We start from the raw sequence: 576716 nt of genomic DNA, 5'->3' as shown, positions 1-576716 counted from the left end.
GAATATGGTATAATTCATGTAAAATTGTGAAACTTGCAAAATAATATATGTATTCTTTATGAAATATACATATGCAAAAAATTATGAAAAATATCTAGGAAGATAAGTATCAAATCCAAAGTAGTGTTTCCCTCCAGACAGGATATTTCAGAATAGGAAAAGGCACAAATGTAATTTCAACCTTAAAAATAATTATTTTTTCCCTAAATATAGTCTTTAAAAAAAAAAGCAAATAGTGTACACTATTCAGATGTCACCAGACTAGATAAAGATTCATGGATATTCATTACATAATTCTCTATACTCTTCCATTTGTTTGAAGCGTGTGTGTGTGTGTGTGTGTGTGTGTGTGTGTGTGTGTGTGTGCGCGCACGCGCGCATGTTTATATTAGAAAGAAGAGTGAAAACTGAGTTTAACACTTCGGCTCTGTCAGGTCTTTATCAGGATTAATATAAGCTAAATAAATTATCATTTTCTAATTTCTGAGAGACTGCATTTGTTTTAACAACCTCATAATCAAACAAAGTATCATTAACAGTGAGAATAAAATATAAAATCTACTCTTTCAAGTTCCATCATTTCTCTAGATAAAGATTTTGATCATCTAATAATACATGACATCTGTTTCTGGTTCTACTTTTCTAACATCGAAACTACTGCTCACATTATTAATGCTGTTACTAACTTTACAGCAATTATCACCTACAGGAAAATACAAAAGTGACTTCTCCAGCAAATAAACTAAACAATGCCATCCATTTGTTGTCAAAAGAAAAATACCTTGTTGGTGAGTTCATATGGCTAATTGTTATCCTGATAGTAATAAAATAATTTTGTTGTAGGAAACTATCGTAACTGGATTAGCTGAAAACCAAATGTGCTGACAAATCAAGGAAGGTTTTGACCATAAAACATTAAACCACTCCACCTTTTCATTTACAAGGTATAGTTTATACTCATTTTGCTATTGCTCTATCTAGAAGTGAATCCTGATGTTCATATCTGTAAGCAGTAACTAAGATAGATGTGATATTTACGCCTTTCCTTAACTCTATTATCATGCTCTCTCTTTTTTGTTAGATAAAAGAGTAGGATTATACACACCTGTATTATAAATTAGCTATTTTGTGATCTGTGTTTTGAAGTAGGTTGTGAATTCAAGGATGATTAGATCTGTAAAAAATCACCAGGCTGGACCAGTTGAACTCATAAAACAAACTATGAGAATATATGGATGTTTTGTTTCCTTGTATGATAAAAATACAACTTTGCCAGGAAATATTTTCCAATTAAATACTTTACTAGTATTCATTACTCAGATAATACAAAAAAATATATATAACTAAAAACTGACAACACAGGTAAAGATGACTTTCAACTGCCATCTATAATTATCAATTGACTATGTACACTTCTAGGTCATTTTATACATACATGTGTGAATATGTGTTGCTTTTCTCCTTCTCCCTCTCTCCCTTTCTCTCTGCCTGCCTCTTACCCTTCCCTCCTTTCCCCTCTTTTCCTCCCCGCACTTATATGTGATACCATGTTGTGGAGTTTATATTTTTCACTACATAAAATGGCTTGAAGATATTAAATGTTAATAGTATTCTATGTTTTAGCCATTTCTTTATTGACTCTCTTGGTCATTCTTATGTTATGACAGAAAATATTTTAATACCTTTGATGTACATGGCTCCCTGGGCATATAGAAAGTGTTTCTCCAGAGTAAATATGAAAAATACTACTGGGTCTTGAGGTATGTGAGTAATATATATAAATAGATAAGGCCAAATTACCCTCTAAAGTAGCTGTAATAAATTATATCCTTAACAATAGTATATAGGATTGCCTATTTCCTTATGCTCTCAGAAATACTTCTTATTTATCTGTCTGTTTAACTTATGAAGTAAACTGAAAGATTAAAAAGATAAAATATGAAATAAATTTTCAATGAGACTGAGGGCTTTTAAAACGTGTTATTGGTATTTTGTGTTTCTTATATAAATAACCTGATCATCTCTTTTGTTCATATTATTCTACCTTGGGGTGTTGGTGGTGGTAGTTTTTGATATTTTTATTGCTTGAGAGTAAATTTGTATATACTTCAGATAGTAATCTTTGCCAGCTTTTAAGGCATTGTCATACCATACTTCTAATAATACCATAATATTGTCAGCATGAACAATGTAAATAATTTCTCCAAGCCTGTCATTTGTAGTTTACCTTCCTCTGAAATTAAAAAAAAAAAGATTATGTAATTACATTTATTGGTATTTTACTTAAGAGGAAAACTTGTCACTTGTTTAAGAACTTCCTTACCACAAGGTCTAAAATATTTCTGCTTTATTTTCTTGAAAAACATTTATGACATCACTTACACATCACCTTATTTATGTTTATATTTTAGCTTTAATTCACCTAGTGTTCATTTTTGCATGTCTGCATGACTTAGAGTGGGGTGTCAGGAGACAATTCTCCATAGGCCTTTTATAGCCGCGTGCCACACAAGCAAGGCAATAACTTCCCTTTGTTCCAGACTATTACCAAGGATGCTGGTACAATGAACAGTCTTGGCATATGAAAACAATGCTTCCTTCTGGAGCAAAAGACAAGCATGTTTGTTTGTTTTTTTATTAAAGTATAGTTGATTTATAATGTTGTGCAACTGACCATTATACAAGTCCCCTAAGGAAAGAATTCCTCTCTGTAATGCAACCCACTTTATGGCAAGTAGCCTCTGGCCTTCTTTGTAAAAATCTGCAGGATATGAGCACTGGGGAACTGACCCAAAATTTATAACTCTCTGGCCTCTGTGAATGTGTGAGTAATAAAATGCACTTCATCTCTAACCCCAAGTATCACTTCTACCAGCATCCATGAAAATATAGCAGTCTAATATATTAGCTTATTAGTAAAGGGAAACTACAGATCCTTCTCAATTTTTGAGGGTTTGGAACCTAATTTTATGTTTTTCCAAATCCATACCAACTACCCTAAAATTATTACCTTCTAGCCTCTTCCTCATGAGTTGAAATGTCATCTTGATCATATATTAAATTTCTTGAAATATTTTACTGGTTTTAGTAGTATATCAATTGATCCTCTTTAATCGTCTAAGTGAATTTGAGGGCAATTTTTACAATGGTGATGGGGGTAGAGAAACACAAGCTTGTTTAACTTCCATATTTTCTTCCTGGGAAAGCTAGAGGAAGCAAGTAAATATGACAATAAAGACCAAGATAAATGAGGATACTTGAATAAAGAAACTTTAAGAATCTTGACGTGTTCTAGGTTCCTTTTCTTAGTGTACTAAATCCAGTGGCAGGCTGGTAAATTTTTAACTCTTTGAAGTAAACTATGTGGGAGGACACTCTGATGAGCAGTATTTTCCATTTATACAGTAGAAATACTCTCACTGGCCAATTTAGAACCATCAACATGACATCACTTAAAACAGAGTTATGAATAGATGAACAATAGCATAACATAATGAAGTGTTCCCACATGGCAGACGCAATGTATTTAATTTAAATAGCCTAAGGAAGATATAGTAAAATAATTAGGAAGCAATGAAATTTGTACTTAACATGGCTTATTATATGTTTCTATATTTATTTTAAATATTAGCCATGTTTAACAACTGCTTACAAATCCCTGAATATTTAACAATCGGCTCTCATCATCCAAAATAAGCTGACTCCAGAATACCATTCATTGTCCAAGGACACTGAAGATACTGACTGTAAAATCTCTCAGCCACCTTCTGTGATCTTCTAGAGAGTGTGGAGAACAGAAGTCATGTCAGAAAAATAAATGAGAAGAGTTTTAATTAATAATTCTACATTCAGATAAAATGCATACCTATATCATGTAATTTACACTGACTCTGAATTTATTTCCAAGACAGAAGAAAAATGAAAAATAAAATAGGTAAGTTTCATTCTCAGTATACTATCCAAAAGTCTTACTACATCTTTTTCCTTATTTGTTTCTAACAGGACACTGGTGAAAGGCTTTGGAAAACTGGAATAACTGTATCTTTCAGTTACATCCCATTCTGCCTTGATTACACAGATAACGGCATAATTCATTTTTATTTTAGGAAGATTAACATCCTTGTTTCTACCTTGCTTCATTATTTGTTTTAACTCTGTTTTTGAAGATATGAATGAGCTGAGATGAAAAGTAATTGGTAAGCCTCTGAGACCAAGCATTAAAACTTTCAATCTAGGATGGAATATCTTAAGGAAGTTCTGAGTAAAGACAGCATACAGTAATGGAAAAAAGAATAATAACTTTAATTCTAGTGTGTGCTACCACAAATGCAGGAGTTCATATGACACGCATACTTAATCTTGTTTTTAAAAGAGAGAGCCAAAAGCCATTTTAAATCATCAAATATTGATGGCCAGCCATGAACTCTGAAGCCAAGCAGAAAACATGGCAAAACCTGACCTAATTTTCTTCAAAGAAGAGACAGGCTTTCTAGAGGTTTCTTTTTAATCCTTTAATCACTGTCTTCCTGCACATCCCACTTCTTGGGAGTCAAGGAAGTTGAAACTTATTTTAACTGGGCAATGGAGTCAGGAGGGAAATTTTATAAGGAGGTTAATTAAAATTATAAACTTACAGGAGAGAGCTGAGAATGACTGATTTTACACATCATAGCCAAACACAACAAGGAAAGCTAAAGATTTTTTTTTTCTTTAATTTAGGAGCAGGGAGTGAAGAAAGTTGAGACAAAGAGACCTCATGAAGGCAAAAACAAGCATATGGAAAAAGTTACTTAAAACATATATGCTAAACTAAACCAGAACATTCAAAAAGCAACTTATTTTTACATCCAAAAGCATGAGAAAGAAGAATATAAATGAAGCAAAAAATGAAGATGAGAAAAACAATATTAAGTCAAACGGCTTTTTGGATGCTTGTCCTAACCCTTACATTTATGTAAAAGACTTTCTTTGACTTAATGAAAAGAAATATCTTCAATGTTTTTAAAGCATCCTAGCCATCATGACATCCAGTGCACTGGCTGAAATCGTTTGAAGTGTAATTACAAACAACATAGTGTCTTAAAGATTTGCATGGCTTACTAGATGAATTAAAAATAAATAGAGCTTTGATCTCTAAATCTTCTTAAGAGTTGGTAAGTATTTTCGCTAGGAAATGCTGGGTGTTTTTCAAATACTCTAAGTATTTAAGTGAGCTATGCCTTTGATAACAGCATTCTGCCACAAAAAACTAAATATAAAATGATTTTTAAAAATAAGTTAATATAATACACGAAAAGTTTTCATTTTGATCTGAATACAATGTAGTAGTATTTTTCACATAGATTGTCTATGGTTTTCATGAAAAGAATTTTGCACTCATCTTGCCAATAAATACTACTCTGTGTCTAACATTACTATTCTCCTTTACAGAAAGAAAAGCCATTATAAATACTAAGAGGGAAATTGAATAAAATGAGTCAACAAATATAATCAAGTAGTCAAGATATAAGAACTTGGAGAAATCACTTTTCTCTCTTCAAGGAAAAAAAAAAACTGAAAGTTAACAATTGCAGAAACTTACCAATTGACATAAAATATTAACTTGAAATTTATATGGTTTTGAGATTTCAACACAAGTAATTAGGTCCTAATCATGAAGGAATAGCATTAGGTGTTTAAGTAATGATTATTTCTTCTTTGGTTGAAATATATTGATAAATGTAATTATCATATCACATATAATCCCCTATATTGAAACCAGTAAACCCAAAGCAAGAAATTTCTATTTCTCAATTTAATATTTCATTTATTGATTATTATGTGCTAAACTAATATTTCTCCCTGTTTCTTTCATACTCAACATCAGAAAATCCATCTGCTGTATCTGAAAAAAAATGGGTTTTTATTGTGTTGTATTATTTCACCGTTAGTGAGGATAACATGAAGATGGTTGGTTTTTCTCTCATAATACTCTAGGCATAAAAATTCCAATCCAATTTGGATTATCCCCACATCCTAATTGATTTTTTAGATTTGTATCAATAAAACACACTCTTTATAATGTATTTTTATAGTTTTATGGCCTTTGAAAAATACATGGTGTCAAGTATCCACTATCACAGTCATGATACAGAACAGTTTCATTATTCCAAAATTCCTTCGTGCAGCCCTTTTGTAATCAATTTAGGGGTGCTTCTGAACCTCTATACCACATCAATCCTATAGCTGGTCCTAATTCTAGATATTTCACCTGTGTAAGGAAATAAACTCCTTTTTAAAGTTCGAGTTTGGATCAGGTTTTTTATGCTATGGATCTAAAAACCCCTGATTTGAAATCCAAGGGATAACAATAAAATTAAGATTATCTACACCACAAAAAAGGAGATCTTAGAAAATGAAATCTTTGAGTACTAGAAAAACAAGCATTTGTTAGCTACAGGAGCAGGACTAGGATCCAAATTTGAATGGGATACTCAAGAAAAAGTAGAAAATCATATATCCAAGATTGTTTGGAAAAAGTTAAACATTATTTGGGATGAGGACTAAAATATGTGCCTTCTAAGGTTAATGACTTATGATTTTAAAATTCTATGAAGGTTTGGTGAAAGAAGTTATGAATGAGAAATTTAAAAGTCAGGGATTAAGAAGTTGTCATACAAAGAGCAAGTACCAAGGTGACTGCATCCTATGGCAAAATATGGACAATATCAAATAAGTTGAGAGAAAGAACCAGTGAGAGAGGAATACGAGCAGAGCATGGTTGGAATAGCTCAGATTTTTGTAGTTGCAAGACCTGGACCTCAATTTCATTTTTCCAACAACCTGTTAATATGTGTTTATATGATCATGACCTTGATCAAATCATTTAAATTCAGACCTGAAAATGGTTAATAATAACAATAAAATCCCTATTTACTTTCATTTTTTTTCTTTTTAGAGCCTCACCTGTGGCATATGGAAGTTCCCAGCTAGGGGTCAAATCGGAGCTGCAGCTCCCAGCCTATACCTCAGCCACAGCAATGACGGATCTGAGCAGCATCTGTAACCTACACAATAGCTTGCGGCAACACTGGATCCTTAACCCACTGAGCCAGGTCCAGGATTAAACCCATATTCTCACAGACAGAAATATGTACCAAAAGCTTAGAATAAACTGTCAAGATAGAAGACAAATTGGGGGGGGGGGGTTGTGTGTAGAAGGCAGAATTTTTTTAACTAAAGACTGCCCTTATCCATACCGGTCTTTCAATGCTACCCAAGTTTGGGTGGAATTATATCACAGCGTTGCATTCCTCCTTCCACCATTCTCCCAAAAATCCTCATTGGTCCCAGGAATAATAAATGGTATCAACCATCTTGGGAATTTTATTCACACCCATCATTCCTGAGACTCTGGGTAGGCTTGCATGCAATAGCAGTGAACTTGAGGAGTTCCCATCGTGGCGCAGTGGTTAACGAATCCGACTAGGAACCATGAGGTTGCGGGTTCGATCCTTGCCCTTGCTCAGTGGGTTAACGATCCAGTGTTGCCATGAGCTGTGGTATAGGTCGAAGATGCGGCTCGGATCCCACGTTGCTGTGGCTCTGGTGTAGGCTTGCAGCTTCAGCTCAGATTAGACCCCTAGCCTAGGAACCTCCATATGCCGTGGGAGCGGCCCAAGAAATGGCAAAAAGACAAAAAAAAAAAAAAAAAAAAATAGCAGTCAACTTGAATTGGATATGAGCATCCCGAGCCCTGAGAAAACTGCACATGGAGAACTGACTAGGCCCAGAGTTGTGCTTCAACGGCAACTGTCTTGCTCTTCTTGGAAGCAAGGAAAACAGACATTTGGAAGAAGAATTTCCAGCTAGGGACCTTAATTGTCCAAAAAGACATTAATAAAAGCCTATTATCAAACTAGAGATTAAGCTGAGTATTCTTTAGTAGAGATCATTTCCTATTCAGTGGCAAAATGAATAAGGTGTTTTGTTTGGATTGGAGTTGCATGAAACATGAATATCAGGAAAATTCATTAAAACTCTACGTCTGAGAGTGTAGCACTGTAGCTAAGCAACAACAACAAAAGTTTTATTGGTCCAGGAAAAGGTAAATTGAGATAGGACATGTGATTGAAAATGCATGCATATCCTAAACAGTTGTACACAGTTCTGCTAGCAAAAACACACAAAAAAGTCCAGATTAGCCAGGAAAATACCGAGAAGAATGAGGATGTTATAAAAGGCTAACTGTCCAAAGGGCTTAAAAAAAGAAATTTTATGATTCACATATCTCTCTTATTGTGACATTAGAGAAAAAGATATACAGTTTTCAATGATGAAAATAAAGAAGAAATCTACCACTCAGCAGCACAGAAAGGCCAAATGGAGGGATACTAAAAAACTAAGCAAATTAAAAAGATAGGTCAAACACTTAAATACATTCACCTCACACCTTTCTACTCTATGTTCCAGCACCCTTTGCACAAACCACATGGGCCCACACATGCAGCTAGAGGTAGGGTGGTCATTAACTTCCCTTTATGTGAATTAAACAATGTGATGGTGACATGGCTCAGAGCACACTGAAAAACAAGGTTTTTTTTGTTTTCTGTTTTTTTTTGGGGGGGGTTGTTTTTTGTTTTTTGGCTTTTTGCCATTTCTAGGGCCGCTTCCACAGCATATGGTGGTTCCCAGGCTACGGGTCCAATCAGAGCTGTAACCACCAGCCTACACCAGAGCCACAGCAACACGGGATCTGAGCCGCGTCTGTGACCTACACCACAGCTCACGGCAACGCAGGATACATAACCCACTGATCAAGGGCAGGGATCGAACCCGCAACCTCATGGTTCCTAGTTGAATTCATTAACCACTGAGCCACAATAAGAACTCTCAAAAACAAGTTTTAGCTATGAACATTATGTTGTACACTCATGTGCAATCAGAATGCCTTCAAATGATTTTAATGATTTGTCCAGATTTTATGAAAAAATATAATATCAGTTACTATTTATTGAGAGCCATCTGGGTAGCCCAAGTCAGAGTTGAGACCAAAGAACCGCCATATCTAATCCCCATAGATCTACAGAAGGAATGGGAAGACAAGACCCTTATTTCCTCGTTTCCCCAGCACCAAACAAAAGCCATCAAAGTAGTTTCACAACGTGGGTAGAACTCAAAATGCCTCAATGTTAACCATCTTCACATACTTTGGTTATTGCTCTGGAGTATGTGGAAAATGTGCTTATGATCTAATTCTCTCTGGCTGATTTGCTGGCCATTGTTGCCAATGTGGAACATTGGCAAGGGAAAACTCCTGGCTGCTGCTGGCATCATCTGTGAGTCCTGAAGGACTTGGGAGCAAAGCTACATGTTTCTTTGAGAAGGGTGGAAGATCATGGTCAGTGCACCCCTGTTTTACTCAATTGTCCTAAAGTGTGTCTTTTAGGTTTTAGGTCAACTCCTTCTCTCACTGGGATCTAAATGTAGACCCCAGCCCAGAACTGCCTATTCCTTGCCATTCTTCCTGTTTAGCACATAGGCTCTCTGTTCAACTAAATCCATTGTGCCTGCCAAATTATTTTGGTACAGTTAGTTTGTCATCATCATCACAGTCACTGTTACTATTGTTTTGCTGAGAGCGTCTTCAAAAGTAACATCCTACCACTATGTCAGTTTGCCAGATATGGCCAAAGCATGAAATCTTTACTAAGAAGCTCCTCAACCTGGTACGGTACAAATAACATTCTTTGAGGACTTGTCCTATCTGTTCACCATATACACCCCAATATGCCTGAGCCCCAGCAATGGGTTGAAGGTTTGGATACAAGCTGAGATTCCTATTCTGCATATTTATATTATGGAGTAAATAACTGGACTCAGTGTCTACAACGGTTAATATTTTCACATCCATTCCATACTAAAACACCCTCTTGGCTACCAACTGCTTGCATTAGCATTGAATAAAGTGCATTTCTTGGAACTCACATCAGTGAGAATTCCATGAGGAAAAGTCAGATAAATCTGAGAAGGGCTATTTTCTATACTCCCTACTGGAATGTTCAAATTAGCATATAAAAACTTTTGCTCATCTAGAGATTTATTAATTTTTTTTCTAAAGCCTATTAGCTTTTACTCTCCTTAATGAATATTTTCTCTCACAACCTCTTGACCAAATTATTCTCACATGTGTATGTGCTGATTTTGAATATATATATTCTGCTATCATTGTACATGCCAAAATGAATGTGGTTTAATTTTTAGAACTTGGAAAATAATTTCAGACTTTAAGAGGTTATAAAAATAGTACAAAAAACTCCCATTTACCAATCACTACACTTCTCTAAAAGGTAACATATTACACAACCATAGAAAAGTATCATAAACAGAAGAATGAGTGACATTACACTATTAAATGATCTATAGAAACTATTTCTCCCACTAACATACATTTATGATCCAGGATCCAACTAAGGATCTCGCATTGCATTTAGAGGTCATGCCTCCTTAGTTTTCTATAATCTGCTGGAGTATTTCTTTCTTTGCTTAGGTTTCAAGGCCTTGACATTTTTGAAGAAAATGACCAGTTGTTTTACAGACAAGTCCTCATTGTGTGTTTATTTCCCCATGATTAACTTCAGGTTTTGTATTTTGATGAGAATTCCACATCAGTAATGATATGCTCCCCTCAGTGCATCAAATGAGGAAACAGGTGCTGGCAATGTGTCTGTTACTGGTTGACTGAGATGGTGTCTACAAAGTTACCCAAAAAAATTATAGAAATTGTTTTTCCTTTGAAGTAATAAGAATCTTTTAGGTGTCTATTTTGAGACTATACAATAATCTTGTGTCCTACTTTCTCCGATCAATTCTAGTATTTATCGATACAAAAGTTATTACAGTGGTGCTTGCCATATAGTGACTTCAATTTCCATACCTTCTCAATTTACTACTTCTTCTCCATTTATTTATTAAATTTTATTCTGATACAGTCCCTCTATTTATTTATTCAATTATCTATAACTCACTGATCTCAGAGATTTTTATTTGATTTTATGAATTACATTATTACAATTAATTATTTATTGGCTTTAATTATCACATATTTGGTCACTAGACACGCCTTCAAGTTGGTTCCTGGGTCCTTTGAACATGCAGGCCTACCTTGAACTTTTCCTTGACTCAGGGATTAATCCTTTCTCTGAGATAGTCTCACTCACTCCTTTAATTAAAGAATGGTAATTAGAAACCAAGACATGGAAACCAGCTGAGCTCATTGCTACTAGGCCGGTATTGCTTTTCAGTGAGAAAAGCTAGGAAACAATATGTAAATAAGTAAATACATATTTCTGCATATATCTAATTCCAATCCAATAGCAGAGAGTTCAATGCAATATTACTGCTTTCCATATTCATAACTCTTTTCTCTGATAATGCGAAACCTCTAGTTTTCATTATCTATGATGTATTGGCACACAAAATAGCTTTGGAATTGCTAATCCACAACTTTACTATCATACCGTATTTGTGTCCATTTATTTTTGTCTTTGGTTTTGAGTATCAAGTCATAATGCTCTTTTCCAAAGTTAATTAGATTAATTTTTCTTCCCTAACCCCTTAGTACAGTTATTTTTAACATTCTGTAACAGTTATATTTATTACTATTTTTATTCTAGTTTGAATTCTCCCCAGATCTTAGTTAATTTTAATTATTTAATTATATTTTACATACATGAAACATTATTAAAATACTAAAAATCAAACTAAGCAAGAAATATGTTGAGTGTCATCCCTTCATTATTCCTTCTATACCATTTTTAGTTCCCTCTTTCCATTCTTTCCACCTGTTTTCATCCACTTTCTATAGCTAACTAATCTCACCAAATTCTGGTTTACTCTTCCTGAATTTTTTTTTTCTTTTTTACAGCCACATCTGCAGCATATGGAATTTTCTGGCCTAGGGGGTCTAATCAGAGCTGCAGCTGTAGGTATATGTCACAGCCACAGTCACAGTAATGCCAAATCCAAGCCACACATCCTCACAGACACTATGTCAGGTCCTTAATGGGCACAGCCACAATGGGAACTCCTACCCTTCCTGTATTTAATTTTGTTCAAATGAGTAGATATCTGTTACTTTTTACTCAAAAAACAGGACTTTGATTTAATAATGAGATGTTTTTCAATTTTCTAGCTCTTTAATTTTAGTTTTTATCGAAATCATTTTGATTTTGTGCTTTCTTTTTATTTACATTGTTATTATTCTAGTTTTTAATTGAATAATTAATTCATTATTATGATTTTAATTTTGTAATTAATTAGTGATGGGAACTTTTTTTTTTTTTTTTTTTTTTGCTTTTTAGGTCCATACCCACAGCATATGGAGATTCCCAGGCTAGGGGTGCATTCAGAGCTACAGCTGCTGGCCTAGCCACAGCCACAGTAATGCAGGATCCAAGCCACATGTGCAAACTACACCACAGCTCATGGCAGTGACAGATCCTTAACCCATTAGAGAGGCCAGGGATCAAACCTGCAACCTCATGGTTCCTAGTCAGATTTGTTTCCGCTGTGCGACGATGAGAATTCCAGTGACAGGAACCTTTAAATGCACAGATAATTCCGATACTATTGTTAAAACATCCTCTTTCAGAGCAGATATTTTAGTGGTTTTTTGTATTGTTTTGTTTCTTACTTGTGGAGAGTATTATATACACTCAAATTACTGGATTATTTTTTGTCTTGTAGGGTCCTAAATTTTCCCCTTTGCTTGTTTTTGTCATCAATATCCAGTTTCCAAATGGTAACTCTTTCATCTTTTTTTTTTTTTTTTTTTTTTTGGTCTTTCTTTTTCATCAAACCTGTGCATGCCAAGGGCTACTACCTCATATTAGAGATATTTTTAGGTCCCTTGGCTATAGTTTATTTTTTGATTCATCAGGAAACTTAAAATATTTTTATACTGAGGATAGACTAATTCTTTCTGGTGATGGTTTCAGGTAAACTTTAGGCCTGTCTCTAGCTCCCCTTTTCTCTTGCTCGAAACTACTCTAAGTCAGTGTTTGCTTGGCATCTGCAACGGCCACTCCAGCATGAAGTCACCCACTAGGATTTCGTTTTCATTTATTTACAGTTATATTGAAGTTTGGGAATTCTCTGACTTCAAGTTATACCTTAAAAATACAGTTTCTGTGTAATTTTACCTTACTGTAATGCTATTCTTAATTAGTTTTGGAAGAAATATTGAGAGATGCATAACTTGGCTGTCTCCATTTTCTTCAGATATTTATGTGTCTACTGCAATCATTTTGGTAGCTATCTGTCACAATATCTAGTGTTCGTACTCATTAGTTCCTTGAAGGCAGAAACATGTTAAATCATTTTTAAATTAGCAGATTCTAGACTCCCCGAAATGTTAGTTGAATCAAAGTAAAGATGCCTAATGATCTGTGTCTTTCCTTGAGTGTCTATGCCAGTGTTTGCCAGTTTGTGATGACTTGTGTGGATATAGGAATCTTTGGGAAAGTATAACACGTATTTCCCAATTAGAAGTTATTTATATTTTGAAAGTATACTTAATTGATGACAAATTAAAATGAAATACACTCCAATGTTTAATGCTCTGTTTTTAGCTTAATATATGTAAGAGATTATATTATTATTATTATTATTATTACTACTACTACTATGGCTAATTTCTTTGGCATATGGCCTACCATAAACATACACTGTCTACCCAATAATTTTTTTTCCTTCTGTGTATGTTGAATCCTAAATTTTGTTCTTGTCTTCATCTTTCCTATGTTTGATTTGTGGAAATAATGACTGCTTTAGGCTAAACAAGATCATCTCATTCCCCATGATGGCATACTGAAACTTGAAAAACATTCTGCTGGAAAGATCACTGAAGGGATGCAAGGATTTTTCAGTATTCACAAATCAGTGTGATATACCACATTAACAAACTGAAGAATAAAAATCATATGCTATCTCAATAGATGTTGAAAAAGCTTTTGACAAAAATTCAAAACCCATTTATGACAAAAAAAAAAAAAAACTTCTCCTGAAAGTGAGCATAGAGGGAACCTGCCTCAACATAATAAAGCCCATATATGAAAAACCTCTAGCTAACATCATTCTCAATGGTGAAAATCTGAAGGCATTTCTTCTAAGAACAGGAATAAGAGAAGAATGTCCACTCCCACACTGTTATTCACCACAGTTTTGAGGTCCTAGCCATGGAAATCAGTGAATAAAAAGAAATAAAAAAGGACGTTCTCATTGTGGCTCGACAGTGATGGATGCAGGTTCAATCCAGCACCTTGTTCAGTGGGTTAAAGATCTGGTGTTGCCATGAGCTACGGTGTAGGTATCAGATGTGGCTTGGCTTCCTTGTTGCTGTGGCTGTGGCACAGGCTGGCAGCTACAGTTCCAATTCGACCCTAAGCCTAGGAATTTCCATATGCCATGGGTGCAGCCCTAAAAAGATCAAAAAAAAAAAAAAAAGAATCTAAATTGGAAAAGAAAAATTGTCACTATTTTCAGAAGCCATGATACTATATACAGAAAATCCTAAAGATGCTATCAGAAAACTAATAGAGCACATCATGAATTTGTTAAAGCTTCAGGATACAAAATTAATACACATAAATATCTTACATTGCTATACACTAAAAATGAAAGACCAGAAAGAGAAATTAATGAAACAATCCTATTTACCATCTCATCAAAAAATATAATAAAATATCTAGGAATAAACCTACCCAAGGAGGCAAAAGACTGGTAGTCTGAAAGCCATAAGACACTAATGAAGGAAATTAAAGACAAAAAAAAAAAAAAAAAAAAAAAAAAAAGAGGATGGAAAGCTATATCATGCTCTTGGATTGGAAGAATCAAATATGGTCAAAATGAAAATACTACCAAGGCAATCTACAGATTCAATGCAATCCCTATCAAATTACCAATGGCATTTTTCACAGAACTAGAACAAAAAATGTTTAAATTTGCATGGAAACACAAAAGATCTCAAATAGCCAAATCAATATTGAAAAATAAAAACAGAACTGAAGGAATCAGGTTCCCTGACTGCAGACTATACCACAATGCTACAGTAATCAGAACAGTATGGTGCTGGCACAGAAACAGAAACATACTCAAGTGGGACAGAATGGAAAGCCCAGAAATAAACCCACACACGTATGGTAAATTAATCTGTGGGGCAAGAATATACAATGGAGAAAAGACATTCTCTTCAATAAGTGGTGTTGGGAACACTGGACAAGTACATATAAAAGAATGAATTAGAACATTCTTGACATGTATGGTCAATTAATCTTCAACAATGGAGGCAAAAATATAAAATGGGAAAAAGTCTGTTCAGCAAGTGTTGCTGGGAAAACTGGACAGCTGCATGTAAATCATTGAAACTAGAACACACTCTCACACCATGCACAAAAAAATAAATAAAATCTCGAAATGGTTTAAAGACTTAAGACAAGATACCATAAACTCCTAGAAGAGAACACAGGTAAAACATTCTCTTACACCAACCACACAAATGTTTTCATAGGTCAGTTTCCCAAAGCAAAAGAAATAGGCAGAAATATGAACAAAAATAAACAAAAGGGACCTAATCAAACTGACAAGCTTTTGCACAGCAAAGGAAACCATTAATAAAGAAAGAAAGAAAGACAACCTGAGGAATGGGAGAAAATAGTTTCAAATGATGCAACTGATAAGGGCATAATTGCCAAAATACATAAACAACTCGTACAACTCAACAGCACAGATGCACACACACAGAAAAACCAACCTAAATGAAATATGCACAGAAGACATGAGTAGACATTTATGCGAAGAAGACAGACAGATAGCCAACGGGCACATGAAAAAATGCTCAACATCACTAATTATTAAAGACATGCAAACCAAAATTACAATGAGGTATCACTTCATAGCATTGTATATTTATACCACACCTTCCTAATCTAATCATCTGTCAACTATACTTTAAAAATAAAAAAATAAATAAATAAAATGTAAAATACAGTGGAATACTACTCAGACATAAAAAAGAACAAAATAATGCCATTTACAGAAACATGGATGGAACTAGGCTCTCATACTAAGTGATGTAAGTCAGAAAGAGAAAGACAAATGCTATATGATTTCACTTATATCTCAAATCTAATATATGGCGCAAATGAACCTATCTACATAAAAGAAATAAATTCATGGACATGGAGAACAGTCTTGTGGTTGCCAAGGGGAAGGAGGAAGGAGTAGGATGGACTGGGAGTTTGGGGATAGTAGATGCAAACTATAGCTTTTGGAGTGGATAGCAATGAGATCCTACTGTATAGCACAGGGAATTTTATCTAATCACTTGTGATGGAACATGGTGGAGGATAATGTAAGAAAAAGAATGTATAAGTATAAGGTGAGATACTATAAAACTCTTAGAGGAAAACAGGCAGAACACTTTGACATAAATCACAGCAATGTCTTTTTGAATCCATCTCATTCAGTAATAAAATTAAAAACAAAAACAAAAAAAAATGGACCTAATTAAACTTAAAAGTTTCCACATAGCAAAAGAAACCATTTTTTTTTTCCTTTTAAATGTGTTGTGTTGGTTTTTTTTTTTTCCCCACTGTACAGCAAGGGGATCAAGTTATGCTTACATGTATACATTACAATTACATTTTTTCCCCACCCTTTGTTCTGTTGCAACATGAGTATCTAGACAAAGTTCTCAATGCTACTCAGCAGGATCTCCTTGTAAATCTATTCTAAGTTGTGTCTGAAGAAACCATTTTTTAAAAAATGAAATGATAACCCACAGAATGGTAGAAATTATTTGCAGATGAAGCAATTGACAAGAGATTAATCTCCAAAAGATGCCATTAGTTCATTCAACACTATATAAAACAAATAACCCAATCAAAAAATGGGCAGAATATCTAAATAGACATTTCTTCAAAGAAGACAGAAAGATGGACAAAAAGTACATTAAAAAATGCTCAACATCACTAAGCATTAGAAAAAGGCAAATAAAAACTAAAATGAGGTACCCCCTCACACTGGTCAGAATGGCCATCATCAAAAATTTTACAAACAAGAAATATTGGAGAGGGTGTGAAGAAAAGGGAACCCTCCTACACTGTTGGTGGGAACGTAAATTAATATAACCACTACAGAGAACAGTATTGAGAGTTTTTAAAAAACTAAACATAAAACTATCACATGATCCATCAATCCTGTTCCTAGGCATAAATCTGGAGAAAACCATAATTCAAAAAATGCATGCACCCCAATGTTCACTGCAGCACTATTTACCATAGCTAAGATATGGAAGCAAGCAACCTAAGTGTTCATCAACAGATAAATGGATAAAGATATGATACACACACACACATATATACATAATGGAGTATTACTCAGCCATTATGTATATATTACTCCATATATACATAATGGAGTATTACTCAGCCATGAAATAATGCCATTTGCAGCAACATGGATGGACCTAGCAATTATCATACTAAATAAGACAAAGACAAATATCATATGATATTGTTTATATGTAGAATCTAAATTAAAATTATACAAATGAATTTATTTACAAAACAGAAGAGAGTGACAGATATTGAAAACAAACTTATGGTTACCAAAGGGGAAATGTGGTGGAGAGGGATAAATTAGGAGTTTGTAATTAACATATACACACTATTATATATAAAATAGATAATCCACAACTACCTACTATATAACACAGCAAACTCTGCACAAAATTCTGTAATAACTTATATGTGAAAAGAATCTAAGAAAGAGTGGATATATGTCTATGTATAACCGAATCACTTTGCTGTATATGTGGAAAAATATATATTTTAAAATAAGATTCCTGTGAGATTTTGTTTTAACTGTATAATTTAATTGTAAAATTTGCTACAAGTGAAAAAATAATGCTTTTTATACTCTGCATGTAAGAAAATAAAGATGTAATATTTGGATTTGCTATGATCATATTGTAACCATGAGGGAATTATATTCTCACATTTGAGTGAAAAGAACCTGAGTTGTTGAAGAGACCACAGAAATACCAACTTTGAGTCTTCCTTGAGATAAGTTTCCAGACATACATTACGTCAAGTAATAAATTCTTTATTATTTAAAATAAATTAAGCTAGTGTGTGGTATTATTTAAAGCTCACATTGCTAATAAATTTAATTCACATTACAGTTATATTTTATTTTTCCAAGCTTCTTCTTTTACCAGTATAACAGTAGAAGGGAAGACCACCTGTTGAGGCTTCTTTGGGTAGATGTTACAAAAAATAACATACACAAAGGCCTATATAAATACTGATTTTATAAAGGAATATCATAACAAACAGTAATTGTTCTGAAAATGCAGGAGTTTGCCAATAACTAATTTTAACAGTTCTTAAAATGTATTTTATTCTTAAAGAAAAATATTTTCCCTCAAAGTTTTACTACATTCTTATTATTTTGGCAACCTCCTTCTTTCCCACAAGGGATAAATATTTGTAGCATATTAATTGATAATTTTTGTAAATGCTCAATTGTTAGTTATATTACCATTAGCATTTCTGTCATATCTTAATGTATATATCTTTAGTATATTCTCCATTTCAAGCTTCACTTAAAATAGCTGGATTGATTTCATGAAATTCAGTCAAAAGAAATACTCTATAAATTTTTAAAGCCCAGGGTCTTCAAAAAGTCATTAGAAAGTAAACAGAATATAAAATAAACCCATTTCTTCTTCTAAAGTTCATCAAATGGAAGATAAAATTTAATATCTGAATGGTCCATTAACCTTGAGTTACTCATTTTATTGCAAATATTGCAAATATTTGCAATTAAAGTCCACTGACAATGGTACTCCTTCACTTATTTAAAAGACTAAAAGATGTACTATATGGCACCTGAAATTAACCCAATATTGTAAACCATCTATACATCATTTTTTATGGAAAACTCTAATTCTTTTATTTTTGTTTTTTTGAAAGTTTGATTAAGAAGGAGTAGGGTAGGAAGGAAAGTGAAACGTAAGTGAAAATAGCCTTTCATCTGTGATCAATGCTCAAGAGAACCTAAGGATAAGAGGATTAAAAACTGACCATTAAAGAGAGTCAGCAAATGATGGACATCGGTGACTTTGATAAGAACAATTTCCATGGTGTGGATGCGTGAGCAGAAAGCCCATAAACTCCATGAGACAGTGTAATTATTAACTGTGAATACAAACTGTCATATTTTCAAATTTGCTTTAAAAGGGAGCAGGGAAATGGGACAATGGCTGGAAGGAAATGGGGGAAGAGGATTAAAGAACACTTTGTTTTGTTTTGATTTTTAAATGAAAGTCAATATAGTTTTGTTTTGATTTTTAAATGAAAGTCAATATAGTTTTGTTTGTCTGTTTGCTTTAGGCTGACTACAGTAGACTAATGATGAGTCAGAAATGAAGCAGAAGGAGAGAGCAGAACTGCTGGAATGTGGCCTTTGAGTAAATAAGAAGGAAGAGATTTTGTGCAAAAATATAAATACTGGCTTCGATGTGGATAATAAGGTAGGGTACATGATCACAGTCAATGGGACACTAAGGTGGTAAGAAATTCTACAAGCTCACCTTATTTCCTCAAATCAGGAGGTTTGGTCAAAGGGGAAAAAGTTATGAAAAAGGTATTCAGAAAAGAGAAGGTATAGAGAGAGCATGATTGCTAGGGAGCAGTAAGGAAACATTTGAGTTTAGTATTCATGACAGTTGAATACATGATACTTGAAACTGAAAAAGTATGAAAAGGTACAGATGTGGCAAATAAGGCTAAGAATGTTTCAATGTGACCCACAGCAGACATATGGCTACAATGTTTTATCTTGTTCACAGGAATTAGAATACCATTTAAAAATACATTTTCTTAAACTCCTTACATACAGTGATGACTCACAGAAGAACTGATATATTCTCTGAGGAGATGTCATTCCATGTGCAAGCTCTTATCACCAACTTAGCTATTAATGCACGTCTCTTCCCTTTCCCTTAGCTACTCAACCTCCATAATATATTGGATTTTGCAGATTAACGTCTTATTCAGAATCTTTATTGTAATCTCATCATTATCCAGTTACCACAATTCCAGGCCACAAACTCATGTATGAAAGAAAAAAAAAAAAAAAACTTCAATAAATTTCCATAATCAACCCAATTCCTGAGATCACATTCTGCAAGATCATCAAAAATTAAACATCTCTCAGTTAGGAAACCCTCTCCTAATTCTCCCCAGGTTTACATCTAAATTCTTGAGAGATGACTTAATGTCAAGGTATCATTTATCATGCAGCCATGCAGGCCTGAGGTGTACCACCATGCCCTCCATTTCTTGGTCATGAGTCCTTTGAGGTTGATGTTTAGTCACCTTTATTTTCTAACCACAAAATTCTTTAGGGATGGAACACTGAATCACCTCTTGCCCTACTAAAATGAGATGATCAAAGGCCTGGAGTGCAGGGTTTTGGAAAAGATGAGGGACTGGGAGACAGGAGAAGGGGAGATGGCAGGTGGAACTAAATGCTCTACATCTTGCTTTTGCTCTCATTCCCATTCTCCTCCCTACAAAATATTTCCAAAATCAATACTGGAAAGAAACGCTCTGCCTCAACATATGTTTTCCCTTGTTATGACTAAATCTATTCTGTTCTCCTCATAGGAGCTAAAATTTTGATAAGGAGAAAAGAACCAGTTTTCTCTGTTTTCTTTGTGACTAATTCCAACATATCCCATTTCTCAGGCCCAGAATTGTCAAGCTCCTAACTAAACAACATCACGGTTGACAAATTTTAAAGAGCAGGGTGTCCAGTTGTTATAGAAAACAGGGGAAAGAGAGAACATTCAAAGTATCAATATGATTTTCCTGCATTATTGATTTCACAATGACAGCACCGCATTTGCTGAGCAAGGAGGTGAGAGTCAGAGTGCTGCATACACATAGAAATAATAACACTGAGGATGACTTCCCTGTGAAAACACTATGCAAGGAAGCAGCACGAATGCAGGGCATATTACATTTTTGACATTTACCACTCTGAAATTATCTCAATTGCATTGCTGGAACACCAATAAAAAGAAGTACACTCAAAAAGTCAGTATGAATATGAGCTTTTTATGTGCATACTTCTTTTTATTTATATATATACATATATATACACACACGTATATATACAAACATACACATATATATACTTTACATATTTATATAAATGATGTATTTATTTATATGTATATTTTTAATCTGGCCACCTAACCGGGGTATGCTTCACAATAAAATCAAGTCAGGGAGTTCTTGTTGTGGCTCAGTGGAAATGAATATGACTAACATCCATGAGGATGCAGGTTCAATCCCTGGCCTAGAGCTCATGATGCAGGTTACGAGTCCTGGCCTCGCTTAGGGTTTCCATGAGCTGTGGTGTAGGTGGCAGATGGCACTTGGATCCCCCGTTGCTGTGGCTGTGGTGCAGGCCAGTGGCCACAGCTCTGATTCAATCCCTAGCCTAAGAACTTCCATATGCCGCAGGTGTGGCCCTAAAAAGACAAAAAAAAAAAAAAAAAAAAAAAAAAAAATCAAGTCAGAAAAAACCATAGGGCTTTCAGAATTTCAATCCCTGGTTTTAGTTCTAGCACAATTGCGGGAGTAATAAGTTTTGTGATTTCTTAGAGTATTGTGGTTAACCTCACAGCATGGAATGAATTATCTACAATCCCATCCTTCATTAAAACACCCTTTCTATGAAGCGTGTCAGTGAAGTCAGAACCTAGCTGGCCACAGATCAACCAGAGCGCTGACCATCGACTTATTTTTTTTCACTGTGTTCTTTAATTATTGCAAAATAAAGTCATTTATTTCCAAGAGTTTTAAACTATGTCATGCCCTAAGTTAAGAACACCTATAATGTTTAATTTGAACAGGGTTAATTTTTTGATATACATGTATCAAAGTTAAATGCCATGCAACATGAATAAATACAAATATTTTGAACCTCGAATGAGACTGAATAATGAAATTTAATCACTCCTCACTCAAAGTGCACCAATACATTCCTTTGACGCATATTTCATGATATTTAGAAAAGTCTTTAACTTCTAATCCTGCCCACAAAATCTATAATACCAAAGAAAAGATTAAGTGGAAGCAAAGAGGTGTGTATACTACTATGACATAATCAACCATAAAGATCCTCAAATCAAAAACATAGTATTGTCTCAACTGAACACTTGGGGAGTTTTGCCAAAGGCCATTGTTTAAACTGTAGCTAAAGACTAAAGTTAGGAGTCACTACCTTCCCAACAGCTGTTTGAGATAAACATATATATAAATAGAGATATATAATATTCAGTAAGTTAAAAAAAAAAAAAGTTTTCACCAGAACTGAAATAAAAGTCCAAAATTGAACTGAATCCTCTTATAAGTAAGAATTCCATGAGGATTCAAGAATTATGGTGCCATTTGCAATCTTTATAATTGATCATAGCCCAATGTAAGGATAAAGAAAAAACACTTATAAAAGGTGTTTTTACAGTCTTTGAATATTTGAAATATTCAAACCTCACTTCAAGAAGAAATTGTATAGACTAGTTTCCCTTCCTCAAAAATATGACAAAGTTTTCTGAGTACTTTAAAGGCTATTAATAAATAACTTTTATCCAATTTATATAAATTATATTAAAAGGAAACATATTTTCAAGCTTAAATGATCTATTACTTTGAACAACTGTGTTGATACATGGGCCAGAAACAATTCTTAGGATGCCAAACCACATATCAAAATCAGGTGTTTTATTTTTAACTTAATATCTGCTACTCATCTTTTTTACTCCCTATATTATTCTGGAATTTATTAATGTTTCATAATATTTATGATGCTATTTCTAGTCATTAAATGCAAATTCTTCTTAACTTTCAATAGTTGCTACAACTGTATTTGGAGGTATAGCTTGATGAGGAAAAATACTGGCTTTTTTGTAATGAGGGATAAGAATACTACTTAATGAGATTTACTACCACACTGTAAGAAGGACTTCTAACACAAGCAAGCATAATCAAATTGTGTCACAAACTATTTTTATACAGATTTTCAACTTTCTGGAATTGATTCTTACCCTCCTAACCAAAAGAGTCCTGGGATTTTTTACTTTTTTATTTTTGGCACAGATAGGAGTCTTGGCTGAATAGTACCATAACTTCACTCCCTTCTCCATTTCCACAAGAATTCTTGTCACTGATATATGAAAGAATCCTTGGATGCATTCCTGCCTTCATATTCTCTTCAGAGTGGGGATTAGGAGTCATCTGCATTGATAACAGATTTATGCACTATATACAATTTTCTTTACTGGGCTTTCTTTTTCTTTATAAGCGATGGAAAACTTACACAGTATTTTGGTTAATTGTCCTTATGTTTAAGTACATTCTTGTGCATAACTTCAGTTGGTGTTCAAATAATGTCTCCCTTATGCTGTTGGAAATGAAATATATAAATGACTTTTATTGTTAATGCAAATAAGTTAAAACTAGATTTAAGAAGAATTAAAAAGGGAGTTCCTGTCATGGCACAGTGGTTAAAAAATCCGACTAGGAACCATGAGGTTCAATCCCTGACCTCTCTCAGTAGGTCACGAATCCAGTGTTGTCATGAGCTGTGGTGTAGGTCGTAGATGGGGCTGTGGCGTAGGCTGGCAGCTATAGCTCCAATAAGACCCCTTGCCTGGGAACCTCCATGTGCCAGGGGTGCAGCCCTAGAAAAGATGAAAAAAAAAAAAAAGAATGAAAAGGTAATTTTCAAGCATGATGGCTAAAATGGTGGGTTTAAATTACTTAGTTTCACCAAGGGCTTAGTAAAAAGCAGTGAAGATGCAAATGAAAAAAGTTGTGGATTAAAAATTCTAAATCAAGACTGATTTACTGACTGTGCCAAGTAAATTCTAAGTTCTATTTTTAAAGATTAATTAGAGGATTGGTTCTATATGACTTTGGTGGGGGAGTGGGGTCTTTGGACCCAAATCAGTTCTATCCCCACATGTATACATAGCAGCTCCTGCTATACTACATGCCCTTCCCCTCTTCCTTCTTGTATTGGAGTGTTTTCACCCAATCATTTGTTTAAACTGTGAACCTTGCAAACTTAAGAGGAAAAGGACCCTCAAGAGCTTGCATGCCATTGCATTTAATCAAAGAAAGCTGTGCCATCTATTTCCTAATAGCTATCCCTGATCTGTCTTCCTTTGAACAGCCACAGTATCACTTCTCTACTCTTCTGACATTCTTTCTCAGACCTAACTGCCTCACATTTATTCAAGTGCATGTATTAACCAGCCAATTGAATCACAAGCTCCTTGAAGTCAGGGATATTTATCTTATTCGTCTTTCTATCATGCACATCATTTTTTCCCACATATTATAAGGTACGGGATCAATATAGGTTGAATATTGCTTTAAAATCAAACAGATTTCATTCCTTCTTATAAGCAAAAATGTCGAATGTATTTCAGTAATCAAAAAGTCTAATGGAAGGAACCAAGAAATTCATCACAACTTAGCATGAATGCAATTAATAATCCTATACAATCTGAAGAGGAACTTTTAAAAAATCATTTTCAGCAACAGTTCCAACTTTCATCAGAAGCCAACAATGCAGGACAAAATATTTGAAAACTCTACATTTCCTCAGTTATCCATAAATAAGAATACCTATGCAATTTGAACACAGTACAATTTTAGGATTGGCTGCAAAATCATTATTTATCTTCACACAAACAGCTTAAATGTGTTTCTCACTAAATACACTGCTGCAATTTAGTTTCAGCTCTCCCAGGAAAAATATAAGAGTATATTCATTGTATTCAGTGCAAATGAAACCCAGAAAAAAGTCACTGCAAAGAACATTTCCACACATGCCTTCCATCCCAGGTTCATAGAAGATACATTAGGGCATTCAGCACCAAAAGCAAAGAGGCACATTAACAATTTAATTTAAAATCCTTTGGTAATTTGCAATGGGATACTTATAAGAGTGGATTTAATCTAAACTTTGTTTCAGGTCCATAATGTAAAAATGCAGTTTTCATCTTATATTTCAGGCAAGAATACTGAATACCAATGAGTTTGGGAATTGGGATTGAACAAAAGTAGAAAATACCTTTTGTGTAACCATTTCTCAAATTCCTCAGTATATTACTAAGTTCCCCTTAGCTGATTCCTTAGAACATATGCCTAAATTCCAAAAAGTCCTTTTTTGTTTGTTTGTTTTCCTCTATGTTTATGGAGTTGCCAATCAGATAAAAGTTTCAGAGGGCTGCACATTTAAGATTAATGGAAGCATACTGATGGAACTAGGTCTCCAGGTCTTTAAGAATACGTCTGTCTTCAGTAGTTCTAAACCAAAGATGACCTACCCTTGCTCAAGTGTCTTGGCTATCTTTTTCATTTCATTCCTGACAGCCTTTAAGGACTTGTACTTTTAAGAATTATCCTGATATACTAAGTTGTGGCTGTATTTCATCCTACACCAAGTGTCATTACTTTACCTGGGCCTTATTAACACCAGATCCCTAAACTTTTCTTGGTGAGAGCACATAATAAGTGATCCCTCATATAAAATTAAAATAAGGCCTTGAAGGCAAAGGTTACTTGCTGCTTTCTTCTACTTTGGTAACTTTTATTTTTGGATAAACAAAAATTATTTGTCATGAATATTTAAGATTTCAATTGTGACAAAATACTCAGAGATTTGGATTCAATAGGTTGTAGGGGTGGACCATAAATTCATTATTTTAAGAAACTCCCTAAATGATTCTGATTCATGTAAAATATGAACTGGTCAATCCTTTGAACCACACATGGGAAGCACAGTATATGTTTAGAAAACAAAAGCTCATGTCTTCATCATTTTGCCACTTAAAAAAACACTGATATTAATTTTCCCAATAGGGCATTTCTATCTTAGTTCCTTAAGCTCTGTAATAATGTACTATACTGGCCTAAAAACTGTTGAAAAAATTTCAAGAATATTTGAAAATACTCTGTCATTGTTTTCAAATATTTCTTACTAGAAAACATTTTAAATTTAAGATATTAGGAGTTCCCATTGTGGCTCAGTGGTTAACGAATCCGACTAGGAACCACGAGGTTGCGGGTTCCATCCCTGCCCTTGCTCAGTGGGTTAAGGATCCAGCATTGCCGTGAGCTGTGGTGTAGATTGCAAATGTGGCTCAGATCCCGCATTGCTGTGGCTCTGGCGTAGGCTGGTGGCTACAGCTCCGATTCGACCCCTAGCCTGGGAACCTCCATATGCCATGGGAGTGGCCCAAGAAATGGCAAAAAAAAAAAAAAATTAAGACATTAAAATTGTATCTCTAACACTCAGCAAGTTGGACAAAATCATTCCAATTACTATAAGTATCAAAATGATACATGAATGATAAGATTGCTTCAATTTCTTTGAGGGAAAAATTACTTTTTCATGAACTATATGGTTCTACTAGCTATAGTGATACCTAAACTGTTGTCACAGCTGAACTTTCTTGTATGGCTTAAACACAAACGTTTTTATAAAAATCATACTTAGTTCTTTGTCTTCCTAGTCTCTAAATGGATTTTATTTAACATGATGTTGTTATCTTTTAGTTTCTTATAAAAGCTTTACAGCATTCATTTTAGTCCCTTGAAATGAGTATAGCTATAAAACTGGTAGAGAAAGACTAAGCCTTTCTGTCAGATTAGGTGAGTCAAAAGCAGCTCTGAAACTACTTATCCTCCTGCAAATGGGGAGAGTATGGAACCACAGTAACTGACCCACATGAGAGTGAAATGAGAGTCTGGACATGGAGATGCATTTAAAAGAAGGAACTAAACGACAGTGAAATATCCTATCGCCAAATACATAATTGCAGAGCAATCTGCATAAAAGGACATAGTAACTGTTCAACAGTTAGACAAGTGGCTCAAAATGTTTTGGTTTTGGGATTCCATTACATTACCAAAAATTACTGAAGACACTAGAGTTTTATAAATGGATAAATATATCATATTGGAAATTAAAACTGATAGATTTTTTAAAATATTCATTCATTCATTCATTCATTTATTCATTTATTTAAAATGTTCCTCCCCAGGAGGTAAAATTTAATCCCCATCCCTGGCCAAATATAGGCTGAACTTGAGAACTCACAGTGACTCATATCTGAAGAAGAGAATAAAAAAATGGAAAAACAGTAACTTTAGAATTAAAGTTGACAGGCACTACCTTAATCAACGATCAAGATTGGCATAACCATAACAACTAGTTATGTTAATTTCCTGATATGATGTAGTGAGAAGGGTACGTTTATCTCAGTGTTATCCCTCCCCAACCCCCATAACCCCAGTAATAAACATGAGAAAATTCAAAGTAAAGATGAGTCAATAAGATACCTAAACAATCTCTCCAAAATTGTCAAGGTCACATACACAATAAAGACTAAGAAAGGGTCTCTAGAAACACCTGAAATGAAATGTGGAATCCTGGATTGGATGCTGGAGCATAGAAAAACACGAGTAAGAAATCTGGTAAAATCTGAATAAAGTCTGAAACTATAGTTTGCAGTAATGCACCAGTATTAATCTCTTAGCTTAACAGGCCACAGTATTAAAACATTAATATTACAGGAAAATGAGTAAAGTAAAGAAAGTCTCTGTACTGTCTTTACAATTCTTCTATAATTAATTTTTTTTCCAAAGTAAAAAAAAAAAATAATGATTCAACAAACTAAAAAACGGGAAACCCATGATGAAAACAAAGGCCATAAAAATCATTTTAACACACCCTAATAATGATTAATAATGAAAATTCTCAGTAAACTAAGAATAGGAAGGAAATTCCTCAACTTCATAAAAATAATCTGCAAAAAATCTACAGCTGATATCATACTTAATGGTCAGAAACTTGAAGATCTCCCAGTAAGATCAGGAATAAGGCAAGGATATCCCCTCCCACTACTCCTTTTCAACACTGTACTGGAAGTTCTAACTAATGGAAAAAGGCCAGAAAAAAAAAATCAAGTATATACATATTGGGATAGAAGACATAAAACCATCCTTGTTCACAGATGATATTATCTTCTACAGAGAAAATCCAAAAGAATCATCAATAACAAACTTGGGAACTAATGAGCAATTACCTCAGGGTTGCAGGATACAATTATTTTGGTCACACCCATGGCATGCAGTAGTCTTTAGGCCAGGGATTGAACCCACACCACAGCAGCGACCTAAGCCACAGGAGTAGCAATGCTGGATCCTTAAGCTGCTATGCCACCAGGAACTTCCATAGGACACAAAATTAATATACAAAATGCAATAGCTTCCCTATATACTAGTAATGAACAAGTGGAATTCAAAATTAGAAACTCAATACCAATTACACTGGCAAACACAAAATATGAAATACTTTGGTATAAATCTAACAAAATATGTATAAGAGCTAAATAAGGGAAAAAAAAACTCTCATGAGCAAAATCAAAGAACTACATAAATGAGAAATACTGTAGCCCATGGATAAAAAAAGTCAATACTGTCAAGATATCTATTCTTATAAAATTGATTTATAAATTAATGCAATCCCAATTAAAAGTCAAACTACTCATTTTATAAATATCAACAAACTTATTTTCAGGTTTATACATTAAGGGAAAAGATCCAGAATAACCAACACCACACTGAGGAACAAGAATAAAATTGAAGGACTGGTATTAGCCAATTTGAAGACATAGTAATCAGCAAGTGTAATATTGGTGAAAGAACAAGAGGTCAGTGAAAGAGAACAGGGAGCCTAAAATAGACCTACATAAATATAGCCAATTGACCTTTGATGAAAAGCAAAGGCAAAAAAATGGACTAAAAATAGTCTTTTCATTAATGGCGCTGGAACAACTGGACATGCATATGAAAAAAAAAATCTAGACCCAGACCTTATACTCTTCACGAAAGCAAACTCAAAATGAATCACAGAACTAAATGAAAAACACAAAACTATAAACTCCGAGAGATTAACACAGAAGAAAATCTAGATGACCTTAGTATAGTGATGCCTTTATAATACAATACCATATACATCATCCATGAAAGAAATAACTGATAACCTGCACTTCATTAAAATTAAACATTTCTGTCTGTGAAAGACAATGTCAAGAGAATTAGAAGACAAGCTATGACTGTGAGAAAAATCTTTGCCAATCATACCTCAGGAGGAGTTAATATCCAGAATCTACAAAGACCTCCTAACAACCCAACAATACCCCCCCCCAAAAAAAAACCACACAATTAAAAAATGACCAAGGACTTCATTAGACATTTCTCCAAGATGGTATGCAAATGACCAGCAAGCATATAAAAAGACTCTCAAGTCACAATCTTCAGAGAAATTAAAATCAAAAGCACTATAAGACATCATATCACATGCATTAGGATGGCCACTACAACAAGCAAACAAACAAAACAGAATAGAAAAGGTGTGGGAGAGGAGTTGAAGAGAGTGGACTTTGCGTACTTTTTGTGGGATTATGAAACAATGCAACTGCTATAAAAACACTATTGAGGTTCCTCTAAACACTAAGAAAACTATTATATCATCCTATTAACCTACTTGTAGTACATCCCAAAGAATTTAAAGCAATTCAAAAAAAAATTCTACAACCCCAAAGAATTAAAAGCAAGGTCTATATGGAAGAGATATTTGCACACTTATGTCTATAGTAGCACTATTCACAAGCACCATGAGGTGGAAAAAACCCAATGTCAATTGATGGCTCAAAGGAGAAATAAAATGTGGTACAATATATACACAAAATAGAATATTAATCCAGCCTCAAAAAGGAAAGAAATCCTGTCACATGCTACCACATGATTAAATCTTGAGAAAATTATGCTAAGTTAAATAAGACAGTAATAAAAGAAAAATACCATAAAATTCCACTTTTATGAAGTATCTGAAATATTTAAATTTGGAGGAACAGAAAGTAGAATGAAGGAAGAAAAGAAAAACTTGTTTCATGTACATAGGTTTGTAGTTTTGCAAAATGAAAAAGTTGCAGAGATCTGTTTCACAAAAATATAAATATACTTAAAATTACTTAACTTTACAATTTAAAATAGTTAAGATGGTTTTATGTCATATGATTTTATAACATAAACAAATAATTGGACTCTAAAATAAGATCAATGAATTTTTTAGTCTGAAAAATCCACTTGTCTAACATAAAAAGTTTTTTAAACTGAAACACTGGAGTACCCACTGTGGCTTGGGGGTTGAGAACCTGACTAGGATCCATGAGGATGAGATTTCAATTCCTGGTCTTGCTCAGTGGGTTAAGGATCTGGTGTTTCCACAAGCTGCTACAGCCTAGGTCACAGCTACAGGTTGGATCTAGCATTGCTGAAGGCCCATGACCACAGCTCTGACTCTACCCTTAGCCTGGGAACATCCATATACCATAGGTGTGCCCCTAAAAAGAAAAAAAAAAAGAGAAAAGTAAGAAAGAAACACAGTTAACATACACTAATATGTTAGTTTCAGGTGTACTTACTCTTGGGTTTCTTAAGAAGGGGCATTTACAATCTTTTAGCCTCAGCCTGAGTTGCAATCCATATAAACAAAAGAATAACTCTTGACATGATATCACAATGATTTCATAGGTATGTGGGCAAAGTAACAACCACCTTAATAATTCTGCCACTATGAATTTCAAAGAATGTCTCTGATATTCTTTATTCAGGAGTAGAAATTCCAAAATACAAACGCCTTCTTCTGAAAAACTAAATACATTTTATCTAATCAACATTTATCAGTCAAAGTAAACTCTATGTAATTTATCTTTTAATTAACATCCTATATTATTTTAAACCTAAAATATGATTAAGGATTTTAAATAAAGTTCTTTGGCCTTCTTTCAAAATAAAATTCACTTACAAAAGCTAAATAGTTTCTCCACAATGGTTTTAACTTACTGTAATAACTAAAATCTGTATAATCTTTGTATATATCTAGTTTTTACTAAAGATAAAAGTAAATCCAGTGCTTTATTTTGTATAACCATGCTTTTTGGCCATGTTTTTAAGAAATAAGTTAATCCCTAAAATTTTCAGTTCATATTTATTCTTTGCAGTTAATATTATATACTTAAATATTTTGACTTATAAAATTACTAATGTCCTAATTATAAAAAAAATGGTTTAATTATGAAATCAAGCTGGAAATAAGAGACACCGTTGTCTAGAAGAGAGACTTTCTATTCCATTGTCAAATACAGAGAAAGGGGACCTGTTAGGAAAATTAATAATACACTAGCTCTGTATAGAATAGCTCAGAATGATACTTGGTATCAGTGTCCAAAGGCCCAAGTCCAGATGATACCATTCAAGTTGTATTCTGTATAAAGGGAATCATGGTACAGAAGCTGTCATTCTAGTACATTCTATGACTTAGAGTACGTACAATTTTAATTGTGTTCCCTGGTGTTGTGCAACTTGGCAGCAGTGCTCAGAATTTTTGAAAAAATTAATTCTATTAAAACTAAGACAGGAATTTGAGTTTGAAGGGAGTAAATGTGAATCCAATAATAAAATTACTGAACAATTATAAGGTTAAAGGGAAGTGAATTATTCATTTCTGTACCATTTTTCCATTAAGCAAAGAAATGACTATACCACACCCTCTTCCCTTAATAGCAAATTGGTGGGGTAAGGTGTAGAACATGATCAAACTTAACAATCTTCAATTTGAGCGGAAGTGAACAATTTGGGGAAGTAAGGAGTGTAACACTAGCTTATAAAAAGAAAACTGAGGTAAGAAGCTAAATCTATGTAAAACTCCTAAGTGGAATCAATTACTTTTTCTTGGCTATATTCTAACAGCTGACATTCAACTCGGCATCACTGAGCAGCAGCATGGACTTTGCCTATGCTAGATACGCAGAATATGCCTTTTGTACGAGTTTGTTTGTTTATTTATTTAGTTAGTTATTTTACTAAAAGTAATAATTCTCCTCTTAAGAGAATAATGTAGTTGCTTTGGCTTTTACACTTTAAAAAGGAAAAGCCAACCATGCTTGGACACAGAAAAGGAAAGAAATAAAACTGTAAGGTTTAGGAGCTCTCATGTGGTGCAGCAGGTTGAGGATCTGGCACTGTCATTATAGTGTTGAAGCGGGTGCAGACAAAAAATAAAAATTAAAAAAAAGGTTTAGAATCTATGCTATTGTCTGGATGGTAAGAGTTAGAGAAAAAAGAAGTGTGAATTTGGAGGGTTACAAATATGGACTCTCAAATGAATACAGTATTAAGGAAAGAATAGGAACTCATCAAAACAGAACTGGATAAAATTTCATTACAGGCAAAGGAAGCAATAAATAAGGAACCAAGGTAGGGGGAAAAATGGCTTTTTCAGGAAAATGTATGTATTTTATTGTGAGTAAAGACTAGATACTGTGTAGTAGAAATGTAAAGGATTACAACAGAACTATAAGAACATATTTCAAAGTATTTCCATCGAAAAAGTCTGTATTTTATTTTCCAGCACTGAAATTTACAAACACTATTCTAAAGATAGACTTTTTAATCTACTAATGCCCAATGGGCAGAATTTCCTAAACTTATTATACTTAACTCATCTAAAATTAGGCAGGGTCTTAAATTTGATAGGTACATTTTCCATGGCAGTGTTGCTCTTTAACCTTCCCCCCGCATAATAAAGTTGTTGTTGTTGTTATTGTTTCAATAAATCATGCATCACAAAATCAAAGGAGTTGTATAAAACAGAAAGAATACAATATTTGGCTATGCAATTCTTCTCTGCTTAACATCTATCATTAACTTAGTGCACTAATGTTCCTTGATAAAGTTTAGAACAAAATACTGTAGGAATTAGTTGGTTCCAAGCTTTGCTTAGTGGGTTTTACTTTTATCTTCTAAGGCTAACTTAAGCATTGCTATTTTTTTTTAAATTGATGAATAAAGCCCATAATAATTTTTCTAGAGTGTAATACCCTCTTTGGGAAGACTCAGTTAAATACCATCAGCTGATGAAATATTATCTCACAAGTGCTACCATGCTACAGAAATACAAGCAGAAAACCCAGTTCCTGGTTTACATGTTCTACATTTATTGGAAGGAATTAATTAATTTCTCCCAGGTTTCTACTATATAAGGTTTTTCAAATTAGTGTCTGTATGTATATTGCCTGAGGGCAGGGGAATTAATGAAGAGATTAAGAATTGAGTTGTCACTTGAATTGTATTACTTTCAAATTGAAATGAATCATATTTAAGATAAAATTTATTATAAAATTTCTTAAATCAATTACAAATATTGTGTCCTAAGATATGCAGAAAGGGAATAACCATGAAAACTGGAAGACTCTATAGATTTTTATATCATGAATTTTAAACGAATCTGTAACTCTTCCTGTGCTGACATGAACAATATGAAGCCCAAGCAATGTGAAGAGGAAGGTATTGTGATAAGGTAGCACTCTTAGACAATGTACTGTATTATGAAAACAATCAATCTGGGATTAATTTTGAATGTCAGTTTATCTTGGGAAATAAGAGTTATTGAATATAAAAACAGGGGTGTAGACCCAGAAAAGTAAGTTTAATTCATTACAGTGTTTATCATTAAGACAAAAAAGTGTGGGTTTTTTTTTCTTATATTCTTTCAGCTTGAATCTAAAGTTTTTCTCTGTGTTGAGCTATATTTTACTGCATCAGAAAGTCACACTTGGAGTTCCCATCATGGCTCAGTGGTTAACGAATACGACTAGGAACCATGAGGCTGTGGGTTCAATCCCTGGCCTTGCTCAGTGGGTTAAGGATCTGGCGTTGCCTTGAGCTGTGGTGTAGGTTGCAGACGCGGCTCGGATCCCACGTTGCTGTGGCTCTGGAGAAGGCCAGTGGCTACAGCTCCGATTAGACCCCGTGCCTGGGAATCTCCATATACCGCGGGAGCAGCCCAAGAAATGGCAAAAAGACCAAAAAAAATAAAATAAAATTAAAAAATAAAAAGAGAGAGAGTCACACTTAATTCCACAATTTGAACATTTTGACTTTAGTATCCAGAGAAACCATAAGGAGGGATAATCACAAAGTTGGTAGAATGACACATTTTGCTATCAATCATCTTAAAGTCATGTCTGATTTGTCTGTCTAAAACCAATGTCAAACAATCTGTGAAGATATACTCAATAAGTTCCTGGTGCATTTCACAAAAGAATATTGAAATGTACAGCCATATGGTTGTGGAAGTCTTGGGAGTCAGTTTAGGACTGACTCCTACAAGCATTTTTCCTTCTGTTTGTACCTTTCAAAGCATAGATGTGACTGAACATGGCAGATGTTTAACAAAGTCAATAGAGTCAAAACATGGTCTCTCAAGGTGAGGCTGCAACTATGATATTTGTCCTATTTTTCACTAATGTGGCTATTAAAACATCATTTGGGCTAGTATGTATCCTGTTGTGAGTGCCTTTCTTGATGTATAAATAAATATTGTGGTCCCTAAGAATTGTTTTATATATTGAGTTATATTCATTTCCATAGGGCCACTACGTCTGATACTTTAGTAATTATAGTATAAAGTAGTTGAGAGTCAGCTCCTGACCACAACCAACAGAAAATCCAGCTAATAAACATGTACCCACTAAGCAAATGAAATATCAAAGTAGTATATGAATTTCTGTAAATTAGAAGAATAAGTACAGAGCATATAATGGAATAGTCATGTGAGTTTTGTGAATATGAAGCAGGCAGAATTTGATAATGTGAACCACAAAGAGAAAATAATGAAAATTTCTATTTGCAACTGTAAAGAGGCAAAATGCAAGACTGAGAAGAGGAAAATGATGATATCATTAAAAATAAAGGAATAGGAATAATATGGTAGTTTGAAAGTTAATCAATGACAGTAGACCGAATTAATTCCTCTTTGAATGTGATAATTTTTTTCATTTTTTAAAGTTTTATTGAAGAATAGTTGATTTACAATGTTGTGATAATTTCTGCTGTACAACCAAGTGATTCAGTTATACATGTACCCACATTCATTCTCTTTCAGATTCTCTTCTTACATAGAGAATATGACAAATTTAAAATAAAGCTAGTTGTTCTGCTCTAAAAATGTGATATTATCTTCTATACAAAAGTGGTAATGGAATAAGGATAAAATTTGGAAATTTTTTTCATATTCCAGTGCTATAAAATTCCCTAAGAGCGTGCATAGGAGTTCCCGTCGTGGCGCAGTGGTTAATGAATCCGATTAGGAACCATGAGGTTGCGGGTTCGGTCCCTACCCTTGTTCAGTGGGTTAATGATCCGGCGTTGCCCTGAGCTGTGGTGTAGGTCGCATATGCGGCTCGGATCCCGCGTTGCTGTGGCTCTGGCGTAGGCTGGCGGCTACAGCTCCGATTAGACCCCTAGCCTGGGAACCTCCATATGCCGCAGGAGCGGCCCAAGAAATGGCAAAAAGACAAAAAAAGAAAAAAAAAAAGAGAGTGCATAAGTTCAAAGGGAGAAGACAGGAGAGGTCAAGAGGTCATAGGATGGGTAGTGGATTATCTTTCAATAAATTGGAAATATATGGCAAGGGTCTTTAAATCAGTGTTTGGGAGTAAAATAGGAAATAGAAAAAAGTATATATACCAGTTAATTATTTAAACTTTTTTTCTGGAATTATCTTAGAATCAATTTTCATCAGCAACATTCACACAAAACTCAGTTTCATTATTTCTATGTGATACTTTGAAAAAAATATATATGCTATCCAGCTCATATATGTTTCCCACTGATGAAACATGTATCCAAAGGACTTTAAGTCATTTCAAAAAATATAAACAACCCACAAAAGAGTAATAATTGCCTTTACTATAGTTATCCTGAAAAATATACAGTAAAATATATAAAGCAAATTAAAGGAGCAAAGGCAGTGTGATTAACTAAGCTACTAAGCTTATAGCACACCAAAAAGCATATATGTTGGAAGTGAAAATATGTTTGAATAAAGAAGTTCCAGCATGATAGTTTAAAAAACCATTCACTTTATATTTCTACCTTTAATTTTTAAAGCAACAAAAAAGAAGATAACGTCTACTGTCTGACTCGAATCCTTTTTGAAGAAGATAGGATAATGGCTAAGATTCAAACTGTATCCATTTTGGCAATTTTGTGAGTTAATTCCTAAGATAAAGAGTGTCTTTAGCGCTTTTACTTTATGTTCCTTTTTCTCCTGATTTTCCTTCGCTTTACTTGGTCAAGATCTGGTTTTCCTTGCAAGTAGCCTGAGAGAATTAAATTTTGTCATGGTTCACGAAACCAGAAAGCTAACTCCAAAATCTTCTTACCCTAAACAGATTGCACACAGGTTAGGAACTTTAAACATAATAATCAGCAATGTGTTTTCAATTCTAGAGGGGCTGCAATGAGGTCTGTAGTCAATGACACAGTCTTGTCTAGTCTGTCGCTGTGGGTAATGGTGCAGAAAAAAAACAATATATGATGCATGACAGATGAAGAGCGAAGATTAAGAATCAAAACAGACGGAACACTTTATTCTCTGAGCAACTGAGCTACAATAATCAATTTACCTATGACCAAGTGAGTGTTAGGAGGGGAAAATTCCAGGGACCAGCTGCACTCTCATCCTGGGACTCATAGGATCCTGCTGACAAATGCAGCACAAAAACAGGAGAATGCCTATCACTTCCAGCCAGGAGGATCTAGACTTCTTCATAAGCAGGCGCCTGGTCCTCTTAAATAAAAGCGGCTTTCTTTAGACATTAGAGAAAACATTTACTTCATCCAGTGTCAGATTGCAATAGTGCTCAATATTTCCAGACATTAAGGGGGTTGAGTTTAAACACACTCTCTCAAAGTGGAACCTTAGCTGAAACACAGGGCCTGTTTGGTACTTCTTCCTGATAAAGCTCAACATACTATCCTCCACTCTCACACTCCCATGCTGGGGGAAATTTTAACAAAACAGACTTGTCAATTTGCTCATTCTTATCAAGTTTCCAAACCATTTTTAGAAACCTCCTAGGCTGAAGGGTGTCAAAAAGCTATGCAAATATTGCTCTAGTTTAAGAACTTAAACTCTAAAACTATGACAAAGTTATTAGAGTCCTTAGAGTGTATAAACACCTCTGGATTAGCTGTCTTACACACACCAAGAACTCTAAAGAACCAACATTGATTTTTAAGGAAATGGGGAGGAATAACAAGGCTGTGGGGAAATTTATACTCTTTCAGCAAATTCTCCCATTTGTTTACCACTTTGACAATATTAGAAAAGATCTTTGGATTGGGAAAGTGATTTTTATGTTCAATGGTCTTCACAATGGTTTATAAATGGCATTTGAGGATTACCACCATAACTGCACCAGAAAAATGAGAATATATTTAACAGACAAAAGATTAAAGTAAGAATATTTCAGTAATAAATAAAATACTAATCATTGAAATACAGACTATTAAAACACAGGGGTTAAAATGAAGTAAGACCAGCTGATGATCATGAAATATCTCCTTCTGCACTTATTTAGAACATATGTATAGAAAGCTGTTCTCTCAGATCTTGGAGAAACAGACAAGTAAGATACTAATTACATGATCTCTGCTTCTTTTCCATTCTCTCATCTTATAACCACCTCTAGAACTTACAGTCTTACATGGAAGAGACTTTGATACATAAGCAGGCACATTTAATAAAGTATGGTAAGTTTTATAATAAAAATATTGATAGGCAACTTTTTAACCTTAGGAATTAGGAGTCTTCCAGGAGATTACATTTGACCTAAATCATAAAGCCTAGAAGAACTCCAGGGGATTAAAGATCAGTTGAGCTAGTTGGACTATTTAGGCTAGGAAAAACTTAACTCACAAAATTAATATCCATAAAGATCAGTTTCACCAAATAGAAATTAATCATTTAAAGTTTTGGTAGAGGGAGTTCCCATTTTGGCTCGGCTATAACAAACCTGACTAGTATCTGTGAGGATGTGGGTTCCATACCTGCCCTCACTCAGTGGGTTAGGGATAGAGTTGCCATGAGCTGTGGTATAGGTCGCAGATGTGGCTTGGATCCTGCGTTGCTGTGGCTGTTGCACAGGCTTGCAGCTCTGATTTGACCCCGCCTGGGAATATCCATAAGCTGTACATGTGGCCCTATAAAAAGGCAAAAAGTAAAAAAATAAATAAATTTAAATAAAAAAAATAAAATTTGGGTATAATGCTAAATCAGTATCCTGAAAATGCATAACGCAAGAGACTTTGAAGCAATATTCAATTTTCAATGGTCAGCCAGTGAGTGCTGGGGAGAGGAAAAGAAGAGTATGACTTCCCTTTCTCCTTCCTCTAACCTCAAGTTATCATCTCATTTAAAATATATGTTATAAACAATTAAATATCAATTAATTGAATGCTACTCTCAAACTGGTAAGCTCTGACATTTATCTACCCTCTTCATGATCCTTTTAATCTCAAATCTGAAAGTTCAACTTTGAAACTCTTAATAGCTTATAAACTGTTCAATCACATCGGTTTCATTAATCAAGAGTTATTGGTAGACTCATAGCATAAAAAGGTTGCTTTATTGTTTTTTTAAATCACATCTATAAAATGAAGGACTAATTGTTGCATGTATTAATATTATTTTTTAAGATAGACCTGGTAGAAAAATATAGTAACAAATTTAAATGGGTAGATAAAAATAAAATTATCTTATATTTGAATCACTGAGCAGTGGAGAAAAATATTTTACAGAAGAATCTCTCTGAATTCTGAAAAATACACATAGAAAGTAGTGCAATTCTGCACTGAATCTGTCCCTCTGTATGTATCATCCAACCCCTCTTTAGCATTGCTCTTTTATTACTCCTTTCTCCATATACTTTAGCAATTTATACTACATCTATGACTACTTATTCTAAAGGCTATTAAATTATAAAATATGTTTCTCAGTAGTCTTTTGAAAATTAACAAATAGCAAGATGAATTTTAGGGTAAATATAGCTTCACACTTTCTAGTGTGACAAATTGGTAAGAAATTTCAGAGGAAAGTTATTTTTTTCACAATAAAAGATTAGAGACAATCTCTCACATGCAAATAGACTAAGAAAAAAAAACACAAGAGTATTCATGCCTGATATACATATATATACTACATCTATGACTACTTATTCTATATATTAGACTTGATGGCCTTAATCTTCAGGGATTTGTACTTTTGGTAAAGAAAACATGACATATTTTACAGTTTTGAGGAGTAAATTTTACATTACAGATTCATTTTAAAATGTCATAGAACTTACTCATTCCAGTGAAGTCATTCCTTGAAGATTCATTAATCTTTCTAGTCACATGTGTCCATTTTACGAGGCTTTTTTAAATTCAAGTACCATTTCTCAGTTACTACATAGAACTTTATTTTAAAAAGTCAAGACCTTCTAAAGGGTGTGAAATCTGTCCCTATATAAAACATGGGGAACATTCACAAATAATATATAAACATATGAATCATAACTATGTTACAACATGAACACATTAATTTAAAAAATCTTAAGATCACTTGAAGAACATATTATAAGTTGAACTAAAATAGTAATATTTTATATATATATATATATGCATTCTTTCTTTATTATTTTCAACTTATTTTCCAAATCAAGCTTTAAAAGCCTCATGGGTTAGAAAGACTGTCCACAGGGGCTGCTATGTTCTGCCTGTACAGAGCGCTAGAAACACAGGAGACCTAAGAGGTTCTTCCTAAGTGTTGCTTATTTGGAGTATAGTTTATATGCCACTGTTAGTTACCTTAAATACAATACTGTATAAAATATTTAAAATAAACATATCTGCATTTAAGATTTATTTTCCATGTATTTTGACATATTATGAATTATATCATTCAGAAATAGCTAAAGTAAATAGGTCAGATTTGAGTCATTTAGTTGTCTTGAGGATCATAACAAATATATTCAGTTTGATTTGACTATTAGTTATTCAGATTGTTGTTTTGGCTTTGAGTAAATACAGCCTACAAGGTTCATTCTGAATGAAAACTATTCCTGGAAATTAAAATTTTCACTTTGAAACCAGAAAGGGTATTTTCTGATGCCCCATATTTCAGAGAAGTTGTGCAGCTCTATTTTCACTACAGCTGCAAATCAGGTTAAAAGAATGCTGTAAAAGCTGTTTACAGATATGCTTGTACATAGTTATTTTACAATAATAAACTTATTTTACAACACCAATTAGTTCGTAGAGACTAAAATAATATTTGCAATTGATGGTACATATTAACTTTTCTTAGGTGAAAAGAAACAATGAAAACAATGAAAAGGGACTGGACCCTTGCTTTTTAAGCAGTACACCCTTGCAAGGATTATAAAATTAAACTTCACGTTTCCTCAAAGTCCACCTCCAAGCAGAAAAATGTATAAAGACAAATTCCAAGACCTTTGGATTTGAACTTTTGTGCTGATTTCAAAGAAAACTGAGATCTTTCTGTTTAAAACTGCAATGACTTTTCTGAAGAAGACTAAGCCCAACATAGTACTAGTAGATTGGCATGTTTACAGATTAGTGTTTTGGGCTGAGAATAAATTAAAACATATGGATAGAGGCAGATACTCCTAACACCCCAATTTGTTCCACTCTTTTTTCTTAGAAGTCAAGAGACCTAGCAACAAGTTCAACATCTAACAGCCTGTGACTGCTTCAGTCTTTTAATTGATCTATGCCCCAGCCCCCTCAACTTTGTAAGCAAGGGGTTCTGAAGAATACTATCTGTACATCAGATGACAGAAGAATACTATCGTACATCAAAAGGTTTTCACCTGTGAATGACTGCTGAGAGGGGGCAGGATGGTTTCATGTATGAGAAGGATGGCCCTGAGAGGTTACAGAGCCTGCCACAGCAACTCCCACAGGCAGCTTAGGAGCCAAGGAGGAGACAGAGCATGTGAGTGTGTCATGGAGGCACAAGGCAGGCAGACCAGTGGGGCAGAGAGAGCAGTGAGAACATCTGGAGGAAAAGGCCTGTGGGAGTTCAGAAAAACACAAACTGAACTGTGTTCACCTTGCTTCTGCCAAGGGTCTGGTGAGTCTCAACTATCATCTATAATCAGGACCATCGAGGGGAGGAACTACAGAATAAAGATAAGGAAGTGGAGCACAAAGATCGAAGGGAAGTCTGAAGGAAGGGAGCAAATTAAGGAGAAAAACGAAAGAAAGCACATCTGTAGGTTTACTTAGGTATCTGCAAGACTATGGGACGGAACAAAAGAAAGACAAGTGAAAGTAAGAAAGTCTATGGGACTTGTGGAAGGGAAGAGAGACCATGAGGAGCATTTTAGAAAGATGTACTTCAAAGGGAATGAGAGCAGCTGTTTAGTAAGGGCTATGTGATGGAAGCTATTAGTATCATGTGAATTCAAAGAAAATGCAAGATTAATAGCAGCTGACATATACATGAAATCTTAATATTTTGCCAAGTACTGATAATTTGTTATAATTCAAAGATGAGATAGAGAGATATTAGATGAGAACTTCAAACTGAAAAAGTAATTAGTTTAATTACAAAATTGGGGTAATATCTAAGTCATTGTGAAAGTATGATGAGTTTATTAATCAGATCTCAGATAGAGTTGATTTTTGTTAGGAATAAAAAACAGAGAAATTACAACTTGATTAAAGGAATTACTATGGAAACAATCTAAATGTAAGTACAGGTCAGACTGAAATTTTGATTGGAAAGGAGAAAGACAAATTACCGCAAGGGTCAGACATATTGAATTCACTGAAAAATACTGTCTAGCTTGGCGCTAGAAATACAATAAATGTTTGCTGACTCACTTTATCAACAAATAAAATTTAATATTTTATTGTACATAATTTGATACGGTCTGCATTCTAATTTCTGAAGTCACACGCAGGCATGATTTGTTCTCTACAGAAATTCAGAGGTCTAAAATAGATATGTAGTGAATGTGGGAGGCACTAGAAGGCAGAGATTGAGTTGCACATCCTGAAAAGTGGAGAAAAAAGTGTGGAATTCATAGGGCAGTTGGCATACAGAGGCTAGGATTAAAGAATGCCCTGAATGTAAGAAAATGGGTACAGGTGTCTGGATATTATACCAAGAAGTAGGAAGTCCCTAGGCTACATAGTCAAGAATTTAAAAAAGGGGGCACGATATGAGCTAGGCAAGGCCCCAGTCTCATAAAGGCATACGGCTAGGAAAAGATTTGAGCATAAGAAATGTTTGATTAGCCATGATAAGGCAGAGTTGCAATGAGGGCTGTGCAAATGTCAGGGGCCGACAAGTGGGAGAGCTTTATTCTCAAGCCTAAGAGAGCTGAGTTAAAACCATTTTGACTCCTCCTTTTAAAGCCAGAATTTCCCCCTTATGACATTAGTAGAACTGAGCTTGCAGGCTATAATCAACTGGTACCGGCTACAAAAGAGTGGGTCTAAAATTTTAGGAACTAGACAGATCCTGGCAAGCTGGATATTAATACTTTGAATCTTTATAAATGACTCTCCGGGAGTATGGGTATATAGCTCATCTTTCAGAGTAAAAAAATAAAGTATTATCAGTGCAAAATGCTTTATGATTTTAGTTGGTTTTAGAGGTAGAGAGCAGACAAGGATGCTTAGTGAAAGGCTTAGTGAAATTGACTTGCTACCAGAGTAAGACTACAAACCAAAGAAATATATTAATGTTTTAAAAATTAAATTGCTAATGTCATCAGGGCTGACACCTAGGTAGTTTTGTACACAGAACCTTGCAAAAGAATCAGCACTATGAAGAGTACCCATTAGTAATAAACAAATCAACTAAAGGAAAGGCTCTGCTAGAAATTTTAGTGGACATGATTTCACAGCCTCAGAAGCAGTTAACTGTTAACAGATCAAATATGAAAAAGGCTGGGTAGGAAAATTAGAGAACCCTGATTGGTGCCAGAAACGCCTTGCATAAAAGCAGCTCAGCAATGGAGTTTACCTCCACGTGGCAGATGGTCAGGAATAGTACACTAAATCCAGCTAAGTTACAAAGGTATACTATTGCAGGCGACTCCAAATGATAGTGACTTTTCTACTTTGAGGGGTCTCAGGGTCGGTGCCATGCTAACTTTAAGGTACAACATTAAACGTGGGGGGAAAATATTCTACACATTGGTGACTTCCCCATTTGGTGACTCAACACAGAGTGGCCTCTTCTCTTAGACAACAGAAGTTCAAATCTAATATAACCACAAGCTCTAGCAGAAGCTGAAGATAATAGTGGAACAAAGCGGGAGGGGCTGGGCAACAGGACAAAGGAGGACAGAAGCAGATGAGATGATATTGATAGGTTCAAAATCTTAAGTTAAATGTTGGGCTTGTGGTTTTCAAGCTTTTGGGCTTCATAACTTATATGTTGCATGTATTTTTACATGTTTCAAAGAATAAATAATAAACATATTTGAAAACAAATTAAGAGTTGAAATGTGAGCATGTGGACTTGAGTTAATAATAGACAAAAGCAAAGAAAATAAATATAAACATGATCCAATCTTCCTAAGACAGCCTCAGTTTTCACCTACTGCCTCTGTGTAATTATTAATAAGGTAACAATGTCCCCCTTTTATTTTCAAAAGTATTCAATTCTGAATGCTTGTCTCCCAAGATTCCTGAACCCTGAAACCACAACCGTGATGGATTTCACTGTCATGATTAAGTGATGTTATATGGCATGGTTGGCTCTATAAAAGAGAGACTAAAGGGGTGAACCCAACTTCATCAAGTGAGCCATTAAAAGAAGCAGGGCTCTTCTTGAAGAATGAGATTTGAAGTATGACAGGGGTATGATACAAGGGACAGTATTCATTCCTTGCATGACAGAGGAAGCAATGTGACAAAGAATGCAGTCAGAGTCTAAAAGTTGAGAGCTGCCCCTTACTGAGAGTCATTAAGGAAATTGGGACCTCAGTCCTATAACCATAAGAACTGAATTCTGCCACAACCATGTCATCTTGGAGGGGAACCCTGAGCTCCAAATGAGATTATACCTTTACTTAAGATTTGTAAGGCCTACAGTACATTATGCCCAAATTTCTGACCTACAAAACTGTGAGCTGATAAAGAAACTACATTTGTGGTAATTTGTTATAGAACAATTGAACATTAATATGGTTACCCTAGAAATATTTGAATATTCAAATTTTACTTTCAAGCTATATAGTATGAGAAAAAGTAGCAGAAAAAGAAATCTTATGTTGAAAAAAGCATAGATATCAAAATTAAAATCAATCAAGTATGCTAAGGCTATAGTAATGATTCTGGCAAAATCATTACAGGGATATACAAGAAACAAGGGTTTTTCTGAGAACTACAAATTCTTAGACTAAGCTAGACCAATCTGATGTTTCAGATTTGTGATCTGTGGTTTGTATGTCTTTCAATAAACATTTCCATGTTACCAAACAGTGGTAACCTGAAAAAAAAAAAAAATGAACTTACAACATAGCAGAATATGTAAGGTATGTTAGTGAAAGCTCATGTTATAAAACATTATATTTATATTCACATTTATATTTTTAACTAGAATGATATAACTAAGATGTAAAAAGAGCATATTTGTTATAAAACAAACCTAAAAATATACTCCTATTAAAAGCTTCTGTAAGGTTGTTTTTAGAGTTATATGAATAAGATAGTCATTTTAAATAAGGAGATATAAAATACACTGAGATAAATACTGTAGGAAAGGTATAATCCAAGTATTAGAGGAATAAAAATGAACAAAATTAACAACTGAATTTAGAACTCCAGGAATGGTATAAAGAACAGTTGAAATCTAAGCTGCATTTTAAGGATTATGTTCCAAATGCTAATTGCTGTAAAAACTCTATCACTGAAAATGTGATGTTCCTTTAATATTCCAAGCATTTCACAAATCCTTGCTTTGAACATTCCTATATCTTCTATTAACATTTCCTGTCTTTTCAGTTCTAATTTTTTGCTAATCTCAAATCCCAAATGCTCTTCTAGAAGTCTGCAGCTTCCCCTCAAGAGTTAATGGCTATGTTTCTTCTTGAAATTGAGCAGCACTTTGTGACTGCCTCAACAGAGTATGGCAGAGGTGATACAACATGAAATTCAAGGCTAGATCAGAAAAGTGTTGTGTACCTCTACCCTGTTTACTTGGGATATTAGTTCTTAGAACCCAGCTATCATACTGCAAGGAAGCCCAAGCAGCCTGTGAAGAGATTCATTTGTAGATGATCCAAGGACCTCTCAATCAACATTTGGCACCAACTAGCCAGACAATGAGTCAGTAACTTTTTAAGTAGGTCCTCTAGTCAATATTTGAGCTGCTCCAATAGAGCAACCACTATTTGTTTCTACCAAGCACTGCCCAAAATATAAATTCATGAGTGAAATAAATTATTGTTGTTTTAAGCCACTAAGTTTTGGGGTTGTTTTATAGTAATAAACAATTGGAACAGCATTCTTAAGGATGCTCAAAATTTAGCTCAAAATTTACCTGCTCTTCATAATTTTCTTAGAATTGTACAGTAAATTTTGTTTTATTCCTTTTTCTCTTTGTCCTCTTCCACTTGATTTATATCTCTTCTACAGTTCTTATCACATAATGTTTTATTTCTACTTTTGAATAACTGTCTTCATCATATAACCATGAAATCCTGCAATAGTTTAAAATAGGAACTATTTTCTTATGTCTATCTAATGTCTGAGCTGGTGAGTAAAGTAAATATTTAGTAAGTGCTTGTTGATTAATTAAAATATAAACTGCATTAATAAGGAAATGAGAGAAAAGACAGCAAAGATTACTTGGCTGTAGTGCCGAAATAGTCATGATTTTTGTTTGCCCAAAGTCTTTCCTTGTGGGTCCTTCCTTCTGTTTGTAGATTCCATTGCTTCAGACACACAGAACAAGGCTAGTCTAGTTATAAACCAATGTTCCCACCTGTGTCACAGGTCAGGGGATGGAAACTTAATCCAAGTTTAATAAGTTTATTGAACTCTTCTCCTGACTATTGGAACTGAGTGGAAACGCCAATGCTGAGGATTATTAGAGATTAGTTATCTAAAGTCAGTTCCCTAGTTCATGAATCAGCAAAATTGCCCTATAAAGGCCGAGAAATAAAGGTTTTCAACTTCACAGGCAGAAAGCTGCCTGCAAACAATTCTGTCACTACCATTCTGTCATTTAGTTTTAAAACAACCATAGACAATACAGAAATAAATGGATGGGAGTGTATTTCAGTAAAAATCTACAATCACTGAAATTTGAATTTCAGATAATTTTTATTTACCACAAAATAGTATTATTTGATTTTTCCAACCATTCAAAACTTAAAAAAACAAACAAACAAACAAACAAAAAATGTTCTTAGCTTGCAGGCTGAACAAAACAGGCAGTGGTGTATGCAGACTATAGTTTTCAGACTGCAGATCCAGAAAGCAGCTCCACAGGTCCTGTTGCCGAGTCTCCCAAGCTACCTAACCTGGCTCCAAGAGCTTTGATTTCCAGCAATCCCTTTATATGAACACCTTGGTAGCCTTTCAACTAATCCTTCTATTTGCTACTTTTTGCTTATTGCTATTTTGTTTTGAGTTGGCCAGAGTTTTTTGTACATGTGTTCCCCAAAATGCCAATGCACACTAAATTTAACAAGTGCAAGATCCTATTTTATGACTTAGTGGCAAGAACTATAATGTGCAATAAGAAAACAAACTTTCATAGTATAAAAGAAAACCATGTCTCAAGAAATAGTATGTAAATTAGCTTGAAGAGCACAATTCACTATTTTGCTCTTACAATTAACTGTAAGAGTATTAAAAGCAGCAACAGTGTTTAATAACATTTACCCTCAAGGTCTCAAAAATATTGAATGAGTGTATTTTGGGAATAGAAGCTTTAGTAAAAAATAATATAAAAATCTTCTAAGTGAGAATTTTAAATCAGACTATCAGAACAAACATTGAGGTATGAATAAATTGACTAGGCTTCTATGCTATTTCATGCAATTTACAGTTTGAAAAATAATTCTAGAAAACAAATTTAAATAGAATTTGAACTTAATACTGCCTTTACTACCACCCTAAGTAACTACGAGAGATGTTTTTATTCAACTTTGTTTTTGTGCATTAATGAAAACACATATATAATTCAGACAGGCATTTGACTATTCTATCCATGGTTCCAGAACTTATATACAGACTAGGAATAAGTTAACCAGCTGCACATAAAACACTAGCCACTAGCCAAAGGGCATGAGAAACAATCCTGGAAATATGTTGTTTTTCAAAACAAGTGTGCATATCTATCCATAATGTCAATTTTGTGGGTAGGAGAGTGTTTAACAATAAGACCCAAAATTATGAAATAAATACTTTGGCATATATTTATATATAGCAATAATGAACTAGCTGTAATTATTAAATTTAATTTCAATACCTTAATTTTGTGAAAACCCTCAACTGGTAACTGCACATTACCTAAATGATGAATCAGGGAACTATTTAAAACTTACAAATGTCTGTGTTGTTTGTTATTCGCTGTGAGTCACATGTGGGTGATGTGGTATTTGATTTAAACCTTTTTTTATCCATTTCACCAATTTCAAGTTGAAGCCAAGAAACAAAGTCTGTTAGAAACATGAGGGATAGTTGAGTCTACCCATTTTTTTTTAGGTGAATTCTCTGCCCTTTCCAGAGTTTAGGTTTTTTTTTCTCCAATGGTGATACATTTATGCTCATGACTCATTCATTCTTATACTTTTACATAAATAGATTTTGTCTCCCAGAGCCTATGAACTATGTGCCCTGCTTAAATTTTCCCAAAGGCCTCTGATTCAGTTTACCCTTTTCTTTACAGCTAATAGGGTGGCTGAGTCTGAGGCATTGTTCTAAGGCTTTAAGTTTAATTATAAAATATATTTATGTCTGGTACACAGACACACACACACAGAGTTGTCATTAAGAAAAAATAAGATTGTTAGGTCTCCTTTAAGCTTCCCTGGAAGATCATTTAAATGGCTGTCAATTCTACTTTTTCAGCTTGGTCATCAAATTAGGAAAATATTTGAGTGAGAAAATTAAATCCTTATTTATCCTCATACTTTCAATACTGTCCATGAGCAGCATTAAATGATTTTACATTTTTCTTGAAAATAGGCACATGGATATTTTCATGTGAAATTTTCTGTAGTTGCCAAAAAATGTAAAATTCAATCATGTATATTTATTTAGACAAGCTTTGATTGTATTCACATCAAATCATATTAAAAGGATTAAAATAAAAACAGGGATAGCTGTGCTTAGCAATGCCCATATAATGAACAACTCACACATAAAAATCTCAAACATACAAATAACAATTTCCAAAATCCTTCTTACTTCTTCTGTCACTTTAAAGTCATTGTGCTTCCACTCTGGCTATATCTAGGAACACTTAAAGGAAAATAATGTCACTTTGTTGGCCTCTCCTGAAAATTCTCTGACCAATCACTTTTTTCCCCATTCTTTCTTCATCAAAGCAATAAACAGTGTATACAGAAATGTGGGTGATTTCCTATTCTATCATCATCCCCAACTTAGTGTAGGCTACTTTAGATATATATACGTATAGCATGGACAAATTCATATATATTAGTTAATTTTAGTGATGTATTAGTAAAATCACTGGCACATTCAGTCAAGCATTTGACTAGTCTATCCAGTGGTTCTAATATATTTAGACCTGAGAGAAGTTATCTGGTTGTATATTCTATTTATGATTATGTCACATATGTACTTATATAAAGCCCAAATAATGTGATAGATGATTAGGTGGGCTCCAGAGCCAGAATGCTAAGGTTTAAACCCAAGTTACACCAATTCCTAAATGCATGAAATTGGTAAAGTTACTCAACTCTTTTGTGGCTCAGTGTCCTCCCCACAATGAAACTAGATAATAGCACCTACCCTATTGTATAAGGATGAGATGACTTCACATGTGAGAAACACCTAGAACAGGATCTGATACATATTGGCATTCAATAAATGATTGGCTATTATTTTCCTCTTTAACTCCTTTAATTTCTTCCCCTAGATTTTCCAATTCTCATAATTGCATTTAAAAAAAAAAAAAAAAAAAAAAAAACTCTGCGTGTGTGTCAACAGAAATATATGGTCCACACCCACACTTCCCTGGAAACAATTTAAGAAAACCTCAAAGACACTGGGCCATCATCATTTAAAAACTCCCCAATATGCCATTTTAGAAACTTTACCCTACTATTTACCTGCCTCTTTATCTTTCTGTATCTCTTGAATTCTAAATAGCAACATTTCTTATTTAATTCTTATTTTTGTTTATTTCTATTAAACAGTCTGTTTTTCTACTTTTTTAAAGTATTTTATTTATTATATTAAGTATTTTATTAATATTATATTAAGTATTTTATTTAATATATTTATTTAAAGTATCTTATAGGTTTAAGTTAGAGTTGCCTGGATAAATTTAGATCCTTGATGAAAAAACACTTTCACCTTTCCATATGAAGAGCAACCCAGCTAAGAATCTTAACACCAGTGACATTCAACCTGATCCCCACACCTTAGGAATTTTTATCAGCTTTTCTTTTCCTGCTGACTCTTGGTTCAGCTAGGTACAACATGCCCCACAATGAACACATCATTAATAATTGCACTTTCCCTGCAGACCTGCCCCTACTTCAGTTTTCACTCCAGACTCTGAGATAGAATAGCCTGACTGAAGATCGTCTTTGAATCCTTCTTTCCCCTCATTTTCATATCTAAAAAGTCACTAACCTCACTAACCTCTATTGAATCTTCCCCCAAATATCACATCCTTCCAGGTAGTTCCATCGCCACTGCCAAGATCCTAGACCAGGACCAGTCTAGGGCTAGACTACATGAGCCTCCTGAAGTTTTCCTAACTGACCTCCATTGTCCAGTCTCTATTCCCTCAAACTCAATCTTCACGTAGAAGAGTGAGCTTTATAATGTGCTTCTTGTTACTCTACCTATTGCAAATTTCCAAAGGCTTTCTGTTACTCTTGGAATAAAGAGAATCATTAACAAAACTGACTGCATTATCAGGGCCCTTTGCCTTTGTACTCTCATATACTCATGGTCCTGTCAACTATTTTTTTCCAACTTCTCCCAATATATGGAAGATTCTCTATCTTCTGTCTCTACTGACGGCAGTGGAGTTTACCCTCTGCCAACTCTATTTAACCTACCTGTCTCTGAGCCATCTTTCCTCTCATAATTTAAATGACTTGTGCTTTAAGCAGATTCCCCAGCTCATGTTGGGTAACTTTGAAGCACAGTGTATTTTCTATTTCAGTTACTTGTTAATCTTTCAGACAATATTTTATTTAAAGGAAACAATGGCCCCATGACCTCACCGTCAACCTCACCTCCACTTTCTATAAGCTTTGTGAGATTAAGACCTGTTTTAGAAGTAAACACATAGTTTACTTCCATGCCTTATATATAGTATCTGGCATAAGGATAAAGAACAGGAAATATCTGTTGCACTGAGCATACTTATCAGCCTCTCAAGTCTCCACTGAATGACAGTATACAACTGCAAAAAGTCAGCCAGGAAAATGTGAAGGAGATTCATCGAGCAAGTACAAAATCTCAATATATTTCTGGAAGGAAGCAAAAAATAAATAAAAGTGTGTCCTCTGATGATAGAGAGGAAGAAATTGTGTCCCACAAGATGCTATGAGGTACAGAACCTAGATGCAATACCCACACACTGGAACCCCAGAGAAGACCCCACCTCAGTCAGCAGGTGTGATAAAAGAGTGTGAAGGGTGGGAGTAGCCGAACACACAAGAAATTAGTGGTTCAGTCCCATTTCATTCTCAGAGCAGCAAGTAAAGCTGTATTTATTCGCAGGCAAACAAGGAAATATGTTTTAATATAAATTATTTTTTAAACATGAGGGAAGCTCTGGCTTTTAGATTTGACATTGTCACGCCACTTTATATATGGGGCCCACAATCTGAAAGTTGCATTCTATCCTCACCCTAAATAGAATCTGACAGCAGATTTAATTCTACCAGGAACATGAGATTCCTCATTAAATTTCATCCTACTTGAGTGCACTATCAGAAAACAGGGAGCAGAGGAAATCCAGAAAATCATTCTGGTTCTTCAACTTTCAATATCAATGGACAATTGTGATCTACAAACATAGGGACAGTTTAGAAAAGGAAGCCAAATATAAACAGATAACTGGTTTCAGGAAAATGAGAATAATGCAGGGAACAAAAGAAAATATTTTTACATTTCTTAATGGATTTCTTAGAGATATACAAGAAAAAAAAATTGCATTTGTAGAGCAAGACTGGGAGGTTATTAAAAAGGAAAATAGTAGAAACGAAAAATCTCTTAGAAATAAAAATATATAATTGGTGAAATAAACAATAGAAAGCCTGTGATGGAAAATGCAGAAAAATGTCTCAAAATAAATTGCAAAAGACAAGAAGATGAGAATCATTACAGAACAAATATGATATAGAGGCTCAATCTAAAAGGTTCAATACCTAACAATAAATACATAAAAAACTAGAAAGAAATTATAAAACTTCATATAAAAACATGAAGTGTAGAGACCACTCACTATGCCATGTGTGCTGTATTAATAAACTATCTAAACCTAGATACAGCCTTGTGAAATTTTAGAATGTTAAGGAAAAAGAAAAGATCCTAAAAGTTTCCAGAGAAAGAAAATATGCCACATACAAAGAAAAAAAAATAAAAATAGAGTAACCAGGTCAAAATTTGCATAAGTCCACATCAAATGTGGAGAGAGGAAAGAAGAGCTTTGGGTTCCCACCGATGTAGACTGGATGAAAAACTTGAAAACATGAAGACTTATACATGCCCGTAAAGGTCAAATTGCTTTAAATGAGTCATTTTGTGGGAAATATTACATAATTTTAGTTATAAATATCCTGTCAGGCTCTTTCTCAGTTCCCAGAGTTCCTTCCACTCACCCATCTTCTTCCTAATATCTGAGGACAACTGGAATCACTGTGGGTCCCACACCAATAACCCTTTCATAATATAGAGCAGACCTGGGTGTACTAGCCTAACAAAACATGAGAAAATCAGCCATCTATCTACTAGCCTGGGGATGAAGTCAATACAGAGAAAATAGAACCAAGAATACCATGTTCAGTAAAAGAGACTAGAAACCAACCTGAAGCCCACCCTACCTATAGACTTTAAGAAGTGTGTGTCAATAAATTAATTATTTTAAGGCAGTTTGAAGCTTTGAAGATAATTTTCTAATCATGGACTGAAAAAGTATAATTTGAAACCCCAAAGTGAGCAAAGATCATTATTTTCTAGACCGAATTACCCACCCATTGAATTGGATACCACTGACTACTAAGCCATGGTACAAAAAGGAAGAGAGTTTATCCAGAGTAGAAACACTGTAGTTTAATAACTCAAAAATATTATCATGTTGCTTAGCATCAGTTTTCTTATTAGAAATACTATCAGATGCTAAACAATAATCAATAAACAATTTAATTTTTAAAGTTTCAAATGATTAGAGCCCAACAATTGGATAACTAATTGGAAGACCAAATAAAGAAATGTTCATATGCTAAACATCAAAAAGTTTATCACCCTTCCATATCTTCATAAATGGTATTTGAAAATACATGTATCACACTGACATAGGAAAGAAAAGAAAAAAGAATCCAAGAAAATGAAATTTTAAAATAGAAAAGTAATATGGGGAATCTCATTAAGACAAAAATTAAGGTGTAGTAGCTCAAATCTGTAGGTACCAGAGGTTGGGGTTAGGAAGAGGGGGAATTGGATTAAGGCAATCAAAAGGTACAAAATTCCAGATATATGATAAATAAGTACTAGAGATATAAGGTAAAACATGATAAATACAATTAACATTGCTGTATTTTAAAGTTGTTGAAAGTAAATCCTGAGTTCTCATCATAGTGAAAAAACATTTTTTCTATTTCTTTAATTTTATATGTATATGAGAAGATAGATGTTCACTAAACTTATTATGATAATCATTTCATTATGTATGTAAGTGAAATCAATATGCTATATACCTAAAATGTATAGAGTACTCTATATAGTAACAATTATAACTCGATAAAACTGGAAGAAAATAAATATAATTTTAAAATAAAAAATATATAGCTAACAAAGGTAGGATACAGAGAGGACAGAAAATATACAGGAAAATTTTTCCTCATCCAACACAAGAGAGAATGGAATCCACTTTAGAGCCAATAGACTGAGATGTAGAACATTACTTAAAGGTGCAAAGCTATAGAACATTATTTTTTAAGTAATTAAAAAATCATAATCATTAACTATCAAATTAGTATATGATGAGTTATAAAGACAAGGAGTAATAGTCTGCCAAATTCTAATGTTTCACAGAGTACAGGCAATAAATATCACTAAATCTAGAAACAAACATAACAGCATAATAATTAGAATTAGGAAAAACATTCACAAGAAACAAAAAATTAAGACTTTGTCAGATATGCACTTGGAAGGAGCTAAGCCACTAGGGCCTGGCCCTGCCTCTGGCCACAGCAGGGACTGTCATTGCCAGAACCACCAAGGAAGGAGCAAAATCAGCCCAACAGTGCAGCTCTAGCCCGTCCAGACCTAACCCCTTCTCTAACCAAGGCACACATATCTGGAGAAAAGTGAAACCAGCTCAGAAGTGCAGCACTAAGACCTTGGGCTCCACAAATGCTCCCAGTCAAGACAAAGACGGACAGAAAGAAGCCCAGAAGGAAGCCCAAATCCCTCAGGGCTCCTGCTCCAGCCCCTCAGGCCATGGCCTCCTCCCTGACAGGGTAGTGAAGACCACTGAGCCAGGAAGAAGCCCTGGCTTACTGTATCTGGCTATAGCACCTGCGATTGCAGCTCTACCTCACACCAAGGTGGGTGCTGCCAACGCACCCCAGGGGAGGACCCAGCCCTTGCTCATTTCAGATCTAGACCTCCCATTAGAACCACTGAGCACACAAAATGCATAGGAATGCTCCCACACAAATATACATCTTCAAGAGAGGATAGATAACTGTTTCACCTAATTTCATAGAGATAAAGTTAAACAAAATGAGAAAACAGAGAAATATATTTCAAATGAAAGAGCAAGATAAAACCCCATAAAATACTCTCAAAAAATAGTGATAAATAATTAACCTCATAAAGAATTAAAAGCAATAGTAATAAGAATGCTAACAGAAATTGGGAAGGAAATAGATGAAGAGAGAAAATCAAGAGCTAGAAAATATAAAAAAAAAAAGTCAGAGGTAAAGAATACAATGAAATGAAAACTACACTAAAAGGAATTAACAACTGATAGGTAATACAGAAGAATACATAAGTGTCTCAAAGACAGAATAATGTAAATTACCCAATCAGAAGAGCAAATCTACATATTTTAAATGAGGATAGTTTAAGGGACATCTGGGACAACATCAGGATCAAGTGTGCTAACATTCACACTACAGAGGTTCTACAAGGAGAAGAGAGAGAATGAGGGGTAGATGAATTTACGGTTGATAATTTCCTGAACATGAAGAAGGAAACAGATATCCAGGAATAGGAAGCTCAGAGGGTCCCAAACAAGATGAACCCAATGAGACCCACATTAAGACATAACATAATTAAAATGGCAACAGTCAATGATAAAGAGAATTTAAAGGCAGAAAGAGGGGGAAAAAAGAGCCACATACAAGGGAACCCTTATAAGTCTACTAGTTGATTTTTCAACAGAAATTTTGTAGGCCAGAAGGGAGTGGCAAGATATATTTAAAATGTTGAAAGGAAAAAAAAATCCTATAACACTAAGATACTTTTCTCAGGATGGTTATCATTCAGAATTGAAGAACAGGTAAAGAGTTTCCCCAGACAAGCAAAAACTAAGAGTCCATCACTATTAAACTGACCTTACTAGAAATGTTAAAAGGTCTCATTTAAGTGAAAAATAAGGCCATAACAAGAAATGATGATGATACAGGAAGGAAATAAATCCCACTACTCAAGGCAAATGCATGGTAAAGACAGTGGATCAATCACTTAAATAAGCTAGGATGTGAGTTAAAAGATATCAATTGTAAAATCAAATATAATAACAATCAAGGGATAGACATGATAATATAAAATGACATCAAAAACATAAAACACTGGGGAAATAGTTTAAAAAATGGTCTTTTACAATGTGTTTAAAATGATATATAGTTATAATTCAACATACACAAATTTCATAGTAACCACAAATTAAAAGTGTATAACAGAAACACAAATATTAGCAAGGAAGTAACAAAAACACAGTACAAAATAAAATCATAAAATCATAAAATCACAAGGGAAGAGACTAAAAAGAAGAAAAGAACAGAGAAAAATTATAAAAACAACCAGTAAACAAGTAACAAATGTCAATAAATACATACTTATCAATAAACACTTTAAATGCCAATGGAATAAATGTTCCCATCTCTATCTTGCCTATAAAAGGCTCACTTCAGAGCTAAAGACACATGCATTCTGAAAATGAAGGGGTGGAAAAAGATATTCCATGCAAACTTAATCAAAAAGAAGCTGGGATAGTAATACTCATAGTAGACAAAGTGACTTTGAAACAAAGTCAGTAATAAAGGACAAAAAGAAAGGAATTATATAATGATGAAGAGGTCGATATAAAAGGATATAACATTCTTAAATATGTAAGCAGCTAATACAGGAGTACCTAAAATAGAAAGCAAATATTAACAAATATAAAGGGAGAAACTTAAATTGACAGTAATCCAAAAATGTTATGGGACTTTAATATACCACATACATCTAGACAGAAAATCAGTAAGGAAACAGTGACCTTAAGTGACACATTAGACTAGTGAAATTAGTAGATATCTACAGGATATTCCATCCAAAAATGCTAGAATACACACTCATTTCAATTGCACGTGGAAAATTCTCCAGCACAGATCACATGCTAAACCACAAAACCAATCTCAACAAATTTAACAAGAGTGAAAGTATGTCAAGCATCTTTTCTAAACACAACAGTATAAAATTAGAAATCAATTACAGGATGAAAAATGAAAAAAACACAAGCAAGTGCAGACTAAAAAACATGCTACTAAGAAGCAAATGGATAAATGAAGAAATCAAAGAAGAAATCAGAAAATATCTTGAAACAAATGAAAATAAAAACACAACATTCCAAAATCTATGGGACAAGCAAAAGCATTTTCTAAGAGTCCTATAAGGAAAGTTTATAGCAATAAAAATCTACCTTCAGAAAGAGGAAATATATCAACCAACCTAATCTGCCATCTAAAATAATTATAAAAAAAGAATAAACAAAGCCTAAAGTCAGTAGGAGGAAGGAATACAGATAAAAATGGAAATAAATAAAAGAGAGACCAAAAACACTAGGAAAAAGTCAATGAAACTAAGAGCTATTTTTTGAAAAAAATAATACAATTTGTAAGGTTTTAGAGAAGCTCATCAAGAAAAATAAAAAAAGATGGAAGACCTAAAGAAACAAAATAAATGAGAAAGAAGTTACAAGAGATATTACAGAAATACTACCAATTGTGAAGACAATACTATAAACAGTTATACTCAAATTAGAAAACACAAGAAATGGATAAATTCCTAGAAACATACAAGAATGAACTTCTAAGAATGAATCAGGAAGAAGTAGATAATCTGAACATATTTACTATTAACATTAAAACAAAATCAGTTAGTTAAATCATTTAAATTTTAAAAACTCCCACAAAACAAAAGTCCATGCCTATAGAGTTTCACAGGGCAATTCCACTTAGCATTTAAGGAATAGTTAATACTATTCTTCAAAAACTTGTTCAAGTGGGAACACTTTTAAACTCATTTTAGGAGGCCGGTCTTCTCATGATGTCAAAACAAGATTAATAAAATTTTAAAAATATAGAAGAAAAAGTTGCAGTAAGATTTTATATCATAAGGTAAGACTATTAACAATCTAAAATGTAGTATTATATAACCTCAGATGCTGACGAATTATGCCCCCTCTCTCTTCAGCTTGGACTTCCTGCCTTTATCTGGTTTGCCATATCCACAAATATTCCTACTCTTTCAATTTAGCTTCTCTTTTCCCAACCCTATACAGAGGTCTGCTTCTTTCCAACAAAATAACTCCATATATGTGTGTTTTTTGACTAAGACAGTTTCTTCTGAAAAAGAGATTCCCCCACTCTTCCTTTTTTTCTGTTTTGCTTTATTTGTAGATAATATATATATAGTCATATTTGAGAGACAGGTGTATTGTTATATTTTATCAAGTGACAAAAAAAAACCTTACAGTCTTAAAAAGTGATCCCCAGGAAACTGGTCAAAGATTATCCTTAAGATCTTTTTCATCTTTAAACGGCTGTTATTTATAAAATGAAAGCTTCACTGAGGTTAAGAAGCAAATCACTTTATATATTTGCCATTAAGAAGAAAGTAATTATCTTGCAGATTTTGAATTTCTTTTTATAAACATATTCACCAAATTACATATGATGAGGGAATGAACAGAAACAAAAGAATCTGAGAAACAGATTTCCAGTGCCATCTGGGAAGTTAAGGAGATGCTTAAGACATCTCACGTAGTAGGAGAAAGGCACAGATTACATACTAATATACAGGAATTTATAAAATAAAAGTCTTAAGTTTACATCAAGTACCTTTTCTATTATGTCCTCTCTAGGCCCTAAAAGTTTGGGCATAGCCTCCTTCTAAATAATCCACTCCTTTCCAAGTATTATCATACTCCTTTACAAAGATTAAAAAAAGTCTCTGGACTCAAACTTCAAAGTTGTTTTTACTGCAATCCAATATAATATTCACTTGTGTCACTAGTTAATATGCATGTAAATGTTAATGGGTGAAAATAAACTTTTTTAAAAAGACCTTGATGATAAGCCAATTAAGTATAAATTATTACAACAAATAGAGAACCTAGAAATTATATAGCTTTAAAAGACAGTTGTATGAATAATGTGCATTATTAAAGTCAATATATACTTTTTTCCAGGGTTCTTTCAGTAGTGCATTTGCTAAAAGTATACCACAAACTTACTAAGATTATGTCTATGTTCCAAAACTTGACAATATTTTGGGTATGGTTTATCTATATAGTGAGCATGGGAAGGTATCAATAAGATTCAGCAGCACTAAGGCAAATGGTTTTACATCAGAGGGAGTAAGAGTGGAGAAATCGGTCACTAGAGAGTTCAAGGGTTCGTCTGATACTGATAGGTAACTTCCAGGATAAGTCACAATATGTGTCTTCATTCCTTGTTTCTATTGCAATACTTTGAGGTTGCACAGCATTTGCACCAAAATTGTTTCACTGAATAAATGCAAATTAATGGGTTTCCTAACTTATGTTTTCTTTTACTCCTTGTGTGGCAGTAATGGGCTCTGAGACTTTCACCCAAATATGAACTTAGCTAATACATATCAATCTAATTTTTGTGAATGAAATTATAATGAAATACACTAGGAAGCCAGGCTACTGAAATTAATTTTATTACAAAATGAAATGTTACTGTAATACCAGTATTGACTCCTAATGCACTGTACCCCATACCTTCATGCTTTTCACTGATCTTACTCATATTGTCATACCTCACACAAAGTGTACTATCACTTACTTAGCATTTGTCTTTTTTATGGTTCACCCTTTTTAAGATATCCTTTTACTGCTCATGAAATCAAGACTTTGATGTGCTTATATTTTTCTAAAGGATTTACAATAAATAAGTAGCAATTAAAATTAAAAAGAAAAAATAAATAAAATTAAAAAGAAGACAGTTCATATGCCTGCTCCTAATATTTTCATATTCTACCACTTGTATGTTCACTTCACCTTGGAAAATGCTATTTTAACTATATTTTTGTATGCTGCACTTTTTAAAAAATATTGTCTTTTAAACAGTTATGTTTTAAAGAGAAGTCACGAATTAATATAAAACATAGTTAAAGAGCATGGGTCAACAATATATTTTGTCTTTAGGTATAATTACAGAGATATATCTGTCTGAGATTTATGGGCTATCTAAGAAAATGAGAAAAATAAACTAACAATACTATCTTATTTTTTCTTCATCAGGCTTATGTTGAATATTGCTGAATAACTTTCAGACTGATATAGTATGTGTCACTTGCATTTCAGATTTAAAATGGGTTTATTCACATATTTTTCAATGAAGATGCTGTTTCAAAGTTCAGCTTAATCTTAAAGAAAAATGACATTTTTTAAGTTCCATTAGTTTATTAGACTAATACTTTCTAACACGATAAATCAAAAGATAAAAGACCACAATATAAACATCTATGACACAAAGAATTTTTGAGACTCTCTTTATTGGATATACTATTTTGCTAACAAAGCTGAGTAAATTCCATGAGTGCACTGTATTTCAAAAAAAAAAAAAAAACCCTATACATACCAGGAAGAAAAACTATGTGCAGAGATTACAAATGACCCTAATATTTGCAGTAGCCAGATTATTTAATAGTTTAAGCAAGGGATATTTATGAATGTTTCAAAAGCTACCCAAAAGAAAAATGCTAAAATCATCAAATAAATTATAGGGAAGCGCTATTAGAAAATGTACTTAAAAGAGTAGTACCAATTGTGGTTAAAGTATACAAATATACAGCAATGAAATTAATGTATTATATATTATAAAATAACAAAAGTTTCATTATTTCATGATTGGATGAACTTTATCACAATAAAATCTTTCAAAGAAAGCATTCAAAAATAAAACAAAAAATTATTTAATCTGATTTCAAGATTATTTAAATTAAAATGTATGTTAAATTTCATTGTGCCTACTATACTAAGTAGAATACGCCTACTATTTTTCAGGAATAGAGAGAAATAGTGAAGATAAAATACCTGCAATTAAAAAAAGAGAAATTAGAAGTCCCCACTATGATGCAACAGGATTAGCAGTATCTCTATAGCACCAGGACACAGGTTCGATCCTCAGCCAGGCACAGTGGGTTAAAGGATTCAGTGTTGCCACAGCTGTGGTGCAGGTCACATATGTGGTTTGGATCTCATCCCAGGCCTAGGTACTACATATGCTGTGGAGTGGCAAAGAAAAGATGGAAAAAAGAAAAAAAAAAGAGGAATGAAAGATGTCAAAAAGTAATTGTAGAAATAATAAAATATTATCCTGAAAAATTAGCCCAATCTCAAATACTATATGCAGTCTAAAAAATAAAAAATCTTCTTATCTGGAAATACAACTAATAGTATTAAATAACATTCCTGTTTTCAGTTATTATACATTGTTAATTTGTGCAGAATTGGATCTTAATTTTTTTTGGCATAAGGAAGTTTTCAGGCTAGGGGTCAAATTTGAACTACAGCTGTCAGCCTACACCACAGTCACAGCCACAGCAACACAGAATCCAAGCCACGTCTGCAACCTACACCACAGTTCACAGCAATGCCAGATCCTTAACACACTGAGTGAGGCCAGAGATTGAACCCATATCAGCATGGATACCAGTTCAGGTTCATTTCTGCTGAACCACAGTAGGAACCCTGGATCTTAATTTTTTTTTTTCTTTTTTAATGAGGAAAGGATATGGCTAGCTCAGATTTCCAGTTTGGCATGTAAAGAGCTTAGAAGTTGTCACTTCATGCTAACAACAAGTAAAAGGCTGAACAAATTAAAAACAAAACTCTTTTTAGATCAGTCAGAGAAGTGAGGCCACAAGGCAAAATGCTGCCTCCAAAATTGGAGAGAAAGGCAGGAAGACACAGAAAATCAGAACTTACAAAGAAACCTACTAGCAGAAATCTCCATGGGAACCAGTTCAGGGTAGGAAAACTTAACTTGTAATCAACCAATTGCTGGAGGTTCACTGTAGACAATCCTGTGAGTTGGGTTAAAAACTCCAAGGAGACTTAGCAATAGGGGAACTCACACACTTTTTGAGTTTTACCTCTCACAGCTCTACCAGGTTTTCACAGTGAATATCAGAGAAAAGTCCCCTTATTCTTCTATCAGGGAGAGGGGAAAGTTAACCATTTTGAAATATAACAGAAAATGCTGTTCTTAACAAAGCCTGGACTCAAGAGAAAAATTTTAAATAAAAACTAACCTAAAAGGGTTTTATCAGAACACAACCTTCCCAGGTAAAGGGAAATAACCATCTCCAGCCTACCTGGGCATCCTGTCCCACTCAACAAGGTAATAAACAACTGAGAAACAGTGGTGAAAATCAAAGTCCAAGTATACCAGCTCACCAAAAGACTGACACTTAATCATAATACTATGGGTGTGGAGTTCCCGTCATGGCTCAGTGGTTAACAAATCCAACTAGGAACCATGAGGTTGTGGGTTTTATCCCTGGACTTGCTCAGTGGGTTAAGGATCTGGCATTGCCATGACCTGTGGTGTAGGTCGCAGACGTGGCTCAGATCCTGCGTTGCTGTGGCTGTGGTATAGGCCAGAGGCTACAGCTCCGATTACACCCCTAGCCTGGGAACCTCCATATGCTGCAGATGTGGCCCTGGAAAAGACAAAAAAAGACAAACACACACACACAAAAAAAAATACTATGGGTGGTTCATCTCCCCCTCAACCTTACTACCACATTACTAAACACCTCTTTACCATAGTTCCTTTTAACTTAGAACATCATATCCTCTGTCAACAAAAAATTACAAAGCATCTAAAAGACAAAAATATAGTTAAAAAATACTGAGCACACATCAGAATCAAAGAAACAGCAGGATAATAGAAAAAAAACACAAAGAAAAAAAATTTTTCCTAAGCATGTCATATTCAAACTATAGACAATCAAATATAGGAAAAAGTCCTGAAAGAAGCCACAGGGAAAAAATTCCTAACTAAAGAAGAGCAAAGACTAGATTACATTTGATTTCTTTGAAACTATTCATGCCAAGGAGAGTAAGCTGAAGTATTTAAAGTGTTAAGAGAAAAAAAAATATATCAATCTGTACTTTCTTACCCTCTAAAACTGTCCTTCAAAAATGGAGGACACTTTCTCAAGCAAAAGTTGAGGGCACTTGTCAGTAGACCTCTCTTACAGGAAATGTTAAAAGTTCCTCAGCAAAAAGGAAGATTATATAGTCAGAAATGCAGATCTACATAAATAAAGAAAAAGAATAGGAGAAGTAAAATAAAAACATTTTCCTTATTCATAATTGATCTAACAAGTAACACTTTGTTCAAAATAACAACAGAAAAAATCACATATGCTTATGTATAAATATGTGTATGACTGCTTATGTATATGCAAAGTAAATGACAACAATGATATAAGAAACAGGAGGGAAAAACTAGGAATTGTTGTTACTGTAAGTTACTTGCACTACCCATGAAGCAGTATAGCGTTATTTGAAAGTGGACTTGGATTAGCTGTAAATATATATTGCAAACTCATGAGCAAACACTGAAAAAAAAAAGTAAAAAGGAAAAAATATGTAACTGGTATACCAGAAAAGGAGAGAAAATATAATTATATTAAATGCTCAATTAAAACCATGAAAGTCAGGAAAAGTGTGAAAGAAAAAAATAAGAACAAAGAACAGGAACAACAGGTAGAAAACAGCAACAAATAGGACAAATATTAACCCAACTATATCAATAACTACTTTAGGAGTTCCCATTGTGGCTCAGCAATAATGAACCTACTAGTGTCCATGAGGACATTGGTTTGATCCCTGGCCTCACTCAGTGGGTTAAGGATCCAGGGTTGCCATGTGGTGTAGGTCACAGATGTGGCTAGGATCCAGCATTGCTGTGGTTATGGCACAGGCCAGGAGCTGCTGGGTGAAACTTCCATATGCCATGGGTGCAGGGCTAAAAAGACAAACAAAACAAAACGACAATAACAAACAAACTACTATAAAAATAAATGGCTTAAATACACCAATTTTTAAAAAATCAGATTTTTCAGAGAGGATTCTCCACCCCAAAAAAAGAAAACACCTAGCTAAAAGAAATTCACTTTAGGTGAAGTTAGACAGTGAAAGATAAACATTGCATGATATCACTCATATGTGGAATCTAAAAATGGGATACAAACAAACTTACTTGTAGAAGAGAAGCAGACTCACGGACTTTGAAAAGCTTATGGTTGCCAAGGGGACAAGTGTGTTGGGGGAGGGATGTACTGAGGGTTTGAGATTGGCACATGCCACATATGCACACATGTGGACTGACTGGCCAAGGGGGACCTGCTGTATATAGCACAGAGAATTCTGCCCAATATTCTATGATAATCTATGTGGGAAAAGAATCTGAAAGAGAATGGATGTGTGTATATGCATAACTAAATCACTTTGTTGTACAGCAGGAATTATCACAACCTTTTAAATTAACTATACTTCAATAAAACCTAAAATTTTTAAAATTAAAAGAAATTCATTTTAACATTGTGTATGATCCTTTTAAAGTATTGTTGGATTCAATTTGCTAGTATTTTGCTGAAGATTTTTGTGTCTATGTTCCTCAGTGATATTGGCCTGTTATTTTCTTTTTTAGCAGTATTTTTGGTTTTGGTATCAGGGTGTTGGTGGCCTCATAGAATGATCTGGGAAGTGTTCCTTTCTCTGCAATTCTGCAATTTTTTGCCTCATAGAATGAGCTGGGAAGTGTTCCTTTCTCTGCAATTCTGCAATTTTTTGCAATAGTTTCATGAACATAGGTGTTAATTCTTCTTGAAATTAATAGAATTCACCTATAAAGTCATTTGGCCCTAAACTTTTGTTTGCAGGATTTTTTTAAATTACATTTTCAAGGTTAGTACTCATGAGTGGTCTGTTCATATTTTCTATTTCGTCCTTGGCCAGTCTTGGAAGATTGTACCTTTGTAGGAATTTGTTCATTTCTTCTAGGTTGTCCATTTATTGGCATATAGTTGCTTGTAGTAGTCTTTGATGATTCTTTGTATTTCTGTGGTATTACTGTGGTAACTTCTTTTTCACTTTTAATTTTATTGATTTGAGCCCTCTTCCTTTTTTCTTGAAGAGTCTGGCTAAAGGTTTATCAATTTTGCTATCTTTTCAGAGAACCAGATTTTAGTTTCATTGATCTTTTTTTACTGTTTTCTTCATCTCTATTTCATGATTTTTAATCTGATCTTTATGATTTCTTTCCTTTTACTAACTATGGGTTAGTATTATTTGTGTTACTGTCAATTTATCTTTTTATGGCTACTGGCATCTGCCTTAGATATAGAGGTGCTCCTGCACTGGGGGTATGTGTGCATGTATATATATTTACAATTGTTATATTTTCTGGAAGTAACCTAAATATCAGTCAACAGAGGAATGGATAAAGGGAATGAATAGATAAAAAAGAAATGGTACATATATACATGGGATATTGTCATAAAAAGAACAAAATAATGGCATATGCAGCAATGGAACTAGAGATTATACTACTAAATGAAGTAAATCAGAGAAATAAAAATACCATACAATATCACTTATATGTGCAATCCAATGAAAATGATACAAAAGAATTTATTTACAAAACAGAAACAAACATATTTCAAAATCAAATTTATGAGTACCAAAGGGGAAATGTGGTGGGGAAGGATAGATTACCAGGTTGGGATTAACATACACACACTATTATATATAGTATAGAAAACTGAAAAGGAACTACTTTATTTATTTATTTATTTATTTATTCATTCATTCATTCATTTACTTTTTAGGGCCACACCTCTGGCATATGGAAGTTTCCAGGCTAGGGGTCCAATTGGAGCTGAAGCTTCCAGCCTACACCACAGGCATAGCAATACCAGGTCCAAGCCATAGCTCATACTTGCACCATAGCTACACTATACACCATACTACATACACCATAGCTCAGAGCAACACCAGATCCTTAACCCACTGAGAGAGGCCGGGGATCAAACTCACATCCTCATGGATACTGGTTGGGTTCATTTCTGCTGAGACATGATAGGAACTCCCACAAGAAATGACTTTATAGCACAGGGAAATCTACTCAATATTATGTAACAACCTATATGAGAAAATAATCTGAAAAAGAATGAATATATGTATATGTATAACTGATTCACTTTGCTGTACACCTGAAACTAACACAGCATTTTAAGTCAACTATACTAAAAAAAAGTTATGGTATCATAAAACTTTTAAGGAAAAAGTAAATTAAGACAGTAATAATTTCTTATTAAAAAAGCAATTTAAAGATTATTGTAAATTAAACATAAAGGGATATAAAAAGATATACCATGTTAACATTATTTAAAAGAAAGTACAAGCAGCTATTTTAATTTCAGACAGAGCAGTCTTCATGGGATAAGAAGGAAATTACATAGTGACAAAGGATCAATATTATAAGGATACCCTAATCCTAAAAACATATATGCCACTACACACCTATTAAAATGGTCAAAATCCAAAACAATGACAACACAAAATGCTGGTGAGCAGGTGAAATAACAGGAACCCTCATTCACCACTAGTAGGAATGCAAAATGGTGTAGCCACTTGAAAAATGGTTTGAAAGTTTCTTACAAACCTAAACATACTTTTGTCATATAACTCAGCAATCCATGCCCTTGATATTTGCCCAAATAAACTGGAAGCTATGTTTACAGCAGCTGTGCTCATAACTGACAAAATTTGGAAGCAACCAAGATGTCCTTAATAAGCAAATGGATAAATAAACTGTAGGACATCCAGATAATGAAATATTACTCAGTGCTAGAAAGAAATGAGCTATCAAACCGTGAAAAGAAATGGAAAAAACTTAAATGCACACACTGAAAGAAGCCAATCTGAGAAGACTACAGACTGTATAATTCCAACCAAATGATATTTTGGAAAAGGCAAAACTATGGAAACAGTAAAAAAAAAAAAAATAACAAAAAAAATCAGTAGTTGCAAGAGTTAGGGGTGAGGGAAGGATGAAGAGGCAGATCACAGAGGATTTTGACGACAGTGAAACTGTTCTGTATGATATTACAATGGTGGATTATAGGTCATTATACATTTGTCAAAAACGTACAGAATAACTAGAACCAAAAGTAAACCATCATATAAATTATGGATTTGGGGTGATACCGATGTATTGGTATAAGTTCATTGATCATAATAAATGTACCACCACTGGAGAGTGGAATGTCAGAAGTTGGGGAGGTTGTTTGGGTGTGAAAGTGGGGATATGTGAGATTTTTTCTGTATTTTATGCTCAATTTTGCTATGAGCCTAAAACTTCTCTAAAAATAAAGTTTATTAAAAGCTTTAAAAGAGTATTTCCAAGGCCATCCAAATTAAGCAGGCCTTGCCAATATGTGTATCATTCTCTAATAAAATAAGGCAGTGAGGAAAATGAACTGTTTGTTAAGGACAAATTAAACAACAGTTGGTAAAGCACAGCATTTTCCAAGGTACTCTTCAAAAGAAACTTTCCTTTAGGAAATAATTTTGAGAAATTCTGTCTTTTATATTCTCCCTTGGAAAGCAACAATGCATATTTGCTGAATAGTCCTAAAATAAAGTTATTTAACTTCAATGCAGTTCTTATTTATTCAGCAAATCCTTACGTAGCATTTCCTTTGCAGTAGGGACTCTTCCATGAATTTTTTTTCAAATACTAATTCTTTTTTTTTTTTTTTTCATTTTAGGGCTCCACCTGCAGCATATGGAAGTTCTCGGGCTAGGACTCAAATAGGAGCTGCAGCTGCACCTGCAGACCTAGATCACACCCTCAGAAACAACAGATCCAAGCCACATCTGTGACCTATGCCACAACTTGCAGCAATGTCAGACCCTTACCCACTGACTGAAGCTGCGTATCAAACATGCATCCCCATGGACACTATGTCAGGTTTGTAACCCACTGAGCCACAATAGGAACTCCTCAGATATTAATTCTTAATTTAACTTCTCATGAAAATTAACGCAGAATTCTCATAATAATTTTTGAGGGAGTCATTTTTATTATTCCCATTTTACAAATGAGAAAAAGTGTCACAAAATTATTAAGTTACCCAAGCCAGTAGCTAGTAAACTATGGAGCTCAGATTCAAATAAACAGGTATAAGCATGGAGCTACTTTTTAAATATAAAACTATGAAAATAAAATGGAATTAGTACTCTGATACACTTTGGGAATTAATGTTTCCTTTGGATTTTCTCATTTGGAAGTACAATCACCCCAGAGATATCCGTCACAGAAATATAAATATTAACTGAATTTTTCAAGATTTCAAAGCTAATACGTGATGAAGTTGAAATTTTGATCTTAGCTTACTGAATTCAGAAGTCTGTTCTCTTTGCAATATGCTCTGCTAGGTAATACAAGACTTTATGCTATGCAATGAGGATGGCAAGGGGGAGGTGAGGGGATGATGGGCTCTAAGATTGGAAAGGGATTTGAAGGCCAATTATAAAAATTGCAAGGGGTCTAACTTCCGGGGTAATCGTGTTTGGACACAATTGAGTAGAAGAAAAGGTAATTTAATTAGAAGACTTTTTTGCTGATCAGGAGACAATTGAAGCAGTTCCCTGTAAATGTGAATCTGCATGATATGAACAATGTCTGGAATAAAGGATGAATGAAGACTGCAAGAACAACTAAGTTATTAAATGAGCACTGTGGCCTAAAACAAAAAGTTATCTGATCAAAATAACCAATATTTTATGTCCTTTACTTATTCAAAAGAAGGTTTACATACATAACTGAGTCAAAAACAAACACATTTACATAAAAATTGAGTCATTTTCTATTTACCAATTTTACACATAACTACTATCCTATTTCTTCTATAGACACAGTGAAGTTCTTTCTTGGCTTCTCTTCAGGAAGAGACTACTAATTGCTCCTTTGGACCAGAGAGAATCCTGCTACCCTACTGCACACAATAGGGGAAGCATGTGCTATAAATCTACAAGGACTCCTTTGCCAACTGCTCTATGTCCTTTATCTGCATTTTACAATGAGTTCTTTTTCTTAAAAGCATTTGGGCTCTTTTCAATTTATTTTAAAGCCAACAAATACCAAAGAACAGGTCTTAACATAATTATATAGTGCTGTTTTCACATGATTAGGTCAACCTGACAAATGCTGAGCATTGAAACAGAACCCCAAACCATGCAGTTCACAAGGACATAAGCACAGCCTCCATAGCCTTTTCAAGGTTGTGACAAGTACATGATGCTAGAATCTCTCAAAAAAAGAGGCAAATCTGAGGAATGGAAAATCAATTGTGACCATGAAATATACATGCATATAGTTTTTAATGTGATTTTTTAATATTGGATAACCAACCCAAAACAGCTACATATGTTCCCATCTTTGGGTATGAGTTCAGTCTTAGAGAAAATGATCTCAGGGGCCAACACACTCACCAGCATACTTGCCGAACCCTAGGACTGTCTACTGCAGCTATTGTACAAACAAGGTCAAGGCACACTACAAGAATCCCTATCCAGGCTTGGGGTAGAATGTGCATTTTGAGCCCATTTCTGCCAGCACTGTCAGCTTATTAAACTGCAGACTGCATGTAGTTTCTATTCTCATTTCCATTCTCTTGCTTTCAATGTTTTTGGAATCAGTTGAAGTTGAAACATCTTGGAAGAAAAGTTTGGTTTTTTGAAGCCCCTGGTTTCAATTATTTTTAAATCTGACGCACAAACACTGCTTTTAAAGATATGTGACTAAAGTGCCAAATAAGGATCTTTTGATTTTTTGAAATACATGTGGTTGAAATTTGAGACCTGGCTGCTGCCAAGCTGCAGTCCAGGGAATAGAATACTGGCACAGGAAAACGAGCTGTTTTGCAGAGGATAATGTTAGTAGGAACTGTCCTACAGAAGGAAAATGTAAATTTTCATGATTTAGCTTATGCTTGTGGGACAATTCCATAATCCTTTGTTAAACATGTAAAAGTTGAAATGCTGACTCTCCTGTTGTTTATTCAGGTTCTCAGCTATAAGTTTCACATATATATAAGTCAGACTTATATGTTGAATTTTTATAATGATGATTTTTTAAAATACATTCAAAGATTACCATGACACACGTATACTAAACAGGTCATGTTTTTAAGTGTAACCTGAAAGTAACAGGTATTGATTTATCAAAGAGAAAATTTATAGTATTTTAGGATGTACAGATTCCTCTGGTACAAGTGAATTGTGGGTAAAATCATTTAGGCTAAAATGTTATTCGGGGGTAAGTATCAAAGTATAATTTACCTATTTGTGACAGGTACTCTAAGTGGGTGCCTTCAATAAATATATTTGAGTATTCATTGTATAAGTCACTATAGTTCATCATCTACTCTCTTAGCCAATGCTACACATAAAAAGGAAGATTAACAGTACTATAATTTTTGACTAGCTAATGACAGATGCCACATATGGCAAAATATGTCAAGAACTCATATCAATTGGACAGACATAAAAGTTGAAATTAGATTGTGCTGCCAAAGAGGACCATGAAGAAAGAGCAAAATCATACAGGAAAACTAACATGCAATAAAATCAAATAGGGGTAAATTTTAAGAATCAAAACAGGAATAGAAAAATTACTATCTAAATATTTCCATAATATATTACCAAATCCTTAGAATAGGTTACCTAAGAGAAGTAGGATCATAGGAGTAAAGCAATATTATTATTATTATTTGTCCATAGGAGCAAAGCAATATTATTATTATTCTGTATTGTTTGAATTACTTTTGCAATAAGAAAACATATATTACTTCAAAAATAAATGGTCATTAAAATGGGCTTTTTAAAATTCAACATAAATTTCCAGAATCATCATACTCTTCCAAAAATATTTACTATGCACTTTGTACTACTTACAAGGACATAAAAACATGTGGAGATAATAGGTCTCTTTGGTAACTTATGCTAACTTTCAGTTATATAACATCTAACCTCCAGATTAAATGCAACAATTTAAATCAGCTAAGCATATGCTTGGCATTATAGAGATGAATGATCAGATAAATTAACGCAGTGTTTGCTATTTACTCAGATGGGTAAATAGTGCAAGGAACAACCACAATGACACCATCTACAAGAATGAAAGAAGGACAGAATGGACAGATACATATGATATGACTTAAATTCATATGTATTCATATAGATTATGGGAAATAATTTGAGGAAATAGTTGAAGTGAAAAAAGTGTTTTATGAATGCTGTAGTTTCATGGGAGAGTCTAGAGTAGAAAGCATTGTTTTTTTCCTAATTTATCTTAAAAGTCTTCCCCAAAAAAAATTAAGATTTCAGAACTTCTTATTTGGAAACAACATAATATTTTGGTAAGCTTAAGAGGATAATAGATTCCTAGAGGCTTGAAAAGAAACGTGGAAACAGATACTGATTAGTGGCAAAAAGAAATTATGATATGAGGACTGAAAACACCATGATTGTGATGGTAGGAAAGCCCACTCTCCTCCAGAAGCCATTTGGCATTTTTATGAATACTTGCAGCTGTATGAATAATGTTGAAAGTGATTAAGCACCGCTTCTTTTGACCTATTTTTACTCTCTTCTAAAACAGACAAAATGGACCAGGAAGAATATGGACTTAAGTTTAAAGTGAAAGAAGGCCACTGTAAATGCCTTAATTTACTTTCTAAAGTTTAAGGATCTGATGCAATAGTGTAATTTGTGGCATCAATCTTCTTTAATCTTCACTCTCTAAATAAGAGGGGCCATTATTATTTCACTATAAGAAGCAGAGCATCTTTTTTGTTTTTCAAGTTGACTAGTTTTTTCATCTAAGTAATGTATTCATGTTGTGTTGTTCACCACCAGACTGGGACATATCTTATGAAGATCCACATGCAGGTCAATTCATGGTTCAGGTTTAAAGGATTTAATTATCATAGACTATATTTAAGGTAATAGTTATTGTTTCTACTTGCTACACAGATATATGCAAATTCTGAGGGTAAGCAGGTTGGCTGTCCTTCATGTAGAATATGAAATTATCTTCTATAGCTCCATATACCACCTAGAAAAGTAGTTTTTCTCTCGTATGGGCTGAAATATGGGGATTTATAAAAAATTCTGGAATTTATAGACAAAAATGAATTTTTTACTTATTAAAGATAGAGGATAAAGCACACAAAAATTACTCCTATTGTCAAAATATAGAAATTATAGATATCGCTTTGTTCTTGTTTAAAATATGGAGAAAAACTCATAAACTAAACAGGTATATATCCATGAAGCAGAAAAGGGTAATTCAGAAGAAGCAAAAGGAGGAGGAATAAAGCAACTGAAAATCTAGTCATGTACCTATATAAACCTGTGAGCTAGATATGGGCCCTCTTCCCTTGAAAAGGGGAAGAAATAAACTACCAGATTATAGCCTAGTACAGATGAAATTCTATTCTACACCTTAACATATTATATATATAGATTTTTTAATCTTTAAGAAAATAGGTGAAAATCAAGTTCTTTTTATCATAAATCTCATTTATTTAATTATGAGCAAAATTATGCAGTTTAATGTGGAAGCAGTCCATTTTCATTTCCTTGGAGTGTGTTGGTTATCCATTATTAAAAATCACATTACAAATCAAATACATATACATTTCATGGTCAAAGGTAATTTCCCATTCTTCAGTTTTATCCTTTTTTAGAAGGATTCATGCATTATGTTCTTGTCACAACCTTGAAAGTCTATCAAGGCTGTGCAATGTCCTTGTGAGCAGCATTGTTTAGAGTTCTGTTTCAGTTTTAAGTATGTGTCAAGTTGAATTAATCATGTAAAAATAGCACTATATAATTGTTTTAAGACATTATTTTGTGTTCGTTGGCTTTAAAATAATAAGTTAAAAAGAGCTCAGGTACTTAGAAAAGGAGGTCTTATTGTTAAATGCAGTTAAAGGACACATAATAGTTGACAAAGGATTCTTTGTAGATTTACAGCTCACACTTCTTCAGTTGAGTATAATAGATTAGCAGTAGTTCTCTCTTCCTGCAGAGAAGCCAAGAAGGAACTTCACTGAACTATTCATATATTTTTACAAAATTTTCCAATACATTATTGGCCTTTTTCTTACTGACTTTTTATTTGAATAATAAGAATATATATTATAAAGGATACATATCCTTTACAATAATTAAATAAAGTTAAAGGAAGATGAAAAAGAGGAAGCAGCAGGAAGAAAAGAGGAAGAAGGAGCAGGAGGAGAAGAAGATAAGGAAATAGGTACATCTCATAGGACTGGTTTCTTTCCATTGACTGGAAACTGAGCAAGACCCTGTGGGTCTTCCAGTAGACAGACCTCCCTGTGCCCCTGATTCTTGTTTGTAGAAAAGCTTTAGGCTCCTAGGCCTTTCTTGAGTTTCAGAGTGAATTTGATCAGAGAAGTTGAGAAAATGCACAAAGAAAACAGACAAACAAGACAAACAATAATAGCTTAGCCACAAAATAAATTCAAGGATCTTTAATTCTTTTTCAAGGTCTGTAGATAACATCTTGAGCCATACCCTTGGGTTTTTTTACAAATACAAAAACCCCCATCAGGTGGAAAAAGTTAACTGCATGCTGACACCAGCACACAGACCCCAGATGAGTTGGAACAAGAAGACTGGTGACTGATGACTAAGATTCTCAAAATATCACCCTGTTATTTCACCACCAATCAATTAGAGAACTGAGTACAAACTGACCACACACCCTGTGACACTTTCCCTTACACTCACTTTAAAAGCTTTTCTCCAAAAGTCAGGGATTTTGGGTCTTGAGCATGAGCTGTCCATTCTCCTTACTTAGTCCCACACTGGTCACCTTCACTACAATGCAGTGCCAGTAAATTGGCTTTACTGTATGTAAGCAAGCAGACCTAAGTTTGGTTTGGTAACAGACTCTCCTAAATATTGGATCCCTGCTTCTCACTAGTCTCTTTAAACTAATTCATTTGATAAATTGCCTTTAGAATGGGCGTCAAAATTGATCTGTATCATCTAAAAAGAGGTAAATCCTTTATACTTCCAAATTACAAATCAACTAGTTGATTAACAGGCATTTATTTGAATAATGTTAGATCAAAAGGGGAGAAATTATATCAAAGACATAGCTTGCAGATAATACTGAAAAATACAGTTTTCTAATCATTAAGCTATTTTAATTAAAATGTAAGATTTAAACCTATATCAAGGTCAAACTACCTGAGGAAATATAATTCCTCAAAAGTTTTGATGTAAATCTGTAGTTTGGATTATCTCCCCAAAGAAGTAACAGGTTCAGACACCTGAGACCTATGTTCTCAACCACACTCAAGTTAACTACATTTACTACTAAGAAAGTCAACACCTGAGACATACAGCAACTGGGAAATGAAATGCCATAGTCTGTGTTTTCTTTTAATATAGCCTACTAAGAGCAACACTTACAGAAGCAACAGAACTTAGCTCCACTGTGTATGTATATGCACAGAAATAGCATTTGAGCCTTTTCCCCCTTTCCTGCTCACTCACTCCAAAAATTGGATCACGTCAGATTTGGCCAAAAGGCTGTAGTTTGAAAATCTCTGCTCTATATTCTTAGCATGCTTCTGTTATTGTTGAATTTTAATAAACTACATATTTGTTCCAAATTAGCATGTGTTTATTATTTACCTTTAATAAAGATACTATCCAATGGGCAAGTTAATTTGGAAAACTCTGAATTACCCAGTCAACCCCGACACGCACAAACTTAGCTACCCTAGCTTCGAACATGAATTTTAAGTGTAAATTCAATACAGTCTGAAATAACACAGCCCAGTTTGAACAGTTCACAACTCTATCATAGCCCAAGTTTTTCCTGCATTTATAAATTCAAAATAAACGTTGATAACACAGTGATTGTAAAGATGAAGAAACAGTATTTTGGATTACTTTAATATTGTAATTCTATGCATGAATCATTCTCTGAATCTGGCAGAATTTATTTTCCTGAAGGTAACATACATGTTTCCTTCCTATTTTTCAAAAAAGTACTTTAATGAAATTAAGAAGTATTAAGCCATTACCTTTTTGTTTTCCCATTTTCTTACTGGCATAATTATATATAAAATATTTAATACAAGAAAATTTCTGTATGACTTTTTCTGTTATTATTAGTATATGTTTCCTTTAATAATTATTGCTAAAATTCTGTTATATAAGGAGTATTATAAAATTATCTACTTTTGGGGTAATTTACAATAGATACAGCATTGTTCCATGGATTTATTAAGCAAGTATATGCACTTTAATCATATATTTACTTAGTAAAATTTTTAAATGTTTGAGGAAATAAATAGGAAGCAACTAAAGCTGAATCTGAGAAATCAACAAATTGTTAATAGAAAAAGTTCAGAGAATACAAAGATCGAAAATTCACAGGATTAATCAGATAAAACAGTCAGAAATGGCATAGGATTAATAAGACAAAAATGATAAGCAAGGTGCAATCATGGTAAATGGGCATAATTTAGGAAATGTGTGTTGTTAACTGTAAGGACATGGCATGGTAAGCTTGAATACTGGCCTCATCACTAATCACATCTGATAGAAAGTGCCTTTCCTCAAAAGAAGCTGGCTTTCATATAAATCTACCCTTTACAAGCATCATCAGAAAGTCAGAGAGGCTACTTTTGTCAAAATTTTATACCTTTATTATCTATTCTGCAATAATAGTATAGATGAATGAATAGACCATTCATCTCTTAGTCTCTCAAGAGATGAATGACTGGACTGAGTAATATATCAAAGAAGAAAAGGATTACTAATTTGTTTGAAGTGAAATGTAATAAATTCCTTTAATATTCTTTGACATTTAAAATCCTTTAACATTCTTTAGCATTTAAACCTATTACATGGCTTTAGAGATGTTAACGACATATAGTTTAAATCATTTGACAAAACTTTACTTAGAATTTAATTAACTAGGCATAAGCAGGAAATATCAACACAAAGTTTTAAAAGATCATTTTTCAACCAAAATTGAAAAGACAGTGAAAAACAGAATAATAGAGGGAAGAGAAAAGAGAAGAGAATATTAGATTACCTTACCGGATCTCAAACTGCAAAACATGTGGTATGCAGAATTTAAATTCCAATGTTTTGTTATCAGGGCAAAATGCTTCACTGTTTTCCTCTGCAAGTGTAGTGTCCTTTATAGTAGGCATCCATATAATTTTTGATCTTTCTGTTTGCTCTTTAAAAGATTTATGAAACTTTTCCTCCATTTCAAAACTAGCTGATTCGGATGTGCCATTCACTGGTTGAACACAAATCCGAAGAATTATCATACTAAGAAGTTTGAGTGTTACCAGACTGGGCTAAAATGTTCTTTTATCAATGAGAAAAAATAAATGGACAATCTATATATTTCCCAAAAATATTTTAAAATTATAAGTTTTGAAGGATTTTGAAAAATCTGTACAATTACAAACTCTTGGTGCAGTGAAAGAACACTAAATTAATCAGGAAATCAGCTGAAATTCCAGTAAGCCACCTAACTTGATTGAGCCACACTTTCTTAAAATGAGCAAATGATATCTATGCTCACAGACTGTTATGAGAAAATACAGACAAGGAGAGGTTGGACAAGAAAAAATTGATTTTTAAAGGTAAAATTTCAATATCAATTTAGATACATTAGTGCATCTTTAAATGTAATTTAGGAAAATACAAGTATTTTCCATCTGTAGCTGCTAAAATAGTGCTTAAATGTTCATCAATAGCCAATTTTATTTGCCCTAAATCACAAATTAAATAAAAATTTCTAGAATAATTTAGATGAGTCTCTTTAGAAATATATGTCCTATACAAACCATATTCTAAATATGAAGTTCTTAATAATATAATCCTAAATGATTATAAATCTTAACCATCATGTGACTCATTAGTTGGTAATTAAAAAAAGTTTTGGAAGGGTTTTTAAATCAAAGACACAAAAGGCTCAAAATCTTGCCACTATGATTAAATCTCTTGTGAAAAATATACAATTAGTGGAGAATTCAGCAATGGTAGAGTACTTCTATCTTTGCATTTTTTTTAACATTGAACATAATATGTTTTGTACTTGGTTTTATTTTTAATAATTAATACATGTGTATGTCACCTTATAAAATTTGTAATGAAAAGCAAAAGCTTTTTCCTCCTACTCCTATCTCAATACAAGGCCTACTCCCACTAGGCCGAGATTATAATTTTTAAGTATTTCCTGTCTAAAGTGTTTTTGTTGCTTACTTAAACAATTCTAAATACTATGTTCCTCTCTAATTCTGGAGCTACATACTAGGTACCTACTAATTAGTACCTTGTTGGATTCCCTATGTTATTGTTTCTCTGTTTTCATCTTTTTTTGATTTTCGACTTTATGTTCTAAAAGTTATTCTTCAATTTGCATTCTAGATTAAAGAAAGTTTTTTTTTTTAAATTGTTCTTTTCTCTCATTGACTTCCATTCTTTATGGACACAATACTTCTTGTACTTCTGAAATTATTAACAAAAAAATTTGTTTTATGCCAAAGCCACAGCAACACGGGATTCAGGCTGCGTCTGCGACCTATACCACAGCTCAGGGCAATGCCGGATCCTCAACCCACTGAGCGAGGTCAGGGATCGAACCCACATCCTCATGGTTCCTAGTCAGATTAGTTTCCACTGCACCATGAGAGCAATTACTTTTAATCTTTTCTAAGGGTATATGCATATGTGAATTATAACAAATCTGCCACTGATATGGTGTTCTGGCACCAGTTCCAGTCAGTTAAGGTAGGTGGATGGATTTAAAGTATGTATTTGAAGCATTTTAGAACATTTGTCTGTATACTTATACTATTGTACATTATTTTCATTGGGTAGATCAAAACAGAAGTATAGCAATCAAAGAAGTCAACAAGAATATATTCAGGGATTTTTAATACATACTATTAATAATTTTGTATGTGTGAATTTTGAAACACATCACATCACATGATTAGGGACTTTTTAAAATTTTGAAACATGACATTGTTTTAGGCTGTATTTTGTTTGAATGTGTTATTTTGACCTTCATTTTCAGCTTAGAAATCTAGAATATCACTTCACATGAATGAAAAAATAAGCAAATCAACATGTTCTAGTGCAAGGAACACAAAGTCAGGAAAAAAGAAATTGATTCTGGACTAGGTTTCCCATAAATTAAGTTATGTGATTATGCACACACTTTCTCATCTCTCTGAGCCTCAATTCTGCCCAACAGTAATATTTGAGGGGAGTGAATTAAATAGGAGTAATACCTTAAATTACATGCCTATAAGGTCACAAAAGGACAAATACTGTATGATTCTATTTATATGAACTATATAGACCAGTCAAATCTGTAGAGACAGAGAGTAGAATGGTCATTGCCAAGGGCTGGTAGAAGGGGCAATGAGAAGTTATTTTTTAGTAGGTTTGGATTTTCAGTTTGGGAAGATAAAAAAGTTCTAGAGATTAATGGTGGTGATGGATGCACAATAGTGTGAACATGCTTAATGCCAATGAACCGTATACTTAAAATGCTTAAAATGGTGTTAGTGAGTGTTCTGATCTATTTACATGAAGCTGTCCAGTTTTCCTAGCACCACTTACTAAAAAGACGTTCTTTTCTCCATTGTATATTCTTACCTCCATTGTCATGGATTAGCTGACCATAGGTGGGTGGGTTTATTTCTGGGCTTTATATCCTGTTCCATTGATCTATATTTTTATTGTTGTCCCAATACCAAATTGTTTGGTTGACTGTAGCTTTGTAGTATAGTCTGAAGTCAGGGAGCTATTTTTCATTCTCAGGATTGCCTTGGTTATTCAAGTCCTTTTGTGTTTCCATACAAATTTTAAAATATTTTGTTCTAGTTCTTTGTAAAATACTACTGGCAATTTGCTGGGGTTGCACTGAATCTGTAGATTACCTTGGATAGTATAGTCATTTTGACAATATCAATTCTTCCAATCCAAGAGCATGGTATGTGTATCTTTCCATCTATTTGTGTCACCTCTGATTTCTTTCATCAGTGTCTCATAGTTTTTAGAGTACAGATCTTTTGTCTCTCTAGGTAGGTTTATTTCCTAAGGGTTTTGTTTTTTGGTTTTTGGTTTTTGGTTTTTTTGTTGTTGTTGTTTTTGTTTTGATGAAATGGCAAATGGAATTGTCTCCCTAGTTTATTTTTCTGATCTTTCATTGTTAGTATATAAAAATGCAGTAGATTTCTGCGTATTAATTTTGTATCCTGTAACTTTACCAGATTCATTTATGAGCTCTAACAGTTTTATGGTAGTGTCTTTAGGATATTCCATGTATAGCATCATGTCATTTGCACAAAAACTCAAAATGGATTAAAGACCTGATATAAGACTGGATACTATAAAACTCTTATAGGAAAACATAGGTCAAACTCTCTCTGACATAAACTGAGGCAATATCTTCTCCGATCCACCTCCTAAAATAATGAAAATAAAAACAAAAATAAACAAATGGGACCTAACTAAACTTAAAAATTTGTGCACAGCAAAGGAAACCATTAGCAAAATGAAAAGACAACTCACAGAATGAAAGACAATATTTGTAAATGAAGTAACATGAAAAGACAATTCACAGAATGAGAGACAATATTTGTAAATGAAGTAACTGACAGGGATTAATCCTCAAAATATAAAAACACCTCCTGCAGCTCAATCTAAAAAAATAAATACATATATAGGAAGACAATCAAAATAGACATTTCTCCAGAGAATATACACAGACGTCAAAAAATATATGAAAAGCTGTTCAACATGACTAATTATTAGAGAAATGCAAATCAAAATTACTGTGAGGTACCACCTTACACCAGCCAGAAAGGCCATCATCAAAAATTCTACAAACAACAAATCCCGGCAAGGGTGCACAGAAAAGGGAAACTTCTTAAATGTTGGTGGCAATGTACATTGGTACAACCACTATGGAAAACGATATAGAGGTTCCTCAAAAAACTAAAAATAAAACTACCATATGATCCAGCAATCCCACTCTTGGACATCTATCCAGAGAAAACCACAATTCAAAAGATACATGCACTCCAATGTTCATTGTAGCACTGTTTACAATAGCCAAAGCATAGAAGAAATCTAAATGTCCATCAACAGAGGAATGGATAAAGATGTTGTACATACATATAATGGAATATTATTCAACCGTCAAAAGAATGAAATAATGCCATTTGTAGCAACATGGATGGTCCTAGAGATTATCAATATTAAGTGTATTTAGACAGTGAAAGACAAACATCATATAATATCAATTATATATGGAATCTTAAAAAAAATAAAAGGATACAAATGAACTTATTTGCAGAAGAGAAACAGACACACAGACTTTGAAAACAAACTTATGGTCACCAAAGGGGACAGGGTTGGATGGGGGAGGTATGGACTCGAGGTTTGGGATTGGCAAATGCACACTTTGGTATATGGAATGACTGACCAATGGGGACCTGCTATATAGTTCAGAAAACAATATCCAATATTCTGTGATAATCTATATGGAAAAAAAATCTGAGAAAGAATGGATATGTATACAATTTCTTAGTGATACAACAGAAATTATCACAACATTGTAAATCAACTAGTCTTCAATACAACTTTAAAAAATAAAACAATGTGTAAAATGGTATACATTATATTATTATACAATTATATTATTGTATAATATAATTATATATATATAATAATATATATATTGTATAATATAATTATAATATTTTTTATAATTGTATAATTATATACAATTATATAAATATAATTGTATAATTATAATACAATATATATATAATAATATATATATATTGTATAATATAATATATAATATTGTATAATATAATTATATATATATATAATAATACAATTATATTATTATAATTTTTACTCCAATTTTTTTTTTAAAAAAAAGCAGTAAAATGTTTTAAATGCCTCAGGAAGTCACTGAGATAACATAATGAAAAAGCAGTTTGAGTATGATACGATAAGAACTGGTAGGTGTCATATTAGAGAAACAATGTCCTGTTAATTCAACATATGTTTCCTAAGAGACATGTTGATTTGTGTGATAAATATTTATTGAGCATCTATAGCCAGAAGCCCTTCTAGGTTTCAGGCTATGCTCAGGCTGCATCAATCCACAAAGCAGTTCTTCATAGAACTTCACAGAACTTCAGTTCTTCATGGAACAATCACTTCTTCATAGTCTTCATGGAATTTATATTCTAGCAAATGTGTGTTATGTGCAATCTCTTTAACTCTCTTCATCTATGGCCATGTGGGAAGGTCTGCTCCATGCTGCCAGATCTTCTGATTTTTCAAGAGAAGCCAATCTGGTATTTTAGGTAAAAACTTCCAATTTTTGAATGTTGGAAGTTAATCCTATTATTAAAAAACATAGTGTGGGCCAAACATCCACAAGGTCGAAACCAGCATCATTTGCAATTTTTCTAAAGGGAATACTATCTAACCTAGAGTAATTTCATTTGATCTCATATGGAATGATTAGTTCAGAGTGTCTGTATAATCCTTTAAATAATTTTTTAGGAGAGCTCTTTCATTGTTTAATTTATTAATAATACTTTTTGTTATTCTATATTAAAGTAAAATTGTACCCAAAGGCATGGAGAATAATGCTGGACTATCACAAAACAATCTCTTCCCAGTATATAATGTGTCACATCTATATTTCTGGAACAACATAGCAAACGACTTTCTGACAGCACAATGACCAAGACCACTCCAGAAATGCATTATATAACTCTAAACTCTGTTTGCTCAGAAGAGAAACAGAACAAAATTTATGAGCTTCACTTTAGCTCATATCAATATATTTCAAGCACCAGAACATTTTTTCATTTTGCAGGTAGTGCTTTAAAGTTTATATTATAGATTTTAAAATATCATTCATAAGAATTCTAAGCCCCTAAGACTCATTAATTAACCTTGTACTATCAAACATTTTGAAACCAATCACTAACCTCTTGGGTAAGCTGAAGCAAATGTTAACAAGCACTTTAATAAATTAAGATTGTTTCAAAAGTTAAGATAAGTGTATGTTCAAACTATATTATGTATGTTGCTGGTGATTTGGGTTATAAGAAATTCTTTATCATTCATTTTAAAAAATTACCTTTCTGTGGGGAATCCATTAATTTCTCCTGTCATCCGTTCCTCCTCCCCTCTAAGCCACCCACTAATCTAAGCATTCTTGAACAAGATCTTTACAAGAAGGATTTCTTCATGCATGTGTAGTACATTGGGCAACTAAATGAAATACAGCTGGGAAATATGAAGTGGACACTGAAATAACTCATTAGGCAGCTGCATAGAATACACAGAAGAAAGCGGCAGGAAAAGCTACCATGAAGATGCCTAGGGTCATACAAACCATTTCCTGTGGATGACTAGAGGCAACATAAAATAGAGCAGTGCTAAAGAACATGGAATTTTAAGACTGCAATGCTAGATAATAATTGAAGTAAAACATACTAAGACCATATATTTGCAAATAAAGTTGATACCAGAAACCACTGAATCCAAGACTATGTCCATTTAATTTTTTCTGGATCTAGCTTGGAACTCCTATATTATTTAATAAAATACAGTGACTTAATACACCTAAATTTGCTTCACTGGTAGCTATGTATTAATTGTTTAATAAAATTGATAATTTTTATATATACTGCAAAAAGTAAGCAAGAAAACTTGTGAAATACGTATAATGAATACACTACAAAGCAACAGCAAATATGGAAAAACAGGAAACCTAGTGTATTTTTGTACTTTTCTTAGATTAACATTGGGCCCATTGTTTTAAACTTTGAGATACTTCACCTGAATAAGTCCCTCAAGGTTGAACAAAAACATATATTGAGCATATTATTGGGAATGTAACAAATATACTTAAAAATAAGTTTATGCAATATTCTCTAGTAAATTGTAGAGTATTTAATATAGACAAGATTCAAGTGAGAAAAAAAAATCAAATAAGTGGATATTGCTTTTAAATTCTTAAGTTTGATTATTCTCCACATCTCATTTATCTTAGCTCCAGAGAACACTGTTACCATAGTAGCAACTAAGTATGCTAATGGTTATGTATTCTATACTTCTTTGAAAGATGCCTTATTTTGACTAGTATCCTTATAATGTCTAGTATCCTGGCCTCTGGCCTCTATCTTTATTCCCTTCTGGCTATAAAATTAACAACAGTTTCAAAGAATATCTGGTAAAACAAAGGCCTAGATATATTTAAAATAGTCAAATGGGAGTTCCTGTCGTGGCTCAGTGGTTAACGAATCCGACTAGGAACCATGAGGTTGCTGATTTTCAACCCTGGCCTCAGTCAATGGGTTAAAGATCCGGCATTGCCATGAGCTGTGGTGTAGGTCGAAGATGTGGCTCGGATCCTACGTTGCTGTGGCTCTGGAGTAGGCTGGTGGCTACAGCTCCAATTAGTTCCCTAGCCTGGGAACCTCCATATGCCATGGGTGTGGCCCTAGAAAAGACAAATAAATAAAAAAATAAAATAAAATAAATAAATAAAGTCAAATGTTTAGCACTGACAGTTTGAAAACATTATTATATAATAAGTATATATTATACAATATATATATAATATATATATAAAAAGTCAAATTTTCCATTTTCTATTATTACTATTAAAATTATTATTTTAAAAATGCCATTGTTTTTTATACTTTTTTTTTCCTGTGCGGTATTGTATTTTTTAAATTTTTTTCCATTACAGCTGGACTTGTTTTTTATACTTTTAAAATCTTTTTTCTGTTATTATGCAGTAAACAAATAGAAAAAAAATTTTTCTTAATACTTTCATTTTAGGAAAACTACATACTTTTGCCTAGGAGATAATGAGTTTCTAAAATAAAGATACATTTAAGTTAAAAATTTGACATGGGCTTATTTAAACAGTCAAGAGATGTTTAAATAGGATTTCAATATGTGCAATGGACTTTATTTCCTTAACTAATCAAAAACTAGAAGCTATAAGTTATGTTTTCATGGCATCAAATCAACAAGCTAGTGAGAAAATTAAAGAATTTGGTTTAGTTTTCTGATTCTTTTGTCCACAGAGAATCAAATTTATCATCTTTTTTTCCCTCCATAGTATTTTTCAATATTATCATAGAGTTAGAACCAACTTAGTTGCTTTGGCTACTGTAGGGAACTGAACACATTCCACATTTAAGACATTTTTCAAAATATTCATAACATTTTGAGGTCATTAATTTTTAAAAATTACAATTTCCAAAGAGGAGGAGACAAGTTAGGAGAAAACATGTAGAAAACATTTCCTATCTCCAAGCCCCTAGAGATACAGTAATACATAAAATGGCTCCTTTGAGCAATGATCCTTGTACATACGCGAGCTAGTAATGGGCTAGGGAGGGGCCACTGCAATGACTCCGTCAGATGCAGTGTTCTCTTTATATTCTTCCTAAGGGCAATTCGACTTATATCTCCTCTATGCCTATATCTAGAATCTTGAAACTTCCCCTTCCAGGTTTTACAAAACCATCTCTCGTGTGCATAGGTAACTTTGAGGAATAAGAGGGTAATTATACTGGAAAGCCTACCTATCTGCATTCAGTAGTGAGAACTAGGAGAAAAGGTAGGAAGCAATTGTGCTACAATTTCAAAATAAAAAATAGAAACTTTGTTTGTGTGTTTTTTCAAAGACATCTAGAGAAGCCCATTGCCAAAAGGCAGCCCATCATAGTGCATATCATAAACATTAGTTCCTCTGGCTACTCTGCAGAAAAAGGAGTTCTATAATTGAGTATCTCTGGAAAATAGTGCCTACAACATCCTCCACCCTACCTACTGATTATCTATTATATATTATGCATATATTGGACAAAATCCTGCTATAAAAATAGCAACATTTAAAATTCTTATCCAGTTAATATTTCAGAATTCATCTGACTGTGGGGACTGCTATGTGCTCAATGTGTCCCCACCCCCAAAATCCACATGTTGAAGTCCTAACACGCCCCTCCATGTGACGGGATCAGGAGATGGGGCCTTTGTGAGTATTAGGTTTAGATGAGGTCAGGAAGGTTGAGATCTCATGATAGGATTAGTGCCATTATGAGAAGAGGAAGAGAAACCATGGCTTCCTCTCACTGCCATGTGAGCACGTAGCAAGAAAGCAGCCGTGTGCAAGCCAGGAAGAAGGCCCTCACTGGAAGGAACCTAACCATACTGGCACATTGATCTGAGAGTCTCCGATCTCCAGAACTGTGAAAAATAAGTATCTATTGTTCAAGCTACCAGTAGTACTATTGTAGTGTCTTGAACAGACTGTTACAGAACCTTTTTTAAAAATATTATGTTTATTACATGCTTACAGAGGGCACACTTCGGCAACAGTGATATAGGTGCGAAAGGTTTTACATAGGAGAGGGGAATAAACATGTTCACTTTGGAAATTCATCACTTCACCTATGTTTATAGAGAACAGATAACAGAGAGGAAATACTAGAAGCAGTGGAGGTATAACAGACTAATAGAATAGATGAGGGACAGGAGGAATTAAAGATGAAAGATGGCTACAGGCTTTCTGGGTTGAGCAGCTCAGTAGGTGACAGATGTCACTGGCTGAGATGGGAAGGACATCAGAAAGGAAGGGTTGTGGGGTATGATCAAGACCACAGCCCCCCAGTAGTAATAAAACTACACTCTATGTGTACGTATTCCACAGCCCCCCAGTAGTAATAAAACTACACTCTATGTGTACGTATTCCAGAGTACCAAACCCATCTCATCATTTTACTTACCCTGGGATATTTTTCAAAATATACAGTCCTGAGAAATATGCACATAGATTTTGTTTCAGTAGGTCTGATATAGGGTCAGAGAATTTATAGCCCTACACAACTTATCAAGCACTTCTGATGACCAAACTGGCTTGAGAATCACAACTAGATCTTTGGCCTAACCAAATCTCTTGCATTTAGCAAGTGCCTCATTACTATTAACTGAAAGAAGGACACTGTAATCCCAGGCCAGAAGGGATTGGATTTCAGGAACCAGGAAATAGTGAAACTGTAGAGAGAACAGGAAAGCAACTATAAGCAGTTAGGATATCTGAGGCCTAGAACCTGCTCAAACACTTACTGGGCTGATCTTCATTTGCTTCATTTATAAAATAACCCATAACGATGCTCTGACTCCAAAATTCTGTGTTTTTAAGATATCACATGGTTGGTGTTGGCAACAGGTAATTAGGAGAGGGCAATGACCTCTTATTTTTCAATGCAATCAGGACATAAAAGGCTAATTAGTCTTTAGTACTATAGGGAGAATATAGGTGAGGGGTCATAACTGCTAAGACACATTCTACACTTCGCTGATGTGTAGAGATCAAGAGACTGCCCGTGCGAGAGTACTGTAGTTATTTTGCTATCATAATATTCCAAATGATCCACTATCATTGCAAAAGTAATTTTTATGCCAAGAGTTTGTACCTTTTATGAGAGAAATAACTTTCTTGAAGATTTTGCAGGATCCATATTGAAAACTATTCACACCACTTGGAAACCTCCTGTGTAAATTCAAGAGCTTCAGCTATTTTTATTTTATAATTTCTTTGAAGAGAATTCAAAGGGGATTGGGGAAGAAGAGAGGATTTCAGCCCTCAGAGTACTCTTTCTACAAGTAAGGACAAGGCAGGGCAGCTGAATCTGAATCAGTATCTGGTTCACACTGTCCCCAGTGCCCTGCCTCAAGCAGTGTTAATTATCTTTCAAGTTTTATTTCTTCATTCATTATTTTGTGAACCTACTCTATCAGCAATACAAGGTTAGATGTCTCCTACATTTCCTTCTTCATCCATACCAACACTCTACCCTCTAAAAATCTATAAACTTTCCAAGTAGAACAATAAAATCTGGGAGGACAAGGTTCTAGCATATTATTCACCACTCCATATTTAATTATGCATTCAAAGTACTTATTTTTTTCTTCTTAATTTGCTTTGGATAAGCCATGCTTAGGGTTTTTTTTTGTTTCCCTTATGCAGAATGGAAATATTTATAACAACGTATCCAGTCAGTACAAACCAATTTAGTTGTCTCATGGAATCCATTTCAATGGAATTTTTACCTGCTCTTGATTATTTTATGACCCCTCCCCCACTTCCCAAAACTTTTTTTTCACCAACAGTCTGATGAATCCAACATGAGGTGCCTGCTACACAGCTGTGCATTGATTTATGCATAACTATATATCTCCTTTGGCTCCTTCTGGTGAAATTATTTTGTCTAACCTCCAATATCGGAGCAGACCCTATCCCAGATCCTCTCTCTGCTCTTTCTACCAGTACATTCCTAGTACTCACAGAGCTAGAATTTGTCATATTTCCAAATTGGCTTACCCATTGCTAATTATTTAAAAATACTCTGTACTTTGAAACATGACATTTTATTGAATTATGAGCCTTACAAAACAGATGCTAAGAAAACATCTGATATTAAAATACATATTTTTCAATACTGGATTATGATCTTCTGGGAAACAAATTTATAAGGATCATCTGGCTGCAAAATGTGATTTTAGGATTGGTACATTGAAAACATTTAGCATATTTTTGGTATATGCACTGTAAAAATTAACATCAGGAGAGTTTTCAAGACATGCTAAATGTCACAAAATCAATCAGGGCTATATGGTATCTAAAAAGTTACACTAAGAAGGCCCAAATTGTTCCTGATAATAAAAGCATCACTGTGCGAACAACCATTTTAAAATAGCATTCACTGTTAGAAACCACTATTAATCACTGGCACACTCAATGCAGCTCTTCAACTCCTAGATTCTTACCAATTTTTGAAACTTCACCAGTTTGAGTTATATCTTCCACGTAGTGTTGCAATTTACAGGTGTTAATCCTTTGACTCCTTTGTTAAATACATTTGAACATCCTAAAAGGGATTATCCAATGAACTTTGATATCACTAAGTTAACTTTAGCATCACTATAACTAAGGAAAGCAAAATTCATTTGGGTATTTTAAAACTATAAAATAAATGAAAAGAGTGTTTTTCAAGTCCCAGCGGTGAGGATGAGGTGCCGTCTGGCAGAGAAGAATACAACAAAAACCAGTCAGTAATAAGAAGCAGCAAGTGGTAATCCTAGTAAAAATGTTCTTAGATCCTAGAGCCATGATAAACTTTACAAAACCAAGCCAAAGGCCACTATTCATATCTATTTCGTAATTGCTTTCTTTGAATCAAATCAGTGTTACTATTGGTCAAAAGCCAGCTCAGGGAAACAATCACTGAAAATCCAAAGTGGGTACCATTTATAATTTTGTGAAAGAAAGGAAACCGATTAAGTATATGAAAAGTCACACGCATTTCTATCAGCTTTAAAAAAAAAAAATCAATTGTCCAAAGGAAAAAGAAAAGGAGGAAGGGAGGAAGAAAGGAAATCAGGGAGGGAAGGAAGGAAGGAGGGAGGAAGGAACTTAGCTATCAAATCTTTCCATGACACATACACATATAAACACATTTGAGATTTATCCACAAATGCCAGCTTTTCACACATGATTTTCTGTAGTGCCAAACATCTCTAAGCCTGAGCTTTCTTTGCTATAAAAAAGCCCAAATAGCCAAAAATAATACCTTCAGCTTACTTATAAATTGAACATATCTGATCAATATCTTTATCATATTAGTATGTCAACAAGTCTCTAGAATGGGAGCAAATGATGAAAAGAAAAAAATGTGTTTTTCCCCCTTACTGAGAGAAAAAGATGTATCCACTTCCATGGTGTATGTATAATCTTCATTTAGAAACAAGTAACAAAATTACATAAATAAACCATTTGAATACTTCATAAGTTATTGGACTTTTGGCCTATTTTTAATACTAAAAACTATAGTTTTATGTTTTAATATGTTGACATTTAATACTCATTAGGTCCATAAACCAAACATGAAGAAAATGTGTTTGTTGACAAGTTATGCTGTTTTTGAAAACTGAGTTAATTAAACAGCATCTGACACATATGTGGGAAAATAAGAAATTTTGCCTATATATAATATGAACTTTGTAATGAAACAGTTAATACTACATGACCTAAAATAATTGTTCCTATGTCACACACAATTACACATTATTATTAACATTCCAAAGCAGAGTTGGCCAAACATATACACAACATTCATGACCATTAGCAGATATTAACTGTCACTGTTTCATGTGACACTCCAATAACTTTGAGAGTATAATTACTGAACTCAAAATTATATTAACTATCCCCAACAAATGGAAAGTAAAAACAGTTATCTTCAATTTGTTGCACCTAAGAAAACTATCACTACTCAAATGATTGTCTAGCCAAGTAATGACTACTCCCAAATACTGCTCATATTTGGATATTTAATAGGACCTAGATATTGGACACCAATATACTGATATTTTATTGAAAGTCATATACAGAAATAGTAACTAGATTGACTGGATTTTAAAATTATTTTTCTGGAGTTCCCATCGTGGCGCAGAGGAAACGAATCTGACTAGGAACCATGAGGTTGAAAGGTTGATCCCTGCCCACGTTCAGTGGATTAAGGATCTGGCATTGTCATGAGCTGTGGTATAGGTTGTTGACATGGCTTAGATCCTGCATTGCTATGGCTGTGGCGTAGGCCAGGAGCTATAGCTCCAATTGGACCCTAGCCTGGGAACCTCCATATGCTGTGGGTGTGGCCCTGGGAAGCAAAAAAAAAAAAAAAAAAAAAAATATTTTTCTTATAAGAAAATAAATAGATTATATAAACATCAAGTAAAAATTTTAGATTTTAAGGAAAAATGTAATATGCTAAGGTTAGAAGAGACATTAACACCAGTAAAACCCAAGCTGTTACATCAGCATTTACTGTGACAGCAGAAGGCAATCCCACATGATCAGGAACATGGTTAATGAAAATACTTAATTATCAGCCCCATACTTCCAATATGTAAGCTATTAAAAGTCCCCCTCTCCACAAGTCTCAATATTTCTGCTACTCTTATCTAGAACAATTTCCATTAGTTAGCAGAATCTCAATAAATATCTGCTGAGTAAAAAAAAAAAAAAAGAATGAACATAATGTGCAAAATTCTGACATTCATACTGCTCTTCAAGAGTTATTTGAGAGCGGCTAATATTTTAATTGCAAAGACCTGGATTTTAGGCAAGAATTAGAAACCATTCTCGATGACATCAATATTGCACCTCAACACTGCCTCTCCTACCATCATACTTTTAGTAAAGAATCATGCTTTCAGGCATAGTATATACTGCAACTTCTACCCTGAGGTAGAGAGACAATGTTACAGAAACGTTTCCTGATCTGAATCCTAGTTCCTAGTCCTACAATGGGAACTCCGGTCATTTTGCTTTTATGGTTTAAAAAAAAGAATAAGGAAAAGAATCAAAAAGAAGAAAAGAAAAAGTCACTTAAGTCCAGCCAGTCCTATATGCTATCTCATATCTCATTTAATATGTATCATTTATTGACCAGCTACCCCAAACCAACAACTATTATGGTACACAAATATGGTTCTATTATCTTACACAACAGAAAAGAAGCTGGCCTCAAAGTGAGGTCAGAGTATTCCTTGTAAACAGTAGAAGATTTCAAACTCAGCTCTATTTAATTTCAGAGCTAGGGTTTATCCTGCTTGTACGTGACGTACTTTACTTATTTCCTAATTAAACATATAAATACAAAAATGGAAAATAGTTCAGCTTCCAAAACATAGTACATATGTCTATATAGTTATATGAAGTGTAAAAAAACAAACAATTTTGAGTTATATTAATGGTCAAATATTATAACTATACACGCACATACATAAACACGGTGATGGTCATTATTTTGTGTCATCCTGGAAATACTACAGTCCCTAGTTACTCAATAAACACTAATCTAGGTACTGTTACAAAGGTATTTGGTAGATGTGATTAAAGTCCATAATCAGATGACTTTAAGCAATGAAATTATCCTAGATCATCTGGGCAGTCTTGATTGAATCAGTAGAAAGGCCTTTAAAGCAGAGCTGAGGATTCCATGAAAAGGAAGTTAATGCACTTATGGCCTGCAGCTTCAAAGGAACCAGAGAGTTCCAGCTTGCCCTTTCCTGATGGCCTACACTAAAGACTTCAGAATTGCCTAGCCATGCTTGACATCACATAAGTCAATTCTCTTAATATATTTCTCCTACTGGTTCTGTTTCCCTGGTGGAACACCAACTGATATAGATGGATAGAATCTTTCTAAAAATCTTATTCTTAATTCTTAATCTTGCCTTTGTGGTAATTTCCTTGAAATAATGAGAGCTATGGAAGGGACTAGCTAACTGCTCACCAAACCTGTTTCTTCTTTCTCCTAGGCACACATATTTCCCAGCATCCTTTGCAGTTATATGTATCCATGTGGCTGAGTTCTGGCTAATGGAACATGAGAAGTGATAACCTCTATTTCCAGACTTTGCCCATACTACCTAACATTTGCAATCCCACCAGGCTTCTTCCCCTTCCATGGTAATCTTAGAAGTCAGATGTTGAAGATCACTGAATCAACAGAGAGGGAAACTGGGTTACTGAATCAATATTTTTACAAAAGCTGCCTACTACTTAAGATTACCTGTATGGGACTTTAACAAAAATTAAACTTTCATTATATCAAATTACAAGAATTGCTATATCAGTGTTTTACATAAATTGTGATATTAGTACAAGCACTTGCCATTTTTTCCATAACATAAATATTCCATTTTATTACCAACAAAAGTTTTTTTCATTTGTTTGTTTTGTTTTTTAATTTTATGGCTATACCCATGGCATATGGAAGTGCCCAGGCCAGGGATTGAATTCCAGCTACAGCTGCAACCTACACTGAAGCTGTGGCGATGCCAGATCTTCAACCCATTGCACCAGGCTGGGGATCAAATCCACACCTCAGCAGCAACACAAAACACTGCACTCAGATTCTTAACCCACTGAGCCTGAGTGGGAACTCCAAAAAAAAACTTTGATTTATCCAACAGTGTTGTACACCTCTCTTAGCTGAATAGCATAGAGGTAAATTCAATGACTTTCACCCTATTTCATTATTTACCAAAAATGCCAATAATTCCCAAAAAGCAAAGTACTCTGAAATTTAGTAGCAACCAGGAATTTTCAAATTATCTAGATCATTGAAAATTATTTTATTGTATGCAATTATTTCTAAAACACTTTTAATTAAAAAACACCAGAAAAAGCTAAGAAAAATATGCAACACACCTCAGATAAATAATTTACAATGTTAAGTGTGTCTGTTTGCTGTCCTTATGCATTTGAACTTAGTAAACTAAGATCTATTATGTCTCAAAAGGGATTAGAGATTTGCTATTGGGAAAAAAGTAATACTTCATGTGAAATTTTAATTAAAAAAATGTACTTCAAAAAGAATTTAAAGCTGCTCATATCTCTGACCTAACCTATATATGTATTCTCACAATAGCAATGCTATTTCTGCTGTGGCCCTGCCACCTTGTGTTCTCTTCCAAAGCACACACATAATTTTACTTCTTTTTTTTTCAGTACAGTGAGATATGTTATGAGAGCTCATGTGTCAGGATTTTAGATATTCTGCTTTAATAAAAAAGAAAACTCAAAATCACCTCTTGCCTTTGGCTGCATCTCTGTATGCACAAAGAAGTGGAAATTTAATGCAAGTGTCAAGACCCACATAATCTTGTTATTGAGGGGAAAAAAATTAGAGATGAAATGATCCAGAGTTGCTGTGCATATTGGGCACATTTTTCAGATAATTCTTCAACTCTCTACTTTTACTGGCTCCTATTGTTTTATTGCGTCGTCTTTATAAAGTGCCTAGAAACTCAGGAGATAAGTTAACTCAGCACCCTTAAGATCTCTGACTCCAGACAATGTACTTTGGTGGAAAGCCAGGTTTAAAGTCCTTTAGGCGAGGCTTTAGGGATAAAATGATAAAAGAGGAGACAGAAAAAAAGAGGGTTATAATCACTCTTACAAAAAAGAAAGAGATGAGGAGGAATATTGACTCTGAGGAAAAAAGGTGGATTCAATCAAATGTGTTCATTATCATGGTGAGGGAAAATGAGCTCAATTAAAGAATAACTAGTCCTATAGATGACAAGTGCTGATTTGAAGAAAACATCCTTAACATATATCATTTCTCAATAACGGTATATTAAAAATTTGATAAAAAAGAAGAGAATTCAATCAGGCAGAGTTTTATAACTACCTGTAGAGACAAATTCCAAAAATACAATGTAGCTATAAAAAAAGATCAATTGATTTTTAAATGTATGATTGATGTTGGAAGACTCTGTGTTCACTGCTCTAAAACATATTCATAAACATCTCTGCAACAGAACTATAAACTTTGATAGCAAATACAAATACTTTAACTGTCACATATAATTTAATTTCAGTAAAATAAACATATTATTAACACGGAAGAACTATATCTCTCTACAATAAAATCTGCAACCTAGCTAAATGCCAAACTCAGATTAAAAACATATTTTTGTACCTTGTTGGTAAACCAGAGTAAATATGTTTCTCATAATCCATCAGTATTTAATTAACATATGATAACTGTCCTATTAAACATAAATTAAACCCTTATTGGAAAGACAGTTTAAAATGCAACTAACTGAGGCTTCTTTTTATGTTGATTATAACTATTCACAAAGACCAAAAATAAATCTCAATTGCAAACCAGCTGAAGCGATTATATATAGTTTTATTTAGGAGAAGGGAAATTTGGAAACCAAAAGAAAGTGAAACTTGGAGGGAGAGAGATTGACATGCATCAATTATTTCTTTTTTCCTTTTAAAATTTTTCTTCTTTAATTTTGTATTTTGCTATGAATTCAACTGTATTCATTCAGATAGCTAAGTAGAATTTGGGATCTAAAATTGTTTATATGATCTCCTCCTTCCTAGCAACCCAACTGCTTTTGACTGCCTCCCAGAAAATGTGCCATTTTTCCTTCTGTTTATTTCTCTGGTATATCAGCATTCATCTGTTTGAGCTTGCTTTAATGGAAGTCTTTCAGTATGCCATGCAATGTTTTGCTGGGGGAAGGAAGGTTTCTGACTGACAATCATGTGTAGTAGACCAAGGCCGAGGGTTTGCAGGGAGAACCAAACATTAGGACCAGCTCTTGTCTGGGAGCTCTGAGAATGTTTATAGTATATTCTGTGTTAGGAAATGTCTGCAGGAAGGAAAGTCCCCAATAAAGTCTGTTTGGAATTAGCTGTAACCTCCCTGTTTGAGGATATTGCACAATTTGAGGATGACATCAGGTGGGAATAAAAGACAGAAATAAGATTGAGAATGTGTTTTACTTTCTTTTTAGGCAGCCAAGAATAACTTGTTTTGCATGATCATGGAACCACTTCAGTAAAATGTTTAAATCTCAGGATTTTATGCATAATAAACCCACAGGAGCATTTAAGCTCTGAACAACCTCCTTTTCTTAATCTGACCACATAAATCACTACTCTACAAAGCATAGATTATGTGTACCTAAAAATAAGTTCAAACAAGTATTAACAGGTATATTACATATTTCTTATTCTTTTGAATGGGCTTGATAAAAATAACCTGGGTACTAGAAACCCTCATTATAACAGAACCTTATCATTCATAACATCTGGTACCATAGAAAAGATAAGCAGGGAGTTCCTGTCATGGCTCAGCGGTTAACGAACCCGACTAGCAACCATGAGGATGGGGGTTTGATCCCTAACTTCACCTAGTGGGTAAGGGTACACATTGCAGTTAGCTGTGGTGTAGGTTACAGATGCGGCTCAGATCCCCTAGTGCTCTGGCTATGGCGTAGGCTGGCGGCTATAGCTCTGGACCCTTAGCCTGGGAACTTCCATATGCCGCAGGTATGGCCCTAAAAAGACAAAAAAAAAAAAAGAAAAGATAAGCAGAACTGAATGGTTTGCACAGCATGTATTCTTTGATATAGTTGTTGGAAATGGCTTTGAAACAAAGTGGCAAAAAAATCAATAGGACTTAGTTTCAAAATGAATTAATTCATTGTTTACAAGGCCTCCACTCAACAGAGAATGCAACTAGTTATTTGATCCATGCAATGTGACACAGGTGGTTAAGATGGTCCTTTAACAAAAATGTTTGTAGTTCTACATTTTCATTACTCAAAGGACCTCACTAGATCTATTGAAGAAATGTATCAGGCCAATATATACTGTGAGAATTAGACAGAATCCAATAAATATTTCAGTTGAAGCCAATTCTTACCTTTCAAACAACTGAACTAGAGTAAGCTGAAGTATGATTTGAAATATGTGTCAGCAGAGAGCCCACTATAAACACAACACAATGATATTAGAGTACCTACAATTTCATAGGACTCATACCTCTTTCATGAGAATGCATAGTTTAGAAGAAAGTTACACCTTATTCATCCCAACACTGAGTTTCAGAGAAATGGAATAAATGAGAACTGAGAGCAAGTACAAGAAATGTTGTGAAGTTCTCAAACACAGTGAGTTAGCTAGGAGAAACCACACAAAAACTGCTTGGCCATCTAAAAGACTGCAAGAGAACTTTGATTGCCTTGTAGGAAGAAATATTAAAAGCACAAAGGAAACTATGGGAAGGACAAAGGTGGACCAAAGAAAACTTCCCTTCTAATTTGGGATAGCCCCATCCTATTCCAGACCAAACTAGTTTTAGGTTATTCCTTACTTCTTCCATTACTCCTTAAGGTTTTTTTTTTTTTTTTTTTTTTTTTCTCTAAAATTGCCTCACTCTTGCCCTGTCTCTTTTATAAAGATGCAGGAGGGAACAGATATCAAAGTATTTTCAGCTATTTAGAATGAAGACTCTCAATAAAGAGCATTGTTTTTGGTGTTGCTATTACAATTCTACTGATTCTTTTAAGATTATCTTAAATGTATGCATCTAATCATAGATTACAAAAAAAAAATATGTCACGGGTTGGATAAGTTCTTCATGTTCAAGTCAATCTTTCTAACTTTCAAAAATCAACATAAATCTTTCAGAAGGTCACATCTTTAAGCCAGCCATACATATCCTGGCTGGAAAAACACAGACTAAGCCTGGTTTCTGTTTCCTTTTTTTAATACTTGAATGCCACTTTATTTGTAAAAATACAACTAGTTAGATAGATACTCCAGTTAGCCTAATTACTACTGCCTTTCTCCCTGTAGTTCTGAGACTAAGCATAATTTCTGCAACTCACTCCATGTTTTGCCCCTGAAGGTGTGACCCATAAATAATTTTTCTCTCTGATGACAGCGTAACACAAAAGCTTTCAGCCCTACTATTTTTGGGAATCATCATATTTCCCCGAGCAAATATATATGCTTGTATCCCAATTGTTCCTGTTACCAAAGACTAGAAAAACACAAAAATGCAAGAAAGACTTCAATCCAAATGACTACACTTATGCCAAATTGAACTCCAGAACAGCTCAGCCCTTCATTCATACAACCCCAGTTGCTCACTTTGTCAGTTCTTAGAGAGAATTTCCACATTGTAAGGAGCCACTCCCCACTTACCTCACACCCACCTAAACTAGCACAAAATTCACAGGGCAATTCTTGTTTGTAAAAAAACTCAATTCAGACCTTAGATTACTCCATTGTCTAAAATGTCCTCCCCCAAAACACAAAACAAAAAACTTGCAGAAAGAAATGGAAAAAGGAGGAGTTCACATCTTGGCTCAGTGGAAATGAATCTGACCAACATCCATGAGAATGCAGGTTTGATCCCTGGCCTCGCTCAGGGGGTTAAGGATCTGGCATTGCCGTGAGCTGTGGTTTAGGTCACAGACACAGCTCAGCTCTGACATTGCTGTGGCTGTGGTGTAAGCCAGAAGCTACAGCTCCGATTTGACCCCTAGCTGGGGAACCTCCATATGTGGGTGTGGCCCTAAAAAAAAGAAATAGAAAAAAAGAGTCAGACTACATCCATTCACTTCATTCCAATTTGTTCCCAAGAATGCATGGTGGCCTAGAGGAAAGCATATATCATTACTCAAGTACATTCACAACTTCCCCTTTATTCTTTCTGCAGTTCACAGGCTTGGTTTCTTAAACATGCCATTAGAAAATCTTTACAACTCAAAGAAGCTATCTTTAAAAGCTGTATGCCCCATCCATAAATTTTTATTGACTCCTAAAGAGCAGCCACAGTAACTCCCAACAAGGACAAAGACCAGCCCCATTTCTTGACTGCGCTGGTGGTTCTCTTAATTCCTTGTTATCAAGGTGAGATGCCGGTTGTTGTTTCTGGATAAAGAGTCTGTATCATGCCTGTGGACAAAATCTTGATTCTTTACCCATTAAATATGCCCAAACACATATAAAAAAAGAGATTGTAAGCTAAAGATACATTAAAGTGTTCTTTGTTTTCATTTTTAAGGAAGATGAGAAATGGTTAGAATCTGAAGATTGCATGAAAAGAAGGAAGACATGAGCGTAGAATGCAAAAGAAGACACTTTGGAGACATTTTGGAGAGGAATGTTAAAGAGACCTCACACCACTGTGGTAAAATAATAAAACAAAGAAAAGACATTTTCTCCCACTCTCATCCATCCAAACATTGTATCTAGTTAAAGACTGTCGGTCATTATAAGCAAAATACAGCAAGGTATGAAACACAGTTTATTAGGTCGCTGAATGAGGCAGATGCAATTCTATTCTCAATACAAAATGTATTTCCAAAGCATCACCTCACTCCCTGTCTAAGATCCCATAGCCCTTTTTTGGTAGCCAAAAAGACCAGTCATGGAAGAGAGACATTTTATCTTGAAAGAAGGAATTCTAGGCACTACAAAAGCAAACTCAATAATACATATTTAGTTTAATTGCTCCTCTAGCTTAAATATGATGTTTCTTTTTCAAGATTATGCCCAAGAGTGTCATATTATTTGATTTTAAAAGAACTATCTTCTATTATTTCAATAAGATATAAGAGGAAATAATTCATTGTTAATGGATAGACATTTGGTTTGTCCATTCACAGATCTAGTGAAACATTTTTTAGATTCTTCATAATTCTATGTCAGTGGTACTCAGAGAATCTATTACCCAAGGAGAGAATCCCATGAGACCAAGAGCTTTCTAGCCATACAACAGCTACATTATACTTACCCAAAAAGATAAAGGTGGGAAGCCATTTTAATTATTATGTCACTAGCACCTACCCAAATGCCTGGAATTGGTCAGCTGCTCAATAAATATGAAAGGAAGAAAGGAAAGAAATGAGGGGGGAGAGTGGAAGAAAGGAAAGGAGGGTAAGAAATGAAATAATTAGACCCAGTAAATAATTCAGCACCTCATTTACATTAAGCTGTTTGGAGTCAAATGTGCTATACAGAATGAAAGCAATTCATAAAGTACTTTGCCCTTTTATTTACAAGTAAATTATTCATATTTACTCAAATAAAATTATGCTGTACTTCCTTCTTTAAATCTTGGTCATTAGTCATTGAATAGACATTATCTGCACTGAAAATAAAACCTGTGTAATTAACTAAAATTTTGTCTGTGGGAGATTTGTAGCTTGGATAGAGATTCTTGTCTACCACTTTCTCATTTAAGCTTTCTTACGTACTACTAAAAGTCAGAATATTCTCCTTAAGAATAGTATCTATTTGTTATGATATTTTAAAATTTTATTCCGTAATTGTGAATTCTATATGTGTCTAAAACAAGGAAGTACTATGCATGCAGTAGCAGAACCTAGAAATTACAAGCAAATCAAGGATTTGCATAGTAAGTTCACAATTTCTTGTATTTCTACTCTGATTTCTATTTTTGTGAGCTGTACTGAAAATAGATTCTGGTACCTAAATTTCAAGTTCTTTCCTTTTTCACTACATCTTAAATTTGCTTACCTGAATAATGAGAATTAAGTATGAAAGAACAGTTTACATGATAAAACACTGATCTCCTAACCATCAAACTGCATTGGAATCCCAGAGATAAATTCAAATTATATTTTCAGGATAGCTTTAGATTTCCTCCTACTCATTGCTCTTACTACCACCATATCCAAATTCTATCAGATTCTTTGATTTCCCCCTCTCTTTTCCACAATACACAATTCCCCTTTTGTGAGACTGACCAGCAACAGCAAATCAGCAAGTCACTTTCCCATAGTCACTTGGAGCTCCTTGCTTTTCACTGACAGACTAATTAACATGAGCCACTATGTTCCATGCATCGTATTTAATGATACTACTTTGGCCTATCCAATCTTCTTTCATGTTAACACTTAACACTTTTCCATAATTGCAGTTTATTCTTTTAGAGAGAGCTTCCTCCAGAACAGTTTGAGACATTGAGAAAAACCCACTCTCCTACTCCTAAAGGCACTAGTGAAATGTGAGGATCAGTATTTCTCATCCTTCGAAAGTATCAATCAATGCATAAGACCAAATGCATACAGAATATGTTTATTCAAATCCTATATTCATCAACTGAGGCCCTTATCATCTAAATAACCAGGACCTGAACTGTCCTGGTGTTTTGGGGGTGCAATCCACCGAATTCATGCCAAATTTCTCCCTTGTTCATAACTTCAGTACAGCAAAAGCAGCCACCACATTTGTTCTGCTTTATCATAGTTGATAGTCCAACCAAGAAAATAATTAAATATATCTGTTTCCTGTTTCACAAAGCTGACATTTTGCTTTCAGTATTCTTCACTGTATTAATGCCTCCCAGTTAGGCAGTGAGAGAAAAGGGAAAAACATACACACTGCACTCTGGCACTTCAACAACAGTGACTGCAGTCTATTGCAGCAAAGCATCTTGCCTCCTGATATAATCCCTCTTGTCAGTTGCTCATCATAAACCATATAAGTATGTTGCATATATTTTATAATTTGCAATTCTCAGTTCTGCAATGGGAAAGAGCATGAGGCTACTAATGTATAAAGCAAGAGCAAAGCTTGAGACATAGAAAAGCAATCTGCACAACTATAAACTTTTATTTGAAATCAGAATGCTCACTCTAATTGCCAAGATATAATACTGACTTGACATAGATATAGATTAGAGAGAAAGAGAGAGAAATGGGGAGTAGAGAAAGAAAAAAAATTTGAGAGAAAGATAGGGAGGTAAAGGAGAGAGAGAACAGAAAAGGTTCTTCATTTCTAAGTTGACTTAATAACTAAGTTTATCATAAAATGAGAACATGAGTAGCAGAGCTGTAAACCTCACACTTAGGATTCCCTACTGTATCTGAGAAAACCCAATCTTGCCTGAGCAAATGTAACTCAGTACTACAGAGCTGTGTATTAAAAAAATGGCAATTTCTTTCTCTACATGAAATCATTTATCCATCAGAATAGCAATCAGACTTTAAAGACTTGAGATAATTGCTCTTTAATATGGTATCTACTTTGAGTCTACTACTCCTCTTTCTGTTACAAAAATTAAAAGTGAAAAATCCCTTGCACAAACTCATATTGGAGGCATATGCTTACTGCCATTTAATCTCCATTCTCATTTTATGCATCTCTCACTATTCACCTTAAATCTAACATTCATCATAAGCTTTAAGCCATTGTTCTTTCGCTTCCCATTAAAACTTTGTTCTTCCCTTTTGCACTAAAACTATTTTATTGCCAGTCTTTCCCATATTAATTTTTCTCTGCCTTTCTACTAAGAATAATGAAAAACACTATTAGTTCATGGCACTCTGCATTAGGAGACAATAGCTGAAATCTAGATGTTGTCATCTTTCTTAATATATTTACTTAGGTGTTATGTGAAGATTTACACCAGAGAGTTACTTCCTAACTCTATAGTGTAAGTCATTTGAAAAAGTAGATTCTTTATGAAATGAATTCAAATGTAACTAACCTCACATATTTTAGCCATGAGTAGCCAAACTTCGAATGCCAGGAAAAATTTCCTCTATTAATGAGAAAGGACATCTTTCTTAGAAAAACTCACCACTCAGCACGTGAGACAATGGAAATAAAGAAATGTTTTCCTGACTGCATTTCATGTGCCTTAGTGGAAATGAAGTATTTTGGATATTAACACCAACAATATTACACAGTCTCTGTCAATTAGAAGGGAACAATTTAATGAGGAAAAGAAATACATAATCAATATAAATGGAAACTACTGTTAAAAGAGACTTAGAATGAGAGATGGCAACCTGGAGATGGAGAAAAAATAAACCTTGCATTGTGATTATACTGAGGTTAAAGAAATAAGAAGAAAATATACCAAATCTCCCTTTATCTTAAACCAAGAAAAAGCTGTCAGGCAGAACTGGAGCCCTAGCAAAAGCAGAAAACAGAAATCTTTCTAAATTTTCTCTTAGTTTTAAGTTTGGTTAAGTACTAGAGTATTAGATTATTCATTAATTCCACGAATCACCCAGCAGGTGCATTCTAGGAAGAGGGAGTATACACAGCACTTGCCCTCAAGTTTTTCTCAGCCTGTTAGAGAAGATGTAACCTAAGGGGACAATCATAACATAGATGCTCAGTCAGATGCAAGCAGAGACTGTGTGGGAGAATGTAAGAAAGGCCCTTAAACCTCCAAGAAGTTTAGCAAAGTCTTCTCTGAAGAGGAAAGGAAAACAAGCTAAGGGACAACATGACCAAACCAAAGACCTTACAAAAGATCTGAGGTATAAGAATGGTTAGGAACTGATGTCCAAAGTGCCATCCCTTTTGCCTGCCTCTCTCTTCTCTTCACTTCCTCCCCTTCTCCCTTCTCTCTCTTCTCTTCTCTTCACTTCCTCCCCTTCTCCCTTCTCTCTCTTTCTCCTGTCATCCTCCATTCCCCCCTCCCACCAGCCGTTTTATTCTCTTTCTGATTAAGAGGCACCAAAGCAAGTGGCAGGGATCTCAGTTTTGGCCTTAATTCTGGCTTTTGATAGTATGCCAGTGTGTCTTGGCAGGTATGATGGATTGGTGGGGACACCTTCTGGTAGAGTATTTACATGATAGTTTGGGAATGAGTAAAGGAAAACTTGGGAAAACACAAAGTTTTGTGCATCACCAAGTCTTGTGGATCCCAATTTGAGCCCAAGCAAGGGAAAAACTATAAGTTAAACTCAAGGAGCATTTTCCTAAAAAGATCTGATACTCAGAAGCTCACAAGAATACCACTCTGGTACCCAGCTAACAAACAGAAGGCACTTCACTTTGTCAAGAACAAGGATATTAATCAATATAGATCCTGCAACTTTTTCAAAAAAGAACATTTTTAAAGAGTTACATGATACATGAACATGATAATGTGAGAAAAAAGAATGTATACATGTATGTGTAACTGGGTCACCATGCTGTATAGTAGAAAATTGACAGAACACTGTAAACCAGGTATAATGGAAAAAAATCATTTTATATATACATGTTAAGTTACATATTCCCAAAGCATTTTGCAAAACAAAGGCCTTTTCCACCTGATGGGCCCTCTCTCTCCTGTGACATTTCTACAGCAAGGTTTCTTAACCTCTGCACTATTGGATCAGATAATTATTTCATTTGGTACTTTGCTTTCATGTTGCCCTGTGTCACTGAATAGTTTTTTCCATATGTCTACCTTTCTAATATGCTATCAGCGATGATCACATAGTAGGCACTCAATAAATATACATTGATTAAAATGAATAAACATTCACATTAATGCATGTTTTTCCTTTTCCAAAATTCTTTAAAGTTGAGACAACCACATGCTTTCCCATGTGGACCTCCCTCTATGAGCAAACAGAACAAGCCAACAAACCAAAGGCAGAATTTGGCTCCAAGAAAGAAAATGTGTAGAACGAGGTTATTTATTAGGAACAATCCAATCTGAGAAACATCTTTAAAGATAATTTATCTTCCCTTCAGTTGCATCCATTTTCCTCCAGGGAAGCTTTAAAACTGTGTATAAATGTTTGTAAACTCTTGCTTTCTCCATGGTTACAAACTATGAGATCCTATTTATTTATACTGTGAGGTCAAAACTGAGGCTATTACTGACCAGAGACGCGCTAAGATAATGGTGCTCTACTGATGTTATTTTCAGCAAATATTTGTCAAAAATATAAATTCAAGCCCCCTTAAATGCATCAGACCTTATATGTCCTTCCTACAACTCTAAAATTTAAAAAATGTCTTAAAGGAGAAAATAAACCACAGGCAAAATAACCATGACATTATGAAGCTTGGCAGAATAGGAAGTGAATCATGGGCAAAAAGGAATACAAACATCAGGGAATGAGATACTCTGAATGGCATGCAGTGTCTGAGGAGAAAAGTCAAGCTTTGAAACTTTGTACTCTACAAATCAAGGCCTGACAAATGGCAAAACAAAGAAGGCTGGTATCATGTCCCTTGACTAAGCCTATTGCCCAAATGTTTTCCATTTGAAGGTCTTGAGGCATTTATGAGAAGTTGAATGAACTTTCGTGGTCGGCTCAGAAATGTCGGTGTCTTGAGGCCAGAATGCTTTCAACCTCATCATTTCCTAACTTGAAGACAGGAAACTGGAAAAGCTTCATGAAGTGTAGGGGAGACAGATTTCATGTTTAAATGTAACAGTATGTTTCTCAAAATATTTAAACGAGCTAGGGAATAAATCTCTTAACTAGAAAGTTAATAAACCAAATGCAAGTGTTTTATCCATCTCAGAATCTACTGCAGTATTTTCCTTAAATACTTTATGGCCTTAAAAGGAGAAAAAAACAAAAATAAAAGATTCTTCTCTTTTTTTCCTTTCACTCATACATAACTGAAGTTTCCAGAGAGAGAAAGAAAGGGGGCCTCACATTTACTGAGCATTTACTACACTTATTGAATTCTTCAAAAGTACCATTTCATTTAATCATAATAATCTTGTGAGGTAAGTAATGATAATCACATTATACAGATGAAGAAACTGAGGCCCAACCTATATTAGCTAGCAAGTACCAGATTTGAACCCTAAAAGTCTATGCTATATCCCTATTCTAGCCTTTAAGTTAGTAAAAAATTGCCCCCAAATTAGTTTTTCTCAGAGCTCAAAGTAGAAAAAATATATATATACCACTGTTTTAGAATTCAAAGATGCTGTAATTTCTTTTTAAGTGAATCCTACAAACATATTAAAATCATATTCTACTCAATTATACTCAGGTTAAGGTAACAAATAAGTAAATTTTGTATTAGAATTATCATTTAACAGTGAAATAGAAAATAAAACACTTAACTGGTCTCAGATGTAACCAAATGTAGTAACTTCTGGCAAAAGTATGCATAGAATTTACTACAGTTTCATAGGATTTATTTTTAGCTTAATAACCATAGTTTAAGGAATGTTTCTGAAGTATGAATCAAGATATATTTTTCCCTTTTTGCCTAATTATTTTTGACTTTGAGGCTATCATGATGATACCAGAAAAGAAAAAAAGATTGTATGAACACTTCTGTGTTGAAATTTAAAGTGGTTGTACACGATTTTCCTATTAGATACCCCATGACTATTCATAATGATGGGTTGATGGGTCTACGTAGTTGACATAAAGTGTACCTGACATGTGGGAAGAAAAAAAACATGGCAAGTTGTCCTAATCCAGTAGGAAAAGGAGTCAGCCAACATCATTACTCCAAAAACACTGGCCCAAACCCAGAATCTCCTTTCATATTCCAAGGTCTAAAAAGCTCAAAGATGCTCTTTCCCATTCACTGATTGCCACTGCAGGAGGCTCCGTTATTGGTCGGTGCTCTGCAGTGTTGAAACTCTCATTTACTCTGGAAACAAAAAAGAGAAGAGGTGAAACATTTGCTACCGAAAGATTTTACTTAAAGTAAAATCATATGTTTCCCCCCATTTCTCATTTTAATGTGTGGTGCATTAAAATTTAGTCCCATAAGTCTTCATTATTCAGGCATTTAATCATATGGAAAAAGGGGTAACTTAATTAAAACAAGCAACACAGGTTAGATATCCCTTGGGATACAAACCTAGGAAAATGATCTAATCCATCGGGTTTCCATTGTGAAAATGTATTAATATTAGACCACAAGACCACAGCAGAAAAAAATGCTACTCATTTGCAAAGGAGTAATCTGATGCAGAAACAACTTGAGTTTAAGAAGCCAAAGCATACACCATTTTTTCTGGAATGAGTAGAGAATTTGTAAGAGACTGCTGCTCTGCTCTCAGAGAGGCTAGGAATACGGTAAAGGTGATGTATTTTCAAAGATAAGGACTCTACTAATATAGAATAAAACTGCTGATGGTTCATCTTATAATAGTCTATTGAATGGACATTCAAGATGGAATCATCTTTTCAGAGCATGATATTTCATCTTTTAAAACATGTTACTATTCTTGTTTACCAAAAACAATATTTTCCAGGGCTATGTGAAAACAAAATTAATCTCATTTACACCTGAGTATCTAATTACCAAGTCTACTACGCTGATATGGAGGTTCCCCTTGTCTAATTCCAAAGTCAAGTTTATGTCCATAGACTAGCCAAATGCCATAATCTCTATAGTTCTGGAAATCTAAAAAAAGAAGAACAACCTTAGACTCACAAAGTTCCATAATTAAAAAAAAAAAAATGGTGCCTCCTCTTTCAATCTTCCCACAATAAATGAAATCTTTACATCATTCACTCCTTGCTGCTAAGCCCTGAAAGTGTATGGCACAGTTTAAGACTATTGCCTAGTTGGGTTAACATTAATGTATTTATTTAACTATCACCCAGCCTGTAGTATTTTACCAATTATACAGCCTGTGAAAGCTTGCAATAGTGATGCTGGTTTTTACTGAGTAAAGAGGACAAGAGAATTTGCCGGCACATAAGGCACTGATTTGGATAAGAATACCATATAAGCCTAAGATGCATTTCCTGGACCACAGCCTATCCATCACGGAGAGTTCTGGAATAGAAATTTAATAGGTCACTCAAGATTTCTCATGATTTCTGAGCTCACTTGATATTGTACTAGTTCTACCCTAACTAATCTCAGCTAAACCAATATAAATGGGAGAGAGTATTCACAGTATGAAAATAGCTTCTCAAAACTTCATTTACTTTTGCACCTTTCCTCACCAATCCAACCCCACCCTATCAAAGTAATGCTTCCAGTATTAACAGTATTAAGAAAGATTCTACCTTGTCTCCAGATAGACTGAATTTCAGTATCTTCCAAACTTGGCCCACTACAAAAAAAAAAAAAAAATCATGATAAATTTTAGAAGGTGGCCAAAAAAATAGGTGGAAACTAGGAGAAATGGAAACCCAGAATCCAAAGGGGAAAAAAAATGTTTCAAGAGGATCAAAGTTCAAAAAGGATAAAGACCAAAATATAGTGATGGCCATGATGTATCTGAGGAATAGCAAATAGTTCAGGAAGGTAACAGCTAAGGATACAAAAGAGGGAGCAGTAGGAACCTTATCTCTAAGTGGCAAGAAAAGGGATGATAATTAATGTAAAATTACAATAGAATTTTGAGCCAGAATAAGTGGGATGAGAATCCATTGTGAATGGCAATCCATCTACATTTGAAAGCACTTTCTGACTTCTCTGTGGAGAAGACTGTAAAGGGTAAGAATGAATATAATAAAACATTTTAGGAGGTTATTAACATGAGTCTAGTTGGAAGATGGTTCTGGTTTGTACTATGGTGGCAGAGGAGAAGGTAGTGAGAAGTTATCAAATTAAGGGAAGTATTTTCAAAGTAAAGCCAGTATGATTGGATATAGGGAACAAGGGGAAGAGAGAAACTAAGAATGACTTGGTAATTTTTGGTCTTAACAACTGGAAAATAATAGTGCGCTTGCTTGCTTTATTTATCTATTTATTAATTCATTAATTCGTTTATTCATTCATTTTTGACTGCACCCACAGCATACAGAAGTTCCCAGGCCAGGGATTGAAACTGTTTCACAGCAATGACCTGAGCTGCTGGGGTGACAATGCTGGATCCTTAACCCACTGCACCACAAGAGAATTCCTAGTGTATTTTAATTATGAGGGATAATTTGAGAAATATCAGATTTAAGGAGAACATAGTTTGTTTTTTTATTGGAAAGTTATATCTGAGACGTCTATTAGACACTAAGGTAAGGGTGTCAAGTAGGAAACTATATGTAAAAGTCTGAAAATTAGGAGAGAGGTTAGAGCTAACAATATAAATGTGAGTGTATATCAGGCTATACATGATATTTAAAAAAAGGGAAGTAGCAAGATTACCTAGAGAGTTCTAGTAGGCACTAAAGAATGTGAGGACTAAGCAAGCAATACTAGGGTACACTAACAGAGAGAGCACAGGAAGAAGGAAAAAAGCCTGCAAAGCAGAATGGAAGGACCTAGCCAATAAGGAAGGAAGAAATACAGGAGACTCTATGTCCCTTAATGAAGGGAAAGAATTGTTTCAAGAGCTGCATCAAATGTAGCTGAGAGGTTAATTAACTTGATGTTTAAGAAATTACCATTGAGAGCAACCTCACTGTGGCAGAGTGGGTTAATGATCTTGCTTATCTCTGAGGAGGCACTGGTTTGATCTGTGGCCCAGCACAGTGGGTTAAGGATCCAGTGTTACTGTAGCTGTGGCTTAAGTCACAGCTTCTACTCAGATTCAATCCCTAGCCCAGGAACTTTTATATACTGTGGGTGCAGCCAGAAAAGAAGAAAAAAATATCATTGAATTTTATGGTAAGAATTCATAGCTAAACTTAAGAAGAACGTATTCGATGATATAACAAGAATAAAATGTTGATATGAACGAATTAAAGCAATAACAGAAAGCATGAATAGTTTATATAATGAGTGCTATGGCGCTTTTGAAGCATGGTGACCTGAGAAATCTGGAACTATGCTCCATCAGAGTTGGACAAAGAAGAAATTTGCATATAGAATGAAGTGGTAACTATTACTCACTGAAGGTTACCAGAGTTAGATGTAATAACGGACAGACACAGAATTTATCAACCTGTATCATTCTTATCAATGTTGTCCTCATTCTCTTCTTGTTCCATGGGTAGCTCTTGTTCCTTCCTGCAGTCTCTGCTGAACAAGAGACCCAATAGCAGGTCCAAAGGCAACAGTCTTTCATGAACTTCTCCTTGAGCTGTGTTTCATGGCCCCACTCTGGCAGCTAGACATACCTGGCTTTCCGGTCCATGTCCAGTCCGTGTCTGGCAGTCTAGTCCATGTCTCTGACATGTTTACCCACACCAGTGCTTCAGGAGAGTGATTAGTGACTTTTCTATTATCCTCCAACTCCCCTCTTTGTAGTCTTGTTTACCAGCTTCTTCCCCTATAATCTCTATAATTAACACATATAATACTTACTCTATCCCTGAGTACAAACATAAAATTGGTACAAGTATAAAACTTTTCAAGGAATTTTGTTCTAAGAGGAAGGAAAAAAATATAAAACATCTGGATGTAGAGGTAGAGACAAGTACAAGTTTCTTTAATTTTTAAGAGAAGAATTATTATGGCATATTGGTACACTAATGGATTGATTCAGTAAAAAGAAGAAACTGATGATACCAGACATAGAGGAAGTAATGCAGAAGTAAAATCCTTGAGTAAGCAGCAAGGGGGCTACAAAAAAAGGAATGGTCTCAAATAGATTCTGAAGTAGGCTGAGAACATGCACACAAATACAGGGAAACTAAGTTAAAGAATAATAAATTGAGGTTTGTGTTCTTATTGCTTTTTTAGCTGAGGGTGAAGAATAAGAAATGGATGTTGAAGATTTGTTGAGAAGAAACTGTAAAATAAATGTTGAAGCATAGGAGAAAAACTAAAAACATATAGTAGAACAACCAGACAGAGCAGAGGGAAAGCTTGAAATCTGTGAAAAATAAGATCAGCACACTGAGTTTTCTGTTTGCTGGTTGGTTGATTTTTCAAAATATGTCCATCTGTCGGTAATAGGTATAGAGCAGAACACTTGGGTTTAACTATGATTGGAGTTTGGTAAATTTAGACTCTGGAGAAATGTAAATGCATGCAAGATAATGTATAGGCTCTAAGTGTGGGAGATGGAAAAATAGAGCAGATGAGAAAGAGAACAACGGGGACAATAACACTAAATTTCTCAGTTAGGCATAAGAATTCATCCAGTTAGGATACTAGAGAAAGTGAGCTGGAAAGTTAGTAAGGTTGATAAAAAACATTATGCTTGACATTCCTGTTTTGGAAGTGGCAGAGTCTTTGGTAGTAAGAATGTCTATTGTATGATCATAAAAGAAGTGAATGAAAAGAAAGATTATTGACAGAGGTGTCTGTCAAGTCAAGGAACTGAGATGCACTGATATAGGATAAACCATCCATCAGGAAGTTAATCCTGCCAAATAGTATCTTAACAGAGAGCATAACAAGTGTTGGGATTAGAATGAAGGAAGCAAGGTACCCAGGGTATAAAATTTAAGGAGGCAAGCACTGCAGATAGAGATCCTTCCCTGGCACTATATCAGTCATGTTAACCTAGACATTAAGAAGCATGAAGAGCAAGAGAAAATGGGTACAATCCATTGAAAAAAAATAACAGAATCAAGTAACTTTTCATAATTAAAATTTATTTTCCAGAATGGCCATAATTTTATAAAATCATTAATGGGTCTGCTCATAAAAATCAATGGCACTAACATGAAGAACAGTCAATACATCAAATAGTTACTCAAATATAACAAAACTACATTGTCCACAAGTGGATATAAAACACAATTTCATTCCCTTTATCTCTCATTGCTTAAGTAAGATTGAGTGGTTTATAGCTAAATGTTAAGAACTAAAGCCATTTTTCTCTTTTATGATATACAGTAGACTTCTGAATTTGCTGTTTCCTATTCCCTGACAATAGATTTAGGCATTGACTTTAGATAACTATACAACTAAAACTGACTTCATGAATTCTTTCTGATCCATGGCCATTCTCTTTCTTGAACCTAATGAATCTCTAAGGACTTGCCTAACTTTACATGCCCGCAAACACACATTCACCATCTCACTTCAATTCATCACTGTATTTATGACATATATATTAGGCAAAAAAGGTGAAATGTACATAATCCACTGACACTGAAAAGAAATGTTAAGTATCAATTATGAGAAAAAAATTACTAAAACAGGATTTCCTCTAAAAGTGTGTTCATATTCTGAGAATTCCAGTTAGTCTAACAGTGACAATTGTTTTAAATTTCCAAATGAGAGAAAGTATTTTTATTGGTAAATACATCCACCACATTCAGGCTTTTCTTCCTACATAAATCCATGCTGATGATTTCTTGTATCCCATAAGGTACAGTGCTAACCTGCACTGCTTTGAGAAAATAATGACGTCTTACAGCCCAACCTTCCATTTCAGAGCAATCATCATAAAAACTTAATACCTCCAATGTAACTCAAAACTATATAAACTTCAGTATATATAATGAGTGGTGATAATGGCTTTAGTAGTTAACCAAAAAGGACATTGTCCTTTACTTTTAAAAAAGACATAAAGATAGAACCTACTGTGGTGAGCCAAAACATATAATCATGAATGATATTTATAATTCCAGGGATGTAATTAGGTTCCTCTAGAGAATGAACAAAGGCGTAACATAATTACTTTAAAGGTCAAAGAAATTAAAAATACTCAAAAATCCTGTTTATATTAGATCTTTATGAGATGAGTTTAAATGTACAATCTCATTGAAATAAGGGGAAATATTAATCCAGATCCTCCTAGAAAGCAGATCCAAGTTAGGATTAAACATGTAAGGATTTTATTAAGGAAAATGTCTGTATGAGGAAATAGGAGGGAGCCAAGGGAGGCTGGGACATATACCAGGACATAATACAAGCCTGACTCCAAGGCAAGGAGAGACAAAAGGAAGGGTTGGTGGAAGCATCCAAAACTGCCCTGTAGCTCAAGGAAGCTTCAAGAAGACTATCAGGGAGTTCAACCCACAGTCATCAGAGAAGTCCTATGTCTGCCAGGAACAGACCTGATTTAGTGTCCCTCTTGTGCTGTTCTAGACCAGCAGTAGCCCATGGACACCACGGCCTCTGTGAAAATGCCTTCACAGATTTCAGAGCAGGGCAGCTGGGACCTGCCCTCAGAGTTCTGAGAGACAAACTCTGATGACTGCCAGAGCGGGAATATAACCAATATTCTACTCAGTGTTTGACCTGTGTCTACATTTAAACCTCTCAAGCGTTTTCTGTCATTTTTAATTGGACTAATATTGTTAATGAGAATGATCACTGAAATAGCAAGAGAGTATGTGTATTAGGATGCACATACAATAAAGATTTAAAACAGGAATTCAGACTGGCAACTCAGTCTTGTTCCTGCCCAAATACATAACTTTGGTGCTGATTTTAAATGAATTACTCTATTTTTTTTCTTTTGTATTCAGTTAAAAAGTGTTTTTCAATCTTATTTCTTAGTGTGTTTTCAGTACAGAGTTATTGAATCTAACTTTTCATTGAATCTAACTTTTTCAAATGCCTCATTTAAATTTCTACCTAAAATTGAAAAAAAAAAAAAAAACTGTTTCCTATGTTTCTTGGGGGAGGGGTCCTATATTTTACTTTTTGATCTTTATGATTTCCCTTCTGCTGTCTTTGAGTTTTGTTTATTCTTCTTTTTCTAATTCCTTTAGATAATAGGTAGGATGTTTGAGATTTTTTTCTTTACATTTTAGGGTAGGACATTTCTTGAGGTAAGCCTGTATCACTATAAATTTCCCTATTAAAATTGCTTTTTTTGCTTCCCAGAGATTATAGAAAGTTGTGTTTTTATTTTAATTTGTCTCAAGGTGCTTTCTGATTAACTCTTTGGTTTCTACATTGACTCTTTTTTTTTTTTTTTTTTTTTTTTTTTAGTAGCATGTTGTTTCGTCTCCATGTATGTGTTTGTACTTATCCAATTTTTATCCTTGTAACTGATTTCTAGTTTTAAGCCACGGGGGTCGAAAAATGCCTTATATAGTTACTCTCCTCTTAAATTTCTTAAGACTTGTTTTAGGGCCAAACACATAATGTATCTTGGAGAATATTTCACATACATAATGTGAATTCTGCTGTATTTAGACACAAAATCCTGTAGATTACATATTAAGCCCCACTGCTCTAATGTGTCATTTAAGGCCACTGATTCCATATTGATTTTCTGCTTGGATAGCCTGTCATTGATGTAAGTGGTGTGTTAAAATCTGCTATTCAATTACTGTCAGCTTCTCCATTTATAGGCTAATATTTTCTTGATATATTTAGGTGCTCCTATATATTTGTTAATGAATGTTATATCCTCTTCTTGATCTCTTCATTATTATATAAAGCACACTTTTTTTGTCTTCTGTTATATTTGTTTTAATGTTTAATTTGTCTAATCTGAGTACTGGTATCCCAGCTTTCTTGTCATTTCCATTTGCATAAAATATCATTTTATATCCACTCAGTTTCAGCCTGTGTGTCTTTAGCTCTGAGGTGAGTCTCTCATAAGCAGCATATAAATAAGTCTTATTTTCCTGCTTTTTTTTTTAATCCAATAAGGTTCACTGTGCCTTTTGATTGGAGCATTTAGTCTACTGACATTTAAAATGATTATTGTGGAGTTCCCATTGTGGCTCAGCAGCTTAGGAACCCAACTAGTATCCATGAAAATGAAGGTTTGATCCCTGGCCTCACTCAGTAGGTTAAGAATCTGGCATTGCTGTGAGCTGTGGTGTAGGTCACAGATGTGGCTTGGATCTGGCATTGCTGTGGCTGCGGCATAGGCCAGCAGCTGCAGCTCCAAAATGACCCCTAGCCTGGGCTTCCATATGCCACAGGTGCAGCCCAAAAAAGCAAAAGTGAAATGAAATGAAATGATTATTGCTAAGTATGCACTAATTTCCATTTTGCTATTTGTTTTCTGTTTTTGTTTTTTTTTTAATAGCTCTTCTCTGTTTATTCCTCTTATTTTATTTTTTTTTGTTCTTCTTCCCTTGTGTATGGTTATTTTCATAAGTGATATGCTTATATTCCCTTCTCTCTCGTTAGTGTGTATCTCTGTAGGCTTTTGATTTGTGGTTACCATAGTGTTCATATATGTTGACCCAAAACTATATCCACATATTTTTAAGCTGATCATCATTTAAGTCTAAACATTTTTATTCCCCTCTCCAATATTTTGAATTTTTGATGTAATACTTTACATTTTCATGTTTACCCTTAACTATTTATTATAATTCTAAATGATTTTACAAGATTTGTCCTTTAATCTTCTTACTAGTTTACTCAAATGGTTGAAATAAACCCTTTATTATACATTTGCCTTTACTAGTAGGACTTTTCCTTTTCTATAAATTTTTATGTCTTTTGTACTCTTCACCCTAGTGGAGAACTGCATCAGAGCTAGAGGGATTGGGCAGGTGCTTGGTGAGGTGCTTGGCTAGAACATGTACACTGAGAAAGTCATGAAAAACCGGCTAGGGCCCTAGGCAGTTTAAATCTTCTTCCTCCACCTTATTCTCACTATGTGTACACTCTTCATGAGTTCAGTTTCTTACAGCTGGTAGATCTCACTGCTCTTTAATCCAGCTAAGGGGACTCACCTTCCTAGTGATAGACCTCAGGTCTGGGGTTTCCAATATGCGGTTTGAATTTCTCACTCCTCAAGGAGTATAACCTCTTCTATGTCCTCTGCTGGTGACATGGGTCCCAACATGATTACTCTCTTCCCTTCCTACCTGAGTCCCTGTGGATTTTACTTACAGATTTGATTGTAGAAGACTCTTTTTTTCCAGTCTCCAATTTGTTTTCTGTGAAAATTATTCCACATGTAGATTTATTTATTTTTAAAAGGATTTTTATTTTTATGAGTTTATAAGGGTACATGAGATCAATATCTTCCTACTCTGCCATTTTGATTTCCTCCTCATAAATTTAAGTTTTTAAATAATTTATTTTGGAGAGCTATCTACCAAGTACAGAATGAGATAGTGCAACATCTATTGTACTACTGTACAATTAAATATTGACTATTTAATTGCTTTATTAGGAAAACTATGTATTGCCATGGTAATCATGTTGATAACTGTTCAGGTGTGGGGAAAGTTATAAAACCTGTTATAAAAATTCAACTGAAATATTATTGATACTTCTCTATATTTGATATTCTAAAATAATGGATAGATAGAGATGGTCCAAGAAATCAAGACAGGGATAGCTTGAACTTACCTGATTCCATGGTAGCACCAAATATACAACTACACGTATATCAACTCTTTCTGAAAAAGACCTGAAAACTAGCTGAACATCTCCTTAACATCAAATGAGAAAAGGGCCACATTAGGGTGGGTAGGAGAGTCTGAGATGAAGTCTTGCCATAAACCCAACCTCTGACATACCGACCCACAATCAAGATGAGACTCACAAATCCAGAGCTTCTCCCTGAGAAACAAAGGTTCACTATCCACATCGGTCATCCTAAATCTTAAGATCTCACATTATAGGTAAGCCCCCAAAACACCTTGCTTTGAAAGCCAATGGGGCTCACACTGACAAGAACCAAAGGGCTGCAGCAAGCTGAGCATCAACTGTTACAGGGCTTGCACACTGATCCACTCACCACAGGGTTTGGTGCAGGAGAAGTAGTTTGAAAAGTTTTCAGACTGTATGTGAGAGATTCATCTGCTAACCTTAGAGCATCCACTGGCAGTCATGAGCCTGTTACAATACTCTCCAGGGAGTGAGGAACTGGCAGATGCCATTTTCATAATGTCCCTCTACCTTACAAAAGCTGGAGGGCATCAGGCACCACTTTTTTCCCCTCAGAATCTTTAACCCCCAGTCAGTAGTGCCACTGTGGTATACTCCTTAGTCTTGCTAAAGCTAGCATAGAGTATTTTTAGAAATTTCATTCTCTTTTTTTTTTCTTTATTCTTTGGGGTGTACCATCCCAACACTCCTGCCACACTCCACAGAACCAGTACTTCTTACAGGGGAGCTTTTATACATGTCTACTGCCTTAGTTTTCACTAGTGGGACCAATGGGAACCCCCGAGTACCTGGCTCTGGAGTCCAATGGGGTCCTAAGTTCCTGAGTCTCATGAACTATAACATTTGGAAAGTTCTTGGTAGACTACCATGCCCACGGAACTGCACAAATAAAGAAGACTGAAGTACACTCCCAGTCATTCTGTGAAATGGGCATTTTCATGTGTTCAAGACATTTAGCATTGAAATTCACTTAGAGCAGCAAAAAAAAAATTTTAAGTCAATATAGCTTAGCAGACTTATGGAACATCATGCAGACTAATATTTATGTTATAAGGCTAAAAACTTCCCTATCCTAGGGAAAGAAACAGGCATCCAGATCCAGGAAGCCCAGAGAATAATTAATTAGATGAACCAAAGAGACCCACACCAAGACACATTATAACTAAAATGTCAGAAATTAAATAATAAATCTTAAAGCAACAAAATAAAAACAACTTGTTACATAAAAGGGAACCCCCTTAGGAATACAATCATATTTTTTAGCACAAACTTTGTAGGTCAGAAGAGAGTGGCATGACATATTTAACATGCTGAAAGAAATAGACTTCAACCAAGAAAACTCTACCTGGCAAAATTATCATTCAATTTGAAGGAGAGGTAAAGAATTTTCCAGAAATGCAAAATCTAAGGAGTTATCACCACTAAATTAGCCTTATAAGAAATGGTAAAGGAACTTTTTAAACTAAAAAAGGGGACCTTTAATTACTATTAACATATGAAACCATAAATCTCATTGAAATATATAGTAGAGGTAGTTGGTTAATCATTTACAAAGCTATATGGAGGTTAAATGCCAAAAGCAGTAAAAGCATGGAAAACCACAATAATTACTTAAGGGATACCAAGATAAAAAGATGTAAAATATCATCAAAAACAAAACTTGGATATGAAGAAGTAAAAATGTAGAATTTTAAAATGTGTCTAATTTAAGTTGTTACTAACTCATAATAGACTGTTATATAAATACAGGTTTTTAGATGCAAAACTCATGGTAACCACAAAGTAAATAGTAGATACATAAAGCATAATGAGAAACGAATCTAAGAATACCAGCTAAAAAAGTGACCAAACCACAAAGGAAAAGATGAAGAGAAGAATAAAGGAAGAGAGATGAACTAAAAACAGCCAGAAAACAGTTTTTTAGATGGCAATATGTATGTAGCTATCAAAAACTATTTTAAAAGTAAATAGACTAAATTCTCCGATCCAAAATGTAGAATAGATAAATGGATAAAAACAGGACCCATCTATATGCTGCCTACAAAAGACTCACTTCAGATATAAGGACACACAGAGACAGATCAAAGTAAAAGGACTGAAAAAGATGCAAATGAAAATTAAAAGAAAGCAGCTGAGGTAGCTATAATTAAATCACACTTACTAGAGGTTAAAAGGAAAACTGTAATAAAAGAAAAAGAAGGGCATTATATAATAATAAAGGTGCCAATCCAACAAAAGGATATGAAATTTGTAAATATTTATGCATCCAACACAGGATTAAATTAATATAAAGGAAATATTATTAGACCTAATGGGAGAAATAGACAGCAATACAATAATAATAGGGGGCTTTAATACCCATTCACAGCAATGGAAAACCATTAAGGAAACATCATACTTAAATCACACATTAGACCTAACAATCTTAATAGATATTTATGGGACATTTTATACTAAAACAGCTCAATACACATTCTTCCCAAGCACACATGGAATATTACCCAGGACAGATCATATTTTAGGCCACTAAACAAGTCTCAATAAATTTAAAGTTGAAATCATATCAATAATCTTTCCCAACCACTATGGTATGAAACTAGAAAAGTCAATCACAACTGAAAAACTCACAGATATATGGAGATTAAACAACATATTACTGAACAATAAATGAGACATTGATGAAACTAAGCAAAAAAAATAAAAAAATATCTGCAGACAAAAGAAAATGGAAATATAATATACCAAAATCCATGGGATGCAGCAAAAACAATTCTAAGAGGGAAGCTTAGAGCATTAAATTCCTTTCTCAAAAAACAAGAAACATCTCAAATAAACAATACAACTTCATACCTAAAGGAACTGCTAAAAGAAGAACAAACAAAAGCAAAAGATTACTAGAAGCAAGAAATAACAAAGATCAGATCAGAAATAAATGAAATAGGGACTAAAATGGAAATAGAGAGCCATGGAAATAGAGAGCCAGAAATAAATCCACATTTAAAAGGTCAATTAATTTACAACAAAGGAAGCAAGAATATACAATGGGGGAAGGACAGTCTCTTCGATAAATAGTGTTGGGAAAACTATACTGCACATACAAAAGAATGAAACTAGACTACTATCTTCCACACAAAAATTAAATTAAAATGGATTAAAAACTTGAATAACAATACTTGAAACCATAAAACTCCTGGAAGAAAACAGACAGTAAGCTCCCTGAGATAAACCTTAGCAATGATTTTTTGGATCTTACTCCAAACCAAAGAAAGGCACCAAAAGCAAAAACAAACAAGTGAGACTACATCAAACTGAAATGCTTCTGCACAGGAAAGGAAACCATCAACTAAATAAAAAGGCAATTTGTTGGATGGGAGAAAATATATGCAAATCATATATCTGATAAGGGGTTAATATCCAAAATATATAAAGAACTGAGTTAATTCAATATACAAAAACCAAGCACTCTGATTAATAAATGGGCAGAGAAACTAAATATTCTTTCCAAAGAAAACATGAAGATGACACACAGACACATGAAAAGATGTTCAACATCACTAACTACCATGGAAATGACAATCAAAACTACAGTGAGATACCTCACAACTGTTAAAATGGCTATTAGCAAAAAGACAAGTGTTGGCAAAGATGGAGAATAAAGGGAGCCTTATGCACTGTTATCACGAATGTAAATTGGTGCAGCTACTGTGGAAAAAAATGTGGAGGTGCCTCAAAAAATTAAAAATCGAAGTACTAAATCATTGAGCAATCTAACTTGATTATCTGAAGAAAACAAATACACCAATTCAAAAAGATACATGCACTCCCATGATTATTGTAGCATATTTATAATAGTCAATATATGGAACTAGCCTACCTGCCCATTGATGGATGATCAAATTAAAAGAAAAAATGTAATACAGGTATCCCCTACTTTTAAAGTGCTTTCAACACTTTACTTTTATGAAGACCTACATTACTACTTGTCTTCCTTAACCAAAAGACATCCAAGAAGATTTTTTATTTTATGAAAAATGTTAATTGCTTCTTTAGTCCATTTCTTTTTATGAAATGTTTAATGGGAACATTCCACTTTCATATATTAGGGAAACCTAAATATATACATACAATGGAATACTATTCAGCCATAAAAGAGGCTGTAATCCTGTCACTTGCAAAAATATGAATGGCTCATGAGAGCATCATAATAAGTAAAATAAGCCAGTCAGAGGAAGATAGATACCCTGTATATGGAGCCCTAAAAAACTAAACAAATGTGGTAGGGGGAAGCTCATAGATAAAGAAAATAGATTAGTGGTTGCCAGAGGTGAGGGGGTTAGAGGTTAGGTGAAAGGAACAAACTTCCAGGTATAAAATAAATAAGTTAGGAGAATGTGCTGTACACCTTAGGGCCTATAGTTGACAATACTGTATTACATATTTGAAAGGTTGTTAGAGTAAAAGTCATCACAAGAGGAAAAGAAAAAAACATTTTTGTAACTATGGTGACAGATGGTAACTGGAATTACTGTGGTGATCATTTCACAATGTATATACCTATGGAGTCATTATGTTGTACACCTGCAACTAATATAATGCTATATGTTGATTATACTTAAATAATAATAATGAATAAATCGTAAAGGCATATGCAAATCTGTTTTATGGATTTAATAGCATAAATGGGGACGTGATTTCCAATATGATAAGCAATTTGGGGACAATCCCATACAGACAGAATGTTATAAATACACATATTCTACTCAATTTTTTCAAATAAGATTTTGATATTTACAATTTACAGGAGTTATTGGCATATTAGAAATACTGGCCATCAGACTATAATAGATAATACAAACGTTCCCAGACAAGAGTTTGCCTTTTGATCTTGATATAGTATTAACATTTGAATTTTTCATTCTTTCTCAAATATTTTTTTCTTTGTTTCCTACCTTGTTTAGAAAAGTTTTCTCTATACTGAGTTAAGAGATACATAATTTGTTGTTTTATTATTAGGTTTTGACCTTTGATCCTCAGAAACCTTGCTTTCTTAAAGTCTTTGCTAGATAGATGACCACTATGTCACCATCTCTCAGTAAATAAATTATTCTTTTTCTGCTGAAGTGTAATATCATTTTTCCATTATTTTAAGTCTCCTATTCCTTTGATTTTATGTCTGGATTCCTATTGAGTTATAAACTAATCTATTCTCATATTCCTGTGCCAATGCCATGCTGTTTTGATTACAATGATTTAGCAGTGAATTTCAGTATCAGGCAAGGCAATTCTCCACTTAATATTCTTCTTTCCATAACTTTATTGAATATTCTAGTACATTTATTCTTTTATATAAACTTGTACATAGTTTCATCTAATTTTTGAAGCCACTGCTAGTCTGTCTAAAATTTCATTAAACATGTAAATATAAAAGGATTATTATTTTTATATTGTTTTCCCACCAAATACAGTAAGCATCTCTCAGTTTGTCTGGGTTTTGGTTTATAACTTTTATTAAAATTACATTTTTGCTTTCTTTTTAAAATTATTTTATAGAATGCATTAAGACAAAAAACAACATAAACAAATATAACGACAAACTAAATAGTGAACAGTTTTCTAACTACCAAGACCAATAAATAGTACATTACCATTACCTGAGTGTCCTCCAACAAATATCTTCCCATATACACTGTAGTAAGCAAGACCTTCTCTAGATTTCATCAACATGCCCCACCTCCCCACCAGCACAAACTCTTGTATAGATTTTACTAACCTGAGAGGAAGGTTGAAGGGAATAGAAATAAGTGATACATCTTTCTGTAATGTCTTTCTACACTTTTTAAAAAATGAACATTTAGAAAAGGAAGCTTAAATGGACAACTGCTAAAGCACCATGGATTTATCTTTTGGTTTTAGAATAATATTTAATTTTATTTATTTTTAGTAATAATTAAATGGAGTCCTGTATGATGGAGAAAATATGTTTTAAAAATGTGTTCGTATGTTTATGTATAAAGGAATTGATACTTACAATTTAAAATATTATCCAAACAATTGAGCCAAATAGTTTTAAAAAACAGATAAAAATATAGACAGTTGATTAAAATATACTTTTCTGGAGTAACTCAGGTAACTATCATAATTATCCACTTCAGTTAACATGGGCAGATCCAAGCTAAATAATCTCAAAATATTTTAACAGCTTCTTGAAACAAATGACATAAAATTGATCTTTAAATTGACACTTTAATGGACCAATTTCTCTATGCCAATATACTGCAACAACAAAAAATTCTAAATAAATAATTTAGAATACAATAAGGCACAAATGAACCTATCTACAAAGCAGAAAAAGACTCACATACATAAAGAACAGCCTTGTGGCTGCCAAGGGGGAGGCAAGAGGGAGTAGGATGGATAGGAAGTTTGGGGTTAGTAGATGCAAACTATTACATTTAGAATAGGCAGGCAATAGAGCCCTATGGTACAGCACAGGGAATTTTATCTAATTTATTGGGATAGACCATGATGTTACATATGAGTGTGTGTGTGTATGACTGGGTCACTCTGCTGTAAAGCAGAAATTGGAACAACATTGTAAATCAACTCTACTGTAATTTAAAATTTTTAAAATAAAATACAATAAACCCATTGGTCAAATATGTACAATAATCATCATATATATAAGTACTACATTTAGATTAAAAAGATCCTTCAATTTAATGAAGGTACAAAATTCAAGAGTATACATAACACATATACTCACATATAATATATATACATAACACATATACTCACATATAATATATAATATCAATATTTAGCTAAATATCATATAATTTTTGTCTTCTTGTAACATAAATTTGACCCTGAGTCCTATAAAGACTCAAAGGCAATTTATACTTGAAACACTGTTATATTTTTGTCTCTATCTGAAAAATCAGCTTCCTCTCAATTCTGTGTGTGTGTGTGTGTGTGTGTATGTGTGTAAGAGAGAGGGGGGGAAGGAGGAAGAGAGGGAGAGGGAGAGAAAGACAGAGAGAAAAAACCAAAACTAATATATTACTGTAATTAGAAAGGGAATTTGGGGTAAAGAGCCAAAATTTGGAGTTTCAATGTTGCCTAACATGGCAAGTGAAGGAAAAATTACCTCACACAGTTCAGAATGGCTATCATTAATAAGTCTACAAATAACAAATGCTGGAGAGGGTGTGGAGAAAAGAGAACCCTCCTACACTATTGGTGGGAATGTTAATTGGTACAACCACTGTGGAAAACAGTATAAGGGTACTTTAGAAAACTAAGTGTTGAACTACCACATGATCCAGCAATTCTACTCGTGGGCATATATCCAGCCAAAACTTTCATTCAAAAAAATACATGAACCCCTATGTCTATTGCAGCGCTATTCACAATAGCCAAGACATGGAAACAACCCAAATGTCTATCAACAGATAGATGGATTAAGAAGATGTGGTACATACAAACAATGTAATACAACTCAGCCATAAAAAGAATGAAAAATGCCATTTGCAGCAATATGGATGCAACTAGACATTTTCATACTAAGTGAAATAAGTCAGAAGGAGAATGACAAATATCATATATCATTTATATGTGGAATCTAAAATGTGGCACAAATGAATCTATCCACAGAACAGAAAGAGATTCAGAGACATTAACAGACTTGTGGTTGCCGAGGGGGAGGGAGTGGGATGGACTGGGAGTCTGGGGTTAGTAGATGCACACTATTACATTTAAAGCAAATAAGCAATGAGGTCCTACTGCATAGCATAGGAAACTATATCCAACCTCTTATGATAGATCATGACAGAGGATAACATGAGAAAATAGTATGTATACAGGTATGTGTGTCTATGACTGTGTCATTTTTCTGTACAGCAAAAATTGACACACTATTGTAAATCAACTATACTTTAATTTTGAAAAATAAAGAAAAAGAAATACCTAAGGTCAAGTAATGGTTAAGAATCCTAAATATGAGAATGTTATGGTAATACAATCTCAGAATTATAAAATACCACTTAAATTTAAATAGATCAATTAATTTTCTAATGCAAAGGACTAAAAAAGAAATAGGACATGAAAATGTGAACAAATAACGTCTTCAATTTTACGTAGTTCTTTTATTGTACTTCTCTAGTCTGACTGAATTGATTTTGCTTATTTCAGCATCCCCTTTAAACTTGTCATGCCTTTTTCCACAGACACAAAAGGCATAAAGAAGCCAAGCCCAGGATTTTCTCAATCAGTGAGTATATTGGAAGAGGCTAGGTCTGACACAACACCCAGTGTAACTAGTCCCATATGTCCCTGCCTGAAGTCAAGTGAAACAATTCCACTTATTTACAGCTGTATCCCTAGTACCTGCCTGCCCAGCATCTGACCTGATGGATGCTCTGTAAATATTACTAAAAATGAATCACTGAATCCAATGTATCCAATTACATTTTAATTATAACAGTGTCTGAAAACTAGCATCACCTTGTAAATATAAGGTATAAACACAAATGGAAAATGAAATGTTCACTGTTAAGGACAAGGGCAATGTGAACTGCGATTGATCTGCCACCCACTACTTATGTAACCGTCACAGCTTACATAAACTTTCTATGCCTCAATTTCCACATCAACATGAAAAATAATATTAGTTTCTATATCAGGACCATTTTGTTTAAATCTAAAAGAATATCAAGCATTTTTTTTTTTTATTATTTTCCCACTGTACAGCAAGGGGGTCAGGTCATCCTTAGATGTATACATTGCAGCTACAGTTTTTTCCCCCACCCTTTCTTCTGTTGCGACATGAGTATCTAGACATAGTTCTCAATGCTATTCAGCAGGATCTCCTTATAAATCTATTCTAGGTTGTGTCTGATAAGCCCAAGCTCCCGATCCCTCCCACTCCCTCCCCCTCCCATCAGGCAACCACAAGTCTCTTCTCCAAGTCCATGATTTTCTTTTCTGAGGAGATGTTCATTTGTGCTGGATATTAGATTCCAGTTATAAGTGATATCATATGGTATTTGTCTTTGTCTTTCTGGCTCATTTCACTCAGGATGAGATTCTCTAGTTCCATCCATGTTGCTGCACATGGCATTATGTCATCCTTTTTTATGGCCGAGTAGTATTCCATTGTGTATATATACCACATCTTCCGAATCCAATCATCTGTCGATGGACATTTGGATTGTTTCCATGTCCTGGCTATTGTGAATAGGGCTGCAATGAACATGCGGGTGCATGTGTCTCTTTTAAGTAGAGCTTTGTCCGGATAGATGCCCAAGAGTGGGATTGCAGGGTCATATGGAAGTTCTATGTATAGATTTCTAATGTATCTCCATGTTTTTTAATGCTTAATTCTAACAAGTATAATGAATGGTAGCAAGCATTTGGGTGATAATCAAAGGACAAACAATCTTGTCATCATGATGGTGCTGTGTCCAATATACAGATCTGATTTAGGATCTGATCAGGTAAATGGCTTACCTTAACTTAGCAACACTATTTATATCAGTGCCTCATTAGGATTATCAAGCAACCTCCTGGCATTCCTAGTCAAATTTTGTAGTGAATGGAAGCAGGCATTTGAATTATCAAAGAACAAATATTTTCAGTTTCATCAAAAGACTAGGATAATTCCTTTCTACATGTCTTTTCACTCAAGAACTATTTAAAATTTATTGAAATGAACATTATTTTAAAGCATATTTGCATATTTGTTTATAATAATATATATCAAGATAAAAATATATCAGAGTTCTAAATTGAAATGTCAAAAGTAACTATGAGGCAGCTATACATAAATAGCTATTTCTATTAATAACTTCTAATTGGCTATAATGCAATTACGACACAAATGACCTAGAGTTAAGATAAATTTCACAGGTCAAGGGCACAGTCCTTCACAAGCCTCTCCTCACTTCAGATACCAGCTATACTCTCTGGGATTCCCAGGCTACCTATACTTCTGATCAACTGTGTACAAATTCTGGGGTTCCCACTGCCTCCTCAGGGTCAACAATTGGCTGAGATTCTATAACAATCCTTCAAGGAGATTAAACCCCAAATCCTCTGGCTATGTTTCATTGTAATGCCTCCTCCCCTACCTTGACCAGCCTGTGCTGCTCACTCCCTTCTAGAGAAGGAATGTCACCCATTCCTCATCCCACCACCATAAAACCTTTTTCCCATGCAAATAAGGTGTCCTCACCCAGAACCAATCAGAGGATCAAGATGTGCCCCCCATACAGAGATCAAAACACTCAGCCTTTATGCACATGTGATGCAGGGCAGTTGGGACAGGAAATTAGTGGGCCTGGGGCAAGAGAACAGGTGTCCCCCGAACAGGTCTGTGATATAGGGATTTAAGGAAGGACCCAATTGCAGCTGGGCCAGTCCCTACCCTAGGGCAGCCAGCTCTCTCTGAGGGCGTAAATAAAATCTGCTATATACACTGATACCTGACTTTTGATTGCGACCTCTAAGCAACCGGGAAGAGCCTTTCTTGCTGGGGATGATGGAATGGAACGGCTCATTAAAAAAGCCCAGGTCAGAGCTGTTACACTACAGTGTCAATTCAAGGAGAAATTCCCTTGGACCCTGAGCCGCTCCTGTCCTGAGAGACTGCCTGCCTCCATCCCTGTACAAGACCACTGGGTCTATCCTGGAGCTGCTGCAGCACCTCCCAGGCAGAATGACCTCCTGCCAGACTTCCCGCCTTCAACCTTGTGGGACACGAAGCCTGCTGTCTCTATCTGAACTTTGCTACCACGCTTCTTAGCCTGCACCTCCAAATCCTTATTGTGTGTAGGCAAGGACAAAGAGAGATAGCGCAGAGTGGAGGAGCCTGACTAGATGATACACAGAACTCGGGAAAACATACTTCTGCTTACAGTTTTATTATTTAAAAATACAAATAAGAACCAGCCAAAAGAAAAGATGCACAAGGTGAGATCTGGGAAGTTCCCAAATGCAATGCTTCTGTGTGTCAGGACACATTAACTTCCTGACACAGAGATGTGTATCACCAACCAGGAAGCCCATCCAAACTTCAAATGTCCAGAGTTTTACTGAAATTTCATTGTGTAGGTATGACTGATTGAATCACTGGCTGGATAACTGAACTGAGTCTCCAGCTCCCCTCTCCTCCCAAGGTTAGAAGTCAGGAGGTCAGGCCCATATCCTATGATTCAAAGCACCAATCCTCTAGTTACATGGCTGGTCTTTTCAGCATGGCCATCACCCATGCCAAAACTATCCACGGCCTTCCATGAGTCACTTTGTTAGCATACACTCACATGAGGCCCCAGGTGTCCACCATTAATGATGGAGATACTACTATTGTTTGGGAAATTCTAGAAACCAGGAATGAAGGTCAGCCAAATGTTTTATACAACATTGACATTAAATAAAATTATTCATCATATCTTTGGATACCATATGAAAGGCAACCAAATAAAGTAAGTTTTTTTTTAAATAAATAATGTCATAAGCCTATGTACCAACTCAGTGGAATTTAACATTTCAATTATAATTCTAGCCATTAACACAAGAGTACTGAGTCTTTCTCTATAGTTTGTAAGGTTCCTAATCCTCACGTCAGATATAAAAGGAAGGAAAGTATCTGGTTTGACCAAAATTAAGGTTAAATTTTAAAAGTTGCACACCATGTTAAAGACAAAAAGTCACAATTATAAAGCATCTCTGGTTGGCGCATCCTCAGTCTAGTGATACCATCTGGTGTAACTCCTGAAAGAAAACTAATCAGCCACTGTGAATGGCTAATAACTAGAGGGCATAATGTTGTGTGATGCTGGCCTGTGCTCCAGCTGTGCCAGCTTACTCACCCTCTTGCTTGAATCTGAATATGATCCTTGTGAATCAGATACAGACTTTGGTAAAGTTCATGTGACAATGTTCCCAGGAATCTTTCCAAGAAATCAAATGTGCCTGGTCTTAATAAAACTGCTTTCAGTATGACTGCTAAGAGGACCCAGGAAGTAAAGGATGGAAGCTATTATAACTGTGGTTGAATCAGGAGGTCACTACTGCAGTTCTTTAGCTGCCATGAAAATAGCAGTGAACCCAAATAATCCCAAACAAAGCAAATTTAAGTGTGTGAACAAAAACAAAGAAAAATAAAACAAGGTAGTTCTAGAAACTACCTAGTTTGTCAATGAATAAGATCAGAGCATCAGGATTTTATTATAGACTAGGTCTCTCTACTGTAAAAATTAAACATGCAAATGAATTTTTCTGCCACATTAAGTCTTCAAAGAAAATTCCAACCTTATCTAGGATATGAGTAGCATTACTCCCATTTCACAGAATTTTTTGAAAGAAAACAAATAATAAAGTTCCTAAGGCAAAACCATGAATTGATAGAAAAAGAGTGAAAACATTTATTTTTTTAAACAAATCAGGCCACATGGGTTCTAAAGGAAACTTTAAAGAGACAATAGCACAAATGTGAGCTATTGGCTAATTACGGATAAAAATCTGCTAGCTGAATGATATATAATAAGCTAAAAGAACTGGGAAAGAAACCTATTTGTGAACCCTAAAAAAGAGAGGGTCCATATACATCCTTTTTAATTTTCCTTAATAAAATCCTTCATTCCTTAGGTATAGAAATCATTCAATTCAATTTACAATTTAAAACTTTGTCTCTAACTTGTATTAGTTTCCTAGTAGCACTGTAACAAATTGATATAAATTTAGTGGCCTATCATAACACAGATTTAACATCTTACTTACGCTTCTTGAGGTCACAGGTCTGAAACAGATCTCAGTGAGCTAAAATCAAGGGGTCCACGGGGCTTCATTATTTCTTAGGCTCTGAGGAGAAAGTGATTCTGGGCTTTTCACCATTCTAAAGGCTGCCTGTATTCCTTGAGGTGGCCCCCTGGTCCATGTTCAAAGCCAGTGATGGCCACTTAAACCTTTCTCATAGGGCATCACACTGATTCTGCTCTTCCATCTCCCTCTTCCACACTTAAGAACCCTTGTAATTACAATGGGTACACCTGGATAATCCAGGCTACTCTCCTGATTTTAAATTCAACTGATTAACAACCTTAGTTCCATTTGCAACCTTAATTCCCCTTTGCCATGTAACCTAATATACTCAAAGGTACTGAGGATGAGGATATAGGAATCAAACATTTATATACATTAAAGTAGTACAGCCTAGTTTGGTATGAGAACACAACAACAGAAATACCCAAACCTCCCTTTTGGTTCTGGCTCTACAACAAATCACTGCTTTGATCCTAACCAAATAAACCATGAAGCCTCTCCAGGCCTCAGCTTCTTCATCTAGCAGCTTTTTAAATACCACTTACTTCTGAAACAAATAAATTGAATTCACCTGAGTTATTTGCACTATTATATGATGAATTTTAAATTTATCATATAGAAAACATAAGACAGTTTCTCAACAAATGACTTAGGTTCAGAGGTTCGTATTCATGCCACTCAAACTATCTTTCTATTTTCTTCAATTGTGTCAGCACTGAGAATATTTTCATTAAGTCATGATCTTTAGTAATTACAATGATTTTTGTAAACCCATCTAGTAGTGATTATTCAGTACATGATATTTCTAAAATTCATTTCATTAAACCCAGGAAACAGCTTCCTATTCTTTAACATACTGCTTCTATCATTTAATTGTCTGACCTTCAAAAGTTCAATTTCTCATTCAAGGAATTAAAATTTTATCTACATTGAGCCAAAACATGTAGAGGAAAAAATAAAATAACTCAAATATCACAAATAATGCTATAACTAAGATGTAGGGATATATATATACATTTCACTATGACACATACCAAACATGGCTCACTTAAAGTCATTAAGCTGTATTAATTATATGGATATGTGTAAAAATTTAAAATTTCAAATAGCAAGGAGAATGATCTGAGTATCAAACATTTCAAGTATTCTAATAGAGTCAAATTGAATATTTTGTTCTTCATCACAATTACAATTGAAATATTTTTCTATTTTACTTGTCAGTATTTTTGGGGGGAAAAAAAGAGAGTTTAGAGAGTTTCTTCAATTAAGAAAGTAAGCATTTTACTATTCACAATAGCCAAGACATGGAAATAACCCAAATGTCCATCAACAGATGATTGGATTAGGAAGATGTGGTATATATACACAATGGAATACTACTTAGCCATAAATAAGAACAAAAGAATGCTATTTGCAGCAACACAGATGGAACTAGAGACTCTCACTCTGGGTGAAGTCAGAAAGAGAAAGACAAATACCATATGATATCACATATCTGGAATCTAATATAAGGCACAAATGAACATCACAGAAAAGTAAATCATGGACTTGGAGAATAGACTTGTGGTTGGGCCAACGGGGAGGGGGAGGGAGTGGGATGGATTGGGAGCTTGGGGTTAACAGATGTGGACTATTGCCTTTGGAATGGATTAGCAATGAGATCCTGCTGTGTAGCACTGGGAATTATGTCTAGTCACTTATGATGGAGCATGATAATGTGAGAAAAAAGAATGTATACATGTATGTGTACCTATGTCACCATGCTGTAGAGCAGAAAATTGACAGAACAGTATAAACCAGCTGTAATAGAAAAAAATCATTATATTAAAAAAAAAAGAAAATAAGCATTTTAAACAAGTAAGAAGACAGTGGTGACAGTCTTATCAACATACTAGCCTTTCCAGAGAGCAAATAGGAATTGAGTTTGTCCAAAGGACAATATTTAACGTGCCTATTTGAACAATATATAACCTCCTAGTATTACAAATAGGAAAAAGTTCACGTTATCTTGATGTGAAAAAGAAAATAGTTTAGGTCTCTATCTCTATGCCAGTTGTGCCTTTATATTGGAACATTATATACCTTATACAAAACTCTGAGAAGGGAATTTTTTTTTAAAGGGTCCATTTAGTTGAATTAGCAATTTAAAAAAAATAGGATATGATATTTCTCCATTAGGGTAAGCCCAGAAAAGACATGTCACTTATCATGGAATGAATAACTCATGACTTTTAAATCTCTTTAAGTTCAGGACACTGAAACATTTTGAGAATGAAATCTCCAATATGGGAACCAGGTATAACCATGAAAAAGTCTTGGTCAAAGACTCCTATCCACACTATTTTTAAAAATAATAAATATTGAAATTTCAGAGGGAGAAAAAAATAAATAAAATACATGTGGGGGGAACAAAGCTAAACCTATTGAATAACTAAAAATTCAGTCATAAAATATTATGTAAAAAGTAATTTATAAAATTAGATTATATCACGGGCAAAAGCATGTTTATGTAACCGTGCTAGCAAGTTTCCCCACAGGAAAATAAGAGTGGTAATAATGTGGGTTTTTCCCTCTAAATTGTTCAATCCTTTTCATTATCTTTGCATTTGCATTTGCTTATTAACTCATTAAGAAAAATTAAAAAATGGTAGTCAATAATTCCATTTTAAATTTCACCAAATTCCACATATCTACTTTACACTCAATGAATCAAGTATTTTTTTTCACAAGGCTGGATAATCAGGCATGTTAACCCACTGACTAAAACAATGGTGACCAGCCTCCACAAGGCCTGGCTCCCTCTAGGAAGCCTTCCTTTCTGCCAGAAGATTGATCTGTATAGCAAAACCAGATATTAAGTGTTCAAGCAGATACAATCTCTTCCTTCAGTTTCCTTTCTTTTCTACTTTTTAATAGAAAAGAAAATACAAATTCCTATTTAGAGATCCTGGAGGATTTCTCTCTCTCTCTCTCTCTTTTTTTTTTTTTTCTTTTTAGGGCCGCACCTGTGGCACATAGACGTTCCCAGGCTAGTAGTCAAATCAGAGCTACAGCTGCTGGCCTATGCCACAGCCACAGCAATACCAGATCTGAGACACATCTGGAAACTACACCACAGCTCATGGCAATGCCAGAGTCTTAACCTCCTGAGTTAGGCCAGGAACAGAACCAGCATCCTCATGGACACTGGTCAGATTCATTTCCCCTGTGCCACAACGGGAACTCCCTATTTCTCTATTTTAATTATACCTGTTCTGAAAAATGGAGCCTATAGGACGAGAATTCAACCACTTTAAAACAATTGCTTTAACAATTGAGCAGATGTATTTCATGAAATATAATATGAAACCTGAAATGACTTCCATTACTTCACCTTTAATACCCTGATCATCAGGGACAACATGAATGGATTAATATTCATTTTCTCAAACCACTTGCATCACATCCTTAGTTTTCTAAGCTCTCAATCTTATCAATCTTTGTGGTATACTTAAGTTTTTTATATTTTTTGTAACTTTATACTTTACAAAATAATTGTGGAGTCTTATAAACAAACAAAAACTTCCTATTTCTATTTCAAGTCATGAAAGATTCAAAGTAAATTACATGTTTTTCAAACAAACTATCAATTAAGTATCAAAAAGATACAATCTGTGTACACAAGCCCTAATGCTAAAACAATATAATTAGGTTAAAAAGGATATGTGTCAGCAATTTTCCAAACTATTTTGTAAGAGATTTATTATTTAAGAACTAATTCAGGGGAAGAGAAAAGATGGTGGAGTAGACAGATCTCAAGTTTACCTCCTCCCACAGGCGCAACAAAATGAAAACTATTAACAGAATAGCTATAGATGAGAACAACCTAAAGACCAGTAGAAAAGATATTCTACAACTAACTATATAAAGAAGGATCCACAATGAGAAGTGTAGGTGGTGTAGAGATTCTGAATAGGCAAGACCTATTTCCCAGGTAGGTTATCCACAAATGGGAGGATAGTTAAAATTTCAGAAGTTCTCTCCAAAGAGCAAAAGATCCAAACCCTGCAACATCTCCTTAGCACAGGGGTCCTGCACTGGGAATATGAGCCTGCAGAACATTTGACTTCGTTGGTCACTGGGGGCTCGCACAAGGGAGAGCTGAAGGATTATAGGAAAACAGGCTCTGCTCTAAAAGTATGCACACAAAATATCACACACTCTGGGAGCCAGGAGAGAGGACACTGTTTGAAAGAACCTGGGGTCAGACCCACTTGCTGATCTTGGAGAGCCTCTCAGAGAGGCAGGAGGCAAATGAACTCCCTCTGGGGACATGAACCCTGGAAGTAGCTATTTTGCAGCACTCCTTCTGCCATAAGAACACTAATGCTGGCAAGTTACCTTCTGGAGTCCTTTCTCAAACCTACTAGTGACAAAGTCTTAACCACATACCAGCTGGTTGGCACCAGTCCCAGAAAACTGCAGGCCAAGCAACCAGGAACAGGGGACATATCCCCAACTACAAGCAAGCCATAACCAGACTCAGGTTCCTCCAGAACAACAAGTCATCCAAGAAACCAGTGCCATCCACCAGCAGGCCAAGACCAACCTCCGGAATACCCACGCCCCATAACCAGCCACACCAGGATATGGCCCCACCTATCAACATGCTGAAACCACACCCAGGACTCCAACCCCTCAGCCTGGACCACTAGTAGGCCAGAACTGGCACCGAGATCCCTCAGCACCCAAAATCAGACACCTCAGGTCCCAACACCATCCTCCAATAAGTGAGTACCAGCCCTGGAACACTTAGGCCCTGCAGCCAGCAACCCCAAGACATCCAAGCTCACATCAAGATGTGCTGGGAACTGGCCACACCAATCAGTGAGCATAATTGAGCTCTGGACACCCAAGCCAGTAACTAGCCACCAGTGCAACCAGCCTCTGTACAAGGCAAGGCCTGAAATCCAACCCTGTCAGAGACCAGCCCTTTCTACTGTGGTGTAGTTGACCCAGTCTCACCAGAAGGGCCCACTTAGCCGACACAGGGAGTATCCCTAGAGTATATATATCTGGTGAGCAGAGGGGACTGTGCTGCTGGGCCCCATAGAACATTTCCTATATAAAATCACTTCTCCAAGATCAGTAAATACAACTGATCTAACACAAACAAAGAAACACTGAGGATTAGGCAAAGTGAGGTGGCAAAGGAATATATTCTAAACAAAGGACTAAGGTAAAACCCCAAAAGGACTTAGCAAAGTTGAAATAAGATACCCATTTGTGGGTGATCTACTCCACAAAAATATTCAAGGCAGGAGTTCCTGTTGTGACCTACTCCACAAAAATATTCAAGGCAGGATTGGGAACCTGCTGTTGTCTCTGTAAGGATACAGGTTTGATCCCTTGCCTCACTCAGTGGGTTAAGGATCTAGCATTGCTGCAAGCTATGGCGTAGATCACAGATGAGTCTCGGATCCAGCATTGCTGTGGCTGTGGTGTAGGCCCCAAATGAAGCTCCAATTCGACCCCTACCCTGGGAACTTTCACATGCCACAGGTGTGGCCATCAAAAGAAAAAAAAAAGTGTTCAAAGTAATGATCATAAAGATGATCAGTGAATACAGCAGAGGAAAAAATGAACATGATGTGAAGTTTAACAAAAAAAAAAAAGCTAGAAAATAAGAAGAACCGTATAAACCTGAATATTATAAGTGAAATTTAAAAATATACTAGAAGAGGAGTTTTCTGGTATAATAGCGGGTTAAGGATCTGGCATTGTCACTAAAGTGGTTTGGGTCACTGCTGTGGGGCAGGTTCAGTCCCTGGCCCTGGAACTTCTGCATGTCACAGGTATAGCCAAAGAGAAAAAATATGCATGTACTAGAAGAAATCAATAGTAAATGAAATAATACAGAGGAACCCATCAGCAAACTGGGAGACAAAGTAGCAAAAAATCATACAAGCTGAACAGAAAAAAAATGTATTTTAAAAAGGAGTACAGTTTAAGAGGTCTCTCGGACAACATCAATCATACCAATAGTTGCATTATAAGGGTTCCAGAAGAAGAGAGAGAATGGGGCAGAGAACTTACTTGAAGTAACACTGGCTGAAAACCTCCCTAAACTGGAAAAGGAAAAAGGTATCAAGGTCAAGAGCAAATAGTTACATACATGAAAACTCTCATAAGACTGTCAGCTGAATTTTCAGCAGAAAATTTGCAGGCCAGCATGGAGTAGCACAATATACTTAAAGTGAGGAAGGAAACAAAAACCTACAACCAAGAATATTCTACCCAGGAAGGCTATCATTCAGATATGAATTTAAGAAGACATTATATCACACAGCTTTTCTGACCACAATGCTATGAAACTAGAAATCAACTATAAGAAAAAAAAAAAACTGCAAAAAAAAAAAAAAATAGATGGAAGCTAAACAATATTCTACTAAACAACCAAAGGATCATTAAAGAAATCAAAGAGGAATAAAACAATACCTGGAGACAAATGAAAATAGAAACACAACGATCCAATATCTATAGAACACAGCTAGTGCAGTTCTAAGAGGGAAGTTAAGGTAATACAAGTCTATCTCAGAGAAACAAGAAAAAACCTGAAATAAATATTCTAACTGTAAAGGAACTATGAAAAGAAGAACAAACAAAACCCAAAGTTGGAAGAAGGAAAGAGATAATACCTATCAGAGTGGAAGTATATTAAATAGAGTTAAAAAATAGAAAAGATCAATTAAACTACAACCTGGTTCTTTGAAAAGATAAATATAGTTGATAAAACTATAGCCAGACTCATCAAGAAAAAAAGAGAGTGGGGTCAAATAAATAAGACCAGAAATAAAAGAGGGAACATTACAACTGACATCACAGAAATGCAAAAAATCATAAAAGATTATTATGAATAATTAGATGCTAATGGACAACTTAAAAGAAATTGATTAAATACACAATCTCCAAAGACTGAATCAGGAAGAAATGGAAATATGAACCAATCAATTATCAGTAATAAAATTGAATCAGAGAAAAAATTCAGAAAACCTAACAAAAGTCCAGGACCAGTTGGCTTCACAGGTGAATTATAACAAACATTTAAAGAAGAGTTAACACCCATGCTTCACAAAATACTCCAAAAAACTGGAAAGGTAGGAACACTTCCAAACTCATTCTGAGTCTACCATTACCCTGATACCAAAAGCAGACAAAAATACCACAAAAAGGCAAAATTACAGGCCAGTATCTCTGATGAACATAGACACAAAAATCCTCAGCAAAATACTAGCAAACTGAATCCAGCAATATTTCAAAAGGATCATACACCATGATCAAGTGGGATTTATCCAAAGGATGAAAGGATTTTTCAATATCTACAAATCAGTGTGATACACAACATTAACAAAATGAAGAATAAAAACAATATGATCATCTCAATAGATGCAGAAAAAGCTTTTGATAAAATTCAACATGCATTTGTGTTAAAAAAAAAAAAAAAAGCACCTCTCCAGAAAGTGGGCATCGAAGGAACTGACCTCAACATAGTAAAGGCTATACATGACATCACAGTCAACAGTGAATAGCTGAAAGCATTTCCTCTAAGATCAGGACCAAGATAAGGATGCCCACTCTTGCCACTTATATTCAACATAGTATTGGAAGTCCTAGCCACAGATATCAGAAAATAATAAGAAATAAAAGCAATCCAAGTTGAAAAGGAATTTTCATTATTTACAGGCTCATGACATTATACAGAGAAAACCCTGAAGATATCTCACACACACACACACACACACACACACACACACACACACACACACATACACACAAAACTACTTGAAATAAATGAATTCAGTAAAGTTGCAGAATACAAAATTAATATACAGGACTTTGCTTCATTTCTATACACCAACAACAACCTATCAAAAGAAAATTTAGAAAATGATCCCACTTAACAATGCATCAAAAAGAATAAACTAAGATAAATCTAACTAAAGAGTACTCAGAAAACTATAAAACACAAATGAAAAAAATTTAAGATGACACAAACAAATGAAAATATGTATCCAGGTCATCAATTGGAAGAATTAGTGTTGTTAAAATGATGATACTACCAAAGGCAATCTACAGATTCAATGCAATCCCTTTCAAAATCCCACTAACAGTTTCACGCAACTGGAAAAAATAATTCTAAAATGTATATAGAAACTCCAAGAGCCAAAATAATCTCAAGGAAGTACACAACTGGAGGTTAAGTGCTCCCTGATTTCAACCTTTACTGCAAAGCTACAGCAATCATAACAGCATGGTACTGGCACAAAAACAGACACATAGATCAATGGAATGGGATAGAGAGTTCAGAAATAAATCCACACTTACAAGGTCAATTAATCAATGACAAAGGAGCATGGATATACAATAGGGGAAAGATGATCTCAATAAGTGGTATAACATGTGAACATGTAACATGAAAAATGAAACCAGAACATAGTCTCACATCATGTACAAAAATATACTCAAAATGGATTGAAGACTTAAATGTAATCATCTTAAATAATTAAACTAATCATCAAGGAAATTCAAATCAAAACCGCTTTGAGATATAATCTCACATCTGTTGGAATGGTTATTATCCAAAAGACAGCAAATAATAAGTGCTGGCACATATATGGAGAGAAGGTTACTTTGTTCACTGTTGGTTGAAATGTAAACTGGTACAGCCACTATGGAAACCAGTATTTTCCTCAAAAAATTATAAATAGAACTATCATAAGATCCAGAAATTCCACTTTGGAGGTTTTCCAAAGAAGCCAAAAACACTAATTTAAAAAGGTATGCATGCATCCCTATGTTCACTCCAGCACTATTCACAATAGCCAAGATATGGAAGCAACCTAAGTGCCCAGTAGATTATAACTCAGCCATAAAAAATAATGAAATTGTGCCTTTTGGGACAACATGGATGGACCTGGCGGCTACTCTGCTAAGTGAAATGAGCCAGGCAGAGAAAGACAAATACGGTATTTTACTTATACGTGAACTCTAAAAACAAACAAATTGAATAAACAAAACAAAACAGAAACAGAGTCATAAATAAAAAGAACAGATCAGTGGTTGCCAGAGTAGGGGTAATGGATGAGTGAAATAGTTGAGGGAGATTAATAGACACAAACTTCCAGTTACACAATAAATGGGCATAAAATGTACAGAGTAGGGGATATAGTTGATAATAATGGAAAATATATTTGTGTGATGACAGATGGAATCTAGACTTATGGTGACGTCTTTATAGTATATAGGAATACTGAATCACTGTTAGGCACCAGGAACTAATACAGCGTTGTACAGCAGTTGGATACCAGAGGTGGGTAATTTAGGGGAGGGAATTGGATGAAGTTGGTCAAAAGGTACAAACTTCCAATTATAAGATAAATAAGTACTAGAAATACAATGTATAATGTGATAAATATATTGAATACAGCTGTATGTTACATATAAAAGTTGTTAAAAAAGTCCTTATCACAAGGAGAATTTTTTTTCTTGTATTTTATATATACATGAGATGATGAATATTCATTAAACTTATTGTGGTAATCATTTCATGATATATGTAAGTCAAGTTATTATAGTGTATACCTTAAAATTAGGCAGTGCTATATGTCAATACATCGCAAAAAAAAACAAAAAAAACTGGGGGAAATTAATCAATTAAAATGTTCAAGAAAAAAACTCACTTTCACCATTTTTTATGAATAATCAGGGAAAGATAAATTATGAATATTTAAGGTTAGACTGTTATTTCACAGAATAATTGCTTTCCCTGAAAATTCAAGCAGAAATAGAAATATAACTTGATAATCAAGAATTTTAAGATAAGCAAGGTAAGGAAGTATCAAGGTTATAGTTCTGAATCACATTTTTCAGGCTTCAGTGTGATGTATGAACACCTTTTGATGCAAAAATACTAATTTAAAAGGTGCCTGTGTTTTTAAAAGGGAAATTTCCCCTTCATCATAATCTAGTGAAAGTTGAATTCCAGCTGGATATTTTCCTCTTTTTTTTTTTTCCTATTGCTATTCACTAATATTAGACTAAACAGATAAAATGACTTAATTAAAAGTAGAATTACTTTAGAAAAAATACATAATAATAATTCTGATGTATTAAAACCTGGCAATCCCATGAATACTTCATTAAGGAAAAATTTGTGCTATAGAAAAGTATAGTTTATTCTTACATAATCAGAAACACCACTGCTTGGTAAATGTCAATTTCTCCTCTATTATCATGAGAAACTAAGAAAATAAGTCAAAAGAGAATATAAAAACATTTTGAGTGAAAAATATTAATTCCATTGTGAAACTGAAAAGACTTAATAGGCTAAAACTATTTATCAAGATATACAGTCTTGATTTTATTCTCTTTTCTAAGAACACCAGTATTTCTTCTATATCCAATATTTTTTAAAAAATTCATTGCTACTTCAAAATTTAAATATTTGAATCTCTTCCAAAATACTCCAAGTAACTAATTTATGAAGTAAATAAAACCAAAACATTTTTCAAAATCTTTATTTTTGTATTCACAAATGAAGGATATTATTTTTCACAGCAAACTGAACATAAAAGGTATTTTAACTTGGGAGATATTTTACTCATCAATATAAACCTAAGAACAGGGCCTGACATAAGCATAAACTCAAAATTTTTTATCAAGTTAATAAATCAATTAGACAAATGTTCATAAAAGTGAACATATAGGTTTATTAACCTAACTTTCAAAAAACCTGCTATATGACTATTCCTCTATAAAATGTTTAAATCAGCACCCAAAAATGTATTATATCATATCCCTCATTGACTATGTTGATGGAACTTTAAGTTGAAAACTCTCCTACAAAAGAGATTTGCGATTTGCTAAAACATTAAAAGCTCAAGTTTTGTTTTTTGGTGCCAATTGGGGGGAAATGTCACTAGTAATTTTTAACTGAGTTTTATCTTGCACATGTGAATTAAATTATATTTTTCTTGGTTTCAGATGAATAAACATATTTCCCTCATGGCACTGTACCAGTAGAATAATGCACCTGGAATATGTTAATTTTCTTAATGACCTCACAGTCTGTCATAATAAGCTAATCACCTCCAGACAACAAGATTAGCATGATTGCATATTTAGAAAAAATAGTACTTAAATACCAGCTTAATACTGAAATTCATCTTCTTATTTATTAACTTAAGGTCCAAATTTTGAATGACAGTGTTTTCTCCCACACATATAATTATTTCTCATTTTCTGATACTATTTAATCATCAAGTTGGTCTGACATACACTCTTCAAACAACCTTTAGAATTGCACGGCCTTATTTTAAATGCTAGAGAAAAGGACCTAAGTGCATGTTCAGTAATTCAAGTCAAGCAAATGGTACCACATGTTTTCTGTTATAATATGGTTATAATTTTACATATACAAAATGTGGAATATATGTATTTTTCAACCCGTTTTTATCTACATGCTCTAAAATTGTTACCCCCCATGCAATCTTATACTTAGCACTACCTAAAGAGTTGACCCAAAGCAATCAATTCCTTTATTTCTGTCTCTCATAACCAGCTTATTTCACTTGGCAGTAGAACCCATATATAGGTTAGATTTTGTTATACCTTTGCTATACCTACATAAAGCCATAAACAAAGTACCTTCTCCCTGACCTCTTTTTGCCTAATGTGCTCTATATCACCATAAATAAGAAATTAATAAATATATTCCCCCTCCCATAATTATTTGACATCTATATGAAAAAATGAAACATAATTAAAATAGTTCAGGAGTGTCATTCAATAGATTAATCTATTTGGAAACCTAAGCTGTAAATACATGCAGACTGAAAGTTATTTGAAAAGTAATAAATAGTTTATAATTACTTCAAGGTTTGAGCCAGCCAGCCAAGTTAAGGCCATATTACTTAGGGGAAAAATTAATGACAAAAGTGACAATCCACAGATATTTTGCAATTGTTAGGAAAGTCTGTTCCATTTTCATTTTGTTAAGCAGATCCAACAACTCGTCACAAAAAAAAAAAGCTAAAGTATTACACGCATTTCTATGAACCTAGAGTTTAGTGTAGTTGCTAATTTTTCTCCAAATGAAGTTAGTGTCAAAGGAGCAGAATAACAATGACCATTAGGACTCTTACACTATTAAAAACCCAAAGGAACCACCATTGAAAGATATGGCAGAATCGGGGGTCCTTTTACTGATATATTAGAGCCTATAATAAGCTCAAAAACTTGTTGACTGTCCTGTGGGCTCACTACCATTCCTTTCTTTCAGGTTATTCTCCGCTGGCCCTGTCACATAAAAATAATAGCCTTTGAAAAAGAGTGACCTAGACAGAAGAAATTTGAGGAGAAATGATCATTTTTCCACATGTACTAAAGAAATATAACACATGCAGTCACAATTGAGAGTAATTTTAATGCCAGGTAGCCTTTTGCTTGTCAAACTTTGTTGGTTTCTTGAAGTGCATACGATTTTGGTATCCTACTTCTTCCCTTATAAAATGGGATTATATTAGACTTGCTCTATATGTTCGTATCTATTGAATTTAAAAGATAGTATAAGTAGTTAACTTTTTAGAAAAATCCTAGTGCTATTTAAAATAAAAGGCCACAATCCTCAAGTAGATTATTTTTAAGGTCTCATATGTCTTGACATAATATACTAGGCAATACAGTTTAACATAAGGAGCTTGAGTTTTGGAAAACTGCAGGTCTACATTCAAATGTAAACTCTGCCACTTTATAATTTCAATCAAGCTATTTAACCCTACTGAATTTAATTTTCTCATTGGTAAAATAAAAACTGGGTGGAAAAGGATATGATAAGTGAAATGTCTCCTTTGAAATCTGGCATGCCTTTTTTCCTTGATACACTATTATCTGAAGTTTAACTTCCACCTGGGGACAGGAACTTAGCATAGAGCCTGGATCATCAGAGGTGCTCAAGTGATTTTATTTTCCTTTCCTGAAAAGTCATGAAAATTAATGACTTCATTATATCATTACATCAGCACCTACTAAGAGTATCAAAATAATAAATCAAGCAATAGTTGGCCAACTTGTGACTATAACATATGCAGTTTGAAATATAATGATTTATGTGAAAATACTGACTTTGTAAACCACATTAAGAGATTATCATATGTCCTAATTTTCCCAAGAAAATTAAATATTTAGGTTCCAAAAGAGAAGCAAAATGAACTCTGGCTTCACTATTGCACTGGGCAGTTACAAAGTATTAAATCAAGCCATCTTCAAGACCAGAGAGCCACAAACTTTCTGAAAGACCAGATACCAATTACTTTAGGCTTTGCATGCCATAGGGTCTTTGTTGCAACTACTGGACTCAGCTTCACAGAACAAAATCAGCCATAGACAATATGTAAACAAACAGGTATGGCTGTGTTACAAAGTTATTTACTTTACAAAAATTGGTTGCAGGCCAATTTGACTTATAGACTGTGGTTTTCCAACTCCTCTTTTTTATTTTTTGTCTTTTTTTAGGGCCTCAACCACAGCATATGGAGGTTCCCAGGCTAGGGGTCCAATCGCAGCTGTTACCGCCAACCTACGCCAGAGCCACAGCAATGCCAGATCCAAGCCACCTCTTCAACCTACACCACAACTCACGGCAATGCCAGACCCTTAAAGCATTGAGTGAGGCCAGGGATCGAACCTGAAACCTCATGGTTCCTAGTCAAATTAGTTTCCACAGCACCACAACGGGAACTCCCAACTCCTCTTTGATACTGATGATATCTCAATACTCCACCAATTATCACTTATATGATTTTCTATATTCGTGACATTTCCTATCAGTCAGCAAGATGACCACAACTATATGTAGAGTTTCAGAGAATATACTACACCAACAATTAACATGTTAAAAATAAGGTATAAATTCTAGGAATTCCCATTGTGGTGCAGTGGTTAATGAATCTGACTAGGAACGACAAGGTTGCAGGTTCGATCCCTGGCCTTGCTCAGTGGGTTAAGGATCCAGTGTTGCGGTGAGCTGTGGTATAGACTGCAGACTCGGCTCGGATCCCATGTTGCTGTGGCTCTGGCGTAGGCTGGCGGCTACAGCTCTGATTAGACCCCTAGCCTGGGAACCTCCATATGCCATGGATGCAGCCCTAGAAAAGGCAAAAAGACAACAATAACAACAACAAAATTCTAATCACAGTCTTCTTCCTAAAAATGTTTAGTAGTAAAATATAGAAGAGTGGACCAAGACAAATGGCTAAATTTATAACTAATAGTATGATTCCTAATTAGCATTAAAAAATCAATATAAAAGATCGTTCAACCTCAAAAGCCATAATTTAAGGTTCCAGTCAAGCAAGAGGGCATGCCAAATAATTACTTGTCATTAACTGGTATGGCAGTTACAAGTTATGCTAATAACCAGTAGAGAACATAGGAAATTGTCACTAGGTAACTACAGTAGCTAGATAGAACTTGAAAAACCAAAACAAAATATGTTTAAACAGTCCACCCACGTGCAATAGGATTAAGCCCAAGAATTATAAGTCACTGGTTCTACAAATGCAAAAGAATTTTTAGATGTTTGAACAAATGGAAAGAACAAAGATACTGCAGAACATTTGGTAAGCCTCCCCCACAAAGCATGTTTCAAACCACAGAATCTGAAAAGAAAGTTAAAAGAAGTAAAAGATTATTATGTGAAGATACTTGAATAATTTTCCTCCACTGCATTGAAGGTCTTTCTAAAGATCAAGAATAAAATAATCAACTCACTTTTTCTAATTGGTCAATAAACTCTTTTATTAGATTGCAAACTCAGAGTCATGAACAATATTAAGAATACAGGAATACTGGCTAAAAAATAGGTGCTAAGCAAATTATTGTTCAATTATATTTAATAATAGACTGGATTTAATAGAGCATAAAAATCACAAAGTTGCTCTTGCTATTATCTCAAAACTCACTCATCTAAATAGCAGGATATTTCCTTAAAGTGTAAAACTATCTTCTATCCCTCAATGTTGTGCTGCAAAGACCAGAGTTCTTATTAGCAGAGTGGAGAATTCAGGGCTGCACCATTTGGTGATTCAAAGCAGGCTCCTATCCTTCTTAATTAAACAAATCCTTTAGCACTGCACAAGCAAGCTGCTTTCCAAGATAGAAGAGATGTCACACAGATGTTTCCAAGAAGATTTCCAAAAGTTTACCTTGCTGGGAAAGAATGAATCCATTCAAATAAGAATTTTAAAATCCTATAAGAATGAAAACAAGCAAGAGTTGGAATTACCTCTTTTTAAAGGAAAACACATATACAACGTACAACCAGACACATATTCAGAATGTCCAGATGTCTTCACTGTGCAGGGGAATAATTTTTAAAACTCCACGGAAATAAGAAAAGGCACTGAGACAACGATGAGAAGGTGCTGCAAATCTGAGAAGTGAGACAACACAGACCACTCGTGGATTGCCAACTTGATTAGCTCTTCTTCTTTACAGAAAGATGCTTATACTATTGGCATGCCAAAAGAAGGACCCAAAACTACGCCTGATTTCTGGTCAAAGGTGAAAGAAAGAAACGCCAAGAAGACAAATGCTTACAGAAGAGATCTGTGAAACAAGGCAGTAAAGAGAGGTTTTATAGATGTGCAGTACAGAAGATGAAATCCGGCATGGAATAGATCATGTTTGCTTGTGAATTTTAATGCAGATGATGGAACAAGAGGGCATACATAAAAATTAGGGAAAATCTGATTTGAAACAGATGTCACACAGCCCTTCATTGCAAAGAGTCATAAATGAATGTATGGAATACCAGGCAGAACAAAAGCTATCCAGGTGAAGAATACTGAACCTCTTATTCAAAAAAAAATTTTAAAAAGTGCCTGCATATCATCCCAGGTTATAAGATATTATAAAGTATTAGGAGGGTTCATTGGATGACTATAACCAATTTCTTCAAATTTGAATGTGTGGTTTTATTTTATTTTATTTTGTTTTTTTAGGGACACACTCGCAGCATATGGAAGTTCCCAGGCTAGGGGTCAAGTCAGAGCTGGAGCTGCCAGCCTATTTACAGCCACAGCAACACAGGATCCGAGCCACGTCTGCAACCAACACCAAGGCTCATGGCAACACTGGATCCTTAACCTAATGAGCAAGGCCAGGGAATCGAACCTGCGTCCTCATGGATGCTGGTCAGATTCACTACCACTGAGCCACAGTGGGAACTCCTCAAATTTGAATGTTAATTTTTGTTTTTACAACTTCAGACCAATGCATCAAAGTGTCCATTGTTAAATGCTGATAATAAAGCCCAGAATTAATGTGTGGATGAGATTCAGGGTTTCTGATTGGAGTCTGTCATTTTGCTGTCCTGGCAAAATACATAGTGAATTTGGAGATTTACAAGTGATAAAAAAATGAAACTATTTTGAAGACTAGAGTTCTCTAACTTGTATTAGTGAATTTGGAGATTTACAAGTGATAAAAAAAATGAAACTATTTTGAAGACTAGAGTTCTCTAACTTGTATAAGTGAATTTGGAGATTTACAAGTGATAAAAAAATGAAATTATTTTGAAGACTAGAGTTTTCTAACTTGTATTTTACTTGTTTTTTTCTTTCTTTAGTAAGCAAGGAGAATAGCTCTTCCATTGCTGTTGTATTATAAATCTAACCTAAGGTAAGTCTAAACTCCTGAAGAATTTTTCTGTTTTACTTAACAGACACTTGAAATCAAGTAACTAAATTTTTCGTATTGGCTACAAGAAATTTTATAATCACATTTAGCACTCAATCAAAGCAAGAGAATAACTTCCAACATAAACATTTCTATCCCATGCCCACTTCCTCTCCATTTTATGTCATTTCCCTATAGTGGTTTTACTTCTTCTTTGCAAATATTCTAATTTGCTCTGTTGTGCATAACTTGTAACGTCTCTTTAAAATAATTTGAAAACAAAAGGAAATACAATTAATTAATTACTTGGATCCTTCCTGTAGAACTGCACAATAAAGCATGAGAGTCCTGATCACTCCTTTTGCTTATCTCCATCCAGTGCATATTTGTCTTAACACAATACATCCAGAAAACATAACTTACTGGGTAGCCAACATTGTCCCGTTGTTTGAAATGAGACTATACAAAGAGTTTCAATAAATACAGAACAAAGCAAACAGCACATCTATAGAATGAATACAGAAACAGAATTTTCTGAAAAATCCCATTTTATAAAACATGCATCCATATGTCCATGCTTCACATGGGATTCAGAAAGGGTCCATGTCCCTGTCGCTCCCAGCCCAAGGTCTCAGCAATAAATCTTGCTTTCAACATCATGGTGCTATACTCCCAACCTTTGTCAGAATCCACATTTGACACACACCTATTCATTGAAATTGGCATAGATATACGGTCTACCACTTGTCACAGGATGAACAGGAAAAAAAAAAAAAAAAAAAAGCTCTGGTTCCTTTCCCACAGTGCTACCCTTTTTTTCTCCTTTCACTTTTATACTTGAAGTCCCAGAAGCTCTCTCCTAAAACTCATAGTCACAAAACTACAGCTCTGATAGTATCCAGTGAAATCTCTGATTATATGCTATTTGCTTTTTGATTGCAAGTGTTTGGAGATAAAAAGAAATTAAAAAGACACCCTGTGATTTCATGGATTTTTGACACTGTCATATATATTATCTTGCCAAAAAAAAAAAAAAAAACTACGCTTCTTTTGTCTAATCCTTAATAATCTTTTTTTTAATAGCCCAGGCATTAGCATTTCTCATCTTTTCCCTCATCTCAACAAAATAAAAACCACAAATACAGTTTAATATAAGGAGCATATTTACCTGTTATGTAAATACGCTCTTTCCATTTTCTTATATATTTATCAAATATCTTACTTTTTTCTCAGTGGAGATAATGTCTATCTATGATAAAAACTTGTTTTTTATATTTTTTTGAAATATAAATATAGCCACAGAACAGAGAAACAATAAAAGGAAGGAGGGAAATATGACTTAACAAGAGGATAACCCTGATATCAGAGGAGCTTTTTCAAAATATATACATACCTTTCCTCTGTCCTCTACCTCCCAAATTCTGAACTATTCATTTTTCACATGGAATAGGCTAACTAAGGGAGAGAAGTTCACAGTTTTATCAACTTTTATTAAGGTTGTATAAAAGGCTAATTAGTGTTAATTACTGTTTATCCTCAATGCTTTAGAAGATCTAATCTGAATGTGGCTATTATTTCAACAGGCCAGATAAACAGTTATTTTCTGGGCATGTGGTGTGAGGGACAAAGAAACAGTACCAAAGAAATCAAATGAACTTGACTTAGGTTTTTCCACTGTTATGATGTGGTTGGTACAGAGAAAAAGCTATTTTAAGCATAACGCATCATAAGGTATTTAACATTATCATACCGCCTGGTATTCTATGGTAGGGAAAAAAACTGTGCCAAAATTATGTTCTAGGAGACAATAGAAAAAAAAAAAAAGCTTTTTGCTAAAAATATACTAAACCATTCATTCAATGGAAACCAGACAATTCTTAGCGTAACATTTCCTATTCATACATTCTTAATCTAAGATATAAATTCAACACCAAGAACAGTAACTCCACATATTATGTAGTACTTTATAGTTCATAGTACACTGGAAGGCAGATTATATCGTTTGATCCCACAAAAATCCATTTTATTATCTCAAGTTACAGACAGGAAAAGTAAAGTTCAGAGAGATTAAATGACTTGCCCTGGTCATTCAGCGAACTTGCCAGGGCTCCGGTTCCTAGTCTATTACCCTTTGCTCTCCTGGAGGCTAATGTTAATTTCATTAAGTCAGTACAATTTCGACAAGGTGACTCTGACAATATTCAGTGGTTTCTCTACAGGCAGGGTTTTCTTCATCTAAACATCAACTTTCTCCTGGTATCTCTTTTACAATAACTTACTAGAACTTCAAAGTCCTGGTTAGGCTGTACATCGAAACCTACAGGAGGGATGTGGAAGTCAACAAAACAGATTCTAAGGATGGCATGTGTTGGTCTCTTGAGAACATTAGAAAGAAGTGCTGGGACTCTTATTAACAAATAGGAATTGACAGATGTTCTTATGGTTTGCATCTAAATTAGAACAAATGATGTCTGTGCTGCCAAAATGAAATTACTGTATCCTGAAAAGCATGCAGTACAATTAAATATTTTCTAAATATTGCTAAGGAGCTAAAAATAATAAGTGACCAATCTGTGACAGTGTAGCAAAGGGAGATTCAGTTTTAAGATAGATCAGTTGTAAGTTACGGAGCTTTCCCAAAGCCATGAAAGAATGTATTCTCTTCATAGCATCAACAACTTATTTTTACGAGCAGCTATTCACCAGAGGGTCAGGCACCATTAAAATCAATATAAAACTCTGGAACACGGCTTCTTCTCTGACACTTGCTATTTTCCTCCTCAGGAATATAGTGGTGATTTAAAGAAACCTACAAAATTCTATTTCAAAATAAATAAGTTAATATAATTTCTTATAGAATATAGGAATGTTTGTGTTTACCTATTACTACTTTAGAATAAGCTAAAATTTCTATGTTATTTGAATGATTTATGTGCCTTGTACTGCACAACCAATATCATCTTGCTCTTGATAAAAATAGAGAAAACAGTCATTCAGAAATTAAAGTATTGGCTCAAAATCATATTAATCAATGAGCATCAAAATTAAAGAAAAATTTCACTAGCCCATGCCATTATAAAATCTAAGAAAGCTGTTTCTTAAATGCATACATTTTAAAGAGGAAAAGGTGAGAAAGAGGAAAGAAGGAGAAAAGGGAAGGGGGGAGGGACAAGGAAGGAAGGCAGGCAGGCATTTGAAACTATAACTTAATGGGCTACCTTTCCTTTAAATATGTACTGAACAATTATTCAAAGAATAAAAGGGATCTTTTAGGGGAAATAATTATAGCTCTTCAACCACAAAACAATAGCATATGTCTCCAGACTATGTGTTTATTAATAATTCAGATTTTATAACCAAATATTCTTAATCATTTCAAGTGTGAAATTCATGAAATGTCATTCAATTCATTGTTAAAGTGTCATCTTGGCAGACAGAGGAGAGAATTATAGAATTAAGTGGTCAGGCTATATATAAAACAAGGCAGAAATATAAAAATCTCTTCTTCAAATGCTAGACTGATGTCATGATTTTAATGACTTGCATATACTATTGTTCTTCATTTTTAGGAATGGATTATATTTCTGGAAACTGACTTGACTGATTAGGTTTCATCCAGTCTCTCTGGAATTTGCTGCTGAATATGATTAGTTCTATCACAGGAATAGCAGGATCCAAGCATCTGCCTCTTTATTGTAGCTTCCATGGTATTACCGTTGAATGTGTGAGCCAGTAGGGTCTTGCTGAATTAAATGTACAATTCAAATCATAAAATTTTTCATACACCAGAGAACACTTTGGAGGCAAACCAAAGGTGAAACGCAATTTCTATCCCAACGAGCTAGTTGCTACAGATCCATGAGACACAAAAAGAAGTTTTAAGAGCAGTGTTTGTCAAAGTCTGTGGACTAACTACTTTGGAATTATCCATAATGATGAGTAAAAGAAGATTCTTGGGCACCTCTTCAGATTCATGCAATCATCATTTGTAGAGGCAAATCCCGAGCATTAGCACAAGCTCATCTGATGATTCTAAAATTTTAAAAGTAGCTGTTCTTGAACTTAAAACTGCCCTTAAAAATAAAATCTTAATTATAAAAAAGTTATTCTAATTTTTTCTCACTGCTTTAAAGTCTTGAGTCCACACAATTCTCAGTTTCCAATGAAGAAACCCTAAAGAAGACTTATGAGCACTTTTTTAAGTGGACCATTTTCTTACTATAGACTGTCATGTAACCCAAATGGAGAGGGTGAAACAATGCTCAAAAAAAGGTCCCAGTAAGATGTCAAACATAAAATATGAATGAAATAGGTTAATTCTTATAGCATCAAGAAAAATCATGGGGTAGAGTTTTTCAAAAATACGTTATGATATAAAAATGAATTTGGCTTAAGTTTTCTCATCGACGTTTCTCTCCCCAACTTGATTATAGTGCTGATGGCCTAGTATTGAGACACACACACAGCACATGGGTAGAAGCATATGACAGAAAAACAGCTGCTTTCTTTGTGATGTCCACACTTGCCACATATCCTGGAACTTATTAAAATTCTGTTGAAGTGGTCAGGCTGTTCTCAGTATGCTTGTTTTTTCTTGGGGAAATCCATGGCCCTTTCACTAAGGAAGCATTCAGTTACCAAGCTATTCCTGGTTTAAAAATAATTTGCAAACTCTGCCTTGTAAACTCTTACAGATATACCACAGAAGTCCCTAGAGCTAGACTGGAAGTAGCCCAAATTTATCTCAGAAATATCTTGCTCATATAAAATAAATATTGAAACCACTATTCCAGCAAAACTATTTTTCTAAACCAGTTGCTTTTCAAACTGAAAATCAAAGGCATCACCAGGGAGGTTGGAAATGCAAAGGCGTGTGTTCAGTTAATTCGCTAGTACAGAATAGGGATGGAAGGTGTAGCTGCCTTTCTTCTCTTCTCACTAGAACAAGCTCTGCTCCTCATCTTCTCTTTTTCTTTATGAAAAGGGAAAAAAATGCCTAAAGATAGAGCTGAGTTCTAATCTAGTCTTACTCTCACGGACATTCCACCTTCATTCAATATTTCCTCTAGAGCTGGGGTTGTAAAACTATGGCCCATGGATTAACAGTTACCTTAGCTAAGTTTTTATAAGCAAACTTTTATGGGAACTAAAATAGGTGGCTACACCCACCTATTTATATACTGTTTGCGACTGTCTTCCCACTACGAAGTCAGAGTTGAGTAGTGGTAAACAGACCTAAGGGTCTACAAAGCTAAAAGCATTTAGTATTTGGCCTTTTAGAGATAAAGTTTGCCTACCACTGATCTAGAGAAAATTTACAGTTACCACAGTAGCAATTATTATCAAACAGAGGTAGATAGAAGCAGAGGTAATGGATACCCAGCATGATACAGGTGGAAATTTTACATGAATATTGCTATAGGAAAAATAGTTTATCTTCAAAAAAAAAAGCAATGTCTATTCTTAACAAAATAAATTCTTTTTAAAGTGAGGCTTTAGCTGAACTGCCTTTTTGAAAAGGAGGTTAAGAATGACCAAGATAGATAATAATTATGGAAGCACTAAATCCCCAAAATTTTTTTCTTTACTGTACTGGCTCATTTGCTATATCTTTGATCTTGTTAAATACATAATTGCCTTCTTAATTTCTCCAAATAAATAACAACACTTAATTATTTCTCTATCTTTCTCTCTCTTTTTTTCTGGCTATATCCACAGCATGTGGAAACTCCTGGACCAGGGATCAAACCCAAGCCACAGAAGTGACAACAAGCCGCAGCAGTGACAATGCCAGATCCTGAAACTTCATAATTATTTCTTCTTTAACCTCTACATTTTCTCATTCATTCACTCACTCAACAATTATTTAATGAGTACTTTATTATGTGCCAAGCCTGTGAGAGGCCCTTGGTATACAACAACCAATAAATGAACATGCATTGGCTTTTGCAGAAAACTCGGTCAAGTGCAAATTTTGAACCAGATGGTCTTGTTTCTGAACTTTCAAATAAAGAGAAAAAGAAAATCCATAAATGTCTTTTTTCCCAGATTAAGTATATTATTATATTATGATAGACAACAAGGCAATGGAACCGTGAAAATATTGGTTTATAATAGTATAGAGTATTACCACTACATTTCCCATAACATGATATTTTTATAGTAGTCTAAATCATATTTTAGTATTTTTGTTTAAAAAGAAAAAAACTTTCATAACCCTACTCACAAAGGTTAATAAAGGGGAGATAAGACAGGTAAGCCTCTAAGTACAATGGAATATAAGAATATAATGAGTTCTAGGAGAGGGGGAATGTACAACATTAGCAAGCAACAAGGTAGGGAGCTGGGGAAGAGATGTCCCCTGATGGAGAGGGTGGGAAGTTTTTCAAAAGAGGAACTAAAGAGGGAATAAAGAGAGGAGAGGATAACAATTGCTTATGGGCATGCTGACCATGTAAAGAAAATTGTTGCTTTTTGTTTGTTTTTTAATTGACATAAATGGGAAGTAATCAGAAGTCTTAAATAACGAGAAGCATAATCACATTTTTCTTCATAAAGATTTACTCTGGCTGCACTGAAGAAAATAATTTCAGAAGACTGAAGAGTGGGGCAGCTAAAATGTCATGGGAAGCTCTTATAGAAATTCAAGGAAGAGCTAATGAAGGCTGCTCTATGGTGACATTAGTGGAGATAAAATGATGGAGAAACAGTCAAAAGGCATTAAAATCAACAGAAAATGATAATTTATCAGATTTGGGGATTAAAGGAAAGAAGGGAATCAATCAAGAATAACTCTTAGTTTTTTGCCTTGGACAACTGCCTGGGTTGTGGTGGCATGTAATATGACTGGGAAAAAAAGAGGGAGAGCAGGATGGAGGACGAAATGGTGAGTTTGATTTGGGACATTGAGGGTCTAGTACCTGAGAAACACCCAGATGACTTGTAGAATATGCAGTTGGATAGGTAAACCTGAGGCTCAGGAGACAGGAAATAAAGATGAGTCATTGGTCTATTAATAATTAATTGAGAGAAATGGAATGAATGAAATTACCCAGGTTGCATATTTAGAGTAAAAGGGGTTCTCAACAGAAGCTACCGATAGAGCATGAGAATTCTGCAAAAAAAAAAAGTTAAGGTGTTGCTAAGTAGTTATGAGAAAAATATGTTGAGTTTTAACACAGGAGTCAAAACAAAGTTCTTCATGAAGAAAACAATGATTGATTATATCAAATATTTCTGGGAAAAACTCTAAGAACTAAAATACATTCCTTAGATTTACTGGCATTGCCAATTAAGGTGATAGCAGTTGAGAAAGGAGCAGAAACCATTTTACAAAAGATTGAGAAATTAATGAAGAAATGAAGTGGAGCAACAAATTTAAATGATGGTTTCCACATGCTTAGCTATGGAGAAGAAAGAGGTATGAGAATAGCTACAGAGAAACATTTGGAGGAAGTTATGACAAGGAGAGAACATAAATAAGGCTTCCAGAGAGCTACAAATATTCTATTTCTTTACCTGGTGGTTGGTCACATGGTGGTTTGTATTTCAAATAATTAAACTGAACTTTATGTCTTGTGTATTTTTTGTCTATAATATGTGAAAATTTTAAAAATATATAAAGATAGTTTTAATTCACAAAATGAACATGAGAGTTCATCTAATAAAAAGTCTGTAAAATGTATATGAAGAAAATTACAAATCCTCATTGAAAGATTATTTTTTTTAAATCCTTTATATCTGGAAAGACATATCATGCCTTTCGCCACTGATACCAGGAATCATTGAGATGCATATTCTCCCAAATTGAGCTATACATTAAATGTAATTCCAGTCAAAATTGAAATAGGGCTTTTTAATGGAACATAACAAGTTAATTCTAAAATCCATATAGCATCATAAAGGCTTAGAAACAACAACAGCAACAAAAAGCCTGAAAAATAAAAAAGGTGAGATGATCTGCCTTGCCAAATATTGAAACTTGCAGTGTATCAAAAATATAACAGATAAAAGGTACAGATATAGATAAAGAATATGAGTGAATAGAGATAGAGAGTACAAAAATAAATCTACACATTTATAAATGACTGCTAATCTAACATTGTAGATTGGTGGGAAAAGGACTGACTATTGAATGAAGATGCTAGGAGAATAGAAAAAAGAAAAAACAAACAAACAGGATCCTTACCTCACACTTTGTACAAATTTTAAATTTCAGAATATATTAATAATTTATTTTTCTAAGATAAAAATCTATAAACCTTTAATTTGACAATTTTGATAGTATCTTACTGAGCATGAGATAGGAAAAGTTCCATTAAAGTACAAAAGATGTAACTTCAGTTACATTAAAATGAAGAATTTATGCTCTTTAAAATACACCATAAAGAGAATAAAGAGACAAGCTGTTGCCTAGAAGAAAACACTTCTAGCATCTGTAAAAAAAATTAAAATTAAAATTAAAATTAAAAAAAGGATTAGTATTCAGGATATGTAGAAGTTCTTATTAATCAAAAAGAGAAAGACACACACAAAAAAAACAAATAAAGCTTGCAATGGACATCAACAGATATTTAAAAAGAGAGGAAATAATGGATCATCAACATGAAAACATGTTCATCCTTGTTAGTAATCAGGAAATATAATTTAAAACCACAACAAGGTAGAATTTCGTGTAAAAATTTTAAGTGAATCAATGTCAACTTCAGCAAAAATGCAGAACAAGCAGACTTGTCCACTTAGCCACTACTGGTATGTGTGTAAACTGGCACAACACTTTGGAAAATGCTTGGCAGTTAAAAGCTGAGCATATACTATTAAAAGTATAAAAGCTGAACCCGCCACTGAAGCATAAAGGGATCAATGGTGTCTCTGGAGTGCTGGGAAGCAGGTTCAGTCCTTGGCACAGCACAGTAGGTCAAAGATCTGGCATTGCCACAGCTGCAGCTTAGATCTGATCTCTGGCCTGGGAACTCCATATGCCATGGGGTAGCCAATAAATAAATAAATAAATAATTTTAAAAGCTGAGCATATGCATATGTAGCAACCCTATAATTCTACACTTAAGAAAAAAATCTTATATCATATAAGAACATGAGCAGAAACATTGTTCCTAATAAAATCACAAACGTTTATCAAAACAAATGCTCAATAAATGTGTTTGGCTATTGCCATTGTGTGTTTACGTGAGCTAAGTGGACTGGAGAAATAAACTGTGATTATGTTCATATACAGAATTTCTCTTAAGCAATGAATATGAATGATGTAATACTATATATAGTAACAAAAGCGAATCTCAATGTTGGGCACAAGATATAAGGTATGGAATACATACATCATGCATTACAATTACATTGTCATAACGTTCAACACCAGTAAACTAAACATACTGAGGGTGTATACATAGATTTAGGAGTTAAGGAAAGGAATGTGATCTGGGGGAGATAACAATGGCATATGTCTTATTTCTTAAAACTGGAAAATGGTTACATGGGTGTTACTTTTATTTTTATAATTTCTAGTACATATGAACTTATACAGTCTTTTAGATAACATATTTTAAATGCTTTCAAAGAAAATATCATATGCCTTAAAAGATATGGAATCTCTGGTGAGAAAAAAAAATAACTGATAGACTTTATCTGCCCCTTTGAAAATTTAGAGACTGATTTATTTTTAATCCCTGAACTTAAGATAGGGTAAGTAGTACTGAGCCAGAAAAAAAAGTAAAAGAGTCTAACAAAATGGTCATGAGGGGGAAAAAAAATACTAAAAACACAATTCTAAAATCAGGGAGTATAACGGGAAATTCAAAAATATTGAACAAAATACTAAGAAAAATAAGCACACTATTTTCAGTATGTAAATATATTTGTCACCTCCAAAAAATACAAAAAATTAGATTCAAATACACAGATGAAGATAAAATGGCTATTTTTCTAGGGGAAAAAACAGAAAATTATTACTTTCACTTTGTACGTATTCATGAAGGAAAAAATTTACCCTCTGTTTTCACAAGTCAAGTTTCATTAGGGTAAAAAATACAGGCTAAAGGAAAAGAATATGTCAACATGAATATACTTTAAAATTTGGTTATCTCTTTACTAGTGCCAAGTAACAAACACACCAAAGAGATGTGCCGTAATAAAAGAGTACTTATGTGTCTGTGTACAGTAATCAACCTATGAATGAACCCAAGTTCCAGAGGGTATAATAAGCATTTACTTACGTGGTATTATATAAAATATATTCCATTGGAGGAGGGAGATGAACAGGGAAAATGAGTTTCCCCACTTTGAACATAGTCCATGTGGTGAGTGAGTCATGATGAAATATTTTCACAACCTACTAGACATTCAGTGATCTCTGAGACTTGAGCCAATGGTCCTCCATCATTCTTTGGTGGGCAGGTGTCACCACCATTAATTAGGCTTTTGCTTAAAATCAGGTATAAGTGGGAGCTAGGCAGAAAGCAAGGAGGTCTGGAGACTGAACAGCCCATTCATGGCCTGCAGTGGTCCTACTCAGGTTGGCACAGAGGTTCCTGACCAAGGCCAGCTGGTAAATAATAGCACGTCCAGTAAAATAAAGAGGGAGCTTTAACTTGTAGAACTGTCAAGCCTAGCTTCTCTACTAGCATTCAGTTGGCAGGGCCAAATTTCAAAAATGTAGGTGCTCTGATGAATAGGCCTTTATCTGAAACAACCATTTTGAAAATATCAGTTCCATAAATTTTATTACTGACATCTCATTCAATAACATTATGGTACATTCTATTAAAAAATCTATTAGCCACAGATCACAAGAATATTAGGATAGAGAAATAAGCAGATGAACGTGCTTCATAGGTAGCTGGGTTATACTACAAATACATGAAATAGGCCAAAAAATAATGCTATCAAAATAATGAGACTTTCCAATTCCATAGAAATTTACAATTTATCAAATGATTTCATATATCACAAGACATAGAAAATTTTAATTTTAGAAGTAAAAAATTTGCTGAAGTTCACACAGGGTAGTATGGGACTGAGTCAGGACATATTCTGAATATAAGTTAAAGGCCAGTGTTAGATCCACTAGACTACAGATACCTAAAAAGAATAACAAGAATGTTGATAACAGCTGTCATTTTTAGTGAGCACCTACTAAGTGTGAGGCATTTTGTTATGTCAGAAATTTAAATTTGTCTAAATATAAAATATTTAATTACATTTCAGTTTATAGCAAGAGTTGTGTATGTTTAATTATTTGATTACAACAAAGATTTATCAGTCTTACAAGTTTAAATGTTATGTTTTGCTCTCTTCAACTAGAAGTATAACTATATAAAATACATACATATGAAAAAATAAATATATTTCATATATAAGGTTATATATTTCATTATACCTTCATCATATATATCATATATAATTATATATTTGAAATTAGCTACAAGGACAGTATTACAGATTAAGGATTGATCATTTTACTAAACTTTAAAAGATATTCTTGAAAGATAAATATTTAAAATTAACATTTTTTGGGAGTTCCCATCATGTATCATCAGAAACAAATCTGATTAGTATCCATGAGGATGCAGGTTCAATCCCTGGCCTCACTCAGTGGGTTAAGGATCCAGCATTGTGGTGAGCTGTGGTGTAGGTCGCAGATTCAGAGGAGGAAATATGCAAAAGTGGTATCAGACAGTATCTATCTTTAAAGAATTTATATTTTAGTGAGAATAATAAGAAACACAAGTAGAAAATAATGAGAATTGACCAGAATCAAATGTTCGATTTCTTTGAGTTCTTCTAAATAGAAAAGTGAGTATATTTTAAATGAACATAAAATATCTTAAAATTAACATTTCAGCAACAATTATCCTCTAACTCATCTACTTGTCTTTAAAGAATCAACCCAAAATCCATTCAGAGTGGCTTCAAAAGACATTATTTAGTCACAAAATTGATCATAGGAATAAAGAAGAATGGACAGGAATAAAATGAAGGAACAGGTGGTGTCTTTTCATTCTCATTGATTTATTTCAGCATAATTAATTGTATCGATCCTTGTCATTGGCAGAAATTTTTCATTCTGGTATTTTTCATTCAATAAATAAGCATTTAAATGTTCCCTGAAAGGCAGAGTTAACAAACTCAAGTCTATAGCTTCAAGTACATCTAAGAAGGAGAATCTCAAAATCATTAGCCCACAGAAATACTTTCCTCATTACCCCCTTTCTCCTCCTGACAACAGACACATACACACACACACACCTCTCACACCTGAATCAGTCATTCTTATATAAAAAAATCTCATAGCACATCAGTACTTTTAAGTTCACATTAATTTAACCTAAATGAAAACATCGTTACTCATAAAATACACTTTGTGGCAATTTAGTATGAATCCTTCAACAAGGCCCCATATGCTAAAGAAGCAGAGAAATTAATATGATACAGATTTCTGAAGCCCTTTTAGGTCAGAAATCTTGTGCAATAATTACTGACATACTAAAAATCCAAATAAAGAGACCATTTGCTGTATAGATCTATAAACTGGATATTGGTGTTACAGATGCCAAAACACAGAAAGATTAGCTCTCAGCTCCATCCCCACTGAGGAAGTTCCCTGAAGGATAAAAGAGCCCTGGAACAAAGTGAGATGCTTTAACTGATCAAGCCCTATTTGGTCACTTTCATCTCTGCGATGCATGGAAAAGGAGCCCCTTTCCTGCCAGCTTTTGGCGCTGTGACCACTGAGAGACATAAAGGGAAGCAAGGCAAGGCCAGCACAAAAGGGGAAGTGGTTAAAGGCAGCAGCCAGTTCCAAAGAAACAAAGGTGCTGGCAGGAGATGTTAACAACGAAGATGCTTGTGCCTCCATGGTAAATAGAATGGCAATGGCCTAATAATAAACCTGAAAGACACAAGTGAGGATGGCTGCATGCAAAGTGGGGGAAATCCTTCCAATTACTGCTTTAGACAGCCCTATTAATCCTTAGGAGCACTCCCGACAAAAAGTCTATTCAATTTTCCCTCAATGTGTTCTGTCTAATGGGAGCGGTATTATGTCTGACACTGAGGGTAATTACCTCATGAGAATTTCACATACAGAGAAATAAAGTCTTTAATTTTCTGCAGGTGTCTTGGACACATTCTGCATAATTCTTTGCCCCCAAATTAGGTGCACATTCCTCTCATGCAAAGCTGCTTTCAGACTGGTGCGGCCTGTATTTGAGGACTGAGTAACAGTCATTCATCTCAGCACATAGGATATCTTCCCGGCATATCACAGGTGTCACATCTTCAATAAAGCTGAAAAATGTGTGTGAATATACATATACATACAAATCTTTTTGCAACTCTCCTTTGGATAACTACCATTAGCAGCAAATAAGTATTTAGGAACCTTTCTATACACACTAGTTATGAGAGTTCCAATAATACCATAACCCTTCTGGGAGGCCCTTAACTATTTATTCCAGGCAGTTCTTGAAACTTGGAAACAAGCAAAATCGAACAGGAAAGAAGATAAATGGAAAAAACAGTATTTAAGGCTCCTTTATTTCTTGAAAGAATTATACATGTAGCATGTCTTGATATATTCTAAAGTAAAGACTCTTCAGTCAAACATAAAAGGATTACATGTTGCTGAATTACACAAAGCAGTTTCATTATTTTAGCATCACCTGACAGCAGAGACATGACAAAGGGAATGTTTAATGTTTAGTGAAATAAGCACCAGGGAGAAAAAAATCTTTTTTAAAGAATAGTTTTCCAACGGTAGAGCAGTCAAGTGTATAGAAATAGATTGTAATGGGGCCAACCACTCAATGGAGAAATGATTAAACATTTTTTTGAGTTGATGACTTTAATACTACTGAGATATTCTTCTATAGTACCAGAACACAAATCATTTTTTTCTATTCATGAGTAAACGACATGAATAAGATAGTACCATTTGGTATAATATACGTTCTTTATTAGTCTGTGTTTTCTTTAACATTCCTGTAATTAACTAGGGGAAAAAATGGCACTTAAGACATCACAGAATGGCTTATGCAAACCAAGGTGGCTGGTTTCTTTTATTTACAAATTGCTTCTCCCCCTAAAATTCAGTGATTTTGTACTTTAGAAAATATGCTTGCATGGGCAAATCAGATTAGTGTCCAAAGTACCTCTTCTACCACCACTACCTGCTGTCCAGGAGCTCATAAATAGCCCAATCTAATTGTTGCGGTTTCTTTCTTATCCAAGTGTCTTAAGACATTGTGGAATATTCCGATTGAGTTCAGGTCCCAAGGAAACTTGACCAAGTCTATTAAGAACATTTCCATTATAATAAAACTTAGGCAAAATTTAAAATCTCCTGGAGAACAAATTATGTTTAATTTTCATTTTGAAAGCAGGATATAAAACTTTAATAAATTATTCCTTGGAAGAGCTGTCTTCTTTTCAAAAGGCCAAGGCATCCTTTCAGAGAGAAAAAACTAAGGATGTGCTCATGTTCTCTCTCCTCTCTCACCCTGAAAACCCCAGGACATGCTGCCATCAGGTAAGTGCAAAGGGCATCTTGCTTCTATCACTTCCCAATTTGCTCAGGCAGGCAATGACATCAGTCAAGGTTTTAAGTCTTAAACTTATTGGCATTCTTTACTATGTTCCCAAAAGTCTCCTGAGGCTGAACAGACTGAAAGCTGGCCTGGAAAATTCCATAACTAAATGTGTACAATATACACTTTAGCTACCTCTAACTTAATAAGAAGTATAGACTTGCTAATGCCCAGTTTATCCTGTAGGTTTGTCACCGAACCCAAGTTTGTGTGCCGGATGCAGTGAAGCCAAAAATACCAAAACATTGGAGTTTGGAACAGAAAAAGGTTTATTGCAGAAGCATGGAAGAAGATGGGTGTCTTGTGCCCCCAAAATCCTGAACGCCTAGAACGCTTTCAGCAAAGCACTTTTAAAGATAAGGTGAGGGAGGGGCATGGTTAGTTGCTGCAAACTTCTTGGTGTCAGAACAATCCTTGGTTCTTATAGCTATCCAATACAGGTCAGGTCATGATATTCCTATAAACCTCCAAAAAATACATGATATTGTCTGTTCTGTAACTTTTTATCTCTATATGAATGGAGTCTTAAAGGTCAGAGCCCTGAGAATAGGCTATCTTGTATATTTCAGGGTATAGGCAACATTTTTTTTTTTTTTTTTTTACAAAAGGTGCTCAGCCAGCATGACTAAGCACAGGCAACAGAACAGATCTAATATGAAGTCAGATTTGTTCTTCTCTATTATAGGTTGCTCTTATTTCTTTATGCAAAATGTCATAGGCAAAGGTGAAGCAGCTACCAGTTATTTACTGTACCTCTTTGCTTAGAAGAAGAGGCCACTAACATACTATACTTCTCTTTTATAGGAAAGGCTGAAGAAAAACCTTGGTTATCAGCTTACTTATATAAAATGGCTCATTATGAAGCCTTTGTGTATAAGTTCCAAATTTCTCTCTATGAACTTGTCATGGTTATCAAATATTATACTGTCATATAATTCTCTTGTATATTCTAAAGTGAGATCGATTTCCAAATCAGATCAGGTTAGTAAACAGTATGAGTTGTACCCAAATCTGAAGGTAATTCAACATAAAATACTCAAAGTAGAATAATTTTCAAGAATACCCAGAGTGCTCACTATTTTTGCATAAGAGGTTTTTCAGATACCCAAACCCCTGGCAATTCAGAACAGACTCAGGAAGGAACATTACTTCTTACTCAAGAATTAGTTCCAAACTAATACAGATGATGGAATAAGAAAGCATACACGAGAAATAAAATGTGAAACAGATGGCAGGAAGCCTTATGTGAGGAATTATACATGCATGGATGACCCAGCCAAAGAAAGTTATTCTGGTATAAACACTAGGTCCATTCAAGAGATGGTCAAGAAGAAGGATGAAGTGAAATAGTCTGACCAATAACTGGACATCATAATGTAAAAATTATATTTAAAGTGTACTTTTTGTGGTGTGATTCATAATAAGATATTCTGGTCCCTAGCAAGAAAACAGGACATGCAATATGCATCCTCATTTGTATGCAGTAACTTCTATAAAAATGAATGCAGTGGGACATGGTAGACTTCAATATGTTAATAGAAAAAGGTTTATGGCATAGCTAAACTGTGCGTGGGTTTATGACAACAGTACAAAAAGATGGATAAAGGTTCAGAATATGTGTACTGAGTATAAAGAATGTATTTATTAACACCCAGATTATTTTTCTATGTCTTAACTGATTTATTTTTAGTGTCTCTGAGGTCTAATGCATTCTGAAAATGGTAGTCAATCTCCTAAATTTATACTTCATTTTTCCTTGTGGCAGCTGTGTAAACCTTGCATTTCATAAGCATTTAAAACAATAACATGTATTAAGATCTCAAAATTGAAATTAAGAAATTTCAACAGTTCGCAAAAAGTCAGATTTAAGGACTAATGGAGATAGATTTATGCAACAAACTAATGACACTTCCATTTCTCTTTCTAGTCAATGTAGCACAATGATGACTTTCACAAAGTATATGAGGACTATCAGCTTCCACCACACATTTTAAAAATAAAGACAAAATTCAAATAACCCCTTCCCAGCTTTTTCGAAAATTTGATTTTGCATTAAAAACTATATGAAGATGAAAGGACTAGAACATCATTATTTTATTGAGCACCTACTGTGTGGTAGCCACTATTCTAGCAACTCCTTCAACTCCTCAGCATCCTCTAAAACTGCTTACTGTTACTTCCCCCTATTTTATATGTGAGGAAGTTAAGTAAACTTATCATGGTCATAGAGTCAAGCAACAGAGTTAGAATTCAAGGCTAGGTCCAAAATTCACTTACGGACCTGTTACACTATATTATTTCTCTATACCCAATACATTCACAAACATTTTACTTTAATTCCTAACATAATTTGGGAAAGAGCTGCTGACTGGAAAATAAGGGATCTATGTCTGTAGTTTTCTACTGAAATATTCTTTGTCTTCAATTAGTTTATTCACCTATTATTCTCCATTAACTAAAATTAAAGAATATCTCTTTTGGAAACATTTCCCTATTGGACCTCAATGAGTAAAACAGACTCTGATTACTCACAAAGCCATTCTCTTCAAATTTATACACATGAATAAATGAATGAATACATATGCGTTTACGTGTGTATAACTATATGTATATGTGTATGGTATTTACCCCTCCATCTAGAATGAACGATAACTGCTTTGAGACAAAATAATCTAATATTTAATTCCTCTACCACAGCTATACTGCAAATTTGTAGTATTTTAGGGTAATATCTTACAAAGTCCCCTTATTGTCTGATGTTACAGTTAACTCTCTAACATCCAACTCATGCTGCTTTTCTTTGCAAACATTTTAAAATTTTAAAACCTGTATGCATTATTCAGTCAAAATATTAAATTGAAAGGTATAAATTTTTACATAAATAAAAAGTTCCAGGTATTCCAAGGGCAAGTATTTTCCAGACTTCTTCAGAATTGTTTCCCATATCTGTACATTCATCTGTATACAGTCTACTGATGTAAATACTAATCTTATCTAATAAATACGCTCACAGCCAACATCTAGACTAGTGTTTGACCAAACAACTAGATACTGCAGCCTAGCCAATGTGACACATAACATTAATCATCACAGCCACTCACATGTAAGTTTTAAATTTTGTCAGCTATGAAGCTCATAGAAGACCAATATTAGTAAAACTAGTTTTCTATCCTAAAGCCTAAGTACTATATCTTAAAGCCTCAATGATTCTGTAAATATGAGAATACCAAATCTTGAATAGCTGTACAAAAATGCTTTCCACATAATGAACACAATTCTACTGAGTAACATCAGTACTGATGTAAAGAAAAGACATTTAAAGCTTGAATCTGAATTTGTGGACCTCACAAAATACTACAGTGTCCTACCTCAAATGCCAGTTTGGCAAATGGAAAAGAGCTTTGGCCTGACATCATGCTATTGTGATGGCTCCCTTCCAACAGGCCAAGGGACAGGGGAAATTGAGAAAGTCACTACTGTACCCGGAAGCAACATGTTAATGTCAAACATAAATCTGATAGTACTGCATACATTACATCAGTTACCACATTCACACCTAATTTCATTACAAAATTGAGACTGGAAACTCCTAGTATTCTGGCATGTATTTTCAGAGCACAGTCAAAAACCTCATGTCACCCTAGGTGATCCAGGCAAAATTCCAGACTGCCAACAGCACTATTTAATTGGCCTATACAGTTGCATATATATTTTTGCTGCAAAGATAAAGAATGTAGCAGTGATATTGTTTCCATTTGCATATTACCAGATAAGTGGCTTCAAAGGGCTTGTTTTTCCAACCCTCATGCAATGGAATTCTGAGATCATCAGTTCTGTACTCTCCTTCTGAGGGAGAAGTTGACATTGTGTTGTATTTCATTTATGTGCTCTGCTCACAGAAATTAAGGTTGATTTGAAGTACATACACTTTTCTTGAAATACATTCTTTAGCATATTAACCCAAAATATTACCAAAATATTTTAAACAATTTTTATAAGATATTGATTGCTGTATGCCTGCTGTTTAGTCACTTACATGCAAAAGATTTATGATCCACCCTTTCAATAGTTATAGATTAAACAATATCAGATTGAATAAATATTCTTTAAGTATTCTATGTGCTCAGCCTTTTCTCATATTTGCACACATTCAGTCAGCTATGCCATCATTCAGCAGAAACTAGTGAGCATTACTTTAAGTCATGTGCACCCAGACATTCATGGAAAAACAGGACACAGCACCTCAAGAAGCTTACAGTATTCTAAGGGAGAAAGAGAATTAACAAATTAAAATATACAACAGTAAAGGTTAGTGCTGAGTACTGTGGGAGTCTGAAAAACTCAAAATCTCTTGGAATGACTAGGGCTCAGATTTAACATGAGTTAGAATAAAGGAATCTATGAATCAGTATAAAGATTTAAAGGCACTATTGAAAGCCCAATTTTAAAGTATGATTTTATAATGATACAAATCTATATAAAAACATAGACTCATAAAAATAATATTCTTTCTTTATTCTTACCATATCATGTCACTCTGATTGCAATCATTTCGAATGCAATAAATGATGTAATTGAAGCTCAGAGGAATTTATCCAGCCAAACTTGTTGAGTATTTTGGTAGACACAACAATTGCTCCCCAAAGATATTTATTCACATCCTAATCCCTGGAACTTATGATGTGCTACCTTACATGGCAAAAAAAAAAAAGAAAAAAAAAAGAAAAAAAAAAAGAATTTTCAGATGTGATTAAAGATTTTGAGATGGGGCGACTGCCCTGGATTATCCTTGTAAGGCCAAAAATAAGGAGGCAGGAAAGTCAGATTTAGAGGAGATGTTACAACAGAAGGAGATTTGGGAGGAAAGGGCCCCAAGGTGAAAAGCCGCTAGAAGCTGGAAGTAGGGGGAAATAGATTCTCTCCCCTAGAACCTCTAAAAGGAACACAGTGCAGTGGACACCTTGATCTCAATATTGTAAGATAGTAAATGTGCACTGTTTTAAGTTACTAATGTGCCAGGCATTGTTACAATACTTTGCATGAATGAAATCATTTCAGCATCACTGGCCAAGAGTCAGGTACTGCTAAAGGACTTATCTTGGGACGGCAGCTATCCTAACCACTATATCAACACTGTGGCACTAAAGGACTTATCTTTAATAGTCACCACAATCCTTATTACACAGGTACTAGTTCTCATGCAACTGTGGCATGTGAGAGTTCCCAGGCCAGGGGTCCAATCTTATCCACAGCTGAGGCAAAACCAGATCCTGGTTGGGTATCGAACCCATGCCACCAAAGAGACAATCAGATCCTTAACCTATGTCACCAGAGCAGGAACTACTATCCCTAGTTTAGAATGTGAAAACCAGGGCACAAAGAGTTAAAATAATCTGCCTAAGGTCATAGAGCTGGTGAGTGACACACCCTGAGCCTAAATCCAAGCAATCTAAGCTGTCTCTTGAGTCAAAGTTGTTTTGTTTGGGTTTTTTGTTTTGTCTTGTTTTGTTTTCCAATGTCCACACTTAGTAAATATCAAGAAACAGTATACTGATCTGTGTTTCCTCAACAACGTAGAGACTGGGAAAAAGGTTTACATGCAGATAATTTATTTTACATATAGATCATAGGAATTAGGGAAAGGGCACTTGTAATAGTAAAAGAGAACAGAAGGAGAAACCAGTTTAAGGAGGCCTTATCAAGCTCTTCTCACTGATAACAGCTGGGGTTTCAACCCACTGGGTACCCTCTGAAGAGTGTAAAGAATGCATCTCAGAATTGGCTACTCGAAGGACAGCAGACGGAAATAATTATCTACCAACTCATGTACTTTATCCATCTAAGTGTTTCTCACACTTTAAGGCCCACACACCGACCAGAAAAGCTGAATGATTTTCTGTTTATCCCAAGCAGAGGCAGCTGAAAAGCTGCACGGTGACAATCACTCAATTGTAGCAGAGGTGAAGTTGGTTCTGCCAGGTTACACCTGCCCCAGCTGGTTGCCATAACAATGACTAGAGAAATAAATGTAGGCTGAAAGAACGTAACTTTGGGCATAAGCAGAATCTGACACAGCTAGTCTTTTGATTTTGAATTCCAGATTCATTCTATTGTATCATCAGGCATCTATTCAAGTGATCACTTTTTTTTGCACTAATATGATCTAATGGTTTCTATGAGAACAGTTAACTAATGAAAAGTATTCCTACCATACATCCCATGAAAGGTGGATTATACAGTTTTACATGGATTAATTTTGCCTCACTAAATGGAAGTTAAATTCTTGGAATGCAGATGTAGTAACATATACCACTCTTGTTTTTTTGCATAATATCCAGTTTTACAATGGATTCAAAGTAAGAATTCAAAAAACATGTACTAATTATGTTCATTTGAATACAGTTTCTCAGGTGTTTTATTAATAATTACTGGCAGAAGTTAAACAGCCCCACTAAGGATTTTTATAAGACACTTTCTTCAGGTCATCATGATCCTTTCAAATGTGCTGCAATTCTTTTTCCTTCTAATTTTAATAATTCAGTGTTTTTCATCCCATATACTACATAATTTGATATTTGCTTTCTATCATTAGTAGAAACACTAAGGATCAAGCCTGGAAACCCTGAAAAACGCTTCTTTCTGGATGGATCACAATCCAAATTGAACAAAATAAAGCTTAAAAAAAATCCCCAAGTATAATGACATTTTTTATAAAGAACATTTTTATAAAAGAACATTTTATACACTTGTCATTTTTATAAAGAACATTTCTTCTCAACTGAACAAAATGTACACTGTAGTAGGCCAAACAATGACAGTATTAGAATAAGTAGGACAATATGGTGGTGAGTAACAGTTATTAATTTGAGTCCAATTATGAGTATAATGGAAACTAATTAGTCATGATACATTATTATATAATATCTGGCTGGTAAATAAAAGCCTACATCAGCATGGTAGGACCATTTCTTAGGACTCAGCACTTTTTTTCCCCTTTTTTGGCCACATATCAGCAAATGGAGTTCCCAGGCCAGGGATCAGATCCAGGCCACAGTTGCGACCTATACCACAGCTGTGGCAATTCCAGATAATTTAACCCACTCTGTTGGGCTGGGACCGTGCAACAATAGGAACACTGATATAGCACCTTTTAAAGCACTCTTTACCTCATTTCCAAGGCAAAAATTTTTCCTTGGAGAAAAATTGAACCTAACACACAAAGACATACAGAAAGTAAACATTATAACTATTCAAATTTGCCTGAGATTTTTTTCAATCTCTTCTTAGACTTACACCTATCAAAAAAGTCCCACTGATGGAGTTCCCATCGTGGCTCAGTGGTTAATGAACCTAACTAGCATCCATGAGGACGTGAGTATGATCCCTGGCCTCGCTCAGTGGGTTAAGGATCCGGCATTGCCCTGAGCTGTGGTGAACGTCACAGAGGAGGCTTGGATCCCACGTTGCTGTGGCGTAGGCCAGTGGCTACAGCTCCGATTCTACCCCTAGCCTGGGAACCTCCATATGCCATGGGAGGTTCCTCCATAAGCCCTAAAAAGACCAAAAAAAGAAAAAAAAGTCCCACTGAGAATCACTCATTTATGACCAGAAAAATTAAAATGAAATCAATATCAAAAAATTTTAACCCTTGGAAGACACTAATCTATTGAATTGGCTAAAGTTACTTTGATTTTTTGTTTTGTTATTTTTGTTGCCTTTTTTTTTTTTTTTTTTTTGCCTCTTTAGTGTCACACCTGCTGCATATAAAGGTTCGCAGGCTAGGGGTCAAATGGGAGCTATAGCCACTGGTCTATGCCACAACCATAGCAATGCAGGATCCAAGCTGCATCTGTGACCTACACCACAGCTCATGGCAATGCCGGATCCTTAACCCACTGAGTGGAGCCAGGGATCGAACCTGCATCCTCATGGATACTAGTCAGATTAGTTTTGGCTGAGCCACAACAGAAACTCCTAATTGGCTAAAGTTACTTTGAAATTTTATTTTTGAATATAATTTCTTTTAATGGATAGTTGCATATAAATAATTTCTATACATATATATCCCAATGGGAGTTAGTTCTATATATTTATTACTATAAAATCATTTAAATTTATTGACATAAAAAAGTTTATCCTTACTTTTACCTGCATTTAAGAGAAATGTTTTCTAGAAAATAACTGCACAAAAGTTTTAAAAATTAAGGTTTTTTTAAGTAATTAACACTTGTTATGGATAAGCCACATACTTAGGATTATGGAGGCTCTAGGATTTTGTGAGGTTCATTAATCATGATCAAGTACACCTTGAAAAAAATATCCTGTGCCAATGAAAAGAACTATTCAACTATGGTAATAAATCATCACATGGAAACGTGGGGCTTCAGTTTTTTACAGGCTCATCGGAAAGACCTGCATACCACAAACATGTATACGTGGTAGTGTTACTGCTTTTAGAATACGGGAAAGGACAAAAAAATCCTGTCTTTCAAATAAAAACACTAATCCAAGATTCCAGTTTTTTTAAAATCATAGACTCATAGGCTTCATAAGAACGGGCCTGGATCTTTAAGGAAGGCTCATTGGAAGCCTAATGCAATCATTCAAACAGCAGAGAACAGAAACTTAAAACCTATTTTTTAATGGTAAAAATCCAGTCTTTGAGCAATATTTTTAAAAACTAAACAAATATTTTATCATGTTTATTAAAAAAGAGACTATCATGTTGCAGCTGCAAGTGGTAATTTTATATGAAGTGTTTTTATTCATAATGATGTTATTCTTGCTCACCTACCTGTTAGGTCCCCATATCTTCTCTGTTCCTACAGTGGGATTTCCAAGAATGGCCTCCAGTTTCTAAATATATCAATGAGCATATACTAGAAAATAAGACTCAGCAGAGCTTCTAAAATGCTGGGAACACCAGGTGAAATGTGCAAAACACAGCATATCTCATCCTATACTGGCCCATCTCTGGTTGATTGAAATCACATGTAATTTTTCTTGCAGGAATACTGTTTTGACCCTCTGCGTCAAATAATTCAGTACTAAAAAGTATGCAATTAATAACAGGAATGATACTAAACTGAAGAGCCTGAGTTCTGCTATAATGTAAAAGTAAACCGAAGATCAAAATCCACAGAAAAATGTAAAACAGAAACCATCATGCAACATAAAAACATAGCCATCCAACATCCCATCCAATAATTAAAATAAACAAGTATCCATTTATCATGTTACAGTGGCTGGAATTCTTAGTGGAATAATTTCTGACAGTGTTCTGAGAAACTTCCTTTGTTCGCTCACACTAAATAATCTCAAACCAGATGTATGATGATCGGCCAGGTTTAGGTAGAAGAGGACTTTTATTCTCATTGATCTGTTAACAGAAAAGCATGTTCATAATGCCATGTAGCATCACTGACGTGAGGGATATGTTCCTCCCGTTTCAATAATTCCCTAATACATATTTTGTGTTGTTCTTACAACTTCTTTTCATTTCTGTACAGATACACTTTTATTAAATTCTTTTCTTCAAGAATCTACTTGGGTGTTTTTCAAAATTTCTATTATAATTACCTGGATCCTCAACTGGATGGTGTGGCAAAATCCTAGAAGAAAAAGAGTTAAAATGATGAAACTAGGGACAGGGCCAAGGATAAGAGGTAAACTCAGTCAACGCAGAATAATAATTTCAATTACTGAGGAGATATGAATCAAGTGAAATATAAGAAAAACACAATTTTTTGAAGATTTTATACAAAATGCTTAAGTTCAGATAAAGTAAAACTCTACAATGATGTTATCAGTGACAGACTGTTTGCTGAAGATTATGAAATCAAAGAGGATATAAGATTAGACCAACAAAGTTGTTATATTCTTTATATTCTGAAAAACTTTATATCTGAAACTTGATAAAGATTTTATTCTGCTTGATAGCAATCTTTAAAACCTGACAAAAGATTACTAATAATGAGTTGTAGAAATAAAAGAGGTTTCTCTGAATTATCAATTATGTATATATATTTTTATATATGTGTTTATATATACACACATATATTCAACCATGCTAGAGGAAATATTGAACTACTCTTCTATTTTCCTCTATGAAGAATACTACAAAATTATTTTCATTTGAAAACATGAACTAAGTTTATATAAGCAAAATTTATTAAAAACAGTATCATAGAGGTATAACAGGTAGCTAATTAATAAAATGTTATGTTTATGTTGTGATAATTTTATTATTTATAAGTTTTTTAAGTTAGTTTTTTGTATGTTTTTTTTATTCTAAATAATCACTCATACCTAATTCTTTATTTGTAATTTGGTATTCTTTTTCTTAGAGAGTCCCTAAATTGCTTTAGGCTCCACAGATCCTAGAACCATTTCTGCTTTGAAACTGAACATCAGTCAGCAACTTGGAAGGAACACAACACGGCATAGACATCAAAAAGAAGAAGCCAGCAAAGGAGGCAAGAGTTACCAGGCTTAGCCAATGACTGGTGCTTAGGATTCTAGAAAGCTATAGTATGGCTCATGAACTAGGATGCCCTCCTGGTTCTGTTGTTTAAGGGTGCCAGGGTCATTCTAGGCAAAATATATCACTTTTTTGTCTTTTTTTTTTTTTTTTTTTTGTAAGAGCCACACTCACGACATAAGGAGGTTCCCAGGCTAGGGGTCTAATCAGTACTGTGTTGAACAAGAAAGCCCACATAAGCAAAATAATAAGACACATAAGGACTGGCATGAATTTTTGAAAGAAATGCTCAGAGGGTTTAGCTAATCACAACTTTAAAATAATTGCCTATATTCAGATGTCCATTGAAAGATTAAAACCAGTGGCTCTAGTCATATTATTTGCCTCTTAACACCACAGACAATGTGTCTGCAATGACTGTGTGTGCAGCAGGGCACCGAGCATCCTGTTGAGGATTCTCTAGAGGCTGACCATCTGAAGGAGTACAACTGTTTGCAGGCGACAAAACTGTAGATTAAAATTTCAGAACATTATTCCTTTGAGTTATTTTGCAGTCGTGAATGTAAACCCCAGTCTGCCATGCCCTCCTTCTACACACACACACACACACACACACACGCACACGCACACGCACACGCACACACGTGCACACGCACACACGCACACACACACACACACACACACCTCTGACTGATGCAATCATTTATCTGGCCATAATGACTGTAGTTTTTGAAAGTCAGATGCTGTCTTGACTTGTAGCTAATTCAGGTGACTAAAATTAATTTAGACAAACTTGTTACACTATAAAAGGAAAAAGAAAAGTTTTTGCATATTTCCCCACTATGCACAAGGAAAGCACACAGGGAACATGCTACACAGATAAACCGAGAACCTCTTCCACATAGGAGCCTTTAGTTTTCAATTTCAGAATAAGAATGAGACTTTCTCATGTATAAAAAGAGTAAAAGGACATTTGAAGTAGATAGAACAGGGAATGTGATGCATAGAACAAGAGAGCAATGGACATTTAGGGATCACCACAATGGCTACCCCAAAGGCAACGGCTCTGACCCACAGTTATACACATTCTCCTGCAGTGTTTGTAGTCCACAAAATAGGCACCGTTGCACCTGGTGTGTTCCCCTGGAAATGCCCAGGCCAAACTTTCATCAAGACCCTTCCTGCATTGGAGTTCCCATTGTGGCTCAGTGGAAACGAATCTGACTAGCATCCATGAGGATGCAGGTTCAATCCCTGGCCTCACTCAGTGGGTTAAGGATCTGGCTTGTCATGAGCTGTGATGTAGGTCACAGATGTGGCTCGGATCTGCCATTGCTGTGGTGTAGGCCAGTGGCTACAGCTCTGATTTGACCCCTAGCCTGGGAACCTCCATATGCCATGGGTGTGGTCCTAAAAAGATAAAAAAAAATAGTAATGATAACAGTATTATTTACTTCATAGGGTAACTGTGAGGATTACATGAGAGTATATGCACTTAAAATGCTGAGACGGGTGCTGGATCCAGGCAAGCTATAAGTATTTGCTCTTATAAACATTATTACTATCAATAATATATTCTGGCTAGAAAATGTGAGTGGGTATCAAGCCTCTGAGTTAAAAGTTATTTTAGCTAAAATGGACTGATTGACTATCCTGTGACCAATGACATCACTGGGTAGTCAACTAGTGAAAAGCACACAGTGCTTTATCTTTAAGGGAAGGTGCCATAAATTTTAAAGTTAGGAGAAAAACAATCAAGGGTAGATGCATAGCTCAAATTTACTCTTCTTAGTTCATAATTTTTATTTTTTTTATTTTTTATTTTTTGTCTTTTAGCCTTTTCTAGGGCCACTCCCGCAGCATATGGAGGTTCCCAGGCTAGGGGTCTAATCTGAGCTGTAGTCACCAGCCTACGCCAGAGCCACAGCAACGCAGGATCTGAGCCACATCTGTGACCTACACCACAGCTCACAGCAACACTGGATCCTTAACTCACTAAGCAAGGCCAGGGATCAAACCCTCAACCTCATGGTTCCTAGTCAGATTTGTTAACCACTGAGCCACGACGGGAACTCCTAGTTCATAATTTTTAAATTGCAGCTAGTCCATCTTACAATCGCATATTATATACCTGCTATTATATCCAGAGCTATGGATAAAGAACAATGCAGTATAATATATAGTTACTTTCCTCAATAAATTTTGGTGCAAGAAAATTTACTTCACAGGAGGGAAAAGGTAATTAAGTTAAAGACAGTAACTCAAAATGCAATGGGAATTTTGAAAACAGAATAATCAGTCTCGAAGGAAAGATGCTAAGAATAATAGAACAGGCCTAGAGCTAAACTTTGAAAGGTAGAAAAAGTTGAAGAAAGGAAAAGCAGACCTCCTAGGCAGAGAGGAAAACTCGGGCAATCAGAAAGTACACATGGTATGTTCCTATTGGCTAGGAGTGAGTGACAAAGTCAAAAGTGACGCTGAGGTGATGGGTAGTGCGAGTGGACATCCAGGCTCTGTGATTGAGTTTAGCTTTATGTTCTTCCTTGTTTCCCTTAAAAATGGAAATGTGTTTTCACTGTATACGAAAGGGAAAGAGATGCTTTGATAGACGACACTCTTAAAGAGATGGCAAGGCTTCATGAAACAACCTTGAATACCATCCCAGTTCTGTTGATACCTTGTACCCTGGTTTCTTTTCTTCCTTCATGTTAAATTACTATGGAGATTTGCATGAAAAGGGGATCTTTGTTTCTCAGAGTTCATCTGCTCCAGTAGCGATTTACTCCTCACTTCATTGTCACACATCTTCTCAGCAAAGAGAGGGTGACAACTCAAAGTAGAGAATAGAGGCAAGAGCAGACATACTCCCAAGGACCAGAGGCTCTTGTCATGTAAATTAGTTCAGAAATAAAAGGGAAGAGAAGTACAGAGAATAGGTTTTAGAAGTAACTAAATAAAATGGTTTCCATGGGGGCAACAGTGGCTCTTTAATATTTATCAGTGTCACTGAGTTTCCTTCTGCAACAGTAATTCATCATCATAAAGCCTATTTCCACATAGCTTCTTGGGTATTACATCCAATGAGGGTACTCCCCTAAAAAAAAGCCACAGCTAATGGCTCTCCCAGTTTCAAAATGCTAGATTCATGCTAATGGAGAAGAAGATGAACAAAACAAAAGAGAATTGATGCAAACAAAAACATCACATTTTTTTCCACAGGGAAAACTTAAGTTGAGCTGTGGATCACAATAAGAACCTTCAATATTTAAAATGGAAATTTATTATGACAGTAATGCTCTATGTCATAGATTTATGGGAGACCATACACATATGGACAAAATGGTAAAGAATGAAATTTAATGCATCTCACCAAAATTCTCTGAAAAACATGAATTTCATTATGCTGAAATGTGCAGCAAGGAAACATGTACGACAGACTGAAAGAAATTGTTTACATATCTGTTTTAAAAGTGTTTAATGTGCTATGGTTAAGAGAAGAGAGTCTTTAAAAGTTGCTGTCAGCAGCTACTCATTTGACTGACAGATTCTTTAGCAAAAGCTAAAGGAGTGAATAACCCTGGAAGCAGTTCATGCATGCATGCAGCATCAGTTATAAGTGAGCCTTGGGTAAATTTCACCCAATGAACTCCTTCTAATGGTAAACAACTTGACCATTGTTTAGTAAAAGAACCACTAAAGGAACCTAAAAACTACTGAGGGGACAAAGGAAGCTGAGAGGACAAGAGCAGACGCTTGAAAGTTATGTACGGCACCTTTGCTTCAGAAACCAGCTCAACTCCGCTCAGAGTCAAAGAATCTAGACAATATGGAAAACAAAGGACATTATCTTACCTTTAGAGTCAGCAAGAGAGCAACAAGAAGAAATTAAAAGCCAAAAGAAGTGTCTGTTTGCTGTTTTGATCTCCCTCCCCCAACCCCATTGCTCACTGCTGTACAGCCCTGCGTAGTATCTGATGGTATTCACCAGGAAGATGTGGCTTGAAACAGATGTCTCCCAGTTACCCTGGAGTCAATAAACTGCATAATCAGTAGAGATACCTTAAAGGACTCTCTCGGCTACTGTAAATTTATGCCAAGAAAGCCCCACAGGCGTTCCTGTCGTGGCTCAGTGGTTAACGAACCTGATTAGGAACCATGAGGTTGCAGGTTTGATCCCTGGCCTTGCTCAGTGGGCTAAGGATCCAGCGTTGCCCTGAGCTGTGGTGTAGGTTGCAGATGCGGCTCGGATCCTGCGTTACTGTGGCTCTGGCATAGGCTGGAGGCTACAGCTCCGATTTGACCCCTAGCCTGGGAACCTCCACATGCCACAGGAGCGGCCCTAGAAATGGCAAAAAAAAAAAAAGAAATAAAAAAAGAAAGAAAGCCCCATAACCAGGGAATGGTAATCAAGAAAAAGTAGAGCAATGTTAGATACACCTGGTTTCTAGAATAATTTTTTTCTGTAACATTACTTTATATAGGTACTTCTGAGTTGAGACCTCATAATCAAAAGACAATCACACATTTTTGTGCCTCACATAGAAAAGAGTTGAAACTCAATTTATTATCTCCCTCCAACAAATGTGTTTTTCTCTCATATTCTCTTACTCAAGAATTGTCACTTTCGTCTGCCCAGTCATCCAGACCAGAAACCCTGAGAGTCATCCCTGAGTGTTCCTGCAATCTGTTACCAGTTCTTATTCATTCTACTGCTTGGAATCTCTTTTATAATTACCCCCAAACTACCTCCACCTAGTAAGACCTTTACAGCTTATTTATATCATTGAGATAACCCAATAACTTATCTTTCAACCCCCAGACTGACTCCTATCCAATAAATCTTCCACACTGCTACCAAGGTACTCATTTGAAAATGCCCATAGTTGCTTCTCCCTACCTAGAGTATAAAGTGCAAAATCATCCCGATTTGGTCCTTATATGACAGACCATGGTCATAGCTTCCTCTACGCATGGCTCCTCTGCACCAGCCATGATAAACTACGACTTGTTCTCTGAGCTTAGCTTGTTCTCTCTCATCTCCCTGTACTTCACAACTGTCCCCTATCCTCCCTCTGGACCACCCTATGTGCCCTTCAAGTCTCAGGTACAGCACATTCTCCTCTATGATGTACTCGCTGAGGCAGAGTCAGGACTCTCTCTTTCATCATATCAGTACCTTTGTGTTTAGCACTGTACATTGCTAAAACCAGAAATTTACTCAGGCTACAAATAAATGGATATTTGCTGTAAAGGCAGGAGTACAAATGAAGAAGAGAAGCCCCAGATAAATGCCAGAATACTCACCTAGCTCACCTAGCCAGGCTTCAGGAAGATGAAGCACAGTTCAGAAAGAGAACAGCTTTTGAGGACCCAGGGCAGCTCTCATGACTTCCATCAGAAGCAAGAATATGTTAGGCCCTTTGCTCAGGCCCTGTCATTATTCTACCACACTGTTTTCCAACTTTTGTTCCCATTATCAACTGCATAGCTTTCTCTACATGTTGAGTTTAAGTTATCTGGAAGGGAAGATCAATCAATGAAATTAGGCACCATGGTCTCTATTAAGGTGTTCTATCTACCACTCTCCCCTGCAGAAGACTGTCCAGCTTGCAGATATGCTGTTTGAGGGCAGATTGAGTCAGCTGTGGCCAGAATGACAAGTCCACTGGGCAGCTTCATGGTAATCCATGAAGAAGATATCTCATAAAAAGACTGTGGAGTGATGGCCTTCTGAGACTTGACCCATCAAGGCTCCTTATATATAATTTACAAGGAACTTATCACATTGTACTATACATGCTTGCCTGATTGCACAACTATTTTCCAAAAAGACTGTGAGCTCTTCATGAAAACCATTATACCCTGAGCTCCAGATCCACTATAAGAATATACTAGATACACAATAAACATTTGTTAATACATGAATGCATGAAGGGTACACACACAAAAGTTTATTTAATTGTTCTAAGTATTTTGTTTTTATATCCCATTTAGCTGAAGCATGTTTTTCAAGTCTGCACTGTAAGTCTGCTAGAAAACTGTTGAGTGGAAACTCCCTCAAATCATAGACGCAAAAACCTAATACCAAAAACAGCAGTTATGTGGAGTTCCTGTCATGGCGCAGTGGTTAACGAATCCGACTAGAAACCATGAGGTTGCGGGTTTGATCCCCGGCCTTGCTCAGTGGGTTAAGGATCCAGCATTGCCGTGAGCTGTGGTGTGGGTCACAGACGCGGCTTGGATCCTGAGTTGCTGTGACTGTGGCTGTGGTGTAGGCCAGTGGCTACAGCTCCAATTAGACCCCTGGCCTGGGAACCTCCATATGCCGCGGGAGTGGCTCAAGAAAAGGCAAAAAGACAAAAAAAAAAAAAAAGCAGTTATGGTGTGCCTAGAAGACCATGAAATTATAGCATATCAATACTGTAATTGAAATTATAGCATATCAATATATATATAGACTAGAAGGGATCTGAGAAGCATGGTCTTGATCCTTTACCCATGAGGACACACACAACAGGTACTATTTACAAGAGTAACACACCTTCTCCAAAGGTAAGGAGGACCACAACCTCTATTCAGTCATATGCAAAATGCAAGTCCACTTCTTCCTTTCTCATAGATCTATTTCCCAATGGAGACACTTGATAACATGTTGAGATTAGGAGACTTAAGCCTTTAGAAGAGCAACTGGTTGTTCAAGGTCACACTGCTCCCTAATGGAAAAGTCAGATTCCAGGCCTCCTCATCAGTTCAATATTCTTTTCTAGTTCCTCTGTTTAGCATTCCTCAGTAACAAAGGCCCAAACGAAGTTTTAACCTAATACTCTCACTGAAATGTTCACCTCAATCATTTGCCACCAGAGACAAAAGTGAACCTTACGTTCACATAAACAGAGAATTCATCAAAATGTATTTAAAGGAAAACACCCATCAGAGAATAACCTAGAGGCAAGGGTAAGAGTAGGAACACAGGAAAAACTACAACTCTAAGAAATTCTTCTGTAATTCAGTGAGTCAGTCATTCAGTAAATTGACTTTTAGCATACTGAACTACAACCAGTACCTAAATATGTAGCTGTACAAACATACATAGCTGTGCACTAACTCAGAAGTCTCATGTCAGCCATTATCTGTTCATATAAAACTGTGCATGATATAAAGTACAGTAATTGTCCTTTCCCAACCTACTTAATGTTTGATTGTTTCATAATTTTAAAAATGCCAGATACCCAATTAATTTAAACCCATTGTTTTCCAGGCTTTTAAGTTACAAATTACTGTTATACATATACTTAGCATATCTGTAGTAATTAAAAACAGAACTTGGAGGCTTGCTAATAGCAAGCACATGAAAGGCAATACAAAATGCTGATTACATTTGTGGATTAAAACAAGAATCTGTGGTGTGTGAAGAGCTAATGAAGATCAACATCATATGAAAACTTAAATTAATTACTATGGATTATATGTTTGCAGAATTCAGAGTAAGAGAACAAGAAAATGCAACTGAGAAATAAAAATGACCAAATACTGGCCTACACACCATTTAAAATGCATACTGCTTTTTTCACTAATCTTGGAGTTATTGCCTTCTTAAATCACCAAGCTAAAAGACTGATTTACACTCTACTTTTCACTGTGTGAGGACACATGCATATTAAGTACAAACATAAAGAACGCAAAGAGAGCAACTTAAGAGAAAGAAAAAAAGAAATAAATTCAGACTCTCATTCACTCTTATTTACAACACTTTGGGAAATCCACTTCCACCCAAATCTGCCTCATTTCTCCAGGAAATCACCTTCAACAGAGAGCAGAGGATCAGTGATAACCTGAGCATTTTTACTATTTCTGCTTCATTCTTTCACATCAAATTATCACTCTCAAAACTCTTTGCCTTTTGATTGTTGTTGCTGTTATTGTTCTTTATCTTCTAGAAATGTTATTTCTTCTTCTTTTTTTTTTTTTTTGGTCTTTTTTTGTCTTTTTAGGGCTGCACCCATGGCATGTGGAGGTTCCTAGGCTACGGGTCCAATCAGAGCTACAGCTGCTGGCCTACGCCAGAACCACAGCAATGCCAGAGCTGAGCTGCGTCTGTAACCTATACCACAGCTCACGGCAATGCCGGATCCTTAACCCACTGAGCAAGGCCAAGGATCGAACCCTCAAACTCATGGGTCCTGATTCATTTCCGCTGCACGACGGAAACTCCCTAGAAATGTTATTTCTAAGAACCAGCTCCTATTTTTCTATTCACCAATCCACTGACTTATTTCTCTCTCAAGAGAACCCAGAGGAGTTCCTTCATACTATGAAACATGGGATACTAGGCCTCAGACACACTCTCCCCTAGGCTGAAGATGGAATTTTCTTAAATTTATCCTGGGACTGTCAGACAATTTGTGGACTCTGAATACAACTTCTGAGAGGTAGCTACTTACCCTCTACCCCCTCAAGATGAAATGATCCGGAAATTATGCCTATTTGTACTAGGGGTCCATATAAAATATAGGTTTCCATTAAACCTGAATTTTAGGTACATAATTAATAATTTTTGAGTATAGGTGTGTCCCATGTGATATCTGAAACGTATCTGTAATTCTTATTTAACCTGTTTTTTTCTTGGTAAATCTAACAATCATAACTTGTAGCCCTCCTTCCTTTTGAAAGATTCTATTTCATTTTCTCCTGTAGGCTTTTCTTATTCTTGAGTAATAGCTCAGTCCTAGGCTCCTTATTGTTTTATATTTCCTCTGAAGGGGATTTCCTATGCCCAGATACAGATGTATACATATGCATGAGTACATATGAGCATGCATGTGTAGTCAGAGAAATTTGATGTCATTAACCACAATGACAGGGCTAAAGTGTAAGTCTACTGCCAAGCCTCCTTCAAGGACTTTCTGATAATTTTCCACACCTCATCCAACAGAAATTCTTCAAAACTGTCCTTTATTCTTTTATTTATGCCAACAAGGTTCTTAAGAAGATAGTGCTAGTGAGCAGGTCTTCTTTGATAAAGCTTACTGTATGATCATAATTGGTAGCCAGATCCAAACCTAAGTGTCAACTAGTAAATAGAAATTGCTCATATTTGGACTTGGCATAGAAAAGTCCCAAACTAAATACTCTGTTATAACATTTTATCTGTCTAAAACTGTACACATTTTGTCAACACTTTGAATGTAGGAAAGAAGAGAAGCCAATAATTTGTCTCTCTGAATCATCTTTATTTTTCTCTTATGCTTTCTCTATTTGCATTGGAGCTAAGAAAGAAAATTCTATACCATACACATATATGCACATTTCAACTTTTTTAAGAAAAAAAAATATAGATATTGGAAAGTAAACACCAAATTGCCAGCTCATCCAAAAATAATCACTAAATAATGGATTCTTGTAGTGAGTATATGGATGAAAATGATTTCCTAAAAACAAATTCTATTTCTCAGTTATCCTGATAACATACCCTCAAAGCTAGAAGTCAAACTGATATAAAAAAATAACACCTCCTTTTTCTTTCTCCTAAAGACCCAAGATGCCCAAAAATGACAGCTCCTGTGGTAGGAGTTGCTTCCACTGCTAGGTTTCCTATCGCTAGAATTGTAAGGAAGTTATTCAAGAATGGAGGGAAAGTGAATTTGCTTTCTATTTTTTTCCTAAAGAAAACTAAAATAGGAGTTCCTTTTATGGGCTCAGTGGTAACGAACCCAACTAGCATCCATGAGGACAATGGTTCAATCCCTGGCCTACTCAGTGGGTTAGGGATCTGGTGTTGCAGTGAGCTGTGGTATAGGCCGGCAGCCGTAGCTCTGATTCAATCCCTAGTCTGGGAACTTCCATTTGCCATTTGTAAAAAGACAGAAAGTCAGAAGGAAGGAGGGAAGGAAGGTGGAAGGGAGGAAGGGAGGGAGAGAGGGAGGGAGAGAGAGAGAGAAAGAGGCAGAAAGAAAAGAAAGAAAGAAAGAAAGAAAGAAAGAAAGAAAGAAAGAAAGAAAGAAAGAAAGAAAGAAAGAAAGAAAGAAAGAAAGAAAGAGAAAGAAAAAGAAAGAAAGAAAATTACAATAACTAAGTGCTTATTATACAAAAAGAACACATTTGCACACATGATCAAGACAGTGATGTCCTTTAAGACTCTAGGACATGCATTTTACAAGATGTGATTTAATTCTTATGGGAGTAGTGACTTGAGAGAACACTATTCATATATGCAGAGAATATAAATATCAGGCCACGAACTCAGGCATGTGAGAAATAATCAACACATTTATAAAACAATTTAATTTACATCCAAGCTGCCATTTCCATAGGCTAGTTGGAAACTTATCGCCTGTGCCAAAATTTAGAGATGCTATGGGAAGCCAAGGGGTTGGGAAGCTGTGGTTTACTACTTCATCTATTAAACAAATTAGTGTGTTGGTGTACACAAATCATCACTGAAGTGTCTGGTGACCCTCTTAGCCTGGCTTATCCATATCCAACAACACTCTAATGCTTTCTACCATGCTTGGAAAGCTTCTGCAAGGTTTCCTATTGTCCTTCTAACCTGTGTGGCCCACAAAGCCTCTGCTTTACAAGATCTAGACAACATGCTGCCAAAAATCTAGGTAAGTCCACTCTGTTCTTGGGGCAATATACACCCTCCTGCCCTGCTCTAAAGAAACACAAAAGATACAACAGAGAGAATTCCTTTCCATCTCACGATTCTTTAAGATATTTACTTCATAACCAGTCACTACCATTCATTCAAGCCCTTAAGAACTGCAGAGTATTTATATTCTTTGTCCTGCCACAGGACTCCCTGAGGTTAGGTGTTCCACAACCACTATCCACAGGAAGGAGGAGGTAATGGGATGAGAGAGAAAAAGGCAGAAGGAAAAAATTCACAGACTAATATCATAGAACCATGTATCTAAGTTCAAGCTCAACTTAGAGTTCCTAGAACCATGTGTCTAAGTTCAAGCTCAACTAAGAGTTCCTAGAACCATGTGTCTAAGTTCAAGCTCAACTAAGAGAAAAGAACCATGTATCTAAGTTCAAGCTCAACTAAGAGTTCCTAGTTTTAAAAGACAGAAAACAAGCCACGTGGTATAAAGTCAAAGCTTTGGTTTCTACGTCTTTTTTCTAAATGGCCTCAAAATACTTCATTGCAGAGAATTTTTTTAAATAGTCAGAGGTTGACCAAAAGATAAGTTTCAGGAATACACGAGTAGGATGTCTACATTGTTTTGATAAGGTTATGATATTAACACATAAAAGAAAACTATTTTAAAATACAGTGTCATATAATTAATCAAAATTAAATGTAGACCTGCTCGTTGTTATAGGTACTGGTGAGTAGAACTGACACTTTCTTTTCTGCTAAGGATGGAAATGATGGTCCATAAGAAAGCATCTCATTCTTACATTCTGGCAGATTTACAAACCAATAAACATCACATCAATGGGCTTTTTTAGTGCACATACCCTGGTGAATTTTTATTCCAAGAGACTTATCTCTTTTGAATCTCATATAAAAATTGTTCAAGCAAATCAAATTGGATAGGTTGAAGCTATAGATTTTTGAAGTGTGAGGTTTTTACACATACATGAAAATAGAGATGTGGCCCCCACATTATAAATTGCTTTAGTTTGGTTACCCACAACAGAACAGTTTTCCAAGGAGTAGCTCCAGGGGACACATTTGCAGAGGGAGGAATGTGACTGAGTAGGACTGTTCTGGATGTTCAGCTGGACAGCAGGGACACAGAAGGCATCTGACTGCCCCTGAAGAACTATCAAGTGTAATATACCAATCCAATGAACAAATTCTATGACCACCTAGCAAATGGGACATTTCAAAGGCAAATTCGTCTGACATGCTTTGCTGAAAATATCAACAGCTTGTTTTTGCCTAAGCTTCAGACATACCAGAAAATAAAATGATGAGATTAAATTCCCCATAAGGAGTATGAAAAAGAAAAGTGAAAAAGAAGAAATTCAAAGAATGAAGAATGGAAACAAACAAACAAAAAAAGATTTCACAAACCCCAATTGCAATGAAGGCCTTAAAAAAAAAGAAGGGAAGAGCTGTTTAGCTAGAAAGGTTTAAATCTCAAATAGGCCATGAGCTTAAAAGCTTTTTGGTCAAGAACAATGCAACCCTGGTAGCAAAATAGTCAGAACGACCTCCTGGGCCTCTCACATTACTCCATGATTCAAAAGTCATGTCTGGTGTGTGTCTACCAAGGCTGGGGCACATGTGATGGGACAACCCAACATGGCATTGTCTGGCACCAATGCGAGTTAGGCAGAGCATGTCTGAAGATAATGAACATCTATTTTTAAAATGTGAGTTTTACTATAACTCCTAATCCTGCTTTGAAAGTCTCCTTCTTTATTTGTACCAGCATGTTTAATTTGGGGTATATTTTAGAAAAATAACATTATTCCAAGGAAATAAAGAGGGGAATAGAAGATTGAGTCAAAAGAATCTCTGTTCATTTGCTGAAGTTTCTGGTGAGGGAAATAGGGACACAGTGATTCCTAAAAGCAAATAATACTTGATTAACATAAAAGTGAGGTTTTTTCCCCCATCAAATATTGTCAGGATGCTTTTTTAACTGAATGACTCCATAGGGAAAACTGGCATTTCCTTTGTGGCCTGCAGATTAATTCACACTCTCCAAGGTCACAGGAAAATAGGATGAAGCAGGTGTTATACTTTGCTTTTCTGTGTAATTCCCTACATACCTCTTCCATACACATTCCAACCACTTCTCCTGTATTCAGTTTTATCTCCCTCCAAACTTTTCTTCACATTGCAACGAGAGTGTTTTTACAAAAATGCAAACCTAATAAACACTAAAGGCATGATCATGAAAGACATAATTGATAAGCTGAACTTTATTAAAGTTTAAAATTTCTATTCTGCAAGAGGCACTGCCAGAAAAATGAGAAGACATAATACAGACTGGGAGAAAATACTTTACAAAAGACACAGCTTATAAAGGATTGTTATCCCAAACTACTCTTAAAAGCTCAAAAGGAACCCTTAAAACTCAACAATATTAACAAACAACCTGATTTAAACATGGAACAAAAACCTGAACAGCACTTAACCAAAAAAGATGTACAGATGGCAAATAAGCATATAAAAAGATGCTCCCCACCACCTGTCATCAGGGAAATGTAAATTAAAACGAGATACTACCACACAACTATTAGAATGATCAAAATCCAAAACATTGACAATACTAAATGCTGGAGAGAATGTGAAACAGGAATTATCATTCACTGCTGGTGGGAATTCAAAATAGTACAAACACTTTGGAAATTAGTTTGGCGGTTTCTTACAAAATTAAACACATGCTTACCATACACACCAGCTCCTTAGTATTTATCCAAAGTAGCTGAAAACATTTCTACACAAAACCTACACATGGATGTTCACAGCAGCTTTATTCATAATTGCCCAAACTATGCAGGTTCAATCCCTAGCCTGGTTCAGTGAGTTAAGGATCCAGCGTTGCTGTAAGCTGTGGTGTAGGTCACAGATGCTGCTCAGATCTAGTGTTGCCATGGCTTGTGGTATAGGCCAGCAGCTATAGCTGTGATTTGATCCCTAGCCCAGAAACTTCTATCTGCCTCACGTGTGGCCACGTGAGAAAAAAAAAAAAAAGAAGAGAGAAGACTATATTCAAGATTAAAAGAGTAGTGAAGATAGATGGTGATGATTATTGCATAACATTGTGTCTTTAATACCACTGAACCATACACTTGAAAAAAATGGCTAATATTGTAAATTTTAAGTATATTTTACCACAATAAAAATGTTTAATAAAAGGTAAAAAATAAAAACAACTGCCCAATCTCAGAAGCAACCAAGATGTCCTTATGTAGGTAAATGGATAAATAAACTGTGGGACATCCAGATGGTAGAATATTGAATATTACTCAGTGTTAAAAAGAAATGAGCTCTCAAGCCATGAGGAGATATGAAAGAACTTTAAAATCCCATTAAGTGCAAGAGGCTAATCTGAAAATGCTGCCTTCTTTATGATTCCAACTATATGAAATTCTGCAAAAGGCAAAACTCTAGAGACAGTAAAAATATCAGTGGTTGTTCGGGGTTGGAGATGAGAGTGGGATGAATAGACAGAACACAGAGAGCTTTTAGGGGAGTGAAAAAACTCTATATGATACTATAATGTTGGATAGATGTCATTATACATTTGCCCAAACCCCTAGAACATACAACACCAAGAATGAATCTTAATGTAAACTAGAGACTTAGGATGATTATATTATATTAATGTAGGTTCATCAATTGTAACAAATATACTACTCTGGTGAGTATAACAATGATAAGGGAGGCTGTGTGTGTGTAGGGGCAGTGGGTATATGGAAAATATCTGTATCTTCTACTCAATTTTGCTGTGAATCGAAAACTTCTCTAATAAATAAAGCTTTAGCAACAACAAAAATTGCGAGCCTAATCAGAACACTCATTGCTAGCTTAAGAAAATGCATTTCCTGCGTCTATTGAGATGATCATATGATTTTTGACTTTTTTTTTGTTAATGTGGTGTATGATGCTGATTGATTTGCGTATGTTGAACCATCCTTGTGAACCTGGGATGAACCCAACCTGGTTATGGTGTATAATTTTTTTGGTATGTTGTTGGATTCGGTTGGCTAAGATTTTGTCGAGAATTTTTGCATCTGTATTCATCAATGATATTGGGCGATAGTTTTCTTTTTTGGTGGTATCTCTGTCTGGTTTTGGAATGAGGGTGATGGTGGCCTCATAAAATGTCTTTAGGAGTATTCCTTCTTCTTCAACCTTTTCAAAGAGTTTAAGGAGGATGGGCACCAATTCCTCTTCATATGTTTGATAGAATTCACCTGTGAAGCCATCTGTTCCTGGACTTTTATTTGTAGGGAGTGATTTTATGACCTCTTCAATTTCATTTCTAGTGATCGGTCTGTTCAGTTGGTCTGTTTCTACTTGATTCAGTTTTGGCAGGCTGTAAGATTCTAGAAAACTGTCCATTTCTTCCAGATTGTCAAATTTGTTGCCGTATAGTTGTTCATAGAATTCTCTTAGGGTTTTTTGTATTTCTGCTGTATCCGTTGTGATTTCTCCTTTTTCATTTCTAATTTTGGTTATTTGGGTTCTTTCTCTCCTCTTTTTAGTGAGTCTGGCCAGGGGTTTGTCAATTTTGTTCACCTTTTCAAAGAACCAGCTCTTGGTTTTATTAATTTTCTCTCTTGTTTTTTGAGTCTCTATTTTATTGATTTCTTCTTTGATCTTTATAATTTCCTTCCTTCTGCTGACTTTAGGACTTTTTTGTTCTTCTTTTTCTAATTCGTTTAGGTGGAGGGTTAAGTTGTCCATTTGGGATCTTTCTTCTTTTTTGAGAAAGGCCTGTATTGCTATAAATTTCCCTCTGAGCACTGCTTTTGCAGCATCCCATAGATTTGGAGAGGTTGTGTCTTCATTATCATTTGTTTCAAGGTAGTTTTTAATTTCCTTCTTGATTTCCTCATTGACCCATTGGTTTTTTAGTAGCATGTTGCTGAGTCTCCATGTAGTAGTAGGTTTTTTCTCTTTGCTTTTCCCATGGTTGGTTTCTAATTTCATGGCATTGTGGTCAGAGAAGATATTTGAGATAATTTCTACGCTCTTAAATTTATTGAGATTCGCTTTGTGTCCCAATATGTGGTCGATTCTTGAGAATGTTCCATGAGCATTTGAGAAGAATGTGTATTCTGATTTTTTTGGATGTAGTGTCCTGAAGATATCAATGAAGTCTAACTTTTCTATTGTTTCCTTTAGGATCTCTGTTGCTTTATTGGTTTTCTGTCTAGAGGATCTGTCCATTGATGTGAGGGGGGTATTTAGGTCTCCTACTATGATTGTATTCTCATCAATATCTCCCTTTATGTCTGTTAATATTTGTTGTATGTATCTGGGTGCTCCTATATTTGGGGCATATATGTTGATGATAGTAACATCCTCTCCTTGGATGGATCCCTTAATCATTAAATAGTGTCCTTCTTTGTCTTTCTTTATGTCTTTTGTTTTAAAGTCTATTTTGTCTGATGTGAGCGTTGCGACTCCTGCTTTTCTGTCATGTCTATTGGCGTGAAATATTTTCCCCCACCCTTTCACTTTCAATCTATATGTATCTTTTGTCCTAAGGTGAGTTTCTTGTAGGCAGCATATTGAAGGTTTTTTTGCCTTTTTATCCACTCAGCCACTCTGTGTCTTTTGATTGGGGCATTCAGCCCATTGACATTTAAGGTGATAATTGATAGATGATTATTTATTGCCATTTGAACCTCGTGTTCCAGTTGATTCTATGGTTCTCCATTCTTCCTTTCTTTTTTTTTTTTTTTGGTTGGATGGTCTCCTGTTATTATCTGCTTCAGTGTATTTTTTTTTTCATTTTTTGCAAATGCAATATTTGGTTTTGGCTTGTGGTTGCCCTGTTTTTTAAGTATGCTAACCCCTTCCCATAATTGTGTTTTAGCCTGATGGTCCTGTAAGTTCAAACACTTCATTACTATATTAAAATTAAGAAGAGAGACATACAAACAAACAAAAAGACAAATACCATATGACATCACTTATAACTGGAATCTAATATCCAGCACAAATGAACATCTCCTCAGAAAAGAAAATCATGGACTTGGAGAAGAGACTTGTGGTTGCCTGATGGGAGGGGGAGGGAGTGGGAGGGATCGGGAGCTTGGGCTTATCAGACACAACTTAGAATAGATTTACAAGGAGATCCTGCTGAATAGCATTGAGAACTATGTCTAGATACTCATGTTGCAACAGAAGAAAGGGTGGGGGAAAAAATGTAATTGTAATGTATACATGTAAGGATAACCTGACCCCCTTGCTGTAGAGTGGGAAAATTAAAAAAAAAAGGAAAAAAAAAAGAAAATGCATTTCCAATGACTTTTATTATGAAATCTACTCTATGTAACATGATTTGATTTAGGCCCAAGAGCTACCTCCTCAGCCTCACACTCTCTTCTTTGCTCCCTGTGCCTCAAACTCCTTTTTGTCCCTCAGATTTCATCATAATTTCACACATGTATCTGTCCAAGAATGTGTTATTTTAATATATGTGTTTGCCACTGGTCTTGAGAGACATGACAATAAAGATCTTATATTCCTATTTATTAAGGTACTTGGAAGTAGAGCAAAAATTTGGTCATAGGTTTCCTGTCTTCACCATCATTGTACCTTTCACTTTACCCTCTCCTTAAGTTTCTCTATCTCATTTCTATAACATTATGTGACTCTCAGGGCAGATGCCCTTCCCTAGGGTCTCAGCTCTCTGTTCTATCTACCCTGATGTGCTCACTTTTTCACAAAGCAGTTTCTTCCCTACCTCCCTATCATCGATTTTCTATAACTTGGAAAATTATGCATTATTCAAGGTAAACTTGACACTTCCCTTCTCTTCTAAACCTTCATTGTACTCTTCTCTGAATTTTTATAACATATTTGCTAAACTTTAAACAGTATTACATTTTATTTTTGCATAAATGTTTATTATTTTAATATCTCATATCTATTGGAAGCTACTTAAAGATGGAGGCCATGAGGTCTCATGCTTCTGCACACCCCACCACTCCTAGCATATGGCTGATTAGTACATAATTGACTGATTTCATAAGAAGCTCTTTCAGAGGTGACCCAGCTCTTCTCAGGTCTCATCCCAAGGGGTAAAGCTTCCTAAATCCCAGGAAAACCTTTTGCCTTCCTAAAAAATAGATTTTTCTTTTCACACTACATTGTCCACACGGATTCTTTGAGTTTAAAAGAGAAAACACATTCTGCATGCAGGGATTTTAGGAATTTCTTTTGAGAAAAAACTTCCTGGATTTTGAGCTTCATAGTATATGTTTCCTAGAGCTCAAAAGAGAATAAAAAATATTGTTATGGAATCTGACAAAATGGTACATATGCAAGCTATGAAAACAATACATTCTGTCTTTTAAAGGACATATATCTGAGTACACGCCTTAGAATGATGCTGGATCATTATGATAATAAAATTTATATCTGAAGTGTCTTTTCCATAGATTTTTAAAAACATAAACTCAAGTTCCTCTAGTTCTCATCAACAAAGATAATGTAGTTTCCAAATGATTATCTACATAAGAAATATTCTTATTGAAAAGTATTTTAAATTTCTTCTTTTTTTTTCCCCAAAAGTAAATGGACTGATGGTTCAAAACCTCAAGTGTCTAGGAATACTTCTAAACTCATTCTATGAGGCCACCATTATCCTGATACCAAAACCAGATGAAGATATCACACACAAAAAAGAAGAGGCCAATATCAATGATGAACAAAGATGCAAAAATCCTAACAAAATGCTAGCAAACTGAATCCAATAATACATAATAAGAATCATACTCCATGATTTATCCCAGGGATGTAAGGATTTTTCAATATTCACAAATCCTTCAGTGTGGTGTTAATATGGTGCCCATATTAACAAATTAAAGAATAAAAACCATATGATATGATGGAAGATAATATAAGAAAAGTAAAACAGAATGACTAGGTCTCTTTGCTGTACAGCATTAATTGGCACAATGTTGTAAATTAACCATACTTTAATTTTAAAAAAAGAACTAGTGGCCAACAAGTGCCAAGGTAAAATACAAACACAAAATCATATGATCATCTCCATGGATGCAGAAAAAACTTTTGATAAAATTTAACATACTTTTAAGATAAGTAATCACCAGAAACTGGTCACAGAAGAAACCTAACTCAATATAATAAAGGCCACATGTGATAAACCCACAGTAAATATCATTTTGAATTGTGAAAAGCTGAAGCATGCTCTCTTAGATCAGGAGAAAGATAAGGATACCTACTTCCTGAATTATTTGACATAATTTTGGAAGTACAAGCCAAACCAATCAGAGAAGAAAAAGAAATAAAATGAATCCAAATTGGAAAAGAAGTAAAACTGTCACTGTTTGAGACAACATGATACTATATGCAGAAAATACTAAAGATGCTACCAAAGAACTACTAGAGCTCATCAATGAATTTGGTAAAGTTGCTACATGCAAAATTAATACACAGAAATCTCTTGCATTTCTATATACTAACAACAAAAGATAAGAAATATAAATTAAGGAAAATTTCCATTTACCATCACATCAAAAAGAATAAAATACCTAGGAATAAACCTAACAAAGGAGGGAAAAGACCTTTACTCTAAAAACTATAAGATACTGATGAAAGAAATTGAAGAACACAAAAAACAGATGTTCTTTGATTGAAAGAATCAATATTGATAAAAATGAACATTCTACTGAAGGAAATCTACAGATTCAATGCAATCCCTATCAAATTACAAATAGCATTTTTCATAGAACTAGAACAAAACAATTTTAAATATGTATGGAAACAAAAAAGACCCTGAATAGCCAAAGCAATCTTGAAAAAGAAAAATGGAACTGGAGAAATCATGTTCCCTGACTTCAGACTATACCATTAAGCTACAGTTATCAAAACAGTTTGGTACTGGCACAAAAACAGACCTTTTGATCAATGGAACAAGATATAAAGCCCAGAAATAAACCCAGGCACCCACAGTCAATTAATCTACAACAAAGGAGGTAAGAATATACAATGGAGAAAATAAAGTCTTTTCAATGAAAGAAGAAAACTAAACAGCTACATGTAAAAGAATGAAATTAGAACACTCTCTAACACCACACACAAAAATAAAATGGATTAAAGATCTAACATAAGGCTGGACGTTATAAAATCCATAGAGGAAAACACTAACAGAACAATCCTTGACATAAATTGCAGCAATATCTTTTTAGGATCTGCCTCCCAGAGTAATGGAAATGAAAATTAAAAATAAACAAATGGAACCTAATTAAACTTAAAATCTTTCTTTTTTTTTTTTTTTCTTTTTTTGCCTTTTCTAGGGCCGCTCCCATGGCATATGGAGGTTCCCAGGCTAGGGGTCGAATGAGAGCTGTAGCTGCTGGCCTATGCCAGAGCCACAGCAACACAGGATCCGAGCCACATCTGCGACCTTCACCACAGCTCACGGCAACGCCAGATCCTTAACCCACTGAGCAAGGCCAGGGATCAAACCCGCAACCTCATGCTTCCTACTCGGATTCGTTAACCACTGTGCCACGATGGGAACTCCTATTTCTAATTATTAGAGAAATACAAATCAAAACTACCATGAGGTATCACCTCACAATGATCTGAATGGTCATATCAATAAGCCTACAAAAAATAAAAGCATAGAGTGAAGAGAAAAAGGAAACCTCCTACACTATTGGTGGGAATGTAAATTGGCACCCCCACTCTGGAGAACAGCATGGAGATCCCTTAAAAAACTAAATATGGGTCAGCAGGTTATGAACAAGACATAGTCTCCATGAGGACGTTGGGTTTGATCCCTGGCCTCACTCAGTGAGTTAAGGATCCAGCATTGCGGCAAGCTGTGGCACAGGTCACGGATGTGGCTTGGATCCAGTGTTGCTGCAGCTATGGTGCATGCCTCAGCTGCAGCTCTGATTCAAACCCTAGCCTGGGAACTTCCATATGCTGCAGGTGCATAAAAAGAAAAATAAATAAATATAGAACTACAATATGATCCAGCAATCCAACTCCTGGGCATATAAAAAGAGAAAACTCTAATTTGAAAAGATACATGCACCCCCAAGTTCATTGCAGCACTATTTACACAAGCCAAGAAATGGAAGCAATGTAAATGTCCATTGACAGAGGAATGGATAAAGTAGATGTGGTATATATACACGATGGAATATCATTCAACCATAAAAAAAGAATGCTATAAAGCCATTTACATCAACATGGATGAATCAAGAGATTATCACACTAAATGAAGTAAACCACACAAAGATAAATATCATCACATGATATCATGTGTATGTGGAATATAAAAAAAATGACACAAATGAACTTCAATGCTCAAACTTCAACATAATGTAGAACATGACACAACATATGTTGTAATTACATGAAAGATCCCGAAAGTTGAAATTGATTTAAGAACTTTTTCTTTTGTAATCGTAATAATTGACATATTTTATGCCAACTGACGGAATCTATGTAGAGGTGATTTAGAACTCATATAGCACAGCAATCTCATTTTTTGTTCTTTTTAACTTGTTATTAATATGTTACAGACGATCTTCACTGTGGGAAGATTATACATTTCTACCTTACTGACCTTAGGGATAGCTATGTTACTTCCTATGGCAATGAAATGTGAACAGAATTGTCACTGGTTAATTTTAGCTGGAAGCTTTGAGAATCAGAACATGCTTTGCCATTTTTATTTTCCCCTTTAAGCCAGAAGACCACCAATGTTCTAGACTGTAGATGCTCCATCAATCTGGTTCCTGAATTAGAGCCACAGTCAACCTTCCGTGAAGATGCAGCATGAGTGACAAGTGTGGTTACAAGCCCATTTTAACAGATACATCTTTTAATTACTCTTTCTAGCAATTCCCATTGCATTTGATCTCTCTTGTAATAATGTTACATAGTACCATAATTATTATTATTATTATTATTATTATCATCAACTCCAAAAATCAGTGCTTTATAACAACAAGTTCTCATTTCTCACTCATGGCTCTAAAGTTGTTTATACTTCCTTGTTCTTAGTTGGGATATTCTTCACCCCTAAGATTATGAATTGGGTTCAAAAATCATTCTACATGTCTCATTCTATGTTCAGTATATATCTGAGGCACATTCTTCTCACAATACAAGTAAATTTAAACACTCTGCTCATACTACACCGCTAAAGACATGTTCTATGACTAAGCCCAAAGTCAATGACTGCTCCAAAAGTAGCATGGTACAGAGAGAGAAAGGAATGAGAACAATTGTCCAACTTACTGCAGCCTGCTCACTTGGCCAAATGTATTCACTCTTTCATGTGGGAAAAACTCATCCCTCAAAGACACCCAAAAAAAGCTTGATAACAACATTAGGCATTAAGTCCCAGATCTTAAGCTCTATAATGGATCCATGTAGCTGCTATCAATCTAAAGAACTATGAAACTCTAAAGATAAGTTATCTGTCCCCAATTCCATATACCCAACATAAATGGTGGGAAAGGGACAGGATAACTGCAATAAGCACCACCATTTCAAAAAGGGAAAGAATGGAAAGCAATAGCCATCATAGTCTGTAGTTATAGTCTATAGCTACTCTAAATCACTAAGGACAGAATCCCATACCCTGGGATAGAAAATGTCCCTTGGTTAGGCCCAAGTCCTGTTTCTTAAAAGAAATTCTCCAGATCATTGTTTCCTTGGTTACTGTCTCCATTCTTTGGGATGGTCTTCCTTTTCCCTGGCCATGTCTGATGAGGACATTGGAGAATATGCCATCATTGATTGACAATTTTTTCTCCATCTGCTTCCAGTATGTAGAAAGCTAGAGAACCCAAAGTTCTTTTTAAGTCTTGAACTGTCACTTTCTCTTTTAACCCATACCGATATATTGCAGCTTTCTCAAAAACTTTTTTGGATTCTTGGTCTTTACCTATCATACTGCATCCAACTTCATTTGGTAAAAGCCACACTACAATTTCTTTTTGAGATGTGACTCCTTCTCTAGACTACACAGTGGCTGTGATTTCATGTAGAGGTGAGTGGTGTATTGAGAGGGAATGAATCAGGCAAAGAACTCAAAGGAGGCTTACAAGGTTTTTAAGTCAGATATATCAAATAACCTGATCTCTCTCCCTCTCTCTCTTTTTTAATAGGGCCACACCTGAAGCATATGAAAGTTCCCAGGCTAGGAGCTGAATAGCAGGGGCAGCTGCCTGGCCTACACCACAGCCACAGCAACACGGGATCCACACCACATCTGCAACCTATACCACAGCTCAAGGCAACACAGGATCCTTAACCCACTGAGCAAGGCCAGTTATCAAACTCACATCCTCATGGATACTAGTCAGGTTCATTACTACTGAGCCACAATGGGAACTCCTGGTCTCTCTTTTTGTAAACTAATATGAATCCTTACCTTTTAGCGGGAAAATGTAATCTTTTAATATAACTTTAATGTGATTATGACTATGTATTTTAATATAATTGGTCTTGTTCCTTTTATCTTGTCTTACTTTTATTACCCTGGTTGATTCACAGGTACTTTTCTTGCTATTGTTGGGTTTCATTACATTTTCTCATTTCATTCTTTTCCTTTGGTGATTTGAGAGATGTACATATCATATTCAGTCTTCCAACATTTCTCCTTACATTTGCAATATGAATGTTCAAACATTCTATCAATGAATAGCTCCTAAAGTAGTACATGCCAAATAACTCCTTGTCTAAGGAATTACTACTACAATTTTAACATTACCTAATTATTAATTTATTATCATCATTTTTTATATTCTACATCTTTCCCTTGTATTTTTTCTTTCAATTCACTTAAACAACATTTTAGTACTTCTTTTAGAATGCTTCTGTAGCTAGTACACATTCTGAGCCTTTGTAAATCTCAAAAATACATAAATTTCAAATTTGTAACCCCATAAATTATAAACAAGCTTAAGGATGTAGAGAATTATGGATCTAAAATTATTTCCCCTATAAAGTCTAAAGGTATTTCTTCAATTCCACCTAGTCTTCAGTATTGCCAATGAGAAGTCTAACGTTAATCTGATTTCCATTTCTCATAAGAAATGTATTTTTTACTCTCTGAATATTTGGAATTTTATCTTTTTCCTTAGTATTGAAATTTCATCACAATCTATTTGTATGAGGTCTTTTTCATTCACATAGCTTAGCATTCACAGGCCATCTGAAGGCTCACATCTGTCTTCATCTCTGGAAGTTTTTTTCTATGATTCCCTTATTACTTCTCATTCTCAGAAACTTCTATAAAATTTATAACATTAATATTTGAACTGCTGCTTATCTCAACTTTCCTTCCATAGATTCTACTTATGTCTTTTTGTGCTATATTATAGAATTATTTTGCTTAATCTTGCAGCTCCTTAATTCCTGCTTAGGTTATACAGACCTGCTATTAAATGTACTCAATTATTTATCAATTATATTTTTTTTATCTCCAAGATATTTTGTTTCATGGATGAGATATAGTCTTTCATCCCACTGACAATATTATTTATACTTATTTCAAAGCCTTTTTCTGCATGCTTCATTGGCTCTCTTTTTTTCTGCTGTTATGTTTATTGAGTTCATTGCCCCTAATGGCTGATGATTCTCAGCTGTGTGCTTATGACTGCATATTTATTGCTGTTCTTCCATCATGAGAAAGGAACAGGACAAACTACCCAACCAGTAAGTACTAGCAAATCATTTACAGGAGTAAAGGCTTTCTATCCTACCTCGGTATCATAAGCCACAAGGGCAAGCTGGCCTCGCAGACCCAAAGCCTCACACTCACTATACCAAGAAAAAATATCAAGTGGCTTGTAGCTTTGGAATTGGTTGTGGAGCAATTCATCAGCTTAAGCCAGTTTAACATCACCAATAACTGCTTTGACTTTTCTCAGGGACCCCTCTGTCCCTTGGATGCAACATCCTCAGGGGCAGAGGTCCCTAGAAGTTTCCCCATGTCTGTATATATATATATATATATGTATATATATATATATGTATATATGTATACATATGTGTGCATATATATGTGTGTGTATATGTATATATATGTGTGCATATATATATATGTATATATGTATACATATATATATATTTTTTTTTGTCTTTTTGCTGTTTCTTTGGGCCGCTCCCTCGGCATATGGAGGTTCCCAGGCTAGGGGTCGAATCGGAGCTGCAGACGCCAGCCTATGCCAGAGCCACAGCAACGCGGGATCCGAGCCGTGTCTGCAACCTACACCACAGCTCACAGCAACGCTGGATCGTTAACCCACTGAGCAAGGGCAGGGACTGAACCCACAACCTCATGGTTCCTAGTCGGATTCGTTAACCACTGCGCCACGACGGGAACTCCTCCCCATATATTTTCAACTGTTCTCTTCTACACTTTGAGGGCTATAATTGCCTCAATCAATGATTTCATTTGTTTAATTATAGTCATTCTCTTTATTTTACAATGTCATTATAGATTTGTTATTTTTAAATATCTAAAATTTTCTGCTTAAGGATTTGAGGTGGAGTGGAAAATAGGAGCATGCACTCATTTTTCCATCTTGATCCAAACTCCTCTGCAGTCTTATTTAGTTTATACTATTAGCTTACTAATTGTATTAATTGTCTTTAACAAAATGTACTAAGATAAACTTTAGATCCACCCAGGTCAAAACAACACAAATTATGAGTCAGTAGAGTTTAAATGGATGAGGTTTTACTGCTGACTGTTGAGGCTTTGTCTATACAACACCCAAACAAAACTGTCAGCTCAAGGGAAAAACAAAATCAGTTGAGCTGATTGTAAGGGATAATGCTCTGATTTTAAATAGTTGCAATGCTGCCATGTAGACACAGACTGAGTTGTAATTGACCTATGAAGTAACTAGAGCCAATGGGGATTATATAAAGTTGTTCAGATAACACAGCCAAGTAGCCATTTAGTCAAGAATAACCCCCAATGAGTATCTTCCCTCTGAAAATTCTTTTGCATTTCTTTTTTAGCTCAATCAATTTATGACTTTGTGGGGAGAGCCAAGAAAATGCATTATGCACTACCCTGTGAACTAAGGAACATTTAGTTCATGTACCCTCCAGCTCTTGCACTAACAAGCAGCAGTAACACCACAGCAGAAATTATCTCCAATCTCATTAATTCTCCTTAATGTATAACATGTGGCAAAGCAATGTGACCCTTCCAACGCTGTGTTTTCTAGAACACTGTGCTTATTAAACTCCTCTCTGAGAACATATTATGAATAATCATTGACAATCTACTTCTCATCCCCCCTTAAAAATGTTCAAAATGTAGAATAGCGAATTAGCCAGAAATGCCTCTCCTTTTTAAAAAACCGTACAAAGAAAACTTTTTATTGTTTGCGATCATATCATCAGTCTTGATACTAAGAAGTAAGAAACTATTTGAAAAATAATGCTTGTGGTTTGATTTAGCAGACATGTGCAGTTTCAATATCTGGGCAAGAGGCAGAATCTCAGCATAGACAGAAAGGGAGTATCCTCAGAGTCAATTAGATACATTAGAATTTTGATGAAAAGAAGCGCTTCCTTCAATAACAAAGACTGTTATTCTTCTTTCGAACAACAGCATGAAAGCGATTCTTTTCACAGAAAATCTGGCCGTATTGCTGTAATACCCACGAAATCTATTATTAACCAGTATCCAAAGAGGGCTCCTTCCCCAACAAACAGTAAAACAATATATGGATTCCATCTACAAATATTTTCCAATTAGAAATGATTTCTTCAGAGGAAATATAGGAAGGATTCTGGAATGTAAGAGAGCACATTTCAGAGAAACGAGACAGATCTATACCACATGGAAAGAGCCTTGTGGCACTAATAGCATCAAGCCTGTTTGTTATAGGGATAGCATGTTGCTACCCAACCGGATAGCAAAGCCAGGGGAAAATGTCAGAATGCTGTTTCATGGACACTTTTTTTTAAATGCTCATATATTGAAACTTTAATCAAGTCTTATAGCCTAATTTTCTCATTTGTATCCCGGTGTGGCAATAAAAAACATGTGTGAACTAAACCTCTTTATATATATATATATATATATATATATATATACACACACACACACACACACACACATATATATACACACACACACACACACACACACACATATATATATATATATATCTCAGCAGTATGAGTTTGAACAGACATATGCTATTTGAAATTATTTTCCTTTTGTGAATGAACATCACCACCCTGATTGGAAACCCATTTATTTTTAGTGTTAAACCCACTGGGGAGGGACCGTATCTAATTGAGTGATGAACTACACACTCTATATTGATATACAATACAGGAACAAGAGGGGAAAATGTGAACCAGATTCTCCCAGCACCTAAGTTACTACCCCATTTAGTTAAACAACCTTGTAAGTTCAATCCTACAGAGGTATTTTCCATTGTCTACCAGACCTACTAGAAAAGTACCAAGTTTTAAAAATATGTACACCTTCCAGAGTGTTAAGGATATGTCTATGGGTAGCTAACTTATCCACTGACTAGGAGAGTAACAGAGGAATCTATACTGGTAAACTGTATTAAACATTCAGGTGTCCAGAAATTCTAACTTCAAATCTTTATTTTTTTTAACTTTCTTAATGATCCCTTATGGAAGATGAAATAGTGGTATATTATGTTTTTTTTAATCCAAACTTCTCCAGTCCATTATTTTTCTGTTCATTCAAATTGCTTCTTCACATTAAAGTTTCCTTTGAGGTTCATATTTTTTTCTATGCATAGAAAACTGAAACTGGATAGAATGGCTTCTGGGTCTATAAGTGCTTACAGCTGATAATACCTATACTTCACAGAATCTAATAATATTCTCAGCTAAAGTCAAATAACCACAATAATCTTTAGAAAACAACTTTCTGTAGTCAGTCTCCACTGACAGATATTTATAGGTTAGATTTATATTTTGATACCAAATTTATGTCAGTATCCATTTTCCTCAGTGCTTAATCTAGTAAGTAAGTTATTTAACATTAAGCTATATTAATATAGACTCTTGTAATTGCTATGACCACTCCTCTGTAGGAAGAAATCTGGTAGGAGTTTCAGGTGAAAGCCCCTAAATGGTACCATAATGTCCTAAATTCACCCAGAGACATAAAAATCAAATTGAAATGAATACCAAAATGGACAAATAAATATATAAGGTAGAATAAGTATAAATAATGCTTACATCCATTTCTCAAGAGTTTTATATGGTGGGAGTTTAAATCACTGCCATTTTATCACTTAGGAAAAAGAGAATGAGATTTAAGAATCAGCTTACATGAAGTAAGGTGTTCAGAGGTATACCAAGAGACCAGAGATCAAGTGGAATAAGAGAAAAAGAAGGAGTAGGAAGAAAGAATTCACAAAAAAAAAAAAAAAACCTGGCCCATAGGTGAGTTTTTCTATAAATTGGCTAAGTCCACTATGGTGTCTGGACACCACTTGGCAGACACAGCCAACAGCTGCAGTCCTCTTCTCAATTTTTAAAACACACTAGATTAACAACAGATTTTAACGCTCAGCTGGGGACACTGTTTCCACTGTGTATTTTTTCATTATTATTATTCATTAAATTCTATGAGAAAATGCAAGGGAGAAGGCCTACTTTTGCTTTGTCAAAAGTTACTCCATTAATTATTTAAAGTTTCTGGTTCCTAACTAGGGTGCTTCCAAAGGCTTTCTTTACATATTCTTCACCAGTAAAGAGAAGCAACTAGACTCAGCTCCATGACTACCTTAGATTCTGGTGTATATATTCTTATCTAGTAGGTGCATTTAGATCATTGACCAATCGTATTTTTGTTTACTGCCCGTTACATATGACAAGAATTCATTTTAAAAAGGTAAAATATAGGTATTACTTACCCAAGCCTAATCTAAGCAGCATACTGGTTGTGGTCAGATCAGTCCTCAAGGCATACAATGCTGACAGAGCTGACAATTGTAAAGCTTACATTTAGAGTGCTTTTCTCAGATGTATGTGCTTTCCAGACTAATAGGAAGATAATACAAGATATGTACAAACTCATTCATTGAATGATATGTATGTATGATATGTATGCACGAATGAGATGTATGCATGAATGATATGTATCTCAAAACATGGGGACTTAGAGGCAAATGGATAAACTGCAGTAAGGCTGTGATATGGGGCTTTATTAGAGCTCTGTAATTCCAAAATCTAAAAAGGAAATTCCATGCATCAGACTGCAAAACCAATGCTCAGAAAAGTGGCAGCAGGTCACATCATCCTCTCAGGCAGTCCAGCTTTAAGCACTGCAGAGTCTGTACCAAACAGAGGAGAGAGAGGTTCCTTAAACTGTTAAAAATGTGTTTGTCTCTCACATGAGAAAATAAGGTTGGAAAAAGCACCAAATTTTCATTCTCCAGTGAGAATGAAGACAGTTATGTCCACATTTAGTCTCTTGTGTTTACAAGCTGATGTGACGAAGACAGTGAAAAATGTACGCCTGATTAGAAAAGTAAGAAAAATGAAACTCAGTCTCATAAGGGATCCTAGATTCAAAGTTAGAAATATGTCAAAGATAGCCAGTTAATGACCATTCACAGAATACTTCAAATGCCAGAAGAGGAGACCAAACAAAACACCTTCACTGTCTTTATCAAGTAAATGAGGAAGCTATCTATACCTTACTAAGTTTGGAATTGAAAAGATTATCTCTCTAGCAAACAGTTTTCTAAATAGGTATGTAGCATTAGTACCTCCTTCCTTTCAATCCTTAGGAGGGATTACTTCCTACCCTGGATTTGTCAATCTATAGCTCAGCTATAGTCATGCCATTCCCCTACTTAAAAATCTCCAGAAATTCCCCCACTGTTTTTGAAATGGCATTGAATGTCTCATAATCTTGACCACTGCTTTTCCAGGCTTCCTCATATTCTGCATACTCTACATTCCAATCACCTTGAAATGTATGTACATCATAAATATGCATGACTTTCCCCACAATTTTTCCATGGTGATAGGCAATAGGAAGTGCTGAATTGCCCACTAGAACTCTTAAAGCCTTCTGCTTAGACATATACTATTGGCCAAAGCAGGTTAGATGTTCCAGAAAGCAGTGAAGGCCAAATTTGACAAAAACCCAATGGAAGGAAAACTGAAACACTGGTGAGTGTAACTAATGACCATCACATTCTAAAATCATCAGGTACTAAACATAATGGAAATAATCTATGTGAAATATTTAGAGATAAATCTAGCAAAATAACTATAAGATTTATATGCTGAGTACTACAAAAAAAATTCCAAATAAATGCTCAGACATATTTGAGAGACTCAATGTTGTTAAGACATCAATTTTCTCCCAACTGACCTATAGATTTATCATATTTCCAAACAAATTGCAACAGATTTTGTTGATAGAAATTTACAAGCAGATCACACACTTTTTATAGAACAATAAAGGACACAGCATAGTTTTAAAAATTCTGAAAAAGAAAATCAAATTTGAAGGAACCACATTACCTGATTTTAGTACCTATGTAAGTTATAGAAGTCAAAGCACTATGATACTATCATAAAGATTAGACATAAAGATCAGGAAAATGGAATAGAGAGACTAGATATAGACCCACACAGATATGGTCACTTTATTTTCAACAAATGGTGCAAAGAAAATTCAATGAGGAAAGGATAATCTTTCCAAAAAAAAAAAAAATGCTACAACAATTGGACAATATACCAAAGGGGGGAAACAAATCTTAACACTTACCATGGATCTTGTTCAAAAATTGACCCCAAATGAATTATAGAAGTAAAAATAAGGACCAAAATTATTTTTTAAAAAACATGCACCATAAAAAGCTGATAAATTAGACCTCACAAAATTTATAAATTTATGCTCTTTAAAATATAATTTAGGAGTTCCCTTGTGGCACAGTGGGTTAAGGATCCTGCATTGTCACTGCAGCTCTGGTCATTGCTGTGGTGTAGGTTAAATTCCTAGCCTGGGAACTTCCACATGTTGTGAGTGTGGCCAAAAAAAGACAATTTAAAACTTAAAACATATCCAAACAGGGAGAAAATATTTTCAATATTCATATCTGATAAAAGAAAATACTTGATTCTAGAATATACAAAAACCTTTTACAACTTGCTAGGAAGAAAAACATATATAAACAAGGAAAAGAGTTTAACAAAAAATCAACAAAGAAGATATGCAGAGAGAAAATAAATACATAAAATGGTGCTCAAAATCATTATTCTTTAAAGATATGTAATGTTCAGCCACAATGAGACACCACTTCTACCTTTCCACTAGAATAGCTTTTCAAAAAAAACCTGACAAACTCATAAGACTTTGAAAACAAACATATGGTTACCAAAGGGGATAGGTGGAGAAAGAGGGATGGACTAGAGTTTTGGGGTTGGCATAAGCACAATGTGGTAAATGGAATGACTGGCCAATAGGGACCTGCTGTATAGCACAGGGAACTCAACCCAATATTCTGTGATAATCTTTGTGGAAAAAGAATCTGAAAGAGAATGGATGTGTGTACATATATAACTGGACTACTTTGTTGTACAGCAGAAATTATCACATTATAAATCACCTATACTTTAAATTTTTAAAAAATGAAAAAACTGACAATATTAATAAGTGCTGGTGTGGATGCAGAGAAAGCAGAATTCATATGCACTACATTGTTGGTAGAAGTGCAAAGTGGCACAGCCACTCCGGAAAACAATCTGGCAATTTCTTATTGAATTAAAAGATATACTTACCCTATGATCTAATGATCCAACTCTTAGGTATTTACCCAGGAAATAATGAAAACACATATATGTCCACATAAATATGATGTGTTAGTTTATAATCACCAAAAATTGTTCATAATCCAAATGTCTGTAACTGGTGAATGAATAAACAAACCATGGTACATCCATATAATAAAACCTATAGAAATAAAAAGGAATACACTACTGATACACATAATAACATGGTTGAATCTCAAATATATTATGCTAAGTGAAAGTAGCCAGGTATCAAAAGCTACATACTGTATGATTCCATTTATATAATATTCTGGAGAAGGCAAAATTTTAGGGATAGACATAAGATCAGTTGTTGCTAGGGACTAAGAGTAAGAGACAGAGACTTTCTGCAGATGGTCTCAAGAGGAATTTGGGGAGATGATGGGAATTACCCATCATGCAATTGATTGGACAATAGGGTCAAAGGGGGAAAACAAATCTTAACATTTATCTTGGACCTTATTCAAGGTATCATGACAGAAATGGTAATGACATAATGGTATACATTTGTCAAAACACGTCAAGCTGTACACTTAAAAGGGGTTAAGTTTTACAATAGGGAATTTATGCCTCAATAACTCTGACCTTAAAAATATATAAAGATTTTTAAAATACAAAGAGCAAGACATAAGTGGTTCACTCATTAATCCATTGCTATTACGAATCTTAATCTTACCTTTTACTTCCACATTGTGAAGTGTTGGCTTGAAAATAAAACATCTAACCTTTTTGCCTAGTATTATAGAAAAAGCATATCATAAATTTCTTCAAAATGATGAGAATTGCTATTTTAGCCTGTCCTTTTATAACAGACTGATTAATTTTATGCAATAGCAATATTTTTCCCTAAAATTCTAAATGGCCTCTTAAAATCCTGATAGGATCTGCAAGAGAGATAAAGAAATTTCTCTTCCTCCTAATATCCCAGCAAAAAGGTATATCCAATCCAAAGCTACATTAAATGTATCTCACCTGTTTTTTCTTTATTTATAATTACTCTTTTACTGATGAATGAAAGTGAAGATGACACAAACAGATGGAAAGATATATGTGCCCATGGGTTGGAAGAATTAATATTGTTTAAAATGACCATATTACCTGAGGCAATCTAATGACTGAATGCAACCTCTATCAAATACGAAAGTCATTTTTCACAGAACTAGGACAAAAAAAATTTAATTTTGTGTGAAATCCTAAAGACCCTTAATAGCCAAAATAATATTGAGAAAGAAAAGAGCTAGAGGAATCACATTCCCTGACTTTGGGCTAGACTACAAAGTACAAAGCAACAGTAAACAAGACAGCATGGTACCGGTACAAAAACAGACAAATAGATCAATGGAACAGAACAGAGAGGACAGAAATAAACCCAAACTCCTATGGAAAATTAATCTATGACAATTTGTGGCAAGAATACACAATGGAGAAAAAGACAATCACTTCAATGAGTGGTGCTGAAATTAGAATGAAATTAGAAATTCTATAATACCACACACAAAAATAAACTCAAAATGGATTCAAGACCTTAATGTACCAAAAACCATAAAATTTCTGGAAGAAAACACAGAAAGAACACTTTTTGACATAAATCATAGCAATATTCTTTTTGCATCTGTCTTAAAAAGCAAAGGAAATAAGAGTAACAAATTTTATTTATTTATTTTTTTTCTGTCTTTTTGCCATTTCTTGGGCCGTTCCTGTGGCATATGGAGGGTCCCAGGCTAGGGGTTTAATCAGAGCTATAGCCACCGGCCTAGACCACAGCCACAGCAACATGGGATCCGAGCCACGTCTGTGACCCACACCACAGCTCACAGCAACACTGGATCATTAACCCACTGAGCAAGGCCAGGGATCGAACCCCCAACCTCATGGTTCCTAGTCGGATTCATTAACCCCTGCGCAATGATGCAAATTCCCCAAGAACAACAAATTTTAAATGGAATCTAATAAAACTTAAAAGCTTTTGCACAGAAATCATCAATAAAACTAAATGAAAACTTACTGAGTGAAAAAAAATGTAAAATATAAGACTGATAAGTAGTTAATATACAAAATATATAATTACTCATTGATTTAATAGTTTGTTATACTAACTTTTCTATAGAGTAAGAACATCTAATATTTCTGGAAGATAAAAGTAGACAATGAAAAATCTAAAGTCACTTCTAAATTTTGAGTCATGCTACTAAGAAAATAGAGTACACTCAAAGACACTCACTAAAAATGCTCTCCAACTAAATGAAACAGAAATTCAGTGGTTTTGCCAACAAATATTTAGTTAGTTAATTAGTTAGCCTTTTCTAGGGCCGCTCCCATGGCATATGGAGGTTCCCAGGCTAGGAGTCCAATCGGAGCTGTAGTCACCGGCCTATACCAGAGCCACAGCAATGCCAGATCCAAGTCACGTCTGCAACCTATACCACAACTCATGGCAACGCTGGATCATTAACCCACTGAGCGAGGCCAGGGGTTGAACCCCCAATCTCATGGTTCCTAGTCGGATTCATTAACCACTGTGCCACTACAGGAACTCCTATGTTTAGATTTTTATATAACACTTTCATTAAACTTACACTGTCATTCCTACAAATGGTGCTTTACTAGTTCATAAGGCAAAAATAACAGCTGATGTTTTCGAATGTTTATTATATGTTAGCAAAGCATTGTTCAAAGTACTTTATTTTTCAAAAAATCTGAGGTAGATGTTCCTGTTATCCTCATTTTAGGGAAATGTAGGAGGTGGAAACACAGCGAATTTAGGTCAATTGCCCACAATCACATAGCTGTTGAGTGGAGGAGTGAGAATTTGAACCCAGAACGTTATGGCAGCTAAACCCTTACCCATAACTTCATTTCAATATCCCTCTCAATGAGAAAGCTGTAAATAAAACAAAAACATATTTGTTTAAAAACAAATACTTAATGACGATATACCACATGTTAAATGCCTTTCTAGGGACTGGGGAATGATAGCATAATTTTAAATGAATATTTCTTTTGATTCAGCAATTTCTAAATAAAAATTATAAACAGCTGGGAAACAAAGTGTGTTTTCTCTATAGATCTTCCAACAACTAGTTTGTATCCTTAAGTAAACTGCTGGATTTATCAGAATGTTAGTATTTTCTATCCAGGAAATGAGGAGTTGCTTTAGATAGTTCTTTAGGATCATAATTATTTCAACCTATGATATTAAAGAAAGCCAATACAGATTGGAAAATTCTCAGAATTCATAGAAAATTTCTTAATTTTCAGGATCTATCATGGATTTCTCACCCCACATAAATTATGAAGGTATAAAGGCAGCTATAAACTCAATTTTAAATTATCTTATTTACCATTTATTGTTATTTTATTTTTGTCACTGACTGTACACAGTTGAAAGAGAGAATATTTTAGTTCAATGTCCCAATTTTTAAATCATATTTTAAATTATATATTGAATTCTATTAGTTTAAACTAGAAAAAATATCTTAGGAAGAAGAAAGGAGTAGAGGAAAGGAAAGATGAAGAGAAAGAGGAATAAATAGGTGAAAGGAGAAACTCAGAGCTACCTCTATTTTTTTATTTGTTTGTTTTGATCCCATTGGGAGTGGGTAAAGAGGCAGATTTTGAAAGAAGGGCATGATACATCCCTCTAAAGCTTTCCACATGATTAAGTCAATTATCATTCTCTGTCTTCAAACAAGGATGATTCCTTCCTAGGAAGTGCCAACATCTCTTTAGAGAGAACATCTGTTAGAGAAGAGGAGATACTGGGAAATAAGCTGCTTACTCAGACAGTTAAGACATAATGAAGAAATCATAATAAACTGAGAAATTAAAATGAGGATCTGGGCATAATTAACAGGTCTTAAGGTGCCAAATTATGTATTTTTGATCACATAATTAATGAGGTTGGAAGTGCCCAGTGATTGTCAGCAAATCCAGCTCCTAGTAGCTCAACAATCTGTTCAGAAACATTTCTTAGGGAACAGGTTTACTCCTTACAAGTAAGCACACACTGAAATTTTGAAATTTTGTCAGATGTATAGTCTTCAGGGTACTGTCAGGTTGCTGTGAGTAGAATATGAGGATTTTATATTATGAGGCAACTGCTTTCAATGTATATAAATGTGTGTGTGTGTTGTAAGTGCAAAGATAGTGATGTTAACAAAAACACTGTTGTTTAGATCTTTATCATTTTCATAGTTTCACATGCATCTTCCCTGTTTCCAATAATCTTGTGCAGCAGACTGGTCATACAATCCCTTTATCTTTTAAAAGAGAAAACAGGAGTTCACATTGTGGCTCAGTGGGTTAAGAACCTGACTAGTGTCTATGAGGATGTGGGTTCAATCCCTGGTCTTGCTCAGTGGGTTAAGGATCCAGTTCTACACCTGACCTAGGAACTTCCATATGCCCCAGGTACAGCCCTAAAAACAAACAAACAAACAAACAAAAACGATGCATTTACTGGTTGGTTGAGGGCATACAGGAGGGAGTGAGGAGTGGACCACATACCTTTCCTAGTAGGAAGGAGTGGGCCAGTTTGCTCAAGGTGGAGGAGGGGCGTTACAATGATGCAGTCCTACTGAGCCACAATGGGAACTCCCAGCAAGTATATCTTAAGACCCCTCCTTCCCCAACCAATCAGCAGGTCAGCAGGTATGCTGTGAGACTCTCCTCTCCCTGAGCTACAAAAACAGACAGAACCACATCCACACCCTGGTTGGCTCTCCCTGATTATCAGGAAGTCCTCCTGTTGCTCTAGCAGTGTCCATCTTGTATCTCAACAAACTCTTCTTTCTTTTCACCTAGCTATGCTGGAAAATTCTTCTTTCCAAATCATGTGCACAGACACTACATGCTCTTATCACTCTTTCCAGCAAACAGCCAAAAGTACAGACAAGTTCAAACATCAATAGAAAAATATCCAATTTCTCCTCCAAGGTGGGCTCAGTAACATTACAGGAGAAAGGGCAAACTAATCCCAGCTTTAGGCATGTTTCTTGCACTGATAAAGAGGTCACTGTGGAATCTGAATCCAATGTTACCTGATTACTCTTCCACCTAAAATGATAGAATTTTGACTATTCAATAGATTCGTTAACCATTTACCAGGTGTCCTAGACTGTTAATAAAAGTCAGGACACAAAACAAGATGTGAGAACTGTTCTCAGGAAGCTTGTGCTCTAGTTGGAAGAAAACTGACATGTGTACATCAAGAAGTTGAGAGTAATTAAGTACTAAACAGATTGGGGTTAACCACAAATCCAATCTGAGTTCAGAGAAGAAAATATCTTTGTGACAACTCTCATTATGCCAAAACCATGAATCTGTAAGCTTATTACACTACATGGAAACTTTACATCAGTTTCTTCCTTAACAGTTTCAGAGTACATCTGGGTTTAGTAAATATTAACAAGCAGAGGAAGAAGATTTCAAACACTGCTATTCCTCTATCAACTGCCTGATACATATTGTCATCTGGTGTCACAATTGGTTCAAAATTATATTAAAAAAATTTGAAAGTTTTATTGATTTCTCCTAACCTTGGAGTGTGTGGACTGGATTATTGGTGGTAAATCCTGTATGAGATCAATAAAGATATTTTGTTACTATGTTCAAATAAAACTCGATATTTAACACTATTACCAGAATCAGAGCAGGTTACAAATTCTCCTGAGGGATTAGAAACAATTTGAGGAGGCACAGATTTCTTAATAACTTTCATATGATTTAAATTCTTGGCTTATATTATAGAAAATAGGATAAATATCTGCCAAGATCCTGAAAATATGATATAATTGTCATAAATCAGGAATGACATCAAAGGAAAGTTGATCTTGCTCTGGAAATATTTTCAGAAAAAATACTTTTTGTCAAGTATTCTATAATTAATATCAATAGTTTGGCATAATTATCCAAGTTTTAATTTGTTCATATACAATAGATAGATCAATATACTTATCCCTGAGGATATATTTTGCAATAAATTTGTCTGAGAACTTGTACTGAGAAGTATGAGATGCAAACAATTTTAATATGATGAAGTAGAGATTCATATTTTTATTGAAAGTGGAAAACTCTTCAGGATATCTTTGAATTATTTAAGATCACTATCACCTTAGCCCTAATTTCGGAGATTTGAGAAAATCCTAATGAAAATTCTAAAGCACAAGCAGAAATATTTCTTGAGAAAAATCTTTAGTATGCTCACAGATCTTGGTGTGTTCTACTGCTCCGTCTCAATGACAAATAAATACAGGCAGAACCTTGTCTCAGAGACTTAATTTTCACAAAGGAATATCAACCTTATCATGCATTTGTTGGATTCTAAAGTATCTGTAGCCAACAATTCATTTTTCTTTGGGTAAAAATAGACAGACTTGACTCAGGAATATAAAGTATAAAAAAATCAAAATGCAAATGAAAAAGTCAATATTTATAACATATATGACAAAGGATTAGCATTTTTACCATATTCAGAATTATAAAATACTGCATCAAGAATTTTTAAAATGTGTCCTGCAAAAGAAATGAAAAACATTTAAAATGATACAACATTTCTGAAGGGCAATTAGAAATACAATAATCAGAAAAATTGCTATCATTCATTGGATGCCACGAATAGTGCTTAGCACTCTTGTTTAATATCAAATGCAATCCTCATACCAAACCAATGAGGAATGCATTATTATAATCCCTTATTTTCAGATCAAGAAACTGAACAACAAAAATTTTAAATGATGTATTCAATAAGTCACAGAAAAATGAAGCAGATAAGACAATATTCAAATTCATGCAATTGGACCTCAGAGCCTTAAAACTGGTTATGATCTCTGACTCAGTCAAAATTTCTATTGCCTTCTAGAAATGTTTTCCAATAAACTATTAAGGATTCACACATCAATAGGCAAACATGCTAAAAGCAGTATCATTTATAATAGCAAAATCTTGAAGACAACATACGTGTCTAATACTAGGATACTTGTTGAGTCATTTATGGTTACTTATACACAATTATGCAGTGATTTAAAATCATTTCTCAAAGCATTTTCAAGGACATGGAAAATGATTATATATATTTACTAAAGTATGAAAAAATAAATATGTGAAATTTAAGCCCAAATTTGAATACAAAAATTAGGTTTGCATTAATACAGAGAAAAATTGCTGGAATGATATATATCAAAATGTTAATAGTTACTTCTGCCTAGATAAGTTATAGGAGATTTTCATTTCTTGTTTTATAGGTTTCTGTGTTTTAACATTCTCTGTTTAAAAAATCATTTATTTCATTTACTTAAGTTGAAAAAAAAATGCATAATATTTGTGGCATAACCATAACAATTTTGTAAGCCCTTTCTATAATCATTATATTTTTCTTCTTTGGCTTCTATTTTTATTTCACTTTTTCTTAGGTATAATTTTTTTCAATTTCTTATTTGTAGTTTACCTTTTACTGTTTGGGCTTATATTGTAAAGTGTCTTAAATCCTAATAGAATCCAGTATATAAATTCAATATGTAAATTGTTTAGTAGCTTTGTTTGAAACTCCCATTACATCCATTACCAGATCTAAAACACATGACTAAAATAACACACAAACTTGAAAAAAATGGTTCTTTTTAACCAAAAGCAAGCCCATTATACTGTCCTTTCATGTTTAATCCTCCATCAATTGAACATTTTACATAAATTTTCACAAAAACATCATTTGATCTGAGAACATCTGCCAGAGCCTGGAACACATTTTTCCAGGACTCAACTTGAAGTTTAGTATAAATATCATATATATGCATCCCCAGAGACTTTGACGTATTATAATATCCTTATATACAACTTTTACGTGTGTCATGCATTTGCATAGAAATATAATCCTTTTAAAAGCACTTTCATATGCATTATTTCAATAATCCTTAGGACAAGCCTACAAAACAAGTATCAATGCACGAACAATAAATAAAAATTTCATGATAGGCACTTACATTTGATTCCTGAGGCTAATATTTTTCTAAAAAAAAATGCTTTACTTTCTTTAGCATCACTATGAGATATGGCAACACTGACCCCACAATATATGTCATGAATCAGTGCTTTCAAAGAAGCATTTTGAGGAACATCAGAATTTTTTATTCCATCCAACTCAACACTACTTATTACAACCATGGATTAAGATGTTTTAAAAATTCTGGGAACATACACTGTCTACTCATACATATACATCTATCAAACCAGATAGAACTTTGCTAAAATGTATATGGAGCAAATATCAAGCATACAGCATACACACAAACACAGAGGCTTTTCCTATGGAGAATAATTAAGTTTAGGATGTTTTCTTCCTTTAAGATGAAATACAGACTTCTCATTAAAAGTCAAATCTTCCCTTTCAAATTACAGAAAAAAAGTTCCTTTTGCAAAACCCCAGATGGCTAAATGAATGCTTTTGAAATTTTTCTGTCAGAGAATATTCTTTAGCCTAAAAATTCCCCTGAGACTATTCTCTCTCTCAATTCTCATAATAGTATCTTCTCAATCTTCAAACACTGCTACATTTAACAATAATGGCTGGTGTCTTTTCTTTAAAGTTCCTCTCCCCTGGATTCTTCAATCACCCTCCCCTTCTCTCTAATAACTCCCTGGACAGCTTATGTTCTGGAATTCCAACTGATCAGGCCCCAGTGTTCGCTCTCTGCATAATCTCTGAAAACGCTAGTGATACAGTTTCTAACAGTAACTCTTGGTTATGGCAATACTTTTCTGAGCTACATTTAGCAACTTTCTTAATTATTCTGCTCTTAGATAATATCAGAAATTTAATGAATCTTTCCAATACCCTAACTTTTACTTACGACAGGAAACTAGGCACCATTGCACTTTATACATAATGACCAGAGAACCAGAAAATTACTTCAACAGAAGAATAATCGAGATGATAAAAAAAAGAAGTGTTTGTGGAGAGGGGAAGTCCTAGCCCAGCATGATAGTAACCAAGCTAAAAACTCTAAAACCTAAAACAAATGAGACTTCTCTACATACTTATAGCCATTTTTTTTCTTTCCCCAAATCACTTTATTACAGGATTTCTACTAAAGACATTAAATAAAAGATTCTCAAACAAGAGCTGAGGTGTTGGCGTTATGGATGCAGCTTATTTGAGTTCAGAGTTCTGAGACATGTAAAGATGCCTGTCTGTGAAAGTGTCTTAGGAAAGTAGTTATAAATGTTGATGCTCTGAACCATCACTTTGAATTTGTGCAAAGCATTAACCATCACATTGAAAGATCCAGAGTTTAGCCTTCTTTGCTCTCACATGTGCTTAGCTTTGACTTTGCCAAAAAAATGGGCACTTTGCCTCCAATAACAACAAGTGGTTGTACTCTGCATATTCTCATCTCCCCTTGATGACACCCCTGATTGCATCTAACCTGCCAGCAGAACCGGACTGGAAAACAAGAGTTTTCATTTGGCCATGAGAACAAAGAACAATTGTTTCTGTTAAGCAGTGAAGTTTCTAATGCAGCCAGTGGTTACAGAAAAGAATCCTCATAAGGGAAGGAGAAAAAAAATCCCCATCATGTCAGCACTGTCACTGACCAAAGCCATATTCCAATGTACAACCTATGGTCCTCAAAGCAGAGGAATATTTCTTCCTCTATAAAGTGAGTGTTATTTGATTAAATGAATGTTTCTCTAATAAATAGCATACTAAAGGTCTTTTGAAAAGCTCTGAACAATCCTCTTATCTGGAGCCAAATAAAAGATATATTGGCAAAAACAAAATTTTCATCCAAATTAATAATATCTTTATATATTCCTGTCCAGATCTGCATTGCCTCAAGACTAGGAGGCATTTCCCTAGTAATCATTCCTTAACCACTGCGTTTTCAAGCAAAACCAGCGTTCTCTGTATTAAAGTTAATAGGCCCTATTTCTAAGAGTGTCTTTGTCTTCCTGGTCATTACCACTGTGTGATATTCATTAGTCAATCACAAAAAAGCTGATTATTTCACATGTCAAGGCACTTTGGATCCCATTTAAAATTAACAAATAAATATAAAACAAAAACTTCAGTATAGGATATACATGATCCCTTCCCCACTTTCCTTTTTTATCTTCACTCTTATTTTTGAATGGGATTTGTTGGCAGGGGCAGAATATCTGCATATTTTAAAAGTGGCATTAGTTAAAAGAAGAAGAAGAAGAAGAATCTCCTAGTAATACTTCAGGCGCTGAATGAATTGATCATCTTGGACCATCACCTTCTGGGCATCATCCCAGATAGAAAAATCACTGCTCGTTTGAGCGTTAACTGGTATCCATCTTGGTGGTGGTTAGAGCATTTAGCATGCAGGTCACCCTCTTATCTTCCCATCTGAGATTTTTCCATATTCCAAGAGCTTTGGTAAAGTAAAAAATGAGTATATACTCCTTCTTATAACATATGCCACAATAACTTAAAGATGAACACAAAATAACTAGCACAATCCTTTAGTCTTCAAACTGAACTAATTTCTCTCTGAGAGCAAAATATAAGGAAACTTGAATTCCAGTATCAGCTCTACAAACCCATAAATTTACTTTCTAGAAAATTAGGGCCCCAGAATTCTGACTTAGACCAGGTTTCCAACTTCTAAAATAGGCTTACAATGGGGTGGCCCTGGTCCAGTTATTGGCATGGATCCAATGGTTTACTGAGGAAAACAAAGATGAGCTCAATAACCAATAATAGCATCTGAAGTGTCTATTATGAAAAAGGCCAAGTATATTCAGTAAAGATTAAATAAGAACAACTACTGTGTATCCACTGCTTACTCTGTTTACCAGTTTCTTACAACAATCTGATGAGGGTTTATTTGGGGGTGATATTAGTTGGGGTATAAGATTAGCAGCTGTACCAAAGACAGCCAAAATCCAAGGGCTCAGACAAAGCAAAAGTTGATTTCTGTCTGATGTAAAATACCAGGAAAGGTAATGAATGGGCTCTGCTCCATGAAGTTGCACAGGGGCTCTGCTGCTGGGGTAGCTCTGTCTTAACTTGTGACTTCCATCCCTGTGTCTAAACTGACTGCTACAGTTGTCACCTGATGCACCAAGTGTAAAAGAGAAAATAGAATGTTCAAGGAAAGCAGTGGGCCTCTGAGAAGCACTCAGGAAGTTGTACACATCATTTTCTGCAAATAAGCAGAATGTGGAGAGATTCACTGAGGCATCTTTGTATAGTGACAGCCCTTAGTAATCAACTACCCTGGACTGCAATTTTTAGGAAACGTATGGCTGAGATCATTGACATTTATCTGTGTGATCTTGGGTAAAACACTGACCTTCTCTGGACCTTCATTTCTTTACATGTAAAATTTTAAAGTTCAGTGATACTATTTAAAAGGACTCATGCATCTCTGAACTTTTATGATTGTGTTTAAAAATATATACATGTAAATATAAAACTGATGATGTGCTAAAGATTGAATTTAAAGGAATCAGATTTAGTCCAATCTGTCCTAGGTTGAGCTTTGGAGAAACTGACCCTTTTGTTTGATTTTATCACCAGCATTATCCAAAATGAGTTTTATGTATTATTAATCCCATAAAATGCTCTGAAAAAAAAAGGGCTCTATGACATTTTAATTGGAATACTTTTGGTTATAAGTAAGAAAAAGAATAGCTAGATTAGGAAAAGGGGAGAATGTTTATAAGGAATAGGGAATGTCATATGGAACCTAAGATCAAGAATGCAACTGGACTCAGAAGCAGCTAGACCCAAGAATTCAAATGTGCTTAGGACATTCTCTTTTTCTCCTCCCCGCTTCATTCTTCTTTCTTGGTAAAAACCAGATTCCTTTCAGTTGTACATGGTGGGAAGAAAGGCTACAGCGGCTCCTGAGTGTTACAATTTACTCACAATCTAGGTAACCAAGCAAGACTGGCCCTACTCTCTTTCAGTTCTAAATTCAAAAATCCAGGGACAAAGACTCATTGGCCCTACAGGGTCAACTCCTCCCTCAGGCAAAGCAGCAGAAGGCAGTGTCACACGGTGACATGGCTGCCTTCTTACATGTAATTCTTTTTTTTTTTTTTTGTCTTTTTGCTATTTCTTGGGCCGCTCCCACGGCATATGGAGGTTCCCAGGCTAGGGGTCTAATCGGAGCTGTAGCCACCAGCCTACGCCAGAACCACAGCAACGCGGGATCCGAGCCGCATCTGCAACCTACACAACAGTTCACGGCAACGCCGGATCGTTAATCCACTGAGCAAGGGCAGGGATGGAACCCGCAACCTCATGGTTCCTAGTCGGATTCGTTAACCACTGTGCCACGAAGGGAACTCCCTTACATGTAATTCTTATTAGAGTTTTGGGTCCATAATCTCACAGGGGTACACTGAAAATGCTGCCTCATTATAGACTCTGCTTAGAGAGTCACAAAGCAGAAATCCTAAAGTAAACTGTTTAAATTCAGGCTTCTCAGCAAATTGTGTAACATTTTAAAAAATACCAATGTACATAAATGTGCATAAAACATTTTAATATATGTGTCCATATAAAGCACATTTGAAAATCCTCCCCTAAAAATGAATCTGTGTCACTTATTCCAACTGACTTTACTCAATAACAGTAATTCTGTGGCTCATGTCATTATCAAAAGGCTTATTTATATTCACATTAACACTCATTGGATTTTACTGGAAATCCATTAAGGGATCAGTTAGCCCTCTGAATATTCTGAAATCTGGAAGAAATATAGACAACATAGAGTACTCAGGTTTTTTAGATGGAATTATATTGTGATAAATAACTGGTCCACAGAAGTGATAAGATTAGAGAAAGGTATGGTCTCTCTAAATTTTGCTGAGGGAGGATTAACCCTTTGCAATGGGAATAGCACTAACTAACAAACCAAATCATGATAAAGCATTGCCTCTTATGACATGTGACTGGTACTTAATCAGTGCTGAAGTAATCTTGAAAGAAGAAAGGAGTAATCACTTCTGGCTTGGGCATGAGGAAAGGCCTTAAAAGATGAGTAGGATTTTATTAGGCAAACATTGAAGGCACCTCCATAGTAGAATTATGAGATCATTAAAAAAGCATGTACAAAGGTACAAAAGTGAAAAATCTCAGAATACATCCTGGCAATGGGAAATTATGTTAATAAGCCATAAGCTACAGTACACATCTGAAAATAACAGGAAGTAAGGGGTAAAAGAGATTACATCTGAATTTTGGAAACTCTTGAATGCTAATTTAGGAAATTTGGACTTTATTCTATAAGCCATAAGGAGACTCTGATAGTTTTGTTTTGTTTTGTTTTGCTTTGTTTTTTGTCAAGGAACTGCTTTGTTCATGGTATTGTTTCAAAAAAATTAATGTGTCAGTGCTGGAAAAAGTGGAATGCAGAGAAGAGAGAGGAAGTTAGTCTCTCTCACTCGATGTGGCAGATTGTATTTTCCAAAGATGGTTACCTTAATAACTCACATGCCCTCACAGTCTTCTAAAAATGGGAAACTGACATTACTCCTGTCAGCTAAGGGGATCTATATCACCTCTCCCTTGAAGCAGAATAGGCTTTAGTGATTGCCTTGACCACAAGAGTATAGCTGAATTGATGGTATGACTTCTAAAACTAGACCATAAAATGCTAAGCACTTCTTCCTCATTCTCATGGGCTGTTATCTCCTGAAACCACCTTACCGTGCTATCAAGTCCAAACTAGAGAGATATGAGAGATCATAAGAAGAGGCCACAGTGTAGTTTTCCGCTTACCACCAAATAAGGTCTCAGCCTACAACCAGAATCGCCTTCCAGACATGAGAGTAGATGCCTCCAGATGTCATCAAACCCCAGCCACAGGATAATTTCCCAGTCTTCATATCTTCCCAGCTAAGGACCCAAACATTATAAAACAGAAATAAACTGAATCCTTTGTAAAATTGCCTTGGACTAGGCAGTTCCCCAGGGCTAAATGGAATTTTTAGCAAGGGACAGAGTTGCAAACCATCAGCTTGGGAATCTACTTGGAGAACTCCAGAATCCACCACAGTCTACTCTCTTCACTGCTGAAATTAACTCTTTCGCAAAGTAAGTTCACCCCATCTGGAAAGAGTTTCCACCATGTTCTCATTGGTCTTACTTTCCAAGAAAATTTACAAAAAAAAAAAAAAATGTTAATAGAATGAACCACAGCCCCCACTGTTGCAACTCTTGAAGCTTTAAGTGTTATTCAGCATTCTTCCTTCCACTGCCCATATCCTTCATCCTTGGCTAGTAACTTTAATTCATCTAATTCTAATGACAGACAATCCTCTGCTTTTCAAAGAGTGAAAACTTGAAACAAAATTTTTTCCTCCCGTGTCTAAAATAAAGAATGAAATCACCTTGTTCCTCCATTTTCCTCCGGCCATTCCATTGATAGACTAAAAGCAAAGACCACGCAGATTGCCTGATAGAATGACCCAGAGCATCATCTCTGTGAGTCTGAATCCCTAGTTACTGTGCTTTTGTCAGGGTAGGACTAAGGGGTAGAGGAGTACAAAGAGAGTCTGAGTGGATCACCTAAATATCAAACATATTATTCTCTGCCCATGTTGTCTAGCAGCAGCCTGACTTCTTCCTGATGATGAGGGTCATTTACCTCTGCCAGTGATGACTCCATTTTTGCCTACTGCCTCCTTGACACACAGAAAAACTAAAATGATCAAGGGGCTTAACCAAGCATTGTGCTTCTTTCTTAGGGATAAAAAAGATGTAAATGATCTGTCCTTTACTTTGGAGATGTCACACAGCATGCCCCAGTCTGCTAGAATTGAAAAAACTTTGACTAATACTAGGAATTCTTGAATCTTCATAGGGTTCATCTCCTTCCTTCTGCCCACCAAGCCTTCAAATGTATTTGCCTTTTCCTAGTAGCTCATTTTGAACAGTCACAATGATACCATCAATAATAATACAAGTAAGATATAATAGATATCCAGGCAGTCCAGATCCTCTAGACTGGCAAAGGGCCAGAAAGTTAAAATCAACGTTAACTCTCTTTTCACAGGAAAAGATGAAAAAAGTATGCTGTTGTCTGTGAACCGCCTCTGATCTTCTTCTTAAGATCCTAAAAAAGTTTTGTGCTTTAGTTTGTCTTTTACAAAATAAGGATTAAACATAGTACCTATTTCCCAAATTGTTATAAGGACTAAAAAAGTTAATATATACAAAATATCTATCATGGCATCTGATAAAGAACAAGCACTCAAAAAATATTAACTTTGAAAATTAGCTAAGATCAGACACTGTCAGTGTTCTTCATTGTCTTTTACTCATGAATATCGGCTTTTTTATTGCAGACAAATTAAGGAGGCTGCTATCAACCTAAAATGAGATTTTTCCTCCTCTTTTTTTACTCTACATTTTAATTGCTCTGCTTGATCTCATCAAAATAAAGAGCTCTGAACAAAAGGGAGCTACAACTCATAACACATTCTTTCCACCTATCAGTCCACCTTAACTGTTGGGTCTTTTGAAGTAACATTTTTCAGTAGCTATAACCATTATGCACATATTTCACATTCAGTCTAGTGAGGGTTTTATTGTTCAATAGGCATAGTTACACAATCTGCCTCAATCCTGAAATGACTAGGTTTAAGAATTTACAATAGTCTGGAATTCCCATCGTGGCACAGCAGAAGTGAATCTTACTAGCATCCATGAGGATACAGGTTCGATCCCTGGCCTTGCTCAGGGGGTTAAGGATCTGGCATTGCTGTAAGCTGTGGTGTAGGCTGCAGACACGGTTCAGATCTGGCATTTCTATGGCTGTGCCACAGGCCAGTGGCTACAGCTCCAAATCGACCCCTAGCCTTGGGACCGCCATACACTATGGGTGCAGCCCTAAAAAGAGATAAAAAGAAAAAAAATTACAATAATCTTCCAACATTTATTTACTAAATACTTTCCAAAAGTCAAGTTTTCGCATGCTACACAGGTCACAGAAATTAAGTGAGTAGTTTCCACTACAAGTGTAGAGCATTCAGTCTTCCTTAGCTACTGAAACTGCTGATGTGGAGTCATCTGTTCTAAATCCTCTGGAAGAACACATAAAAAATTCACTGAAATAGTCCAATACCTGTTTGGAAAAAGAATACCATTAAATGGAAAGTGGTACGATGTGTGTTTGGTGAAGTCCCAAGTCCACCAGTAGGGTATGTGATCTTGAGAAAGCTAACCAGTGCTACCTTCGGTTTCCTCAAAGATCAAATGAGAAGACTTAATAGGGTTTCTTTGATTTAATGAAATAGCTTCTGTAAAATCACAAACCATAGATTATCTAGAGTAACTACAGTCATAAATGTGAGCTATAATTATCACACTGTATATTGGTAAGGTACTGTTTATAGTCTTTTTTTTTTTTTTTTTTTTTTTTTTAGGGCTGCACCTGGGGCATATGGGAGTTTCCAGGTTACGGGTCAAATCAGAGCTGCAGCTGCCAGCCTACACCACAACCACAGCAACCACAGTAATGCCACAATGCCATATCCAAGCCACATCTACAACCTATACCATAGCTCACGGCAACGCCAGATCCTTAACCCACTGAGCGAGGCCAGGGATCAAACCTGCATCCTCCTGGATACTCCTGGGTTTGTTTACCATTGAGCCACAATGGGAACTTCTATTGTTATTTTCAAACTATCTGGATTTGGGGTCTTTAAATGACAGTTTTGTTGAAGGTTTGTTCTCCACATTATTTTACAGAATTTATTACAACAAATTCCTGGGTAAGGAAGAAAACTTGATTTTGAAAACCTGCTTTATAAATGGATACAACATATTATAATGCCTTATTAAAAAAAGAGCCAATCACTTCAATTTATATAGAAAATCCATTCACTCAGTTTTTTTAAAGATTTTCTTTCCCTGTGTTTCTCTGCATGGAAAGTACCAGCACTGAACTTGGCAGAGGTGAAAAAAAGTCTCCCTTATATTTCCAGGCTCTGCTGTTTCATCCCTGTTTACATTTTAAAATACTAAGTCCACAGCTCCTCTGGACTATATACCCATCTTTCTTGGGGCTAAGTTTGGCCCACCCTGTCTTTATATCATAGGCTCCGATGGGAAGTAAGCAACACTAATTCATATTAATATTAATGACAACCAGACTTTCCTTTGCTTTCCAAAGAGTGAACACATGTAACAAACATTCTCTCCTCCAGTCCTTAATACTCAGAATGAAATCTCATTTCTCCTACATGGCTCCCTGGCCATTCTACTGAGATACCATTAGGTGAATTGAACACATTTGTGGAAACTCTAAAACTGAGAAGCCATGTTTTAACTTCTTTTGTAGAGTTCTTGATCCCAGAAGGCTTATCTAAAGCTAATATGTACAGGGGATGGGGAGGGAGAAAAAAACATTGTATTTTAGAAAGAAAAGAAAAGAAATGAGAAATCTCTTGCCTAGTTCCAATGAAATCTAGCCAAGAAAATACTTCAGTCAGTAAAAATTAGTATGTGAAGCTAGTATACAGAAAAACTAACCTTGTTTCCAATTATACTTTTCAAGGTCTGATAAACTGTGGAAAAATCAGGATTGCTTCATAGGACCGTCTAACCAAAAAGCAAGTTTTTTTTTTTTTCTTAATAGACCAGGAAATTTTTTGGAAATAAAAATCATTGCCAAGTGAGGAAGTTTTATTAAAATCCTTGAAGAATTTTTCAACTGTAGAAAATAATATGTTAAAGAATAATGTTTTAATGTATCTGTTAAAAATAATAAAACAATATACAACATGGATGTAATAACACATACATGATAAAGTTGAACACTGTAGCATAAGGAAGTATTCAGTATTCCATATCTTTTTGTGTGTGTGTGTGTGTGTTTTCTAGGGTCACATATGGAGGTTCCCAGGCTAGAGCTCTAATCAGAGCTGTAGCAACCAGCCTATGCCAGGGTCACAGCAACACGGGATCTGAGCTGCGTCTGCAACCTACACCACAGCTCACGGCAACGCCAGATCCTTAACCCATTGAGCAAGGCCAGGGATGGAACCCACAACCTCATGGTTCCTAGTCGGATTCGTTAACCACTGTGCCACGGCGGGAACTCCTCCATAGCTTTTCTTTAAGTTTATCTGAGTGATTTCAAAGTACCAGATTTATATTTTGTATGCGAATACTGTGATTAATTCATAAACATAGGTCCATTATTACAAAATAAATACAAAAATATATATAAAGTTTGGATCATTCTAGGATCGATTCATATTTGACCACTATTTAAGTGTCTAACGACAGATACTTTAATAAGAATTTTCATATGAATTATTTAATTTAACCTAGTGAGTTAACAGAAAGTTGTGTCTAAGAACATGGTTTCTGGAGTTCCCATCATGGCTCAGTGGTTAACGAATCCCACTAGGAACCATGAAGTTGCGGGTTCCATCCCTGGCCTTGCTCAGTGGGTTAAGGATCCAGCACTGCCGTAAGCTATGGTGTAGGTCACAGACATGGCTTGGATCCCATGTTGCTGTGGCTCTGGTGTAGGCCAGCAGCTACAGCTTCGATTAGACCCCTAGCCTGGGAACCTCCATATACCACAGGAGCAGCCCTAGCAAAGGCAAAAAGACACACACACACACATACACAAAAGAGCATGGTTTCTACGAGTTCCCTGGTGGCTCAGTGGGTTATGGATCCAGCATTCTCACTGTTATGGCTCTGGTTACTGCTGTGGCATGGGTTTGATCCCTGGCCTGCGAACTTCCTATGCCATAGGTGCAGCCAAAAAACAAAAAGCATAGTCTCTAAAACCATACTGACTAATCTTACAATCTCATACCTATTACAGACTACTAAACACACAAGCTACTTAATCTCATCATGCCTCAATTTTCCTATCCAAAAAATGGAGATAATAGTTTTAACTGTAACTTCATAAGGTGGTGTGGAGATTAAATGAAAAGCATATATATGTAAATCTCAGAACAGTCTTCAGAAAATATTAGCTATTGTTAGTCATCGAATGAATATTATGTTGATGTATTAAGTATGGAAATCAAAGCTCAGTAATTGACTTGTCAGAATTTTCTCAGGTACCTATGAGAGAAAAAGCAATTTTTTTGGTCTTTTTAGGGCTGCAACCATGGCATATGGAGGTTCCCAAGCTAGGAGTTGAATCATAGCTATAGCTGCAGGCCTACACCACAGCCACAGAAACATGACATCTGAGCCAAATCTGCAATCTACACCATAGCTCATGGCAATGCTGGATCCTTAAACTACTGAGTGAGGTCAGGGATCAAATCTGCATCTTCGTGGATACTAGTCAGTTTCATTAACCACTAAGCCATGATGGGAACATCAGAAAAAACAATTTTAAATTGCCCCATTCAGAAGGATGAGGACCAGATGATTGCAAACAAATATAATCTGATAATTCATAATTACTGGGTTGTTAGGGGTAGATACTGGTATCTTTAACAGATCTCTTTGCCTGCAGCCTTGATGTTGAATATAATAATGCAGTAAGTGAATATTGCAGACCAAATCCTGCCAGACACACAAAGTTTTGACAGTAGGAAGCCACAAAAACACTAATACCACTAGTTCCATAGGCTCAATGAAGTACCAGTTCTCTATAGTTTGTTGTATTCAACAGTATCCTTCAAAAAACATTAATACAAAGAAGAAAAGCGCTATCCTAGATTCAATGTCCTAGCATAGTTAAAAAGCAATATCCTAGATATCCTGGGATTTAGCCACCCCAGTAGGAGTCAGGCAAAGAAAAACAAAATAAAAACAAACAACTCCTGTAAGTGCATTCATACCCCATGGGTTTGGGATCTTATACTGAGGGACCATTCTCAAGAGATGTAGGCAATCAAGTTTACTATATTTTAAAATCCTGTCCATGCAGGAGCCTCAGCTCAAAATACCTAACCAATCACAGATCACTGTGAACATAACTAATTTTATCAATAACAAAATATCTCTATATCCCATGTGCTAATTACCATACCATCTGATGCTGGTCTGAGATAAAGAGAGCTGAAAGCTTTGATTAGACACCTCTGAAGTGTGGGAATGTGATGAGGCTTTCAAAAGCTAGCAAACCTTGCCCCTACCCAGCATGTGCACTCCATATTTGATTATTTTTAATTTTAACTGAGATTAAATTAAAACTGAGCATACATATACACACAACACTACTTAGGCTGATGTGTTTTAAATTATGGAGAATAAAATGTATTATTCTTTATTAATTTCCTAGAAATTTCTTCTTCTTCTTCTCTTCTTCTTCTTCTTCTCCTTCTTCTCCTTCTTCTCTTTGTCTTTTTTTGTCATGCCCATGGCACATGTAGGGTCCCAGGCCAGAGACTGAACCCTCGCCTCAGCACTGACCCAAGCCACAGCAGTGACAATGCTGTATCCTCAATCCACTGAGCCACCAGGAAACTCTAGAAATTTATTCTTTGAAACTGATATCTTGAGAGTTTATCCATTTATTTCAGTTGATAGGGCTGCTATTAGGCAAATCTTAAAATTCCTGACTTCTATTTAGGTAGTATCCCTGTGACTGATACTAGTTTTGGTAAATACTCAAAAAACTATTCTATCATATATTAGTACTAGATACTACCAAAATGTACAGAGTGCTCTTACTTCTCTCTGTCCCCTAATGCCAGTATATTTATTATTTAACTCACTAAGACCTGCAGTCTCTGACCCCATTTTCTACTTCAAGACAGTAGGAAGTGATGGAACATGTGGAAGCTGGAAAAGGAATAGCACCAACTAATGTACTCGAAATAAAAATTATTGAAAAAATATCCATATTTGTCCACAGTCCCCCCACAACTCCTAACCCTACTGTAATTTCTCATTTAAACTGCCCTGAGAAGCATAAATCATGGCAGTTCAAGAGTTATTCTTCTTATCCTCTCTATTTATATTCTCATGCAACACTTTCCCCCTTTTGTGTTCTCTGACTATACTCTTTCTTGGATATCTACTGTCTTCTATGGCATTCCTTCTCAGTTTACTGTGAGTGTTCCACCTTCTCTATTGACCTTTACTATTCACATTACCCATGATTTGCCCTCATCACAAGCCTCGGCCTGCATTCTTTTTCATGAACTCATTCATTACTATCTATGTCCTGAAAATTCTTTTATGTCTATCTCCAGGCTGCCATCTTCCCTTAGTTCTAAATTTATGCCATCTAACTATGGACTGGACTCTCCACTCAGTATGAATATTCCCAATGGCAACTCATATTCAATATGGCTAACACTGAACCCAACATCTCCCTTCCTCTCTACTCCTCTACCACTCACCTTCCAATGTCTTCCCTTCTGTTTCTGGTTTCTGAAATTGGAATTACCATTCTCTGATCACCCAAATAGAAAGTGTAGTGGTCATTCTAAGTACAATATATTCATTTTTCCCCCCTACGATTAGTAAGTAGTTCTTAATTTTACCTGCTAAATGTTTCTTTGGTTCTGTCTTCTTTTATTCTTAATGTCATTAACTTAGTTTTAAGAGTTCCTCATTTCTAATCTGCATTACTGCAATATCCTATAAGTATCTCTACTCCTATACTTACCTTCTCCATCAAGTCCTTTCTATTACAACACCAAAGTGACCTAAAATGCAAATTAAATGATGTTATACCTCAGATTATAACAATTTAGTAGATATTGCAGCTGATAAACTCCAAACTCTTTAGTGTTTGTATGAGGATTTCATGAACTGACTACCTGACCCTTCAATCACATCTCATCTAACACCTTGATCTCCTTGAAGAAAGTAAAATATGCCATATTCCCTACACCCTACTCACATGCTATAATAGTATAGAATTTCCATTCCTCCCAACTCTCACCCTGGTGAAATCTGTTCTAATTTCACTATTTACTTCAGATTTTACCTTCTCAAGGAAATTTTCTCTTACATTCCCAGTGGAATTCACAGATCTTCCAAAAAAAAAAAATGCAATCTATATTTCCGATCTCACTGAATTATGGCTTACTTGTTTATCCTCGCCATTAGACTCCTTAAGGAATGGCACTGGCTCTCCAAGGACTTCACGCAGTACTTAAAATTAAGAGTACATTAAATAGTTGCATGACGAGTGACTGCCATATAGCCAGAAATATAGAGAGTACTTGTGGGTTCCTTGTTGCTCAGCATCCTGTTGAAAGGCCCACAAAGAGGTCTGCTTGGTCCCTTTACTTAATACATGTCCTTTAAGGATTTGGCTCCATAAAAGTAACATTCACAATAATTTTGTCCCATATTATTTAACATTATCTACATTTTGAAACTGATTGATTTAAAGTATGATTGAATCGATTGACTCATTGAGTTAACCCCAAGTATAAACCAGTAACTTTATAAAAATATTCTCATTGAATTCCTATCTCAAATAAAGATCTCTACATTAGATGACTGGAGATGAGTCTGGCAACTTCCAATGCAGTCATTAATGTCAAAGCTTATGAATGACTGCTAAGCTAAAAAGTAATAATTAATACCTTTCATTCTTTTAATGCTTACTCAGTTTTATGCAAGGTGTGCTACACACCAGTGATTTTCAACTGGGGGGTAATTCTAACCTCCAGGGAAGATTTGGCAATGTCTAGAGACATTTTTGACGGTCACATCTATGGGAGAGGTACTACTGGTATCTAGTGTGCAGAAGCCAGGAATGTTGCTGAACATCCCACAGTGCATAGGCCAGTCCCTACAACAAAGGATTTTTTTGCCCCAAAGGCCCAGAGTGCTGAAGCGCTGAGGTTGAGAAATCCTGTCTAATCCACAGCAAACTTGTACAATGCGATGGTGTTATTCCCAGGTTACAAAGATCAAAAGAAAGCCTTGACAATTAAGTATTCAAGGATATTTAATAAATGGTGGGAACAAAATTTAAACCCCTGTCTGTAGAACCCTAAACTCACGTTCTCTCCAATACAGTACAGCCTCCACTCAAAACATTTAATAACTATCATTTTTATATATAAAGATAACTGTGTTGCATGTGATTATATGAGGTACTGTCCAATCATATCTTCTAAACTAAATATCAAAAAGTTTAAAATAATTGCAGACCAATTCTTTATAGCTGACTATTAAAAGTGTGGACACTCTATATCTTTGTTTTAATTTTAGATTAAATGATACTTTCATTCTAAGTTTCTGGTTAGTTTTATTTCTTTCTCAATGATTTACTTCAACAATAAAGTTGTTAATAGGCAAAGCCCGAGATTATTTAAATTTATATACATGCACATGCACTATCCGTAATTCTCAAACAACCCTTCAAGGCATAGGTATTATTTTCCCCACATTATAGATAACAAAACAAATTCTAGTTCAGTGAGATCAATTAGTATATGGAAAGGATTGGGGAATAGCAAGTTGAAACAGCTTCTATAGGTTTTAAGTTATCACTAATTATCCAAAGAACTTTCCAAAAAACTCAAATTTTTTAAAAATGAGAATCTATTCAATCTCTGATAGTCATGCCAGTTTTCTCTATACAGGTATTTTTTTTTTAGCGTGACCAGCTCTAAGCTTCCTTTGTACAGTTTTCCTCAATTAAAACTTGTAATTCAGCTCTATTTAGTCACATAATTAAAGCAATAAATATAATCACAAACACATTTACACATACCATGGTATCTCTAAGTTTCCTGGAATAGCACATGTTTAATTCATCATAAAGATATCATACACATATATAAACAAATACATATAAATATATATAGTATATATTTTTGCTATACATATATCATGTATAATGTGTTTTCTGTGATAAGTTAAAGAAGGGAGGGGAAGGCACAACTCAGCCAAGAATTTTTTTAAGTGTTTGTTTTCAAGCTAGAAATGGCAATTTTACCTTATATCACTGAGTTCTGAAAAATCCCAAGGATAAAGCTTAAAACAACAATAGGAAAGTTAATAGAAAAGAACTTACAAGAATATCCTAAAACATTGCTCTTTTAACCCTAAGAATTCTTTAAAAACATAAAGTTTGAGAGCTGGGCAGTCCATGGTCCATTTATACCTCTCCTGTGCCATCTAGTGTTTTTAAATGATTACTATGAATAAAAAATCTAGAATAATCTAACACTTTAGCTGACCATTCAGCTTGTCTACATGGTCAGCCATCAGCAAGCAAACAAGTTACTTAAACTCGGACAGCAAAAGGGTGGTTTTATTGGGTTATAAAGAATTGCAAATAACAGGACCTTAATAGCAAGGGAAAAAGCTTTATAGTTCAAGAACTGTGGCCAACAGATGTTGAGAAAATAATGTATAATGGAGCTATTGAATCTCATTAGATTCCATATACAGTATAATGGAAGTAGAATTTTCATCTGAGGCTGCACATCTGGATGGGAGAAAGTAATAGGAAAAGGATAGAGTGAAACAGAACTATCTTTCCTTATTCACAGTTGAACATTTTTGCTTCTCTTGCGGTCTGGCTACTGTACCAGATTCAGTTATAATATCCACTATTAGAAGTCGCTGTCACAGCTATTTCATCCTTTAAGAATAAAATCTTACTTTACTACTTTTATCAAAATATTCCACTAAAAGCAAAATTTCTCTGCATGGGGCTAGGTAGGGATCTTTTCCTTTAAGATTTTGGATTTTAATTCTCTACGGGATACTGTCCCATCAGACTTAAATTGCTTAATAGATGAATAGATAGAGGAATATTTTTCAATTTATGCCTGAAATCCCTGATTTGAGAAATATAATGGGACCCTATTTAGATAATATACCCCACCTCTATTTACATTGGGATTAAATAGGGTAAATCAATAAAACTTAATGAATTGATTCCATCTCGAATCAGTTTAGGATTACACCCCAAAATAAGCCCTGGTTTGTATGTTCTGGTCTAATCAAAACATATTTAACCAAAATAAATTAATTCTCCCACACACACACACAAAGGTGATTCTATCCTGCTTCTCATCTGAATTTCACTTCAGGTGCCTTTTTAATTTTATAGGAATGTTTATTGTAGGAAAAGAAGAGGAAAGTTGCACATAACTACTTTTGTTCACTGGCATTCTGAGGTAGTAAAGACTGAAGAGTCATGGATGACCCTTAGAAAGAAGAAAAGGAGCATTAGTATCACAAATCAGCACTGCAGTTTGTGGAATAAAATAGGCTTGACAGTGATTTATGGTCAATCATCATATTGATGAATTATCAGTCCAAAAACAGCTATCATTTGTAGATATTTTAAATGTGCCAAGTTCTATATTCAGCATTTTATTTTTTGCTGCACCTGCAGCATGTGGAAGTTTCTGAGCCAGATACTGAATCTGAGCTGCAGCAGTGACCTATGCAACAGCTGTGGCAACATCAGATCCTTAATCCACTGTGCCATAGCGAGAACACCTTCAGCTCTTTCTTTACCTGATCTCAACCAATACTCACAAACACCATGTAACTTGCCAAAGACCGCAATAGCTTATGAATGGCAGATCCAGAATCATTACTGACTATGTGACACTGAGATTCATGCTCTAAAACACAACCTCCCCAGTGATGGAGACTGACAGAGAGTCTATCAGAACATCAGAGCCTCTGATTTGCATTTCTTAGGCTGATGCCTCCCCAATTGTACCCCGAAAAAAATGGCTATAAAAGAAAAATTCTAAAACTTGTCAGAATTTAAGACCATACTTCTATGATGCAATGGAACACCTCCTTTTGAATCAGCTCAATGTGTTTTCTAGTCTGCCATTGAAATCACTTTCTGTCAATACCTTTGCGATAATAAGAAAAACTAGTAGCATGCTAACTCAAATTCAGCTCTCTTTCTCAGCTGTACAAACCCTCCCTACTATCCAGTGAAGTTCAAGCCTCAGACAAGGACAGTATAAGCAAACTCATTAACTAAGTTTACCTAGTATTTAATTCCAAAGCACTAAATATATTCTGCTAGGATAAATTAGAAGCAAACCCATCTTGGTAGATTTATCTGGGTTTAAAGTATTAAGCAAACTTTTTCAGCTATCACTTGCCTTTACTACTCTCAGTTCAATAACATTCAAGGCCAAAGCTTAGAACTGTTCTTCTACCTTTCGCCCTAAATCTGAAACAGAGCAATTTACTAAAATAAAATACATTGTTCATCTCTGGAGAAGCAAAGTCTTTATCTGGTTGGGCCCCTTATCTGTTCACTTTGGATTCAGATAAAAATTATTTTTCTAACAGGTATGAGTGTCCAATAAATTTCTACCCTTAGAAATCCTGTTTCCTTTCTTCGTTGTTCTCCCTTCTGTGATTTTTACCCGCCCCTCTTTTTCCCTAGCACACAAGCCCCTGGTGGAAAACCATCTGGTTTTATACATTATCAGATAAGACATTACCCTCATCTATGATCAACTTTAGTCCACAAAAATTTTGGTGAGAAGGAAAGTTTTACCGCAAACAGACGTTACTAAAGAGAAGAGAGCCAAAAGGTCACATAAATATCAGTCCAACAATGCAACTTGAATAGGTATAGGGAAAAGTGAAAATCAAAAACAAATGATGCAAGAGAGAAAGGATGATGAAGTGAAGTGAGTATTGATATATTAGTACTGAAAAAGAAGTTTACAGACTTCTGCTTCCTTTACCAGTCAACTGACCTATAACACAGCACTGAGCAAAGTCTACCCTTAACTTCCTGAACCTAGGCAAGCCATCAAGAAAGACTCACTCCTAACCACCTGAGGGCCCCAATTAGTCATCTAAAAATTAAGAGAATAAATTGAGGATTTATTGACTTGAGTTCCACAGAATTCTGTAAGATCCATATATGGAATTCAGTGTTATATATCTTAAAATTTTAACAAAAACCAGATATATATATATGTATGTACATTTTTCTATTATACACAAAATTCCATATACACAAAGATATTGCTAGATATACATATATATATACACACACATTCATTATTATTATTTTTGGAAAAGAATCTGGATTTTTTATTAGCTTCTCAAAAAAGGTTATTTACATCAAAAAGTAAGAACAAAGAGAACTAGAAAGAGGTGTCATTATAAATACTTAATTTAAGGGGGGAACTGTCAATAAGAAAGCATGCCCCTTGGTGGGATATGGAGCAAGGCCCCAATCTCAGGTGAGAGAAACCAAAATGTCCAAGTAAAAAGATGAGCCTCCTAAAATCTCTAAATTGAGAGTCTGAACAATGACTTAGAAGTAGAGACTAAGGTAGACCAGTCCCTATAACTGGGCCAATGTGTGGGGGAAAACGAGGAAAGAAGTACAGCTAATGAGTACGACAGCACCCCAGGGTTCATCCTGAGAACCAAATTTCTGACCTGAGGAGATCTGCAGATGCTCAACATACACAGAGTTGCTCCAGATTTTATGTTTATGAAAGTATATAAATTCTAATCCCCTCTGGATTCTTAAAAGCAACTATTATCATTTGGTAAACTTTCTTCCAAAGGCAATGGGAATGAGTGAGCCTGTAAGGACCTGTGGTTGGAGGGGTGAGGAAAGCTTGGGAAATGAAGTAGACTTAACACAATGGAACAGAAACCTTCAAGACCTTGAGCGTTGGGTTCCTGTGTTTTATTTCTTAGCATTTTCTGAAAAAAAAAATACATCCTACTTGATGTATTTCAAGTTCATGCACTTTTCCTAAACCTTTACCATCTAAATATAGCAATAAACTCCAGCTCTTCAAAGATAAACACCGATACGGTTGATCAAAGAAGTGGCCATTCTAAAAGGACTTTAATCAGTAGTATGTCGGATGGAAAAGAACAGAATTTTAAATAACTAAACCAATGTTCTCTTTAAAACAGAAAGAATATCTTTAATTCCAAAGGAACAAAAGAAGGAAAAATATCCAGAATGGAGCTTTTATGATTGACTTCTCACAATTTTCTGCTACTAACAATTTCACATTATTGATGTCTTCATTAGCCTAAATATAAAGGGTACCAGCAAAGAATACAAAGCTTTATTTTGAATGTAGCCCAAAGCCCATTAGTTTAAAAGTGTCAATGTTTTATGGTTTTAAGAAACCATATAAATTGCACTTATTTATGTAAGTTCATTTTCCAAATGTGTGAACACAAATGTCCATTGTCTATGAGGAAAGTTCATGCTGAGCTACAAGTGAATCGTACAATTGAGCTCTCAGCTAAGTGGCAGCCTCTGCCAAGCTAGCCATTTTGGTAAGTGGCCCTAAATTTGATACAGGGAAAATAATTTTTTATTGTTTTCCCAGGGGAGAAAGCTCTTTTCAAAGAGCACAGACCAGCAATGATTTTTTTTTTAATTCTTGTTGACACTACTATTTTTTATACTACAAAAAAATCTAAGACTGCGTTTTTTAACTTCCTTTTGTTAACTGTGCAAAAGACCTACTGACCTGTGTCTTTAAAGCCCTGACTTACTTTGCTCTAGATATCATTAAAATTTTTCTCCATTCTCTGCTCAGCAATTTCTCCTTTCTAAAGCAGCATGCTAGTTCACTGTTTGTATTCCCAAAGAGATACACAGGGAGACCAGCTCCCACAATTTCAGCCTATTCCTTGGAATTAGTGTGAAGGCTAACTTCTTCTGTCTTCTTAGTCATTTAGTATCTTTCAAAATTATTTTAGGTACAACATAGCCTTAGAGAAGCTATTCAAATTGGTGAATAACCTTTTGATTTATTCCCTCATTAAAAATTACAGCTAGCAGGAGGGATCCTTGTGATAGAAGTGTTCTGTATCTTCACTGAGATGGTGACCAGGTGAATGTGCACATGTAATAAAACTGAACAGCTAAATATACACACACATAATACATACAAATGAGTCCATGTAAAACTCATGAATCTAAATAGGCTGATGTATTATATTGATGTCAATCTCCCAGTTATGATACTGTATTATATTTATGCAAAATGTTACCATGAGGGGAATCTGAGTGAAGGGAATATGGATCTCTTTATCTTATCTTCTACAACCAAATGTGAATCCAAAATTCTCAAAATTTAAAAAAATAACAAATCGTTAACAAATTGTACATTTGGGGATTTTTTAATTTCATCACCAAAAAAAGGTTACTTTAGAAATATTTAAAAGACAATAAAAGTGTGCAATATAAGTAGTAACAATCACCTTTGCTCTGTCTTTTCCTGATAAATGATTATGATTTGTCACTACCAGTAAAAGGAGCACTGAGCTCCTTAGCAGAGCCAGTATATGTCATTTTTAATTTTCTGATTTTAAAAATGTAACCTGGTTTTGATTATGTGCCTCAGGTTGGCTGCAACAGGATCTCCAGTTGGTTTGTGAGTTTTCCAGGGTAGACTCACCAATCATTCTAATTTCAGTTGTGTGTTCAGACATGCCCATTCACAGCCATGATGGAAGGAGATCCTACATTCATGTTACAGACTCTACCTCTCACAAACACAAATAGTTACAGAAAAACACCTTAGAAGTGAATGTCTTCCTTAGATATTAAAGAGAAATATGCTTTAATGTTTTCATTTTGTTAAAACTAATTCTTGTGGCCTGTATCATGTAAATGGGAGAAATGAATGAGTTCAGCTAAAAAGAATTAAGTTGTCAGCTAAATTTTCTAGCATTGCAGTTTGATCCCACTTTAATACTACAGAATGAAAGTGCTTTAAAAATTTTTATAACCTAGTTTCTGCCACCCTGTCTCTACAATCTCCAAAGCTATGCAAATTAAGAGACACAATCTCATTTCATTTTCAAACTTGAAATATAAGGAAGCTTAGTTTCCTTAAAAGTAATCTCCCCCTTCCACAAATTTTGACACCTTCCAAAAGCATGGCTGAGAAGGTTTGGCTTCAAACTCCTAAATACGCTCAATCAGAATTATCTAAGACTCAAAGAAAAAAAGAATTGCAGGCTGAGTCTAATTTTCTTCTTTTACAAAGTTAGACATGCATACCAGAAAACATCACAAAACTATAAATTCAAGCAAAATAACCAGCACTTGCACCTGCAAGAGAACTAGTAATTTCTTAAAATGCACTTCATAGGTAAAGTAATCCAAGCAGACTCTATGCAAAGTACCAGTTCTAATACAAGGGAAAAAAAAAAAAAAAAGAATGAGGCTGGTACATGGCTATTTGTTTTCTGCAATGGGCTTTATTTCCAAACACCATTTTCCTCCAGTTTTTCAAAACAGCCCTTATGGTTCAAGAGATAATGATTAAATAATACATTGAGTCCCAGGTTCTGCCTTCTCCAGTGATAATCTGCAAGTAACAATCCTCTTACCCACCCACCCTGAAGTTGTATGTAAAAGTCAAAGCCACAACAGTTTAGCTCAAACACTATAAATGTTTAGGATAAAAGGTATCAACCTACGAAATCTATAATGTGAACTAATTAGAGGCAAAGTTTCAAAAATTACTAGAAAATCTTAAATACAGGTTCTTTTAAATTACATATTGTTACTTTTTTCATATGTTAACATTTACATTTTAGTTTACACTTACATGTTCATGTACACATACGTTACAGCAGAGTATATAATACAGGCAATATTAAAAATCCTTAGCCAATTCCTAGAGATTCTTCTGTGGTCATTCTAAATTGCTTAGACATTGTATCAAATGCCTGATTTAATACTGCAGAATATGTATAAACTAAAAGTATAATGTGTTTTAATAACTGCAGAGAGGTGCTTTTATATTACCACAACTTTTTATTCTGTTTATTTCCTCTATGTCAACGTAAGGCATGCACTGGATAAACAAGAGAACTATTTTCAAGAGAAAACATGAAAATATTTGATTCCGTTAAGCAGTTTTAGTATTTCTCTCTGCAATTTTGTTTACACTAATAGTTTGGGAAACTTTTTTTAATAGGCCTTCCTCCTATATAAGAAGCCAATCGCCACTCCCACCCCCTCCAAAATTTCAAATTACCATACAATCATAACAAGGAGTTTTGACTGTAGCCTAAACAAGATAATAATGCTGATTTTTCCCCACCATTTCCAGCACCTGGGGCATTAAAGGAAGGCACTTGGTTTCCTATCCTCATTTCCTGAAGTGGTTCAGTGGCTGTGCATTCTAATGCCAAGGCCTGGATCTGCAAAAACTGGCTCATCTCCAGGCTCCTTTAGAGAGATGAACAAGAAGGTGTGGTCAACATCTGCATACAAGATGCCTTGTTTGGAAAGGGTTAAAGGCAGGCTATCAGTCTCCTGCCACTATTCCCAGTATTTGAATCAGTGATGGGAAGTGATGTCACACACCTGGAAGGCACATGCAAACTGTAAACACTTCACCAACACTGAATTTGAATCTCCCACCCCAAATCATGCCCAGCTGCCTCACACTGAGTTCCTCCACTGCCAAATTTGCTAGTCTGTACAGCATTGAAAAAAATGGATGGCCTTATGCTAACAGCAGTTAAGTAGATTCAAGTTTTATACCACCAAGCTGTGTAGAGTTTTGTTTTTATTGATTTCTTCTTGCCATTTCTAGAATCCCAGAGGTGGAATTGGAAGAAGTATTAAAGCTTGTACAACACAGCTCTCTCATTTCACAACTAATTAAATTATGCATTTACTATAGCTTTTACCAATTGCTCCTGTATCATTCTTTCTCATCCGACTCAAGGACAGGGACTTGGATTTAAAGCACTTTCCTATCTCTGGAGCTTAATACCTAACAGATATTTAATTGCGTTAAGCAAATAAATGGCTGGATAGATGGGTGACTTCTTAGAAGCCATTTCACAGCCACCTTGGATATCTTGGGCAATTTATTCAATTTTTCGAAAACCGAGTTTTAGAATAATAAGTAGGAATAATAATAGTATGGTCCTCAAAGAATTTTTGAGCAGATTTCTTGAGATAAAGCTTTTTCAAAGCTGCACACAGTCAGGCACATGATAAGGATTCCATAAACATTAGCTTGCTGTTGTTTTGACAGTGGTAGTAGTTTATTACCCTTCTTCCTCCTTTTTGTTATCACTCACCAACCTCTTGGTGCATCCCACCTAAGTGTCAAGGACTTTACCCCTTGATTTGTGGTCTTCTCTTTCCCTAGATCTACCATCAGTCTGGGATGACATCAACATCTGCATGAACAACTCATCAAGCCCTTTTTCCACACTGCACTGATATTTTCATCTTCAATAACTTCCCCTTTTTTCTTTCATCACTATGTCCCATGACCATATAAAAACATTCTCTCTGTAATCAGTCTACTTAGATAGAAATGCTAGTTCCATCAGTAGTTGTAGCTATATAACCAGCTACACATTTTTTAGGCTCTCTAAAAACAGTAGTTATCTCATTTGCTAAACTGTAAAGTGTTTGGTATATAGTAATACCCTATTATTGTTAATTCATATTTTTATCCCCGAAACTACACCACCTCTGAAATATGGAACCGCAATACGAGTATACAATGTTTGGACACTGAAGTTTTTTCAACTCTTTTACTATTGTAAATAGCAGAAATCATGGGCTGAAAATAAATTAGAAATAAGAGGGGGGAGAAGTAGGAAAGTACAGAAGTGCTTAAGGAGAATAAAAGAGTTGCAAAATATAATCACTGGGTACCCCCAAAATAACAATTACGACAATAGTTTACATTAATTCATAATATATATAGTGTACTTAGAGCAATACCTGGTCCGAAAGTATACCAAAATAAGTATGTTACGTGAATTATGGCTGCTTACTATGTACCAGCACAATTCTAAGTGTTTTCCATGATGGGTTTTGCATACTGATGAGAAGCTGATGGTCATAGAAACTCAATAACTTACCCAAGAAATGTATCTAGCATAATGCAGAGCTGGGGTTCAAACCCACAGACACAAGGCCTCACTGACAGTTCATGCGTGGTGGAATTGGGATTTAGAGCCTGACATTCTGATACCAGAGTTTATGCTCTTAATTACTTTGTCTCTCCCTAAATTACTAATACCCCAGAACATAATGACAGTAGCTTAAAAAATAAACACACAGGAGTTCTCATCATGGCACAGTGGAAATGAATCCGACTAGGAACTATGAGGTTGCAGGTTCGATACCTGGCCTCTTTCAGTAGATTAAGGATCCGGTGTTGCCATAAGCTGTGGTGTAGGTTGCAGATGCGGCTTGGATCCTGCGTTGCTGTGGCTGTGGTGCAGGCCAGCCTCTTGTAGCTCTGATTTGACCCCTAGCCTGGAAACCTCCACATGCCACCAGTGCGGCCCTAAAAAAAAAAAAAGGCAAAAAAAAAAAATAATAAACATATACATATATTTGTTCAACCAAATTTTTTTCATTTTATTTTATTGTTATTATTTTTATTACTCAATGAATTTATTACATTTATAGTTGTACAATGATCATCACAATTCAGTTTTATAGTATTTCCACGCCAAATTTTTATATTATACTATTTCCTTTCAACCAATCTGCCTTTGGTTAGAGTTTATGCTATTTTCAGCCCCAAGAGCCATGTCTTTCAAGGCTGTCAGGATTTCCCCTCTTGCACAGATAGAGACTAAGCCCTTTAGCTCAGCATGTTTTTCCTGTCTTCACTGATGGATGAAGACCTGTATCCAGATATAGCTGAGCAAATACAATGGCAACAAGCATTTTTCTGGGTTCCATTCTGACTCCACTGAATCAGTTCATTTTCAATACAAAGATTAGTCTGTTCACTATTATGGAAGAACAGTTTTCCTGCCACCATGGGGTAGGGACGTGGCTCACATAAGGTCTAGTTTGTAGATAATCAACGTCAAAGTCATTCTTTCAGGACTCTCTGTGCAGCAGTGGACCCCAGGTCCATCTTTTCCTAGCCATCTGGCATCCATTTGAGGGTTCACCTCCTTAGTTCTCACCAGGGCCACAAAGGAAGCAATAATTCTTCTCTGGCCACTACTCTTCCTAAAGTGTAATCACCTAATAGTTTTATACTTACTCTCAGAACAAAGTTTCCTGCCTGACTTAAAAGTCTATTAGCTGAGGTGTTTGTTAGGCTCTGGAGTGAGAGTCAGGCAATGTATGAGAGTGGAGGCAGCCATGAAGGAGTGCAATTTATGGTTTTCTGGTTCCTGGAGCAAGAATTTAAGAGTTAGGATAAAGGGGGGAAAATAACATCTTTAGCCTGCAATTCAACATTGACCATTAATGACAATCTTATTGAACATATTGTCATTCTTTATCAGCTATTTCCTGTTTCAGCATAGCACCTTCACAGAGGAGGGAAAATTAAGCAAAACATTTTCTTTTTATTTAACCTATCTTCTCCAAGGTTTTCTCAAAATCATAAAGAAGAAAAGATATGACAAGTACTCTATAAATTAGTTAAAATAAAACAAAAATATAAATAATAAAAAAATATATTTATATATATATATCCTACATGACAAAATATATAACTATATATCCTATATGACAAAATATTCTCTAAATTAGTTAAGAGAAAACAATTCAGTTTTAAATTTCTAAATGTGCTGCTGAAAATGGCATCAAAGAGATTAAAATATTAACACAAATTATTGAATTTGTCTTTAAATACAGAAGGAAGTACCATAACTTCTTTTCTAACAAGGATTATCAGCACACAAGCTTGGTTAGCAACAAAATGTCACCAGAAACTAAATCGATTTTGCCGGTGACATCCATGTCTCATACTTCCTTACCCCAACTCACTCTTGTTCCAAGTCTCTCACCCCTTGGATAAAAGTTTCTCTTCTGTGATTGAGGCAATTTAGGGTGCTTTATCTGAAGTAGGACTCTAATGCCAACAACAAGGACAAAAGCAATAAAAGAGGTAAAGAAGGTGGAAAGTAAAAAAAGCATATGTGATTTTTAAGGTGGTGTAGACCTAATAAGCCTTCTTCACCGCAATATTTCAATGTATCAAACTGTATTCATCGTGCATTTTTCTTTATTAAAATAAGGATTTTTGTCATTGACTAGTTTAGTATTCTTGAGCAATTCCCTAAACTTTTCGATTTTTGGTTTTCTCATCTGTAAAATAAGACAACTGCTCTACCTAATTTCAAAAATCACTCAGCTCTCTGAGAGATCTTCAATTAATCTTGATTTCGCTTTAGTTCAACATAATCTAAAAATCTGTGTGGCTTATTTGGAATCAAGTGCTAAGCCAAAGTAAATCAAAATTTTCACCATATTGCACAAAAACATCAGAGATCAATAGGATATTAAAACATCAAAGTTTATTCTTTCTTCAGAATAATTTTTTGCTTCATGGAGAATGATTGCCAACAGTTTAAAAAGCAACTAGATTCTCCCAGCTCCCAATCTTTCAACGTTTGAGAGATACTTGATTATCACCAGCAAATGTAAAACCCAGCTCTGCCCACCAATATTAAAGGCTGGCCCACAGGCAGCTGAAATACACAAACACATACACACAAAGTCCTTCTGCCCTGCTCCTAAACAAATAGAAAATTTCATTCTATTTTTACATCTTTTATAATACCATGCTTAACAGAGCATAGCACAAAAACTCAAGCATCAACGTCAGCTCCTGACAATGCATGTTATATGCCCAAGGCACATATTCAAATAAAGGACTTTTCACAAATTCCCTGAGTTGAGTGTTCTCCTTTTGGCTCTTCTACCACAGTCACTATTTCTGATTCTTCTCTGTCCACAGATCTGCTAGAGTGCAATGCAAAACCACAGAAATGTCAAAAACAAGTGCTGGAAATAAGGACAGTAAAGTCCCAACTGTACATATGAAAGAAAAAAACATGTGTATAAAATTGCTTCCAAACATATAAAATATATTTATCCTCAATTTGTAATATTTGGATTCCAGAGGAATTAAAGACTGAAAATTAAAATAATGCATCAACTAAAGAGCAAAAATGCATCATTTTTGGCTCAGCCGGTCATATGTGGTGAATCAGATTTATTTTTTTAATTTAACCCAATTTAAGCATAAAAATGAAAAAGCTCAGAAAAGCAGAAGTCAGCAATAGCTTCCTGACTCCTTAACTATTACTAGGACACATATCCTTTAACTCTACACAACTGTCCTAACAATTTTCAAAAACTTAGTATTTCTACTCAGCTCTTACATGTGAAATCTTGGTTAAGCACTGAAATTTCTAAGAGAGTATCTTATAAACTGTATGTGCTGATAATAATTCACATTTACATTCACAGGCCATCAATAGCCAGGTACACGTAGTACTCTATATTGTGATTTTATTCTAGAGAAGTAAGAACTCATCTTTACCTCTTTAATATTTCATGATCTATATACTTTCCTACTTTCTCTTCCTTACATCCACTTTAGTTTCATTTAGTCTCTTAGAAATAAGGCAAAGTCAGTATTGTTATTTTCAATTTATAACTGGAAAAATAAAAGCAACTGAGATAAGTGAGGTCAAGTAACATATTCAAAGTGTCACTACTGCTATGTGGCAGAATTAGTAACCAAACAAAAGCCAATATGACTAACACAGAGTTGATTACATTGGATAAAAACAAACAAGTGACCTAAGAATCTCTAATATATTAAAAAAACAAACAAACGAAAAAACAAAACACTGATCCCACCTCACCAGAACTCATCCTTTCAGATAGATTGTTCAGTGCCAAAGCTGGCATCATAGGATGCATGTGTGTGTGTGTGTGTGTGTGTGTGTGTGTGTGTTTTGATTGGAAAAAGTTGATTTATTAAGAGAGATAGACCAAGTGTGGCCATCTCAGAAAGCGAGAGCAGTCTATAAGCTACACATTCCACAGACAAAGTGTGGTCCATCCAAAATGTTATTAAATGTCCCCTATGAAGTTTCACACTGAAAAAAAAATCTAAGCAAACAATTTAAGACATCAATAGCAACCCTGTCTTCCAAAGAAATCTATGATGTACAGCAGATCTTTGATAATTTTTAGCCATTAAGTGCAACATTCGATGCCTCTCAAAACTTTATTTTCATTAGCTACCGATTGTTCAAAAATCATAATTTTCATTAAATCCAAAGTTTGGAGATGACACACTTTTGTTAACATCATACCCTTTGTTGTTTTCTCTTCTTTTTTTTTTTTTCTGTCTTTAAAATGCCTATTTTCATAGCTTTATATGTATAAAAACATTCAATATCACTAAAAACTACTAAGGTTTTACATAACAGAAAACCTTCTCTGAGTTTAAAGATTTCATTATATGGTAATGGTAGAGGAGCAAAAAATATAAAGACCTTAAGAATTACTAAGCATATTTATAGTATTAGCTACTAATTATTGAGTGCCTATTATATGGTAGGCACTGTATCAAGTGCTTTATGTATCTGATCTTGTTTTATTCCAGCTGCAAGCTTTTGAGCTATTATCACAAATAAAGTTAAAGGAAAAAGAAGAGCTTCATAAAGGTTAAATAATTTGATCAAACTGATACAATTAGCTAACGACAAGACAGGCTCTCTAAGTTTGTCTGACTTGTAGATTTTATTTATTTAGTCTACCAAAGTCAGACAGGCCCACGTTCAAATTCCAAAAGTCTCACCAAAGCAGTACTCAAATTGTTTGGAAAGGCAATAAATTAACTCAAAAAGAAAGTTTGCTATAGGTAAGAATGAGTGTGGCCCGTGCAGAGAAACCCTGAAAATACCTCTCTGCTGGAGCAAGGCTTCTCATTGGAAGACGCCTGTCCATTCTCTTAAGTACAGTTAGCGGTAGATTGGGAGAAGATGGTACCAAACTAGTTAAGTGCCAACTTTGGAAACCATATGTAGTTAAACTACCCCTCAATACAGCAATTAATGTAATTTCCAGAATGAAAATTACTCTTAAACATTAAGAGTTAATGTACTGGGATTTTTTGGGGTTTTTTTTTTTGTTTTGTTTTGTTTTGTTTTATCTTTTTGCCATTTCTTGGGCCACTCCGCGGCATATGGAGGTTCCAGGCTAGGGGCCGAATTGGAGCTGTAGCTGCTGGCCTACACCAGAGCCACAGCAACGTGGGATCTGAGCCACGTCTGCGACCTACACCACAGCTCACCGCAACGCCGGATCCTTAACCCACTAAGCAAGGCCAGGGATCGAATCCGCAACCTCATGGTTCCTAGTCGGATTCATTAACCACTAAGCCGCGATGGGAACTCCAAGAGTTAATGTACTCTTAAACTGCAAACTCCACTGAAGAATTTCTGAAAATTTCATTCAAACAGAGATTAGGCCTCTTCTTTAAATTTTATGCAGCATTTGTTCACCTAGTAGCTGTAGCATCCTCTGTGAAGTCACTGAATTGTCAAAGAAACAATAAAGCTATCACCATCAAGTAAAAATGGCTGGTGCCCTGCCTGATACCCTGACTAATTAGAACTGCATGTGCAGAGAATCTATATTTGTCCCAGTGAGTGACCACAGTGACCTTTCACGTCTGCACATGTGGTAATACATCTTGGGTTGGGCCATAGTGGAAAGTATGAATGATGTTCCTAGCCAAGAACTGATTTATCTTATTCAGAATGTCAGAGTGTCAATATAATTCCCTTTTCATTGAATTTTTTTTTTTTTTTACATTCACTTCCTAAGGTTTTAGTAAGATACCGGCAACATATATGTACCCATATACCCTTTTCCAATGACCAGACTCAGCTTTTTGGCAGTATCTTCTGAATAGAGGTCTGGGCATAGAAGAACAGGGCACCAAGGTCAGACTCCATGTTCACTGGAAGGGACAGAGAGAAAACTTTACACAGCACCTACACAGATGGCAGTTCAAACCACTTATTTCCTCACTTTCCAAAGAGTAAATGTATTCCCTTTTCTACTTTTAATTTATGGGGCGGGGGTGTTGTTTATTTTTATATACGAATGGTATTTTCAGGCAAAGAGATAAATCCTTGTTAGTATATACAACTGCATCTTTGGTTTTTTTTTTTTTTTAGAATCTATTAAATTAATTAATTTTATTTTTTTAATTTTTTTAACTGTTACTTCCCCAATACAAATTTTTTTTCCGCTGTACAGCATGGTGAACCAGTTACACATACACATACATATTCTATTTTCTCACATAAGCATGCTCCATCATAAGTGACTAGACACAACTGCATCTTTGTATTTCGCACTCCAACCAGCCCTATCCATCTTATCATGAGAGCTATCGCCTATACTGAGGTAAGTGCCATTGGACATACTCATATCTCCTTGCCCAGCAGCTTAATTCTAATCTGGCTTAAACAACTGTCTGAAATAAGTTACGTTTTACTTCTTAGGAATCCAAATATTCCTCTCACCTAACCAATGAATCTTAGCTTTATCACTGTATCAAGATAAATCCACATATGGGAGGGAATATTGGCGTCATTCTGAAAAAAGAGAAAAAACAGGCTTCCTCATTCAGCTCAGCACAATACTGATATTTTTCAGAGCCACTATTTCAGGTCTGTGTGAACAAAACTATGTTTCTATGTCAATCTCATGTAGCTACAAAGGATAAAGCCAAAGACGACTATAACAAATCAATAGACCATTGCTGAAAAAGAACTGGTGCAAAACAGCTCCAATCTATACTTGGGTGCCTTAGGGCTTGTTCCTTCAGTTTCTTAAATGTAAGAGGAAAATATATAGAAAGAATTTAATTACATAAGACTATCATGAGAACAGATGTTTGAGAAATATTCCACAGCATAATTTTGAAGATGTGCCCAGAGCATTAATACAAAGCAAAAAGGCAGAGACAACTGGCTGATTATCTAAGTCTGTATTATGTTTCTAGGTCCTGTCACGCCTGTCAGTGGGCTTGATAACGACACTAGATTTAGGGCCCCAAAGCTGCCTGAACTATGAAAATGTCTCTATGGCACAACTCGGAGTGATTCTGTGGCTTAAAGAAAAAATATACTTCAATTTTTAAAAAAGCCACAACAACAGATTTTTTTAAATCGCTTGCCCATCTTAGAACCTCTCAGCAGAATTTGGGAAAAGGATTACTTATAGATACAAAAATGAGAACAAGAATAAAATAAATAAGAGTGTGAGACTTATACTTCACTCTTGGTATGGAAAACATCAGATTCTGAAACAACAGCAGCCATTCTATTCACAAGGAAGTGGAAGGTGCATACTGCAGTCCTACTACCACAGCAATTTGAGAGCATTTGGCAAAAGATACTCAGTAGGAATTAATCCTAACACAGAAATTCTCCCCTAATCAAATAGAGTTCTTTCCAAATCACGGACTGTTAGCCTGGGGTCTGTGAATAAGTTCAGGGTAGAGCATAAAACTGTATGATAAACTGTGTGAGGATATGGATTTTATGTATTTGCCTATGGAGAGAGTATGTAGATTTTATTAGATTTGCAAAATACCTTGTGAATGGGGGGGGGGGTGGAGTAAGAAAACCTATTTTGGGTCATGAACAAATGAAATCATATTATTTGTCCTAGATTTCTGTTTTAAGGGTCTCCCTTTACAGACTTTAACAAGGCCACCCAAGTTAACATAGGACATTTGAACATTAACACTTAATCAGTCACTAATGACCAGTGATTTCCTCTTTAACTTACAAATTATCCTCAAGAGAGTACAATTCACACTACCCCATCTCTGTATTTGTTCCATGTTTGTTGGGACTATATGCGTCCATTGCAGCAATTACAACTTGGAAGTATTTGATTACAGTGGGTCATTCTACACTCTCCAGAATTGTTCCTCTAGCATCTAACATACTGACTCCAAAATAATTTTCTAAAAAAGAAAAGGTATGTTCTTCCATCTCTTACTGTCCTTATCTTCCTTTTAGATATAGGATAATTTAAGAAACTCAAACAGCACCTCATTGACATTTCTAGAAGAACTGATGAGCATTAAGACAAAAATCTAGTTTTAAGACTACTTATAATAGCTTGTTTTAACAGATCAAATTTTCCAAATTGTTCCACATGCTCTCTCTTTTATTATTTCTGTTATTGTCAACATATAACATAATGTTTAGATCTCAAGTTTTAGAGTTATTGGTTTTGAATCCTAAATTTCCTATTTACCAGTGTGGTGTGACCTTGGGAAATTTTCTGAACTTCTCTGAGCCTTAGCTTTTTTTCATCTGAAAACTGAGCCTAACAATATAGTACCTACATCTTAGGTTCTTGGGAAGATTAAATAAGAAAATGGGTATAAAATACAAGGCCAGCTACATAGAAATGTTTAGTGTTAGCTAAGCATTATTTTTTAATACTTCGCATCTGTCATAACTAAAGAAATGATTCATCTGTGGTAGGACAGATCTCATCAAGAAAATCAACCCAAGAGACCAACAGACCAAAAGAACAGGCAAGCAATACAATACAGTTCAAATGAGTAGGCAAAAGGTAGTACCCTGGTACTGGAGTGGGCTGGACAGCAGACGACAGACAGAGCTCCAGGACAGAAACATGTGCAGAGTTCCACTTTAGTGAGTGGCAGCTTCAGGCAGTAGGGACCTAGCTTCATTAACTGGAAATCAGGTCTGGCACCCATTCTGACCACTCAAGGAAATTTATGGAATCTCAAGTAATTAATGTATTAGAGGGCTTTGTTTAGGAAAACAAAGCACAGCATCACATTGTATCTACCTAGAAGAATGACTTGATGCTAGTTGACTTGTTTGTGAACTCATAAGAATTTCCTTGGCAGGCCTACATTGGCATAGAAACTGGAGATGAGGTTGGATCTGCAGGTAGGTGTTAAGTAGTCCCAGCTGCCAGAGGTAGAAGCCAAGTAGATCATTATTTTGTAAACATTTACAGTTGGATCTCCACTGCCAAAAAGTAACAATAACAAAATATCTATACCATTGCCTTAGGGATTTCTACTAGTCTCCACCTCAAAACACCAACACTATCCTACCTGATCTCTATTACAGAGCATACATCTTAGAGTTGATTCCTGCTCTCTGCCCCTCTGGACCTTACATTTTCAGATGCTAACTGACTTGGAAGTTGGATCATGCTTCAACCTTGCACAAATTCCTCAGAGACTGCCCTCTTGCTTTTTGGATCTGACTCTCAAGATCTCAACGTGGCTACAGGCCCAGATTCTAACTCATGTGGGAGGAGAGAGAAAAATGCAACCAGGAAAGGGCATTGGATTTGGAGGCAGAAAAACTGGACTTGAGTCCAAGCTGTGCCATTAAAAGCAGTGGAGCTTTGGATAATAACAGCTAACACTGACTGAGCTCTTAATAACTAAATAACATTTAATCCTCACAAAACCCTGAAGTAAATTATATTATTACCTCCATTTTACAGTTAAGGAAATTGAGGCACAGAGAGTTTAAGTATGTTGCCCAAGGTTAACAAGGCTAGAATATTAGCAGAGTTATTACTCTTGGGCAGTTCAGATTCCCAACCAATAGACTACAATGCTTCACTGTCACTTAACTTCTTTCAGAGACAAAAACACTAGAGCCAACCTGATGTGAGGGATTGGTACCTAAAACACCATAAAATACTAAAAGCAAAATGATATGGACTCTGTGTCTTATACAAATATAAATCATTCTCTTTATTACTATGTTCTCTCTATCAATTTTAACTTTTCCAGGCTTTTTGGGTTTGGGGTGCATTTTTTGTTTTGTTTTTTGGCCACACCCTCAGCACGCAGAAGTTCCTAGGCCAGGGATCGAACCTGCACCAAAACAGTCCCTGAGTCAATGCCGGATTCTTAACTGGCTGTGCCACAAGGGAACTCATTTTTGTTTCGTTTTATTTTGGGGTTTTTTGCTAGCTAGATATCACAGCTTTTTATGCTTCCTTTTTCTATCTGTATAGAAATAGATTCTCTGCAATTAAAATTTACCTATTTTCCTCCCAAGTCACATGTTCTGGAACATTTATAAATATACTATAACTATGTCTCATTCTCTCTATACCTTTTGCTAATGGAATATTTTTTTCTGACTCACAACTTTATGGTCATTTGAAATAGTAATTGTTAGAACACCCCATACAAAAGCTCTACTTTCTTCTCTAATTTTTCCAGGTTCTTAAAACTTTCTTTTGATGTCTTAAGCTTTATATTAATCATTTTTCTCACTGTATAAGCTGTCATGCTTCTTTGACATTTCTCTGGCTATACATTCCTGCTTTCTAGCATTGTCTTTAGACTGCAACCTTCACTACTTCATCTTTCACCTTCACCTTCATCTTCCTCATTCCATTCTTCGCATTGATTGATTTTTTTTTTGTCTTTGAAATTCTTTTCATATCTGTGGATCATTCCATTCCCACCAGTTTCTAGACGCAGACCAGCAGAACTGAAAATTGCTACTCTAGGGAGACTCTCTAAAGAAGTGCTGTTGAGATGAGCTTTATACAATTTGTGGGTTCTCAAAATTGCAATTAGACAGTAGTGACCAATGAGCTCTAAAATGGAATGACTGCTCCTGGAAAGAAGTATCAGACAACATAGGTCGAAATGGCTTTATTAGTTCAGGGTTCTAAGAGAAACAAAATGTTCAGGGGCATAAACCTGGCTTATAAATTATAAACACTGTTAGCAGAAGCCAAAAAGATGCCCAAAGGGAGACCCTGGTCATACATAAGTAAAGTAAAAAACCAAGAACTGGCAATGGGTCAATCTTCTTAACCTTCTCCCCAAAGGAGAACACATCAAACATTCTTATTGTCCTAACATCTACTTTATGATTATAGTATTATTATGTCCTTGCATTTCTGACATGTTGAGGATCTTGTTGGCTGCTGCTATAGTTTTATCTGGTCCTTTTTTATGAATTTTAAGCATTTACCCCTTTCTCCCTTTATTATCAGATAAAAATAGCCAAACAACTATATTTTTCTTGGCTTATACTTCCTTTCATTTAAATTTTTCTTTTTCTAATAGAGACTTGAGTACTCACAGAATGACAGGAAAATATCCACTCCATCATTTTAATTTTTCCTCTCCCCTCCTCATGAGCATTAGAAAGGATTTTTTCTTTGTTTTTTGGTTTGGGTTTTTTTTTTTTTTTCTTTTTCTTTTTTTTTTAGGGCTGTACCCATGGCATATGGAGGTTCCCAGGCTAGGGGTCTAATCAGAGCTACAGTTCCCAGCCTACACCTCAGTCACAGCAATGTGGGATTTAGCTGTGTCTGCGACCTAATCACAGCTCAGGGCAATGCTGAACCCTTAGCCCACTGAGCGAGGCCAGGGATCGAACCCGAGTCCTCGTGGATCCTAGTCAGATTCGTTAATCCCTCAGGAATGAAGGGAATTCCCATGAGAATTACAATGTTGTTTCAATAATTTGTTAGGGTCTTTTAAAAAATCAAATAAACTTTTTATTAAAATACAACTAACTTAAGACATAAATGTTCAAAATAAAAAGTATAAATATTACAGCATTATTAAAGTGTTATTTCTCTCAGGTCCCTATCCACCAGGTCAAGGAAAAGAATTTTCCCAAACCTTGCAACCCCCATCTCTACCCAATTACACCTTACTGTTCTCCTCAAGGAACCCTGTACTAACTTTTTTTTTTAAAGTTGATATATTTTTATTTTTATTTATTTTTATTACTCAAATGAATTTATCACATCTGTTGTTGTATAATGATCATAACAATCCAGTTTCACAGGATTTCCATCCCACAGCCCAAGCACATCCCCCTACCCCCCCAAACTGTCTCCTCCAGAAACCATAAGTTTTTCAAAGACTGTGAGTCAGTATCTGTTCTGCAAAGAAGTTCAATCTGTCCTTTTTTCAGATTCCACATGTCACTGAAAGCATTTGATGTTGGTGTCTCAAAGTATGACTGACTTCACTTAGCACAATAGTTTCTAGGTCCATCCATGTTGCTAAGAATGCCGGTATTTCGTTCTTTTTAATGGCTGAGTAATATTCCATTGTGTATACGAACCAATTCTTCTTTATCCACTCCTCTGTCAATGGACATTTAGGTTGTTTCCATGTCTTGGCTATTGCAAATAGTGCTTTGGAGTACGTGTGACTTTTCCAGTCATGGTCTTCTCTGGGTAGATGCCCAGGAGTGGGATTGCTGGATCAAATGGGAGTTCTATTTTTAGTTTTCCATACTGTTTTCCACAGTAGTTGCACCAATTTACAATCCCACCAACAGTGTACTAGGGTTCCTTTTTCTCCACACCCTCTCCAGCACTTATTGTTTGTAGACTTTTTGATGATGGCCCTTCTGGCTGTTGTAAGGTGGTACCTCATAGTGGTTCTGATTTGCATTTCTCTAATGATGAGTGATGTTGAACATCTTTTCATGTGTTTTTTGGCCACCTGTATGTCTTCTTTGGAGAACTGTCTGTGTAGATCTTCTGCCCATTTTTTGATGGGATTCTTTGTTTTTTTGGTATTGAGCAGTAGGAGGTATTTATAAATTTTGAAGATTTAATCCCTTGTCAGTTGATTCATTTGCAAGTATTTTCTCCCATTCTGTAGGTTGTCCTTTTGTGTTGTTTAGGGTTTCCATTGCTGTGCGGAAACTTTGAAGTTTCATTAAGTCCCATTTGTTTATTTTTGTTTTTATTGTCAATACTCTAAGAGGTGGATCTGAGATGTTGCTGTCATTTTTGTCGGAGAGTGTTTGGCCTATGTTTTCCTCTAAGAGTTTTATACTGTCTGGTCTTATATCTAGGTCTTTGACCCATTTGGAGTTTATTTTTGTGTATGGTGTTAGGGAGTGTTCTAATTTCATCCTTTTGCATGTGGCTGTCCAATTCTCCCAGCACCAATGACTGAACAAGCTGTTCTTTCTCCATTGTATATCCTTGCCTCCTTTGTCATAGATGAGTTGGCTGTAGGTCCGTGGGTTTAATTCTGGGCTTTCTATCCTGTTTCACTGATCTATATTACTGTCTTTAGCCAGTACCATACTGTTTTGATGATTATTGCTTTGTAGTATACTCTGAAGTCCGGGAGTCTGATTCCTCCAGCTCCACTTTTCTTTTTCAGGATGTCTTTGGCTATTCTGGGTCTTCTGGGCTTCCAAACAGACTTTAAAATATTTTGTTCAAGTTCTGTGAAAAATACCATTGGTAATTTGATAGGGATTGCATTGAATCTGAAAATTGCCTTGGGTAATATAGTCATTTTGATAATATTAACTCTTCCAATATGGAAAGCATGGTATGTCTTTCCATCTATTTGTCATCTTTGATTTTTTTTATCAATGTCTTATAGTTTTCAGAGTACAGGTATTTTGTCTCTTTAGGTAGGTTTACTCCTAGGTGTTTTACTCATTTGGATGCAATGGTAAACAGGATTGCTTCCCTAACTTCTTTTTCTGATCTTTCGTTGTTAGTACATAGAAATACTGTCAATTTCTGTGTATTGATTTTATATCCTGTGACTTTGCCAAATTCGTGGATGAGCTCTAACAATTTTCTGGTAGAGTCTTTAAGATTCTCTAGGTATAGTATCATGTCATCAGCAAAGAGTGATAGTTTTACTTCTTTCTTTCCAATTTGGGTTCCTTTTATTTCTTTTTCTTCTCTGATTGCTATGGCTAGGACTTCCAAAACTATGTTGAAGTGTAGTGGCGAGGGCAGGCATCCTTGTCTTGTTCCTGACCTCAGAGGGAAATCTTTCAGCTTTTCACCATTGAGAATGATGTTTGCTGTGCGTTTGTCATATATGGCCTTTATCATGTTGAGGTAGGTTCCCATTATGCCCACTTTCTGAAGGGTTTTTATCAGAAATGGGTGTTGGATTTTGTCAAAGGCTTTTTCCACGTCTATTGAGAGGACCATATGGTTTTTATTCTTCAGTATGTTAATGTGGTGTATCACACTGATTGATTTGCGGATATTGAAGAATCCCTGCATCCCTGGGATAAATCCCACTTGATCATGATGTACAATCCTTTTAATGTACTGTTGGATGTGGTTTGCTAGGATTTTGTTGAGGATTTTTGCATCAATGTTCATCAGTGAAATTGGCCTGTAGTTTTCTTTTTTTGTGGTATCTTTTTCTGGTTTTGGTATCAGGGTGATGGTGGTGTCATAGAATGAGTTTGGGAATGTTCCTTCCTCTGCAATTTTTTGAAATAGTTTCAGAAGAATAGGTGATAGCTCTTTTCTAAATGTTTGATAGAATTTGCCTGTGAAGCCATCTGGTCCTGGACTTTTGTTTGTTGGATGTTTTTTAATCACGGCTTCAATTTCAGTTCTTGTGATTGGTCTGTTCAACTTTTCTATTTCATCTTGGTTTAGTCTTAGAAGATTATACTTTTCCAAGAATTTGTGCATTTCTTCTAGGTTTTCCATTGTATTGGCATATAGTGGCATATAGTGGTCTCTTACGATCCTTTGTATTTCTGTTGTGACTTCTCCTTTTTCATTTCTAATTTTCTTGATTTGAGTCCTCTCTCTTTTTTTCTTGATAAGTCTGGCTAGGGGCTTATCAATTTTGTTGATCTTTTCAGAGATCCAGCTTTTCATTTCATTGATCTTTGTATGGTTTCCTTTGTTTCTATTTCATTGATTTCTGCTCTGATCTTTATGATTTCTTTCCTTCTACTAACTTACGGTCTTGTCTGTTCTCTCTTGAGCTGCTTTAGATGTAAAGTTAGCTTGTTTCTTTGAGCTTTTTCTTGTTTCCTGGGGTGGGCTTGTGTTGCTATAAACTTTCCTCTTAGAACGGCTTTTGATGCATCCCATAGGTTTTGAAGTGCCGTATCTTTGTTGTCATTTGCTGCCAGGTATTTTTTAATTTCCTCTTTGATTTCTTCAGGGATCCATTGGTTGTTTAGTAGCATGTAGTTTAGTCTCCACGTGTTTGTGTTTTTTGCAGTTTTTTTCTTGTTGATTTCTAGTCGTATAGTGCTGTGGTCAGAAAAGATGTGTGATATGATTTCAATTTTCTTAAAGTTACTGAGGTTGGATTTGTAGCCCAGGATATGATCAGTCTTAGAGAATGTTCCATGTGCACTTGAGAAGAATGTGTATTCTGTTGCTTTTGGATGGAACGTCCTATAAATATCTATGAAGTCCATCTGTTCTAATGCTTCATTCAGGGCCTGTGTTTCCTTATTGATTTTCTATCTGGATGATCTGTCCATTGCTGTAAGTGGGGTGTTAACATCCTCCACTATTAGCATGTTATTATTGATTTGTCCTTTTAAGGTTGTTGGCAGTTGCCTTATATATTGTGGTGAACCTATTTTGGGTGTGTAGATATTTAAAATTGTTATACCTTCTCCTTGGATTGATCCTTTGATCATTATGTAATGTCCTTCCTTGTCCTTTAAAATATTCATTTTAAAGTCTATTTTATCTGATATGAGTATTGCTACTCCAGCTTTCTTTTGATCCCCGTTTGCATGAAATATTTTCTTCCATCCTTTCATTTTCAATGTGTGTGTGCCCGTAGAAGTGAAGTGGGTCTCTTAGAGACAGCATATATATGGGTCTTATTTTTGTATCCATTCAGCAAGTCTATGTCTTTTGGTTGGGGCGTTTAGTCCATTAACATTTAAGGTAATTATTGATATGTATGTTCTTATTGCCATTTTGTTAATTGCTTTGGATTTGCTTTGCTGCTCATTTTTCTTCCCTTCTTCTCTTGTTCTTTTCTGCCTATATAAGTTCCTTTAGTATTTGTTGTAAGGCTGTTTTAGTGTTGCTGAATTCTCTCAGCTTTTGCTTATCTGTGAAGGTTTTGATTTCTCCTTCAAATGTGAATGAGAGCCTTCCTGGGTAGAGTAATCTTGGTTGGAGGTTTTTTCCTTTCATCACGTTGAGTATATCATGGCACTCACTTCTGGCCTGCAGATTTCTGCTGAAAAATCTGCCAGTAACCTTATTGGGGTTCCCTTATATGTTACTTGTTTCTTTTCCCTATCTGCTTTCAATATTTTGTCTTTAATTTTGGTGAGTTTGATTAATATGTGTCTCAGTGTATTCCTCCTTGGGTTGATTTTATATGGTACTCATCGTGCTTCCTGCATCTGAGTGAGTGGTTCCTTTCCCATGTTAGGGACGTTTTTGGCTGTTATCTCTTGGAATATTTTTTCTGTCCCCTTCTCTCTCTCTTCTCCTTCTGGCACCCGTATAATACGGGTGTTGTTGTGTTTAACGTTGCCCCAGAGCTCTCTGAGACTCTCTTCATTTCTTTTCAGTCTTTTTTCTCTCTTCTGTTCTGCATCCATAATTTCCACTAATCTGTCCTCCACCTTACTTATTTGTTCTTCTGCCTCCTATATTCTGCTGTTAGCTGCTTCTAGTGAATGTTTTATTTCAGTTACTGTATTTTGCATCTCTTCTTGTTTAAGTTTTATATCGTGTATCACTTTGCGCAGTGTTTCCTGTAAGTTATCCATCTTTGCCTCCAGTTTATTTCCAATGTCTTGCATCATCTTCAGCATCAACAGTCAAAGTCTTTTTCCTGGAGGCTGAATATCCCCTGATCACTTAGCTTATTTTCTGTGGTTTCTCCTTTCTCTCTCATCTGAGTTGTGGTTCTCTGTCTTTTCATTTTTATAGGTTTTTGGTGTGGTGACCTTTGTACAGCTACTAGAGTTGTAGCCTCTCTTACTTCTGATGTCTGCCCCCCTGTGGCTGAAGTCGGTATGGGGGGCTTGCTGTAGGCTTCCTGATGGGAGGGACTGATGCCTGCCCACTGGTAGGTGGAGGTGATTCCTATCCCTCTAGTGTGGGGGACTTTGTCTCTGGGTGGGGTTAGAGGTGACTGTGTGGCTGGGGGTCTTTAGGTAGCCTGTTTACTGAGGGGTGGGGCTGTGATCCCACCTGGGCTGTTGTTTGCCCTGGGGCTTCTCAGCAGCTGACTGATGTGTGGGGCCAGATTTACCCAAAATGGCCACATCCAGAGAAAGGTACACTGCTGAATATTCCTGAGAGCTTTGTTTCCAATGTCCTTCCCTCACAACAAGCCACATTCACCCCTGTTTTCCCAGGATGTCCTCCAAGAACTGCGGTCAGGTTTGAGCCAGATTCCCTTGGAGACTTTGCTTTGCCCTGGGACCCAGTGCACCTGAAAGTCTGTGTGAGCCTTTTAAGAATGGGGTCTCAGTTTCCCCCAGTCCTGTGGAGCTCCTGCACACAAGCCCCACTGGCCTTCAATGCCAGATGCTCTGGGGGCTCTTTCTCCCAGTGCCAGATCCCCACACGTGAGAGTTTGATGTGGGGCTCAGAACTCTCACTCCTGTAGGTGAGTCTCTGTGAACCAGTTAGTTTCCAGTCTATGGGGCTTCCCACCCAGGAGGTATAGGGTTGTTTATATCGTGAAATCACCCCTCCTACCTCTTGATGTGGTCTCCTCTTTGTCCTCTGTGGTAGGATATCTTTTTGAATGTTTCCGGTCCATTTGGGTGAAGAATTCTGTCTTTAGTTGTGAATTTTGTTGTTTTTAGGAGAGAAGTTGAGCTACAGTCCTTCTATTCTGCTGTCTCAATCCCATTTCGAAGGGAGTTCTGGGGTTGAAGAGTCACAGCATAGATGATTTGTTCCCAGGGAAACAGTCAAACAATGAACTGTAGAATTCAGCTGCTATATTGTGCAAGCCTGTCTCCAATCCAGCCTGTACACACAGGCCTTAGTTCAAAAGAGAAAAGGATCTGCTTGGTGCGGCTACCTTTGTGCAGCTGACCCACGGGTAGTACAGTGGCTGCGGGCTCAGGCCCGGCCTTTTACTTCGCCCACAGTCGTCTGCCCTGCATCTGTTGTCTGAGTTCAGTTACCTCTAACTCAAAAAGTCAGCCAAAAAATGATATAATTCAAACCCGGCCAGACCACAGCATGCCAAACTAGGCCGGCATCTCACGCTTTCCTATTGGACATCTCAACATCTCTGGTACTAACTTCTAATACCATAAATTAGTCATATCTGCTATTGAAGTACAAGTGGATTATTTCATATATGCCTCTGATAATTTCATCTTTCACTTTATATTTTTGATATTTATTAATCTTAATGCCTAAAGCAGTAGTTATTCACTTTTAGTGCTAGTATCCTAGTCCACTGCTAGGTCATAGGGATGTGTCTTTAATTTTATTAGATGCTTCTTCCAATTTCCTAAAACATTGTATCAACAGTCATGAGCGTTACAGTTGCTCTGTATCTTCACCAACACTAGGTATGGTCTGTTTTATATTTGTTTGTTTGCCATCTTGGTAGTTGTTAAGATTATTTCACTAAAGTTTTAACTTGCATTTCCCTGTTTCCTAAAGGAGTTAAACATTTTCTTATGTCCTTGACCAACTGGATATCTTCTTTTTGAAGTCCCTATTCAATATTTTGCCCATTTTTTTACTCAAGTGTCTGATTTTCATTATTGAATCATCGTAGCTCTTTATATATAGTCAGTTATATGTATAACAACCTTCGTCAAATGTATATATAGTAAATACATTTTCCCATTCTAAGCTTGCCTTTTCACTTATTGAAATTTTTCGTAAATATACATTCTTAATTTAATGTAACCCAATTTGCCATTCTTTTCTTTTCTGGTCTGTGCTTTTGTACCCTTTTAAGAAATTTAACCCAATCTAAGGTCATGAATATATGTCCTACATTATCTTCTGGAAGCTTTACTGTTTTACTGTTAATTTTAGATCAATAATCAACTGGGGAGTTCCCATTGTGGCTCAGTGATTAACAAATCCAATTAGGAACCATGAGGTTGTGGGTTCAATCCCTGGCCTTGCTCAGTGGGTTAAGGATACAGTGATGCTGTGAACTGTGGTGTATGTCACAGACGTGGCTCGGATCCTGTGTTGCTGTGGTTCTGGCGCAGGCCATCAGTTACAGGTCCAATTTGACCCCTAGCCTGGGAACCTCCATATGCTGTGGGAGCAGCTCAAGAAATGGCAAAAAGACAAAAAAAAAAAAAAAAAAAAAAAAAAACCTGGGATTGATTTTTATATAATTGGATGCACAGGTTAAATTTTTCTTTCCATGTAAATATCCAATTAACCTCAACATCACTTAATGAAGAACTGTCCTTTCCCCACTACTCTTCAATGCCAACTTTGCCATAAATCACATGTGGTCTTCTTATGGTCTCTGTATTCTATTCCTTTAGTTTATTAGTCTATCCTAGCACCAATATCACAATGTCTTAATTACCTTGTAGAGTAAGACTCAGACATTTTTCCTCTTCTTTGATATATCTTAACTCTTCCTAGCTCTTTGCATTTCTATATGGATTTTGGAATCTAATTGTCAATATTTACCCAATTGTAGTAAAAAGGGTAAAAAAAACTATGGAAAATTTATATACAGTGATAACAGCAGGTATATTAGAGCTTAAGAGTATTAGGGAAGAAGAAGCAATAATGAAAGCATTATGAATTGAGGTTTTATGGTTTTGATTGATTTACAAGGTTTTTATATTTTTCAGTGGATAATCAGGCATATAACTTCTTCATGGCCTGTATCAACACAAACTTTATCTCATATACAACCAAATGTCCATCCAGCTCTTTCCTCTTGGACCTCACTCACAGAACACTGATGTGCATGTCCCTCCATGAGGATCCTTGCTCTCTGCTTTCTTTGGTTGTCTCTAAAGACAGATCTCTAGAGAAATCAGGATTAGTGTCTGATGATTCCATTGTCCTCTCATTTCTAATTCTCTCCCCTTTCCTTTTTAAAATATATTTAGTTAAAACTTCTAACCTCATTTTGTTTGTTATTTCATCTTTCTCCCATATGTCAATGAAAACAGCAGCCAAAAGAAAAGTGTTCAGACAAAACTCATAAGTCTTTCTGAACTCAGAAATAAGAACATCAGGGCCAGAATCATTCCCCCTTTTCAACTATATGACCGTCCTGATCATTTCTTAAACTACGAAGCCTGCTGCTAGTTTTTTTATATAGTGATTTTTATTTTTTCCATTATAGCTAATTTACAGTGTTCTGTCAATTTTCTGCTTCATAGCAAGGTGACCCAGTCATACTTTAGCCTTTAACCAAAATTTTAGCGTTAAGTCCACATTCTTTCCAAGAGAAGGGGAGAAAAAGATTGGCTCTGGAGTCAGAACAACTGGGTCCAAATCCAGGTTTGACATTTAGTAGCTGTGTTTAGAGAAACTTGCTTGATGAGAAGACTACATGTAATAATGTACTTCAAATATCTAAAACAGTGACTGGTCCTTAAGAGGTTCTTGTAAACTGCTGCCTTTTCATTCTTCTATTTCAATATAATTATCTTTCTTAAAATATATTTTAGGAGTTCCCATCGTGGCTCCGTGGTTAATGATCTGACCAGGAACCATGAGGTTGCAGGTTCGATCCCTGGCCTTGCTTAGCGGGTTAAGGATCCGGTGTTGCTGTGAGCTATGGTGTAGAGCACAGACGCGGCTTGGATCCTGCTTTGCTGTGGCTCTGGTGTAGGAACCTCCATATGCTGCAGGAGCGGCCCTAGAAAAGGCAAAAAGACCAAAAAAAAAAAAAAAAAAAACCATATTTTACAGAAACTATGACCTTTGTCCTTGGTGCTATGATTAACTTCTAGTCTTAAATCTTAATCCTATTGATATTTCTATCACTTCTTTCCTATTGAAACACTATAAAACCTCAATACATGCTTTCATTATAGCTTCTTCTTCCCTAATACTCTTAACTCTAATTATACCTGCTTTTATCACTATTTACAAATTTTCCATAGTTTTTCTTTTACTCTTGTTATTTTTGTTCACAATTTCTGACAATTTTTTGCAGCTGTGTATCTTTGTTGATTCTTATGTTTGCAGCTTTCTATGCATCCAGTGTCCTGGGGTAAGTCAACTCCCTCTGGGCACTATAGCCTTACTTGTAAGTCACCTTCATTACTATCCTTTCTGGACTTGTCACTTGCACAAGCCACCTCTGCACTTGCTTATCTCCTCTACAATGTTGCAGCATCTTTACCACAGGCCACTTCCTCAGTGAAGCCAAAGATGGACATGCCACTCTATTTGAAGCTAATTTAGGGAGAATGTATCTCTTCCTCTTTAACATAACGTCTCAATTGATATAAACCACTCTGTACTGCATGAAACATTCATATCATAAACAGGTTTTAGTGAAAACAGCTCTTTTCATTTTTATTCTGCATCTGGGAATATATATCTGCAATAGGTATGGAGACAAACATAAAGGAGCCCCATCCCTCCAATGACTGAGCTATGGTTGGGTCAGCTCATCTGGCTGACTTCTTTTTCCCTTAGGATGGGTTCTTTCCAAAAAGAATCCTAAATTCCACTCAGAAAGAAGCACCTGGCAGGCAAATTCCACCAGATTTCCAGAGAGGCTCAGATATACCTAAATTAGCTACAATCAAGAATGAATAGGACTCTTCTTGCACTGTCAAATGTACCAAAAAAACTGCCCTTCTATACTATATTTATACACACTGAGTCTAGGAATCTATCTTCTTATTTTTTCCTTCTATAATACAGTCAGATTTGCCTCCCAACACTACCCTTCTTATAATATATGTGGAAGATAGCTTGGCCACTAATATTTTTTTCCCTTCACATTTCATTTGGAGTCATTTACATGTACTTATCTGATTGTCTCTCTTCAGCAGAATATAAATCTTCCAAACATGAATGCATTTTTAAGACATTCATATTATGGTTTGAATAAAGAAAATTCTGACCTTGTAAGATTTTCCTCCCTTACTGACCAGCAAAAATAGCCACAAATCCAGGTCTTTCAGGAACAATATATTTTCCATTTGGTATTCAGTCTTATCCCTTGCACTAAGTTACACCCCTGCGTTTCTTGCCCCAAATCCCTAAGGTCTCTTTAAAGTTCTCTGTGCTTTTAAGGCATAGAACCATGGCAGGCTCAGAACAGATAGTACTACAAAGATCAGTATTCAAAACTTCAGAATAACTATTAGAAAATTGAAACAAAATATTTAAGAGACTTTCCCAAGGCCATAAGTAGAAACACCTTCACCAGCACCATTTCATTTATTTTATTTTTGGTGCAGGAAAAAAAATTATATATTTTTCTACATTTGTCACAGTCAGAGCAAAGTTAATTTTTTGAAAAAATTTACATCCTATAGTACATTCCTCTTATTTCACTTTCTAAGGACATGGTTAAATTCAAGCACCTTTATAAGCCAAATCTGCTACATCTAACATAATACAAAGCATTTCAAAGCCAAAGATTAAGGAAGCTTATGGGACCCTGGGGAAAGATACAAATATTTCATCCACTTGGACCCATCCGATACAGATAGGATTCTAAGGCCGTGATAATGAAAGTGGGTTAAAGAAATTGTGGATTTCACTGCTACTCTCGAGTGATGGGGAGGAACTGAAAGGTATTTATGTTTCTCATCTATCGGTCTGGATCCCCAGTGCCAGTGAAAAGAAAGACAAGAAGACCCACTTTCAAAAAATAACAACATACTCAGAATAAGCCACAAAATAAATGTGGATTATTCTTCTCTAACACTGAAGAATAAAACACAAGAGGGAAGGAAAGAGCAGGGCCACACATTCCAAAACTAAATGAGGAATCTGATCAAAGCCAAACCTCAGATAGAGACTGAATAAGCTAACCTTTTTAGTTAATTCTAATAGTACAAGAAAGGACGTAAACATCTTTATCCATTGAGCACCACCAAGTCCTTATTTTACATTACATAGTTATAATTCTTGCCATTGAATCAAGTCTCCAGAAGAAGATACAGATTAATTTTAAAGGTCCTGTCTAATACTTCAAAGATTAAAAACCTGGATGTGATGCAAGTGAACAATTAACTCTTCTACGAGTTCAATTTCTTTGGAAAATTGCTTAAAAGAGGTAATATATATGTAATAATGCATGTGTAATTTTAGTTCAGAAAATGCAGCTTTGGGGAGGTACGGCAAAGATGTTAGATTAGAAAGATACTGAGCTTACTTCTTCCTGCTTACACACCAAAAATACAACTATTTACAGAACAACTATCTTTAAGAACAGCCTGAATACCAGAAGAAAAGATTTTTCACACCTAAAGATACAAAGAAATGATAAAGACACAGGTAGGAGGGGGAGAGACAAAGTATAGTCAAGAGCCACATGTTCAAGTAGGATAATCAAAAAAAGGAAGATAATCATGACTGTAGAGCTTCTCCCTAGAAAGAGAGGAGTCTGATCCCCACATTTAGTTCTGTAGCCCAGGACTCCTAAGCCAGGAAAATAAGCCCCAAGAATGCCTGCCTTTGAAGGAGAGTGGAACTTACACATAGAGAGCCAGAGGGCTATAAACACACACACATACACACACACACACACTCCACTCTTAAAAGATGTGTGTGAAATCTCACACACTCAAAGTCCCAGTACAGTCACTAATTTGAAAAAAGCTTGGGTAAAATCCACTTGCTGATCTTGGAGGGCCTCCCAGAGGGGCAGCAGGAACCAGGGACTCCCTTAGGGGACAAAGATGCTGACAGCAGCCATTATGGAAACAATACAGTGGTGTGAGCAAGTGACATTTTAAAGTCCTCCTAGCCTATCAGCACCAGGGGCTTACCTGCCCACCAGCAGGCCAGCACCAATCCAGGAACCCTTGTGTCATGAAGCCAGCCACATAGGGATGTGGCCCTGCTCACCAGAGGCACAGTACCAGTGGTGCCCCCACAAAAAAACCTGGAGCAGTTTCTCTGGAACTTGGACCCACCTGCCAATGGGCTAGCACTAGATCCCAGGCCCTCATCCTAGTAATCAACCATGCCAGGGCCCAAACACAACCACCAGGGGGGAAACACCAACCCAAGGCCCTGCTGGGCACCAGAGTCAGTCACTCCAGGACCCACCCCCACTCACTGCCAGGCTGGCAAGCAATAGAGCCAGGGACAATTCCTGCTACCAGGATACCCACAGTAATTGGATTCACCACAACAGCAGCACCAACAAAACCTACACAGGAAGGACCGATAAAGCATTTAGCTCTGATGACAATAGAAGAGTATACTGCTGCCCCATAGGACATCTCCTTTCCAAGATCAGGAAAGAAAACTTACCCAACTAATAAATAGAAATGAACACAGAGAATTAAGCAAAATGAGGAGACAGATAAATATGTTGCAGACAAAGAAATAAGAGAAAACCCCAAAAGAATAACAAAGGAGGCGATGGGATTAAGACGGCGGAATAGAAGGACTGGAGCTCAACTTCTCTCCTAAAAACAACAAAATTCACAACTAAAGACAGAATTCTTCACCCAAATGGACCGGAAACATTCAAAAAGATATCCTACCACAGAGGACAAAGAGGAGACCACATCAAGAGGTAGGAGGGGTGATTTCACGATATAAACAACCCTATACCTCCTGGGTGGGAAGCCCCATAGACTGGAAACTAACTGGTTCACAGAGACTCACCTACAGGAGTGAGAGTTCTGAGCCCCACATCAAACTCTCACGTGTGGGGATCTGGCACTGGGAGAAAGAGCCCCCAGAGCATCTGGCATTGAAGGCCAGTGGGGCTTGTGTGCAGGAGCTCCACAGGACTGGGGGAAACTGAGACCCCATTCTTAAAAGGCTCACACAGACTTTCAGGTGCACTGGGTCCCAGGGCAAAGCAAAGTCTCCAAGGGAATCTGGCTCAAACCTGACCGCAGTTCTTGGAGGACATCCTGGGAAAACAGGGGTGAATGTGGCTTGTTGTGAGGGAAGGACATTGGAAACAAAGCTCTCAGGAATATTCAGCAGTGTACCTTTCTCTGGATGTGGCCATTTTGGGTAAATCTGGCCCCACACATCAGTCAGCTGCTGAGAAGCCCCAGGGCAAACAACAGCCCAGGTGGGATCACAGCCCCACCCCTCAGTAAACAGGCTACCTAAAGACCCCCAGCCACACAGTCACCTCTAACCCCACCCAGAGACAAAGTCCCCCACACTAGAGGGATAGGAATCACCTCCACCTACCAGTGGGCAGGCATCAGTCCCTCCCATCAGGAAGCCTACAGCAAGCCCCCCATACCGACTTCAGCCACAGGGGGGCAGACATCAGAAGTAAGAGAGGCTACAACTCTAGTAGCTGTACAAAGGTCACCACACCAAAAACCTATAAAAATGAAAAGACAGAGAACCACAACTCAGATGAGAGAGAAAGGAGAAACCACAGAAAATAAGCTAAGTGATCAGGGGATATTCAGCCTCCAGGAAAAAGACTTTGACTGTTGATGCTGAAGATGATGCAAGACATTGGAAATAAACTGGAGGCAAAGATGGATAACTTACAGGAAACACTGCGCAAAGTGATACACGATATAAAACTTAAACAAGAAGAGATGCAAAATACAGTAACTGAAATAAAACATTCACTAGAAGCAGCTAACAGCAGAATATAGGAGGCAGAAGAACAAATAAGTAAGGTGGAGGACAGATTAGTGGAAATTATGGATGCAGAACAGAAGAGAGAAAAAAGACTGAAAAGAAATGAAGAGAGTCTCAGAGAGCTCTGGGGCAACGTTAAACACAACAACACCCGTATTATACGGGTGCCAGAAGGAGAAGAGAGAGAGAAGGGGACAGAAAAAATATTCCAAGAGATAACAGCCAAAAACGTCCCTAACATGGGAAAGGAACCACTCACTCAGATGCAGGAAGCACGATGAGTACCATATAAAATCAACCCAAGGAGGAATACACTGAGACACATATTAATCAAACTCACCAAAATTAAAGACAAAATATTGAAAGCAGATAGGGAAAAGAAACAAGTAACATATAAGGGAACCCCAATAAGGTTACTGGCAGATTTTTCAGCAGAAATCTGCAGGCCAGAAGTGAGTGCCATGATATACTCAACGTGATGAAAGGAAAAAACCTCCAACCAAGATTACTCTACCCAGGAAGGCTCTCATTCACATTTGAAGGAGAAATCAAAACCTTCACAGATAAGCAAAAGCTGAGAGAATTCAGCAACACTAAAACAGCCTTACAACAAATACTAAAGGAACTTATATAGGCAGAAAAGAACAAGAGAAGAAGGGAAGAAAAATGAGCAGCAAAGCAAATCCAAAGCAATTAACAAAATGGCAATAAGAACATACATATCAATAATTACCTTAAATGTTAATGGACTAAACGCCCCAACCAAAAGACATAGACTTGCTGAATGGATACAAAAATAAGACCCATATATATGCTGTCTCTAAGAGACCCACTTCACTTCTACGGGCACACACACATTGAAAATGAAAGGATGGAAGAAAATATTTCATGCAAACGGGGATCAAAAGAAAGCTGGAGTAGCAATACTCATATCAGATAAAATAGACTTTAAAATGAATATTTTAAAGGACAAGGAAGGACATTACATAATGATCAAAGGATCAATCCAAGGAGAAGGTATAACAATTTTAAATATCTACACACCCAAAATAGGTTCACCACAATATATAAGGCAACTGCCAACAACCTTAAAAGGACAAATCAATAATAACATGCTAATAGTGGAGGATGTTAACACCCCACTTACAGCAATGGACAGATCATCCAGATAGAAAATCAATAAGGAAACACAGGCCCTGAATGAAGCATTAGAACAGATGGACTTCATAGATATTTATAGGACGTTCCATCCAAAAGCAACAGAATACACATTCTTCTCAAGTGCACATGGAACATTCTCTAAGACTGATCATATCCTGGGCTACAAATCCAACCTCAGTAACTTTAAGAAAATTGAAATCATATCACACATCTTTTCTGACCACAGCACTATACGACTAGAAATCAACAAGAAAAAAACTGCAAAAAACACAAACACGTGGAGACTAAACTACATGCTACTAAACAACCAATGGATCCCTGAAGAAATCAAAGAGGAAATTAAAAAATACCTGGCAGCAAATGACAACAAAGATACGGCACTTCAAAACCTATGGGATGCATCAAAAGCCGTTCTAAGAGGAAAGTTTATAGCAACACAAGCCCACCCCAGGAAACAAGAAAAAGCTCAAAGAAACAAGCTAACTTTACATCTAAAGCAGCTCAAGAGAGAACAGACAAGACCGTAAGTTAGTAGAAGGAAAGAAATCATAAAGATCAGAGCAGAAATCAATGAAATAGAAACAAAGGAAACCATACAAAGATCAATGAAATGAAAAGCTGGATCTCTGAAAAGATCAACAAAATTGATAAGCCCCTAGCCAGACTTATCAAGAAAAAAAGAGAGAGGACTCAAATCAAGAAAATTAGAAATGAAAAAGGAGAAGTCACAACAGAAATACAAAGGATCGTAAGAGACCACTATATGCCACTATATGCCAATACAATGGAAAACCTAGAAGAAATGCACAAATTCTTGGAAAAGTATAATCTTCTAAGACTAAACCAAGATGAAATAGAAAAGTTGAACAGACCAATCACAAGAACTGAAATTGAAGCCGTGATTAAAAAACATCCAACAAACAAAAGTCCAGGACCAGATGGCTTCACAGGCAAATTCTATCAAACATTTAGAAAAGAGCTATCACCTATTCTTCTGAAACTATTTCAAAAAATTGCAGAGGAAGGAACATTCCCAAACTCATTCTATGACACCACCATCACCCTGATACCAAAACCAGAAAAAGATACCACAAAAAAAGAAAACTACAGGCCAATTTCACTGATGAACATTGATGCAAAAATCCTCAACAAAATCCTAGCAAACCACATCCAACAGTACATTAAAAGGATTGTACATCATGATCAAGTGGGATTTATCCCAGGGATGCAGGGATTCTTCAATATCCGCAAATCAATCAGTGTGATACACCACATTAACATACTGAAGAATAAAAACCATATGGTCCTCTCAATAGACGTGGAAAAAGCCTTTGACAAAATCCAACACCCATTTCTGATAAAAACCCTTCAGAAAGTGGGCATAATGGGAACCTACCTCAACATGATAAAGGCCATATATGACAAACGCACAGCAAACATCATTCTCAATGGTGAAAAGCTGAAAGATTTCCCTCTGAGGTCAGGAACAAGACAAGGATGCCTGCCCTCGCCACTACACTTCAACATAGTTTTGGAAGTCCTAGCCATAGCAATCAGAGAAGAAAAAGAAATAAAAGGAACCCAAATTGGAAAGAAAGAAGTAAAACTATCACTCTTTGCTGATGACATGATACTATACCTAGAGAATCTTAAAGACTCTACCAGAAAATTGTTAGAGCTCATCCACGAATTTGGCAAAGTCACAGGATATAAAATCAATACACAGAAATTGACAGTATTTCTATGTACTAACAATGAAAGATCAGAAAAAGAAGTTAGGGAAGCAATCCTGTTTACCACTGCATCCAAATGAGTAAAACACCTAGGAGTAAACCTACCTAAAGAGACAAAATACCTGTACTCTGAAAACTATAAGACATTGATGAAAAAAATCAAAGATGACACAAATAGGTGGAAAGATATAACATGCTCGTGGATTGGAAGAGTTAATATTATCAAAATGACTATACTACCTAAGGCAATCTATAGATTCAATGCAATCCCTATCAAATTACCAATGGTATTTTTCACAGAACTTGAACAAAATATTTTAAAGTCTGTTTGGAAGCCCAGAAGACCCCGAATAACCAAGGACATTCTGAGAAAGAAAAATGGAGCTGGAGGAATAAGGATCCATGACTTCAGACTAGACTACAAAGCAACAGTCATCAAAACCATATGGTACTGGCACAAAGAGAAATATAGATCGGTGAAACAGGATAGAAAGCCCAGAATTATACCCACTGACCTACAGCCAACTATTCTATGACAAATGAAGCTGAAGAAAAGACAGCGCCTTTAATAAGGGGTGCTGGGAAAACTGGACAGCCACATGGAAAAGAATGAAATTAGAACACTCCCTAACACCATACACAAAAATAAACTCCAAATGGGTCAAAGACCTAGATATAAGACTAGACACTATAAAACTCTTAGAGGAAAACATAAGCCAAACACTCTCCAACAAAAATGACAGCAACATCTTCTCTGATCTACCTCTTAGAGTATTGACAATAAAAACAAAAATAAACAAATGGGACTTAATCAAACTTCAAAGTTTCCGCACAGCAAAGGAAAAGACAACTCACAGAATGGGAGAAAACCTTTGCAAATGAGTCAACTGACAAGGGATTAAATCTTCAAAATTTATGAACACCTTCTGCAGCTCCATACCAAAAAAACAAACAACCCCATCAAAAAATGGGCAGAAGATCTAAACAGACAGTTCTCCAAAGACATACAGATGGCCAAAAAACACATGAAAAGATGTTCAACATCACTCATCATTAGAGAAATGCAAATCAAAACCACTATGAGGTACCACCTTACAACAGCCAGAAGGGCCATCATCAAAAAGTCTACAAACAATAAGTGCTGGAGAGGGTGTGGAGAAAAAGGAACCCTAGTACACTGTTGGTGGGATTGTAAATTGGTGCAACCACTGTGGAAAACAGTATGGAGAGTCCTCAGAAAACTAAAAATAGAAGTACCACTTGATACAGCAATCCCACTCCTGGGCATCTACCCAGAGAAAACCATGACTGGGAAAGTCACACGTACTCCAAAGTTCATTACAGCACTATTTGCAATAGCCAAGACATGGAAACAACCTAAATGTCCATCAACAGAGGAGTGGATCAAGAAGAGGTGGTACATATACACAATGGGATATTACTCAGCCATTAAAGTGAACAAAATACAAGCATTTTTAGCAACATTGATTGACCTAGAAATTATCATGCTAAGTGAAGTCAGTCATACTTTGAGACACCAACATCAAATGCTTTCAGAGACATGTGGAATCTGAAAAAAGGACAGACGGAACTTCTTTGCAGAACAGATACTGACTCACAGTCTTTGAAAAACTTATGGTTTCCAAAGGAGACAATTGGTGTGAGTGGGGGGAAGCACTGGGGTTGTAGGATGGAAATTCTATAAAACTGAATTGTTATGATCATTGTACACCTATAAATGTAATAAATTCATTGAGTAATAAAAAAGTAGGAAGAACTAAGTAAAGTTAAGAAAAGAGAGCAACTCAATAAATAGTTCAAGCTAAAAATCAAAAGTTTGTTCAAAAAGTCAGGAGAGAAACAGCTAAATTCAGAAATTTAAGTAACAGAGTATATAAGGAAGAACCAATAAAAATGAAGATTATAACTGAAATTTTAAATACATTAGAAGATATCAAAATTAGATTAGATGGTACAGAGGAATAGATAAGCAAACTAGAAGACAGAGTAGTGGAAATCGACTAAGCTGAACAGAAAAAAAGAACTTTAAAACTTGGGATTGGCACACTGTAGTATATGGGATGACTGACTAACTCTACTCAATATTCTGTGATAATTTATATGGGAAAAGAACCTTAAAAAGAGTGGATGTTTGTATATGTATAACTGAATCACTTTGTTGTATAGCAGAAATTATCACAACATTGTATATCAGCAATACTTCAACAAAACTTAAAAAAAAATTTAAAAAACCCATAAAGACAGTTTATAAGACAACTGGGAAAATACCAGGCATACAAAAAAAAAAAAAAAAAAGTTCACAATATAAAGGTCCCAGAAGGAGATAATAGAGAGAAAGAGGCATAGAAATTATTTGAAGAAATAATAGCTGAAAACTTTCTTAACCTGGAAAAGGAAACAGTCACCTATGTCTAGGAAGCTCAGAAAGTCCCAAACAAGATGAACCCAAAGAGGTTCATATATTATAATTAAAGTGGAAAAAATAAAGATAGAGCATATTAAAAACAGCAAGGGAAAAGCATTACTTTCATACAAGGGAACTCCTATGAGACTACCAGCTGACTTTTCAGCAGAAACTTGAAGGCCAGAAGGGAGTGGCATGATGTATTTAAGTGATGAAAGGAAAAATCCTACAACCAAGAAACCCAGCAATGCTGTCATTCAGATTTGAAGGAGAGATAAGGAATTTTATAGAAAAAGCAAAAGCTATAAGAATTCAGCACCACAAATTGACTATATAAGAAATATTAAAGGGACTTCTCTGATGGCAAAAAGAAAAAACCACAACTAAAACACATGAAAATTGCAAAAAAGAAAAATCCCATTAATAAAGGCAAACATATCATAAGAGTAGTATATCAACCATTTAAAAAACTAGTAGGAAGATAAAAAAAAAAAGGTTCTAAAATAATCTATATCAACAATGAGTAGTTAAGGAATATGCAAAACAAAGACATGTACAATAAAAAAACATCAAATTGGGGTTGAGGGGTGTATGTGGACAGTAAAAATACATGGTTGTTAGAGTGTGTTCAAACCTAAGAGCTCATCAACCTGAAGTAATCGCATAAATAAATATATAGGTTGCTGTGTATAAATTTCATGGTACCCGCAAATCAAAAAACTATCATTCATATACACACAAAACAGAAAAATGAATTCAAACTTAACACTAAAGATAGTCAATGTGGCAAATAATTACATACTTATCAATAATTATATTAAATGTAAATGGACTAACTGCTCCAATCAAAAGACACAGAGTGACCAAATGTATTTAAAAGACAATAACCATGTATATGCTGCCTAAAAGAGACTTACTTCAGACCTAAAGACAAACACACACTGAAAGTGAGGGCATAGAAAAAGGTACTCCATGAAAATTGAAATAATGCTAGGGCAACAATAGTTATATCATAAAAATAAACTTTAAAACAAAGACTGCAACAAGACATAAAAAAAGACTTTACATAATGATAAAGTGATTTGTCCAAAAGATATAACAATTGGAACTATATATGTACCCAACATAAGAGTAACTAAATATATAAAGCAAATATTAACAAATATAAGGGGAGAAATTGACAGTAACATAATAACAGTATAAAACTTCAACATTCCAATTACATTAATGGACAGATCATTCAGCCAGAAATTCAATAAGGAGACATTGGCATTAAAAGGTACATTATATCAGATGGATTTAATAGCTTTACACAGAACATTTCATCCCAAAGCAGCAGGATACGCATCTTTTCAAGTGCACACAGAATATTCTTCAGGATAGATTACATGTAATAGGCCACAAAAGAAGTCTCAATAAATTGAAGAAGACTGGAATCTTATCAAGCATCTTTTCTGACCAAAATGGAGTTCCGATTGTGGTGCAGCAGAAACGAATCCGACTAGTATCCATGAGGATGAGGGTTCAATCCCTGGCCTTGCTCAGTGAGTCAGCACTGCCATGAGTTGTGGTGTAGGTTACAAATGCAGCTTGGATCCTGCATTGCTGTGGCTGTTGCATAGGCCAGAAGCTGTAGCTCCAATTCAACCCCTAGCCTGGGAACCTCCACATACCATCGGTACAGCCTTAAAAGAGGAAAAAAAAAAAAAAAGAAAAAAAAAAGAAATAAACTACAAGAAAAAAACTGCACAAATTACAAGCAAAAAAATATTAGCAAAATGAATTAAACAATATATTACAAGGATCGTAAAGTGGGATTTATCCCAGGTATGCAAAGATGTTTCAATATACACAAATCAATGTGGTGCACCACATTAACAATTTAAAGAATAAAACTGTTAATTTCAAAGATACAGCAAAGCTTTTGACATAATTTAACATTCATTTATGATAAAAAAAAAAAACCCCTTCACAGAATGGGTATAAAGGGAACATATTTCAATATAATAAAATCCATATATGACAAAACTATAGCCTACATCTATTTAATGATAAAAAGCTGAAAGCTTCTCCTCTAAGATCAGAAACAAGACAAGGGGAGTTCCTGCCATGGCTCAGTGGTTAACGGACCCAACTAGGATCATGAGGATATGGGTTCAATCGCTGGCCCTGCTCAGTGGATCAAGAATCCAGTGTTGCATGACCTGTGGCATAGGTCACAGACATAGCTTGGATCTGGCATTGCTGTGGCTGTGCAGTAGGCTGGCAGCTGTTGCTCTGATTCGACACCTAGCTTGGGAACTTCCATGTGCTGCAGGTATGGCCCTAAAAAGAATTTAAAAAAAAAGGAAAGAAAGAAAGAAATAAGACAAGGATGTCCACTGTCACCACATTTATTTAACATATAGAATGTAAGCTGGTATAACCACTATGGAGAACAGTATGGAGGTACCTTAGAAAACTATACATAGAACTACCATATGACACAGCACCCCCGCTCTTGGTAATATATCCAAGCAAAACTTTCCTTAAAAAATACACATGCATCCGCATGTTCATTGCAGCACTATTCACAATAGACAAGACATGGAAACAACCCAAATGTCCATCAACAGATGAGTGGATTAGGGAGATGTGGTATATATACACAATAGAATACTACTCAGCCATAAAAAAGAACAAAATAATGCCATTTGCAGCAACATGGATGGAACTTTCACACTGAGTGAAGTAAGTCAGAAAGAGAAAGACAAATACCATATGATATCACTTATATTTGGAATCTAATATACGGCACAAATGAATCTTTCCACAGAAAAGAAAATCATGGACTTGGAGAACAGATTTGTGGTTGCCAAGGGGGAGGGGGAGGGAGCAGGATGGACTGGGACCTTGGGGTTAATACTTGCATACTATTGCCTTTGGAATGGATTGGCAATGAGATCCTGCTGTGTAGCACTGGGAACTATGTCTAGTCACTTATGATGGCACATGATAATGTGAGAAAAAAGAATGTATACATGTATGTATGACTGAGTCACCATGCTGTACAGTAGGGAAAAAAATAATGTATTGGGGAAATAAAACAAACAAACAAACAAAAAACCACACACCTGCCAAAAAAAAAAAGAAGAAGAAACCTTAGCCACAGAATTAAACACAAAACAAACAATCAAACAAACAAACAAATAAATAAATAAATAAATAAATCCAAACTGTAAAGAAAGAAGTAAAACTGTCAGTTTGCAGATGACATGATACTATCCATAGAAAATCCTAACGATAGCACCAAAAACTATAGAGCTCAGCAGTAAATTCAGTAAAGTTGCAGGATACGAAATTAATATACAGAAATCAGTTGCATTTCTATACACTAATAATGAACTATCGGAAAGAGAAATTAAGGAAACAATCCCATTTAGTCACATAAAAATGAATAAAATGTCTAGGAATAAAACTGCTTAAGGAGGTAAAAATCCTGTACTCTGTAAACTGTAAGATATTGATGAAGAAAACCAAAGGAAATACAAATAGTTGGAAAGATACTCTGTTCAGAGATTGACAAAATTGATTTTGCTAAAATGACTATACTAACAAAGTCAATCTACAGATTCAATGCAACCCCTGTCAAAATAACAATGGCATATTTCACAAAACTAGAAAAAAAAAAGATTCTAAAACTTTTATAGAAGCACAAAAGACTTCAAATAGCCCAAACAATTTGGAGAAAGAATAACAAAGCTGAAGAGATCAAATTCCCTGATCAAACTAAACTACAAAGCTACAGTAATAACAAAAGTATGGCATTGGCACAAAAATAGACACAGATCAATGGAATGGAGCAAAGAGCCCAGAAATAAAGCCAGGCACATATTGGTCAATTAATGTACTACGAAGTAGCCAAGAATATACAATTGCTCTTTCCAATATTTTACTGGGTTTGCATGATTGTTTTTACAAATGAATTTATGATCAGCTTATTAAGCTCCAGGAAAATACATGACACCACTTAAATAAAAATTTGGATAGCATTCAGTTTTTAAATTAGCTGAAGGAGTACATCTTTATTAGTTAGGTATATAATATAACTTTTTCTCTGAGGAGTCCCCTCTGTGGCACAGTGGGTTAAGAATCTGACTCCAACAGCTAAGGCTGCCGAGGAGGTGCAGGTTCAACCTCCAACCTGGCACACTTTGTTAAGGATTCCGTGTGGCCACAGATATGGCTGGGATTCAATCCCTGGCCTAGGAACTTCCACAATAAACACACACACACAAACAGTAAATGTTGACAAGGATGTGGAGGGAAAAGTGAACCCTTGTACACATTGTGGGAATCTAAATAGGTTCAATCACTGTGGAAAACAGTATAGACTTTCCTCAAAAAACTAAAAATAAAACTACCACATGATTCAGCACTTCCACTCCACGGTAAATAAAAACACTAATTTTCAAAGATATGTGCACCCCAAGGTTCATAGCAGCATTACTTACAATTTCCAAGATACGGAAGCAAGCTAAATGTCTATCAACAGATGATTGGATAAAGAAGTGATATGTATATATTATTAACTGTGAAATTTGGGAAATTAAAGCCATACTACACATTAGATTTTATACAAGTTTAGAGTTCAGTGATAAACTCTCAGAAAATGCATGGGTTGCTGCACACAGTTAATTGAAAAAAAAAATAGTTTCAGCATTATGTAACTAAAACCAATTACTCTAATCTACAATATACATACACACAAACACAATGAAATACTATTCATCAAAAAAGAATGAAATTTTTCCATCTGCAACAACTCTGATGGAACTGGAAGGTATTGTACTTAGAAATACAAATGCTTTGTGTTATTACTTATATGTGGAATCTAAAAAATACTACAGAGTATATAACAAAAAACAGAAAGAAACAGACTTGTAGAGAAAACACTAGTAGTTACCATGGAGAGAGGGAAGACTGACATAGGGGATTAAGAGGTACAAACTACTGCGTATAAAATAAATAAGGTACAAGGATACCCAATATTGTACAACAGAGGAAATATAGCTAATATTTTATAATAACTATAAATGAAGTATAATCTATTACAATTTTGATTCACCATGCTATACACCTGAAACTAATATAATGTTGTAAATCATTACAAATTTACCTCAATTTAAGAAATATATAGGAGTTCCCGTCGTGGCGCAGTGGTTAACGAATCCGACCAGGAACCATGAGGTTGCGGGTTCAATCCCTGGCCTTGCTCAATGGGTTAAGGACCTGGCGCTGCCGTGAGCTGTGGTGTAGGTTGCAGACGTGGCTCGGATCCCACGTTGCTGTGGCTGTGGTGCAGGCCAGAGGCTACAGCTCCAATTAGACCCCTAGCCTGGGAACCTCCATATTCCGCAAGAGCGGCCCCAGAAAAGGCAAAAAGACAAAAAAAAAAAAATATATATATATATATATATATAAAACAACAAAGAATGGGCAGACGATTTTATCAGCTACTTAAGAAAAAAATTAATAAATCCATACATATATACACACATATCGCAAATAAATACATTAATAGATGCTCCACACCATTAATCACTAGAGAATTGAAAATTAAAACCACAGTATGATACCACTACACAATGGCTAATTTTTTTAATGATGATTAATAGATGCTGGCAAGGATGAAAAGAAATTGGAACTCTTATACTTAGCTAGTATGAATGCAAAATGACATTTTGAAAACAATTTGCCAGTTTCTTATAAAATTAATTACATACTTATCATATGACCAATAACCCCACTGGAAGATATTTAGCCAAGAGCAATACAAACATATGTCCAAAGAAAAACTTGCATACAAATGTTTAAAGCTGCTTTATTTATAATTTTCAAAAACTGAAAATAGCTAAAATGACCATCAACTGGTAAACAGATGAACAAACTCTGGAATGTTTATATAATTAAATGCTATACTACTCATCAATCAAAAGAATGAACTACTGATACATATATAACAACATGGATACATTTAAAAGGCAATACATGGGGGGAAGGCAATACGTGGAATGAAAGAAGACAGACTCAAAAGGCAAGATGGTGTATGATTCCATTCATATGATATTCTGGAGAAGAGAAAACTGTAGTGACAAAAAACAGATCAGTGGGATCAGTAGTTGCCAAGGTACAGGGTGGGGTTAAGGGAGCTGACTATGAGTGCGCATGAGACAATTTTCAAGAGCAATAGAAATTTTCCATATCTTGATTGCGATGCTGGTTAAATGACCATCATTTTAAAATAAATACACAGTCCACTGATTCAAGTAAGAGTTTAAAATTCGTACTGATGAAAAAGAGAACAGAGAGAGCAGGCAAGTTCTATTTTTCCACTGCATTCTAACTAATAATTATAGAAGTAATAACATAATTAGAAAATCACCATTTCACAACAATATAATATTAAGTGATTTTGAGACAAAAATCAGCAAAAGATGCTAAAAGCAGTGAGTGAAAGTTTAATAAGGAATAGAATATTCACCCAGATTCAAGTCACCACCCACAAAATATTTATTAATTAGGCATTAATAAATACAAAATACTGATTAATTAACTGAAGAGTGGAGAAACAATGTGGATACCAAATTAATATTGCTCATAATGGCACACACTGATATTACCTGTTCTCTGGTAAAATATAGTGAAGAAAGCATCACTTCTCCAACATTCCTGCCAAAAAAGTATACTCTGAATCTAAGCATGAAGAAACATTAGACAAATCCAAACTGAGAGATAGTCTACAAAATAATTGTCTTGTACACTTCTAAAATGTCTACGTCAAGAAACAAATGAAAGATGGAAGAACTACTCCCAACTGAAGGAAAATAAAGAGACATGGCAATCAAATGAAAGTCTTGATCCTCAAGTGGTTCATACACCAGAAGTTTTGTTTTTACTATTGTTTATGTTCTCCTTCTACTCTTCTCTCCCTTTCCCCCCTTCCCTTCCTCATAGTCCTTCTTGTCCCTCTCATCCTCTCATCCTCTTCCTCCTCTTCCTCTTTCTCTTCTCTTTCTTGTCTATGGCTATAAATAACATTATTGGGACAAGCATTGATTTTTGAATGGGGTTTGGGGATTATATAGTATTCTTATACCAGTGTTAACTTTCTGATATACACACACACACACACACACACACACTGTATTATGAAAGAGAAGGAAATAAACACAGAAGTATTTAGGAATAACAAAATATTGCATATGCAACGTACTCTTCAATGGAAAGAAAATATAAATAATACAAATAGATGATAGATAATACATACATATATACATAGAAGGATAAGTGGATAGAAGAAGCAAATGTGCTAAAATATTACCAATTGGAGAATTAGGATGAAGGTGATGAAGGCTAGTAAACAAGAGTTCTTTGTACTTTTGTACTGCTTTGCGATTTTTCTGAGAGTCTGAAATTATTTCAAATAAAAAGTTTAAAAACAAAAGCAGTATTTTATCTCCCTCCTCCCCAGGCTTTTTTTTTTTTTTTTTTTTGGTCTTGAATCCACAAAGATATAAATGACCAGTTTGGAAAACTCAATACTGCATTTTTTTCCCTTACATTCTCCTATAGTTTTTTGAATTTTAAAAAAGACATAAAAGCTATAAGATAGGGAAAAACACTTCTATGGTTCTCCTATTTTCTCATTTATGTGACTGTTACAGGCTCTTGCCTTTAACTTGGTCACAGTTCAGAGTTGTAAATACATTCGGCTTTGTGACTTTCTCATAAAATCTACTTAGTATTACGGTTTTTCTTAAAAAACAAACAAACAAACAAACAAACAAACAAACAAACAAACAAAAACACCCCTGAAGAAAGTCTTTTGACCTGATACCACACAGCATTGGAATAATGAATACTTTTCTGGTGAAAACCCACAGTCATTTAGTGATACGTATGTGCATGTTTGAACTAAAAGTATGAGCCCATTCTGTATGAGGTCTGTTGGTATGTAATTACCAATATTAAATTATGTGCTCAACAATGACTTACTTCCATATTTATTTGCTATTAAAAATGCTGACTGCAACATGTGACGTGTTCCTCTTATGATAATATATGGTCTTTATCTAAAATAAAGCACTCTATTTTCTCTTTGCATGATGACCCTTGTGAATGAGACCTAATAAACTTCATATATTTTTAGTGGTGGAAGCATGTTGGAAAAACCATCTGTACTGATCACTTCTAAAATTAACATAAGAACACAAGGTTGAAATGCTATTATTCAAAATCCATAGAAGCTGATCAAAGAGGGGAAAAAAATAGCTCTAACTGTAAAACCCAGAGTGTTGCTTTATTCTAAAGAACCCAACACAGTAACTCCAACTAAAAATAGAAGATATTGAGAAAGTTGAGCTGTTAATTTTGAAGTTTTTGTTTTGTTTTCCTATTGTTTAGTTTACCTAATCCATTCATGTGTGAAACATACCACAAAACAGGCAATAAATGCAAGGTATCTGTAATATTAATGGCGTCCTATGTCACCAGGCCAGAAAGAAATGAATAGCGCTTAGTGGATATCCTCCTGTAAATTCAGTCACAGGTTCCTGGACAAATGCTGGGTATGTTCTCAGGGATGTGAAAAGACTTATGGGTCATACTGAGCATTTCCTAAAGCCAGTCAGACCTGCAACAGGCCTTCTTCCAGCACAACCACTACACTGTCACTGCTAAAAATGCCTGGATGTGTCCATGGAAGAAAAAGACCGTGGGGTAATTTGGAGAGAGGGGGATTACTTATTAAAATATTCTAATTTTGTTTTAGTTGCCAAAGTAAACCTATAAAAAAGCAGGAATATGCCTCTCAACTCTCTAATAGTCTTCTTTCCTCTAGGGTAAAAAAAAATTAAGGCAAAAAAAGTAACCTGTACTAGAGAAGACATCAAAAATCAATAGGTAGAACAATCCCCAGTGGTTTTATAGAAAGAGGAATTATACATTTTCACAATAAGATAAGAAGCTCTGAGTCAAAATAATATTCCTTCAAGGCCAGAAAATATAATTTTTTTTTATTTCCAGTCTGGCCTGAAGAAGGCCTCTGTGAGTCCCCAGGCTATCCTTCTCCATAAAGGAGTCTTTGCCATCTATCTTATTGCATACTGAGTTTTCATTCATTTGGAAAATATGTCTACATTCTAACTGCAAAAAAAAAAAAAAAAAAGTCATTATAAAAAAGGAACAAAAATGTGGTTTACACAGAATTTTTAAAAATTAAAAATGATGGCCCATCTCCCAGGATCCCTGTCAGACCAACACTCAACCAATGTTACTGGGCAATAATTGGCCTCTATGCATGAGGTTTTAAATCAAATCTTACTCTGAAGACTGAGGTTTAGGAATACTGCCTAATCCATGAACTGATCCTTTCAAAAATTATGTGCTCTACGTAAAAACACACAAAACTACTGTTTCCAGTTGAACTATATACAGAGAAAATGAATTCTGGTTTAGAGGAATAAAATGAAAAATTACAGCTTTTAGAAAAACAAGCAAAACTAATTTTTTTATAATCTGGTATTATTTAGTTTTCTGATAGCATAAGAGCATGATATAAGTAGAACTGCACCAAAATTTTAACGTATTCTATACCAGAATTTTTATTTCTCTTTGCTCTGAGGAGCTAAGTAGCCATTGACGACACTGTTGTGAACCTACCTAAGCCAATTTGGTTTCCTTTCTTTTTCTTTTTTGTCTTTTGTAGGGCCTCACCCACTGAATATGGAAATTCCCAGGCTAGCGGTGGAATCAGAGCTACAGCTGCTGGCCCACACTACAGCCATAGCAACTCGGGATCCAAGCTGAGTCTGTGGCCTACATCACAGCTCATGGAAACACCGGAAGCTTAACCCACGGAGAGAGACGAGGAATTGAACCTGCGTCCTCCTGGATGCTAGTCAAGTTCATTAACTGCTGAGCTACAGTGGGAACTCCCCAAAACTAGACATTTTCAATCAGATGTAAGAATATAAAAGAAAGTTTTAACACCACTAAAATAAAGGTTAATTTGAGGAAGGAAAAGTGATGAAGTAGCATCTGAATTTGTAGTGTCTGACTGTCCCTGGTTGATGAAATATAATTTCATCTTAACCTAGTGCTGAAGCAAGTTACCATCCATGTATGATGCTATAACTCTGTTTAGATCTTCAGGATTTGGGAGTTGTCAGTACAACTCTCCTCTGGGATCCAGGACCCAAAATTTAAAAAGAAACTTCCCCTTACGTCCTCCTTGCATCCTCTTCCCATTCTCACAGATACATCCCTCAGACCATAAGTTCCTGAAAAAAGGTAACAATTAAGCTTCCAGGGTGTTTCCTTTGTGGCTTAGGGTAAACAAGCAAGGCTAGTATCCATGAGGAAGTGGGTTTGATCCCTGGCCTTGCTCAGTGGGTTAAGGATCCAGCATTGCCATGAGCTGCAATGTAAGTTGCAGACGTGACTCAGATCTGACTTTGCTGTGGCTGTGGTGTAGTCCAGCAGCTGCAGCTCTCATTCAGCCCCTAGCCTGGAAACTTCCATACGCCATGGGCACAGCCCTAAAAAGCAAAAAAAAAAAAAAAGAAAGCCCTAGCCAAAAACAAAAAGATAGGTAAAACAAAAATTCCAAAGATGAGTTCTCTTGGCACAGCAGGTTAAGAACTTGGCATGGCTACTGGAGCAGCCTAGGTCTCTGCTGCTATGTGGGTTGAATCCCTGGCCGGTAACTTCCACATGCCATGGAGGTGGCCAAAACAAAAAAATTCCAATGATTAAGGATAGAACCCTTACTTAGTCTTGGCAAAGAGGAAGAAGGGGTATATCCAGAACAAAAATAAAATCCCAGAAGTAGTCAATAAGATTCAAAAATAGATCTAGGAAGTACAAATCAATGACCAAGTTCAAAAAATTTGAGTTGTTAACAATGTCCTTCCTTCCCATCAGAGAGCGTCAAGTTTTTACTTTCATTACACCCCAGTTAATCCTCACAACAATGTGCAGGAGCATTTAATGACTACCTCCTTTTCCAGATAAGGAGACAGATTAACTAATTTACGCAAGGTCACACAGAAAATAAATGGCAACTCTCAGTTAATTAAAACGGAGGTCTAATTCCACAATCGCCAATCTTAACACTACTCCATGTTGACTCATGTTGAAAGGGGTTGAAGGCAGTTACGGGGAAGGAGCAGGAATGGGACACTGATTACCAGCATGAATGGAAAGAGAAGAACTTAGGGATGGATGACAAATAAGATGGGTGAATGGATAGATAATCACATTTTACTGGCTTCTGAATTCTTCATCTTAGAATAGCATAAAGGCAATTTAGCTCCCCTCAACTGACAGCACAATAAAAAAGCCAGTCCATTAGTTCTGGATGTAGGAAATATGAACATGTTAGCAAACTGAGGTTGGTGTCTTTCAGTAACACTTAAAATCAGGAACAACAGGAACTTAATTCTATTCCCACAGGCTTATTATAAATTTATAAATTTCAGTTCTTTACATAATATTCAATTACTCTTTCTAAAGAGTCAATAAGGAGTTCCAGTCATGGCTCAGTAGTTAACGAATCCGATTAGAAACCATGAGGTTGCGGGTTCGATCCCTGGCCTTGCTCAGTGGGTTAAAGATCCGGCGTTGCCGTGAGCTGGTGGTATAGGTTGCAGACGCAGCTCACATCCCGAGTTTCTGTGGATCCCTAGCCTGGGAACCTCCATATGCCACGCGAGCGGCCCAAGAAATGGCAAAAAGACAAAAAAAAAAAAAAAAAAAAGAAAGAAAGAGAATAAAATGCTTAATGATTCTTTGGCATATGGATAATTATTATATAACTTGGACAGAAACAGACAGGAATAAGCCACAGCACAAAGGAAAGAGATGAGAGTAAAACTCAGTCAATATTTCCCAGGTGCCATTTTAAAAGACATTATGATGCAACAAAACTAGAAACTGAGAAGTCTTTCGATTCTTTAATCCAACTTTTTAAGATGTGTATTTGGTAAGAAATTTAAATTAGAACCATTCAAAATTAGCAGTATTAAATACACAATGAGAATGGGGAAATATCATAAATGTTTTTCAGAGAAATAAACAATTTTCAAATTAGCAGAGGAAGCATGTAAAACAATTATATAAATGAGGTTTTCATTCTGAGAAAATGGTTTGACTGAGGTAAAATGTGGTTGAAAGGAAAACAGAAAAGGGAACTCTGTGTCTCTTGCTGAACATCGTGATCCAGAGTGCATATGACTCTACAGAGAGGAATTATTCATGTTGTTGCTTAACCAAATAATCCTTGCAGAGATGTCCAGAGGCACCACAGCTTCCCATTTCCCTGTTCTGAGATTCTTCTGATCCGTAAATTCTCTCCAAACAAACTTTGCCTGAGTTGATATTGCGTGAACATTTTTGTTTTGTTTTTACATTCCAAACTGTACTTCTGTCTTTGGATTTTTTGAGGCTTCTTCTTAACCTGCTGGTTTCACACTAAATGCCCCATTGTACAATGGAAACAAAATGCATCCACTGTCCAATTTTTCCATTTACTTAATCAGAACTCACATGAGGCATAAATCTTAGCAGAATCCACTGGATTCCATATAAACTTTAAAATTGATTTCAAATAAAATAATATAGGTCTATTACGCAGGAGGAGATTTTTCTTCCTTGACATAGTACAAGAGCAGTCAGCCTCAGAAATAAAAAGAGCCTGAAAATAAGGTGGTATACCACCTGGAATGGAAATAATAATAATAATAGATAAGATTTATTGAATATTATTATTCGAGGATATAACATACATTATCTTTTCATCATCAAGGTAATTCTATGAGATATACGGCTAAAAAATATCTCCAGTCTACAAATGAAGCACAGAGAGCTTAAGCAAATTACCCAAAGTCACACAGCAATTTGTGAAGAAGCCCAAACTGGAACTCAAGTAGTCTGCAGCTACAGACCAGGACCTTAACAACTCTGTATACTGTACACTGTCTCTCAGTCAGGGTAAAAAGAAATGCTGTTTAGATAGAATCACTCAAGTGAAGGTAAAGTAAAATATGACTCCAAAATTAGGTGACAAGAACGGTGCTGTCATCAAAGTAAACAGCAATGCTGGGGAATGCTGATTTCAAGTCCCAGCAGAATATCAGGTGGAAAGGTCAAGGAAACATTTAGGAATACAGGCCCAGGGTTCAAAGGAAGAGATCTCAAAGAGATAATTAGGAGTCATCTTCACAGAGGTGATATTTAGAGAATTGAAAGTAGGTAAGACACTCAAGGAAAATAACAGAAAAAGAATAGTGGTGAGAATATGCACAACCTTAAAAATGTCTCCATCTATGTGGTAGGAATAATGGAAGAAAACTAAGACAGCGTTCAAGTGAAAAGAACATTTTAGGAGGTAGAGGTCAATATTCCATAATATAGAACAATTACAAACATCAGTCCACTGTAATTATTTAGAAGGAATGTCAAGAGCTTCAAGACAGTGGTTTCAGTTTAGTGGCAAATATTTTTATAAATAGTTTGGTTAAAAGGAAAAGCATGATGAAATTTAGCAGAGGCAAGGAAAATACTGTATACAGTCTAAAAAAATTAATTTTCCACCAAATCCATGAGAAGGTGAATTATCAGTAATTTACATTAAAATGATGTAGGTAATATATGTATAATTTGAATTTTCCTTTTATTATAGAGTGAATACAATCACATTATGAAAGACCTATTTAAATAGATATTTTCAAAACCTTATATAATTTCACTACCTTAACAAGCTCAGTGGCAGCACTGATATATTTACTTATAATCCTTTTATCTCATGTGTATTTTACACATGCAAACAATATAGGGCAGATATAATTTTATACCCTGTTTTTTCATTTAACATTACATCATTAGCAATTTATATACTGATGGTACGAATATTTTTATGTTTTACTGATTATGTAATAATTTTCCAGCTGGTTAATGCAACGTAATTTACCTACCCAATCCTCTCATTTTAAAGCTTAAGTTGTTTTCAGTTTTTCATTTTAGATGTAGTACTATACTGTCTTTGTAAAACAAACTGGAATAATTTTATTATTTTCTATTCAGCAGTATAATTCATATTTGATACTTATATTTTACATATGCTATATTTTTTGTTTTATAGCAGGAAGATTATCTGATTCATCAAATGCTAAATGGAGTCACCTGTAAAAAAATACAGATCTAGCACCTTAATTAGAAACCATTCTTTTTTTTTTTTAATGCCTCATGGCATATGGACTTCCTTGGCCACAGATCAGAACGAGCTGCAGTTGCAACAGCTCCAAAGATGCCGCTGATCCTGCTGTACCATAGCAGGAACTCTTAGAAGCCATTTCTTGACAAGATTTCTAAATGTAGTTTACACTTGCTGGTCTTATATTTGAAGCTTCATATTTCTCTCTCTCTCCCTTTTTTTCCTTTTTTTTTTTTTTTTTTTTTTTTTTTTTAAGGGATGCACACATTTAAGTTCCCAGGCTAGGGGTCGAATCGGAGCTGTAGCTGCCCCAGTCTACACCACAGCCGCAAAAATGTGGGATCTAAGCTGTGTCTGCAATCTATACCACAGCTCAGCACAACAGAGTTTTAACCCACTGAGCGAGGCCTGGGATTAAGCCCACATCCTCATGAATACCAGGTGGGTTCATTACCACTGAGCCAAGATTGGAACTCCCGAAGTTTCATATTTCCAATTTAGATTTTGTTGTTTCATATTTCCCTAGGATTTTTTTCACTTTATTTTGATTTTCTAGATTTATTAAAATACAACTGTATGTTGCAGGAGGTGGTAGACATCTTCTGTAAAAAGCTAAATAATAAATATTGTAGGTTTTGTGAACAATACCATCTGTCTTAACTAATCAACTCTACTGTTTTAGTATGGAAGCAACCAAAGAGATGACATAAACAATGGGTGTGGCTGTGTTCCAACAGTTTTTTGTTTGTTTTTTGCTTTTTTTTTAGGGCCACACCTGCAGCATATGGAGATTCCCAGGCTAGGGGTCCAATTGGAGTTACAGCTACTGGCCTATGCCACAGCAACGCCAGATCCGAGCCACATTTGTGACCTACACCACACCTCACAGCAACACCAGATCCTTAACCTACTGAGCAAGGCCAGGGATCAACCCTACAACCTCACTGTTCCTAGTTGGATTCATTTCTGCTGTGCCACAATGGGAACTCCCCAATAGCTTTTATTTATGAACTTATGTTTTTTATAAGAATTTTTCAAATTCATAGTTTAAATTTTATATAATTTTTACATCACAAAATAACATTCTTTTATTTTTTCAACACTTTAAACTGTAAAGATCATTCTTAGCTCACACCCCTGCCAAAATGAAGATCAAACTGCTATATCTGACTCCCCCATGACTCAGAAAGAAGCTCAACACCTAATGGGTACCTTTAGATTGTGGAGAGAACATATATCTCACTTGGGCATGTTTCTCTGATCATTTTTCCAAGTAAGTCAGAAAGCTGCTAGTTTTGAATGGCACTCAGAACAAGATATGGTACTGTAAGTTTTCCAAGATGATGATGTGCAAGCTTTGAGATGGACCATTTGGTCCAGCTAACTCAGTGTCCCTGGCAGGTAGGAATGCTGTATCAAGCTCTTATCAGTCCTTTATAGGTAAATCACAGTACAGACCTATTGGATTTTAAGCAAAGCTCTCCTTTCCTCTGAAGATAACTATTTTACTTGGTATGATATTGGATCTAATACTGATATGACTTGAGATCCTTATCATGAACTGGGTGTTGTCTGAATCATCACATCTTAAACTTGAGCCTACACTGGAACATCCATCATGGAATAAAAATAGAATATACAAAATTAGGCTTGAGTAAGTTCTTAAAACCACAAGTAAATTTCATTAGCAAGTGGCCTAGAATCTATGGACCGTATTCTTGCTACATATATTATCTCCTTTCTTTTTTTTTTTCTCACTTTTTTTTTATTACTCAAATGAATTTATCACATATGTAGTTATATAATGATCATAACAATCCAATTTCACAGGATTTCCATCCCATAACCCAAGCATATCCCCTCACCCCCCAAACTGTTTCCTCCGGAGACCATAAGTTTTTCAATGTCTGTGAGTCAGCATCTGTTCTCTCGTGGGGAGTTCCCCACAACCAGCTGACTGAGGAAGAAAAAAATGGACCATATTTAGAAATGGTTCTACATGACATGCTGGAAATACCCAAAGTAGACAGCTACATCTTACATTCCACTCTGGAGAGGTCATGAAGGAAAATGATGCCTCTCAGGAGGCATGACTTCAATCAGATATGATTATTGCCTTGCCTAGAAGGAGAGATTGCCAGAGTAACCTCTACTGTTTCAAGAGTGGAGACTGATAGTTTAACTAGATACTGAAGGGCTTTCTTTAACTCCAAAAATACAGAACAGCAGAGGCTGTTCCTCATTCTCTCCTTTTCTATGATGGATGATACCTTTCTGATTACTGTACCTCTCTGCCTGTCATCTTCACCACTGGCCATGTTTCATTAACTAGAAAGTTATAGAATGGATTTATATACAGATGAACACAACAGATATAGAAGGAAAAAAACTGTAGGGATAGATGGGGCAGTAGTAAGTTGTTCATCTTCTAAAACTTTTCATCTGATAGAGCATTTGCTTCTGGTTTTCTAATTGATGAAAGTATATATCTTTGAAGAAAAGGAAAGTAGTGGAAGAAGTAGAAACTTACTTTTTAAATATCTTTTTATTTCAGGTCTCATCCACTTTTTAGCTAATCAAAATATCTTTACAGCTAGAATAAAACTGATTTATTTTTCATATCTATTAACTTTAAAAATTATATTGATTAAATATGGAGAAAGCAATTCTAGCTAAACTACAACTTACCTCAAATGTCAAGGGCTACTTCTTTAATGACAAGGGCTTTAATTAAATATTTTATATAGAAGTATACATCTTAAACGCTGAAAGAACTGGAGGCCATGTGCATGAGCAGGGGTGGAGGTAATAGGGACTATATACTCAGCAAAGAGAAGAAAAGAGGGTAAGGCACCATGACAAAATAGCTGCCTTCAAATATTTAAAAATAGTCATACTAAATAGAGCAAAGTATCAAAAGGTGTACCTGAGTATTGATTAATAAATTTGATGAAACTGAAATGTCGATTTTGATTCAATACCAAAAAATGACTTGCACAAAAGAATTATTCAAGCAGAGGCTAGATAATCAATAATCATGGGTTCAACAAAAGGAATCCCTGCATTTATGAGAAGTTTGATCTCTTTTATATAATAAACTTAAATCTTGCCAATGTTTTTTTGTTTGTTTTGTCTTTTTTTAGGGCCATACCCACAGCATACGGAGGTTCCCAGGCTATGGGTCCAATCAGAGCTACAGCCACTGGCCTACACCACAGCCATAGCAAGGCGGGATCTGAGCTGTGTCTGTGACCTACACCACAGCTCACAGCAATGCTGGATCCTTAATCCACTGGGTGAGGCCAGGGATGGAACATGTGTCCTCATGGATACTAGTCAGATTTGTTTCCACTGAGCCACAATGGGAGCTCTGGCCAATGTTTTGATTTCAGGAGAAAGATATCTCTTCTACACATAAAAGAGAAATTTTCTTTCTCAAACTGTAACACCATCTTTTAAAAATGATAGTTATCGAAAAAAAGGATTTTATGAACAAAATATATCAAATGAAATCTTAGCGTGGTTTTCTTTGTTTGTTTTTTGCTAGTTAATAGCCAAAAAGGCATTACCAAAAATCCCTCTAGGCCAAATGATATACATAGAAATTTTTCTGTCATATCCCTTGAGCCAACTAATATCTAACAAAGCTCTGGCACATGGTAGAACTCCGCTCTCCTGGCAGACAAAACTCCACACTACGGGAAGAATCACAGGGTTTAACCATACTACAGATTAAAGATTTCTCTTAAAACATGCTAAAAGAAATATTTTGAAGGGCTCACTTTCTGGATATTCAATGCTTAGACACTGGAAACAGTTAGAAATATCATATATCAGTTTTTGTTCAGAGAGTTCAAGGCCCAGGGGTCCAATATGGTCACCTAAAAGAATTATGATGTCTGATAATTAATTCCACACACACTGTTTTGTCCTCTTAGGTCTCATACCTGAATGTAAACACAGCAAAGGAATAAGAAAAAAAAATCAGTGATTCAGTAATTCAGAATTCTCTTATAGCCAATCTATACTAATAGCAAGAGATACGTCTACTGTGGGAATAAAGCAGGGTGGGTTTTTCATACATAGCCTCCCAAAATGGACCTTCTTTTGAATTATCCAGATTGTTACCAAACACTCAATTACTTTACTTCACAGTAAATGAATAAAAAAATAATTCCTAACCTCTAGCATTCTAAATATCTCTCATTCATACTTAGCAATCTTGGCACAAACCTTTCACTGGCTATTTTTTTCCAAGCCACCACTCCTTTCCAACTGACTTACCCCTCTACCCCACTTCTCCAATAGTTCCTTCACTGCCTTCAAGAGTATCTTTGTTCAATTATGAGTAAATCACCTATAACCTCCATCTCACTAGGATACTTTTTCTAGTTCTTCTCCTTAATCTGACAATACCATAAACTTCAATAAACGTTAATCTTCACAATATGCTCAACACAACTGTCAAGGAGGAAGGGTTTTTTGCACAATTTGTAATTTTCGTCATTAAACAGCCACCATTTTTGACAGTTATCTAATGATTTCTAGTACATTTGGCCTGAATTTCTTTATTTCCCCAGTCCTCTTTCTACCTCTGACTCCTGCTACCTCGGTCCATTTATTCTCTTTCTACTCCCTATATATTACGCCTCAGACTTTGGTCTTATTCTCTTTTCTTCTTACACATTATCTTGTATTACTGTCCTATCTTCAAATCATATTTTGGTTAGAAGCCTCTCAAATCTAAATAAACTGTTTAATTCCTACCCCAAACTCCAGATCTTCATGCCCCATTGTCACGTGAATCTACTATCTTCTTCTCTCTCTGTTCATTTGATTCAGTAGTCTCCTGATCAGAGTAACCCAAGGCTGAGGTTTGAATTCTTTCTCTCTCCCTTTCTCTCACCAACCACTCAAGTTCTATTTATCCATCTTATGTCTGTTACTCACATCTGTTCCTTCATCTCTAAAACACCTCAATAGTTTCAATTATCTCCTATCACTGTTGTCGCTGCTTCCCACTTGGGTTCCCCTCTCCTAATTCATCTAAAATCCCTTCAGTTCTGAACATCACTTCCAGATGAACCATCTCCTATTCAGTAATGTTGATGGCTCTCTGTTGCCTACTAAATTCATTTAAAACCTGTAACTTAACACTTGAAGTCTCTAAGTGTCCTGTATGTACCCACCAAACCCTGCATCGAATCACTGAACAAATATGCCTTCCTCTTCTGCTTAAAGTTCTTCAATCGGTCCCCATTGCATAAAGAATTCAATCCTGGGGCAGGGGTTATGGGTTATGCATCTTCTCTACTCCTGGAGTGTTCTAAACTCTCCAGGTCGTTCAAACCACTCATTAATCCTCCTCATTGAAGTATATTCTTTTTTCTGACTGGAAAGTCTGAGAAAGCTCAGCTCCTTTCTCTTCTTTTTCAGTGGATCTCAGAGACCTTAAACGTTTCTCTGCTCCTCCTTGTAGTAAGTTTCACAAAAACAGGGTTCCATGTGTGGTGACCTATACTGAGTGTGGCCACCACTGTTAACTAGGTAAGTCTGACTAATTCTGAACTTCAGTAAAAAGACCACTGTTGTCACACATCCATGTCACCTTCTCCCATATGAATTATCACTAATAAAGATGATGCTTAGTTTTGCTAATCCCATTTCATCACTCAGTTGATTTATAACTAAAGCCAGAAAAACAAAGATGTCATTTACAGGCCGTCTCAGAATCCAAGATAATTCATGTTTTTTATTCTGCCTATCTTTTGGCATTATCCTGCAACTCTCTACATACATTCTATACTTTTGCCATGCTACTTGTAATTTCCCAGATGTGTCTTCTTGCTTTCACCACCATAACTGTTAACATACCATTTCCTCAGCTTATGGAACCCTCCTAAACTCCTGCCCTTTTTTAAAAGGCTTCAAGAGGAGTTCCCATTGTGGCGCAACAGAAGCAAATCCAACTAGGAACCATGAGGTTGCAGGTTCAATGACCCTAGCCTCGCTCAGTGGGTTAAGGATCTGGCATTGCCGTGAGCTGTGGTGTAGGTCACAGACGTGGCTTGGATCTGGCATTGCTATGGCTGTGGCAGAGGCTGGCAGCAACAGCTCTGATTAGACCCCTAGCCTGGGAACCTCCATATGCTGCAGATGCGGCCCTAAAAAGACAAAAAGACGAAGAGAAAAAAAAAAACAAACTTCAAGATAATTTGAATTTCACTACCTCTTAAAAGTCATTCTTGGAGTTCCCGTCGTGGCGCAGTGGTTAACGAATCCGACTAGGAACCATGAGGTTGCGGGTTCGGTCCCTGCCCTTGCTCAGTGGGTTAACGATCCGGCGTTGCCGTGAGCTGTGGTGTAGGTTGCAGACGCGGCTGGGATCCCGCGTTGCTGTGGCTCTGGCGTAGGCCGGTGGCTACAGCTCCGATTCAACCTCCATATGCCGCGGGAGTGGCCCAAGAAATAGCAACAACAACAACAACAACAAAAAGACAAAAAAAAAAAAAAAGTCATTCTTGATATTTCCATAAAACAAATCCAATTTTAGCCCAGGTGAGCCCTACTGAAAAGCCCACCAAGTCCTAGAGTTCCTATCGTGGCACAGTGGAAATGAATCCGACTAGGAACCATGAGGTCATGGGTTTGATCCCTGGCCTCGCTCAGTGGGTTAAGGATCCAGCGTTGCCTTGAGCTGTGGTGTAGGTTGCAGCTGCAGCTCAGATTTGGCGTTGCCGTGGCTATGGCATAGACTGGCAGCTACAGCTCCGATTAGACCCATAGCCTGGGAACCTCCATATGCCACAGGTGAGGCCCTAAAATGACAAAAGACAAAAAAAAAAAAAAAAAAAAAGAAAGAAAGAAAGAAAAGCCCACCAAGTCTTAAAAGGGTACATATCATCTTAGTATGCTAAATCATATAGAAGTGATTCAAATTCTTCTGAAAAGCTATCACCTAAAAACACTTTCCTATACATTCTCTGGATTCAATATACCTATACCTTTAAAAAGTATATTAAAGTCCAACAGTTAAAAGTTGAAGTAGGACTTAGATTTAATAAGATGTTTTTATCCAAAGGATCCAAAAATACCTGAATCCTGCCCCAGACCACAGGGAATGCCCCTTGGCATACATTCCTAAGGAAGCAGACCACAAGGAATACTGGAAGGCTGGGGGAGGGGGGGAGCCTTATTATTAGGCATGCACTGGGCCTTAAACTCAAATTAAGACTATACTAGTAAGCTGGAATTTGCTGTGTGTTATGCTGGAAACCTAAAGGGCCCCAGAGTCCAAATTGGAACCTCAAGTCTTCTCTCTCTCTGACAAGCCACACAAAAGAAATAATAGAAAAAAGCTAAGTCTGAAGGAGGCCCAGAGTCTAGTGAAGATTAGCCTAGAGATATACATGGGGAGCAATTTGCCTAGAGATGGTATTGCAGGTTTGGACATAAGACGAAATCACCCAGTCAATGAGTAAAAAGGAAAAAAGATCAGGACTAATCCTGGGGCAGTGGTGGTGGTGGTGGGTGGGGGGGAAATAAACTAAGAGTCTGAGTCCAGAAGGAGGAAAATAGGGAGTATATGCCATCCTTGAAGGCAAGGGGGAAAAAAAATACTCAAGGAGCATAGTTTCTATTATTCAAATTCTACTGTTGGATCAAATAAGAAGAGGACTGAGAAAAGCCCATTGGGTCTTTGGGTTTAGCAGCATGGAGCTCACTGATGACTTCAAATACCCAATGTAGAAGGTAGATGTCCCAGCTTCACTACTGATTAGCTGTGTGACTGGGCAATCTGATTTTTTGGTCTCCCAAGACATGATGATGATAACAATAATTTCTAGTTCAAAACATTATTATGTAGTTATTACGCAATGTTATGCAGTAATATAAAAACATGTATTAAATGCTTAAAGAATTCCTGTCATGGCTGGACAGAAACCTGACCAGTATCCATGAGGATGCAGGTTCAATCAATTGCCTCGCTTAATGGTTTAAAGATCGAGCATCGCCGTGAGCTGTGGTGTAGGTCGCAGATGTGGCTGGCATTGCTGTGGCTGTGGTGTAGGCAGGCAGCTATAGCTCCAATTTGACCCCTGGCTTGGGAATGGCTGTGGGTGTGGCCTTAAAAAGACTGGGGGGGAAAAAAAAAAAAAAGCTTACCACTATGCCTGTAATATTGCAAGCCTGCAAATATTTTACCTGTTAGTTCTAGAAGTATAAGCAGAGGTCAAAAGGCAAACCCATATCCCTTGCTCTTATTTCTTACACAGCCACTATGAGACATACCATAGTTGTTTCACCACATCCATCAAACTCTTCTTCAGCTTCCAAATTCTTTTGTTCTCTTCTCCTCCCTAATTCCTAAAGTTATCCTCTCTGATATAGGTATTTATTTGCAAAATTAAAGTTCACAGCACTTCCATGAGGCAAAGCAACATGTTTTCTTAGTAGCTCCAGTTGCTCTTTAAGCAAATATATTTTGGTACAAGAAATGAAGAAGCCATCGCTTCTTGGCCTTTTGGCTAAGATCAAGTGTGAAGAAATGAAGAAGCCAAACATCTATTTTTCATCTGAAACTCAAACCCCAAGGTACTACGATCATCCTAAACAGTTCAGTTAGTGCCGAATATATACACACACAGTAAAATATACATATGCAGTAACAGTAGAATATGTAGCCTCCAGATTTATTGTACCTATAAAATTATGTGTGGAAATGGTCCTATCTGCCCACAATATGTCTATGGTAGAATGTTGGTGACCAAATAAAAAACTAATTCCCATTTGGCATTATTCACGGTAGTAATTCCTGTGCTGACAGGTGGCTAGTAATTTCAAAAGTAATTATGGAGATACTATCTGCAGATGTTTGGGAATGCACTACAAGTTCTTGTAAATGGGTACCATAGGAATATGGGAAAAATGATAGCTTATATAACTTTTATTATAAAGAGACACATTCTCCTCAAAAACATCTGGAAGATCTTGTGTGTGAAAGAATTAGAGGTGGGTAACAGGGACCATGCAGAGAACCTTGGCACTTCACAAGTGTACATGGCTTTATGATGTCAGCAAGGCATTGATTTGATGCAAGGATTCTAAGTCTTCACCCTACCTCACCTCCCTCTTGGGCTCAACTTCAGGACAGAAGCCAGATGGATAAGTCCTTTTTTCTTTTTCCAACAAGAGAAACAAACCAGGAAGATATATCAAGTTTATAACTGCTAAGAAAAGTCAATGGGTATGCATGGATATATTTTCTTCCTACAAGCGTTCTTTAAATGAAATGTTCTGCATGTAGCTGGAATATAACTGTTGGTTTTTCAGCTCCTCAAATGATGAAAGTCTCAAAAAAAAAAATAAGTATTATTTGTCCCAGCTGCACTTTGCTAAACAAATTTAAATAATGCCTATTTAAACAAGAAGCACAGGGTATTTTCCAAAAGCAGCTTCCTACTAGTTCTAATTCTCTTTGACATTACTTCTCAAATTATGAAGTGCGTCAGTAGACTATTTGTAACCAAAATCTTTCACTATTAGTAACATAATCCAGGTAGGATGTTATAGGAAAATTTGTCTTCTAGGAGTTCCTATTGTGGCTCAGTGGCAATGAACCCGACTATTATCCATGAGGACATGGGTTCAATCCTAGGCCTCACTTAGTGGATTAAGGTTCCAGCATTGCCATGAGCTGTGGTGCAGGTTGCAGATATGGCTCAGATCTGGCGTTGTTGTGGCTGTGGTGTAGACTGGCAGCTGTTGCTCTTGTTAAACCTCTACCCTAGGAACTTCCATATGCCATGGGTGCCGGCCTAAAAAGCGTAAAAAAAAAAAAAAAAAAAAAAAAATTGTCCCCTAATAATCCCTTGTTTCTTAAACTATCTCTCTTTAAAGCTCATACTATTTACTTTTGTAAAGTAAAAGAGCTTTGTCTATAAAACCGCAGTCTACATTAGAAATCATATATCTGAAATAAAATATTTAAACATGTATTCTTTGTATAGCACTAACTTCCATTTAAAATAGTTATGGCACTTGTTAACTATTCTTTACAATTTCAAGTCAAAAATTACTAACTCAAATGGTTTAATTGCTCTTAACTGCTAGTTCTTTCTCAGAGATATTACATATTATGAATTACATTCATATAGAACTTTGTGAAGCACTTTTACACTTTTTTTATTTAGGTTTCACTATAATCTAGTGAAATAGCTAGGGCTTATTATTATTTCATCATCCATGAAACTGAGTTCAGAAAAATAAAAAAAATTTTTGGATTATATTCCTAGTACATGCACAAACCGGGAAACATCAAGTAAGATCTGGTTCCTCTGTCACTTTTGACCACTCATGAAGCTTCTACAGCAAAAAAAAGAAAAAAAAATCATCTAAAAGACAGCTTGCACCTTCAAAATGATCAGCTCTTTCTCACAACTATTCATATTGGTTCCTATATACTAAAATACTAACCTTTCTCAAAGAGATGTCTTCCTTTGCCCTCTTCTGCTGGAAGATGATCACTAGAAAAAATACCATGGCTTTTCTTGGGGCCCTGACCCCCTAATAGTCTGAAAATGTGAATTACAATGGGGGTTTGGGGCCTTGTAGTAACCATCTCTAGGAGGGATGGCAACTAGAAGTAAAAGGTCAACCATGTCGGAAATAAACCATGGAGCCCAAATAAAACTGCACATAAGGGCTCAGATGAGCTTCCCTGGTTAGCAATGCTCTGCGTGTATTATCATACATCATGGCTGAGAAAGAAATGCTGTTCAGGACTCTAGGGCGAGAGGACAACTGGAAGCTCTATGTTTGGAACCCTCCTGGGTCTGTCCCATGCACTTCTCCTCTTGGTTTATTTTAATCTGTATCCTTTCACTGTAGAAAACCACAACTATTGAGTATAAGAGCTCTGAGTGATTTCTGTGAGTCCTAGCAAATTTCTGAACCTGAAGAAGAACTTTCTTAGGAACCTCCAAACTTGCAATTAGTATCAGAAGTAAGGGTAGTCTTGTGGACCATACTAACTTTGCAGTTAGCTAACTTCTCACCTTCAGATGAATGTAATATTTATTTATATGATCAACTTGTTCTTACCTTGAAAAGAAATACACTTTAATTTCATCAAGTAAATGTGACATTATAAAAAAAAAAAAAAACGTTTTGTGAAAATTTACCAAGGTTTTGACCCTAACAGTATGGAAAAGAATAATTCCAATGCAATATGCTGCCTTTTCTCTGTCAACAGCAGTCTACTATCTTTGCTATGACAAAGGAAACTCAAATTACAATATAATGCCTAATGTATACGTAACAGCTATTTTCTTTCTGTTACAACTAAATAAAGCCAGTAAGGCCATGTGTCATTTCCACTGGCAAAGCATTAAATCAGCTTTTTCAGAAAATATTGAGCAGCACAAGTCAACCAAATTAGTATAAGAATATCCTGTTTTTAAGCCCCTAAAAACACTGAGAAAACTGAGAAACCAATACTCATATGTATAAAAAATCCAACTTGGAAAGTCTATAAGTCAGTTCATAAAATTTTACATATTATTTGAGCACAGAACTCCAGGACCTACATTGCACATGCTTCACTGACTCCTCTTTTTCCAATAAAAGGTGAAATAAGATCTTTAATCCCTTAAGAACCTTGGTGCTCTAAACACCTTTGTAAATAGTTTCTTGTTACAGTGACCACTGACTATCCTTTTAGGCTTTAGAGTGTGCCAGAAATATAAGTTTTTTTTTTTTAATTGGAAGTATATCTAAAATGAAGAAACTGGGGAAGAGACTTAAATCTCCTGGAAGACACCACTGAGCTTCTTAAAATTTACTAATATGTCACGAGACATGTTTCTACAATATTTTCTTAACCTCTTTGCTGAAAACTCCATCTGTCCTGCTTTACTTTACCACATCTTCCTGTTTGAAAAACAGTCACAGTGATGGTAAATGACTTAAGCTTAAGAACAAAGACCTAAAGGCATAAGTTATTCATAGGGTCAGCTGAATGAGGGCATAAAGTGTTGGTCTACCCACGCTGGACCAGTGCAGATTAGCATGCCATTTGCACAAGCATGATATGTCCTCTAAAGAATAAGAGAAAGAGGAACCTCAAGGCCCCAAGTGGTTTATGAGCAGTCGTTAGTAGGATATGCATTAGCAAAGAGAACCAAGGTGCAAACCTAGGCACACCAGGTTGCTGCAAATAGACATGCCATTTGCAGAAGCACAGTGAGGATTCTCTGAAATGCTATGCATAGATAGCTAATGCCAAGTTCCTCAAATGCTAATGATTGCTAAATGCCTAAAGGTCAGAGTAAAAGCTTAACCATCTACCAGCTATGTGACTTTTAAAATAATAAAAGAACTTATAAAATTTTTTTTATAAATAAAAAAAAAAACCTATATCCTCCACCTATAGCCCCCTCCTCACTTGACGTAATCCTAAAAAGCACAACAAAAGCAGTGTGGTTTCTTGAGGCGGGACTCTTGGTCCCTGAGACCTTGAGTCCTCCAGTTCCCACCTTTGCTTAAGATAAATGTCTCTGTGTCTTGTTTTATGTTAACTTTTTTCCTTAAATTTCACACCACTCGTTCTTTAGCCCCATCCTGCTGAGCTGGTCTCGGCACTAATAGAGATTTCAATTAAAGGAGAAACCTTTATACAGATAAGAGTGCATGGTCGTGCCCACAAATTGCCTCTCTCTAATTGCTGCTGTGGAAAGCACTACTTTAGCATTGAATTGTAATTTCTCTCTTGAACTAAAAGTTTTTATTTTTAAATGAAAAACCCTTTAAAAAAAAAAGAATCTTTTTACCCAAAGTTCAAAAAAAATAATAAACACAAAAGTCTCTCTAATTACTATTAGTCTAAAAGAAGACGAATTTAGGACCAGAAATATAGGCAACTTAATAGAGATGGTACAGTCATCCAAACAGTATTATTTCATTTGTTTCCCTTGTCATCAGAGGACATATTATACAATACTTATGAAAGTTTTAATATGAGCAAACAATTGTATTTTATCCTGCCTTTTTAAGTAATGTGATTTTGATTTTTTTCAAGAGGCAGCAATTGATAGTATTTATGAATAAGTTATAAAACGGTACTTAAAGAGGAGATGCCAAATTTATATGATAAGCTAAAAGAGTCCAAAGAGGCATCTGAAAGAAACTACCCCACACTTTGAGGTTGTTGGTTCTCTTTCAAGTTTTAGTTGGTTAAATTGATTTTTCTCTTATTCAGGACAAAACTAATTCTAAACTAATTAACTATGTCTTTTCAATATCACCTGGAGCAAACACAAAAGAACAGAACAGACAACACTCCTTGACTAAAAAAGGGAAGTTGACATCAGTAGCATTTATATTCCATTATTACATAGAGGTTCAAGTCAACCTTCTATAAGCACAGCAGAGGGTTTAAGATTCATGAGTGCAAATGTTTCTCTTTATAGGGCTTTTGCTTTTACGGACTCATGAATCTGTGAGAAACAATAGACTTTATGAGAATTTTCCATGGGAAAATGTTCATGAATCTTAGTAATGGCTCAGTTATCATTTCATCAGCATCACACTGAATTTCATTGTAAGACCAAGGTCAATGACTTCCTATTGAAAATGCAGATAAAGAAACCCAAACAAAAGGCTTTCATGTCTTTGATTAGAAAATCATTTCTCCCAAAATCTTTCTTCACAAGCTTTATATCCTCTGAGCTCCTCTTTTCCTTTTTTTTTTTTTTTTTTTTTTTTTTTTCAGGTAGTAAATCTCTGCTCTTTGTACAAAACTCAGATCAAGCATCACATCCTCTCTCAAGCTTTCTCTGATGATACCCTGCCTCCCTCTGTGAAGTCATCATACATGCTTAGTATTCCTTTCATACTTAGTGCCTAGCTCCATTAGCACTTAAATCTCTATATCGTAGCTATTTGCTACACTTCATCAATTTTTGTTTCCTCAGCACTTAGCAGACCCACACAGTAGGCATTCAGCCAATACTTATGACAATAATATTTAAATAGATGAACAAAAGAAAAAAATCCCCCTGATATTGTGGTTAGTTTTATTTGTAATTATACTCTAAAAAAACACTAATAGCTATGAACATTAATATGAATTAGAAAACTTTTCATGAATCTAAATAAGTAAATTGAATTTCAAGCAATTTCTGCTGTAAAAAACCAAATAGCAATATTAAATTTCTACTTATAATAGGACAAAAATGACCACAAAACAAAATCATTTTTCTTCCATCCTCAAGCTGTTCAGTATCCAACATCATTTAATAAGTCCTGATTATAATCCAAATGGTACATCTGATTTAATCACCTGTAAACAATAAGACCAGCACAGGAGGAAGAAAATGTGGGCAAAATATCCAGTGGGAATGGTCATCTCACACAATAATTCTTACTGAACTCAAGTTTGGGATTGTTGGATTATGCAAATATTGAAACCATATCAGAAACACAGTCCTGCTTAACAAAATCATAGAATCACTGAACCACTGACTTTTACTGAGAGAGACTGGAAAATGAGAAGTCAAAATGCATACAAATATTTATAACGTGAGTTAATCCTTCCTTATTTTACAGATTTAAAAAAATGTGATGTCCAGAGACACTGAATGACCTAGATCACCCTCCTTATTGACTGGTTCACATTAATGAAAGGATACCGAGACAGTTTGAAAGGTCCACTTAACATTTTTATTTTGCCATCTTGTGTCAAAATTTCTGGGCACACAGTGTTATGGCATCATTTGTATATTCATAAAAGAAAGCTGTTAAGATTCTGTATATTACATACAGCAGCTCCCACATAATAGAATGCTGACACGTTCTAACAGGAGTAAACTTCCTCAGGAAGATACGGAAAGTAATTGAGCTTATAGGACAATAAAGCAAAATTTGGGGTGCAGGCAATTTATTCCAATTTTTTTCTAAACCAGTTTTACTCCTACAGTAATACCTCATTTATATGTTTATTTAGCATCATTCTGAGTCATTACTACAGACTGCACTATTTGCTCTAGGTGTTCAACACACTAATACGGGCATCTACTTTATCAGGTTTACTAAACAAGAGTTTTCAATGAGTCAAAACCCTCCCATTGAAAAAGTCATTTCAAAGACCAATCTCTTCTAATAATGGGTCAGAAACAGTAAATGGTTTTGTAGGGGGTTTTCTGATTGTTAATGACTGCTTAATTCCCTAGAGATTACTCTTAGGTATCTAGCAATATTTTTCTTTTAGTATTTGAATATTAATGAAAATTACCTGTGAAACTGTCAAATAAAAATCACACCAAACAAGTTAAATAGCCAAAGAAGATTTTATTCAAGACTATTAACACAGCAGAACTCAACTCTGCTAAAATAAAAGGCAGGAGTAAAACCTGTGATGAAGTAGAGGAAAATCCCTAGAGCACAATAGCAGGGCAATTGGTCAATATGATTAGAACATCTGTGTTGCTAACTGGTGGTTAAGTTCGATTTCTACCCTTCCACACAGTCTGAGAGATAGGGGTGCTGTCTTTCTTGATGATTACATTTAAAAGGGATGGTTCTTTGGTCTTCGAGAAAGAGAAAGATAGTCCTAAACTGTCATTTTCACAAGATAAGATTTAGTTATCTCAAAGGGGCAGAGAATTAATTTATATTTACAAATTTTCTAAAGTAAATAATTCAAGAAAAGGGAGATAGGGGCCTATATCTGAAAGAAACAAATCCAGAGTTAAGCCAAGCTGAGAGCCATTAAGGTATTTTTGTTTCATATCAGAAAAACGACAAATTCCTGACACCAGCCATTCCCACAGAATAAGCCCTGATGTGGGCCCAGGAAACTTTTAACGAACACTCCAGAGATTTTCATGTAGGAATTCCATAGAATGGCTAAGAGGTTTCAGTTCTTATCAGTTGGTTGGCTTAAGTCCTGTGTAAATACCGAGCAAACATTCAGGCTCAGAAAGAGGGCCATGACCTGGTGAAATGATGACATCCTCAAGAGCAAAAGATGGGCATGGACAGGGTCTGGAGACATGCTGTGTAACTTCTATCCTCACTGGTGCTTCCCCAATGGAGCAACTCCCATCACGAGCCACTTAACTATTTCATTTTTTAAAAATAAAAAGCTAAATATTGTAAAGTCTGATTCCTGTGTGATCCAGTACTTTAATTTACCCTTGAAACATTGCAACTTTAAAGGGAAGCTATGTGACTTAAAATGGCTTGGATGGCACAGAAACTTTTTCATTTGTAAATGAAAATTCAGGAGCCTATTAACTTATAGCCTTTTCAGGAGGTACTAGAATATATCAGTACATTTCCTCCAAAGTGCAAGACAAGTTACTAAACCATGAGCCCACCTACTATTTAAAAAGAGGTATAATGATTGATGGGTCTGTTTGGATTTTGGAGGTAATATATACAATATATGAGCACTGCTCAGAACCATTATCAAGTAACCTCAAAGGCTGCCAGTTATACGTGGAACCTAGAGCAACAGAAGTCTCTGTAGCAGAACCACACTGCAGTACAGCTGGTCACCCGGGCTTTATGTCCAAGAGATCTAATGGTACTCAAAGTTTCGGTGGCAAATAAGCATGTCGAATAAAGCCTATAGCAAGATCTCAAAGGAGAATTATAGCCCAGAAACAAAAGCAGGCATTCTTGTGTACACAACTATTTTCCCTTTCAAAAATAGCTCCTGGATTATTTCTAGGACCTGATAGAGACTGAGTTCATAACTGTGGGACATCAAGGGATCATGTGACTTGAGATGCCCATTTCGAACTAGTGTCCTAGTGTTATCTGACCCCTCCAAATCACAATGTTAAAGTGATGCAGCAAACCACCATCAAGTGAAGAAATAAGTGATGCTTGCCTGGAAGGTGGGAGTTAGTTTCATAAACAGGTGGCTCATACTGTTACAGCAGGCAGATAAGCTAGGTCTGAGCAGAGAAAGTGGGGCATAGGCCAGGTGGCAGGCAACTGCACATCTTGCAAACAGCAAGGGTCCATGGGCAGATGAAAAAAAAAAAATAGCAGGAGCCTCTAGACTGACAGGAAACCATACATTTTAGGTGATAACTGTCCTGGAGGTAGACAAAGAAGGATGGGAAAATGCAGGAATCTCCAGCATGTCAATGGAACCTGTTGCTCCTTATGCTATTACAATAAAATCAGCCTTGCAGACAAGAAGTTCCCATTATGCACCTATGCTATGATACTTCTCATCAAGGCTAAATAAGGACAAAAATCCCTCCTACCTTCAGGAAAATGGAGCTGGAATGAAAATCAGGGAATATTACCCCCCAAACACCTCCTTCCCCAGAGAACATCCTGCCCCTTCATTTGTATGCCCTTTACAACAGGCTTGCCAAAGAGTAGCAAAGCAGCTGCACACCTGTCTGCCCACTCCCCATATAGGCAGATAAATAATCTCTCTCTTAAATAATATTTACTTCACTTTCTTGACTTCCCTGTCTTGTTTTTAAATTCCTTTTGCGATGAGACAAGAACCTTTCACCAGAGATAATACGCCTATGGAAGCTACTCCTGCTTCACTGTCTTCACTAATACATACCCAGTGCCTCAAAGGGACTAATTTATGACCATTTGAATGAGGAAGAAAAAAACCCAGTTTATATATATAGCTCTGAAAGAGTGACAAGATTATCCTCCCTATGAGTAGCACTTCAATTAATTCACCTGGTTTTCCACTTTGTCTGTGTTACAGGCTTCAAGTCCTCTTCAAGGAGATTAAAGTTAAAAGCCTCTGGCCATGTCTCATTGAAATGCCATTTCCCCTACCTGGACCAACCTGGGCTACTCACTCCCCACTATAGAAGGAGTGTCACCCATTCCTCACCATGCCACCATATAACCTGTTCCCCATGCAGGTGCCTCATACCCCTAAGAGAAAAGTCATATTTCTTATGCTTCTTTTTGAAATGAATACTTTGAAACTGAACAGCTTAGAGTCCTTCCTTGTCCTTTCCCTCACTTAACTGTACCCTAAACATAATCACCCGTAAACTAAAGATTAGGCACCCTGAACATAACTGCCTGGGTTAAAGATTATTGGCACATGATTGTGTATTCAGGAACTTTCCTAGTTCTAATCTGTGATCAATATGCCCTTTTAGCAAGCACCGTTATTCTAAGCAATAACATGGAAGACCACCATTATAAATATCTCCTGACTCCAGCTTTGATGACTAAGATTCCCCCAAAGAAAGAAGAATACATGTTTGTCCAAATCCTAATTCCTATCTGAAAACCTGTTTTCTCCTTTTTACTATAAAACACCTCCCAGTTCTTTCTTGGGGAGGAGGGCACAGTCTTTAAGGCATTAGCCTGCTGTGGCCCTCCTTTGTGGGGCAAAGCAATAAAGCTATTTTTTCTCCTTTACCCAAAACTCTGTCTCTGTGTTTCAATTCAGTACCAGCAGACAGAGGCCAAATTCCGGCAACACCCCATGCAAATAAGGTATTCTGCCCAAGACTAATCAGAATATCAAATTGGATCTCCACTCAGGTGGCACTGTGGGATATAAAAACTATTACAGGGTGAGTCAGGCCCTCTTTTTTTAACTTGCTTACACGTAAGTTCTCTCATTTTTTCTCCGAAAATATACTTCCACTTTAGTAAATCTGTAAAACATCCACCACTCCAGTCCTTTGTTATGGTGAGACAAGGACTAGGAAACTGTGACTGTGATGGTATCATGGGGACTGAGAAATGCAAATCTAAAGTGATCAGTAACTAGCTGTTTAGGGAATTTGAAGAGTCAGGGAATTTGAAAGAGTAACACTAGAAGATTAATGACAAAAAAGGACTAGAGAAAGAGTAGCTGGGAAGACCCCTCAGATGGGTGAGAGTGAACACATCTGCATTTCATCTGAATGCTCATAAAAGAGCATCATATACACAGGGGGCTCTACTAATCAGGTAGACAGACGATATGCTTTATGGGTGTCATTCAGCTTCTTTAACCATCTGCATATTTGCTATTTAAAAAAAAATGTAGAAAAAGCCTCAGTGGCAGGAATGGAGGCTACAAGTGGGCTCAACATAATGAAACTTCACTCTCTAAGGTTGTCTATTAATTTTGAGTATCTGACTTTAGACAATACTACAAAGCTACAGTCATCAAAACAATATGGTATTTGCACAAAAACAGAAATACAAACCAATGGAACAGGATAGAAAGACCAGATATAAACCCAAGTACTCTATGGGAAACTAATCAATGACAAAGGAGGACAGAACATACAGTGGAAGAAAGACAGCCTCTTCAATAAATGGTGGTGGGAAAACTGGAAAGCTACATGTAAAAGAATGAGTAGAACACTATGACACCATATACCAAAATAAACTTAAAATGGATTAGAGACCTAAATATAAAGCCAGACACTATAAAACACTGAGAGGAAAACACAGGCAGAATGCTCTTTGACATAAATCACAGCAATGTCTTGTTTGATCCACCTCCTAGAATAATGACAATAAAGATACAAATAAACCAATGGGACCTAATCAAACTCAAAAGCTTTTGCACAGCAATGGAAACCATTAAAAAAAACCAAAAAACAAACAACAAAAAAAAGAGAATACACAGAATGGGAGAAAATCTTTGCTAATGATGCAACAGACAAGGGCCTAATTTCCAAAATATACAAACAACTCATGGAACTAAACAACATGAAAACAAACAAACCAATTGAAAAATGGGCAGAAGACCTAAACAGACATTTCTCCAAAGAAGACAGGTGGATGACCAATGGGCATATGAAAAAATGCTCAATAACGCTAAATATTAGGAAAATGCAAATCAAACTACAATGAGGTATCACCTCACACTGGTGAAAATGGCCATCACTAACAAGTCAACAAATAACAAATGCTGGAGAGGGTGTGGAGAAAAAGGTACCCTCCTCCACCATTGGTGGGAATGTAAATTGGTACAATCACTATGGAAAACAGCAGGGAGGTACCTCAGCAAACTAAATTTAGAGCTACCATATGATCCAGCAATTCCACTGCTGGGCATATATCCAGAAAAAACTTTCACTGAAAAAGATACACACACCCCTATGTTCAGAGGAGCACTATTCACAATAGCCAAGACACGGAAACAACCTAAATAACCATTTTCAGATAAATGGATTAAGAAGATGTGGTACATATATAGAAAGGAATATTACCCATCCATAAAAGAAGACAAACTAATGCCATTTGCAGCAACATGAATGGAACCAGAGACTCTCATACTGAGTGAAGTAAATCAGAAAGAGAAAGACAAATACCATATGATATCACTTATTTGTGAAATCTAAAATATGGAACAGACGATCCTATCTAAAATGAACAAAGAAACAAGCAAACAACAAACAGAAACAGATCATGGCTAAGAAGAGCAGACTTGAAGTTCCCAGGGGGGAAAGGGAAGGGAGTGGGATGGATGGGCATTTTGGGGGTTTGGGGAATGCAAACTGTTATATTTGGAATGGATGGGCAATGGGATCCTATCCTGCTGTACAGCTTAGGGAAATATGTGTGATTAGGTCACTTTGTTGTACAACAGAACCTGATGAAAAATTATAAACCAACCATATTTTAATAATAATAAAAAATAAAATATTTAAATAAAAAGCAAGATGCAAAAAAAAAGATATGCAAATCAATTACTCTGAAACATCACATTAACATAAAGAAAGGTTAAAATCATATGATATGTCAATAGATGGAGAAAAAAAGCATCTGATAAAATTCAGCATTCTTTAGTAATAAAAACTCTAAATGAAATGGGTAAAGAAGCATGTCCTTCAATGTAAGGAAAGCCTAAGCCCACAGCTAACATGATAGCCAATGGTGAAAAGCTGGGAGCTTTTCCTCTAAGATCAGGAACAAATAAGGATGTTCACTCTCACTGCTTCTATTTAATGAAGTATTAGTAATCCTAAACACAGCAATCAGACAAGAAAAAGAAAAGGCATCCAAACTGGAAGGGAAGAAGGAAAACTTTCACTATTTACTGATGACATGATTCTGTATACAGAAAACTCTACACTCTAATGAAAAACTATTAGAACTAAAACATAAATTCAGTAAAGTTGCAAGATGCAAAATTAATATACAAAACTTGCATTTCTAAACACTGATAATGAACTATCAGAGAAGTCAAGAAAACAGTCTGATTTAAAAATATATCTGGAGTTCCCGTCGTGGCGCAGTGGTTAACGAATCTGACTAGGAACCATGAGGTTGCGGGTTCGGTCCCTGCCCTTGCTCAGTGGGTTAAGGATCCGGCATTGCCGTGAGCTGTGGTGTAGGTTGCAGACGCGGCTCAGATCCCGCGTTGCTGTGGCTCTTGCATAGGCGGGTGGCTACAGCTCCGATTTGACCCCTAGCCTGGGAACCTCCATATGCCGCGTGAGCGGCCCAAGAAATAGCAAAAAGACAAAAAAAGACAAAAAAAAAATTTAAAAATATATCTACCTATAAACTTAGGTATAAACTTAATGAAGGAAGTGAAATGAACAACAGCAAGAACAGAGGTTCCTCAGTTACCATATATGTTCCTGAAATCTTGCTGCTGGGCATCTATCTGGCAGTACATTTTGTTCTGCCAGAACCGAAGAGGAAACATAGAAGGAACCAACCCTGATTGATGGACATGTAATAGGAGTGGCAGCCCTGACGATCTCTGAATCACCTTCAGGGTCATTCTTCTCATTTCTTAAATGATAAAGCATGTTTGCAGCAGAATAACCTCTATTATCCTGTCATACAGAATCTAAGGGTCTTCCATTCTTCATTTTGTCCCATTTCTGTCCCCTTTCAGTTTTAACTGGCAGGGATTTTGCTTGTATAATCCCATAATCTCTTTATCAAATGATAGTCCAGGCATAGTCTTGATGTTCTCTTTGAAACACACTTTCTTGATTTTTTGCAAAACAAACAAGCTGAGATTTTTCCAAATCTTTAAATTTTGGTTGCCTTATATTTTAATTTCTTCTTCAATTTTTCTCTCTCCTCTCACATTTTACTGGAAGTAGACAGAAGGATCCGGACCATACCTTCAGCATTTTGCTCTGAAAGATCCCCAGCTAAATATCCAATGTCATGGTTCACAAGTTCTACCTTCCATAATATACTAGAACACAGTTCAGCCAAGTTGCTTGTCACTTTATAACAAGGATTACCTTTCCTCCAGTTTTCAATAATCTGTTCCTCATTTCTGTCTGAGACTTCACTGGAATAACCTTTAAGGGCCATATTTCCACCAGCATTCAGCTCACAGCAATCTAGGGCTTTTCTAATATGTACCTCAAAATTCCTCTAACCTCTACCCATTTATCTAGTTCCAAAGCTACCTCCACATTCTTAGGTATTGTTACAACAGCATCTCATTTCACAGTTTCAAAATCTGTATTACTCAAGATACTGTGTGTGTATATATATATAGAGAGAGAGAGAGAGAGAAAGAGAGAAAAGGGAGAGAGACTGGGTGGCTCAAACAATAGAAATTTATTTTCTCATAGTTCTAGAGGCTCCATGTCCAAAATCAGGGTTCCAGGCAACTCAGGTGAATTTGCTTGCAGATGCCTTCTCTTTGTGTGCTCACATAGTCTTTCCTAGGTGTGCACACAGAGTTCTGCTTATAAATACGTACCAGCATTGTTGGATTAGAGTTATGACCTCATTAAACCTTTATCATCTCTTCACAGGTGATTTAAAATGCAGTCACACTGGGGGTTAAGATTGCAACATACTGATTTTGAGGGGACACAATTCAGTCCAGAGCAGAACTGAAATGTCAGACCCAGGTATCTGCTTTAATTATTGCTTTTTACTCGTAAAGTTTTATTTACAAAGCATTTTACATAGTTTACAAATCTTTTCTTTTCTTTTTTTTTTTTAACTGGGCCTGATCACACTGTATACAATGTATACAAAGACAAAGACCTGGACCATAAAAAAGAGAAAACTCTCCAGAAAATTATAACAAAGAAATCTCTCCCACCCTATTCCCCTCATGGACTTAGCTTTTGAATACAAGCATGAATAGGATAAAGAATTGGTTTATCTGATGGATTATTCTGTCTGTCCCATGCAACTGCTTTACTGTGATGTCTTAAACTTGTCAAAGAAAAGCCTAATACATTGCAGCAAGCACATTCTTTGCTGACAGTGAAGTAAAGTTTAGCCCACAGGACTTGCTATTAATAATTGTGGTATTGTTGATGTTAGATACAGGTCTAATATCTAAACTTCTCTTAATCAGCATAAAACTTGGCTGGGCCTTTTTTTTAAATGAGAAACTTACCAATCCATGCCTTTATCAAACAGATCATTAGAAAGTTTCTCAAGTCGGGATTTTCTTTTTCTGAACTACTTCAGTACAGATATCCAGCTGGAATCTACCGATGGGTTTTGTGTATGTAAGTTAGGGAGGGAAAGAAGAGGGACTTGAAAGGGGGGATGAAGTACTGGGCCCTCAACCTCCACATTTGTTTCACCCAATATAATTGTTTCATTCTGAAGTAACATTTGCAAATGAATGTAAAATTGCCCATAAGACAGTATAGGTCAGAGAAAGCAATCTCATTATCCTTACTTTCACTGGCATCTCTAAAAGGTTAAAATTTTTAATGATTTCATCCCAAATTTATTCTCATAACAAGATTTTTTCCCACTACTTTGGAAAATACACCCTAAAACAATTAATATTACAATAGTCCATGCATTTGAAAAATTAGTATAAACACCAAGCAATACCTATATCAACCTATATATCAGAAAAAAACTAATTATATCTGAGTCTTGAAATACACACTTTGAAGAAGACTTAAAAAATATCATGACCTCAATTTCCATTCTCCCCCAAAAGGAAACTGACCAATGTCATTTCATTCTAGTCTTTTTTGACCATTTCAATCATTTTCTAATGGCATACCAATGTAACAGGATCATAAGGCTCAGTGAAACCACCACGTGAGATCAGCTGGAAAGTAGAAACATGGAAAGAGACCAGAGTTTTGGAAATTTGGCTTTGTGGCTGACCTCAAGCAAGATAATCAGAAGTCCAAATAAATGTAACTAATGTGTCACAGCATTTTGGGTTCAGTCAAAGCCAATATCTTTATATATCAGGGTCTGGTCTAGCAACTGGACTGTGAAAACAATTTCTAGGCAGCGGCAGTACTCTGGGTCAAGCGAATGGGTGGTGAAGTTTTAATTTCAGGTGATCCCTTTAGCTTCTAACAAGCTTTTAACCATCACTTGGGAGTCATGTGGAGCTGGGAATCAGGGATCAAGAGAGAACTCTCAAGATGGGGTTTCAAAACCTGATAATTACGTTCCTACAGTTAAGTTCCTCATCTTATTTGTCAAAAGATTTCCTAACTGGCCCAGCTCAGTGAAGTTACTTTTAAATTTAAAAATTTGTTCCTTAACAATACTCAACACATATATAGTGCTTTGCAGCTTTCAAAGAACTTGTATACATATAATTTATTCTTCACAGCATACTTGGAACAGGAGTGTAACAGATATTTTTGTCCCCACTTTACCAAAGAGAAAACTAAGAATTGTGTACCAGCAGGGCCAAGACCCATGTGAGTCTCTCTAGTGCTTTTCCAGTATGCTCTGCCATGATGCCTTTAAGGAAGCAGATAATTAATGTAAAGTTTTTCCTTCTTGATCTTTTCCATATGTACATGAGAGAATAGGGATGGAAGCAACCCACTGTCTTGGCTTTATGCTGGCCCTGTCATCACCCAGTTCCTCCTCTAAAAAATTAAAATCCATATTCTACTCAGAAGAAAATCTCCCATCTTGTTGTTTCATTCTCACTAATCCTACCTGAACTTTACTGAGATCTCAGTCCCTCGAATCCTCCCTTTTGTCTTCCCTATTTATTTCTCCCCAAATCTTAGAGCCTTTATTATTGCCATCCTCCCTTTTTCTTAGCTCTTTGTCCTTCTGCCACATCTACCCTACAAAGGCCCCAATTCTCTACCTCTAGGCTAAGTTTTAGAAAGACCCTGAGTTGACATTATTAAATTACTCTTTTTCTCTGGCTAGGTCACCTTCCCATTTCTGTAAAAAGTATTTGTAACTTTTACTAACATGCTGATATGCTCTTAACCCCACTTCTCTCTGCTCATTTTCTCAGATGATGTTTTCTACCTCATCAAGATCTTCCAAAGCAAATTCCCTTCCCTAAGCTTTAATCGGCTTTACAGCATCATTTGTTCACCTTTATTCTATGTCTCCTTTGCCTTGAATCTCATTCCCTATCTTAGTTAGTCCTCCTTAACACTATTTCCTTTATTTCCACTACCTCAATCTATCCTTTAGTGCTAGTCACTTCTTACAAACAAACAAACAAACAAAAAGCAAGTTTCTCCCAACGTAAAAAGAATGCTTGATATTTCATCCCCCAAAAATCTTCACAAAAAAATTCCTTAAAGAGCATTCTATACTTTCCATCTCTATGTTTTTCCATCCTATATAGTCCAACCACTTCAAATAAACTTCTACATGGTCTGTAATGCAAGGGATAACAGAATGGTCAAAGAAGTAAAATATGTCCATTCAAAAATTGTGTTTCTGCTTTTAATTGTCAAAAACCATCTATAATGTGAAACACGCCATTTTTAAAGTTTTGTTATATATATGATCCTTTAGTGGGGAAGGGCTTTGAAATAAATTACTTCCATATTTAATTTGGTCATTTACAAATATATTCTCCATTATTCCTATATACATGAAGTTATTAAATTTTCAAAGAACAGTCAATGAAATATAGAAATATATGGATGAATCAGGCATTTTTATTGAAGATAGTTGGCATTTTATTAAAATTTCATAGAAATAAAATGTCTTTTACAGCAGAGTAGCTTTGTCATTGCTTATTTTTTAACAAAGCTAGCAATGGGGTATATAGCTTATTATTTTAATGTGCATGAGTGTTTTTACTTATAAACCTAAAATATCAGGCTTTCATTTAAATGTTTTGTAATCCTTCCACTCAAGCCCCCAATGTATTGATTTTGCACTGCACTGAATGGCTGTGAAAGAGTTATTCAGATTTTTCTCTTCCATGTCATGAATGCCTATGTCTCTTACTTCCTTAGAGTCTGAGTTCATTTAGACATGGTCTAGCTTCTATCAGGCAGTAGGCCAAAGACCTAAGATAATTGCATGACTGCTTAGAAATGCTTTTATAGTTCTTCATCCAGTTTAAGACAGAGAGAAAGGAAGTGTATGTCAGACAGTTCCAGGGGATAGTACTTGTGTGTTTTAGCATATATATTATGCGGGAATGGAGCATTTACATTTAATTATGGAGCAGTTGTTCAAATGGGGAAAAATGTTTATTTGAATGAACATAGATTATGCAGTACTGTCCTTATCCTTAAATGCAAAACATGGCTTTCTCTCTCTGTGGTATTTTGGAATTTCACCCTGTGTTGAGGAAAAAACAATGTTTAACTGGCTTTATACATGCACAGGAAAGGCTTTCAGGCGCCAGTTGTTTCTCAATAGAGAATCTCTTCACAGTAAATTGCATCACTTACTCTCATAGTAGTGATGGCAGGGTAGCAAAACCAAACCAGCCATGATGTGGGCTGTTAACAGAAAAATGCAGAACTCAAGTGCAGCTAACTCTAGAAAGTAAGCTGCTATTCAAATTAACCATGATACTACATAAGATCTTGTTTCTAGTTTTTAACCCACTGGATACACAGAATAAATGTTTCTAAATGAAAAGATTCTGAGGAGAGAGAGCAGATATTTTTTAAACAAGGCTCAGGAAGGAGCTTATTTGTTTCTCTCTCCCTAATGGACACATAGTTTACTCTTTATTATTCCGAAGCTCATTATCCAGTTGCAGACTCTGCTAGCCACTGTTTCACTTTCCTTCTGGCTCATGGGCTTTTGGACAACACATAGCTCATTAGTTAGCAACCCCACCAAAAGCTGGACAGGAGAAATAAAATTTGCTGAAACACAACCTAGTCTATCCCACTCCTTGTTAATAGTTCTCATGGAAGAGGATACAGAAACCAATCTTTAAACTGAAGCTTTAGATTTAGGAATAGATGTCAATGATCAATATCTCTCTCACTCTCAATAACCTGGATAATTGAGAACTGATCACACTACCAGACATGTAGGTCACAACAATCCATTTCTTCTTCGGTATATCTCCGCTTTCTCCACTCCCTCAAACTATAATATAATACTATTTCCTAAATATCAGGTTTTGTGATCATTAAGTCTAAAACCATCCTTAAAATTATTTCAAAGGTGGTGGTCAGGTCCCTCAGCAATTGAAGTAGCAGCAAAATACCAGACATCTGCCTAGGCATGCTACACTTGCCCTGCGGGTAATAAAAATAAATCCTTCAGTTCTACATTTAAGGAGTCTCCATGTATCATTTACATTTCTTCACACAAAATACATTAAGCAATACAGTCTTAGAAAGAGAAAAAAAATTTAAGCTTTTCAGATTTTTAGAATTTAATAGGCTTTAGATACTCTGAATGTGATGAGGATATTTTGAGACTTTTAAGCTGGATTATTTTTCTTCTTTGTTATATATGAGCAATATTGGGTTTTAATTTTAAACATGAGGAATTCAAAGTAAGTCAAATGAAAACTGAAATCTTATCTGTGGACCAGTCTGCAGTTTCATATACACATACATTAGACTATTATGCTTCATCATGATGTTTTAATTAAGAAAAATAAGAGAGATTTGAGAGGAATCTAGAGTGGTGAATAAAGAGAGCAAAAGTTCAATTGAAGAAAAAAACCCCAAATTGAAAGAAAAGATGTTTACATGAACATGAAAGGCATGGATCTAAAAATTTACTATATTGCTAAAAGCCAATAGTGATGAACTGAGTTATTTAGATTAGCATAGGTCAGATTCAGATGCAACCTCCACTGTCATCCCAGATAACACTAAAACAAACAAAAAAAAAAGATCTAAAGATTAAAACAAAGAGCAAAGTTATTATCTGTTCATTCATTTGACAATCATCAATTTAAAATGCAAACACTAGGACTAAAGAAAAAAAAGCACTCCTCTGCTTACAAAGAGCTCCAGAGAAATAATAGCGGAAATAAAATATAGGTAACACAAATGCAAACTGTACATCAACAAACAATCCTTAAGCTAGAAAGAAACAACTAGAGGCTATCAAAAGTACTTAAATTTTGGGAGGTCCCACTGCGGTGCACTGGGTTAAGAATCTGACTACAGCCATAATCTGACTACAGTCGCTGCAGAGGAGCAGGTTCAATCCCAGCCCAGAACAGTTGGTTGTGGGTTAAAGGGTCCAGTATTTCCACAGCTGTGACACAGGCTGCAGCTGTAGCTTTTATTTAATCTGTGGCCCAAGAACTTCCATATGCCTCCCATGTGGCCATTAAAAAAACAAACAAACAAAAAAACTACTTAACTTCCCCAATAAATTTGAACTATTGCTTCCAAGATTAATGGTGGCAAATCTTTAAGAAATAAAATATATTTTTTATTTGTTGTATGTCCATTTTAACTTAATCTCTAAAAAGACCAGTATCATTCAAAAACAGAGCTGTTTTAATCCCCAGGGCTTCACTGCAACAATGATAGAGAACTAACATCCAGGATGATTAAAAGACAGTCTTTTCAGCAAGTGCTGCTGGGAAAACTGGACAGCTGCATGTAAATAAAAGAAACTAGAACATACCCTCACACCATACACAAAAATAAACTCAAAATGGCTTAAAGACTTAAACATAAAACAAGATACAATAAAAGTCCTAGAAGAGAACATAGGAAAAACATTCTCTGACATCAACCTTAAAAATGTTTTCTTAGGTCAGTCTCCCAAAGCAACAGAAATTAAAAACAAAAATAAACCAATGGGACGTAATTAAACTGACAAGTTTTGCACAGCAAAGGAAACTATTAAAAAAAAAAAAAAAAGACAACCTACGAATGGGAGAAAATAGTTGCAAATGATGCAACTGACAAGGACTTAATCTCCAAAGAATACAAACAACTAATACAACTCAACAGCAAAAGAAACAAAAAACAAAGACACCCAATTGAAAAATGGGTAGAAGACCTAAAGAGACATTTCTCCAAGGGACACATACAGATGGCCAACAAGCACATGAAAAAATGCCCACCTCATTAATTACCAGAGAAATGCAAATCAAAACTACATTGAGGTACCACCTCACACTGTGCAGAATGGCCATCATTAGTATGTCTACAAATAACAAATGCTGGAGAGGGTGTGAAGAAAAGGGAACTCTGCCGTACTGTTGGTGGGAATGTAAATTGGTAAAACCACTATGGAAAACAGTAAGGAGGTACCTCAGAAGACTCAATATAGTTGTCTACCAGATGATCCAGCAATCCCACTCCTGGGCATATATCCAGACAAAACTTTCATTGAAAAAGATACATTCACCCCTATGTTCACTGTAGCACTATTCACAATAGCCAATACATGGGAACAACCTAAATGTCCATCGACAGATGAATGGATTAAGAAGATGTGGTACATATACACAATGGAATACTATTCAGCCATAAAAAAACAAAATAATGCCATTTGCAGCAAGATGGATGGAACTAGAGACTCTCATACTAAGTAAGATAAGTCAAAAAGAGAAAGACAAATACCATACTATATCACTTATAACTGAAATCTAATATATGGCACAAGTGACCCTATCTACCAAAAAGAAACAAACTCATAGACATGGAGAACAGACCTGTGGTTGCTGGGAGGGAGTGGGAGAAACTGGGAGTTTGGGTTAGTAGATGCAAACTACTGCATTTAGAATGGATAAGCAATGAGATTCTGCTGTATAGCCCAAGGAACTATATCTGATCACTTGTGATGGGACAAAATAGAGGATAATGTGAAACAAAGAATATATATATATATGTATAACTGGGTTACTTTGCTGTACAGCAGAAATTGACAGAACATTATAAATCAACTATAATAAAATAATTTTTTTAAAAACTCTTACATCCATTCTATTCCTTTCAATAGCATTTTACTGAGCACCTACAATATACCACCAGTCAAATCCCTTAACTAAAGCACTCCCTCTCAACTCATGGTAGTTATGCTCTTAAAAACCCTGGGTGGAGAATTCATCAGATAGGAACCTAAAGCCTTATGAAAATTAAATCAGGAAGACCTACTCACAATAAGACAGGAGGTACTGTTTTGCCTTCTTTTAAAGACATCATGTGCAGACTCACAGACATTGAAAAACTTATGGTCTCTGGAGGAGACAGTTTGGGGGGTGGGGGGATGTGCTTGGGCTGTGGGAAGGAAATCCTGTGAAATCAGATTGTTATGATCATTAAAAAATAGAAACAAAAAAAAGTTGAAGAAAAAAAATGGAACACAAAGGTAAAAAAATAAATAAATAAATAAATAAATATAAAGACATCATGAGTCTTCCACTCCTGGCAAGATTTAGAGCATCATCATCCCCCAACTACCCACTTGCCTGGTCTTAAAAATGAAATATTTATTAATTTAAGGACTTCATAATATTTATTCAAGATATGCTTTTACTGAATGGAACATATTATTACTATTTGACATAAAACACCAACTGACTGTGCCATGGTGCAAAAATAAAATTATGAAATTTCATTATCTCTGAGATAAATGTGACTGACTCTAGAAAGAACTAATTTAGGCTGACTGATGTTGGAAACCACTGAACTTATGAATTCTGCCAAAGGCATACTTAGTGTACGTGCAAAAGCACAAGAAGCCAAGAAATGCTTATGTTGGCAGAAGCCAGCTAGGCATACATGCTGACATAGGTTCTAAAGCACAGGGTCTCATGAAAAGACAGGATTAGGAAAGTTTCATGTCAACTATATTGTTCTATAAGAAGCTGCAGTATAACCTAGATGTACCAGTGGTTTTACCATAAAAAGTTTCCTTAGATCTTCAAAGAGATGATTAAGATGCTGCCTGTTTTTGTTTGCACTACTTATGTCATTTAATCTAATAAAAGCTCTGAAGGCTAAAACTTCAGGGCCCTTGTTCTGCAGAAGAGAGTGCCTCCAGGTCCCCCACTTTCTAAATGTAAAAGAGTCTTGTGTGTCTTTGTTATACCACGCTGTTCCTCTTCCAGGACGTCCCATTGCCCTGCTGCACAGGACACAGATCAATATGGTAGCCACTGGCTACTTGTGATTATCAAGCACTTGAAATGATGCTAATCCAAATTGAGGTGTTTTAAGTATAAAATACCACATTTTAAGTACTTAGTATGAGAAAAAAATGTAAAATATATAATTCATAATTTTATATTTATTGCATGTTGAAGTAATATTTTTGATATTGGGTTAAATAAAACATTATTAAAATTAATTTCATCTATTTTTAGTATTTTTAATGTGAATACTAGAAAACATTTAATTATATATGTATCTTGCATTATGTTTATTTTTTTAATTAAGATTTTTATTTTTTCTATTATAATTGATTTACAATGTTCTGTCAATTTCTGCTGTACAGCAAAGTGACACAGTCATACATATTTACATTCTTTTTTTTTGTTGTTGTTGTTGTTGCTATTTCTTGGGCCGCTCCCACGGCATATGGAGGCTCCCAGGCCAGGGGTTGAATCAGAGCTGTAGCCACCTGCCTACGCCAGAGGCACAGCAACGCAGGATCCGAGCCGCGCCTGCAACCCACACCACAGCTCACAGCAACGCCGGATCGTTAACCCACTGAGCAAGGGCAGGGACCGAACCCGCAACCTCATGGTTCCTAGTCAGATTCGTTAACCACTGCGCCACGACGGGAACTCCCATATTTACATTCTTTTTCTCATATTATCCTCCATAAAGTTGCATCACAAGTGACTAGATATAGTTTCTTCTGTTATGCAGCAGGATCTCATTGCTTATCTACTCCAAATGCAATAGTTTGCATCTACTAACCCCAAACTCTCAGTCCATCCCACTATTTTTCTATTGAACAGCACTTATACAGAGAAAGATAAGCAGAAGAATGTAGGTTCATCCTGGAAGAGACACACAGAATTACCCAGTGACTATAACAATTTCAATTTTGAAACTTAATCCAAAATTCTTCTACTTATAAAAAATATTATAAAAATATAAATCATCATTTTCTGGAATATGCCCTAATTCATAGCAGGGAAGAAGAATCTGTTAAGTCCCATCATCCCTACCAGACAATTAAAATTAGAGAAACATGAGGAATCTGCTCTTATTTAATCCCTTAGAATTAGGCATACCTAATTGGATACATATTATATTAAAACAATAGCTTACAGTGGTAGCCAAGTTTTAAATCAACTCTTTGTAAAGCCATACTTATTCCAAGGAGATCAGTAGCAATGATTCAATCTGTTCTCCTGGATGTGCAACACAAATTAAGAATGCACAGTGAACCCTTAGGTAGGTTTCTAACAGATGATTTCTTCTAAATTTGGCTCCTTCACTTTGACCAGCTGAATTAAACAACATGAAAAGATGAACTGTCTTTTCTCCATTAAATTAAATTACAGTTTATAAATTGTTATATTTCAAAAAAGAAAACTATAGACAAAGTTGCATCTAACCAAAATAATGTCAGAGTTATCTGCCAAAATTCTGAAGACTATGTGGAATCAGAGGTTGCAAATGGCAAGTTTCCTGTGCTAAGTCCCACAGAAGACCTCTATGGAGTTTTTATAAGTGGAGATTAGTTGCCAACACTTAATATTCACAAAATTTTACATAAAAACTATGCCTTTTCATTGCTTTAGGAAAAAACATCAGAATGATGGCCAACGATTGTCCTAGGATGTAGTTCCTCAGCACTTTTAGTCTCATTTCCCCAATGGCATGACCCAATCACACCCATGATCAAAAAAAGATTCAGGCAAAGAATGAGAGATGCTTACATCAGGAAACCATCAGAAAACCATCAGAATGTATGAAAATAGTGAGAAAATACAGCCAGGGCACTGAAAGTATCTGCCATAGAATGCTCCTTGCACCCCTGAGATCTATTCGTGTCATTTGTTCATTTCTCACTCTCCTGTTCCTAATTCTTCAAGGTGGAACAAGTCACAATTTCTAATTTTGCTCATCTAATTTCCGCACTCAGTGGGTTAGCCATATCTTCATTCCTGGGGGAATGAATTCCAGCCACCAGGTCCTAGCCAGGCCATGTCTGATGCTATTGCACATTCATGGTTATCACCAGTCATAGAAGCACCAAGAGGTACTACAGTCAATCTTCTGTTCCAGACATACTTCTCTCTTCTCCAATTATGTAGTGGGAATCTTATCTCTTCATGATAATCAGAGTCATTACTCCTGGCAGTATAGTATCTCCTTTCTTTGATGATTTACCAGCACAAAAAGCCCAAAATTACAAGTCAATAGCTGTAGCTTTAGGTCTGTGGAAACCTCACTGTGTCCCTTAGATGAAGCATACCTAACCAGGTACCAGAATCTCTAATTCACCATAGGCTGAAGTTACAGAGACAGAAACACATATTGCAAATACTGAAAATTCAGCATTCACTGCTGACAGGTCAGGCATTCGACAGTTATAGCAGCTAAAATAATCGTGGTGAGGAGTGTAATCCTATTGGACCTAATGCCTATCTTTCATTACTGGTCCTATGACTATGCCATTAACAAGTCCATTGTGCAAGAAGCACCAGTTTGACTGAAGACAGTCTGCCTGACCTCTGCTAAAATAGATGCTTAAGGATGAGACTCATGTAAAACATACAGATCCACATATTTTGTGCCCACTCCCATAAGTCCTCCTGAATGTCTACAGCCCATACTTTTTTAATGACCAAGTTTACTGCGCAAAGATACATACCCTCTTGGAGGACTTGCCCTCATCACTGTCTTTGAGGACCACTCACAAAGGGCTATCAGATAACAATACTTCATTTTTGGTTTGCAACAACATAACAAAATAATCTAATTATGAACCAGGCCCAGAATTTTTCTTCTTTTGACAGCTTATGGGTAGGAGTCTCTGAGTCTCAATCAAAACCTGTAGCCTTCCAACATAGCCAATAATTAGACTGAGGCACCATTTCCTATTGTGGTATATTATGCACTGGGCCTCTTTCTTAGTGATGGAATACTTTCTATGCAGTAACGTACCTAACTTTGCCCAAAGAGAGATCTGGCCCTTGTCTTTGCCTTCTAAGAAGTAATCTCTAAGCCTTTGGAAGATCGTACCTCATAGGAGTATCTCTGTTTAAATAAGGGCCTTGGGCCATACCAATCTAACAAGTGTGGTTTATAATGGGGGTTTGTGTCAGCTCAACCTCCAGAGGAGCTAGAGACTGAGGTCAATCACATGGGCTGTTAACCATGAAACCACAACAAAGACTCCATGTATGAAAGCTCAGGTAAACCTCTCTGGTTGGAAATATTCCAAATTGTTATACAACTTTGCCAAGAGGAGTTAATACTGTCCATGACTAATGGGCACAAAGACAGAACACCTGGAACCTCTGTTTGAACTCCTCCTGGACTTTCTCTGATACATTTCTTCCAATAGCTGATTTTAATGTGTCCTTTCCCTATAATAAACCTAAATCTATATTATAATACTGTATTTATTCTCCTGTAATAAAACTATAACTGTGAGTATAATAGCTTTCACTGAGCTCAATGAGTTCTTCCAGCAAATTATTGAAACTGAAAGTGGTCTGGGTAAACCCTGAACTGACAATTGGTATAAGGAAGGGTGATCTTCTGAATTGTGTTCTACTGCCTTCCCCTTTTCCTGGTGTACAATTATTCTGGCTAATGGCTACATTCCTTTGAGGAAAAATGTGGGAATATCTACTTCATATCCTTACTGTGACACTGCAGGATATTTCCTTGAAGGGCTTTAGCATCCCCTTCAACTTGTGTAAAAGGCCTTGGGTCTGAAAACTGGGTCAAAATGAAGGGACTATAATTTTCCACTACAGTAGGTAAGATCATTCACATGTTAAACTACAGTTTGTCTGTCTGTTTTATTATACAAGGCAAGCAATGCTCTTGTTGGCTGTCCATCTATCTCACTCCTAGCAAGAGTATGGGCTATTAGCCATTTCCACAGATACCTGAGGATCAAGGTCCCCTCATTGCCAATCTAGCCTTGAGATCGGCCCATCATGGCATTAATGCCTGCCTTACCTCTGACAGTTAAGTGCCAATACCTAACCTTTGCCATTCCAGAATCAAACCATCATCAGTAACATAAGAGAGCCAAGCTCCTTAGCAGCATCTCCTTTATTATCAATGCTGGTCTACACAGGACAGCTCCACTGAGCTTCTGATGATGCTGGTAGCCCACCCTACCCCCACTAACACATTCCTTTTCACTTAAGTGAATGAAGCCATCACTAACCCTCACCGAATAGTAAGTTTATGGATCTCTGGTCTTCCATATTACATCTACTCTAATATGCCCACCTCTCTAGACCTCTCATTTTATCTGTAGTACTCTGTGAAGACATCTCACATCTCCACCTCACTTACTGTACATCACAGGTGTTTTCAAGTTTCATGGAAACATGCCAGAAGAGAATCAGAACCAGTACCAGGTGTCCATGCCAGGATATAAAATCCAGAGTTATGGGAGAGTTCCCCTATTTAAATAAACTCTCTTCTATTCAATATTATATTCTGTTGTTCTTGCTTGAGCACCTTCAAGATTTATTCCCTGTGTATGTACTCCAAGTTTCTGAAGGTGACTTAGTTAAATCCAGCAGTTTTTGGTGGATAATTCCTTTCATCTCATAGCATAGTAATTTTTCTCTAAGACAGACTCCTATTACTGATCTATGCTATGAGAAGCCACAGGAAGAGAAACGGGCTTAGCCTGTGAAGGATCATCATCATCTTGAAAGATATCTACCTTATACCCTCTGTTAGTAGTTTCTAGGCAGTAAGAGCCTATGTATTCTCTTTTAACACAGGAGAGAGAGCAACTTCTGGCCTAGAGGTACAAGGAAAATCTAAGGCCCTGGATTTCCAAGCCCAGTCACCTAATTGTGCTAATCCCAGATTTTAGGCTTCTATATATTTCCAATCAAAGTCTTATTCTTAAATGTAAGAGAGGTACCAGGGGTATGAATTCAGCTTCCTTTGTAATTTCTCTATTCTTACAATCAAATCCTGGACCTGGTTCTTAGCACAGTCTGTTTTATGGCTGCTGGAGATGTGGGTCTCTTTTAAAGTTATCATGGAAAATTGGGTTCACAATATATCTGAAAACAATATTTGGTTGAGCTGAGCCTATTGTACTCTTCCTTCAGGACTTCCATGACCCTTAACAACAGCTACCCAACCATATAAGTCTTATAATTATCACTGCCCTATACAGTTCAAGTAGAGAGTTACTGCATGAGCCAGTGCATCCCCTCTTTACCTATACCTCATCTCAATCCACCACAGGTAATAGTATTAATAACTGGTATTACAGATCATCAAGAATTCTTGACAGCACCCTCATCCTCAGCAATGAAGTCCTTGTCTCTAATTGGCAAATCAGTGATCTAATCCCAGGGTCTGCCTCCTAGGACCCCACTTCTGGTACAAACTGTCTAATGTTGCATTCTTCCAGAAGCTGACCCCGATTTAAGGGTATGAATGCAAGTAATTTACGTGGGAGATGATCCTAAAGACAACAGTTTGGGGATTGCAATCTAAGACAGCCATCTCTGTGATGAATACTCATGAATCTAGGTGGCTTGGGGATGACTGTCTCTGCTAACCCAACTTTGGTTTCAGGACCGAGAGTGTCACTGTATTAATACCCAACAGATAGACTATGCACATGATCAGGATACCAGCAAGGTAGGGGCACACAAAACTAATGTTTATTTTCTATAAACTTATCCAAAAAAACTAAAGAAAAAAATAATTTCACTTCCAGAACTAATGTAAGTTTTGTGTTTTATGACTTATTGCTATTTTAGTTTTTAAATAATGAGTACAGGAAGCACAAATCTTTTTAGTGATTTTCAGTGCTATATTTAAAAACATCTTCACGTGATCCACCCTCTGATGACATCCTCTACCTGCTCATTGAAGGCAGCAGGTCAGATCCTTCCCTGCTGTGTTTCTGAACGAACTTCTTCTCAACAATTTTTAATACCAATTTTGAGTCAATTCTTTAGCTAAACTTCAAATAAGCTCACTCTGAACATCATAACTGCTTCCCCCCAGCATGCTTCTGAGTGCCCAGACCCACCCAGGCTCTGGTCCAATAAGTACACCATCTTTCTTCTTCCAGAGACCTCCTCCCCTTCCCTGATCTTATTCACTCCCCTAAACACAAAATTTCTATCTCCCTTCTTCCTTTCAGTGAGGTAGATTCACAACCAAAAAGAGAGATAGAAGATATCCCCATTTCCCACAGAAAACTGAGCCAAAAGAATTATCAGAATAACTTTTTACCCTTTTTTCCCCTGCTGCTAATTTAGAAATTACCTCTAGGGGAAACCCCACTTAATCTCTATGTTGAGTTTCAAAAATTAAATAAATATTTGTCAAATGGAGTGAAGTATGGAAGAAACAAGGCATAGAAAGTAACAATGAAAAAGCTGAAGGGGTTTCTCCAAAGTCCTTTGGATTTATCCCATTCTCCCCTTTGATAAACAAACTGACAGCTTCCAAAAGAACAGCTATGTTATTCCCTGTTGCCACCTCGACCCCAAGCACTACTTGTAAACATAGGTCTAGATACAAGTGCATATACGGAAAAACATGTACCATTTCACACTCAAAACAAATTCTAGTTAAGTAAAAATCAGACTGACTCTGGGCAACAGACCTGAAGCCATCACTGCCTTGTTCCCCTAGTTTCTTTGCTCTCTCTCAGTTTGGAGATAATGCACCTTCAGAGCCCAAAGTCCCTGCCTCTCAGACTAAACATGCTGATTGCCAACCAAAACAAACATCTTTACTGACAACCAAGTTCTGCCTGGATAACTTTTTCAATTAAAAAAAAAAAAAAAAAAAAAAAACCTACAAAGCATGCTCTGTCCCCAAAGGAATTCTTTCCTTCTCTCTGTTGTTTTTTCATGCTGAGGAGAGAATCTGATGATATGTGAAAATAGCTAGTTGTGTTCTGACTCAAGTATTTCACAGGGATATCTGCATGGCTAAATTTAGGAAGAAGAAAAATCTTGACATTAGTATAAAAATCAGAAGTTAAAATCCTGTTTCAACTTTACACTGATTAGTCTTTAAAAAAAAACTGCTAAAGAACAAGCTGTTGCTGTTGCTCTAGTCATGTGGATCTGAAATTACTAACAGATACATAATTCCAGGCTTGATCTCATTTCTTGCCTAGCTTTGCTTTTAACTCTGTACATCCATGCTGAGGATTCAAGCAGCTTTCCCAGCTCATAACAAGTCCTTTTCAGAGACGGGCCTCCTGCCTTCCTGCTGCCTGTATTAATAAGGAACATGCATTTCAAATCATACTTCAAAAGAACAATTTTCTTGGAACATTATCCTGTAATGGGCTTCAAATACAACCTTCTTTAAGGGTTTAATATCCCTATAGAAAGTAGCTAATCTAATAAGAGAAAATCTAGAATCCTGGAAAAAGGAGGTCAAAGAGCTTAAATTTGGGGTAGATTAGGTATTTCCCTTGTGCTGGATGATGGGGGAAGGGAGAACTGAATCCTGATGGTGTTAATACACATATGGGTCTGATTCCAAAAGCAGAAGTTTAATCTCAACTCACCTTTGGAAAACTAAATTAGTGTCTTAGACTTAGCTTCCCTAATGTATGAGGATATGACTGTTCAATATGATCCCACATGGCTCACGCAACGTGAACCCTATATAAAGACTCCAAAACCACAACTGACTGGAATTCTCAGGAAAGGGTATGTTATAGGTCACTGGATTTTCTGGTCAAGTCACAATTGAATAGAAAAATCCTTGGTATTTCAACCCTCAGGATCAAAAATGTTTATAAATACATTAGTCTATTTTCTTGATTTGTTAAATACAGCATGGAGAAAATAATTTAATCTCTATTTGTTGATTCAGATACCTATGGTTCTTAAGGTCATACTTTTGAGAATCAGTTACTTTGGTTCTATAATTCTAAAAGTCAGAGGTTAAGAAATATAGGCAGAGCTGCACTGACATCAGGTTATAAGTTATGAGGGTTTATCAAAGTTATCATTGATATGCACTTATTATCCTTTTGCCTATTTGTTATAAAATTAGAGGGTTAAAAATTCCGATCAATGGGTGATTTTGATTGTTTAAAAGAATGTGAATGTTCATATTAGCTTTGTATTGCTTTTCCTAAGGAGGGAAAAATCTTTCTGTCTTGACCTGAGAAAGAGCCCATTTCTAAGCATGGTTCACACAAAGATATCATAAAACCTATTCTTTTAAAAGTGACAATATAAATTTAACTGAAAGCAAACTAAACTTACACCTCCACTTCCAAATTGCTGCTGTTTCATTGGGGTGGTCGTTTTTGCTGTAGTTTTGGTAAAACAAGGCTGCTACTATACAGTGGGGGTACCATTCAAGTTCGAAAGCCATCAAGTTTTTTCTGCTTCAGTTCAAGAAGGAAAGATCTCTCAGCAATCTCAGAAGAAATTTTTTTATACTCGAATCCTCCTAAGCTGTTTAACCCTGGAGTAATGAAAGATGAATCAGACCAGTCACGCGCACGAAGACCAAGAATGAGCTGCAAAACTAACCACAGCAATGGTGACTTCAAGTGCCAGCAGGCACAGAAAGGCCTTACACAAGTAGTTTCTTATGCCCCTATTCTCCAAAGGTTGTGTTTTTCCTGGCAAGAGAGGAGGAGGGGAGGTGCATTTCCTAACTTGTCAATGGCCTTATGCTTTCTGAGTAAGAAGAACACTAGTAAAAACATAGGATCCCTCTCCTTTCCATCAGCTCTCTATTTGCCAGCAAGACAGTGTTTATCAGCAATTCTAACTTGACCTATCCCTCACTGATGGCTATCTAGAGTTTAGTGCCAAGCAGAAGAGTGAGGGGGGAAAGGGAAGGCATGGAAAACTGCAGAGGAAGGGAAGGAGAAAAAAGGCACAAAGCAAAGAGAAGCCTGTCATGAACAAACAACTGATTCATGTCCACAATACTAAAGCTATGCTCATTTCTCTGCATTTCCTACCTATTTTTAGTAAAGCTTTGCCACGTATAAAACCAAAAAGAAACTGTTTCATTTGATTCTGCCCATATGCTACCCACAAAATCTTTAAGTAATACCTCCTTTATTTGTCTGTAGGATGCAAACATACACAAGTAACATCCTTCCTCTTAAGACTAAAATGAACAGTAAGTAAATTTCATTTTCAACCTAAGGTTCTAATCTGTTTCAGTGTGGTCCCATCGAGACCTAAACTTTCATCAGGTCAACAGAAGGATCCTTCTGTCTAAAAGTTGAAAGTCTTTTTGATTTCCAGAACTCATGCAAGTAGCCAACTACTTAGGACTTTATTGACAGAACCTTGGAAAGACAGTGAACAAGGAGATGCAGCCAGGAAAGGAATGTAGAGTTTCAGACATGCTATGTATACTAACAGTGATTCTTAAACCACTAAGATTTGCATTCCATTGATACTAATTTTTTTCAGATTGCTCCACTGTGCTGCTAATCAAAGCCAGCAAACACACATCAAGACAAGCCAAAGGGGAAAATGACCTCCCTTTGCCCATGTCAGTTGTCAAGAGGGTGGTAAATAGTCAGAATGAATAAACAGATATTGCTGATGTTTTAATTCCATGATTAGAAAAACATTCAGTTAAAATACCAGACACAAATTTGTAGAGTATTTGTTAAATACTATCTTAAAATCAGTTTCAGATATCAATAGTCAGATCCCCAGACTAGATTTACTCATAGCAACCTGGATATATCTTAAAAACATACTCTCAAGTGAAATTTTTAGTATTAAAAAAAAAAATAAGATCTATAGCACAATGTCATTTATGTAAACATGAAATACATGGATACAAAGAAATAATAGGATTTAGTAAGTGTATATATAAAAATAAAAGGATATACAGTGAATGCATTAGAATAGCTGTCTACAGTAGTGAGAGAGACAAGAGTAGAAAATGAAGATAAAGAAAATTAAAAAAAAATAAGCCTTGCATGTATCAATGCTAGTGCTCTTATGAACTATGAAATATTATTTTATCAACCTTATATACCACAGTCCAAAAATTATAGTCACAATCAATAAAGTTCATATGCAAATATGAGACTTTTTTTTTAATTCCAGGGATAATAAGATAGATAATGGCTAATTTGTTCCACATAAAATACAATTACATCAAGCCAATGATTACTATGCCTGTGGTTCAGAATCCTAAGAAATTTGTTAAGAAAAATCAACGAGAAATGCTACCTAAAATCTGCTCCTTTTTCCTTCATTTTTCTCACAAATTTTAATCATAAAATGAGAGACTAAAAGCAAATATGGTCTTTGATTTCCTTGAATAAAAAGTCATTTCTAGGTATACGCAGAAAGGATACAGATTTTAAAAGGCATAACCAAGGAAACTTGGTGATAAATTTGCTATGAAGTAAAGGATGAAGTCAAAGAAGACCCACAGGTTTCTAATTTAAGGCAGTGGGTTATAAGGACTGAGAAGAGGAACATTAGTGGAAGAGGGGGTAGTGAGGATTAAGCATCTCTATATTTAATGCATCAGAAATTCTGGGAATTCCCATCATGGATCAGCAGAAATGAATCTGACTAGCATCCCTGAGGACACACATTCAATCCCTGGCATTGCTTAGTGGGTTAAGGATCCGGCACTGCCATGAGCTGTGGTGTAGGTCACAGATGCTACTTGGATCCTGCGTTGCTGTGGCTGTAGTGTAGGCCAGCGGCTATAGCTCTGATTCAACCCCTAGCCTAGGAACCTCCATATGCCGCAGGTGCATCCCTAAAAAGACAAAAAACAAGCATCAGTAATTTTTACATGGCCATTTTTTATAGCCTCCTCCAAAGTATGCCTGTGGTCTAAAGTCCAAGGTCAAATCAGGTAAAGCACTTCAAGATGGACTCAGAGTTCTTTGAGAAACTAGCTTAATCAAGGGACAAAAGGCAGGATACTTTTAAAATTCTCCCTCAATATTTTCTCACAACTGAAGCTTTGATGAGTATAGAGCAGCAGAGAATTTGAAATCAGATTATTAAAAGTCAGTTATTCATGTTAGACAAACATATAAGTAAGTACCAGGAGGCTTTGCAGTTGTGGTATCCTTTATTTTCCATGTTCTCTCTTACAGTGTAGTATGATGCTTACACTTCTCCATAAAGGAGTGAGGTCCATGCTCCCTCACTTTGAACCTGGAGTACCTTCAGAACTGCTTCAGGCAACAGATTGTTTGAAAGGAACACTGGCTCCCCAGGCTTGTCATGAAATATTACATGGTCTCCACCTTTTTTTCTCTTTCCCCTAGGATACACATCTTGGGAGCTCAGAGGAAACAAGAAGTCTAGCTACCCTAAAGCTGGCATATTAGAAAGATTACATGAAGAAAATTCATAGAGAATGTCTGAGGAGACCTCACTATTCCAGCCCCAAGCTTTTAGAGTCCCCAGTCCTCAGAACCTGACATATGAGTGAAGAAGTCTTCAAGAGATCCTTATCAAAACATGAGAGCCACTCCTGCATTCCTGACCACAGAAACTGAGACTTTTAAAAATCAGTGCTGTTGCTTTATCACTAAAGTTTGGGGTAGCTTGTTATATAGCAATAGATAACTGATTGGTAGTCTTTCATGAAAGTTGAAGAACTTAACCAGGGTGTGTTCCTGAATGGATGGGTGCCCCACCTACAGGCAGAAAGAAAACCTGTGATTAAGCCTCAGAGCTGGATGATTAAGATTCTCATTTATTTGTTTTTGTTGTTATTATTTACTAACATCCACTTCCTCTGGTACTGGCACTGTCATTCCCAACAACCTATTGAAACATTTACTATTTCATTACCATTTAATGTTTGAGGAAACTAAAGCACAGTTAAATAACTGCCAAAATTCGGAGTTCCTGTTGTGGCTCAGCAGAAAAGAATCTGACTAGTATCCATGAGGATGAAGGTTCAATCCCTGGCCTTGCGCAGTGGATTAAGGATCCAGCGTTGCCATGAGCTGCGGTGTAGCTCGCAAATGAGGCTCAGAACTAGTTTCACTGTAGCTGTGGTGTAGGCCGGCAGCTACAGCTCCACTTCGACCCCTAGCCTGGGAACTTCCATACGCCATGGGTACAGCCCTAAAAAGACAGTAAATAAATAAATAAATGCCCAAATTAAAAAAGTATCCATTGAAGGAGCATCTTCCAGTGATACAGTCTGATTCTAGGCCCATGATTCTAACCATCATGTGCTACTGCTTTGGGCACTTTTCATGATTGAACTCAATTATAAGCTTTTGCGGATGAAGACAAAACTGAAGTGGAACTATAAAATGACAAACTTCACTAAATAAATCTGCTAAAAATCGTTACCCTAATAATGCTGCTTTGTGTTATGTGTACCCAAGCAAAGCCACCTGCAATGCTATAATCCTATAGACTAGTATCTAATTAGTGAGTGCAAAATGTTAATGTGCAGTGAATTTAAAGTGGTTAATATATAAATCAGAAGGATACCTTTACTCATAGCAAAGGTCATTAAGGACATGCACAAGGCATATGTACAAACTGGGACCAGAAGATAAACGCCAGTTGTGTTAAATCTTATTCTAACACAAGGTAACAAATACTGAGTGTTTAAGAAATGCTAATACTGATGAAAAGAATATTATTCTATCTAAAAGAAAGAAAGTGGAAGAAGAACAACAAAAAATACTTTAGTTTTGTCTCAATCCACAGAAAGTACTATATTTAAACCAACCCTTTTAGAATGTACTGGCAGGAATTCAACATAACTCATTATGTCTCCTGAGGCATCATTACAGTGTGTTTTCATTTTTAAAAAATCACACTTAAACACTTTCTCTCTTATAAACTGTTAAGAAATATCACTATATTACTATTTCATGATGAAGTTAAATGGTCTCAGCATGTGTGGCTAATTGTAGGTGGGATTGGAGTAGAAAGTTCTCATCAAAATATACATCACTGTGATCATTCAAGGCATCTTCACAGGAACCTGTTCTATGGCAACATAGTGGATGTCATATATTGACTCCCACACACAATTTGCCCACAGCCCATAAATCATTATTCACGCTCATAAAATCTAAGAGACTGTTTTCTTCTATTTGTCATGAACCATTTAAATATGAATTCGAAATGCAGTAAAAAAAATGCCCAAAGCATAATTTACCCAAAGCTAAATTATGTTTCTGTAAGTCTCAATAACACTGAATGCAATACTACTGATTTGAATCCTGGAATCACCTTTTAAAGATACAACAACAGCATCAAGTTTCTGGCTATACATCCCAAGGTAACACTGACACAGATAAATGAACAAGGTCATTACCAAGAATGGTGGGATTTGAGGAAAATCAAGAAAGAAGACAGAATTGGATGTAGACTGACATAGTTCATGTCAACTACCTTGGAAAATGATGAAAATCACAAACAGAACAGGATTCTCAACAAATCCATCCCTGAAATGGTCTTTTGGAATAACCGTGAATTACCTGTGGAATGGTCATTCATACCTCCCAACATGAACTCACAGTTCTGTGGGGGTAAGTTCCCTAAATATATGCTCCTACAGCCACTTTGTAGCCCTCCTTAAATTCCCCCAGCCCAGTTCTACAGCCTTCTTTTCCTCCCTGCCCCACCTCACTAGACTTTGACTTATTCCCAAAGTTCCTTTCGTATGTGTTTATATGGCCACCTAAAATTCATGTGAAATTGAAAATGGGTGTAAATATCTACATAAAAATAAAAGATTCATGGGTTAGAGTTGAATGCGCTTCACATTCAACATATCTAATCCCACTCATTCTCTTTCTCATTCTTTCCCTAAAATATACCTCCAACTTTTCTGTTACTATTAATGACATCACTCGTCTCAGATTCTCAAGCTAGAAAAGTGCAAGTGAAGTCCTCTTTCCAGTTCTATAAGAAATAAAGGCAAAATAAAACATCTCATTATTTCTTCCTTCAAACTTCCACTTGCATCCGCCTCTTCCTTTACCTTTTCACCCCTATTCCTGACTTACATATTTTTCTTCTCACGCCTCTATTTCAGGCTATCACCTATTTAGCCACCCTAAACTGGATTCCCAACTATCAGCCTTTCCCTATTCTAATCCACCTTGCATACACTATAAGAGATTTACCTTCCTAAATCACCTCATACATCTTTATCCCTCACATACTCTTAAAACTTTTAAGAGGTCTTTGTTGAAAATCCTAATTTCTTAACTGTGCATCTGAGTCTCTATCTGCCTTCCACTTATCCTTTCATTTTATGACCACATCAAGTGTTAGCAAGTAATAGAAACAGGAATGCCCACACACAGCTGGTAGAAATGTAAAATTGTACAACCACTTAGGAAAATAGTTCTTAAAATTTTGAACAACTCACACCATATGATCCAAGAATTCCATTCCTAATTATTTACCCAAGAGAAATGAAAGCACAGATCCATACAAAGATTTTTAACAAACATACTAGCTTTATTTGCAATGGCTAAAAACTAGAAGCAATCCAAATGTTCATCAAAAGATGAATGGATAAACAAATGATCCTATAACCATTCAATGAAGTACTGCTTAGGCATAAAAATAATGAACTATGGATACAACCCATCTTTATAGGTAAAGCTCTGAAAAATTATCCTGAGTGAAAGAAATCAGACAAAAATGTTTTTAAAGTTCTAAAAAAATGCACACAAATGTATAGTGACAGAAAACATAAAATATTAGTAGTTGCCTGGAAACCCAGAGTTAGGGAGGTAAAAGGACTTGAAGGGAAAAATTACAAAGTTGCTCTAAGAAAGGTTTGTCAGTGATGGATATGTTCATTATCTTGATCACAGTGATGGTTTCACAGTTATGCACATATGTTCAAAACTTTCAGACTGTTCACATTAAGTATTTGTTGTATTTGGTGGGGTGGGATCTTTTTAGGGCTGCAGGTGTGGCATATGGAAGTTCCCAAGCTAGAAGTCAAATCAGAGCTGCAGGTGCCAGCCTACACCACAGCAATGCTAGATCCTTAGCCCACTGAGCAAGGCCAGGGATCGACACCACATCCTCATAGGTACTAATTGGGTTCTTAACCCACTGAGCCACAATGGGAACTCCTGTTGTATATTACATGTCAATTGTACCTCAAAAGAGCTGTTTAAGGGAAAATCTTAGCTCTGATCACTCAGCTTCTAAACAACATTCCTTGAATCACACTGGTCAAGGAATTAACACAAGAATACATTGTAAATCTTTGCACACTTATATTTTTCCTACAGCCATCCTCCTAAATAAAATATCCTACTATTTGTCCTTTGGAACACAGCTGACCTCACATCTTCTACACTGAGACTCCCCAGACCACTCCAGATTACAGATTTCTTCTTTCTCTGAATTTCTAACTCCTAATACACTCTAACAATCATTTAGCAAGGCTAAACATAGCACAGAGTAAAACCTATGTTTGAATCCTAATTCTCTAGTTTATAGCTCTGTGACTGTAGAAATTTACTTATCTAAGACTCAGTTTCTTTATCTTACAAACATTCATAGTAATAGTATCAATTTGAAAAAGTTGCTGAATATAAATTGGTTAGCATAATACCAAGCACATTTTAAATATCCAATCTTTATGTTTCAGATTTACTATGTGTTTCTTTGTGCTATTTCTTATACAAAATATTTTTAGAAGGGGTGGGGCAGTCATCTGGTTTTCCTGATACAGCCTACGAGAAATAACTGTGTAATTTATCCAAGAGACAATAATTAGTTGGTTTAATTTTCCTTTTCCTATCAATACCCTTATCCAATGTGTGTGTGTGTGTGATCCCATCAATATATATGTGGGTGGAGGCAGGCAGAGAGATGAGAGGAGGTGGGGAGGGGAGCAGAGACTAGGAAATTTGGGATTTAAAATACTACCTTGACTGTTCTAAAAATATAGTTTTCTGCTAGAATAAGTTTAAACTGAGTCTAGATATTATATTTAAATAACAAAATATACTTAGTCACACTCTCTGAGTTTAACTTTCTCAGCTCCAAAAATTAAAATGATCACTACCCAGCATTTATTATCTACTACATGATGAGGTACAAAGAAGTCTGTAATAAGTTTAGGGTCACAAGTCAAAAAATGGCTAAGATATAGTTTGAACCAATACCTCTTTGATTATGTCATGAAACTTCTAAAAATTTCATCATTAGTTTTGCTTTCATCAGCTGTGTTTTAAATAATAAAATCCAGATTATAGCTTTTTAATAACCATTTTTTCCATTAATTGACTTACATATGCTATACCTCAGTTAATACAGGGTACCTTCTGGAGAGTGGTTCTCAAGATAATTCAGTTTCTTTATTTATTGTCCAGTAGATTTGGTAATATTTTCCTTTCAATGGTAATTTGTCTTTGATGTGAGTGAAGGAATACTGAGGTACAGTTGCCATTCATACTCTCCCCTAAGGTAACTAGTTTAGTAGCACTGACAATGCCCCTCATTATTTATTTAATTCCATATCAAAAGTGTCTGACTCTCCTTCTAATGGGTCCATGCAGATTTAATTAAAAGAAAATAGCCACCTCGCTCTAAGCAACAGGAAGGAAGAAGATATCACTAATCCAAATAACCAGATATCTAATTGATGTTTTGGAAGCTTATGGTTAAAGTGGAGTTTTACTTCTGGAAACTCAGTGCGTAGATAAAAGCCAGTAAAAGGCTACTTTGAGTACAAAACACAGTCAGGAGTATATATGCCAACATGCATAAATTAAATATGTGTAATCTCCTAATATAGTTAGGCCAATCATGGATGATATTTTCTACTGTTTAAAGAACTAAGCATGTGGACATATTTAGCTAAATTGTACTTCAGCAATTATTCAGAGTTTTATTATATACTTGACCAATAACATTTGTAGCATTACCTCTCCATTGCTATAATTTATAAATATAATAGCATTAATCAGTAATTATGCAACAAGCACTATTCTAAGTAGTTTGTATAAGTTAGCTTGTTTCGTCTTTACAACTCAAAAACATAGGTACAAATCATGGGAGATAAGGCATAAACATAAATAAATGGTAGTATCATTAGCATTACTGACATTGTTAAAAAAAAATAATGAGTTCAAATATGAACATAGATTTCACAATAAAATCTAAAAATTAACTTTCAAACAACTGTCTCATTTACCACTCAAGAATCTATCTAAATTACAGATCTCACCACATCTTTTTTAAGACATAAATGCTTGATGTTTTTGTCAAAATAAGAATACTTTCATGAACTCAAAACATAGTCTATATTATACATTCTTAAGAAAGTACATAATTCAAACTCAGAAGCAGTCAAGTATATACCTCCTTTTTTTCACTAAATATGAATAGGGTTCTATTATTAGAAAATCAATGAAAAGCAAATAAAAATTGTATAAGGGCACCTACAACCTTAGAAAGCATTAGAACAACCCACAAAGCAGGATAAAGCTTAGACTGTTTTAACTTTTTTTGTGTTCTAATGGATATTTTGTATTTCAAATACTTTCAAAATCATATTATCTTTATAGGACTCTATTTTCTCCACCCCCAAATCTTCCTTTCCACACTTTAAGCCAGTCAACTCAAGGTCTTTGGGGACTGCCAATGTGGAACATCCTTTGGCCTTGACAACTGGCAGCTGGGATCAATCAGTTCATAAAATCTAACTTGTCAGCTAAAACCAGTCATGTTTTTCAAGCAAGAAAATCTGTTAAACAGGTTAGGTCTTAAGTCCACGAAAAACATTTGCAAAAACACATTTTGTATTTGCTCTTCCTAAGTTCTAAGGCTATAGATGTTGCAGAAACCACCATTCTGGAAACTCTCCCAAACATCTATTATCCTTCCCTAAAAATTTGAAAGTATCTTCTGGGCTCCACAACAAGCAGCAGACCAGCTTATGATGCCAGGAGTGGGAATAGATATCCTCAATGTGGAAGGAATCCTTGATTCACCCTGGGCAGTTACACAGTAATTTCTTTCTGATGTGCAACTGATCCAGTTCATCACAAGCCAATGTCATCACAGTGCAGTTAGGCTAGCTTCCAGTACTGGCTCTGTCATAAGAAGAAAAATTTATTACAGATATTTCAAAGCAATTGCAGAGCTTATAAAGCTAAGTGATCTTAGGCAAGGCACATCTTCTCAAGCTTCAATCTCCTTTCTCAGTAAAATGAGAGGGCTGGATGACCAAACTCCAAATTGTTTTCCAATCCTGTAATTCCATGATTCTACTTCTTCCTGTTGTTTTTACTTAGCAGGAAGCCTAAGATACTCCTTCACCACTGCCAGCTCTCATAGTTATCCAGGGTCATAGTGGGTCAGTCCCCACAGAGCATCATGCCATAAATAATGATGGGTTATATGAATATTTTTTCAGATTTCATCATTCTCAACAAAGTATAAGAAGGTTTCAAAATAGATAAATGTTGTTGCTCCCCATGGAACCTTGATTTGATCATCATTACCTTTCAATATCACAAAATCTTGACATTTCCTACCATTACTATCAAAGTGGGCAAATACACATCAGGCAAATGATCATTCTCCTTGGCTTTGCTCTAGGTAAATATCAATCACTGATCAAGCTAAGATCACTCTTCTTAACTCACCCTTCCAGACAGCCACCACTACTCATTCAGAATTGGCATTAGTGAAAGAAAACATCTGAAATTTTGACATATACGGTAATTAGTACCAATCTGAACCTGAGGGTTATCTGTCTCTAACTGGATGTGTCCCAAGATACACTTATCCTCTTTCCACACAGCATGTACTTCTCTGTCCAAGTTCCAACTTTTATAAATGTCAATTCCAGTAATCCAGGCATCCAAATGGGATATTTTCCCTCATCCTTAAATCTAATCAATCACCTCTTACAAATTGTAATTCCGAATGGTTTTCACATTTATTCTCTACATTCTAAGTAACACTTTCCTAGTCCAAAATTTATTACTTTTCTTCAAACATATTGCAATAGCTTTTTAACTAATTTACCTGTCAATGGTCTTACAAATATCATGTTGTCCCATCAAACCCATCAATGAATCCTAATGCATATTAGCATGACAGCCTCAGGTTATTCATATATCTTTTATGGTGGCTCAGGGTTTCATAAGCATGTAAAAGTTGCATGGCTTTTTATAACAAAGCCTTAGAAGTTAATATCACCTCTACAACAACTTACGGATAAAACAGTCCCAAGCCCACCCAGACTCAAGGTACACTTGATAAGAGGAGTTTCAAAGAATTTACAATCGTGTTTTTTTATTTTTTTATTTTCCCACTGTACAGCAAGGGGGTCAGGTTATCCTTACATGTATACATTGCAATTACATTTTTTTCCCCACCCTTTCTTCTGTTGCAACATGAGTATCTAGACATAGTTCTCAATGCTATTCAGCAGGATCTCCTTGTAAATCTATTCTAAGTTGTGTCTGATAAGCCCAAGCTCCCGATCCCTCCCACTCCCTCCCCCTCCCATCAGGCAGCCACAAGTCTCTTCTCCAAGTCCATGATTTTCTTTTCTGAGGAGATGTTCATTTGTGCTGGATATTAGGTTCCAGTTATAAGTGATATCATATGGTATTTGTCTTTGTCTTTGTCTTTCTGGCTCATTTCACTCAGGATGAGATTCTCTAGTTCCATCCATGTTGCTGCACATGGCATTATGTCATCCTTTTTTATGGCTGAGTAGTATTCCATTGTGTATATATACCACCTCTTCCGAATCCACTCATCTGTCGATGGACATTTGGGTTGTTTCCACGTCCTGGCTATTGTGAATAGTGCTGCAATGAACATGCGGGTGCATGTGTCTCTTTTAAGTGGAGTTTTGTCCGGATAGATGCCCAAGAGTGGGATTGTGGGGTCATATGGAAGTTCTATGTATAGATTTCTAAGGTATCTCCAAACTGTTCTCCATAGTGGCTGTACCAGTTTACATTCCCACCAGCAGTGCAGGAGGGTTCCCTTTTCTCCACAGCCCCTCCAGCACTTGTTATTTGTGGATTTATTAATGATGGCCATTCTGACTGGTGTGAGGTGGTATCTCATGGTAGTTTCGATTTGCATTTCTCTTATAATCAGCGATGTTGAGCATTTTTTCATGTGTTTGCTGGCCATCTGTATATCTCCTTTGGAGAAATGTCTACTCAGGTCTTTTGCCCATTTTTCCATTGATTGATTGGCTTTTTTGCCGTTGGGTTGTATAAGTTGCTTATATATTCTAGAGATTAAGCCCTTGTCAGTTGCATCATTTGAAACTATTTTCTCCCATTCTGTAAGTTGTCTTTTTGTTTTCTTTTGGGTTTCCTTTGCTGTGCAAAAGCTTTTTAGTTTGATGAGGTCCCATGGGTTTATTTTTGCTCTAATTTCTATTGCTTTGGGAGACTGACCTGAGAAAATATTCATGATGTTGATGTCAGAGAGTGTTTTGCCTATGTTTTCTTCTAGGAGTTTGATGGTGTCCTGTCGTATATTTAAGTCTTTCAGCCATTTGGAGTTTATTTTTGTGCATGGTGTGAAGGTGTGTTCTAGTTTCATTGCTTTGCATGCGGCTGTCCAGGTTTCCCAGCAATGCTTGCTGAATAGACTTTCTTTTTCCCATTTGATGTTCTTGCCTCCCTTGTCAAAGATTAATTGACCATAGGTGTCAGGGTTTATTTCCGGGTTCTCTATTCTGTTCCATTGGTCTGTCTGTCTGTTTTGGTACCAATACCACACTGTTTTGATGACTGTGGCTTTGTAGCATTTCTTGAAGTCTGGGAGAGTTATGCCCCCTGCTTGCTTTTTGTTTCTCAGGATTGCTTTGGCGATTCTGGGTCTTTTGTTGTTCCATATAAATGTTTGGATTGCTTGTTCTAGTTCTGTGAAAAATGTCATGGGTAATTTAACAGGGATTGCATTGAATCTGTAGATTGCTTTGGGTAGTATGGCCATTTTTACAATATTGATTTTTGCAATCCAGGAACATGGAATATCTTTCCATTTCTTTACATCTTCTTTGATTTCTTTGATTAAGGTTTTATAGTTCTCGGCATATAGGTCCTTTGCCTCCTTGGTCAGGTGTATTCCGAGGTATTTGATTTTGTGAGGTACAATTTTAAAAGGTATCGTATTTTTGTATTCCTTTTCTAATATTTCATTGCTGGTGTACAGAAATGCAACTGACTTCTGAATGTTAATCTTATATCCTGCCACTTCGCTGAATTTATTAATCAGTTCAAGGAGTTTTGGGGTTGAGTCCTTAGGGTTTTCTATGTGTAGTATCATGTCATCTGCATACAGTGACAGTTTTACCTCTTCTCCTTCTATATGGATGCCTTTTATTTCTTTTGTTTGTCTAATTGCTGTGGCTAGGACTTCCAAAACTATGTTGAAGAGCAGTGGTGAGAGTGGGCATCCCTGTCTTGTTCCAGATTTGAGTGAGAAGGCTTTCAGTTTTTCCCCATTGAGTATTATATTTGCTGTGGGTTTATCATAAATGGCTTTGATTATGTTCAGGAATGTTCCCTCTATACCCACTTTGGCGAGGGTCTTGATCATGAATGGATGTTGGACTTTGTCAAATGCTTTTTCTGCGTCTATTGAGATGATCATATGATTTTTGACTTTTTTTTTGGTTAATGTGGTGTATGATGCTGATTGATTTGCGTATGTTGAACCATCCTTGTGTACCTGGGATGAACCCAACCTGGTCATGGTGTATAATTTTTTTGGTATGTTGTTGGATTCGGTTGGCTAAGATTTTGTTGAGAATTTTTGCATCTGTATTCATCAATGATATTGGCCGATAGTTTTCGTTTTTGGTGGTATCTCTGTCTGGTTTTGGAATGAGGGTGATGGTGGCCTCATAGAATGTCCTTGGGAGTATTCCTTCTTCTTCACCCTTTTGAAAGAGTTTAAGGAGGATGGGCACCAATTCCTCTTTATATGTTTGATAGAATTCACCTGTGAAGCCATCTGGTTCTAGACTTTTATTTGTAGGGAGTGATTTTATGACCTCTTCAATTTCATTTCTAGTGATCGGTCTGTTCAGTTGGTCTGTTTCTGCTTGATTCAGTTTTGGGAGGCTGTAAGATACAATCGTGTTTTAAAACCACCAGATCAGGTGTTAACTTGTGGTGCAGTGGATTAAGACTCCCATGTTGTCACTGCAGTGGCTTGGGCTGCTACTGTGGCATAGGTTCGATCTCTGGCTGGGGAACTTCTGCGTGCCTCAGGCAAGGCTGAAAAAAACAAAAAAAATAAAATAAAATAAAACCACCCTATCCATCTCTCTCTTTCACATGTCACGTTCTAGAAAAACTGAATTAGTAGTTTCCCAGTGATGCCAATGCACATGCCGTTTTTTCCAGCATGTAATACTGTGACAGTTAATGTTATGTGTCGGCTTGATTGGGCCACAATATGTCCAGACAGTTGGTTAAACATTATTTCTGGATGTGCCTGTGAAGGTGTTTCCAGAAGAGATTAGCATTTGAGGTGATGGACAGAGTAGAGCAGATGGCCCTTCCCAATGTGGACAGGCATCATTCAATCCATTGAGGGCCTGGGTAGAACAAAAAGGCAGAGCAAAGTTGAATAATTCTGCCCGACTACTTGAGGTGAAACGTTGATCTTCTGTCCTTGCCTGATTCTCAGGCTTTCAGACACAAATTGAAACCTATACTATCAGCTGACTCCTGGGCCTTCAAGCTACACCACTGGCTTTTCTAGGAGTCTAGTTTACACGTGGCCTCTGAAAACATGTGAGCCAATATCTGATAATAAATGTCTTCATATCCATCTCTCATTGGCTCTGTTTCTCTGGAGAACCTGACTAATACAGACACCCTTCTTCTCCCTTTCCCTGGAAAAACCCCTACTCATTCCTCTGGTATCATCAAAACACTACTTTCATTGTGGGAGATTCCCTGTCAGTGCAAAGTGAACTTGAACTCCTTCCATACCTCAGTAAGATCTCACCAACTAGACCAAGTGCTTCTTAAGGATACTGATCACCTAGGATCTTACTAAGATTCAGACTAATTCATAAGGTCCAAGGTGAAACTAAAGATTCTGCATTTCTTATAAGTTCCCAGGTAAAATATTTGTTAATGTATCAACCACAGTTAAATAGCAAGAGGCCACCCAGAGAGCCTACTCAAACTGCTGGCCCGGAGAGGAATGTTGCATCTAAAGAAAGGGCTGAGGTGCAGGCTGTGGACCATGCATACAGAAGACAGGCCAGAGTGGAATGGGAGAAAATACATCAGGTACCTAAGAATAGGCCAGCTGTTAAAATGTGTGTATTCTGGGATAGGCAAAGAGGAAAATTTGCCAATAGGAGGGAAATCAAAGAAACCAAGCCAAAGCTAGCAAAACTTTTAAGTGAATGGTGAGAAGCAATGAATGGAGGAATCCCAGAACCAATGAAAGGGCATCTGTAAAACCTTTTTGTAGATTAGAGATAGGAGGGGAGCCATTAGGACACTAGGCTAGAATTAACATTTTCCAAAATATTTGCTTATACCTCCTCTGAAGCAACTGTCTTTTAAAAATCTGCCTATTTATATCTAAATTCTACTTACCATAAGCTTCCTGAGAACATGAACTATTTTATTTATTATAGAATGGTACTGAAGAGCATGCATGCTTTTTGGGTTCATATCTTAACTATGGTACCACTTGGTTTGTGACCTTAGGAGGATTTTTTTGTTTGTTTTCATTTACCTGAGCATAAAATAAGGGAAATAATAATAATAATAATGATAATGTTTGCACATAGGAATTTTGAGAGGATTAGAAGAGAATATAAATATATGTAAAATTATTTAGCTCAAAACATTAGTAAGCCTTAAATAAGTGTTTGATATAGAGAGGGAGCATGATTTCTAAGGGTTTGGGATGGGAATCAAACATTTAAAAAAAAATCTATTTACTAGCTATCTGGCCTTGGATATGGTTCTTAACTCCTCCAGGCCTCAGTTATTTCAACTGTAAAACTTATATGCTAATAGCGACTACTTAAGAAAGGATTATTAAAAGAACTGAGATTACCCAATCCTGGTATATGCAGTAAACTCTCAATGAATGCTAGTTATCATCATTAGCAGCAGCATGACAACACAATCTGGCATACAGAGGGGTTTCCACAAATATTTGTTGAATGATTAAATAAATTAATGGGCATAGAAAAGTTTAACACTGATCTCAGCAATTTCACCATTTAACTTCTCCATAAGATTTTAAGATACTGTAATATACTGAGAGAAAAATTTGCAAGGAGGAGGTCAAGTAGAAACACTGGAGCCCCTCTACCTTCACTTTCGTCTTTTGTTATAGGTTAAGCTTCCATGTAAATTTCACTTCAAAAATTGTTTCTACTGCTATAGAATAAAGACTATATCATGTTTTCCATAATTATGTCTTCTCCTACAGACCACAAAGATTAGCACAACATAAAATGTCTGGTTACAGTCATGCTAATATGTGTTAATATCTAAACAACAATAAAAATTAAATGAAAGGCAGCTATTTCATCACACCATTCCCCATTCCTCTACTGCCTGAGAATATATGAAATTAGCTAAGTATAAATATGACACTGTCCAGCCTTCAGAATTAGCACATGCTACTGAAATGACAAAAACATTAATAGAAATCACAGGCCTAGTTGCAACACACATGGTGGGAAACCTCCTGCTAACAGAAAGATACAGAATAGGATTCATCTCAACATTCCACTGAACATTTAGGTAAACACTACAACTCACTACACCCCAAAGAAGGTGAGAATTTAGAAGACACTGGATAACACCATTTTACAATAAATGTCTGGACTAAAACCCTTCAGAAGGGTCACATCTCCTCCCAACTAGTGCTTGTTAAAGAAATACATTTTTGGTGGCATGAGGATGTTTTCCTTTACATCATATTTATGTTGTTAGACATGGAATAAACTCAAACATATTGTGTTTCATAAATTAATGCAATCTTTCTTCTGTCTTCTATTGGGTTTGGGAGTATCACAAAATGTTAAATTCCATGAGGGAATGTTTCCACAATTTTTTTCACATGTAAATCAATGCTTTTCCCTCTGAGAATTAGGATCAGGCAGGCACTCTGGACACCCCTTAAGAGAAGTTATGCATATTCCCATAGCTACATATTGCAGACATTACCATATTAATAATAATCCTCCCCACTGATTTGTTTTCTGTTACACAGTGTTCTTTATATAAGTAGTGAGCCCTATAGTCAATGCAAATGGAGATGATAGACATCAAATGACTGGAGAAAACATATTCAGCAGATTACAAAGCAAGAGAAAATAATAATCATCGATGAATTTTAGTTTTATTTTTCCAACTCATGACACTAAAAACAAAAACCTATCCACCCCACTCAGTAGGAATTGAGCTTCATTATTAATAAATCAACAGATGAGGGTATGTGTCTTATATTAAGAGATGGTTGTTGGCTAGAGGCTGTGGAATATCCCAGTTCTGGCCTGCCACCAGAATTTTGGCCCTTAACAAAAAAAAACAAAACAAAATCTTCAGAAACTTGGGCCAAGGACCCTTTTACTATTAGAAGACACTTTGGTCCCCAAATTCCATTATAGAATTTCAGTAAGATGACCTACACCTCATGGAAAAAATGTGATGTACTAGGTGGATCTAAGGAACCAACCTTCACACAAAGCCCAGACCAAATCCCACATCTATCCATCTAAGGAAAGGTTTAAAGGGCTTCCTTCATGAGATATAGAGAGCCAAAAGGAAGTGTCAAAAAAAAGTTTTCATAATATCTACAGTGGGCTTTCCCATACTACATATCCCAGATCTTTCTCTGGAGTAAGGGAAGGAGAAAGATGCCAAAGAAGACAATTCAGGCCTATGTTACTCAGATTCATAGGAAAGGAGAGAGTATCCTTTCCCTACATGGGCTACCACTTAGGTCAATCCAGAGCTGTATTTGCACCTCACGATATAGCATGTAGTGTGTTAGCAACTTGGTAATCTTTGTGGTGAGAAAAGGACTCTATGTTACCCTGGAAGTCAAAATGGCTGACAAAAATCTATCTAATCAATTATTCCCAACTTTCTATATGGAAAGGAGGAAAAAGTTACCTCTATAGCTCAATTTAAAAAAAAAACAAACAGAATTTGAATGAGGGATGTTACTGATAAGGGTATACTTTACATTAGATATGGAAGCAAGAAAAAATAGAAGTACTACTAAATGAATAAAAAATGTAGGAAAAAAGTAGAAATTTATTTAGTACTCATGTATTTATACATGTTTACAAAGTGAATAACCAGATATCAATTTTCTCTCCTTTTAAATAAAATTTTTGGCATTAAATAAAGCCACAATTATTCAATTAATATTTTCCTTCTTCACATGTAATGCTAAAATATGGTCTTACACCTGGGTTCTAAACAAATCAAAAAGTAATAACAAGGGAGGGCATAAATGCTGTGGTGAACACTACCTCACCCATCTTCCCACCAATACTGCCAGTTAAACCACAGATTACAGACTGAGTCTGAGGACTGGCTCAGTTTCCAAATTTCTCAAGAGTTGAGAAGGCTTTCCTCAATCAGATGTGTATCCATCCCTACAGACATAAAGTGGAGCAATAGAGAAAACATTGTGAATAAAAGAAACTATATCCTAGGTTCTCACCCGGTAGCTTCTGCCTCATAATAAATGTTTAACCGGACAAAATAAATAACTTTATAAGTTCCTCACTATTTCCCTATTAGACCCTAAATTATCACTTCATGGAACTCATTCCTATTGTCAACAATTAATGAAATAGTTTTTCTTATGCATAAAATGTATTTCATCTCTTACTGGATAGATGGAGATGATGCAAATAGCTTATGAAGGTGATCAGCATTACTCACCCACAAAGCTTGCTCCAGAGATTTTATGTTCATGATTTGTCAACACCACTGTCAACACTCAAGTTAAAATCTTTGTCAAGGAAAACACTTCAATGATGGACGCATATTCCTTCTACTTTAATGTGTGTTAGAGGGTCCAAAAACTGGTCACTAGACTTCCTCCAAGGTAGACAACTCTCTAATCATAAATTCCATGAAAAACTATAACTAACATTAATTGAGTTTTTTCTTGTGCCATTCCTGTTAGAACCACTTGTATGCAGTATCTCATTGAACCCACACAACAATCCAGAAATCTTAAAAAGATGTTGATTTAAACCAAACAAGATGACTCCAGTTGTGTGCATTTAACCATTACATCCTGCATTCTCTATATCTTGAAGCCTGAGAAAAAAATTTTAAGCAACACTGAAAAGACATTAGCTGTGTAGGGCTCATGCTACTTGCACTGCAGTGATTCTTGGCTGTCTAATACGTAAATCAAGTATCCTAAAAATTCTTTTTTGCTGTCTTGGCTCTTTTGGGGGGAGGTTATGAATGCATAACTTTAGTTGTGTAGGTCAAACAGTACATGCTTATTGGAGATTGCATCCACCAGACCAACAATAGAAAGACGTTTTGTATAGACTCATTTTCTCTGTGAGTATCACAACAATTTAAATTTCTCCTTTAAAATCCAGTTGCATGGTCCATCTGTCTGTTCCAAATGGCTATTCTCCTGATTCACATTGGCTACAAGGTGAAGAAATCTACCCGCTTGGAGAGAATCAAGCAATGTTGTGTTAATTAAATCTGCATCATTATTATACATGCACCCAATGGCCAGGGTGATGAGTGCATTATATAAATCAAATAAATGAATAATAATTTCTGAAGGTTGCTAAATGTAAAACATTTGAAGAACAGAAACCAAATGAATCAAAACTGTGGCTGAGGGTTACCGTTTCTAATTAAAAAATATACTGAGAACATTACCCTGATTCATAATCTAAATAAACCTCCAATTTTTTTAATTTTTTTTATAAAATGGTTTTATTTTCGCACTATACAGCAAGGGGGTCAGGTTATCCTTACATGTATACATTGCAATCACACTTTTTCCCCTACCCTTTCTTCTGTTGCAACATGAGTATCTAGACATAGTTCTCAATGCTATTCAGCAGGATCTCCTTGTAAATCTATTCTAAGTTGTGTCTGATAAGCCCAAGCTCCCGATCCCTCCCACTCCCTCCCCCTCCCATCAGGCAGCCACAAGTCTCTTCTCCAAGTCCATGATTTTCTTTTCTGAGGAGATGTTCATTTGTGCTGGATATTAGGTTCCAGTTATAAGTGATATCATATGGTATTTGTCTTTGTCTTTCTGGCTCATTTCACTCAGGATGAGATTCTCTAGTTCCATCCATGTTGCTGCACATGGCATTATGTCATCCTTTTTTATGGCTGAGTAGTATTCCATTGTGTATATATACCACCTCTTCTGAATCCACTCATCTGTCGATGGACATTTGGGTTGTTTCCACGTCCTGGCTATTGTGAATAGTGCTGCAATGAACATGCGGGTGCATGTGTCTCTTTTAAGTGGAGTTTTGTCCGGATAGATGCCCAAGAGTGGGATTGTGGGGTCATATGGAAGTTCTATGTATAGATTTCTAAGGTATCTCCAAACTGTTCTCCATAGTGGCTGTACCAGTTTACATTCCCACCAGCAGTGCAGGAGGGTTCCCTTGTCTCCACAGCCCCTCCAGCACTTGTTATTTGTGGATTTATTAATGATGGCCATTCTGACTGGTGTGAGGTGGTATCTCATGGTAGTTTCGATTTGCATTTCTCTTATAATCAGCGATGTTGAGCATTTTTTCATGTGTTTGCTGGCCATCTGTATATCTCCTTTGGAGAAATGTCTACTCAGGTCTTTTGCCCATTTTTCCATTGATTGATTGGCTTTTTTGCCGTTGGGTTGTATAAGTTGCTTATATATTCTAGAGATTAAGCCCTTGTCAGTTGCATCATTTGAAACTATTTTCTCCCATTCTGTAAGTTGTCTTTTTGTTTTCTTTTGGGTTTCCTTTGCTGTGCAAAAGCTTTTTAGTTTGATGAGGTCCCATGGGTTTATTTTTGCTCTAATTTCTATTGCTTTGGGAGACTGACCTGAGAAAATATTCATGATGTTGATGTCAGAGAGTGTTTTGCCTATGTTTTCTTCTAGGAGTTTGATGGTGTCCTGTCGTATATTTAAGTCTTTCAGCCATTTGGAGTTTATTTTTGTGCATGGTGTGAAGGTGTGTTCTAGTTTCATTGCTTTGCATGCGGCTGTCCAGGTTTCCCAGCAATGCTTGCTGAATAGACTTTCTTTTTCCCATTTGATGTTCTTGCCTCCCTTGTCAAAGATTAATTGACCATAGGTGTCAGGGTTTATTTCCGGGTTCTCTATTCTGTTCCATTGGTCTGTCTGTCTGTTTTGGTACCAATACCACACTGTTTTGATGACTGTGGCTTTGTAGCATTTCTTGAAGTCTGGGAGAGTTATGCCCCCTGCTTGCTTTTTGTTTCTCAGGATTGCTTTGGCGATTCTGGGTCTTTTGTTGTTCCATATAAATGTTTGGATTGCTTGTTCTAGTTCTGTGAAAAATGTCATGGGTAATTTAACAGGGATTGCATTGAATCTGTAGATTGCTTTGGGTAGTATGGCCATTTTTACAATATTGATTTTTGCAATCCAGGAACATGGAATATCTTTCCATTTCTTTACATCTTCTTTGATTTCTTTGATTAAGGTTTTATAGTTCTCGGCATATAGGTCCTTTGCCTCCTTGGTCAGGTGTATTCCGAGGTATTTGATTTTGTGAGGTACAATTTTAAAAGGTATCGTATTTTTGTATTCCTTTTCTAATATTTCATTGCTGGTGTACAGAAATGCAACTGACTTCTGAATGTTAATCTTATATCCTGCCACTTCGCTGAATTTATTAATCAGTTCAAGGAGTTTTGGGGTTGAGTCCTTAGGGTTTTCTATGTGTAGTATCATGTCATCTGCATACAGTGACAGTTTTACCTCTTCTCCTTCTATATGGATGCCTTTTATTTCTTTTGTTTGTCTAATTGCTGTGGCTAGGACTTCCAAAACTATGTTGAAGAGCAGTGGTGAGAGTGGGCATCCCTGTCTTGTTCCAGATTTGAGTGAGAAGGCTTTCAGTTTTTCCCCATTGAGTATTATATTTGCTGTGGGTTTATCATAAATGGCTTTGATTATGTTCAGGAATGTTCCCTCTATACCCACTTTGGCGAGGGTCTTGATCATGAATGGATGTTGGACTTTGTCAAATGCTTTTTCTGCGTCTATTGAGATGATCATATGATTTTTGACTTTTTTTTTGGTTAATGTGGTGTATGATGCTGATTGATTTGCGTATGTTGAACCATCCTTGTGTACCTGGGATGAACCCAACCTGGTCATGGTGTATAATTTTTTTGGTATGTTGTTGGATTCGGTTGGCTAAGATTTTGTTGAGAATTTTTGCATCTGTATTCATCAATGATATTGGGCGTTAGTTTTCGTTTTTGGTGGTATCTCTGTCTGGTTTTGGAATGAGGGTGATGGTGGCCTCATAGAATGTCCTTGGGAGTATTCCTTCTTCTTCACCCTTTTGAAAGAGTTTAAGGAGGATGGGCACCAATTCCTCTTCATATGTTTGATAGAATTCACCTGTGAAGCCATCTGGTTCTGGACTTTTATTTGTAGGGAGTGATTTTATGACCTCTTCAATTTCATTTCTAGTGATCGGTCTGTTCAGTTGGTCTGTTTCTACTTGATTCAGTTTTGGCAGGCTGTAAGATTCTAGAAAATTGTCCATTTCTTCCAGATTGTCAAACTTGTTGCCGTATAGTTGTTCATAGTATTCTCTTATGGTTTTTTGTATTTCTGCTGTATCCGTTGTGATTTCTCCTTTTTCATGTCTAATTTTGGTTATTTGGGTTCTTTCTCTCCTCTTTTTAGTGAGTCTGGCCAGGGGTTTGTCAATTTTGTTCACCTTTTCAAAGAACCAGCTCTTGGTTTTAGTAATTTTCTCTATTGTTTTTTGAGTCTCTATTTTATTGATTTCTTCTTTGATCTTTATCATATCCTTCCTTCTGCTGACTTTTGGTCTTTTTTGTTCTTCTTTTTCTAATTCGTTTAGGTGGAGGGTTAAGTTGTCCATTTGGGATCTTTCTTCTTTTTTGAGAAAGGCTATAAATTTCCCTCTGAGCACTGCTTTCGCAGCATCCCATAGATTTGGAGAGGTTGTGTCTTCACTATCATTTGTTTCAAGGTAGTTTTTAATTTCCTTCTTGATTTCCTCATTGACCCATTGGTTTCTTAGTAGCATGTTGTTGAGTCTCCATGTAGTAGGTTTTTTCTCTTTCCTTTTCCCATGGTTGGTTTCTAATTTCATGGCGTTGTGGTCAGAGAAGATACTTGAGATAATTTCTATGCTCCTAAATTTATTGAGGTTAGCTTTGTGTCCCAATATGTGGTCAATTCTTGAGAATGTTCCATGAGCATTTGAGAAGAATGTGTATTCTGATTTTTTTGGATGTAGTGTCCTGAAGATATCAATGAAGTCTAACTTTTCTATTGTTTCCTTTAGGATCTCTGTTGCTTTATTGGTTTTCTGTCTAGAGGATCTGTCCATTGATGTGAGGGGGGTATTAAGGTCTCCTACTATGATTGTATTCTCATCAATATCTCCCTTTATGTCTGTTAATATTTGATGTATGTATCTGGGTGCTCCCATATTTGGGGCTTATATGTTGACGATAGTAACATCCTCTCCTTGGATGGCTCCCTTAATCATTAAGTAGTATCCTTCTTTGTCTTTATGTCTTTTGTTTTAAAGTCTATTTTGTCTGATGTGAGCGTTGTGACTCCTGCTTTTCTGTCATGTCTACTGGCATGAAATATTTTCCCCCACCCTTTCACTTTCAATCTATATGTATCTTTTGTCCTGAGGTGAGTTTCTTGGAGGCAGCATATTGAAGGTTTTTTTGCCTTTTTATCCACTCAGCCACTCTGTGTCTTTTGATTTGGACATTCAGTCCATTGACATTTAAGGTGATAATTGATAGATGATTATTTATTGCCATTTTGAACCTCGTGTTCCAGTTGATTCTATGGTTCTCCATTTTTCCTTTCTTTTTTTTTTTTTTTTTTTTTTTTTTTTGTTTGAATGGTCTCCTGTTATTATCTGCTTCAGTGTATTTTTTTTTTTTTTCATTTTCTGCAAATGCAATGTTTGGTTTTGGCTTGTGGTTGCCCTGTTTTTTAAGTATGCTAACCCCTTCCCATAATTGTGTGTTTTAGCCTGATGGTCCTGTAAGTTCAAACACTTCATTACTATATTAAAATTAAGAAGAGAAACATACAAACAAACAAACAAAAAGGGTTATTTATTTCCTAACACCCCTTGCCCACATTTTATGGTTTTGATGACTCTTTTTTATTTTTTTCTTTTTAATTTTATTTTGTTTGAAGCATGTTCATGATTAAATCTGTATGCTGGCTTATCTGAGTGACTGCTCTCTGATTGTGGTTTCCTCAGTCCTAGTTCTTCCTCTTCTTCTTCTTCTTTTTTTTTTCTTTTCTTTTTTCTTCCCTTTCCTTCCTTTCTTTTTGGTTTAGAGAAGCCCTTTCAATATTTCCTTTAACCTGGGTTTCGTGTTGCTGTATTCTTTAAGTTTTTGATTGTTGGGAAAAATTTTTATTTCCCCTTCTATTTTAAATGATAGTCTTGCTGGATAGAGTATTCTAGGTTGCATATTTTTTCCTTTTAGCAGTTTAAATATCTCTTGCCATTCCCTCCTGGCCTGTAGTGTTTCTGTAGAGAAATCAGCTGATATTCTTATGGGGGTTCCCTTGTAGGTAACATTCTGCTTTTCTCTTGCTGCCTTTCGGATCCTCTCTTTATCACTAACTTTTGCCATTTTTATTATGATGTGTCTTGGTGTGGGTCTGTTTGGGTTCAGTTTGTTTGGGGCCCTCTGTGCTTCTTGTATCTTGAACCCAGTATCCTTTAGATTTGGGAAGTTTCCAGCGATAATTTCTTCAAATATATTTTCCATTCCCTTATCTTTTTCTACTTCTTCTGGAATTCCTATTATGCGTAGATTGGCCCGCTTTCTATTATCCCATAGGTCTCTTATATTGCTTCCCTGTTTTTTGATTCGGTTTTCTGTCTGCTGACCTGATTGGGTGATTTCCATTATTCTATCTTCCATATCACTGATTCGTTCTTCTGCATTATTCATTCTGGTTTTTACTGCCCTTAGTTCAGTTTGCATCTCTGCAAATGAATGTTCTAGTTTTTCTTGGCTCCTCCTTATATTTTCTAGTTCCTTTCTGAGGGTATCTGCATTACTGTTCATATCTTCTCTTAATTCCTTCAGTGTTTTCACTATTTCTCTTTTGAACTCCAGCTCTGTCAGACTGCAGAGATCTGTTCATTGTTGACTGTTTTAGGTGAGTTCTCCTGTTGGTTTGACTCGGGGTGGTTTCTCAGCTTCTTCATCTTGCTTGTTGTTTTCTTTCTCCTGAGGGAGTTGTACTCTCCGTTATCGGGAAGTGTTTGCCTTGTCACTGCCATGGAATATTTCCTGAGGGCTGGCGTTGGTCAGTCTTTATTGAGGCAGTGTGGCTTTTCTGGAGTGTTGATGGGGCTAACAGTGTTTCTTTGAAGCAAAGGAGGACTTCCTGAGGGCGGACAGGACTGGGAGGTCCACACCATGATGGTAGCAGATTTCACTTGGTCATGCAGAGCTTGCTCTGGTGTTTTTAGGCTGTGGGGTTCTTACAGGGGGTTGGCGGTGTTGGGCAGCTGTTCCTCAGGAGTACAGCACCCCCTGAGGGCTGGAGCAGCTATCTGGGTCACTGAGAACCTAAGAGGCTCCTCCCTAGGGCAACCCAACTCAGAAGGACGGCCTGAGAATGTAGGCGGATCTTTTCACAGTCTGGCCAAGCTTGTTGTAGTTTTTCTGGGCTGCAGGGGCTCCTCCAGTGGGCTGGTGGTGCTGAGCAGCTATTCCGTGGGAGTGGGGCACCCCCTGAGGGCTTGGTTGGCCAACAGGGCCGCTGAAAACCCAAGAGGCTCCTCCCCAGGGCAGCCCGACTCAGAAAGACCGTCTGAGATCTTTTCCCAGCTCAGCCAAGCTTGTTGCAGCTTTTCTGGGCTACAAGGGGTCCTGCCTGGAGCTGGCAGTCCTATGCAGCTGATCCACTAGGTCTCGGCACCCTCTGGGGGCTTGGGAGGGTAGCAGGGCCGCTGCAAACACAAGAGGCTCCTCTCCAGGACAGTCCGACTCAGAATGACCGTCTGAGATCTTTTCCCGGCTCGGCCAAGCTTGTTCTAGCTTTTCTGGGCTGCAGGCCTTTTCTTGGGGGCTGGTGGTGTTTGGTGCTGCTCTGCGGAATTGTAGCCCCACCAAAGGGCAAGCAGGCCTATGCAGGGATAGCCCCTGTAGTGGTAGGCTTCAGGCAATTTTTGAGGCCAGCCCTCCTGGATGGCAGGCAGCCCCAGGTCCGGCAAGAGCGTAGGGGGTGGCGGGGGTTGGGGGAGGGGCTGCATTGGGAAGCACAGCTTTCTGCTAGCTAGCAGGCCTGTAAGCTTGCTGTGGCGTGGGGGGTATTCTATGGGGACCCACCCCTTCTTCTCTCCCCTCCCCAGCACGGGCACAGACCAGGCTCTTCTCCCAGGTTCCCTCTGTTGTGGCTTTCCACTTCCCCGCCCCTAGAGTATTGCTCCCTTCCTCTGCGACAGTTTTGTTTTCTAGTCTCCCAAGCAGTCTCTGCTCCGCCCTGCTCCCCCGGCCCGTTCTCTGGGACTAACCTCTGGAGCCGAGGTCTTGGTGCCCAGCCCCCACTCAGGCGTCCCCCGGCCCTTTCTCGGGGACTACCCTTCGGAGGCGAGGCCTAGGTGCCCAGTCCCCACCCAGGTGTCCCCCGGCCCTTTCCCGGGGACTACCCTTCAGAGGCAAGGTCTCGGTGCCCAGCCCCTACCCAGGCGTCCCCCAGCCCGTTCTCGGGGACTAACCTCTGGAGCCAAGGTCTGGGTGCCCACCCCCCACCCAGGCGTCCCCCGGCCCTTTCCCGGGGACTAACCTCTGGAGTGGAGGTCTCGGTGCCCAGCCCCCACCCAGGCATCTCAATTTTTGGTGACTGTGCCAGTAGTTCAGATGGTCCGTTCAGTTCTTGATCGGCTTTTCCGTACTCCAACTTACTGCTACACTCTTCTCTGCATCTGGAGATTCCTCTGGTTCATTTGATTTTTCCCCCAAGTAGGTGACTTCCCAGGGTGTGGGATCCCTTTCTCCTCTGCAGTTCCCTTTCGGGAGTGCCCGTCCCGCTCGGATTCACCTTCTCTCACTCTCCTCTTTTCTCCTGTTCTGCCCAGTAATGTCACGAACTTCTTGCCGTTATTGGAGTTTAGGTTCCTCTGCCAGCGATTGGTTGCTGTTCTGTGCGAGTCATTTATTCTGTAGATGTGCTTTTTTTTGTTGTGTTTGTGGGAGAGGGCGAGCGTGTCCCCCTACTCCTCCACCATCTTGTCCTCTCTCTCCCTAAAACTCCATTTTTGAATGGCTTTCCATCTTTATGAAATTTTTTATTACAACAAAAGGTAACCAAATGAGTCATCCTTAATGAACTCAATAATATTTAACTTTCTGAAATAAAAAGAAAAATAAAAACTGCTCCCTCCCTCTTTTTTTTTTTTTTTTTTTTTTTTTGCTTCTTAGGGCCACACCCGCAGCATATGGAATTTCCTAGGCTAGGGGTCAATTGGAGCTGCAGCAGTGGCCTACACCACAACCACAGCAACGCGGGATCCCTGACCCATCAAAAGAGGCCAGGGATCAAACCTGTACCCTCATAGATACTAGTCATATTTGTTTCTGCTGTGCCATAATGGGAACTCCCAAAACTATCATATTTACAATGATTCTCCTACCTGATCCACATTTCAAATACTAGGCTTTTGCTCTTGTCTTTAGTGGCTGACTCAAAAATTCAGAAACTCTTTAAGTGAAAAAGAAAGAAAAAAAATGGGAGGAAGAAAAAAAGATCAGAAAGGATTGAGGGAGTAAAGAAAGAAAAGAAATTTAAACAAAACAAAAATTAAAATGAAGGGGGGTTAAATGTCTATAAAGAACACACTGGGATTATTTTAATCAAATGCAAGGTTCCCTGTCACCTAGCTTTGAAATTTAGCTAAAAACAAATTATTTTTCAAAACAGCAAAATAAATAGAGCATCAATTAAAACTGAGGCAAGTGAAGCTGAAATTTAATGCAAACTTTTTAGTACATTATTTTCATCTTCAGCTTTTGGTTTATTTGTGCTGTTTTGCTGTTTTCAACATTAGTTTCTATGATGCGAATACTAACCAAGCCAATAATATTCTGCTAGGCATTGCGGACTCACCAGAGCATGGTTAGATTTGGTCTTAAAGAAATATGCCTGACTTTTTAAACTAGCAGAATGCCTGTTAACTGAAACAGAAGGTATGAATTTGAGAATAATTTGCCTGAATTTACACTCTTGGAATCAATGGGAAATCCAAGAAAAAAATATCTTTTTTCCTACTGATCTGAAATAAATTACAATAAGGAAAGAAAATAAGGCAGGATAAAAAGAAATATACAATCTAAAGGCACACACAGCTATCAATCCCTCAATTCTTAGGGCAAGTGGACAGCAACCCATGGCAGTCTTTGATTTTAGAAGCTTTGTCTGTTTACTCTAATGTGGCATATTGCATCTATCGTTTTATGTGAGTGCCCATAACATGAAAAATGTAAGGAAACATTGTTGCAAGGACTTAGTAAGTTTTGTTGGGTGTATTGGTGCCACAAATTTAATTATATTGTAAATCTCCCTAAATTTTACTCAAAAACACTTAAATTTTTAAAATATTTATTCTCCATTTGATGTAAATTATGTGTAAATCCCTTTTTTAGCCACAATGTGATTAAATCCCTACAGAAGCTTTTTGTCACTCAGCTTTACTTGATATTAGTAAAATACTCTTCATTAAACATTTGGGAAAATACAGTATTTTGGGGTATTTTAGTTGATGAATGTCAATCATTCTAAAGTCATTTTCCACAAAAAAAAAAAAAAAAAAAGCCTTTCTCTTGGTTAAAAGAGACCTTTCTTAAATAATACATACTTGTCCTGGGGTAGAGGTGGGGAATAAGAACTCAGCCTCCTTTGCATAATAGTATGGCCAGATGACACAAATGTGTCCTGTGAACAAAAGCTCATGACATCTGCTGTTCTGGTACTAATCATGAAAGCACCACACCCACCTTACATATGACTGCCTTTATGCCATTCAACTCTAACTTCTCCATTACTGTTAGCTTCCCACAACACCACACTACAGCAAAAAGCACCAATATTAGAGATACAACTCCCATAGGGTATAGCAGATTTGCTGGCATTGTACAAGAACATTTCATAAAAATAAATCCAACTCCAAAAACAGATATTCTTTAGTTTTTTTATGATGAGAACTACAAAATACAGAAAAAAATTCTCAAAATTTTCAACTGTTGTGGTATAGCCTCATTAACTGAGGAATTTATAATATAAAAAAAGAGAGCAAAAGAATCACTGATTTCTACATAAAGGCAAAACATATATTTCAGTTTTTACTACTCACTGTTAACAAGGTGTTTTCCTCTTTGTTTAGGAGGATGTTTGTACACGAAAGAAGACTAATAATATCCAAGAGTGATCAATCATCAATTAACTTCCAAACCTCATGCTCCAAGCCAAGTGACCACTAGGGAATTTTGTATTTGCTTAGTTGTAACTAGTTTTTATTACATATAACCAGGCCACAGGTTTGCAGATGATGCCATCTAAATGAAAGTAAATAGAGAAACCAGAGGAACATTTTCAATGAAAATTCACAAATCAGATCAGACAGATCTGGAAAATTATAAAGTAAATAAACTAAACACATGTGACTGATAAGAGACTCTGGACTATGTATGTTAGATTTGGTGGTTTTGCCATTCAGATGACTACAATGAACTCTTTTTACTCTATCATTTTTTTAATCTCATCTATTTAGTCCTATGGTTGCTGCCTTAAAACCTCTCAGCCCCAGCCTAAAGTTTGATTTTCAAATCTAGTAATAAGCTAGTAAGAGCCCAGCCCAAATATATCTCATATAATAGAAAAATGTTTCACTGGGTTTCCTTTGATGTTGCATTGCACCCTTCATGTCTTCTGGCAGAGTGAAGGCTATTGATATAAGGTATCCAGTCAGAGACATGTGTTTACAATTACAGCCCTCAAAATAAAGAGAGGATACATAACCATATCCCTTGGGGTATGGAAATTACACCATTAGAGGAGCATGGCCAGAGGCCAGTGGTTTGTACTGGTATACCTAATGAACAGTGTATTTCCATCTCCAAATGTGCATTCTATTTATAATAACATAACGCTATTTTAGATGAACAGAAAAATTAGGCATACCTGGCACAGTCATATAACTAAAAGTTTGAGAATATTAAATTGATAGAGCATAATGCTGTCTGGCACACAGAAAGGTATGTTTAGATGAGGGCATGCTGGGAAAAGGTGCTTACATATACCACAAGCAAAATTACACCCTGCTGTAAAGGAGAGAGCACACAAGACAGGATTTGGGAGATGAGGTCTCTACATTACACTTTGAATTGTTACCAAATAGCTGCTTCAGAATCAATAAGCAAACTCCTCCAGTGACCTGGATAATAGGCAATTTCCAAGTTTCAAGGGCAGAGAGGTAGTGTAAATTCTATGATGTCAAGGCAAGTGATAGAAGGGTGGACTCCACATCGGATTTTGAGCTCATAAAATTTGGGTTAAACTTAAGGGCTGCCATATGTCCTGGCTCTTGCTCAAATTCCCTTGCCTATACTGAATCAGGAGAAAGGGATATAAAAACTGCTCACCAACATGGTCACCAACCTAACACCTGATCTATGAGTGCCAATGTTGGTATCCACTGGTATATCTTTTCTACATGTGAAGCAGGAAGAAAAATGTAAAAGTGACAAGTGACCCACAAATAAAAAAATCCACAAGTCACTTTCAGCTGCAATGAAACCTGAGGTAAGCTGATATTTGCCATATGTTATTCATTATACCAGAAAAAGAATGGGAAAGTGGTATAAGGAACAAACCTATGGTCCAGCAAAAAAGGGGAAGAAGTAATGGGCAATGTCAAGGAAATGGTTATTTCATAGTAAAAGCTGCCTGTTCCAGCTCAATGCATGTTTACAACATTTCAAGGTGTCACCTAACAAGCCCATCAAAAGTATATTTTCCTTACATTTGCAAGTAAAATCATTATTTATATTTTTTGCAAGTGTAAAATAAAATAGACTCATATAAACCAACAAAAAAATCCCACAGGACTTCAACCCTAAGTGCTAATAAATTTCTTGTCATTATCTTTCTTAATCTATCCATTTCTAAAACCTGCCTTGATTCAGAACTGATGGTTAAGTTCAAATACAGTCAGGGATTCAGGAGTTCAAAAAAAGATCAAAAAAGAAAACAAAATTTTTGAAAAGTAAAATAAAAGATAAATATAACTTTTAGTCATTTAGTAAACTAGCATAAAATTTGAGATTTAGAAACTAAACAATATTTTTAATGCTTTAAAGTGAATTGTGTCTCTTAAAAGAGCATGCATAACAATAAGCACAAAAAGGGATTTTCATGATTTTTTGAAAGGGCTTTGGAACTACCAAAAACATACAGGTAAAGACAATATGTTCAAAGGCACTTAACAGAGCCATAGGGAAAATTTCCTTACCTTACGATTTATACAGCACTGGCATGTATTGCCAGAAAGAGCTACAAAGTCTCCAATGATAAATGATTTTACCAATAGAGTGTAACCCATGAGTCCAAGATCATTTAGATAGCAACACACCCTGGCCCAGAAAGATATAAGATATAAAAATCACTTCAAGCTCTGATATTCCAGGAGTCTAAAGTGATAAAAGTACAGTTTGCATCACAGTTGCTTCATGTCCATAGTTCCTTCAAAGGTTAAAGAATCCTGGAATTACAACACTTTAAACATGAACCATTAAAGATCTTCTTGTCTCTCTCATCTTATAGATATACAATGTTATATAATACATTATTAAAATAATAAAAAGATGTGAGCAGAGAAATCTAAATTTATGGAAACTCCTATATTCTCAGTTAAATTGATGGGCAGACCTTTAGCCATCTTTCACTTAAATTTAGTTTTGACCCTGTCCCCATAATTTTGAGATTCAATCTGTTCAAGTATCACTGCTGCACAAGACAGAGGCACATCACATAGTCATATTCTACAAATGAATAGGTTATTGCACATTATTATTGATGTGCTTATGACTACAACTCCCTTGCCCCTGTTAAAACAAAAAGGCAACTGTTTTTTTTTTCCCTCCTCCCATCTGGGCCCTCACAGTCACCAAAATAAATTTTGAAATCATTTTTTTAGGGCTGCACCCATAGCATATGGAAGTTCCCAGACTAGGGATTAAATTGGAGCTGCAGGCCTATGCCTTAGCCACAGCAACGCCAGATCTGGGCCACATCTGTGACCTACACGACAGCTCACAGCAACCAACACCAGATGCTTAACCCACTAAACAGAGCCAGGGATTGAACCCATGTCCTCATAGATAATATTGGGTTTGTGGCCACTGAGTCACAGAAGGAACTCCATGAAATCATTTTTATTTGTGGTGATCACCCTAAAAAACCACACAGTAAGTGCCAAGAAAAAAAGGAAAAAAATAATTGAGAAAAAAATTTTGCCATTTACCATTAAAAAAAACACTCAAATTGCTGAAAACTGAATGAAGCAGCTTCATATTTTTGCTCAGTCATGGAAATAGGTGTTTCTACCTGAAAACAAGATCTTAACAAGTATCTTGCCAGTTATTTGGAAGGCAAGTAGGTGATTTGGAATGACCAACCTGAGACAGTAAACAGAGGATCTAGTGTGCATTCTTTGCAATAAACTTAAGTCTTATAAGGGAGTGGGGAGGGGAGCTATGGCCCTGCAAGGACTTGGATAAAGCAGTGGAAGAAGTGTCTTCCCAGACACCAGGCAATGAGAATCTACCTTATGTACAATCACAACTCTAGGCAATAGCAGAGGGCAACTCAAGCACAAGGATAAGTGAAATGAGATTTCTGAGATCTTGGAGCTCAAAAAATTGTCCCCAAGTCTCCCCAGGACATCAGGACTATCCACATGTTTATCTATGCACAGTAAAGGTTTTAGAAATTATGCTCTTAATCCATCTCCTTAACAGAATTAAGAGTCAATTAAAGAAAAGGAACCTAAGCAAGGTATTTTATAAAGGGATATCAAAATGCCTTAACATTCTATGTTAAAGACTATTCCCTAAGAATAAACTGAACAAAGGAGGTGAAAGACTTATACTCTGAAAATCATGAGACACTGATGAACAAAGCTGAAGATAAGACAGATAAATGGGAAGATATTTCATTTTCAGGGATATGAAAAATTAATACAGTTAAAATGACCAAACACTATACTTACAGGGATTATTTCTATAGTACATTAAAATGATCATATTGCCCATGGCAATCTACAGAATCAATGCAACCTATATCACGATACTTCTGACATTTTTAACAGAAATAAAAGAAATAAAACTAAAATTTTTATTAAAACATAAAAGATCAGAAATATAAAAAGCAATTTTGATACAAAAAGAACACAGCTAAAATATCACATTCCATGACTTCAGATGATACTACAAAGCTACAGTCATCAAAACAGTATGATACTGGCACAAAAACAGACACAGAGATCAATGGAACAAAATAGAAAGCCAAGGAAAAAAAACCCATATGCATGCATTTAATTAATCCATGACAAAGAAGGCAAAAATATACAAAGGGGAAAAGACAATCTCTTCAATAATTGTAGCTGGGAAAACTAGACAGCTACACGTAATGGAATGAAATTAGAACATTTTCTCACACACCATAACTGAAATCATCTGAAATGTAATGCCAGAACCCATAAAACTCCTAGAAGAAAACATAAGCAGTACACAATTTGACATATATCTGAGGAATATTTTTTCAGATCTCCTCAGGCAAGAGAAACAAAAACAAAAATAAACAAACGAGACCTGATTAAACCTACAAGTTTCTGCACAGCAAAAGATACCATTCACAAAACTAAAAGACAAGCTGCTGAATATGAGAAAATATTCACAAATAATATGACATATAAGAGACTAATATACAAAATATATAGACAGTTCACAAAACAATATCAAAAACCAAATAACTTGATTTAAAAATTGGCAGAAGAGGAGACTGGGAAAAGATCACAAAGTAAAAGGACTTAAGTTCACCTTCTCTCATAAGAACACCAAAATTACAACTAACTGCTAAACAACCACAAATAAAATAGACTGGAAATTACCATAAAAGCCTCCACCCAAAGATAAGAAGCTACACTGAGACAGTAGGATGAGCACTTTTGCAATACAAGCAATGTCAAACCCGCCAGGTGGGTGACCCACAGAGTGGAAAATAACTGTATCACAGAAGCCTCCCCACAGAAATAAGAGTTCCAAACCCCATGTCCAGTTCCCCAGGTTGGGAGTCTAGCATTAGGAGGAGCCCCTAGAGAACTGGGCATTAAAGGCCAGTGGGGCATGTGCACAAGAGCTGCACAGGACTGGGGGAACCAAAGTCTTCACTCTTGGAGGGCACAAACAGGATTCCAGGTACACTGGGTCCAAGGGCAAAGCAGGGACTCCATAAGAATCTGGGGCAGACCTACCTGCAGGTCTTGGAGGGTATCCTGGAGCAAAGGGCAGCTGTGAATCATTGCAGCAGCAATACACTGGAGGCAGAGGCCACAGGAATATTCATCTGCATAAAACCCCAGGGAGGCTGCATTTGTAAAAATCTGGAACCATCCATCAGGGCTGAGAAGCTCCAGACCAAACAACAAATAGAGTGTGAACACAGCCACATTCATCAGCAAACAAATTGCCTAAATTCCTCCTAGGTACACAGATGCCTCTAATCACACCCAAAGGAAAAGCACCACCCACTAGAAGGACAACACTCAACTCTACATACCAGTGGCCAGGCACCAGTCCCTCCCATCAGAAAGCCTATAAGAAGCACCTGTATCAATTTGGCCCATAAGGGGGCAGACACCAGAAGCAAGAAAGGCTACAACACTCTAGCCTGCAAAAAGGAGACCAGACAAGAAGCTATACAAAATGAAAAGGGAGAGGGATATAAGCCAGATGAGGGAACTAGACAAAAACCCCAGAAAAAAAACAGCTAGGTAGACTAGAGACTAGCAGCCTCCATTAAAAACAAAGACTTCAGAATAATGACAGTAAAGATAATCAAAGAGCTTGAAAAAAAACTGCAGGCAAAAATTGATAAATTAGAAGAAACTTTGAGCAAAGAAATATAAGATTTAAAGATTAAACAAGCAGATATTCAAAATTCAATAACCAAAATAAAAAATTCACTAGAATAAACTAGTAGCAGATTAAAGGAGGCAGAAAAACAAATAACTGAGGTGGAAAACAAACTGGGGAAATCACTGATACAGAAAAGAATAAAGAAAAAAGAATGAAAAGAAAGGAGGGAAATCTAACAACTCTGGAACAATCTTAAAAGCATCAAAAATCACACAATAGGGGTGCCACAAAGAGAAGATAGAAAGGGCCAGAGAAAAGATAACAACTGAAAACTTCCCTAACATGAGATAGGAATCACTTATTCAAACTGAGGAAGCACAATGAATATCATATTGAAAAAAAAAAAGACACATATTAATCAAATGGACCAAAATTAAAGACACAGAAAATACTGAAAGCAGCTAGGTAAAAGCAACAGATAACACATAAGGAAATCCCAATAAGGTTGTCAGCTGATTTTTCAGCAGAAACCCTGCAGGCCAGAAGAGAGTGGAACCCTATACTTAAGGTGATGAAAGGAAAAAACCTCCAACCAAGAACATTCTACCCAGCAAGGCTCTCACACAGATCTGAAGAAATCTAAAGCTTTACAGACAAGTAAAAGCCAAGAAAATTCAGCACCACGAAACCAGCTTTACAACAAATAATAAGGGAATTTCTCTAAGTGGAAAAGGAAAGGCCACAACCAGAAGCAAGAAAATTACAAATGAGAAGGCTCACCAGTAGAGGCAAATATACAGTAAAGGCAGGAAATTATCCACACACAAATATGATATCAAAACCAGAAATCATGAGAAGAGGTGGGTACGAATGCATGATACTGGAGATGCATTTGAAATGAAGACACCATCAACTTAAAACAATATTATATATGTATATAAACTCCTATATCAAAATCACATGGTAATTGCAAACCTAAAACCTCCAATAGATACACACACAAATAAGAAAAAGCAATCTAAACACAAATCTAAAGATGGCAATCAAACCACAAGAGAAGAAGGGAAGAGAAAAGACCAATAAAAACAAATCCAAAACAATCAACAAAATGGCAGCAATAATAACCTTATATTTTATATCAATAATAACCTTATATTTAAATGGACTAAATGCTCCAACCAAAAGATATACACTGGCTGAATGGATACAAAATCAAGGCCCATATATATGCTGTCTACAAGAGGTCCACTTCAGCTGTAAGGACAAATACAAACTGAAAGTAAGAGGATGGAAGAAAATATTTCATGCAAATAGAAATCAAAAGAAAGCTGAAATAGCAATACTTATATCAGACAAAATAGATCTTAAAGAATGTCATAAGAAACAAAGAAGGTCATTACATAATGATCAAACGATCAATCCAAGAAGATATAACAATATTATAAATATATATGCACCCAACATAGGAGCACCTCAATATATAAGGCTAACAGCCTTGTACTGTACTGCTAACACAATAATAGTGAGGGACTTTAACATCCTACTTACAGCAATTGATAGATCATCCACCGCTTCTTCTAGACAGAAAATCAAGAAGGAAACACAAGCCTTAAATGATGCATTAGACTAGATGGACCTAATAGATAGTTATAGAATATTCCATCAAAAAGCAGAAGGATACACCTTCATTGCAAGTGTATATGGAACATTCTCTAGAATAGATCACATTCTTGGCCAAAAATTAAGTCTCAGTAAATTTTTTTAAAAAAATGTATTCATAGCAAGCATCTTTCCTGACCACAACACTATAAGACTACAAATAAACAACATGAAAAAAACTGCAAAAAAACACAAACATGTGGAGACAAAACAAATGGTACTAAACAACCAATGTATCACTGAAGAAATCAAAGAGGAAATGAAAAAATACCTAGAAGCAAATGACAGCAAAGACACAAAAACCCAAAACCTAGGAGATGTGACAAAAGCAGTTCTAAGAGGGAAGTTTATAGCAATACAAGCCCACCTCAGGAAAAAAGAAAAATCCCAAATAAGCGACCTAATTTCACACTTAAAGCAACTAGATAACAAAGAACAAACAAAACCCAAAGTAGCAGAAGGAAACAAATCATAAAGATCAGAGCTGCAAAAAATGAAATGGAAGTTAGAAAAACAATCCAAAAGATCAATGAAACTAAAAGCTGGTTCTTTGAAAAGATCAACAAAATTGATAAACCTTTAGCCAGACTCATCAAGAAAAAAAGAGTGAGGATTCAAATCAATGAAATTTGAAATTGAAAAGGAGATGTTACAACATATATTACAGAAATACGAAGGATCGTAAAAGACTACAGGAAGCAACTATATGCCAATAAAATGGACAACCTCAAAGAAATGGAAAAATTCTTAGAAAGATACAATCTTCCAATACTAAACCAGGAAAAAATAGAAAAGATGAATGGACCAATTACAAGTATTGAAACTGAACTATGGAGAACAGGTACCTCCTAGAAAACTATACATAGAACTACCATATGACCCAGCAATCCCACTCTTGGGCATATATCCTGACAAAACTTTCCTTGAAAAAGACACATGCACCCACATGTTCACTGCAGCACTACTCACAATAGCCAAGACATGGAAACAACCCAAACGTCCATCGACAGATGATTGGATTAGGAAGATGTGGTACCTATACATAATGGAATACTACTCAGCCATAAAAAAGAACAAAAGAATGCCATTTGCACCAACATGGATGGAACCAGAGACTCTCATCCTGAGTGAAGTAAGTCAGAAAGAGAAAGACAAATACCACATGATATCACTTATATCTGGAATCTAATCTATGGCACAAATGAACCTTTCCACAGAAAAGAAACTCATGGACTTGGAGAGTGAATAGACTTGTGGTTGCCAAGGGGGTGGGGAAGGGAGTGGGATGTATTGGGAGCTTGGGGTTAACGGATGCAGACTATTGCCTGTGGAATGGATTAGCAATGACATCCTGCTGTGTAGCACTAGGAACTATGTCTAGTCACTTATTATGTAGCATGATAATGTGAGAAAAAAGAATGTATACATGTATGTGTAACTGGTTACCATGTTATACAGTAGAAAATTGACAGAACACTATAAACCAGCTATAATGGAAAAAAATCATTATATATAAAAAAAGAAAATTCCAACAAACAAAAGTCCAGAACCAGATGGCTTCACAGGCAAAATCTATCAAACATTAGAGAAGAACTAACACCTATCCTTCTGAAACTATTCCAAAAGACTGCAGAGGAAGGAACACTCCCAAACTCACCCACTGAGTCCACAATCACCCAGATGCCAAAACCAGACAGATACCCAAAAAAAGAAAATACAGGCCAATGTCAATGCTAAACATAAATACAAAAATCCTCAACAAAATACTAGCAAATCAAATCCAGCAATTCATTAAAAGGATCATATATCATGATCAAGTGGGATTTCTCTCGGGGAGGCAAGGATTTTTCAATATCCAGAAATCCATCCGTGTGATACACCACATTAACAAAGTGAAGAATAAAAATTATATTATCCTCTCAATAGATGCAGAAAAAGTGTTGACAAAACCCAATACTCATTTCTGATAAAAACCCTCCAGAAAGTTTCCACAGAGGGAAACTACATCAACATAATAAACACCATATATGACAAACCCACAGCTAATGTCATTTTCAATGGTGAAAAACTGAAAGAATTCCTGCTAATATAAGGAACAAGATAAGGATGTCCACTCTTACCATTTCTATGCAACATAGTTTTGGAGGTCAATACAGCAATCAGAAGAAAAAGAAACAAAAGGAATCCAAATTAGAAAAGAACAAATAGAACTATCACTGTTTGCAGATGACATGATACTGTACCTAGAAAATCCTAAAGATGTTATTAGAAAACTGTTAGGGTTCATCAATGAATTTGGTAAAGTATCAGGATACAAAATTAATACACAGAAATTGATTGCATTTCTATATACTAACAATGAAAGATCAGAAAGAGAAATTAGGGAAGCCATCCCATTTACCATCACATCGAAAAGAATAAATTATCTAGGAATAAACCTGCCTAGAGAGACAAAAGATCTATACTCTGAAAACTATAAGATGCTGATGAAAGAAATCAAAGATGACACAAACGGATAGAAAGATATGCCATGCTCTTGGATTGGAAGAATCAATATTGGTAAAATGACTATACATCCCAAGGTAATCTACAGATTCACTGCAACCCTATCACATTGCCAATAGTATTTTTCAAATAACTAGTACAAAATATTTTAAAATTTGTATGGAAACACAAAAGACCTTGACTAGCCAAAGTAATCACGAGAATGAAAACTGGAGCTGGAGGAATTAGGCCCCCTGACTTCACACCATACTACAAAGCTACAATCAACAAAATGGTATGGTAATGGCACAAAAACAGAAATACAGATCAATGAAATCGAATAGAAAGCCCTATTCTATAGAAATAAACCCACACACATATGGTCAGCTAATCTACAACACAGGAGGCAAGAACATATAATGGAGAAAAGAAAGTCTCTTCAGTAAAAGTGGTGCCAGGAAAACTGGACAGCTACATGTAAAAAAAAATGAAATCAGAACACTATCTAACACCATTTTACACATTTTTAAGTATACAGTTCATTGGCATTAAGTCTATTCACATCACTGTGCAATCATCACCACCATTCATCTCCAGAAGTTTTTTATCTTCCAAAACTGACTGAGTCATTTTGTTGTACAGCAGAAATTATCATGACCTTATGAATTAACTATACCTCAATAAAACCTTTTAAAATTTCTCATGAGAAGAAATTAATAGACATTTTTTTCAAAGAAGACATATACATTGCGAAAGTACTCATGAAACAATGCTCAATATACGTAATCATCAGACAAATGCAAATAAAGACCACAATGTAATATCGCATCACACTTGTCAGAATGGCTATCATTAAAAAGACAACAAATAATAAATGTTGGAGAGGATATGGAGAAAAGGGAACCCTTAAATACACTGTTAGTAGGAGTGTAAATTGGTATAGACACTCTGGAAAACAGTATAATAATTCTTTAAAAAACTAACAAGACCTACCATGATTCAATCATTCCACGCTTCATATCTGAAGAAAATAAAAACACTAATTCAAAGAGATATATGCACTCCAATGTTCAAAGGATAGTTTACAAGAGTCAAGATATGGAAGCAAGCTAAATGTCCATCAACAGATAAATGGCTAAAGAAAATGTGTTATATGTATACAATAGAATATTACTCAGACATAAACAAATGAAATTGTGCCATCTTCAGCAACATGGATCAATCTGAATGGTATTAAGCCTAGTGAAGTAAATCAGAGAACAACTACCACTATGTCTCATTTGCATGTGGAATCCAAAAAATAAAATGAATGAATATAACAAAACAGAAGTAGACTCATAAATACAAAGAACAAACTAGCGATTATCAGTGAGAAGAGGGTAGAGGGGCAAAATATAGGAAAGGAATTACAAGATGCAAACTACTGGATATAAAATAAAAATGATACAAGTATGTAATGTACAACATGTGGATTATAGCTAATATTTTACAATAACTTTATTTTTATTTTTTATAGCCACACCCATGGCACATGGAAGTTCGCTGCCCAAGGATTGAATCTGAGCCACAGCTGTAACCTGTGTCACAGCTGTCACCTATGCCACAGCTACAGCAACACTGGATCCTTTAACCCACTGCACCATGCTGGGAATTGAACCCATGCCTCCACAGCAACCCAAGCTGCCATAGTCAGATTCTTAACCACTGTGCCACAGCAGGAACTCCAGTAATTTTAAATGGAGGATAATCTAAAAAATATTGAATCACTATGTAGTACACCTGAAATACTAACATAATATGTAGATCAACAATACCTGAATATTTAAAAACTAGAAAATAGGAATCAAGTTTTACCACGAAGGTAGTGGGGGGAAATAAACAGAAGAGGGATTAAGAATGGGTACAACAAAAATCACTTTGCGGTAATGCTATGGAAGTTCAGTTGACAGATAACAGTCACTTGGACTTGAGCAGTGATGGTGGAAAGAAGAAATGTGGGATGAACTGAATTATGTTTTCTAGTACAAGGATAGGACTTTAACATATTACAGGGGCAAATGATAAGGAAAAGATCCGAAGATCAGTGAGGGCAGCAACTGTGACCTTCCTACTCATCCTTGCATTCCCAGTGTTTAACACAGTTCCTGACACATTAAAGGCACACAATAGATATTTGCTGAACAAACAGATATGCAAATGAATTTAGGTTCTATGTTTTTACTGACCCAGGAAATGCTTAGGAAGATGATTTAGAGTTTAATACCATGAACTCAGTTTTGGACATAGATAGTTTGAAATGCCTGTCTCATTCAGGAAAAAGAACTGTAGGCACTGAATACATGAGTTGATGACTTAAAACAAAAAGACTGCCAGGCATTTCTCCAGGAAACAGGTGTTTATTTGAGATCAGCAGAGAAATACAACTCGGGATCAACAACCATGAGCCACATGAAAGTTCCCACACAACAAGGGAAGAACACTTTTATAGAAAAGTTGAGAGAGTTATAGTAAACAAAGAGCCCATGGCTTTCATTGGTTAAGTCCCTGCCAGGAAAGAAGAGGAGTCTGTCTTCTTCCCGTTGGGCCCTCCTTGGTCAGAGGGTGTAAGAGCTCCCCTTCTAGTCTCCTGACTCTATTACATTGTGGTTTCTGTTTATTAATGTTTTACATTTCCCTCTTTTGATCAAGATCTTTTTCTAAAAGTGTCATTGATCAAGAGTCAAGTTTTCTTGTTTTTAATCAGTGCCAGGAAAAACTTTTGCTAGGTGTACTGTCTCACATCATAGAGTTCTTCTAGAGGTGTCTTTGCCAGCAGATGAAATCTCCAGGTTGCAAGGTGTGATGCTTAAGGTCTTCATCTCCAGAGAGCATACTGTAAAAAGACTGCTCTACCAAAACACAGTTATTTTTCATAGAAACAATTAGGTCTTGGCAATATTGGAGTATCTCCTCTCCTTATTATAAGTTGTGAGTCAAAAGAAGTGGGAGCCAACTGCAATGGATGTTCTATGACTATGTCAAAGAGCAAGAGTTTATGAGTTCCAAAAGGGGTGGATCTGAAATTTAGAAGGAAAAAGAGAAATGCTTTTGGCCAAAGTATTTTAAAGGCCTCTACAAATTTTGCCAAATGAGTTTTAATAAAGCCCTTAGTGTATTAGACTAAACCAGAGAATTAAGGGTGGTAATAAGTGCAGTGATAATGTAAAACTGTCCAAACATCCAGAACTTAAAATACCTGGTCAGTAAAATGGGTTCCACAATCACCATCAAGTTTAAGATTATCCCAGTTTGGAATAATTTTTACCAAAAGGACTTTAGCTACAGAAGAGGCAGTAGCCTGTCTGGAAGGGAAGGCTTCGGTCTAGTGTGAAAACATAAAGACAATGACTAAAACATATTTATATTCATTATATGAAGGAAGCTATATGAAATCTATTTGAATGACCACCATTGGTCCATTAGGTAGTTCTAAATGTCCAGAAACAGTATTAATAGGCTTACCTGGGTTAGACTTTGGACAAATGGGACAAGTGAGGCTAGTACTAGTGCCAGTCTTGTTACTGTTTCCCCACCACTACTGATTCATAGATGCTGTCATTTTGTCAGTAGATCAATGGTTTAAGGCATGTACAATGATGAGGAGTGGAAGTTTTAGAGTCACCAGGAGGACTGGGCTATTTGGTCCAAAACAGAGTTTTTTCTTTTATCAAACAATAGTTGAATTTCTAATCCTGTTTTTCCATTTCTGTGGCCAATAGCTGGACTTCTCTAGCCAATTTTCTAATTTATCATTTGGGGAACTATCCCTTTGGACCATGAAAGAGGTTGGCTGCTGTTGGTCTCCTTATGGACAGCATTCCTTGTGTAAATATCAGCCAAATGATTTCCCTTAGCTTCCAGAGAGTCAAGTTTAGAATGCTCCAGAATCTCAAAAGCAGCTAAAGAGGCCAGTAAAAGTATTGCATCTAATAATTCCTGAGCATAAGGGACATTTCTATTTTTATTTCTGCTGGAAGTAAGGAAACCATGTTGCTTCCACCACATTCCAAAATCATGAGCTACATCAAAAGCATATCTATTATCAGTATAAATATTGGCAGTTTTGTCCTTGGCAAAAGCACAAGTTTGTTGGGCTGAAAAAACCATAGGTAAATGTGCTGCCTCAAAAACATGAAAAGGAATCATAATAGCATTCCCAGCACAGTATTTACCAATATGATTTTTTAAAAATAAGAATCACTGTTGAGCCATGAAAAGTCAGTGTTACCCACAGGAACTTCTTAGAAAGAGATCTTCATGAGGAGTCAGGAGGTAATCCATTAGCATTAAGTAATCGTGAAGGACTTTCTTAGTGATGAAGGGGAGAAGAGTAGCAGGATTAAGGTTACTACAATGTAAGAGTAGTAACATGTCAGAGTAGTGAAGAGGAGTTAAGAAAAGGACTTCATAGGAAGTAAGGCAGAAATGTTAATTGTGATAACAATTCTTGGGACCGTCTACTGTATGGGGTAAAAAAATGACTAAAAGGAATCCCAAAATTTTCTTGGTGGTCTTAACCAAAAGGTCAGTGGCTGTTTTGGCTCTAAAGCAATGGGTTATCCCCATGCCAAAGGCTCAGTTGCTGGCTAAAAAACCCAATGGGTCTATGGTGGTCCCCATGTTTTGGGGTAATACCCCAAAGGCATCCTCTTCCTTTACATATATAAAAAGTGAAAAAAAAAATCCGATAGTTGGGATTTCCTAGGGCAGGTGGGTTCATCAAACTCACCTTTAAAGCCTTGAAATCCACAGTCTGGCTTTCCATAAAATTGTGTTGGAATTGGTCTTATTTAGTAAGATATACATAAGTTTGGCCATAAGAGAGAATTTTGAAATGCATATTGACAGTAACCAACCAGGCCAAAAACAAAAACAAAAAAAAAACAAAAAAAAAACAAAACTTGGAAATGGCGCTTAGTTTTCAATTTTGGGAAACTAAGGACACTGTGAAGTGTATCTGGATCTAGGTGGAGGTCTTGTTCTGATATCAGATAAACTGCAATTTTTCTTTGGCAACTTTATTTTTTGTCTTTTCTAGAGCCACACTTGAGGCACATGGAGGTTCCCAGGCTAGGGGCATAATCAGAGCTGTAGCTGCCAGCCTACACCAGAGCCACAGCAATGTAGGATCCGAGCCACATCTGTGACCTATACCATAGCTCATGGCAACGCTGGAACCTGAACCCACTGAGTGAGGCCAGGGATCTAACCCACAACCTCATGGTTACTAGACGGATTCGTTTCTGCTGTGCCACAAAAGGAACTCCCTCTTTGGCATGTTTATAATCCTTTAAGCCTTAAAGGTTTAGCAAGTAGATGCTGTTGTCCTGTGAGTAGGCTTAAGAGGTACCGAGCTGGGCCCTACGGGGCTCCTGGGGCTCTAGGGCACAAAAGCCTTTATGTGTCCACCATTTCTTGTTTTTAGGAAATGGGACTCATTCAGCCTCCATGGCCTTCACCGAGTTCTAAGTAGGTTCAGACAGTTGCTAATCAAGGAAGGGAGCAGATGCAAAGATATGGGAGGAACAGTCAAGTAACAACAGTATAGCCTTAGGACAGGTTTCTGTTTCCCCCTCAAGGAATACACATAAGATGTAGGCATCTTACACATCTAAGAGAAAAGTTATATTCCTTATGCTTCTTTTAAATGAATACTTTAATACTGAACAGCTTGGAGCCCTTCCTTGTGCTTCTCCCTCATTTGATCACATCCCAAACATAATCACCTGTAAGCTAAATATTACAAGTGTACCCTGAACAAAACCGCCTGTGAGTTAAAGATTATTAGCACAAGATGTTTTTCAGGAACTTTCCTAGTTTGTTGTAATCTCTGATCAACATGCCCTTTTGCAAGTACAGTTATTCTAGGCAATAACCCAGAAGACTACCACCAGGATCATGCCAAGATCTGACGCCAGCTCTGATAACTAAGAGTCCCCAAAAGAAAAATGCACGTCTCCCCCAACCCTGATGCTTATCTGAAACCCTGTTTTCTCCTTTTAGACTATGAAACTCGTTGCAGTTCTTCCTCAAAGAAGGGCACTGTCTTTAAGGCATTAGCCTGCTATGCTCTTCTTTGCCCGGTAAAGCAATAAAAGCTACTTTTTCTCCTTCACCCCAAACTCCACATTTCTATTTGGCACCAGTGGATAGAGGCTAAATATCTGCAACAGAAGGAGAACAAAGAAGCAAATCATTCACATACTCCTACAAAGTAGAATCTCAATGGAACTTTTTATTATCCAGATCAGCCTTCAGGATTTGTGAAAAATAAGGACTCCCAGTGAAACCCTGAGGCATTACTGTCCAGGTGAACTGTTTTTCTTCCCAAGTGAAGGCAAAAGGTAGTGATTAGTTTCATCAAGAGGAATACTAAAGAATGCACTGCAAAAATCAATCAGTAAAGAATCTGCTTCCAGTGGGAATAAACATTTGTAATGTATGAGAGTTAGGAACAACAGGGTGTTGAGAGATAACACTGTAGTTTATTGCTCACAGGCCCTGGACAAACCTCCACCCTCAGCCCTTAGGTTTTCTCACTGGCAAAATGGGAATGATACAGGAGCTGGTACAAAGGATAATGAGGTCTTGAGCCCTGAAGGGCTCCTATATTTATAGGGTATTGATCAATTTGGAGAAGTATTGAAGGATCTATTTGAATCCTGATAGGAGGCACACTGGAATTTTGCCAACATCGGTTGGAAATTTTGCCCATAAGGAAGGTGTCATGTGACTCATCAGAGAAACATATTCAGTGTTCCCAAAATCAGCTAGAATCATCAGAGAGAGAACTAATAAAAGATGTCAAGAGAGTCCCATTGTAGCTCAGAGGGTTAAGAACCCTACTAGTATCAATGAGGACACAGGTACCTCTGGCTTCACTCAACAGGCACATGAAAATATGCTCAACATTGCTAAATATTAGAGAAATACAAATCAAAACTATAATGAGATACCACCTCACACCAGTCAGAATGGCCATTATTAAAAAGGCTACAAATAACAAATGCTGAAGAGGGTGTGGAGAAAAGGGGACCCTCCTACATTGTTGGTGGGAATGTAAGTTGATGCAGCCACCATGGAAGACAGTACAGAAGGCCCACCACAAACTAAAAACAGTGGTGCTATATGATCCAGCAATCCCACTCCTGGGCATATATTCAGATAGCACTATAATTCAAAAGATACATGCATCCCTACATTCATAGCACCACTATTCACAATGGCCAAGACATGAAAAACAACCTAAATGTCCATCAATAGATGAATGGATAAAGATGTGGTTTGTATATACACAATGGAATACTACTCAAACATGAATGAAATAATGCCATTTGCAGCAACATGGATACAACTAGAAATTATCATATAAAGTGAAGTGAGTCAGAGAGAGAAAGACAAACATCATATGATATCACTTTAACATGGAATCTAAAACATAATACAAATAAACCTATCTACAAAACAGAAACAGACTCACAGTCATAGAGAACAGACTTGTGGTTGCCAAGGGAGAGGGGATAGTGGAGGGATGGAGTGGGAGTGGGAGGTGAGCAGATACAAACTATTATAAATAGAATGGGAGTTACCATTGTGGCTCATCAGGAATGAATCTGAATGGTATCCACAAGGATGCAGGCTCAATCCTTGGCCTGGCTCAGGGGGTTAAGGATCCAGCATCGCCATGAGCTGTGGTGTAGGTCACCGATGCAGCTTGGATCCTGCATTGCTGTGGCTGTGGCAGAGGCTGGCAGCTGCAGCTTTGATTCGACACTTAGCCTGGTAACTTCTATAGGCCACACATGCAGCCCTAAAATAATAAGCTAAAAAAAGAGAATACTTTTGTGTTATTAATAAACATTTATGGAAAATCTTCCTTTTATCAGACAATCCTAGGTACTGGAGATACAGACCTAAAGCATATTCACTGCCCTCGAAAAGCCAAGTGACCCAACCAGTCATGAGATTTTGTTCTGAATTGCTCTATATTCTACGATACTTAAGAAGGAGGGGCCAAGATTAAGCATTTTCTGCCTTCATCATAAAGAGTGCTCTGAACTCAGCTACAAAAAAAAAAAAGTTATATTTCTGCATACCTGAGTCATTGCTTACATATTCTGAATCTGCTATACCATGCAATGACTAATTAAACCATAATATGCTGTCTTCTACATATACAGAGGAGACAGAATGATACAAAAAAGGATTTGACAAAAAATGAGACCAGATCTGAAAAACAATTTCATGAGTGATCTGATCAAGACAACGAATTTGTCTTGTACAAAATGCCTCACAAATTTCTCCTTTTCTGAGAGAAGTTATTAGCAAAAGCTAAAAATGCTGTGCTCAAAGCAGGTTTCTGAGACCTGAGACAATGACTACCCATTTAAGAAAAAATTAATTGAGGCTTCTGGGTTTCCACATTTAGCTTGTAAAAAAGTGTAGTGTTAAGGTCTAGGAAGAAAACCACTCCCCAAGCTCTCAAATGAATTGCCCTTCTAGACTGTGACTTCCAAAAATTTAACAACAGAATATATATATTCAAGCCCTTTCACATGCATATCTCATGTGACCCTGAGCACACCACTGTCTGTAAACTAACCAGAGTTCTGCATGCTGGGTTAGGTCCTAATAGTGGCTGTGCCCAAGGGAGATTTAAGAGATTGGGCATCCGCATCATCTCCATTACCCTGTTCCAAACAAACACATAACCTAAGTAGAAATAAGTGTGCTTGCTTTGTCAATGCAATCTCAAGACAGGCCTTGCAGGTCCCTCTTCCAACCAAATTTAGATCACTTGTGTCTTCCTATTCAGAAATTATGGGCTGCCACTGAGCAGTGAGATAACAAGATGGAGACTCAGAGAGATTATATGTAATTTGCTTATATCAGAAAGTAAATGATATAGCTAGTCCTCTAACCCAGATCTGCTGATTTCAACATATTTTTCTTTGTAAATATTTTCATTGCCATTCAAAACACTATGTTAAACAAACAACTCTGAACAATAGATATGAAAATTTGGGAGAATAAAGGTGAAGAAGACATTTTCATCTAAAATTCATCTAACTTTATGAGGACAGGGAAAATGTTTTGCATACCACTTCATACTTAGCTCCTAACACACTACTAAGTGAGTCGATACTCAGCTTGTAGCTGCTAAACAGAAATAAGTTAAATAATTGATGAGGTGATAATTAATCATTATTAATAAGATCTACTCTGCTAATGAGAACATTTTAAACTTAGTTCCACAGAATGTCTGATATTTTAGTTTACATTTGAAATATATATTATAAAAATTGCTTAAGTTACGCAGATTTTGTAAGAATGTATTCTACTAAGAAACACTTACCTTCAGTGTTCCATGGCTTTGGAATGATAATACATGTCATTTTCCCAGATCAGTGACAGCATTTGCTCCAGATAGTTTATAAAGGTGGTATTTTCTTAACAAAAAAAAATATGATGAGGGGAAAAAATAATCTCCCCCCAAAAAGAGGATGGAGTTAACCTCTTCTGTGGGAAAAAATGGCACAAAACCATAAAATATATATCAAAATAAGCTATGTGTTTTGAAATTCCATAGTCATTAAAAGTTATCTAAGTCTAGGCATATGAAAGTATGTATTTTATAAAAAAGAAGATAAATATTTATTCTCCTATAAAATCATTACCCTTATAAATAAATAACCCCCAAATTTTCCACTGATGAGGATCAAGCTCCCAGAGAGCTCTAAATCCCGAGTTATTTTTGGTATGGTATACAAAAGAGAAAAAGAGAAAAACACATATGTGATTGCTTTAAAAAAGGAAAATGTGTAATTTTTCCACATTTACATAACTCAAAATCGAGTAAATTTTATTTTCAAACTTATTCAGAAAAGTACTGAGACTAAGCATCAATAGGAGTCCAATAATTTTTCAATTATAACTAAATAAATATCCAGATAACAGCTTCTATAACTGTATCTTCTAATGCAGTTTTTCTTCCAAGGAATGCAAGGAGATTTTACATCATTCATTCAAACAGCTTATTTATAAGCACTGAATCATATCAAACCTCATTATACAAAACTTAAAAATAACAAAAGCAGTATTTATTTTTAAATATATGTTCAAAACTGAGTTTCCATTTGTCAAATTCAAATAAATAGTGACTGATGTCAAAGCAATAGAAACCACTCATAAAGCATAACTAATTATTACTATATTATTTTTAAAATCTGGATTCATGTCTCATTTTTCCTACTATTATCCAAACCATGAAAGAATCCTGTTTAGGTTTTCATTTTTTCTTCTTTTACATAAGTTTCCTTTATCCTGATCTTTTTTTATTATTTTATTTTTTGAATGCCTTAAACCTCCTAATTTGTCATTTAAACTATCCATTTCATTATTTACTAGCCAATAACACCGATAATAAGAAAATTCTTCTAAGGTAGTACCATATGATGTTACATTTAGATAGTTTTTCATAGTTTTGATCCCCCAGATAAGGCAAATACTTTCCTGCATGCTGATTTCTTTCAGAGAGAAAAAAAAAAAAAAGAACTAGCACACAAAAAATAAAGATTTCTATGTATTCAGAGGAAATGGTGCATCTATATACTCTTAAGCTCATCGCAGCATATTAAGACTTTTAATAATCATTTGCTATGCTACACCATGCACAATGCATCATCATGATTTATGCAGTAGTTACTTTGTAGCAAGAGCTCTAAAGTGGTTGTTCCCACAAAAAGAGAAGATATCTCATTTACAGACACAACAATATATTAAAGTTCTAAGAGCTTTGCCAGGTGGAGGGCATCTGCCCCTTGGGTAGGACTGCCCAGTTAGCACCTCCAAGGGATATCACAGGAATGCAACAACCAAAGATAGGACCACAATAAACTTAAAAACCTTTTTGAAGAGTTCCCACCATGGTGCAGAAGGCTCAGGATCCAGGCATTGTCTCTGTGGTGGCTGGGGTCGCTGCTGAGGCTCAGGTTCGATCCCTGGCGATAGAATTTCCAAAAAAAAAAAAAAAAAAAAAAAAACCTTTTTGAAATTTCCAAATTCAATGTCTAAATGCTATTTGGGAGTATCCTTGATATTGTGAGGTAGGGAATCATAAAGCAAAATTAAAAATGTACTCTTTCCTATGCAAACTGCTCATGTCTTCATGGTACCACAAAACAATATAGCTTAGGCCCTATAACTGACAAAGTGCTTCAAACAATGAGATTGAGAAAAAAAGATCTGCCTGAGTTTTAATTTCCTTAACTATAAAATAAGTATCTCCTAACACTCCCAATCTAAAATTCTGCAATTCTAAAGTTGTTCCACATAGCTAAGTTTTGCAAGATAGTGTCTATTTGAATATAGATAATAGCAGGAATATTAATCAGTTTTTGATAGGCAGCCAATGTAGATTCTGTTTCATTTAATTACATAGTATTTGGTCTTGTCCAATAGTTTAGGTGAGAAACACACACACATACACACACACACACACACACACACAGTCCTAGGACTTCTGATTCCTTTGGTGATCTCACTAGTCCCATGCCTTTAAATGCTATCTATCTAGAGCTCCCCCTTGAACTCCAGACTCAGCTCACTTCCTACTGGATATTTCCTATGACATCTATATCTAAATATGTAGATCTAATATATAAATATAGATATAATTTAAAACTTAGACACCTATGTCTTATGTATAACGTGCATGCCCAAAACCGAGCTTTTACCGTCCTTTCCCAACACCACAAACATGCTAGTATCGATGTTTTCCTCGCCCCAGTAAACTGCAAGTCTATTCTTTTGATTAATTAGCCCCTTACTCCAAATGGTGTAATTATTCCTGACACTCTTTCATCTCTTACACACATCCAAACAAACCCTTTCAGCTCTGCCTTTGAAATATATGCAAAATCTGACCACTTCTTACTACCTAGACCAAGACAGCATACCTATTAAAATAGCCTCCTACTGATTTATCTACTTCTAACTTCGACTCCTCTGAAGATTCTTCTTCCAAAGTGGGTAGAGGGATCCTTTTATTATACAAGATGGGACACATAACACTTCTGCTCAGAACCCTCCAATGGCTTTCACCTCTCAGTTAATAAGCAGCTCTTGCCTATATAGCTCTAATTCATTCAGTCTAGCCTCCCTGCACTTCTCTGACCTCATCACCTTCCATTTTCCTCTTATCACTATATTCCAGCCAAATGGCCCCACATCCTAATTTTTCATTATAACACTTATCATCATGTGACATACTATACGTTTACTTTTAGTTTTTGCTCTCCCTCTTAGCTAGAATGTACACACTTCAGAGGCAAGGGTTATGTTCTTTCTGTGTGTGGCTATATCCTCAGAGGCAAGAATATTGTCCAGAAATAGTACATGATCAAAAAGCATTACAAAATAAATGAATAAGTAAGATGACTTCTATTTCACAAATGATGATGTATGGCACATAAATCTTTTAAGAAATATAAAAAGAAGAAAAGACAGACTTGGAGAATTGTATAGTAGCTAATATATAAAGGATTAATATATTCGTTATATAAAAAGTTCCTACAACTCAATAAGAAAACAAAAGACCAGAATACTTAATATAAATGTATTCACTGACACTTTTTATACACTTCTATGGACTTTTCAAATGCTAGATTTTCTGCCAGGTTTATACTTTGTCTCTTCATTTGTCTTGCCACACTTCTAAATATAAATTAAATAATACTTTTTTGTGATATCCTGATCAAAAGAAATACAAGTGATAAGCACATACAAATATGCTTGAACTTTCAAATAAGGGAAATGTAGAATAAAATGACAACAAATAATTTTCATTCATTAAATTAAAACAATCAATTAAAATCTGATGTTGATTATACTAAAACTGGTAGTCTCACATATTGTTGGCTCATGAAAGTCTAAATTGTAAAAAAAGAAAAAACTTTTAATAAGCAATTTAGCAATATTTTTAATATACTCATTAGATTTTTGAAAAGAGCAGAATATCAGAAATAGTTAAACAGGAAAATGGTATGCATTTATTAAATATATTAAGGTATGTGTACAAAATAGAATATTATTCTGATATTTAAACTAAACTAAATGTTGTAAATAAAAAGATGTTAATGATATAATAAGCATAAAAAACCTCCCCCTAGACACATCAATTTGGAGTTTGTGAATGATACCATCACTATCTCTTAATCCATGACCTTGTGAGCACCACCCACTGCCATTCCTACACAGTGTAATTCCCACTCTTATGCAACAGGCCCCAATAGAATTATAGACTAACAGAGCTAACGAAGCACAGCTATCTTCTTCTCTAAGACTGGATGACATCAGCAGATGCACCACGGTGATCATCAGTGCATTATGGTAGACATTCATCCTGATGAAAGATGTATATCCACATATAATACCCTAGAATCTCAAGCCAGAAAAATCAGTTATTAGAAGTCGAACAGTACTTAAAGGAAAACATGTCCAAAAAGATTACTGTAGATGATACTGAATGATTACAAGACAGAAAATTTTATACTCAGGATATCAATCAGCCATTCCTACTGGTTTTAAGACTTGTCACTGGAGAATGCTGAAAAAGGACTAATGAAAACCAATGAGCAGCTACTGACACAAGCCCCTATGCTCGAAAGATAATCAGGAAATTCTGATTAGATATGAAACATATTCTAGGTTCACACACTTTACACAATGTTTCTGAATCATGCAGTAGGATATGTAGGAAACCAGGCTTTCCTATAGTTCTAGACTTTTATTAAACATTTTCGTCCTGTGATTTAGAAAACACACTTTGAATTCCAGTTCCTTGGATGCCTAGGGGCCATGAGACATCACATTAATTACAGTGTATTATTATTAAATGCATTATTTCAGAACCACATCTGTAGACAGACTTGTTTATATGGTGAGGGCATGCCCAAACTTGTTCTGCCCGATTCCTTTATAGTCTGTGGAGATGCCTTCTCTCAATGTGCATCAGCTGAAAAAAATCAACCATAACTTTACTAAAAAGGGAAAGTGTTAGCAGTTCTATACTGAGAAAATCATGGAGCAATGTATTTTTTCAAGATGTAGAAAGATCAGTTGGAAGAGTGAAAGTGAAGTGATAGCGAATACATTTTTTAAAAAGAGAAATATTTAAAGAAGATCTTCTCTACCGTAAAACAGAACTATAACAATGTATATGAAAACATGATCCTGCTTTCAGAAATGGAAAACTAGAGCAACAGAACAAAATTATGGCCCAGAAACAGAAATACACATACCTAATGTATGTACATATATGTGATAGATATAGATACAGTTAAAGATATAGATATAAATTCTTGGTTAGAGTGATATTTGCAATTAGAGGCAAAACAAGTCAGTAAGTGGCAACTGGCAATTGCAGATACATTTAGAAGAAATAAAGTTTACAGTCTCATATCACATTATAGATAAATACAACTTACAAAAAGATTAAAGAGAAACTTTTTCTTTCTTTCTTTGTCTTTTGGCCTTTTCTAGGGCCACTCCTGCAGCATATGGAGGTTCCCAGGCTAGGGGTCGAATCAGAGCTATAGCCACCGGCCTACGCCAGAGCCACAGCATCAGGGGATCTGAGCTGCGTCTGCAACCTACACCACAGCTCACAGCAATGTCGCGTCCTTAACCCACTGAGCAAGGCCATGAATCGAACCCGCAACCTCATGGTTCCTAGTCGGATTCATTAACCACTGCGCCACAACGGGAACTCCAAGAAAAATATTTTTAAACTACAAAAGTAAAGATTTAAAGGCCTCTAATTTTCTTCTTATAATTTGACAGTTTAAAAAATACATATATTTATATCAATGAAACAAAATAGGGAGTCCCTAAATAGACCCACACTTTCATGGTCAATTTATTTTTGAGGCACAAAGGCAATTCAAGGAGAAATGAGTCTTTTTAAAAAATGGTACCATACAAGTATCTATATGCAAAATGCACTTCAATCCACAGCACATACCATTTACAAAAATTAACTTGAAATAGAATATAGCCTAAGTGTAACTAAAATTATAAAACTTTCAAAAGAAGACACAGAGAAAATCCTAATGACTTTGGGTTATATTTCTTACATAGGACACAAAAAGCACCAATTATATGACTAATAAACTGGACAATACCAAAATTAAATGCCTTGCTCTTTTATAGACACTATTAAGATACTGTTAAGGAAAATAAAAGCAAGGCACAGGTTGGCATACATCTGACAAAAGACTACAAAATATATAAAAACCTCTTACAACTCCAAAATACGAATACAAACAACATAAATTTTAATGGGCAATAGATTTAAATAGGAGGTATACCAATGGAAATATACACATGGCAAATAAACCATGAAAAGATAGTCAACATCATTAATCATTAGGGAAATGCAAATAAAACCACAATGAGATATACCACTACACACCCATTAGAGTGGATAAAATTCAAACAACTGAGAAAACCAAATTTTGGCAAGGATATGGAACCACCTGGAACTCAAACTGCTGGTGGAGATGCAAAATGTAAAACCATTTTGGAAAACAGTTTGGCAGTATCTTATAAAGTTAAACACACACTTGCCATTTGACCCAGTAATTCTACTCTTAAGTATTTACCCAAGAGACAGGAAAATGTATGTCCATATAAAGACTTGAATATGAATCAGGTGATTTATTCATAAGAATCAACAATTGGAAGAATTCAAATGCCAAACTTCTAGAAAAAAGAGTCTGCACTACACATACTGATAGACAGAGGTCTGGCTTGTGTCAAAGATGCCACTGCAAGAGTTCCTGTTGTGGCTCAATGGTAATGAACCCGACTAGTATCATGAGGATGTAAGTGGGTTTGATCCTTGGCCCTGCTCAGTAGGGTAAAGATCCAGCATTGCTATGAGCTGCAGTGCAGTATATGTCCCAGATGTGGCTCAGATCTGGAGTCGCTGTGGATGTGACACAGACTGGCAGCTACAATTCCAATTGGACCCCTAGCCTGGGAACTTCCATATGCTGCAGGTGAGGCCCTAAAAATAAAAAAACAAAACAAAACAAAAAAGATGCCACTACAGAGATGTAGACAGAGAACAGTCTTTTTAATCAGTACTGCTCCATAATTAGATATTTATATTAAAAAGTGAAACATAACTCGTATTTCACAAGATACAAAGAAATGAATTCATGGTGTACTTTAGATCTAAAGGCAAAAGATAAAACAATAAAAATTCTTTAAAAATAAAAGAATAAAACAATAAAACTTCAGAAGATGTTAAATTATAAAAAATGTCAATCTTCTGTGGATAAACAGATTGTAATATGCTCCCATAATGAAATATAAACCAGTAATAAATAGAAACCATCTACTGATATAGCCAGTAATACAGGAATCTCAAAACATTATGCTAAGTGAAATAAAGTCAGACACAAAACATACATATTGTGCGTTCATTTATATGAAACTCCAAAAAATTTAAAACTATAGTGTTAAAAAGTAGATCAGTGGTTGCCAGGAGCAAAGGGCAGTAGGAGGCAATTAACTACAAAGGGAATAAGTGACTTACAGGTTATGTAAATGTTCTACATCCATAAACATACCAATGTTTACATACCATAAACATATGTCAAAACTCATCAAAACTTTAAAAATGATTAATTTATAATTTAAACCATAACTCAATAAAGCTGATTTTTAAAATATATAAAACATATCAGAATGGAAAATTTGAAATAGTCATTTTGCGCTGATTACATTTTGTTTAGATAGAAACCTCAAGGGAATCTATCAAGAAGGTATTAAAATAAGTAAATAATATTAAGACTATTGTTGACAATTCAACAAGATTATCTGACAAAATATAAAACTTTGATATATCATAATCAATTTCAAAGTGCAACAAAGAAATCCATGAGAAAAGAAATTTCAAAGAAAATATAAAAATTTTCATAAATTTAAGACTAGAATTTATTTATATGACAGAAAATTATAAATACTGATTTTTATCACACCAAAATTTAAAATTCCTATGACAAGATATTGTACTAGTAAATATCTACCAGTGCTTAACAAGTTATCCAAAAACTTTGCATATTAAATCACAAATATTTATTATCTCACATAGTTTCACAGGATCAGGAATCTGGAATGGCTGAGTGCCATGATACTGACTCTGGGTTTCTCAAAAATTTATAGTCAAAATGTTAACAAGGTTATAGTTTCTGAAGACTCAGCTGGAGCGAGAAGATCTGCTTCCAAGTTCATTCACATCAGTGTTTGGCAAAAGGCTCAATTCCTCAGCATATGAACCCCTGCACAGGACTACTCAGGACATGATTCCACCAAAATAAGCAAAGCACAAAAAACAAAATAGAGGGAACCCAATAGGGAAGACACAGTTGCTTTATAACCTCCTCTCAGAACATCTCACCACTTTTTCCATGGTCTATGATAAAAGGGAATCAATAAGTCCAGCTCACACTCAAGTGGAAAAGATTACAAAAAGGTCATGAATACCAGGAGGTAGGACTCATTAGAGTCATCTCAGAAGCTGCCAACCAAAGACATCATTAAAAACTTAAAGGAGAAGACATCAACAGGAAAAAATATTTGCAATACATGTAGCAAAGAAACAGTACCACAACACATAAAGAATTCCAAAAGAGCAAAAATAAAAAGGCAAGCAACCCAAATGAAAAATAAGCAAACTAACAGAAAAGCTCAAATATTATCTGGCAGATATGTATATCTGCAAAGTTGCTTGATCTTACTAATAATCAGAAATAATATTAAATAAAACAGAATATACACTAAATACTAATCAATAGAGGAATGGACAAATAAATAGTTACATCAATGAATACTATACAACGAATAAAATGAGTAAGTTAAGTCTAAGTATATCCACACATATCGATCACAAAAACTACACTAAACAAGAAAGCAAATTGTAGAGTAATTTGTGAAGCATATCCATGTCCACACAAATATTTCTAATATGAACAAAGCACAATATACTATTGATGGATGATACATGAAACATTAGGATACATTCTAAATTCATGATAGTAGCTGACTCAGCAAAACCCAAAAGGGTATTATTGTAGTAATTATTATTTTTTAACTTTGCTTTTTAGAGCCTCACCTGTGGCATATGGAAGTTCCCAGGCCAGGGGTCAATACTGGCACTACAGCTGTCAGCCTATGCCACAGTCATAGCAATGCCAGATCCGCTGCGGCAATGCCAGATCCGATCTGTGCCTGTATCACAGCTCACAGCAACGGTGGATCTCAACCCACTGAGGGAGGCCAGGAATTGAACCCACATCCTCATGGATACTAGTTAGGTTTGCTACTGCTGAGCCACAGTGGGAACTCCAGTAATAAACTTTTTTTTTGCTTTTTAGGCCGCATCCGCTGCAGCATATGTAGGTTCCCAGGCTAGGGGTCTAATCGGAGCTACAGCTGCAGGCCTACGCCACAGCCACAGCAACACCAGATCCGATCTGTGTCTGTGACCTACACCACAGCTCAGGGCAATGCCAGATCCTTAACCCACTGAGCGAGGCCAGGGATTGAACCCGCAGCCTCATGGTTCCTAGTCAGATTTATTTCCGCTGTGCCACAATGCAAATTCTTTTGTTTTAATTTTAAGAAATAATGAAAACAATTTACATTTGTTAATTCTAGATGGTATATATTCTCATAATTTTCTGTATTTATTAAATTTTCACAAAATATGCTATTTGAGCACCTGGGCAACTGACAAGCTAAATATGAGTGAGACACACTTCTTTTTCAAAAAGGAAATTACACCCTAATATCAGGGAGTTCTTACTGCAATAATAAGTACCTTAAAACTCAGTGGCTTTAAAGAGCAATCATTTATTCCCCCATATCTGAGCTCACCTGAAGATCTGCAGATTAAACTGCACTTCTGGAGAGAATCTACTCAACAGTCAACTCAGGGGTAATTTAGGCATGGGCTGTTTATGGGGATGGCAGAGGTGCTAAGAAAAAAGAGAGAAACACATGAGGTACCCTGAAACCCAGGCTTGCTAGGTCATTCCACAAATTCTGTCAAAGCAATTCACTTGACCAAACTCAGCATACAAGAGGGGGAAAGATGGAGCAGAACCCTAATTTTTATATCAGTTCTCTCACTATACTTTTAACATGCTCACCTATTCCTACTTCTCTCTTTCTTTTTTGGTCTTAAACTTCTTATTAACATACCATTCTCTACTAAAAGAGAAGCGAAAGGCTTTTTGGCATTAAGGTTTGGTTTCTAAAAGTTATAAATAGATTCTTTAGGTGGTAGTTAATACTGGATGTAGATCAAAAAAAAAAAAAGAAAAACCACTATTTTTCATAATAAGATATTTCCAAAGGAAAATAGATGAAAACAGCCGTATTTCCTTTCCTCGTATTCAGCTTTTTTTTTGGGGGGGGGGGTACAGCATGTGGAAGCTCCCAGGCCAGCGATCAAACTGGACTATTAACCCACTATGCCATCAGCTCTCCCGGTTCTCAGGCCTTCAGACTTGACTCCACCCCCTGGGTCTGGACTACTCAGTCTCCATAATCATGTGACCCAAAAACATACTTTATTTATGCATAAATAAACTTATATAGTTATTATACATGCATATACACATATACATGAATAGATTAGATAGATAGATAGATAGATAGATAGATAGGGTGATAGAGTGATAGATATGAAGATGGAGACAGAGAAAGAGATAATCTCCTTTTTTCCTTGATAATCCTGACCAATCCAAAACAGAATCCTGAAAAATTCCATAGCTGATTTTCTTCCTTTCTGTCTGTCTTTTTTTTCTTTCTTTTTTTGTCTTTTTAGAGCCACACCCATGGCATATGGAAGTTCCCAAGCTAGGGATCAAGTCAGAGCTGCAGATATTGGACTACACCACAACCACAGCAATGAGGGATGTGAGCTGTGTCTGCAACTCACACCACAGCTCTTGGTGTTGCGGAACCTCAACCCACTGAGCGAGGCCAGGGATCAAACATGGTTCCTCACGGGTACTAGTCAGATTCATTTCTGCTGAGCCACGAAGGGAACGCCCATAGCTGATTTCTTAAGCAACTAATTAGCTAATACTCTGGGGGCTATTAATTTACTTGCCTAAGAATTATGGTTTTTAACTGATTAACAACATAGAAGAAGGCCAATTAAATAACAATTTGGTATTTAATAATATCGAATGACAGAATATTACAACTAGAAAAAATTTAGAGGTTATCTAAATTCCACTCCTTCATTGCACATATTAGAAAAAAAAATTATAGAGGTTAAATGACTTACCTGCCTTGGTCAAAGTTAGTTAAAGACAAAATTGGACATCAAACACAAGTCTCTAGATTATATGTATCCAATCTTCTTTCCAATGCATTACCATTGTAATCATATTTTTTTACTGTTGTAATTATAGTTGGATTTGAGGTCTCTTACACTTTTTCTCAAGATCTCTCATTATGAACACATGAACACTGGGGATGGCTAGGTGAATGCAGGGGTGTAACTGGCTCCCATGGAACAAAGCTCAACCTCACACCTTATCAAGCAGCAGTCAGGCAGTAACATATAGCTACCAATCAATGATTTTGAATGAATTATATTCATAAGGCAAAAACTTCCCAAGATAAAATTATGGATGATTACAGGCAAAGAAGAGAATGTATTTTACTGCCTCTACATTTACCTAGCCTCAAAACAGTTTTAAAAATATCTAAAGGACAACGTTCTTGTTAGGATAATTTCACAGTGAACCTCCAAAATATAGAGAAATTTGAAGAGTTCCCACTGTGGCACAGTGAGTCGATGATCTGGCTTGTGTCTATGGAGGTGCTAGTTCAATCCCAAGCCCATGCACTAGGTGAAGGATCAAGCATTGCTGCAGCTATAGCATAGGCTGCAGCTCCAGCTTGGATTCTAGCCCTGGGTCAGGAACTTCCACATGCCATGGGTGCAGCCATAAAAGAAAGAAAAAAAAAAAGAAATCTGATTACCTCCACAAATCGAAATAAGAAGTAGAGACTTAGGATTGGTGACTGAGAGCCATGTACAAAAGGCAAACACCCTGAAAGACAAAACATGTTGAAACCGAGAAATAACAAGGAACTGTTCATGCACTCTCACTAAAGGAAATTTAATGCTACTCATAGAGGAGATTTGGATCTCAAGATATAACCTAGATTACCAAGTTGATGCTGTCCATCTGAAACTCTAGGTTCAAATATTATATAGCAGAAGATCATTCACCCAGAATTCTCAGGACTTAATTTATTCAAGATATCAGATCCCCTGAGTTTAGATATCCAACAATTTTAAAAATATGATCTCTTCTCCAACATATTCTAGATGTATTCTCTTGCTTGCCATTCAATTAAATTAAGAAACACAGGAGAGTTGCCTTCATGGCTCAGCAGTTAATGAACCCAACTAGGATCCATGAGGATGCAGGTTTGAACCATGGCCTCGCTCAACAGGTCAAGGATCCAGATTTCTGTGAGCTATGGTGTAGGTCTCAGACATGTCTCAGATCCTGCATTGCTGTGGCTGTGTTATAGGCCAGCAGCTGAAGCACCACTTCAACCCCTACCCTGAGAACTTCCATATGCCACGAGTGTGGCCCTAAAAAGAAAAAAAGAAAAAGAAAAAAAAAAAAAAAGAAACACGGGGAGTTCCCTTCATGGATCAGTGGTTAACAAACCCAACTAGGATCCATGATGATGTGGGTTTGATCCCTGGCCCAGCTCAACGGGTTAAGGATCCAGCTGTTGCGTAGGTCGCAGACGCAACTCAGATCCTATGTTGCTGTGGCAGTGATGTAGGCTGGCAGCAACAGTTCCAATTCGACCCCTAGCCTGGGAACTTCTATTTGCTGTGGATGCAGCCCTAAAAAGACAAAAAAAAGGACAAAAAAATATTATGAAACACACACATATATTTACACAACTACAGTACACTATGATCACTAAAATTATGATACCAGCATACACCCTGAATTGTACTTCAACTATTACCATGATAGGTTATCATTTGAAAATCTTTTTACTACAATTCCTTTATTTCCATGCTTCCAATGTCTAAGCTCAGTCAAAAGAGAAAAGAATCCCCACAGCACTTTTACGCTGACTTTAGAAAGGAGTAATCTCCTTCTACTGTAAATCTGTGTTCATCAAGTGTTTCTCTTATCAAAGCATTAGCAGGGACTGGTGATAAAAGAGAAATGAGACTTTTCCCCCTAGGGGAGTAGAATTAAGCCCTGAATCTTACAAAGGTGAGCACTCTCACCTCTCTCTCTCTCAACCCCATAATGCTCTAATTCCCTCCTAAGAATGCAAAAATGAAAGAAGAGCTCAGTCATTTCTAAAGCTTGTCCTTTTAATTGAATCCAAAGCTACCTGAATCATGGCAACCATAAATGAATTAAATTGAAGGAATCTGCTGAAGATATCAATTTTATTTTTTTAAATTTTTTGGTGCCACAGCTGCAGTAACACCAGATCCTCAACTTACCAAACCCATGCCTCAGCAGCAACCTGAGCCACTGCAGAGACAATGCCAGATCCTTAACCTCAATGCCACATCAGGAACTCCAGAAGTCAACTTTTTGAAAGTTATAAATATAGGTATTTCTACTTACAGTAAAAGCCTTTATACTGTATAGCCTTCAATTTACATGGTCTGGAAGGGAGCACAAGGATTAAAATACTGGTGGAAAATAGTTGATCCAATATAATTTATAACATATTCTGATAAGGTGAGTGTGGCTACAAGATATACTAAGCATTGGCGCCAATTATGTACAGAAGTGAAAAATGGTCATAAATAATACCTAGGTGGATATTCCACAGAGAACAACAGAGAGCTAACTGTACTGATAATAATGCAGTGACAACTCATTGTTTCAGTTTAATAATCCCTGTATAAAAGGGAAACATACATGTTGGGTACAAGAAGAACAGTGGCCACTCCATAAAAATGATTCCAACATTTAAAAAAAAAATCTATCTTTAGTATCTTACACTCATTCCATTCAACATATTTCCCCTCAAGTTCAGATTACCACTCACCATATGCCCTTCAGATCACACATATCCATTCTATTAGGATAAGTAAGGCCATCTTTTATATGTATTAGGCAATTGCTTCCTGTAACACTTGCCAAAAAAAATAAATAAACAAATAAGTTTCTTTTTGTCTTATGTTAAAGTTCTTTGGGTTAGATCCCAGTTGGAAAGTATCAACTGCTATATTTATTTTTGATATTCAAAAATGATTTTACTTGCCACAGAGAGAGTATAATTTAAACATCTGCTGCTGAAACACCCATTTTTTATATAAGGCATGCCCATTGGCACTGTAATAAGTATTCTCAAGAATAAATACATAATGGATATACTAAACACATTTGTAACACGCAGTGGAAGATCAAAGGAACAGATTTTCTCTTGAATCATTAAAGAAAAAAAAAGTATCATTTTTTTTTTGGAAAACTAGCCTCAGCAAATTTGTCCAAATTTTCAAACTACTAGATTTAAGATATTTGGACTTCATGTAACAGAAGGAATTTAAATAGCTTTTTTGTGCTTGTTACTTTTCTGACAACAAGGACTACAGACGCCTACTTTAATCTTGCTCCTCAAATGCTCCAAGAAGCCAGAGAAATCTACACTGTCCTATATCTTATTTTTCCTCTTTCTCATTCATACATATCTAAGGCTTCAACAAAAACTGAATGTAATTGTACATCTGCAATATTTAGAATAAATTAAATTTCATGTTCAACTCACACCCCTCAAAATGCTAAAGTTATGAAATTATACAGGCAAATCCTGGCAGCTCTGTAACCTCCCTTCCAGGGGGAATTGTTAAATTAACAAAACTAAGAGTACTTCCTCTTTACAATGTTAAACAGATCCAAGCCCTAGTCTACCACTTCATCTGCTATGCATATTTGAAAATCAGAAAGAGATAAAAGTTCTTTTTTAACACTTAATAAGCAGCAAGAATACATTCTCTTGATTTCTTATTTTTGAAAACTGACATGAAAGCACATGTAGAATAGGAAATTCTGTACTCCATTTAAAAGAACTCTATTCTACATACTATCTTGGAAAGTCTACCTTTCAAGAGAAAAGTAATCTCATGAATGCATCTAAATTAATAAAAGAAATTTTCAACTGTCTGAAAAAAAAATTCTCTCTAGTCAATGAACCAGAAACAATAACTGCCTCCTAGAGCTTTCTCAATTTTGAAAGTCCTGTTAAATACTCTACTGAGCTTTGGTCTAAAATCAAAATGTGAGTCTCTCCCCTTCCTGTCATATATCACAGAGTCAAAAATACTCATAAAACCACTCTATTTTTTATTTCCCTTTTTAAAAAAATTTTTATTGTTATTTTCCGAATACAATTTTTTCTACTGTACAGCATGGTGACTCAGTCACACATACATGTATACATTCTTTTCTCTCACATTATCATGCTACATAATAAGTGACTAGACATAGTTCCCAGTGCTACACAGCAGGATCTCCTTGCTAATCCATTCCAAAGGCAATAGTCTGCATCTATTAATCCCAAACTCCCAATCCATCCCACTCCCTCCCCCTCCCCCTTGGCAACCACAAGTCTATTCTCCAAATCCATGATTTTCTTTTCTGTGGAAAGGTTCATTTGTGCCTTATATCAGATTCCAGATATAAGTGACATCATATGATACTTGTCTTTCTCTTTCTGACTTACTTCACTCAGGATAAGAGTCTCTAGTTCCATCCATGTTGCTGCAAATGGCATTATTTTCTTCTTTTTATGGCTGAGTAGTATTCCATTTTTCAATGAAAGTATTAGTCATATGGGGTCTGAATTAGCATTTAAAAACACTGTCTTAACATTTTATTGTCATTTTAACTTTTATGTTAATCCACAGATTTATGCTTTTCTTATAATTACTGGCTTACATGTTCAGATTTTTATGAGTTTCATGCATCACTTTTTCATTTAATAAAAATTAATACTCTCCATCATAATCAATGTGTTTTCTACATGGACTTCTCCTTCTCTGCTGTCAAATAATTAAATCAAAGCAACAGGTATCAGCTTGAGAACCAATGTCAGACATTCCGTACCCTACTCCCTTATTTGCTTGGAGCTCATAGCTCCACTCTTCCTTACATTTTTGCCAATTTCACTGTGACTCCTGCTCTTTCTTCCTACTATATGGTTCTTGGTCACTGCCACATGATTTTGTTTTTTCTTTTTACAGAAGTGCCCACCGTATATGGAAGTTCCTGGGCTAGGGGTCAAATCAGAGCTTCAGCTGCAGGCCTATGACACAGCCATAGCAACACCAGATCCGAGCTGCATCTGAGACCTATCCTGCATCTTATGGCAATGCTGGATCCTTAACCCACTAAGCAAGGGCAGGGATCAAACCCACATCCTCATGGACACTATGTTGGGTTCCTAAATCACTGAGCCACAAAGGGAACTCTGCCACTGGCAATGATTTAAAGATATCTTTTTGTCTACCTTCTCTGCAGTCCTGAGTGATTCTAAATTCTCCTTTTAACTCTTTTCTTGGCTCACCTCATCTTTGTTTCCCTATTTCCAATTTGAGGATATCTTGTTATTTTATATGATTTTAGAATATCTTGATGAGTAACAGTTACTTTTGTTCTTATAAAGATAAAGCTTAGTTTAAGCAAGTAGCAAAAAAATTAATGTTAATAAGTTGAACAAGCTCTCTAAAGCCACATATATGGCTTTTTCCAAGGCTTGGTCAATTAGTTGAGCTATCATTAGCTATATTTCATAGATGCATTATTTTTGTCTTTTTAGGGCCACATCTATGGCATATGGAAGTTCCCAGGCTAGGATTTGCATCGGAGCTGTGGCCGCCAGCCAATACCACAGCTACAGCAACACCAGATCCAAGCCACATCTGTGACCTATACCACCACTCATGGCAAAGACAGATCCTTAATCCACTGAGGGAGGCCAGGGATCAAACCCACATCCTCATGGATACTAGTCCGGTTTATTACTACTGCGCCACAATGGGAACTATACCCATGAGATACAAAGTTGTTTGTGTATTTTACATAAATTTAACACAGGGATCCAATTTTCTCTATTCTCTATTCTGGCATGTCCTGATATAGAACCAATCTACTTAATTTCAGGAATCAATCTATCCACAACCACCTCCACACTACTACCACCACTATAAGTGACCGAAAAACAAATGCTACCTTTGATGTGAATGTCTGACATTTTACCTCTCAAGTCATTAGGATGTTTCTACAGCAAATGGAAAATGGATTGACAGGACCACCCTTCAGATTATAAAGCAGTGTTGCTCCGGAGGAAACCTCTGCCACACAGCTCACCCTCCTACACCACTCTGTGAAGTTCTACAACTGAACCATCAAATTAACTTAACAAAAGCCAACTGTTCTAAATTTTGGTACAGATCATATAAGAAATTCCTTTCTTTTTCACCTCTCTACTTTTTCTGTCTCTAATATCTTACTAACTTCCTCATCTCTCACTTTGACTCTCTGCTCTAGTCAGTTACGTATCTATCCCTCCCCCCTCTGAAGAAGTGCTATTCACAGGAATACACTCACACATACACACATTGTCACCAACGTTCCCTAGTGTCCCAAAACACCTTTTGTATAATGAAAATAGGTCAGACTTGTAAAAAAAAATACTGCAAAATGAAAACATCGTATTACAGTATCAGAAAGTCCTAAAACTTTCTGAAATAAAATAACAGAAATACATTACTAAATACCATCTTGAAGGGCAAATTTTGTTATATTTGGCTGTTGGTTAAAAGATTCTGTTGAGCACAGGCTCATGAGCAGTGAAGGAGAGTAAAAGGTTTGATAAATAATAATTTTAAATCATTTCTATTAAATTGTATAAGATCATTGTATAAAATCTTGGAGAAAACACAAAGTGTCAAATTGTTAGAATCCACTTCTGTCTGTGCTATACTCTACAGAATTAAATAGCAAATATGTCTATTTTTCAATTTCATCTTTGCTATGTGAATTACTAATGAAAAGTTACAAACAGAAATTCTGACCAAATGACAAGATATTTTTTACTACACATCTAGACACACAGGAAGACCATAAAAGCTAACAGAAATAGTACATTATGGTGTTTCAGAAAATCATCTGAATAGGAATCATCCAAGGTGTTCATTAAAAACAAATAATCCTAACAGCTACCTGAGACATGCTGAAAAAAAATCTGAGTTAAAGCCTGGGAATTAGCATGTTTTAAAGCTCACAACTAATTCTTAGGCACAATAAAGTTTGAGAACCACTGTTCTAAGATCCACCACCAAACTGCTTACTGAACCCACTGACAGAAGCTACTGACAGAACACTGTAAATCAACTAACAAAAAAAAAAATTTTTTTTAAGTCAATATATAAAAGTCCATATATATAAGGCCAAAAAGTTAAGGTGCAGTGACTAAACATTTAATGGCAGTTGTATTAAAAAGAATAGATTACTCTTTGACAAATACTCTTTCCTTCACATTAACCTCGAAAAACTGAAAAACTTCCCTCTTAAAATACATTGTATCCAATAAGTAAAATAAAATCAAAGCATTATTTTTTAAAGTATCTTAAAATTCTCCTAGAGTTCACCACTGAAATGAATCTGACTAGTATCCAACAGGATGGGGGTTAGATCCCTGGCCTTGCTCAGTAGGTTGGGGATCTGGCATTGCCATGAGCTGTAGTATAAGTCACAGACTTAACTCAGATCCTGCATTGCTGTGGCTGTGGCATAGGTCAGCAGCTGCAGCTCCAATGCAACCCCTAGCTTGGGAACTTCCATATGCCAACGGTGTGACCCTAAAAAGAAAAAAAATTTCCTAAGAAAATATTAATAATCAACAATTAACACAGGAGGGGACTACTTTAGTAGAGAATATAATTGAAAAAGAATAGGATCAACAGAACCTGAACACATGCTGCTGATTTTTATTAATTCCTCATGAAGATAAAAAAATGGGTTAATGGGAAGAGACAAGATGTCGGAAGAGTAGGGGGACACGCTCGCCCTCTCCCACAAACACAACAAAAAAAAGCACATCTACAGGATAAATGACTCACACAGAACAGCAACCAATCGCTGGCAGAAGAACCTCAACTCCAATAATGGCAAGAAGTTCGTGACATTACCAGGTAAAACAAGAGAAAAGAGAAGAGCGAGAGAAGGTGAATCCAAGCTGGACGGGCGCTACCAAAAGGGAACTAAGGAGAAGAAAGGGATCCCGCACCCTGGAATGTCACCTACTCGGGGGAAAGATCAAACGAACTGGAGGAATCTCCAAATACAGAGAAGAGTATAGCAGTAAGTTGGAGTACTTAAAAGCAGATTGAGAACTGAACGGACCATCTGAACAACGAGCACAGTCACCAAAAATTGAGACGCCTGGGTGGGGGCTGGGCACCGAGTCCTCGGCTCCAGAGGTGAGTCCCTGGGAAAGGGATGGGGGGGTGGGGCGGAGCGAAGACTGCTTGGGAGGCCTAAAAACCGTTCTGTCAAGTTTGACGGGGCAGAGACTGCCTGGGAGACTAGAAAACAAAGCTGTCGCAGAGGAAGGGAGCAATACTCTAGGGGCGGGGAAGTGGAAAGCCACATCAGAGGGAACCTGGGAGAAAAGCCTGGGCTGCGCCCGTGCTGGGGAGGGGAGAGAAGGGGTGGGTCCCCATAGAATACCCCCCACGCCACAGCAAGCTTACAGGCCTGCTAGCTAGGAGAAAGCTGTGCTTCCCAGTGCATCCCCTCCCTCCACCACCACCACCCACTACGCTCTCGCCGGACCTGGGGCTGCCTGCCATCCGGGAGGGCTGGCCACAACAACTGCCTGAAGCCTACCACTACAGGGGCTGTCCCTGCCCTGGCCTGCTTGCCCTTTGGAGGGGCTACACCCCCACAGAGCAGCACCAAACACCACCAGCCCCCAAGAAAAGGCCTGCAGCCCAGAAAAGCTAGAACAAGCATCGGCACGCCGTGAAAAGATCTGGCTACTTCTCGGACGGTTGTTCTGAGTAGGGTTGCCCTGGGGAGGAGCCTCTTGGGTTTTCAGCAGCCCAGCAAGCCGCCCAAGCCATCAGGGGGTGCCGAGACCTAGTGGATCAGCTGCATAAGACGGCCAGCTCCAGGCAAGACCCCTTGTAGCCCAGAAAAGCTGCAACAAGCCTGGCCAGGCCGTGAAAAGAACTGCCTAATTCTCAGAGGGTCTTTCTGAGATGGGCTACAATGGAGAGGAGCTTCTTGGGTTGACAGCAGCCCAGCTAGCTGCCCAAGCCCTCAGAGGGTACTGCACTCTTGCAGAACAGCTGTAAAGGAATACCAGCTCTCTGCAGGACCCCCTGCAGCACAGAAAAGCTACAACAAGCTTGGACAGACTGTGAAAAGATCCGCCTACACTCTCAGGCCGTCCTTCTGAGTTGGGTTGCCCTAGGGAGGAGCCTCTTAGGTTCTCAGTGACCCAGATAGCTGCTCCAGCCCTCAGGGGGTGCTGTACTCCTGAGGAACAGCTGCCCAACACCGCCAACCCCCTGTAAGAACCCCACAGCCTAAAAACACCAGAGCAAGCTCTGCATGACCAAGTGAAATCTGCTACCATCATGGTGTGGACCTCCCAGTCCTGTCCGCCCTCAGGAAGTCCTCCTTTGCTTCAAAGAGACCCTGTTAGCCCCATCAACACTCCAGAAAAGCCACACTGCCTCAATAAAGACTGACCAACAACACCAGCCCTCAGGAAATATTCCATGGCAGTGACAAGGCAAACACTTCCCGATAACGGAGAGTACAACTCCCTCAGGAGAAAGAAAACAACAAGCAAGATGAAGAAGCTGAGAAACCACCCCCAGTCAAACCAACAGGAGAACTCACCTAAAACAGTCAACAATGAAACAGATCTCTGCAGTCTGACAGAGCTGGAGTTCAAAAGAGAAATAGTGAAAACACTGAAGGAATTAAGAGAAGATATGAACAGTAATGCAGATACCCTCAGAAAGGAACTAGAAAATATAAGGAGGAGCCAAGAAAAACTAGAACATTCATTTGCAGAGATGCAAACTGAACTAAGGGCAGTAAAAACCAGAATGAATAATGCAGAAGAACGAATCAGTGATATGGAAGATAGAATAATGGAAATCACCCAATCAGGTCAGCAGACAGAAAACCGAATCAAAAAACAGGGAAGCAATATAAGAGACCTATGGGATAATAGAAAGCGGGCCAATCTACGCATAATAGGAATTCCAGAAGAAGTAGAAAAAGATAAGGGAATGGAAAATATATTTGAAGAAATTATCGCTGGAAACTTCCCAAATCTAAAGGATACTGGGTTCAAGATACAAGAAGCACAGAGGGCCCCAAACAAACTGAACCCAAACAGACCCACACCAAGACACATCATAATAAAAATGGCAAAAGTTAGTGATAAAGAGAGGATCCGAAAGGCAGCAAGAGAAAAGCAGAATGTTACCTACAAGGGAACCCCCATAAGAATATCAGCTGATTTCTCTACAGAAACACTACAGGCCAGGAGGGAATGGCAAGAGATATTTAAAGTGCTAAAAGGAAAAAATATGCAACCTAGAATACTCTATCCAGCAAGACTATCATTTAAAATAGAAGGGGAAATAAAAATTTTTCCCAACAATCAAAAACTTAAAGAATACAGCAACACAAAACCCAGGTTAAAGGAAATATTGAAAGGGCTTCTCTAAACCAAAAAGAAAGGAAGGAAAGGGAAGAAAAAAGAAAAGAAAAAAAAAGAAGAAGAGGAAGAACTAGGACTGAGGAAACCACAATCAGAGAGCAGTCACTCAGATAAGCCAGCATACAGATTTAATCATGAACATGCTTCAAACAAAATAAAATTAAAAAGAAAAAAATAAAAAAGAGTCATCAAAACCATAAAATGTGGGCAAGGGGTGTTAGGAAATAAATAACCCTTTTTGTTTGTTTGTTTGTATGTTTCTCTTCTTAATTTTAATATAGTAATGAAGTGTTTGAACTTACAGGACCATCAGGCTAAAACACACAATTATGGGAAGGGGTTAGCATACTTAAAAAACAGGGCAACCACAAGCCAAAACCAAACATTGCATTTGCAGAAAATGAAAAAAAAAAAATACACTGAAGCAGATAATAACAGGAGACCATTCAAACAAAAAAAAAAAAAAAAGAAAGGAAAAATGGAGAACCATAGAATCAACTGGAACACGAGGTTCAAAATGGCAATAAATAATCATCTATCAATTATCACCTTAAATGTCAATGGACTGAATGCCCCAATCAAAAGACACAGAGTGGCCGAGTGGATAAAAAGGCAAAAAAACCTTCAATATGCTGCCTCCAAGAAACTCACCTCAGGACAAAAGATACATATAGATTGAAAGTGAAAGGGTGGGGGAAAATATTTCATGCCAGTAGACATGACAGAAAAGCAGGAGTCACAACGCTCACATCAGACAAAATAGACTTTAAAACAAAAGACATAAAGACAAAGAAGGACACTACTTAATGATTAAGGGATCCATCCAAGGAGAGGATGTTACTATCGTCAACATATATGCCCCAAATATGGGAGCACCCAGATACATACATCAAATATTAACAGACATAAAGGGAGATATTGATGAGAATACAATCATAGTAGGAGACCTTAATACCCCCCTCACATCAATGGACAGATCCTCTAGGCAGAAAACCAATACAGCAACAGAGATCCTAAAGGAAACAATAGAAAAGTTAGACTTCATTGATATCTTCAGGACACTACATCCAAAAAAATCAGAATACACATTCTTCTCAAATGCTCATGGAACATTCTCAAGAATTGACCACATATTGGGACACAAAGCTAACCTCAATAAATTTAGGAGCATAGAAATTATCTCAAGTATCTTCTCTGACCACAATGCCATGAAATTAGAAACCAACCATGGGAAAAGGAAAGAGAAAAAACCTACTACATGGAGACTCAACAACATGCTACTAAGAAACCAATGGGTCAATGAGGAAATCAAGAAGGAAATTAAAAACTACCTTGAAACAAATGATAATGAAGACACAACCTCTCCAAATCTATGGGATGCTGCGAAAGCAGTGCTCAGAGGGAAATTTATAGCCTTTCTCAAAAAAGAAGAAAGATCCCAAATGGACAACTTAACCCTCCACCTAAACGAATTAGAAAAAGAAGAACAAAAAAGACCTAAAGTCAGCAGAAGGAAGGAAATGATAAAGATCAAAGAAGAAATCAATAAAATAGAGACTCAAAAAACAATAGAGAAAATTACTAAAACCAAGAGCTGGTTCTTTGAAAAGGTGAACAAAATTGACAAACCCCTGGCCAGACTCACTAAAAAGAGGAGAGAAAGAACCCAAATAACCAAAATTATAAATGAAAAAGGAGAAATCACAACGGATACAGCAGAAATACAAAAAACCATAAGAGAATACTATGAACAACTATACGGCAAGTTTGACAATCTGGAAGAAATGGACAATTTTCTAGAATCTTACAGCCTGCCAAAACTGAATCAAGTAGAAACAGACCAACTGAACAGACCGATCACTAGAAATGAAATTGAAGAGGTCATAAAATCACTCCCTACAAATAAAAGTCCAGAACCAGACGGCTTCACAGGTGAATTCTATCAAACATATGAAGAGGAATTGTTGCCCATCCTCCTTAAACTCTTTGAAAAGGTTGAAGAAGAAGGAATACTCCCAAGGACATTCTATGAGGCCACCATCACCCTCATTCCAAAACCAGACAGAGATACCACCAAAAACGAAAACTATCGGCCAATATCATTGATGAATACAGATGCAAAAATTCTCAACAAAATCTTAGCCAACCGAATCCAACAACATACCAAAAAAATTATACACCATGACCAGGTTGGGTTCATCCCAGGTACACAAGGATGGTTCAACATACGCAAATCAATCAGCATCATACACCACATTAACCAAAAAAAAAGTCAAAAATCATATGATCATCTCAATAGACGCAGAAAAAGCATTTGACAAAGTCCAACATCCATTCATGATCAAGACCCTCGCCAAAGTGGGTATAGAGGGAACATTCCTGAACATAATCAAAGCCATTTATGATAAACCCACAGCAAATATAATACTCAATGGGGAAAAACTGAAAGCCTTCTCACTCAAATCTGGAACAAGACAGGGATGCCCACTCTCACCACTGCTCTTCAACATAGTTTTGGAAGTCCTAGCCACAGCAATTAGACAAACAAAAGAAATAAAAGGCATCCATATAGAAGGAGAAGAGGTAAAACTGTCACTGTATGCAGATGACATGATACTACACATAGAAAACCCTAAGGACTCAACCCCAAAACTCCTTGAACTGATTAATAAATTCAGCAAAGTGGCAGGATATAAGATTAACATTCAGAAGTCAGTTGCATTTCTGTACACCAGCAATGAAATATTAGAAAAGGAATACAAAAATACAATATCTTTTAAAATTGTACCTCACAAAATCAAATACCTCGGAATACACCTGACCAAGGAGGCAAAGGACCTATATGCCGAGAACTATAAAACCTTACTCAAAGAAATCAAAGAAGATGTAAAGAAATGGAAAGATATTCCATGTTCCTGGATTGCAAAAATCAATATTGTAAAAATGGCCATACTACCCAAAGCAATCTACAGATTCAATGCAATCCCTATCAAATTACCCATGACATTTTTCACAGAAGTAGAACAAACAATCCAAACATTTATATGGAACAACAAAAGACCCAGAATCGCCAAAGCAATCCTGAGAAACAAAAAGCAAGCAGGGGGCATAACTCTCCCAGACTTCAAGAAATGCTACAAAGCCACAGTCATCAAAACAGTGTGGTACTGGTACCAAAACAGACAGACAGACCAATGGAACAGAATAGAGAACCCGGAAATAAACCCTGACACCTATGGTCAATTAATCTTTGACAAGGGAGGCAAGAACATCAAATGGGAAAAAGAAAGTCTATTCAGCAAGCATTGCTGGGAAACCTGGACAGCCGCATGCAAAGCAATGAAACTAGAACACACCTTCACACCATGCACAAAAATAAACTCCAAATGGCTGAAAGACTTAAATATACGACAGGACACCATCAAACTCCTAGAAGAAAACATAGGCAAAACACTCTCTGACATCAACATCATGAATATTTTCTCAGGTCAGTCTCCCAAAGCAATAGAAATTAGAGCAAAAATAAACCCATGGGACCTCATCAAACTAAAAAGCTTTTGCACAGCAAAGGAAACCCAAAAGAAAACAAAAAGACAACTTACAGAATTGGAGAAAATAGTTTCAAATGATGCAACCGACAAGGGCTTAATCTCTAGAATATACAAGCAACTTATACAACTCAACAGCAAAAAAACCAATCAATCAATGGAAAAATGGGCAAAAGACCTGAATAGACCTTTCTCCATAGAAGATTTACAGATGGCCAACAAACACATGAAAAAATGCTCAACATCGCTGATTATTAGAGAAATGCAAATCAAAACTACCATGAGATACCACCTCACACCAGTCAGAATGGCCATCATTAATAAATCCACAAATAACAAGTGCTGGAGGGGCTGTGGAGACAAGGGAACCCTCCTGCACTGCTGGTGGGAATGTCAACTGGTACAGCCACTATGGAGAACAGTTTGGAGATACCTTAGAAATCTATACATAGAACTTCCATATGACCCCACAATCCCACTCTTGGGCATCTATCCGGACAAAACTCCACTTAAAAGAGACACATGCACCCGCATGTTCATTGCAGCACTATTCACAATAGCCAGGACGTGGAAACAACCCAAATGTCCATCGACAGATGAGTGGATTCGGAAGAGGTGGTATATATACACAATGGAATACTACTCAGCCATAAAAAAGGATGACATAATGCCATGTGCAGCAACATGGATGGAACTAGAGAATCTCATCCTGAGTGAAATGAGCCAGAAAGACAAAGACAAATACCATATGATATCACTTATAACTGGAATCTAATATCCAGCACAAATGAACATCTCCTCAGAAAAGAAAATCATGGACTTGGAGAAGAGACTTGTGGCTGCATGATGGGAGGGGGAGGGAGTGGGAGGGATCGGGAGCTTGGGCTTATCAGACACAACTTAGAATAGATTTACAAGGAGATCCTGCTGAATAGCATTGAGAACTATGTCTAGATACTCATGTTGCAACAGAAGAAAGGGTGGGGAAAAAATGTAATTGCAATGTATACATGTAAGGATAACTTGATCCCCTTGCTGTACAGTGGGAAAATAAAAAAAATAAAAAATAAATAAATAAATAAAAAATAAAGGTGCATTATATTAAAAAAAAATCAATATTCCCCTGCGGTTTAGGTTTCTCCTGTGAAAAATAAAATGAGTACACTCAAAAAAATAAAAAGAAAAAAAAATGGGTTAATGGATATACATACTATAAAGGATATAAATTGTGATAACAATAACATAAGGTGTGGGTGGGAGGAGAAGTAAAAGCATAGACTGTCAGACTTAAGATGTTAATACTTTAAATAGACTATTATAAGTCTTGGCTGGAAGGAAAATTCTCCAAAGTTTTATTTAAAAGTTACAATTGATGGATTCTCAGTAGCATTGTTCAGAAGATAGTGTTGAGAATATAGAAATCAGAGGACATACTTCCTAACTCATTTTATAAGGCCAGCATTATGTTAATACCAAAACCAGACAAAGACATTACAAGAAAACTACAGATCAACATCTTTCATGAACATATACACAAACAAATCTGATTAAAAAAAAAAACAGGGAAGACTTCTTCTGAAAGAAAACTTAGCAAATAATATATGAAGATGGCAAATAAGCATATGAAAAGATACTCCACATCATATGACATCTGGGTAATGGAAATTAAAACAATGATTTATCTGTTTAAATGGCCAAAATCCATGACACTGACAATACAAAATGCTGGTGAAGGTGTAGAGGACTAAAGATTCTCATTTATTGCTGGTGGCAATGTAAATAGTATAGCCGTTGTGGGAGACTGTTTTACAGTTTCTTGAAAATGGAAGATACTTTTACTATACAATCCAGCAATTACACCCACTGGTGTAATTCAAACGAATTTAAGACTTTATGCACACAAAAATTTGCATATGGATGTTTATAGCAGGTTTAATCATTACTGTCCCAAACCTGGAAGCAATCAAGATGGCCTTCAGCAGGTAAATGGATAAACAAACTGTGGTACAGTTAGAGAATGGAATCTTAATTAGCGCTAAAAGCAAATGAGCTATTAAGCCAAAAAAGACACGGAGGAACCTCACATATATGTTACTAAGTGAAGGGAGGCTCTGTATTACATTTGATCCTTGAACAGCAAGAGGGTTAGGGGCGCTGACCCTCTGTGCAGTTGAAAATCCATGTATAACTTATAGGCCACCCTGCAAATACATGGTTCTTCCATATTCATGGTTCTGCATCTGAGGATTCAGCAGGTTGTGGTTCATGTAATACTGAGGTATTTACCACTGAAAAAAATTCCACATGTAAGTACCACATGCAGTTCAAACTTGTTCAAGGATCACCTGTGTGGGATTCCAATTCTATAAAAATCTAGAAAAGGCGAAACTATGGAGACAGTGAAAGGCAGTAGTTGCAAGGAGTTGGGGGATAGAGAGTAATGAGCTGGCCAAGCACAGAGTATTTCTAGGGCACTTAAACTATTCTGTGTGATACTATAATGAAGGATATATTTCATTATACATAGTGAAAACCCATATATCACCTATATTAGCCCTAATGTATACTATGGACTTTGAGTCCTAATGACTGATCAATGTATGATCATAGACTACAAGAGATGTACCATTCTGGTTTGGGGTAATGGTAGCAGTTCAGGATGTTCATATACGTGAAGGCAGATGTTATATAGGAACTCTGTATCTTCCACTTAGTTTTGCTGTGAACATGAAGTGGCTCTAAAAAATAAAGTCCATTAAAAATAATTCAATATTTTCAACCATAGAAACTTTGAAACATTTTAAGAAACCATTATTCCTATTTGATTTTATAATAAAAAATCAACTATCCATTCCATTTATTTCATAAACATCCACCTAATTCCCTCTCCCAATCCTACTACTAGAAGAAACATTTTCTCACTGTTTTCTATGTTGAAACACAAAAGTACAAAATAATGTTTCATTCATGTTGAACTCTGATGAAAGGAATCATTTATTTGCTTTACCTATTACTCATCTGATCCTTTGGTATAGGTTTCACTAAGGATATAGCAGTTTTTATAAATAATGTTTAATAAACACTCTATAGGTGATTGTATTTTTAACATCCTATAAAGCACTGACATACAGAGTTTGAATACTAGTTGTGAAGTACTGAGGTTGCTTAGTCACAAACCAACCACTTTTTCATGTTGAATATTGTACAGTGAAATTTACGGAGTTCTGCTTCAGCTTCAACTCAATAGATTAGCCTCATCCTTAGGTATGAATATGACAACTCAGTTTCTATCCAGATATAAGACCAGAGTTCTTCCTTGATCCAAGGCAGAACATTGACAATGCAAACCAAAAACTATAATAAGACACACACATTAAAAAAAAAAAAATCCAAACACAACACTAAAATAGTCAGCAAATCACAAGCGAAAACAACAAAAAAGGGAAGACAAAAAAAAAGATCCAAAGTAACAATTCAAAATAATTAACAAAATGACAATAAATACATACCTATTCATAATTACATTGACTGTAAATGGATTAACCTCTCCAACCAAAAGATACAGACTGGCTGAGTGGATACAAAAAAAAAAAAAAAACCTCATATATATGCTGTTCACAAGAGACCCACTTCAGACCTAAGGACACATACAGACTGAAAGTGTGGTGATAGAAGAAGATATTACATGCAAATGGAAATCAAATCAAAAGTAGGAGTAAAATACTCCTATCAGACAAAATAGACTTTAAAATAATCACAAGAGACAGAGAAGGACATGACATAATAAGCAAAGGATCAAACCAAGAAGAATATATAATAATTGTATATATGCACCTAACATAAGAGGTCCTCAATATATAAGGCAACTGCTGACAGCCATAAAAGTTCTGAGAAACTGACAGCAACACAATAATAATAGGGGACTTTAACACCCCACTTACATCAATGGACAAATCATCCAGACAGAATATCAACAAGGAAACACAGGCCTTAAAAGACACCCTAGATCAGATAGACTTAACTGCTATTTATACAACATGCCAACCCAAAACAGCAGAATACATATTCTTCTTAAGTACACATGGAATACTCTCCAGGATAGATCACATCCTGGGCCACAGATTAAGCCTTGGTAAATTTTAAAAAACTGAATTTATTTCAAGCACTTTCTCTAATCACAATGCTGTGAGACAGAAATCAACCACAAAAACAACAACAACAAAAAAAACCCACAAATGATTGGAAACTAAATAATATGCTGTTGAACAACCAATGGATCACTGAAGAAATCAAAGAGAAAAATCAAAAGATACTCAGAGACAAATGACAACAAAGATACAACAACCCAAAACCTATGGGACACAGCAAAAGCAGGTCTGAGATGGAAGTTCATAGCAATACAATCTTATCTCAGAAAAGAAGAAAAAGCTCATATAAACAACCTAACCTTACACCTAAAACAACTAGAGAAGGAAGAACAAACAATACCCCAAATTAGTAGACGGAAGGAAATCATAAATATTAGAGAAGAAATTAATGACATGGAGACAAAACAATAGAGAAGATTGATGAAACCAAAAGTTGTTTCTTTGAAAACATCAACAAAATTGATAAACCTTTGGCCAAATTCATCAAGGAATAAAAAGAGAGGGTTCAAATCAATAAAATTAGAAATGAAAAAGCAGAAGTTACAACTGACACTACAGAAATAGTAAGGATCATAAGAACTACTTAAGAGTAACTGTATGCCAATAAAATGGACAACCTCAAAGAAATGGACAGATTCTTACCAAGGTGCAATCTACCAAGACTGAACCAGGAAAAACTAAATAATATGAATAGACCAATTACAAGTATAAACATTGAAAATGTGATTTAAAAACTTAAAAAAAAAACCAAAAGTCCAGGATCTGATGGCTTCACAGGTGAATTCTACCAAATATTCAAAGAAGAGTTAACACCTATTCCTCTGAAACTCTTCAAAAAAATATCAGAGGAAGGAACACTCCCAAGCTCATTCTATGAAGCCACCATCACCCTGATATCAAAAGCAGACAAAGACACCACAAAAAAAATTACATGCCAATAGATACAAATATCCTCACCAAAATATTAGCAAACCACATCCAAATATACATTAGAAAGATCGTATACCATGATCAAGTGTGATTTATCCCAGGGATGCAAGGATTCTTCAACATCCACAAATCCATCAGTGTGATATGTCACATCAACAAACCGAAAAATAAAAACCATACGATCATCTCAACAGATGCAGAAAAAGCTTTTAACAAAATTAAACATCTGTTTCTAGATAGAAAGCCCCAAATAAACCCAAGCACCTATGGTCAACTAATCTATTTCAAAGGATCCAAGAACATTCAGTGGAGGAAAGACAGTCTCTTCAATTAGTGGTGCTAGGAAAACTGAACAGCTACATGTAAAACAATGAAATTAGAACATTCTCTAACACCACAAACAAAAATAAACTCAAAAAGGATAAAGACCTAAGAGTAATAAGGCCAGAGACTATAAAGCTCCTAGAGGAAAATATAAGAAGAATGTTCTATGCCACAAATCATGGTACTATCTTGTTTGATTTGGCTCCTAGAGCAATGACAACAAAAACAAAAATAAAGCAATGGGGACCTAATTAAACTCAAAACCTTTTGCAAGGCAAATGAAACCATTTTAAAAATGAAAAGGCAACCCATAGAATGGGAGAAAAATCTTTGCAAATGATGTAACAGACAAGGGCCTAATCTCCAAAATATACAAACAATTTATACGTCTCAACAACAACAAAAAAACAACCCAATTGAAAAACAGGCATAAGACCTAAATAGACACTTTTCCAAAGATGACATACAGATGGCCAACAGGCACCTGAAAAGATACTCAACATCACTAATTAATAGAGAAATGCAAATCAACACTATGATGAGGTGCCACCTCACACTGTTCAGAATGGCCATCATTAGTAAGTCGACAAATAATAAATGTTGGAGAGGGTGTGGAGAAAAGGGAAACCTCCTCCACTGTTGGTGGAAATGTAAATTGGTACAACCACTACGGAAAACAGTATAGAGGCACCTCAGAAGACTCAATATAGTTTTCTACCACATGATCCAGCAATCCCATTCCTGAGCATATATCTGGAACAAAACTTTAATTGAAAAAGATACATGTACCCCTATGTTCATTGCAGCACTATTCACAATAGCCAAGACATGAAAACAACCCAAATGTCCACCAACAGATGAATGGATTAAGATGTGGTACTATGTACAATGGAATACTACTCAGCCATAAAAAAGACATACTAATGCCATTTTCAGCAACATGAAAGCAACTAGAGATTTTCATACTAAGTGAAGTAAGCCAGAAAGAGAAAGATAAAACACCGTATGATATCACTTATTTGTAAATTCTAAAATATGGCAAAGATAATCCTATCTACAAAAAAGAAACAGATCACAGCCAAGGAGGGCAGACTTTTGGTTCCTAGGGGTAGGGGAGGGAGTTTTGGGTCTGGAGATGCAAACTGTTATATTTGGAATGGGTGGACAATGGGATCCTACTGAACAGCACAAGGAACTGTGTGTGATTGGATCACTGTGCTGTACAACAGAAATTGAAGAAACACTGTAAATCAACTATAATTTAATTTTTTTTTTTTGGTCTTTTGTCTTTTTAGGGCTGCACCCGCAGCACATGGAGGTTTCCAGGCTAGGGGTCTAATCGGAGCTGTAGCTACTGGCCTACACCACAACCACAGCAATGCCAGATCCAAGCTGTGTTTGCAACCTACACCACAGCTCATGGCAATGCCAGATCCCCAACCCACCGAGCAAGGCCAGGGATCAAACCCGCAACCTCATGGCTCCTAGTTGGATCTGTTTCCACTGTGCCACAATGGAAACTTCTATAACTTAATTTATAATAAAAAGGAATGCAAAACAATCCAATATATTTCACCATTAAAAAAATGAACACAATAAAATTTGATATCTGCAAGAAGAGAGAGATGTGCAAGGAATCATGATTTCACAGTAAAGGTGATCATTAAGTAGCATTTTAAAAAATAGACTGAAATATTATAGGAAAACAAGTCACAAAGATAAGGGAGTGACACAAGAGAGGACATTCTAATTAAAATAAGTTACATCAACAAAAGCACTGAGATGTGAAGCTGCATGCTATCTTAGGGAAGGGTAAGTTCAGCACTGCTGGGACATAAAGAGTGTGGATAGTGATGGGGAGAAGGGAAATGGACTGGAGTCAAGGACGCTAGAGTAAAGATGAAGGCTATAAAGATTTTGCATTCTCTGTTAATTGCTTATTCTAAAAGTCACAGAAGTGTATTACAAGGTTTTAACTGGATGAGTGACTTCATTAGTAATATTTGCATTTTGAAAGGTTAGTATAAGCTAAGCCTGGAGAAAGAGGGACCAGACAGAAGCTTCTGCAATGGTCAAAACTGGAAACAAAGAAGTTCTGAACTAGAGTAGGGCAATGGAGTGATAAAAAAGAGAAGTTCAGGAGATGTTTGAGGTCAGCTTCTGGTTGATATTTAGGATCTGAAATCTGAAAGCATGAATTATATGTTGACTTTGGGGAGATAACAAGGGAATCAGGGAAGACTGCCATATGCCATGTATGTACTACCTAAAAATACAGAGAAAAGCTTCAGCCCTTCTGCCTGTCTGCTAGGCTGCAGTTTCCTCCATTCCTTTTTCCTAATTATTATTCCACCACCTGTTTTCTGCCTTCCAGATATTTGTTAAAATATGCTGTTTGTTCAAGAAAACCCTTCCCATTCCTCTCATTACATGTTTATTTTATTACCATTACCTAATTTTCAATTTGACATTTACATGGGAGGGAGGTGTATTCATATGGATGAACTTCATCTGCCATCTTGAACTGATGCACATCATACCACGTCGTGAAAATTAACATGTAATTCAGGACTAAACCCAGTTGAAACACATTCATACACTGATGGAAAATTATGTCTATTTCTTGGCAGGTATAGTTAGTTTTAAATACTTTCATGTGTACTTTGTTTTTGGATTTGGATTTCAGTAGTATAATCATTACGGGTATTACTGATCAGATTAAGTATGAACTTTTAGAAGTGGAATATTTCATCCACATTTATTTTATACCATTTATTTTGCCAGTTGTACTTCTCTTGATTTAAGTAACAACAGAAGGATGCTCATTTCCATTTCAGTCTAGTGTCAATGTCCACTTCAGAGCACTTCTCATTTCCTCAGAACAAAGCCTTTCCTAAGCCCAGGGATCTTGGTTAGTGACCACACGAAATGGAAAGGGCAAAAGAAGCAGCCAAAGGGACAAGAAACAGCTGGAAACCATTGAAGAAAGCTATAGAAATAAAAACATGAGGAATAAAAGAATATGACTAATGTTTAATATCCAGTGTTAAAAAATATTTTGGAAATTCTGTGTTGTCTTTTCCTGGGTAACAGCCTTAAAATGTATCTATGTCCACTGTCTACATTAAATCTTTTCTGGAATGAGGAAGTGTCATGCCCACATATGAACTAAATCAAAACAGAAGAGCAGTCATCAGCAAAGACTAAAATCTTACTGTGTGAAGGACAAATGAAGGTTTCTTTTGAACAATAAAATGACTCTGACTTGATATCTTACTGATTTAGTGTTTTGACTTTTGACATCCAGTTCATACCAGTTGGAAACCATAATTCCTTCTCCCAGATCCGTGAGTTCAGGGGGTTCTTGAAGGTCAATTGCTCTTTAGCGTAATTTCTCACTATTGTATGAAACTGCCTCTCCAATTGCCTAGTATCTCCAACAACAACAGAACCGTATCTGCCAAAACACAATAACTTCCAATCAAATACCACCAAAGGAAAACAATGGCACCATGAATAGTCACATAGGAAAATATGAATTTTGCTTTCCCAGATAAAGTTATTGCTCCAAGAGCATCAGAAATGATGTCCTGTTTCTAATGCTTACTATCCACTACCCTGAGTATCCTGCTAGGATCATGAGGCATACATTGACAATCTACTGGAACACAACAAGTAAGACTGGACAAGAAGACAATTTCCAGCCAATTTTCAGAGACCCCATTTTAATGAGAATGAAAAGAACAGGGAGCTCAGAAGTATCAGAGTCTTAATACAACTTGGATTTGGTTTAGCAATTCCTAAAATAGAGGAAGGACTTCTATGGATAGGATAAAATATGGCGTTATTATTTTGATCAAAGTGAAAATTGCACCTGGGAATTTACTGCCACCTTTCCATCATTTAACCAAAATGTCCTATACTCATCCATGAAAAATGGCATATACTTTCCACAATCAAAATAACAGTAGAAGAGCCAAATCCATAGCATGTATGTTTCCTCTATGAGAGGAGTATTTGGATTCTAAGACTACTGGCTAATATTTGTCCGTTAGCCAACCCATCACCATCCCAACAGGTATAGTTATTGATGAGGAGACCTGATCTGTCACTCTCTAACCAAATTAACATATTCATAATAAAGACTGCAGAGTCTTTTTCTAACAGAAAGATATCGTTTCTTTATTTCTCTCGTGTTTTAACATGAATGAAGGATGGGTTTTAATACTCATTCAGAATCTACCATGTGCCAAAAACTATGGCTGTTGTTTTGTATATGTTATTTCATTCAATTCTGACGGCAATTCTGTAAGGCAGATGGTATTCTCATTTGCAAAGGGGGAAAACTTGGCTCAGAGAGGTTTGATAACTTACCAAGTCCCACAACCAACAAATGGCAGAGCTAGAATGTGAACCCAGGCTGACTATCTATACAACATCACATTGCTTTGTCTGGGCTACAAAACACATAAAGTTATTTTATTTTCTAGCTGTTTTCCCCTGTTTTCACTCATAGATCTTTTTATGCTTCAGAATAATTTTACCTAACAATTTTCGTAAATTTGTTGATTCTCATGTTTTTTGTTCACATCATCTACCAGATAGTCACCTCTTTGATGGCTGAGACCATGTCTGCCATTTTCATCCTTGCATCCAAAGCACCCAGCACAGAGTAGTAGGAACTCAATAAATACTTGTTGCAAGTAAAGAATAAGTAGATGCCCCCCTCAGTGAAACTTCCACTCAGGCACACTAATTGAGTTCCCTTACCGTGCCATTCTCATTTTGCCTCTGCAGTTTGGGTCCCATCACTCAAATTCTTAGGAAGAACCTCAGTCTTCTCTTCCCACATAACCCCTCCCAAACCACTGTGACACATCACAAGGACTCTCTGGTTCCAAGAATCATTTCTGTTCACAGGGAAATTCTGGCTCTCCTGTGTTTCTGAATTCATATAACTTACTTTCTCTTCTCTTCATCCAATGCTACTTTGTGAGCTCATTTTTGGTGTGTAATTTATTCTTATGAATGTATATGGGTTTTTATTTTTCACCTCCAAGTTAAGACATACAGGAAGTACTGTATATTATAATTACTTTTCTCCTTCCTAAAAATCTAACACTTACTATGTACAAAGTATATCCTTAAATATGTGCTGAGTAAATAAATAAATGAACTCTTAGTAGGAAAAGATCTTAGTAGAATATTAAAATAAAAAAGAGCTCTAAGTATTACCTATGGTGAAACAGACTGGGGGTATGAAATCAAGTCAGGGCACTTTATAACTTGGTACACTGGTTATTTAACTTCAGCCTTTGATTTTACCTGGACAAAGTAGTAATCAGAGAAATATGTAAAAAGAAAGTATACTGAATGGGAGCAGGTGGTTCCTTTCCCATACAGGAGTTTATACTCTTTCCACAGACCCCATGCTCCTTCCAAAAAGAGAAAAATGCTGCCAAGGAATAGAAGACATCCCCTATGTTCTCTCTATCCTTTCTCCTCAAGCTTTCTATTGCTGGCTTCAAGTAAAGATACAGAACAGAAGCAAAAAGAAATTACCAATGGGATTTCCAAACAACTCTAGCTGTTACTACACAAGGATACACAAAATAAATCATTATTTCATCATTCTAATATTCCTGTAGAGAAAATTCAACAGCTCTAACCTGTCTTAATTTAGGTTGCCAATAATCAAAAAATAGATATACTAGAGCTAAAAATTTGGAGCTCTGAAGAAAAAAATCTGTGTTATTTCAAACTAAATGAAACTTGGAACATTTAGTTTGTACAATATCTCTCCACACTACTGTCTATAGCTGAATTTTCCATAAAATAATAAATAACCACTGAAATACTGGTGTATTCTGAGATGTTTGGCTCAGCAGGTTGTGATTTACCCCTCAGGTAAGTTCAGGCTTGACATGGTTTAAAAGAGCAGGTACTTAAGCTCTTGCTGCAGCAGCTGAAATCTTTCCATGCTACCAGGAGCTAGAGAAGACCTGGTCCTTTGGCGTCCAGCTCCTTCCATGCAGCTGAGCTTGTATTGCTAACTTGCACTAAGAAAACATAGTCTGTGGACTCAAGACCCAGAAACAAAATATAAATTTAAAAAATAGTAATACACTTATGGTTCCAACTGTCCACACATTCTCAGTTAGGCTATACCTATGTTATATTACTCAGCATGTGGTTTCAATTTTAACAACAATGCACATTTGTTCAAGAGCATGCTGGCTGTTAACTTCACTTCTCACTGTGTTTAAATATGCCATGGGCTGTGACTCCCTTTTAGGGGTCAAGTGTCTGGCATGTGCCTGCTATGTTATGGTTGGTATAATCTTACAGATTATCCAAGCTGCAAAACCAGAATCTTTGATGTCCAAAAAGGCCCATGTATATGTAATACGTATATTATGTATACCTGTATATATCAACAAAGAAATGAGTAAAGTAGAGAAAAGGACAAACAACCCATCAGCATGAAACAGCCATTCCCTTGCTATTTCTGGACTGACTGACATGTGACATGCAACAGTGTTAAGCTTTGCTCCCTTTTCAAAATATAGATGCCAAGTGACCACCTTTAACTGGTGTTCACTTGGAGACTTCTTTCCTCACACTAAAGGATTATGTTACACTCTGGAATTTCACAGCAGAATTTGATACCACTTGGTATTTATCGAAACATTTATGTTCACAGCATTTAGTATTTCAGCATCCATGATTTATGGTTCTCTCACCTCCACACTTTTAGCTATAGCCCCTTTAAGGGGACATAAAAAGTTAAAAGGAATTCATTGATCCTATCCTAAAGAACATCCCTTTACATTCAGCTATTAAGGATTTTTATGTTGTAAGAGAACATTATGATATGATTTCCCTAAATAATAAGGCCATAGAAATCACATGAGAATTTTTGGGGTTTTTTTTTTTTTTTTAGAAAAAATTGTAGTTTCCTTAAGTTCAAGAATCATTTAATAATTTTTAGAAACTCCTTTCAAACAGTGTTTCCCTTCCACTATATTGTTCATATTCACCATTAATACCATTACATATAAAGGTAAATGCAGCCAAGTAAACAATGCTATCTTCATATCAGAAGATCTGAATACGGATTCCAGCTCTATAATTCACCAGCCGTAATAGTTAATTCAACTCATTTCAAACATTTTATGACTTGGCTCCCTCAAATATTAACTGGAACCAACAATTCCTCATCAAGGGGTCAATCTGAAGATGAAATTAGACAGAGAACAGAATAATAACCATGCAAATGTGTTTGTTAACTCACGGAACAAAGATTCAAAAATACCAAAGCTTGAGAAAATTAGTTTCTTGTGGCTACAAGATGAACAAAGAAAAGAGTAACAGGATAAAAAATGCTGAGGGGAGGAAAAAGTTTGAGAACACTAACCACAACAACAACCAACATTTATATTTAGAGATAGCCCTATTTTGTACCATAATAAAAAATATGCCTTCTAGTGCTTCCTCACACCAAGACATGAGAGCTCTACTGCAGCCACAAGACTGCCACACTTTGTTGTCATCCCTTGGGATTTGTGGCATCTGAGCAGACAATACAGACCAGATATCCAGTCACTGACTGGTCAAGGGCCTCTTTTGGAATTTAATCTCAAATCATAATATGTCCAACTAAAGCTCCAAATAATAAAGGATACACTAAAGTTCATCTGCCATTGTTGCTTACCCCTCCTAAATGTTCTCAGTCCCCAGGGCCCATTCTCTCTCAGTGAAACACTCCCTTAACTTATGCACTTGAATAAGCATTACATCTCAGCAGAACTAACTCAGAGGAATCTGAACCTAAATCCTGTTTACTCTTCCATTTCTACCCTACCATGCCAATTCATCAAGAAATCAAGATTTATTTAAGAAAGGGCTTTCTCTGAGGTTCTTCCAATTAAATCTTATTTACATTTCATAATTTAGTTAGTACATTCAAAGTAAGCTCCTCTGTCTTGGACGATGAACAGACCACCGCCTCTCAAAAGATGCAGAGAGGATGACAGCATTTGTCTTTATATTCTCATGGTCCGTGATCCTGACGGGGGCACATGTTGCAAAAAAAAACTAGGAGTTAGTCTGGGAGCCTTATTTCCAACCATGGCCTGTTTCTCACTATCACAGAAATGACAGGTCCCATGAGCATGCACAGGCTTCAGCTATTACATCTAAAACCACAGATCTAGTTCCATCTCCTGGACTCTAAAATAAGGTTTCCAGCTAGATATTCCCACTCAGATGTTCCATAGGTATTTCGAATTCAACATGCTCAAAATAAACTTACAGTTTCCCACCAATCATTCCTTTTTCTTTTTCAGGCCATACCTGCAGTATATGAAAGTACCAGGCTAGGGGTCAAATCGGAGCTGCAGCTGCCAGTCGAGGCCACAGCCACAGTAACACAGGATCCGAGACACATCTATGACCTACACCACAGCTTGTAGCAACACCAGATCCTTAACCTGCTGAGCAAGGCCAGGGATCGAACCTGTATCCTCATGGATACTAGCCAGGTTCTTAACCCACTGATCCACAAAGGAAACTCCTAACAGTCTTTTTTAAAATAGTATTAAGCTTATATGATTAAAACAGTTCAGTATTAGCCCCAAGTTAGACAAACTAATGAACAAAAAAGAAAAATCCAGAAATAGATCAAATTACATATGGACATTGCTTTTATAATAAAGGCAGCATCTTCTATTACTGAATATATCAGTCAAGGATAATTGAATAATAAACTACCCAGGAATTTAAACAAGGAAAATTTTTCTTTAGTCTTATTAGGGCCACACCTGCAGCATATGGAGGTTCCCAGGCTAGAGGTCAAATTGGAGCTGTAGCCATTGGCCTATGCCACAGCCAGGCCAGATCCAAGCTGCATCTGCGACCTATACCACAGCTCATGGCAACACCACTTAACCCACTGAGTATGGCCAGGGATTGAACCTGAATCCTCATGGATACTAGTCAGATTTGCTTCTGCTGAGCCATGATGGGAACTCCTAAACAAGGAAATTTTAACATAAATAATTATTAACTATAACATGGAATTGGAATGCAAGAGATTGTCAAGTAAAAGGTAAAGAAAACTATAGAACACAGGAGTAACAGTCATAAGGAGGAGCCACTCCTCTAGTGCTAAAATAAGGAATTACTCAAGAAGAACAAAAATACCAGAACTGAGATCCAGATCTTGTTGGAAAGGGGGTAACCATAAAACATTGGAAAACAGAAAAATTGCTCTGTTAACAATCCAGCGGAACTCAATGAAATCTGCCCTCTGGAGTACTGAGGGAAGTCATCCTCAGGATAGGTCCATGCTGTGCAACACTCTGCAAAAGCACACAAGGGATTTCCAGGGAAAGCTTCTTAATCACTGAACACTGCTGACCAATAGTGACTGCAGGAGCTGGGTGCTGGAAAGTCGCTTGTGCTACAGGAGCCAGGGCCAAGGGAAAACTCTTTCTCCTCCAGTGCCTTCCAGCACCCTCTTCTGACAAAATTTAACATGGTGCCAGCTGGCTGAGAAAAATTTACAGCGCTGGTCTCAATTATTACAGATTAGCTAAGGAGGACTGAATTGAGAGCTGAGCAGCAATAAATTGTCACAGTGTGGGGAACACAGATTATTAATAAATGGTGTTAGATAAAACTTTTCTTCAACTATATACCATATAAATACCATATAGACCAGGATTTAAACACTAAAAAATGAAACCAAACAAGTACTGGGACAAAGAGGTGAATACCTCTAATCTGGGAGTAGGGAAATTTTCCAAACTATTAATCTAAATACAGAAGCAATAAGAGAAAGGACTAATAATCTTGATTCTATTAGAAATAAATAGGATCAAGAAAAGAAAATAAAGGTAAAGTAAAAACGATAACAAATGACAAGCAGAGAAAAATATTTGCAATTTATAAATCAAAGGCCAAAAATTAATACTCTAGATATAAAAAGAGCTGTTAAAATAAAGAAGAGGCCCAAAACAAAAATAAGCTAGAAACATGAGGAGACAGTTTAAAGAGGTCCGAATGACTTATAACCATCTGAAAAGGTGCTCAATCTCAGTCTTTATAACAGAAATGAAAATTATACTAACTATACCATCACATGTAAGTACATATATATATACACATACAGTACTATTGTGTGTATATATAACTTCACACACACACACACATGCACACACTATGTATGTTCCATCATCTCTTGATATCTAGAGCAGATTGGTTCCAGCCCTGCTGTGGATACCAAAATCTGCCATTGCTTAAGTCCTATAGTCAGCCCTCAATATCCTCAAATTCCACATTCATTGTTTCAACCAACCACAAATCAAAAAAATAGTATAGGATCTGAGATTGGTTGAATCTCTGCATGCAAAACCTGGGGATATGGAAAGACAACTGTATATGTTTACTGGAAAAATTTACATATAAGTGGACCCATACACTTGAAACCCATGTTGTTAAAGCATCAATTGTATATGCATGTATGTATTTTACTATATATGCATGTATATATAGTATTTGTACTTATAGTATTTGTTTATATCTTTTGAAAAATGGAAATATAAAATACGAAATTTTTAAATGGTTACCTAAAGGGGATGAGCATGAACAAGGGTAGAAGAACCAGGGATAGAATCCAGATTTCTTTGTAAACAGCACATTTTGTAGATTTGCCTTTGGAATCATGTAATTTTTATTTTTACTATTTTTTTTTTCTTGTTATGGCCACAACTGCAGCATATGGGAGTTCCCTGTCTAGGGATAGAATTGGATCTGCAGCTGCAGGCCTACACCCCAGCCACAGCTACATCAGACCCAATCTGCATCTGAGACCCACGTCACAGCTTGCAGCAATGCTGGATCCTTAACCAACTGAGTGAGGGCTGGGATTAAACCCACATCTTCATGGACACTATGTTGGGTTCTTAACCTGCTGAGCCACAGCAGGAACTCGTAATTATTTTATATACTTATAAAATAAATTTAATTTGCCAAAGTAATTCCTAAAAACTGCAAATAAAGTGATCATAAGTGTATATATATACATAATGGCATAACCATTCAGAGTACCTATTAGAAATGACTCTAAAATATAGTAATTCAGAGTAACTTGAAATACAGTAATAATACACCATAAGTCATTGTCAGTTGTCATACTATAGGTTGCAATCATTTCTGAGATGGTTGTTAAGTATGATGTTAGATAATGAAAATGAGTACTTGTTTTGCTGTTGTTAAAAACCAAGATATTCAACAAGTTTGAAATGGGGTAAAGATGTAAAAAAGAAAATTAAAAATTCTGTAGTCCTGGGTTTAAGTAACAGTGAGAATTCATTGCCTAATTTATCTTTTAAATACACACACACACATATACACATATATATTTGCCTCTGTGGCCTCTTAACACTGTATCTCACTAAAAGGAATCAGTGTTCTTCGAAAAAATGACCTGATTCCAGGTCTGGCACAGGAAATGCACAAGATGAGCCTGGAACATCTTGTCATTCCAGAAGCAAAGAAGCTATCAAAGAATCTTGGGTGAGGTGGGGATAAGGGGTCAGGTCAAAAGTCTCAGGAATCAACCTGCATAGGCCCCAATTACTTATACATCAGACAGTATTTTGAAATGAATAAAATGTACTTTAACTCATGTGTTCAAAATAATACTGTCATGGAGCTGCTCTTCTTCTTCAGAAAAAAATCATTTATGCAATGATTTTAGGGAACCATCATTATTTTGAAAATTGTTATTTATTTATTTATTTTTCTTGTCATTTGTCTTTTTAGGGCTGCACCAGTGGTACATGTAGGTTCCCAGGCTAGGAGTCAAATTGGAGTGCAGCTGCTGGACTACACCACAGCCACAGCAATGTGGGATCCAAGCTGCATCTGCGACCTACACCATATTTCATGGCAACGCCAGATCCTTAACCCACTGAGCAAGGCCAGGGATCAAACCCGTGCCCTCATGGATACTAGTCAAGTTTGTTAACCACTGAGGCATGACAGTAACTCCTGAAAATTGTTATTTAAATGGAAAGAATCAAATGGTTTTTGAATCCTTTTTCTATGGTCTCTACCTTAACAGAATGATAGTCAATCAGGAAAAGTTCCTTATGAAATTCTGCAGCTAACAACGAAAACAGGAAATGACAGAATTACCATTTTGCAACCCAAAATTAAGTAATGGGCCTACACAATGAACATCAATGACTGAAAACTTATTGAAAAGAAATGCCAATACATTATGTACCTCCCAGTAATTACATAATACCATGTAAGAAGTAATCACATAAAAAAAAATAGGGAAAAAAAAAATTTTGTGGAAATTTCCAGCTACACTACAAATTCAGGCCTTACTAATTTTTTTCTGTATTATCTTGAATCTTTTTTTTTGTTATAGTTGACTACAATGTTCCTTCAAATTCTGCTATGCAGCAAAGTGACCCAGCCACACATACATATATTCTTTTTTATTTTTTCATACTATCTTCCATCATGTCCTAACCTAAGAAACTAGGCACATTTCCCTGTGCTATACAATAGGATCCCATTATTACTTATCCATTCTAAATGTAATTGTGTGCATCTATCAACCCCAAACTCTCCATCTGTCCCTTTCTCTCCCTACGCCCCTGGCAAACAGTTTGATCTCCATGTCTATGATGTGTTACTGTTTTGTAGATAGGACATCTGTGTCATATTTTAGACTCCACAAATAAGTAATATCATACTGCATTTGTCTTTCTATTTCTGACTTACTTCACTTAGTATAAGAATCTCTACTTTCTTGCATTTCTTTCTTACAATGCTGCAAATGGCATTATGTCTTTTTATGGCTAAATAGTATTCCATTGTACAATGCACCACATCTTCTTAATCTATTCATCTGTCAATGGATATCTGGGTTGTTTCCATGTCTTAGCTATTGTGAATAGTGCTGCAATGAACATAGGGGTGCATCTATCTTTTTGAATGAATGTTTTGTCTGGATATATGCCCAGGAGTGGGACTGCGGAGTCATATGGTAGAAAACTATTGAGTTTTCTGAGGTACCTCCATACTGTTTTCCATAACGGTTGTACCAATTTACATTCCCACAAACATAAAGGGGGATTCCCTTTTCCCCACACCCTCTCCAGCTTCTGTTGTTTGTTGACTTGTTAACGATAGCCATTATGACTCATGTAAGGTGGTACCTCATTGTAGTTTTGATTTGCGTTTCTCTAATAATTTTTAGCAATGCTGAGCATTTTTCATGTGCCTGGTGGCCATCCATATGTCTTCTTTGGAGAAATGTCTATTGAGGTCTTCTGCTATTTTTCAATTGGGTTGTTTGTTTTTTGTTGTTGAGTTATATGAGTTATTTGTATATTTTGGAGATTAGGCCTTTGTCGGTTGCCTTATTTGCAAAGACTTTCTCCCATTCTCTAGGTTGTCTTTGCTTTTTTAATGGTTTCCTTTGCCTTTCAAAAGGTTTTAAGTTTAATTAGGTCCCACTGGTTTATTTTTGTCTTTATTATTATTATTCTAGGAGGTGGATCAAAAAAAATGTTGTTGATTTACATAAAAGAGCATTCTTTTTTTTTTCCTTTGGTCATTTCAGGGCCACACCTGCAGCATAAGAGATTTTCCAGGCTAGGGGTCGAACTGGAGCTGCAGCCAACAGCCTAGGCATAGGCACAGCAATGTAGGATCCAAGCCATGTCTGTGACTTACACCACAGCTCACAGCAATGCCAGATCCTTAACCCACCGAGCAAGGCCAGGGATTGAAGCTGTGTCCTAAAGGACAAACTAGTCAGATTTGCTATTGCTGAGCCACAACAGGAATTCCTTCAAAGAGCATTCTGTCTATGTCTTCCTCTAGGATTTTTATAGTATCTGGCCTTACTATTAAGTCTTTAACCAATTTTGAATTTATTTTTGTGGAGGGTATTAGACAATCTTCTAATTTCATTCTTTTACATGTAGCTGTCCAGTTTCCCCAGAACCACTTACTGAAGAGACTATCTTTCCTCCACTCTATGTTCTTCCTTGTCAAGATTGGTTGACTTTGGTTTATCTTGGGCTTTGGTTTATCTCTGGACTTTCTCTCCTATTTCACTGATCTATATTTCTTTTTTGTGCCAGTACCACACTATTTTAATTATTGTAGCTTTGTAATATACTCTGAAGTCAGGGAGGCTGATTACTCTCGTTTCATTTTCTATTTTTAATATTGCTTTGGCTATTCTTGGGGTCTTTTATATTTTCATACAAATTTTAAAATATTTTGTTTCACTTCTGTGAAGAATGTCATTGGTACTTTGACATAGATTGCACTGAATCTGTATACTACCTTAGGTAGTATACTCATTTTGACAATATTTATTCTTCCAATACAAGAGCATGGTGTATCTTTCCATCTATTTGTGTCATCTTTGATTTCTTCCATCAGCGTCTTAAAGACAAAATAGATTTTAAAATAAAGAAGGACACAAAAGACAAAGAAGGACATTACAAAAATATTAAAAGATCAATCCAAGAAGATATAAAAATTGTAAATATATATGCATCCAACATGAGTGCCACAATATATAAGGCTACTGCTAACAGCTATAAAAGATGAAATCAACAGTAACACAATAATACTGTGGGCTCTAACACCCCACTTATATCAGTGGAAAGATCATCCAGACAGAAAATCAGCAAAGAAACACAGGCCTTAAAAGACACCCTAGACCACATAGACTTAACTGATATAGAGAACATGCCACCCCAAAGCAGCAGAATATACCTTCTTCTCAAGTGCACATGGAATACTCTCCAGGATAGATCACATCTTGAGCCACACATCAAGCCTTGGTATATTTTAAAAAACTGATTTCAAGCATTTTTCTCTGATCACAATGTTGTAAGACTAGAAATCAACTACACACACAAAAACAACAACAACAACAACAAAAAATACAAATGAATGAAAACTAAACAATATGCTGTTGAACAACCAGTGGATCACTGAAGAAATCAAAGAGAAAAATCAAAAGATACTCAGAGACAAATGACAACAAAGATACAACAACCCAAAACCTATGGGACACAGCAAAGGCAGTTCTGAGAGGGAAGTTAATAGCAATACAATCTCATCTCAGAAAAGAAGAAAAAGCTCAAATAAACAACCTAACCTTACACCTAAAACAACTAGAGAAGGAAGAACAAACAATACCCCAAATTAGTAAACGGAAGGAAATCATAAATATTAGAGCAGAAATAAATGACATGGAGACAAAGAAAACAATAGAGAATATCAATGAAACCAAAAGCTGTTTCTTTGAAAACATCAACAAAATTGATAAACCTTTGACAGGACTTATTAAGAAAAAAACGAGGGTTCAAATCAATTAGATTAGAAATGAGGAGAGGAGGGAAGATGGCGGAAGAGTAGGGGGACACACTCGCCCTCTCCCACAAACACACACACAAAAAAAACATCTACAGGATAAACAACTCACACAGAATAGCAATCAATCACTGGCAGAAGAACCTAAACTCCAATAATGGCAAGAATCTCATGACATTATTAGGTAAAGCAAGAGAAAAGAGGAGAGTGAGAGAAGGTGAATCCGAGCTGGACGGGCGCTCCCGAAAGGGAACTGTGGAGGAGAAAGGAATCCCATACCCTGGAAAGTCACCAACTCAATGGAAAGATCAACTGAACCGGAGGAATCTCCAGATGCAGAGGGTGTAGCAGTAAGCAGGAGTTCTGAAAAGCAGAGCGAGAAGTGAACAGACCATTTGAACTACTGGCACAGTCACCAAAAATTGAGACGCCTGGGTGGGCGCTGGGCATCGAGACCTGAATAGACTGTTCTCCAAGGAAGATATACAGATGGCCAGCAAACACATGAAAAAATGCTCAACATCGCTGATTATAAGAGAAATGCAAATCAAAACTACCATGAGATACCACCTCACACCAGTCAGAATGGCCATCATTAATAAATCCACAAATAACAAGTGCTGGAGGGGCTGTGGAGACAAGGGAACCCTCCTGCACTGCTGGTGGGAATGTCAACTGGTACAGCCACTATGGAGAACAGTTTGGAGATACCTTAGAAATCTATACATAGAACTTCCATATGACCCCACAATCCCACTCTTGGGCATCTATCCGGACAAAACTCCACTTAAAAGAGACACATGCACCCGCATGTTCATTGCAGCACTATTCACAATAGCCAGGACGTGGAAACAACCCAAATGTCCATCGACAGATGAGTGGATTCGGAAGAGGTGGTATATATACACAATGGAATACTACTCAGCCATAAAAAAGGATGACATAATGCCATGTGCAGCAACATGGATGGAACTAGAGAATCTCATCCTGAGTGAAATGAGCCAGAAAGACAAAGACAAATACCATATGATATCACTTATAACTGGAATCTAATATCCAGCACAAATGAACATCTCCTCAGAAAAGAAAATCATGGACTTGGAGAAGAGACTTGTGGCTGCCTGATGGGAGGGGGAGGGAGTGGGAGGGATCGGGAGCTTGGGCTTATCAGACACAACTTAGAATAGATTTACAAGGAGATCCTGCTGAATAGCATTGAGAACTTTGTCTAGATACTCATGTTGCAACAGAAGAAAGGGTGGGGGAAAAAATGTATACATGTAAGGGTAACTTGATTGCCATGCTGTACAGTGGGAAAAAAAAAAAAATACTTGTACTACAATGTTCTTTGCAGCACTATTTACAATAGCCAAGACATGGAAGCAACTTAAATGTCCATCAACAGAGGACTGGATAAAGAAGATATCGTACCTATATACAATGGAATATTATTAAGCCTTAAAAAAGAATGAAATAATGGCATTTGCAGCAAAATGGAAGGACCCAGAGATTATCATACTGAGTGAAGTAAGTCAGAGCGGGAAGGATAAATATCATATGATATCACTTATATGTGGAATCTAATAAAAAATAACACAGAACTTATTTATAAAACAGAAACAGATTTCAAAACCAATCTTATGGTTACCAAAGGTGAAACCACTGGGCGGAGGGAAGAAATGAGAGGGTAGGAATAACATATATATACTACTCTATAAAATAGATGATTATAAGAAGCTACTGCATAGCATAGGAAAATCTACTCAGTAGTTTGTAATAACATATGTGGGAAAGAGAATGGATATATTTACATGTTATGACTGATTATCCACCTGAAACTAAAACAACATTGTAAGTCAACTATACGCCAATAAAATTAAATAATTTTTTAAAAAATGAAAAACATAAGTTACAACTGACACTACGGAAATACAAAGGGTCATAAGAGACTACTATGAGCAACTGTATGCCAACAAAATGGAAAACCTCAAAGAAATGGACAGATTCTTAGAAATGAAAAATCTACCAAGACTGAACCAGGAAGAAACAGAAAATATGAGCAGACCAATCCTAAGTATGGAAATTGAAATGTGATTTCAAATTTACAAAAAACAAAAAGTTCAGCACCTGATGACTTCACAAGTGAGTTCTATCAAATATTCAGAGAAGAGTTAACACCTATTCCTCTGAAACTCTTCCAAAAAATATCAGAGGAAGGAAAATTCCCAAGCTCATTCTATGAAGCCATCATCACCCTGATATCAAAACCAAAGATACCACAAAAAAATATAGGCCAATAGATACAAAAATCTTCAACAAAATATTAGCAAACCACATCCAAATACATTAGAAAGATGATATATCATGATCAAGTGTGATTTATCCCAAGGATGCAAGGATTCTTCAACATCCACAAATCAATCAGTGTGATACACCACATCAACAAACTGAAAAATAAAAACCGTATCATCATCTCAATAGACACAGGAAAAGCTTTTGACAAAATTCATCACCCGTTTCTGATAAAAAAACTCTCCAGGGACTTGGCATAGAGGGAACCTACCTTAGTCAGCATAATAAAAGCCATATATGAAAAACCTACAGCTAACATCATTCTCAATATGAAAAACTGAAAGCATTTCCCCTAAGATCAGGAACAAGACAAGGATGTCCGCTTTCACCACTACTATGCAACATAGTTTTGGAAACCTTAGAAAGAAGAAAAAGAAATAAATGGAATCCAAGTTGGAAAAGAAGAAGTAGAACTATCACTGTTTGCAGATCACATGATACTATACCTAAAAAATCCTAAAGACACTACCAGAAAACTGTTAGAGCTCATCAATGAATCTGGTTTCAGGATACAAACTTAATACACAGAAATCAAGTACCTTTTTTTATTTGTTTGTTTGTCTTTTGTCTTTTTAGGGCTGCACCCACGGCATGTAGAGGGTCCCAGGCTAGGGATCTAATCAGAGCTGTAGCTGAGGGCCTACACCACAGCCACAGCAATTCCAGTCCGAGCCACCCCTGTGACCTACACCACAGCTCATGGCAATGTTGGATCCTTAACCCACTGAGTGATGCCAGGGATCAAACCCACAACCTCATGGTTCCTAGTCAGATTCGTTTCCGCTGTGCCACAATGGGAACTCCGAGTGCCTTTTTATATACTGAAAATGAAAGATCAGAAAGAGAAATTAAAGAAACCATCCCATCTACCATCGCACCAAAAAGAATAAAATACGTAGGAATACACGTACCTAAAGAGACGAAAGACCTGTATTCTGAAAACTATCAGACCTTACTAATTTGGTTTATTAGATTAGACTCAAAGTTTAGGATCTTGGAGTTTCCGTAGTGGCGCAGCGGAAACGAATCTGACTAGGAATCATGAGGTTGTGGGTTCGATGCCTGGCCTCACTCATTGGGTTAACAATCCAGCGTTGCCATGAGCTATGGTGTAGGTTGCAGAGGAGATTCAGATCTGGCATTGCTGTGGCTCTGGTGTAGGCCGGTGGCTACAGCTCCGATTAGACCCCTAGCCTGGGTACCTCCATATGCTGTGGGTGTGGCCCTAAAAAGACAAAAGACAAAAAGAAAAAAGAAAAAAAAAATTAGGATCTTATTGCAAATTACATAAGGTCACTCAACTGGCTCAACTTCCTGTTACTGCTCTAATGCTCACTCTCGATTTTTTATTTAAAATATTTCCATTATGTATACTGGTAAAGCAGAATACATGAGAAAGGGAGGAGACTGGGGAAAAAACTTTTTCACATTTATACTTAACTTTCCTTATTATCATTCAAAAGCACTTTGAAACACTCTGGGTTTCTGATGGCCCAAAAGGCAGCGAAGTATCTGGGTACTTACTGACCTCACTTTGTAATAATAACCCACACGAGCTCTTCTCCTGCTCAGTTTCTTTTCTGTCTCCTCTGTCTCTAACACCACAACATCTAGAAGTGATTGACTAAACTCTACTGTTAAGGAAACTATAGTATATCAACTGTACAGAATACAACATAATATTGTACAACCTTAAAAGACTGTTGCAAACACTATGGTGCACCAGGAGAAAGGACTGGATAAACTAAGCAAAAAATATAAGATACAGAATAATATGTAAGACTTATTTTTAAACTTATTCCTAAAAAAACAATGAAAGATGAGTATCTAAATGCTAACTCTGTATGACAATGAGTGAATTATTCCTCTTCTTCTAAATATGCATGCATTGACTCATTAATAGAACAAAAGATATATTGATAAAATTGACTTTAAATAAAGAACACTGGAGTTCACTGGAGTTGTGGCAGGTTCAATTTCTGGTGTGGGTTCAATTTCTGGCCTGGGAACTTTTTTTTTTGTCTTTTTGCCATTTCTTGGGCTGCTCCCATGGCATATGGGAGGTTCCCAGGCTAGGGGTCTAAGTGGAGCTGTAGCTGCCAGCCTACGCCAGAGCCACAGCAACGCGGGATCCGAGCCATGTCTGCGACCTACACCACAGCTCACGGCAACGCCGGATCCTTTAACCCACTGAGCAAGGGCAGGGATTGAACCTGCAACCTCATGGTTCCTAGTTGGATTCGTTAACCACTGTGCCACGACGGGAACTCCCTGGGCTGGGAACTTTCACATGCCATGGGTGCAGCCAAAAACAAAAAAAGACCAAAAAGACACTGTCCTGTTTCATACTCATGACTAGAATCATTAAAATAAAACATAAGAACAGGGATAGGGGTTCACAATGCAAGCACAAGTGCAGTGGTGAAGTACTAAGTAAATTGGTAGGAGTATTGTCACAGGAATTAGGACATTAAAATAGGACCTTCTGGAATTCATAAATAATGCCCTCTTTCTTGTAGGATGTAAATTCAATCCTGTTTGAGTGACTGTTAAAGCATAGGCTGAGCTAATCAGGAATATTTGCATTCCAAATATTTCACACTGAAATTAGTCTTGCATTTACTATGGATCAATGCCTTTTGAATTGTTGGCCGAAAGACATTATTTTTATGAAGGATCACATGAGGGTATGCAGATTACATATTCCACTGAAACAATCTTTCCTTGGATTAAGCAAGAAATTCAGAAAACTTCATAATTGGACATTATATGGTCAACCCTTTCAATGCCATCCACCCCAACACTCAAGCCCTTCCTCTGCCCCTTATAACTGTGTTTATTGAATTGTTCTAGAATTAAATATATTGAAGCCATCAGCCTATAATGAAAAAAAGACTGTTTCCAGTAAGTACATTTTTTTTCATGTGGCACCATGCATAAGAGTCTACAAAAGAATTTTACCTCAATGTCAGAAATTTTGTTTTTCCTTGGCAACTACTTTGTTTTACCCTTATGGGCCCTGAATCTTACCATGTTTCTCCCATCCCTAGTGAAAGGTATGTGGAGATGAGTGGCCTGAGATATGTTTCACAACCTCACTACCAGCCCACTTTGTTTTTATTACTTCATTTTCTTGTTTAATTATTTTTTATATTATTTAAATCTTGTTAAGCTGTGTTTGCAATAAAGTAGGATATGATTAGCTATTTAATTGATTTAAATGAAAAAATTACATAAAAATTCCCACTTCTAAGGAACCTAATATGGAGTCACCATTCAGCAGACTAGAGCCCCTGACAAAGAAAGCACCCAGTCAATATCAGTAGTTATGATTATCTTACATAATTGTAATGTCAAAGTAGTAGTATTCATAAGCCAAATAAATGTACACACATGCATATATTTAATGCAAGTTAACCTTGACTATCCTCATCATGATATTGTGAATGCCTGAAACAGTGCCTGGACAGTGCAGGAAATTCATAAATATTTTCTTAATAAATGAGTTACTGAACAGTGAATTGCCTAGTACCACTATGTTTATATAATTTTGAATACACATACTGAAAAGTTTAGTATGGTGAATGACAAGTATTTTTCAGACAGCTTGGGTACTGTCCAAATGCTGATAACAAATGGGTATCAATAGCAGATACCAGAGATACTTTATTTTCTGAGGCTTGCTTTTCTCATTAGAGCTTCCTCATATTGTTATAATAATTAAATGAAGCAGGAGTTCCCATCATGGCTCAGTGGTTGATGAATCTGACTAGGAACCACGAGGTTGCAAGTTCGATCCCTGGCCTCACTCAGTGGGCTGAGGCTCCAGAGTTGCTATGAACTGTGGTGTAGGTCGCAGATGCAGCTCAGATCCTGCGTTGCTGTGGCTGGCAGCAACAGCTCCAATTAGACCCCTAGCCTGGGGACCTCAATATGCCATGGGTACGGCCCTAAAAAGACAAAAAATAATTAAATGAAGCAGTCTGATAGAACTTGGCACAACAGAAGTTCAACAAATGCTAATTTTACTTTTCCTCTTCCCCCCACCCCAACAATGTATACGTCTATAGCAGTATTACAAATGTGTGTGTAGAAAGAGCAATAAACTCAAAAGATATTAGCACCAAAGGACTATCTGTATTTTCCTCTATATATAACTCTTTTCACTTACTATGATGATCATTCTTTTCTCCCCTTAGCTCCTACGTTGGCTACTAACAAAAAAAGGACAAAAAAGTAAAAGCAGGAGAGATAAAGTGAGGAAGAAAGGAAGGAACGAAGAGGGAAGAAGAGATTCTGGGAAAAGAGAGAAGAGAGCAAAGAGATTCTACTCAGAATTTGGTTGTCTCACTAGAAAAAAAGGAAAGTATACAATAACTACTGGATATGAATACAGTATCCATTCAGAGTATACAATGTTCAAATACTTGTCACCATTCTTTCTTAGTAATCACTAATCGCAAGATCACTTAATCTGAGTAATTAGCAGCTTGTTAGATATGCATTGTGCTTTTCGGACATCCTATGTAGAAAATAAAGCAGACAAACTCCTCAGAAAAAGCAGCTTTAAGAAACCACTGGCTCCACAGTTAACAAAATAGAAAACCTGAACCTGACTACAGCCATCTAGAGTGCAGCAAGCCAAATAATGTGATGGCCAATCACTCCCAGATGACTCCTGAACCCACACATCCACTCTTTTGTATATGTGCATTTCATGATAAAGATTTCATTTTTTCATGGTGGGTTTTTTCCACATTTGACAAAAATTTTCTCAATCTATGATGAACTCTACTTCTTTCACTTCATCCCAACCACTTTCTTCACTTTATGAGAGAATAAAAAATACATATTGACCTGTAAGATTTTTGTCCAAGGTGATATTTAGGTAGCCCTCTATTCAAATACTGCCTCAGCCAGATTCCCACGTCTCTATGCCTGACACAGGCAGCATGTTGTTTGGAAATGCTTGCTATAGTATTTGCAAGCACTCTGCTGGGATGAGGTATTGGATGACAGGCTTTCATCTGGATATAATTTATTTATTATATTAATACTTTATATTAAAGAAAGTACACTAGTGTTAAAATTGAAGGGAAAACATATTTTGGCTAAGGAACAACCTGGAAATTATTAAAGTCAAAAGCTTATGGGTCAAAGAGTGGCAGCTTCATGTTATTATAATAATATGTTAATATTTAAGTCATGTAACCTCTATGGGTCTTTGAAACACCTGCAGTGGAAATGGCTTTCACACTATTATAATGATAAAGACTGAGGCTCACTGCTTCACTTTTGAATCTGCTCGTGTGACTGAATTTTATGAGTCAATAAACCACATCCTAACATCACCATAATAAATACTCAGAAAAATACCACCCTAAGTTAACTTTCTTTGCAACTCTACATTCTTTTTTTTTACTGCTACTCTCATCTCAAGCTCCACCTTCTCCAACTCTCCCCCACTTTCTCTTCTTCTTTACTTAGGTTTATTTAACACAGCTATTGCTGGGGAATTAGAGAATGAGCATGCCACTGGGATAAACCAGAAAGCATATTAGCTGCATGATATCATGTTTTCTGTTATTAAATAAAGATGACACCATGGACTAGACTCTGCCCTTTGTCAAACAGTATTGCAAGAAGTGTATATGTTACCCTTCAATATACAATAAATCATTTGTCTCATTTCGTATTAATTATATTTTCAGCACTTGTGTCGAAACATATGTAAGCACATACATATGCACACATGCACATGTGCTTCTCAAAATAAGAATCTCTTTCGTGTATCTTAAAAAAGTCATATAATGCCAAGAAGCCCTCTGAAGACAGGCCAAAGAACCACTTTCATCTGTAATTGGTGAAATTACCTCTACTGACATTCTGAGAGGTGCGATACACCCAATTATAAGAATTTCCATTTATTATTTTAATACAGATATCAAATATCTAGAAATCTTCCATGGGTACAGAAAATGAAGTATGTTGGGGGAAAAAACTGAAATGGTTCTTAAAAAAAACAAAGAAATAAAATGACATTAAATGTATCCTGGTCCTCAATAAGTCAGCTGATTATTAAAGAATCATCATCAAAATATATAGACGGAGTTCCCATTGTGGCTCAGTGGTTAACAAACCCTACTAGCACCCATGAGGATACGGGTTAGATGCCTGGCCTCAATCAGTGGGTTAAGGATCTGGCGTTGCCATGAGCTGTTGTGCAGGTCACAGACGCAGGCGGTTCAGATCTCTCATTGCTGTGGTTCTGGCATATGCCAGTGGCTACAGCTTCAATTCAACCCCTAGCCTGGGAACCTCCATATGCTGCCAGTGTGGCCCTAAAAGACAAAAAGACCCCCCCAAAAAAAAAAATATATATATACAGTCAATAATATTGTAATCACTTTGTATGGTGACAGATGGTAACTAGATCTAACATGGTTGTCGTTCATAATGTATATTAATGTTGAATCACTACATTATACATCTGAAACTAAAAAAAAAAAAAAAAAAAAGGAAAGAAAAGAATCATGATCAATTAAAGAACTATGTCATAGACTGACCCGTACCTCCCAAAATTCCTATGTTGAAGCCCAAACCTCCAATGTGACTGTATTTTCAGATGGGGCCTTTAAAGAGGTAATTAACGTTAAACGAGGTCATAAGGGTTGACTTAATCTGAAAGGAGAGGTATTCTTATTATAAAAGGAAGAGAGAACAGAGATCTTTCTCTCTTTCCATAGGCATAGAGGGGAAAGGCTATGTGAAACCACAGTGAGAAGGCAACTGTCAACAAGCCAGGAAAAGAGGCATCGCTAGAAACCAAACTTGCTGGTAACTTGATCTTAGACTTCTAACCTCCAGAACTGTTGGAAATACAAATTTATGCTATTTAAGCCACGCAGTCTGTGTTATTTTGTTACAGTAGCTCTAGCAGACCAAAGCCAGAAGTCCTTCTTCTTTCAAAAATGTTAGGTATAAATAATCATGGAGGTAGAAACGATCTTGATGTCACCGAGACCCAGTAATGAAAAATAATATTCATTGAGGGCATCCTGCAGGATCTCCATTAAGAACATTCTTCTAGGAAAGAGTCTATGTATTACCACTGAGAGAAGCCAAATCAACAGAGGTACATGTTTAAAAATCATTGTTTTGGTCCCTTTTATATGACATCGATTTGAACTGAGGGCTATGATAAATCATGGTGTGAAAATTGTCTATCATAGCTATTGCACACTTTCAAGAATATAAACATCAATATGATATCTTAAGGGGTAATACTCTACTGGGTCTCAGAAACAAAATTGTTTGCTTCACCGCAAACAACTTCTATTTTCATTTTATAGTGGCTGTGACTCCTATAAAGATCATGTTTCCCTCTGTAGTTAGAATCAAACTTGAAGTCTTTTTCTAGCAACTGTACAGAGTCTCAAAGTATGTTTTCTATAAACCAATTTTCCTTACATTTTACTCTCCTTCTTTTATTTCCTTTTGCGTAGATTTCCTCAAATATTTATTCTGCTTTATGTGTTTTTCATGCTCAAATGCTTTGTGAATCGATGAGGGAAATAAGTGCACAAATATATCATCTCATCCAAGCCTGTTACTTTAGGGTGGGAATCTGAGTTCCAGAGTTCTTTAGTGATTTGCTCCAAGTCCTGCAGAGTGTGGCACAGATAAGACTGGAAATTCAGTTTCCCTCCTTCCGTCTAGTGTTCCTTCTCCATTATAAAATTACCTCCCTAAGCAGTGAGGAGGAAGGAAATTAATTCGAAAGGAAAAACATCCCCTTGGTACGTGTAGCTCAGTGTTTCTCAGCAGGAGCAAGAGAAGCCTCAACTGTGCAGGGCCAAACTGTCCTCAGCATTCCTGGTCTCTGCCCACTATATGCCCTTAGAGCCCCCCCAGTCACTGTACTAACATAAGAAGTCCCCTTACATTTCCCAAAGCCCAGTGCTACCACATTTTTATTTCTTTTTGCTTCAAAAGAGAAACAAAAAAGTAGAAAACACTTCTCTGATTTAATGGAAAATTTTGTCTTTAGGGGAAAGTAAGGATCAGAGTTTAAAATAAATGTATTTAACACATGACATTAAATTTCTCTTAGGAAGACTTTATAAAGTGTTTGTAAAAATGGCCACGAAAATTTCCCTCAGTGTCTCATGCACTTGGGTTATCCCTTCCCACAATGGCTTTCTCCTTGGCCATTTGAATAATTATGACCAATGAGACATTAGCAAATGTGACACAAATGAAATGGCAGTTATGCACTGTGCTTCCTTAGAACTCTGAGACCACCATAAGAAAAAGCTCAGGCTGGCTACCTATAGGATGAGAGACTGAATAGAATATATTCAAGCTGTTCCAGTTATGTGTCACTCACTCCACAAAACCAACCAGTCTAACCACTCCCAACATATGAATGAGGCCATCCCAGATCACTGAGCCACCACAGAACCTCCATCTGATCACAGATTCCTGAGAGAACCCAGTAGAGGTCAGCCAGGCCAGCCCAGACTTAGAATCTGGCTAATTCACAGAAAAGTGAACTGAATAGAATGGGTTTTGTTTTAAGCAACTCATTTTAAAGGCAATCTGCAACGTTAACTGTTAAAGATGGGAATTGGTTTTGTTTAGGAAAATAAGTTGAAACCCTATAGGTTTGAGAACAATCCATAAATTAAAATACTTTGGTATAAGCAGGAGCTCAAAGTTAGAGGATATCAGAGCCTCTGCTGTGGCTCAACAGGATCAGCAGTGTCTTGGGAGCGCTGGGGACACAGGTTTGCTCTCCTGCACAGCACAATGGGTTAAGGATCCAGCATCGCTGCACCTGCACCTTAGTTTGCGGCTGAGGCTCGGATCTGATCCCTGACCCAGGAGTTCCATATGCCATGGGGCGGTCAAAAAAAAAGTCAGAGGTTATCATGAGATCATAAACCTTTCTCTGTTCCTACAAGAACTGCAGAAATTTGGGAAGAATAGAAGGGAAATAGAGGTTTAAGTCAATCTTACCTGGTTCTTAAGACACACTGAATCACCAGTTAATATCTTGGAAAGATTATAGATATAGATATATAGATATGGGTAAGGACATGGAACATGGACATGGACCTAGAGATAGAAAAAATATAGAAATAGAATTATACATAGATATACAAACACAGAGATAAAGATATCCAAATACAGCCATATTTCTTTTTTTTTAGGATTGGTTCAGATGACCACAATAAAGCAAATTATCGCAACATAGTGAGTTACACAATTATTTTGGTTTCCCAGTGCATAAAAAGTTATATTATACTGTAGTTTACCAACTATACAATAGCATTACACCTGAAAAAGCCATGGGCATACCTTATGTAAAAAAATAATGCTGTTGGAAACAACGGTGTCATTGGAATTGCTCCACACAGCGTTGTCAGAAATATTCAATTCATGAAAAAAAAAAATACAATATCTGTGAAACACAATAAAGCAAAACACAATAAAAAGAAGTATGGCTGTAATTTGCTACAGTTAGCAACACGTAATAGTATTAAAAGCCTCACATAGATTGTCTGTAAACGAGGCAACTTTTAGCAAATTCATTAGTCTAGATGAGTTTTTATAATTCTCTTACAAACACTGATTTATTGAGATTAATCTTTGTGTCAACCTGAGTGAAACTTCTGCCTAGTGCTGTTCTGATGCTTTAAGAAATCACCCTCAAACTGATACATGAACCACGTTTGTTGGACTAGTTCCTGTTGTGACTATTAACACAATATCTACCTATTTGGACATATCTCTGATGTCACCTCCACTTATTTGGTTAGTCTCTTGGACTTTCTTGATAAATTTGCTCAGTCAGCACTCTAACCCTTTCTCCTATGTCACTTTGACTTTGACTAGTCTTACCCTCAGCCCACTAGAAGAACCCCTCCCCATTACACTTCTGAAGTGCTGTGGGTAGCTCTACTTAGAAATAAGAGAGATCCTGATCATCTATTTCTGGATCATCTTTAAAGCAGAATACAATATTTTTAAAAATGTGTATATATGTATATATGTATATATATATATGACTGAGTCACTTTGCTGAACAGTGGAAATTAGCACAACATTATAAATACTTTAATATTTTTTAAAAAGCACTAGAATACTTTAATATTTTTTAAAAAGCACAATCTACACAACACCTATTGTATAGTTAATATGTATCAATGAACCACTTTTTATTTAAAGGTAGTAATAACCATTATCTTCAATATTTGAATACCTAAATTATTATACAGGCAATATGTGAACATGCTATGCTATTATTCTAGGAAGAAACCACATTTATTTTTATCTGTGCTATGTTCATAAATGCTGAGTGTAACTATATACGTAGGTTGTGGCAGATTGTATTTTCCAAAGACAGCTGCAACAGCATCTCCTATCTTACAATTTTTCTAGAACCTTGCCACTCCCTATCACAATGTGAGATCTAATCCCTCTACCCTTGAATCTGGGAGGGCTTATGACTTCCTTACAGTCAATAAAATGTGGTGGACGTGATGCTGCATAACTTCTAAGATGACGTCAATAAAGGCACTGAACTCTCATTTTGCTTGCTCACATTGGAGCACTGAGCCACCATATAAGCAATCCAACTGCTCTAAGGCTACCATGCTGTAAGGAAGCCCAAATACGCTTACACAAAGAAACTACAAAGAAAATATGCCTGGTCCTTCTGTATAGCACTGGGAACTATATCTAATTCAATACATGATGAAGCATGATGGAGGATAATATGAGAAAAAAGAATACATATATGTATGTGCGACTGGGTCACTATGCTGTATAGCAGAAAACTGACAGAACACTGTAATCCAACTATAATAGAAAAAATAAAAATCATTTAAAAAAAAACATAAAAAAATAAAACCAGTGTCAGAAATCAAAGAAAGAAAGCAAGAGAAAGAAAGAAAAGAAATTATGCCAGGAACTGATTCAAAGAAACTCATTGGTCCAGGGAATGATGACCTTGGACCCTGATAAGATGCTTTCCACCAGAATCTCCATTGACAGAAACAAGATCTAATTCGTAAGGGAGGGAAACATCAAAGTTAAGTACATTCAAACACTAGAGTCTACCCCTAAAATGAAGGGCAAATATGGCAGAGACAATAAAGCAATCATATAGACCAGGTACCTACAGTACTCAATGACCCATCCTATTCAGATAACATTGTAGACTTTAGTCAGCTAGAATAATTTCTAGATTCTAGCTCTCAGAGATGATAGCTCTTATAATAAAGTTTGTATATTCTGGTCCAGACTGCGTCAGACACTGAGTAGTGCTGGGGTTTAAAGCTAAAGGTCTTAAGATGATGTGGGTGATCAGGAATAATAAAAGTGTGAGCGACAGAGAAAGAGCATGGGATAAAAGGAAAAGCAGAGTAGAGTGGCTTAGGTCAAGAGCAGCTGAGCATCTGTGGATTTAGTCAAGTCCAAAGGAGTTACACACAGTTCAACTAAAGAACCTTATGGGCAAGAAGAGCACGTGAAATATAAAGAGAGATGTAAGAACAATGTAGTAAGAGCCCAAGTGGAAAAGCAGTGGCACACTTAAAACTAATAAGGAATAAGGCCAATCAAGTATTATAGGAACGAGTGACCCAGAAACATAAAAATGAATCCACAGAACCAAATATAATATTCAAAAACTTTGAATGTCAACTGTGTAGTTTAGATTTTATCCAACAATCAGGGAGTTATAAGCGTCTTCTAGATCCAAAGGAGAAGAAAATCTGAGCAGGAACTATTCTGGGTCCCTTTCCACTAACTCCAACTTCAATGACTATAATTTCAACTATTTCACAATTGCTATTCTAAGTAATCTTTTATTTGAAAAATATATTTTAAAATGCTGGAAGTTTTACTATGATAGACAAAGTCTTTCGACATCTACCACTGATGAGGAAAGTAACATTTGAGAATTATTGCTCAGCTTTGTTCAGGGGATAAATAACAAAGTATTAAACATAAGCAATAAATTGAAATGGAGAACATGAGAAAACAAATGGGAAAGGAAAAGAGAAAAAATACTTCTTAAAGAAAAGAACAGCTTGATTAAAGAAAGTTTCCTTGGGAAACCCAGCTCCTACTTCCTTTTTTATCCCTGTGATCTTTTATGTTCCCAGGCTTTTTGGTCTTTGTCATTTAATCCAGTCCTTGATTCTCCCTTGCTCCCTTCCTGTGCTTTCCATGGAAACTTTTTACTCTTCAGGTCTCAGCACCTATCCATGATCACAGTGCTGCTTTTGATTGGCACCACAATTCTGTGTTCACTTGGCTTTACATTACATATTTAGGTCTCACCTATCCAAAGTAATAAATTCTTCTAAAAATATTTTATTTTTGGTGCTTAGACTTCTCAAAGTTCCTACAGACATTACCTCATCCATTTCTCTTGAAAGTAGGTGCCCTGATGACAGAGTGGCCCTAAAAGCTATTTGTGCAGACTTGGGGGTATAAGTGTGCTAGGGACCTCAAAGATGTCAATCTGGTCTATTTGAGATGAAAGATGAATGTTCTTGGCTATCAATAAATACCAAAAGCTCTCTCATTCAAAGAGAAAAAAAAATTTTTCACCACAAGTATTTAAAAAAAAAAAAAAGCCACCAAAGAAAAGAAAAAGAACATAAGAAATGACATGTTACAACATTTCTTTAAATTTCAAATTTTAATTTTTCTAAAACTTACAGGATTTTACCTCTGGGGCATTACTGTATTCTTACATACTTCTAGAAAATAAATTTAAAAAGTCAACCTGCTCTTACTCAAAAGTCTGTAAGATTCTTTTATTCACTCACACACACACCCCATTTCTGCATACCACACACCAGTAATTTTAATCTACTTCTGTGTAATGAGTAAAGCAGATATCCTGGAGAGGAGACTCTAATTATGCAACTGGAACTGCCTAGTCCAGCTCAAATGTGAGAAAGAAAAGCGGAGATAAAAAGGACTCTTCAAGTGCCTCTCCTTTTTCCACACTCTACTGTGAGCACTGTCTCAGAGTTTCAGCCACTGTGATGTTAGGATCCTGGAAATGTCTAAATTCATAACATGGGAAAAAACATTAACATTTTATTAACTTAGTAGAAGATTCCAGCCTAAACATATTTTTTTAAATCTCAGCTGAACATATGTTTAAAAGATTATGGGAAAAAAATTTTAACTTGAGCCTTTAGTTCCAATAAAGAATGACTCATTTGTGTATTTTCATAAGGCATAAAGATTATTTCATTTCAACTACACTTGGCCTCTAAACTTTTGTTATATACTTGCTCTTAAGTAGGTACATGTAAGTAATTAACACAGCAACTCAAAGTAAAAAGGGGATACTAATAATAACACAAGGCCAAAAATGAAAATATATAGGAAAAGTAAAAAGGTCCACTGAAGGTCCTGTCTTTTCTTGAGACTAAAATAAAGACAAAAAGACCTTCCAAGGGCATGTGATGGCAGCGGAACATCCAAAAAGACTTGGCTCTTATGAGGTGCGGGGTCTTTCTGCCACTTTGATACAGAATTCCCTGGTAACAGGCCATGCATAGCTCCTGGCCCTTTTCTCCAAACATAAGCTTTTGTTTTCTTTGTTAACAACAGTCCTTTATCCCTAACAAAACAAAAACCATGTACTGATTAACTATGGTTTATGGAACACTTATCTCTTAATGCATTGGGAAAAAAAAAAAAAATGCCCTTTTTCTAAAGAGTAAAATCCTATCAAAAAGTCCCAAGCCATGAATTGGTTTAAACTGCTGATCAGTTTCCTAAACCTTTTTCAAAAGAATTTACAGCAAGGATCATGATTAACATAACAATGACCTTAATGAACTCCATCCTTCTCTTCCCTACCCAAAGAATCACCTGGTATAGGTCCTTCAGCACACACAGGCAGACCCTCTGTCTATGCAGCCTCATTCTTACCTAAATGTCTTCGAAATGACATGGCTAAACACAAGTACAGGAACTTTGCACAACAATGATCATTTTGACCAATGTAATAATATTAACCTAAAATTCTTACACCTAGCCATAACCACATTTTATTTAAATATCAGTTTAAAGGTTAAGAATAAAGAAGTGAGAAAAATGTCCTTTCTTTTTAAAAATATCATCGAGGAGTTCCTGTCATGGCTCAGTGGTTAACAAATCCGACTAGAAACCATGAGGTTGCGGGTTCGGTCCCTGCCCTTGCTCAGTGGGTCAAGGTTCTGGCATTGCCGTAAGCTGTGGTGTGGGTCGCAGACAGATCAGATCTCCCGTTGCTGTGGCTCTCGCGTAGGCGGGTGGCTATAGCTCCAATTGGACCCCTAGCCTGGGAACCTCCATACGCCGCGGGAGCGGCCTAAGAAATGGCAAAAAGACAATAAAGAATTAAAGAATAAATTTTAAAAAATTAAAAAATAAAAACATCAGTGACTCTTCCTTTCCTGCTACATATTCTATTTGATACCAATATTCCCCAGTGTCCACACATATTTGTAAATTAAGAGAAAATGTAAATTTCAGTGAGCACAAAGAAGAAAGAATGAGAGTTGTTGAAATATCTCGGCACTGACAATGAATCTTTTCCCAGAAATCAATTCTGGGACAGTTGAAGAGCATATGGTCACAGGAGCTTTTATGTCTATTACATCTTTAACTGAAGCAGGACTTTATAGACTCTTATTGGGGTTTTCAGCTTAACTAATCATCATTCAGAAATCTTGAATCATAGCAAGCATTGCTAGGAAACCTGGACAGCCGCATGCAAAGCAATGAAACTAGAACACACCCTCACACCATGCACAAAAATAAACTCCAAATGGCTGAAAGACTTAAATATACGACAGGACACCATCAAACTCCTAGAAGAAAACATAAGCAAAAACACTCTCTGACATCAACATCATGAATACTTTCTCAGGTCAGTCTCCCAAAGCAATAGAAATTAGAGCAAAAATAAACTAATGGGACTTCATCAAACTGAAAAGCTTTTGCACAGCAAAGGAAACCCAAAAGAAAACAAAAAGACAACTTTCAGAATGGGAGAAAATAGTTTCAAATGATGCAACCGACAAGGGCTTAATCTCTAGACTATATAAGCAACTTATACAATCCAACAGCAAAAAAGCCAATCAATCAATGGAAAAATGGGCAAAAGACCTGAGTAGACATTTCTCCAAAGGAGATATACAGATGGCCAGCAAACACATGAAAAAATGCTCAACATCGCTGATTATAAGAGAAATGCAAATCAAAACTACCATGAGATACCACCTCACACCAGTCAGAATGGCCATCATTAATAAATCCACAAATAACAAGTGCTGGAGGGGCTGTGGAGACAAGGGAACCCTCCTGCACTGCTGGTGGGAATGTAAACTGGTACAGCCACTATGGAGAACAGTTTGGAGATACCTTAGAAATCTATACATAGAACTTCCATATGACCCCACAATCCCACTCTTGGGCATCTATCCGGACAAAACTCCACTTAAAAGAGACACATGCACCCGCATGTTCATTGCAGCACTATTCACAATAGCCAGGACGTGGAAACAACCCAAATGTCCATTGACAGATGAGTGGATTCGGAAGAGGTGGTATATATACACAATGGAATACTACTCAGCCATAAAAAAGGATGACATAATGCCATGTGCAGCAACATGGATGGAACTAGAGAATCTCATCCTGAGTGAAATGAGCCAGAAAGACAAAGACAAATACCATATGATATCACTTATAACTGGAATCTAATATCCAGCACAAATGAACATCTCCTCAGAAAAGAAAATCATGGACTTGGAGAAGAGACTTGTGGCTGCATGATGGGAGGGGGAGGGAGTGGGAGGGATCGGGAGCTTGGGCTTATCAGACACAACTTAGAATAGATTTACAAGGAGATCATGCTGAATAGCATTGAGAACTTTGTCTAGACACTCATGTTGCAACAGAACAAAGGGTGGGGAAAAAATATAATTGTAATGTATACACGTAAGGATAACTTGATCCCCTTGCCGTACAGTGGGGAAAAAAAAAAGAAAAGAAAAGAAATCTTGAATCATATGATTAGCTACCTACCCCCCATAGTTCTTCCCCCTAAGTATGAAAACTACTAGGATGGTAGGTATAGTCACTCCAAGTTGGTAGCATGTTCCAGCCAGATGTTTACAAACTATTCAGAGTACAGAGTGAAGCCATTCACAAAAATTAATGGAAGAAAGGTCCATTTCTATTAACCTTTAAAAGTATATAAAAATGATATTAGTGGCACATGCTAACCTTCAGGAACTCTCAAGGCCTCTTCTCTTCAATTCCAAAAGTCAGGGAAAAACAGACTCTTTGAGGGACATGAGGTTGAGGATGAAGCTTTTAGGTAGAAGAGTAAAGTGATTATAAATAGAACTGATCTGAGAATAAAGCTTTCTTTTCTTTGAACTCTTATCTCCTTTCTCAAGTTCTATCTTGGCTCACTTAATCTCGGGCAATTGGTATCATGAAACAAGCCTAGGGAGGACTTCCACTTAAAGGGAGGCCACTGGATGGCCAATGGAAACTGAATAGGGCCTATATGGAAAAAGAATCCAGCAGTCTAATTACTGCTACCCTAGTCCAGGATTTACACTAATAGCTCAATAAGCATCCTGAGACTCTCTCATGCCAAGCCCAGTTCACCAAAGTAAGACATTAGGAGTTTGGGATTAATATATAGCCACCACTATATATAAAATAGATAACCAACAAGGACCTACTTACAGTACAGGAGGTTATACTCAATATTTTGTAGTAACCTATAATGGAAAATAATTTGAAAAAGAATATATAGGTAGATAGATGAATCACTTTGCTGTACACCTGAAAATAACAACCATACACCAATAAAAATTAATTTAAAATTAAATTAAAAAAATATAAAAAGACATTTTTTAGTGATTTGGGCCATATACCTCTTTAGTAACAAAATATTTACTGTTCTTGCATGTCCTTTAACAGATATAGCTATAATTACAGATGTGGTTGGAGACACAGCTATAGACATATTTGTTAAAGCTCTCTTTTCATTTGCTTGACCAACACTCTCCTCTCTACAAAAGATAATGACCAACGTTCACCACTAAAGCCACTATACCCCTGTCCAGGAAGTCTGAATACTTCTCACCCATTAAATCATATGCATACCAAAGCCTAATTTATTTATTCTCTAACCTATTTATACTTTATTTAATGAATTTCATTAAATACAATCTAAGCTGAGTAAAAAACAGTGGAAGAGAGGATGTTTTTGCAATAAAATTAGGTCAGATGACTTGAAAAGTTTAAACTACACTGAATCATTCTAAAACAATAGTAAACTGGTTAAAAAAAAAAAAACTATGAAATATTGGCAGAAAAATCATAAAAATGTAGGGAACCCTATACTCCAATTGATCCATAGTATATAAAGTTGTACCCTGCTTTAAGAAAACAAAACTGCAAATTCTATATCAGGTTTTACTGGTATTCCCTATCCATGAAATAAAAAGTGGAATTCTAATGAGAAGAATCATACTCAAGAGGCTTTGTCCCTACATAAAAGACTGACAGGTAAAATAACATTAAGTTAAAGTAGATATGCATTATTTTTAACATTTTATCATTTTTCTACTTTGACTTTTATTTTATTAATAAACTGTTTCAGAAAAGAAGGCTTTACTTTATCTCTAAATCTGCGTATCTATGCATAGACTTAAAGCTATATCTCTGGAACTTAACTGAGTTAAGGATAGCAGAGTAAACCATCCAAACAAGAATTGTCTTTGACCACGTGAGTCAGATACGGAGCTGTGCTGCTCAGATACCTCTTCAAGAAAGCATGCCATGTCCAAGAGCAAAAAAAAAAAAAAAAAAAAAAAAGTGTTGTTAGCTAACAGGCTTCAGCAGTTAGCTCTTCAGGGCATACCTCAGCTTAGAACCAAGGTCACATTCTTCTCAAGGTGGCCCCTAATTAATGACTGATAAAGACTGTGGTACAAGAGCCTAAGCATTTCAGTCAAATGCAGAATTATCCCAGATGAGGAATTTTGTCTCAGAGCTCCCCAGTGGGCTGGCAGAAACTTAATAGGTCAAATTACAGTCTGATGACTTACCCTGCCCAATCCTGCTTCCTTCCTTTTCCTTTCACAGGTGTGAAACCCAAATAAAGCTTCTGCGCTCCTAACTGCATACTGAACAATACTTCCTGGAAAACCAGACCAGCACACTATATAATGGCACAACCAACAGAGTATTTCACATATACATTTTGACTTAATTTTGTGCTAGGTATTCTCACTACTTAAGAACCCATCACTGGAAAAAGGAACAATGTAACTGACTTTCCACAAAAGCAGGATCCAGGTCTAGCAAACATGCCTTGGATGCCTCCCTCAATGGGGTCCAGACCTAATACACAAACTTAACTGGATATCTTGTACCTTGATCTGCCAGAAGATTTATAGGAAACAAGCCATATTTTTCTATTCAAATACAAATGGTCAGTTTCATATATTCCATAAAAATGACCTTCAACAATTTCTTTCAAGTTAAGTTGAGACATGTTGACAATTATAGCTGGACTAACTGAGATCTTGATCAGTACTTAACAACACAAGTTTGGCCAAACTACCAGCTATTACCTGGTACACACTTAAGCTATTGTGTGACATGAATGGTATCCGGTTGCTGCTTACAAGTATAGTTCTCCCTTTGCCTGTCAATTCTAGATATTAATTATTCAATGTAAGTTTAAATGTCTGCGTCAGGACCTCCAGAAGAGAAAGAAATTAAGACTCGACCATGAGAAAGAAGGTACTTCAGCTCTGCCAAGGATTAAGTCAGACATGGTTATTGAGAGGAAAAGATAGTATACACATTCTGATTTACTTTCCTCTCTCTCCTGGGCCTCTTCACACCTTGGCCAGGAAAAAGCAAAAAAGGCAGAACTCAGCAATTTATGCAGCACTATGGAATTGAAGGAAGGCAGGTATGATATATTAGTATAGCAGAGTCTGGCTTCTCCAGGACAAAGAATAGCTTGGATTGCCAAAGAAATTAAATTTGACGCTTAAAGAATGTACATGTAAAATATCCACCAATGATACTAAACTCTTTAAATGGTAAATCTCCTACTCTGTGAGATTTGGGTGAATGGATTATACCCAAGAGATCGCTTTTGGAAATGTCCTTTGGAACCAGATAATCAGTTATTTCCATCCAAACTTTTTACTTTAAAATCTCATACTGAGATTAAAATTTAAAACAAAAATTGAGACAAGGACTTCCTACTGTTACAGTAATCACTAAAGGGGAAGATATTTAAGAAACTGGATAAGGGTGTTTCATGATTTATGATTTTACTTGTTAGGTGTACGACATTTTTTAAAGTCCTAAAACAAATGGTCCTCTGTCCATAATTTGAGTCAGCCATTGTAAAATCTATTTAAAATATACTAATCTCAGAGTTCCCGTCATGGCTCAGTAGTTAACGAATCCGACTAAGAACCATGAGGTTGCGGGTTCGATCCCTGGCCTTGCTCAGTGGGTTAAGGATCCAGCACTGCCGTGAGCTGTGGTATAGGTTGCAGACGTGGCTCGGATCCCACATTGCTGTGGCTCTGGTGTAGGCCGGCAGCTACAGCTCCAATTCAACCCCTAGCCTGGGAACCTCCATATGCCGCAAGAGTGGCCCTAGAAACGGCAAAAAGACAAAAAAATACACACACACACACACACACACACACACACACACCCTAATCTCAGGTAGAGCTTATATTTATACCAAAGCTAAAATGCAAGAGCAAGAATTTGGGGGCATATCCCAGATTCTGCTGGAACAATTAAAAACAATCTCCCTCCAACTTCCACTCATTGCCTGATTCTAAAGCCATATCTAAACTTACAGGTATGTGTTATAATAGCACCACATATTGAGCACTAAAATATGTATTAGTTATCTGTTGCTGTGTAGCAAATTACCCCATTACTTAGCAACTTATACTGCAAACATTTATTATCTCATAGTCTCTATGAATCAGTTTTTCAGGAGCAGCTTAGCTGGGTGGATCTGGCTCAAGGTCTCTCAAGAGGTTGCACTCCAAATATTGGCTGAGGATGTGGTAATTTGAAGTTCTTACTGGAGCTGGAAGATCCTCTTTCAAGATGGCTCATTCACGTGAGTCTTACCAAGAGGTTTCAGTTCCTTATTAGTTCTAAGAGGCCTCCGTTCCTCCCTACACGGACCCCATAGGACTTCTTGAGTGTATTCAAAATGAGGTAGCTGACTGGTTTTCCCCAGAGGGGGTAATGCCAAAGAAAGGAAAAGACGGAGAGAGCCTTTTAGTCTTGAAAGTTACACACCATCAATTCTCTTATATGCTATTCATTACAAGTGAATCACTAAAGACAGCTCATTCTCTTTTTTTTTTTTTTTTTTTGGTGGTGGGACAAGGAGGAATTAATAAGTTCTATCTCTTGAAGGGAGGCATATTAAGTAACTTGTGAACATACTTTAAAACAATCCAAAGGGAGTATCAGGTTTATAACAGCAACTTATAAATCATTATTTAGTGGTTTCATCTTTATCTTGACCAAAGGGTCAGCACCAGATAGCAAGATAACCAGAATATAAAGACAGAGCTCTTCCATACCAGCTCCAAGTTCATCCCTTACTCAAAAATCACAAGGTATTACTATACCACAATTCAGAATGGCTGAAAGGTTTTTAATAAAATGTTGAAAATACCAAGTGTTTGAAAGGATACAGAACAACTCTCAAATATTGCTGGTAGGAATGCAAAATAGTATAGCCTTTTATGAAAACAGTCTAGCAGTTTCTTATAAAGTTAAACATGCCTAGACCATATGACCCAGCAATTCTACTCCTAGATACTTACTCAAATGAAATGAAAATGTATGTTCACACAAAAACTTGTATATGGCTGTGTTAGTCAGGGCTTCACCAGAGAAACAGAAGCAACAGTGTGTGTGTGTGTGTGTGTGTGTGTGTGTGTGTGTGTGTGTGAAGAGATTTATTACAAGGAACTGATTCACATGATTATAGAAACTAGCAAGTCCAAAATCTATATCATGGGCCAGCAGGTTAGAGACCCAGGAGAGTCACTATTCCAGTTTGAGTCTTAAGGTCATCTGATTTAGAAACAGGAAAGAGCCAATGTTGCAGATGAAGTCCAAAGGCCATCTTCTGGAGAATTCTCTTGTTTGGGGGGCAGGGAAGGTCTGTGAAGGAGACAAAGTTGAAGACAAGTCTTTTTGTTCTATTCAGACCTTCAGGTGTTTTGATGAGGTCCACCAGTTTTCAGTGTTAATGTCATCTAAAACCATCCTCATAGTAATGTCCAGAATAATGTTTGACCAATTATCTGGGCACTCTGCTGCCCAGCCAAGTTGACACCTAAAATTAACTACAACATTGGTGTTTATAGCAGCTTTATTCATATATAAACAAATTTGTAAACACTATAATAAACAAACTGTGACACATCTATACAATGGGACACCATTTACCAATATATACAGGAAAATTACTGATAAGTGCAACAACATGAATAAATCTCAAAAGCATTATGTTACGTGAAAGAAACCAACTCAAAATCTATATACCATGTGATTGAATTCATATAACTTTCTGTAAGACTCATGTGTTAAAATCAAGGAAAGAGTTAACTACAAAGGAGAACAGGAAAATTCTGGGAGATACGGAAACAGTTCTGTATCTTGATTACACTAGAGCTTATACGACTGTGTTTGTCAAAACTCACACAACTGTAGCTGGTTTGGTTTAATGAATTAAATTGTACCTTAAAATAAATGAACAAATTGCATCAGCCACTTTAATCCTCATATATAAGGAATCTTCATGCACACTTTAAAACCCACATCCAGAACTACAGTAAATAACAGCTACGGACAATTTCTAAACATCAACCAATTATTATCCTCTCTTGTATCTGCATCTCACCCAAATAGCCTCTCTTTAACCATTAACATAAGAATCCTCACTGGTTACAGGAAGTGTCATCAAACATCCCCTAGGGGGCTGCTTAGCTTACATAAAATCCAAGCCAATCACTATTAATCAGTCCTCAATTAAGGAAATTTAAAAAGTACACACCACAGCAACCAAAGAAAGAATCAAAAACTTCATTCACCCTTCAAAGACAGTGGAAGATTCCTCTCCAAAATGGCTACTCTTAACTCCTGAAAATTAACCACAGCTGTTTATGAAAACTAGTCCAACTCCACAGGAAAGCCACAAAATTGGCAACCTAAAACGAGCAATACGTCTCCCTGAACAACTTTTAATCATGATCCCTCAAGAACCCAAGGCCAAAGCTAACATACCATCCACCGTCAGCTAAAACCTCATCATGGTTAACATACACCACTCTGGCATCTTCCAGAGGCAGTGGCCACACTTGTCCCTAATAAACCACTAAGCAGTTCACTTTGAGGGATAGAATCTAATAATGTAAGTGAAAAATGCCAAGGGAAAGGTAAAAATATATCCACACAAATAAACTGTAAGCGATTATTCATCAGCAAAGAAAAATGAAGTTGCCAGCAAACGTTTTAGCCCAAGACAGTGTGGCTGGAAACTTGGATATGGCTGATGGTGTGAAATAAAGATGACAGTTCTGTTTCTCATTGACAGCCTTCTCTCCAGCTTCCTCACCAAAATTTTTAAATTAAAGCTTCATGTCAGATTTCCTTGTCAATCCATCTCAAGAATTTCCTTTCAAGACTAGATGATGAACGCATATTGGGGTTTCATATATTGAAGAGGCTCAAAGACCTCAGCATGCTTGTCTCTCCTAGTATTTCTTTGGGATTTGGAGCAAATATTTCAAAATTGTGGTTCCAATCGTTGAGACAAGAATTTTTTTCTACTCGCATATCTAAATAGTGACCTACTGCCACTCATTTGAGCTGATCCATAAAATGTCTTTATTTTCATCACTGTCCTCTTCAGGCTTTCTCTGGCCTGGGACACTATGCTGCCATAAAGAAAACCATCTAATTACAGTGTTATATAGCCATATAGTCTCTACAGAAACCATATCACTGTCATAAGACAATCAGATATACTTACTGGATCATGATAGCAAGATTCCAACCTTTACACAAGGATTTTAATACTCTTTGACATGTTTTCAAAAATTGTGTCTCAGAGAAACACATTATGGAAATACGTTCTACTCAGAATTTTCAATGAATTTTATTGAAGTATAATTTCTATAAAATAAAAGTAACTAATTTTAAAGGTAAAATTCTAGGTTTTGACAAATGTATATTGTCATATAATAGCCACCAAAATTAAAACACAGAACATTTTCACCACCTCAAAAACAATTTCCTCTTGTCTCTTTGCAGTCAGATCCCCTTCCCACTGGCTCATCACCTGGCAACCCCCAATCTTCTTTGTGTCACTATAATTTTTCCTTTATAAAATGTCGTATAAATAAAATCACACATTGCCTAGTCTTTTATACCTTCTATCACATACCAGACTATTTTTGAAATCTACGTTGTGTGTAAAACTGATTTCTTTTTTCATTTTATTGCTGGGTTGCTGAGTAGTACTCCGTTATGCAGATATATCATAACCGGTATAGCCATTCACCAGCTGATTAATATTTGGATTATTTCCAGTTTGGGGATCTTACAAATAAAGTAATTATAAAAGTGCACACACAGAAGAGCTTTTGCACTAACATATATTTTTATTTCTCTTAGGTAAATATCTAGAAAAAGAATGAGCAGATCATATGATAACTATAGCCATTCTAAATTTAGTCATTCCAGGGGCTGGGTAATGCATTTAATTGCAGTCTCATATTCCTCTTATAACTAATTATGTTGAGCATATTTCCATTGCATAAGTGCCACTGACACAGCTTTTTAGTAAAGTGTCTGTCCAAATATTTACCATTTATAAAAGTTTTTTGTCTTCTTGAATTGAAAAAGTTTTAATAATTCAAAAGTCTGTTCTTAGATATATGTACTGTGACTATTTTTCCCCCAAGTCCATTGCTTGCATTTTCTTATTGGTGTCGTTAGAATAAGCAAAGTTCTTTTCTATTATAATGAAGTTTAATTTACCAAAGTGGCATTTTGTGACATATCAAAAAGAATCTTTGCCTAACACTAGGTTACAAAAACTTTCTCCTATATTTCTTATATTTAAATCTCTGATCTAGTTTGAATAAAAAATTTTAATGGGTTGAAGTAAAGGTCATATAAAGGCATATCAAATTATTTTAGCACAATTTTTTAGATATAATATTCTTTGCCTCATTATGACCTTGGCATTTTTGCTGAAAATCAGTTGGACATATATATGTGTATCTACTTCTGGACTGTCCATTTTGTTCCATTTATCCATAGATCTGTACTTATACCAGTAACACACTGTTTTAACTACTACAGCTTTATAGTTAAGTATTTAGGTAGTATAAGTTCTCTAACCTTGATCTTCTTTTCCATATATTTTTGGCTACTGAAGATCCTTGTGTTTCATTTCATTTTATTTTTGCTTTTTAGGGCCGTACCCACAGCATACGGAGGTTCCCAGACTAAGGGTCTACTGCTCCACAACAGTAACTTTTCCATATATATTTTAGAATTAGGTTGCCATATTCTTTTCTTTTTTTTGTCTTTTTGCCTTTTCTAGGGCCGCTCTGGTGGCATATGGAGGTTCCCAGGCTAAGGGTCAAATTGGAGCTATAGCTGCCGGCCTACACCAGAGCCACAGCAACACCAGATCCGAGGCGTGTCTGTGACCTACACCATACCTCACAGCAATGCCGGATCTTTAACCCACTGAGCAAGGCCAGGGATCGAACCAGCAACCTCATGATTCCTAGTCAGATTTGTTAACCACTGAGCCACGAGGGGAACTCCCTGCCAGTTTCTATATGAAAAAAATAACCTTCTAAAATTTTTATTGGGATTGCACTGAATAATAGATTAATTTGAGAAGAAATGACTCTTTACAATACAGCCTTCTGATACATGAGCAGAGTATAAATCTTTTCTCTTTTTTTTGCTTTTTAGGGCCGTACCTGCAGCATCGGGAAGTTCCCATGATAGGGGTCGAATCAGAGATGCAGCTGCCAACCTACACCACAGCTACAGAAATGCAGGATCTGAGTTGCATCTTTGACCTACATACACCACAGCTCACAGCAATGCTGGATCCTTAATGATCAGAGACTGGGATCAAATCCACATCCTCATGAATACTAATCAGGTTCGTTTCTGCTTAGCTGCAATGGGAATTCCCTGACTCTTAATTTATTTAGATGTTATTTAACTGACCTCAGTAATATTTGATAAATTTTGGTATACAGATATTGCACATATTTTTACACATTTACTCCTAATTATTTCCTGTTTTATGCTATTACAAATGATATTATAAATTTCTAATTATTCACTCCCAATAGAGAAATATAAATAACTTTTACAACTTAGCATTTTAACTTGTGGTCTTTATGGACACATGTACTAGTTCTAGAAGCTTTTTTTTTTTTTTTTTTTGGCTTTTTATGGCTGCACCTGCAGCATATGGATGTTCCCAGACTAAGAACTGAATCAGAGCTGCAGTTGCAGGTCTTCACAACAGCCATAGACACAACAGATCCAAGCCGCATCTGTGATCTATGCCACTGCTTGCAGCAATGCCAGATTCTTAATCCACAGAGCGAGGCCAGGGATTGAACCTGCATCCTCATGGACACTATGTCAGGTTCTTAACCCGCTAAGCCACAACGGGAACTCCAGTTCTAGAAGCTTTTTTATAAATTCTATATATTTTCTCCACAAACAACCAAATTGTATCCAAAGAATAGAAAAAAATAGAATAGAAAAGATAGTTGTATTTCTTCTTTCCCAATCCACATGCTACTTATGGCCAGTAATACTGTGGATCTCCAGCAACAATGGAGAATAGAAATGGTAAGAGAAGACATATCTGTCTTCTTCCTAATCTTAGAGAAAAGCATTTGGCCTTTTAAAATCACATATGAAACTAGTGATTTTTTAGCATATGAGCTTTATCAAGATGATGAACTTTCCTTTCTATTCTCACTCTTGTTAAAGTTCTGATTATGAATAAGTATATTTTGCAAATACTTCTTCGGCAACTATTGAGAACATATATAAAAATATATACATACATAAACATATATAATTACTGATTTACTATGAAAATCACAATTGCTTTCTCAGAATAAAACCCTCTTAAATTTTTTTTTTATTTTGTTGGATCCAATTTGCTAAAAATTTTTAATGGATTTTTACATGTATCTTCATAAAGCACATTGGCGTATCATTTCCTTTTCATGTGATATCTTTATCTAGTATTGTTATTAGACTAATGCAGGCCTCATAAAAATTGAGAAGACCCTTCACTTCTATTTTCTGGAGGAGTTTGTATAGGTTAGGTCCTATTTGTCCCTTAAAGGCTCAGTAGAATTCACCAGAGAAGCCAACTAGACATAGTATTTTCTTTGAAGAAAGGTTTATAACTACAAATTCAAATGTATCTACTCTGTTATCTCTTATTTTTTTTTAGTAAATCTAGTAGTCTATATCCTTCAAGAAATCTGCTTATTTTATCTGTAAGTTGTGGAATGCACAGCATAAGGGTTGGTTGTTCATAATACAACCTTCTTAAAAATGGCTATAATGTTGGTAAAGATGCCTCCTCTTATTCTCTTGATACTAGGTAATTTGTGTTTTTTTTTTTTTTTTTTGGTAATACGTCTAAGTAGAGAACTATCAATTTTATTAACAACATTTGATTATATTAACATTCATCAGAGTTTTTTATATTTCATTGGGTTTTGGTCTTTTCATATTTATTTTGCTCCTTACTTTGTGTTTAATTTGTTCTTAATTTTCCTGGTTTTCATTAAGATGTAAGTAACCTTTTGATTGATTTCAGAACCTTTTTCTTAAAACAAGTATTTTAAAGTTAAATATCTCTCTAAGCATTGTTATGCCTTTTTCCCCCAAATTTTATAGGTTGTATTTTAAATCATTTCAAAATATTTTCTAATATACTATGTCTTTTCTCTCTGGACTCATGAGTTATTTATCTCTGTATTATTTGATCAATAAACAGTTGGAAATATCCCAGATATCTTTGTAGTATTCATTTCTAGGCTAATTCTGCTACGGAGAGAGAAATTATTTAAAATTTGATGTATCCTTTATAGCCCAAATATGACCGATTTTCAAAAATATTCTAAGTATATTGAAAAAAATGTGTATTCTGTTGTCATTAGGTGGGATGCTTTATAATGTCTATTAGCCAAGTTGCTTATTAGTATTTTGAAGTTACCTATACACTTATTGATTTTTTGTCTACTTGTTCTATACATCAGTAAGAAGAAATCATCAACATAATTGACTACAATTGTGGACTTACCTATTTTTCAATCATTTATCATTTTTTCCTTCATGTTTTTTCAAGCTCTATTACTAGGTATACAGATGTTTACATTTAACTATATATAGTCCCCTTGATAAGCTGATCCTTTTGTCATTATGAAAAGAAAATCTACATTATCCCTGGTAATTCCATTCTCTGTATCCACATTAATATTGAAATGTCCATGAAACTTTAAGCCATTTTTCCTTAAATGTTTACTGGTAGTTCTCATCTCTCTTCTCTTCCTGAGAAACTAATTATGCACCTATGAAACTTTTGATGTTATCCACAGTTTATTAGAGCTCTGTATATTGTATTTCTCTAGTCTTCCTTTTGGATCATTTATACTGCTATATATAAAAACAACATTCTCAAGAACTGATCACATATTGGGGCACAAAGCTAACTTCAACAAATTTAAGAGTATAGAAACTATTTCCAGTATCATCTCTGACCACAATGGCATGAAACTAGAAATCAACCACAGGAAAAGAAATGAGAAAAAGCTGACCACATGGAGACTAAACAATGTGCTACTAAAAAGCCAATGGGTCAAGGAGGAAATCAAGAAGGAAATTAAAAAAATACCTCGAGACATATGATAATGAAGACACAACCACTCAAAATCCATGGGATGCCACAAAAGCAGTGCTCAGAGGGACGCTGACAGCAATACAGGCCTTCCTCAAAAAAGAAGAAAAATCTCAAATCGACATCTTAACCCACCACCTAAACAAATTAGAGGAAGAAATACAAAAAACACACCTAAAGTCAGCAGAAGGAAGGAAATCATAAAGATCAAAGAGGAAATCAATAAAACAGAAATTCAAAAAACAATAGACAAAATCAATGAAACCAAGAGCTGGTTCTTTGAAACGGTAAACAAAATTGAAAAACCTCTGGCTACACTCACCAAGAAGAGGAGAGAAAAAACCCAAATAAACAAAATCAGAAATGAAAAAGAAGTCGTCACAATGGCTACTGCAGAAATACAAAAAACCATGCAAGAACACTATCGACAATTATATGCCAACAAATGCGACAACCCAGAGGAAATGAACAACTTTCTAGAGACATACGGCCTGCCAAAACTGAATCAAGAAGAAATAGATCAACCAAACAGACCAATCACCAGAAATGAAAGGGACTCTGTCATAAAAACACTCCCTACAAATAAAAGTCCAGGACCAGATCACTTCACGGGTGAATTCTACCAAACATACAAAGAGGAACTGGTGCCCATCCTCCTTAAACTTTTTCAAAAGGTTGAAGAAGAAGGAACTCTCCCAAAGACATTCTATGACACTACCATCACCCTAATTCCAAAACCAGACCACCAAAAGATACCACCAAAAAAGAACACTATAGGCCAATATCTTTCAGGAACATAGACACAAAAATTCCCAAAATTTTAGCCAGCCGAATCCAACAACATACCAAAAAGATCGTACACCATGACCAGGTGGGATTCATCCCAGGCTCACTAGGATGGTTCAACATATGCAAATCAATCAACGTCATACACCACATTAACAGAAGAAAAGTCAAAAACCACATGATCAGCTCAATAGAAAAAGCAACTGACAAAGTCCAACATCCATTCATGATAAAAACTCTCCCCAAAGTGGGTATAGAGGAAACATTCCTGCACATAATCAAAGCCATTTATGACAAACCCACAGCAAATATAACACTCAATGGAGAAAAACTGAAAGCCTTCCCCCTAAAATCTCGAACAAGACAGGGACGCCACTGCTATTCAACACAGTATTGGAACTCCTAGCCACAGCAATCAGACAAACAAAAGAAATTAAAGGCATCCAAATAGGAAGAGAAGATATAAAACTGTCACTGTATGCAGATGACATGATACTATATCTAGAAAACCCTAAGGACTCAACCCAAAAACTACTTGAACTGATCAACACATTCAGCAAAGTAGCCGGATATAAGATTAACATTCAGAAATCAGTCGCATTTCTGTATACTAACAATGATACTTTAGAAAAGGAATACAAAAACACAATACCCTTTAAAACGGCACCCCAAAAAAATCAAATACCTCAGAATACACCTGACCAAGGAGGCAAAGGACCTATATGTCGAGAACTATAAAACCGTCATCAAGGAAATTAAAGAAGATGTAAAGAAATGGAAAGATATTCCATGTTCATGGATTGGAAAAATCAATACTGTAAAAATGGCCATACTATCCAAAGCAATCTACAGATTCAAGCAATCCCTGTCAAATTACCCATGACATTGTTCAGAGAACTAGAACAAACAATCCAAAAATTGATATGGAACCGCAAAAGACCCAGAATTGCCAAAGCAATCCTGAGAAACAAAAACCAAGCAGGAGGCATCACTCTCCCAGACCTCAAGCAGTATTACAAAGCCACAGACACCAAGACAGTGTGGTACTGGTACCAAAACAGACAGATAGACCAATGGAACAGAATAGAGAACCCAGAAAGAAACCCAGACACCTACAGTCACTTAATGTTTGACAACGGAGGCAAGAACATAACATGGGCAAAAGACAGTCTATTCAGCAAGCATTGCTGGGAAACCTGGACAGCTGCACATAAATCAGTGAAACTGGAACACACCCTCACACCATGCGCAAAAAGAAACTCAAAATGGCTTAAACAGTTGGCTTAAATGGCTCAAAATGGCTTAAATGTAACACAAGACACCATCAAACTCCTAGAAGAGAACATAGGCAAAACATTCTCTGACATCAACCTTAAAAATGTTTTCTCAGGTCAGTCTCCCAAAGCAACCAAAATAAAAGCAAAAATAAACTAATGGGACCTAATCAAACTGACAAGCTTTTGTATGGCAAAGGAAACCAAAAAGAAAACAAAAAGACAACTTACAGAATGGGAGAAAATAGTTTCAAATGATGCAACGGACAAGGGCCTAATCTTTAAAATATGAGAACAACTTATACAACTCAACAGCAAAACAGCCAAAAACCCAATGGAAAAATGGGCAAAAGACATGAACAGACATTTTTCTAAGGAGATATGCAGATGGCCAACAGGCACATGAAAAAGTACTCAACATCACTGATTATAAGAGAAATGCAAATCAAAACTACTATGAGTTACCACCTCATACCAGTCACAATGGCCATCATTAATAAGTCCACAAATAACAAATGTGGGAGGGGGTGTGCAGAAAAGGAAGCCCTCCTACACTGTTGGTGGGAATGTAAGCTGGTACAACCCCTGTGAAGAACAGTATGGAGGTACCTTAGAAATCTATACACAGAACTACCATATGACCTAGCAATCCCACTCTTGGGCATATATCCCAACAAAACGTTCCTTGAAAAAGACATATGTACCCACATGTTCACTGCAGCACTATTCACAATAGCCAAGACATGGAGACAACCCAAATGTCCATTAACAGATGACTTGATTAGGAAGACATGGTATATATACACAATGGAATACTACTTAGCCATAAAAAAGAATAAAAGAATGCCATTTGTAGCAACATGGATGGAAATAAAGACTCTCATACTGAGTGAAGTAAATCAGAAAGAGAAAGAAAAATACCACATGATATCACTCATATCTCGTATCTAATATACAGCAAAAATGAGCTTTTCCTCAGAAAAGAAAATAATGGACTTGGAGAATAGACTTGTGGTTGCCCCAGGGGGAGGGGGAGGAAGTGGGAGGGATTGGGAGTTTGAGGTTAATGGATGCAAACTATTGTTTTTGGAATGGATTATCAATGAGATCCTGCTGTGAAGCACTGAGAACTATGTCTAGATACTTACAGTACAGCATGACAAAGGGAGAAAAAATTATGTATTCATGTATGTGTAACTGGTTCCCCTTGCTATACAGTGAGGAAAAAAAGTGTGTTGGGGGAAATAACAATAAAAAATAATTTAAAAAAAATAAAAAATAAAAATTCACTGAACTTTATTCCCTAGGTTAGATAATTAAATGCATTTTGTAAGGAAAATAGTAAGAGAATAACATGAAGAAAGCTTTTCTATAAATGATTAATATAACTAGAAGGTACAGCATTTTATATGAACGAATAACTCAAGAAAGATCTAAGAGATCAATACATAAATCTAGAGACAAAGAGATCAAAGACTAGACTGAGTTTGTAGCACACAGAATTGAAATAAAGAGAAGTATGAAGTAGATATTTCAAGGGAAATTTATAAAATTTCATGGAATACATAAAAATAACAATAAAAAGGGAAAATCAAGATGAAATTGTTTCACATCTTAGTGACCAAAAAAAAAAAAAGATGATGATATCACTCAGGAAACATACATAAGCTTAGGTAAGAGAACAATGAAATTGATTTTAGACTAATTATAGGAGACTACACAAGTGTAAGCATCCTGAAAGAAATTGGACATAAATAAGTGAAGCTCATGTGAAAAGTTAACCCTAAAAGTTATTACTTTCATTATTAGAACCACTGAACAAAAAAAGGATCAGTAATTATCTATGCAAGAAGTTATTTAATGAGAAAAGCATGGTAAGCCAAGGGACTATAATCATAGGTAGAAAAGGAAAGAAGAAAGTATAACAAGCAATACAGAAAAAAAGGAATAGTCCAAGAGATAAAAGAGAAGATAGCATAGCTTAAAGTCTTAAAAACCAGCAGAAGAGTGATTAAAGGACAGGATCTAGAGGTCAATATTACAAAACTCTGTAGAAATTTAAAGAATAAATTATAAAAGAAAAAAACTATCTATAGCCTAAACCAGCCACAAAGATGGCATTCTGAATCACAAAGCATCCACATAGTGCAATTCCTGAAACAACTAAAAAATATATTGGGATTTCCACTGTGGCTCAGAGGTTTGAGAACCTGACACTGTTTCTGTGAGGATACGGGTTCAATGTCTGGCCTTGCTCAGTGGCTTAGGATCACACGTTGCTGTGAGCTACGTCATAGGTCACAGATGTGGCTTGGATTTGGCATTGCTGCAACTGTGGCATAGGCCTGTAGATGCAGCTCCGATTCGACCCCTAGCCAGGAACTGCCATATGCCACAGGCGTGTTTATTAAAAGAAAAAATGCATGTGTGTATATGTGTAATTTTTTAAAATGTACTTTACATATATATTCATGCCCAAACATGTGGACAGATACTCATAATGACTGAATAATACACTTTTGCAAAAGTTACCTTCATCTGGATCACAAGTATCTTGGCAGTTTTATTTGGGCTCTTCTTTGGAGTAGGATATACCAAGGTTTCCAAGGAACATGCTAAGTAAAAAAGTTCTATGTTGCTGGGTTTTGTTTTGCTGAGTCAAGTATTCCAGCCTAGGGTAAGAGTCACAATACTTAGGACAACTGAGGGACACCCCACTGGAAAGGTTAGGTATGTAACTTATAAAGAAAGAAAGAGGGATGGGACAGATAGTAAGAGAAACAGAGAGAAAGAAGGGAAATGGAGTATTTTAAGAAGTTTTGCATTGGTATGCAATTGAACTGTTCTTTGTCACCTCATGAGAATTTCAGTAAATGTTGAATACAAAATTGCTGCACTCAGTAAACGCAGAATTTGACAATACTTTCAGAGTTGGCTTTGTGGCAGGGCTTGAGAAAAATGTTGCTTACTGGATTGGTTGATCTATTTTGGTTGAAGTTTTTAGAGACTACAAAATGCTAAGCTTGGCCTCTAGGGGAATATTTTTATTTCATATAGAAGACGATCAGGCCAGGCCACTGAAACAAGGCAAAACTCTGGGCATCAATTCAAAGAGGAAAAGAAACAAATAGAGTATAAATACTGCTGGGCAAAATACTCAGCTTACTATCCAAACAATGATATATCAGGCAGTGAGAGTTCACACAAACGGTGACATAAAGCAGAAACTGGAGTTCCTATCGTGGCTCAGCAGAAACAAATCTGATCAGTGAGGAAGTAGGTTTGATCCCTGGCATTGCTCAGTGGGTTAAGGATCCCGTATTCCCGTGAGCTGTGGTGTAGGTCACAGACACGGCTCGGATCTGGAGTTGCTGTGGCTGTGGCATAGGCTGGTGGCTGCAGCTTTGATTCAACCCCTAGCTTGGGGAACTCCATGTGCTGCGGGTGCAGCCTAAAAGGAAAATAAAATAAATTAAAATAAAATAAATTAAAATAAAATAAAATAAAGCAGAAACCCAAATAGGAAAAGTCAGTTAGTATTGGTGAGGGCCAACAACAGATGTCTGGAACTAAATCACTGGGAGACTCAGGCTGAAGGTAAGAAATTCACCTTAAAATAAGAACTTCCATACTACAGAACGACAGTATTAATCAGGAGCCCCATCACCTGGGGAGTATACATTACACAATAGGCACCAAACATTTTAGGGTGAAATTTTATAAAGAAAACCATACCATCTGGACACCAGGGTGCCAATATTTATACAATCTTTAGCCAATTAGCTATTTTTATAGCTTTTACTAAGCTGCTTTGACTTATAGAAGGACTGTATCTAGAATGTAAACTAGCACCAAGCCTAAAATTGAAGGAGGGCATTGTAGTAGCATTTTAAAAATGTGAGTTTTGGAAGCCAGGCAAACTATTACACTTCTCATTTACCATGAATCTCTAAAGCCAAAAAAACTTTACTCGAAGGTCAAACTCCATTTCAAAAATAACCTTTAGTATTAAAAACAAATAAATTGCCAATCATTTCAAGATTCTGCAGTGCTCCTGCAATTTAATACTAACCAGAACAGCATTTAACTCTATAAAAGTAACAAGACTTTGCTTTGTGTCTGCCCCCAAGCAATGCTGACATCTGAAATAAAGGAGCTATGTAGGGTAAACTGAACCTCCAGATATGACTGCAGACATCACAAGAACTTTCCTACAGAAAAAGAGAAAAAAAGTAAAAACTGGTTTTGCTATCAGCAAGGCTGAAAGAGAATGCCTCACCAATGAACTTACTTCCGTTTTATTTTAATAAGTATACAAGGAAAACATGGAAGAAAAATACTGTGTCTTCTTGACATTAATTCAAAATGGACTTATGCCCCACATTCTGCAACTTCCAGTTTGAGCTCTGATTTCTTGAATAATCTAGAATTGAGAAAAAAAAATGCATTTAATCCTACCATGGTGACATTTCAATTCTGTGCCATTATGCCTGAACATTCAAAGAGAATAAAGAAGATCATAGGTTTTAAATTTTCCCATATTTAAATAATTCTATGGTTCTTTGCATATGATATTGTAATAAAATTCATGTTCTATATTCTATAAAAGGGCATTGGCTCTATAAAAAGACATTCTACTTGCAAGTGTCAACTGTATAAGATTAGGCATTAAACCCTCTGAATTCGTAGAGATTTCAATCTGATATTGAAAAATTGACAGTGATCAAAGGTCATGAAAAAGAGGAGTTCCTGTTGTGACTCAGCAGTAACAAACCTAACATCCATGAGAATGCAGGTTCGATCCCTGGCACCGCTCAGTGGGTTAAGGATCCAGCATTGCCGTGAGCTGTGGTATAGGTCGCAGATGCAGCTCGCATCTTGTGTTGCTGGCTGTGGCGTAGGCCAGCAGCCACAGCTCCAATTTGACCCCTAGCCTGGGACCTTCCATATGATACGGGTGCGGCCCTAGAGAGAGAGCCATGAAAAAGAAACTAAGATGTTAGTGAGGACTCCAGAATAATGCTCAAGAAAGTGATTAACACGGGCAATGGCCAAAAAAAGTCACTATGTTGCTGTGCGGGAGTATCTACCATGTAATTCACTCAATGACACCAGATATAAGATCCATATTACCCAAAAGGGGAGTTTCATAACTCATGAGGAGGAACTAGGTCTTACTCACCACTGTAAATCCAATCCTGACAACAAGTAAATGCTCAAATTTATCCTGAAGAAATAAATTAATGCAAAAATGAGTAGGTCAGGCTCCAAAAAGAAATAAACTATGAAAGGGAACCGTCTGAATAACAAGCCTAGTCTGCAACTTACTTAAAGGGTACTGTTCAGACACCAAAATCCTATCTAACAGAAGGGATGTTCTCTAACATCTCTCTGCCCAGAAGCCCCAGCAGCACACAACTTGAGTACTTCAGTCTTGCTTCAGATTCCAGAAGAGCAGTACTACTTATGGGCCCTAAGCTAGACACTGGTAGGAAAATGGGAAAAGCTAGAATCAACTCAAGAGAACAATAAGAGTAGCTACCACTTAGTGAATGTTTACCATACAACTAACCACTTTCCAAGCTTTACTCATTTGCTCTTGAAAAAAAATACTTTGAGGTGTTTGTTCTTATACTTACTTTACAGCTAAGAAAAATGAGATCCACAGAGTTGAAGCTACTTATACAATATCACATAGCTAATTTTAAAAAAGGAACCTAGGATTTAAACAAGGTTTGTCTAATCACAAAAACTTTCATTATGATACCATCTGCAATGATAGAGTAGTTTCTAGTTTCTGGAGGTTCCAAGAGACTAATTACATTCAATCCCTTCAAGTTGATCCTAACCCTCAAAATCAATTTGCTATACAGCAGTGTCATGATGACCACCCTAAAACAGAATTCCCTGTGACACTTTCAGACTTTGTCATCAAACACATTTCACACGCATAAGATGACATTTATAGCTACTTGACATCTTTTGTAATCTAGAGAGAAAATGAATAGAAGAGTAAAAAAGGGGGTGGGGAAAAGGGGGGAGTAGATAGGGAAGGAATTAAGAAAAATAAAAAGAGGGCAGGGTCCAAAGGGAAAGGGGAAAAGAGAGGCTGAGACAGACACCAGATTATTATTTGAGAGCTGTTACTCTGCTAAATGAAATCTAGGACTCCAGGGTCTTTGAAAAGTGTGAAGAAATGAGAGACTTTTGCCAATAGGCCCAGTAAAAATAATCAGCTACAACAGTGCAGCCCATTGTTTTGAACCTTCTTTAGCCTGCTTACTAAATTTAAACACAACAGCCAGTTTCATAAATTCTTTCCACTGCTTTTTTTTTTTTTTTTAATGTAGGTGGAAACTAGAACTTTCTCTTTCCTTTTCTCTATCTTTCAAACAAGTCCTAAGAGAAGATTTTCTCAGACCCCTGCATCATCAAGACTCACCATGTATATACATGTCAGCTATGTTTCTAAGGGTCTTTGGACTATTTTTTTTTTTCCTGGTGATTTTTTATGACTTTACTTTGTCCTGTCATTACTGCCTTTACCTAAAGACGACTAGATTTAAGTAGTTCAAGTAGTAGTACTTATGTTTTCTACAGTAAAATTAAACAACTATTCTACAAACTCCAAAACCAAAGCTTCAGCATCACATTAGTTTGATGGAGTTTTACTTTTTACTTTTGAATTACTTTAATCAACCGTTTCCCTATTCAGCTCGCACCAAGTGGTGAGTCATATCAACAACACTACCCTGGCTGCCATACTAGATTTCCTCACCAACTAGCCTCTGCCATAACCGCTGTGTCACACCATACAGTATTAAAGTTCTATTTACTATTCACACTAAATTCCAGGCACTGGGCAAGGTGCCACTCCACAATTATTGACAAACTCCATAGTCTGTTTTCTCCTCTGATGTACCCAGTCTAAAGAGTACTTTCTGAAAGAGTTCAAATACTATTTTTTCCACTCAATCTGAGCTGGGCTCTTAAGTTTGTTCAGAACTTCATTTCTTCACATGTATAAATATCTGTTCAGCCTCTATCATGTGCCAAGCCTAATTCTAGGCACTGGAAATATGGTGAATAAATGAATTAGACAAAATCCACATCATAAGGCTTACAATATATAAGAAAAACAAATTACAGGTACATAATGTAATATCAAGTAATGATAAATGTTATGAAAAAGCAGAGATCCATCTAAATTTGGTTTCCCAACATACACATCCTCTTTAATAAATCTTTCAATTCCTTTTTATTTTTGTCATATCTGAAATCCTGTATATAGTCCTCTAAATTTCTGTAGATTACCTTTTTTTCAATTTACATTTAAGATAGAGGCTGGTCATCAATTACACTCTTGGCTCTTTTACAGCTCAAAATATCTCTGTACCTTTACCCATTGTATCAGGGAGAATATTGTCAGTTGCAAGTAAAAGTTAACTGAGCCCAAGCTTGTTTATACAATAGAATAATACAATTGCTTCTATAACTAAAAATTTTACAAGTAATCAGGCTTTGGGCACATAGCAAAGATCCAGTTCTTTTTATTTTTCTCTGTTATGTCCTTTCCCATGTTTAAGCTTAATCCTCAAGCTTCACTGCCTTCCCTCAAGTGAAAGATAGCTGCCAGTGGCATGCTTCCTCATTCATATACTGGGAGCTAGAGTGAGTCACTTTCACAGTATCATATAAAATCATAAAAATTCTAAACTCTGGCTAAACCATCATTGAAACAACTACCAGGAAACGCCATGGGGAATACTGGATTGAGTCTATCAGTGGAGCAAAGCAGATGGGATTACACCAACTGGCTTAGAACAATCCAGAATGAACTCAAAGCTAGGGTCAGTTCCACTAGCCTGCTTGGCTAGGGCATGGTGGCAGGAGTGATGAGTCCACCGCAATGTTCCCTAATTTATTCTTTCCTCCACAGTGTGTTCCTAAAGAAGCAGTATCCTTCCTAGTTAAAAAAGTTTGAATTTTGGCATAACCATTGTTCTAAAAAAATTATATGAAATAAATCTGAAATTAAAATATACGTAAGAGTATATCAAATAAATGTTTAAATTGCAGCTATACTGCATTGTGCTACATAACTGCATTGCCAATTACTTTTCTACTGCCTACTTTGATTAAATGATGAGTATTATATAGTTTTGTCAGGTATACTTATCTTGTATATGCTTCACCTTTTAATATATCTGCATCCAATGACTGTTGCAGTGACATCAGCTCAAGAAAGGCAAAAGTAACTAAGGGATTGGACCACTTAGGGATGAAGATCTAGGTCACCCTAACAGGAAAACAACCTAAACTAGTTTAAGTTTGAAGCTTTAACTAAGGGAAATTTAACCTTGATAGTGGAGGAGAGAAATTATGAGCATCAATTATACCCTTGAGGCCGTAGCAAGGACTATATAGTTTGTTTCACTAACCATCCAGATTCAAGATTTTTAGATGATGGCAACCAGCCACTGCTTTGAAGAAGACACTAAACTGAACGAAATTGTATCTTTCCTTATAAAGGATAAATTAAAAATATCATGTTCTCCTCAAAATGGAGACCCTATATTATAATGTAGGAGCTAAATACATGGGAGAGTACATGTAGATCCATGTCAGATACAATTTATTTACCATATCAGATAAGTCCAGCTCCCAGAACTTGAGACAGTTGCTAAGTTAGGCCTCTTGTACTTACAACAAGCTCTGATATTATAAATAAGCAAGGATTATGAAATTTCACTGGTTTTCTCATTTATTAGACATTTATCATCTATCTTTCACATGACATAATAATAATAATGGAATCAGAACATAATGAGATATTTAGACTAAACTCTAATACTATGATACACACAATTCGATCATTCTTCATTACTATAAAGACATTTTGGTCATCATCTGTGAACATGAATAAACAATAAACATCATCTATCAAGGTCTTGGCAAAGCATCTGAGTGACAATTAATAGTGACTTATAGTGATTAAATGCTGGAAATCAAAGATTTTCACAAGTAAGATTTTTCTTTATTTCCAGAGAACAGAGTGAGAGATTGTAATTATACATTCTCTCAAAATTGAGGTGATTCCTTCTCCAGGAATAAGGAATATCTCAAGTATAATAGCCCACTGGGGATCAATGCAGTAGAACAAATGCTCTGATGGACACAACATAACAGATTTATTCCCATGACAGCTATTTGCTATTAGGCAAGTATAAAATCAGTAATTTTTTTCAATTTCCTATCACTATTAAAAGAACAATTCTAGCTATAAGCTTCCTCTGTGGCTACTCAACAGCTCCTTAAACTCACATAGCAGAACTTCATGTTCTCCTGTAAAATTTTACCCTGGATTCAGAAAGTGTATAAAGATTACTTTATATGATTCATTCATCACCACTTTTTTCACTACACATAAGCTCATTTTCAAAACTAGTTGCTAAAATAAAATTACTCTTACCTTCAATCTACTTGAAACATTTCATCATCCTCTATCCAAAGTTTTTCTTTCTATCTTAAAGAAAGTAGAACTTTTCAAGAGGGAGATCAAAATGATGGAGTAGAACATGGAGCTCACCTCTTCCCCACAAACACACAAAAAATACATTTATATCTGGAACAACTCTCAAGAAAACTGTGAACCAGCAGAAGAATTCCTATACAACTTAAGCTGCAAGAAAAATCTTTACATAAGCAGGCAGGATAAGGAGAAAAGGGCATTGGATAGAGACCAATGTCCCTGAGAGGGATCTGTAAGGAAGAGAATGTCCACATGGGCAGATTCTTGCCCTAGATAGTGAGAAGGTTGGCCCACAATCTAAGCATCCCAGTCCTGGGGTCCTGTATGTAAGAACCAAGTCCCTTACCTGCTGGGAAATCCACTGAGACAGATAAAAGGGCTGGAGAAGTCTAGATTCTACTTGCATGTAGTGCCCTCATGCTGGCTTGTTAACAATCAGGGTGAAGAGAGCCATGGATTAGCAGCTGCCACCTTGCTGCACCTCCTAATCCAAATGGGCCAATGCCCTATCCCCACTCACTCCACACAAAATGCTAGCATGAGATCAGGGCAAAGATTTGATCTAGTAACAAAAAGACAGACCAGGATGCCTGGAGTGTGATCGAGATGGAGCCACAAAGACTACTGTCAGCATGCACACAGGTACAGTGGGTCTAGCTGTGGCAGACGCTGTCAGCCCACACACAAAGCAGTGTGACAAAAACAAAGTACAAAATCAGAGGTTAAGCGCTGAATCCCTGTAAGTGTACTCCATCCAACTACACAAAGGGGCAGCCCTAAGGGCCAGGGATGTGATCAGGGTGGAGCCACAAAGCCCACTGTCAATGTGTACACTGGGGTGGCAGATCCAGCTACAGCAGACACTGTCAACACATGCACCACGTGGCACCACAAAAACATACAGTAGCTTAGCACTGAATCTTGGGCACAGAGGCCCTGGTATAGGAGTATGCAGCAGTCTGTTACCTAAAAAGAACACCCCAACTTCACCCATTCCATACTTTAGCCCAGCACAGGATATGGGGAAGACAGGTGCTAGAAGAAGTCTGCCACAGAGGCAATCCAACTCTCAGAAAGCAGTACAGCCACCAAAATTCCTGCAGCCACAATGCTCCAATCCCAGCCCCACTCAATTCCACCCCACAGCCTAGCAGTAAATATGCAATGAACACAACAGAGAACAAGATGCAAACTTAGGCTGCTCCTGAGCAGAACCACGAACACGAACACAGGTGGCACGTAGATGTGTTGTGACCACAGAGGCTTCACGCCACAAGAAACATGTAGGTCTGCTGTGACCACAGGGGCCTCAACTGCTTTAGCAACCACCCTCCTTTGTGGCAGGACACACAATGAAGGGCAAAAGAGAGCAATGGAGCTCAACTCCCAGGGCTTCCACTCCAACAACTTGGAAGCAGACCCCATCCCCAAAAGGGCAATCACATGCAAGGAGCAATGAAAAAGATGCACCTCACATCCAGCACAGACTCTAGACACTACACCAGCAACCACACCCCCTACCAAGGGGACAACAGCCAGCACACTCTGAGTAAAGATGTGGCTGGCATCCATACAAAACCAGCCCTCACACCAAACACAAACAGTCTACACAAGGATGTTCCCACATAAAAACACCGCCTAAGGACCACAACAATTTCTCCTAAATTCATAGAGAAAGAGGAAGATAAGGAAAAGGAAAAGGCAGAGGAACTACTCCCAATTAAAAAAACAAGGGAAAACCCCTGAAAAAAACAAATAATAAAACAGACCTCACCAGTATACCAGACCCTGGATTTAAAAAGGAGGTACTAGGAGTTTCCACTGTAGCACAACAGAATCAGTGGCATCTCTGCAGTGCCAGGACACAGGTTCGATCCCTGGCACAATGGATATTTATCAATAATTACTTTAAATGTCAATGTTCAAAATTCTCCAATCAAAAGACATGGAGTAGCAGATTGGATAAAAAGCTAAGAACGTGTAATGTGCTGCCTACAATTGATTCACATCAGAGTGAAACACACGAATGAAAGTAAGAGGGTAAAAAAAATTGGGGGCGGGGGGAGTTCCCTGTGGCACAGCAGGTTCATGATCTGGCACTGTTTCTGTGTTGGCTCGAGTTGCTGCTGTGTTATAGGTTCGCTCCCTGGCCAGGAACTTCTGCATGCCAAAGGCACCACCAAAAAAAAAAAAAAAAAAAAAAAAAGCAAATCTCTTTAATAAACACAGATCCAAAAATCCTCATCAAAATTAGCAAAGCAAATCCAAGAACACATAAAAGGATCATACATCATGATCACGGTGGATTCATTTTGGTGTTGCAAAACTGGTTCAACATATACAAATGAATCAATGTGCTACAACACATTAACGAAGGAAAGACAAACTCAACGTGATCATCTTAGTAAACATAGAAAAAGCATTTCACAAAATTCAACACATATTCATGATAAAAAAATTCTCACCAAAGTATATCTAGAACGGCATATCTCAGCAAATGTTTGCTATATGAGACAAACCCTCAGCCAACATTATATTCCTTGGTGAAAAGCTGAAAGCCTTCCTGCTAAATTCAGGAAGAAGACAAAGATGCCCATTCTCACCACTTTTATTCAACATAGCAATCAAACAAGAAAAAATAAAATAAAAGGTTTCCACATAGGATGGGAAGAGGTGTAACTATCATTATTTGCAGATGACTTAATATACTACATAGAGAACCCTAAAGTCTCCACACAAAATTTATTAGAACTATAAATGAATTCAGCAAGATAGCAGTATACAAGATCAATAGAGTGAATCTGTTGCATTTCTTTACGCTACTAATTAAATATCAGAAAGATAAAGTTAAAAAAAAAACATTTAAAATCACTTCAAAAAAATAAAATAGATGTGGTACATATATAAAACAGAACACTACTTAGCCATAAAAATATCAAAATAATGCCATTCGCAGCAACATAGATACAACTAGAGATTCTCATACTAAGTGAAGTAAGTCAGAAAAAGACAAATACCATACATACGATATCACTTACATGTGGAATCTAAATATGGCACAAATGAACTTAAAACAGAGACATACTCAAAGCAATGAGAATAGACTTGTAGTTGCCAAGGGGGAGGAGGGAGGGAAAGGGACAGACTGGAGTTTGGGGGTTAGTAGATGCAAACTGTTATATTTAGGATGGATAAACCACAAGGCCCTACTATAGAGCACAGAACACTATATCCAAACTCTTGGGATAGACCATGATGGAAAAGAACATTTTAAAAAGAATCTTTGTGTATGTGTGTGTACGTATGTATATATAATATAACTGAGTCACTTTACCGTACAGTAGAAATTGACACAACACTGTAAATCAACTATACTTGAATTTAAAAAAAAGTACACGGGAGGCAGATCAAGATGGCAGAGGAGTAAGAGGTCATGCTCACCTTCTCCTGCAAACACCTCAAAAAAACAAATCTACATGTAAAACGACTGGCATAGAACATCTACTGAATGCTGGCAGAAGAACTTAAACCTTCAGAAAGGGCAAGAAACTCTTGACATAACTGGGTAGAAGAAAAAAAGAGAGAGAGAGAGAGAGAGAGAGAAAGGAATCAGGGTGGGACTAGCATTCCTGAGAGGGACCTGTGAAGGAGAAAAGGAATCCACACCCTGGGAAGCCACCTAACCGACTGGGAGATCAGACAAGACAGAGGGACCTCAAAGTTTTCAAGAGAAGTATAGCAGCTGAACCAAGGACAAAGTAGAGTGAGAGCAGCACAAATCATCTGCACCACCACCCTGGACACCACAGCCTGAGATGCTCAGGCAGGGGATGGGCACTTTGACTTAGGCTCCAGAGGTCAGTCTCAAGGAGAAGACTAGGTTTGGCTGAGTGGGGACAGCCTGAGGGGCGAAGGAGCAGTGTGACATGGGCAGGGAAGTGGTGTGCTACAGGCTAGGGAGTGGAACACCACAGCAGCGGAAACTGAGAGAGGGTTCGGGACCACAGGAGAAGCAAGGCGCCATTGCTGGGGAGGGTGACAGGAGGAGGGGTACATCCCCATAGGAATCTCCTTGCCCACGTGCACTCAGGCTCTCAGAGGGTGGGGTGTCTCTGGTGAAGTCTACGGGTGGCAAGAAGCCAATTGCTCTGGCTACGGGAGACCAGGCACTTCTTATACAGGCTGCAGGTGGCCAGGAACCTCTTGTGTGGGCTAAGGGCAGCATGGGGCTAAGTGTGACATGGTGCCTCTTGCATGATCTACAGGCAGCAGGGACAGACCATGGCAGTCGTCATGGAGGCCAGAGGGAGGCATGGCCTGCCACCACTGGGGGTCTGTGAGTAGGCTCCACCTGTGGCCCCAGTCACCGTAGGGGTCGGCAAAAAAAAAGAGGGCGCTACAACCAAGCACAATATGTTATTACTCTCATCCTCCTTGGAACACACTCGAACCACAGCTGCCACTGTCAAACGATCTTGGTAGCACCCAGACACTTGATCACCGTCCTTTCCCAAGATCCTACACCAGGAGCAGCTGGTGCAGCACCTCCTGCGTGGGCTAAGTGGGATGGAGAACTTCTTGCATGGTCTGCAGGGGGTGGGGGCAAACCACAACAGTTATTTCTGACTCCAGAGGTAGGCATGGCATGCCACCACTAGGGGTGCGTGAACAGGCACCACTTGTGGCCTCAATCACCTCAAGGGTCCACAGAGGAGGGCATTTGTGTCCAAATACCACCAGTTGTTGCTCTCGCAACCTTGGTAGCACACCAGCCCTATTGCTGCCACTGCCGAATGCTCCAGGCACTGCCCACACACTTGATCTCTGTCACTTTCCAGGATCCTACAACTAGGAGCAGCCTGTGCAGCACCTCTTGTGTGAGCTAAGGGAGACAGGGTGCTTCTTGAATGGTCTGCAGGTGGCAGGGGCAAACCATAGCAGTTATCACGGACTCCACAGGTGGGCGTGGCCCACCACCACTAGGAGTACCTTAAGAGGTACCACCTGCAGCTTCAATCACCTCAGAGGAGGGCACTGCAATTGAACACTACCCATTGTTGCTCTCTCTCCCCTGGGAACTCACATGCCCTGCTGCTGCCACTGCCAAATTTTCTGGGCATCTTGTAAATCTGCCTAGGCTCATTACCACTTCCCAGGGCCCTGCAACTAGGAGTAGCCTACACCAACTTCCTGCAGGTCCCTGCTGCTGTTAAAAGCCCACCAACAAGGCACTGACTACTAACCCTACCCTTTGCCTCCTTCTCCCTGGAAACACACTCAGCAATGTGGGGGGTAACAGCCTATTCACACTGAAGAAAGAGACAACAAATATTCAAACTCCCATACAAAAAAAAAAAAATTGTAACCCCCACAAAATACAAAGCAGAACTCTTGCATAGAAGTAGCCCTCCAAGACTACACTTTGGCTTCCCTAAACTCACAGAAAAAGAAAAACATAAGCATGATGAAGAAGCTCAGAAAACATTCCTAGTTAAAAGAACAGAATTCACATGAAGCAGCAAACAATGAAAGAGACCTCTGCAGTCTGACAGACGTTGAGTTCAAAAGGAAGATAGTGAAAATACTAAAGGAATTAGGCTAATATCAAGGAATTAAGAGCAGATATGAACAGTAATGCAGATTCCTTTGGAAAAGAACTAGAAAATATAAGGAGGAACAGAAAAATTAGAAAATTCACTTGCAGAGCTGCAAACTGAGTTAAAGGCACTAAAGAGCAGAATGAATACTATAGAGGAACAAATTAGTGACTTGGACGATAGAATAATGGAAATCACCCAAACAGGACAGCAGACAGAAAATCAAATGAACAAACACGAAAGCAATATAAGAGATCAATGGATAATATAAAGCAGGCCAATAGGAATTCCAGAAGGAGAAGACAAAGAAAGGGGGATTGAAAATATTTTTGAAGAAATTATGGCTGAAAATATTCCAAATATAAAGGAAACTGATATAAAATACTGGAAGTACAGAGGGCCCCAAACAAGTTGAACCCAATAGGACCACACAAAGATACAGTATTATAAAAATGGCAAAAGATAAAGAGATGATTCTAAGGCAGAAAAAGAAAAGCAAAGAATTAATTATAAGGGAACCCCCATAAGGTTATCAGCTGATTTCTCTACAGAAACACAACAGGCCAGAAGAGAGTGGTAAAATATATTTAAACTTCTGAAAGGAAAAAACCTGCAAACTAGAATACTCTAACCAGCAAGAATATCATTTAAAATAGAAGGGGAAATAAAGAATTTCTCAAACAAAAGCTAAAAGAATACAGCAATACTAAATCAATTCCAAAAGTTATACTTAAACAGCTTCTCTAAATAAATAAAAAAAAAGAAGAAGAAGAAGAAGAAATAGGACAGAGGCAATCACAACTGGAAATCAATCACTTAAATAAGACAGCATACAGATCTAACATGAAGATGTTAAAAAAAAAAAGACTTCAAAATCATAGAATGTGGGGAAGGAAAGTAAGAAAATATAGACACTTTTCTTTATTTTAATAATGTGTTTAAGCCTATATGACTATCAGGTTAAAGCAAGCAGATACAGGCAGGGGTAAACATATTTAAAAAACAGGGTGACCACAAATCAAAACTGAACATTACAGTCACAAAAACTGAAAATAAAAGTACTCAAGCATAAAATAAACGGAAACCACCCAACCAAAAAAAGAAAAGAGAAACATAAAATCTACTGAAAAACAAGGTTTAAAATGGCAATAAATAAACATCTATCAATAATCACCTTAAATGTCAATAGACTGAACGCTCCGATCGAAAGACACAGAGTGGCAGATGGGATAAAAGAGCAAAAACCTTCAATCTGCTGTCTATAAGAGACTCAGATTAGGGCAAAGGACACATATAGATTGAACGTGAGGGGAGGGTAAAAGATATTTCATGCCAATGGACCAGACAGGAAATCAGGAGTTGCAATACTCACATCAGACAAAACAGACTTTAAAACAAAGGCCATGAAAGAAGACAAAGAAGGACATATTTAATGGTTAAAGGATCCATTCAAGAAGAGGATATTACAATCGTCAATATATATGCCCCTAATATAGGAGCACACAGATACCTCCAACAAATACTAACAGACACAAAAGGAGAAATTGATGGGAATACAATTGTAGTAGGAGACTTTAACACACCACTCATATCAATGGACAGATCCTCTAGAGAGAAAATCAATAAGGCAACAGAAATCCTAAAGGACACAATACAAAAGTTAGATGTAATTCATATTTTCAGGACATTACATTCAAAAAAATCAGAATAAATATTCTTCCCAAGTGCACATGGAACATTCTCAAGAATTGCTCACATATTGGGGCACAAAGCTAACTTCAACAAATTTAAGAGTATAGAAACTATTTCCAGTATCATCTCTGACCACAATGGCATGAAACTAGAAATCAACCACAGGAAAAGAAATGAGAAAAAGCTGACCACATGGAGACTAAACAATGTGCTACTAAAAAGCCAATGGGTCAAGGAGGAAATCAAGAAGGAAATTAAAAAAATACCTCGAGACATATGATAATGAAGACACAACCACTCAAAATCCATGGGATGCCACAAAAGCAGTGCTCAGAGGGACGCTGACAGCAATACAGGCCTTCCTCAAAAAAGAAGAAAAATCTCAAATCGACATCTTAACCCACCACCTAAACAAATTAGAGGAAGAAATACAAAAAACACACCTAAAGTCAGCAGAAGGAAGGAAATCATAAAGATCAAAGAGGAAATCAATAAAACAGAAATTCAAAAAACAATAGACAAAATCAATGAAACCAAGAGCTGGTTCTTTGAAACGGTAAACAAAATTGAAAAACCTCTGGCTACACTCACCAAGAAGAGGAGAGAAAAAACCCAAATAAACAAAATCAGAAATGAAAAAGAAGTCGTCACAATGGCTACTGCAGAAATACAAAAAACCATGCAAGAACACTATCGACAATTATATGCCAACAAATGCGACAACCCAGAGGAAATGAACAACTTTCTAGAGACATACGGCCTGCCAAAACTGAATCAAGAAGAAATAGATCAACCAAACAGACCAATCACCAGAAATGAAAGGGACTCTGTCATAAAAACACTCCCTACAAATAAAAGTCCAGGACCAGATCACTTCACGGGTGAATTCTACCAAACATACAAAGAGGAACTGGTGCCCATCCTCCTTAAACTTTTTCAAAAGGTTGAAGAAGAAGGAACTCTCCCAAAGACATTCTATGACACTACCATCACCCTAATTCCAAAACCAGACCACCAAAAGATACCACCAAAAAAGAACACTATAGGCCAATATCTTTCAGGAACATAGACACAAAAATTCCCAAAATTTTAGCCAGCCGAATCCAACAACATACCAAAAAGATCGTACACCATGACCAGGTGGGATTCATCCCAGGCTCACTAGGATGGTTCAACATATGCAAATCAATCAACGTCATACACCACATTAACAGAAGAAAAGTCAAAAACCACATGATCAGCTCAATAGAAAAAGCAACTGACAAAGTCCAACATCCATTCATGATAAAAACTCTCCCCAAAGTGGGTATAGAGGAAACATTCCTGCACATAATCAAAGCCATTTATGACAAACCCACAGCAAATATAACACTCAATGGAGAAAAACTGAAAGCCTTCCCCCTAAAATCTCGAACAAGACAGGGACGCCACTGCTATTCAACACAGTATTGGAACTCCTAGCCACAGCAATCAGACAAACAAAAGAAATTAAAGGCATCCAAATAGGAAGAGAAGATATAAAACTGTCACTGTATGCAGATGACATGATACTATATCTAGAAAACCCTAAGGACTCAACCCAAAAACTACTTGAACTGATCAACACATTCAGCAAAGTAGCCGGATATAAGATTAACATTCAGAAATCAGTCGCATTTCTGTATACTAACAATGATACTTTAGAAAAGGAATACAAAAACACAATACCCTTTAAAACGGCACCCCAAAAAAATCAAATACCTCAGAATACACCTGACCAAGGAGGCAAAGGACCTATATGTCGAGAACTATAAAACCGTCATCAAGGAAATTAAAGAAGATGTAAAGAAATGGAAAGATATTCCATGTTCATGGATTGGAAAAATCAATACTGTAAAAATGGCCATACTATCCAAAGCAATCTACAGATTCAAGCAATCCCTGTCAAATTACCCATGACATTGTTCAGAGAACTAGAACAAACAATCCAAAAATTGATATGGAACCGCAAAAGACCCAGAATTGCCAAAGCAATCCTGAGAAACAAAAACCAAGCAGGAGGCATCACTCTCCCAGACCTCAAGCAGTATTACAAAGCCACAGACACCAAGACAGTGTGGTACTGGTACCAAAACAGACAGATAGACCAATGGAACAGAATAGAGAACCCAGAAAGAAACCCAGACACCTACAGTCACTTAATGTTTGACAACGGAGGCAAGAACATAACATGGGCAAAAGACAGTCTATTCAGCAAGCATTGCTGGGAAACCTGGACAGCTGCACATAAATCAGTGAAACTGGAACACACCCTCACACCATGCGCAAAAAGAAACTCAAAATGGCTTAAACAGTTGGCTTAAATGGCTCAAAATGGCTTAAATGTAACACAAGACACCATCAAACTCCTAGAAGAGAACATAGGCAAAACATTCTCTGACATCAACCTTAAAAATGTTTTCTCAGGTCAGTCTCCCAAAGCAACCAAAATAAAAGCAAAAATAAACTAATGGGACCTAATCAAACTGACAAGCTTTTGTATGGCAAAGGAAACCAAAAAGAAAACAAAAAGACAACTTACAGAATGGGAGAAAATAGTTTCAAATGATGCAACGGACAAGGGCCTAATCTTTAAAATATGAGAACAACTTATACAACTCAACAGCAAAACAGCCAAAAACCCAATGGAAAAATGGGCAAAAGACATGAACAGACATTTTTCTAAGGAGATATGCAGATGGCCAACAGGCACATGAAAAAGTACTCAACATCACTGATTATAAGAGAAATGCAAATCAAAACTACTATGAGTTACCACCTCATACCAGTCACAATGGCCATCATTAATAAGTCCACAAATAACAAATGTGGGAGGGGGTGTGCAGAAAAGGAAGCCCTCCTACACTGTTGGTGGGAATGTAAGCTGGTACAACCCCTGTGAAGAACAGTATGGAGGTACCTTAGAAATCTATACACAGAACTACCATATGACCTAGCAATCCCACTCTTGGGCATATATCCCAACAAAACGTTCCTTGAAAAAGACATATGTACCCACATGTTCACTGCAGCACTATTCACAATAGCCAAGACATGGAGACAACCCAAATGTCCATTAACAGATGACTTGATTAGGAAGACATGGTATATATACACAATGGAATACTACTTAGCCATAAAAAAGAATAAAAGAATGCCATTTGTAGCAACATGGATGGAACTAGAGACTCTCATACTAACTGAAGCAAGTCAGAAAGAGAAAGACAAATACCATACCACTTATATCTGGAATCTAATATATGGCACAAATGAACCTTTCCACAGAAAAGAAAATCATGGACATGGAGAAGAGACTTGTGGTTGCCAAGAGGGGAGGGGGTGGGGTGGATTGGGAATTTGGAGTTAATAGATGCAAACTATTGCCTTTGGAATGGATAAGCAATGAGATCCTATTGTGTAGCACTGATAACTATGTCTAGTCACTTATGATGGAGTATGATAATGTGAGAAAAAAGAATGTATACATGTATGTATAACTGGGTCACATTGCTGTACAGTAGAAAATTGACAGAATGCTATAAACCAGCTATAATGGAAAAAATAAAAATTATCATAAAAAATAAAATAAAAAATAGTACAATAAAAAAAGACAACCTACAGAATGGGAGAAAATATATACAAACAATGCAACCTATAGGGTGTTAATATCTAAAATATACAAACAGCTCAAACAACTCAATTATGAAAAAAATAAACAACTCAATCAAAAAATGGGCAGAAGACCTGAATAATATATTGATGGCCAAAAGGTACATAGAAAGATTCTCAACGTTACTAGTTATTATAAACATGCAAATCAAAACTACAGTGAGGCATCACTTCATACCAGTCAGAAAGGCCATCATTATAAGACTACAAATAACAAAGGCTGAAGAGGATGTGGAGAAAAGGGAACACCCACACACTACTGATGAGAATATAAACTGTTGCAGCAACTATAAAAAATTGTATGGAGGTTATTTTATTTTATTTTTTTTTTTTTAGTGCCTTTTTTTTCCCCCCACTGTACAGCAAGGGGATCAAGTTATCCTTACATGTATACATTACAATTACATCTTTCCCCCACCCTTTGTTCTGTTGCAACATCAGTATCTAGACAAAGTTCTCAATGCTATTCAGCATGATCTCCTTGTAAATCTATTCTAAGTTGTGTCTGATAAACCCAAGCTCCCAATCCCTCCCACTCCCTCCCCCTCCCATCATGCAGCCACAAGTCTTTTCTCCAAGTCCATGATTTTCTTTTCTGAGGAGATGTTCATTTGTGCTGGATATTAGATTCCAGTTATAAGTGATATCATATGGTATTTGTCTTTGTCTTTCTGGGGAGGTTATTTTAAAAACTAAGAACAGAGCTACTATATGTTCCAGTAATCCCACTCCTGTGTATGTATCTCAAAAAGATGAAAACTTTAGTTCAAAAAGATACATGCACTCCGACATTCATAGCAGCATTATTTACAATAGCCAAGACATGGAAACAACCCAAGTGCCCATCCATGAACAACTGGCTTAAGTAGATGTGGTATATATACACAATAAAATATTAATCATAATAATGAATGAAATATTGTTATTTGCCGCAACACAGATGGGCCTAGAGAGTATTACACTTAGTGAAATAGGTCAGATAGAGGAAGCCAAATACTATATGATATCACTTATATGAGGAACCTAAAAAATAATACAAATAAATCTATATACAGAATAGTAACAGACTTATAGAGCCATAGAAAACAAACTTATGGTTATCAAAGAGGAATGGGAGGGAAGGAAGGACAAATTAGGAGTATAAGATTAACATACAAAATACTATACAGAAATAGACAAGTAACTAGGATTTATTGTATAGCTGAGGGAATTATATTCAATAACCTAATATACTGTAATAACCTATGATGAAATATAATCTAATACACATGTATACATTATATATATATACACACACACACATATATATAACTGAACTACTTTGCTGTACACCTGAAACTAATACAATATTTTAAATCAAGTATACTTCAATTTTAAAAAAGAATAGCCCTTTCCAAATCAGAATTCAAATCTTTCTGCCTACTTCTGTGTACTATGATTATTGGTATTTGATAGTTACTTTAAACAGGACATATTCTCCCAGACCATCCTTGATCTCCACAGTCTCCTTGATATGCTCTCCAGCAAGGGGTCCAAGGCCAATCATTTGCCCAATAATCTCTTCTCTGTTCCAAATCAACCACAATTCTCACTGCAGGGCAAAGTAAACTCAGACTCCTGAAAAAGACAAACCGAAACTAGCAGGCAGTAGAATCTAGAGTGACCATCAAGACAGTGGCAACAATAAATTCCTCAGAAGTAGCTTTAAATGTCTACCCTGTAGGAGTTCCTGTTGTGGCTCAGCAGCTTAACAATCTTTCTACTATCCAGGAGGATGGGGACTTGGTCACTGACCTCATTCAGTGGGTTAAGGATCTGGCATTTCCTCAAGCTGAGGCATAGGTCACAGACAGCTTGGATTCATTGTTGTTGCGGCTGTGGCATAGGCTAGCAGCTGCAGCTGCAGTTCCAATTCCAATTCGACCCCTAGCCTGGGAACTTCCATGTGCCACAGGTATGGCCCTAACAAAATTTCTTTTTCTTTCTTTTTTTTTTTTTTTAGGGCCACACCCATGGCATATGGAATTCGGAGCTGTAGCTGTCCTCCTACACCACAGCGACAGCAACACCAGATCCGAGCCGTGTCTGTGACCTACGCTACAGCGCATGGCAACACCAGATCCTTAACCCACTGAATGAGGCAAGGGATTGAACCTGTGCCCTCATGGATGCTAGTCAGATTAGTTTCTATCGTGCCATGACGGGATCACCAATATTTCTTTAAATAAATAAAAAATAAATAAATAAATATCTACCCTTTAAATTAATATAAATATCGCAGTAAAAGCTTGCTTTGGGAGGGGTTGGCCAATGCAAAATTTTAAAACAACTGGGGTTTGCCCCACCAAGCACCCAACTCTCCTCTGTAGAACCCTTCTAGAAAAGCCACAGACCTCAAGCAAAGCAATCAATGCATTTATGTTGCTTCTTGTATCTTACTAATAAAATTCTTAGAAGAGGATCTCCTGACTCTCATTTAAAACTCGGACTAAATGTGTCACAAATAGCTTTCTTATCTGAATTTTCTTATCAAATACAATATAGATTCATATAGCTAAAAGCCTTGTTCTTATTAGACATATTAAAGGTATTCAGAAGCTAGGAGGACAGTGGTCATATCTTGCTATTCCCTGTACAATGCTCAGATTTTGCCGAGATGCTACCTTTACCCTTGAACAAAGGTACAGTGGGACAATCACTCTGGCCTTCTAGATTTTAAGCTTAGAGAGAGTGTCTCAAAGACTGACAATTTTTGGTTTCCATCCCAAGTGAGACAAGCACCCTAAAATGGATGTGCTTTCTTTCTTGCCCTAGATCTCTTAAGGTTGCTCCGGTTCCTGTGTTTTAGTGTCTATCATTTCCGAATCCACAGTTGTCCAATAAATTTTATTTTTACTGTTTGCCATAGACTCTTCCCTATTGCAGCTAAGAAGTTAAATGCATAGAAGCAGAAAATATGGATGCAAAACAGTCCCTACTTGTTACCTAAAATCACTCTATGTGGTAATAGCCTGTGCCATCTTTGTAGCAGGCTGCCTCAATTCAAATTTTGGAAAAACAACAAACATGAACCTTGTATTTCATTTCCAGTTAAAATTCTACCTTACAAATGGCCTGAACTCACCTTGGTGTTATTTCCAGCCTCTGACCTTAGCAAGACAGACACTGAGCTATATGAATTAGGTGGGTTTTTTTTTTTTTTTTCATTTTAATTGAAATGAGAATTATTAGCTTATTAGGAAAATCACTGACTCTTTATGATAATATCCCAAATGTTCAATAGCAATTTTAATAAAATTCTTTAAAATAGTGACCAGATGGGGCAAAAAAGAAATCAAAACTGTTATAAGAAAAAGGCTGCAAAAGAAAATTTAAGAATGCATGATTGTTATCTTCAAGTATGTAAAGAACTATCATGTAGAAAGGTCAAAATTCAGACAAAAGGTAAGTGCTATGGGGTATATTTTTAATTCAGTGTGAGAACTGTCTTTCAACTACAATTTCCCTAAAAGGGAAACAGCTACAGAATTAAACAGAAAGTTTTCCAGCTCCAGAAATGTTTAAGAAGAGGCATAAATAACATTTGTATGGAAAGCTAGATAATTTAGCTCTCAGATTCTATATTTGTATGTACTTCAAACTAAAATTTCAGCTATTCTATTTCATATTCACAGAACAGTGTTATGTAATATCTAGCACAACTGAAAATCTTTTCATGCACAGGGTAATTGTATATAAAAACAAAAAAAGGAAATTTCCCCCAAATATTGTACAGTTTGCCTTTCTGATTTCCTTTTTAGAACTGCACTCCTTGGACTGATACCTTTTATGTTAAATATGATTTTTTTTCATGTATCATTTACAAAATAAGTCTCCATTTCAAAGAGGAAAAAAGCCACTCAGGACAAACCAATAGTAGAATTTATATTTTGGTTTGGCAAATCCAAAATGGCCTGATCTTAGAGAAACAAGAGTAGTTTCTTGGCTAAAGCTTTCCTATTAATCTGAATCACACACCCCCCTTTTTTTTTTCTTTTTCCTTTTTTGGTTACCCCATGGCATATGGAGTTCCTAGGCCAGGGATCAGAACCCAGCTGCAATTATGAACTATGCTGCAGACGTGGCAACTCCAGATCCTTTAACACACTATGCTGGAGCTGCAGAGATGCTGCTAATCCTGTTGCATCACAGAGGGAGCTCCTGAATCACATTTTTCATCCATCATTTCCACCATGGGAGATTTTAATTATGCATTTATAGTATTTAAGAAGGGTAGCAGGCACATACTTTATGCAAGTTTTTCTAAGAAGGGGCTTCCAGGTCAGTGGATGATGAAACAATAAGTCTCCACATTACATGGACAGTACAGGCACAGTAAAAATTTGTTTTTATAACAACAGTTTAACTTGTTACAGTGTCACAACATTTCTCTATCCTTATCACAAAATGCCTCCTGATGGTTGTATAACCAGTGCTAACTCTAGAGAACACGTGACTATACCCAAAGGAATAATAGATTGGCAACCGCAAGCAGCAACACTTAACATGTCAGCCCTAAACTAACCATTCTTCTTTCTTGCCTCTTCCTACCAGTTTTGACATTTTCATAACTAAAAATATCCCTCAAAATTAACTAACCATTAAGAAAATTTAGCATTGTACCTACATATTTATCAACTATATCTCTTATCAAATACATGGATTACCAAACTTTACAAAGAAATAGACTGAAGTAAACTCATTAGGAATATGTAAGAAAAATCTGCCCTCCATGTTGTCACAAAAAAGGTTCATATCCACAACTGACTTAGGGAATTTAACTCATTAGCTTTAATAATGAGAAATTAATTGACCTGGGGAGTTGAAGGTAGCCTGAATGCATGAATGTTATGCATCCTAACCTACATCAAGGAAATTCAGATTCAGTTATCAATATTCCAGCATGGGGACAATCAGTCCTTTTACAATTATTTATATAATTAAACACAGAAACTAACACACATATATCATTCCTCTCCTTTATCTTTGTATATTTTTGTTAACTGGTAACTTGAAAATATATAAAATGTATGTTTACTAAGAAATACTTCACTAATTTATCTTAAAGTTTTTTTAAATGTCTGTTATGTTTGCTATATATACCCTAAAACAATTATTTTCAAAGAATCTGATAAAGAAAAGAACAACAAAGCTGGAAAATCATTTCCCTAATAAATGCTTCACTACATTTCAAGATTGCTAAATTGTAGATAGTCTAGAAGAAAAAGGAACTAGGTATCTACAGCATTAGAAATAAATGAAATAGACTTCTTTTCCTCTTCCAGATTTAAAATCCACAGCGCAGTCACAACACAGTCTTGGAGACAGAATGTGAGGAAGAGATTGAGCAGACTTTGGAACTTCAAGCAGGCACCCTGTACCTATTTTAAATTGAAAATAAACAGCTAAGAACATCATGGAAGGGTTCCCTGCCAGACTGCTTCTGGAGGCTGTATTCACTTCTTAAATACTGTTCAGTATTTTAACAATAGTGTTATGCTCTTCTTATATATTAAGCAATATTTAAAAACACCAGCAAACTAAAATATATTCAGAGGTATATTCAAAATATATGACTAAGTGGAAAGTCATTCAAACCATGTCAAAAGGAACAGTTGAAAGAAATAAGACTGTTGAGTTTAGAGTAAGAAAAACTAAGAGAGTAATAAACAGCCATGGTAAATAACTGCAATTCTGAAAGCATTTCATGGGTAAGAGGGTTTAGAATTTATGTATGTTAAGAAGTTACAGAGATGTAAGTTTAACTCAATAAGAGGACAGGATTTTAAAATGCATAAATGTTTGAAGATGAAACCCACTACCACACAAGACTAGAAGACTGCTGGAATTCTCTTTAGGCTGGATAATTACTTGGCAGAAATGCTACAAAGGGAATTCTAGCTATTGGTTGATGAATACCTGAACTATACGAGTTTCAAAGCACTTTTCCAATATTAAGATTCTGAATTCTAAAGCTATACTGAGAAATGCTATACTCTCAGTGCTTTCACCATCTTCCTTTAAAGGGAATTCCCACTGTCCCTTTGCAGTATCTATTAAAGCCTGATAGAAAAGAGGACTTGACTTAAAGCTGGTGAAAGGTCATAAAAATGTGAAAAATGACAAAGTGAAAGTATTCTATAAAGATCAGCATACCTGTGTGAGTGTGTGCACACACACACACACACAAATTCACTTCCAAGCCTAAACTGTAATTAACAAAAGCATTCAATGAACGCATAGAGAATTAACCTAATAAATCTCAAATGTAAATATTTTATAAAACACAAATATGTGCTTAGCTAACTCAATACAGCATTAAGGAAGACATGACAGATGATGAGACAGAATAGTTTTACTAAAGCAGACCTAGAATTTTTCCAAATACCATAACAAAAGAGCCCTGAAATTTTTCTGTATTATTTGCCTCTATAAAAAAATGAAAATATCATAATAAAAACGATACTATTTTCATTGAAGAAAATTAAAGCAGTTTAAAAACATTCCTTCAAATTACTTGAATCAGCCCTATCCAGAGAAGGGGTCAATGTCTCCTCTCCTCAAGTCTGGGCTCTGTGACTGATGGACCAACAGAATACATCAGAAGTAATGCAGTGCCAGTTTCCACACCAGGCTTTAAAAAATTTGGCAGCTTATACTTCCTGACTCTTGGGACATTCTCTCTTGGAACTCAGCCACCATTCTGTGAGGAAGTTCGAGTACTACATGGAAAGGAACCAAGGTGACTGGCCTTCAGCCCTAACTGAGCTCCCTGCCAACTTGAGTCAAAGCCATGTAAGTGAGTCACCTTAGAAATGATCCAGCCCCCCAACCAAGCTGCCTTGGCTGATACTTTGTGGAGCAATGTGGACCTTCTTCACTGACTCCTGCAAATTTGAAGGCTAAATAAATATATACTAGTTGTTCTTTTTTAAGTAATTACATTTGGGAGTGAGTTGTTATACAACAATTAAGTAACCAGAATCAAATCCAAAACTGGTACTGGTCACAAACGTCTTACTTTGAAATTTTCTTTTTTAAGAATCTTGGAGTTCCCGTCGTGGCGCAGTGGTTAACGAATCCAACTAGGAACCATGAGGTCGCGGGTTCGGTCCCTGCCCTTGCTCAGTGGGTTAACGATCCGGTGTTGCCGTGAGCTGTGGTGTAGGTTGCAGACGCGGCTCGGATCCCGCGTTGCTGTGGCTCTGGGATAGGCCGGTGGCTACAGCTCCGATTCAACCCCTAGCCTGGGAACCTCCATATGCCGCGAGAGCGGCCCAAGAAATAGCAACAACAACAACAACAACAAAAAGAAAGACAAAAGACAAAAAAAAAAAAAAAAAGAATCTATTACTCTCTAATACCTAGAATGGCTGATTTGCCATCTTGTCTTGTAACTTTGCCTACTGGATCTCTTTTCCTGGATATTACATATATAAAGTGTACTATGGAGCATATTTTTCAAAAGATCTAAGTGAATTATTTGTAATTTTTGGAAATTTTATAGCACTCTTTCAGATCATTATAGATATTGGGAAATCAATCACAAAAGTAAATATGAGAATCATCATACCTGGGGGTATAGGAGTTAGGGGACAGAGGATATCAATAATACACACATCAAAATCATCCAGAGTTCTCCTTACCCTATTCCAGAAGAATACATTGAACTAGAAGGAATTCTACATATCACTTAATCCATGCTATGACATTTAATTGTATACTCACACAATTAATAAACAGCAAAGACAGGTCTCAAATACACTTTCCTCCATGTTTTTCACAAGACACAGATGCCTTGAAAATCAAAGTAAATAAAAATTAATATAGTTAAAATCTATAAAAATTTATTTAGAGCTACAGTAGCAATTCTCAACAACTTATACATATCCTATGGTTAGTTGCTCTTTGCTGAGCACTATATAAACAACAGAAATAGAAGGTACATAGTCTCTATTCCACAAATGTTCCTATTGTAAAATACACATTTTTTTTTTTGCCTCACCCATGGCATTTGGAAGTTCCCAGGACAAGGATCGAACCCAAGTCACAGCAGTAATCTGAGCCACAGTAGTGATAATACTGAGTCCTTAACCATCAGGCCATCAGGGAACTCCTAAAGCAAACATATCTTAAACAATTAGAGAATGATGGCCACAGTGGAGGAGGACATGTCCAAAGTAAGGGAATAAATAGAATAGCGTTAGATTTATCAAGAAGGTCTTCAGGCACATGTGTAATACATTAATGAGACCAAGTCATTAAAGCAAAGGGACTACCGCAGGAAGTAGGCAGAATCAATAATGGATATGCATTTACTGAAGCTATTAAAATAGAATATTTTTGAACACCTTGTTGAAGTATTTAGATTTCCTTCAACCAACAATAAGTCACTGTAACAACTTAAAATTTTACAGCCTCTTCCACTACAACCTCTTTAATTCATGAAAAATCACCCCTTGATAAACTCAAGTGTATGAACATGCTGCTGCCCCTGCATTGACTAATCTTCCTCTTTTATGCCCTGATTAACCCTTATTCATCATCCAACATCCAGCTCAAAAATACCTTCTCTGTAAAGGATTCATTAAACTCAGGGTCATATCCATCTATCTAGAAGTTCTTTTTTTACAATTCCTTTATAGCATTTGCCACCTTATGCTATAATTCTTTTGCTTACTACTCTCTTCTTAATCTCTGGTATAAGAATTAAGCTCATGTTCTCTTTCTTACTTAGTACTACCACAATGCCAGACACATCAGAAACACAGTATGTCTTTAATAATTGATACAAGTCAAATCAAAGATCAAGTTTGTCTTATTCTCCTCTATGCTAAGAGTTGATACCCAAATTACATACAATATGTTAAAAAAATTAATGCAATAATACTACCTTCAGAACACTCAGGATGCTAAATGACTGTGTCCCTCCTCAAGGGAACTTAATTACTCATTAAGAGCATGGCATTTGCCAAAAATTCCATGAAACAAGCAATCATTATTTCTCCAGGGGCTTAAAATGCCCTGAACCCAAACAAAAGAAAAGGTATAAACAATAATTAAAGTATAGAAATTAGAATCTTAGAAATTTTCTAGGTACATTTTGGTAAATTCAATTACTCTTCATCATGTCTTGCTATGAAGAATTAAGTTACAATTGTTATTGTAAGTACCTACCCCATCTTTACTAACTACTGCCATTTCAATGCCAAATGTGAGGAAGACGACTCAAGATTTCCATGGAACCACAAGCCCCATTCAGCTTAAGACATATCAGACCACAGAGGACTCATTGAGAAATCAAAGTCAGTGCTAAATCAAGAAACAAAAGTAAAGAACCATTTTATAAAACACTTTTAAATAGCATAAAGGGAAAAGTCATGAAACTACCCATATATAATGTCTGAGTAGAATTTCAGTTCATGGTGGGCTTCTGAAAACCTAAGTAAATTTTTATATAGACTTGAAAGAATTTTCTTTGGTAAGCCTATATTCTACGTTAAACCCTGTAGATATCATAACACTGAAAAAAAGAAAGAAGTCCACACCTCACACTGTCTAAAAAAAAGAAAATCCCACTGAACACTTTTTTGGATATGAGTATGTCTATTATTATTCTCTTAAATTTCTATTTTCCATTTCCACAAAATACATAAGATAAAAACGACAGTTCTCTCATAAACTAAATAGCAGAAATATCTGACAAAGAATTTATTATTCATTCAATAATTAAATAAATCATTATTGATCATATACTTTAAGCAACAGACACTGATTGAAAACGCCATTCCTTAGGCAAGATCAAACAACTGTTATTCAATGGGCTAAGTGCTATAACATTAGTATATCTACAGATTCAATGCAATCCCTATCAAATTACCAATGGTATTTTTCACAGAACTTGAACAAAATATTTTAAAGTCTGTTTGGAAGCCCAAAAGACCCAGAATAGCCAAAGACATCCTGAAAAAGAAAAGTGGAGCTGGAGGAATCAGACTCCCGGACTTCAGAGTATACTACAAAGCAATAATCATCAAAACAGTATGGTACTGGCACAAAGGCAGACATATAGATCAGTGGAACAGGATAGAAAGCCCAGAATTAAACCCACGGACCTACAGCCAACTCATCTATGACAAAGGAGGCAAGGATATACAATGGAGAAAGAACAGCTTGTTCAGTCATTGGTGCTGGGAGAATTGGACAGCCACATGCAAAAGGATGAAATTAGAACACTCCCTAACACCATACACAAAAATAAACTCCAAATGGATCAAAGACCTAGATATAAGACTAGACACTATAAAACTCTTAGAGGAAAACATAGGCCAAACACTCTCCGACAAAAATGACAGCAACATCTTCTCTGATCTACCTCTTAGAGTATTGACAATAAAAACAAAAATAAACAAATGGGACTTAATCAAACTTCAAAGTTTCCGCACAGCAATGGAAACCCTAAACAACACGAAAGGACAACCTACAGAATGGGAGAAAATACTTGCAAATGAATCAACTGACAAGGGATTAAATCTTCAAAATATATAAATACCTCCTACTGCTCAATACCAAAAAAACAAAGAATCCCATCAAAAAATGGGCAGAAGATCTAAACAGACAGTTCTCCAAAGAAGACATACAGATGGCCAAAAAACACATGAAAAGATGTTCAACATCACTCATCATTAGAGAAATGCAAATCAAAACCACTATGAGGTACCACCTTACAACAGCCAGAAGGGCCATCATTAAAAAGTCTACAAACAATAAGTGCTGGAGAGGGTGTGGAGAAAAGGGAACTCTATTACACTACTGGTGGGATTATAAATTGGTGCAACCACTGTGGAAAACAGTATGGAGAGTCCTCAGAAAACTAAAAATAGAACTCCCATTTGACCCAGCAATTCCACGCCTGAGCATCTATCCAGAGAAAACCATGATTTGCAAAGACACATGTTCTCCAATGTTCATTACAGCACTATTTGCAATAGCCAAAACATGGAAACAGCCTAAATGCCCATCGACAGAGGAGTGGATCAAGAAGATGTGGTACATACACGCAGTGGAATATTACTCAGCCATTAAAAAGAATTAAATACCAGCATTTTTAGCAACACGGATGGACCTAGAAATTATCATGCTAAGTGAAGTCAGCCATACAATGAGACACCAACATCAAATGCTTTCACTGACATGTGGAATCTGGAAAAAGGACAGACTGGACTTCTTTGCAGAACAGATGCTGACTCACAGACATTGAAAAATTTATGGTCTCCAGAGGCGACAGTTTGGGGGATGGGAGGATATGCTTGGGTTATGGAATGGAAATCCTGTGAAACTGGATTGTTATGATCATTATACAACTACAGATGTGAAAAAATAAATAAATAAAAATAAATCTCAAAATAATTAACATTAGTATTTACTCAGGGCAAATGCACAAAAAGAAAGTTAACTACCAGGGAAAGTTGGGGAAAGCATTAGAGGAAACAATAATTTCATCTTGAAGGATTCAAAGCAGTTTAGATATCATGAATAGAATGTGCAAAAAAAAAGAGGCAGGAAATGGACTACAAAGATAAGAAGAGACCTGAGTGCCTAAGGCTTTGTACACTTTGCAAAGAACTTTATCTTCTGGGCAATAAGAACCCATGAAGATTTGGAGTGTTTATGCAACAAATAGCATCAGAAAATTTGTGTTAAGAAAAATAATACTAGACTCAGCATGAAAAATAGGTTAGAAAGAGTAAAACTAGCAGCACAAAGACTGGGTAGGCCAATGTAAAGTGAAAATGATCAAGATATAACTAAGGCAAAAGATGGACAGTTGGGAGCAGATACTTGAGTTCCAAGGTACAATCAACAGAACTTGGTAACTAAGGGGGTGGGGCAGAGAGGAGTCTACAAAAACTCTAGGATTTCCAAAATAAGGACTACATGAATAGTGGTGACATTAATTAAAATAGAGAACTCAAGAAATGGAGTATGTCAGGAGGAGAAGAGATAGCAAAAAAATTCAATTTTATTTGTGTTGGCTTTGATTTCAACCTTGGGCATCCAGGAAATATGGGTTTGGAACTCAGAGTAAATGTGCGGACTCAAAGATTTGGGAGCCAACACAGAAACAGGAAGTGAAATGAAATTATGTGCATAATGAGTGATAAGCCAAGGTAAACTGAGAAGACTAGAAAACCAGGAGAAAAAATGATCAGTGTTTTAGGGGCACGGAACAACAATGTTTTAACGCAAAGTGTCTGGAACTGTCTGCTGCAAAGTAATATGGGAATGGGAGCATGTGGAGAATTCACAGGGTAGACTAATCAAAACTCTATTTAGAGGAGGAGCTGAGAAGCCTCCTTGGAGGGTGGAGAATGGGTGGAATATGCTCATCCTTAAGAAAGAGACTAGAGTCACAGAAATTTGAAAAAGAAAAATGGACTGATAAATTTCAATATGGATCCCAAGACATTCCAGTGGAGAAAGAATAGTCTTTTCAATAAATAATGACAGAACAACTGGATTTTTACATGCCAAAAATATGAAGGTGAATTCATTCCTCACAGCACACACAAAAAGTACCCAAAAGGTATTACAGACCTAAATGTAAGAACTAAAACTATAAAACTCTCTGGAGTTCCTGTCATGGCACAGCAGAAACAAATCTGACTAGGAACCATGAGGTTGCAGGTTCAATCCCTGGCCTTCTTCAGTGGGTTCAGGAGCCAGCGTTGCCATGAGCTGTGGTGTAGGTCACAGACATGGCTCAGATCTGGCATTGCTGTGGCTGAGGTGTAGGCCGGCAGCTGTAGCTCTGATTAGATCCCAAGCCTCGGAACCTCCATATGCTGCGAGTGCAGCCCTAAAAAGAATGAAAGAAGAAAAAAAACTATAAAACTCCTAGAAGAAAATCTGTGATATTAGGTTAGGCAAAGCCTTCTGGGATATGACACCAAAAGCACAACCAACCAAAGAAAAATATATGTAAGATGAGCTTTATTAAAAAATTTTAAACTTCTGTACTCCTGAGAGGATACCATCAAGAACAGAGACAGGAAAAAATAACTGCAAACCATGTATCTGATAAGAGATGAGATTTGTATTTAGAATTTATAAAGAACTTGCATAACTCAATAATGAAAAGACAACCTAAGACAACCTAAGAAGTTGACAAAGGTTCTAAAAAGGTATTTCTTAAAAAAAGAAAAAGAAAGAAAGAAAAAGATACAGAAATGTCCAAAAAAGACATGAAAAGATGCTCAACATCATTAGGTATCAGTGAAAGGCAAATCAAAACCACAGTAAGATACCACTGCATATCTGCTGTGATGACTAATAAAAAGATAGACAATAACAAGGATAGGAAAAAAGTAAAACCTTTATATATTGCTAGAAGGAACGAAAAAATCAATCATCCACTTTGCAAAACCATCTGGCAGTTGCTCAAAATGTTAAACACAGAGCTACCATATGACTCAGCAATTCCACTCCTAGGCATACTATCATGGGGATTTCAAACATATGTGCACACAAAAACTTCAACACAAATGTTCATAGCAACATTATTCCTAATAACAAAAAAAAAGAAAATAAACAAAATGTTCATCAATATATGAATGGATAAATGACATGTGGTACATCCACACAATGAAATACTATTCAGCAATAAATAAGAATGAAATACAAGCACATGCTACAACACAGATAAACCTTGAAAACATTATCCTAAGTGAAAAAAACAGTCAAAAAAGGAACACATATGATTCCATTTATATGAAATGTCCACAATAGGCAAATCTTGCTTAAGTTTGGGAGTTGAGGAGAAATGGGCATTGATGGATAACAGGTACAGAATTTCATTGTGTTGCTGAAATGATCTAAAATCTATTGGGGTACTGATTCTACAAGTCTGTGAATATACTAAAAACCACCAGATAATACATTTTAAACAGCTGAGACATGGTATGTGAATTATAATTCAATAAAGCTGAATTACAATAATTACAATTTGGGACTGTTCCCAAATTCAGTCTCCAAAAATTCAAAAATATTTGAAAGTCTAAATAATTAAATAACACTGATGTCAGCAACTTACATGGGGATCATAAAAAACAACAAGTTTCTCTGGCAATAATAGTTACCAGCATCGAGTTACCACAATGCCAATAACCTTGGATATTGAGAAAGAGCAGGCTAAAGTGGTATCCTCTTTGACAGGCAGTAAGGGTGTTTATATCCTCCTCCAGCATCTATGACATAACTGCCTGTTTTTGAGCTGTAGCATGAAAAGAGAAAAATGGCAGATACCACAGGTAATAAAGAACTGTTCTATGAAACACACAAGCAAACACTGCTCCCAGTATGATTTTGATGGAATTTTAGATGTTCTTGAGTTCCATAAGAGTGGCAGAAATACCAACTTATGAATGTAACTTAGACATTATTCTAACTCCCACATGTATATATATGCTCCCAAGCCAAGCAAACCCTAACCCTAACCCTAACCCTAACCCTCAACAAGTATAACACAGGTTATAGAGAGGGCAAGTGGAACAAGAATGAGAAGAGACACTTAAGGTTTAGACATTAAGAATTTGGAGTTTCCACGGTGGCTCAGTGGGTTAAGAACCCAAAACTGTCTCTCTGAGGATGAAGGTTTGATCCTTGGCCTCACTGAGTGAGTTAAGGATCCAATATTGCCTCAAGATGTGGCCTAGCTCACAGATGTGGCTCAGATCCTGCGTTGCTGTGGCTGGCAGCTGGAGCTCTAATTCAGCCCCTGGTCTGGGAACTTCCGTATACCGCAGGTACAGCTGTTTAAAAAAAAAAAGAAAAGAAAAGAAAGAAATTAAGAATTCATCATTAACCATAGCAAGGGTATTTTTAAAGACATGGTGAAGACAGCCACCAATTCTGCAGAATGAATATGGGATAAGCTTTTAGGAATAACAGTTACAGATTGGTTTTCTCAAAAAGTTTGACGGCACCTCACTGTCCATCGTTCAATCATCCTATTTTGACTTCATTTTCTTACGACCTTTCCACATGGGGGATGCCAAATGGGTTCATTCAGAAAATGTTCACGTTATAACCTGAAATTTCAACATTTATTCTAATCCCTTTAAAATACTGACCCACAGTTACAGGCATCTAAATTAATAGGCTAAATAATCAAAAGGAATAAAGATAATTACATATTTTTGAGATACTGGATTAAATACTGCATATTTATAAATTCTGCTGCACTTTTACTGTATCTTCAGTCCTATACTTAAGTGTGAAACATTCATCTATCCCTTCTCCATCTAAGAGCTTTCATTCTTTCTTAGCTTGTATTTTTCCTTCTCAGCATTCCTTTCTTCTAAATTCTCTCCCAATGGCAAGCATGGAATATAGTTGCCTTGATCAAGTCAAAAGAATATCAGGATAGAAGATTGCTTTATTTGGTTTTATCCAAATCCAAGCTGTTATTCCAAAGAAAAGGACCCCTCAGCTTGAAAAACTTCTAAAGAGCTCTCTTCAGTATTATTCATATTTATCACAACTTCACCATTAGAGACAATGTTCTAGTCAGATATTGATTTCCCACGATGTATTTGACAAAGTTCCCATACCAAATGATACATCTGAATTAATTTTGACTGAAGGATGGTGGGAAGGAATGATTTGCTACGACAGGAAACTGGCTTAGAGACAAGTTAACAAGAAGATAACAGGTTACCTTTCTTGCCTTTGCTAAAGACCTATTTCTTTGGACAGAAAAAAAAGTATAAACAATATGGTTTGCAAAAACAAATCCTGAAATTGTTCTTATTTTATAAATAATCTCAAGAGTATACACAAAAGAATCTCTAAGATTGCAGATGACACTGAGCTACTCTGAAACCAAGAAGAATTAAGAAGCCAAATCATCACATGCTATCACTTACATGTGGAATCTAAAAAAAAAAGATACAATGAACTTACTTGCAGAACAGAAACATACTCACAGACTCTGCAAAAACTTACAGTTACCAAAGGAGACAGGTTGAGGGGGGGCGGGGAAAAAAAAAACACAGTATGCACAAAGGAATCTCTAAGATTGCAGATGATACTGAGCTACTCTGAAACTTAGAGGTATTAAGAAGCCAAATCTAAACTATATCTAAAAGCACATTCTAAGATAAAATTTTAGTCCCAGCAAAGAACCTGAGAGCAAACTGAATATTTCTTTATAAAAAAGGGCATTATCCAGTTCCTGCTGTGGCACAGTGGGTTAAGGACACAGTATCATCTCTGCAATGGTGCATATTCAATCCCTGGCCCAGCACAGTGGGTTTAAGGATCTACAGTCGCCACAGCTGTGAGGCAGGTCACAGCTGCAGCTCGGATTTGATCCCTGGTCAGGTAACTTCCATATACCAAAGGTACAGCAAAAAAAAAAAAAAGATAAAAAAAGACATCAGAGTTCAAGATATAATCAAGGAGGAGCATTTGAAATAAAATAGAATGCATCATGCTCTTCTGTACAAAAACCCATTTAATACTGTACATTTCTACTGGTGCCATACTACAAGAAACAGCAACAGGGAGAAAATCCAACTAACAGTAACTTGTTGGGAGACATGTTTCTACAATCTTTTCTTAGACTCCTTGCTTCTATTTTCTATGCTGAAAACTCCATCTTGTCCTGCTTTACTTTACCCAATATTTCTGCTTGAAAAACAGTCACAATGCTGGTAAATGACTTAAGCTTAAGAACAAAGACCTAAAGGCATAAGTTACTCATAGGGTCAGCTGAATGAGGACATAATGTGTTGGTCTAGGAATGCCAGACCAGTGCATATTTGCACACTGTTTGCACAGCATGATATGTCCTGTTAAAATAAGAGAAAGAGGAACCTCATGGCCCCAAGTGGTTTATGAGCAGTCGTTAGCAGAATATGCATCAGCAAGGAGGAAGAGGTGCAAACTTAGGCATGCTGGGTTGCTGCAGATAGGCATGCCATTTGCGGAAGCACAATAATGATTCTCTAGATGCTATGCATAGACAGCTAAGGCCAAGCTTCCTCAGACGCTAATGACTGTTAAATGCCTAAAGGTCAGAATAAAAGCTTAATCATCTACCAGCTATGTGACTTTTAAAATAATAAAAGAACTTTTAAAATAATTAAAAAAGAACTATATCCCACACCTATAGCCCCCTCCTCACTTGATACAATCCTAAGGAGCACAATAAAAGCAGTGTGGTTTCTTGAGGCAGTGCTCTTGGTCCCTGAGACCTTGAGTTCCCTGGTTCCCAACTTTAATTAAGATAAATATCTCTGTGTCTTGTTTTATGTTAACTTTTTCTTAAGTTCCACAGCACCGTTCTTCAGCCCTCACCTGCTGAGCTGGTCTCGGCAGCAACTGAAATGATTGAAGATAGTAAGAGACTGATAAAAGACTCAGAAACTGAATTCCAGTCTGAAAAGATGAAATATGAGGAGTTTTGAGCTAAACATGTTCTCAGAATGAAAGAAGTTACCTGGCAAGAGGAAGGGATATAACTCAACTGCATCTTGAAGAGAGCATTACCATACTGTGCTGAAATGAAAGCATTTCTTTCTGACACTGTCAGGGACACATTTTAGGTAAGTACAGAGCTGACTTTCCCATGACTCTTAACTTTTGTAACTAATCCACCATGATTTCTACCTTCTCGAATTTATCATCATAATTCTCAACACCACTCATTTGTTCTCAGTATACAATGCCTTGCTAGCATTTTATTTCTAAATGTTGTCTCCCTAAATGTAACAGCAGTCTCTTAAATCAGAGGATTCCATGTTTACTTTATTGCCCACATATCAATAAGTATAATACCTTACCAACTTGTTAATATTACAAACAAGCATAGTGAGGTTGAATGAGATTATGTTGAACACTAGAACTAAGAAATGTTCCTTTGACATAGAAATAAGTAACCTGGGAATGAGTAAGAGAAAAATTCACTTGGTAAGTAGTAAATATTACAGGAGTTGATAAAGATAAAAATATAGTAAATTTCATGGAGTTCCCGCCATGTTGCAGTGGGTTAAGAATCCAACTATAGCAGCTTCGGTCACTGCAGAGGTGCAGGTTCAATCCCTGGCCCAGCACAGTGAGGTAAAGGATCTGTGGCTTGGGTTCAGTCCCTAGCCTAGGAATTTCCTTATGTCACAGATGTGGCCTTAAAAAATTACATATATATATAATGTAAGAAAAGTTTAAATCAATTAATAATGTTTACAATATACCTCTGTTCTTTAAAAAATAATGAAAAACTCAGTGTCACACTAAGTGACACAGACTAATGGTCCAACCCTATTTGATATATATAAAAAAAGTTAAAACTAATGAATAAATGTCCTGAGACAAAAGCATAATCACAAATGAAGTAGTCTGTCACTGTTCCCTATCTATGTCCCTCATCTTTGGTGACTCAAATAGTTGTCAGTGCCTTGGCCAATTCTCAGCTATAGATGTCCCACTTTCATAAGCTGAACCTCTGTGTCTCTCCTTTTTTTCCCAAACTTCTTGTTCTTGAACTAGTCCAATGAATAATTCTAAGTAAATGCAGCAAATATCTATTCCCATGGAGACAGTGAATAATTCAAATTAAATGTAGCAAATATTCATTCTCATTAAAAAATTACCTATTCCAAAGATGCTTGAGACCAAAATAATTGGCCTTAGTCTTTCATAAGGGTATAGTCTTTCTACAATTAGACGCAATAATGTGAACGGTCAGAATTTTCATTTCTGCAATAGAAGGAGAAGAGCACTTCTATTTTTTGTGTGGGCAAATAGCACATTTTCTATATACCTATGCCCATATTTACAAAAAACCTAAATAATCAATCAAAATGATAAAACTTTAACAAAAAAAAATAGTTTATCTCTTTCTTTTACCTTCACTCCATTATTTAATTTTCCCTCATTTTGGTCCCCAGGACATTAGAAATTAATATCACCTCTTCCCCCCAAATACCACTGTCCTGCTTCCAAGGATTGTATAAGTTTTTGGTTGCTTTAACTTACAACTAAATTCATAATAAGCTGGAGAAGATCATATTTCAATTAGGATTCAGAGCATCAAAAACAAAGGATTAATGGGCATTAGTATTGCAAATCAATGCCTTACACATGCATGACCAAAAAACCCACTGAAGAAAACAAAAATATACCTCCCCAGAAATACTGACTCACTACCCTAAGAAAATATAAGCAGTGGTAAGAAATAAGATTTCAAATATAAATACTTATTTGTATCCTTTCCCTCGCCTCAAAATAATTTGCAGAGAACAAAATAATCAACCAAACAAAACAGACTAAAAAGGAACTTTGAAATAGCTAGCTCTATCTTAGAGTACTCAATGAGAAGCAATAAAATTAAAATGAATTTGGATGCTTTCATAGATTTGACAGTTAGTCTGGGCAAGGGAATGGGAGTTATTATAAAAGTACTTTTTCTACGAACTCAACATTTTGGAGCAAGCTTGGTGGCCAAGTCTGGCGACATGACATTAGTATCATAAAATAGTAGAGTACTTGGAAAGCAGTATGTTACACTGGAGATCACTACATTGGTTTGGCAGACTTCAATACTTTTATTAGGAAATATTTCCATTACAACAGCAAATAGGATATTAAAGAGATCATATCCACTTTTAGGATGTTTATAATTAATATGTTGCATGACATTTCCTGTGACAGGGAATTCTAAACTATGTCTCTGTATGCAATGCGTATACACAGATATGTGAAATAAAGCACATAAAGTATATTTCTGTTCACCAAGTGCCCATCGGTATGCATAGCACCAGCTCTATAGAAGTGTGAAAGGACAGCAGTGTGAAAGGACAAAGCCAAAAGCTCATTAAGCCTAAAGGTGGTGATGATCACATCAATTCTTCACATTCACTCACTAAATTTCTCCCAGAAGGATGCATGGAAGGGGGATTGCAGAAGAGGGAGAGAGAAGGAAAGAAGAGGGGAGCAAGAGGGAGAAAGAGAGAGGGCGAAGGGAGGAGGAAAGAAGAGAGGAGGCATGAAAATATTGAGGATGTTATGCAATCAATCGATTTTTGCAGGTCACATTGAAAAATATATATATATACATATACACACAAAAGATATTTATGTTTGTGTTTATGGAGAAGGAGAGACCAAGAGAAAATGCACAAAAGAGACCCATCTCAACAACTGTATATAAAACATTAATTTTCACATATATACACCTAAGTCCTGGAAAACTAGGGAAAGTAACTCATATAGCCTATATTTGGGGGTCACCAATAAGTATACCAGTTGACATGTTATGCGGAATAAAAATGACCTTATAAATCTAATTTGCAACATGTAAAAGTCCTAATATTGTTTAACTGATTTATCTGATACTGGCCACTATAACGAAAACACTGTCTGTATAGGACAAAGGTTTACCATGGAGTAAACTAGATATTTAAAATGCCTACTTGAGGACTCTCTAGCATATTAGCTTTCCTAGTTTCAGAGATTACCATGTAGGTTATACTTAAACAGAGGCTTAGCTTCTCAGTACATATACCTTTCCTGCTAAAAAATGGAACCAGTACGCTAAATGTGTGACTCTGAATTTATTTCTATGGCAATAGGACATGTTACTTTAAGTAAAGTGAGGAGATATTATGATGAAGCAAAAACTGCATACCAAGGAAGAAAGTACAACCTAGATACAAATTTTCAGTAAGACAACTAGAATAAACAAAATACAGCCTGGGTTATTATCTCAGTATCTCCTCATCTGAAACACGCCAGCTAGACCTGCTCTGCTAAATGTTCCCAAATTCTTGACCCAGGGAAATTATGAGAGTGAAAAAAAATGCTTATTATTGGTCATAAGCCATCCATGTTAGGACTTCCCGTCATGGCTCAGTGGTTAACAAATCCGACTAGGAAACATGAGGTTGAGGGTTCGATCCCTGGCCTTGCTCAGTGGGTTAAGGATCTGGCGTTGCCATGAGCTGTGGTGTAGGTTGCAGACGCGGCTTAGATCTGGCATTGCTGTGGCTCTGCCACAGGCCAGCAGCAACAGCTCTGATTAGACCCCTAGCCTGGGAACCTCCATATGCCATGGGAGCGGCCCTAGAAAAGGCAAAAAGACACACACACACACACACACACACACACAAAAGCCATCCATTTTATGGCAATTTGTTACACAGTTATAATAACTAATACAAGTAAGTTTTACCCTTTCCATAATGATGATCCTAGTCTGAGTTAAGTGATTCAAATTTGTTTCCCCAATATCTAATATTTATATCTATTCTGTCATTTATCATCCTTTACTGAAAATGTTTACTTATCTGCCCCCTCTGTGGACTGCAGGTACCTTTGCAGGTAGGCACAGGGTTTCCCCAGAGCAAAGCATTTCAGGTGCACAATAAATGCTTTATTAATGTTTTTGTTATCTACAAGATGACCCTGCTGGATAGAGTATGGAAAAGTAATGAGGAGTTCTCACCATGGCTCAGTGGAAAGGAATCTGACTAGTATCCATAAGGACTTAGGTTCGATCCCTGGCCTAGCTCAGTGGGTTAAGAATTCAGCATTGCCCAGGGCTGTGGTACAGGTCACAGACACAGCTCGGATCTTGTGTTGCTATCGCTGTGACGTAGGCCAGTGGCTACAGCTACGATTCAACCCCTAGCCTGAGAACCTCCATATGCCACTGGTGCGGCCCTATAAAGACAAAAAAAAAAAAAAAGCAGGGGGAGTGGATAAAAAGAAAAGAGTAATGAATGATGCATAGTACCAAATCAGCAATAGAATACCAGAGATGACATAAATGTTGATGAAACAGCAGGGACAAGTAAAACCAATACTTCAGGTTGGTCACAAATTTCAGTAACAGTCTCACTACAGTAGTGATCTTCAGAGAGCAGTTACTGATGCTAATCTGAAGACAAATTCAATTTGAACTCAGTGGACAAGTGCCTAGCACTTTAAAATGAGTTCAAAGTAAAGGTTAATTGAATGAACCTTAATGAATAAATGAAACAAGTTGATCTCAGAAGGATTTTTAGGCCCATTTCAGACGCAACATCTGTAGAATCACATTATTCTAAAATGAAGTACATTACACAGAATGGCAGCATTTTGTATGAAATGCGTTTATTAAAAATAATAATTATTCAGAAGGGCAACTGCTTATTATAGTGACAACTGCCTATTGTAGTAGCAGTATCAGTAAGCATCTATTGAAACACCACAGCTCTAAAACCAAGCATAGTACCTGATGCAGAGTAGGTGCACAGTAAAGATTTGTGGAATAACTCAAAGAACCTGAGAATGTTTTCAGTTTTCTTCACTAAGCTCCTTCTACATGACTGGAATTAAATTATATACAGGATTTCAGAAAAACTGCCAGGCTAACTCCATGAGCAGTATAGTGTCTGGACTGGGCCTCAGGATTACCATTTATACAATTATGATCACAGTCCTATCTGAACACTCAATCTAATATCAACCTAGTATCATCCTATCAACCAAATATCATCCTATTATCACATCTTGATTTGAGAATCTAAGAGATATATGATTTGCAATAGGTAAAAACAGATATTAAACCTCTCAGAAATGACCCTCTATCCAAAGGGCTACATGAAACCCTCAGGCATTTCTACATCTGACTCTGTGCATCCAGACTATATGTGTCTGATGTTGTGAAGACCACTGACACTTCAGCGTCATCTCCTGGCATATCTCCAAGAATCAGACACATCCAAAGCAGGACATCCATAAAAGAAATTATTTCAAAAGACAGTTTCGGAGTTCCCGTCGTGGCGCAGTGGTTAACGAATCCGACTAGGAACCATGAGGTTGCGGGTTCAGTCCCTGCCCTTGCTCAGTGGGTTAACGATCCGGCGTTGCCGTGAGCTGTGGTGTAGGTTGCAGATGCGGCTCGGATTCCGCGTTGCTGTGGCTCTGGCGTAGGCCAGTGGCTATAGCTCCGATTCAACCCCTAGCCTGGGAACCTCCATATGCCGCGGGAGCGGCCCAAGAAATAGCAACAACAACAACAACAACAAAAAGACAAATGACAAAAAAAAAAAAAAAAAAAAAGACAGTTTCATTCATTTAACTACCTCTGAATCCCTTGTTGGTGATTCAAACAGATAAATCATCATATAAGTGATTCTTTTTTATTTTAATTGCCAGGCTGCTAAAGTGTCTTCTTCATGTCTCTCTCTGGTACCTAGTCTCTCCAGCACTCAAAAAATCTGTACAAAACTGAATGCTTTTCTACCATCCAAAATTGCTGCAATGTTGAGAACCATTATATTGAACATGCACACTCAGGTCCCAAATCCATGATAATACTGTACCAAATTCTCATTCAATGTAATGTTCTCAAAATTCCCCCTGAGTATTGTATAAAATGAGAATCTAGTCTAGTCCTGGTTCAGACATAAGGATACCAAAGCATGTTATAACTGAGGTTAAGTGATCTGTTAAAGACTACCCAACAAATCAACAAATTAGTTTCACATCACCTATCTCTAAAATCCAGTTTTTTTTTCAAAGTACAATTATCTGGGATTTGTTGTATCAGCACTAAAATGATACAATGTGCTCACTGGCCAATGATTTATTCTTATACATTCTTACTAAAAGAGTAACCATACATACCATCTTCCAAGACCAAACCAGGAAGAAATGGAAAGTGGGAACAGACCAATCACAAGTACTGAAATTAAAACTGTGATTAAAAAACTTCCAAAAAACAAAAGTCCAAGGCCAGATGGATTCATGGGCAAATTATATCAGACTATTTAGAGAAGAGTTAACACCTATTCTCCTGAAACTCTTGCAAAAAATTGCAAAGGAAGGAAAATTCCCAAGTTCATCCTATGAGGCCACCATCACCCTGATACCAAAACCAGACAAAGTTACCACAAAAACAATAATTACAGGCCAATATCACTGATGAACATAGATGCAAAAATTCTAATGAAATACTACTAAACTGAACCCAAAAATACATCAAAAGAATCATTCTCCATGATCAAGTGGGATTTATCCCAAGAATGCAAGGATTTTTCAATATCCACAAATCAATCAGTGATGGGCCACATTAACATTAAAGAATAAAAACCATATGATCATCTCAATTGGTACATAAAAAGTTGTTAACAAAATTCAACACCAATTTTTGATAAGAATTCTACAGAAAGTGGGCACAGAGGGAACTTACCTCAACATAATAAGGGCTCTATATGACAACACAGCTAACATTATTTTCAATGGTGAAAAACTGAAAGCATCCTACTTTTATGATTTCCTTTACCAGTGAGCTTTCCCATTTATAATTTCCTTGTCTCTAGTTGTGGCCTTTTCTTTTCCTCCTAGAGAAGTTACTTTACTACTTGTAAAGCAGGTTTGGTAATACTAAATTCTATTAGCTTTTGCCTATCTAAAAAGTTTTTGATTTCTTCATCAAACCTGAATGATAGTCCTTCTGGGTAAAGGATTCTTGGTTCTAGGTTCTTCCCCTTCTTCACCTTAAATGTATCTTTCCACTCCCTTCTGACTTGCAGAGTTTCTGCTGAAAAATCAGCTTATATCCTTATGGGGGTTCCCTTGTGTGTTATTTGTTTCCTATAATATTTGGTCATCTCAATAGATAGAGGAAAAGGTTTTGACAAAATTCAATACCTATTTCTTATAAAATCTCTCCAAAAAGTGGATAGAACCTATCTCAATAATAAAGACATATACAACAAACCCACAGCTAACATCATTCTCAACAATGAAAAGCTGGAAGCATTTCCTCTAAGATCAGGAATAAGACAAGCATTTTCCACTTTCACAACTTTTATTCAACAAAGTTTTGGAAGTCCTAGCACAGCAATCAGAAAAGAAAAAGAAATAAAAGGAATTCAAACTGGTAAAGAAAAAGTAAAACTGTCAACTGTGCGCAGGTGACATAATACTATATATATAAATCCTGAAGATGCTATCAGAATTCTACTAGTGCCCATCAATGAATTCTGTAAAGTTTCAGGATACAAAATTAATACACAGAAATCTCTTGCATTCCTATAAACTAACCATGAAAGATCAGAAAGAGAAATTAAGAATACAATCCTATTTAGCATTGCACCAAAAATAATAAAATATCTAGACATAAACCTTCCTAAAGAGACAAAAGAGCTGTACTCTGGAGTTCCCATTGTGGCTCAGTGGGTTAAGAACCTGACAGTTTCTGTGAAGATGTGGGTTCAATCCCTGGCCTTGGTGGGTGGGGTGAGAATCTGGTGTTGTCGCAAGCTGCAAGTGTAGGTTATAGATGCAGCTCAGATCCAGCATTACCATGTCTGTGGCAGAAACCTTTGGCTACAGCTCCAATTCAACCCCTGGCCTGGGAACTTCCCATATGCTACAAGTGCGGCCCTAAAAAGGGGGGAGAAAAGACCTTTACTTTGAAAGCTATAGGATGCTGATGAAAGAAATCAAAGATGATACAAACAGATGGAAATATATACCATACTACTGGGTTGGAAGAATTAGTATTGTCAAAATGACTACACTAACCAAGGCCATCTGCAGATTCAAATTACCAATGGCATTCTTCACAGAACTAGAATAAAAAAAGTTTATGTCTATCGAAACACAAAAGACGCCAAATAGCCATAGTAATCTTGATAAAGAAAAACAGAGCTAGGGGAATCAGGCTTCCTGACTTCAGACTATATTACACAGCTACAGTAATCAAAACAGTATGGTACTGGCACAAAAACAGAAATATAGAACAGTAGAATAGAATATAAAGCCCAAAGAAAAACCCATACACCTCCACTCAACTCATATATGACAAAGGAGGCAAAAATATACAATGGAAAAAAGACGGTCTCTTCAATGAATGGTGCTGGGAAAAGTGGACAGCAATATGTAAAACAATGAAATTAGAATATTCTCTAATACAACCCACAAAAATAACTCAAAAGTGGATTAAAGACCTAAACATAAGTTGGGTACCAAAAAACTCCTAGAGGAAAATACAGACAGAATATTCTTTGACATTAATCACAGTAGTATCTTTTTTTGATCCACCTCCTAGAGTAATGAAAATAAAAAAAGAAATGGGACTTAAATTAAACTAAAAACTCCTGCATAGCAAAGGAAACCACAAAATAAAACGACAACCCACAGTAGGAGAAAACCTTTGCAAATGAAGCAACATACAAGGATTAATCTCTAAAACACACAAATGTCTCAAGTAGCTTTACATCAAAAAACCAAACAACCCAATCAAAAAATGGGCAGAAGATCTAAACTGACAAGAAATGCTAGAGAGGATGTGGAGAAAAGTGAACCCTCCTACCTTCTTGGTGGGAATGTAAAATGATGCAACAACTGCAGAGTACAGAATTGTAGTCCATCAATATGATTCAGCAATCCCACTCCTGGGCATATATCCAGAGAAAGCTCTAATTTGAAAAAGATACATGCGCCCCAATGTTCACTGCAGTATTATTTACAATAGTCAAGACATAAAAGCAACCTAAATGTCCACTGACAGAGGAATGAATAAAGAAGATGTCGTACATATATATAATGGAATATTACTCGACATAAAAAAGAACTAAATAATGCCATTTGTGAACATGGATGGACCTAGAGATCATCATGCTAAAAGAAGTCAGACATAGAAAGACAAATATCATATGATATCACTTATATGAAGAATCTAATAAAAATGATACAGGAGAACTTATTTATAAAACAGAAACAAACTTAAAGACTTCAGAAGCAAACATTTGGTTACCATAGGGGAAAATATAGGGGTTAGGGTTAAATTGGAAGGATGGGTATAACATACACACACTACTGTATATACAACAGATAATTAACAAGGACCTATTATACAGCACAGGGGAATCTACTAAAAGTCTGGAACAACCTATACGGGAAAGAAGAAAGAATATCTGTATATGTATAACAGAATCATTTTGCTATATACCTGAAACCAATACAATATTGTATAAGTCAACTATACTCCAATTAACATTTTAAAAAAATAAAAATAAAAAACAAAATGCCTGAAAAAAAGTTAATATCTAAAAAAAAGAATAAGCACACACAATCTCACCTCTTGCAAAAACAAATTTAAAAGCAACTTCAGCAAAAAGGCAACAGAATTAGTCTAAACCTACTACTGACCAAATAAAGCCAAAATTGAAAAGAACATGTACAACAGAAAAATGAAGTTTAACATGAAACTGGATCTAAGTGGACCTGCTTCCTTCCATCCAGAGTGAGGTACTATATTTGAGTCTATTATACCTGTAAATAATGGCTGTTTAGTCCTCTCAGTTGCCTTGATATACAGCTGATGGATTTAATTTGAAATCACTAGCAGTATAAACTAGAGCCATTTTTTTAGACACATGAAGTTTTATGTTTTCTTATTTCTTATTTTTAAGAAAGAATTTTCTACTCAATCTTTATAATTTCCCCCAATAATGACTTTCAGCATTAATTTGAAAATGCAAAGTTGTTACTTATCTGGATGAGTAACACTACTAGACTTTAGCTGCAATTTCAAAACATATTCTCTAACAAAGAGAATAACAAAGCCAACTAGTTACAAAGATCTGGATTATCTGGTAAAATTTATTTCCAAAAGAACAGATTGCAACTCTGAACATTTTAGATTTAAAAAAAAAAAAAAAAGGCATTCTGGCCATCTCTGAAATTTGAGCTTTCAAATCAACTTACTCAAAACAAACTAGTTCATGTACTTCATCAAAATGCCCAATTTGCAACAATAGGCAAGAAAACCTTAGAATAAGACAAATACAATTTCTAAGCAGGGCAATTTCTTGAATTTTCCTACAGGCTCACATTCGATCAACAACTAACATTAATCAACTATAAAAAATAGGGAGCATACTGGAGTTCCCGTCGTGGCTCAGTGGTTAACAAATCCAACTAGGAGCCATGAGGTTGCGGGTTCAATCCCTGGCCTTGCTCAGTGTGTTAACGATCCGGTGTTGCTGTGAGCAGTGGTATAGGTCGCAGACACGGCTTGGATCCCGAGTTGCTGTGGCTCTGGCATAGGCTGGTGGCTATGGCTCTAATTTGACCCCTAGCCTGGGAACCTCCATATACCACAGGAGTGGCCCCAGAAAATGGCAAAAAAACAAAAAAAAATAGGGAGCATATATTCAAATATAAATGAATTTTAATGATCTGGATACTCTGTAACAGATGAAAGGAAGATGTATATACACACACCTGAGTTATAATTCTTATTGACAGTATATACAGCAAAAGCTTTTCTTGGATAGTTTTTGAGGGTTTAGTACAAATTCCAGTGAGAATATAAAAAGTACGTTAGTGCTTATTTTATTTACATCTATGATGCATCACATTAAATCAGCAATAGCTAGTGTGTTTGGTTCCCAAAAGTTCTTAAGTGTACATTTTTTTCAATGGTATAAACAAAATAGCAAAGTTGAAATGAAAAGACTAATAGAAAATGTGATGATATCTTGACAGATTATTGCAACCAATTCTTACAAAGCTAACTAAAGCATCCAGGAATTCAAGAGAAATGTATGGTTTTCAATTAAAATGGTTCAAGTCATTGAGTCTTTTTAAGCAGTCTACCCAAGCTACAGTGAGTTCATGAAACCTAAAATAAAGTTTTCCATCGAAGCACTTTTTTCAAAAAGAAATTTAAAAAAAAAAAATCACAACAAAATTTTAGGATATTTTTTCATCTAAAAACAAAGGCTCAATTTTTCATATTTGTATCAGCTAGCTTTTGCGTGCATACAAAATTACCCCAAAACTTAATGGCTTGAAGTAATATTTTTATCTCTCATGATTCTGTCGGTTGGCTGAGCGCATCTTCTGGTCTATACCAGCTTGGCTGGCACTGAATAATCTACAATGGCTCACTCACACATCAGAGGGTTGGCAGACCTGCTGGTCTAGGGGTACCAGAGCTAGGAGAGCTCGTCTCTATTCCATGTGGTATTTCATTATGAGACACAGCAGTCTCAGAAAACAGCAACACAGGGTAAGCTCCAACATGGAAGTGCTCCTCAAAACCCTGCTGAATCAAATTTTCCAGTGTTCTGTTAACCAAGTTAAGTCACATTATAAAACCTAGATTCAAGGGTAGAGAAAGTAAACTGAATATTTGATATACTTGTGATTTTTTTTTCAACTAACCACTGTATCTTCAACTTTAAATATCAATAGCCATGTTTAGGATTTGAGACATAAGAAATTACTCTTCTTGCAATATTAATATTGCTTCTCAGAGTTCTTGCTGGGGTCCAGTGGGTTAAGAATGATAAGGCAGGGGTTTGGGCCACTGAAGAGGTGCAGGTTTGATCCCCAGCCCAGGAACTTTCATATACCATGGGTGTGGACACGGAAAAAAAAAAAATGTTGCTTCTTCACTTCTGAATTGATGCTATAAACTTCCTTCTTGTTTTATGGTCTTCATTTCTTTTCTTTCTCTCCCAACATTCCCTAGAATACAGGAGTCTTCTGGGGAGTAAAGAGAGCAGCTAACCAGGTGATGGAAAAATACCAAAATTAATATGAGAAAAGATAGGACCATTATGTATCCCTTTATTTCTATCTCAAGACAAAAGAAAAACCATCTTGAAATTTCTAATATGCTTTATGTCCCTTGGACATGACCTAGGCACAGGTCTGGTGTTCAGAAAAAAATAATAATAGTGATACTAGTAGTGGAATAGTACAAAACACAACAAATTTGAGAAAAATTTTTATTTCAAATAATTAAAAGTTTTTTTTCTCAATATTACAAAATATATGTTATCCTTAACATGGAAAAGTAAGGTAATCCCATTAAGAAAAAAAAAAAAAAAAAAAAAACCACTATTTAGAGGCAATAATTCAAATGCTAATGCCAAACATAATTCAGCTTGCTCTGTTAACATTATTAGAGTAATGAAAGCCTAGTTTTCAGAAAGAGCATTTAATACTATGGCAGCCATTTTGTTTAACACAATCTGATCAAGAACACTTCATCATGGGTAAGTGACAAGAAAGAGTTTCATTACCATCTTAATAGCAACTAAATAACCACTGACATCACTGGTAGGAAATGTCTTTCATCACCATTTCAGATTTCTTGAAATAGCAGGAAACGTGATTTTGTTATTGTAGTGTTAATGCAGTTAGGGTGCATAACAGTCTCATAAAAGCAAAAACAGAGTTTGAGATTTAATGACAATCACCATCAATTTTTTAAGACAAAGTAACTATACGCATTTGATCAAACCACCAACCAGATCTGTAATGCGTTTTTTCTCATCAGTGAAACCAGTTTTACTCCATCATAGAACTGATTATTCCGATCTAATAATGAAGGCAGTCAGCAGTGGGATTTAAAATAGAACTGTGTCTGTGGAAGTAAGAATAATCCATACATTTTTCCACTGATATCTGAAGATACCACATTTCTTACTTTGCCTTTAAGCCCACTCCTAACCTTTGTCTTTTATTTGGTCAATATATGATAGAATCTTCATGAAATGCTTTTACCTTAAAAATCCAAAATGCAAAATAACATATAATTTTGTGATATTTCTTTTAACTCAATAATTGTTTCCATATTTTTTGGCTCCCTCTGGCTAGTGTCAAACTGTTTTGATTATTAGCTGATGAAAATGAGGAAATTTTTTTCCCTCTCAACACTGCTGTTCAGCTTTCACTTAATAGCAGTTATTTCCTCTGATATCACTGCTTGCAAGCACTGCTTAACCATTTAATTCATGTGCTTCAGAGCTCTGGCTTTACTGCAAAGTAATCCTATGTGGAAGCCTATCTATAATCCCAAAAGAAATTTTATCCATTGGCAGCTATGGTGTCCTTCAGAATTTAAAGAAAAATAGACCACCATGATTGCACAAAATATTATAGTACTCTCATTCTCCTAAAAATGTAAAAATCAGAGTTCCCACTGTGGCAGAGTGGGTTAATGATCCAGCTGGTTTCTGTGGCAGTGCTGGTTCCATCCCGGGCCTGGTGTGGGTTAAAGGATCTGGCATTGAAGCAGCTGTAGCTCAGGTCACAGTTCCAGCACGAATTCAATCCCTGGACTAGGAATTTCCATATGCTATGGGTATGGCCATTAAATATATATATATAAATCATAAACAAAGGAGTAGATGGTATACTGTAATTACTCTTCTTAAACTATGGCCGAGTAAAACAACTTGCAATCTTTTTCTTTCTTTTTTTTTTTTTTATCTTTTCTAGGGCCACACTCGCAGCATATGGAGGTACCCATGCTAGAGGTCGAATCAGAGCTATAGCTGCCAGTCTACATCACAGCCACAGCAATGCAGGATTGAAGTCACGTCTGTGACCTATACCACAGTTCACAGCAACGTCAGACCCTTAACCCACTGAGGAAGGCCAGGGATTGAACCCACAACCTCATGGTTCCTAGTCAGATTCGTTAACCACTGAGCCATGACAGGAACTCCACAACTTGCAATCTTAAAAAAAATTTTTTCCTCACTCAAAAAATCAAATCAATATGACCAGAAATATTTTATGCCTTTGTTTACTTATTGATTTATATTTGGTTTTGTTCCATAAGTTTAAAGTAGTAAGCACAGAAAATTTTATGATATCTTGGGTAGGCTTCAAACACTTTGGTTAGGTTAATCAGTGTTTGCAATTTTTTCAAACTTCTGCACCTATAACTTACAAACGTTCTGAATGCAAGAAGTTAAATGGGGAGCTCCTGTAATGGATCAGCAGGTTAAAAACCTGATGTAGTCTCTGTGAGGATGAAGATTAGATCCCTGGCTTTACTCAGTGGCTTAAAGATCTGGCATTGCCACAAGCTGCAGTGTAGGTCATGTCCAGGAACTTCCATATGCCTATGCTTGCAGGTGCAGCCTTAAAAAATAAAAAGGAAAAAAAAAAGAAGTTAAATGGCCAAGAACATAATTTCATATCTCTTTTGAATTTAAATTTAACTCTCAAGTGTCCTGTGATAGAATCACCTTTCTATGTGACTACCACCAGCTATTATCCTTTTACTCTCTTTCTTCTTTCCTTCACCTCAAAAACTAAAAGCATTTAAAATCAATTTTAAATGAAGACTCAACAATGATTCCAGCTTTTTAAGTCTCCTCACTCACATATATACACACACTTCACCGAGAGTAGGGGCCTACGTCACTTACTCTTAGAAAAATCCATTCCTATCATCCAAAGCTAATTGCATCAGGGCATAGTTGACCAATTTATTTCTGTTTTAGCCTTAATCTAGAAGAGACAATATTTAGGCTATTGGCTGCTTCCAAAGTAATTTCCATGTTTTGTTTTTAAGGCTGCACCTGCAGCATATGGAAGTTCCTGGACCAGGGGTCAAATTAGAGCTGCAGCTACAGCCTATGCCGCAGCCATAGCAATACCAGATCTAGGCCGTATCTGCAACCTATGACACCGCTTGCAGCAACACTGGATCCTTAACAAACAGAGCCAGGCCAGAAACCAAACCCTCATCCTCACAGAGACAACTTCAGGTCCTTAACCTGCTGAGCCACAATGGGAACAACTCTATGTTTTATTTTGTTTTTTAATGGATTATAAAATCCATCTAATGTAGAATTTCTTTAAGTGGTAAGAATCTTATGCATAATTCTATGCTATTATACATGAAATTATTAATGTAAACAATTTCTAGGGAAATATAAATTAGTATATAATTGATTTACTAAGTAAACCCAGTAAAAAAAATGGAAAAAGTTAACTAAGAATTTCCTCTTTTTTCAGGGCTGCACCCACAGCATATGGAGATTCCCAGACTAGGGGTCAAGTCTGAACTGTAGCGGCTGGCCTACACCACAGCCACAGCAATGCCAGATTTGAGCTGCATCTGTGACCTAAACCACAGCTCAGGGCAATGCCGGATCCTTAACCCACTGAGGCCAGGGCTCAAACCTGCATCTTCATGGATGGTAGTCAGATTCGTTTCCGTTGAACCACGATGGAACTCCAGAATTTCCAAGTTTTTGACAGATCAGTTTTCCCATTTTTCTCCTCAAAGCAGGTCTAGAATCCTGAAGTTAGTGCAGCTACCACCTGAATTTCAGGGCATCCTGTGACTTGGGGATGAGCCAGGATTAGAAGAGTCAGTCAAGCCCTACAGAAGTCAAAAATCTACTTCTCACAAATCTGAGGAGCTTAAGAAGAGTCATGAGTAATATCAGGGCAAATTCCAGGGAGCATCCACCTCAGAGGCACATCCCATCAAGAGAAGCTAAGGAAAAGGGCGAGGAGAGGAAAATTAAAACTTCTAATTTTCATTCTAACATTAAACACTACTTACTTTAAAAGATTCTAGATATCAACATACAATGTCAGTTGGAAATATATTGCACATTTTAATTCCATTTTGAGCTCTGTGCTGAATGAATTTCAGTTATCTTGTTATCATGGAGCAATACGGTAAAATGAAATCATAAAAAGTTTCACCTCTTTCCACCTTTCTTATTTTCAGTTCAAAGGGGAAAATAAATATCATTATGGGGAAAGAAAATATAAGAAAGAAAAAGAAAATTTCCTTGGTATGTAAAGAATAAAGACACTAAAGTACTAAACGATGCCTTAAAAAGCCTTGTCTGAAAATAAAATCCAGAGTCTGAGGAAACCAATTTTTAACTGTTATTTCAAACACAGAACTTTTAAAATAATTTTTCAGTGAAGGTCTCTTCATTCTTTACTAATGTTTGTGTGTACTCTTCAGAAGGGAAGTTAAACATTGTGATTTTTTTCAATGTTGTTTTGATAGTGTTTTGATCCAGAGTTCACTTTACTGAACTTCCCTTGAAAAGTATGTGTTGTCTCCACTTTTCTGAGCATAATCTGGTGTGTGTGAGGAACTGGAAGGGATTATAAGAAAACCACAAGACGCAGTTCTCTGCTGGCTATTATTATTATTTGGCAACAGAACTTGAGCCTGAAAGGTTTATTTCCGTAAAGTTCAAAACACATCTTGTGTGTACTATGTAATTATCATATTATATGTTATATTTTTTACCTCCTTGAAGGAAATTTGTTCTTCTAGTTTGGATCCCAGAGGGCATAATTCCCTAGGTCTATTTTGCGTGTGAGTGTATATGTGTGTGTGTGTGTTTATAAAGACATCTTAAAGCACACATGATAGATATGACAGCTCTCCAGACAAGCCCTCAGTTGGCTCTCAATTAAAACAAGTCAAAAGTCATATTGCTTGGCCCTCAGCAGGTTTGGTATTCATGTCCAAACTTCTGTCTTTAATATTCACCTAATCTTTAGACAGTTTCTTGCAGTTTTCCTTGTAGGGTTACGTGGCACGGCTACCACCTAGTGGAGCTTACCTATCCTTTGATAAACTGTGGTAATCTAACACTCTCAAGAAAAACTCCCATTCGTGGTTCAGTAAGTAGTCTTTTCCCAAAAACATCCTTCTTATGACAACAGCCAACCTTGCTGGGCTTGCAAAAAAGCAGGGTATAATACAAAAACAACTACTAATCAGGTAAACATATCAATTATTTCTACTCATTTTGAGTTTAAAAAAAAATTCCAGTCTAGCTTCTATCAGTGCTTCTTGCTATTATCTGTTGAATACTTACTGCATTCTAGATGCTTTGTAAAGATCTCTAATTCTCACAATAAACCTACAAGACAGGTGGTGTTACCATTTGCTTTACTAACAAAGAAAATGAGGCTCCAAGAGCTACTTGCGTAAGTAACTCACACAGAGACACTACACATCTGCCCTCATGAAGATATTAAATATATTTACGTATACAGTTGCATTTAAGTACTTTGTATGCTAGGTGCTAACAAGTTATATCTAAGATCTTGTTTACAATTATTCAAGTCACCAAACTCAGAAGTTGACCAGGTCGCTTACTTTTCAAGCATTTTCTTTTGCAGAAAAAAAGTATATAGAAACAAAACTAATTAACAGCTCCCTCTTTAAAAGCCTGTCTATTCAAGGATGCAGCAGGAGGGCTATATGAGAGACTCCTCAGAAGGAGAAAACGCTTAATATAATTCTTTCATAGAATTTCCTGAGGGGAAGGTAAACTGCCCAGTTTCCCAGAACATCAAAACTTCAATTGAAAATGAGCTAATCTTTCAATCAGCTCCACTGGGCTCTTTAGCAGGACGCAGAGGAAGCTTGGACAGTCACAGCCTGTTGTGAGACTATGGGATTTTCTTCCTCAGTGCATTATTTTGGCACCTTTCACAAGCAATAAATCCTTTAAAGCCTAACAAGTAATTGTAGAGAGGTTGAAACTAAAGCTGCTATAGTTGCAAAGCTTTTAATGTGTCACCGGAGTAAACCATCATATTCACTGTTCTGAACAGAAATGTCCTTCAACACTATAGGGTTATTTTTTACCATCTGCTATATATCTGGTGCTGTGGTAGAAACACATATACACACACACACGTGCATCCAAAACAGTAATTCTTGTTTCAAGAAATGCAATATAACAGTGAAGCAGCTAAATGTTCACAAGTAATAATCACAATTTTTAGTGAAAATTTTCTAGCCTATTGAGAGGAATGGATTCATAGTTGGGACATTACAAAATTATCAAATCCAAATGTAAAGTTATAGAATTTTATACGGGTCAAGGTCCCATTAGAAAATAGAGTTCTCCCCAGATGGTTCAAATGAAGAGATGCTAAGGGAAGAGACTAACAACAAACGTGTAGGAAGTAGTAGGATAATAAACAAGAGATGAGGAAGCATCCAGAGGATCCAACTATGGGAAGACATTACCACCTCTGGAGCTGAAGGGACAAGAGAAGGGAATGGTGTTAAGAGCCCAGGAAGAGCGGAAGGTGCAGGAGAGGCTGTCCAACAAGAGCTGAATCAAGGAGGAGCATATCTGTTGTGGGAGAAACAGCTACATGGAAGCAGGGGGGAAACAAAGAAAAAACACCCATATCTCTACTTCTTTCTATGCATCCATGTCCTCCCAGGGCCTCCTCTGGCTGAACCCAAATAAATTCTGCTGGAAAGGGAGCCCAGGTAATGCTGATTACAGTCAGGGCAGGAAGTAAAATGGGAGGGAAGACCAACACAGAATATTAGCATATGTACTGATGAATTTTTATTATTATTATAAATGTTAATAAGCAGTAAACACCAAAGAGTTACTATGTGAGACACTGTCCTATGTGTCTTACATATATTAAGTTATTAAATCCTCACAATGACCTTATATTTTAGGACTATCATCCCCATTTACAGATGAAGAAACTGAGGTACAGGAACCATGCCCAAAGTCACATAACTAGTAAGTGGTAAAGCTCAGATTAGAACCTAAGTGATCTGGCTCCAAAGCTCATGGCCTTAAACATTATTTCTACTGCCTTATCCTATTCCTTAAAACCCCCTCTACATAACAGTACCCCCAGAGCAGAATCTCTGGATATTAAATCAACAAAGTAAAATCAAATTTGATGCCTCAGATTTCATGAAATATTTCTTTTTAAGAAACACAAAGAGTAAGTGTTTGGGATACACACTTCTCTACTATACAAGGAAAGAAAATTACTTATCATTTTGATTGCCTTTAATTCCCGTAGATGTAGGAATTCCTGGAGGAGTAGTGGGAAAATAATCAGAAAATATTCCACTGCAAAGGAGAAAACCAGTGGCGGAAGGGGAAAAGACATGATTTAAAGCCTAAAGAGAAAAGTTATTTTCACAAAGAGCAACTACTGGTATTGCTTTGCCTTTGGTTCAAGCTGAACCTGGAGAAATGCTGATGTTCTTGAACTAGTAAAACTGTAAAGCTCCTCAGAGACGTTCTTCTTGGAGGCAGAAGAAAACTGATTAGCCATTTAACCTGAGGTAGGTACACAACTTGAGTTTAAAAGGAAGCAGGCATAAAGAAGGATTTATTCAAACAAGTCTGCAATAGTCACCAGATTGTTGTTGCAACTCATCACATCCTTCCTGAAAAATATGGAAGAAATGCTAAGCTTTCCCTAGTCCATAATAAATCACTCAGGAGCTGCCACTCCCAGGCTAAATCTTCCAGACAGCTCCTTAACTCTCCCTTTTTTTTCCCCCTCATATTTTTCCTCTCTCATCTTTCCAGCCTCAGTTAAAGGGATTGGAAAGAGAATGAGAGTAAAAGTAGACCATTTCTGCCCCTGTTGTTGCCCTAAATGCCCTAAGAAAATAAGAGTGTGAATGTCTTGCTCTTGCTCAAAAGTTCTGCATCAGAAATCATAATTGACAAGCAGGCACCAGAAGGGCACAATGTTTGGGCTTTGTACTTAAAGATAGTAGGTGGTCACTTAAAAATATGCAGGTTTTAAGACGAATCAGAAGACCTTTGTCCAGAGTTTCTCTCCCACTATCCTGGAGAGGGCATCAAATTTCCCTGAAGAAATTTGAAGGTTTATTTCTTTGAACTATCAGTAAAAACATGAGCTCAAAGGTATATATTTAACAGATTTCAAAGCATATTATATTAGAAACATCACCTATTTGATCTTCATAGCAAACCTATGATAAAACCTGCTTATATCTGTTTATGTCACCACCACTGTTTATGCGGGTTAGTAAAGCGGCCCTCTGATGATGTGAAAATTAAATATGGCAAAGAGTAGAGGGTGGAAAGAGAGAAAAAGAGTAGCTTTACAGTGAAGAAATCTGACAAATACTACTTCACTAGGTTAAAAAATTAACATCAAGAGTCATAAGACGGATTAACACTATGTCTCTTGAAGTTATGGAAAATGGCACTTTATCTCTGTGGTTTTACTCCCCAAAACTACTAAATCGAATCTCACTATAAGAAAAATATCAGACAAGGAAGGAAAATCCCAAGGAAGGACATTCTATAAAATTCATGACCAGTACTCCTCAAAACTGTCAAAGTCATCAAAAACAATGAAAGTCTGAAAACCATCACAGCCAAGAAGTGAGACGACTAAATGTAACACGGTATGCTGAATGGGATCTGAGAACAGAAAAATGACATTAGGTGAAAAATAAGAAAATCAGAATAAGGTTAACACAGTTAATAATTATCAATATTGATTCATCAACTATAACAAACATCCTACACAAATATGTTAATAATAGGGGAAAGTAGATATAGAGCACATGGGAAACCTATGTACTATCTTCACAGTTTTTCTGTAAATCTAAAATTGTTCTGCCAGAAACAGACTCATAAACTTTGAAAACAAGCTTATGGTTACCAAGGTGGATTGATGGGAGGTGGAGAGGTGGGAGGGATGAGGGGTGGGAGGGATGGGTAGGGGGTTTGGGACTGGCATATGCACACTATGGTATATGGAATGACTGGCCAACGGAGACCTGCTATACTATATATACACAGGGAACTCTACCCAATGTTCTGTGATCATCTATATGAGAAAAGAATCTAAAAAAAGAATGGTGTGTGTATATGTATAAGCAAATCACTTTGTTGTACAGCAGGAATTATCATAATATTGTAAATCAACTATAATTTTAATTTTAATTTTTAAAAATAAAACTATAATTTTAATTTTAAAAATAAAAAATAAAACTTCTGAAAAAACAAAGTTTATTTTTAAAAATTAAGTAACATACTACATATAAAGTTTTTTGTAAACCATGGCATATTGCCAGGGTTATGGTTGTGGCAACAATTAGAGCTGTATTTTGATGACAATCTGGCAGTAGATGGAAAGTAGATTAGCACAGTATTCACAAAGGATTTTCCTTTTTTCTCAAATTTCTACTAAAATACTCAAGATTTTGGACTTTTGGAAATTACAAATTTTCAGATATACACTTCTGAAAGTGGCTTTATTTATCAGATTTCAAAAATAATTAAATAATTCCTTAATCATTCTGCAAATCATTTTTTTTTTAGTACCCATCATGTGCCAAGTACTATCTTACATACCAGGAACAAAAAGGGCTGACGAGGTTGAGCCAAATTCCCCACCTTCGAAGAGTGACCCTACCAAAAGAAAAGTAAGGAAACTAGTGCTTACTGAGGGCCTACAGTATAACAAGAATTTGACCTACACTGCTTCATTTAATCCTCTCAAAACCTAGGCAATCTTCCATTACTCTTCAAAGGTTAGGCATTTGTTCCCACAGCATCCACTTCTTAAGCCCATTTTGGCACTTACCACACAGGAGAGCAGGAGCTGACACACTGCCCAGACACCAGCTGGACTATCAAGTCCTAGAGTATAAGAACTTGTTCACTGTTTTAACTCCAGATAATAAAGCATATTACCTGCCCATAATTGGTAAAGTGAATGAATGAGATTTAGTGAAGACTTTCTGTTGCAAGTGATAGAAACCTAGAACAAAAAAATAATTTATCAGTTCATGGACCTGAAAAGGCTAAGGGAAACTTCTGGTGCTCTGGCTTCATGTGAACTTTATTCTGCCTCAACAGTCCTAATCTCTCCTCATACCTACTCACTCATTCTGTGAGAGGAAGAGGATTTAGAAGGCTGGTGTATTTAGGAGAGGGTACTTCTTAACTCAGCTTTTTCTTCCTGGTTTAGACTTATAGGAAGAGAATTCTGATCTGCTTTCTACCATATGCTAAACTTATCATGCAAATTTGACTCTATAAATCCAACTCTGGAGAGAATACTAGGAAGTCCAGTATACCTGCACATCGAACAATGTACACTAATCTAGCTTTTATTAGTATTATATTTTATATTATGATTTATATAGGTCTAACTCCTAGCTATCACTCACTTGGTTCCAAACTTGAAGGGGATAAAACGGGAAGCTGTTAACTGGTCCCTGTAGCCCCGTTAGAAAATACAGGAGTTTGCAGTCTCAGGTGTAACTAAATTCAGGAGCCCAGATCACGCCAGAAGAATTTAGACTCTACATATCTCAATTCAGCTTTTCTCTACATTGTTTTCACTCTTGTTGGGTTGGGCTTTCTTCAATTTGATGGCAGCTAGTTCCAGAGTCGTAACTCTTCAAGCTTAGCAACAAAGCAAAGTAAACTGCTTTTTCCTAATTATGTCAACAAAATGCCTAAAGTTTACTCTACTTTGAATTATTTAGGTTCTGTATCTCTCCCTGGCTGAACCACTGTGACCAAGGGATTGGAAAGCACTGATTAACCTAGACTAGGTCACATGGAGCCATGGGTGTGGTCAGCACCTTTTGAATTGCATGTACTATACTTCAAATGGGAGGTATGATACTATTATGTGAATAAGGGGGAGAAGCTGAAACAAAAGAGCAGAAGTCTACCACAGATATTATTAATTCCTTTTTATAGAAAAGAAAACTGAGGGTACGCAGCTTGAAGGAGAGAGATGGATTTTAGAATTACATATGTTTGACTCCCAGTCTGTGTGCTCTCCTTTACATGAGATGACTCCCTAAGCTTCCATCAACAAATATCATCACCCTTACAAATCATCTAGCTGAAGAAGTCATAGAAACTCAAAAAAAAAAAAAAAAAAAAAAGATTCCAGATCATAAGAATGTAAGAGAACTTACTGGATTTCTCTGCCCTGCATTAAGAATCACTCCTGCTGAATAGCTGAATAACTAATAGGGCAGTATCTTGGTTTTCTGGGAAATCTCTGCTGCAATTTAACAGATATCATCTAAGATAAACTGGGTCGTATTTGCAAAACTGCTTAATATGTATCTGTTCTTTGCTTTTCTCACCTTGACTGGTAACACTTGCTAGGCACCTCATGCAATTCAATATAAGTGTACATTTTTTCTGAAATTTAATTTACTCCCTAATCCACTTAAGCAGAAAACTTAAATTCACTGACTGAAGTTAAACTCAGTTAATTTGACACTTTCTCTGTCAAATCAGAGTAAACTCAATTTAGGGTTCTCCCTCCACCCCTAGTTCTACTTGGCTTTGGGTCATGGCATCAGGGAAAGGCACCTTCTCCTTAATCCACGCTGGCTTCTGCTGATATATACTCAGTATATCTGACTCATAGAAGACATCCTATCTCAGTGCTGGCATCTGCTGAGGATATCCACTGTCTTTACTGCTTTCCAGTGGTGGTCCCCTGTTGCAAATGCAAGGCCCCTCCACAACTGCCTGCTTTCAAGGCTACACAGACACCACTAGTGGCCACACGGGAAAAGATTTAGATACTCCTCACAGCCTATATGAACAAAGGAGATTCTCTCTAAGATCCTTTTCCTAGCAACCCTGTGTTGTCTGCAGCTACTCTGCTGCTCCTGTATAAGGAAATGGCACCCCTGGGCAACCAGGCAGGAAGTGTCCTCTTGAGTTAACCAACCTTGGGACGAAGACTGTCACTGGGGCAGATATAAGAAAAAGCACAGGGCCCCTTGCCAGAGACTCCTACCAGTGTCTGAGGCCATTCCTTTCCAACTCTTTCTCCACAGCCCAAGGAATCTTTATCAAAACTAGGACAGGAACAACACTCTCTTAAATAATCATATATTGTTTCCAATCTTCCAATCCTTTCTTTAAACTACTGTTTCCACCAGGAGTTTTAAACTCAGAAGCTGGAATCAACTGGTTTGTTTTCAACTACTCTGCCAGGGTTTCCTTCTCTTAAATAGTCAGCACAGGCTGCCTGAAATGGAGATAAAGGCCATTTTTAAAAAATTACTAAAAGTGAAAACACAGTTGTTAATATCAAATTCTCCTGCATGATGTAATATGGACCAAGTTGGATAAATTTCTATATTCGAGGTACTAAGACCAGGGCCACAAAAGTGTAGAATGCACATGAGGAAATACAGTTTTCTCAAGTAGATTACGAATACTAGCTTTCAGAGTGACTTGACAAACTTCTTCACAGTCATTTCACAATAATATTTGGGCTGGCCTAAGAAATAACTTTTCTTGGTAATTAACTTAAAAGGCATAAAGCATAAAGAAGATTTAGTCTTCTCTGGTTAAGCCCTAAGTGTATGGTAACCAAGGCAAGAAGAGAACAAACTTCATGCTTAGCAATCAAAGACTTTCATAATGAGCATAACTTTATCAAGGACTTTATAACTCCAAACCACAGCAAGGATCCAGGGACATCAAATGAAGAGAGGTTTCTAATTTCCCCTGCCACCATGAACTCAGTCTCAAGCCTCCATATTGAAGAAAAGCACAGGGAGGAGAAAGAAATCTGAAAGGCTATGGGTTTAATATAAAAGACACTAAACCATCAAAGAGAGACTAAACCAGAAGACAGTAAAGAATTATAAACTGCAAGGCATACAGTTTATTTTTTTTTTCTTAACTGCCCAATTAGGCTGTTAACAATAGAAAAAAAATAAAGATGTCATATTTTCCTTACACTTCTAAGTATAATGAGAGTGACTGCTGCTCTGCTAGCCGATCTTCTAAAATCAATCTTTCCAACAGTAATACACAGCAAAATAGAATTAGGCGAGACAGCAAATCGCAATATTCCATCAATTGTCACAAAAGTTTTTAATCTGTTCACTATTTTGGCTGAGTTGTAGATGAAAGAAGGAAGAGAGGGATTGCAGGGCGAGTGGAGGGAAAGAGAGAGGGCTAGATAAGGGGAGGGAGGAAAGCATAGAGGGAAAGAAAGAAAAAGAAGAGGGAACGAACAAAAATGACTTGTACATAATAACTCTATGGTAAAATCATAGAATTCTCCTCAACAAGTTATGAGTGAAATGAAAGCTGATCATAATGTCAGATTATTCAAATAAATAAACTTCAAAAATATCTCTAGGATTTCTCTTGCGGCTCAGCAGGTTAAGGATCTTGTGTTGTCACTGCTGTGGCTCTGGTTACAGCTATGGCTCTGGTTACAGCTATGGCATGGGTTTTGATCCCAGGGAACTTGCACATGCTGAGGACGCTGCCAAAAAAAAAAAAAAAAAAATCTCTTTAGTACATCCCCAGTGAATTCAGAGCAACAAAAAAACACTTTTCCTAAGTTTTCTTATATTTACCTTATCCTCCTGGTTTGAGTCTCTTCTCCAGAAGAACTTGAAAACTCTCAATGCAACAAGTGTAAAATAACACATCTATAAAGTTTTTATAAAATGCTTGTTTAAAAAATGAATGGGGGAGTACCTGTTGTGGCTCAGTGGAAACAAATCTGATTAGCATCCATGAAGATGCAGGTTCAATCTCTGGCCTCTCTCAGTGGGTTAGGGATCCGGCATTGCCTTGAGCTGTGGTGTAGGTTGAAGACTCAGCTCAGATTTGACCTTGCTGTGGCTGTGGTGTAGGCCAGTGGTTACAGCTCCAATTCAACCCCTAGCCTTGGAACCTCCATATGCCACAGAGGGTGGCCCTAAAAAGCAAAAAAAAAAAAAAAAAAAAAAAAAAAAAAAAGAAGAAGAAGAAGAATGAAATAAAGAAAAAGAAGGAAAAAGGGGGAAAGGCATAAAGGAAGGTAAAGCCCTTGAACACCCACACATTAATGATTTTTATTTATGTCTCCATACCTTCATGTACTAATAGGTAGCTTCTAAAATCCAGATCCATTTACCAACTGATATTTTGAGCTACTGCTTGTTGCTGGAAAAGATACAATTCTCTCAGCAGAAGTGTAACCCATTTACCAGACTACACTGTAAATGAGCCTTCTTTCCTCCCAGGCTCCCTAGGAAGGATGTAATGGCAACTCCAGTCACTATAATTGTTCCACAAATGCCTTCAAGGAGATTTGAGAAGACCCAAAAGGCCACAAAGCTTATTGACTTATATTAAAAATGTACATAAAAAATGGAAGATGGAGTTTTATTTTTAATTCCAATTTCTTAATTTTTTATCATTTTCCCCAGCACAGAGAAGTCTTTGTGCCTGTGGATCTCCCTAAATGTTTATGTCCCAAAGGACAGAGAGGTGTGAAAAATGTGACTCACATTCTTGATAAATTCATATTACAAGACAGCCTAGAAAAAGAAAAGCAAATGAAATCCCTCTCTGCTCTAAACTTTCTTTCATGTCAAAGGTTAGTCTTACTTATTCAACAACTCAGACTTCACCACTTGAAAAATAATGAGCCTATCTAAGTGGTATAACATGAACAGAAAGTCCTTAGAAAAATAACTTAGGGTTAGCAGTTAAAGAGTTCACAGTTTTACTAGTTCAGAAGTAAATTACTGCAAACTGGGTAACTGATACAACGCACTCATTTGCCAACTACCCCATAACCTACCAGGGAAGATTAAGAATGAGCATATTTGGACCTAAACTGTTTGACTCACTCTTAGAGCACACTAAAATCTTGAGTATTCATCCTATAAAATAAAACTGTCAAGAACTATAGTAATCAAAAAACAAGTTCACGGGGTTGCCACTGTGGCTCAGCAGGTTAAGAATCCGACATAGTGTCCGTAAGGATACAGGTTCCATCCCTGGTCTTACAGAGTGGTTTAAGGATCCGGAATTGCTGCAAATTGTGGTGTAGGTCACAGAAGCAGCTAAGATCTGGTGTTGCCATGGTTGTGGTGTAAGCTGGCAGCAGAAGCTCTGATTCAACCCCCAATCCGGTAACTTCTATATGCCAGAGGTGTGGCCCTTAAAAGAAAAAGAAAAAATAAATAAAAAATAAAAATAAATAAATTTATCTATTTTCCAGAAAAAGTATAATAAGATATATATTTTAAGCGATAACAAGTCTCAACCACAGACTACCCAATGAATAGAACATGTATTTTTCTTTCTTTTTTTTTTTTTTTTGTCTTTTTTTGCTATTTCTTTGGGCCGCTCCCGCGGCATATGGAGGTTCCCAGGCTAGGGGTCCAATCGGAGCTGTAGCCATTGGCCTACGCCAGAGCCACAGCAACACGGGATCCAAGCCGCATCTGCAGCCTACACCACAGCTCACGGCAACGCCGGATCGTTAACCCACTGAGCAAGGGCAGGGACCGAACCCGCAACCTCATGGTTCCTAGTCGGATTCATTAACCACTGCACCATGACGGGAACTCCCAACATGTATTTTTCTAATAAACTTATTATCTGTTCTTTTTCTGCCACTACTTGCAGGTTAATGAGAGCAAACCTCTGACAGGCTACCAAAGAATTTAGCTTTAAATAGCAGATAACTTGCCTATCAGTCATACGTCATTCTCTTCTGGAAAAGATTAGGACTTCTCTTTCTATTTAGCTTACACATGAAACCATTATGAAGTTGTAAGTGAATAAAGAAAAGGCCACAAAATTTACCTGACAAAATGCCTCTCACTTAAGTAGTCTGTTTATACAAATTGTCGCATCTATTCTATAAACTCTTCACTTACAGTTAGGTAAAAATAATAGGTAACATGTAGTAAGTGCTTACTATATGCCAGGTGCTATTTAAAGCACCAACAGAAATTAACTCAAATAATATTCATAACAATATTTATATCCCTTGAAAGAAAAACTAAAACCAATCAGAAATATGAAAAAGTGAAAACACTGATTTGTTTGGATGGCTGAATCATGAAATAACTTTTTCTTTCATTCTGAGTGCCAGCAGTGTTATTCACAAAGTAAATACAAGTGTAAAGTTTTCGTTAACCTCTCCCAAACATTATTTCCCACCTGGAAAATGGGGATAATAATAATAATACCGTCCTCATAAAGCTGACACATTAGTTTCACATACTGCAAAAATCTCTCCAAAACTCCACTGTTTCATACAATATTCATCTGCTTATTGGATCTAATCAAACTTTTTAGCTGGCCTTGCAAGCCACTCTTTTTTAATCTCACTACTTCTCTGTTCAACCCTCCATCCTAGTGGGGCCAAGGTTCACACCTAAATCATCCCCAGCTGCCTATCTCATCTACCCTTCTCACCCCCTTACAAATATATTCACCACTCCTCTCTGCTAATCATGCCTTCCCTATTTTTCATCTTCTAGGTCACATTTCCCCATCTCCTCATAAGTCTTCCCTATCCTCTGTGGATGTAACTGGCATGTACAGAATAGCTATGATGGACTTAGCACTTTTTGTATATTACTTAACTATGGGGTTTTTTTAATTGAAGTATAGTTGATGGATAATATTATTAAGTTATAGGTATACAATATGGTGGTTCACAATTTTTAAAGATTATACCCTCATTTATGGTTATTGCAAAATATTGGTTACATTCCCCATATTGAACATACAACATATCCTTATTTTATACCTAATTGTTTGTACCTCTTAATCCCCTATCCCCATACTGTCCCTCCTCCTTTGCCTCTCCCGACTGGTAACCACTAGTTTGTTCTCCATATCTGTGAGTCTGCTTCTTTTCTGTTACATTCACTAGTTTGTTGTATTTTTTAGATTCTGCTTAAGTGATATCTATCTCTGTCTGACTTATTTCACTCAGCATAACATCTTCCAAGTTCATCTATGTTGCTGCACATGGTAAAAATTTCATTCTTTTTTATAGCTGAGCAGTATTACACTGGGTTATTTAATTCTTTTAATAATTCTAGAGACAGTCAATAGTGTCCTATTAGGTACATGAGGATTGGAGAGACTGGGACTTATCCACGTAGCAGACACATGGCTCACCCTCAGTTTTGCTGATCCATTTTGCACTTAAATAAAGTCCATGCAAGTAAGTCCTTAAATTTACATTTTCTAGTAATGTTCTCTAGTTGCTTATTATATGTGAAATCCATGTGACCCCCTAAGTCCCTTAAGATCCATTCCTCATGCAGGAAACACCACAGTGCTTAGTTAATACTGGCAGACAAGGAAGGCCTCAAAAGTAATATGAAAGTCCCATAAAAGGGTTACTATTTAAATATTAAATCACCCCAAAATTTCCTAAAAGGACTGTAAACTACCAAATGCTTCAGACAGCCTGGTAGAAGCTTCATCATAGTGAAATACTCAGTAGGTGTTTGAAGATGATAATGAGAAACTCTTAAGGGAATTGAACCTCTGACAGAATGAAATAGAAGTGTCAGAGGAACATCAGAGTTGTCCTTCAAAATGTTAAGCATCCAAACATTTAACTTCCAAAAAGTTTACGTCTTAAGAAGTGGGAAAGGGGAGTTTACATCGTGGCTCAGTGGTAACAAACCCAAAGAGGATCCAAGAAGATGCTGGTTCAGTAGAGTTGGTGGTATAGTGGTGAGCATAGCTGCCTTCCAAGAGGATGCTGGTTTGATCCCTGGCCTCGCCTTGTGGGTTAAGGATCCAGCATTGACATAAGCTGTGCTGTAGGTAGCAGATGCAGCTCAGATCTGGCGTGGCTGTGGTTGTGGTGTAGGCCAGCAGCTGCAACTCCAATTCGACCCCTAGCCTGACGATTTCCACATGCTCCAGGTGCAGCCCTAAAAAGACAAAAAAAAAAAAAAAAAAAGTGGGAGTTCCTGTTGTGGCTCAGTGGTTAACGAATCCGACTAGGAACCATGAGGTTGTGGGTTCGATCCCTGGCCTCACTCAGTGGGTTAAGGATCTGGCGTTGCCGTGAGCTGTGGTGTAGGTTGCAGAAGTGGCTCGGATCCCGTGTTGCTGTGGCTCTGGGGTAGGCTGGTGGCTATGGCTCCAATTGGACCCCTAGCCTGGGAATCTCCATATGCCGCAGGAGCGGCCCTAGAAAAGGCAAAAAGACAAAAAAAAAAAAAGTGGGAAAGATAAATAGGATGTTTTCATTTAACTTTCATGTTCCAAAGCATTAAAGCATTTCCTTTTTTTTTTCTTTTACTCCTGAGGTCCATGTCAGATGAAGCAGATTTAGAAAACAACTAAACTGGGTTGTTTCACTACTGCTAAGTAAATCTGAACACAACTCTATCCTCTGTCCAGAAGCACGGATCCAAATGGAAAGGAAGTGTAGTGATGCCTATACATGTCTCAGCAACCACTCGTGCAGCTATTACTCTGGCACCACTATGGAATATCCAGAAAATACCCCAAGTTGCTATCTTGCGTCCCTCCCACACCAGGCACTACAACTGTATTATAACTTGTCATGGTGCCCTGGTGACAGAGCTAATGCCCAGTAAACCCACAGCTACAGAGCTATTAGGAGAAAGCAAATCTTTGATAGAGTGGTTTCAACCTTAGTCTAAGGCTAATGGGCATAACTCTAATAAAAGAAAACTCCTACCTGATACCTTTTCAAGCAGTCTTCTTAGTAATCTTTAAACAGTAATCATTTCCATTACTAAAGACCTCGGTGCTTCTTAATAATCAGTTCTTTGGAAATGGTGAATAAACCAGCAGTTAAAAGCTCCAGCTCCTTACTGCAGTCCTGCTCAGTGGCATGTATGAATCTCTTTGTGACTTATATTCAGGGTATGTGGCAGCTGGAGAACAGCCAACACCATCCTTCAACAGCCTCCTTCGCCTGGTTTTCAGGGGTCAGAGACAACACTCCAGCTGCCAGTTCTATGCCCAATGACAGGATGAAGGATCTTTTCCACAGAAAAGCAAGGTTAATAAACAGCTTGAATCACTGGCTTATTCTTTCTACTCTCTTTCCCTCTTCTGTGCCAAGGGATCTCCCTCGGCTTTGTAATGCCTTTTGTCACCAACACAATTAAGGCCACTGACATGCACCCACTCCAAACACCCTGATGTGTAGAGAATAATATTAATTCATCAAGACTTGGACCCAGCAGAGAAAAGGGCTATGATATCTTACCAGGAAAATGTGTTGACTAAACCATTATTGAGACAATATCTGGTTTAAACACTTCAAAATTAATAATAAAGCATTATTACCTCCTTAAGCCTCCATGCACATTTTTATACAACACCATATTAGCCAAGAATGTATTTAGTTTTGGTTACTTTTTTGAGGAACTGCTAGACTATCATATGAAACATCCTCAAAAAAAAAAAAAATATATATATATAACTATATATTTACATTTTGAATTTTATGTATTATTTATATGTACTTATGAACATATAACATTATATAATATATAATGTGAAATATGTATTTTATGTATTATTTTACATAAAATATATTAATATGTAGTAATACAAATATTATACTTGTATATGGAATTTATTTTATACATAAATATGAATGTTTCCTAAAATATTAATATACACACCTTCACCCTAAACAAAACCTTGTGAGAGTCATTCAAGTCAATGGTGAAACTTCTCCCATTCCTTATTTTATTTTTTGTGTGTGTTTATGTTATGAACAGGGAAGGCGTGACAGCAACAGAAGCACTATATCTAATGAAGTCTGGCTCTGCTATCAGGTCAAATAAAAATACCAAGAGTTCCATGACCCTGAGTTGTCCTCACTGTTTAAAAAGAACTCTTTCAATATCAAGAGGATGATAAAGAAATCGTAAATAAAATTTTTACCCCTAATTTTTGACAAAAATAACTTTCTTAATCAATTTCATAGGCCAATACAATCAATCTGGAGTCAAGATTAAAACTGGACAGAAAAAGAAATTAAAGTTAAGACAACGATAATATTTATTCCTAGCTAAAAAGATAACTATCATGAAATAGCATACTCTTAATCACTAGAAAAGGGTTGTCAGTTTCAAAAAATGTATGTGTGCATATTTAAGTCACAAAGAAATTATGAATACGGAAAAAGGAAGATGTAAATGTTAAGTTCTTATACATTTTTTAAATTTACTTCCCACTTGACTAATTTCAAAAAAGGATTTGAGGCAGAATTCCTTCCAAAATTATCAATTTGACTAGTGAAAAGAGGTAGCAACAGTGGAAGTAGTGTTAATATGGCTGCTAATAATCCTGCTTTCCCCAGACCAGGCTCTTTCATACCAGGTTGACATTGTCCTCCCATATTCTCTTGATTCAAGAGATACTTATGAACATATAAACCTTATATAATATATAATATTATATAGTATAATGTATATACTTTTACTTTTTTATACAATAGTATAAAATATATATATCTTTTTTTTTTTTTTTTTTACTATTTCACAGTATGTCTGACTTTTTAAAAGCTATTCCATCAATCGCTAAAAGTAAATAATTGTATGGTATATGTATACAGCTTGCATTGTTTATGGCAATTATGACAGAAGAAAGGCAGAGAAAGAAGAAATATTTTCTTCTAGCATTTCTAAGTTACTTCTGACATAATAAATTATTGCATTTTAAAAATATAAATTACATCAGCAAATTCTATCCCCCTAGGAACTACCAAAACAGCATTCCGCAAAAAAACAAGAATACTTTTGCTAAATACAAAGATGGTATAAATCAGTTAAAGAGCTAAAGAAATGATTAGCTCTGTAATAGATTCTCTTTTCATTCTAAATATGTCATAAAATATCTAGCAGCTCAGATGGATGTATTTAGCACCTTATACCTTGAAAGCATATTATGAATTTCACTTAAAAAGTTTACCATCAATGCCATAGCCCTCTTCCTATTTTTTACCACAAAACTTATTAATCATATACCTATTAATACCTTGCAAAATACTAACATTCCCAGAGCACAGCATAAAAATCAGTTATATAGAATTTCATAATTATTCAAAAGTATGAATAACAGAATTACACATATGTGCTAAAGAGAAGAAAGGTACTTAGAGAATGTTCCTCACATATTATACTCAATAGTCCTGATTCCTACTTTCCCCTAAATCCCATCCAGTCTTATTCAGTTTCTCTACCTTTTTGACTATTTCCATTTTAATTTTGGTTCCCTAAAAAAAGTTCATGACTATGTAAATCAACCTTACTCAGATTTTTATTTACAGATAAAAGCCAAATATAACTAACCAAAACTACACTGAGCCTGTGTAAATACTAAATAAATGTATTATTAAAATGACAAAAATATATTTATTAAAACAATATGCTCCCATTTTTATGAACACTGCAGTGTTAGCTAAAGCAAATATGATAGAGAAAAGCTAGAATATGTACAGAATAACTCTGAAAGGATACAGAGAAACTGATAATAGTTGCCAATAGGAAAGAAAAGTAGGGTATTTTTTCTGTATATTCTTTTGAGTGTTTGAATTTTTCATCATTTCTGTGTTGATTTTTCAACATTAAATTTAAAAATTTGTAATGGTAAAGATATTAAGAATCTATATAGCAATAAGATGGTGGGGCCTGCCATCCACCTCATACATAGGAATTTCCTATTTGGTTAAAGGTTAAAATACTAAATATGAAAATTACTTGCTTAAATCTTACAATTGACAAGAAATATTAGGATTTCTGGGGGGTGGGGATCACTTAAATAGCTATCCAAGGCAAAAATAAAGCTTGTGATGGTGCTTTATTTATATTTGGTGTAAACACCTGACTCTATTCAATATCAATAAATCCTCAGTAATATGTACATTCAAAGAGACATCCAAGAAATTAAGATTAATGAATTCACAGTAAGAGGCTGATAAAAAAGCAATTGAAGGCCGAGGAACACTAAGCTTCCTGGGCCTTGATACCATAATACAAACAAAATCTTCAGGGAAAGGGAAAATGATTCACACTAAAAATAAAACTTTAGGGGAATATGGATATATAAGCTTGAGAAATAATCCATAAGAAAAACTTTATATGTTAAGACATTAGTCAGTTTTATTTTAAAATGACAAAAATAGGAATAACCTAAATGCACATTAATACAGAAATTGTTCAGTTACAGAAAATACCTTTAATCAGTATCTTGAATTTTCATCATAAAAACTGAAACAACATGGAATTAATGTTATCTAATGAAATCATAAGATAAAATTGCATACATTCTATTATGAAAAACATGTTTCTGTGCCATATTTATGGTACTTTACTGCTGCAACTCCAAGAGCATGAAGAGGAAAAAGCTAAAAACCAAGCTAATGTTCAATCAGACACACACACAACACACATGCTCTCTCTCTCTTACCCCTCTGCCACTCCATCAGAGGTACTGTCACCTCTTTAGAGCTCAGCATGGGAATGGACACGTGTATCTGCCACATGAAAAAAAAACACTTCCCAAAACAGTCACCTTCCTCAAACTTGAGGAAATTCCCCCAAATAATCCATATCCTTCCATGATTAAAACCTTTCTAACCTGTCTCAACTCAAGCCTGACTTCCATTTTTTTCCCTTTTGGAAGCATAATTCTAGGTTTTATCCTCTTCATTGGACCTAAAACCCTGAAACACAAAAGATTTTGACATCCTCTCTGTCAGTTGGTAAAGAATAATGTTAGGAAAGAGAGAAGTTAAGAAGGGGGACCAGTTTAGTTGAAGGAACTAAAATTCATTTGTTCATTAATCCAACAAAAATGCACTTCATGCACAGTATGTACCAGATGTGGAGAACTCAACAGTAAACAAAATAAGCATAGTTCTGATTCTCATCTGAAATAATTAACATGGGGTCTATTTTAAGCACAATCAATTTGAGTTACTGCTAGGACAACCTAATAGTTAAGCTTGTAGATAGTGAGCAACACGGTTTTCAAAAAAGTGCAGGCAATACTCTCCACAGATTTATTTTTGGATTCTAAGCAGGTAGACTGATCAGAGCAGATTTTAAAGGGTTGAGTTAATTGAATGTTTCAATGAGAATAACTGTGCAGGCTTGGTGGAATGGGCAATAAGCAAGATATGAATTCCACAACTATTAGAGACCTCAGAGGTAGAAGTTTACTTGTGATAGATGATGAAATATAAATATAGTCACACTATATCAGTGTTAAGGTAGAGTTGAGACAGGAGTTGGAGGCCCCAAAGAGAGCCAGGACATTAAATTAGAGGAGTGGAAAAACAGCATTTTCATTAGCCAAAGATTTTTCCACAGAGGAGCAATTTAAATCAACATAAGAAATCTTGGAATAAATTTTAGTAAATCTCCACAGATAATTATTCTGAAAAAGGAAATATTTAAAGGAGGTGGATATGCCTTAAGAGATCTGAGGGGAGAAAATTGCCATGAATACAAAAATAAAATGTCCTAGAGACGAGCTGCAAAAAAAAATTTTTTAACTGTAAAGCCAGGTATATGACTCACAAAAAAATAAAATAAAAAAACATATTTTAGAAAAAAAAGGAAAAAATTTTAAAAAGGTACAGCTTCAAAGAGCATTGGGAAACTCAAAAACGAAAAAAAAAAAGTAGACCTCAGAAATACAAGGAAGAGCTAATAACCATATCCAATTTGGCTCTAATAATGATGCCAGCAACTTTTATTAAAATACCATCAAGATAATCTCCCTTCTCTCCTTTATACTACAGCTATGAACAATAAGCTACACATTAGGAGAACATGAAATAATCAGATTAAAAGTACTCCTTTAGGAGGCAATACTGGATAATACAGATTCATCCACAAAAAATGCAGCAATGAATGAGAATGAGCCAATCAACATAAAAAGAACTACAAATCCTTGACATCAACTGAGAAAATGTGGTTAATGTTACCATAGTATCTAGAGCAGCATAACTGGGCAGGGGGTACTTTTCAGCAAATCTAATGTTTTTTAATAGTATTTCAACATTTCTCCTCTGACATCAGTTTTTGAAATCAGGAAATTCTAAAGTCATTCAGAAAGAATTTAGTAATTATATAATTTATTAACATGGGGGTGGGGCAGGAAAGTTTGATGTTTCATTTCAAAACGTACTGTTTTTTTTTAGGAGCTACAATGGATTGAATCTAGAGAAGTTTTCCATATTTTTATGAGGACAAAATGCTACTATGACCTACAAATAAAACGTATTTTTATTATAAATGACTAATGCTGAATGAAAAGTTCAAAGGCTGTAAAAGAAACACTAAAAGAGTTTTAAAAGCAAAGGTTCAGCTCAATAAGTTCCTGGAAAAGTCATTTTCATAGTTAACCTTCAGGGCTGGGCAGCAGCTGGAAAAGCAGCTTATTCAATTATATAGTTAGTAAATGTCATGCACTATTCTTGACAGAATTAAAAAATGTTATCTTTAAAAGACTGCAAATAGCTCTATAAGGGCAGAGAAGATATACAATAGATTTAACAAATAATGCATATCACATTAAAAGATAACTCTCAATCAGATAAGATGTATGATCACTGGTTGGTTCCTGGATTCAAAAACATAAGTCAAAGGCTATAAAATGTTTTTTTTTTTTTTTTTTGTTATAACTGAAGAAATGTGAATACAGAATCTATACTATATAATATTATTATTTGAAGTTACATTTTTTGGGTTTAGTAAAACTTCATATTTAGAAAGGAGAATATCATTGTTCCTTAAAGATTCATGCTCAAGTATCTTGGGATAAAATGTCAGCAACTTACTTTCTGATATATATGTAGTAGGTTGTTTGTGTGTGTGTTCATAAAGAGATAAAGTATCTCAAAAATTCTTAAAAACTGGTAAGCACAAACTGGAGACAAGATGGCAGAGTAGAACGACCTTGAGCACTCACCTCCCCTTGCAAGCACACCAAAATCATAAATAACTGCTATCCAACCATTGCTGATAAAGACTGGAACCTATCAAAAAAAGATGGTCAATATCCAAAGATATCAAGGAAAACAAGAGTGAGGAGTAGGAGGGGCACACTCACAATAAAATCAAATCCCATACCACATGGGTGGGTGACACACAAACTGGAAAATAATTTTATGACAGAATTTTCCTACAGGAGAATTCTGAGCCCCAAGTCAGGTTCCTCAACTTAGGGGGGCAGCATCAGGAAGAGGGGCCACCAAAGCACTTTCACCTTTGAAGGCCAGAAGATCTTAATTATAAGTGCTCCTCAGGACTGGGAGAAACAGACATTTCACTCTTTGAGTGCACACATAAGATCTCACATGCACTACAACCCAGAGCAAAAAGCAGGGATTTCATAGGGGACCGAACCAGACCTAACTGCTGGTCTTGGAGAGTCCCCTGGGGATTTGGGGAGACAGTGGCTGTGACTATTTCTCTGGGTTCATAAAAGCTGGTGGCAGGCATGTTGGGAAGTGTTCATCTCCTTAAATTCTTGCCAGAGGCAGATATGTTGCTTGGGTAATTAGCACAAAGACTTGGCCCCACATAACAACCTGTAGGCTCTGATAATGGGACACCTTAGGCCAAACAACCAAAGGGTGAGAACACAGCCCACACCCACAGCCTTCCTGAAGACTTTCTAAGCCCACAGCTGTCTCTACACATGCCCCTAGATACAGCCCTATCCACCAAAGGGCCAAGACCTACCTCTACTTATCAGTGGGAAGACACCAGCCTCTTCCACCAGGAAGCCTACACAAGCCTCTAGACCAGATTCACTCACAAGGGGGCAGACACCAGAAGAAAGGAAATAATGATCCCACAGCCTGCAGAACTTAGTCCACGAACACAGCTCAGAACCCACCCTGGGACCAGCTGGTCCCTAACCACTGTGTGATGAGAGAAGAGTGTGCTGCTGGGACACACAGGACACCCCCTACAGAGAATCACTTATCTAAAGTTGAGAAGCATAACTAAACTACTACATACATGAAAATACAAATAGAAATTCAAAAAAATGAGATATTAAAGGAGTATGCTCCAGACCAAGGAGCAAGATAAAATCCCAGAAAAACAATTAAATGAGGTGGAGACAATTAACCTGAAAAGGAATTTAGAGTAATGATCATAAAGATAATCCAAAAACTTGGGAAAAGAATGGATGCACAGAGAGAATTTACAACAAGGTTTTAACAAAGATTTGGAAAATATAAAGAACAACTAAACCAAGTAAGAATACAATAATTGAAAGGAAAAAACAATAGAAAAAAATGAACAGCAGAATTATTAAGGCTGAAGAATAGAAAAGTAAGTTGGAATACAGAATGGTGGAAGTCATTGTCATGGAACAGATGAAAAAAGAATGAAAAGAAAGGAAAAGAGTTTAAGACACCTCTGGGAAAACAACAAACACCAACATTTGCATTATAGGGATCCCAGAAGGAGAAGAGAGATAGAAAGAGACTGAGAAAATATTTAAAGAGATTATGCCTGAAATGTTCCCTAACATGGGAAAGGAAATAGTAACCCAAGTCCAGGAAGTTCTGGGTCCATTATAGGATTAACCCAAGGAGGAATATGACAGGACATGTGATAATCAAAAAGATGAAACTAAAAACAAAAAGAAAATATTAAAAGGAACAAGGGAAAAGCAACAAATAATATACAAGTGACTTCCCATAAGACTATCAGCTAATTTTTCATCAGAAAACCTGCAGGTTAGAATGGAGAAGCATATGTTTAAAGGGCTGGAAGGGAAAAACCTACAACCAAGAATACTATACCCAGCAACACTCTCATTTAGATTTGACAGAGAAATCAAAATTTTTACAGAGAGGCAAAAACTGAAAGAAATCAGCACCACAAAGCCAGCTTTACAACAAATCCAAAAGGAATTATCTAAGTGAAAAGAAAAGGCAACAACTAGAAACAAGAAAATTATGAAAGGGGAAAGCTCACCAATAAAGGGAAACATACAATAAAGACAGAAAATATCCACACACAAATATAATATCAAATCCAGGATTCATGAGAGGAGAAGAGTACAAATGCAAGTTAAAATGCCATTTGAAATTCAGAGATTAGCAATTTACCTTTTTTTTGTCTTTTTGCCTTTTCTAAGGTCACTCCCATGGCATATGGACATTCTCAGGATAGGGATCTAATCAGAGCTACAGCCACTGGCCTACACCAGAGCCACAGCAATGCGGGATCTGAGCCGCATCTGTGACCTACACCACAGATCACGGCAACGCCGGGTCCTTAACCCACCGAGCGAGGTCAGGGATCAAACCCACAACCTCATGGTTCCTAGATGGATTCATTAACCATTGAGCCATGACAGAAACTCCCAGAGATTAGCAATTTAAAACAATCATGTATACATAAGACAGCTATACCAAAACCTCTCAGTAACCCCAAACCAAAATCTATAATAGATATACACACAAAAAAGGAAAAAAAAAAAAAAACACTAAAAATAGACACCGAATTATAAGAAAACAAAAAAAGAGAAGAAAAAAAAAAAAGACCTACAAAAACAAATTCAAGGAATTCCCATTGTGACTCAAGAGGTTAAGAACCCAACATAGTGTCCGTGAGAAAGAAGGTTTGATCCCTGGCCTCCCTCAGTGGGTTAAGAATCCAGCATTTCCACAAACTGTGGTACAGGTTACAGATGTGGCTTGAATCTAGTATTGCTGTGCCTGTGGCATAGACCTGCAGTGGCACCTCCAATTCCACCCCTAACCTGGGAACTTCCATATGCCACAAGTGCAGCCCTTAAAAAAAAAAAAAAAAAAATCCAAAAAATTAGCAAAATAGCAATAAGAACACACATATCAATTGCCTTGGGTAGCATAGTCATTTTAGCAATATTGATTCTTCCATTCCATGAGCATGGTGTATCTTTCCATCTCTTTGTGTCATCTGCGATTTCTTCCATAAATGTCTATTACAGTTTTCAGAGTAGAGGTCTTTTGTCTCTTTAGGCTGGTTTATTCCTAGGTATTTTATTCTTTTTGAAGTAATGGTAAATGGGATTGTTTCATTAGTTTCTATTTGTGATCTTTCATTGTTAGTACATAGAAATACAATAGATTTCTGTATATTAATTTCATAACCTTCAACTTTACCAAATTCATTGATGAGTTCTAAGAGTTTTCTGGTAGTGTCTTTAGGATTTTCTAGGTATATGATCATATCATCTACAAATAGCAACAGTTTTACTTCTTTTCCAATTTGGATTTCTTTTCTTTTACTTTTCTGACTGCCATGGTCTGGACTTATAAAACTATATTGAATAACAGTGGTGAAAGTGGACACTCCGGATCTTAGCAAAAATGCCTTCAGTTTTTGCCACTGAGAATGATGTTAGCTGGGGTTTTTCACATACAGCTTCTACTGAGGTAGGTTCCCTCTATGTCCACTTTCTGGAGACTTTTTATCAGAAATGGGTGTTACACAAGTCCTATCAAACTACAATTGACATTCTTAACAGAACTAGAACAAAATATTTTAAAATTTATACGGAAAACACAACCATTTAAAATCTATAGAATGCCACAAAAGCAGTTCTTAGAGGGAAGTTCATAGTGATACAGGACTTGAAGAAAAATCTCAAATCGACAACTTAACCTACCACCTAAAAGAATTAGAAAAAGAACAAACAAAACCTAAGGTCAGAAGAAGGAAGGAAATCATAAAGATCAGAGAGGATATCAATAAAATAGAAATTGAAAAAACAATAGGAAAAAATCAATAAAACCAAGAGCTGGTTCTGTGAAAGGGTAAACAAAATTGACAAACCTTTGACCAGACCCATGAAGAATAGGAGAGAACGAATGTAAATAAACAAAATAAGAAATGAAAAAGGAGAAATCTCAACACTTATACTCGGACTCTAATACATGGCCCAGATGAGCCCATCTACAGAAAAGAAACAAACTTATGGACATGGAAAACACACTTCTAGTTGCCAAGGGGGAGAAGGAGGGAGTGGAATGGACTGGGAGTTTGGGTTAGTAGATGCAAACTATTGCATTTGGAGTGGATAAGCAATGAGAGTTTGCTATAGATCACAGGGAACTATATACATGTTCACTTGTGATGGATCGTGATGGAGAATAATGTGAGAAAAATAATGTATTTTTAATATATAATATGTATATAGCTACTGTAATAGTATGGTACTGGCACAAAAAAAGAAATATAGATCAATGGACCATGATAGAAAGACCAAAATAAACCCAAGCATATATGGCCAACTAATCTATGACAAGGGACGCAATAAAATACTGTGGTACTGGCACAAAAAAGAAATATAGATCAATGGACCATGATAGAAAGACCAGAAATAAACACAAGCATAGTATGGTACTGGCACAAAAAAAGAAATATAGATCAATGGACCATGATAGAAAGACCAGAAATAAACACAAGCATATATGGCCAACTAATCTGTGACAAGGGATGCAATAAAATACTGTGAAGAAAAAAGACCCTCTTCAATAAGTAGTACTGAGAAAACTGTAGAAGAGCTATATGTAAAAGAATGAAATTAGAACATTCTCTAACACCATACACAAAAATAAACTCAAAATGGATTAAAGACCTAAAGGTAAAACCAGATACTATAAAACTCCTAGAGGAAAACACAGGAATAACGCTCTCTGACATAAATCATGGCAATACCCTGTTTGAACCACCTCCTAGAATAATGACAATAAAAACAAAAATAAACCAATGGGATCTAATTAAACTCAAAAGCTTTTGCACAGCAAATAAAACCATAAAAGATGAAAAGACAACCTACAGAATGGGAGAATGTATTCGCAAACAATGCAAGAAACAAGGGCTTAATCTCCAAAATATACAGACAACTCATTCAATTCAACAACAACCAAAAAAAACCAACCCAAACGAAAAATGGGCAAAAGACCCCAGGAGACATTTCTCTAAAGAAGACATATGGAGGAGGCAATAGGCACAGGAAAAGATGTTCAACATCACTAATTATTAGAGAAATGCAAATCAAAATTACAGTGATGTACCACTTCACATCAGTCATAATGGCCATCATTAATAAGTCTACAAATAACAAATGCTGCTGAGGGTGTGGAAGAAGGGAAACCCCCCTATGCTGTTGGTGGGTATGTAGTACAACTACTATGGAAAACAATATACAGGCTCTATCAAAAACTAAAAAAAGAATGACCATATGATCCAACAATCTCACTTCTGGGCATATATCTGGAGAAAATCATAATTCAGAAAGATGCATACATCCCAATGTTTGTGCAGCACTATTTACAAAAGCAAAGACATGGAAGCAACCTAAATGTTCTCTGACAGAGAAACAGACAAAAGATTTGGTATACACACACACACACACACACAACAAACACACACAGTGAAATATTACCCAGACCATAAAAAAATGAAATAATGCCATCTGCAGCAACATGGATGGACTCAGAGATTAACATACTGAATGAAGTAAGCCACACAAGGAAACACAAATATTATATATCACTCATAGGTGGAATCTTTAAAAATAGTAATACAAATGATCTTATGTACAAAACAGAAACAGACTCACCAACATAGAAAACAAACTTATGGCAATCAAAAGAGAAAGGAAATGAGGAAGGAAAAATTAGGAGGTTGAGATTAACATACACACATCACTATATAGAAAATAACCAATGAAAACTTTGTTGGTATAACACAGAGAACTATACTAAATTTTTTTTTTTTTTTTTTACTGCATGTGGAAGTTCCCAGGCTAGGGGTCAGATTGGAGCTACAGCTGCCGGCCTGCATCACAGCCACAGCCCACAGCCACAGCAATGCCAGATCCGAATCACATCTACCACTAACACCACAGCTCCCAGCAACACCAGATCCTCAACCCACTGAGCTATGCCAGGGATTGAATGTGCATCCTCATGGATACTATAGCGGAGTTCGTTGTAATAACTTATAAAGGAAAAGAACCTGAAAGAGATGGACAGACAGACTGATAGAGGTAGATATGTATGTATAACTGAATCACTGCACTGTACACATGAAATTAACATGGCAATGTAAATCAATGATACTTCAATAAAAAAAAGATTTTTGAAAATTGGTAAATCTAAATATAGGGTAAATGGGCATTCACTGTGCTATTACTTCTGTATTATTTTTTCTATAGGTTTTTAATTTTCATAAATGAAAAGCTGGGGAAGGAGGCAAGATATCTCAATTCAACATTGTTAGAAAAGAGAATCATACTGCATTTGGAATAGATATGCAATGAGATTCTGCTGTATAGCCCAAGGAACTATATCTGATCACTTGTGATGGAACATGATGAATAATGTGAAAAAAAGAATGTATATATATATATATATAGATAGATAGATAGATAGATAGATAACTAGGTTATTTTGATGTACGCAGAAATTGACAGACCATAAATCAACAATAATAGACAAATTAAAAAAAAAGAAGAAGAAAATAGAATCTCCACAGAAACACAAAGCACAACTATACAGGAAAATACCACCACAAAAATTAATTTATTTACTATCTCAGTACACATGGTAAACTGCACTAGGTGCTCTCACAAGAAACTAACATACTCTCTGGCTTTTGAGAACATATAATCTAAGACCAACACTGCTGATAAACATAAAGAACATATGAATTGATAAAAGAGCAGCTGTTGTAAACAATAAAGTTATCATTTGTCCTAATCATCACCACTTTTCTAACCACACAAAAATAAACTGCCCAAATCCAGCAAAGCTCACTCCCAACTTTAGGACTCTATATACTCTACTGCATCAACTGGTCTCAAAGGACATCAGTTTAACTGGCATGATTTTTCATTCAAGAAATGAGAATGGCCAGTAAGGGGGGACTTGATCTTGTTAGGGAAGCAAGCTCATTTCTGCATAGAACATTAGCTTAGGCATCATAACACAGTATTTTGTGTTAAGTTGCAAATTTGCCCTCTGCCAACAACCCCTGGTTTCCTTCATGAGTCAGTTCAAACTTTCTTTCTCAGGAGCATTTTCTGCTTGCTCTAAGAGTAAGCACAAAAATAGTAAAACTATTTTATTATTACCATGGTATATAATTTTTCTAATCCAAACTAACCATCATTTGCTAGATGCTTGAGATACAAGAACGAATAAGATACTTGCCATGCCATCAATAAGTCCCTAGCCTGGTACTAGAGATACCCATGCAAAGAAATAATTATATACACCATCAGGGAGATGGACATTCCCCTGGTACTCATCTTGCGTTCTTTGACTAGTCTAATATTTAAATTGAGACAAGACAGATTAATAAAAAAAAAACTTTAAACACTATATAAAGACATCTCAAAAATAGGACATGCAGTAACTAAACCAGGGTGTTTATATATCACTTTTAGACAAAGGAACAATTATATGTGAAGACAGCAAAACAAAGGGGCTTGTGCTTGAGGTAGTAAACTGATGAAGAGGTAACAAAGTTTGTTTATATAGGTTTCTTAGCCTTGAATGCCCTAACTGGTGATAAGGACGCTTCCTACCCTCCTGCTGTAGAGAGGAGACCTTAACATGGGAGATTCATTTCTTGCTTTCAGGGAGAAAAAGTGTTTTTTATATGATTTTCCCCCAGCAGCTATTTTTCAAATAACTATAATTCAAAATAATCAATATATGACTATGGCATACCTTGGGGCAGCATGCTCTGAACTCCAACAATATAATCTACTACCATGCCATCTGTAAAGCTGTTCAAGTCAAAACCCTCAGTTTCCTCTTACAACTCTTCTCTTTTCTCAACTGAAAAAAAGGCCATTGGCACTGACTCTATCACCACATATAAACTGAATGCATCCTTTCCTCTCCATTTTCACTATTACCCTGGCCCAGAAGTAGCTTCTCTCACCTGGATTGCTACTTATGAAACATTTGTCTCCCATAAATGGTCTTCCCCTCTTATGTCCTTACAATCTGTTTTCCACACAGGAGCCAGAATAATCTTTTAAAACATAAAACAGATCATGTCAGTCCCTTGCTTAAACCCTTTCAAAGGTTTCATCTGGAATAAAATCCAAATTCTTTACCATGGCTGCCTGCCAGGTTCCATAAAATCTGGACCTGTCTGTATCTCTGGCCTAATCTCCTAATTTCTCTCACTCACAGTACACTTCAGCCATACTGCCTTTCTTTATATTCCTCAAATATTCCAGCTTTTTACCTTTTACACTAGTGATTTCTCTCTGCCTAAAATGTTATAAATATTTGTGTGGCTGGCTCATTACTATCACGCATGTCTCAAAATGTTACTTCCCAGTGAGGCCTGTACCTATCACTTAATCTAAAATAGCCACCTGCCCACTTCCCTCACTTTGCCCTGCTTTAGTATCACTATAACACTGATCACTACTTGAACTTTCCTTATTTAAATTTTTATTGGCTGTCTCCCTTTTTTAAATCAAGCCTTCTTGGGAAAATTTTCTAATGACCTTACAGAAATAAAAAAGAATTATAATGGAATACTATGAGCAACTATATACCAACAAAATAATTTAGATAAAATAGACAAATTCTCAGGAAGACAAAAACTACTAAAACTTAACCAAGAAAAAATGGACAGAGATGTAGTCCAGTCACGACCATACTCCTGGCAGGGCCACCCACAGGCTGGAGAGATATCACAACTGCACAGATCCTCCCCATGGAGCAAAGGGTCTGACTCCCAAACCAGGCTTCCCAGCCCAGGGACCCTGCACTGGGAAGACAAGCTGCCAAGACACCTGGCTTTGAAAATCAGCTGGATTCACATCTGGGAGAGTCAGAGGGCTGTAGGAAACTGAGATTCTACCCTTAAAAGACATGTGCAAAACTTCATTCACTCTGAGTCTCAGCAGATGTAGCATTTGAAAGGCACCTAAATCAGATCCACTTGCTAGTCTTAGAAACCCTCTCAGAGAGGCCAGAGGCAGATGAAAATCCCCCAGAGACTGAGAAGCTAGTGGCATCCATTTCTATGATCTCATTCTACCATGCTGATATGGACACTGGTGGGTGCCCTCCCTCTAGCCTATTAGCATGGGGGTCGGAGGCATGCCCAATCAACCAGTGCACCTGCAGCAGTTGCACACTGTCCAGTCACACAGTTAGCAACACCAGTAGCCATTCCTGCCCACCAGTATGTCCTCACATGGTGACTCATAGCCTCACAGCCAGCCATGCTGGGGGCCTGCCCCACCTACCAGAATCCTGAACAGTCTCATGTTACAGGCCTCAGGACCAACCATTCCAGGGGCCTGCCATACTCAGGGGTGATCCACAGCAACAGCACAGAGCAGGACCTCAAAGACAGGCAGGTTGGGGGCCAACTACCCTACCAGTGTGCTTATAGCAGTTGGCCCCACAAAAACGGATGCATGCAGCCCACAGAGGATACAACCCAGAAGAATCTGGCTCTGGTTACCAGAGAGAAACATGCTACCAGTCCTCACATCTACATAAAGCCATTCTCCAAGGTCCACAGAAATAACAAACTTCCCACATGCACAGAAATAAGGAGAGAATTAGGCAAAATGAAGCAATAAAGGAATACTGGCCAAATGAAAGGGAAAAACTCAGAAAAATAATTAAATGAAACAGATAACCAAATACCTGACAAAAAATTCAAGGTAATGATTATAAAGATACTTACCAAATTGGAAAGTAAATGAACACAGTGACAATTTCAACAGAGTTAGAAAATATAAAAAAGAATCAGTCAGACCTGAAGAATAGAGTAACTAAAATAGAAAATATATTAGAGGTAATTAATGATAGGTCAAATGATACAGAAGAATGGATGAGCAATTTGGAAAACAGAGTAATGGAAACCACTGAGTTTGAACAGAAAAAAGAAAAGAGAATTTTAAAAATGAAGATAGTGAAAGACATTTCTTAGGCAATTTCAAATGTACTAACATCCGCATTATTAGGATCTCAGAAGGACAAGAGAGAGGAAGGGGCAGATAAATTATCTGATGAATTAAGAGCTGAAAACTTCCCTAATGTGGGAAAGGACACAGACACCTAGAACCAGGAAGCACAAACAGTCCCAAACAAGATGAACCCAAAGAAGTCCATAGAAAGACACTTTATACTTAAAATATCAAAAAAATAAAGATAAAGAAAGAATCTCAAAAGCAATAAAAGAAAAGCAAGTAGTCACATATAAGGGAATTACCAAAAGACTATAACCTGGCTTTTTGGCAGACACTTTGCAGACCAGAAGAGAGTGGCATGATACATTTAGAGTGCTGCAAATGAAAAAATTCTACAACTAGCAATACTCTACCTGGCAAAGTTTTCATTCAGAAGTACCCAAAAAGTTCACCACCACTAAACTGGCTAAACACTAAAATTTACAAGAAACATTAAAGGGACCTCTCTAAGAATAAAAGAAAAGGCCAAAATCAGATAAGGAAATTATAAAAGAAAAAATATCTCATAAATAAAGGAAATTATATAGTAGAGAGAGTGGATTAATCATCTATAAAGCTAAAAGTACGTTAAAGCATAAAAGTAGTAATAGCATCTATATCTACAATAAGTAGTTAAAGGATACACAAAAAAATGCAAAATATGATGTCAAAAACATGAATTGTGTCTGAAAGGAGTAAAAATGTAGGCCTTTTAGAATGAATTCAGATTTAAGAAATGATCAATTTGAAATAGACAGCTATATACATAGATATTATATATAAGCCTCGTAATAACCACAAACCAAAAACCTTTAATGATACCAAAAAATTAAAATAAATAAATCCAAATATAATACTAAAGATAATCAACAAATCACAATGGAAGAAGGCAAGAAAAAAACTAAAAAATAATCAGAAAAAAATCAACAAAATGGCAGTAAGTATATTCCTATCTATAATTACTTTCAATGTAAATAGACTAAATGCTCCAATCAAGTACATAGGTGATTGAATGGAATAAAAAAATTAGACCCATATATATGCTATCTACAAGCCATTCACAGACTGCAAGTAAAAGGATGGGAAAAGATAGCTCATGTAAATTGAAATGAATAGAAAACTGGAGAAGCAATATTTCTATCAGACAAAATAGATTTTAATGACTTCAACAAGACACAAAGGACATTACCTAACAATAAAGAGATTAATCCAATAAGAGAACACAACACTTATAAATATCTATGCAAAAAACTCAGGAACACCTAAATACATAAAGCAAAAATCAACAGACCTAAAGGAAGAAACAGATAGTAACAGCATAACAGCATGGGACTTTAACAACCAACTTTCATCACTGTTAGATTATCCAGGCAGAAAATCAGTAAGGAAACACTGGCCTTAACCATTAAACCCAATGTACTTAATAGATATAGGCAGATTATTCCACACAAAAGAGGCAGAAAACACACTCTTTTCAAAGGGATTTGGAACTCTATCCAAGACAGATCACATGTTAAGCCACAAAACAAGTCTCAATAAGCTTAAGAAGACTGAAAGTATATCAAGTACTTTTTCCAACCATAATGGTAGGAAACTAGGAAATAGTTACAGGAAGATAAACAGAAAATACAGATATATGGAAAATAACACACTAATAAAAAACCAATGAGTTGACAAAACATCAAAAAATACCTGAGATAAATGAAAATGGAAACACCCTATCAAAATCTATGAGATAAAGCAAGTCAGCTGTTAATAAAACTCTGTATTTGATTACAATTTTAAAGTAGGTATGAGACAAGCATTTTTTAGGAAATATATTCTGAAATTTATTGTTGTACCATACCCATAACAAACTCACTAGATGAGAAATAGTAGAGAGAGATAGTATCAGTAGAGAGAAATAGTATCTGTGGAGGACTATCTGAAGAAAATCCCATGTATCCATTATTATTACCCATGCCTACACCCTACCTAAGATCAAAGGAATCAAAATTTGGGGGTGAGGGGAGGCATCTGTGTTTTACAAAAGCATAAAAAGTGGTTCTACCTTGCAGTGAGGGTTTAGATCTACTCCATTCTAAAAGTTACCCTTGGAATAAACCAGACCATCATAAACCTGAATCATCCAAACACATTATGTTAGACTTTGACCATACACACACTATAGAATTTAAATTCTTGGATAATGATTTGAATTAATGTCAGGCTATACTGATGGTTTTATTTAAATCCTTATGGATTTTCTCAATGCATTTATCATAAATATGACATTAAAGACATTTGTTTTTACAATATCTCAGTATCCTCCCTATGAAGTCCCATAAGAAATGTTTTACTCTGATCTTACTATCAAAAATAAAACAAAGCAAGACCATCCTGAACTATTTTTATGCCATGAATACTATGACTGATGTAATTGACCTTGTTTTCTACTTTGGGATGGCTATTACACAACCTGGAGACAAAATTTGGTTCCATCCCTAGTAAAAGTACAGGAACTCCCAGCCAAAGTTTCATGTACTAACCTTATCCTTGACCTCATTTTAACTCCTTCATCAAGCACCAGAGCAATGACTCTGAATTTATTCCAGCACCCACAAAGTTCTATAAAATATTAGTTTCCACATCTGTCATGATAATAACAAATACTGAGAACAGCACACAGATTTAAGATGTCAGTGCTCCATAATGGTCTATGGTAAAGTGGGAGAAAATACTTCTCATAATTTATAAGAAAAAAGAGAGTTCCTACTGTGGCTCAGTGAGTTAAGAACCCAACTAATATCCATGAAGATGTGGGTTTGAACCCTAGCCTCACTCAGTGGGTTAAGGATCTGATGTTGTTGAAAGCTGTGGCGTACGATAAGTCACAGATGTGGCTGGGATCTGGCATTTCTGCAGCTGTGGTATAGGCCCATGGCTGCAGCTCCAATACAGACCCTAGCTTTGGGAACTTCCATGTGCCTTGGCCCTTAAAAAAAAAAAGATCGTCTTGCTGATATCCATGTTTCACAGAGTTTTCTATGAAAACGCTCCTTCTCTTTTTATGTCTGCATCATCGCTCTCCATTCACACTCTCCCTAATATGTAGATGTGAAATACTAGGCCAGAGGAAAAATACAACTGGAAGATACCATTCGAAAATTAGGAATTCCATTTTACTCAAATGATCAAAGATATATTTACCAGGAGGGTTCTTAGTATCCCTGTAAATAAATTTCTGGTAACACTTTCTTTTCTGTTAACACTCTTGAATCAGTTCACCAGGCATTCTTAGAGCCCACCAGATGGACTCTTGCTGAGACCCATACTCCCCTGGTTTTTATTAATTTGGGCAATTAATTTTAAAAAATCATCTAGGAGTTCCCGTCGTGGCGCAGTGGTTAACGAATCCGACTAGGAACCATGAGGTTGCGGGTTCGATCCCTGGCCTTGCTCAGTGGATTAACCATCCGGTGTTGCTGTGAGCTGTGGTGTAGGTCGCAGATGCGACTCTCTGATCCCAAGTTGCTGTGGCTCTGGTGTAGGCCAGAGGCTACGGCTCCGATTAGACCCCTAGCCTAGGGACCTCCATATGCCGAGGAAGCGGCCCAAAGAAATAACAAAAAAAAAAAAAAAAATCATCTAATTTAATCCTTACAGCAATCCTATTCAGAAAGCAGTGTCATCCCAATTTACAGATGGGGAAACTGAGTTTCAGAGAAGTAAAGACTTTTCCAATACCTCAATCTGGAAACAACTGAATGGGAATGTTCTGTCTGGTTTCAGATCACACACTTTTTGAATTTGGAGTGCTTTGAGGTTTTTCAATCATTATGACTTTAAACCATTATGTCATCATTGCCATTCTAGCATGTCCAACACACAATTCCCTAATTTTAAGCATGAACAATAAAAACTTACTGTCATTTCAGTTCAGTTTTAAGATTTTTCAGTGCATTGGAAATATAGAACTTAGGGTTTTAAGTCTCTTAAGACAATAGACTCCCAAAACCAATACAAAATCAAAAAGTCAGATTCAGGACCATCAAGTAAACTCTTTCAAAAAAGTATTCTATTACCTTTTAATGTTTCAACGTAGGAGCTACTTTTACTTAGTTATCCATTTGTTGATTTTGCCAAGATTAACCAGGCACATACTCTACAGCAGACATTCTTGGTGGCAAAAGAATGGAAAGATGATTAAGATGACCCCATTCTCAACAGCTCACAACTCAATGAATATGTTAATATGTGTGTCCATGGGGAAAGGAAAAAGGAAACCACTGGTCTCTCTCTCACTCACTATCTCTGACAGTACTTTGCCCCTTTTAGCCTCTGATGGTTAACGTATCAACTTGACTGAGCCACAAGGAGCCCAAGCATTATTCTAGGTTTGTCTATGAGGGTGTTTCTGGATGAAATTAACATCTGAGTCAATATACTGAGTAAAGCAGATTGCCTTCCCTAATGTGGGTAGACCACATCCAATCCAACGAAGGCTTAAATAGAACAAAATGTTTAGGAGAACATACTTTCCTCCAGCCTGACTACTTGAGCTGGAATACTGGGGATTTTTCCCATCTTCAGACTAAAGCTGAAACATCAGCTATTCCCAGGTCTCTGGCTTGCTGGCTCCAGACCAGAACACACTGACTCTCTAGGTTCTCAGGCTTCGATTTAGGACTGGAAGTCCACATTGGCTCTTCTGGGTCTTCAGCTTGCCAATTACAGATCTTAGAACTTGTCAGCCTCATAGCCACTTCGGTTGATTCCTTTACATACACACATACATACACATACACACACACACACACACACACACACACGACCCTTGAACATTGTGGGCTTAAGAGGCACCAATTCCCTACTCCTCCCAACACTGTCAAAACTCAGCACATAATTGCACCGGTGGCTCTCCATATCCAAAGTTCCACATCCAAGGATCCAATCAACTGTACGTCATGTTGTACTGTAATATATATTTATTGAAAAAATATCCAAGTAAAGGTGGACCCTCAGAGTTCAAACCTGTGTTGTCCAAAGGTCAACTACATATATTTTATTGGCTCTTTTTCTCTGGAAATACTAATACAGCCTCCCACAAGAGGAGGAACTAATCTATGAAAGACGTGATATTTAGTTCATTTTAATAGTGTTCAGGTTCTTAGAGAAGGGTGGGTGCTACCCTTACTACTATCGAAACCTTAAGATTCCCTACCTAATAAACACATTACCTTTACAGAAAGGTGGTGAAGACTTTTAGTTCTACCATAACACTAGAATTATGTACAATCATCTTCCAATACCAACATGAACAAAGAGACCCTCCTGTAGCAGGGCAGAAAGGGGATTAAATATTTCATTTTTATCTAACAATAAAAGGTAGTTTTGTCTCTAAATCATGTTTAAAATGTAAAATTAATGTTATACTAACAAAGTAGGATATCTTCTTTATTAAGTGGAGTATGCTTGAGAAACAACCAGGAGGTGAAATTTACATACTAAAACAACAGCTGAAAAAGCCAATATGAAAAGGCTACATCCTGTAGGATTCCAACTATATGACACTGTGGAAAAAGAGCCAGTAAAAGGATCACTAGATTCCTAAAGTTCAGAGAGAGGGAGGAAGGAATGAACAGGTAGAACACAGACGATTTTTAGGGTAGTGAAACTGTAAAATACTGTCATGGTGGATCCATGTCATTATGTATTTGTCAAACCCACAGAACACAAAACAGAAAGAGTGAACCCTAATGTAAACTATGGGCCTTTCCTTAATAATGTATCAATATTGGTTCATCAATTGTTACAAATGTATCACACTAACAGCAAGTTCACAACAGAGAAAATTGGGTGGGGGTGGGAAAGGTGTGAGGGTATAAAGGAACTATGTGTACTTTCTGCTCAATTTTTCTGTAAACCTAAAATTTCTCTCAATAAAGCCTATTAATTAAAAGAAAAATAAATAAAAGTTGGATAAACTTTTGGTAAGACCAGGGCTTTTTAGTAAGTGGCAGAGTATTTAAAATTTGGTAGCATATAACCGCATATATTTAGCGGCTGACTTGAATTTCTTTGTTTTTATTCATTACAGAGTTGTTTTTTAACTATTGTGGCTAGTGTAACAGAAGCAGATCTGCTAAGGCCTCAAGAGTGGCTATGGCTACATGGATTCCCACTGTAGTCCATGGCATCTTGTCCATCCTGAGTGGCTGGCTACTCATCAAGCCAGTACCATTTGGTTAAGTGACTTTGATCAAACAGGCCATAGGCCAATGGTAGAGATTCAGAGAATAGGTGTTGTAGCTTGATCCTGACCTACACAAGTATAGCTTGAACTTGTTGGAGTGGGATCAAAACTTCTTAGAAATTAGAAAGTGGGAAAATATTTGATACTTTTAACTGTAAGAGTTCCATTTCAGAACACCAATGAGGGTCTAGCTTTATACTGTTAGAAGATTACTATAAAAACAATTATCCAGCCAACACCAACATAGGCCTGACCAGTATCCCTCCCTGAAAGGCAGGTTTCTTGCCCTAAACAATTCCACAAGACTGGCACAAGACTGAAAATGCCCATGTTTCAGACACCTTGGAAGCTTTGTCACTAAAGAGAGCCTACAGAAGATGTCAGAACATGGGGCTCAAAGGGAAAATGGAAATTAAGAGGTTTTGATGGTGCATCAACAGATTTTTGCTGAGTCAGAAAAAAATCCCTCAGGTAGGACTTGGTGTTTAGGGCTGCCAGAACTGCAATTTTTAAACTTAGCAAAAAAAAAAAAAAAAAAAAAAAAAAGGGTCTACAGCCACTTACTTTCTGAGGGTGAGAAAGTATGCACAGGTACTTTTTTTTCCTCCAGATAAAGTCCTTATTGCAAAATGTTAACATCTTGAGAAGGAGTTTCTCCAAGCTAAGTTTAAAGAAATTGGTCAAGGATACTGGATGTCTGGCTCCATTGGCACCCAGGTGAAAGTAAAACAAGGTTTTCTCTTTTGGAGTTCCCACCATGGCACAGCGGAAACGAATCCAACTAGGAACCATGAGGTTGCAGGTTCGATCCCCGGCCTCGCTCGGTGGGTTGAGGATCCAATGTTGCCGTGAGCTGTGGTGTAGGTTGCAGATGCAGCTGGGATCCATCATTGCTGTGGCTGTGGTGTAGGCCAGCAGCTACAGCTCCGATTAGATCCCTAGCCTGGGAACCTCCATATGCCGAGGTTATAGCCCTCAAAAAGACAAACGACAAAAAAAGATTTTCTCTTTTTTTCCTTTCATTCAGTTATCATGCCAGATAGCTTCACTTAACATCTCCATTAATGGGCTCCTGTGTCCTCTGGCTTCTGACTAGCTCAGTCACATGGAAGCAAGAGACCAGAAGAAGGGAAGAGAGTGAGGTTGGAAAATATACTCCCCAGGCTCTCTTCCTGCCATGGTGAGGATGTTCTCTCGCACAACCCCTTCCCTTTCAGGGTTCTAATGAATCTCTCTCTTCCCCCATCAGGTCTAGGAGTGGTGACAGCCTCCCAATTACCAGCTCCAGATGTGGACACTATTTCCCATGACTTCCCACCACTCACAACTTTATTAAATTCCTCTCAAATTATACCAACTAGAAGCATGCTATTTCCTATGGGGCCCCTGGCTGATAAAGATACCACTGAGTTTCTAGTATGGACCTTCAGAAACACTAAGCACAAGGTTTTAGGGAACATAATTTTGCCTGGGATAGCTGTTCTCAGGATTTAGGGTCTACCTGAGTGAGGAAATGGTGCTGTGATAATGTTAGATGTCCTACTGGCCCTTTAGAATCTTTTTTAAAAACAGCGTTTATCAGAGATTTTCTTTTGAATCTATAAAACCTCTAAGACCTTGAAGAAATTTCACCAATTGCAGTGAAAAGTAGTATAGGCTATAACTGTACAAAAAAAGAAAAAAATTTTCTACTCAGACATCAAGAACCTTCTAGGTAAAACTAAGCAAAAGAAATTGAGGTTACATAAAACTTCAATTTCTCTGAGTTTTAATTCACAAGTGCAAAACAATTTGATATTTGGCCTTAATTCCTTTACACACCTAACTTTAAAGTGAATGGATCTTTGAATATCCATTTTTCCCAAGAAATTTAGAATAGGAGAGAGCTTATAATCAAATTTACAGCATCATTTTTTTATCTTTTTTTTTAAGGAACATCTTAATGTAGTTTCATTTTATTTTATAATATAATTTCATTTTACAATTTCTAAACTATGTTGGACAATATTATAGATCATTATTTACGGAAACTAGAGGAGCTTTGAAGTCCATTTAAATAATGTGTGGTTCTGACCTATTTCAGAGCCTGCTAGAAGCAAATTCTATACTGCCACCAATAATAGCTCAAGGAGGATCCACCAAGAAGCAAAGGGTTGCACTGAGAGGGCAGCATCAGGAAAGTGCAGCAGGAATGCTGCTGACAGAGTGCTGTTCTCTGCCTCACCCCCTGGAGCAAACAATCCAATGAAATCAGTTCAGGGTGCCTCTCAGGCACTTTATTGAGACAATTCTTCATTGAAGTTGTTCTAGGCATTGCAAGATATCTTGCACCCTTGACACCCCACCCCCACCCACTGAACACCATCAGTATTTTGTGATCATTGTTACAACAAAAACTTCCCTAGGGGAATTAACAACCCTGGTTTAGAACCTCTGTATTAAAAGAACAAAAAAATCTCAAAAAAAAAACTACTTATTTCCTGCTCTTGATGTTTACTTCCAACGTGAAGGGTGCCCCATGAAAGCAACATTCTTGGGCTCTTACCAAAACGTTACCCCCTCTCTCTAAGAGAGACACACAGACTTACTAAGGAAAATGTAAAGAAAAATAAAATGGCATTTCAACTCATTTCCCCTTCCCTTTCTCTTGGAAATAAGATGACTGCATAAAGCAAACATTCAACCTACCTTCCCACAATGAAGGTTGTATGGGGAAGCTCTGACACTGCCAGGTAGTGCTGGCCTAGTCCTGTGCTATTTAGGACTAGTTGGGGAAGGCTGCCCAGCTCTCGAGCCTGTTCTGAGGAAGCCCACTGTTCCTACAGCTAAAACATAATCTCCAACATTAGCTTTCTAAAATAAAGATTGCATTTTGATCTCCCACCTCCTCTATTTCATTTTTCAGTTCACTAAAAACAGTAAAAGAGGGACATTATTTACTGAATCGCCTCAAACCCACACTTCTGCCTGTCCACTAACTTAAATTTTCTACTAATCTAGACTTCTTTCCCCATCTGTCTTTAACAAAACTTTTCATCATCTAAATCAAGCCCACATTTTTGAAAAGCTTCATCTCTTCAACCTCTCCCACTCATATGCAAAGTATACTATGGTGGCTAACAAAATACAGACACTTAGAAGTAATTTGGTATTTAACAGCTTTGGGAGACACAAACAGCAAGTACCATCAGGAAAATACCAATTCACAACAATTTTCCCAAAATATTTATTTAATTTTTTTATCCCAAAATTCTTAAATCTGGTTGACCTTCTTTTAAAGAATCTTCAATAAAATAATTTTATCACTAAGACTAATCTTTAGAAAACATACAGATTAAAAATTCATTGTTAAAGAGTTTATTATCTTTCATTCTTTTATTGACAGTACTTTCACTGACAGAAATATTTTCCACAAAGATATCCCACTTCAAGTCTTTTCAGCTACTCAACTGTTCAACTATTTGGGGTTTTGAAGAAAAATAACAGACAGCAGTTTTTCAGCCACTTTTTCCTCTTAATCACTAAACACATATACTTTAAGAGAAATTTAATCCAGCTTCTTCTGGTTTGTTTCCATTTAAATCATTAAAGTATTATTGTTTTAAGTCATTTATTGTCCAAGAAACTTTTTAAATTAGCTTCTTTGCTTAAAAATCCAAATTGGCCATAGGAACATGAGCTCTAATGCCAAAAGGCTTGGGTTTGGAACAAAAGTGTGAGCCCTGAGTTGAAAATCAGTTTTAAGTGCTGGCTATGACCTAAGGAGATCATGCGGACTCCTTCCCCAACTCACTGAGCCTTTTGTGGAAGCAAAGATTACAGCTGAGGTTACAAAAAGGTCCTCAAAATAAATCTTGCATTCACTAATCAGTCAGCTCTTCTGGAAGTTCTAATTTATGGCCTTAATTGTCTTATATTTGTGCTAATCAGGTGTGTTTTCTCCTCTACATTGTTTAAGAGGGAAAATGCTTTCAACTAAAGTTAATTCATAAAATAATGAAGTGTATTAACTCCTTTTTTAAAATGTTTACTCTTTTCATCCTTCAAAACTAAGAAAAATTCCTTCAATTAGAAGAGAATGCGTCCCCATTGAGTAACACCAATATTGAGGTCATTTTACCTCCTGCTATCCACTAGGAAAAAAAAAAAAAAAAAAAAAAAACTTTATTTCCTCAAAAGCATCATTACCACTGGTGGTAGATTTTTGCACATTTTTGTTGCTGCATCACAAACTAGGAGGAAGCACATATTCCAAATATAAAACAAAGTATCAAACTGCCTAGTAACACTGAGGGAGGTAAAAGAAACTCTTGGAAAAAATTTCCCTCTTTGCTTATTGGTTAGAAAAAAAAATTGAAGTTTAACTTCCTTTTTGCACAAGTTTCTCTGTCTTCCTGAAAACAAGATTTTACTAAGTTATCTATCACTAATTTTTTTTATGTTGGAAAAATATGTAACACCTTTGCTTACCTTTTCTTTCAAAACAATCAACCTGGAAATATATTTCTATGAACCTTGAAGATTAGAGAAATGAAAGCAACAATTTTCAAAGCTATCATGACTATTTTCTCATTTGTGTCTTTACAGACAATTGGAAAAGATAGTTCAAAGAAATAACAGATGGAGAAGGAAGTCCACAAGTTCAGACTAAAGACACAACTTGGCTAAGGGATATGATGCCAGTTTTCGGAATGCTTGTTTGTGGTGAAATAAAGAAGTATTTAAGAATATATTCAGTTTTCCACATTAATTGGCATTTAAAAAATCTAGTTCTAGTTTCCCAATTTAAAATACGACATCAAAATTTCTTTAAGTATGCTTACTGACTTTTAAACCTACCTATCCATCTACTTCCTGAGGGATTAATACTCCAAAAGTTGTCAAACTATCACACTGTCATACCTTAAGAGTCCACTAACTTGGAGTTTCTATAGAGGCACAGTGGAAATGAATCTAAGAACCATGAAGTTGTGGGTTTGACCCCTGGCCTCAATTAGTGGGTTAAAGATCCAACATTGCCTTGAGCTGTGGTGTAGGTCACAGACTCTGCTCAGATCTGATGTTGTTGTGACTGTGGTATAGGCCGGCAGCTGCAGCTCCGATTCTACCCCTAGCCTGGGAACCTCAATATGCAGCGACTGTGGCACTAAAAAGGAAAAAAAAAAACAAAAAGAAAGAGTCTACTAATGCAATGCATTAAATTACCAACCTGTAAACCATTATTTACCAAATGGTAATTTACATATCAGTGAGTTACTCACTGGATATACTGATAAATTATGATCAGCAGTGGCACCCAAAATAAAAGATGTTTAAACTTGCTTAAGTGAAAATTGTACAGTAGCTTTAATTTGTAATTTTCATAATTTATTATTATTAAAATTTTAAACAGTACAAAGTTACCCTCACTTATGGCTGCAATTTATGCTTTTAAACTGATCCTTTGTTACTTCCCTTTAATTCCCTAACCAAGATTCTATAATCCTAAATACAAATGACAAAAGATAGAGGGAATCGCTTCTCGGCCTTTTGGCTAAGATCAAGAGTAAAAGATATAGGAAGACAATTGCTGATAAAGAATAGCACAAGAGTAATTTTCAGGGTTCCTCAAATACTTATTAAGCTGTTTGCATAGCCCAACACTGACATGCATACAAAGTTAATACACTGTTCAATAAAGAAACTGTAAGATTTTCCTTCTTTTGCATGAGCAGTGGTTCATGAAAAAGTTGGCCTACTAGAGTAATGAGATTATGTTGTAAATCTGCTATAAGGAAGACAATTTGACAATTCCAAATAAGGGTCATTACATAGTGTGGACAAATAAATCACATAAAAAGAAGACAGCTATTTTAGACATTATTCAATATACTGCTATTTTAGACAAACTTCATTAAACTTTGAAGGTTTTTATTTTAATATCATGGCCCATACATAAAAGGTATCACTTTAACCTGAGAAGTCCTAGAATACTTTAAACATTGGAATCTTAGAAGGGGAAACTTAATTGTACAGTCATAATACATCCTCACAAACCAAGTAGAAGGAAACAAAATCACCACAAAAGAGTCAGACAGGTCATGAGAACTGTCATATCTCAGCTACTCTATTTACTATAAAGCATGAATAGTATTACTTACCTGCCTCACTGAAATTAACATTTCCCTGACAGTAAATCCTAGGTTTTTTTGTTTGTTTTAAGGAGTTATCCATTCCTTTTACACTTCACCCCTTGGAAATAATTATTATTTTCCCACTTGCATTTTTGTTATTTTCTTATCGCTTTTGTCCTTTCATAACTGAAATGCACAGAATTCTTGCATTGTGTTTCTAGGGTATAAAATAAATCCCACTCAACATTTGGCATGGGTCACCCCAACCTATCTTTAATAAGGCAGTAATCCCTTTCCTCATAGGTGCTGCATCATTCTGACAATCATGGCACTGGTATAATTTCCTTTGCCAACATGACAAAACAGGGAACATTCTGCACTGCCTCACAAGCACCAGCCCAGTGAGACTATGAGCTCAGCTCTCTCGTAGTACAATACCACTGTGAGAAAGTTAAAAGGTCCATGTAATAATCTTTACATTTTACGGATTCTCCACGAACTTTAATAACTAAGAATATCATTAGTGTTTAATGATTTTTTTCTTTGTTAATACCATGTAGCTACCATATTAATACCAGTAAGGCCTACACTGCTATTTAGTAATTTCTTTAAATAAGCATTCTCAAAGCATCTTTTAAATTATATTCCATTTGAAATTTAAAGAAAAGAATCATTCAGAAGAACATAATTAATCCAAAGGAACAATCAATTACCTTTTACTATTAGGCTCTTGATTTTACAATAGGCTACCCTAAAAAGTCTTCCTGATTGATTCTCCAAATTGGGATAAAAGTGACATCCACTAACAGGTCCAAACAAAATTCCTATTTCCAAGAAGCCAGATAAGAAAAATATACAACATAATTCATTTTTTGCTGGATGTAACTACAACAAGAAAGGCTGGTTGAGCCACATTAAACCTGGCTCAATCATGTAATGGTCTCAGTTTGGGATAAACTGAATTTATAATGTACGACAGAAACGAAGTTGTAATGTACAAATGTATAATTTACTTAAACAGTTGCTTCCATATGGGAAGCAACAGATTGCCCAGATGCATTTTGGCTAAGACTAATCCTACCATTATTCAGGGTAAAACAATTTTGCTAAAATCTGGAAACCCTGCAGAAAACATCTTTAAGTCTGCCTGATGACTCTTGACATTTTTTTTTTCCCTCGGAATAGTATAGAACTGTGTCCTCCTTTCTAAATGATCCAGACCTACATTTAGCACATAGGAATTGTCTGGGAAATCATGTCTCACATATTTTACAAATGAGATAACCACTTAAGCCATTTAGCTAGATTTTCATGATTCAAACAAAAAATGAAATAAAATTCAGAAATGAAGAAGAGATAGAAAAAACAACAAATACTTGTTGGCATATTCCTTTCTAAATATTTAATATTGTAAGGAAAACATACTTTGAAGGAAATGGGTCTTTTTCTTTCTCATTTTATATTTCAGTTGATACCAAAGTAGAACTCCTACATATTTGATAATATTCCCTCCTGGTTAAGTTATACTCCAGGAGAAGTATTTTATGAGCTGTAGAACATTCTTATGCATGACCTTAACATTTTAGAACAGGTTGATGGATAAACAGCACATTTTCTATATTGATGCATAAATGATCTGGATCCCAGGATATATCTTCAAAGTTTGAAAACTTACATTGTCCAGTAAAAATCTGTCATTATCACCCTTTGAAAGGTCTTGAAACTGAAACTATCTATGGCCAAATATCATTTTCTGAAATCTGTCCCTCGTGCATGGATTTATGAGTCCCACAGTTAGACAAAGGGAAATTATCCAAGGTAAAGTTGTCCAAACAGGCAGTTATCCAACAGAATGGAGCCAAGGCAATTCTCCAGAGATAATTGCACAGGTTCAACTGCAGCTGTGTGGGAAGTATGGACACCAATCAACTCTATGAAGAGTTTGGGTGTCTCCAGGAAAAACAAACTGGAAAGACTGTTTTTGTTCCTAGGCTATTGGATTTTTAAGTGGGAAGGAGACTTAAAGAATGTACATATCTGTAATATTTCTACTTCTAAATTTTACATTCTAAATATTACATTGTGTTATGTGATATTACAATTGTTATAATATCACAAACTTTTTGCAGCTCTGAAGTACTCAAACAGGAAGCCAAATAGTATAAACACGATGCAACAATATCAGACACTTCCAGAGAGGCCTGTGAAGCAACCGAGGCACAGAGCTCACATGGCCTTCTGGGGAGCATCCTCCTTCTGAGGAGGAGGTTGCTGGCAAAGTTGGTGTAGTTTCATACAGAATTAAGATGGCAGAATAGAAGGACTGGAGCGCAACATCTCTCCTAAAAACAACACGATTACAACCAAATGATGAGCACTCGTCAACCAAATGAATTTGAAACTTTTAAAAAGATATCCTACTGCATAAGACAAAGAGGAGACCACATCAAGAGGTAGAAAGGGCAATTTCGCAATATAAGCAACCCCATATCTCCCACATGGGAAGCCCCATAGACTGGAAAGTAACTGTATCACAGAGACTCACCTATAAGAGTGAGAGTTGTGAGCCCCACATCAAGTCCGCATGCCTGGGGATCTGGAATTGAAGGCCAATGGGGCTTGTGCACAGAGGCTCCACAGGACTGGGAGAAACAGAGACCCCATTCTTAAAAGGCCCATGCAGACTTTCACATGCACTGAGGCCCAGGACAAAGCAAAGTCTCCATAGGAATCTGGGTCAGACCTGACTGCAGTTCTTGGAGGACATCCTGGGAAAATAGGGGCTGAATGTGGCTGTTGTGGGGGAAGGGCACTGGAAGCAAAGCTCTTGGGAATATTCATCAGTATGCATTTCTCTGGAGGTGGCCAATTTGGGAAAATAAGTCCCCATCCATCAGTGCTGAGAAGCTCCAGGGAAAACAACAATCCAGGTGGGATCACAGCCCCACCCATCAGGAAACAGGCTACCTAAAGACCCCCCAGGCACTCAGCCCTACCTCTAATTCCATCCAGAAACAAAGCCCCACCCACCAGAGGGACAGGAATCACCTCTACCTACCAGTGGGCAGGCATCAGTCCCTCCCATCAGGAAGCCTACAGCAAGCCCCCCATACCGACTTCAGCCACAGGGGGCAGACACCAGAAGTAAGAAAGGCTACAACTCTAGTAGCTGTAAAAAGGTCACCACACCAAAAACCTATAAAAATGAAAAGACAGAGAACCACAACTCAGATGAGAGAGAAAGGAGAAACCCCAGAAAATAAGCTAAGCAATGAGGAGATTCTTAGCCTCCAGGAAAAAGACTTTAGACTGTGGATGCTGAAGATGATGCAAGACATTGGAAATAAACTGGAGGCAAAGATATATAACTTACAGGAAACACTGAGCAAAGTAATACAAGATATAAAACTTAAACAAGAAGAGATGCAAAATACAATAACTGAAATAAAACATTCACTAGAAGCAGCTGAGAGCAGAATACAGGAGGCAGAAGAAAGAATAAGCGAGGTGGAGGACAGATTAGCAGAACTTATGGATGCAGAACAGAAAAGAAAAAAAAGACTGAAAAGAAATGAAGAGAGTCTCAGAGAACTCTGAGACAACGTGAAACACAACAACATCCGTATTATAGGGGTGCCAGAAGGAGAAGAGAGAGAGAAGGGGACAGAAAAAATATTCCAAGAGATAATAGCTGAAAACTTCCCTCACATGGGAAAGGAACCACTCACTCAAATCCAGGAAGTGCAACAAGTACCATATAAAATAAACCCAAGGAGGAACACTGCAAGATACATATTAATCAAACTGACCAAAATTAAAGACAAAGAAAAAATATTGAAAGCAGCTAGGGAAAAGAATCAAATAACATGCAAGGGAACCCTGATAAGGTTACAGGCAGATTTTTCAGCAAAACTCTGAAGGCCAGAAGGGAGTGGTATGATATGCTTAATGTGATGAAAGGAAAAAAACCTCCAACCAGGAGTTCCTGTTGTGACACAGTGGTTAACAAATCCTACTAGGAATCATGAGGTTGCGGGTTTGGTCCCTGGCCTTGCTCAGCAGGTTAAGGGTCATGAGCTGTTGCCATGAGCTGTTGTGTAGGTCGCACATGTGGCTCAGATCCCACGTTGCTGTGGCTCTGGCATAGGCCGGTGGCTACAGCTCCAATTCGACTCCAAGCCTGGGAACCTCCATATGCCACAGGAGCGGCTCAAGAAAAGGCAAAAAGACAGGGAAAAAAAACCTCCAACCAAGATTACTTTACCTGGCAAGGATCTCATTCAAATTTGAAGGAGAAATCAAAAGCTTCACAGATAAGCAAAAGATAAGAGAATTCAGCAACACTAAACCAACTTTACAACAAATACTAAAGGAAGTTCTCTAGGCAGAAAAGAAAAGTCCGCAAGCAGAAACAAAAATCCCACAAAACACAAGGCTCACCAGTAAAGATATATATACAGTAAAGATATGAAATCATCCACACACAAATATGCCACCAAAATCAGAAATCGTGAGGAGGGTACAAATATCAAAACTTCAGAATAACTGCCAACCAAAAATCTACATTTGATACACAAACAAATAAGAAAAATCAACTCAACTATGACATGAAAGATAGTCATCAACCAGAAGAGGAGAGAACAAGAGAAGGGAAGAAAAAAGAGCAACAAAAATAAATCCAAAGCAATTAATAAAATGGCAAAAAGAACATATACATCAATAATTACCTTAAATGTTATTGGACTAAACGCCCCAACCAAAAGACATAGACTGGCTGAATGGATACAAAAAAAATACCCATTATTATTATATTATCTTCAAGAGACCCACTTCACTTCTAGGGACACATACAAATTGAAAGTGAGAGGATGGGAGAAAATACTCCATTCAAATGGGAATTAAAAGAAAGCTGGAGTAGCAATGTTCACATCAGACGGAATAGACTTTAAAATGAAGAATATTTTAAGGGACAAAGAAGGTCATTACATAATGATCAAAGGATCAATCCAAGAAGATATAGCAATTTTAAATATCTACACACCCAACATAGGTTCACCACAATATATAAGGCAACTGCCAACAACCTTTAAAGGACAAATCAACAATAACATGCTAATAGTGGGGGACGTTCACGCCCCACTTACAGCAATGGACAGATCATCCATATAGAAAATCAGTAAGGAAAACACAGCTCCTGAATGAAGCATTAGACCAGCTGGATTTCATAGATATTTATGGGACTTTCCATTCAAAAGCAACAGAATACTCATTCTTCTCAAGTGCACATGGAACATTCTCTAAGATTGATCATATCCTGGGCTACAAATCCAACCTCAGTAACTTTAAGAAAATTGAAATCGGAGTTCCCGTCGTGGCACAGTGGTTAACGAATCCGACTAGGAACCATGAGGTTGCGTGTTCGGTCCCTGCCCTTGCTCAGTGGGTTAACGATCCGGCGTTGCCGTGAGCTGTGGTGTAGGTTGCAGATGCGGCTCGGATCCCGCGTTGCTGTGGCTCTGGTGTAGGCCGGGGGCTACAGCTCCGATTGGACCCCTAGCCTGGGAACCTCCATATGCCGCGGGAGCAGCCCAAGAAATAGCAACAACAACAACAACAACAATAACAACAACAAAAAAAAGACAAAAAAAAAAAAAAAAAAGAAAATTGAAATCATATCACACATCTTTTCTGACAACAATGCTATACAACTGGAAATCCACAAGAAAAAAACTGCAAAAAACACAAACACGTGGAGACTAAACTACATGCTACTAAACAACCAATGGAACACTGATTAAATCAAAGAGGAAATTAAAAATACCTAGCAGTAAATGACAACAAAGATACGAGACTCCAAAACCTATGGGATGCATCAAAAGCTGTTCTAAGAGGAAAGATTATAGCAAGACAAGCCTACCTCAGGAAACAAGAAAAAGCTCAAAGAAACAAGCTAACTTTACATCTAAAGCAGCTCAAGAGAGAACAGATAAGACCTTAAGTTAGTAGAAGGAAAGAAATCATAAAGATCAGAGCAGAAATCAATGAAATAGAAACAAAGAAAACCATAGAAAAGATCAATGAAATGAAAAGCTGGATCTCTGAAAAGATCAACAAAATTGATAAACCCTTAGCTAGATTTATCAAGAAAAAAAGAGATGACTCAAATTAACAAAATTTGAAATGAAAAAGGAGAAGTAACAACAGACATCACAGAAATGCAAAGGATCACAAGAGACCACTATATGCAACTATACTCCAATAAAATGGAAAACCTAGAAGAGATGCACAAATTCTTAGAAAAGTACAATCTTCCAAAACTAAACCAAGATGAAATAGAGAAGATGAATAGACCAATCACAAGAACTGAAATTGAAACCGTGATTAAAAAACTTCCAATAAACACAAGTCCAGGACCAGATGGCTTCACAGGCAAATTCTATCAAATATTTAGAGAAGAGTTAATACCTCTTCTTCTGAAACTATTTCAAAAAATTGCAGAGGAAGGAACATTCCCAAACTCATTCTATGTGATCACCACCACCCTGATACCAAAACCAGAAAAAGATACCATAAAAAAAGAAAACTACAGGCCAATTTCACTGATGAACATAGATGCAAAATCCTCAACAAAATACTACCAAACTGAATCCAACAACACATTAAAAGGATTGTACATTATGATCAAGTGGGATTTATCCCAGGGATGCAGGGATTCTTCAATATCTGCAAATCAATCAGTGTTATACACCACATTAACAAACTGAAGATTAAAAACCATAATGATCCTCTAAACAGACACAGAAAAAGCCTTTGACCAAATCCAACACCCATTTCTGATAAAAACCCTGCAGAAAGTGGGCATAATGGGAACCTACCTCAACATAATAAAGGCCATAGATGACAAACCCACAGCTAACATCATTCTCAATGGTGAAAAGCTCAAAGAATTCCCGCTGAGATCAGGAACAAGACAAGGATGTCTGCTCTCGCCACTACTATTCAACATAATTTTGGAAGTCCTAGCCACAGCAAGCAGAGAAGTAAAAAAAAAAAAATAAAAGGAATCCAAATTGGAAAGGAAGAAGTAAAACTATCACTATTTGCAGATGACATGATACTATACCTAGAGAATCCTAAAGACTCTACCAGTTAGAGCTCATCAACGAATTTGGCAAAGTTGCGGGATACAAAATTAATACACAGAAATCGACAGCATTTCCATACACTAATAATGAAAGAGCAGAAAGAGAAATTAGGGAAGCAATCCTGTTTACCAGTGCACCCAAATGAATAAAATACCTAGGAGTAAACCTACCTAAAGAGACAAAAGACCTGTACTCTGAAAACTGTAAGACACTGAAGAAAGAAACCAAAGATGACACAAACAGATAGAAAGACAAACCATGCTCATGGATTGGAAGAATCAACATTATCAAAATGACTATACTAACCAAGGCAATCTACAGATTCAGTGCAATCCCTATCAAATTACCAATGGTATTTTTCAGAGAACTCGAACAAAATATTTTAAAGTCTATTTGGAAGCCCAAAAGACCCAGAATAGCCAAAGACATCCTGAAAAAGAAAAATGGAGCTGGAGGAATGAGGATCCCTGACCTCAGACTATACTACAAAGCAACAGTCTTCAAAAATCATACGGTACTGGCACAAAGACAGACATACAGATCAGTGGAACAGGATAAAAAGCCCAGAATTAAACCCACAGTCAACTAATTAGTACAGCCAACTAATCTATGACAAAGGAGGCAAGAATATACAGTGAAGAAAAGACAACCCCTTCAATAAGTGGTGCTGGGAAAACTGGACAGCCACATGGGAAAGAATGAAATTAGAACACTCCCTAACACCATACACAAAAATAAACTCAAAATGGATTACAGACCTAGATATAAGACCAGACACTATCAAACTCTTAGAGGAAAACATAGGCCAAACACTGTCCGACATAAATGAAAGCAACATCTTCTCAGATCCACCTCTTAGAGTAATAACGGTAAAAACAAAAACAAACAAATGGGACTTAATCAAACTTCAAAGTTTCTGCACAGCAAAGGAAACTCTAAACAAAAAGAAAAGACAACTCACAGAATGGGAGAAAATACTTGCAAATGAATTGACTGACAAGGGATTAATCTCCAAAATTTATAAATACCTCCTACTGCTCAATACTAAAAAAACAAACAATCTCATCAAAAAATGGGCAGAAGATCTAAACAGACAATTCCCCAAAAAAGACATATGGATGGCCAAAAACACATGAAAAGATGTTCAACATCACTCATCATTAGAGAAATGCAAAACAAAACCACTCTGAGGTACCACCTTACACCAGCCAGAATGGCTATCATCCAAAAGTCTACAAACAACAAGTGCTGGAGAGCATGTGGAGAAAAAGGAACCCTATTACACTGACGGTGGGATTTTAAATTGGTGCAACCACTGTAGAAAACAGTATGGAGATCCTCAGAAAACTAAAAATAGACCTACCATTTGATCCAGCAATTCCACACTGGGCATCTATCCAGAGAAAACCATGACTCGAAAAAGACACATGTACTCCAATGTTCATTGCAGCAGTATTTGCAACAGCCAAGACATGGAAACAACCTAAATGTCCATCGACAGAGGAGTGGATAAAGAAGATGTGGTACATATTACTCAGGGATTAAAAGGAACGAAATACCAGCACATTTAGCAACATGGATGCACCTAGAAATTATCATGCTAAGTGAAGTCAGTAAGACAATGAGACACCAACATCAAATGCTATCACTGACATGTGGAATCTGAAAAAAGGACACAATGAACTTCTTTGAAGAACAGATACTGTCTCACAGATTTTGAAAAACTTATGGTTTCCAAAGGAGACAGGTTGGGGGTGGGGGGAATGCACTGGTGGTTTGGGATGGAAATGCTATAAAACTAGGTTGTGATGATCATTGTACAACTATAAATGTAATAAATTCATTGACTAATATAATGAAAGGGAAAAAACAATATCAGACACTTTCTTATACTGACTGCTAAGAATAAGTCTTTCATGTGCAAACTAGCTGTTCATAAGCAATCTCCTTTGATGCTCTGGATGGCCCAAGAGATAAGTATAAAGCTATTATGATCCTTTCACAGATGAGGATATTAAAGATCAGAAAAGGTGCAATATATTCAAAGGCACTCAGCTAGTAAATGAGAAGGATTCAAATCAGGTATTCTTTTTTGAGAACCAGCACTCTCTCCACACCTGGCTTTTGCGGCAAGCTCTAAATAAGAGAATGGAAAGTAATCACTGTTCCTGCATAATTAGGAACACAAAAAAAGGCCTTACTCCCAATCTCCACTATCACCACTTCAACCCAACCTGATAAGTAAGCACTGTTCTCTACTACATCTTTTTCGGATGAAAGCATTCCTAAGAGTTTTTAACATTTTAAGTTAATATTTTAATATGAATTACCTATTTTTATCAGGTATCTTTTTTATTCCTCAGAATTAAGGAGAGAGAGTCAGCATGATTCTGCAAAAAGCCAAAAGTGGTGGCATAAAACACAAAGTCAGGATGCTAAAACTGAAATTATCTACTAGGATTGGCCCATTTGAAAATTATACAATGAGATATACCTTACCATATTCCACTTCCCAGATATCTCTGAAATTCAAACATGATTTGGAACCAAGTTCTTATAGAATGAAATCAGCTATTACCATATATCCTGAGTCCAACACCTAACCAGAACAAATGCATTATGTTCACTTAACATCTGTTCACTCAATTCCATCATGTGTCATATATTGTGATAAATTCTGGGATTAAAAGAACAAATAAAATAATATCCCTGTATTCAAGAACTATGTAGTAGGAGTCCCCGTCATGGCTTAGCAGAAATGAACTTGACTAGCATCCATGAGGACACAGGTTCAATCCCTGGCCTTGCTCAGTGGGTTAAGAAGCTGGCATTGCCATGAGTTGTGATATAGGTTTCAGATGTGGCTCAAATCCCGAATTGCTGTGGCTATGGTGTAGGCCAGCAGCTACAGCTCTGATTCAACTCCTAGCCTGGGAGTCTCCATATGCCACGGGTGTGGCCCCAAAAAGACGAAAAAAAAAAAGAAAAAGAAAAAAGAAGTATGTAGTACAGCAAGGTAGACAATGAACATCTGACACTACATCCTTTGTAGAAACTCAGTTTGTTAAATGATAAAAGAAAATAATTAACCTGACACTGCCAATCATCCCTCCTTGAAACTCTCCTCCATTTGCGTATTTGACACCAAAGTCTGGTGCATTCCCTTGTTACCTGCCTGTCAGCTTCCCTTCAGATGCCTTTGTGGGTTCCTTGCTATTCTGCACACCTCATAAATGCCAGTGTTTCTTACTCATCTATCGAGTTGCTCTCTTCTCCTACCACAATACAGCCTCTCCCTGGGCTCTCTCATACCCATAAGTTAATGACTTCCAATAAATGTTTCCTGCTCATTTCCCTCTCCTGACACCAGTTCTATAGATTTAGCTGCTTACCAGGTATCCCCACATGGATATCTCATTCCCAGAATGGCTCTACTTTCTGGATTCCCTTAACCAGTGATTGGCAACATCAGCCAATCTGGACTTAAAAATCCATGTATTAGCTTCTTTTTTTTTTTTTTTTTTTTTTTGCTTTTCGGGGCCGCACTTGTGGCATATGGAGGTTTCCAGGCTAGGGGGGCCAATCAGAGCTACAGCTGCCGGCCTACATCACAGCCACAGTAACATCAAATCCAAGCCATGTCTTCAACCTACCCCACAGCTCACACCAACACCAGATCCTTAAACCACTGAGCGAGGCCAGGGATCGAACCACAACCTCAGGGTTCCTTGTTGGATTTGTTTCTGCTGGGCCACAATGGAAACTCCTTAGCTTTTTTAAATCCCAAAATTTTACAGTTTATACATTTAATCAATTAAAAGTTACTCTGGGGTATTCCCACTGTGGCGCAGCAGAAACGAATCTGACTAGTATCCATGAGGATGATGGTTCAATCCCTATCCTCGCTCAGTGTGTCTGGGCTCTGGCTTTGCCATAAGCTGTAGTGTCGAGGATGCAGCTCAGATCCCATGTTGCTATGGCTGTGGTGTAGGCCAGCAGCTATAGCTCTGATTCAACCCCTAGCCTGGGAATTTCCACGTGCCTCGGGTGTGGCCCTAAAACGTAAAGCGAAAAAAAGAAGTTACTCTACTCATTCACTTATTCATTCAGTCACGTGTTAAGTGTCTATTTAACACCATGTATTTGCTAGACACTAGAGTGCCATGCTGCTCTAATCACAGCCCTTACAGAGCATACAGTCTAAATCATGATACAGATAAATAAATAAGTAAATATAATACAGTTATAAATGTCATGATGATACAGATATATAGGCACTAGACCTACATGGACATGAGGCAGGGATAAGGAACAGAAAGAAGGCTTCCCAAAGGAAGTGACATCTAAGGTAAAATCTAGAAAATGAGTAAGAATTAGACAAGCAGGAGTGGGAAGAAAACAGCATTTGCAAAATCAAGAAAGCAAGAGAATATAACACTGGAAATGAATGGAAAGAACTTTAGGAGGTCTAATGCTCAGGATAAAAAGGGTTAAGTGATGAATGGAGAGTGTAAAGAAGTAGACAGAGCCTCATAAGACAAGCTTACAAGTTTAAGCTATAAGAACAACTAGAAGTCACTGAGGGATTTTAAAGAGGTAATAACATGTGCATTTGAATAGACTTGAAGGAAAGATTAAGGCATGGAGATGAAAGAGAAGGCTCTTGCATTACTACAGATGTGGCTGAGATGATGAACCAAAGAAATTAAATAGGATAAGGTAGAAAGTAAAGACAGGAAGTGACCAGTAGTAAGTCAAGGACTAGCAGTTCCCTACTGGCTCAGGGGATGAGGATCCAGCATTGTCGGTGCTGTGGCTCAGATCACTGCTGTGGCACAAGTTTAATTCCTGGCCCAGGAACTTAAACATGCCATGAGAAAGGCCAAAAAAAAAAGAAGGAAAAACATAGACCAGAGGTTCACCTAATGGGGGGAAAAAAAAAAAAAAAAAACCTAGTGAAATAGGACTAATGCAACGATAGGAAGTAATAAAGGATAAGAAGCTGTAAGATGGTTTATTACTTCTAAGGAAGAAATGTTAAGTTATGACAAAGTCCTACATGTAGCCATGGAAAAGGATAAAGAAGTAGAAAGAAAGTGAAGTTGTCTGGAGCCAAGTAAACAAAGGATAAGATATTGAACTATCTATGGACATGAATACTGTAGTCCCCTAAGACGACATGACAAGTGAAAAAGAAAAGGACACAATGAGCCAGAAAAGTATCTAAAGGGGCTCAAAAATCACACTCAAGCAAGAATTACATCCAATGTTTTTCATGTGTTTTATACTTACACATATGGTATTTGATACCAACCCTGTCTATAATTCAAAAGTAAAACAATCCAAATCCTCCTCCTCAAAATCTATTTAAAAATCTCTTGAATTGGGTTTAAAAAACACCTAGATCCTAGGGAAAAAAATCTAGACTATTATTCTATTTCCTCAGTGGACTTAGGTATTGGAGGGAAGGGTCTGAATATATGTGAAAACATTATTTTCAGTTTTTGCTTCATTAAATATTTCTAAGTAGCATTCTCACTTGTACAAAAGAATGCTATTTTTTTCATTTTTTATTGAGCTATTGTTGATTTACAATGTTGTCTTAATTTCTGCTATACAGCAAAGTGATGTATACTTTGTTATATATACCGTGTGTGGGGGGGTGTATATATATATATATATACTTTTGTTAATATTCTTTTCCATTATGGCTTATCATAGGACACTGACTGCAGTTCTCTGTGCTATATAATAGGAGCTTGTTGATTATCCCCTTCATGTCTTAGAGCTTACATCTACTAATCCCAACCTCTCACTCTATCCCTCCCCCAAAGGCCTCCCCCTTGGCAAGCACAAGTTTGTTCAAAAAAGTATTATTTTTCACCAAGCATAACAAGGGACCTTGCAAAAAGGAGTTTGGCTAAAATTATTTAAATAATTCTTATCTCATATTAACATTGATCAAAGAGCCCAGAACTTTCATGTTTTTAGCTAGGAGTGTTTCTGGCTGTAAGTAACAGAAAACCTAACTAAAAGTAGCTAGAACAAAAAAAGGTTTATTTTCTCTCACATGAAAAAAACATAAAGATGCCAGTACTAGTACAGATTTTCTAAAATTCAGGCTTCCTCTATCCTTCGACTCCACTATATTTGGCACACTGGCGTGCTGCAAAATTGCTTCTATAGCTTTGCTCCAGTCTTTCATTAAGGTCAGGAAGAATAAAGAGAGAAGCACTAAACAGCTACCTTCTCTCCTTTCAGTTAAGAAAACAAAAAGCTTTCCCTGAAGCCCTTGCAACTAACTTGTCCTAGGTCTCAGTATCTGTAAAGGCTAAAATGAGCTATGCGGGAGTCTGGGAAGGAGAGGGCAGGAATGCCACGATTAGCTCTGACAGTGGTTCTCAACCAGTGGGTCTCCCCCAACATTTAGGGAATAATTTAATATGTGTCAGGACATTTTTGTTATCACATAATGAAAAGGAGGCCAGTGACTGACTAGCATCTAGTGGCTAGAGGTAAGTAATGCCCAAAATACTGAAATGTAAGGAAGAATCCCCTACAATAGAGATTTGCACTGCCCAAAACACCAAAATGCCTCCGCTAAGAAACACTGACCCCAACCAGTTATGACGGGTCAATGGAGTGGGCACACTGCTACTACAAACAATATCTACGTTCTGTTGGCAAAAATGTGGGGAGAGGGGACAGTGAGAAGAGTGAGATGAATATTGGGTAGAACTGAAAGAGTCTACAGCACCATACCTGAGCCTTCTGTTGTTCATAATTATTTTTATTTTTCATTATGGAAAATTTCAAACATATACAAAGTAAAAAGAATATAATGAATTCCCACATACCCATAATCTAGCTTCAAAAGTTATCAACGTTCTGCCATTTGTTTCATGTTTACCAGTTTTGTTTTGTTTTTTCATTTTAGTTTTTGACCTGGCAAGGTTTCTGAGTAAATTAAAATATAAAAGATGGCTGTGGGATAGGCTGCAGCTCTGATTTGACCCCTGGCCTGGGAATTTCCACATGCCATAGGTGTGGCCATAGAAAGGAAGGAAAGAAGGGAGGGAAAAGAAAAGATAAAAGAAAGCTTCACTGGATAACCAGAAGAGATACTGTCACTATACTATACATATAATTTAAATCTAATTGTTTTTTACATGCTCTACTACTAGCAAAGCAAATTTAAAGGAATCACTTCAGTTGCAGACATATAAAATTCAAGTGAAACTATCTGGTGAATCCAACTATATACATGAAAGGGGAAAAGTCTTTATTATTCACAACACTCCCTTTTTTTTTTTTTTTTTTTTTTTTTTTTTGCCACAGCAGCAATCCAAGCCACTGCAGTTACAACTCCAGATCCTTAACCCACTATGCCACAAGAGAACTCCAAAATGCTCCTGACTTCTGAGAAGAGGGGAGTCATAATGAAGTTCCTTTGTTGGCTGATTGGATTGTTAAGTGAGAAGGTATAAAACCAGGGAATCCAAAAGAACTATAATTACAATCCTTTGGGGGAAAAGGATTGAAATAAAGAGAAAAATCTAAGAGAGAGAAGATGCTAAGACTTACTATGGCTAAGAAGCTGTTGGGAAGAAGTTGGAAGGTAGAGAAGAAATGTGATATTGGTTGCATCAGAAAAAGAATTTTTGGAAAATTAACAAGGGGGTATGTATTAAGTTTTGTTCTCCTCTCTCCATGAAACCTTCATAAAAATGTCTACTTTTCATTAATGGATTGTAGAACTGAATATACTTGGGGAAAACTCTGCGGTACTTGCGGTGCTGAGCTCTGCTCTAAAAATAGTCTTCCCAGAAGGATACTACCACATTAAAATTATCTTTATATGTTAGAGAATCCTTTTAAAGTATATCTTACTTTTCCTTTATTTATATCTCACAAATAGCAGTACACTAAAATATATATATTATATATATTTTAACATACAGGAGAACAATATATAGGAAATAAATCCACTGAAACACTACCTCAAGTAATAAGCCATATAAGCATTTCTTTTATTTTTTCCATGCAAATATATATACATATATATATATATATACATTTTAAATGTTTACCAAAAACAGAAGCATGTTAATATATATAGTTTATAATCTGAAAGGTATATCTGTGAAAATATGTTCCATTTACACAATAGGGTATCCATCTCTAAAGTTGAAGGTTTTATCCTAGTTGAAATTTCTCTACTGCCATGCAGAAAGAGTACCTTTACTCTTAATAAATAAAATTAAGTAATAACTCATTATTATTATTAAATAGTAGCTCATTAAATAAAATCTATTAATGTATAATTTATGTGCTTTCCTAAAATAATATCAAGAGTAAAATCAGCCCCTTAAATAACTCTCATTAGGACTGATGGACTATTCAGACATACCAAAACAAATCAAACTTTTAGATTATTTTGTTTCACTTTGCTTTTTCAGCAGTTGGTCTGTGTTAGGCTGCTCCCAAAACAAAATAATTATACCCATTTTTCCATTTTTAAGGCCCACAATCTGACAGAGTCCTGATATTCCCAACCACACATCTGAACTATAAAAACAAAAAAAAATAGAAGGGGAAAAAGTATTCCTATTAGGAAATCATGGATGAAAAAATACATAAGAACTGAGATAAAGAAGATGTATGGTTAGAGATACATGGGAACCAAGCACAAAAATGAAGTTTACAAACTTGGGGGTAGAGATAAACTATTCAAATACCATCACCTAGTTGCCCAAGATTAATTCTAGGCCAGTCATGAACTTCTTATATATCTTTAATCTTGAAGTAGAAAGAATAAAATAATCCATAGTTATAAAATAATTTGTGACTCTGAGCAAACTACTGCAAATTCTGCAGTTTACCTGGGATACACATAAGGAGTCATTCACCTTTCATTTGTGGTATGTCAGACACTGTCCTAGATACAATTAAGTGAAGATGGTTTACAGCCTCAAGGAATTCAAACCCCAAAGGAGAAACCAACTTGTAAAGAATTAAGTAAATAAACCTTTATAGTTGAAATAATAGAAGTATACAAAGGATTAAGTATACCCAGAGTCCAAGAAACAGCTTCTTAAATAAAATGAGTCTTAAATGGACAATACAGATTCAAAAATTGCACCAGGGAAAAATGGCATTCAAAGCAGAGTAAAGAGACTAAATTAAAAAAAGGAAAGAAGCTTGACATAACATGATACTTTACAAGATCTTCAAATAATTCCATATGACTAAAGCACATAATGAAAAGAAGATTATGGTAAGAGGTGATACAAGAGAGAGGCAAGATGCAACTCACGGAGGGCCACGTTGACAAGTTTGTACCATGTCATATAGTTAATGAGAAGTTACTGAAAGGCTTTTAATTGACAAGTAACACAATCAGGTCTTAGAAAGATTTATTGTTAGCAGTATTAGGATGAAATGGAGACATATGATCCAAGATAAGGGAAATTAAAGTAGTCCAAGTGATGATGGGCCAAACTACACTTTGTAGCAGTGAGAATGGAAAAGAGGTAGACTTGTATCAGTCATGTTAACAAAAGAGAATTAGTTGGTCATTGCTACTGTACTTCAGACCCATCTCTCCCACCTACTAGTTGTATGACTTTAAATAATTTACATAATTCTCAGCTCAAATTTCTGACTTTAAAATAAAAATAATTCCTAACTCACAGAGCTGTTGTGAGAATTCAATGAGTTACTGAAATATATTAAATGCTTATCATAGTGTTAGATCAGTTATTTTTACCATCATCATCATAATCAAAGGAATGAATGGAACATTAGTCCCCAGGTTTCCATATTTGTTATGTGGAGATGAGTATTTACTTATGGAGAGGAAATATAAATGACAAGTTTTGGACAGGTTAAGTGTTTTACTGAGGGAACAAAGCAGGCCCTCAATAAAAATGCACTGAGTGAATGAATAAATTAATGCTTGAAATGTATATGGGAAAACTGGAAGATTTCTACCTATATGTATGAGATGCTTAAGAGGCAGTGCCATATTATAAGTATAGATCTGGCAGTTATTAGTGCACAGGTATTCTTTAAACACATGTAAATACATATTCTTTAAATACATGTATGACTGATTTCAATCAAGTGACCCATGTACTATGGAGGATAGATGAGGGGCAAAGGCAGAGCAAAAAATATCAACATTTTTAAGACCAGGCACAAAAGTGAACTAAAAAACGCATTCTGAGAAAACATGTTATTATTTCCCATTTGTCATATTTATTGTTTGGCAAAGGAAATTTGTTTGTAATTTACGGTATATATCTCAAATCACAAGACTTTTGTGAACATTATCATACTCTTCATATAACATCTTAAGATTATAAGGGAAAAAAAAGAAAATATACTCTACAAAATATGAGGAAGTCTCTCTTTTCCATTTCCTTTATTGGAATTTTAATGAAAATATTTCTTAGTGAAGAAGCTCTGAGAGGATAAAAGCCAGATACTTAATTAAATATAACTGACACATGAGATGGGTGAGGGAGAAAGGAGGACAATATTTTTCCTACTCTTAAAAATTAGAGTATATACAGATGGCCAACAAGCACATGTAAAAATGCTCAACATCACTGATTATTAGAGAAATGCAATCAAAACTACCATGAGGAGCCACCTCACACCAGTCAGAATGGCCATCATTAAGAAGTCCACAAATAACAAATGCTGGAAAGGATGTGGTAAAAAGGGAACCTCCTGAACTGTTGGGAATGTAAGCTGTCGCAACCATTATGGAGAACAGTATGGAGGTACCTTAGAAAACTACACGTAGAACTACCATATGACCCAGCAAGCCCACTCTTGGGCATATATCCAGACAAAACTTTGCTTAAAAAAGACACATGCACCTGCATGTTCATTGCAGCACTATTCACAATAGCTAAGACATGGAAACAATCCAAATGTCATCAACAGATGATTGGATTAGGAAGATGTGGTACATATACACAATGGAATCCTACTCAGCCATAAAAAAGTAGAAAAGAATGCCATGTGCAGCAACATGGATGGAACTAGAGACTCTCATCCTGAGTGAAGTAAGTCAGAAAGAGAAAGACAAATACCATATGATATCACTTACATCTGGAATCTAATATAAGGCACAAATGAACCTTTCCACAGAAAAGAAAATTAGGGACTTGGAGAATAGACTTGTGGTTGCCAAGGGGAGGGGAATGGAGTGGGATGGATTGGTAGCTTGGGGTTCACAGATGCAGACTATTGCCTGTGGAATGGATTAACAATGAGATCCTGCTGTGTAGCAATGAGAACTATATCTGGTCACCTAAAATGGAGCATGATAATTTGAGAAAAAAGAATGTATACACGTATATGTAACTGGGTCACCATGCTATATAGTAGGGAAAAAAATGGTATTGGGGAAATAACAATTGATTACAATAAAAAAAAATAGAGTATACAGATGTTAAACTATAACACTGCACCCAAAACTTATATAATAAAATAAAGATTTAAAAAAAAAAAACAAAAAAAAAAACTATATATATTTGGTCTGTGCTCACAATTCATTAAACAAAGCTCCTAAAACCTTTGTAATCTCCTGAATGACAGGGTTGATAGGAGGATCTTTTGTTCCTAATATTTGCTCTTTATCCTTGGTTCCTGACAGGGGCTCCTACTAAGTCCCTTGAAATTTCCTGGGTAATAAGAGCATCTTTTCTCCTAATGAGGCCACTTTTGGTGGGCCCTTACATAGCTTCAGGATGGGCGCTAGTCACCAGAAAGACCAAGGCATGATCAGGAAGTTGGAATTCTCAGCCCTACCCCTTGACCTCTGGGGAGGTGTGAGGCACTGGAGACTAGGATAATCACCAATGATTTAATCAATGCAACCTTCATTAAAAATGTCTAATGCTGGGGTACAGAGAGCTTCTGGGTTGGTGAATGCATCAAGGTGCTGGGAGGTGACATGCCCATAGAAAGCATGGAAGCCGCATGTGTGCCCCACTCCCATACATTGCCCTATTCATGTCTTCCATTTAGCTGTTCCTGAATTGCATCCTTTATTTAAAAAATAAAAATAAAAAAGTACATTATATCCTGTGTTCTACGAGACATTTTAGCAAATTATCCCACATGAGGAGGGAGTCATGGAAACCCCCAATATACAGACGGCTGTCAAAAGTATAGATGGCAACCTGGAACTTACTACTGGCATCCAAAGTCGGCGCTGTCTTATGGAACTGAGCCCTTAACCCGTGAAGTCTATGCCAATTCTGGGAGGTTAATGTCAGAACTGAATTAAACTGTAGGACACCCAGATGGTGTCAAAGAATTGAAAAACTAGTTGTTGGGTGAAGGAAAAATTACTCAAAAATGTTGTTAGTGAAGACAGCTTAGAAGAGAGAACAGCTAATGCAAATGCTGAATACCAAACAGAAGTTTCAAGGATTTCAGGATATTTTCTATTTGCATGGCTAATTCCTAATAGCTATATGGTCTTCAGATGATATATTTCACAAATACGACTCCTTTCACTCAATTTTTCTTCAATCCTAGTAATATATATGATTAAAAAAATGTGGTATATTGACTAGCCTTTGGTCTGGCAAAGACTTTCAGTCTGCTGATGGGGTAAATGCCTTCTTCAAAGTAATAAAGAGCAAGTCTAAGAAATAATTAGTAATAATAAAATGTACAAACTTTTTGCTCAGGCAAAACTTATACAAGAATGAATAAACCTCATCCATTATTACTTACTTTTCTTCACAATTTGCATCAAACTTACATTTAATGTTGGCTCTGCCTAGAGCATGGGTAATATGGAAAAACCACACTAGCTAAAGCCTGGCTCCAAACAGCAGAGTTTTTAAGAACAATTCTTTTTATTAAGGAGCAGAAGGAAATCTCCAAAGATGCAACACAATGTTCTTCTGGAGCAAAGAACAACAGATTATGTAACCCAGATCCAAACACCTCTCTTAAAATGCATGTAAAGAAATCCAATGGTATAGGAGAAAAGGAACTGTGTTGGCTTCAGGGTCAAAGTTATTATTAACCTTAACTTCCCCATTTAACCTTGACTTACTCTTCTCACATTATTATGATATAATTTTTCGTGGAGTTTTTTTCTACATATGGTTCTTCATATTTACAATACTTTGCAGAATTTTTTTTTTCCATTGAATCCTGTAATCAATATTATTTGCAGAACAGCCTCCTTTTTCCCAAGTTCTTCTCATTAGCCCAGCTGGCTTCATAAAGTGAAGGTCATATCTGTGTATGGAAGAGCCCTCAGACAAAGCATACTTTATTCTATGTTTGATGCATGTGGCAGGATATGTATTTTGCAACCATGTTAAGTACTAAATTCAGGTGAAATACATGGGCTTTCCCATGTATATTTATAATACTTTTATAACAAGTATATAATACACTAATATAAAAATATACATATATAACTTAAGCTGGCACAGCCAGAGGCTATATATCGTGAATCTTCTCAGCCTAAGCTGAATTAATTTTCTTCCAGTTCTTTTAATCTAGTGCTCTAAGCCTGGGTATCATGGCTCTTAATTTCTAATTGCTATAAAATACTTTTTCTCCCTTGAGCTAAACTGGTAATATGTCTCCAACAGATGACTTTCAGAATATAATTTGTAATGTGTAAAGGCACAGTCTGAGAATAATTTTACATATTTTATTTTTTAATTTTTTGTCTTTTTAGGGCCACACCCATGGCATATGGAGGTTCCCAGACTAGGGGTCAAGTCAGAGCTGTAGCCTCTGGCCTACACCACAGCCACAGCTACTTGGGATCCAAGCCATGTCTGCGACCTACACCACAGCTCATGGCAACGCCAGATCCTTAACCCACTGATCAAGGCCAGGGATCAAACCTGCATCCCCATGGATGCTAGTCAGACTCATTTCTGCTGAGGCACAACAGGAATTCCTAGTTTTACATATTTTAAATGAACCTAATACAAAACACAATAGCATCTCTACCTTTGCCAGGGAAGTAAAACAGGCAATAATTATATGTCTACCCTTAAAATAATGTTTCTAAAATAAACCCCTTCCTTCTCATTAGCTTAAAGTTATCCTTCCATCTTCACATATCCCCAGCAAATCATCATTGTTCAAGATTTCAAACCCAAAATTATTTCTCTTCAATTTTAGAGAAGTGACCAAATTTGGATTCTGCTGGGTTTTTTTATGGGAAGGGTGTACTTTGAGATGGGATGAAGGGGATGAATATGTTTCCCTTTTCAGTGCCTGCTTTGTTCTTCAAAAAGTAATTTCAATATCTTCTTATAAAATAAATATTTAAATAGCCAAATCAAACCTAAAACCTGGTGCCTTTAAGTTTTAAAATATAAAATAACTAACCAAAGCTTTTCTTGACTACTTACCAGTAAAAACTGAGTAGTCATCCATTCTAGACTCATTTCCTTATTTAGATTAAGGTCAAATTAGGAAGTAAAGTTATCTCTGTAAAAATCACCCCAAGATTAGAAGATACCAACTATACTCGCCATACCTAAAGAGGGCAAAGTTGCAGGTGCCTTAAGGAAAGAAAATAAAAACAAACCCAAATTTCCCAAAAATAATAATAATAAACAACCTTCCACTTGTAAAAGGAATCTTCTCCTGCATATAGGCGAAGAAAGAGCAGTTCTCTGAGAAGCATGTTCCTACGCTATGAGCATTTTCCACAGTCATGATGTTTTAATCCTAACTGAACCACTCTCCCTCTCCTTTCCACCAGGAACATTTATGACTTGGCTGGAAGACTAAAGAATATAGTTTATGGTGGTTCTGAATATTTTTTCCCTAGTAAGACTGCTCGTATTAATTATCTCTCAAAAATACTCTCAATATATGGAATCATAGGCCAGTCAGCCCATTGCTTCCTAATTCCAATTCACTTTATAGATGAGGCATTGAGTCATAAATGGAGAATATGTCCAAGGCAACAGTCTCTGAACACTTACTGGTAGCTACATTACTCAAAAAGCTTCCCAAAATACAGGCATGACTGAAAAAGAGGAAGCCTGATGGACCCAGGAGAGGTATAAAGGAGACAGTTGTGGCAGTAAAGAGGCCAGAAGAAACATTTGAGAAAAGGGAGGAGGAAGGTGAAGAGTGCAATCAAGTTAATGCCATTGAATATTTGAAGAATTGGTAAAATGCTCAAAATAAAACATGAGGTATAAAAACTGAGACAGGAAATTGTATATACAGCATGACCTCAATTTTGTGATACAATTGTGCACTTAATGAAGGAAAACATATCAAATATTGAGAGATGTCCCCCTAGATTAATGTGGGGTTTTTTTACTTTTTCATTTCACTTTTCTATATTTTTTAAAACAAATTCTGCCCTGCGAGACTGAAAAAGTACACAATACACTCACGTGTGTCGTAAAAATGTGGCTCCTTTCTTATCCATATAACTGACATGACGTGGCACTCTAGTTCGCACTCTCAGAGTTCCGGGGTAAGCCAGTCCATTGGGGTGCCCCCTTTTTTTACGGTTGTAAGACACAGGGTAGAACAGTAACTTCCGGCTAAGCGAGGTGCTCTGGGGGTAATGGCAGACTGCTAAGGGCTTCTCTCCCCTCGCGTTCTCCCAGATGGCGGTGCGGAGCTCCGCCGCGGAGCCTGCCCGGTGTAGCCTGCCGGCGGCGTGTCATAACCTATCTCCAGTCTGGGTCTCTGTTCCAGGAAACCTACTGAGGATGTGCCGGGCTCACGAGGGATTTGGACCCCTTTAGGGTCCTTGAGGGGCAATGGCAGAGTTCCGGGAAGTCTCCTAACCAGTCCGGGTTGCCCAGAACTGACCCCGCTGCTCCCAGGCTGCCCTGCGCCACGAACCATCACGCACACGACGCACAGCCACGCAGGCGGCGCACCTCAGGCTGAGGAGTAACGCCTTCGCGATGAGCGGCGTTTTACACTGGCGGTATTAATGCCATGGCTCTGCTGTGTGTCTTCTGGCTCCTGCTTTTGAAGCTTTTGTAGCTTTTGTGACCCCTGCAGCTTGCGCAGCGCTGTCGTGGTGCCTGAGTCTCTGAAGCATCTGTCTCTCCTTTGGAGGCACAATGAGGTGCTTTTGGCTTCCCATCCCCACCGTTAGTTTTCCTCCTAGTGCGGCCCAAGATTCCTTTGCTTTTTTATCACCCCTTCCCACCACAGAGTGAATCCCGTTTCCTCAACTCCTGTCTGACTTTGTGTTTACTTAACCTTAGACTTCTTTTACACCCGTCTTTGTCTTCCCAAAGCAGCTTCTCTCCTTGGGAACTGTAATGGTGGAATGGATGCAGGGATACTTTAATTTCAGGGGGGGCTGAAAAAACAAGCGTTTACTATATACAAGATTCTCAACATATTTTATACTTATGTAATCCTGTCCCAAAAGTTATTTTTAAAGTGTAATGAAGGGAATCCTGGGTTCATTCTTAAGCCACAGACAGCGAGGTAATTCTCAGTCACCGCCCACAAGATAATTTTTTTTCTAGAAATGATTTCCATTTCAAATTTCTAAAGAACATGTCGCCAATCCTGCCTAGGCCAAGAGAGCACGATGAGATCTGGATACACCCTTTTATGTATAGGAAGTGCTTAGCCTGCCATATATATTGGTATTAATAATATTAGCTAGGATTATCATGCTGCAGAAAGGGGGCAGAAACAGATTTAAGCAGAGTGCCATAATAGGAAAAGAACACGTTTAGTCAGCCCCATATCCACATGGATCCACAAAAAGCTAAACTGGCCACTAATTTCACCATCAATTTCAAATTCTACCCTAGTCTGGGAAACAAAGGGCACACAAGGCACACTTTTGATCTCTCTATAAAGGATTACCGATGCGGGGGCAGCGGGTGGTAAACTTACCACCATTATTTAAAATGTTCTGCCTTTTGGGAGTTCTGGTTGTGGCTCCCTGGAAACAAATCCAACTAGGATACATGAGGATGTGGGTTCAATCCCTAGCCTTGCTCAGTGGGTTAGGGAATCCGGTGTTGTTGTGAGCTGTGGTGTAGGTCACAGATGCTACTCAGAACCCACGTTGCTGTGGGGCAGGCCAGCAGCTGTAGCTCCAATTTGACTCCTAGCCTGGGGATTTCCATATGCCATGGGTGCAGCCCTAAAAAAAGACAAAAATAGAATAAAATGTTCTGCCCTTTAATGAAAGGAATGAATAGTAGACAGAAACATGATTTGAACCCAAGATATATATAGTAAGATGCTATATTACAAGGTTTAGCTATTTTTAGAAAGTTTCACTCTAGAAATGAAAAATAAGCATGTGCACAATTGGAAATACAGAATCCTGCAGCCTGTTGATGGATTATTGAGAGGAGGAAAGGTGGGGGGAGCCAGAGATGAAGGGAAAGAATTAAAGAGTTTTGCCAGCATAAAGTGAAATAAGGGGGTGAGGGCAATGCGGACAGGATGGGCCAGGTGAACTGTTGTGGAAGATGAGTTTGGTTGGGAAACATAAAGAAATTAGTTTGAAATGATTTTGATAGATTATCTTCCAGATAAAAACAATAATAGAGACTTCCTTTTCATTTTTTCAGTATATATTGTAAATATAATACTATGGAATTCCCATCGTGGCTCAGCAGAAAGGAATCCAACTAAGAACCATGAGGTTTCGGGTTGAATCTCTGGCCTCGCTTAGTGGGCTAAGGATCTGGCATTGCCATGAGCTCTGGTGTAGATCACAGACGTAGCTCGGATCCCGCATTGCTATGGCTGTGGTGTAGGCTGGCAGCTGTAACTCTGATTTGACCCCTAGCCTGGGAACTTCCAAATGCCGTGGGTGCAGCCCTAAAAAGACAAAATAAATGCATATAATACTAATATTTTACATTTTAAGTATAACATTAAAAGTCTTTCTTATTTTTTTAAGGAAAAACCTAGCATCTGGCTGTTGAATACTTTTAGGACCATTCCACATTTAAGCCAAGTCCACTTAATAAGGTAAGAACAAACTCAAATTTAATGATTTGTGGATTTTTTTAATGAACATACTACAAGGTGACAAACATAAAGAAAAAATTTGCTAAATCATTTGCAAGTTTATCAAATTAAAACAAGTAACTACCATTTCAAATGTTCTTGGGTTTTTGTGTTATGTGAATGGAAATCATAGTTTAAATTATTAACGCAGTTACACTACTTGATACAGTATGTAGGCCTTCAGGAAGCTTATACTGAAGGGCAAAGGGGGCACTGCTAACCAGTTCTGTTAATGTGATCCCAGGCTTAACAATGGAGTGGGAAATACTATCATGTATGGAAAAAGACTTTTCTCCTCAGCACATTATTTAAAGAAATAAAGCTGTCATTGAAAGTATTTCAGGTCAATTCTAAAGTATCTAGTAAAGGTCCAGATCGCTTTGTGGAAAAAATAAACTTATGTTAGATAATGGCTTACAGTAAAAATAGTAATAATAATAATAATGACAGTGCTTTAAAATCACTAAAATGTAAATGTCTATGTCACAAATATTGGTTTATGTCATGTGGCAACTCAAGTAACACAGCTACAACTGAAACATAAAATATTCCAGAGGCAAAAAACAATGAGAAGGCTCAAGAACAGAACACTGTCTTGAAAGGAAAGTAAATCAAGACACACCATTTTTATGTTTTAAAAGCTCCTATAACTTGGATTTTCCTATAATCAAAAGAAGGTGACCTCCTAATCAGTTCATACACAATCTTCAATAGGTTTTTGTGCACCTCTTCAACTCTTCATATTTGATTACGCTTTTCTGGATGATAGCGAAAACCTTCGTTGAAATTAAAAATACCCTTCAGAGTAGAATCTCTTTTCCAAACAGTACAACTTGAAGAGTCACAGTGCCCTCTAGTGACCCATTAATAAGACCCACTTTCATGTCACTATCAGGGAACAAAAAGTTTAAGTGAATCTTGTACATTTTCAGAATTTTTCCCATAAATATGTATAAATGCCAATTTCTGCTTCTGAAAGGGAAAATTATTTACAATCAGTTAGCACATAGAATGCTGAAGAATGACTCCTTTTTTTTTGCCCATTGCTCCCACGGTTACATTGTATCTTGAGAGCAAAAAAGGCTTAACTGCTATCAATCAATCCTGCAAAACAAGGCCCATTAAAATGTACAGATGTAAGATTGTAATCTAGAATTGTGGTAAGGACAAGTTTATGAAGTTGTAGATCTGTAATTAAGTCCCACATCTGCCAATGCCTAACAATGAGACTTGAGCAAAAAGAGCGTGATCTTGCTGGACCTCACTTTTCTTCCTCTATAAATGAAAAAAGTTGGCAGTGTTTGTGAGGATACAGGGAAATGGACTCTAAACATTTCTAGTGAGAGAATTGATGCTACAGCCTTTCTGGAGGGAAAGTTGGCAATAACTCTCAAACTAACAGGAGTTTCCTAAGTTCATTGCCAATAACTCAAAAACCAGGAGTTTCCAAATGTACATTGCCTTAGTGCCAAAATAAGGAAATATTTAACTCTTACTCTGTCCCATACACTAAGTGCTTTAAGTATATTTACTCATTAAATTGTCACAAAAATTCTGTGAGCTAGTACTATAAAAACCATATTTACATATCGGAAAACTGACTGAAAATTGCCCAAGTTGTGTACACTTACCAATAATTGGTAAAACCTGGATACAAACTCGGGCAGTACGGTTTAGAGTCCAACTGCTAACCATTACACTATACTTCCAGAGCATCCTCTTCTGGGAATTTAACCTAAGAAAATAATCAAGAATATGCACAATGACTTTTCAATCAGAGTGTTAATCTAAGCATTATTTACAATGGGGGGGGGGAAGGGAAATAACCTAAATTACCATTAAAATGATTATGTTAAAGAAAAACCATTGACTCTGTAACCTTGAAGCACATCTAATGACATGGAATAAGGTACCTAGCAACTTGGACTTGGAATTCCTGGGCCTTTTTTTTAGATATTTCTAAGTGAAAATAACAGGTTAGAAACATACACATATACTTACATACATAAATGTATAGTGTTCTCCTACTTTTTTTAAAGAAATAGATATTCAGGATAAAGGAATGAAAATACCAAAGTATAAATAACAATTGGTAACTTTAGGGGGTAATGTGTTGTTGTTTTTTTTTTCCTTTTTATGCCCATTTTCCAAATTTTCTGAATTAATTCTAAAAATACTTTATTTTTAATGAGGGGTTTAGGCCAAATGTGCTCAAAGATACTTTCTAGTCCTAAATTGCTATTATTTTGAATGTGATTAATAGAGAATAGTCATGGAATTTTAGAACTAGGGGAAATGTTTACATTCTCTCCAGCAGTTCCCAAATCTGCTCCATCCTCAGAATCACCTGGGGTGATCAAAGTGTAAACTCCCTGCCAACCCCTTTCCCTCATCCAAATCACCTAAGGATGAAGCCCAGGTAATTCTTGTGATCTGATGGTATGGGAACTACTAATTTACTCCCCTTGCTCCCATCATTTCAGTACTCTCCCTAACCAAAGAACAGTATTGTTATAAACCAAATGCAGACCAAAGCCATCATATATTATTGACTATAAAAAGCAATCCAAGTGATACTGATATCAACAAATTTTAATTTCATATTCAATTTCTTAATTTTCTAGAGGAATAAAGGCACATTAAGATAAACAAAAAATTTTCTGTTAGAAAATTTTAGCCATAAAAGACCCACCAACACTAAGCAGAGAATATATATTCTTACCTACATTCATTGCAAATAGTTTGTCCACATTTCTCAGTTACACACTTGTTTAAAGAAACTAAGATTTGTCCCTTAGCCTCCACAGGACACAAAATCAGACACCCCCCCCCCAAAAAAAATACTTACTTGATAATATGGGGCAGTTCAGTTAAAGCATTAAAGCAACAAGAAATTTTGTATTTAACAAAAGATTGTCTGAAGATTCTCATTAGTGTTGGTTGCACAGAATAAGGAAAAGACACTCTTAATACAGTAAAAGCATTTATAAAATGAGAAGGAATAACTTGCAAAATCTACCTTGAAGTTCCAAAATTTAAGTATTTCTCAACATTTTGAAGCTACTTAACATACTCTTAGAGCAGCAATTTTTATTTGTGAGTCTCACACTAGTTGTATGCAAAGAGAAGTTTCATTAACTCTCAGGGAAATGCATATCACCAGTCTACCTTATCAAACCACAAATCTAGTTGCATGGTACACCTATGTCACCTTGTGCATGAAGACATTTACACAAGGTGTACCCCAACAGAAAACAGGGGGCTGACTACTCATCTAAAAAATGATAGTAAATAAAATTGGAAGCTAAGATGGCTCATCTCTCCTTCCTAAAATTCAAAAAGAAACATCTCCTGATGTAAGTCTTAACAAAAAAAACCATGCATACCCATGCTCACAAAACATTTAAAAGTAAATACCAGGACCAAGGTTGAATTGAAAAACTCTGTGAAAATAGTCTGGCAATAGTGGACACCAAGGCAACAAGAATTGCGAGTAGCATTGCTATTGGTTTGACTGCTTTGGCAACTCGTCGGATAACACCTTCCCCCAAGTTCTAGCTGCAAACTCTGCTTCAACTCCCTTACCTGAGCTTACATTCTGCTTCCATACAGTCCTGGAAAATGTTCTACTCAAGACAGTAAATACACACACAGCCCAGATGAACTATAATTAAGGTGGCAAGAGACCAAGGAAAAGAGAAGGCAGTGTTAGTTAAATTGTTTCCTTTGCACGAATAGCAGATGGACTCTAAGGTCTAATAACCCTTTTGTATTTCAGCTAAAGCTGACAATACATCATTATACTCAGATGGGAGCAAGAATAACGTACCTAGCAACTTGGACTTGGAATTCCTGGGCTTTTGTCAATTTACGTCATAATCTTAATATTAAACAGGCTTGCTCTCATTTGCCAGTCATCACCTCATTTCATGTTTTTCAAGTGCAAGAAGATTAAATAGGCTTTCCTGAAAGTACTTTAGCCCCTTAGATATAGAACAGTAGTAGTATTTAAGAGTCTCCCCTTATAAATGTGTACATAAAACTGCCATGAGCCTTGATGGAAATTATATCAGTAAGTTGGGGGGCCTACCACGGGTAATATTTTCATTAGCCACAGTATGCACATAACCCAGGCTGTTTTGGAATTCAGTAGGAACCAAGGACTGTTTTTTTGGACTCCATTATTCTTGTGTTCTTGTGCTTTATGTATATAAGAAGTCATTAGAACTTCTATTTCTGTTTAGTTTTATATTTTCCCTTTTAATCTCTATTTGAATGCAAATAAAATGTGTGTGTTTTGGATTGTGCACTCAGACATTTTAGATGCCTGGATCATGGTATGTGCTCAATTAATAGTTGATGAAGGAAGACAGAAATGAAGAAAGGAAGGAGATTTGAGAATGAATAAGTATCACTGAACCATCGGTGGACCACATGCCCTTCACACAGCACAGCCCAGGAAGAAAATTCTGTTAGTAACATATAAAATCGCCACTTCTCTCCAATATCCTACTGTGATATCTAATTATATCAACCCAGGAGAAAGACTGAGCTTGTTCAACTTTCATTTTACTCTATAATAAAGAACAAAAATGTAGGAAAAAGTAATTTCTATCACGAAACCCAGAAATATTGGTTGAGGAAGTAAATGTCCTACCCAATCCTCAGGTCTCAGGTAAACAGCCTAACATATAGCTCACATTCTCCTGGCTTTCTCACCACAGATAACCAGTGAAAAAGAAGAAAGAGATCATTATGTTGACACTGAGTCCAAGTTATCATTGAACTCTTACAAATCTTTTTGGCAACAAAAAGATGGAATAAGAAAATGTCGGAGTTCCCGTCGTGGCGCAGTGGTTAACGAATCCGACTAGGAACCATGAGGTTGCGGGTTCGGTCCCTGCCCTTGCTCAGTGGGTTAACGATCCGGCGTTGCCTTGAGCTGTGGTGTAGGTTGCAGACGTGGCTCGGATCCAGCGTTGCTGTGGCTCTGGCGTAGGCCGGTGGCTACAGCTCCGATTCAACCCCTAGCCTGGGAACCTCCATATGCCACGGGAGCGGCCCAAGAAATAGCAACAACAACAACAACAAACAACAACAATAACAAAAAAAAAAAAAAAAAAAAAGAAAATGTTGCCAACAGAATTATCATTAATTATGATGAAAAATATATAACCATGTGTGTTATTCATAACAGGACACATCCTCCCCAGTAGCCATGGACATTTGGAGTCTGAAGACACTTCAGGGAGAAGAAAATTAGATTTTATAGACCACATTGTTTTTATAAACTCAGGGGAGAAAGAGGAGATGTTCCAGTCCATACTTGACTTGGAAGACGAAACTTTTCCCAACACCAGATTGATGAAAATTGGTCTAATATAATATCTTCTCCATTCTTCTCCCAGTGCTATGCTCTTCTGCCCTACGACAACCTCTAGTGAGAAAAGTTGTCTATCTCATCCTTATTTTATCCCTATATTCCCATGGTTTTTAACCATATACTCAGAAGATCTTAAGAAAATGTTACAAAGGGCCACTAAATGATACAGAGAAGGGGAAAATGTGAGAAAGGCAATTAGTGGAGGCAAGTAGTGGAGGCAAAGGAGAGACAATAAGAAAGTCGTTATAGCCAGGCCATTCAAGACTTCTCTCTTCCTATTTCAAACACAAAGAGGGATTCAATTTTTTTCTTCCCTATCTTTCACATACACTCCAAATCTGTTGAAATATCATTAGATCTTTTTTAATATTGGTGCTAAACTTCTACAAGAAGTGTAGGATTTTTTTTTTTTTTTTTTTTTTTTTTTTTTTTTTTTTTTTTTTGGCCATGCCTGGGTCATGTGCAAGTACCCGGGCCAGGGATTGAACCTGAGCCACAGCAGCAACCCAAGCCACTGCAGTGACAACCAGAACCTTAACCCAGGAGAACTCCTAGAATATTTTAGAATTCCTTATGGAAGGGGATAAAAGTAGCCAAAGATTATTCTCCAAGGTCCTAATTTCAGCTGGACAACTGACTTCCTGCAGAGCCTTGAAAATATATTTTACCTTTCCAAGTCAAGCCCATGGCTTTCTCATTAGTAAAATTGAGCTAAATTATCTTACTATACTTGCTTCATAAATTGTTTTGAATTCCAAAAAAACCGCTGGGAAGTTTTAAAACTTTTTTTACTTTTTTCCCTCCAAAGATGAAAAGGGATCATCTCTCCAGTGAGGGGAAGACACGACATCTACAGGATTAAGTCTTTGGGGAGCTTAAATGTACAGCATTTTTAAAAAGGAACCTCAAAACTTCAGCTCTGGATAACCTCCCACAACCTGAGCCACTGTTTTAATACATTCTTATAATGCCAAGGTTTTAGAAAGGAGGGTAAAAATACCTTCTTTGGGTAATTTTTGTGCAAATGGAACAGCTTATTAAAGATTCCCTCAATGAGAATGTGTAAACACTGGTCTTGGCCACAAAAAATTTCCTGGGGCAAACTTCATGGTCTGATTTCCCAGAAATACCCTGGAAACTGAACAGAAGGAAATGCCTTATACTGCTTTGTCTGTACCCACAAAATATACATGTAGGATCCCACCCAGCCTGAATTTAACCCTATGCCCCCTCAAAAGGACAAAAGTAATAACAAAAATCCCATAATGAGACCATTGTACATACATATAACAATAGTATCTGAACTACCTACACATAACAGCCGATGTAATTATAGCCTAAAAAGCTGAGCTCATTCAGAGTGGAAATGTGAACAGGTGCCCTGTGATAATATTTTCTAGGCAAGAAACCATTCAAAGTTAGCTCTGCTCCCTTCAGCTCTACTTACTTAAAATCCATCCTAAGGTATAGGGGGAGGAGAACACTTGCTAATTTACTCAATTTGTAGTATTTAATGGACCTAAGTGAATAATTATAAGAATACATGTCAAATATTAATTTAAAAAAGAAATGTGTCATTATTATAATTGTCGATCTGGTAGAAATTTAGAACAAATCCCTCAGACTTGTCTTACCATTTCTCTACTACTATCTTATTTCCAAAATCAGGCTTATCCGTGTCTTTCTATCCTATTCTTATCCCACCAAACTAGTTTACTGCCAAGATTAGCCACTTCTGTTAGCAGATTGGAAGCTGTAGAGTCAACATCAGCCTTGCTCTCTCCTTCTCTCCATGTACTCAAATGATCAATATTCTTCTAAATATTTCTTAGAAATGCCTCTTCATTTTCTCTGCTACTACAGTGGTCCAAGGCTTTGGCATCCTGCTATGATTGCTTCCAACCTTGCCTTTCCATCATTGTTCTCAACACTAGTCACTTTAGAATCACCTCAAATAATTTCAGAAATACCCCAAACCTTTCAAACAAATATCCCTTGAAGGTATTTCTTGTTGCTTGTCTGTTTCACTCAATAAGAACTTTTAGTGTAGAGTTGTGTGGAAATTTTTATTATTTTTAAGTAGGAGTACTTCATAGTAATATTTAGATTCATATTGTCAAGGGACATATAAGTATTTCTGGTCCCTGAGTATAACATGCCTGTGCCATTTATTTTTAGGAGAAATTTTTCTTTGCCCCAAATTACTATAACTGCTATAACTGAGTTAGGAATAGTTATTACCATCATAGGATATGATTGAAAGAGTATAAGATTGAGGAATTTGAATTGTAGTTCTAATTCTTGGTTAAAGTTATTTTTTCTGCTAAGCTTCGGTTTTGTTTTGTTTTGTTTTGTTTTGTTTTGTGAGAATAATAATATTTTACCACATACCTCACAGAATTATTGTCAGGATTAAATGAGATAACACATATGAAAAAGTATGAGATTCCAAATGCCCTCCTCTTCAGTATATACATTTGATTTATAAATAAACTATAAACCCTTAAACTTATTATAAGTAAATATTGCAATATAAACAATATTTTACAAAAAAAAAAGCATTTTGCAACAGTTATTGTCTTCACATATGCTTACTTTAAACCAGTGGCAGCCCTCTCTACCTAAAGAAGTTATAAATCAGAGTATGTTGAACCCCTCTCAGTCTGACAGCAGACTGAGACTTTCTCCCACATCTGTAGTCACTCCCCATTGTCCTTGGCAAACCCTGCCTAGGTCTGCAAATAATTCCTGCTCCCTAATTTCAAAGACAAGAAAAAGCAGCCAGGAGTTCCCATCGTGGCGCATTGGAAACAAATCTGACTAGGAACCATGAAGTTGTGGGTTCGATCCTTGGCCTTGCTCAGTGGGTTAAGGATCCTGCATTGCCGTGAGCTGTGGTATAGGTCACAGACGCTGCTCAGATCTCACGTGGCTGTGGTGTAGGCCGGCAGCTGTAGCTCCAATTAGACCCCTAGCCTGGGAGCTTCCATATGCCCAGGTGCGGCCCTAAAAAGCAAAAAAAAAAAAGCAGCCAAACCAACAGGTAAACTGCCAGCCATGTCCTGCTTCCACACAGGTTCATCAGACTTGGTTATCTTCTAAATTCCCCTGCAAAAGGGGCTGGGGAAAAATTCAGGAGAAGCCGCTGCTGCAAGTGAGGGTGTTCATATTTAATAAGAATGCCTCCTCATTCATTTGCTGATGAGAAAGGAGAATATGTCTAAATGTAAATTAACAGGATGGCTTTGAATGAGTGCAAGGGAAAGTAGAGGGCCAAGACTAGTTTCAGTCCAAAGCCACACAGCAATCCCTCAGAGAGATTTAAATCTACCTCAGATCTTAGGTCCCCACTTAAAGATTAATCTATACTATCTCCTCATTCAGGGGCTAAGAAAATATTCAAGGGAAGTGAAGGAATTTCTAATCATATCTGAGTATACTATATAAATCCTAATTAAGTTCATATCCCAAGGGATCTTAGCCAAAAAACAAACAAAAACTCTTCTCATAAAATAGAAACTATATCAAATGTTCTTATCCTAGATATTTAAAAACACAAACAAGTTTTGATAATAATCCAGTACATTATTCTGAATATGAATTTAGAGGGTTCTTCAATTAAACTGTATTTTAATACAATATTTATTTATTTTCTTATCAGTTGAGAAATTATTTATTATGTTGAAGATAAATTGGCAAAATACATTTCTTCTACCTAAAATATTAAATGTAGTGTTAAGTTTCTCAATCATTTGGAGTTGTTGAATCTTTCGAAAATCTGATGAAAGATACAGCTGCTCTTACCAGAAATACACAAATAACTGTAAAATCTGCATCTGTTTGAAAGGATAAAGACTACTTAATCCTTATTAAGATCCCTTAATGTTGCAGGAAAAATAGATATGAAGATGTTGTGCAATGTAATATTAAAGCAATAAGATCTGCTGTAAGAGATCAAGGAGCACTTATTTAAGTGTAAAATGCTGTTAAGATTCATGATGGAGGAAACTTTGGGCCTTGTCCTTGAAGGATGAATAGAACTTTGCCAGACAGAGATGGGGTAGGAAGAAAACATTCAAGTCTACAGGATAGCATAAACAAAAGTAGGGGATCATATAAATATATGAATATTAGTCATTTTCCAACAAGAAAAAATTTAAAGTTCCACTAGAAAGTTTAGATTTCATCCTACATATAGTGCCAAGTCATTAATGTTTTTTAAGCAAAGGAGGGAAATGGTCAGAATGGTGCATTAGAAAGATTATCCTAGTGACAGTAAAGAATTAATTGGTGTAGATAAAGATGAAAGGTTGAGAGAAGGTAATTTCAGTGGTATAAAGGAGAAGTAATGAGTCAGTGGCAATAGACTTATATAACAAATGACATTTCAAAGGTAGAATCAAGTAAAATTGACCATTGATTAAAATGTGGAGGATGCGGGGGGAAGGAGGGATTAGAGGTGATTACAAATAAATGTCTTTTTAAATGTTAGGAAACATAGAACATGAAGCATATTTTGAGTGGAAGATCAGTTTATTTAGGCAGATTGAGTTTGAGCTATTATTCCTGAAAATAAAATATTTTGCTTATGAATCTGTCCAGTAGAATACTGTTAGTATTAATAACTACAATATTAAAAGAAAAGGAACTAAAACAAAATTTTGAGATTTCATCAGGAAATTGTTCACTAACCCAATTTTCAGCTCTTATTCAAACAAGTAGGAATTCAGTGACTAGTTTGCAACTCATCACATTTCCAAGTCCCAGTGTCGTTAAAGTTTTTTTTATTATAGTTGATTTACAATGTTCTGTCATTTTCTGCTGTACAGTAAAGTTAGACAGTTATACATGTACATATATATATTCTTTTTCTCACATTTCCTCCATAATGTTGCATCAGAAGTGATTATAATTCCCTGTGCTATACAGCAG

The 576716-nt window shown here is 36.2% G+C and overlaps 1 long non-coding RNA gene across 10 annotated transcripts; it reads right to left on the bottom strand.

Moving 5' to 3' along the window:
• Nucleotides 1-323067: 323067 nt before the first annotated feature.
• LOC102158494 (uncharacterized) lies at nucleotides 323068-564182 on the bottom strand. Of its 10 annotated transcripts, XR_014813057.1 has the most exons (8): nucleotides 563785-564182; nucleotides 483117-483222; nucleotides 473641-473775; nucleotides 472192-472260; nucleotides 465884-466041; nucleotides 448208-448339; nucleotides 422782-422880; nucleotides 397251-399442 (listed from the first exon to the last, which is right to left on the bottom strand). It is a non-coding gene; the product is annotated as an uncharacterized LOC102158494 (long non-coding RNA). The 10 variants fall into 10 exon arrangements; XR_014813054.1 differs by lacking the exons at nucleotides 397251-399442; nucleotides 448208-448339; nucleotides 473641-473775; nucleotides 483117-483222 and adding exons at nucleotides 323068-326693; nucleotides 367117-367192; XR_014813062.1 differs by lacking the exons at nucleotides 397251-399442; nucleotides 448208-448339; nucleotides 465884-466041; ... (1 more) ...; nucleotides 473641-473775; nucleotides 483117-483222 and adding exons at nucleotides 323068-326693; nucleotides 346229-346430; nucleotides 365548-365711; nucleotides 367098-367192.
• Nucleotides 564183-576716: the final 12534 nt, after the last annotated feature.

Source organism: Sus scrofa, chromosome 8, assembly GCF_054392235.1.
Source record: "Sus scrofa isolate SSC_HxYL_T2T_F1_AM1 chromosome 8, Sscrofa_HxYL_maternal_Yorkshire_Landrace_v2.0, whole genome shotgun sequence".
Taxonomy (NCBI): Eukaryota; Metazoa; Chordata; class Mammalia; order Artiodactyla; family Suidae; genus Sus; species Sus scrofa.
This window is presented reverse-complemented; position numbering and strand designations above follow the sequence as displayed.